At 38.5% G+C, this 532377-nt stretch overlaps 18 protein-coding genes, 1 long non-coding RNA gene and 1 other non-coding gene across 26 annotated transcripts; 7 read left to right on the forward strand and 13 right to left on the reverse strand.

Moving 5' to 3' along the window:
- Positions 1–1382: 1382 nt before the first annotated feature.
- On the reverse strand, positions 1383–34491 carry wipf1b (WAS/WASL interacting protein family, member 1b). Its single transcript, XM_062996869.1, has 8 exons — positions 34377–34491; positions 16239–16351; positions 15412–15541; positions 12687–12842; positions 10763–11500; positions 6221–6430; positions 6013–6126; positions 1383–3842 (listed from the first exon to the last, which is right to left on the reverse strand). The coding sequence occupies exons 2-8, from the start codon at positions 16287–16289 to the stop codon at positions 3790–3792; spliced, it is 1452 nt and encodes a 483-aa protein (XP_062852939.1). The 5' UTR covers positions 16290–16351; positions 34377–34491; the 3' UTR covers positions 1383–3789.
- Positions 34492–45539: 11048 nt separating this feature from the next.
- Positions 45540–55639, reverse strand: chrna1 (cholinergic receptor, nicotinic, alpha 1 (muscle)). Its single transcript, XM_062996871.1, has 9 exons — positions 55618–55639; positions 54115–54257; positions 52444–52488; positions 52092–52201; positions 49986–50181; positions 49088–49325; positions 47756–47979; positions 46275–46514; positions 45540–45845 (listed from the first exon to the last, which is right to left on the reverse strand). Exons 1-9 carry the CDS (start codon positions 55637–55639, stop codon positions 45717–45719), a joined length of 1347 nt encoding a protein of 448 aa, XP_062852941.1. The 3' UTR covers positions 45540–45716.
- A 4712-nt stretch (positions 55640–60351) lies between these two features.
- On the reverse strand, positions 60352–64687 carry atp5mc3b (ATP synthase membrane subunit c locus 3b). Its single transcript, XM_062996872.1, has 5 exons — positions 64591–64687; positions 64356–64441; positions 62897–62974; positions 61379–61569; positions 60352–60656 (listed from the first exon to the last, which is right to left on the reverse strand). The coding sequence occupies exons 2-5, from the start codon at positions 64392–64394 to the stop codon at positions 60542–60544; spliced, it is 423 nt and encodes a 140-aa protein (XP_062852942.1). The 5' UTR covers positions 64395–64441; positions 64591–64687; the 3' UTR covers positions 60352–60541.
- Positions 64688–75347: 10660 nt separating this feature from the next.
- Positions 75348–91586, reverse strand: lnpk (lunapark, ER junction formation factor). Of its 2 annotated transcripts, none has more exons than XM_062997718.1 (13): positions 91531–91586; positions 89258–89308; positions 85415–85456; positions 84611–84798; positions 84288–84346; positions 83661–83701; positions 83273–83356; positions 83104–83155; positions 82693–82920; positions 80621–80726; positions 80449–80519; positions 77368–77532; positions 75348–76790 (listed from the first exon to the last, which is right to left on the reverse strand). In XM_062997718.1, exons 2-13 carry the CDS (start codon positions 89282–89284, stop codon positions 76663–76665), a joined length of 1191 nt encoding a protein of 396 aa, XP_062853788.1. In that variant the 5' UTR covers positions 89285–89308; positions 91531–91586; the 3' UTR covers positions 75348–76662. The 2 variants fall into 2 exon arrangements, with proteins under 2 accessions (XP_062853788.1, XP_062853786.1); XM_062997716.1 differs by lacking the exon at positions 91531–91586 and adding an exon at positions 90792–90907.
- A 5174-nt stretch (positions 91587–96760) lies between these two features.
- Positions 96761–107847, forward strand: mtx2 (metaxin 2). Its single transcript, XM_062996873.1, has 10 exons — positions 96761–96894; positions 100913–100960; positions 102515–102561; positions 102635–102707; positions 103501–103577; positions 104986–105078; positions 105235–105273; positions 106388–106513; positions 106621–106697; positions 107371–107847. The coding sequence occupies exons 1-10, from the start codon at positions 96855–96857 to the stop codon at positions 107546–107548; spliced, it is 798 nt and encodes a 265-aa protein (XP_062852943.1). The 5' UTR covers positions 96761–96854; the 3' UTR covers positions 107549–107847.
- A 6534-nt stretch (positions 107848–114381) lies between these two features.
- LOC134316494 (cytochrome c) lies at positions 114382–116762 on the reverse strand. Its single transcript, XM_062996874.1, has 3 exons — positions 116681–116762; positions 115050–115224; positions 114382–114891 (listed from the first exon to the last, which is right to left on the reverse strand). The coding sequence occupies exons 2-3, from the start codon at positions 115216–115218 to the stop codon at positions 114746–114748; spliced, it is 315 nt and encodes a 104-aa protein (XP_062852944.1). The 5' UTR covers positions 115219–115224; positions 116681–116762; the 3' UTR covers positions 114382–114745.
- A 15627-nt stretch (positions 116763–132389) lies between these two features.
- Positions 132390–135593, reverse strand: ccr7 (chemokine (C-C motif) receptor 7). The gene is made up of 3 exons (XM_062996875.1): positions 135578–135593; positions 135336–135376; positions 132390–133507 (listed from the first exon to the last, which is right to left on the reverse strand). Exons 1-3 carry the CDS (start codon positions 135591–135593, stop codon positions 132467–132469), a joined length of 1098 nt encoding a protein of 365 aa, XP_062852945.1. The 3' UTR covers positions 132390–132466.
- A 9722-nt stretch (positions 135594–145315) lies between these two features.
- notum2 (notum pectinacetylesterase 2) lies at positions 145316–153500 on the reverse strand. Its single transcript, XM_062996876.1, has 11 exons — positions 153208–153500; positions 152431–152483; positions 150827–150922; positions 150670–150730; positions 150493–150569; positions 149171–149270; positions 148476–148664; positions 148301–148401; positions 147057–147204; positions 146889–146936; positions 145316–145610 (listed from the first exon to the last, which is right to left on the reverse strand). The coding sequence occupies exons 1-11, from the start codon at positions 153483–153485 to the stop codon at positions 145316–145318; spliced, it is 1446 nt and encodes a 481-aa protein (XP_062852946.1). The 5' UTR covers positions 153486–153500.
- A 23332-nt stretch (positions 153501–176832) lies between these two features.
- Positions 176833–181625, reverse strand: coq7 (coenzyme Q7 homolog, ubiquinone (yeast)). The gene is made up of 6 exons (XM_062996878.1): positions 181478–181625; positions 180250–180428; positions 179773–179887; positions 178215–178354; positions 177817–177885; positions 176833–177038 (listed from the first exon to the last, which is right to left on the reverse strand). The coding sequence occupies exons 1-6, from the start codon at positions 181560–181562 to the stop codon at positions 176961–176963; spliced, it is 666 nt and encodes a 221-aa protein (XP_062852948.1). The 5' UTR covers positions 181563–181625; the 3' UTR covers positions 176833–176960.
- Positions 181626–201652: 20027 nt separating this feature from the next.
- On the forward strand, positions 201653–243331 carry abcc6a (ATP-binding cassette, sub-family C (CFTR/MRP), member 6a). Its single transcript, XM_062997719.1, has 31 exons — positions 201653–201694; positions 202864–203040; positions 205687–205812; positions 212044–212181; positions 215871–215987; positions 217837–217898; positions 218153–218284; positions 219319–219525; positions 221693–221870; positions 222599–222760; positions 222870–222962; positions 223807–224010; positions 224129–224275; positions 225594–225681; positions 226210–226279; positions 227005–227131; positions 227242–227418; positions 229843–230010; positions 230252–230435; positions 230934–231015; positions 231541–231652; positions 231855–232062; positions 232656–232966; positions 233143–233342; positions 234156–234282; positions 234529–234630; positions 235686–235832; positions 235940–236098; positions 238080–238246; positions 238441–238635; positions 240754–243331. The coding sequence occupies exons 1-31, from the start codon at positions 201653–201655 to the stop codon at positions 240860–240862; spliced, it is 4518 nt and encodes a 1505-aa protein (XP_062853789.1). The 3' UTR covers positions 240863–243331.
- A 389-nt stretch (positions 243332–243720) lies between these two features.
- sumo3a (small ubiquitin like modifier 3a) lies at positions 243721–249789 on the reverse strand. Its single transcript, XM_062996879.1, has 4 exons — positions 249664–249789; positions 245853–245981; positions 245675–245746; positions 243721–244684 (listed from the first exon to the last, which is right to left on the reverse strand). The coding sequence occupies exons 1-4, from the start codon at positions 249682–249684 to the stop codon at positions 244622–244624; spliced, it is 285 nt and encodes a 94-aa protein (XP_062852949.1). The 5' UTR covers positions 249685–249789; the 3' UTR covers positions 243721–244621.
- Positions 249790–252265: 2476 nt separating this feature from the next.
- On the reverse strand, positions 252266–261422 carry pttg1ipa (PTTG1 interacting protein a). Its single transcript, XM_062996880.1, has 7 exons — positions 261334–261422; positions 259496–259548; positions 257771–257879; positions 256723–256825; positions 256450–256515; positions 253813–253859; positions 252266–252374 (listed from the first exon to the last, which is right to left on the reverse strand). Exons 1-7 carry the CDS (start codon positions 261404–261406, stop codon positions 252322–252324), a joined length of 504 nt encoding a protein of 167 aa, XP_062852950.1. The 5' UTR covers positions 261407–261422; the 3' UTR covers positions 252266–252321.
- A 7122-nt stretch (positions 261423–268544) lies between these two features.
- On the reverse strand, positions 268545–341826 carry myo10l1 (myosin X, like 1). The gene is made up of 40 exons (XM_062996881.1): positions 341647–341826; positions 321215–321313; positions 312024–312182; positions 308232–308419; positions 307344–307472; positions 306919–307043; positions 305866–305879; positions 305666–305750; positions 304404–304510; positions 302451–302580; positions 301502–301620; positions 299153–299299; positions 298936–299036; positions 297396–297462; positions 297189–297281; positions 296845–296913; positions 296683–296765; positions 294827–294935; positions 288625–288705; positions 288407–288531; positions 287704–287830; positions 287518–287624; positions 286562–286856; positions 285499–286320; positions 284243–284366; positions 282640–282883; positions 282391–282486; positions 281386–281479; positions 280174–280229; positions 279757–279899; positions 276677–276871; positions 275018–275175; positions 274605–274728; positions 274176–274473; positions 273720–273927; positions 272187–272323; positions 270418–270541; positions 269848–270324; positions 269125–269316; positions 268545–268878 (listed from the first exon to the last, which is right to left on the reverse strand). The coding sequence occupies exons 1-40, from the start codon at positions 341665–341667 to the stop codon at positions 268774–268776; spliced, it is 6177 nt and encodes a 2058-aa protein (XP_062852951.1). The 5' UTR covers positions 341668–341826; the 3' UTR covers positions 268545–268773.
- Positions 341827–358375: 16549 nt separating this feature from the next.
- Positions 358376–368904, forward strand: atg9a (ATG9 autophagy related 9 homolog A (S. cerevisiae)). Of its 2 annotated transcripts, none has more exons than XM_062997721.1 (16): positions 358376–358420; positions 359266–359330; positions 360261–360405; positions 360696–360739; positions 360868–360932; positions 361108–361257; positions 362108–362249; positions 362667–363415; positions 363502–363655; positions 363906–364085; positions 364211–364435; positions 364926–365164; positions 365552–365669; positions 365790–365994; positions 367021–367139; positions 367261–368904. In XM_062997721.1, exons 3-16 carry the CDS (start codon positions 360303–360305, stop codon positions 367267–367269), a joined length of 2502 nt encoding a protein of 833 aa, XP_062853791.1. In that variant the 5' UTR covers positions 358376–358420; positions 359266–359330; positions 360261–360302; the 3' UTR covers positions 367270–368904. The 2 variants fall into 2 exon arrangements, with proteins under 2 accessions (XP_062853791.1, XP_062853790.1); XM_062997720.1 differs by lacking the exon at positions 358376–358420 and adding an exon at positions 358898–359006.
- A 2193-nt stretch (positions 368905–371097) lies between these two features.
- On the reverse strand, positions 371098–371170 carry trnak-uuu (transfer RNA lysine (anticodon UUU)). The gene has a single exon. It is a non-coding gene; the product is annotated as a tRNA-Lys (tRNA).
- A 6572-nt stretch (positions 371171–377742) lies between these two features.
- Positions 377743–438801, reverse strand: pcnt (pericentrin). Its single transcript, XM_062997727.1, has 52 exons — positions 438754–438801; positions 436644–436814; positions 436289–436474; positions 434861–435010; positions 431112–431207; positions 428970–430991; positions 428392–428580; positions 428213–428308; positions 427990–428133; positions 426403–426658; positions 424792–425091; positions 424570–424670; positions 424075–424186; positions 423741–423987; positions 422558–422636; positions 421783–421999; positions 421324–421565; positions 419459–419904; positions 417342–417957; positions 415054–415263; positions 414771–414923; positions 413738–413884; positions 411927–412087; positions 411232–411407; positions 410927–411150; positions 410672–410834; positions 409896–410087; positions 407685–407917; positions 406189–406308; positions 403729–403965; positions 403106–403273; positions 402821–402973; positions 401730–401891; positions 399985–400857; positions 397651–397821; positions 395860–396384; positions 395648–395750; positions 395378–395547; positions 394405–394599; positions 393503–393670; positions 393231–393426; positions 391931–392153; positions 391686–391836; positions 389503–390180; positions 388614–388769; positions 387966–388118; positions 386784–386948; positions 384812–385038; positions 384629–384705; positions 381015–381156; positions 380693–380823; positions 377743–378116 (listed from the first exon to the last, which is right to left on the reverse strand). The coding sequence occupies exons 1-52, from the start codon at positions 438799–438801 to the stop codon at positions 378073–378075; spliced, it is 12765 nt and encodes a 4254-aa protein (XP_062853797.1). The 3' UTR covers positions 377743–378072.
- A 2318-nt stretch (positions 438802–441119) lies between these two features.
- On the forward strand, positions 441120–445835 carry zgc:112416 (uncharacterized protein LOC550509 homolog). The gene is made up of 8 exons (XM_062997726.1): positions 441120–441176; positions 441458–441515; positions 441757–441830; positions 443237–443440; positions 443524–443614; positions 444562–444683; positions 444795–444970; positions 445778–445835. The coding sequence occupies exons 1-8, from the start codon at positions 441120–441122 to the stop codon at positions 445821–445823; spliced, it is 828 nt and encodes a 275-aa protein (XP_062853796.1). The 3' UTR covers positions 445824–445835.
- Positions 445836–450458: 4623 nt separating this feature from the next.
- Positions 450459–460066, forward strand: ola1 (Obg-like ATPase 1). The gene is made up of 11 exons (XM_062997725.1): positions 450459–450549; positions 451163–451263; positions 452298–452441; positions 452936–453063; positions 454796–454971; positions 455084–455164; positions 456545–456642; positions 456800–456940; positions 457691–457787; positions 458666–458788; positions 459692–460066. The coding sequence occupies exons 2-11, from the start codon at positions 451163–451165 to the stop codon at positions 459791–459793; spliced, it is 1191 nt and encodes a 396-aa protein (XP_062853795.1). The 5' UTR covers positions 450459–450549; the 3' UTR covers positions 459794–460066.
- A 9950-nt stretch (positions 460067–470016) lies between these two features.
- sp3b (Sp3b transcription factor) lies at positions 470017–491607 on the forward strand. The gene is made up of 7 exons (XM_062998106.1): positions 470017–470037; positions 470943–471090; positions 471381–471490; positions 477197–478370; positions 482079–482268; positions 482384–482580; positions 490466–491607. The coding sequence occupies exons 1-7, from the start codon at positions 470017–470019 to the stop codon at positions 490741–490743; spliced, it is 2118 nt and encodes a 705-aa protein (XP_062854176.1). The 3' UTR covers positions 490744–491607.
- An 8140-nt stretch (positions 491608–499747) lies between these two features.
- On the forward strand, positions 499748–514648 carry LOC134317060 (uncharacterized). 5 transcript variants are annotated; one of them, XR_010013169.1, is made up of 5 exons: positions 499748–499873; positions 502110–502318; positions 503579–504238; positions 513956–514192; positions 514464–514648. It is a non-coding gene; the product is annotated as an uncharacterized LOC134317060 (long non-coding RNA). The 5 variants fall into 5 exon arrangements; XR_010013168.1 differs by lacking the exon at positions 499748–499873 and adding an exon at positions 499880–500081; XR_010013172.1 differs by lacking the exon at positions 499748–499873 and adding an exon at positions 499880–500081 and having other exon boundaries at positions 513956–514123.
- The last annotated feature ends 17729 nt before the right edge of the window (positions 514649–532377 follow it).

Consider the following 532377-nt stretch of genomic DNA (forward strand, 5'->3'; position numbering starts at 1 on the left):
ATTAACATGGCTGTTGTTTGAAGTATGATGTAGAAATTGTAATTTTTTTAATACAATAATCTTTAAAAAATTGTATACATAGATTTAAGAAAACAACAATAAAGCATACACATTGTAGCACTCGTAGGTGTAGAGACTACATCTGTTTTATTATTTATGCACAATGTGTGTTAATCATTGTGTAAAATGTGATAAAACACCTTTATTTAGCTGAAAAGTACAAAGGAAGGTTTCCAATGTTTTCACTGACCATCTTCATTGTATTTTGTAACTACAAGCAAATTTAAAACTTAATGCCTGCAAACTCTTAAAACTTGGAGCAAAATAGCTAGGATTTTCCTATTAATTCCACTTTTTAATTGTTTGGAAACTGAGGGTACTAATTGTTGCAGTTTTGCAAGTGAAATTTTTGCCCATTCTTACTTGATACAAGACTTCAGCTGCTGATAACAGACCAGATGGTTCTGTTCATCTTTGTGACAGAAAATTCAAAATCCATTTTTTTGAGAACAAGCTGAAATGTGAACTTATCTGACCACAGCACACATTCCCACTGTTTCTTTGGTCTTAGATGAGATTAGACCCAAAGAATCTTGTGATGGTTCTGCATAAAATTGATGTATGGCTTTCTCCTTGTATAACAGAGTTTTATGTTGCACTTTGTTAAATGTGTTAAGTAATAACATATTTCCCCAGCCAGTGTAGCTATATTTTTCACAGTAGCATAATGTTTTTTTTTACATTTTCTGCATTTTTATGCAATGCCATTAGATGGCTCAAATATGATGTGGCCCTGCCCCACACAGACAGATTTCTCTCATATTTCCTGAATCCTTTACTCACAGTATGCATGATAAATGCAGCAGGTTTGGGTAGATGTAAAGAACTGAGTCACTGTGATAAAGAAAAATTGTTAAGGCCAGACACCCATAAAGGCTGCTTACAGGCAGCAGCCATATGTACCCCCCAACAGGAATGCCATGGCATTGGGTACACACCAACAAAAGGAGATAATTAAAATACTGGTGATGTGTCTGCAAACACTGGCCTTAATATCAGAATAAATCATCACCTGGCCACTTCAACATCAATGCCTAATGTCTGCTTGGGGTACCAGCACAAGCGGTGAAGAAATACAAAACGGCTGGCATGTTTCTTCTGTGCATGTTGGTCTCCCTTTAAGGATCCACAGTTATGTGGTTAACAAATGTTGGAGGAGGCCTGTGCAAGCCAGCATATGTGTCACCATATAATAGTAAACTAAACATGACTAAACTGGGGGGCTACATTTAATCAAACATTAACGCTAACAAAGCATATAAACAAATGTCAAAATAAGGTGTCAATAAGGAGTCAATAACATCTATAACAATTTTGCACAATCAGACCAAGTTTTGGTTCATCATTTATTTAGAAAACTTCTGACATATTTGTTACATACAAAAAGTCACAAGAGGAAAGACCAATAAACAAAGGAAACAAGGATTACAAATCAAACAATGGAATAAAGTAAGAAGAAACTCCTCTGGTGCATGCGCACAGAGAAGGAAGTACCACTGTAAGTGCCTGTCCCAGTGACATCCTTAAGATACATAGATAACAAGCATGCATCAAAACAATTATCTATAAATGGCAAAATCCTTGACCTGCCCTAAATTTGCATAGACCTTCACTTCCTAAGTACTGTAAGCTGAACGTAAAGGCTCAGCTTGTTTTCTGGTCATACTTAGTCATCCGATACATTTTTGTGCATATCTGCTGATATTTAAAACACTATTTATAAAGATTCTTGCAGTCCAGACCACAGGATCTGTCAAAAATATGATTTATTTTAATGTACCTTGTCTTTCATCAGTCACTTCTGAAAGAATATGAGTTTGCATCCTTGGAAGTGATCCATATTTCTGCCTATTTTTATTATTACATTTCCTCTAAAATGTATTTTATTGACAGAAGAAATATTAGTCTAGACCAAGATACTACACATCATCTTATTTTAGACATTCATCTAAAATGGCAAGTATGCAAGTTATCTAAGTATGGCAAGAGTACCAATAATGGTGTGATATGAGTATACTGTATGTAATCTACGTATATCAGCAAACAAGGCAAAAAGTGCACCTTTTTAACACAACACACATCTTGTGAAATATATAACAGGCTTAATACTGAACTGAACAAATATTCTAGTAAACATAAACCAACATTTTAAAAATAAACAAGACAAACCTGCCTAGGCACTCTGTGATCAAATCTTCTATTTTTGAAGCATAAAGAAACTCATAAGGCACATCCTTCTTTAAGATTTCAATATATTCTACACCCAACTTCAGATACTCAGTACTACGTTTATTGTAATCTGCCAGAAAACATTCAACCCTGCCCTGGCCAACAGTTTATTTTCACTTTTAGAAATTAGCTGACATTGATTTTACTACTGTTAATATCTGTTACTGCTTTATATGCTTTTAATTCATGGCAGACCTATTTCTGGTGTTTTTTGGATAACGTCTCAGCATACATCTCAAGTTTCTTTTAAAACCTTGGGAGAGACCACCAATCTGTGCAATTTTCATTTGGTGGAGTCAAAGTAGGCTTTATTTGTTTGAACACACTAGTAAGCATCTACAGTCAATTATATTCAATAACAAAAAATTAGCTTATGTTAATCCTTCAATCATAGTAAAAGGGCAGTTGCAGAAATCCCTGAAAATAAATGTAAACTTTACCTGTATAACCCTCCCCCCACCTAATCTGTCCACAAAGGGGAGGAAGTTTAAGACTAAATTAAGCAATATTGAAATATCTAACTAACGTACTTCTTTGTGATCCATCTACTTTGTTTACATGGTTGTGCAGCAGGTAGCGAGGGTACCGCACAAAAAATAAACCCTAGAAACCTGGTTTTGAAAAACCTGTATGTGAAGTTTCCTTCTAGGCACGCCAGTCTTCTCAGACCTTCCATATAGAGAAGGTGGAGTGCACCTAGATGTGAGTGAATGACACTCAATCTGTCAAAGGTGTATTCCTTTTGCTCACAGTAATTTTCACTAAATAATAACTCTTTTGGACTCAGGTTTCACTGTAAGCTCTAAAAAAAAACAAGCTCTTATTTTTCCATTCACAATTACAACTGTTATTGGTTGTAGTTGGGTACTAATTGTTTTAGCATGGTGGTATTGCTGAATGACTACAAAAATACTACAAAATACACTTGCACACATGTTACCAGTCAGCAACATGATTATTATCCCAGCAGCTACATATCAAGTGTTTCCAACAATCAAAACTAAACTTGATGCATAAAACTTGCCATGCCAGCATGAGAAATGAGAAGGTAATGAGAAAGTGGAAGAACAGTGGCTTGGGCACATGTCAGAATGGTAATGCCTGGTCCTTTACAACATGATTTAAGCCAGAAGTGGATTCTCTGGCTCTGATATAACCCTTCAGTTAATTACCTGATTTACACAGTTGGTCAAAGCTACAGAGTAAAGAAACTCTGCTGGTCATACAGGATCAAGTTCCCATATGAAAAGTGTGCTCCTACCCACCCTTTAATCATGAAGGAAGAATGTAAAAGTAAACTCTGGCCCAGCGTTGTGAACATGGTAGGCACTGTGTGGTGTTGGCACCTGAAACAGTTTATATGGCCTTAACGTAAACATGTATAATATTTTCAAAAACCAGCACTTAAGTGCTCAACATGCAAAATAAATGTTTAAAGCAAAATGAATAGCACATATTGAGAAAGAAGCATGGTATCCCTGAGCAGCCAGTCTACTTCATTTATCTGGGAATAGGGGGCAAGGGGGGAGCACCTCTCTCCTTTTTTCCTGAACCTAAAACGCACAAAGTCACACATATAAAGTATTAAAATGCTAAAAGCATTTTTATCAATCAGTTCATCAATGCTCATCCAACCTTAACGTGCATAACAATGCAAATTTTGCATTATTTAATTAAATAAAATAATTTAATGAAAACAACACACTTTAATCAATTTCCTAAGATGGCAAGGATGTTGCTAAATGTTCCTACAGTTTTGCTAATGCCAAGTTCACACTACACGATTTTTGGCCAGATTTCGCTCGGCTCGGCGTTCGCTCGGCGATCAACAACTCCATCCGACCAGCTCGCCGAGAGCTCGGCGACCGGATTGAGATTTCTAGCATGTCAGATATCTGATCTCAGTTGCACGTCTGGCAATGAGTGCTCTGTCAAACAGCCAATGAGAACGCAGGATACGGTGTGAGGGGAAACGCAGGAGAGGAGTGTAAACAGGTGGGAGAGGGGGATAATATAGTTTATATCAGAATACACCGGCACACACATTTTACAGTATTTCTGACTTGATCGTTCTCTACAAAACACCAACGTTGCATTGCAAAAATATTAATTAACCTCCAACTTACTATAGAACAATCCATACTGTACATGTTGCCAAATCCACTCAGATGCATTTATTTTTCCTCCTTGATTTTACGCTGCACATCAGCGCACAAACACTTTGATCACTCGCTACTTGTTGACGTGCATTTTTGGACGTGGTATCATTAAACCCGTCGTCACTTCTCGCGTTTGTTTTCGTGACAAAACGTAGTTTGGGAGACCAGAGAAGCTCGCCTGCGATTCCAGTTGGTGATAGGTCATGTAGTGTGAAACCCCCTATCACCGATCAGTCGTGTAGTGTGAAATACACACCGACTGAAAGACTCCCGAGTGCAAAAGATTCAGTCGTGTAGTGTGAACTGTACAGCGACCCGACAAATCAGAAAGTCGAGTAGTGAACTTGGCATAAGAGGTTGCTATGATTTTTGAAGTGGTTTCTATAGTAACACTAGGAAGTTGTTTTAGTACTTCAGGTGGTTGCTAGGGTGCTGCTAAGTGGTTGAGTGTCGTTACAGGTAGTTGCTTTCGTATTCCACGTGGCTAGATGGTTGCATTGGTATTTGTTAGTTTGAGTCTAGTTAGGTGTTTGTAATGGTAACTCAGATTGTTGCTAGGATGCTCATTGCTGTGGTATCCTGGGGTGTTGCTATTGGTTAGTATACCAGGTAGTTGTAAGGGTGATCATGAGTGGTTGATATGGTGTTTAAGGCCGGTGCTAGTGTACTGCAAGCTTTTTGCTATGGTATCTTAAGCGGTTGATAAAATGTTGCTAGATGTTTCTTTTAGTATCCTAGGTAGTTGCCTGGGTGTTGCTGATCATATATGGTTATCAGGGAGTAGCTAGGTGGTTATGACTTTTCAGGTTGTTTATAAATGGGTTTTAACTATTGTTAAAGTATTTTAGGTGGTTGCTAGGGTGATGCTGGTTGGGCATGAATGACACTAGGGTGTTGAAAGCTGTTTGGTATAGTATTCCAGGTGATCACTACAATAATGCCAGATAATTTAAACTGTGTTTCTAGTATTTAACAGACCATTTCTAGGTTTTTACTATGGTATACTGGGTTACTAGGGTGTTGCTAGCTGGTCGCTGCTGTCCAAGGTCGTTGCTGTGGTATCTCAGGTAATTGCCAAGGTGTTCATAGTCATTTGTGAAGGTGTACCACATAGTTGGGTATTCTTATGTTGTTGCTGTGATAGCCCAGGCAGCTGTGTTAATTTCTGTGGAAAAACACTTTCAGACCCAAACATTCTGGAATTACAGTATTAAATAATGCTTTGGGAGGTTTCAGGACTAGAAATTGCACATAATTTTATCTTTCATTAAATTGTGCATAGTGTTCACTGCTTGAAGAGCAACCCTTTTGTAAATGAGCACATAAAACATAATTTATGGCATTAGATAAGAAGTATACATAAAGTGAAGAATCTAATTACTAGAATTATACAAATTCATTGAAAACAGCAGCATGTTCACAAGACTAATGATTTAATTAACTAATAATATCAGTTGATTATTGTATTTGCGCATACACACTAGACTAGTTAAACTCATTGTAAATAATTTTGAATCACAGTGATTACAAGTAGCAAAATGAATAAAGAGTCCTAATCAGTTACCTCTGCCATCACTTCTGGCTAGTTTGCTGGGATATGTCTTTTGAAAGGGAATATAAGGATCTGGGGGTGGGAAATCTGACACAGGCCGGAAGCTGAAGCGCATTTCCCACTCATCTAATCAAAACACAGATAAAGACAAAAAAATTTGAATGACAAAGTAATCACAAGGGTTAGCACCATAGATGGACCCTCACTAAACATACCACACCTGCATTTTGTGACTGACTGTGGTAACCGTTGCCCATTGGAGGAGGCGGAGGTGGAGGACCTCCAGAAGTGGGCCTGTCTGGTGGGGGTGGCGGTCTGTTGCTGCCACGAGGAGGGTCCGATCCTACTCTGTTTGGAGGAGGTGGGGCTCCTGATGACCGTACACTCCCACTGCCTGGTCGACCAGATGGTGGTGGAGGTGGGAGGGGACCTGACAATGCCCACACAAAATAAAAATACAAATGTTTAAACTGGAAATTAAGTTAAACAAGTATGTCTAACATTTAATAATTATTTATTGTTTGATTTACACTTAAGTAGTATAACCACAGCTTATAAGAGCAAATGTTTATACACTATTTAAGTTACAGTGTTTTCACAAAATACAGATGAATTAATAACAGGTGAGGATATCATGAGGTGCCAAGCAAAGATTAGTCATGGCACACCACTTTGTGTATAACTTCATGAAGGAATTATCAGTCAGTTCAAAATCCAGACAAATCTCAGGTCATATAGGGCAAAGCTAGAAACCACTACTGGTTGTATGTGACTTTCAAGCCCTCAGTCTGCCCTGCATGAGAAACCGTCACGTTACTGTGATAAATATAGTCACATGGGCTTAAGTGTATCTCGGAAAACCATTGTCACCTAACACAAGAACCAAAAGACAGTGGAAACATGCTGTGGTCAGATGAGTCCATGTTTCAGGTTGTTTTTTGGAAAAAAACAAATGTCAAGTTCTCTGTCTCAAAGACATGGAACTGCATTAGTGCCCAAGGCATGGGTGACTTCATAGACACAAAAGTGCAGATGCTTGAGTGGCCTGCCTGCAGTCCAGACCTGTCTTCTATTTAAAATGTATGACAAATTAAGAACAGAATCAGACAAACCGACTGTTGAGCAGCTGTCTAGTATCAGCAACTGGCAAAAAAAATCCATTGGGCCAAACCACAACAATTCATATCCTCAGTTTTCAAATGAAAATGAAAAAAGTGTGATTAATAGGAAGGGTGATGTAACACAGTGGTAGACACACCTCTGTCTCAAAAAATGTTGCAAGCATGAAATAAATTTTTTTTTTTTTTTTTATAAAATACACATTGATTTACACATTTGTGGCATTTAGCAGACGCTTTTACCCAAAGCAATTTACACTCATCACTGAATACAGTTCAAGCAATTGAGAGTTAAGGGCCTTGCTCAGGAGCCCAGTGGTAACTTGGCGATGATGGGGCTTGAACCGCCAACCTTATGCTTACTAGTCCAGTACCTTATCCGCTGAGCTACTACTGACCATACAATGCCTTTATTTGTCATATATACATATACAGGTGTACAGTACTACGTACAGGGGTTGGACAAAATAACTGAAACACCTGGTTTTAGACCACAATAATTTATTAGTATGGTGTAGGGCCTCCTTTTGCGGCCAATACAGCGTCAATTCGTCTTGGAAATGACATATACAAGTCCTGCACAGTGGTCAGAGGGATTTTAAGCCATTCTTCTTGCAGGATAGTGGCCAGGTCACTACGTGATGCTGGTGGAGGAAAACGTTTCCTGACTCGCTTCTCCAAAACACCCCAAAGTGGCTCAATAATATTTAGATCTGGTGACTGTGCAGGCCATGGGAGATGTTCAACTTCACTTTCATGTTCATCAAACCAATCTTTCACCAGTCTTGCTGTGTGTATTGGTGCATTGTCTTCCTGATACACGGCACCGCTATTGGATGCACATGGTCCTCCAGAATGGTTCGGTAGTCCTTGGCAGTGACGCGCCCATCTAGCATAAGTATTGGGCCAAGGGAATGCCATGATATGGCAGCCCAAACCATCACTGATCCACCCCATGCTTCACTCTGGGCATGCAACAGTCTGGGTGGTACGCTTCTTTGGGGCTTCTCCACACCGTAACTCTCCCGGATGTGGAGAAAACAGTAAAGGTGGACTCATCAGAGAACAATACATGTTTCACATTGTCCACAGCCCAAGATTTGCGCTCCTTGCACCATTGAAACCGACGTTTGGCATTGGCACGAGTGACCAAAGGTTTGGCTATAGCAGCCCGGCCGTGTATATTGACCCTGTGGAGCTCCCGACGGACAGTTCTGGTGGAAACAGGAGAGTTGAGGTGCACATTTAATTCTGCCGTGATTTGGGCAGCCGTGGTTTTATGTTTTTTGGATACAATCCGGGTTAGCACCCGAACATCCCTTTCAGACAGCTTCCTCTTGCGTCCACAGTTAATCCTGTTGGATGTGGTTTGTCCTTCTTGGTGGTATGCTGACATTACCCTGGATACCGTGGCTCTTGATACATCACAAAGACTTGCTGTCTTGGTCACAGATGCGCCAGCAAGACGTGCACCAACAATTTGTCCTCTTTTGAACTCTGGTATGTCACCCATAATGTTGTGTGCATTGCAATATTTTGAGCAAAACTGTGCTCTTACCCTGCTAATTGAACCTTCACACTCTGCTCTTACTGGTGCAATGTGCAATTAATGAAGATTGGCCACCAGACTGGTCCAATTTAGCCATGAAACCTCCCACACTAAAATGACAGGTGTTTCAGTTATTTTGTCCAACCCCTGTATCCACGATTTTCCTGAACTTTGACCTTTCCCGTGATTCGTAGCTGAAGCCGGTTTTTGACTTCCGGTTACAGTGTTTACGTTCTGAACGACAGAAGTAGTGGTCATTCGTAACTGGTTTTTTTTAACAAACATGGCCAAAAGCACTCGGTGGTTGAATAGTAAGTGTAGAGCGACTGTCTATTTATGCATTTTGTTAGACGAGTGCACTGTTGTACCCTTATTCCCTCCTCTCGGTGTGTTGTTGGAACGCACTCTGCTCACTCGCATGTTCTGCGTCTCTGCAAGCTGATACTCCGAACAATAAAGCAGTTTTGTTTTAGTTAAAACTGAGTCCTTTCTTAATTCCTAGCACTCGACAGTAAGGACATTTTAAGAAGCTGTGGTGACCGTGTTCTGACAGTGCCCCACGCTTACAGAGTGGGTAGATGACATGAGGTTAGCTATATTGATATAAGTGAACCATTTCGTCTTTTCCGAAGCTGTAGACGGTGAGGAGCTACAGAACTATAAAAGCACAGAGGCTTACATGCGTAGGAATTGCTGAAGGTAAACATCAGGCGTGGGTAATGCTGAGGGAAAGTGGAGTAGTGGAGACGGTGGGTTACTCGTGCATTGCAGGGTTAGGGAAGTTGTGGAAGGTATGGATGAACCGAGGAACATTCTAATAGCTGTGAAACACTGGAAATAATAAACGATGTATCACGACTGATTTGTTGATTGTTTTTACTTCTACAACAGTGTATACTTATATTGGTTCATGAGTGGATGTAAAGTAGGAAAGGGGAGCTGAATGGACAGAATAAAACGCGTTGCGTTGTTTAATTTACTAAAACAATAAACTGGGAACAACACTTGCACAAGCCGTGTCTGTCTGGGTGTCCGGATTTAAATGTTATTTGTGCAATTTCTGCAACGCTCTCTAAAATTTTGGACTATACAAAGTGAAACTGCATTATACGATATTAATTTTTTTTTATTATTATTTCATTAATAAATATTATTATATTATTAATATAATTAATATTATTATTATGGAATGTAACGCGTAAGGCGCAGCGCACCGACAATGTTTACAAATCCGCTGCTGTTAAAAGCTCGTACTTTCCAATAACAGCTTTAATTTCTTTGAGTTGTTGTGGCACCCGAGAGCGGCACACGTCGAGCCCGAGTTCATATTTGAACCATGCAGTCCTTACCAAAAGTAGTTTAATAATGTTGTAGTTAGTACTACAGCAAATCTAACGAGACCGGAAACGAAAAACCGGCAAACGGAAATAGGGAGGTGTCATGGCAGCCCCCATTGTGTTGCCAGGAAAATCGTGGATATCCCAGCTTGTTTGGAAGCTGGGGTCAGAGTGCAGGGTCAGCCATGGTACGTCGCCCCTGGAGCCAAGCAGGTTAAGGGCCTTGCTCAAGGGCCCAACAGTGGCTGCATGGCAGAGCCTGGATTCCAACTCTCAACCTTTCAATTAAAAAAAATGAAGGCTTCATGCTGGTGTTCAATTTTGCTTGTTATTTGTGATACTAAGGATCATAAAATTTTGCTGGTACTAGTGTTGACTACCAAAACTGACAAACTTGCCAAAGAAAAAGATGATATTATATTATTATGGTCAATCTCAAGCACTATATTTGACAAGACTTCCTTTAATCCTTAGAACCACCTACAGTTTAGATGGTGACTTTTTATATCATTTCTGAAATCTAATTACAATAGAAATTGACGTTTTCTTCTAAACATGTATTAAAAATCCACTTGTGTAACCTAACCTATTCAAAGTTAATGTGTTTTATCATACTAAACATTACGTTTTTAATGATTTTGTTGATTAATTATTTAATTAACATTCTTATTAATTATTACTAAAATATTTATCATAAGCATTATTACTGCTATTTATTCCAAAAGTAAATTATTTGAAGGTATCTGAAAGTCCCCTACCTGTTCGTCCAGATGAGTTCCGACCCAAAGGGGGAGGTCTTTCAGATGGAGGTGGAGGAAGGGGACCAGACCGACCTGGTGGAGGAGGGGAGGGGGCATGTGAGGTGAGTGATACATGCCTCTGAGGAAGCCGAGGTGTGTGCTCCTCGTTAGGCTTGGTTGGTCGTCCGGGTGGCAGTGGCGGGGCAGAGCTTACAGAACCACGAGACAAAAGGGGAGGTGGCTTACTGTTGGCAGAAGGAGGAGGGGGAGGAGGTGGGCTGTCCCTTGGAAGAGGCATAGATGGCCGGCTGCCAGGTGGAACAGGCGGTGGCCGGTCTTCACCTCGACTAGGAGCTGGTGGAAGAGGTGGTCGACCTGAATAAGGCACAGGGTGTGGAGCTGCAGGACTGGATTGGGGACGTCCACCTGGCACTGGTGGGGGCATGGCTTGCCGTACAGGAGGGTTGGGAGGAGGGGGCGCAGGTGAGGAGCTCAGAGAGCGGGCTCCACCAGGCAGAGGAGGTGGTCCTCTACACTGTAAGTTACTCTGATGAGGTCGTGGTGTGTTAGGAACAGGCGGAGGCGGTCCTCCTGGGGTTTCAGATCGAGGAGGGGTCAATCGGGGCCGGGGAGAGTCCGAGGAGCCATTACGAGGCCCAGGAAAACGTGGGGAAGGGCCTGTGCCACCCCCAAATGGCCGAGGACCAGAACTACGGGCACCTGGAGGAAGGCAGGGGGGTCTAGTATTACCAGAGTCTGAAAGTAGAGGAAAACAAAGATGAGTAAACCTGTTGATGCATGCTCAATAATCCAGGTACACAAATCCACAAAGTTGAATCAGTTCATCTGGACACAAGTTTGTTGTAGATACGTTTCGTCACTCAATCCGAATGACTTCTTCAGGAAAGATGAGTAAAAGCATAAAAAAAGCATAAAATTACATTAATTATAAGAACAACTACAATAATTACAATTTTAAATGATAATTTTCATGTCATACTTACAATAATAGAGGTCACATAAATAATGGTAAGATAGACTTACATTTATATTACAATAGTTTTGTGATTTATATAGTCACCAAAATATTTAGTCTTTAATGGTAACTACACTTTATGGCCAAAAGTATGTAGACACCCCTTCTAATCAGGTGTTCAGAAATCAATGTAATCCTGAACCACCCATTGCTAACAGGTGTATAAACTTTGTGTGACTGTCACCCTGTGCACAAAGCAAGATTCATAAAGGCATGGTTTGATTGTGTTTGGTGGAACTCTAAACAGCTTTTGGTTAAATTGGAACATCAGTTATAAGCAAGCCCTTCTCATCCAACATCAGTGCCTTACAAAAATCTTTTGATTAAATGGGCACAAACACACTCCAAATGCTTGTGGAAAGCCTTTTCATAAGGAAGGGAGGATCCTATTGTGTAAACAAGCTTGTGACCAGGTGACCATATACTTTTGTTATATAATGTAAGATCTCAAAAGCTAGAGGAACAACTTGTAAAACTCTCTATGGTTATTATTTTACACAGTGCATCAGTAAACCACATTAGATTATGTAATGATTTGGCTCTTAAACTGGTGGAAACACAGGCCGTCTTTAATGAAGAATTTGTGGTACCACGATCCAGCTTCAGCTCTGGCACCATGTGGATGAAAATGAGGTAAGTACTCATGAGGTACTTATGGGAACATTTCAGGTTAGTCCAAGTTCTAAGTGACCCAATGCCAAAACCTAATGTGAAAAATACATTTACATTTTTACAAAAATAGTGCTGTGAGTAACTCCAAACATATTGCTGCACTGCGTGAATTGTAGACGTTCTGAATTTAAAACAAATGTAGACCCTGAGCTTGCAGAGCCCTTAAATAAATGATTCATCTGAAAACTGGATGGTTGTTAACACTTCTAGCAATGCTATGTATTTGTTTCTCACCATCTCTGGTGGACCGCAGCTTTGGCATGCCATCCTGAAACAGGCCACCTAAACCTGCAGGAGCTCCACCTCCAAAGCTACCACCACCACCAGAACCACCACTTCCTCCTCCTGCTCCTCCTCCTCCACCACCACCACCACCACCACCTTTGGGCTCTGTTAAAGAAAAAAACAAACATTGTTATGACATGTTAAGGTTCAAAACAAGTGATATCATATTATGAAGTCACATCAAATTTAATAATTAAAAACAAAAAAGGTAATAAAAAAGCAGCCTGAACACTGACTAAGTCCCTGTTCAACAGCACATTACATAAACATCAATGAAATTAATACTCAAATTTTCCAAACAGTTGGTAGCAAATATTGTGAAATAAATGCATTTTTTCTTTCAAAAACGAATCCCTCCAATATTATCATTATTAAATTATTATCATTATTATATTATCATTATTATTATCATTATTAAATAGTGTCATGTCACACAGAATTAATAACTTATTACTCAGATATTCACTCTTTCAATTCAACGTATCATAAGGATTAAAACTGCATTCTGGGGGCACCCAGGTGGCGCAGTGGAATATTCCGCTTGCACACCAGCAGCGAGTTTCTGAACTCCCCGGTCTGGCCATCGCTGAAGATTTCACTTCTTTGGCAGCCTTTGCTGTGTGCTTTCAATTATTAATTTGCAGTGTAAAGCACGCACCAAGAAGTTGTGCAGTGTTTGGCTGGACACGAGTTGAATTAAGAATACAATTACAACTGTCCTATATACTTCAGAATTTATCTTGCCACTTTAGTCAGTCGTTACATCATTAACTGCAAGGAATTCAGTTCTATTTGCAGCCATATATGCCCATACCATAACACTCTTATCTAAGTTTTACTAATGATGTGGTGCTCTTCATATCAAGAACAGTTTTTTTGTTTCTCTATTAATCAATTTGGTACAAGTTTATTTAGGTATAAACTAGAGGTCTAGAGGTTAGTGTTACAGAACTGCATATACTTTGTCAGATTCATATACTTTGTCACAACTCTAATCTGGCTTTCCTGTTTTAAGACTCACCAGTGGTTTATATCTTGTGGTTAACTCTAATATTTATTTTGGTAAAGTATCCTTCTGGTCATTCACTGACACCATCCTCCTGTAAAGTGATCTTTATCTGGCCTGGTGTGAATAGGATTTTTTTCACATGACAGAGATTTCTTCAGTCATCTACAGCTGTTATTTTCCCTGGATCAGTGGTTTTCTGGCACAAGAAAGGCAAGACTAATGACCAAAAGAATGGAGGTGGGTCAGTTATAATGCAGGAATTCGCAATCTTTACCGTGTATGCCTTCTTTGATTAAATGAATCTTGATCTGGACTTTTCAACAAGACAATGATACTAAGCAAACTGTCCAAATCAATCAAAGCTGTACTTTGTAACTCAACGTCCCCTAAACTCGAAATCTTTGAAACTTCGATGCCCTTCGTTGACAAATTTATACCCTTAACTTCAACGTTTCCCTTAAACTCGACATGTGTGCGACTGCCAATTTGTTAAGCGCTTAAGCGATGCAGTAAAACGTCATTAAACCGTCAAATTCACTTTGAAAGATCCACATGTATCTGTGTTTAGCTGAATTGTCTTCCCGTTTTCTTTTTAAACTTGTTATAGCTCGGGGTGCTGAGAAATTGTAAGAATCAGCTTTTTTCAAGAGCGTCTAAAGCACTTATCTTAAAAAAAATAGCTTAATGTGACTCAATGTATTAAAAGAAAGACATATAAACATGAAACCTCTCTTAATTATTACTGCTCATAAATTCTCTCCACTAATAAACTTCCTTGCTTGTTTTAGTACAATAAGTCACGTCAAGCTTTGGGCACTGCAATACTTCACAGAAAATAACGGCACAGCCAGCGCAAAAGCTATTTTGCCACTTCTCATGTGAATGCACCCTTACTGAACTCGCTAAGGAATACGGTATTCCAAGATCAAGCATCTCCAAGATTAAGAAGGAAACAATAAAGAAGTAAAGGTAAAGTGCTCACAACTGTCATCGGGTTTAAAGGTACCACTGTATACTGAAGTGACCTTCTTGGTCTCTAGATTTAAATTCCATAGAAAATCAATAACAGTTGCAGCACAAAAGCCAAAACTCAAAATTATGTCAACTTATGCCAGTTTGCTTAAATGTATTAATAAATTATCTTTCCATGTTTATTGTCACTTCTTGTTGTGTATTTTCATTTAATTCTATACACATCACATTAATATATTTAAAGTTAAGGGGGTTTAAATATTTTCGATTGCAACTGTATATGGACCTAATTTATTATGATACAATATACTATACATGTATGTATTTTGTTTAATAGACAATACTGTAATATTGTACATTTATATTGCTGGTGTCGCAGGTGCTGCAACCAGATATAAAGTAACAGTTCTTTACAGCTTTTTACATTTAGGGCAGTAGTAGCTTCGTATAAGGTACCGGACTATTGATCAAAAGGTTACTGCTTCAAACCCCACCATGGTCAAATTGTCACTGTAGGAGCAAGGCTCTTAACCCTTTTGCTTGCATTGTATTTAGTAACAATTTTTAGTTGCTTTGAATATAAGTCTGCCAAATGCTGTAAATGTTATTGTAGTGCCATTAATATTTAATGTGGAACTGGCAATAACTTTTAAATGAACTGTGAGGCATGTGTGGTTCAATGTGGGTTCTTACGTTCAAGTACCGGTGCACTGCGGTCATTGGTAACAGTCTTCTTGAGTCGAGCTTCTTTGGAAATATCAGACAGTAATGCATTTCTTCCCAGCTGCTCAGACTTGTTCAGGGTGGGCTTCTCTATGTTGGCCTGTTCAGTAATGCACAGAGACACACATTAATATTTTAATATAAATAAATATGATATTAACACCTCTCTGTGGTGTTACAAAAAATCATAAGCTTTAAAAGTTGTGGCAACAATTTGGGAAAGGAAATTAACTGCTCTACCATTAGGACATAAAAGTTCCACCATAAAGATATAAAAGTTTGGTGTGGAGGACTACAGTTGCCTGTAAAGAGCTCTGACCCATTTAACATCACTGGGGAGAACAGCATTACTGCCTGGCAGAGTTTTGGATTGGCATAGTGAAAGTACTGACTTGAACCCAAACATGCAGTTCATGCCAGAAAAGCGAGCACTGATTCTAACTAAAAAAAAGTGTGAAAATTAATCTAGGCAAGAGAAAAAAATAATAATCTCACATTAAACAAATCATTAGGCTGCAGGTATTTATTTAACCAGTTATTAAAATTATGAACAGTTCCTTTTTTAAGCTGATGCTTTGGGTGTTGGATAATTATGTTCCTCAAAACAACTAGTATTAGTATTAGTTTGTGTAATATGATTTGTTTACTGATCTAATTTGTAGTGTGACAAATCTAAACAAATGGACAAATGAAATTAGAAAAAAGGACAAATACATGTTTTTATATCAAAGTATTTAAGAAGGGAATCCTGATGCCATAGATTTCAACGTATTTGTAAATGTGTGTGTATGTGTTACCAGAGCCAAGGTTGGGGGTGGTGGAGGAGCTGGCGGTGGGGGAACTGGCATCGTCTCTCCTCAGTATCTCCTCCTTCAGCAACCAGAGAGAAAAAGCATCCAACATCAGCAACCTGTCCATGATCAGAAACAAACATTAATCAACCTCACATGCACAGAGAAACAAAGTCAAAGAAAATCATTTAAACTAAAGCCACAGTAAACCCACACTTCTGTGTCACGACCTATAGTAACAGCTTTGAGCTCTGTCAGAATATACAGTGATGCAAATAAAATAGTAAACCACATTGTTTAAAGAGTAAAAGTAACAGGGAGAATGGTACTAAATCACTAAGGTAACTGTGTACATTAATAAAGGCCTCACTGAAGTTCTGGTTAGTGCTGTAAATAAAAAGATAGTTAGGACAGGTGAAAAGATCACATGCAACAAGTAACAATCATGATAGGAGCTTCGAAACAAACATCTTTAATACAGCTGGTTCAATAATCTGTAAGCAAAAAGTTTATAGACCCACAGCAGTCCCTGGACAAGTACGCCACACAACATTTTATGTGATACTCTCAGACCAAAGAAAACAGAAGCAAGTGCGCTCGGGTGGCACAGTGGTCTATTATTGTGGTCTAGCCCAGTGGTCCCCAACCACTGGGCTGCACAGAAAGAATAAATAATTAGAGATTGCTACAAAAGCAATAAAACACACTGCTTCCATTTCCAATATCCTATCTTTGTAAAGCGGGATTTTATGCAGTTATGACAACCAAAACAAAGTTACAGAGTAGAATTTAGTTAGTAGTTACACTTCGGGTGTTATTGTCTCCTATCACCCCTAGGTGAAAAAAGCGTTGCAGTGAAAAAAGCGCAGGGCTCCCGCTGATTTTCCGTCACTGGTGAGTAGTATTGTTATGCATAATGTGTTTTTTTTTTTTATTATGCTCATAGTATAATTTTATTTTAAATCCTCCTGCTCCCGCCAGTCCGTGAAATTATATCTTATGTGAAACCGGTTCATGGTGCAAAAAAGGTTGGGGACCGCTGGTCTAGCCCACCACCACGGAGATCTTGAATCAGAATCTAGCTGTGATATCAACCGGATGGGTACCCTCAAAGACTCAAATGGCTATGTTTGAAAGAGGGAACGGCTGTGTGCATGTTTGAGATGTAGAAACTGAGATAATTACTAGAGATGGACCGATCGGGGTTTTTGGCACCGATTCCGATCTCCGATCTCCTTTCAGGGACATCGGCCGATAGCCGATTCCGATCGGGGGGGGTGGATTAGCAGTAAATAAACTTAAAAAGAGCCTCACAGTAAAGATAAACCGGAGCAGCGCGCGTGTGTGTGCCTTTAGAAGATACGCTTTGTTCACAGTATCGCTATAAGTGATTCATTGATTCATGAGTTGATTAGTTTTTATGTGAAGAATAAGTTTCTTTTCTCAGTTATCTCTCCGTGTTCACTGTTATTAATTAAATGTCGTGGTTTTAAATAAACACCAACTACTACAGAACATTTTGTGTGACTCTTACATTAAAAAGCTTAATTAAAAAGCTTAATTAAACTGCTATTACCACAGATCTGTAACCGACCGTCAGACTCGTTCCGTCTAAGGAGCTAAAAGTTTTCTAAAAGTTCAGCAGATGATCCTGAACTAACGAATTTGGTAATGAATAAACTTTTGCCTCGGATTGGCTGTGTAACGTTTTCTGTTCTCATCTACATCACAAGTAAGAACCGCTTACGATTTACCAAAGTGAACCAGGAGTTTATATAACGTGCTGATAGAATCGACTCAGATGTGACCGGGTTGAATTATCTTTTTAAAGTAAATATTACAATCAGCAAAATTACATCGTAAGAGCTTTCACGATGGTTTCTGTACGATTGTTGATGAATGGTGATGTGATGGTTGGTGCTTCGTAGCTCAAAGTCTGGATCAATCCACTGAGCTGTTAACTTAACATGGTCTTTATATATCACACGATCGGATCGGCTACTTTTAGGAAATATCGCCGATCGCCGATAGCATATTTTGATTAAAAATCGGCCGATACCGATTCATAGCCGATCGATCGTCCCATCTCTAATAATTACAATGCAGTTCATTGTTTATTGTTCTCAGTTCCAGCTGCTCTGAGGTTGTTCTGCTACTTTTTATGGAAAATGTTTTTTCTTTTAACCGCCTTCTTTATTATTATTCTAATATGGCATGTTCCCCTTTTCCTCCTGATCTATTCATATCTAAGTTCCAGACTGTAACTTCCTCTGCCGCTGCAGACCCACACCTCCCTCCCCCAACATGCATACAGTAGCCAATTGTTGCTTGTGACCTGCCACAGATGAAGTCATTGAACAAAAGCAGAACTTCATAGTAAGAATGTGTAGGTGCTACACTGGCCTGTCTGCAGTGCTGACCTGTCTAACATTCAAATGTACATCTCGTTATAAAGTGTAATTATACAGCATAGGTGACCCTGGACTGTTAAGAAAATGAATTGTTAAATCAAGCAAAAATGGAAAAAAAATAAATCCACTTTGACAGTTTCTAAACGTTTACAGAATGTCAGTGACACAAAAGAAGAATGCCTTTGTTTGTCATATATAAATATACCGGTGTGCAGTACAACAAAATTATCTTTACGCATTTCTCAGCTTGTTTGGAAGCTGGGGTCAGAGCACAGGGTCAGCCCCTGATGCCCAAAGGGTTAAGGGCTCTGCTCAAGGGCCCAACAGTGACTGCATGGCAGAGCTAAGATTCAAACTCTTAACTTTTAAAGTGATGTAATTGATATTAGGGTGATTAAATTAAGGCAAGGCATAGATCGGAGGTAAGATAAAACAATATTTAATGCTTTTAGTGTTAATGGGACCAAGTGGCCTCAATAATTTTGAAACTGAAGAATCTTGGAACAACCTTGAACATTCCTACTGTTAGTTAATATGCCAGAGCAAATTGGGCATCTGGGTAAGAGGGCCTAGCTCAGGAAGATAAGAAAGAAACCAACAGTTATTCTAAAAGAGCTCCAAAGTCCTGTGCAGAGATGGGAGAACCTGTTAAACAGACACCATAAATCAGCCATTTATGGCAGAGTGTAAGGCAGAATATGACTGCATCCTTTGCTAAACAGCATGCAACTGAACCTATTAGGCAGATCGGCAAGCCCTATGCTACATCTGACAAAAACAGGCACTGCACATCACCTGGCTAATACCATCCCTAGAGTGAAACATGGTGGAGGCAGCATCATACAATGAGAGGTGCTTCCCAGTTGCAGGGACAGAAGGAATAAAGAATTAGGAGGTGAAAGACTGCAGCCAAATACAGGAACATTAAAAACACTTCCTCCACAGCGCACACAAACTCAGCCTGGAGCAACAGTTCACCTTTCAACATGACAATGACCCACAACATGTTGCACCTATTAAGTATAAAGTAGTTTAAGTGTAAAAATAGTCTTTGCAAAGCAAACCTTGCTAAATCATTAGTCAAAGTTTGTATGGGAGGTAATAGACAATAATGGTCAAAAGTATCTGGACACCTGACCATGAGCTTGTTGGACATACCATTTTAAAAACATATGATACTAAAATAGAGTGACCTCTATGTGATCTTTTCAGCTATACCACCTGACGACAACAGCCACTCTTCTGAGAAGGCTTCTCACAAGACTTTGAAGTATGTCTGAGGGAATTTCTGCCTATTCAATCAAAAGAGCATTATATAGCTGGGCATTGATGTTGGTAAAGAAAGCCTCAACTGATGTTCCAGTTCATTCCAAAGCTGTTCACTGGGGCTCTGTGAAGGTCACTGGATTGTCTTAAATCCAAGCTTTTCTTCATGCGTTTATAGTAGGGCTGTCAAAGGATTAAAAATTTTAATCGCGGTTAATCTCAGAATTTCATGTAGTTAATCGCGATTAATCGCATTAAAAAAAAAAAAATCAGTGTAAATGTTATAGAAAACAAGGATTTTTTAAGTGAAATGTTACAATTAAAATGGTGAACACATTTTATGCTAAATGTACTTATGTTAAAAACTGCTGGGACAAGAGAAAACTGTAAGGGAGTTTTATTCACTCACATACTAGGCAGTAATACTATCCAGCAGAGACCCTTGACTTTGTATATATGTCAGATTGTAGGTTAAAATTTCTCCATCAGCAAACATTGTAGATCAGCGGTGCTTTAGGTGGGATAAGGCGTAGTTATTGTAACAGACTTTTCTGTGGTTGTATAGTGACAATGGTTTGATGGACGTTTCTACATGAAGTGAGTGTGTTTTGACCCTTTGGGGCTTCCATAGTTCATGGAACAGCATGCTTGACTCTAGCTGTCCGCTATACGGTACTGTAACAGAAAAAGTAATAAAGTGTTATGCTCCTGACGATTTGTGAATATACCGTGTATTTATTTCTTTATTAAGAAAGTGCATCGGTACGACGCTCGGTTACATTATGTTAACAAACCGCAAATGAAACAAACGGTGGCAAGTCCGACGTTAAAACGCTGGTTCTACCAGTCAGACGCGCCCCCCCCGGGGGGGCACATTTTGAGAAACGCTGTCTTAATGAGAGATGCCGTGCACGGTCAAGTCTCAACATGAACTACGGATGACTCACAGGGCCAAATAGAATTTGCGTTAACGGCACTATTTTTTTTTATCGCGTTAATGCGTTATTATCGCGTTAACTTTGACAGCCCTAGTTTATAGACTTTCCTTTGTGTTCAGGGACACATTCACGCTGGAACAGGAAAGTGCTCTCCCTAAACTGTTGCTGCAAAGTTAAAAGAATATAACTCCTTGTATAAAATTGATATATAATATGTGTTAGCAACTCTGTAGCTGAAGCTGAAACTTGTAGCTGTGAATTCAAAAATTAGAAGTGGTGTCCCAATACTTTTGTCCATATTAGAGATGCATGAGTACCGATACTGGTATCGGGTATTTGCCCGATACCGCGCTCATTAACTTGTACTCGTACTCGCAAACGAGGCTCCGATACTAAACATCTGATACCGTATGCCTAGTGCACGTTGCTGCGTTATACCTGGTTCACACTACACGATATTTGCCCTGATTTTCGCTCGGCGACTGGTCGGCGCTAGATTTGCCGGCTCGGGAGCAACTCGGCGTTCGCTCGGCGATCAAAACTCGGCTCTCGATCGCTAAGTGTGAACTATCCAACAACTCGATCCGACCGGCTCGCCGAGTTTTCTAGCACGTCAGATCAGAGCGGTAGAGAGAATCTACAGCTCTGCGTCAGATATCTGATGTGAGATGTGCGACTGGGAATGAGTGACATGTCGAACAGCCAATGAGAACGCAGGATACGGTGTGAGGGGAAACGCAGGAGAGGAGTGTAAACAGGTGGGACAGGGGGATAATATAGTTTATATCAGAATACACCGGCACACACGTTTTACAGTATTTCTGACCTGATCGTTCTCTACAAAACAGAACAACAAAACACCAACACTGCAAAAATATTTATTAACCTCCAACTCACTACAGAACAATCCATGTTATTCGTGTTGCCAAATCCACTCAGATTCATTTATTTTCCTCCTTGATTTCATCACATCAGCGCACAAACACTTTGATCACTCGCTACTTGTTGACGTGCATTTTTGGACGTGGTATCATTAAACTTCTCGTCACTTCTCACGTGTGTTTTTGTTTAAAAAAAAAAACAGTATTCTAAATAGGTATTGGTATCGGCAAGTACAAAAATACATGTACTTGTACTCGGTTGGGGAAAAAATGGTATCGATGCATCCCTAGTCCATATAGTGTATTTCTGTACCACAGTTCTGGTCTATGCTGTTTATTGTTGAGACCATAAGATCAAAATAAATATATACTAAATTAACTTGCATTTAAGGTCATGAAAATAGGATATAAGCTAAAACTGCAGCCAAACAACAAACAGATACAAAAACAGAGAGAACTAAATCAAATGAGTCTTTTTAGAAAACATTAATTATTGAAGACTTTAAACAGGTGGTTTTTAGAAGCTACGTGGACATGGGCGCATTTGGTGCAGGAAGATTACAGATGATGTAAGACTTGTGTGTCCTCACAAGACTTGCAGTGCACTGCTGTTTCCTTTTCGGGTTTAATGATAGGCAAATCTGGAGTCACATTATGACTAAAATACATTTGTTCCCCCCTTTTCTCTTATACTGGTAATTTCAGATGCAGGCCATGAACAGGAAGCAATAGAAAAAAAGATGCTCTTGCTATTGTTACTCACACTGTGCAGCTAAAAGTGTAAAAAGATTTAGTCATTAGAGTCAATTAATACGAAGAAAATAGAGTTTACAAGCTCAGTAGAAATGTTCATTCTATCATCCCACCAGATGCCCAAAGTCTTTCCAGCTCGATCATTTTTTCCCTCCTATCTCCTTTCCTCGCTCTCTCATTCTGTACAGGCTTTTTTTTATTGCAGCTAGCGGACATCCGCTGAGTGTGCCAAAAGTACTGCTCACCACTGAAAAATATGATGGGAAGTGGGCACATTTTCTGCTGGTGGGCAGAAAGTTCATACACATATGCACATTCATGTTTCCTCCATTTTAGTAGCACTACATAAATATTAATAGAACACAAACACAGCATTTTTGTCTAAAATACAGAATGACAAGAAAATTGCTAACAGAATTTTGCTGATACACATGAAGAATCTTTTTTGAAATAACTAAATGTGCTTTCAACCAATAAGTAAAAAATGCATAATGCATGTATAAAATATTATAGGCTTGGTGGCTCTTATTAACCAAAATTGTTTTGTGTTAAAACAAGCACAGATCTGAGAGGGGTACAAACTTAGACAGACTCAGATTCTTCATCTTTTATACTTATTGCGTTTAGGAGACGCTTTGATCCAAAGTCATTTACAATTGTGAGCAATTGAGGGTTAAAGCGCCTTACTTAAGGGCCCGACAAGTGCAACTTGGCGGTGGTGGGGTTTGAACCAATGACCTTCTGATCACTAGTCCAGTACGTCAACCCCTGAGCTAGCACTGCCTTTTAAGATCATGTCCCAATTAATTATACTTAAAAAAATGTCCCTGTTTATGCAGGTATAATGACGTATTAAGAAAGTTAAGATCACCATAAATAAAAGAATAACAATAAATTAATAAAATCTTATGAAATTTAAGCAAATCAGAGTGCAGATATAAAGATGTGCTTTTTACTAGCCTTAAAAGCAGCATCAAAAGACACAAAACGCAGGCTAGCACACCAGAGCCGACATCTCTAACTCACAAGTTTAAATCTCAGTTCTGCTTCCGGCCTATATGGACAATATTTGGCTCGCCTGCAGATAGAGGGGATGTCTCATAACTGCTGCAATTACGACAGAGATGGAAGATAATGACAAGTGATGTGTGACTCTCTGTATGCTATACTAAGTGACATGTGAACCCGCCTCATGCAGGTAAAAAAAAAAGTCAGCTATGTCAAAAGAGTGTGTGTCACAGCTCTCTGCGGTCAGAAGAGGAGGTCAGCAGCAGTAAAGAGGAAGCAATATGCAATTAGGTAATTGGATATGACTAGACTGGGAAGAAAAATGGAGAAGAATTCATAAAAGACACAAAATGCAAATCTGGAACAATATAACATTAGCACTGTCACCTCACAGCAAAAAGGTCCTGGGTTTGATTCCTAGGTGGTTCCTTCTGTGTGTAGTTTGCTTGTTCTATGTCTGTGTGGGTTTCCTCCAGGTGCTCCGGTTTCCTCCCATAGTCCAAAGACATGCAAGTGAGGTGAATTGGAGATACAAAATTGCCCATGACTGTGTTTGGCATTAAGCTATTGAATCTTGTGTAAACTGTCTTGTCATGAATGTAACCAAAGACATGACGTCAAAATCCTAATAAATAAATAAATATAAAATTAGTTGTTAACAGATTTACTACAGAGAAGTAAATAAACAGATTCACAAGGGTAAATACGCTACCTCTTAAAAAAACTATTTGCTAAGTGACTCATGTACACTCCGATTTATCCATTATCAGATTAGTGAAATGCATGATACAGCAGTCTGAGTAGATCATTACCCTAATACACAGTCCAGAAGCTCAAGATTATACTGAATTTTACTGGTGCAAACATTAAATTTTTTTTTTTCTGCTTCATTCTTAATCATCAAAGAGCTTGGATACTTGGAACTGTATCACCATAAAAATTTTAAACTGAGTTCTAACGAGATTAGAGGACATAAGGAGAGACAGTGCGTCCTTTACAAGGTTTGGACTGAACCTTGTTTTCATTCCAGTGGTGTAAGCGCACGTGTCCTCGAGCACTTGAGACACATGTTTCTACTGCAAGGTATTCCACTCACTGCAACCATGATGTTTTACACAGATGTAAAAGTTCTAATGTACAAAGCAGGCAGCAGAACTGACTGATCAACCTAAACCTGACAGAAAAGTGAAGGTAACCAGGCAGCAATTTCCAACACATGCAAGCAGATCAGTTGATTTGTTATACAGTGGTTTTAAAATAATTTACAACACTCACCAGACATTCAATTGATATTGTTTAAAACATGGTCAGTCAATACAACTGCTGCTTTTTACTTTTACACTCCACAATTTCTTAAAATACTACATGTACTCCCCGTGTATGTGTGGGTTTCCTCTGGGAGCTCCGTTTTCCTCCCACAGTCCAAAGACGTAAGTTATGTCTAGTTCACACTACACGATTTTTGCCCTGATTCGGGCTTGCCGAAAGGTCATCGCCAGATGTGCCAGATTAGAGGCAAATCGGTGTTCACTTGGGACTCGGAAATTAGCTCTTGATCGCTATGTGTGAACTGTTCAATGACTCGATCCGAGCGGCTCACTGATCACTTGCAGACTCAAGAAAAATATCTAGCATGCTAAATATCTGGACCTGTCTTAAAATCATGTAGTGTGAAAGGTGTTGCAATCAGGTTATGATTGGCAGTGAGTGCAGTGTTGAGATACAGCCAATGAGAGCGCAAGATACAGAGTGATATGAACCCTGGGGGAGGAGTTGCAAATGTGTTGGGCAGAGGCATAATATAGTTTCTATCAAAATATATTGGCACACAGACAAGCCTTATCGTCCATACCAAACCATAATACCAACGTTGCATTAAAAAAATATTAATTTACCACCAACTCTCCCTGCAGAACACACAATCCCTGCTGACCACGTAGCCAAATCCACTCTTTTACCCAGATATTTTTTCCTCCTTGTTTAAACACTGCATGTCAATGCAAACATTTTTGATCACTCCCTTCTTGTTGACATGCATTTTTGGACATGGTATCCCCCTTGGTAAACCCCTTGTCACTTCTCGTATGTGGTTTTGTGACAAAACGTAGGTTGGGAGAACAGATAGACTCTGAGAGTCCTCCTAGTGATAGATCGTGTAGTGTGCGACCCCCTATTACCGATCAGTCGTGTAGTGTGAAAACCACAACAACTTAAAAGACTAACGATTACAAGAGAACAAGTTGTGTAGTGTGAACTGTACAGTGATCTGAACACCTTGAAAGTTGTGTAGTGTGAACTTAGCATTAGGTGAATTGGAGATACAAAATTGTCTGTGACAGAGTTTGACATTAAACTAGAACTAATGAATCATGTGTAGCCTGTAACTACCTGTCATTAATGGTGAGCAGCTAAAGTCTTGTACCAAGCAAGAATTGGCAACAGTTCCACTGGCAAAACTGCAACAAGAGCCCTCACTTTCTAAACTATTAAAAAGTATGATTAATTGAAAAAAGTATGTAACACAGTGGTAAACAGGCAACAATGTTACATTTGTATTTATTTAAAAAAATACAGTTAGAAAATAAATTATATTAATTTGTAAAATCTGAGTTACTTTTTAGCACATTAAACATCTAAAGCAATAAATAAATTTTATCAGCTCCACTTACCATATAGGAGCACTTTGTAGTTCTACAATTACTGACTGTAGTCCATCTGGACCCCCACAGTACCACTACAGAGCAGGTATTATTTGGGTGGTGGATGATTCTCAGCACTGCAGTGACACTGACTTGGTGGTGGTGTGTTAGTGTGTGTTGTGCTAGTACGAGTGAATCAGACACAGCAGCGCTGCTGGAGTTTTTAAACACCTCACTGTCTCTGCTTGACTGAGAATAGTCCACCAACCAAAAATATCCAGTCAACAGCGCCCCGTGGGCAGCGTCCTGTGACCAATGATGAAGGTCTAGAAGATGACCAACTCAAACAGCAGCAATAGATGAGTGATCGTCTCTGACTTTACATCTACAAGGTGGACCAACCAGGTAGGAGTGTCTAATAGAGTGGACAGTGAGTGGACACGGTATTTAAAAACTCCAGCAGCACTGCTGTGTCTGACCCACTCATACCAGCACAACACACACTAACACACCACCACCATGTCATTGTCACTGCAGTTCTGAGAATCATCCACCGCCTAAATAATACCTGCTCTGTGGTGGTCCTGACCATTGAAGAACAGGGTGAAAACAGGCTAAAAAGGTATGTAGAGAAACAGATGGACTACAGTCAGTAATTGTAGAACTACAAAGTGCTCCTATATGTTAAGTAGAGCTGATAAAATGGACAGTGTAAGTAGAAACAAGGAGGTGGTTTTAATGTTATGGCTGACCAAATAAAAGTAAGGCCCCAAAGGTTTAAGTGTCACCAGATGTGTAATCAAACTGGAACCAGACCCGCTCAAGCAGCACAATGTATTTTTAACTTCATAGTTTCATCCTTTAACCTGAAGGTTTGTAGAGGATCTGTGTAACCACAAAGAAGTGCAGCTAGTGCACAGTCAGCTCACATCAGCCAGCCCACATCAGCCAGCTCACATCAGCCAGCCCACATCAGCCAGGAAATGGGAAAGAATGACTATTTTTCTCTTTTTCACACATTTTGCTATTTTCCACTTCCTCTCTAAAACCGTCACACTTCCTTCAAGCGACCAGAAGGTGCACTTGAGTAATACGTGTTCTAATCCTGCTGGTTACAAATCACATACGAAGTATTTAGGGTTGGGTAATAAAAGAAAGCATGTATTCAAAATATATATGCAGAAAGCAAAAGAAAAGGAGTATTTTGAAATGGCAGTATTCAGAATATAGTTATATATACTTAATAGCTCACTCATTAAGCGCATATTAGGTACACCTATTTGACAAAGTACTGGACTAGTAAGCATAAGGTTGCTGGTTCAAACCCCACCATGGCCAGGTTGCCACTGTTGGGCCCTTGAGCGAGGCCTTTAACCCTCAATTGCTGAGATTATTGCTTACTGTAAGTCGCTTTGGATAAAAGTGTCTGCTAAATGACAAAAATGTAAATGTTTATTAGCTACACCCACCTTGCAGATGAACTTTGTTGGTAAACCATTACTGATTGTAGCCTATTAGTTGTGACATTGCGAGATTTTTTTACTTCTAAAGCTAAAGCAATTAATTTTTCACCCACGGGAGACAGATAGAATTATTCTCACTGACCACGCTCACACGCACGTTTAATGTTATTTAGTTCCGTTTGAAAAAAAAAAAAAAACTTCAAAATAGAGCTAACAGCGAAGATAACCGGTTACAAAAGCAGCGACCGCTGTTATAGGACGTGTGTGTGTCTTTAATACTCTGTTCACAGTGTCGATACAAGTGATTCAGGAGTCGACTCATTTTAAGCGCAGCGTAAGTCATCTCTCCGTGTTTACTGTTATAATGAATGATGCGGTTGTAAATAAACACCAAATACTACAGAACATTTTGTGTGACTCGCTTACATTATAACGCTCAGGCTTAATTATACTGGTTATTACCACAGAGCGGGAGCCGACTCAGAGTCGTTTACGATTTACCGAGGTGAACCACGAATGTATGTGCTGATAGAATCGGCTCAGATGGGATCGGACTGTATTATCCTTTTAAAGTAAATATTTAAATCAGCAGAATCGCATCGCATGTATGATGTGCACAACGTTAATTACGTGCGTTTATTAATGAACGTTAACGTTAGCTTGTCAGAAGCTTTCTCAATGATGTCTGCGGTGGTTTTTTTTTTTTTTACAATTAGTGATGGAAACCCAAGCAACTGTTCCACTGCACTATTTTACACTAAAAACTACACTATTCCATAATGCTCCAGATTGCATCATTCTAAATAGGTATCGGTATCGACGAGTACAAAAATACATGTACTTATACTCGTACTCGGTTGGGAAAAAATGGTATCGATGCATCCCTAGTATAAATAAATTCAATTCAATTATGAATGGTTAAATTGACAACTAAACTATTTGATAAATCATTATTCAAATTTACTAACATAACGATTGATATTTAAACTGAACACAGAGCTAAAAATGTATAGTAATATAGTATATGTATAGTAATATAGAGAAGCAGAGAAAAATAAGAGGTGTTGTTCTAGATATGACACAGCGAAATTCCTCACCGTTAGCACACTCATACATGATCACCTCAACACCTTCACTAATCAGTATGGAGCCACAGGTCTGATGATAAACAGACTGTCAACACTGAAAATAAGAATAAACAACTGCCAGACACCTTTATCAGTCGGCCATGTGGCAGCAGTGCAATTCATAAAATAGCTATAATGATAATAATAATAATCATAATAATAATACATTTTGTTGAGACAGAATGGTGTGATAAACAAACAAACAAACAAATATCCAGTAAGCAGCAGTTGTGTGGAGCCTTGTTGACTAGCGAGGACAGAGGAAAATGGGTCAAGCTGACAGTATGGCTACTGAAACTTAAATAGCCACTCGTTATAGCTATGATGAGTACAAAAGCATCAAAGATCAAAACTTGAGGCAGTTGAATTCTAACAAGTAAACACAACAGGAATCTTATGCGTAGTTCACACTACACGATTTTTGCCCTGATTTTCGCTCGGCGACTGGTCGGCGCTAGATGTGCCTGCTTGGGAGCAACTCGGAGTTCGCTTGGCAATCAAAACTCAGCTCTCAATCACTATGTGTGAACTACTCGAACAACTCAATCCGAGTGGCGACCAAAGAGAGATTTCTAGCTAGTCAAATATCTGGATCAGAGTTGCCGACTGGCAATGAGTGCGGTGTCGAACAGCCAATGAGAACGCAAGATACGGGGTGAGGTGAAACGCAGGGGAGAAGTTGTAAAAAGGTGGGACAGGGGGATAATATAGTTTATATCAGAATACATCGGTACACACACAAGTTTTACAGTATTTCTGACCTTATCGTTCTCTACAAAACATAACACCCACGCTGCATTGCAAAAAAATATTTATTAACCTCCAACTCACTATAAAACAATCCATGCTGTTCCTATTTTTCCTACTTGCTTTTACGCTGCACATCAGTGCACAAACTCTGATCGCTCACTACTTGTTGACGTGCATTTTTGGACGTGGTATCATTAAACCCCTCGTCACTTCTCGCGTTTGTTTTTGTGACAAAGCGTAGTTTGAGAGACCAGAGAAGCTTGCCTGTGATTCCAGTTGGTGATAGATGGTGTAGTGTGAAACCCCCTATCACCGATTAGTCATGTAGTGTGAAATGTACACCGACTTGAAAGACTCCTGATTACAAGAGATCAAGTTGTGTAGTGTGAACTGTACAGCGACCTGACGACTTGGAAAGTCGTGTAATGTGAACCTGGCATAAGGCTACAGAGGAGCTCTAAAAAAGAGATCACTTCACATTTTCTTAAATTAACATTTACATGTTTGACAACCATTTCCCTTCCATTGTCTGTGGAAAGTCAGCATGCCAAAATGCATGAAAAGGTTTATTCCGGCAAATGTAATCAGTACACAACATATACTACCTTTATGAACCTTACCCGATTATATTTTTACAATATATGTCACAGGGTCTGCTTTGGATAACAAGAAAAGAGGAAGTGTAATACTCGGTTGTTATGCAAGTGTTTATTGCTAAAAAAACCACAGGTTCCTCAGTCTGAAAATACGTTCATCATACACACAGCAGCTATCATTAAGCCAGCAAATAGCAAGAGTACTTAACAACACCCACTGCTCACCACCAAACACCCAACAACCTCATGTGGGCATGGCTGTTAACTACGGTTTCACGTTCTCAATTCCGCAAAGTTCATTCAGCAACCAGTTGTTGCCCTTTTACCTTAGCCTAACCCAAAAAAAGTGTGCCAGCATGACTACTTAACATAGGAGACAATTTTCAACTCAGCAGTCTGTATATGTTGTGCATGTTATGAAATGACAACTACAAACAGAGCTGTACAGGAATTCTGTACCGATTTACAATTTACAGTCTACATAAAAATGACAATTTACTCAATACAAGAATCAACTATTATTGTGTTTTCACAAATATGACCTTAATATGTGGCATTTTTAATCATGAGTCAACTAACAAAGTTCTAATGGGGTTAACAGAATGTGTTAAAACTTCAGGTGCATCAGTCACAATAAATAATGAATTAAATTAAATAATAAATGTTTTAAGGTGCTTGTTGCCTTTTAAGACCTATTATTCAATTAAGACCTTATTAAAGCCCCTTAAGTGGTTTACTCAAGCTCAGTTCAGTTTATGGTACTGAACTAGTAATCAGAAGAGTAAAGCCCTAATCCCTAAAATACTAAAATTGTATTAAGTCATAACTGTTAAGTTGCTTTGGATAAAAGCATCTTCTAAATGCTGCAAATGTAAACGTAGAAGAAAATTCCAGACAAATTTCAGCATCTGCGCTTGTGCGATTTCCCAGAAATAGTACCCACTATATGAGGTGAAGAAGTGAGTGAAGAACATCGACACATACAGTGGGTTCCAAAAGCATGTAGAGTTTTGGAAAATTTGTGTTTTGAATGTGATTGCCATTGTACACATCAATCAACACTTACTCAACCTTAATGATAAATTAGAGAAAAATTCTACAAAAGTAATCAGACTTTGCTATGGCACTTCAAATTGTGCTCAGCTTTATTGATCCTTGGGACATTGGAAGCTAAAGTAGCAGATATGGAAGACTGTAACCTCCTCAACAAAATTTGCATAAGATTACTCTTAGGTGCAAATCCTAATGACAAGGACTTTTATTTTTGGGAACACTGCAGTAACTACACTATCACATGCTTACTTGCAGTTATTACAACTATGGCGGTAGTGAGAAATCTAGGCTTTTCTCTACCCAGCTAAAATACAGCTGATTTATAGATTCAGGCAAAACGGTAACAGCACAGCAGTAAATGGAGTCAAATTGGTCGCATCTATTAGCCAAATTTGGTCTCAGTTTTGATTAGCCAGTACAATATGCCTGATTGGCACATAAACCTTTATGGCACATCAATATATGTAGCACTTTCTTGTTATTTACTTTTCATAACTTAACCGAACACTTTATTTAGAGGGGTGGGTGGGCCTATATATATATATATTTCATTAATTTGTATATTTTTTCAATATTATGTCCTTATGTCCTTAAGAGCCAAGTTAAATGAACACCATGTTTGGACTGTATATGCACACATCATGCTGACATAGCATTTATACAGGAATTTCCTCTGAAGAGCAATAATGTTCCTTCTCAAACAAAAGTTATTATGTAGCTGATTCTGCATCTTTTGATTTAAGGGCTACAGGATCCTCAATTATGTTGAAACATTCCCTGTCATTAACTATCATGCAAAAATATGGCAGCACAGACGGGAAAAAGTGTTTTTTGCATCAGTCTATGCTCGAAACGTATTCAACCCTTAATATCAGGGGCAGATTTAAATGCCACTTCAAACACACACTCTAGTTTATCTTCCCATGACCAGCATTCACACAATGCTTCAGCTAAATTTTGCAAGTTCATATTAGATTTGTCTAACTGATGTGTTTCGCAACAGCAACCCCTTTACTAAAACTGTATAGCTTCTATTCCCAAAGTTAAAGAATTTATTCTGGGATAGATTATATTACTAATGGGAGCATTAGTATCTAGACAACATGGTGCCAAGCAACAAAGTACATGGACATTGATGCCGATGAAGTGAAGGCTTCACTAATATTAGTTAAATTGATAGAATACGTAGGACAGACAACCATCACTGCAGCACTCTATAAATCAAGCCCAAATGGCAGAGTGGAAAGACTGAAGCTACAGCCTGTTTATGGTTTGCTTAAATTAAATTAGAAAATACTTTCTGCTCTGATAAGACCACAATTTTACTCTTCGAGCACAAGAGAAAACATGATGCCTGGAGAAGCACAATACAGAAATAAACCAAAGCATACAGCCAAAACAACACTAGAGTTCCTTAATTTCCTTGAGAGGTCCAGCCAAAGCCTTAAGACTTAAACCCCATAGAACATACAAATAATGTAAAATGCTCGACATGTGCTTTCATATATAATGTTTTTCAATGAGAAACTTGTGCTACGGGAGTGCCTTTTATCCTGCAGAATTTCACCAACTCCTTATTTTAAGGCTAATGTTACACATTTAAATCTTTATCCCCACCGCCCAAAATATGTAAACAAGATTTATTCAGCAAAGTACCCCCTAATTAGATCACTGCATCACAATCTGCTCTGTACAGCAAAATGACATAGGGTATTTGCTCTTGAGAGAGCTTTACTGTACTTGTGTAAACATATCATTTTAACTAGAAGGTTTTTTAAAGTGCTGGAGCAACTTACTTGTTTAAGTATAAGGAGACCTGACCATGACCTTGGTCATAACTACAAAATTGGCCTCCTTTTGCAGCTATAACAGCCTTTAAGTGTTTGGGGGGGTTTTTTGGTTACCAATGCTTTTATTTCTTTTTTGCTTTTTTATTTTTATTTTTTTTGTCATATAGTTCTCCAGACACATTGTTTAATTAAAAAAAAATATGTCCAATTTAGCCCTGTGATGGACTGGTGACCTGTCCAGGGCGTTTTCTACCTTTCGCCCAGTGAATCAGACCAAAGCATTTATTAGATTTAGTATAACACCAATAGGGCCTTTTTGGTGGAGTTGGTGGAGAAAGCTCTAACAGAAAAATCATGTCCTTGTTTACAAGAACCAGTAAAATGGTGGTGGTAGTTCTCCAGAGACATTGTTTAATAAAAAAAATATATATGTTCAAATCAATTTAGCCCTGTGATGGACTGGTGACCTGTGCAGGACATTTCCTACCTTTTGCCCAGTGAATCGGACCAACCGCGGCGCTGAATAGGATTGTTTGTTTATTAGGATTTTAACGTCATGTTTTACACATTCATGACAGGAACGGTAGTTACTCATTACACAAGATTTATCAGTTCACAAGGTTATATCGAACACAGTCATCGACAATTTAGTATCTCCAATTCACCTCACTTGCATGTCTTTGGACTGTGGGAGGAAACCGGAGCAGCTGGAGTAAACCCACGCGGACATGGGGAGAACATGCAAACTCCACACAGAAAGGACCCGGTCCGCCTCACCTGGGGATCGAACCCAGGACCTTCCTGCTGTGAGGCGACAGTGCTACCCACTGAGCCACCGTGCCACCCCCTGAATAGGATAAAGCGGTGGGAAAACAGACTAGGAATGAATGTTTAATTTAATATAATTAAACATATGTAAGAAGTTCTGGAGTGTATACTGCAAAGTAAACCTCCACCTCTTATTTTTGAAATTAAACAAAACATTCAAGCTGTTTAGGACAGCATTACAGTAAGAATTAAAGCTGATTTTGGAGTCAAAATGTGTCCATGTTGCATATTAGCTTAATGATGTTAATACTGTATATTGTTAAATGTTTATGTTGAGTACTGGGGGCTTGTTATGTGCGCATGCGCACAACAGCTGAGCGGTAAAGAAAACAATGTGTCTTTGCTATTAATATAATGGGATTATTGTAAACTCACGGCAACATAAACAGCTCTCTGAACAAGGCTTTCTTGGGCAGAAGGCTTCATTTTCTGCCAGGCATGTAGCTCAGGAAGTAAAAGAAACGCTTTCCTATTACACTTGGCACTTGGTTGAAGTTTTCCAGTGAATAAAATTACCAAAGATAGTAACGGAAATTCAATAAAATGATTATCGGTAGCACAGCAAAACCATACCAAACTACACAGCACATTAAATCTCGGTTTAAACGGAAAACTTACACGAATGTCTTCATTCTACTCACCAAATGCTCCAAATTTTCCTTCTCGTGGAAAATATCACGAAATAAAAATGGTTGTAGTCTCCATCCGAGCCTCGCTTGACATCAATCGTTACAAGCCGACTAAACGCTCCACAGCCACTCCTTACACTCATATACACACTCATATACACACACGAGTGATGGGCATTCTGACTCTTTTCAGTGAGTCATATAGAGTCGATTCTTTCAGCTCACAAATGGCTCTTCGTTCAGTGGTGCTGGGCAAAAGACTTGGTAAAAGTACTAATGTGTAAATACTTAATAAATACGTTAAAAATACATCAAAATATTAACATATTTAGAATACAGTGATGTGAAAGAAAAACAGGCCTGGGTCTCACACGGATTTTAATTACTAAATAAAACATATTACACAAGAGAACGAGTCAAAACACAATGCATTTTGTAAAAATGAAAGTTTATGTATTTAAGATATAAAGTTTTCAAATAGGGTGGCACGTGGCTCAGTGGGTAGCACTGTCGCCTCACAGCAAGAAGGTGTTGGGTTCGATCCCCAGGCGGGGAGGTACGGGTCCTTTCTGTGCAGAGTTTGCATGTTTTCCCCGTGTCTGCGTGGGTTTCCTCCAGCAACTCCGGTTTCCTCCCACAGTCCAAAAACATGCAGTTAGGTTAACTGGAGAAACTGAATGTTTTGTGTGTGTGTGTGTGTATGTGTGTATGCCCTGCAATGGAGTGGCACCTCATCCAGGGTGTTACTGTGTGCCTTGCACCCATTGACAAGCTGGGATAGGCTCCAGCACGCACACACGCACACACACGCACACACACACACACACTGCAACCCTAACTGGATAAGCGGTTAAGAAAGTGAGTTAATGCGTGAGTTTTCAAACACATATATTACTTTTATAATTGCCTACTTAGTTATGCAATCAATGGCGGCACGATGGCTCAGTGGGTAGCACTGTCACCTCACAGCAAGAAGGTCCTGGGTTCGATCCCCAGGTGGGGCGGTCCGGGTCCTTTCTGTGTGGAGTTTGCATGTTCTCCCCGTGTCTGCATGGGTTTCCCCCGGGAGCTCCGGTTTCCTCCCACAGCCCAAAAACTTGCAGTCAAGTTAATTGTAGATGTGTGTATGTGTGTATGCCCTGCAATGGACTGGCCCCCTTCCAGGGTGTTACTGTGTGCCTTGCACCCATTGAAAAGCTGGGATAGGTTCCAGCACACATAATTACCCCCCTCCCGCGACCCTAATTGGATAAGTGGTTAAGAAAGGAAGTGAGTGGAGTGAGTGAGTTTTCAAACACATATATTACTTTTATAATTACCTACTTAGTTATGCAATCAACCAACAGATTTAGTTGGTAAACCAATTTAGCTACACATCTAGGCTAGTAAAATATAATTAATTTAAACCCTACAATCTAAGTCAAGCAGTTACTAAAATTAAAATGTCGACTGTCTGGAAAAGATTACAAATCCATGTCTAAGAAGTACAATAAGTGTTTTTTCCAGTTAAAGGAAACCTGAAATAGTAATGACTCTACTTAGGAATGGCAGACCTTGCAAATATTTTCTCACTGGTGACAATACATCTAGGAAGTTACAAAAATAATTATAATAATAATAACTACATAGACTTCAGACTGCATCTCTAGCCTCAGTCAGTCTCTAGCCTGCTTTTCATATGAAAGGGACTAGGCAAAAGTGTCAATTACTTTTTCACATCATTGGATAAAACATTGTCAACATTGAATTCAATTAAATGCTGTAAGATTTACATCTGCTTACGTCAACTTATGTCCAAGTGTGTGCATTTGTTATTAAGCTACAATGATTTAATTTCTTACTTTTTTTCTACAAAATAATTCTACAAAAGACAGTATTTAAGAAGTGTTTTCAAACAGTTTATTGCTTATTATTTACTGTGTCATTTTGGCACCTTGTCATTTTTACTGTTTTTAGTGTCAAGTTGCTACTGAAAGCCCACTGTAAAATCTTGAAAAAATCTTTTTCCTCTGTCTATCAATCTGGTCATTTCCAACTGTAACTAGTATGCACCCCCTCCAAGATGTATTCACTTGTCAGCCCCTTTATTTTACCTGAAAGAGGTGGAATTGCACATTCAGAGATTCACACAATGCTTGCCGTGAATCATCCACCACTCATGAATGCACCTTGGCCAGCCAGCAGAGGTCGCATTCACAGCAAAAATAAGGAATCCCATCAACCTTCCTCTATTAGTTTGTTTATTGTTTATTAGGATTTTAACGTCATGTTTTACACTCTTGGTTACATTCATGACAGGAAACGGTAGTCACTCATTACACAAGGTTCATCAGTTCACAAGGTTATATCAAACACAGTCACGGACAAATTACTATCTCCAATTCACCTCACTTGCATGTCTTTAAACTGTGGGAGGAAACCGGAGCACCCAGAGTAAACCCATGCAGACACGGGGAGAACATGCAAACTCCACACAGAAAGGACCCGGACCGCCCCACCTGGGGATCGAACCCAGGACCTTCTTGCTGTGAGGCAACAGTGCTACCCACTTAGCCACCATGCGGAGGGCATCTATTAGACACAGCTAATTCTTCCTGTTGGTTGTCTGGTCAGGTTGATAGTGCAGCTGTGATTTAAACTCATTAAAACTCATTCAATTTAGTGTAACACCAATAGGGCTTTTTTTGGTTGAGTTGCAGTAAAGAAGCTTTTATAAAAAAAAAAAAAAAAAAACATGTCCTCACAAGAACCTGTAAAATTTCCCATCAAAACATCTTGTGGTCTGATGTTCTCCCCACTATAAAACATGGTGGTGGTAGCATTATGTTATGTCAATGTTTTCAGCAGCAGATATGGGCAATCTGGTCAAGATTGATGGAGAAATTAACAGTGCACAATACAGAACTTTTAATGTTGTTTTAGCTGTCAACTAAGTCAACTAAAAGTCCTAAACAAGGGAGATAAATCGTCTTAAAGTATTCACATTTTAGTTCATGATTTTAACTGAGAGACATTTGTAATGGATGAGACGGTTGGGACAGTTGTTCCTGTTGTTAAAAAATATTTATTTATTTTGTCACAGACTTATTTAGTCCTGAAAAACGTGTAAAAACGTACTGTCAGTGCATTTAATACAATGTATTTAATATGAAAACATGATGTACAAACCGAGAGTCGACTTGAGAAGATTAACTCAAAGAGCCGACTCGAAGAGTCAATTTAATAAGTCGACTCGTTCAAGAATGACACATCACACAAGCACAGCTCGTCCTCTGTTCTCCGTTTCCGCTCTTCTACGTTTTCACAGATCGCTCTCAAACACTCAAAATAGCCCAAATAGTTCCCATTCTTCTAAAGCAGCTTCAGCAGAAACTTTGCCGAATTGCAGCGGTTACTGATGTTTCTGACGTAGTTTTTTTATTTTATTTTCAGACTTCAGTCATTAATTTGGAGGTGGAAGCTGCTTACAGATGTGAAAGCAAGAGAGATGGAGACATGGAACATGTGCTCTTCGGACAACACATGGGTTGTCTTGGTGCTAAAATCAAAAATTCTGTATGTATTATGGCAAGCCAAACAGGAAATATATAGCAAACACTGATATATATGGAATGAAACTCGGTATATATATATAAAATAAAAACTGATATGAAACTGGAATGAAAACTGATATATATATATATATATATACACAGTGTATCACAAAAGTGAGTACACCCCTCACATTTCTGCAAATATTTTATTATATCTTTTCATGGGACAACACTATAGAAATAAAACTTGGATATAACTTAGAGTAGTCAGTGTACAACTTGTATAGCAGTGTAGATTTACTGTCTTCTGAAAATAACTCAACACACAGCCATTAATGTCTAAATGGCTGGCAACATAAGTGAGTACACCCCACAGTGAACATGTCCAAATTGTGCCAAAAGTGTCAATATTTTGTGTGACCACCATTATTATCCAGCACTGCCTTAACCCTCCTGGGCATGGAGTTCACCAGAGCTGCACAGGTTGCTACTGGAATCCTCTTCCACTCCTCCATGATGACATCACGGAGCTGGTGGATGTTAGACACCTTGAACTCCTCCACCTTCCACTTGAGGATGTGCCACACGTGCTCAATTGGGTTTAGTCCATCACCTTTACCTTCAGCTTCCTCAGCAAGGCAGTTGTCATCTTGGAGGTTGTGTTTGGGGTCCTTATCCTGTTGGAAAACTGCCATGAGGCCCAGTTTTCGAAGGGAGGGGATCATGCTCTGTTTCAGAATGTCACAGTACATGTTGGAATTCATGTTTCCCTCAATGAACTGCAGCTCCCCAGTGCCAGCAACACTCATGCAGCCCAAGACCATGATGCTACCACCACCATGCTTGACTGTAGGCAAGATACAGTTGTCTTGGTACTTCTCACCAAGGCGCCGCCACACATGCTGGACACCATCTGAGCCAAACAAGTTTATCTTGGTCTCGTCAGACCACAGGGCATTCCAGTAATCCATGTTCTTGGACTGCTTGTCTTCAGCAAACTGTTTGCGGGCTTTCTTGTGCATCAGCTTCCTTCTGGGATGACGACCATGCAGACCGAGTTGATGCAGTGTGCGGCGTATGGTCTGAGCATTATATGAAAAGATATAATGAAATATTTGCAGAAATGTGAGGGGTGTACTCACTTTTGTGATAGTATCACAAAAGTGAGTACACCCCTCACATTTCTGCAAATATTTCATTATATCTTTTCATGGGACAACACTATAGACATGAAACTTGGATATAATTTAGAGTAGTCAGTGTACAGCTTGTATAGCAGTGTAGATTTACTGTCTTCTGAAAATAACTCAACACACAGCCATTAATGTCTAAATAGCTGGCAACATAAGTGAGTACACCCCACAGTGAACATGTCCAAATTGTGCCCAAATGTGTCGTTGTCCCTCCCTGGTGTCATGTGTCAAGGTCCCAGGTGTGAATGGGGAGCAGGGCTGTTAAATTTGGTGTTTTGGGTACAATTCCCTCATACTGGCCACTGGATATTCAACATGGCACCTCATGGCAAAGAACTCTCTGAGGATGTGAGAAATAGAATTGTTGCTCTCCACAAAGATGGCCTGGGCTATAAGAAGATTGCTAACACCCTGAAACTGAGCTACAGCATGGTGGCCAAGGTCATACAGCGGTTTTCCAGGACAGGTTCCACTCGGAACAGGCTTCGCCAGGGTCGACCAAAGAAGTTGAGTCCACGTGTTCGGCGTCATATCCAGAGGTTGGCTTTAAAAGATAGACAGATGAGTGCTGCCAGCATTGCTGCAGAGGTTGAAGACGTGGGAGGTCAGCCTGTCAGTGCTCAGACCATATGCCGCACACTGCATCAACTCGGTCTGCATGGTCGTCATCCCAGAAGGAAGCTGACGCACAAGAAAGCCCGCAAACAGTTTGCTGAAGACAAGCAGTCCAAGAACATGGATTACTGGAATGCCCTGTGGTCTGACGAGACCAAGATAAACTTGTTTGGCTCAGATGGTGTCCAGCATGTGTGGCGGCGCCCTGGTGAGAAGTACCAAGACAACTGTATCTTGCCTACAGTCAAGCATGGTGGTGGTAGCATCATGGTCTTGGGCTGCATGAGTGTTGCTGGCACTGGGGAGCTGCAGTTCATTGAGGGAAACATGAATTCCAACATGTACTGTGACATTCTGAAACAGAGCATGATGCCCTCCCTTCGAAAACTGGGCCTCATGGCAGTTTTCCAACAGGATAACGACCCCAAACACAACCTCCAAGATGACAACTGCCTTGCTGAGGAAGCTGAAGGTAAAGGTGATGGACTAAACCCAATTGAGCACCTGTGGCGCATCCTCAAGTGGAAGGTGGAGGAGTTCAAGGTGTCTAACATCCACCAGCTCCGTGATGTCATCATGGAGGAGTGGAAGAGGATTCCAGTAGCAACCTGTGCAGCTCTGGTGAATTCCATGCCCAGGAGGGTTAAGGCAGTGCTGGATAATAATGGTGGTCACACAAAATATTGACACTTTGGGCACAATTTGGACATGTTCACTGTGGGGTGTACTCACTTATGTTGCCAGCCATTTAGACATTAATGGCTGTGTGTTGAGTTATTTTCAGAAGACAGTAAATCTACACTGCTATACAAGTTGTACACTGACTACTCTAAGTTATATCCAAGTTTTATTTCTATAGTGTTGTCCCATGAAAAGATATAATAAAATATTTGCAGAAATGTGAGGGGTGTACTCACTTTTGTGATACACTGTATAGACCGTTTCAATGAGGGTAAACAATAACAACGCTACTGCGCATGTCTGTTCCTTTCGCCTTTCCGGTAGCGCCACTTTTAAACATCCATCCAGCTGTCAACATGACGAGCTCGTACTTTTCGAGTCTCCCGAACGCGGAACAAACGCGATATTAGCAGAAATGAATGATAGGTCATCAAGTATCTTTACCAGACCCTTTTGAGGAGAATTTAAGAAGTGTTTTTCCGCTGACCTAAAACGTTTGCCTGAGGTAACATACCCAGACGTGTATCACTACCCTGTTGAAACGGAGTGTGTTTACACCAGAGAGGCAGTGAAAGCAAACCGCAGTTTGGACGCATACAATTAATTATTAAAATCATTATTGTGTCATCTCCCCTTTTGTGTCTGTTGAGTTAAGAGCCATTATAATATGATAAAAATATGACAAACCACAGTGAATTACTTCTCATCTGAATTAGAACATATTAGCTAATGCTAAAACGATTTTTTATAGCCTAACTGGAAATACATGAAATATTTTACAGTAAGCACAATGTACTCATAAATAGAATGTTTACTTTTTGTATTACAAAAGTAGAACCATGTTTCTTTACAGGTCTGTGTGTCATTTAATAATTAAGCTAAGCTAATTATTACAGCTAATTAAGCCGTTAATATAATTCCATATAGTGACATTTCCCCAAAATATAGTCCTATATAGTTATGGCTTTTACATCGTATTCTCAGGAAAATGTAAACTTTTTAAGGCTTATGTTAGGTTTATGTTTATTCTGTTCTATTAATACAAATATTAAGCGCCTGCATATTTTAATACACTTAAGCTAAACGTCAGGGACAAGACACCAAGAGAACAGCGTTTAAGTGAGTACATTTGTTCACAATATTTTATTATGAAATAATATATATTACATTTATTATAAGAGTTGATGGTGGGTATCCAGCCGGCTCTATTTACAGCAGCAATCCAAGCGTTTCGCTGTGCGTTGTCTTTTGGAAATCTGTTCACCTTAATTTCTGAAAGCAAGTTTGTACCTGGCCTGAGGGAACATCCGACAACCGAACAACACGGTCCTAACTTTAATTTAGACATACTGTCAGTAAATCACAACTGAACTAGCGCAAAAGAATTGAAGCAGTTGTGGTCAATCGCTGTTGTTCTGAGCGCTGTTTACCACCAAGCGGAAGCGTCTTAGGAACATCAACGTCACTTCCTGGACTCATGAATATTCATTTGAAACGGTCTATATTAGGGCTGTCAAACGATTAAAAATTTTAATCGCGATTAATCTCAGAATTTCATATAGTTAATCGCGATTAATCGCATTAAAAAAAATCTGTGTAAATGTTATAGAAAACAAGGATTTTTAAGTGAAATGTTACAATTAAAATGGTGAACACATTTTATGCTAAATGTACTTATGTTAAAAACTGCTGGGACAAGAGAAAACTGTAAGGGAGTTTATTCACTCACATACTAGGCAGTAAATGTCAGATTGTAGGTTAGAATTTCTCCATCAGCAAACATTGTAGATCAGCGGTGCTTTAGGTGGGATAAGGCGTAGTTATTGTATCAGACTTGTCTGTGGTTGTATCGTGACGATGGTTTGATGGACGTTTCTACATGAAGTGAGTGTTTTGACCCTTTGGGGCTTCCATAGTTCATGAACTAACGTGCTCGACTCAGCTTTCCGGTATTCGGTACAGAAGAAGAAGTTAATTAAGTGTAATAAAGTGTTCTGCTCCCGACAACTTGTGAATATAGCGTGTATTTATTTCTTTATTATGCAAGTGCATCACTACCACATAATACTTACATTATGTTAACAAACCGCAAATGAAAAACGGTGGCAAGTCCGACATTAAAACGTTTGTTCTACCAGTCAAGTGTCAACATGAACTAGAATTTGCGTTAATGGCACTAATTTTTTTAATCGCGTTAGATTGAGGTCGCGTTAATGCGTTATTATCGCGTTAACTTCGACAGCCCTAATATATATATAATGAAACTTGATATATATATAAAATGAAAACTGATAAAATGAAACTCGATATATATAAAATGAAACTTGATATATATAAAATGAAAAGTGATATATATAAAATGAAAAGTGATATATATATATATATATATATATATATATATATATATATATATATATATATATTGGTTTTCATTCCATATATATCTGTTTTCATTCTATATATATCAGTTTCATTTTATATATATCGAGTTTCATTCCATATATATCAGTGTTTGCTATATATTTCCTGTTTGACTTGCCATAATATATATATTGCCAAAAGTATTCGCTCATCTGGAGTGTGTTTATGGGAATTTTTGACCATTCTTCCAGAAGCGCATTTGTGAGGTCAGACACTGATGTTGGATGAGAAGGCCTGGCTCGCAGTCTCCACTCTTATTCATCCCAAAGGTGTTCTACCGGTTTGAGGTGCAGGCCAGTCAAGTTCTCCCCACACCATAATCTCCCCTCCACCAAACTTTACACTTGGCACAATGCAGTCAGACAAGTGCTGTTCTCCTGGCAACTGCCAAACCCAGACTCATCCATCGGATTGCCAGACGGAGAAGCGTGATCCGTCACTCCAGATAACACGTCTCCACTGCTCTAGAGTCCAGTGGTGGCGTGCTTTACACCACTGCATCCAACGCTTTGCATTGCGCTTGGTGATGTAAGGCTTGGATGCAGCTGCTCGGCCATGGAAACCCATTCCATGAAGCTCTCTACGCACTATTAAGCTAATGTAAGCTAATCTGAAGGCCACATGAAGTTTGGATCTCTGTAGCGATTTGCTGTCATTCCCAATTGCTTCCACTTTGTTATAATACCACTGACAGTCGACTGTGGAATATTTAGTAGCGAGGAAATTTCATGACTGGACTTGTTGCACAGGTGGCATCCTATCACGGTACCACGCTGGAATTCACTGAGCTCCTGAGAGTGACCCATTCTTTCACTAATGTTTGTAGAAGCAGTCTGCATGCCTAGGTGCTTGTTTTTATACACCTGTGGCCATGGAAGTGATTGGAACACCTGAAGTCAATTATTTGGATGGGTGAGTGAATACTTTTGGCAATATAGTGTATATACTGAACAACAATTTCTATCACTCTAGCAGGTTCCTATAACAGCCAGCAGAAGTTGCATTTACAGCAGCAATGAGGAATCCCATCAACCTTCTGTGCATGGTAATTAATTCACATCAAACTCAGCAAACTATTACTTTATCTGTCTAGATCACTATCCCTTCACCATCAAATTTAACTGATTGCAGTGCACAGTATAATACACTAGCCCACCACCGAGTTTGATTCTCAGTTTTGCTATCAAGGGCCTTAAGGGGAGGGAAAAGGTCAAATGAATTGCTACAGCACAATTGCAGCCTCTGCTATTAGGTCAAGGTGCTTGCACTTGCAATGGATGATCTGGAGAGCCTAGCAAGTCTCTCTAGACATGATGCAGCTCTCTGAAAAGTGTGTAGTCTTAGTCCACCTCAGCCAGTGTGTGGGGCAAGGCTAGAGACACGAATCCAAGAGGAGGGAAATCCCGTACTTGATTCACACACCTTGATGTCAGTGGATCAATTTTCTTCCAATTTTCTTTTTCCTCGGAAATGGTTTTAAGTGAAAAAGAACTTTATAACTTTAAATCTCTGTCATAATAAAACCTTTTCTGCTATTGAATTAAAAAACTAAATTCAAGTAACTTTAGCTATAAATAAATAATTAAACATTTTGTATATTATGTACATTTAAACTAACATTTAAACTAAGACAAAAAGCAACAGTTTTTTTTAAGTTTATTGCAGTTATAAAGTAATACAAATATTCCATAATGCAGAAACAAAATGTAATGACAGATTGGTGTGAAAGCAAAACAATGTCAGAGAAAAATTACAGACACTGCATTTATTTTATTTATTCATCAGATGAAGTGATGAGGCTAATTATTCCTGCTATTTATGTGTACCAAATGTTAGAGAAAAGTACTTGCAGCTAAACAAACAGTAAATATTCTTTGTTTGGAAAACTGAGGTAGCATTTAAATGCAGTGCAATATTACAATTACTCAAGTCGACATTTTCCTTCAAACTTCACAATAACAAAAATGATGTACAATTATGACAGATGTTGAATGTAACTCTCTTTTCTTTTACTCCTTAAATCATTATGTGACAAAAATAATGATTATATAAAAATCAAAACAATATTAAACATGAGTACACAGCGACTAAATGGCACTTTTCTTATCCTACATAGAATCACACAAGAGTAGAATCAAATGGAAAGTACACTTTTTCAAGTCTGCCTTTTTGACATGACACATTATTAACCATCTGAACAATGTTAACAAATTCTAGGTATTAAAATTAGTTAACAGCTACAAAACACATTAATGGCCAAGAAACACATTGGAAAGATTTATTTAGGAGTATAACATTACATGATTGTAGAAAGCAGTCCATGTCTGCCATAAGGATGTAGGCCCTCATAAACACACTCTAAATGTCTTCAATGCCCTCAGCTGGATTAGTATGATTGCTCCAACCAAAATAGAAATTAACTAATCTTGCAAAATACATTATATAGTAGCAGTGTAACCAATACAAATGTTTATTATTTGATCATTTTAATATAGTGATCTTATAATAGTATATATGTTATAATAAGCACTGTTAATTCAAATAAAGCTAGTCAGACCCTGTGCTTTGCACAATGAAAAAAACATGAACATCATTGCAAATAAAATATACAAATGATTACATGTTCTCTGTGCACTTTTTATACGTATGTGTTGAAAACTCTTAGTATTGTTATTCGGATATGATGATATGTATTGGATTGTAACATTTTTTAAAACCCCCAGCAAATAGGTGACTGGCATATACACAGTCAAACCTAATGCACTCAAGCGTACATGTACAGTATATGCTCCTTTTAACCATGTTAGCTTTAGTAAGCTACAATTAGTGCCACACCAGCAACAGATAGAAGCAGTCATATTTTTCCATCCATCTCTAGCCTGTAGCATTCTTTTGGCCTCCAGGACGTCTTAAAGCATGTTGAGTTCAATGAGGCGGCCAGCAAACACTCCCACCGTGCCAATAATACACACAATCATAAACAAGCAAAGTAAAATGTGATCCAGCACCATGGCTACAAACTTCCACTCCTCGGCAGCCTAAAAGAAAAAAAATTAAAAGAACAACAGATATTAATGAGTATTATAGTACTATAATTAGTACTATAATAATTATTATTATTATTATTCTGCAAGTTCTGCAAGTTGGGAGGCAGTTATATACAGTTATTTTTAGGCCACAAATGTAAAATAAAAGTTTTTGTTTTTATTGCATATTTAGAATATCTGATTTTTCTGGAAATTGGCATTGTACAATAACAAGGGGCCTAAATACTTTAAACATTTTATTTTCTCTTTAAATTTAAGTTAATTGTTAAAAGGTTTTGGGTTATTATTTTTATTTAACTTCACTGACATTGTTTTAAAGATCAATTGTAAAATATCTTACTTCACTATACTTAACCAGAATGTGCAATTTTAGACAATGGAAAAATAATAATACTAAGGATCAGGACAGAATATTCTTACATTGTTGGACTCTTCATCACCCCTCATGGTTTCTGCAATGTATTTGACGCCCTCTATGGCACTACGCACGTCTGGGTTTTTGATGATGGATGACTGAAAAGTGACAGAAGTGGGCACAGGTTTGCCTGAAATGTCTGAGATGTCAATGTTAGCTGGATAAGGGTGCTTATTCCTCGGCTCCTGGGACGGGCGCTTCATAGAGGAGAAGAACATGAGGTTTGGGATGGTATCAATAAAGATCTGTGGGACAGAGAGAGAAAGTTCAAACCTACATAAAAGTCCAACTTTGGGTTTACACTTTTTGCACCTCATAGCCATGCACTTGTAAGTAATTACCTCAACTCCTGCATCATGTCAGTCTGTATTTCTATGATTTCTGCAACTGTTTTCTTTTTTGGAAGAATGCAGAACACAATGCTTTGCCAAAAATAAAACTTTCATAAAGTTTGGAATTGGAGTTATATTTTATTTAACTTTGTTTAGTGGCTTTTAATTCTTTGTTATTGATAAAGATTGACTAAAACTGGCTGTATTTTTTAGATAACTGCCCTATTAAAAGGTGAACTGTCGCCCGTCTGAGTTTGCATGCATTCTGGAGGTTTTCTTCAGGGATGTTTCTGTAATTGACTGCAATCATCTGTCCCTCAATTCCTACCAGTCTCTCAATCCATGCTGCTCTTAATCCATGCATAGCATGGTGCTGCCACCACCATGTTTCACTGTAGAGATATTAGCCAGAAATTTTTTTTCATTATGTTGACAGAGTCCTTTAAATGCCATTTATAAAACTCAAAACAGGTTGTCATATATATTTTATAAGTGGCTTCCATCTTGCTAGCATAGCCATAAAGACCTGATATATGTACTGCTGATGAGATGGTTATCCGTCCAACAGGTTCTCCCATCACCACAAAGAAGAGAGTTTAGAGGGACTGTTGGGTTCTTTCTTACCTCTCTAACCAGGAAACACAGGACACCCGGGATGCCCAAATGCCCAACCAGTTCTATGAAGGCTTATAGTTGTGCCAAGCTTTTTCCATTTCAAAATTATTAAGGCCACTAATATATTTTTTATATTATTGCCATTACATGCCTTGCCACAAACTTGATAATAATGATTCTTGATAAACAGATTTTTTGACTTTTTGGTCATTGTTCTATCAATACAGTGTAAACTGTGGGTCCTTACAGTACTAAATCAAAACTGCAAAAAGATTAAGTGCTTTGAATACTTATTAAGTCCACTGTAAAATCCCAATTGCGTTTATTTCAGTGACGGGTTGTAACACTATAGAATGTGGAAAGGTTTATAATTAAGCAAGCAACTGTATTAATCTAAGTTGCTGTATGTATATTTTTGACACATCAAAGAACAGTTGCAGAAATCATTAAAATCCCACGACTTTCCTTCCGATTGTATTAAGTGTATAAAAATGTTTGATTTTCTCTGTTCTGCTGTTGAAGGTTAACTTTTTGCCTACCTTGCGGACCCAGGGAGACATAACATGGGTGCTGGGAGAGCGGTGGTGTGTGTTGATGACAATGACAGTGATGATGATCGAAGCGATGACAAGAATCATGGTGAAGAGCATGTATTTGCCGATGAGCGGAACAGCACTGGAGGTGGAGGGGATAAGCTCGACAATCACCAGCAGGAACACAGTCAGAGACAGCAGAACAGAGATACTGAGAGTCATCTTCTCACCTAAACACAGAGAAGGACAAAGTAAAGTAGTGTAAAGCAGTTATTTAAAGCAAAATCTACACATCCTGACAAAGCAGATAATACATTTGAGGTAAATAAAAGGATCAATAGTGACCACTTGGGGCCTAGTACAGATTAACTTGGGGCCTAGTCCAGGATAAATAGGAGACTGTGCAAAATCAAATACGCAGATGAATGATCTGCTGTGGAGACCCCTAAAGAGAGAAGCCGAAAAAAATGATTGATTCAAATATCCCAATAATACTGCTGCTCCGGATGCACATACCAGAACAACACACATTATCACGTGATTACCATGTTAGTGTCATTGCACTTCTTAATGGTCCACCTAAAGGTCATATGCTTACTACAATCGATGAATGTACATACCAGATAGTTAATAATGAATACACCTAGTGTTTAGTAAGTGTATATGTGTTATGTCATTTTGTGCCATTGTGTTTTATTCATTAATTAATTTATTTTAAGTAGCCACATTATCCTGGTCAGGGTCAGCATGGGTCTGGTGCCACCCAGAAACACTTGGCCCAAGGCAGTGCTGGACACTCACTCACGCATTCACTCACTTTCTAAGTCGCTTATCCTAATCAGGGTCGCGGGGGATCTCAATTGGTGCAAGGCACACCTGGGAATCAAACCCAGGACCTTTTTGCTGTTAGGCAACAGTGCTACCGACCAAGCCACCGTGCCACCCAGGTCTGGACAGGTTGCCATAAAAGATTGTACTATCTAGCTGTGCTACCTATCCACCTGCACTTGTGTTTGCATGAGTGTATGTGTACAGATCTATAAAAAATTATGTCTCAGGAGTTATGGGATTATGAAAACTTTTGAAACTACAAATCTAATATAGCACAAGGGCTAGTAAGCTGCTTGTTAAAAACGTTTAAGTTAAAATTCACAAAAACAACCATGAATTAGCAAATAAAATTTTATAAAGTAAAAATGTAAGGATGTATAGTACTTAAATACTTTACATCATTAATAAACTGCTAATAGTTAATGCTATCTTGCATTTACACACACAAATACACCCAACATGTCACCCAACACACACACACACACTCCTACACACATTCAAACTTACCAGAGTCAGTGGGCAAGTAGAAGACAAGACCAGTGAGGAAGGAGAAGAGCATGCAGGGTATAATAACATTGACAATAAAATACAGTGGCAGTCTGAGCATCAGGAAGTGGTAGGTGATGTCCAGGTATGGTGTATTAGGACAACAGGCATAATACACCCAGTGCTTCCAGCTCCTGTAGTCCTTCATTACCCATTCACCGCTTTCCATGAAGTTACTGAGGTCTGGTCGATCACTGTCCTACTCCCACATACACACATTTAAATACCAAATCACATACAGATAAACAAAAGATACAAGAACTAAATAGTGTAGCACATAAACATAGTCTGTCCTTGATTGCAACACTCACAACCAAAGTTCAACACAGACTGTTAAGCTGGTATTCTATGGCCTATTTAACACATTAGGGAGGAATTGTAGTACTTACTGTGAGCAAGGTCTTATCATAACATCAATGCCCAGTCTCACTAAGGCATGGGCTGGAAGAAAAAGTTCTCCCTTTGACTAAATAATTGGAAATAATACTTTTACTAGCATAGTTATTTTCTAGAAATATTTTGGGTCAACAATAAAGCTAGATAAGAAAAGATGAAAACTGTGTTATCACAACAAGCTACTCTATCCACCAGTGTACATTTCTGGATATAAATAACTTAATAAGAAAGTTATTTTTTTTACTGAAGAAGGAGGTATGTCTTCCAATCATTCAGTCAGAGAACATTCTAGGATTGTCATTACAACTAAATGTAAAATATTTATAAAAACTGCATGAATGTGTCCACTAATATCAGTCATAGATTCTCTTTGAGATGGTACACTTATTACTGAAGTAAAAAACCTATGTATGAATGTACAAATGCAATAAAAAAGAATTAAGATTTGTGACCAAGTGTTTACCGGGTTGATGACGACCAGGTTGCCGTCGTAGGTCCACGTGCCAAGCTTCATGCTGCAGTTTTGCAGATCAAAGGGGAAGTGAAGAACTACAATCTCACAGTAGCTCTTAAAGATAGCAGGAGGATTCCATGTGATCATACCGGTATAATCCAAAAGAACTTTTGTCTCATGCACAATGGCAAAGTCTCCATCAGCACTATAACACAAAAGCACACATACATAAGTACATGCATACACACATACAGACCTACAAATATTTTTATAAAATCACTTTATACATAACAGTTGTTTAGCTTCTACTCTAAGTCAATATCTGCACATGAAACATAAATACGAGGAATCTTCAGAAAGTTTCCACACTTATATTTCGGTTGGAAACGGTGAGGGTGGGAGGAGCAGTAATTGTTCATGTCTGAGAAACTGAGCGCTTATAGAAGGAGAAGCTTTAAGGGGAAGAAGATTCTCATGTGATGGTGTGAAAGCAGCGGTGCATCAGTGGCTACACGCTCAACAAAAAACATTTTTGACTAATGGCATGATAAAGTTGGTACGATGCTGGAAAAATGCATTGTAAGGTGACTATGTAATAAAGTAATGTAATATGTTTTTGAAGTTCTTAATAAAGAGTTTTATTTATTTATTTATTTTTTTACCCCTTTTTCTCCCACTTTAGCGCATTCAATTTCTATATCCGTCAATCATCCTCTCACTAATGCTGGTCCCTGCTCCTGATTGGGGAGGACGAGGCTGCTCCACGCCCCCTCCGAAACATGCAATCGAACATCTTATCACCCACACTTAACGAGCACAGTGCGGTGCAGCGCTGTGCATGGAGGGCCACACCCCCTACCGCACTCCTTCCCCATCTCCGTGCAGGCGCCACCAACCAGCCAGCAAAGGTCGTAATCGCACTAGTCTGAGAGGGAGTCCCCATCCGGCTTTAGTCCCACCCTTTATCTGAACAACAGGCCAATCGTTGTTCATGTAGCCACTCAGCTCTGGTGAACAACATGTATTTTACCGCTGTGCCACCTGAGCGGCTAATAAAGAGTTTTAAAAAAGTGCAGAAACTTTGTAAAGAACCAAGAGCCAAAATTAAGCAACCATTCCAAAACCATGGACATATAGAGTGGGACCACTTTGCAGTTTTAATAGCTTACACTCTTTTTGGGAAAGTTTTTCACAAGCTTTTAGAGTGTCTGAAAAAACATTGTGTCTGTTTAGTCCAAAGAATATTTGTGATGTCACTCACTGCTGCTGAATAAGAATGCCTTTGCTTACAGTTGACTTTTCAATTAACTCCAAAAGCGTTGGGTTACATTCAGATCAAGACTGTGGTTCAAATCACCAAACTCCTGAAACTTTTCCCATTTTACAGTCAGCCCCCTGGACTGGGTTGAAATGTCATTCAATCTTTTGGCCAGTGGGGGACCTTCATATACAGTATATTTATCCATAGCCCATTGCTACTGGCCCATACCGATCAAAACGACTTTCAGTAATTTGATGGAATTTCTGTGGCCCAGCATAATTTTTTTATTGGCTGGGTAAGGATTGGATCATACCTTTATGGACATTGCTTTGTGTAGCAATCGGGCCAGTGATAGCTCAGTGGTTAAGGTACTGGACTAGTAAACAGAAGGTTGCCGGTTCAAGCCCCGCCACCCAAAGTTGCCACTGTTGGGTCCCTGAGCAAGGCCCTTAACCCTCAATCGCTCATTGTGTTCTGCTCATTGTGTAAGTCGCTTTGGATAAAAGCGTCTGCTAAATGCTGAAGATGTAGATGTAGCTAAATGTGTGGCTAAAACCCCTCAAGTGAATAATGGGAGCTGTCCATAGAGTGTAAGCTATAGACCATATTTTGGAGTCAATGCATTGATCTGGCTAATTTCTTACTTATATACTTATATAAAATATAGTACATGTAAATTAACCACTTTGGTTACAAAACTGAAAACGTTAATGTGTCTTATAGTTTATTTCTACCAGTTTGTCAAGTTTTGGTAAAGAACTTCAACTTTAAACACTTCTATACTATTAACACATGCACATAAACACATTACATACACAAACACATTTACACAACAGACAGACCCAGTCACGTACTTGTTATAGAGCACTAAATCTGGTTTCCAGATGTCAGTGGAGGGAATTCGGATTTTCCTGATTCCACCATAGTCGTCTGGGTTCCAGTGCAGGTTCACATCCTTCCATTGCTTAACACAGAAAATGGAAAAGGTGAGAATAGAACACACTGAGAGTCTGTTTTGCTTTTGCTCTGTTGCTATGAAAAGGTATATGTGGCAAAATGTAACTGTGGTTCAATATGTGATTATTGAACTTTACACAATATCAATGGCCTGTAGACCTAAAATTTGAAATGTTTGATATTTATACTGCTTTAGAAAAAGATACAATAATACATTGACTTTTGGAAGCACACAAAAAAACTACAAACCTGCTTAAGACGGACATTGCTTGTTACAATCTGATTTACTTCATCCTGTAGGTAAAGAAAGAACTAGATAAGCAAGACTAACAGACTGTTGGGTATACAGACAGGAAGAGAGACACATAATATATATGTACATAAAGCAGCAATTAGAAATATTTCACTCCCTCAAAGAAAATAAGGATTTAAATCTTTTTTGGCAAAGTTACATTTTGCAACCATCCTTGTCCACACATCCCTGTCCAAATGAGAAGCACAAAGGTGATATTATGTTTGCTTTACTTTTTATGAAATGCATTTTTAATCTTGTCGTATCCAATTAACCAAATGCATCTCTTTCTTTACTGCTGCTGATCTTCACTCCTAACTGAGGAGGGTTGTAGCTAAAGTCACATGTGCAGTAGCCTATCGCTTCTTTTTCACCTGCACAAGGTGGGTTTACATAGAGATCCGTAATGCGCACAGAAAATCACGCACCAATATCCATTATTAAGTTCAAGCTCTCAGCTCTGGTATGCTAGTATGTTTTATTGCTGTGCCACCCGAGCGCTTTACTGTGTATAGTGTAACCAATCAAAATTTTGGTGGGGGGAGGGGGGTAGGTGGGGGGGGGGGCTTTTGTGCCTCTAAGCATAAAGTGACAGTTTGAGTTTTCTTTTGAATACTGGCAAAAGTAAAACGATGGAGTAGTTGTTCTACATTACCCCTAGGTGGGAGTAATGAAATTAACCAACAGTGGTGTCTGATGTCATGTGATATATTGGCACAGTCGGTATGTGCCCTCCCTGAACCCAGTGCTTCCAGGTGGTGCTTGATCCACCATGACTCTGACCACGATTAGGCAGTTGCCAAAGAAGCATGTTAAATAAATTAGTCTATAATAGTAATCTGGAAAAAAGACAGAGCCAACAACTTCTGTTTTTGTAATTTAACTTCTGTTTAATTTTTTTTTCCAGTGCATATCTATCCACTTATTTAAACATAGTACTGAGGTATTATGCAAAGTGTAAATTAAACATTCTATTAAATAAAGGGGCGGGGCAGCTTTATATATCAGCTAAATAACGACACCCCTTCCCCTCCCCCCGAACTGTTGTTTTTACCTTTTTTGGGGTTTTTTTTTTGATCGGGGGAGGGGGGGTTGGGGCATTATTAATAAAATAATTGTGGCTCCTAAGAGTGTATTTGACTCTTTATAGAGCCCCAGTTTGGTGTTAATTATGGCATATCTGCTTTTCCTGTCTATCAATCAGAACAACGTAATTTAAGAAGCACCACAGTTGTGGGCATCTGCTGCGATATATTTATTACATGACTGCTCTCCTCCAAACATGTTCAGCTGCCCTGTGATGTATGAGAAGCAGGTCAAAAAAAGGTCTCTTGTCACCTGTCTCTAAGGAGGCACATGTTAGCTTTACCATGCCAGATTTTCTAAACAGATAATTGGCAAAATCTAAAAAGAATGAATGGGTTGAAAATTGTTGCATACAATGAGAAGAAAATCCATGTGGACAAACTGTGTGCACCAAAATGAAGGAACTGACTTTCGTACAAAACTTACTTTAATCTATGGTAACAGTTTTTAAAACCTATTTTTGTATTAATACCTAATTGTGCATTGCTATGTAAAAATATATCACATTTAAGATGAAGTGAATCACAAGGATGTTTATATACCACACTGATGAGCTGGATGAGCTGCAGTCCTACGGTCACCTCAACAGCATCAGCAAAATGGCTTACAGGTCGGACCACCTTGTTATAACCCTTAAAAAGATCCTTTACCAGTTTCGTCTCATCAGAAGAGCACAGACCTGGACCTGGAAAACACATAAAAACTGGTGACATATGATCATATTCATTTATTAGGATTTTAATGTCATGCTTTACACACTTTGGTTACATTCATGACAGAAACGGTAGTTTAATGTCAAACACAGTCATGGACAATTTTGTATCTCCAAAAGCACCTTCCCAAATCGTTGCCACAAAGTTTAGGACATAACATTTTTGAATATAATTAGTTTGATGCATCTCCTAGCAGTCAGTATGGCTAAAACATCTAAACACTTAATTAGTTTAGGGTCCGTCGTCTCCATATACTTTTGGCCGTTTAGTGAATAATTTTAGATACTCTAGAACACCTAAGTTGTGATGCTAAATGTGTATTTTAAATACCTTCCTTCTTCCCCGTATCCCAAACATTGGACACATAGAGGGATTAGTTCTGATGGCAGTTGGCAACTGCACATGGCACATCAAAACACATGCTATCTGACCTGCTAGTGGTTAGACAGTGACACGTCATGCACATGCAATCTGTGCATGTAAAATATGTCTGTGATCTTTTCAGCCACTTGGATCTATTACCATTTCCGGCTTCAATTACATATGTAGCCTTTTATTCAGTGATATGTATGTTAGCTCAGCATATTCATGTATTCATTCATTCATTTACCTACTCATCTTAGCTTGAGTGGTGGTGTTTTTCAAGTTTGTATTTGTAGTGTTTTGGCCAAAGTGATTAATTCATTCATTAATTAATTCATTCATTTAGCATCTTTATCCTTGTGAGGGTTGCATTATTAATTAATTTTTAGGTTGTGCCTTCATACGCATTTTAAGCACACATTTAAGAGAAGTGTAAGTCTGTAAGAGCACATCCCTCACTTTAATTAATTCTTTAATTAATCCATTAATTCATTCATTTACTCACTTGTTCTTGATAACCACCCAATTGTTGGTGAGAGTTTTAGTCTTTTACTTATGTAAACAGTCCCTTTTGTCTACATTCTCTTTTAAACAAAGAATGATTGACTAAAAGGGCCAGACCTGCAAGGTCTGGAATTAGAAGTTTAGGCACGTGGCCCACATGCACCTGTCAATCAAAAGCACATAGCTCTGCATTCCCATGCTAGCTCAGTTTTTTTATTCTGTTAATTCAGTTTACATATGATTAGGTCAAAAAACACAGGCCTATAGGCTGTTGGTGTTTTTACAGGTTGGTCAGGTGCAACAGAATTTTGGCTTCCGTAACTGGCATGTGTCAATTTATTACACATCCGAGTTACATTTCTCACAAGTTGACACATGCAGGTTGTAGGAGTGACTGAAATCAATACATGATACAAGTAAACCTACAGTAAGAAATATATTCATCATAGGGAACCAAATAAAGACTTACAAAAAGCAATACATTCATTATACTGTAGCAATAGAATTCATAAAAATAAATAAACAATAACTTACCCAGTAAAACAAAAAGAATTCCAGTCAGAAGAAAAATTGCTGTGTGTTTGAGCTCCATGTTTTCGTCCTAAAGAAGAACTAGTCTTAAATCTAATATAACAAACCCTGATGACTGTAAAGTGAAGTTGTGTGACCAGGTCCTGAGTGGGAGTGGATTGGCAAGTGACTGGTGCATAAGGACTGTTGTTGAAAAATACAAGGGGAGCAGCTGTCAGCTCTCATGGGGGAAACATTAACCTCGCATGCACTGATCCAGGAATTCCACACATTTCAGCTGTGGAATAACAAGGCATTTGAAACTAAATTACTGCCATATATATACAGTGTATCACAAAAGTGAGTACACCCCTCACATTTCTGCAGATATTTAAGTATATCTTTTCATGGGACAACACTGACAAAATGACACTTTGACACAATGAAAAGTAGTCTGTGTGCAGCTTATATAACAGTGTAAATTTATTCTTCCCTCAAAATAACTCAATATACAGCCATTAATGTCTAAACCACCGGCAACAAAAGTGAGTACACCCCTAAGAGACTACACCCCTAAATGTCCAAATTGAGCACTGCTTGTCATTTTCCCTCCAAAATGTCATGTGATTTGTTAGTGTTACTAGGTCTCAGGTGTGCATAGGGAGCAGGTGTGTTCAATTTAGTAGTACAGCTCTCACACTCTCTCATACTGGTCACTGAAAGTTCCAACATGGCACCTCATGGCAAAGAACTCTCTGAGGATCTTAAAAGACGAATTGTTGCGCTACATGAAGATGGCCAAGGCTACAAGAAGATTGCCAACACCCTGAAACTGAGCTGCAGCACAGTGGCCAAGATCATCCAGCGTTTTAAAAGAGCAGGGTCCACTCAGAACAGACCTCGCGTCGGTCGTCCAAAGAAGCTGAGTGCACGTGCTCAGCGTCACATCCAACTGCTGTCTTTGAAAGATAGGCGCAGGAGTGCTGTCAGCATTGCTGCAGAGATTGAAAAGGTGGGGGGTCAGCCTGTCATTGCTCAGACCATACGCCGCACACTACATCAAATTGGTCTGCATGGCTGTCACCCCAGAAGGAAGCCTCTTCTGAAGTCTCTACACAAGAAAGCCCACAAACAGTTTGCTGAAGACATGTCAACAAAGGACATGGATTACTGGAACCATGTCCTATGGTCTGATGAGACCAAGATTAATTTATTTGGTTCAGATGGTCTCAAGCATGTGTGGCGGCAATCAGGTGAGGAGTACAAAGATAAGTGTGTCATGCCTACAGTCAAGCATGGTGGTGGGAATGCCATGGTCTGGGGCTGCATGAGTGCAGCAGGTGTTGGGGAGTTACATTTCATTGAGGGACACATGAACTCCAATATGTACTGTGAAATACTGAAGCAGAGCATGATCCCCTCCCTCCGGAAACTGGGTCGCAGGGCAGTGTTCCAGCATGATAATGACCCCAAACACACCTCTAAGACGACCACTGCTTTATTGAAGAGGCTGAGGGTAAAGGTGATGGACTGGCCAAGCATGTCTCCAGACCTAAACCCAATAGAACATCTTTGGGGCATCCTCAAGCGGAAGGTGGAGGAGCGCAAAGTCTCGAATATCCGCCAGCTCCGTGATGTCGCCATGGAGGAGTGGAAAAGCATTCCAGTGGCAACCTGTGAAGCTCTGGTAAACTCCATGCCCAGGAGAGTTAAGGCAGTTCTGGGAAATAATGGTGGCCACACAAAATATTGACACTTCAGGAACTTTCACTAAGGGGTGTACTCACTTTTGTTGCCGGTGGTTTAGACATTAATGGCTGTATATTGAGTTATTTTAAGGGGAAGAATAAATTTACACTGTAATATAAGCTGCACACAGACTACTTTTCATTGTGTCAAAGTGTCATTTTGTCAGTGTTGTCCCATGAAAAGATATACTTAAATATCTGCAGAAATGTAAGGGGTGTACTCACTTTTGTGATACACTGTATATATATATATATATATATATATACTGTATATATATATATATATATATATATTATGGCACGTGTCAGTTACTTTTATCTGAAGCTTTAAGGGGAAGAATATTTTTATGTGATGATGATGTGACAGCAGCCGTGCATCAATGGCTAAAAAATTAAAAGTAAAAGCATTTTAGTGGATGTGTGTATGTCTTTCTGGACCACACTTTATGTTGTGTATCACCACTGTCGCCACATAATTTGTATCAATTTATATTATTGCTTTTATCTTTTAGCAATGGGTGTGACTGAAACCTTTAAACTGATTTTAAGGGGTATTCAAAAGGGGTATTTAAAAAAAATGAAAATTAGATGTGGATGGCATTGTGTCTGTACAGCACATTATCATGGAATATGTTACTGGTTTAACTATGATTCTTTAAGGTAAATGCACCAAATGATCGGATTGAGATCTGGGAAATTTGGAGGCCAAGTCAACACTTTAAACTTATATGTCATATTCCTTAAACCATTGTTCTGCTGAAAGAGGCTGCAGTCATTAGAAAACACTACCACAAAGGGGTTTACTTGGTCTGCAAAAATGTTTAAATATTTGATACGTTAAAGTAAGAGCCACATAAATGCCAGGACCCAAGTTTTCACAGCACAACCATGCCCAGAGCATCACACTGCCTCCACCGCCTTCTTCCTATATTGCATCCTGGTGCAATTTCTGTCCCTGGTAAACAACATACATGCACCTGCTCTTCCACATGATGTAAAACAAAATGTGATTTATCAGACCAGGTCACCTTTTTCCATTGCTCCATGGTTCAGTTCTGATTCTCACATGGCCCATTGTAGGTGATTTTAGCTGCAGACAGGGGTCAGCAGGGGCATGCTGACTGGTCTGCAGCTATGAAGCCCCATACACAGCAGGCTGCCATGCACTATTTTGACACATTTCTATCATAGCCAGCATTATTCTGTCTACAGTAGCTCTTGTTAGCTTTCGCTCCCAACTACATCAGAGAGTCGTGGGTGGCCCTGTCATGACCCTGTTGCCAGTTCACAGACTGTGCTTTCATGGACCACTTTTGGAAGTTACTAACAATGCATACTGGGACATCACACAAGGCCTGCTGGTTTGGTGAGGTCATGACCTAGTCGTCCAGCCATCACAATTTTGTCCTTGTCAAAGTTGCTCAGATCCTTACACTTGTCCATTTTTCCTGCTTCCAACACATTAACATCAAGAACTAAAGGTTTACTTGCTGCCTAATATATCCCACCCCTCTGACAGGTGCCACTGTAACGCCTGTTCTCTTCACCTGTCGATGGTTATAATGTTGTGGCTGATCGGTGTATATTAAGCTGTAAAAGAGTCACTTGAAACAAGAGCTGATGTAGCATCCTCTAGTGGCATAGAGTGTGACTTGCATCCGAATTAACAGTAAAAATGTAATAAAACACCCGCATAAATTCATTATTGTGCACCAGATGTTTAGATTTTGTAAATCATTGATCGTGTTATGTTGCTCCAGCAGCGTCTAATTCATATGGTCTGTTATGAGGTTTGTGATTATTGACTATGTATTTCCCCACAATACCTAATTTGTATTTCCACCTATACCACTGCAGTATTTTTAATGCAATCTCCCCAGTAATTCTCCCAATCTAGGTAAATCCAATCACCTGATTTATATTTACACCTCTACTCCTGCAGACCTTCACTCCTGACCGAGGAGGGCTGTAACTATCACACGTCCCCTCCATAACATGTGCAGAAGCCGACCTCCTCTTTTCACCTGAACCAGGTGGATTCATACAGGGATCTGGGAGTCACACACTAATCCCCAGAAATTGTAATTGCAATAGTTATGAGGAAACCCTACAGCCCTCCCTCCCTCAGACCAGCCAATTATTGTACATATAGTCATCCAGATGGCCATTAGCAGAGCTAATATTTGAACTATCAAGCTCAAGATGTAAGCAGTAGTTGTTGATTTAGCTTTATCACACATATATTCTATAAATTACTTGATTTGTTGCGTTTGACTAAATATATACCCTCGTTGCAGACTTTTTTTTTTTAACATGTATATTAATGTCTGAACACTACCTTCAGCATCATGTGGGTGCCTCATCATATGCCCAAAGTAACAAAACTTGCAGGACTGAACGTGGTTCAGTACCTCCTTTACCATTATGGCCATCCTGTAAACTTGCTCAGTGGTCACCTTCCTCCATGCGTTTTCTGATGCACTTGTTCTCAAGAGCTTGAATGTGTCTTTCTTCAATGTCAATACATGGCTACTGGACAGACCAAGGCTTTCAATAATCATAGCTTGGTAACGAAGATGCAACCACAGTTTAATCAAATCTGTGTCCACAAACCACAGCTATAAGGAATTATTCTTGTAACAGCTAAACTGTACATAATGGTGCTTTCTAATAATTAACCTATAAACGTTAAATTAAAAATTAAATAAGACTGCCTTGGATCAGACTGAAACGTGGACATATTTATATTGTGGAGGAAAAAAATAAGCCAAGACCACTCTTTAAAAATCTGATGTAAAGGGAGTACACCTGATATTAGCCTTATGGCAAAACAAGGATCCACATTGTGAACCTCAACTCTTCTAAACTTGAACACTACAGTCTACCATTTAATGCACAAAAGTGGTACAATAAATGCAATGCATCAAAAATCAAGCAAAGGTTTAAATAGTGAAATACATGTATTTTAATTATGTATTTTAATACATTTTTACAATACATGTTCTTCTGTTTAGTGAACCTTCCACAAAAATCTTGGAAAATGTACAACTGTCATAACACCGAAATGGACCTCTCAGGAGCTAATGTAAAATGCACGCCTTCACAGCAGATGACTGAGGACAGCGCAGACTTTACATGGCAAACAGGATGAGGAAAGCAACCATCAAACAGAATAGACCCATGGCCTCAGACAAGGCAAAGCCCAGGATAGCATAGGAGAACAGCTGCTGCTTTAGAGATGGGTTCCTAGAGGGCAAAAGAGCACAAGAAATGTTGAGGCTTAAAACTGCATTTTCACCTAGGTTTCATTTAACACCATAAATTGGTAAACCATAAGCCAATAGCTTCCAGATTCCACAAGAAGTTGCACAACATTACTTAGGCACATTATCAGTTAAAATATAGCATAATCATAATGTCTGGAATAGATGCTGCAGATATGTAAATATTAGGGACGTTCAATTAAGGGTAAGTTGTTGGAAATAAATTGAGACTACTTGAACTTTGAATAGTGCTAGGGTTCTAGGCCCTAACAGCAAAACTTTAATGCTCATATTATGTAAACCAAACACTAACCATTACACAGTAAAACTGCCAAGTCCCTACTTATAACAGCATTAAGAGAATGTCAAAAAGACCTTCAATATAACCACATCTCTTTTTTGATTCGCAGGTTTAGTTTGCCACTGTATTAACCTGACTTTGAATAAAATTTACTGGTTTACATCACTGGCACTCTTTACACTTTCTTAAATTTTTAAGACTCGTTTATATAAAACGAATGTGTTTTACACTGATGGGATGCTATAAGCGTGCTGGTTACAGATAATCACGGCTAATGACGGCTGTTTATCAGTTTAAAAAAAAAAAAAGGGCACGCTTGCAGCCCTAGTAAACATTGTGCTTTTTATATTTACAGTCAGCTATAAATGTCAAATCAGCTGCTCCTGCTTTAGGCTTTGCCTTACCTTGCATATCCAATGATTAGGCTGCCGAACACTGTTCCGATTCCGGCTCCTGATCCTGCAACACCTACGGTGGCAGCACCAGCACCGATGAACTTGGCAGCTGTGTCGATGTCACGGCTCACTGCACTTGTCTGGAATCCCCTCAGTGCAACCTGAGATACAGCACTCTGTGGCAGTAGGACTGGGCTAGCCTGTTGTCAAAAAACGAGACATTTTAAAGCAGCAAAACCCAGGTTCACATTAAAATAGCAATACTGTATAACCAGAATTGGGGGAAACAAAGAAACCAACTGTGCATGTTAAGTCACTACATTTGCACCCATAGCAACACTAAGGAAACTGATAAAGCTTCGGTCTAAAACGGATGGAAGATTATATATTTTGGCTATAATCAGACAACTAATTAAGACAACAAAAATGCAAGCTTTTGATTACTTGTAGAATATTTAGAGTTAGCCTTGTTTAGCCTGGCTCTTTTTTGCTTTTCATTAATGGACTCTTTCTAGCTTTGCACAACTTTAGCCCTGCTCCTTGTAGCCCGTTTTAATGGTTCTTGCTGTGCAGTTTAACCAAAGTGTCGTCTGAGCTGCCATACTTTTCTCTTCACTTAAAACTTCCCACTTATTTTTTCATTTCTGTTGCTTTTAAAGTACTACTAGAACCACTATGTCACCCAGCTGATCCTACTGCTTGAGAAGACACAACCACAGCAGTTTATTTTACACTTTTCTCAAATATAACCAAATAGATTTGGTTCAGGTGATCATTTAATCAGCACGTCCAAGTAGAATGTGGGCCCGTGTTGAAATTCAGACAATGGATTAAAGTGGCTACCATATATGTACAGATGTTGAATTAAAAAAAAAAACAATTTGATTGGTCTCTTAAGGTTTTGTATTTTCACCTTGTACCTGCCCTCAGTCATTAACAGTTACTAACCATAGCCTACACAACTCTTGTTGCTCTGCATCAACCCCCCACAACAACACCCATCAATAAAACTAATTTTTTTTGGAATTTTAGGGGGGACCACTCAAATCACAGCAATGACAAAAACATGTTATGATGAGTAAAACGTTATAGCAAGTGACAGACAGACATGATTTTATAAACACTTCTGTATCACTGAGCAATTCAAAATAGGCAGATAACAAAAAAAGCTTCAGCATGAGCTTCAGAAAATAAAAGGTGAATATAGGTGTTAACAGTGGTCTTCACACAAGCACCATTTCACTACCATGTCTGGGAATGGTCCCAAATTATATCTTGACAATGGCAGAAGCTCTAGATGACAAATGTAATAGAAGAAACTTACATTAAGCAACAAATGAGATGCCATATTGTAGGTTAACTTAGTAAACTAGCTTCTGATTAGCTGGTTAACAGTCTAGCACTTTAATCATCTTCACAAATAATTTTTCCAGTTTTTGCTTTGCTTGTGTTACTTGTAAGCTTCAGAAGTCTGCTTATTGAATAATTGAAAATCTAACACTGTATTAATCTGGCTGAGACTCTCACCTCTGCAGATTTCACATCTGGCCTGGAGAGCACAGAAGCTGAGAGTGGTCTGTAGAGTGCCCTTGAGCCAGAGCGGACCTAAAAAGACAAACCTAGGTTAGAGAAAACATGTACAGCAAATGTTTTGCAATGGTATGCATATTGAATAGTGGGGCATACAATCACTTAAAAAAAGGATTTAACATTAGAGATTGTATGATAAAGCTGAAGGTGGCATACATTTTAACTGCTATAGTCTCAGAAGTAGCCATTATGCATTACACTCTTAAGGGGCTACATACAATGTGTGTGTGCATGTTAAATGATAAAAATCTGCTGTAGGACGTTATCAAACAGTACATGGGATTATAAGTAAAGTGCATCAGTGGGTGCCAAATTTAAAAAGCAATGAGATTTTTAACGGATGTCAGCATGACAAGTTATACTGTTCAATTAAACCATTATTAAGTTTTGGAACTAATGGTTATGTTGGCCAAAAGAGAGAGTCTAACCTTACTTAGCACACAGTAATCAACTGAGAAAAGCAAACATAATTATTTAAATGGTAAAAGATGCTGCAAGTAGATATAACCTCCCAGTTACAATATTTTGAAACCAGACAGCATTTTTGAGACTACGTGAGGTACAAATTGTCACCTTATTCAGTTTTAACGGATAACCAGATACTGATGACACAAACATCACCTCTCAACAGTTATAATACATTAGGTACAATGTAAACTGTGACAAACTATATGCATAGCAAGACATTTCTGATTCCTTACAAATAAACTCCCAGGAATGAATTGGAGGTAAAACACCAACTGCAGCAGTTGTCAAAATCTAGCTGGAGGCCATTGGTAAGGTGGGCGGCTTCTCACTCATAATAGTTCATACTACAAATTATACAGATGTGTCTCTTATACACATTTATAATTGTAATTGTGAGGGAGTTATAGAGAAAAACTAAAGAACCTAACCCTACAGTCTACAACTAACTAGCATTTAGCTGTCAAGCTAACTGCAAAGACACAGAGGACACGAACAAATCACCTTTCCAGCCAGAATTAAGCAAATACAACGTTAAGTGTGAATAAGACCATATGGACTGAAGTATATTTTAAGTGTTAAATATGATATAAACTGTGTCTCACTGTGCATGTGCTGCTGGTTTTGCTAAAATGACCTTGAATTAGAATGCACTTCGTACATTAGCATAGAAGCTAACAGGGACTACCCTGAAATGTCAGACAAACAAATACTTAAAATTAAAACGAATAAAACGTAACAATGCATCATTCAATATACGTATAAACAAAATACTCAGTCCAACATACACACTACATTAAGCTAACATTCAAGTTCAAAGGCCTATTAGACACAGCCATTGTAGCAATAGCTTATCAGTCCGTTCAGACTTCTACATTAAAAATTATGAATAAGCAAATATTACTACATTTAAATACAAAATAAAACATACCAGTGCAGGAGAGGACACGAATTTAGCGCAGGCGTACATTGTAGCACAAACCGCTGACCGTTTCAATCAACTTACAAGATTCGTATCTGTGAAGACAGAGCTAAGGTCAATCAGAATCTACACAAATATGCTGAATGCATCATTAATATATATCTTTAGAAATACAACATTAATAGCACAACATAAAAACAATACAATAATACATTCAAGAGATGTTAAACTATAAAGATGATACCAGATTCTACTTTGCAGGTCTGTAAGTCTGAAGCTCGCTCTCCTTTAGGTCGTACCGCTGAGGCCCGCTGCGCATGCTCGACTCTTTATTTAAGCAACGCCCCTGCTGATAAACTATTTTTCCCAACCGTTTTCCGACCGTTTCGTCGTTCTACAATCTGATTGGTCAACGATTTCTCCTCTCAACCAATCAGATTTACACTTCTCTCCAAAACGTCCCTATCCCTATTCTCCCAAACTTCAGTCTTATTTAAGGTGCTGAATAGTGGTGGTAAATTCGGTTCATTTTATGGACTCGAGTTAATCTGAGTCACTCAGTAATGTGATCCGGTTCACTTAAGTCACCTGTACTGACATCTTGATTGCGATTGATTCACTGCATAAAAATGCATCCAAATATCACTTGTCTTCCATGCACTCATCTTCTGTAAATAAATCTTTCTGTCTTAATTCTATTGGCACCTCACACTTCTCTTGTCAGTGTGAGGTGTCACTTGTTAAGTGGTGACGTGTCGACCTTATGAAACGTCACATCCGGGTCCAAGTTGGCCGAGTCCCTCGTATTTTCAATATGCCACAGTGCTGTGTGCCGTACTGCTTCAACAGGTCCGAGTCGAAAAAAAACTACCCAACTGTCTTTTTACCGCTTTCCTTGCGATTAGATATCATGAAGTAATATTTTTGTTCATAATTCAATGTAAAAAGGTAAACTGTCATTTAGAGATGGGACGATCGATCGGCTATGAATCGGTATCGGCCGATTTTTTATCAAAATATGCTATCGGCGATCGGCGATATTTCCTAAGAGTAGCCGATCCGATCGTGTGATATATAAAGACCATGTTAAGTTAACAGCTCAGTGGATTGATCCAGACTTTGAGCTACGACGCGCCAACCATCACATCACCATTCATCAACCATCGTACAGAAACCATCGTGAAAGCTCTTCATGACCTAAAATAACATCATTAACGTTGTGCATCATACTTACGATGTAATTTTGCTGATTGTAATATTTACTTTAAAAAGATAATTCAACCCGGTCACATCTGAGTCGATTCTATCAGCACGTTATATAAACTCGTGGTTCACTTTGGTAAATCGTAAGCGGTTCTTACTTGTGATGTAGATGAGAACAGAAAACGTTACAGAGCCAATCAGAGGCAAAAGTTTATTCATTACCAAATTCGTTAGTTCAGGATCATCTGCTGAACTTTTAGCTCCTTAGACGGAACGAGTCTGACGGTCGGTTACAGATCTGTGGTAATAGCAGTTTAATTAAGCTTTTTAATGAAGCTTTTTAATGTAAGAGAGTCACACAAAATGTTCTGTAGTAGCTGGTGTTTATTTAAAACCACGACATTTAATTAATAACAGTAAACACGGAGAGATAACTGAGAAGAGAAACTTACGCTTCGCGAAAAATGACTCGTGAATCAATGAATCACTTATAGCGATACAGTGAACAAAGCGTCTCTTCTAAAGGCACACACACACACGCGCGCTGCTCCGCTTTATCTTCACTGTGAGGCTCTTTTTAAGTTTATTTATTTTATTTACTGCTAAAACCCCAACCCCCCCCCCACCATCCGATCGCAATCGGCTATCGGCCATCGGCCGATGTCCCCAAGGACGGATTAAGGATAGTCTGGGCCCCTGGGCAAAGAGTTGCCCAGGGCCCCCCTCCAAAAACATAAATAAGTTAATACATTAAACCAGTGTTTCTCAACCTTTGTTCAGTCACGACACCATGTGAAAGTGTTCAAAATCTTGAGTTGCCCCAGTCTACAATGTATTGAAAGGCACTTCCTCTCTGCGTCCATCCCCACGCCCCCCTCCAGTTGGTGAACCAGCTCTTTGTTGCATACCATAGGCGCAACTTCCCCCTTGGTGGTACTGCAGCACTCGATCGACAACCCCCCCACCCCACCCCCTTCTGCGGCCAGCACACACGGTGACTTACCTGGCAATTTGTAGTTCCCTAGCAGATCAGGGACCTATTGTGACCGACTTCTGTAGAGCTCTAGGGGCCCCAATAGCATGGCTAGGGCCCCCGGGACCCCCCCTCAGGGCCCCCTAACCTCGAGGGCCCCTGGGCGCTGGCCCCACTTGCCCGGTCAGTCATCCAGCCATGGATGTCCCTGAAAGGAGATCGGAATCGGTGCCAAAAACCCCGATCGTCCCATCTCTACTGTCATTGTATATTCATTACACGTGTTTCAAGTTTTTTTTATTTTATTTCATATAATAATGTGAGATTCTGGATTTTTACTATATAAGCTATAAGCTATACTGATTAAAAGTAAAACCAAAGAGTTAGAAATGTCAGTTTTCATGTAATGAATTAAAAATATGACCGCTTACCTCTTGATGAGGTGACATGAAATGAAATAATGACCTGAACTTTTCATGATATTCAGATTACCTGAAGTGCACTAGTGTTCTGCACATCTTGTCTTATTTGTATCTTAATGTATGTTTCTAATATATATATATAATATATGTATATAATAAGACCTTTTCTCGTCCAGACAGCTATTGAGAAGGACTAGACATTTATGACTCGGGTAATGTTTGTAAATCCAATTTCCAACGACAGCAACACGAGTTCCTTAAGTTTTCTACAAACAGAATTTATTTTAACTTTCTTCTTACATTGATTTATCCGTTAATCCAAGTTTCTTATAAAAACTCACTATGTTCGCAATTGGCGTATAACAAACAAAACTACGATCATAAATCTGTTGCTCCACGTCCTCTTTCTTTCCGTATATTTGATAAATATTGTCAGTATATAGAGTCAGTACAATTCTGCCCCCCGCAGGCTCCACCGAAGAGGACTAATGAATAACAGCATACACTGATTACCAGCAAAAATCATCAATAGCTGAAATACCAAGTCACCTCAAATAAGTATTCTTTAACCAAACAGAAAATATTTATGACAATAAACATAGATCATTACAATTAGTGCAATATGGATCTTACAATATATATATAAAAAGGTTCACAGGTTTAGCCATAGTTGTTTGCGTTTGCGATTAGGTTCGTTTGGCCCCGGAAATGACGCGTGACGTCACACTTAACAAGCGAATTCTCCCAAACTTCAGTCTTATTTAAGGTGCTGAATAGTGGTGGTAAATTCGGTTCATTTTATGGACTCGAGTTAATCAGAGTCACTCAGTAATGTGATCCGGTTCACTTAAGTCACTTGAGTCACCTGTACTGACATCTTGATTGCGATTGATTCACTGCATGAAAATGCATCCAAATATCACTTGTCTTCCATGCACTCATCTTCTGTAAATAAATCTTTCTGTCTTAATTCTATTGGCACCTCACACTTCTCTTGTCAGTGTGAGGTGTCACTTTTTTCTAAGTGGAATCTTGATCATCGGTGGACTCACCTACCAATCAGATGGGTATATTAATGGGTCAAAGGTTCAAAGAGGATGGTCAACAACAAATTGCCACAGTAACTTGACCCAGTCAGGCAGCCACAGTGGCACCAAAACAAACAGTCAATAAATTACCATGGTGAAGGGCTATGATACTCCTTAAGTGGTACAGTCCTAAAGTAGCCTGTAAACATTTGCATTTTAATAATAATATAACTATATTTTGTTGTTGTTTTGCTTTCAAGAAAATATGCATTACTGTTGTGTCCTTGAGCAAGACCCTTAACCCTGTCTGCTCCAGGGGGCGCTGTACGATGGCTGACCCTCCGCTCTGACCACAGCTCCCAAAACAAGCTGGGATATGCGAAGAAAGAATTTTGTTGTACTGTACAACTGTATATGTGACAAATAAAGTATATTTTCTTCTATACCACTACTACTGATAATAATAATAAAATGCATAAAATCAGCCACATAACGAACACCAGTGTGTTTAACCACTTGTTTATTGGAATATTTAATGTATTACTTAGATTCATGGACTGGAGTAAAGCCGGTTCAGCCAAATCATCTGGTGTTTCCAGTGAGTCTGCTCACTCGCCCTATGTACTTAACAGCAGCCAGTCAGAAGACACATAGGATCCGGGTTAACTGAGATTTCGGACTCGTGATTCCTGATTCAGTACAAAGATTCGAATCATTAACCCGGGTGATTCAGGAACCGCCCAGCTCTAGTACTGAACCTTTAGTAACCTAGATGCTTACTTTGCTGCAAAAACCTTCCAAATGTAATAATTTAGAGCGTACTTTTATTAAACTAAACACACACATTCTCACCCATTCACACATAAGACAATTTAAAACCACAGATCAACCCTCTGCATGTTTAGGAAGGTTGGAAGACCCAGAACTCAGGAAGAACATCCATAGACTGATTATAGAGTATTAAAATAAAAGCAATGTAGATTAAAACTGTTAAAATAATGTCTTTGTGCACCTTATTTGGAACATTAACTATTAGGCCAAAACATTTGCACCACCTGCATTATGTGCAAAATCAGCTCTACCTGCCGAGACATGGACTCCACAAGACATCTAAAGGAGTCCTGTGGTATCTGGTACCACTACCAGGCATTACCAGCATGTCCTTCATGGCCATTGCAGGTGCTTTTGATGGGGAAATTATCATAGACTTTCCTTGATCATGGGACATTAACTGGCAATGTAACTATGCAGCCCCATACATGGAAGGGTTTGATGAACTCTATACATGATGGTATCCACCTGATAGCAATAGGTCTGGCTAACCTACCCTAATTTACTAGTTATAATGGGATTAACATATATTTGCCACTAGTATATCTTCACAGAAATCTCTTTATTATCAGAAATCTCTTTATTATCTTTGTGCAGTTGTCAAACATTCACCGCATCACCAGCATTAAAATGATCTGCAATTTTAGCTACAGTAGCCCTTCTGTTGGTCCAACCATACACCATTGCCTTTCATGTCCTATGGTAAGTCTTGGTCGCCCAACAACCTGTCAGCAGGTCGTGGCTTGTCTCTCCTCGAACCCCTGTTGGTGGGTACTCATTACAGCTGCCTGCAAGCACCCTTGGCTGCACTTCATAATTTCAGTATTTTTATTTTTTAATTTTTTTTTAATTTTTTTACCCCTTCTTCTCCCACTTTAGCACATCCAATTTCTGCCCGTCAATCATCCTCTCACAAATGCTGGTCCCTGCTCCTAATTGGGGAGGACGAGGCTGCTCCACGCCCCCTCCCACACGTGCACAGCAATCGAACATCTTATCACCTACACTTGACAAGTGCCGTGCAGTACAGCGCTGTGTACGGAGAGCCACACCCTCTACCGCACTCCTTTCCCATCTCCGTGCAGGCACCACCAACCAGCCAGCAGAGGTCGTAATCGCACTAGTCTGAGAGAGAGTCCCTATCTGGCTTAATCCCGCCCCCATCTGAACAACAGGCCAATCGTTGTTCATGTGGCCGCTCAGCCTCAGCCGGCAGGCAGAGCCAAGATTCGATACGATGTATTAGAGATCTCAGCTCTTGTGAACAGCGTGTGCTTCCGCTGTGCCACCTGAGCTGCAAACAATTTCAATATTTTACAAAGAAAAACTATTACAACTCCAATTATTAGTACAACACAACACAGAAAACATTGCCTTAAAAATAAACTACTAATACTATAATTACATTTCTAAATAAAGTAGACACAATGCCTAAATGGTGCTTTAGCTGTTGTGTAGAATGTCTTTGTAGTCGGAAAAGCAGTCTGGAGGCAGCTGTTTATTCAAATCCAATCATAGAGAAGTAGGCGGGACTTATAGGGGGCGTAATACGGGTGGGTTAAAAATAACACGGACGCACAAATGGCGTCACAAGGTCATTTCATTAAAACTTTATTAGGAGCTTCTTCAGCTTGGACAGAAGTCAAACATTCATTCTTTTAAAAGGTGAACTAAAAAAATAAGCATCTTGAAGTGTCATTATAATATATTTTTTATAATATTATAATAACTGTGTTCTCACACATGATTGTGATATTCCTTATTTGAGAATAACTTATTCTTCCTGCACACATTATCATAATGAATTGCTCACTGATAGCTTTAAAAATACATACCTTTTTATTTGTTTGTTTTTAAGTTATGGCACGCCTGGCTTGCAGTCTGCTTCCCAATTCATTCCAAAAGCTTTGGATAGGAAAATGAGTCTGTGCAGGCCAGTCACATTCATTTGCACCATTCATTTGGAATCACAGGCGAGCTTCTCTGCTCTCACAAATATCGTTTTGTTACGAAAACACACGTGAGAAGTGACGAGGGGTTTAATGATACCACGTCCAAAAATGCACGTCAACAAGTAGCGAGCGATTAAAGTTTGTGCGCTGATGTGCAGCGTAAAATCAAGTAGGAAAAATAAATGAATCTGAGTGGATTTGCCTGCGCAAACAGAATGGATTGTTCTATAGTGAGTTGGAGGTTAATTAATATTTTTGCAATGCAACGTTGGTGCTATGTTTTGTAGAGAACGATCAAGTCAGAAATACTGAAAAACTTGTGTGTGCCGGTGTATTCTGAAATAAACTATATTATCCCCCTGTTCCACCTGTTTACACTCCTCTCCTGCGTTTCCCCTCACACTGTATCTTGCGTTCTAATTGGCTGTTCGACACAGCACTCATGGCCAGTCGTGCAACTCAGATCAGATATCTGACATGCTAGAAATCTCGATCCGGTCGCCGAGTGCTCGGCAAGCCGGTCGGATCGAGTCAGGCCAGGCCTTATCAACCAATATTACTGTCGAGTAGTTCACACATAGTGATTGAGAGCCGAGTTTTGATCGCCGAGCAAACGGCGAGTTGCTCCCGAGCCGGCAAATCTAGCGCTGACCAGTCGCCGAGTGAAAATCAGGGCAAAAATAGTGAAGTGTGAACTAGGCATAACTTACTAGTTATAATGGGGTTAACTTATACACTGCCTGGCCAAAAAAAAAGGTCACATACTCTAATATTTTGTTGGACCGCCTTTAGCTTTGATTATGGCACACATTCGATGTGGCATCGTTTCCACAAGCTTCTGCTATGTCACAACATTTATTTCTGTCCAGAGTTGCATTAATTTTTCCTCAAGATCTTGTATTGATGATGGGAGATTTGGACCACTGCGCAAAGTCTTCTCCAGCACATCCCAAAGATTCTCAATGGGGTTCAGGTCTGGACTCTGTGGTGGCCAATCCATGTGTGAAAATGATGTCTCATGCTCCCTGAAGCACTCTTTCACAATTTGAGCCCGATGAATCCTTGGAATATGCCCGTGCCATGAGAGAAGAAAAAATCCATTGATGGAATAACCTGGTCATTCAGTATATTTAGATAGTCAGCTGGCCTCATTCTTTGGGCACATAACGTTGCTGAACCTAGACCTGACCAACTGCAGCAACCCCAGATCATAGCACTGCCCCCACAGGCTTGTACGGTAGGCCAGTGGGAGGCTATTACCTATTTGCTTAGTTAAATCCAGGTGGTGACCTTTTTTTTGGCCAGGCAGTGTATATGCCACTAGTATATCTTCACAGAAATCTCTTGAAATAAGACAGTAGACATGTTTTAGAAAAGAGTTTTTATTGGATGCACACAGACATCTGACAGGGGCTTGCGTGCACGTATACAAAGCAAAAGAGACTCAGGTACAATGCTTTGTATGTAGTAAGAGTACTGGCTAACAACACATTATTGTAGCATGACCACACACTTATCATATCCAATATGACATCCAATATTAATTTTAGAATCAGGTACCAGACTCATCCCACTAATGGGCTAACCTCTGATAATCTGATAGTTACAAACCTATTTATGACTAAAATAAAATATTAAACTAAAACTATTCTGCAGCTTTATGAATGTATCTGGAGCACAGCACTTACCAGTGTTTGGTGGGTTTATAAGTAACTAAAAGCTTTGGCATGTGCAGAAGCTTAATTAAAACTACCTAGTCTCAAACATTTATGCTATAGTGAATATTTGCTGCTAAATTGAAGTATACGATTGCATTCCTTAACCTGCAGATGGCACCAACCAACACACGTCCTACATTCACATTAACTGAACTTCAGGCTTCGTTAAAACAAAACATTAAGTAAACACATAGAAAAATCGTTGTTAAATTAAAAATGATTTATCTACCGACTAGAGCATAAAGCTGCTCGAAGCTAAATACTACAAATATTTGTTTTCTATTTTAGTAAGGATCATATTTGTCAAAAACGTTAAGAGGATGTATTTTTGTGATTATTGCAACTGTGCAACACAACCAAAATAGTACAGTTGGTTTGTTAAAAGGTTTTGAGTCGATGCCAAAACCAATTTGGAGGCATATACAGACTGGTTGCAAATTAAAAGATAATCCTTTAATAAATAAGTGAGGAACCTCCAAAAGTACAAAAGCTGTGGGGTACATTTTGCTATAAAAGTTTGGATTTAATTGTCCCATTACACCATTACAGAGGAGAGTTGCTTAAAACCAATACAATTTAAATCAAGATATTCTTTATATACAGTGTATCACAAAAGTGAGTACACCCCTCACATTTCTGCAGATATTTAAGTATATCTTTTCATGGGACAACACTGACAAAATGACACTTTGACACAATGAAAAGTAGTCTGTGTACAGCTTATATAACAGTGTAAATTTATTCTTCCCTCAAAATAACTCAATATACAGCCATTAATGTCTAAACCACTGGCAACAAAAGTGAGTACACCCCTTAGTGAAAGTTCCTGAAGTGTCAATATTTTGTGTGGCCACCATTATTTCCCAGAACTGCCTTAACTCTCCTGGGCATGGAGTTTACCAGAGCTTCACAGGTTGCCACTGGAATGCTTTTCCACTCCTCCATGACGACATCACGGAGCTGGCGGATATTCGAGACTTTGCGCTCCTCCACCTTCCGCTTGAGGATGCCCCAAAGATGTTCTATTGGGTTTAGGTCTGGAGACATGCTTGGCCAGTCCATCACCTTTACCCTCAGCCTCTTCAATAAAGCAGTGGTCGTCTTAGAGGTGTGTTTGGGGTCATTATCATGCTGGAACACTGCCCTGCGACCCAGTTTCCGGAGGGAGGGGATCATGCTCTGCTCAGTATTTCACAGTACATATTGGAGTTCATGTGTCCCTCAATGAAATGTAACTCCCCAACACCTGCTGCACTCATGCAGCCCCAGACCATGGCATTCCCACCACCATGCTTGACTGTAGGCATGACACACTTATCTTTGTACTCCTCACCTGATTGCCGCCACACATGCTTGAGACCATCTGAACCAAACAAATTAATCTTGGTCTCATCAGACCATAGGACATGGTTCCAGTTATCCATGTCCTTTGTTGACATGTCTTCAGCAAACTGTTTGCGGGCTTTCTTGTGTAGAGACTTCAGAAGAGGCTTCCTTCTGGGGTGACAGCCATGCAGACCAATTTGATGTAGTGTGCGGCGTATGGTCTGAGCACTGACAGGCTGACCCCGCACCTTTTCAATCTCTGCAGCAATGCTGACAGCACTTCTGCGCCTATCTTTCAAAAACAGCAGTTGGATGTGACGCTGAGCACGTGCACTCAGCTTCTTTGGATGACCAACGCGAGGTCTGTTCTGAGTGGACCCTGCTCTTTTAAAACGCTGGATGATCTTGGCCACTGTGCTGCAGCTCAGTTTCAGGGTGTTGGCAATCTTCTTGTAGCCTTGGCCATCTTCATGTAGCGCAACAATTCGTCTTTTAAGATCCTCAGAGAGTTCTTTGCCATGAGTTGCCATGTTGGAACTTTCAGTGACCAGTATGAGAGAGTGTGAGAGCTGTACTACTAAATTGAACACACCTGCTCCCTATGCACACCTGAGACCTAGTTACACTAACAAATCACATGACATTTTGGAGGGAAAATGACAAGCAGTGCTCAATTTGGACATTTAGGGGTGTAGTCTCTTAGGGGTGTACTCACTTTTGTTGCCGGTGGTTTAGACATTAATGGCTGTATATTGAGTTATTTTGAGGGAAGAATAAATTTACACTGTTATATAAGCTGCACACAGACTACTTTTCATTGTGTCAAAGTGTCATTTTGTCAGTGTTGTCCCATGAAAAGATATACTTAAATATCTGCAGAAATGTGAGGGGTGTACTCACTTTTGTGATACACTGTATGTCTGACTGAGGAGAGCGAAGCTAACCCACACCCCCTTTGACACGTGGGCAGCAGCCGTATGCATCTGATCACCTACACTTTGACGAGTGCAGTGCAGCTCAGCTCTGTGTACGGAGAGACACACCCTGACAGCACTCTTTTCTCATCTCTGTGCAGGCACCATCAATCAGCCAGCAGAGGTCGTAATTGCATTAGTTATGAGAGAGACCCATATCTGAACAACAAGCTAATCGTTGTTCATGTGGCCTCTCAGCCTAGCCGGCAGGCAGAGCTGTGATTCGATACGATGTATTCGAGATCCCAGCTCTGGTTCCAGCGGGTTTTTTTCCCTCTGCGCCACCTGAGCGAAATCAAGATATTCTGAAATCCAGTAAAAAGCACCACAGCTATCTTTTCTTTCCTAAGCCATGGTAAACATATATTGCACATTTTAACTCATGTACCTTTGTTACAAAAAAAAAAAAAAAAACTTTATTGCTGGGCCCAGTTAATTGGTGATTCTTACTTTGTAGTAAACTGTAGTCTGAGACCCAGCAATGCTTAATTTTTTTAATGAAGGCACAAGATATCCTAAGCGATTAAAAATACACAATCAACAAATTAACAAAAATAACACAATAACCCTGCAATTAAATGCTATTTGCTTTAACTGAAAACATATCATGCTTGACACTATATTTTATTGAGCTGAGTTTACACATTAAACATTAAACTGTTGCAAACGTAAAATGTAAACAAAATAACAATACCTCAAAACAACCACCAAATCAAAATAGAACTTCAATCTACCTTAAAAGTTTGTTAAAATCATACCATTACTAACCTAAGTCTTAATAATTCAGAACAAACACTATAATACCCTAAATCTGTTATTCTCAACCTGACATTTGTCAACAGGCAGTAAGTAAGTACTTCCATGTGACCCAGACTGCAGATCATGACCCTGCTTGTATCATATGTAACTGAAACACATGCTTGTTTAAGTAATCATTAATATTCTGACATTCAATGCTATACTAGCTCCCACTGGCTAGCTAGACTGCATTACATATGATGCAGACCGTCATACAATAGATGGCAGAACACAATGTGCTTTTCCACATGCTCAACTTAAAGTGGTTTTGCTGTTATGTAAAAAAATGCTGAAAATACTGAAAACTAAGAATGCACCATTTTAATAATAAAGACAAATACTGGCTTAAAAAGCTGAAGTAGCAATAAATAAGAGACAAGAAATAATTCTGACAATAAGGTAGGTTGTCTGTGATCTTTCACAGTCCTCAGCAACTAAGGTCTACACAGAGTTTGCTCCATTATTGTAAGATTCTCAGCTGTTTAAGTCTTCCAAAGCCCCATATAGTCTTCAACTGAACACCCAAGTGGAGATTCCTGTGGAGACAACTGGCTTAAAGCTAGGTAGGATGAGTAGTAGCTAATTTTCAAGTTTCTAAGTTAAACCAACACCTAAAGGCAAAATCCAAAATAAGAATGGTGACTGAAACATGGGCTGTGTCCCAAACCAAACACTACTGTACTAAATATATAGGATGCATGTTGAAGTGGTACATCATCAGTGGTATCCTTGCCTATTATTTGTTCCATAATATGCAATTTGGGACACAAACAGAAAATCACTTATATGCACTTAAATTTACATTTTAGCCAGATTAATATATTTAAAAAAGAAAAGCTAAAAGGTTGCTAGTTAAAATGTAGTTGAGCAGGTAACTACATCCAGAAGGACACATTGCACACTTCAGCACTGGAAAAAATGGTGCATCCCTACTGTAAACACATACTAGTGCAAATACAATTCAACAGAATAAAAACTAGGCAATATTATAAATTAGGACAAATTAAATAGCATCTGAACAAACTGCAAAAAGATGGAAGCACTGCATGAAACGTGTTCTGATGTCAACATCCACCTGCTTGATTTTCCACCTAAGAATCCTCTGATTGCGAAGGGCTGCTCTGATGAGATTGCAAATCTGTCTCTTCCTCATTTGTGGATGCAGCATCCTCAAACTCTGGCTCCTGTTTTTCATCAGAGACAGCTGGCTCCACATCCTCTGCAATGACATCATCACATATTTCAGTAATATCAGGAGAAATACAGAAACAATTTCAACAGAACACATCTTGAGTGGTTGTACAGTGTGCACAGCAAGTTTAAAATCAAAATACTTGCAGAGTGCAATAAAACAAAAATCTGTGATTTGTTAATTTTCTTTTAACTTTTATTTTACTGACAAAATGACTTATGTTAAACCCCTAAATCCCCTGATAATGATAATGTATAACTGGACAAGGTTTTCGTTGCCAGTTTACATCTTCAGCAAAAACTACAATGGTTTTGAAATGCCTGCAATAAATCTAGATGGTAATATAGTGGAAATAGTCTATTCCTGTTATTTTTAGCTAACTGGACATGCCATTTCAAAACAATTAACATAAATGTGGATTTTGATTGTATAATTTGTATATCCTGTTGGCAATGGGTGTGGCGGAAACACCAGAAGCTATTAGCTTCATTTCCCTTCTACCTTTAGATGAAATAAAGTAAGCAGCTGATCAACAACATTTGGCGTAAGTGGTAAACTGCACATTAGGTTTTTGCAGAACCAATCGTGAATGGGAATGTTGTACCTTCTTGGACATTACTGTCCTCTGCCGTTTCTGAAGCTGCTGAAGAGTGCAAGTCGGGCGACTCAGAGCGAAGTCTGCGCTCAAAGTTGAACTCTGGGAGTCTGGGTGCTTGGGGTCTTGTCTTTCTTGCTGGGTTCATAAAGTAGCAGTATGCACAGCGGAAGGCTGAATGGCAAAAACAAACATGCAAAAAGTTGTTCATGAGAATAAACACTGAACTTGAATAACAGACACTATCTAAGTAATTAAAGGTGAAAATAAACATATACAGTCCATTCACTGTGGTACTGGGAACACTCAAAGCCTCAGACTGCTTTGTATCTTGCCACAGTATGATTGCAGAGATATAACTATAACTGATAGTTGCTTGGAACTCATAGCTTCTGTCTGCATTTACTATGCCTAGAAACTATGTCTAATCAATTCAAATTGCAACACGTGGACACCAGTTGAATTTTTGGGGCAGCTCAAGAATAAGTAAAGCAAAGTGGGTGCACCAGACCAAAATCTGGAGTGCCACTGCAAAGAATTTGAAAACCTTTGTGAATGACAGATTTTTAACATTTAACATAATTAATAAAACTCAACTGCCATTATGGATGATTAAGTGCAGATGGATGGGTACTATGGGCAATTAAATCCATTCAAAATCAAATTCACAACACAAAGTGTGCAAGACGTCCAGGGTCTGAATACTTTCTGAATCCACTACATGTATGTATACTGTACATCTTGGCAGTCCTGGGTTGTCACCGATTTCTGCAACTGAATATTTAAAACACTGTTTAAAATAAGGGTTAGCACATAATTTCTTTAAGATACCTGAAGCACATTTAAAAGCTGTGCCGCCACTGGGCCAGTCAATTGATAGAGCCCTACCCAGAGAGCAAGGGGAAGTTCAAGGTCAGAGGTTCAGCCCTAAAAGGTTACAGTATATGTTCACTAATACACTAGTCATTTCATCTTATATACAGGTCCTTCTCAAAAAATTAGCATATTGTGATAAAGTTCATTATTTTCCATAATGTAATGATAAAAATTAAACTTTCATATATTTTAGATTCATTGCACACCAACTGAAATATTTCAGGTCTTTTATTGTTTTAATACTGATGATTTTGGCATACAGCTCATGAAAACCCAAAATTCCTATCTCAAAAAATTAGCATATCATGAAAAGGTTCTCTAAACGAGCTATTAACCTAATCATCTGAATCAACGAATTAACTCTAAACACCTGCAAAAGATTCCTGAGGCTTTTAAAAACTCCCAGCCTGGTTCATTACTCAAAACTGCAATCATGGGTAAGACTGCCGACCTGACTGCTGTCCAGAAGGCCATCATTGACACCCTCAAGCAAGAGGGTAAGACACAGAAAGAAATTTCTGAACGAATAGGCTGTTCCCAGAGTGCTGTATCAAGGCACCTCAGTGGGAAGTCTGTGGGAAGGAAAAAGTGTGGCAGAAAACGCTGCACAACGAGAAGAGGTGACCGGACCCTGAGGAAGATTGTGGAGAAGGGCCGATTCCAGACCTTAGGGGACCTGCGGAAGCAGTGGACTGAGTCTGGAGTAGAAACATCCAGAGCCACCGTGCACAGGCGTGTGCAGGAAATGGGCTACAGGTGCCACATTCCCCAGGTCAAGCCACTTTTGAACCAGAAACAGCGGCAGAAGCGCCTGACCTGGGCTACAGAGAAGCAGCACTGGACTGTTGCTCAGTGGTCCAAAGTACTGTTTTCGGATGAAAGCAAATTTTGCATGTCATTCGGAAATCAAGGTGCTAGAGTCTGGAGAAAGACTGGGGAGAAGGAAATGCCAAAATGCCTGAAGTCCAGTGTCAAGTACCCACAGTCAGTGATGGTCTGGGGTGCCATGTCAGCTGCTGGTGTTGGTCCACTGTGTTTTATCAAGGGCAGGGTCAATGCAGCTAGCTATCAGGAGATTTTGGAGCACTTCATGCTTCCATCTGCTGAAAAGCTTTATGGAGATGAAGATTTCATTTTTCAGCACGACCTGGCACCTGCTCACAGTGCCAAAACCACTGGTGAATGGTTTACTGACCATGGTATTACTGTGCTCACTGCCAACTCTCCTGACCTGAACCCCATAGAGAATCTGTGGGATATTGTGAAGAGAAAGTTGAGAGACACAAGACCCAACACTCTGGATGAGCTTAAGGCCGCTATCGAAGCATCCTGGGCCTCCATAACACCTCAGCAGTGCCACAGGCTGATTGCCTCCATGCCACGCCGCATTGAAGCAGTCATTTCTGCAAAAGGATTCCCGACCAAGTATTGAGTGCATAACTGAACATAATTATTTGAAGGTTGACTTTTTTTGTATTAAAAACACTTTTCTTTTATTGGTCGGATGAAATATGCTAATTTTTTGAGATAGGAATTTTGGGTTTTCATGAGCTGTATGCCAAAATCATCAGTATTAAAACAATAAAAGACCTGAAATATTTCAGTTGGTGTGCAATGAATCTAAAATATATGAAAGTTTAATTTTTATCATTACATTATGGAAAATAATGAACTTTATCACAATATGCTAATTTTTTGAGAAGGACCTGTATGTTTGCCAAAAATGGCTTTAAAGTTTAGATCTTATGTGTCTTTAATTAACTAGACTTTATTTCATTGCATTTGTGTCCAACACACTTATATGGTAAACATCAGGTATGTTGAGGACTTGAACTCACAATCTACTGAGTGATAGTCAAACGCTAGATGGCACCTGGCTACACTGTAGGATGATCCATCTTATACTGTAGGATGATCTATCTCACAATGTATCATAGTTGAATAACCTGCTGGTAATGCTCTGGTGCCAGATCACACAGGACTTCTTTGGGTCCATGGCTGTGAGTCAGTGCATTAACTAAAATGAACTTGAACTGTTTCTCATTAGCATTAGTCCTACAGGCTTACTGCTATTACAAAACTGTGAAAGGATTTAATTATTAGCCTAAAGCTTAATCAGATGTTTTTTGAGAATGTAAAAGGTGCAACAATGCCAACTAAACTAGACACACAAACAATAATAATAATAATAATAATAACATGTTTAGACCTTACCCAAATATTCAAACTCTTCCTTCAAAGCCATACCATTATGAGAGAAACACTGCTGACAGACCAAAGCATATCTGAAAGAGATATTCAGAGTAGGTAATTGTACAACAGATTGTGAGATTATATTTCTTCCATTGTATGGATGTTGACATGCATATTTGTATAAATGCTGCACCTGTTCTGAGGACCATCTCCAACCAGGTATTCAATTACCCTGTCCACTGCACTGCGTTCTCGGGGAAGGATGGGCCGTGCCATTGGTGGTCCCGGAGGGTACATTCCTGAAAATAAGTTCTTTTTAATATCACTACTTTAAACACATTCTCATTTAAAACAAGTAAATGCAAATTAAAACAGTAGCCTATTTTATTAGAGTTTTGTTTAACTAATAGTACTTTGCAATAGTACAGCAATGGTTGGTCATGCATACACTGGGTTGTTTTTAATGTTATATGTACACTGATAGACCGGTCATTTTTATGTCTGATGTAAGTTCGTCAAAAATGGCTTTAAAGATTAAATCTAATGTATCTTCAATTAACCAGACTTTATTTTATTTTATTTATGTCCAACACCTTCATGGTAAACATCAGGTTTGTTGAGACTGCATATATAAATGACATTAATGTTGTAAAACAGGTATTTTAATGGCCAGCCCAACCTATATATCTACCTCAATGTTATTTCTAAAATAATCTCCGGTGGAGCATTGTTTTTTTAAATAGTCACGTCATGGGTGTGGCCTGTTGATTTTTGTGATGAAAAACTGCAAAAATTGCTATAAAGTTTAAATCTAATACATTTTTAATTAACCAGACTTTATTGTATTTTATTTATGTTCAACATGCTTCATGGTAAACATCAGGTTTGCTGAGACTTCAGATGTAAATAACATTAATCTTGTAAAACATGTATTTTAATTGCCAGTCCAACCTATATATGTACCTCGATGTTCTTCCTTATTTCTAAAATAATCTCAGGTGGAGCATTGTTTTTTAAGAGGCACAACATGGGTGTGGCCTGTTAAGACTTTATTATTCAAGCCTAAGTAGCGTACAGGACTAAATAAGATGGAATTTGCTATACATCCCTACATGCATTAAGGCTAAATCTTATTTAAAGTTTTAAAAATGGGCAGCCTGATGGCACATCATTTGTTTGTTTGTTTATTTGGTTTTTCTAACGCCTTGTTTACTCTGTTGAGTTATTTCAAGGCAGGACCGGTTATTTGGGGCAGGAATTTATTGCGTTTATAAAAAAGTCCTCAAGTTTGTATTTGTAAGAAAGTTTATGATCATGTTTGCATTGTTTCTGGTAAATATATTGCTTATAGAGTCAGTTGATGGCACATCAAGTGAAAAACACACAACTAGGGTTGTGGATTAAGACCCAGCTTCCAGGCGAAGTGTGTGAGGAGTCTGACATGTTCTTGTGGCCACCAGGTTTTCTACAGGGTCTTCCAGCTCCTTTCCTTTACCCTCTCAAAAATCATACAGAATGTAGTTGTTGGGCTACTCTAACTTGCATTTGGTGTGAATGCAAAAAACATTATTATTGGTTATGATTTATGTGAATAATGTTTAAATCTAATGTATCTTTAATTAACCAGACTTTATTTTATTGTATTTATGTTCAACATGCTTCATGGTAAACATCAGGTTTGTTGACACTGCAGATGTAAATAACATTAATCTTGTAAAACAGGTATTTTAATGGCCAGCCCAAACTATATATCTACCTCAATGTTCTTCCTTATTTCTAAAATAATCTCAGGTGGAGCATTGTTTTTTAGGAGTCATGTCATGGGTGTGGCCTGTTAAGACTTCATTATACAAGTAGTGTACAGGACAAAATAAGATGGAATTTGCTATACATCCCTATGTGCGTTAAGAATCTTATTCAAAGACAGCAAGTTTTAATAATGGGCAGTCTGATGGCACAGCAAGTGAAAACCCACAACCAGGGTCATCAATTAAGATCCAGCTTCCAGGCACTGTGTGTGAGGAGTCTGGCATGTTCTTCTTGTGGCCAAGGGTCTTCCAGGTCCTTTCCCTTACCCGCCCAAAAAAAAAAATCATACAGACAGTATTTGATGGGCTGCCCTAAATTGCATCTAGGTGTGAGAGCAAAATGACTCACTGCAACACTGAATAAACAAATGATTAAATAAAGTCTGAATAATACAAAAAACATTATTATTGGTTATGATTTATGTGGAAAAAAAACTGATGTGTGCATGATTCTGACCTGTTCCTGGTACAGGTGAATAGGGGCTAAGGTTCCTTCTCATTTGCGGTGGGGTCTCAGTGCTGCTGCTTGCTGCTGGGCTGGAGGCTGTTGCACCACTGGTTGTCTCAGGTGGGCCACCGGGAGCTGCCCGAAGGGGTGTGACTCCTGGGGTGAGGGGGCGAATCATAGGCCCTGGAGTGGCCATGGGTCCTGGAGTGGCCATAGCAACATGGCGCTGTCGTATCTCTGAGGAAATAGCAAAAAAATTTATACTTTTATGCAAGAAGCAGCACAGAACATCAGGCATTGTAGAACAATTTAATTAAATTTTTTTTATGTTTTTGGTTTGATTATTAACAAACATTTGGTGCACTTAAAAATTTAACCATTGTGGTTTAAAATTACATAAGAAAAAATACAAAAACATACCCTGTCCTGGTTTGGGAGTCATTTGGGGTCGGACTGGAGTAGCTTCTCCTTCCTGATAAATGAGAATCAGTTAAATTATACATCAATCACTCATAATGACCAGGACAAAATTGCCAGTACCCTACTTATAAAATTAAAGGTTCTAATAAAAGTAGAATGAAAGACACACCATTTTGTTCTTGGATTCAGGGTCAAAGCGCTCTAGAATTAACTTAGCATTTTTGTAGGTCTCCGTTTCCATCACCTCCTCAAGCTGAAAGGACAAATGTTATTATTAATATTATTATTTTATATTTCTAATACATTTAAAATTGCACAATATCATAAAATTTAAATTTTAAATATAGGTATTTTATAGTATGAGTTTCCATAACATACACATTTTACTAATCTAAATCATATAAGTACCTGCTTTATTTATTCAACTTATAATAAATGTATTCCAGTAGTACAGTGTGTGTATAGTGTATGATTTTAAAACATTTAACCTTCTTTACCCCAGATAACTGTTCAAACAAACACAGGTTAAATCTTTGTGTGGATTTTAAAAAACTTACTTTTTTTCTTTTCTGTGATTTTAAATCTTCTAACTTTTCATCTGAAACAAAATTTAAATGTGCATCAGTTAACCATAATCTGCTATTACTTTTATTTTCAATTATAAGTTAACACATAACCTGAAGTAAACAAATATTCTATTAATTGCTAAATGTAACATATTCCAAAAGTCTTACACATTTCATAAGTACTACGTTGAATTCAGCATTAATAGCACTTCCTAAACATGTTTTTCCTCATTTTCATTAACAAAACATGGAATTTGTCTTTGGGTTTAAACTTTTAAATATTAGAATGCTTGTTTAAAAACTGGAATATTAAATCGATCACACTTCATGTTTTAACTTAAACATTACATAAAAACAACTGGTAAAGTCAGTGGTTCTTTTAAAATGGTAATTGCAAAAAGGATTTGAGAATATGAGACCTTACTGATTAGATAAGATGAATCAAAATAAATAATTGTAATGGCTTTGTTTAACTATAGGTCCATTTCTCTTAGATCTATAGACAGACACACTGTACTTAGCCTGGGAAAGAATTCTCTTTAATAAAACATTCTTGATCAAAAGGGTTCTCCTTAACCACAAACCACATAAACAAAACAAAGAATGTTAAAAACTCACTATTTCTTTCTGTTCGCTTGGAGAAAAGAAAAATAAGCAGCTTGCGGGCAAACCACACCCTATAAAGAGTCAGATGATAAAGGATTATGAAAGCAGTTTAATGCAGTAGCACAGAAACATACTAGTTATAATCATTAAAGTTTAAAAGAAATGTGGTAGGTTAATTATAGCTCTTGCTACTGGTATAGTAAAATACATTAAGCACACTGCAGCTCATGTGATTACATTAAACCATTTACTGCATTGAAGTTCAAGCACTATGGTGATTTAGTACTTCAGTCTGATTACATATCAGTATGAAGGTGTAGGTGTGAGAGGCTCACAGTGCTGGGAAGGCGATCAGAGGCAGCGCAGTAACTAGCCGGCCGCTCAACTCATCAGGCAGGTAAAGGTAATAAACAATCACACAGGTTATCAGATACAATGTGGCGGAGTAGAACAGCAGCCCGCCCACCCATATCTTCTGCAGACGCTGGTTTTTTGCACGAAACTCTTCAATATCCTTAATTTCCTACAAATACAAGAGCAAATGTAAATTACATGGCCTAATAAGATGCTAAATAACCCAAAGCTCTGTGTAATCATTTGCTTATTACAAGTGTCATTGTTCTTTTTCTATTGATAGTTTACATTTGTGTTTGTAAGTGTGATTTGAACTCTGCCTTGAGTATGTTGGGTATCATCAGGTCTTCAAAAACAAATTACAAATGGGACATTCAAATCTATCAAAATACAAAGCATTTCACCACATTTACCTTCTTAGAAAATTAATTTTGTAGTTATCATTTAAAAATCCAATCCATGCCTTAAGTCAAACAGGCAAGTTTTTTGAAACCTGTTGGTGTGGCCGCAAATGATCTCATAGCTGTTCATAGCCAACTTTTGTAATGACATTTTTGTAATGACATGTAACCACATTAGAGATCACACCTAGACCAACAGTACTTAGTAAAAGTAAATGCAGTATGATACTACAGTTAAGCTTGATAAATAACTAGCCAACTGTCATGATTTTAGCACAAAGAATAATAATAACATTCTTACAGTTAACACTAGCACAAATAAATTTAAGAACATTAAAAGAGAAAGACAAAATAAAACACTTAGGAGAGATGGCATATCTATACCTTATCCAAGTCCTCCAGAAGCTCCACTGTGGAAGGCTTTGCCTGGAAAACAGTTCAGATTAAGTCAGTTCTTAAAAAAGATTACTTGATTTTTACAGATTTTTACTGTGGTACGTCGTCCAATATTCCAGTCATAATAAGGTTTTTTATTAATCTAACACAATTAGATTTTAAGCCATTAGGGGTGATTTGTGTTTAGCCGTAATGCAATGGAAAGCTAATCAATGAAGCTTCTAAGAAGCAATTCCTGACTGACTTGCGCTGACTTTGTCCCAGAGGAAGTTTGGACATCATCATTGGATAACATTCTGGAGATCACTGAGCTCTTAAATATAACATATTCCACTGGCAATGTTTGTCTATGGAGTGGAGATGTCCAAACGCTCAATTTTCATGCTTATTGTAGGAATAATTTGACAAAAGTAACGAATCTGCTCAGGATGCATACAGTTAAGGTTAAAATCTTTATCCAAAAAACAACAAATCTGAATTTTATTTAGTAAATTGTGGGTTTTCTGAAAATACAATGAAGTCTGCTGAGTCAAAAATACACATACGACAACGCCAGATATTCAGGCTTTTGGCATAGATTGAACTTTTTAGTATGGTCCACAAATTCTTAATAGAACTGAGGTCCGAACTTTGAAAGGGCAATTTTACACGTTTACACGTTACAAGTTTTCTGTGTTTGGTGTCACTGTGCTGTTGGAACAGCTAACTGCATTCATGATTTAACAGTTCAGGTGAATTTGAAGCTATCTTGCTTTATCATACTTAACAGTACATATAGTGCTGTATAATCCTCCAAACATACTTTTTATATTGTGCCCACATAACTTTTTGTTTCTTTCATTCTTAACCAAAAACTTTAGTTAAGCTTAAAGGTCGCAGTTTTAGAGCCGGGGCTTCTTTATTGCACAGCAGCATCTTAACTAAAATCACTTATACACAAAAGTATTCAGATCCTTCATTTAATACTTGAATACATCTTCAAGTCTCTCCACAGATGTTCAATAGGGTTTAAGTTTGGGCTTTGGCTGCGCCACTCCAGGACATTCACACACTTGCCTTGAAGCCACTCCCTTTTTTATTTTTGGGTTGTATGCATTCAATAATTTGTATGATTTCACTTTGTCATTGTGGATATGTAGACTGATGGGTGAGAATGAGACTGATGGGTAAAAACAGGGCTCTAGAGTGCGACCAATTTGGTCACACATGCGACCTAATTTCTCAATGGTGCGACTGAAAAAAATCTGAGGTCGCACCGGTGCGACCAGCCGTTCGAGGGGAAAAAAAGTCTCTGTGACTCTGAACGTCTCCGGTGCAACAACAGACACACATTAGATCCATATCTAATCATGTCTATATGTCTAACCAATCAGAAATAGTGAAGGGCGGGACCAGTGTCTTCAACGGTGGGCGTTACACAGCGAAAGTTAAGAGTAGTAATATCATGGCGGAGTGTGTAGAATATGTGTTGAGCATATGTGCTGCTGTTACAGATGTTGGTTTTTATGTAAAAACATCAATCAAATATCGGTGATTAGAAGACGTGACGTGTTTGTCTCAGTTGTTGTTTTCTTTAGTTCACTGACGTGAGAAGAGTTTTGCGCTTCGCTTTCACTGCGACTCTCGGCGCAAATAACCGATTTGCTCAGCGCTCGACTCGAGAGATAAAACATCATTAAAGTTCCATGACACAAACAAACATCTGTGTGAAATAACCATCAAACCCAGTCTAACAGCTCCACATGTATCTGTGTTTAGCTGGATTTACTTCACGTGTGCTGTTTATATTTCACATTAAACGTTGTTCGTTCTGTCCGGGTCACTGTTACCACTTCATATCACACAGTTCATCTTTTTTAAGCCTCTTTAAAAGCAGCAAACTGACTCAAAATGTAATAATGTCATGTCATGTAGCCTATGTCAATAATATGCTTCTCGTTACTGCATTAACCATATGTAATATTCTTATCATTAAATTAGATTTGAAGCCCTTAAAACACTTGCACTGTTAATTTAGATTTTCTTTTTATTTCATTTATCTTGAGTTAAAATTTCAGCTCAGTGAAGCACTTTAATCACCAACACTTTTTCAGTAAGTTACCTTTCTTGTAGAATTGTGCTTCAAATAAAGAACTTTATGTTGACCAGATTGTTAGTTAATCATTTACAAGGCAATATTGCCTATATGGACAGCGGAAAAAAAAAAGTGAACCTGTAAATGTGAGGTGTTAAATGCGATGCGGTCGAAAATTTGGGTGCACCAAACTTTTGTGCTGGTGCACCTAAGAAAAAATGTTAGGCGCACCAGTGCAACCAGTGCAAAAAGTTAGTCTAGAGCAGGGGTCACCAACCTTTTCCAGATCGAGAGCTACTTCAAGGCTACTAAATGATACAAAGGGCTACTTAGTGATACAAACTTCCTGAATAACATAAAGTTGCACGGTTTGCCTTTAATTATATTATTATTATTATTATTATTATCAATATTCATATATATGAAGAGACTGTCTGATCATGTTAATGTTAATGATTTCTCAGAAAAATTATTAACGATTTACCACAGTAGGAAACACATATATTTCAACATGTAACATTATTTATCCCTATTAATCTAAATCTGTTTCAATATTTGAAAGTCAGAGCTATCACATTTTTGATATTTTTGTAAATATCTTTCTTGACAGTATGTATGAATAAGCACATATGTAGCATTTTGATTAAAAAAAAAAAAAAATTGTATAAATGATCATCACATATTATGGATTTACTGATCTTTATTATATTTTAATATAAAATAAATATAAAAGCATTTTTTTTTTAAAACAAGGTTTGTGGGAGGTAAGGGACATTCATTTTGTATATAAAAATTACAATACATTTACTTTTACTTTAATATTAACATTATTTTTTTTAAAATATGGTTTGTAGAATTTAATTTGTTTGTATAAAATAGTTTGACATTGATCCATCAAAGCATTACAAGACTTGAATGGATTAATTTCTCTGTAATGAGTTTGATGACGCTCCCTAACGCGTTAGCTGAAGTGGGAGCTTGTTCAGCGTTTTCCTTTTAAGCTTTCTTTAAATAAAAATAGTTTTTGTAGTATGTCGCCTGTTTTTATCTGTGTAAGAAATTATAAATAAAGTAGGTGTTAGGTGTGTTTTCAAACATTTATATAGCTCGGAATGGCAAATGTTAAACGAATGTTGAATATTAAACTAACTTTACTGCAGTAAATACTGTCCTGTTTGTACTTATCACTACAGTTGTAACATGATCATGTTTATTATCAGTAGTTCTCTTTTGCTTTTCTTGTAGGTTTTTTTCATTATTATTATTATTTCGAAGTAAAACCCGCATCTCGCTCCACATCGTAGTTGCGCATGCGTAGCTCGCACGATATAAAACTCAGCACTCAGACCCCAGCTCAGAGCTCATATAAACATCAAACATTATTGTTTTTAAATGTTATATTCAGTATTTTGTCATTTTTAAATTTACATTATTGCAAGTGTCACTGACTCAAAAAGAGCAGCAACAACAAAAAAATATTTTTAGACGGAGCTCTATAGTTACTAGTGCTATTTTAGAACATGCCCTGCGGGGGAGTCACGTGGTCCCGCGGGCACCGTGTTGGTGACCCCTGGTCTAGAGCCCTGTAAAAATGATAATTATTTCTATTCCAATCAAATACACAAGACAAATGGTGCAAAAGATCAAGGGGCCTCAATAATTTCTGAATCCACCGTATCTGTTATTCATAATTTCAGCATGTTAAAATTATCATTGGTAGAGAATTCTAAAAAAAAATAATGTTAATAAGTGCCTACCTTCCACCTGGAGATGATGGCTCCCATTATAACTGCTGTGAGCCTCCGCACCTATAAAGTAAAATCAACAACTGAACATAAATTATCAGTGTTATACATTTTTCTTAATTAGTACTGATTTGGCAATAGTCTCAGAGCCCACCACTGTGTAAATGACCTATATACTACAGTGCTGTGGCAAAGTATTTGACACTCACCTATTTTCTTGTTTTTTGTTAATTTGTCACATTTAAGTGTTTAAGATCGTCATCTAATGTTAAAATAAGCCAAAAACATGAGTAAATGCAATAGGCAGCTTTTAAATGATCCTTACATTTAGTGAATTATCTTATCCATTTGAATATGTAATTGCCCCCATAAACTTAATAACTGGTTTTACCACCCATGGCAGCAACAACTGCAATCAAATGTCTGCGATAACTTGCAGTGAGTAATTTACATAGGGGGAATTTTGCTCACTTTGCAAAATTGTTAATTTGGCTACACCTAAAGTTTTTGGAGCAAACTGTGGTTTAAGGTCTTGCCACAGCATCTCAATAGGGTTCAAGTCAGGACTTTTCACTCGCTCACTCCAAAACTTTAACTGTTTCTTTTGGGCCATTTAGAAAAAGACTGCAGAATTCATGGTTCCATCAATTATGACAAGTCATGTTTGACTGTATGATGCTCTTATGGTGGAGTGTGGCATTAGCTTTTATGCCATATGTAACAGGACCCATGACTTTTAAAAAATATATATTTCCCTTGACTTATCAGTGCACAAAATATTATTTTAAAAGTCCTGGGGGTCATCTGCAAGATGAACCTTAGTATTATTTTTGATCAGCAGTGGTTTGCACCATGCAACTCTCCCATGGATGCCAAGACATTTCCCAGTGTCTTTCTTACTGAGGAATGATAAGGCAAGTAAGACCTTCTCTAGATGTTTGTCTCTGTTCTTTTGTGATCTCCTGGATCATTCGCTGATATGTTCTTCGTAATATTTTGGTAGGCTGGCCACTTTTGGTAAGGTCTACCACTGTTCCAAGTTTTCTCCAATTGTGGATAACAGCTGTCACTGTGGTTATCAATATCAATACCAATTAATCAAATAAGTTTCGCAGGGTTGTCTGAATTTAGAAGTGCTGCTTAGTATTACTCAGCACCATGCTGGCATATGGCATGTCTTGCATAATAGTAAAACTCTTGATCAGGTTATCTAACGCAGCAAAGTGCGACCGGTAATCCACGTCCAGATAAAGGTAAATTGCACAATGAGCGAGTAAAAAAGGAACATAGAGGAGAAAACGCATGCATTTTAATGTACAATAATTCTTGAGCTGTGTGTGTATGTATTTTTCGCATAGAACTTGGCTAATCTTTTAATACGTAGCTGGGTCACACCTTACTAACTGTAACATTTCACGGTAGTACATAAACTAATCAGTAACCAGATACACAAGCTCAATAAACATCCCTAAATAATGTCCTAAATCCACAGTAAACAGAATAACTGTTTTACTTTAACGGTAAAACGTAAACAAAATGTCATTACCCAGAACGAGCACAGCCAAGGAGCCACTGAGTGTGAAGTAAGCAAATTAGTGCAGTCACTCAGAATACATGTCCCAATCCACACGGTGCTCACTATTTAGTACCCTAGTTAGGGTGTGTTCTTGTTTCTATTTAACTAATCATAACCTACTTTTAAAATTATCCAGTAATTTCGGAAGTTCTACAAATAAATCGACCTGTATAAGCAGCCAAACAACGTGACCTCGAGAAAACACATCACAGATAATTCACATTTATAATCCAAGAAAAAAGGCTGCATAGCGCCATTTAGGAAGCTAAACAAGCAACCGTTAGGCGTAACGCTATACTAGGCTTTAGAATAAAAGTCACCTGTTTCAGAATACATTTAAATTGCGTCAGCATGTTGCACAGTTAGAACCTTTTTACACTCCCGTTTAGGCTCTGGTTTCAAATAAAAACAATCCAGCAGATAAAGTCAAAATGTAGTACGGTGGTACAAGATTCCCTTATTGTTTATCCTTCATTCTTTTTTTTTTAATAAACACATGAATTATATCATTTGTTTAGGCGGTAAGCGTCCCTCCCAGTTTAACACATGATGCTGGACACCATTTATGGGGTCTCGACACATGGAGGTGCAGCCCCTATGTCCATTATTTTAGCCAAGGGTTTTCAAACTGATTTTAGATCATTTACAACTCTTGATTAAATAAATATCAACAATATAATCATTTTACAGAAACACACACAAAACACACCTACATACAGTGAGCCTATCAGGATCAACTCTTAAGTGCGGTGACTTCAGCTTATTGCAAATTTGAGCCGAATCAATATGTTGAATCGACTCCCAATCTTCAGAGATGACTCTTTTATTCGTAAAGCCTTATCTATTCGTAAGACACTGCAATTCGGTAGACGCGAACGCTACTACTTAGGGTAATGTTTAGGGTTTTTTTTACCGGGACGTAGTGTGTGTGTGTGTGTTCTTTACAATAGACTGGGGACTCGAATAATTGCCGTATTAACGTATAATATTTAAATTATATGCATATAAATTATTATTAATTAAAGAATTGACTTTTAAACATACAAACACAATCCTATGTAATTTAATTTTAAAAATCTGTAGGCCTATTTGCTGTTTTTTAATTGACTGCAAGTAAAATCGATAGTAGTAAGCAAAGCATTCCCATATGTGCTATATCCTGTTCTATATCGAGTTCGTATGCACCTATAGGATCATTGCATACCAGCCAACCCCGTTCTCCCCCATACAAAGCCCATATACACTTATTGGGCACTTTAATAGGTACATTTCCCTGTACATTTGTCAAATATTTTATAAGCTACACCTGCCATACAGATGACATTTGTTTGTATACAGTTACTGACTGTATAGCACAGCTGTTGCTATACACGTTGTCTATACCTGTACCCAATTCAACTATAAAAAAGAACACATGGTGATGTTTGGTGGATCATTCTCAGCCCTGCAATCACAGTGTTAATGTACAGTTTCCACGCCATTCCCTAGATGACCACTGTTCATGCATTTTTTTTTTTTTTCAAATATTACATGAAATGCTTTCTTTTCATAATTAAAAATGTATAAATGATAATAATTTCATATCTATTTAAAATATTCTATATTTATATTTGACGATTTGTCGTTGTTCTATAATTATAATTATTAATTTACTAACTGCCTTATTCTGATTATGATCGCAGTGGTTCCCTGCACCACCAGATAATACAATATTTTTTATTTAAAAAATATTAAATTAGGGTTTTCTTCTGAATTAATGGCACAGCTAAAAAGTGATGTATAGCTTAAGTACGCAATATGACATTTTATCCCAAAAACTATTGTATTTTATAGTATTTAAAATACATAGCATTTTACAATTATAAGTATATTGTCCGTACAATTCTTTGTCTGATTTAAATGTATTATTTTCAGACGCAAGGTATTTTAACTTTAACACAACACGTATTTTAATGCGGACAGTCCAATTTCTGCCTGTTTTGTATAGATGGAAGAAAACAGGGGAACCACTCAAGCACACACAACTGCACCACTCAGAACTCACAACTGCACTCACAAATCCACCATAAAACCAATAATAATAATAATAAGATTTTCGTCAGTGAGCATCTATCATTTACTGCTGCTATTTGAGATTAGACTGGAATAATACATTATTTTTAGGTTTAATACATTTCTACATTTTGGTCTCCTATGTGATTCTGCTTGGTGCTACATCTTATAGGTCTTATTTGACTGTTTGCAGAAATTCGCATAATGCACAGCTGCACATATGGCTCTATTTGTGCCTCCTTTTGGCTTTTTTTCCGTTAGGGTGTGAATTGTGGTGGTCGCTTCGCCCCTCCATTGTGTAGTACAAATCGGAGCTGTTTCTAAGGTATCCTTGATTTACAGCCTCGGTAGTAAAAACGGATTTTACGAGGCTGGCGCTGCCGTCATTGGCCGGTGCGGTGGATCAGCTGCGGGGAGAGATGCTGTAATCTCGGCCCCTCTCCGCTCTTTCCCACGCGTTCATCTGCACACACTGCTGCATCTGCAGCGCATCTGTCTGCTGCTCTGCCTGCACCACTACTCATCAACTGTAAAAAAAAAGAAAGAGATAAAAAAGATAAAATATTAAAGAAATAGTACAGTACAACATGAAGACTCTCTCTGCGTCATGTAAGTATAGCTCATCATTTATTATTTATTTCCTGCAAATAATATTGTTTGACTTTAATTAATGTGCTGTGGAAATGTGAGCTTTTTTTTTTTTAATCAAATCCTAAAAAACGATTATAAATACATTTCATAAAAGTAAAAATGAAACCTGTAGGCTAAAGTCTCACCACTGTAATATTTAACAAGTAAAGCTGATAAACTTGTGCATTCAAACTGTAAATCTTTTGTTGCAGAATTTCGTATTCTGTATTAAATATTTACAAATTGTTACTGAGCTCAAAAGAAGCCAACGCACGAAAACGAGAGGCTAGTCTCAAATTTTACTACCGTGCTGCAATGCGGCGAAAGACAGACAGACAGAGACAAAGACAGAGGGACAAAGGCAGACATACAAAAAGATCTGTATTCAAGTATTTAAAAAAAATACTTATAACATTTAACATTCAATAATTCTATTCATATGTATAAACAAAACGTTATCTAAACATAAAAATCGAATTAAAATGATAAGAATAACTGCAATTTTACATAGTCACACAGATTGTTAATAATTATTAACATTTTCATTTAATTTAAGAGATAACAAAGCTTTTAATTATTATTTAGGCTATATTAAAATAAATGGTCTATACAAGCAAAATGTATAAGTGCAATTAAAGTTATTCGTTCACACAAATTATAAGAATAAATATTAAATTAGGATAAATTTTCTTCTGAATCAATGGCACTTAATGGCTAAAAAGTGATGTAGCTTAATTACGCAATATGACATTTTATCCCAAAAACTATTGTATTTTATAGTATTTAAAATACATAGCATTTTACAATTGTGTGATGTAAGTATATTGTCTGAATTTAATGTACTATTTTCTTTCCACAGGCAGCTTTATTACAGAATTGGTGTTGGTGTGAAGGTGTTTTGTCTCGTTGTCTATATATACCCTGTAGAACCGAATGTGTGTTGGCGCGTCGCAGTCACAGATTCGGTTTTAGGGGAGTATATCGGCGACGCAAAAGCACCGAAGCCGAGCTTTGATCTTCAAAGACATGTCAATGAATCTGACGTCAACGTAAAGAACAAAGAGTAAAACAGACGAGTCTAACGTCTAACTAGAATGAAATATAATGTAAAACACATAAAACCCAAATAAAAATAATACTGGGAGACAGTGGGTAACAGTTCTGTGTATATATACATATGTTTATAGAATACAGTTATATATTGTCCGTAAATTTGCTAAAATATTTGTATTGTTTATTTTTTTTATTATTTTATCTTTATTCACTTTTATTGTTTAATCTTTTACTGTCATCTTTTGCTTCCTTTGTAATTTTATAATTTTATTATCGTTGTAACGCTTTGGCAACATTGTTTTTTTTACAGTCATGCCAATAAAGCTACTTTGAATCTTGAATCTTAATACATCACCCAACCATTTTTATTTACTGTCATTTTTAAAAGAAGTCTGTTTTCCAACTTAGAAATATGTGAAAATGTAAAATTAATTTATTAAATTATTAATAAATAAAGTGATTTTTGTTAAATATTTTAAAATTATACAAAGTGTATTACAATGCTTAAAATCTCAGTTTATAAATAAATGTGATCCACTCATCTTTGATTCATGTTAAATAAATGCACTTATTTTATTATGTTATGCATTTTTGTAAATGTTTTCGTTGTATATACCGTTAATAATTTAAATGCACTCAAATTATCCAAAATGTGATCATATATATCCTAATTAGAATGAATCGGTTACTGAAGTTGAATAAACGAAGTTAAAAAAATCATGAACAACCACTGGTTTGTGTGGTGTGACATTTTAAATAATTAGAGAATAATAAGTCATTTTGACCAATGGCGACAATGTCCACTCCCCCTCTCACACCTAGGGCAATTGAATAATAAATTATTCACCTGTACCAATAAAGATTCATCTAACATTTTGTGGAATGTGCAGTTCTTTACAGTAACAGACAATTCATTTTGACTATGGTTCATTTTAAGCTCTCTGCACGGTTAAAATATTGGGTCCCTATTCGCATGCTTTCCTCCTAAATAACCAATTAGTAGACTACATAACAACAAGCTTAGTGAATAACCTACAAGTTTTAAACACTGTTTAGCAAAGCTATAGCAAATGATTTTAGAAGTCTGATATAAAAACACATTTCCCCCAGCTATACAAAGTGACTAAACATTTTAAGAATATAATTAATGATCTGGCTGTACAATTATATGTCCCCGAAACGATGTTTTAACGTGTGTTAAGATAGTAGGCCACTAATATAACTAAAGATTTGGTGTTACAACGCCGCGTGTGCGCGAGTGCCTGCCCTTCAACCTGACCATGGTTCCTTCACGTGTCAATGTCGCCCTTTTTGTTAAAAGAACAGCTGTTCTTTATTAAACCCGTACATGTAACGTTTCTATTAATAATTTAACCACAACTACATAAAATATAACACTTGTTCATATAAAAATTGTTTAGGATAAAAAGAAATTCGGGTCCCAAAGGCTAATCTGAATCTGTGTGTATGTGCGCATGTATAGCGAAATATTGGGCGGAGAATCGATCTCAAAAGGAGTCGATTCTCCGATTCCTTACATCAAGAACGGAATCGAGTCTTAAGCCTGAGAGTCGATTAACAAAACTGATTCATCTTAGATGCGCAGTACATGGAACAGTACGTACAGAAATAATAATAATAAAAAAACTCTGCCCTTCAAAAATCTTTATCGTTATGAACTTTAATCATCTGCACAGCTCTACACGGCCCTAATATTTACCTATATTTTAAACATTATTTTTGAAAGTATGAAAATTTGGGCGTTTCTTAAACTTATATGTAACAATTTTTTGTCATTAAGAACATCCCTCCATTATTAAACACATTTCCACAATATTATAAAATGCGTTTGTACAATTAAGAGGGCAAATTTTGACATGTGAAATGTAACGCAGATTTAGACGCTGGGGACTTTTAAAATGACATCCGACGGAAATGGAGGGTCTTGATTGGTCAAACGGCTGTTCGTGTCCTAAACAACATCACTACGTAGTGTACTGTTTTACTCTATAACAATCCTTGACTATAAACGTATGTGATTATATTATATGCAAAAAAATCAACATTTCATTTTTAATAAAAATACTGCTTAGACCTAGGTATCATGGTAAAAAAGCTACACATAAAAATAGACTTTGTAGGGAATAGGGAATAGTGTATTTGTTCGAATAGAAGCGTTACCCATTTGTTCCACGCCTGCTTCAGTGCACAGCTTCCTTGATTTGTCCTTGCTCAGAAAATTGCTGTATTTATACATTAAATATCTGAATCTTGTTGGACCAGTTATATACCGACATTATGTCTCTTGCAGCAGAGGCTTTCGTCTCTCAGATAGCAGGTGTGTACTTTTATAACCCTGTAAACACTATAGGTTATTTACAGTAGTTTTGCTGTGTGTGATCACACGTGAATTGAGCTAGGATTCTCTAAGGCAGAGCAATCATATGATATAATATTAACATCACGATGTATTATCACTATGTTACTGAGAATGCATTTCCATACACTTGTAAAATACACGTGCTATTTGTGTGTTGCCGCGCAGCAACATTAGTCATGGGAACTTAGGTTTGATCATTAGTCAGTCACTGTCTCTAAACAGGCATTTCTTTCCTGATGTGTGCATATACAAAAAGTCTGAGACCACTAGTAAACATGTTTCTGTTTTGCATTTGTCTGGAATGTAAAATAATGATTTGCATTACAAATCATATGGCCAGCCTAACAATTTGAGTGAGCCCACATCAAGATGGTTTTGGGTTTGATTCCCAGGTGGAGTAGTGAAGATCCTTTATGTGTGGGCTTTGCATGTTCTCCCTGTTCTTCCTGTTAAGTAGCCTAGTGGTTAAGGTACTGGTTCAGTAATCAGAAGGTTGCCGGTTCAAGCCTCACCACTGCCAGGTTGCCACTGTTGGGCCCTAGAGCAAAGCCCTTAACCCTCAATTGCTTAGACTGTATACTGTCACACTACTGTAAGTTGCTTTAAATAAAAGTGTCTGCTAAATGCTGAAAATGTAAATATAAGTTAAATTAAGATAAATGTAAGGTAAATTGGAGTCTTTTGCATGATAGCGTCCAATATAGAACTCATCAGACCTTGCTCTGTACCCTGTAACCTCTGAGCCACATGTCTCGCTTGTTTTGATTCTTCACCAAGAACTTCTCTGTACTTGCACCCAAGTGGTGGGACGAACTTCCTCTGTCCGAACATCTGTTACAAAACAACCTATTCATTTCTTCTAAAAGGCTTACAGCAGATTTGTATTCTTGGACTGTTGACTACTTAAAGTACAGTAGGGAAATGTTAACTATGAAAGCACTTCTGTAAGTGCTGCCAAATGCAGAAAATGTAAATGTAAACATGGAAGAACTAGTATTTCCTTCCATTGAGCTCTAATGAAGCTCACTTAAAATAGGGTTTACATAGTTACCACTTTATCTTTACATAAACTAACACATCCATTAATTGAATTGAATGTTTTTATTTGTTATATATCAATATTCATGTGTACAGGACAATGAAATATTTTTTCCACATATCCCATCATATTTCATGAGAGGGTTGGCAAAGCCAGGATTTCAACTGTGTTGGATTTTTAGGTCACAGACTGATAGGGATTCCCAGGATTTTCCCCAAGAGCGGAATTCATGATTCCATCAGTTACAACAAGCTGTCTAGGTCCTGCTCAAACAAAGCACACCACCACCACCACCACCACCATGTTTGTCTGTTGGCATGATGTTGTTATGGTGGAATGTGGTGTTAGCTTTACACCAGATGTAACAGGACCCATGTCTTTCAAAAAGTTCCACTTTTGACACATCAGTCCATAAAATATTATCGTGAACGTTTCAGGAGTCATTTAGATGTTTTTTGGCAAATACAGACGACCAGTTAGGGATCTTAACTGAGGCAAGTAAGGCCTGCAGTTCTTTAGATTTTTTTTGGTTTCTCTTGTGACCTCCTGGATGAGCTGTTGATGTGTTCTTGATGAAATTTTGGTAGGCCAGCCAGTCCTAGGAAGGTTTATCACTGTTCCAGGTTTTCTCCATTTGTGGATAATGGCTCTCATTGTAGTTTGCTGAAAGCTTTGTAACCCTTTCCAGACTGATAGAGTTCAAGGACTTTTGGATCTGTGGCATCATGTGTTCCTTTCTGAGACCTTTTAGCCTGCTTTGCATTGGCAGACAGGTTCTATATTTCTTTGTTTACATATGTTATCTATTAAAAGTAGTAAAATTTAAATCTACTAAATAGTGTTGTACGTACACTGATCAGCTATAACATTAAAACCACCTCCTTGTTTCTACACTCACTGTCCATTTTATCAGCTCCACTTACCATATAGAAACACTTTGTAGTTCTACAATTACTGACTGTAGTCAATCTGTTTCTCTACATACCTTTTTAGCCTGCTTTCACCTTGTTCTTCAATGGTCAGGACCACTACAGAGTAGGTGTTATTTAGGTGGTGGATCATTATCAGCACTGCAGTGACACTGACATGGTGGTGGTGTGTTAGTGTGTGTTGTGCTGGTATGAGTGGATCAGACACAGCAGCGCTGCTGGAGTTTTTAAATACCATGTCCACTCACTGTCCACTCTATTAGACACTCCTACCTAGTTGGTCCACCTTGTAGATGTAAAGTCAGAGACGATCGCTCATCTATTGCTGCTGTTTGACTTGGTCATCTTCTAGACCTTCATCAGTGGTCACAGGACGCTGCTGACAGGGCGCTGTTGGCTGGATATATTTTTGGTTGGTGGACTATTCTCAGTCCAGCAGTGACAGTGAGGTGTTTAAAAACTCCATCAGCGCTGCTGTGTCTGATCCACTCATACCAGCACAACACACACTAACACACCACCACCATGTCAGTGTCACTGCAGTGCTGAGAATGATCCACCACCCAAATAATACCTGCTCTGTGGTGGTCCTGGGAGAGTCCTGACCTTTGAAGAACAGCATAAAAGGGGGCTAACAAAGCATGCAGAGAAACAGAGGGACTACAGTCAGTAATTGTAGAACTACTAAGTGCTTCTATATGGTAAGTGGAGCTGATCAAATGGACAGTGAGTGTAGAAACAAGGAGGTGGTTTTAATGATATGGCTGATCAGTGTATAATAATGTGAAAATATTTACATTTACATTTATGTAAATGTTTATTTAGCATTCCCATCTCACTTAACCCACCACTAATTATTTTAATATACATTTTATATGACTTAACTAACAATAGCTTTTGTTGCTCATTATCAGTTTATTTGCTTGGAGACCTAGTTATGTATGCCAAATGTAGCATAGCTAGCGTGACGGTCTAAATAAGCAAGTGGTTGGTTAAGGTTGGTATTCTACACAGCCGCAACATCCAGTACAGAACACGTCTGTGCATGCTAATGTTATGCTGTTTGGAAGCCCTTTTGTTCTTCTAAGAGTAACTGGCAAGGTCAGGCTCAGCAAATTTAATACAAATTTGACTGACAGATATATGTATATATATCTTCTTTGTACATTTCTTTATACATTTATATCTTCTTCCGGCTCACTATCGTTTGACAGCATTTGTGTTACAGATGCTTTCATTAAATCCCACTAAGATTTTCTATGGGAGTTAAATCTGGAGACTAAGGAGACACCCCAGGATATTCCTGGACTGATTCTTTAACCAAGCTTTGGTTGACTTTGAAGTGTGTTTGGGATCATTGTCTTTATTGGAAGTCCAATGGTCACCAAGGATTAATTTAATCACAAAAGGCACAAGATTCCTTCAAAAAGTGCCTTGGTATTTTTGTGAGTTCATTATGTCCTTCACATGTTCAAGATGGCCAGTTCCACATGCATGACTGTGAGGATAGAATTGCCTTTCTTTCACCGACAAACTGCTGATCCATGTTATATGCCAAGCAGTTTCAATTTTTTTTCACTCCATAGAACTGTGTTCCAGAACTTTGCAGGCCTATCTCTAATCCTTCTGGCATATTCCAGTCAACCGTTTTAGTGCTTTCTGTTCAAGAGTGGTTTACGTCCTGGAGTTTGGCCATGAAACCTATGATTGTTAAGTGATCTTCTTATGGTTTCCCTGACCAGCCTGTATCAACCAAAACCTTGTCTTTGGACCTTGCTTTATGCACAGGGCACAGTCATGATGGAACAGAAAGGAGCCTTTCCCAAACTGTTGCCACAAATGTATGATACACTTTATACTCCTGTTAGTAATGACTGTAGCTGAATCACCTGAATGAAATAATTAGGACGGGTGTCCAAATACTTTTGGCCATATACTTTATGTATTACTTTGTGTATGATATATGTGCAGTGTTTATGCTATGTATAATGTAAATTTTCTTTTGCAGCTGCTGAGCCATGGCCTGAAAATGCCAAACTTTACCAGCCCCTGAGGGGTAAGTCATACAGAAAGGGTATTTATTACATTAGACACCCAGAACATTATTGACATACTTTTACCAGTTTACATTACCATGACATTACAAGCCATTAATTTTTGATATATACACTGCCTGGCCAAAAAAAGGTCACCACCTGGATTTAACTAAGCAAATAGGTAAGAGCCTCCCATTTGATAATTACTACCAATACATAAAGATTGGACTCTGGAGCAATGGAAGGTGGTCAGGTGGTCTGAGTCCAGATTTACCCTGTTCCAGAGTGATGGGCGCATCAGGGTAAGAAGAAAGGCGGCTGAAGTGATGCACCCATCATGCCTAGTGCCTACCGTACAAGCCTGTGGGGGCAGTGCTATGATCTGGGGTTGCTGCAGTTGGTCAGGTCTAGGTTCAGCAATGTTATGTGCCCAAAGAATGAGGTCAGCTGACTACCTGAATATACTGAACCACCAGGTTAGTCCATCAATGGATTTTTTCTTCTCTGATGGCACGGGCATATTCCAAGATGACAATGCCAGGATTCATCGGGCTCAAATTGTGAAAGAGTGGTTCAGGGAGCATGAGACATCATTTCCACACATGGATTGGCCACCACAGAGTCCAGACCTGAACCCCATTGAGAATCTTTGGGATGTGCTGGAGAAGACTTTGCGCAGTGGTCCGAATCTTCCATCATCAATACAAGATCTTGGGGAAAAATTAATGCAACTCTGGACAGAACTAAATGTTGTGACATTGCAGAAGCTTGTGGAAACGATGCCACAGCGAATGCATGCCGTAATCAAAGCTAAAGGCGGTCCAACGAAATATTAGAGTGTGTGACCTTTTTTTTGGCCAGGCAGTGTATATATGTCATGCAAACAGCTGTTCAAAGCAAACATCAGGTGTCTTTGCTGGTTTACTTACCTTTTCATTTAGACCCAGGCTTTTATGATGTAATATATTTCAAGCAGCAGTAAATCAGATCTTTTCTACATCATAAATAAGAATTTCCACAAGTGTTTAAAGGATTGTCGTATTTCACAAATGCCGAAAAGTCTCTATGTGATCATTTAGAATTGGATATTGGTAGACCTAATTGCATAGAGTTAAAGTTTGGTTACCTTTATCAGTCTTTGACTGTCCAATGTACATGTTAAAGGTCTCATCACCACATGTACCGACTGTATTATAAGAATTGATCCAGTGGCCTGATTGCAAATCTCTGATGGTACTATTTGACTAAGGAAAATAATGCTTTTGAATGTCTCCCTCACAAAAACTAACAATCATATGAAAAAAGCGTAACTTTTATAAAACTAATTTACACAAAGTATTGTCATGTAAAGAAATCAATTAGGAAAAAAAAACTTTTTATAAGCCACACTAAATTTTACAATGAATAACATTATAAGAGTCTCAATTTTCATAGTGGCTTAAACGTAAATGTATGTAGATATTTATATTTACCAATTAAGTCCCATTACACAGACAAAACACTATTACTTTATTATATGTGATTATGATTTTGCTTTTATTCACACTTTTGTTTACTACCTTTTTCCCCCTCAGAGGATCAGATCCTTCTGTCTGATTGTGCTGCATCCCTGGCAGTTCAGGTAAATGATTATAAAACAGAGTTCATTTATCCACACTTTTAGCTGAAATACTGACCTGTGTTTCTGTTTTTAGGCATACCTACGGATGTGTGGCCTACCAGTGCAAGTGTGTTGCCGTTCGAATGCTGAGTACATGTCGCCCTCAGGTAACAGACTGCCCCTGATTTCTGCATTTGACTTTCAGGTTTCATTTCATTATGTTTGAGTCCATTTGGATTGGTGAACTAGATGGACAAATGGGCTTGTAAATAGGCTCTTTATCAAGAAACACACACTATACTCTCTTTAACCTACGACCGCTCATACTGGTGCCTCGGACAGACTGTATGCACCACTTTTGCAGCTGCAAGATGGTAAATCCTCACCCGGCCTTTCCTCTATTAGACATGACAAATTGTGTTTGTCTGGCCACTGGCATTGCTAAGATTTGAATACAAACAACGAATATTGAATTTTTTATGAATTACAAGTATAACAAACTGTGATTGTTACCTTTTAAGACATCTGCTTTGTTAGGCTGGTTAGGCTGCTAGGCACATATTTTACTGGAACATCTTACTGTTTAGGTGAATGCACCTCAGAATTACAGAAGAGTGGATAAATACAATACAACAATGTTTTATGTGCTGTTGCTAAATTCTGTCAATACAAGAATCTGAACTGGTAATCTGCAAATAAATATGCAGGAAGTTATACTTAAAGTAATACTGTAAATAATAGTTACATATAAATATTATAAATTCTTGATTTAGAGTTTTAACTGAAAACACAAATTAGTAAACAAGTTAGAAATATCAAATAAACAAAAATAACTTTATATAGCATAAGGATTACTTATGCAGACATAGCCGAATGCTGTTGTTTGGAATCTGTTCATTAACAGTAAGACTGATGGATGAACTGGTGTCAATTATTATTTTTCTCTTTCTTCCTATGTAGGGAAGGTTCCTTTTATCCAAGTTGGTAATCAGGTTGTTTCAGAGCTGGGACCGATAGTACAGTTTACAAAAGCCAAGGTAAGACCACATGCATGTTTAAATATCTCTATGGGACCTCAGTATATGTTACGCCAAAAAGCCAAGAACCCCAGATACTAATTTAATTTAAACAATAAGCATCAATTTTTTGTAAAATTCTACACTTAATTCTACATTCGACAGATTTTATCTAGTACATAATTTGCTGGTGTACTGTAGGATGTTTTAAGTAGGGGGTGTGGGGCAAGGGGGAGTTGACTGCCAACTAAATCTAAAGTTGTGACACAATGCAATTGAATGAACACACACAGGAAGAGCTTGGCCACAATGTTATAAAAACTAAAACCTTTTTATTAGCTGCTGTTACAGGTGCTAAATAATAGAACCCTCATTGCAGGGCAGCAGTGTTGTCAGTAATCTCATGTTGTATTTGTATTTTGACATTCTGATGGAATTAAGCTTCCAAAAAAGAGATGTTATATCCATTTTGTGCACCATGATTTTTGTGCACTTGCATCACAGTTAGTTGTGACATCTTTTGAATCATAGTGCTTCTGTAAACAGTGAAACAAAGTCTGGATTAAACATGCAACACAGTGTCATGTATCTGGCAACTGTTAGATTATTTTAAATGTCAGTGTTCTTGATTGACCAATCCACTGTTTAAACAAAATGCTTCCTAAACATTTAATCAATACATAATATAAACTTGCTATTAAAAAGTTTTTTAATATAATAATGGCAATTAAATAAATAAGAGAGCAGAATATACAGGCTGTTTAACCCAACACGTGCACGTTTTGCAAATAATAAAAACATAAAATAATTTCGTATTATATAGCACAAAGAACATGGCTTTGCTGGCTAGCTGGAGGGCTGTATATTAATCCACACACACATTTTTTTTTTTAGAGTTTGCTCGAAATAGTAACCTTGCATAGTTTGAGATCTAATTCAGCACACTATTTAGTATGTAGTATGCTATTTGGGAAACAGCAGCTGTCCCCTGCTCCATGTGCAGCCTAATACAGCCAGTTTCGTGCTGATATATAATGCTCAAGTGATGCTTCTTATCCATTTCATTAGTTTTACTACTACTTCCCTCACCTATGTATTTATGTATGGGATGGAGATAATTACCATTAACGTTATGAGTTTGGTTAAGGAAAAAGTACTTTGTGTGCATAGCTTTATCAGTGTTTTAGATAAAATATAGCAGTTTTTTATGCAATATTAACAGAGAGCCTATAGTATTACAAAACATGTTAACATCCAATTGAACTAAAGCTCAGACAGTCAGTATATAAAGTATATTAAAAAAAGTATAAGTATATAAAAAATAATAAAAACACACAAACATGGGATGCCTCCATCATCATGCATTTAAGATCATGTTTAATTACACTATTAGAATTTTTCCTCACCACTTTTCTCTCATGTGTTAAAGGGTCACTCTCTGAGTGATGGATTGGATGATGTTCAGAGAGCAGAGATGAAGGCATATATGGAGCTTGTTAACAACATGCTCCTTACAGCAGAGGTAGAAGCTGGCACACAGTCCCTTCACTGTGTTGCAGTTTTATCACTTTTATTAATGCTTGCTGATTACCACTTTTTTAAATATTAGTGCTGATTGGTTAGTTTGTCTAAAACTAATACTCAAGTCAATACTGAGTATATCTTTATTTCTTTCTAGTTGTACATACAGTGGTGTGATGACGCTACAGCTGCAGAGGTATGAGATATCCAAGCACAAGTGCACAAATACATGAGTTGCATATGTAAACATGTATGTAAAGCAGCTACTTTTTATATGATGTTAGACAGACATTTCAAAGGCAAAAACTACTCAGACTTTAATGTTAAGATCAGGGCAACAGTCAGTGAGGTTTGCCATTGTAAACAATGTAACAATGTCCTTCTTCAAGTGCATGAGAGAATACAAAATAAAGTCAAAAATGCTTTTTATGTTCGGTTCTCTTCACATTCTGGAATCACATTCCCTAGACTAAGTGGAGGCAGCAGGCAAAATCTGAAGCCAAAGATGTTTAATACCAAGGGTCCATTCTACTTGTCTGTCAATTATGTTTAAAGGCATTTGTGTTTGGGACGTGACTTTAGAGAGAACACCAAATAGACAGTTAAATTTCATTGGTTGTTAAGTTTCCTAATGTGCCTTTAACCAAAACAGGTAGCTTAATCAAATATCACTGATGTTCCCTTCAATGCCCAATCCACATAGTGACAATTTCTTGACCAGATGTGCTCACAACAAACCGCTCCTTTGAACATTATCAAAAGGGTGTAGATTGCATTTGTTAAGACAAGGACAATAATTGTATCTACTGAGATAGCAGTCCTATAAGAAGTGCTGCAATTCAGTGGGTTTGCATTTTATATTACTTTTTTATGAGTCATCTGGGACCTTATCCTCTTTCCTCCCTAAACATGCAGTAGGATGACTGGCATATCTAAACTGTCCATTGGTGTAAGTGCAATAATTTTTTAGCACAATGGCACATTAACATGGATCTTGGCTTTCCTGCCAAAGGTAACTGTCCCTAAGGACTTTTGCTAGTTCTTACCAAGCCTGCTAGGTTTTCACCAGGTTTTGTCCATCTTTCACAAATATGCAAAAGGATTGACTGCTCTAAATTTTCCCATGATCTGAGTGAATAAATAAGCAATGTGTTGTCCTGCGATGATTTGTCCAGTTACATCCTGTGTTCCCGGTTGGTACCAGATCCATCACAATACTGATCAGAATAAATCAGTTAGTGAAAGTGAATGAGGAAATAAAAAATAAAATGTAAATGATTAAAATCAAATTTGTACTTGTATTCTATTAGATCACAAGACCACGCTACAGTAGTCCATACTCTTGGCCGCTTAATCACATTCTGGCTTACCAAAAGCAGTGGGAGGTTCGTCGGAAGATGAATGCTATTGGTTGGGGAGGAAAGAACCTAGAACAGGTACGTTTTTGTGAAGAAAAGGTGTTTTATTGACATCTGGTTTGTGATTTATGCTACTTCTAATTTAATTTGAGTATAAAATGTGTGTGTGTATTCTTTATTGTCAGGTCTATGAAGATGTTAGTCAGTGCTGTCAGGCTCTCTCACAGAGACTTGGAACCCAGCCCTACTTTTTCAATAAACAGTAAGTGTACATACACAACAAAAACAGGCAAAAACGTAATCAGATTTAATAATTAAATTGTGGCTAAAAGGAGTCATTTAAAAAATGGTTTTATGATTAAATAATTTTAGTTGGATTCGACAAGATGCTTGGTGTCTGATGTTTGATTTCTTTAGTTTTGCAGTGCAGCTAATATATAATAAAAGTGTATTTTAAAATATGGTGTGATGTAAATTGCAAATTGGTACACGATGTATTTGAAGGCAGTGTGTGGGCATTAATTAAAAATGGCTTTAGGTTAGAATTCCATTACCTAAGCAGCGGACAGTGGTTTTGACCAGGGATATTTGTCCCAATTATTCAGTCAGTTTTTGCTACAACTTTGAACTGTAATTTTTTGAAAAGAAGTAGTAATGGCACTTTTGTAGTGCTAGCTATATCATGTTTCTGTGAGCGTCCACCACTGACAAGTGTAAAAGAAGTGGCTGGCAACTGCACATGTATCAGAGAGGGCACATGATAGTCTGCGGTCGCGTGGTACAAAAGGCAAAGAAATTAAAATTGGATTAGTAGAAAAAAGTTGTAATAAAACCACTTATATTGAGTATAGAATAATAATCATCACTGGAATAATGAGCCTTCTACCTTTACACACTTAAATTGAGTAAAATCATGTATGTTGTTATATTCACAGGCCAACAGAACTGGATGCGCTGGTGTTTGGTCACCTTTTCACAATCCTGACCACACGCCTCACTACTGATGAGCTCAGTGAAAAGATCAAGTCCTACAGCAACCTGCTCTCCTTTTGCCGACGAATTGAACAGACTTATTTTGAGGCGCAGGACAGAGACATTCAGTTGGGGCACTAGTCAAAAGGGATCTAACTTGTGTAAAATCTTAGTTCATGGCACTACCCCAACCTGGTCTGTAAAAAGTATAAGAAGGTAATACAGTGGTAAAAACAAGGTAATTCTAAAGCTTTTATCTCGTTCAAGATTCATTTTTCAGAATTGTATGTATTTGATAAAAGAATTAGCTTGAACAGCACCAACGTTCCTTAGTATTCCAACAATAGTTTTCCACTTATCCATTCACTAATGAGATGCAAAGTTTGTTTATTCCATTGTGGTGATCTCTGGTTTATTATTATGTACATGTAAGCACTTACAGGAAATAATAAACTTAAATTCCTCTATTTGTGTGCTCTTGTGTTTTGTCATATAAACACTCACTGACCACTTTACTTTTAGGTTCACATATACCCTGTACATACACTAAGTGGCCTAATACACCTAACTGGACTATTTATTGGACGGTTGGTGGTTCGAGCTCCACTCTCAGTCTGCTAAATGCTGTTGATGTAAAACACAGACTACCATGCAACTATTGTGTTAGTGTAATTACAGTGCTGAGAATGGTCTACTACGTAAATGTTATGAGCAGGGACCATTTTCTACAGAGGTCCAACCCAATAATTGATGGGGTAAAGGAGCATTACAAAGTGTACAGAGCAAAATATGGGTTACAGTCAGTAACTGTATACCCACAATAACTATCTATATGGTAAAAACAGCCATGGTTCAAGTAACTTTTGGTAGCAATGTAAATGTTTATCTCTGTGTTTAGATTGTTGATGAATGCCTTCAGAACTATGCATCGATGTCATCTGTGATTTATTTAATAAACACAGTACTTATTATAGTGAGTTTTAAATATATTCTAAATATTATCTATACAGAAGCCCTGTGTTCCTGCTTCACATACTGCTGCCACTAAGCTGCTTATGTAAATTGTTATGTACAGTAGCTTGTGAAATACCTAAATAATTTGCAATTCAGCAATGAGAAGTTTTTTTTTTATTGGCAATTCTCTCATAAAGTTTGGTACAAAATGGTGAGCACGACCCATCAGTGGTGGAGTCTTTGGTGGATACTTTATGCAATCGTGGTTCCCTTAACTGTTACCAATTCACCTGCTTATTGTGAAATGTTTTAAAACACTGTACTTCAATATTCTATCACCCTTTCACTCTGATTTTGCTTCTGTCCCAACTTTTTTGAGTTTTGGAGGCATCAAATTCTAAATATGTATATTGAAAAATAGAAGCTATTTTCGTCAGTTAAATAAAGATTTAAGGGAACTGACAAATGACATATTTTGCTTTTTACTGCGTTGTCCCTATTTACAGTTGTCATTTTACTCACAATTTCATTAGTCAGTCCACCTTTAAATGTTATTAAAAGGTGAAAAGGGGTGGCACGGTGGCTAAGTGGGTAGCACTGTCGCCTCACAGCAAAAAGGTCCTGGGTTCGATCCCCAGGTGGGGTGGTCCGGGTCCTTTCTGTGTGGAGTTTGCATGTTCTCCCCATGTCTGTGTGGGTTTACTCCTGGTGCTCCAGTTTCCTTCCACAGTCCAAAGACATGCAAGTGAGGTAAACTGGAGATACTAAATTGTCCAGGACCGTGTTTGATATAACCTTGTGTGAACTAATGAACCTTGTGTGATGAGTAACTACCGTTCCTGTCATGAATGTAACCAAAGTGTAAAACATGACGTTAAAATCCTAATAAACAAACAAACAAAAGGTGAAAAGAAACGACAGTACCAGGATTAAACCTAAACAAGCAAAGGGTATAAACAGAACCATTAAAAATTAATAAAATTAAATATTAAATAATATGGATTAATAGGCGTTATTCAAATAAGCATATTCAATACATATTGTATGCATATTTTATACGAGTAAATGGGAAAATTAGTTTATAGGACAGGCAGGGCTTTATACTGACTACTTTGTGTAGTTTAGGAGCGCGTTCACGCCAAGCGCGCTCCCGTTTAGCAGCTCCACGTCGACATTCCTTTAAGGGTCGTTGTTGCTTAAGACGAAATGGTTACGCGGTGTGTAAATTTAAATACATGCCGGATACAAAATGTTACCGTTTTGACAAATTGCATTGACTAAAAATACCATAGCTAGGATAAGCTTGTTTTTTTTCTTTGTTAAAGACGTGCAGCATACATGAAGATCCAAAGAGCTTTGAAAACTTTAGTCATCTGACAGGTTGGTATTTTGTGGTGTTTGTTTTGCTAATTCGTTAAAGACTTTTGTCTACTTAAAATGACCTTGAATAACAAATAAAGCTTTCTACAGAGATTCAGGATTTGATCCCAAGAATCCATGCATTAAAAGCATATGGGCTATGCATGGTTTATTTAGGGAAAGTAATTTCAAGTTCAGAATTTTAAGTGTATCTTTATAAAGTGTATTCAAATTTCCTGCCTTTTAGAATTTTAGAATTAAAAGGATTTTTATTATATTTTAGGGACTTACATGAATGGCTGAATGTGTACCCATCAGCAAACTTATAGCAAAACCATTTCTGAAGACTGATGCTAACTGTGTTATACCATGGATATATTTCATTAGTTCATATTCATAAAAAATTAATATTTTCCAAAAAAAAACCTATAGGAATTTGTGATTCCTATATGTGAGCTTGTATAAATTACCTTAATGTCTTAAGATTTCATTGCAATTTCATGCCCATAATTCAAAATAGTTTTTATGTTTAATTGATTTTGCATGATTGGTTGCAAACTGGGCGTTGTTGAAGATCAACATTTTACCAACGTTTTTTTTTGCAACTGCATATGTAAAGTCCATGTGTTTTAGTACAAAACAGTGCACTGTGACTTTAATAAACTGATCTACTTGCTTTATAAGATCTACTTCAGAAGCAGAATCAGCTTTATTCGCCAAGTATGTTTACACACACAAGGAATTTGTTTCCGGCTGTTGTTAGCTCTCTTAAATTAACAAACAATACAAATTTACATGCTCGGCATGTATAGAAAATACAAAAATAGCATGAGATAAATAGTAAAGTAAGATAAGATGCAATTACAGCATGTATAAAGTGCAGTGTGGCATGTAAACAACAGTAAACAGCAGATCAGTTTTAGTTATTAATAATAATACTTGCTTTAATTGTAATAATTGATATGCATAAGACGTGTAATTGCAGCCAACTAGTCTAAATGTAATCTGGGTTCTTTTTCAGGGGCTGGAGAAGGAACCATGTTTGAATGAGCATCGAAACTCCAATCCTTACTCCAGTATGATAAAACAGACATTACATATTAGAGTGTTTTTAAACCTAAAACATGTTGTTAAAGTGATAAGAATTGTGTGAATGGTTGACTGACACATAGAGGGTTAAATTAAATAATACAGTGCAGAAGTCATTTCTATTTAAAACAGGACCTAAACAAGTGGTTCAGACATAAAAGGAATCTAGAAGGATGTAGTTAATGTAACTATCTTAACAAAACAATTATGCACAATTTACATGCAACGTGCAGATTATTATCAGATAATGACAAGTTCCATGAGAACTATGGAGATTTTCACATAAAACAGGCTAGGCTAAATTATAGTTATGGAGTATCTAACACGTCTGGCCACTAATAAACAATCTCTGATACCGAAATCTGATAATAAAAACTAGCAGATACAGAGAATAAAGCCTATAAGTAGGATGGCTAGGCAGTCTGTTAAGAGTGTGCTAATGTTGTCTACATAATCATAAAGTTTTTCATTTATGTTTGGCTACTGGTAAACAAATCGTCAATAATTTGACAGTCAGCTAAGACCCTGATACTGAAAATTCCAATTCTTTTTTATTTTTATTTTATTTTTTTATGTTTTCTTCATGCATTTTCTCCCCTTTCTCACTTTTAGTACCAATGCCGATCCCTGCTCTGATTGAGCAGAATGAAGCTAACCCACGCCCCCTCCGACACGTGGGCAGCATGCCGTATGCATTTTATCACCTGCACTTTGACGAATGCAGTGCAGCTAAGCGTTGTGTACGGAGAGGACACACACTGAGAGCACTCTTTTCTCATCTCTGTGCAGGTGCCATCAATCAGCCAGCAGAGGTTGTAAAAAAAACACACACTTTGGTTCTAGCAGGTTTCAGCAGATTTGTGTTCTTCGACTGTTGTTTACTAAAACTTGAGAAATGAATTGTTTAGCCGGTAGACAGAGCTGAGATTCGATATAATATATTCGAGATCCCAGCTCTGGTCCCAGTGTGTGTTTTTACCACTGCGCCACCTGAGCGGCCCCAATTCTTTTTTTAGTTAAAAGATAAATCCAGCCTTGCTAGCTGCCAGACTGCTTTTTGATATTTTGTTTTATATTAAAACTCAATTAGTATAGTATATTCTACAAATGTTTAGTTATTATTAAATAAATGTATATAAATGAATGTAATTAGAGACTCCAGTACAAAAATTACACGTGTAAACTTAAGCTAGGTGGCACACTCAAAAATAAAGCTCGTTTTTAATGTTAATGTTAAATCACATACTGTGCACTGTTCAGTGGCAAGATTTGCAGTGCACCAATTTTACAGATGCCTGGTCTGGACATTTATTATGAGACAGCAAGTATAAACCTGGTTTTTATATTCTAAAGATATTGATTTTTTTAATATAAAAACTTTATAAATGATTCAAATGGTCTATTAAGATGCACTTTCATTACTGGATGCAATAACTTGTTTTCTTAACGTTTTGACAAACATGATGTATGATGTATAACAGACTCCAAGCAAGAGATTCCTCAGGCAAAGTTCTGTGGTCCACTCTGACCGTGCTATAGTGGTCAGTGCATTACAGAGCTTTGCTTTATGAGCTCCATCCTTCTGCTGCTGCTGAGAAACAAGCTGATATTAGTGGGTATTCTAATTATTGATCTAAAATGGATTACATTCACATGCCTTGCACCTAAAGTTAACTATGCTGATTACATCATAGTTGCAAATTGTATCACAAGTTTATAAATGTAAATGCTGACAGCACCATTCATTTATTCAATGTCTGTTTTAACACCGCTTTATCCTATGTGGGTACAATTTACTGGGCGAAAGATAGGAAACACCCCAGGAAGGGCGCCAGTCCATCACAGGGCAAACACACACATATTCACACCTAAAGCAATTTTAGTAGCTGTAATCAACCTGACTGCATGTCTTTAGGTAGGGGCTGGTATGGGATAGTCAAAAGCTTTGAGATGGATAGGCACTTTGTCTAGGGTATTCTTGCCTTGTGCCTAGAGTTTCTTGGTGGAACTGGTGCTGTGGCCCTACCAGGATAAAGTGGTTGATGAAAATCAAATGGAAATGTTTTGATTGAAGTCTATAAAGCATAAATTTGAGAAGGCCAGGTAACAACATCCCTTGATAGTAACTGGTAGGTGTCACTGTCCACTGTCAAATTAATTTACACAAAAAGCTTTTTGAAGGCAAATTGTGTTGTCAGAAAACAAAGGTTGAGTTCAGAGGTGACACTATAGGTGAAAAAAGCAAAGGGACAATTGTAAATTTAATAAATTATTGCATTTAAATTTACTAGTGTCTGGGATTTAACTTTTGAAAACAAATGTGCAGTTTAAAAAACTAAAACAAAAAACCTATTTTACATGACACTGCCAAATGTTGTACATATGTTTTTGCACTTTGCTGTATGAAAAGTGTGCATTGTCAGATCAAATAAAACACTCATTTTTGTCCTAATTTTTTAAAAGGCTGAATTTGACTTCCAAAGTGCAAAAAAATTCTTGTGGTTTGATGACACTAACTTTAAACCTTTTGCTTGAAAAACTGGTAGTAAGAATTTAACAAAGTTCATCCCATGGCAGCATCTGGTCACGGAAATGCTTTACAGAAGCAGGGCGTGATAGTCTTGTCAGGACAGGCTTAAAGACTAAACAGACTGTCCTCTTCATCAAAAAGCCCAAATTGGAAAATAACTTTAATCATAATAAACAGTTGCACAGGATAAAGCAATACTGGAGTGGCTCAAAATTAGAAGAATTGTAAAGAAGAATAAGTGGCCTAGCTGTACTCTTTAATCTCTCTCTGATCTGTGTCAAGAGCTCAAAATAGTTGACTACACTTCTTAGCAGTGCAGTGGTAGGACAGCAGTTAATGGACTATTGACCTGAAGGTTGCTAGTTTAACCTTCACTATCCAGCACCTGAGCAAAGTCCTTAACCCTTAGGTGCTTCCCTTGTATTTGGTCAAATAAAGATCACTTTGAACAGTGTCTACTACATGTGCCAACATGTACAAATACCACTGTCATAAAGCAACTTCATTTTCTGAAAATGAGCTGGAATGCTATATCATGTGATGCAAAACAAAGGCTTTATGGCCCATCAGTTTCATACAAAATATACAACCTGGAAAGTTCATTTAATGTGGAAATCTTAATGTCATTTATATTGGTGTAAAAGCCTCCTAATTTACTAATTCCTGACAACTGGTGGATTGTCTGTGCTACTGCTATTAGATTACCCACAAACGTTGCAGTTTTTAGACCATGGCATAAGATGTTGCTTAGAGCTTTTTATGCAACTGTGGGTATGTAGAGCATCTATAAGTTCAATGTACATAGAACAGTGGTTTGCATCAAGGTAACTAAAAGCTTTTTTGGCAGCAAGTTGTGTCATCAGGTTTAGTTCAGGGGTGTGACAATGAATCATTTTTAAAAAAGCAGGTAATGTGTTCCAACCACCCAAGTCAAAAAACTGCTGCACAAATAATTACATTTACATGTCCCTTACAAAAGTATGAAAATGCAAAGTTACTGACACATGAATCATTTAAGTATAGTAAAATAAACAAGACAAAATCTGGTTAAAATGGTTTAATTTAATTTGGTGCACAAGTACATATTGTGGCTAATAGGAAGCACACCAATATACTCAACCGCAATGTAACATTTACAAACAATCAGTTAAATAGAATGTCCAACACTGTGAAACACTGCTTTCACTTTCCCTTCCACAAAACATTCAACAGTGCTGATCGCTCAGTGGTAGAAAAAGATTAGTCACTGCTGAAATACACAGGCATCAGTCACATACCATGACTTGTACCCACAATTAAAAAGTCCCAGACGTGTTGACTGCTAAACTGTTTAGGTGAATTATGTTAAAAGACAAATACATGGGAAAAACTACAGATATTTTATTCTAATCTTTCTACTGACAGTGTTATGATGTCGAAGACTTCAAATATGCAATAAGGTCAGCACGCTCAGCCTTCTTCTTAATACCAGCAAAGATCATTTTTGTCCCAGGAATGTATTTCTTAGGATTCTCCAGGTACTCCATCAGAGTATTCTCACTCCAAACAATGCCTGTACAAAGAAATGCAATTAGAATCAAGAAAAAGTAATCAAAGGACATCAAAAGTAGCAAATAGTTATTTAAAAAAAAAAAAAAAAAAAAAAAAAAAAAAAAAAAATCCCAAACAAATTGCACTGCAAAATCAGAGAAATTACTTATCACAAATTACCTTTGCTTTTGTTGGCATCTGTGTAAGAAAAGCCCTGTGCCTGGCCAGTCTTGCGTCCAAACAGACCCCACAGATTGGGGCCAACCTTGTGCTTGCCACCATTCTCAACTGTGTGGCACTGGGCACATTTCTGGACGAAGACCTTCTTTCCCTTTTCGACGTCACCCATATTAGCCTAAAAATCCACAAGGTAAACAGATGACATCAAACACTGAGAAGGGGTTACAAAATAAATATTACTACAATATGTAACTGCAATAAATGAAAACCCTAACTTAGGGGCAAACTAGGTGGCAGCTTGCCAGTAGCCATGCTGTGTTATTATTATTTTTTAATGAAAATTATTCGATTGCTGATAAAAAAGAAAAAAAAAAGAATATTGAGATGCTAAAAAAAAAAGAAAAAGAAAAAAAATCACAGCTGGCTGTCAGAAGCCAACAGTGAGCCTAAATTAATGTGCTAACAACATTTTTTTTCTTTTAAGGACATAATAATTGGACAGCACTGACATAAATGTGTAATTAGATTTTTAAAAAAGTATTAAAAAAAACAAAACGAATTTATATTCGTATATTTAAACGTTTAGTAGTATGTATTCAAGACAGAATCGAGTTATTTCAAATTAAGGACAATTTTTAATTGGAAATTATGTAGTCGAACAGTGGTTTAATCTGGTCCTTAAACTAAGGTCAGTCAAGGGGAAAGCAGTTGCTTGTTTCTCCCAACATACAGAATCATTTGATCAATAAAATGACTAATCCTTTAGTGTCGCCAGTCTTATATGTATTACACCTTTACTGCTGCCGGGAATAATGAAACCGAAGATCACGCGTAGCTAGCAGAGGCTAACAGTTACCCTACACCAGAGCCATGATAAATTTAAGGTCATACGTCCATGACAACGACTTAAGATGCAGAAGCTAAATTTTAAACCTAGAAACAGGGGATACTGAAATTCAGAAACGGAGAATGAATAGATTTTAAGTCTAAAAACTAAGCTTAATTAGAATTTTGTACTAGAAACAACGTAAGGAAATATAGCTCCATGTATAGCAGGCAGATATTTTTAGAGTGCTAGGCAGAGTTTAGAAAAGGGAACAGAAGCTACAGAGAGCGTTAAAAAATCGAAAGTGAATGATAAGCGCATAAAAACAAATTAAAATCGTTAAGGTGCTGTGTTCTAAATCGCATACTATCAAACTAAGTAGTGCGCTACAGTGGTACATAACCAATGAGGCAGCCGTTCCCTTATGTACTCGGAAGAGTAGCTATTTGAGACGCAACCTAAGACTCCATTACGGACACTGACGGGTATGTAAAGCAAGATGATACACCAGGCAAAAACAAACATATGCCAGAAAGAGTACAACATAAATTACTTATAAGGTTATAATACCTCATTTCAAAATGAACCAAAATTAGCTACACTGCCCATAATTGAGCTTTAAGAGCTACGGTGAACCCAAATGCCGGTTAACTAGCTAACATGCTAACGCTAATCTATACTAAAAAAAAAAAAAAAAAAAGGTTATCATTCTTACTGAGTAACAGTAAATATACTGTTACACATTACATATCTTTATAATAAGATTAAACCCTTAATCCTTTTCTGTTTATAATGAATCAGTTACCTTATGTACGCTTCGCGCTGAAGCCGATGTGAGAAAGACGCTCTGCTCTATACCGCACTGAGGAAGGTCACTACATTTTACAGGCTCGCACAAATGACGTCACTGCCCGGCACTTACGTAGATAAGAACGAAGTCGCGTACTAGCATACTAAATAGTATTTAACGTTGTTAGGTCTCGCACTATTCTTGGTTACTACATAGTATGTTAGTATGAGACACCGCCATAGTGTTCAGCGTCCTCATGTGCGCGTGTCCTGTCAAGGGGAGGAGCGGACTAATAATAATAATAATAATAATACATTTTATTTATATAGCGCTTTTCAAGATACTCAAAGACGCTTTACATAAGACAAATAATCAAAACAAATACGTACATACACCATACAAATCAAATCATAGTACAAAATCAAAATAGTACATCAACATCAAGAATAATTAAGATAAAAACAAAGAGAGCAGCATAAGACAGTTCATTAAAAATTAGCTAAATTATGAGAGAGAACAACAAATATAGAACAATTTCTTAAAATTAGACAGAAACAGGACAGATTTACATGCAATCAGGAAACTGAAAACTTTACAAGTTTTAGGATCTAGGACTTCACATTTCTGTCGTGATCTAAGTATAAAAACTATTAAAAAGAATAGCAAAAATAAAAGCATTTATTTCGTGTTGTTACAAGTTAAATGCCATATTGAATAGATGAGTTTTGAGAAGTGACTTGAATTTGGACAGGTCAGGACAATCTCGTAGGTGTTTGGGGAGAGCATTCCATAAAGATGGAGCAGCTATGGAAAAGGCCCTGTCACCCCAGGTCCGGTGCTTGGTCCTAGAGGGTATGGACAGTAGGTTAGCCTCAGAAGAGCGAAGGCTACGGGAGGGAATGTGCTGATGGAGCAGGTCGGTGAGGTAGGATGGGGCCTGATTATGGAGAGCTTTGTGAGTGAATAGAAGAATTTTGAATTGAATGCGTTGAGCAACGGGAAGCCAATGAAGTTTTTGTAGAACAGGTGTAATATGATCACGGGAGCGAGTATGAGTAAGGAGGCGAGCAGCTGAATTCTGGATATACTGAAGTTTTTTTAGGATTTTGTTAGATGTACCATAAAGGATGCTATTGCAATAATCAATTCTGGATGTAATAAAAGCATGAATCAAGGTTTCGGCGGCAGAAAAGGAGAGTGATGGACGTAGACGTGCTATGTTTTTTAGATGAAAGAAAGCAGTTTTGGTGATGTGATTTACATGGCGGTCAAAAGAGAGGTTGCTATCAAAAATTACACCAAGATTTCGGATGTTAGAAGACGGAGACAAAGTGTCATTATCAATGGTAATTTGAAAATTTTTTGTGGTTTTTGCCAGGGTTGTAGGACCTACGATGATCATATCTGATTTTTCACAGTTTAATTTGAGGAAATTAGCTTTCATCCACAATTTCATTTCAGTGATGCAATTTGTCAGAGTGGAGTGAAGTTCAGTATTAATGGATTTGGAGGAGATGTAAAGCTGAATATCATCAGCATAGCAGTGGAAATGTAAACCATGCCGACGTATGATGTCACCAAGGGGGAGCATATAAAGAATAAACAAAAGGGGACCTAACACTGAGCCTTGGGGAACGCCTTGGGACAGTGGAGCAATGGCAGAACTACAATTGTTGATATTAACAAACTGTTGTCTGTTTACGAGATATGACCTTAACCACAAAAGGGCAGTACCAGTGATGTTGACAGAGGATTCAAGGCGGGACAGAAGAATGGAGTGATTAATGGTGTCAAAAGCTGCAGTAAGATCAAGGAGGACGAGAATATTAATTTGTCCAGAGTCTGAGGAAAGAAGAAGGTCATTTGTGACTTTGAGGAGGGCTGACTCAGTGCTGTGCTGGGGGCGGAAACCAGACTGAAATGATTCAAATAGATTATTGGAATTTAGGTGATCTTTGAGCTGTGAGGCAACAACACGTTCCAGTATTTTCGACAGAAATGGAAGATTGGAAATGGGCCGAAAGTTACTCATAATGTTAGAGTCAAGTCCAGGTTTTTTAAGTATGGGAGTAACAGCAGCCAATTTGAGTGATTGAGGGACTGAGCCAGAACTAAGAGAGGAATTGATTATCTCTGTGATAAGTGATGAGATAACTGGAAAACAACCCTTAACAAGTTTTGATGGAGCAGGATCCAAAACACAAGTGGAGCTTCGCATCCCTGTTAAGATCTCAGATAGGTCCAAATGAGACACAGGTGAGAACTGAGACAGAGGCTGGGTAATAAATTGAGATGAGATAGGCGGAGAAACAGAGATGACAGGGGAAACTGTCAGAAAATTGTGGATATTCTCAACTTTTGTTTGAAAAAATGAGAGGTAAGAGTTACACTTGTCAACTGTAAAGGAATTGGTAGTATTGTCAACTGGTTTGAGAAGTTTATTTATTGTGGAAAAGAGAGTCTTAGGATTTGTTGATCCAGCATGTATGAGTTCGGAATAGTAAGTGGATCGGGCTGCCGTAAGAGCGTCTTTGTAATGTTGAAGATAATCAGAATAAATCTGATAATGTACTGTTAGACCGGTTTTCTTATAAAGTCTTTCAAGCTGGCGTTTACGGGATTTCATTTGGTGAAGCTCAATTGTGTACCATGGTGCAGAATGACTAAATGAAACAAATTTGGTTCTCAAAGGAGCCAGCTCATCAAGACATGAGGCGAGTATGTCATTATAGTAATCGACAAGGTCAGATGAATTACTAGACAGTACAGGACAGACAGACATCTTTTTAACAAGAGAATCTGAGAAAGCAGAGGGAGAGATATATTGAAGATTCCTGAAGGATATTTTACGTTTAGCTCTAGTGATGGGCCTAGTGACCTCAATGTCCATGATGATTGTCAAATGATCAGAGACAGTAAGGTCATGGCTGGACGGCTGATGAACTAGGACACCAGTAGAGCAGACAAGGTCAAGAGTATGACCTTTTTTATGAGTTGGAAAATGTATATGTTGTGTGAAATTAAAACACTGTAACAATTCCAAAAATTCCCTGGCAAATTTACAGTTGTTGTCATCAATATGGATGTTAAAATCACCCATAAGCAGTACAGAGGATGAGAGGGCACTAAGCTGGGTTAAAAAATCTGAAAAGTCAGAGAGAAAGGAAGCGTTTGGCTTTGGCGGACGATAAACTACAGCAGTGACCAGAGGAGTAGGCCCTGACAACTTGAAAGCCAGGTGTTCAAAAGAAAGAGCAGCAGGAAAAGACAAAGTGGTTATTTTAATATCATCCCTATAGACTGCAGCAACACCACCACCTCGCCCTTCCATACGAGGTTCATCAATATACGAGTATCCCATTGGCGTGGTCTGATTTAACGTAAAATAATCCAAGGGTTTATGCCAAGTTTCAGTGAGACAGAAAAAGTCTAGTTCACTGTCAGATATAAATTCACTGAGTACAGTACTTTTTGTGTTGAGTGAACGAACATTAAGCAATGCCATTTTCAAGTGGTATTGTTGTGTAGTTGGCTGTGAGGAACGAGGAAGAGAACGGAGATTTGCTAAGTCCACTCCGCGTTTCCCATCCCACTCCGTGGACAGCGTTGTCATGGAGACTACACCGCTACTGCTGTGCAAGGCAGCAGCGCTCTGATGACGTGTTTGCGGAGCGACAGTGCGCACGGCTGACCAGAAGGATGGAATAGCGTTACCGTTTCGAAGATAAACAAGCTTTCTCCGGGAGCCCCTGTGAATATAACGAGGCCGGCGAAGGAGTCCAAGCTGTTTGATGACTGAAATACACGATGGAGTAGTGCAGTTGTTGAACTTCCTCAGCTGGTCAACGGAATAGTTCAACATCGTGCCGATCCCAGGAAAACTCATCCACCGTTCACCACCGGCCGCAGACGCGATGTACAGTAGAAAGAACAAAAAGTATCAAAAGCACAAATAAAAGTATCAAAAGTAACATAAAAGAAATAGATCCACAAGGTGTGTAAAAAGATGAAAACGAAAAACGATAAAAATACAATAAAATACGGTAAAATACGGTAAAATACTGTTAATACGGTAAAAGACTGATTGCTATTATAAAATATCCGTCCGGTTTAAACTAGAATTCACAGTTTTACAAGTGGAAATTGTTAAAAGTATTTAAAGCAATCTCTCATTTAATATTATATTTATAGTACAATAGGAGGCAAACTTAAAATGACCAGCATTTGAAATGATTACATAGTGGTATTAATTTTTACCATAGTGCTATATCTACATTTATTTAGTTACATAATATCAGGCAACTGTTTGAATTTTTACTTTTTTAAGATTATAGTAGTGTTACTGAATAAACCATGGATGAGATAAACTGTAACCCAAAACGTGGCAGAGCAATAGGGAGTCCTGACCTTCAAGTGTCCCTACTTATTTCCTCATTTTAGCTTTCGTTTATGACCTAAACTGACATTTATTAACTGTCATGAGGACCATAAACAGACTGTTTAAACGTTGATGAAAATCTAGCCAGTGGTGTATCTTCAATATTGATGACTTAAGCTACCAATGCAAACAAGTCAAATTGAGACCTAATTACTAAATTTTACATGCTAGTCTGCTGTTATGTTTCAGAGCATTTCTGTTGCCACTCTGTTTGTTTACAACCTAGTAAAGTGTTCACATGTTATTCCTTTTCCTAAAATTCCCACAGTTTTTTGTTGCAGCCAAGATCAGGTTTAAAATGGTAGTCCTTGCTTTCCAGGCCTCTAAGCGTTCTTTCAAGAGTGTTAAAATATTTGTATTTAGAACTCCTGCAAACCATCTCAAATTTTTACCCTTTAGGTGCCTGGCTTGTCCTATTAAGCATGTTTCTATAATGAGATGATGCGGTTTCAGTATTCTGGCTTTTTAACAGTGGTATGAGCTTCTGTTGCCAATAAAACAGCACAATATCCCTCTTAGTTTTACTAATTTAAACACTTTTTAAAGCAATACTTGGTGTAATTTCTTTTTATTGTGTTTGCTTTTTCTATACTATGTTGATATACATGTTTTGTCCTTATTGCTCATGTCCTTAAATAGTCAATTTAACATTTTGAAAACAGTCACAGAGCAAAGAAGCTTGGAATCATAAGCATCAATTATAGTATTCAGATTTTTTAATGTGCCCTGAAACTTGGGACTGGGTTACAACTGGAACGCAGATTACCACATGTTTTGCAAGTATAAATACAGTAGATGATCAGTTTGTTTGTTTATTAAGATTTTAACATCCTGTTTTACACTCTGGTTACATTCATGACAAAAACAGTAGTCATTACACAAGATTCATCAGTTCACAAGGTTATATCGAACACAGTCATGGACAATTTTGTATCTCCAATTCACCTCACTTGCATGTCTTTGGACTGTGGGAGGAAACCGGAGCACCCAGATAAAACCCATGCAGACACGGGGAGAACATGCAAACTTCACACAAAAAGGACCCAGACCGCCCCACCTGGGGATTGAACCCAGAACCTTCTTGCTGTGAGGCGACAGTGCTACCCACTTAGCCACCGTGCCACCCAGGTGGGCAGTTAAAGCACTTGGGTGTGGTATCCAGTATAAAGGAATATTAAGCAATAACCCTTCACTGCAACACGATACACAGAATATTAGACAAAGGGAGGAATATTAATTATATAGTTGTAATAATGTTGTATTAATCACCATCCTTTTAAATGATTATTAATTGTTGCCATTTAGAGTATTGGATATCCCATACCACTAGACATTACTAAACTCATTAATAAAGCATTGAGTTAAACAGTCCATTAAAATACTAACACATTACACCTTTCCCAGGTGTTATTATTCTGCATTCTCCAGCAAACTTGTAATGCCATCATGGGTCCACATCCTTTACTTTACTGACTTTACTGACATCAGTCAGAAAAGCAGATGTCAGTGTTACAATGGTGCGTTGATATGGCCATGTGGAAAAAAACGATGCTCCTACATTTTTGGCATTTAGCAGATGCTTTTATCCAAAGCGATTTATAGCATACAGTCTAAGCAATTGAGGGTTAAGGGCCTTGCTCAAGGGCCCAGCCGTGGCAACCTGGCAGTGGTGAGGCTCAAACCAGCAACCTTATGATTGCAAGTCTAGTACCTTAACCACTAGGCTACAACTGCCCTGAATAAAAAAAAATTAGAGGCGCACCCTAATCAGTGAAAACTACTAATGTAGCTGTAATTCAGTCAGGCACAAAAGAAAAAACTGAAGTAAATTGCTGTTATGGGGCGGCACGGTGGCTCAGTGGGTAGTACTGGGTAACACTCATGACAATTCATCATGGACTCTTGACCATTAGACGTCATGTAAGTATAGCACTCCTGCGGTTGGGGAATTTTTTTTTAATAATTATAGTTTGTACAAAAATGGTTCAATAGAAAATAAAAAGAAAGCCTTTTCACACACATCTGGCTCTGATTCATTGTATGGATTTATTGTGAAAGAGTTTTACATTGACAGGTGGAACATACTGTATGTTTGGCCCAACAGGGGGAGCTGACAGACCTACAACATGTAAACTAGGTCAACGTAACCTTGAACAGTCCTGTAAGTGTCAAACTATGTGGATTTAGTCTAGTATCTGTAATGGTACATTTGCAACCAAATATCAGGTAATTACAATACATCTCAAAGCTGTAGATGATAAACACCATAAATTATTTATTTTTGTTAAAATAGAAATGTAGCACAATGACTAATTAAGTGTTTACATAGGTCTGAAACTGATAGGCTAATGATGATGGCATATCATGTCATGTATGCACAGATAGGGGACGCTTTCTCCAATGCCCTTTGTCTCGTGTAGCTCCTGATAATGCTTGCCATGTTGTGATGTTGTCAATCCAGCTTATTCTTGGTCTTTCTTGTCTTGTCATAACATTGACTTCAGTGTTGTCATGTGGGTACCTCAATACATGCACAAAGTAAAATAACTTGGGGGACTTAATGTGGTACAGTAGCTCCTTTTCTGTTCTGGTCATTCTGTAAACTTGCTTAGTGTTCATCAGCAGTTTTCTGATGCACTTTATGTCAAAAGACTGGAATGGTTTGGTGAGCTTCACTATTTGGAACACGTGTACTATTTGGAACACGCCTCTTCCGACACGTGTACAGCCCTCCTCTTCTCGCCCTTGCATTCTGCGTCTCTTCCACCAGTTAGGGTCCTTACACAGAATATGAAGATCCCACCCACACATAGTCCGGTCCCCACTCTGCAGATACGGTGGCCAGTTAGTATCTGCTGCAGGCACTGCCAATTGTGCCCGCCAGATGGCACCCAGCCAACCGATGGCAACGGCGAGATAAGAAGTTCAGAATCTCTGCTTTGGTGTGCTAGCGGAATATCCCACTGCGCCACCTGAGTGCCTTGATTTCACATTTAATTTAATTTTCATGTTTTCCCACTGCTAGAGTTTGTTCAGGGTCACAGTGTGTAGGGTTTCCCCCAAATCATTGGGCCCAATGAAGTAACACACCCTGGACAGGACTCATGACAATTCATCATGGGCTCTTGACCATTAGACATAGCCAATCATGTCAGTATATAGCACTCCTGGTGTGGGACAAAACTTTTATTAATTATAGTTGTACAAAAGTGATTCAACAAAAAAGAAGAAAGCTTGTTCACACATGTCTGGCTCTGATTCATTGTGTGGATTTATTGTGAAAGAGTTTTACATTGACAGGTAGAACATACTGTATGTTTGGCCCAACAGGGGGAGCTGACCTACAACATGTAAACTAGGTCAAAGTAAAGTAACCTTGAACAGTCCTGTAAGTGTCAAACTATGTGGATTTAGTCTAGTATCTGTAATGGTAAATTTGCAACCAAATATCAGGTAATTACAATACATCTCAAAGCTGTAGATGATAAACACAATAAAAATCACTTTTATTTTTCAGTTCTCTTTTTCAAATGTTAGCTGTATGTGTTTTTTTCCCTTCTATCATATTTGTATGAATTTTCTTCCAATTTAACATAGTGAATTTGTCTTCCGATGCTGGGGGTTCCCGATTGCAGTTGAGGAGGGTATATTGCTGCTCACACCTCCTCCGACAAAATCCCTTGAACCCTTTTTCACCCATGCATTCTGCACAGGCGCCTCTCTATCTGCCAATCAGGGTCCTTACACAGTGTTTGAAGACCCCACCCACATAGTTCGGACATCCTGCCCTGCAGGCACTGCCAATTATGCCCGCTAGATGGCATCCAGCCGAGTTTTGAACCGAGGAGTTCAGAATCTCGGCGCTGGTGCGCTACTGGAATATCCCGCTGCGCCACCTGGGCGACGCTGTATGCGTTTTAAGATGTCTGGGACACTGCAACATTTTGACTGCCCTCTAGTTCTTAACTTTTCTTAAACTATCTCTATTTTTGTGCAGAGTGCAGAACCAATTTACAAATCATATTGTTAAGAATTAAGAAAAAGAAAATAAAGAGGTGAAGCCTTTTTGTTAGGCTCTGATTGAATTTTATGTCCTTATTGGGAAAGAAATTGGCCAACAAACCTTTTTTTGAAATTTCAATGTAGGTGACTTAAGAGAGGGGGAAAATTAACTAATTAAAACTAATTACTACATGTTATCAGTTACTTCTTATTCAATGAAATAAAAAAGTGGCAGTTTTATTGAGTATTAATGGAATGGGAAAAAAACCCCGGCACTTAAACCAGTTCCCTGTCAACTTTTCTGAAAACAGATTGCCTCATAATCATGAGATGTTTTAGGCAGGGCATGCTTGGGCAAGTCCACTCATACAGATTTTTTTAAATAAAAACTCTAAAAAGATAGCATTAATTTGCAAATCTCTATGATATGTATTGTTTAAAGACAATATGTTAATTGTTTATAATTAACTTTATTTTTATATATTGGCTTATTCCTACTTAGAAATTTGCGCCAGGTTAGTTGGGGAGTGGAGGTGCACAGCAGATCAGCCCCCATAGTCATTTTGTTTTATCAAGGTCTTTATCATTTTAGTCTTTCTGGCAAAGGAAAGTGTGTTTAATCCAAGATATCTCTCTGTCCTGTGCATTATAGATTATTTCATCAGTTTTGATCAGATTGCAGACATGACAATCAGAAAATTTATGAAGCCTTGGTGTTGCCATGGATTGCCAACACTCCATGGATAGCCAGGTAGATTCTCTTTTTTTGCAACGTTACAGCAACTTTTAGGAATAAAGAGATATAAAAAGTGTTTACACATATATAAAAAAAATACAAATTACAATTACAACAATTACAAAAAATAACAGTCTTTAATAGATGTTGCACTAACAGGTATTTCAGAAAGTTCAACAAATGTTGCACAGTTTTAAAAAGGTCTTGCACAGGCTTCAAGTTTGCTTTAAAATGAGTGGAGCTATAAAACACATAGAATTATTGTGATGGTGATTGTCTGTGCGTGGGGCGGTGCTGGTTGTAAAATCTTAGAAGCTGCGATATCTCCCCTTCGAGCAACGCAGGTGGAGAAGCCTGTTGCTGAAAGAGCTGCCCAGTGCTGCCACTGTCTCATACAGTGGGTGAGAGATGTTCTCCATTAAGTTTGGCCATCATCCTTCTTTCCCCTACTGCCTCCACTGAGTCCAGTGCGCAGCCCAGGACAGAACTCGCCTTCCTGATCAGTTTATCCTGTTTCTTCCTGTCCTGTTGTAGTAATGTTGCTACCCCAGCAGAGAACACCACAGAAAATGGCTGGTGCCACCACTGAGTTGTAAAATGAGTTGAACTGAGTTTGAGAAGGGCCCCCTATATTCCAAAAGTCCGGAGCCTCTTCAGCAAATGGAGTTTGCTCTGGCCTTTCTTGTACAGTGCTTGTGTATTGTCAGACCAGTCCAGTGTATTGTTAAGGTGAACACCCAGGGACCTATATGTGTTGACAATCTTAATATTCCGTTCCTGGATGTTTTTGGTTTTAGTGATTGTAGCTTACTCCTGCAAAAGTCCACCACCTGCTCTTTGACCTTGCTGGTGTTGATCTGGAGGTAATTCTGTTGACACCAGTCCACAGAGTTCTGGGTGAGTTCCCTATACTCTCTGTTGTCTCCATCCAGGATGTAGCCAACAACAGCAGAGTCATCATAGAACTTCTGTAGGTGGCTGGTTGCTGTATTGTAGGTGAAGTTCACTGTGTAGAGGGTGAAGAGAAATGGGGTCAGGACTGTCCCTTGTGGAACCCCTGTGCTGCAAAGGATTGTGTCTGAAACGCAGTCCTGAAGCTGCACATGTGGTCTGTTTGTGAGAAAGAACAGGAGATTGTTGTCACATGTAGTACACAGCCAGTACTTGCCAGAAATTCCTGCAGCTCCTTTAGTATTGCTGTAGGCATCTTGGCAGCATCCCAGACTTGTTTTCCTTTTTCAGACCTGTTTTACAGATTTATTTTAAATGCTGAGAATAGCAAGTGGGGAGTGTACAGGACCTACCAGAGTGTGTTTTAAGCCACAGTCACCGCCATCATGGTATACATCACCATAACTGATAACCACATCCCATTATAGTTTCTTCTCCTATACCATACAGCTGTATAGTACACTTGCAGCTTAAATTGTTTTAGGATAATTTAGCATATCCTCCCTATATTTCCCAGGGGCATTCATTATACAATATTATTAATGTTGTTGTTAATATTATTTTATTATTTTCCCTTTTTCACCCAAATTTGTAATTTCCAATTTCCTATTGCGATTTCTCTGCTGCTGCCAAAACTTGCACACGTCCACTCTAACATAACTCTAGTTTCCGACTACTTCTTCTCACCTGCCAGTGTTGTGTTCTCACACAGAGCCTTAACGTGTATGGAGAGCCACACTATGCCTCATGTGATTCCCCCACTGCTAAAGGTAGTCCTAAATCAGCCACAGAGATTTCACAGCTGCAATGTGGTTAAAACTGAAACAGGTCAGTTGCACTGCTGAGAATTAAACTTGAGAATATGAGCTTTCTGCACTGGTGAGATAACGTTATGCACTTTATTGCACTAATTGGTACAACTAGCTGTGAATATGCATTTACATGAGTAATAAAGAACATGTACACAATTAGAAATGATTTCTTCCAATCCCCCTTTAGACACTAATGTAATGTAAGTGTTGATCACAAGAAAGGAGTCAAGGTCTGAATGCATACCTAGGACTTTACTGAGCAGACTGGAGGCACACAGCAAAGACCTACAGTGTATCACAAAAGTGAGTACACCCCTCACATTTCTGCAGATATTTAAGTATATCTTTTCATGGGACAACACTGACAAAATGACACTTTGACACAATGAAAAGTAGTCTGTGTGCAGCTTATATAACAGTGTAAATTTATTCTTCCCTCAAAATAACTCAATATACAGCCATTAATGTCTAAACCACCGGCAACAAAAGTGAGTACACCCCTAAGAGACTACACCCCTAAATGTCCAAATTGAGCACTGCTTGTCATTTTCCCTCCAAAATGTCATGTGATTTGTTAGTGTTACTAGGTCTCAGGTGTGCATAGGGAGCAGGTGTGTTCAATTTAGTAGTACAGCTCTCACACTCTCTCATACTGGTCACTGAAAGTTCCAACATGGCACCTCATGGCAAAGAACTCTCTGAGGATCTTAAAAGATGAATTGTTGCACTACATGAAGATGGCCAAGGCTACAAGAAGATTGCCAACACCCTGAAACTGAGCTGCAGCACAGTGGCCAAGATCATCCAGCGTTTTAAAAGAGCAGGGTCCACTCAGAACAGACCTCGCGTTGGTCGTCCAAAGAAGCTGAGTGCACGTGCTCAGCGTCACATCCAACTGCTGTCTTTGAAAGATAGGCGCAGGAGTGCTGTCAGCATTGCTGCAGAGATTGAAAAGGTGGGGGGTCAGCCTGTCAGTGCTCAGACCATACGCCACACACTACATCAAATTGGTCTGCATGGCTGTCACCCCAGAAGGAAGCCTCTTCTGAAGTCTCTACACAAGAAAGCCCGCAAACAGTTTGCTGAAGACATGTCAACAAAGGACATGGATTACTGGAACCATGTCCTATGGTCTGATGAGACCAAAATTAATTTGTTTGGTTCAGATGGTCTCAAGCATGTGTGGCGGCAATCAGGTGAGGAGTACAAAGATAAGTGTGTCATGCCTACAGTCAAGCATGGTGGTGGGAATGCCATGGTCTGGGGCTGCATGAGTGCAGCAGGTGTTGGGGAGTTACATTTCATTGAGGGACACATGAACTCCAATATGTACTGTGAAATACTGAAGCAGAGCATGATCCCCTCCCTCCGGAAACTGGGTCGCAGGGCAGTGTTCCAGCATGATAATGACCCCAAACACACCTCTAAGACGACCACTGCTTTATTGAAGAGGCTGAGGGTAAAGGTGATGGACTGGCCAAGTGTGTCTCCAGACCTAAACCCAATAGAACATCTTTGGGGCATCCTCAAGCGGAAGGTGGAGGAGCGCAAAGTCTCGAATATCCGCCAGCTCCGTGATGTCGTGGAAAAGCATTCCAGTGCAACCTGTGAAGCTCTGGTAAACTCCATGCCCAGGAGAGTTAAGGCAGTTCTGGGAAATAATGGTGGCCACACAAAATATTGACACTTCAGGAACTTTCACTAAGGGGTGTACTCACTTTTGTTGCCGGTGGTTTAGACATTAATGGCTGTATATTTAGTTATTTTGAGGGAAGAATAAATTTACACTGTTATATAAGCTGCACACAGACTACTTTTCATTGTGTCAAAGTGTCATTTTGTCAGTGTTGTCCCATGAAAAGATATACTTAAATATCTGCAGAAATGTGAGGGGTGTACTCACTTTTGTGATACACTGTATGCTCTTTTCAAACAGGCAAATAAGGCATTTAAACCCAGCACCAAGGTAGCCTAACCCATTCACAAACTAGTGCTAGTCCAACAAAACCCAACACAAAGCACAGATACTGTCAATAACAAAACCCACCACATACATCAGAAAGTCTCTTGTCACATAAGTTGAAAATGTAATGTGTAAATCTAAGAAAAACAAGCACTATGTTTGGTGAAAAACAGGCACTGAACATTACCTAATGACTAATATCATCCATATGGTACAACATGGTGGTAGCATCTTCAAGCTTTGGGATGCTTCTTTATCCGGGGTCAAGGTGACTGGAAAGAATTGATGGTCAAATAAAAGCAGCCAAATACAGGAACGTTGTTGTAAAAAGCTTTTCCAAAGCACATCACATTGGAGTTATAGCTTATCTTTAAACATGATAATACCTAAAGAATAAAGCAACTCTGAGGTGACTTCGAGGCAAGTCTTTGAATGTCCCTGACTGGCCCAGTAAAGCCCAGACTAAAACCCCAATGAACATCTGTGGAGAGACCTAAAGATGGCAATTAAGATGCTCATTCAATCTAAAAAAACATCCAGTCTAAGAAAATGGGATAAACAGCCTAAATCAGCCTAAAGCAATCAAAGCTTGCAGGGACATATGCAAGAACACTTGCAGCTGTAGATGCTGCCAGAGGGGTTTGATTAAAGGGTCCAAATACATTTGTGAACAAGATATTTCAGTTTGTCATTATGTCATTAATGCCATAGTGTTGTTATTTATCATTATGGGTGAATACTTTTAGTGTAAATAAATTCCACTGCACAATAAAGAAAATGCCTTGCCTTGCCTTGCCTTGCCTTACCATAAGACACCTTAATTAAACTTACATTTTTTGTGATCATGTTCTGTGGGGTAATGAGTAAAAAGTGGAACATTTTGAAATACTTGGGTCCTGTTGCATCTGCCATAATGTAAAACAGCATTTACATTAGGAACATCAAACCAATAGTCAAACATTGAGGTGTTAGTTTAATTGTATGGTAATGCTTTGCTGCTTTAGGGTGGCAACTTGCTATAGTTTTTCCCCCCCAATTTTCTCCCCTAATCTAGTCGTATCCAATTACCCTGATTGCGTTACGCTTCACCTCTATTGATACAACCTTCCACCGCTGACTGAGGAGCTTTGCAACTGACACTCGCCCCCTCCGAGACGTGCACAGTACCAACTGCCTTTTTTTACCTGCACAAGGCGAGTTCATATGTGGATCAGCCTTGTGCATGGAGAGCCACACCCTGATCAGCATTATTCCTCAAGTCTGCACAGGCACCATCAATCAGCCAGCAGAGGTCGTAATTGCACCAGTTATGAGGAACCCTGGTCCGGCTCATCCCACCCTGAACAACAGCCAATCGTTGTTCATGTGGCCACCCAGCCCAGACTGATGGCAGAGCTGAGATTCGATACGATGTATTTGAAATCCCAGCTCTGGTGGGACAACTTGCTATAGTTGATAGAAGGTTTTGTAGTGGCTAGTTAAATACTGGCTTGAACCCCATTTAGATGCTGTGGTAGGACTGATCTCTTGTTATCAGAAGTGTTTGGTGCAGTTGTTGCTGCTAAAGGTGGTACAACCAGTTTCAACAGTTAAGTTTATATAGAAATGTATCAGTTTCATAACTTTTTTCATTTAATCAATTAAAATGTGTTTAGTTATTAGTGTACAATATCAAATTTTTCATGAGTGTCTGAAAACATTTGGTGTGACACCTGTGTAAAAAAGGATATCAAAAACGGGGCAAATACTGTATGCTTTGATGTTACTGTAGACCACTGACTTCTTTTAGTGACATTTCTGTTTATATTAAATATTAAAAACGGCTTTCGTTTTCACAACAGACCAACCAATGCCAGTTTAAGAAGCCACATATGTGAAATATATGCTGTCAAAGGGCAGAGGTTTCCACTGTTTTATCCCCAGCACTCTTTTTGTGCAAATTCAAACCACTGAGCAAAAAAGTGTTACATGGTGCAACAACTACCTGTTCCAGGAAAGCAGCCCTGTCAAACCTTCTAGACAGTGTTTGCTAGTAAATTGATGTAGACACTTGGGTTATTTCCTTTGTATATTAAACTTTATTTATCATCAAAATAGAAATCAGAAATCAAAATAAACAGCCCAAGCCTCCAAAGAAAATTAGAAATAAATCATGTATAAACTATACAGTTCATGCTCAAGTGTGAACATTTTTATAAATGATAATATAATACAGTCATGTCTGGCTATTTGTTAACACAGTGTCATACCAAAAACTTAAAAAAAAAAACTACTTATAAACTATTTTAAAAAATCAGTGGTATAAATGTTATTTTAACAAGCAAGGCAGAAACTTGATTAGATTCTGCTAGATATAGTGTCTGCATAATACAGATACTGTGACATTGACATTAACCATCAGCCATCATAAATGGGTTTAAGGGGAAAATAATACTCTGTTGTTACACACTTTTTTTTTTTTTTTTTTTTTTTTTTTTTTTTTTTTTACAATTAGCCAGCTATGCTTGTTCTCTTTTAATTGCCATCAATGTATTTAAATAATCAACACATACTTTATGCTGTATTGAAATTATGTCCAAGTTTGTATGGTCCATTCATAAAGAGATGTGCCGTGTCTGTTTAAAAAAAAAATTCATACACGACTCCAAACCAACAGCTTAGAAATTAATCAATTATTTTTTTATTTTAAAAGCAACTTAGCAGAACAAAAACTCTTGTAATTTTAAAACACTTTTTAAACATTTTAAAAATATATACAAATTTTATCTGATCTAATTCTGCTACATGTTAATATTAAACAATACATTTATATATGGCAGCTTTAAACAATGCATAAAGACACAACAAAGATGATAAAATATATAATGTAAGCCAGAGTAAAGGACAATTCATTTGAATCTTAGGGGGAGAATGAAGTGGTGTCTGTGTCTGTGAGTCCGGCTGAAGACTTTCTTTTTCCAGAGTATAAGATTGGGCTGTGGCTTCTACAACCCAAAGCAGTCATTAGTTTTAGCAGATCATTGCGAAATTTTACCCCAATAAAGGCATACAGGAAGGGGTTCACGCAACAGCGCAGAAAGGCAATGCCTTGGGTGACATCCATGGCAAAAAGTAGGCTATTGTCAAAATCACACCTGGTGGTGTTATTTGTGCTTAGTCCCATCACCACATTGTATGGCAGTTGGCTGATCACAAACACAGCCACCACTGCGAAGATAACCTTTAGAGCTTTGTTCCTCTCAAAGTTCCTCGCCTGCATGAGAGTCCTGATGATGCCGCTGTAACAGAACATCATGACAAGCGCTGGCATCACAAAACCAAGCACCATTTGGCTTATCAACAGGGAGACGCGCAGATAATCGTTCTCATTACTGTAAGCCACACAGGTGCTGTTGGAATTGACATTCGAGTAGATGATCTCAGGCAGGGAAAACAACACAGCCAAGCCCCAAGTAACCAGGGAAGACACACGTCCATAATAGGCAGCGTTATTGCGGCAGCGGTGGGCGGATACAGCTTTGGTGATAGAAAAGTACCTGTCCACGCTGATGCAGGTGAGCAGGAACATACCACTGAAGAAGGTTATCTTGTAGATGCCATACATGGCTTTACACAACAGCTCCCCTAGAGGCCATTTGGTCATTATGCTTGTGGCCCAGAAGGGCAGAGAGAGCGCAAAGAGCAGGTCGGCTACAGCCAGGTTCAGCAGAAAGATATCGGTCATTGTCTTAATCCGGTTGAAATGGATATAGGTGAGGATGACTAGGAAGTTTCCCATGAGAGCCAGGAGGCAGATGAGGCTGTAGATTGTAGGAATAAACCTTGCGCGAAAGCTTCGGTTGAGGTCTTTCCCACATACCGTCTCAAATTGAGTATAATCAGGTTCAGTGGAGTAATAGTCAGTTGCTTCAAAATCTTCTGTCACATTGGGCAAACTTGTCTGAAAAACAGAAAATAAAAGATTTACTTGAATGTTTTACCTTTTATTCTTAATTCTATATTGTTTGTATAATTAAAAAAATTTGTGCGTTTTCTGTGTACTGGTTAGTCATATCTATACACCAATCAGATGCAGAGACATTTTACTTTTGCAAGACTGCAAAGTAGTATACACTGATCAGCCATAACATTAAAACCACCTCCTTGTTTCTACAAACACTGTCCATTTTATCGGCTTCACTTACCATATAGAAACACTTTGTAGTTCTACAATTACTGACTGTACATCTGTTGATCTGCATGCTTTGTTAGCACCCTTTCATGCTGTTCTTCAATGGTCAGGACCCCCACAGGACCACTACAGAGCAGGTATTATTTAGGTGGTGGATGATTCTCAGCACTGCAGTGACACTGACATGGTGGTGGTGTGTTAGTGTGTGTTGTGCTGGTATGAGTGGATCAGACACAGCAATGCTGATGGAGTTTTTAATCACCTCACTGTCTCTGCTGGACTGAGAAAGTCCACCAACCAAAAATATCCAGCCAACAGCTCCCCGTGGGGCAGCGTCCTGTGACCACTGATGAAGATCTACAAGATGACCAACTCAATTAGCAGCAATAGATGAGCGATCGTCTCTGACTTTACATCTACAAGGTGGACCAACTAGGTAGGAGTGTCTAATAGAGTGGACAGTGAGTGGACACGGTATTTAAAAACTCCAGCAGCACTGTCCTGTGTGATCCACTCATACCAGCACAACACACACTAACACACCACCACCATGTCATTGTCACTGCAGTGCTGAGAATGATCCACCACCTAAATAATACCTACTCTGTGGTGGTCCTGTGGGGGTCCTGACCATTGAAGAACAGGGTAAAAGCAGACTAAAAAGGTATGTAGAGAAATAGATGGACTAGAGTCAGTAATTGTAAAACTACAAAGTGCTTCTATATGGTAAGTGGAGCTGATAAAATGGACAGTGTGTGTAGAAACCAGGAGGTGGTTTTAATGTTATGGCTGATCGGTGTATAATGTAAGTAATATAGTATATAACAAAAGTATATAAGTATACAAGTATATAAACAAACAAGCTGCTCAATCAGTTTACATGTACATAAATACAACATGCTTGCAAAGTGCAGATGAATATGTCTGTATTTTCACATTTTATTTGATTTTTGTTAATAATTTAATTTACAGGTTTAAGGGGGTGTTGATTGAGGTGAGGAGCTGGGGTAAGGTCATCATGAAAAAGTTAAAATGAGTTTGTTAAATTAACTAATAGTGAATTCGTGAAAATAAATTAACTTATTTATTTTTTTTATTTACTGATTAATTGAAAATATTGAGGAAAATAAAACATAAATGCGGCATAAGTGTTGCATATGCCACCTTTTATGTTTCATTGTTTAAGTTAAATGCAGCAAATGATAGTAATTGCACATTAAAATATGCACAAGTTTTGTTTCCAGTAGATTAATTCACTAAAAAAACAAACAAAACATTTTGACCAACCCTAACCCTAACCCAAGACGTAATTTGCAAACATTAGATTTTTTAAAGATCCCTATAATTTACTGCCTGCTGTTCTTAATGAAACGTCTGGAAAGGGCTTAGAATTTATTTCATATACTGTATGAATAAAAGGTTTTAAGGTTTGTTTAAGGAGTTTTAGTTAAAAGATCCTATATGTAAAAACTATGTATCACAGTAATGTGTTGAAAGAAGAAAGGATAATTAGGCTGTTATAGTAAGATGTGCCTTGTATCCGCATGACATTTGGCAAGATTAAAAGCTGCAGAGTTAATATTGTTAATAACATTACCTGACAGTGACAGGACCACAGCAGCAGAGCAGGACCAAACACTAGCAATAAAAGAAACTGTAAGTTAGAAAACTGAACTGAACTCTTGGAGAATGAATTAATAATCAGTCAAGCTCATAAAACAAAGTTCACACTGTATTACATGTTTACTTGTATTTTATTTGTATTTATGCATATATCAATGCTTTAAATAACCCAGCTTAGTGGATTATTTACTTTAGCTTAAAAGGGTTTGCACTCACCTGTGAATGAATTCATTGTTGTTGAATGAGCGTGAGTTTTACACTTGCTGCACAACTGGTGACAACATGATGGGTAACTTGTTTTGTCTCACACACACACACACACACACACACACACACACACACACACACACACACACACACACACATGAAACCACATCTTCTGTTTCTAAAGCCACGAGTTGAGGAGAGGGTTTTTACCTCACTGAATTCTGTTTCGAGAAAAACAAATGTACATAGAACAAAAATTATGTACAGAGTTTAAAGTGGTTTTTAACAGCACTTGCTTTTGCTCTTGATGGTACAACTTGTCATGCATTCATTTCTGACTTACCTCTGAATTATCAGTTATCTTATAAACCTCAGTTCTACAAAGTACGTCCAGTTGGTCAAATGCAAATGAAGACACAAAAGAATGACTTGTTAATCCACTTTAACTAGTACTAGAAAAAGTACAAAGTAGGATGGGTTAAGCTCAGCAACCAAGTAGTTTAAGATCTACAATTTCTATTAAGTGATTTCGAGGGATTTTTTCTACCACAATTTAACCACACATCAAATTTAGTGGTAATTGTGTTACTATTAAATGTTCTTGACTGGAATCGGAAATCATTATAAGAGATAATATAATGATAAAATAGCAGAATTAATAATAATAATATTGTTGTAATCAAAATGCTTCACAAAATGTATAAATTACAATATTAAATTAAAGCAAAGAAAGATTACCAGAAGCTTTAAGAGTAGTACACTGGTAGTTCTTTTTTTTTTTTTTTTTCTTCATTTTTCCCAATTTTCCTCCCAATCTAGCCGTATATAATTACCCAATTGCATCACCCTTCCTCTCTACTGATGCTGATCCCCACTTCTGGTTGAGGAGAGCGAGACTGTCACACGCCCACTCTGACACGTGTGCAGTAGCCGACTGCATCTTTTCATCTGCACGAGGCAAGTTTATATGAATGAATCAGCTTTGTGCACGGAGAGCCACACCCTGTCCACATTATCCCTCGACTCTGTGCAGGCACCATCAACCAGCCAGCAGAGGTCGTAATTGCATCAGTTATGAGGTCCCTATCCAGCTTCCTGCCCTGTATGAACAACAGCCAGTCGTTGTTCATATAGCCGTCCAGCCCAGCCGGATGGCAGAGCTGAGTTTTCGAACCGACGAGTTCGAAATGTCAGCTCTGGTGCGCTAGCGTGTTTTACCGCTGCACCACCTGAGTGGCCCACTGGTAGTTCTTTTGACATTTATAGCCTGTTCTTCCACCGTATGTAAAACCTTAGATTTTGGGCTAATTTCAGCTTTGAGCTGGATATTTCTGCTGAACCTGGCAACCCTGATCACTAAACCATTACACTTTTTCACACATGCTAAAGTAATCTTGTTTGTAGCTAGCTGCTCTTAGCAATAAAGTTTGTTTTTTTGTTTATTAGGATTCCAATGTCATGTTCCGCACCTTGGTTACATTCATGACAGAAACGGTAGTTACTCATTACACAAGATTCATCAGTTCACAAGGTTATATCAAACACAGTCATGGACAATTTAGTATCTCCAGTTCACCTTACTTGCATGTCTTTGGAGTGGGGGAGGAAACCGGAGCACCCGGAGTAAACCCACGCGGACACAGGTAGAACTGCAAACTACACACAAAAAGGACCCGGACTGCCCCACCTGGGGATCGAACCCAGGACCTTCTAGCTGTGAGGCGACAGTGCTACCCACTGAGCCACCGTGCTGCCCAGCAATCCAGTAAAACTTCTATAGTCTTCTATAGTTTCACAGTTCAGGTTGCATGTTTTGCAAGCTGCGTGTTTGTTTTTAGTTGCCAGCTCACTTGGTGACCACTGGTTTAGTGATTCACCAGCTAGCTATCCAGATAGATATAGCTGGAGTCACTGGAGTTTGCTTTTTGGGTGCATAGAATTATTTTACAGAATGCTCACATGATTTGTTTTATTTAGTTAGCTAGGTAAAACTTCCAGCATGGATAGGTGGCTCCAAAAATGGTGCTATAATTGTATTCCTTTTGCCCCTTCTCAAAATTGAACTCTCCCTTGTTTACATGCATGTATTTAAGAAAGGCAGCATTTTTGTTATTGCCCACCCCAATAATTCAAATGTCTCTGTCCTCTCATCTTAGACTGAAACACTGTGAAAATAAGTGCTGTAATCAGAAGTGTCCACATTTTGCCTGGTCAACTGTGGTCATAAGTAATCCATTTACAATACATTGATTTAAATGTCACTGTCACTGATCTGTAAAGCTTAAAAATCACTCCAAATGATCAAAGCTTTCTCGTTTTCTCAAAAAACAACACACATCAAAAACGACCAATGTCTGTAAATTAAATGTGCAACAACTCTAACAAAGTAGCACAAAGCAGGTAACACCCATTGGGTGCTCTGACAAACAACAGTTTAATCTTTAATCTTTCAAACACTCATACACCCACCCCAACTCCCCCTCCCCAGACCTATGTACACAGGTACACAGTTGATTGCGTGCATGCATCTGTGGTTCATGTGTGGGCAGCATTTTCAAAGTGCTTTACTACAGGTTTGAATAAGGTCAAGATTAAGCATGCCATGACTTATTCCTGGGTATAGTCTTATTTAAAAAAGTACTAAGGCACTGGTTTGACAATGGAAACAAATGTTAACTGAAGCTCTCTTATTATGATCACATTATGCAAAGAATCAATTTGGGAAAGACGGTCATGTTAGGAAGAGTGGATGGTAAAGGGACCGATACAACCAGATGGATCGATCCAATTAGAGGAATAAGAAACGAGCCATTAAAAAGTCTGACAACCAATCAGAAAACAGGATGTTGTTTTTTTGCTGGAAAAACACTATCCATATTATTACCATACGTCACTTAAAATGCTACTTTAAAATGCTATCCTGCACAGGTACCTCTGGGATCTGGGATCTAGGATGCTTATATTTGTACAAAAGTTCTTTGGACTTTCCCATTGTAATGTTTGGGGCTTATTCCAATGTGTGAAGACACACTAGCTGTGTTACACAAGACACAAAGAAGTCACGAGCTGTAGTCATTCATAATCATCAACAAGGAATTAAAAGGCCATTCCACAAAGGTTAATTACATTATAGAACTTTCTACAATATGCACTATTTTTACACCTATTAATAATCCTAGCTAATGTGTGTGTGTTTTTTTTTTTTGCATTTTCCCCCAATTTTCCTCCCAATCTAGTCATATCCAATTACCTAATTGCATTACACTTCCTCTCTAATGATTTGGATCTCCACCCTGGTTTAGGAGAGCTGAGACTAACACACGCCCCCTCCGACATGTGTGCAGTAGCCGACTGCATCTTTTCACCTGCACGAGTTGAGTTCATATGTGGATCAGCTTTGTGTACGGAGAGCCACACCCTGATCAACACATTATCCTATAACTCTGTGCAGGCACCATCAATCAGTGGTCACAATTGCATCAGTTATGAGGTCCCGTCCGGCACTCTGCCCTTGAACAACAGCCAATCGGATGGAGTTTGAAATGTCAGCTCTGGTGTGCTAGTGTGTTTCACCACTGCTCCACCTGAGTGCCCCATGTATGTGTATTTTGTCAAATTACTAGAAATCCCATAATAAATTCCTTTAAAAAAACATTGTGTTCCAATCATTCCGACACAAAATAAATCATCATATTCTCAAGACTGCCTTGACATAGATGTTTTTAAAAGTGTATGCGAACTTTTGTTGTTGACTGTAAATTGTAGTAAATCAAAAACAAAAAAAATAAAATAAAAATAGCTCTAAATATACTACACTTAAAATGACTGCTGCATAATCAAGGCCTTCCTCTTATGTTTTTTTTACTACAAACCCAAAATTCACAAAAAAATGCAGCATTTTCCCTTTTATCTTGTACAGCTTAAAGTTAAAATCATTTCTTAAAAGTGGGTATGAGTGATATGATGGCAACACTGAAAGATTAAACTATACCAGCAACAAAAACAATACTGTATATGTTTCTCATTTTCTAGCTCCAGCGTGCCCCCATTTCCCAACCTCAGATTTAGGTGTGCACAGAAAGTTACACACTTGGTTGCATTTGTGCAGTTGTGGTCGTTGTAAAAACTGTAGCACTGCTAGGAAATTAGCTGTGACAGGAAGAGGTGCTGCGACCACAATCCAGGTGAGTCACGTGACGACCAAACAGCTATTTCTTTTTAAGTGCAAATCTTCTCGTGTGGACGTGCATGCAAATATTTGTCCAAATTAATCTTACAAGCTAAAATTTCCAAAAGTTAACACACCATGTGAACTGCTTACACAAATCATTGAATTGTGCCTCTTTTTTGTGCAATGTACCCACCTTCTATACCCATGCTGGCCGGCAGGTTACTGTAAAACAGGTTACAGTAAAACACTTCAAAGCATTTCCGCAGGCTAAGCCTATAAGCTGAGCAGCTTTCCCAGCCAGAAGCTTAGTCTTTTTCCCCCTGCCTAAAGCATACCTCCGTCCAGTTAGAAATGCTTGTCCCTGTCCACCTCCCATCCCCGATTTGGTGCCCAGTGTAATGGCAACATGGATGGTCACGGTACCTGTGTAATAATAAATAATAATATTAACATAATAATAATAGTAATAATTATTACTGTTAGAAATTTGCCATACAGGAGTCAGGAGATCGGGTCTTCAGGAATAGAGTAGATTATTAACACATACAGATGTGTGGGCGCAGCTTGGAAGACCAACAGACTCTAACTAGACATATTTGTGGGGACACTTTATCTACACTAGAAACGAGGGGAGATATTAAGAAAAACATGAGGAGATTAAGGCAAAAATCAAGTGGGAATAGAATATGAATATGGGACTACAAAGGTCTAGTGAACAAAGATTGGGGAAGTGTGATAAAAGGGCGTTGGTTTTATAGCAGCTACGGTGAAGGCAGCAGGTGAGAAGGGAACAATTTCTCTCATTACTATTATTAATTAATAATAATAATAATAATTATTATTATTATTATTACTATACGAATAATATTTGACTTTCATTAGACCACACGTAATTTATTTAACATATGGCTTTCATTTTTAAAAACTATTTTACTTCTTTAAGGTTTGTGCAATATTCACAATTATGCCTCGTTCACACTACACGAGCCTTTTAAATCTACACGAGCTAGATTTGCTGGCTCGGGAGCAACTCGGCATTCGCTCGGAAATCTAGCATGTCAGATATCTGGATCTGAGTTGCCCAACTGGCAATGAGTGCTATGTTGAACAGCCAATGAGAACGCAAGATACAGGGTGAGGGGAAACGCAGGGGAGGAGTTGTAAAAAGGTGGGACAGGGGCATAATATATTTTGTATCAGAATACATCGACACACACACACGTTATTATTATTATTATTGTTATTATTACAGTATTTCTGACCTTATCGTTCTCTACAAAACACCCAGTCTGCATTGCAAAAAATATTAATTACCGCACAAACTTTGATTGCTCGCTACTTGTTGACGTGCATTTTTGGACGTGGTATCATTAAACCACTTGTCACTTCTCGTGTTTGTTTTCGTGACAAAACGTAGTTTGGGAGACCAGAGAAGCTCGCCTGCGATTCCAGTTGGTGATAGATCATGTAGTGTGAAACCCCCTATCGCTGATCAGTCGTGTAGTGTGAAAGCCACACCGACTTGAAAGACTCCCGATTGCAAGAGATCAAGTTGTGTAGTGTGAACTGTACAGCGACCTGCTAATTGAAAAGTCGTGTAGTGTGAACTTGGCATTACATTGCAAAGCCTGAATGAAATCCACAATTGTCCTTTAAAGTGCAACACTTTATAAAAAAAGACAAAAAAAAAGTGAAAAGACTGAAAAATGTAGGCTGATGCAAAAATAAAGTGGCCATGGTCTAACCTTTATGAACTTTTTCCCACAGTTACTTGCAGGTATCAGTTCTCAGGCATCTGAAATGTCTAACCACACAAATAAAATGAGAGACAAAGTAGTACACAACAGCAAACTTCATTACTGCAAGCAACTTTTACTTATTTAAAAATGAGGTTAGGAGACTTTTATTACTTTTAGATATATGCTTAGGGCTCAGTGTGTAAACTGTACTCTGTTCCGTCCCGTCCCGTCCCAAATCAAATTAAAAAAATTTTTTTCAGCTATGCCACCTGATACCCAATCCGCATGACAACTGTTTAAGCATTTTTGTTTATTTTACAGAACACAACAAGAAGAATTTCTTTCCTTTTTGTATATGTCATTATTGCCTTCTGCAGTCAGTAATGCTGAGTTCTCAAAATAAAAGTTGTCATACAGATGGCATAGAGTTTTCACTTGTTTTAATCAAACTGTCCTGTGGACAAATTTTAGGCTTCTTCTCAGGGCCAGGCAGGTTTGCTGCTGTGCCATAATTTTGGACCATCTGGACAGTACTCCCAATAGTGTCTCTAAGCATTTTTAAGGTCTTGAAAATCTTTTTATTCCCATTGTTATTTTGATGCAATGAGATGATCCCATCTCTCACTAAACTCACCATGTTTGAAACACACTTTGACCACATTTCTGGGTGGTGTTTATATAACACATCACAGCTAAAGCAAGTTCACAATGGTTTAATCATGTTTTAACTTTAGGTCATGTAGATTTTGATACTTGACAGTATTAACAAAATTTCCTGCTAAACGAAAACACATCATTTTTAAATTAATGTTCTTTGTTTATTTGCTGTATCATGCAACTGACAACAACTTAATATAAAGTGAAATCTTGTTCTGCCAAGAAATTTAGAGTGAAAAATCCTACATACAAATCTATATACTGTATACACACATGTATAGCATTTAGTGAACGCTGTTATCCAAACTGACTTACAACTGTGACCTAATACAATGCAAACAACTGATGGTTAAGACCTTGCTCAGGGGCTCAACAGTGACAGCCTGGTGGTGGAGGGGCTTGAACCAGTGACTTTCCAATTATTAGTCCAGTTCCTTTATCCCTGTTATGGGTAGCTTTAATTGCTAACACTAACTATTTAGCTTACCTTAACCTTGACATTGTAGTCTAATATAGTTTTATGTAGACTTTGTCTTAAAATATTTTTAATTAAGTGTAAACTTGTATTAAATGGTATTTAACAGTTGATATGTTTCCAATCTGTATTTTGACCACTAGGTGGCATTGTATTCCTACATAACAAACAAACTGGTTCTCCATAAATGTTCTATCTGGTACTTTTTTTGTAAACGCTACATTTCAGATTCGTACAGCATTGAACGTGATGTTGGTCTATTTTGGTCACTGCTCTTGTGAAGTTTTACATGTTCTCCCCATGTCTCCCACCTCCCAAAAACATGCAGTTCGTGAACTGGCTACACTAAATTGTTTCTAGGAGGAAGTACTGTAAGTATGTGTTGCCCTGTGATAAGCTAAATTGCTTCTGTTTTTTACACTATTCATGATTAATTTGGACCAACACAATGAATATATTGAATATTTAAATAATATACTGTCTAAATACTTTCTCTTATTTTTGGGAAATGTTAAAATGTTTTTAGTTGCTCCTGTATTTAGGGGTCATCACAGTGGACTTGGTCTGCATACCAGACCTGGCACAGTTTTTATGCCAGATACCCTTTGCGGTGCAACCCTTTTATTTTTATCTGGGCTTGGGACCAGCACTGAGAGCACACTGAATTCCTAATGCTCTTCCTAATAGCTAGGCTGTTCCTATCAAACATTAGCCAGTCAAGTTAATCTAGACACTTGACTGGCTGATAGCATTGCTGAGATTCAAACCCCAGATCCCTGAATCTTAGCAGTTACTTCTGTGCCATGCAAGTGCCCTTTAAACACTTTTTTATGCTCATAAATATATTAACATTTTACATTTTCAGCATTTAGCAGACGCTTTTATCCAAAGCGACTTACAACTGTGAGTGTATACAATCCAAGCAATTGAGGGTTAAAGGCTCATGGGCCCAACAGTGGTAACTGAGCAGATGAGCTACCACTACCCACACACATTTATGCCTTTTTGCTCATATTTATATAGTTTTAACTTCAAAACAGTTCAATACATCAGACTGTGTATTGTAAGTAATTTATATGGATATATGACCTAGAGGTATATAATAAGTATATAATAAAAAATTAAATTCTTGTTTTCTACTGGCTGTCAAATTTGGACAGCACCAGCATAGAACGGTGACAGTAAAATAAAGCTCAAATTAAAGCATAGATTTAAATGAGCACCACTTTATGTGTGTAAGCTTCCCAAAAAGCACATTTAAAGCACATTTAAAGCACATTTAAAGCAGGGCTTTTGTAACATTTTTGTAGCATAAAAAATCCCTCAGGATGAATAAAGTATCTATCTATCTATCTATCTATCTATCTATCTATCTATCTATCTATCTATCTATCTATCTATCTATCTATCTATCTATCTATCTATCTGTCTCTACAAGGGCAAATGGGTAATGACAGAACTTGGTTTAGGGAGCACAAAATGTGTCAGATATGGTTTGTTGCATTGTACTGTAAATGTATTTGCGTATAGTGTATAAGCATAAAAGGGAAACAAATACTGCCTTAAGCCAACAATGTCTGCTGCCAGTAGTTTAGTTAGTTTAGTAGTTAGCAACTAGTGGCAGTTATATTTTCTGATCATGTTCTAATGATAATGCTCCATATTGCAAAAATTTCTTATAGGTGGGCTGATGAACACCAGGATGTCAGGCATGTTCCATCCCCACACATAACCATCATTTAACTGTCAGTCATCAATCAACTCTTTATGGTTTGTACTGGATAAATCCATATTTTGCATTTTATTCCTCCCAGGCTTTGCACTTCTCCAAAAAAGTACAATGTTTGTTGAAACATTTTGCTTATGCTAACATCATTACATTGTGATGATGATCTGCCAACTATAGAAAATAACAGAATTTTCCATGACCATGGTATAATAGGTTTTTGTTACTATGTATACTCCCAGGATTTCAAATAGGTAATACATTTTACATATATTTGAAATAAACACTTCAAAAACGTATCCTTAATAATATTTTATTTCAGCATATATTTCATTTTAGATTTAGTTTTCATCTATAAGAGAATGCATATTTTTATTAACATGCAGACAAAGAAATTAATTGTTTATTATAAGTGCTTACTTAGACATGAAGAAGCTTCTTTAACTTATTTACTAGATATTTAAATAATCCATAATTATCTGAGACACTTACTAATAGTCAGGATACAATATTTTACATCATTAAATACAAGTAAAAAGAAAAGAATATATCTTAGTGTGTAGATATAACAATAAATACATAAATAGATAAAGGTTTGACATATAGTTTAATTGTTTTCTATCAACATTTATATAATCTACAAACCCCTCATAAATAGTGAACTTTTAGTACAGTGTAAATATTACTGCTTGACAGGGGGGTGTATTCCAACCACTGTGTGTACAGTCTAATACCTGTATGTAATTCTAACCTGTTTATTATTATGTTAATATAATTAATATATATTGATGTTGACACATTTCTGTCGATGTTCAAATAAACTAACAAATAGGAATTGCTAAAAATAGCATTATCCTCTTATTAAATTAAATTTCAAACACTTTTCTCTTTAGAACACAACAGTGCTGACTGGCTGATGAATCTTTAAAGTATGAAGTTATTTACTAAACTAGAACATCAACATTATACGTTAACCTTCTTAGCCACCATTGCTAATCATGCCAGAGGTGCTGCGTGAGTCCAGGCCAAGTTTCTGAAGATCAAGTCCCATGCTAGCCAGAGCCTGGAGCAAGGTCATCTCCTGCTGGGTGGACTGGTCGATCAATGCCGGACATGTCGGGTTGCACTGAGGCCACTGGCATGTGTCAATCAGGTGGAAGGGGCAACCCTTCAGTGCTGTTTTGCTGTTTTTGTTGGCCTCCTGAAGGCCCCTGTCCCAGCACTGAAGGGCGCGAGACAAGGATGTGCCCTTCACTTGAAAGTCCATCCAGTTACTAAAACACACATGATTGAACGATATTATAAAAAAATAAAATAAATTGTTGTTATACTTTTTATAATGTTTGCTGGCTGTCCTAGAAAATGTAGCAAATAGTCTTTAAAAACTTAATTAGACTTCACTTATTTCTTTCTTTAGGAAGTAACTTTTAAGGGGATTTCTCACATACTTATTTCTTATCATCTAAGCATTATGGTTCACACACTGACACTTGCACTCTGTAAACTACTGTTTTCAGGTCTATACAAAATTTTAATGGAGTTTAAGTCTGGGCTTTGTCTTAGGGCTAATGTAAGGACATTAGAGACTTGCACTAAAGCAACTCTTTTGTTTTGGCTGTTGAAAAATGAATGGTCAACCAAGTCTGAATTTGCATGCACACATGAGAAGTTTTCTTTTCAAAGATGATTTCAGGAATTCCTTGATTTGGCTTCATTCATCCATCTATCCCTTCATCCATCCATCCATCTATCCCTTCATCCATCCATTCATTAGGTCTTTCCCTGTACCTTGAAATTCCTTTAGAAAGAACACTGTTTTTTTGATTACCTCCTTGACCAAAGATCTTCTTGCCTGAATGCCCAATTTGGCCAGACAGTCAACTTCAGAAAGGTTCAAGGTTGTACCAAGCTTCTTGCATTTCAAAATTATATAGGTCACTGTGGTCTGGGAAATACTCAAAGCTTTATATATAATATGTCTGTTACTTAGACTTTGTGGCTTGGTTTTTGCCTTGTCAATGTAATGTAAATTACATCAATTATATATCAATTAAATATATCAATTGTCATTGTTTAGTATTATAATTCATTCAGTTTTAATACTGTCTTCTTCTTCATTAAAACCATAATAGTTATGAAAAACTGACATCTTTGACATCTTATGTTTTTGGCCTTCATATTCTTGTAATCAAATAAAACTTATTTATTAATAACTATTTTTTTTTTATTAACAATATTTTTGTAACATGAAAGCTACATTCACTTTTTTATACCTGCCATCAGGAATGATCTTACAATTAACTAACAGACTAAACAAACTAAACATGTAAACAGATAGTGTTTGTAAAATTAAAACAAAAAATCATGAGGTCGTTTTTTTATGATCGACATTAACCCACAAGGTCCGTGCAACCACTGTGCCCTGCAGGGGGGAACTGGCTAGGTATGTGAAAGTGTGAGGTGGCATTTGGTGACATTCAGAATGCAGGATGATAAATGCATGGACAAAAACAGCAGCATGAGCTCATTGTGCATGGCTAGGGTGTCCTTACCTTTTGGTGATCATTGTGTGGGACAGACAGGAAGGGGCAAACACAGCGCTGAATAAAATACATTACAGACAGATATTAGTGGAGTCAGGGCTTTATACAAACACTTAAAAAATTCATACAATTAAAATGATGATCTACAGAGCAGCTCTGTAATTGTACATAACTTACGTAATATCCTTAAGTGAATTTTTGAGCTCTTTTCCCAGGTTCTGCATGTAGGTCCACTGCTGCTCAGAAAGTGACTGGCCACCCATGTAAATGTTCTCCACACGTAACTGTTCCTCATCAAAGAGCCATTGCACCACAAACAGAGGAGCTGTAGGAAAACATTTTTGCCAACAAAGCTAGCATCAGAACCGACTCACCACTATAAAAAAACGTCACTGTACCAACTTTACTTTGATTTTATGCTGTGGATAAAAAATAGCACCAAAAGCTTTTTAAAAAGTGTGTGTGTTTTTAGAGGCAGATATATTTGTTTAAACATTATAAGCAGCCATGTTAAATTAATAGGTGTAAACAAGGTGTTTCTGAGCTGCTGAGTCCTTTAGGAAAGTCTGAAATAATACCTCTTAAATCTAAGTTTTTTAGCATGTACGTTGTAAAGCATCATCATGGTACTGAAAAACTATTAGTAACTAACAGAGGTGTCACTAACCAACCCGCAGCTTTTAGTGGTTTTCAAAGAGTTTAAAATAAATTGTGCTTGTGATTAAGGGACTTAAACAGTTAAGGTCAAGCCCCATTTCTGCCAAGCTGTTAATGTTGTGCCCTGAGCAAGGAAATTAACCTTAGTTTCCTAGACTGCATCTTCTAATTTGCTTTAATTGGTGTGTGGCCAATGAATAAATATCATTTTTTCATGATGTCAATATAATGTATTTTGCATACATTTTATGACCAAAAGAATTGGCCACCTGACCATGAGCTTGTTAGACATTCCATTTCAAAAACAAATGGTATTAAAATAGAGTGACCTCTGTGTGATCTTTAACTATAACAGACACTGTTCTGAGAAGGCTTCTCACAAAACTTTAAAGTATGTCTGTCTGAGTTTGTGCTCATTTAGTATAAAGAGGTGTTGTACAGCTGGGCACTGATGTTGGTCGAGAAAGCCTCAGTTAATGTTAAACCTGTTCTGTGTATTTTAGTTAAACCAAGCTTTTCTTCATATGTTTATAAACCTTGCTGTGCACAGGCACAGTTATGCTATAACTGTAAAGAGCCTTTTTTAAACTGTTGCTTAAAGCATATAATTTTCTTTATATAATTGGTTTCTTACACCTGTTTGCGATTGTTGTGGCTAAAACACATATAGTGTATATAATCTCAAGGTGAGCTTTTTATAATAATGGTATAACTGATACACTGGTTATAAATTACATTAATTGTGTGATTTTGAAAGAACTTACAGTTTAAAAATGAGTACAGCTTGTGTCCAAAAAAGCATTGCCATTCTTCTCCTCTCTTGTAGTGTTGCTTACACTTCTCAGGAATAACTCCATTCCACAATCTGGTATATATTACAGTTATTTATGTTTTAAGTCAAACCAGTTCATGCAATTATGATTACAATTGACACTTTACCTTATTCCTTTTTTAATAGCATCTACAGGAGTGCAAGACACTGAGTCCGGGCAGTCTGGGGATTTTTGCAGCTTGCTCTCCAGGAACCAACCAGAGTCAACTAGGCCTCGAACCTGTACATCTGCACTCAGCTGCTCTAGCTGACTGGCAACCTTATTGATGTTAAGCAGCACACCTATTCCACCAGCACTATGGGTAATATCAAACAATTCAGTTATAAACTTTTTATTTTAAATGCTTCCAAAATAATATTTTCTGAAATAGTATGTATTTGCACATGTATATTGAATTGTGCATAAGAATCTTGAGATTTCAACATCCCATCCTAAAGGTACTTACACAGATATCCTTGTGTATTGTATCACATAAGGCAGTATATGGCACTGTAGTGGAAAACAGGTTGGGCTGGAAATAGAGTGTGATGGTCAAGCTGTTCATGCAGGATCTAATCCTTACATGGAGATCATGTTTCAGACCTTTAATCCAATGCCTCTGCTTCTATTGTTTCCAGCAACTTGTTATTGAGATCTAAATGTATCTTGACAGCTATAACGATTTGCTAAGTATATTTTGGCCTAGCAAACTTAGAGTGATAGGGCCTAATTTAAATTGCACCATAGTTCACATACTGCATTGAAATATCTGAGCTATAAATTATTAAAATAATAACAAACTTTGATTTCCTAAGTGACTACCTTGTTCCTGCCAGCATCACAACCCTGGCCTGTTTGAGTCCTTTTGACGCAAGGTCTTTGATCAGCTCCCTAATGATCACAGATCCCATGAAGGAGTACTCTGACATGACACAGACACAGGGGTGTGTTAAAATCAAAACAAAGCTGTATACATCAGTATTTAGAACTGACTTATGTCAGTTATGACTCAGCATTGCTTGGACAGTTGTGTGTATGTGGGGGGTAATTTGTATTATATTATAGTTCTGTATTTTAGGGCATATACAGAACTTATATCTAATGCACACACAAGGTGTAATTTGACTTTGTGTTGCTCTTAAAACATAAAAAGTACGATATGAAGAGAAACGTGTAGACACCACAAATATCTAATATTACTTTGTTGTAATTGCTTTTGGCAGTAATAGCTTTAAGAAATATACTGTAAAAACATCTAGCTTTTGCAGCATTATGGTTAAATTCTGACCTGTTTCTGTTGGCCAATGGTCTTTTCGGCATTTAGCAGACACTTTTATCCAAAGCGACTTACAGTACTGTGAGAGTATACTGTCTAAGCAATTGAGGGTTAAGGGCCTTGCTCAAGGGCCCAACAGTGGCGACCTGGCAGGGGTGGGGTTTGAACCAGCGACTTTTCAAATACTAGTCCAGTACCTAAACCGGTAGGCTACAACTGCCCTACAAAATTTAAAAATCTCAAGACTGACTAGGCCAAGCAAGCACTTGATACAATTTATTCAGGCTTTTGTGAAACCACTCAATTGTAGTTTCTTTGCCAGCAAGATTAAATACTGCCATCCAAATGTGACAAGCTAAATTATTAACAGTCATCTGACCGTTCTGATTTGTTTGGATGTATGTGCAGATTTTAGACTTTACTGTAGCTATAGAGCCTTTCTTCTTTGCATGCATAAATTTGGCTTGATGACTTGATATTAATAACATGTGAACAATGTAATTATAAACATTAAGCATTATTACTAAAAATCCGGTTTCAGTCTGAATTTAATATCACTGCATGTTTAGGTTTAAAGACAAGCACATGTTTTAAAGGTTTAATTGAAACTCATTGCATGAGAGCTTTAAACAGATAAAAAATGACAATATTTGTGAAGTGAGCTGCATGCAAACAATTTCCAATGTCTGAATGCACCACCTAGAAAATTAAACAAGTCTGGATATGAATATATTTAATACAATGTTAAGTGACATTTTTATACAAAAGTCAGAAGTATATAAAGATTTTAACAAAATGTAGTTATACAAAATCCTATTAAATAACTGAAGTAAACTTTTAAAATAAACATTCTGTGTTGAAAGTTTACCTATTTCTTTTCCTTGTCTGGCCTTCGCTGCTGGCTTGTTACCACTCCACACATCACTGGAGCAGTAGGGGACAAACCTGATTTCCAATTCCACACAAAACAGAGGCTAATAATTAAAATACAAGTGCTCAGTCACTCTGTATTTTATATTTTAACATGTCTAACTCGGTAACTTACACAATGTTGGCATTATACCACTGTGGATTTTCATCAGCTTGTGAAGAGAGAATTCCTGTTCCTAGAAAACACCACAGCACAGCAAAAAATGAAGTCTTAAATTTAGGCCTGAGTGTGATCACAAAAGAAAGTGCAGTTTTGGCAGATAGTAACCTACCTTTTCGGGTCTGTGGCCAAGCAGATGAGCTCATCAAACGGGGGATATTTTTATACCTGGAATCACAGGTCTCCTTGTTGTAACAGCACCAACCACCTAAAAATAATTCACTAATATTAGTCGGACATCCGGTTTCACTAGGGTAGCCCTGTTAGGCTGTTGTTCAGGCTTTCAAAGTATGGACCACCTGCACTGAGTATGCAGTAAAATTATCAACACAGGGCCTGACTGGTGCCTGAAAGTGTCAGAGACTAAGAATACAGATAACTGAAGAATAAGCGTCTATACATTTTTGGTTGCTCAGAATATGCAGTATATTTGTATTCAATTATTACAAAACTATTTAATAGAATCGATATTTGCTTACATGCTCGATTTTTAAGATTATGTCTTTCTGCTTTGTAGAAACAATGATCCCTGTTTATGGAGTAAAGGCAATTTAAAAGTGATCATTTTTGCACAAAATTCTGTTCTTTATTTAATTTTTTATTTAATTTTATTTTTATTTATGGCTTTATTTTGGTCAGGATTGTAGTGGGTCCGGTTTTACACTGGACACTGGGCGAGAGGCAGAAACACCCTGGATAGAGTGCCAATCCATCATAGGGATTCTGCCAATATATACATAGACAATTATGTCTGTGCATGGCCGGCCAGGTTCGAATTTCTCTTCATGCTGCACCGTACATTTTCAATAAAAGACTGATCTGACCTGCAGACAGGCCAGTAAAGCACGCACATTCTTTGTCTGTGAAGCCACACTGTTGTCACCTGTACAGATTATGGCCTGGCATCGCCTTGCCTAAATAATCATGGACGTTGTGGCTAGAAATGTTGCCTTGATGGCATGTGTCTTTCTGAAATCCCAATTTATGGCTTTTGCATCAATGGTACCATTATGCACATGCAAGTCACCCATGCCATGGGCACTGATGTTCCCGAAAAGAAGCTGAACTGTGGACTCATCTGACCACAGCACACGTTTCCGCTGACTTTTGGAATCTGAGAAGAGCTCAAGCCCAGAGAATTATATTTTAGTTGATCAGCACTTTTATTAACAGTTTACAGTTTACAGTTAAATAAGGATTCAAGATAATTAACAAATCACAGATGCTTCTTTTTACTGAGGTTTAGAAAACGGCTCAACTTTTTTGAAAATTATAAAATGTCAATTGGAATGACCTGACAATGTATGCAGATAAATTATAAAAAAATAACTTTTTTATATATGAAACATTTTTGGCATAACTATGTTTAAAGGCTGTATTATCATAAGGTTACAAAATAAAACACCTTTAAAAAATTATATTTGTAAATTCTATTTGTAAAGTCAGAAAGCACACCTGACAAAACCATAATCTCCTCTTGTATTATTTTTGAAAAATCAGAGTCCAGATGCATGTAAGCATTTCTTTGCTCATTGCTTCTCTTGACAGGCGCTGAGATCATAAATCTTACTTGTGAATAAAGGAACATGACGTGACATGCTCAGAAAAAGCAAAAATGTATGCGTCCTAAATGGTCACCAGTCAAAATAACACTGAGCTGAACATTTAAGCCTGTTGACACCTCTTGACAAAATTAACTTTGTTTTAAATACTCACCCTCCAAAAATATCAGCCACCTCTTGCTTCCTTTGAACTCCTTTAGGTAAAACCTGTGGACGGCAAATAAATATAGAATGTAATAGAATAGAAAGAGGTTGTGAAAGGTTGACATACAGAGAACATAGTGTTATCAGGATATTTTAATAACTTATTGTCAAACATAATTAAAAGCATTGTGTACATAATACATCCAGGCTATATAAAGGTGCCAGATTACAAAATAATATCAGATTAGAGGCTACAACTACAAACCTAGCACCTAAATTTCTGTTTATTTAAGTCAGGTTCAAAGTTTTTAAAATGCTTCATACTTCTGTCTTATACAAATTCTAATTATCTTTAATTGGACAGCAAGGACACAGACTTTTAATAAACTTTTAATGACAAACAAGTACCAAGTCATGGACTTATTCCTAAATATTTTCAACTTTTTCAACAAGTACAAAGCAACATTCTGATGAAACAGTGTGTAGCAAAGATAACAAATCAGGTATGCACACCATTTAAGCTGTTAACTTGGAATTGGAATAACAAATAACAATTATTTTATTTTTCCCTTATTTATAGGATGGTAAAAAAAGAATTGTATCTTGTAAATTAGACTAAGAGGCCAGATCTGGTCTGTATGCTGCTAATTGAATAGCCCTGCACTATGCACAAGACAGCTATCATAATCTATACATTTAAATTAAATAAAACTAAAATCTTTTTGTACTTTATTCTTTGTTTATTAAAAATAAAGTTTAGTATTAAGCAGAATGTGGGGAGGCTCACCCAGCTGCAGTGCCATCGTTGCATGTAGCCAGTGTGCTCTTGAGCAGGTGTAGCTTCATTTCCTCGGCTGACTTGCTGGCGGATGCTCCCTGCTGGTTCCCACCACGTGTATCTTTGCTAGATCCTGGTCCATGTTGTGAGTCGTCATCTGGAGCAATCTCAACAACTGCGCTGCCAGCTTTCTTTGCTGGTCTGCCACTTGGCTTGGCATTTCGATTGTTTTGGCATGAAATGCCCCCCAGCATAACCAGGAATATTACATAACCTAGTATCTTCATATCAAACCCAGCAGGACTTCCTAAAAGCAAAACCAAAAATGAAATTAAATTATAGTTCAACATAAGTGGATGGACTTATGTTTATTTAAAAATATTAAAGGGCTTAGTTAAAATGTTTAACCTGAGTTTACTTGCATAGACAATCAACACTAATCAGCTAAACTAAAACTTAATTAAATCAACGTTTTATATGCTTATTTGTGGTACCTAATAATACTTTTTAACCTAATACAGAAGTAATAACTGCAAAAAATAAGCTACCTGGTTATCAATGCAAATATTTGGACCTACCAATGGAACCTACCCCTTGTAATTAACTGGTCCTGGTCACCCTAATCTTCTGTACGGTGGACCACCACGGTCACTGTAAGCAAAACACTTACTGAGTTTATGGTGCAGCGTTGATCTTGGATTATGGATGTGCTAGGTTTTATAGTGCTAGCATATGGATTACATTACCTAGCATCCCCCTTTGAGCCAGTGCCAGGTCCAAGCTGTAACTGATGACACACCAATGCTGGATGTCTAATACAGAAAAAGTGAGGAGAAACAATAACAGGCACGCTACCAACCATATTTCATAGACAAGCCCTACCCACTTAAACGGGTCCCAAAACAACTCCTCCCTCCATAAAATCTTTGGCAAAGCTTTGATTTAAACACCTACATGGCCAAAATACCTACATGGCACTTTAGATACATGGCATGCAACAGGTCAGTGGAGTAAAAATCTCCTGCTCACTTAGACCAGGATATAACAGTGGCTGTCCAGCAAGTTAATGTTAGGCCAGTTCCAAAGATCAACTAAGAACATTAGGTCTGGATTTGCACAAACAATAATGAAAAAGCAATAAATTTTACAAGGTTCTACCAGGTCCAAATTTATGTGGACACAAGGAGTAACTTTTTACTTTTCACTAACTTTTTACTTTTTTGCATGATCAATGCTTGAAAGTAGCTTTTAAATATTCAAGCAGTTTTGGATGTTCAAAATAGATTTTTTTTTTTTTTTACCAGCCAGAACCTTTTTAAAAAATAAACAAACATGCTTTATTAAAGGCAACACAAGCAACTGAGTAACTACTATCATATAAATCAATTATATAATTTTGCAAGTGATGTTGATTATCAATGTCATCATTTTGTAAAGAATTACATGAGGTACAGTAATGAAGTAATAAAAATAATTGCTTTAGATTTTGTAAATATTTGTATTTTTACTTAAACAAATATGTAATCTAACAGCAATCTATTGTAACTTTTAATTAGCCAATTTTAACTTAATTTAGTTTCCCATACACCATTGCACTTTCTTATTTAGTAATAGATATTTAATAATTGTTGTGTGTTATTATTATTTTGTTTTTATTATAAAATATATTCTCTTATTTACTTTAACTTTTTGCTTTTCTAATGTTTTTAACTATCCCACAACCTTACAAGTAGATAACATATAAAAGATCTACTTTATGATTACAAAACATTTTACAGCTTTTGTTTGTTAAAAAATTAATTTATAAAAAATTATTATTAATGTAATAATTGACCCTCCTGCTCTTTATTATTAAATACCACATTGTTTTACATTATTATAAAAAATAAATCATATTACATTATCAGAGAAAATATTTTAAGTATATTAATACAACTCCTCACTATAGTTTTTTGACTATTATATACCCCTAAAAACTTTTATCAGAACACAATATTCTACCATGCTTTTTATTTCATTTCACATCAAACTGTTTTTCACAGTTAAATGCTTTTATGCTATCATACATGATTAGAAAATTTACTCTCATGTTGTATTTACTCTCAAAATTCACTCTCATGTTGTATTTACTCTCAAAATTCACTCTCATAAAATATTGTACTGCTTTTTAATTAAGAAAACTACTGCTAACTGCTCTAACCATTGACATTTAGGGGTTTTAAAAATCCCAAAAGCATGGTTACACCTGCTACACTTTTACAAGTTAAACAAACACTACTAGATACTAGTTGAAACACTGCTAGTATCATTGCAGTGCTGAGAAATAACATGGTCACTAGAGGTTGCATAAGCCAGTGTTGAGTATTAGACTTTTTAGTTTTACATTATCGCGTGATTGTGTGATGATATCTGGGCGCTTTAAATCTCTGCCAGAAATATTACACATAAAACATTTTATTTTAGGAAAGATGTCTAAACAAGCTATTCAGTTACATCACATTTTGGATCTGATCTAGTAGGCTTTAAAGGTTTTTCATTCTTTTGCTACTTAAATGCATGCAAGCCTCATTCTGTCTTCTTAGAAATCATTGCAACAATCTGTTTAGCAGACATCAAAATATATAACTGAGAGAAAAGAAATGGTGTAAATCAAAAAAGAATGTTTAGATGAAAAGCATGATGGCATTGCACCTCTTTTATGTCTTTGATATCAATTTCAACAGATTTTTGGCAGTAGCTGGCAAGAGTCAACACCCCTTGGGATCAATAGTAATAGTTATAACACACACACTCATACCTGTAGAATGACACATGCAAGATCAAATGCCCACAATTACTTATTGGGTCAAAAGGGAAACAATGCCAAAGCTTTTATCTCCTGACAGCTAGTGCCTTACTGTCCTACACAATATTGCCACAGGTATGGTAGATTTAAGAATACATTGATTTTAGGCAGTCACTGTCTTTCATCTAGGAGTTACACCTTTCCATTTAAATGAATGCACTGCTCCATTAAACTGTTTTTGTATTTCAGCATTTTAATTCAACAATACATAATCGTAATACTGTTTCAGTAGATACAAATAATGAATTATAAATAAAATAATAATAAATAAAATAAATTAAATTATGAATAATAAATAAAAAATGTCTTACAATACAACATGTGCTTTTTAGAATTGTATTTACAAATATTAATTTCAGTAAGTGTAAGTAGATGAGTTCATGAGATCTGACACTTAAAAACTTGTGTTAGCAGGGCTGTATATTCACTGTGCTATCACACTCTCGATTCTAACTCTGATTAAGCTTTAGACACATTTTAAGGATAAGTAAAGCAACCAGGATACATCTGACCACATTTAAAATTTATGTATTAAATACACAAATGTATTTATTATACACATTTATTAAAAAAGAACATTTCCACAACAAGATAAAGTGTACAAAAAATCAAGGGATCTGAATATTTTCTGAATCCACTATATAGGTCAGGGATATATTAAATGTTGGGCTAATGGTAGCTGTGACAATAGCTAAGAGAAGAGATAATTTAAGTGCATTGAAAGGGCAATGGGTAAAATATTTCCAAGACCTTGAACATTCTTAGAGACACCTCTGGGAGAATTGTTCAAAGACAGTTCAAAATTACATTCAGAAGCCTAAGCAATCGCATCAGGACAATAAAGAAAAAAGACTACAGTGGCAACCATAAGAAAATATAACAACCACTTAACAACCGAGGGCATGCCACTCTTGAAGCACAGGTAGAATTGACTTTAAAACGCCAGAAGGAATTTGTACAGGCCTGTGGAGTGCTGGTACAATTAATTCAATCAGCAGTTTGTCTGGTGCAAGTAAGGCAAGTCTTTTGACCTAAAAAATATTTTTCCCACAGTCAAGCATAAAGGTGGGTTAAGGATGACGTGAGGATTGATACCAGGGCATGTGGAGGAGGAATGTTATGTCTTCTGTGGTTAAATTAAACCAAAATGATGATTAGATGTTCCAGCCAGACAATGATCCCAAGTCAACTTCCAAAACAGACAAAGCTTGGTAGTAGTTGCAACACAAAAGCCATCAAACCTCAATGAGCTGAAAGCATTTGTATATGAAGTACGGGCAAAGATTTCACAAAAGAGGAATCAAATGTCTCATCTAGCCCTGCAGAGCATGTCACCTGCAGAGCATGCCACATGACCATCCCCACCTGAAGCTCATCCCAGACCAGATTTCCTTCCCTTTATATACCCAGCACTCCACAGATCCTTTGCATAGCATTACCCGGCTTCCATGCTAATCCAAATGGTTTGGTCTGCTGGGTTAAATTAAACCAAAGTGATAATTAGATGTTCCAGCAAGACAATGATCCCAAGTCAACTTCCAAGTCAGTTAAAGCTTGGTTAAGTCCTAAAATATTATTTCTTTCTTTCTAGCGCCAGTCATTTCCAATTGTTTCTAGTTCCATTTACTACCTCGAGTTTGATTAATCTTGTTATTCCAATGTATGTATAATTTGTTTTTTTCCCCTATTCTTTTGTTTAGCATTTAGCTAAGCATTTATCATATGGTTGAGTTTAGCCTTTAGCATAGCAGGTTTAGCATCATTAGCTTAGCTAAGTTTGTTTTGTTGGTTATTTAGTGTTTGGTTAGTTTTGGTGTTGTATATTTAGCAATAGCATTCACAGTGTTTTCTATTCTTGTGGTCATATTGTTTTTGTATTTTGTGTGTGTACTTTATTTTTAAATTTCATGTTGGAAATAAATACCTTGCACTAGCATTCGTTTAATCTTCTTGCTTGTTAGCACTAAAATTACTTATTTGAGAGTATCAAGGTAAAAGGATGTTTCACCAAGTACTAAGGTTGTATCAGTAAATATCCTTTCCCTGAGAATTCTTAAAGTTGAAGAACCTGGTGGTAATGTTTTATATATAAATGTAGCAACATGACGAAGTTTTAATGTTAAAGTACATACAGTTCACAACTTTTTAGTATTTGTGAATTGGTAACAGTTAAGAAAATCATGATTGGGTAAAAGAAGGCTCCACCATAGGCTCAGTCGCAACAACTCGCAACAGTGAATTGTGGCTCACCACTGTGTTCCAAACTTCATAAGAGAATTGTCAATCAGTTAAAAACATTTCTCAATGCAAGACTGCAAATACTGCAAGATTACATCGCGTGAGAAAATGACATGCTACTGTGATAAATATAGCCACGTGGGCTATATTTAGGAATACTTCAGAAAACGTGTGACATAACACAGTTTGCCACTGCAACCTTAAACTCTACAACACAAAGAGAAAGCCAGACATAATACAATGCAAAAGCACCACCATGTTCTCTGGGCCCAAGCTTTCTTCAGATGGACTGAAAGACAGTGAAAACAGACACGTTTTGTGGCCAAATAAGTCCACATTTCAACTTGTTTTTTTTCTCTGTGACGGAGACAAAAGGGGAACCATCATTATTATCAGCAAAAACTCACTCAATGCCCACAGCATAAGTGACTTGCATATGTGTGATGATACCAGTTATGTGCAGGTGTTTATTTAGATTTTAGAGAGACGTGCTGGCGACATCTTTTCCCAGGAAGTTCATGGTTATTTTAACAAGACAATGCCAGGCCTCATTCTGTACATTCTAAAACAGCGTGGCTTCATAGACACAGAGCGCATGTACTTGACTGGCCTGTCTACAGCCCAGATCTGTCTTCTACTGAAAATGCGGGATACATCATGAAGTGGAAAATCAGACCGTGGCGACCACTTACTATTGAGCAGCTGAAGTCTTGTATCAAGCAAGAATTGTCAAAAATTTCATTTGCAAAAAAGCAGCAGTTAGTGTACTCAGTTGCCAAACTATTAAATAGTCATTAATAAGAAATATTATGGAACACGGGGCTAAACACACCTCTGTTCCTACTTTTTCAGTGTGTTGCAGGCATAAAATTCTGAATGTGATTATACTGTATTTACAAAATGCAATTAAATTAATCTTCTTTTTATTGCATTTTACAAAATGTCCCAACCTTTCTGAAAATAACGTTTGTATTTCTCTTCAGTTGTTTCTCGTGTTGTCTTTACGTTATAAGTTTTTTATGCTATGCTTTAGACTGTTAATTTAACCAATTGTACCAAAGGATATTCATGCATTACACAACCTTGTCATGTGTTGGGTGTGTTAACTGTGGTAGTTTAAGTTCCAGGTATTAAGTGTAAATGTTGATCACAACCTTTTTGTATTATGGAGTGCTGCAAATGCAATATATTACGATTCCCAGCAGCATGGCATGCTTTGATGGGTGTCAGCTGAGAAATGCACTAGAGTGATGATGACACATTGTCCAGAAGTACATGCTCGTCAAGTATGACCTTGATGCATTCCAAACTTAACAGAATGATTCTTTCTTTTGTCAAATGAATACACGTAATATATTTTCGTTGTGTCTGTAGTTGCATCTGATTTAAGTTACAGAGAGGTGACGATGTAAGGCAAACCAATAACAATATATCAATAACAAAATATTAATATGCAAGTGCAGTGCAGTCAATGTCAATGCTTTGACTTCAATGCAGCATTATATATATATATATATATATATATATATATATATATATATATATATATATATATATATATATATATATAATATGTTTTGAAATACTTTTATCATGTCCTAAATAGTTTGTGATCGGATTTGGTACTGAAAGTGAACTCATAAAGGTTTAGTAATGTTTAAATCTTGTAAATACAAAGGGGTGAAAATGATGGTGCAGTGGGTAGGACTGTCACCTCACAGCATAAAGGCCCTGGGATTAGGGTCCTTTCTGTGTGGGTTTTCTGCAGGTGCTTCAGTTTCTTCCCACAAGTTCAGACATGCAGTCAGGCCAATTGGAGCTGCTAGAAGCTGAAGTGTGAATGTGTATGACTGTCCTGTATACGGTCAACAGGCAATGATGGTTTGGCGATCTGTCTGGGAAGTTTCCGACCACCGCAACCCTGACCATGGTAAACTACACAATAAATGAATTAATTAATTAAAATAAAGAAAGTCTCAGAAAGTGCAGCAGTGTAATGCCCTAGCTTACCATCACAGAGGCCAGGGTCTGAGGTAGGAAAGACTAGATGGGGAATAACCTTGTTCCTTCAACTTGACTGTCCGGTCAAGGAACTGGCTAAAACAGCTAAGAAATGCCTGAGGGTTTCCACAGTGGGGAAGTCCAGTACACCCATTCCCCCAAAACATGACTGGTGTTGGGTCTGTTCCTGACCAAAATCTACAAACCCCATTCTTAGAAAGGTTAGAGTTTTTTGTAAAATGCAATTAAAACAAGAAATTGCAATTAGCTGTTTTTTTTTAATATTTTTGACCCTTTATTAAATTGACAACAAAAAATACAACAAAAAAGATTTCCAATGTTTTTACTGACAAACTTAATTGTAAATAAAAAAATAAAATTTGATGCCTGCAAATCACACACAAAAATAGGCATATTTAGCACAGTTACATGATCTTTCATATTAATAACTATTAGGAGACCTGCGGTAGCTGGTGAATGCACCCCGAGTTCCCAGCGAAACAGGTCTTACAGAGCCAAACAAACTAAGGCCTTAAATAGGAGGAGGACTAATTAGGGCTGATCACCTGCAGCTGCGGGGCTGGCTATTTAAGCCAGCCCTGTGCAGCGGCAGGTGTCGCACCTTTTGTTTGTTCCTGGTTCACAGGTGGCAGCTCGTCCACGCTTTCGTAGGCTAGAGGGTATCCCCTGGTGGCATGCGCCATTCGGGTGTGTAGACTGCAAGGTCGAGGTATTCTTCGTCATTGTGCCTATTAGGATTAGCGTGGTGCGACGCCGTGCAGCCCTCGCGCTGCTTATTGTTTATCGCTAGCATTAGCGGTGCTGCTACACAGCAAGCGTGTGCGCTTGTTGCGGTATCCGTGCAACCTCTTGTATCCAATTAGTAATTGGATTTAATAACCGCTGGGTGGCGACGCCGCTAAGCATACGGCACTTACGCCGTCATCCCCGGTTCGAATCCGCTCTTTTTCTATCAATGTCCTAACTCATTATTCACTTTTTTTCAGATCGGCGAATTCCCTCGGCTGCAAGCTTTCGCGAGGTGGACGTCGGTTGCGTACATCGCTAGCCTTCCGCTGTGCTGGGGCTAGCGTTTTCCGGGAGTTAACGCCTCCCGCGTTCCTGCGCTCTAGCGCCTTAAGCGCTTTTCCGCTCTCCGTCATCCGTGCTGTAATAGCGCGGAGTTAGCGCGCCCGGTTAGAACCTGGAAGACCGGGGTTCGCGCCCAACTTTATTATTTTCCTTTTGTATTTTGTTTGCCTGCTGGTTAAGCGGCGCCATCGGACTTCCCGATTGGTTTTTGTTTTTCTCTACCTTTTTCTCTTCTGTTGTTTGTTTCTATATAAAAATAAAATATTAATTTGCTATTAGTTCTGCATTTGAGTCCTCCTTTCTTCCACGTAACAATAACACTGTCTAATAATTTTTAAAATGAGGATACTAGTTGTTGCTGTTTTGCAAGTAGAGTTTTTGCCAATTATTGCTCCTCTTTATGATGCACCATACATTTTTAAAGGAGACAGACCTGTATTGCAGACAGACCAGTCAAGAAAAAGCACTCAAGCTATTGTAGCATGCCTTGATGGAAGCATATGTCTCTCTAAAATCTCGATATACACCTCTGTGTCAGGGGTACCTTCACATATATAGTCTTTAGCATTGAGAATTTGACGTGGACTCATCCGACCACAACACACTTTGCGCTGTATTTCGGTCCATCTGAGATGAGCTTGGGTCCATCATGTGTGGCTGAGGCTGTCATCACAGTAGTATGTCGGTTTCTCATGCAATGGTCTGTCAGGGCTTGAAGGTCACTTACATTCAACAGGTTTCTGGCCTTGCTCTACACAGACTAGGATTTCTTTAGATTTCCCTAATTTTTTCACAATATTATTATAACAGATGGTAAAATACCTGAATTATTTACAATCTTGCACTGAGAACCGATTGACAATTCAATATGTACGTTTAGCCCAAAGTAGTGAGCCAGACAGTTGAGCCTTTGGTGGATCTTCCTTTCATACCCTTTTATATCATTATTGTCTCACCTGTTACCAATTCTCCAATTCAATTGTGGAATATTTCAAAACGGTCTATCTTGAATATTCTATAAACTTTTCACTCTTGTTTTGCCCCTGTTCTAACTTTTTGTTGTGTTTGGGGGTATCAAATTTAAAAGTCATTTCTTTGTACATTTGTCAGTTAAACAGAGGTTTAAGAGAATGAACAAATTCTGCAGGAAATTTATATGAACACGGCTTATGCATTAACAATGTGATTTTGGAGCTTTTTAAAATGTTTCCAAAACTTTTTTGTGGATTCCAGAACACAAAGGTTTTTAGTGATCAGCTTACACATGCAAGGACAGTTTAAATCTAAATGATAGAAGATGGTCTTACCTGCATCTGCAGTGTACCCACAGTGTTTAGGCCAGGGTGAAAACAATTTGCAGGAGCCTATGATGGTCAGCAGTTGCTTAACTGTGTCATGAGAAGCCTGCTCAAATGTTTGGCCAAATAGCTCCAGGAGCAAGCCAAAGCTAATGACAGAGGCAAATTGTGATGTGGCCTTGGAGTCATGCTGTTGCGACCACTTGCATTGTCGTGGCCGCTGATTAATAGCCTTTAGGGTCATGTCACTCGTGAACACCTTAGATAAACTGCCCCAGCTGATTTAAACATAACTACTGGCCTGAACAGTGGGATGACTTACAAAGACAAACATCCATACACCTACTCATGTGCTTGCCAGTTCCAAATTACACTAATGCACGTTTTGCTGTCATGTTAAAGTGAGTGATAGAGGAGTAGCCTAGCACAAAACCACTCTCAAAAATGCTCACTCATTGGCTAATCACACAGATATTGCAGATAGATATACACAATTACAGCAAATATATAATGCAATATATCAATAACTCATAAAAGATATTGTCAAATATCCAGGTTCATTTTATATACAACAAATAACTAGCTTGTCTAGCTTTACTCTACTGTTGAGCTCATTTAAAGTCGGTTAGGTATTGGCCTTATACAGTAAAGCTATATGTGATACCACAGTGTTTCTATTTGTGTATGTGTAGGTCAGAGTGCCTGTGACAAAAAAATCTAAATAAGCTTATTTATTGTCTCTGAACTAGTAATTTTTGTATAATCTTCACAAATCCTCTTTATCTTAATCCTGACTGAAAATACCAGAATATATTGGAAATGCCACAACAGCCGGTTTGGCAATTTAGCAGGCTTTCTAGCTAAGAGTTAGTCCTAAAACACTTGCTTATTGTATTATATAAAGTCAAGAACTACAGATACCCTACCTACTACAAATAATAATTCAATAAATATATTTTTGTTTGAATATGTTTGTTTTTTTTGATTGATTGATTGATTTACTTTATTGATCCCCGAAGGGAAATTGCGTTTTTTGCATTTTTCCCAATTTTCCTCGCAATCTAGTCATATCCAATCACCCTATTGCATTATGCTTCCTCTCTACCGATGCTGATCTCTACTTCTGATTGAGGAGAGCGACACTGACACACGCCCCGACATGTGTGCAGTAGCCGACTGCATCTTTTCACCTGCTTGAGGCAAGTTCATATGCAGATCAGCTTTGTGTACGGAGAGCCACACCCTGATCAACGCATTATTCCTCGACTCAGTGCAGGCGCCATCAATCAGCCAGCAGAGGTCATAATTGCATCAGTTATGAGGAGTCCCTATCTGGCTTCCCACCCTGTATAAACAACAGCCAATCGTTGTTCATGTAGCTGCCCAGCCCAGCCCAGCCGGATGTCAGAGCTGAGTTTCAAACAGACAAGCATGTTTTACTGCTGTGTCACCTGAGCGGCTTTGGAAATGGTTTTTCATTTGAAATCCATTTAATTATATCCTTGATTTTAATGCAATCATGGGTGGACATAGTGTTTAGCTTGGTTTAGCCTGAAAATGTTTTAGGACATCTTTGCAACTGTTTTGTGTTGGTGAGCTGTACTACCTCACCAATACAAAAACTACATTTGTGGTCCTTTAATTTTTGACAAAATTATAAGTCACCCTAAAAAATATATATATATATATATAAACAACCCCTGGCAAAAATTATGGAATCACCACTCTTGGAAGATGTTCTTTCAATTGTTTAATTTTGTAGAAAAAAAAGAAATCACAGACATGCCACAAAACTATCATTTCTCAAACTGCCAACCCTCTGGCATTAAGAAACAATAAAAAAAGAAACAAATATAATAGTTGTGGTCAGTCACAATTGCTTTTTTTTAGATCAAGTAGAGGAAAAAAATATGGAATCACTCAAATCTGAGGAAAAAATTATGGAATCATTAGAAAACACTGCACCATTATTACTTTGTTGCACCACCTCTGGCTTTTATAATGGTTTAAACTCTATGAGGCATGGAGTTAACTAATGACAAACAGTATTCTTCATCAATCTGCCTTCAACTGTCTCTTGCTGTTGCCAGATCAGCTTTGCAGGTTGGAACCTTGTCATTGACCATTTTCTTCAATTTCCACCAGAGATTTTCAAATGGATTGAGATCCGGACTATTTGCAGGCCATGCCATTGACATTATATGTTTTCTTGAAGGAAAGTTTTCACGTCCTTTGCCCTATGGCAAGATGCATTATCATCTTGAAAAATGAAGTCATCATCACCAAACATCCTTTCAACTGATGGAATAAGAGAAGCGTCCAAAATTTCAATGTGGACTTTGGCATTTATTGAAGACCATCTCCCCTGTGCCTTTACCCGACATGCAGGCCCATATCATCAACAACTGTGGAAATTAACATGTTTTCTTTAGGCAGTTATCTTCATAAATTTCATTGGACAGACACCAAACAAAAGTTCCAGCATCATCACCTTGCCCAATGCAGATTCGCGATTCATCACTGAAGATCACTTTTATCCAGTCACCCACAGTCCACGATTGCTTTTCTTTAGACTACTTTAACCTTGTTCTTTTCTTTTTAGGTGTTAATGGTGGCTTTTGTTTGGCTTTTCTGTATGTAAATCCCATTTATTTTAGGTGATTTCTTACAGTTCAGTCACAGACATTGACTCCACTTTCCGGCCACTTGTTTCTCATTTGTTTTGTTGTGCATTTTCTGTTTTCAAGACATTTTGCTTTGTTTTCTATCTTGATGCTTTGATGTCTTACTTGGTCTACAAGTATGCTTCCCTTTTACAACCTTCCCATTTTGTTTGTACTTGGTCCAGATCTTAAACACAGCTTACTGGGAACAACCAACATCTTTTGCGACATTCCACAATGATTTATCTTCTTGAAGGAGTTTTATAATCCTCTCATTTGTTTCAACTGACATATCTTGTGTTGGAACCATGATTCATGACAATCTGCTTTGTGCAACAGCTCTCCGAGGTGTGAGCACTCTTTTTAAACTGAAGAATAATTAGCAAATCTAATCTGCTGCAGATGTTTTGTTTTTAAACTGCAAATTACAGAGTGATTCCATAATTTTTTCCTCAGATTTGAGTGATTCCATATTTTTTTCCTCTACTTGATCTAAAAAAAGCAATTGTGACTGACCACAACTATTATATTTGTTTCTTTTTTTTATTGTTTCTTAATGCCAGAAGGTTGACATTTTGAAAAATGATAGTTTTGTGGCATGTCTGTGATTTATTTTTTTTCTACAAAATTAAACAATTGACAGAACATCTTCCAAGAGTGGTGATTCCATAATTTTTGCCAGGGGTTGTATATATATATATATACAGTATATATATATATAAAGACTAGTGTCTAATATATAAATATAAGTCAATTAAATAAATAGGTCAAGGTAAATCACATTTATAGCTGTATTTTTGTTTTCATTTATTGTTAAGCCTTAGTTTTGACTTGTCATTCAAAGATTGTTTAAAAAATAATTAAAAAAATAAATCATGATGAAACAAAAATACTGATGATTTTATGGTCTAAGCTTTCCAATAAATTGAATTAATTCCATTAATGAATCCGGTATTAAGCAAATGCAAACAAATTAAACATTCAAAAGCAGAGATCATTTTTAGATCCTGCACAGTAATAAAGGCTTTCTATACAAAAATCAATAAAGCAAGATCACTTTCCCACTTAATATCATTTACATTTAAAAATAAAATAAAATAAAAATAAAACTTTTTTATTATAATTATAATTTTTCTTGATGTTCAAAAGCTTATTGTTATGCTTTAGCCTAATTTACCTATAAATAAATTATAATTTTTTAAAAAAGATTTGTTGCACTTAGCTGACGCGACTTACAATTATGACTAAATACAAATAGAGAGATTTAAGGTTGAGGGCCTAGCTCAGAGACCCAACAGTGGCATCTTGTTGGTGAGGCTTGAACGAGCAACCTTTTATTTACTAGTCCAGTACCTTAACTACTGAGCTACCTCTGCCCTAGAGATGCCATGATATGAAAAGTGCATATGCCCTTCATGATGTGTAATACAGAATGGTTTCTGCTGAATGTGCTTCTTAGAAACTGCCGGCCAGCACCTTACCCCAACCTCAAAGTGGACCATTAATTTATTACAATTTATCACTTACTGACAACCTGTGTTTATGTTGGGCACACAACAAATAAATGAATTCTTTTATTGTTTAGAGTGAGTCACTGTTCTATATGAAAGACCAATGTGACACCAAGCAGCCAATGCAAATATACAGTGATAGTGAATCGTTTAATTAACACATTTTAAACTGCAAAATGATTTATGTTATTGGTTTTCACAGTGTCAAGACAAGAGTCAAAACCTGTAAGATGTTTACCAGTTTAAAACAATTAAAATATTAAACCTTAGAAAAGTAATATAAACATACACAGATACTAAATGCTGTAATACATGAGTCAGATCTTAAGACGTGTGAATAATAGACACTCCACCTGAGGCCAAGAAATGCAATGATCTGCATCCGAAAGGTTTTATGGATGGTGTGGATTTTTATAACACTGTTCTTCAAATTTACAGCAACGATTTTTCACAGTCTGAGAGCTTTGCCAGTTTATAAACCTTTTCATACTTTGTTGACAATTTCCTGGTCAGTGTAGGAGAGTTCTTCTGAGAGGTGAATATGGGCAAACTCGTGCTACAGACCCAAAAAACAGACTTAAATCAGATAGTAAGATAAAGCAATAAGCCACGAGAGGCCGTACGTTACTGTGATTTTAGCACGGGGATGACGTTTTTGGCACGACGCGAAGCGGAGTGCCTAAAACTTCTTTCCCCGTGCTAAAATCGTAACAGTAACGTACGGTCTCGAGTGGCTTATTGCTTTTATAAAACGGCGGTCAACATAAAATATAATAAATACAACAATGTTTAATTCATAAATGTATTTATTGTGTATAAACTTACAATAAAGCGTTCTTCTGCGACGCAAAATAGTTCGATTAACAGTGTTGCTAGGCAACATGAGGGCGAAAATAACATTAACTTTTCTATTCAGTGGCGTATTAATATGGAATGATGTGAGGTGGTCCTAGGTGTGAGTTTATCGGGGATTTTACAACGGCTTCGAACGCGGCTCAGCCAATCAGATTTTAGGACCGGAACTATCCGTTTTATAATTAACATTTTTAACCTGAATTTTGATAATAAAAAATAAAAAAGTGGAGTGTCTGAAAGGTTAATATAATAAAGCAATAAGCCACGAGAGGCCGTACGTTACTGTGATTTTAGCACGGGGATGACGTTTTTGGCACGATGCGAAGCGGAGTGCCTAAAACTTCTTTCCCCGTGCTAAAATCTTAACAGTAATGCACGGTCTCGAGTGGCTTATTGCTTTTATAAAGCGGCGGTCAACATTAAATATAATAAATACAACAATGTTTAATCATAAATGTATTTATTGTGTATAAACTTACAATAAAGCATTCTTCCGCGACGCAAGGTAATCCGATTAACAGTGTTGCTAGGCAACGTGAGGGCGAAAATAACATTCTCTATTCAGTGGCGTATTAATATGGAATGATGTGAGGTGGTCATAGGTGTGCGTTTATCGGGGATTTTACAACGGCTTCGAACGCGGCTCAGCCAATCAGATTTTAGGACCGGAACTATCCGTTTTATAAATGTTCATTTTATGGTTTACTGTATTAATATGTGCAGTGTAACTGGACTCATCACTCATGGTTTTATTTAATGGTGGTTTTGTCACCCCTCACAGGTGCCAAATATGTTGCTTAGTAATGCTTGTGCTTTTTTAAAGCATTGCATCATGCTATGAAGATGTCAACACTTTTAATCTGAAACAAAAATAACCCCCCGCTGTGTGGATTTACAAATCTGTAAAGAGCCCACCTGCCGTATAGCACTGAGGCACAGATCACTGACTGTGTAAGTTCCTTGAACTCTGCGATGGATGTAGCTCTCTTTAATCATTTCTTGTTTCTTGTTCCTTCCGAGGCTGTGATGCTGTATTTTTGTTTGTTTTTGGTCTGTTTTTTCCAAGCAACTCTTGGAAGTCACAAGCAAACTACCCTGGACAGGTGAGCTGCATTTAGAGGCTGCATTCAGTGACAGCTCCCTTATGAGTGGACCCCAAAGGATCCACACTAAATACAGGCTGCGTCAGTTGGCATGGCAGCTTCACTTCTTTTCCAGTTTTTACTGAGTTCCTCTCTTTTTTTGTAGAACTTGATTATCTTTTAGCTGGTGGACTGAGTAGCTGGCCCATTTATGATAACCCAGTTTTTATTATAACTCATTCCGCTGTCTGCTTTCTCTGCTATGAACTGTGGGAGTTTTATTTTGAATTTCTTTTTTATTTTGAATTTTTTTAGTTTCTGTTCTTTTAGTCACTGATGTTTGTCATTGTCACTTCAAAACCTTCCAGGTGCGTGACTTTATCCGGCACTTAACAAACAACTGCTTTTTAGTGCTCTTTGATTTCAAACAACAACAGTGACAGTGTTTTAACAATTTAGTTTTAATGTTGTTATAATTATGCTTTGGGTTTGGAAGTCCAATTACCATCCATCCATCAATAGCTATTTAACAAGCAGAACTAGAGAAACCAGCACAGTTTTTAGTGTTCTATATGACATAGTGTTTTTACCAGAAAATGTAACTTTTGACATATTCACTTTTTTATATTAAAACACTATTACAATATTATTAATCATATTTTACTAATACTGAGTAGGACACCATCCCTTTTTGCTTTTGGAATTGATTTTTTGTAGCATGGATTCCACAAAGCATTGGAAACTTCTGTCAGCTGCACATTTATTTAATAATGCCTGATTGGTATTTAGGGGCCAATGTGAACTGTTGATACAAAACAAGGTGGGTTTTTGGTTTGATGCTTTTACACCAAATTCCAGTGAATGTTTATCTAATCCTTTTTAGTTTGATATGGCTGTGCCATGTAGCCTTTGTAGATACAATCTGCTGTAGCCCATGTGCCTTAACTTCAATCTTTTTGAACCCTTTCATGTAATGAAAGCATTATATAAAGCAATAAAAAAGACAGGGAGATACGCATTCCCAAAGGCTTGAAAACCACTGGAACAGTGGATCAGTTGATCTGTACTATATGTTATACAGACATAATTTTCTTTTATCTTCTGTCTAGCCATTGTTTTATAATATAGCAGAATTTCAATAAAACCACTGCATTTGTGTGTGTTTCCCTTTGTGTTTTTAGTGATACTGCATTTTTCTGCACATACAAGCTTGCCTGTCCTTGTCCTTCTCTCCACAGCCATTCTGAGCTGATTAGTTCTGATTAGTTAGCTGAATACTGTTTAATACATGTTTTAAATGTTTTTGTATGAGTGAGTCTTTGGTAGTCACTGTTCTGTTCATATAAAATCACTTTAAAATTCTAGGACACGCTAATTAGTCGAAAGAATGTTTTTGTTGCCCTTCAGTCTTTCAAAAGCCTTTCCAACAGTTTAATGTAATACAAACTGGAATAGGCTTTGGGCCACAGTCGATAATCAGAGTCTGTAAGAGTATGTGCCAAGCATTTAAAAAATGTCCGGCAGCTCTCACATGCATTGCAGCAGGTATGTACAACTAAAGAGAGATCTGCCAGGTTGGTCATAATAGAATATAGTGCATAACCTTTTAGAAAATAGTTTTTATTGCAACAAATATGTTCATGTATTTAGTAGGTATTAAAATAAGGCCAAGTTTTCTCTTTAACAGACAGGAAAAGCCAGATCATATTTCCCTTAGTTTTATTTACAACCCCAAATCAAAAAAAAGTCGGGACAGCATGGAAATGCAAATAATACAAAAAACACAGAGTTTCTTACATTTACTTTGACTTTTATTAGATTTGCAGACAGTATGAACCTGAGATATTTCATATTTCACTTCATTTCATTGATTAATAAAAATCCATTCCTGCATTTCAGGCCTGCAACAAATTCCAAAAAAAGTTGGGACAGTAAAGCATTTACCACTTTGTAATGTTGCCATTTCTTTTCACCACACTTAAAAGACGTTTTGGCACCGAGGATACCAAGTGATTTAGTGTTTCAGGTTTTATTTTCTCCTGTTCTTCCTGCAAACACGTCTTAAGATGTGCAACAGTACGGGGTCGTCATTGTTGCATTTTTTGTTTCAAAACTCTCCACACATTCTCTATTGGGGACAGGTCAGGACTGCAGTAAGGCCAGTCTTGTACCCGTTCCCTCAGCTGGTTTTAAGTGGCATTTGTTTTAAGTGGTTTAATGATATTATGCACTGTAGAGGAAGAAATATGCAAATCCTTTCCAATCTTTCTTTGAGGTACATTGTTTTTAATCATTTCAATAATTTTCACGCATTTGTTGACAAACTGGAGATCCTCTGATCATCTTTGCTCATCAAAGACTCAGCCTTTCCTGGATACTGCTGTTGTACTAAACCATGATTACAATCACCTGTTGACATCACCTGTTTGGAATCACATCATTATTTAGTTTTTTCACCTCATTAGTAACCCTACATTGCCCCCGTCCCAACTTTTTTTGGAATGTGTTGCAGGCCTGAAATGCAGGAATGGAGGTATATTAACAAATGAAATGAAGACAAAACATGAAATATCTTGGGTTCAAAGTGTCTGCAATGAAATAAAAGTCAAAGTAAATGTAAGGAACACTGCATTTTTATTTTATTTGCATTTTCCATACTGCCCAACTTTTTCTGGTTTGGGGTTGTAATTTATACTGGCCATTTTTCTCTTCGTTTTATTGAATTTAAACTGGCTATAAACATTTAAACATTGCCTATAAAGTCCTAGCAATAAAGACAGAGCTTAAACTCATTAATAGGAAAGGTGACAGAACACTGGGGTAAACACACCTCTGTCCCTACTTTATTGGATTGCATTGCGGGCATCAAATTGTGTTTATATTTACAAAATACAATAAAGTACAATAAATACAATGAGTGAAAAATTTAACATTTTTTCTTTCTACTTCTGTTAGTGAAAAAGATCACTTTGATGATCTTTGATGGCAGCAATTCCAATTTATGTCTCAGCGTCAATGGTACCATCACACATAATAATCATAATAATAATCCAGGGCAGATGTAATGTTTTTATTTGTCTAAAATAAATATACACTTGTACTGCACTATGAAATGTTTTTTTCTGCATATTCCAGCTTCTGATTATGGACTTTATAGTCCTTTTCATCAAAGAACTCGACTTCACACGTAGAATTTATGTACGGCTTTCTCTTTGTATAATACAGTTTCATGTTGCAGGTTCTTGATGCAGTAGTAGGCTGTGTTTAGTGACAATAGTTTACTTCCAAGCCCATGTGACTGTATTTATCACAGTAGTTTGATGGTTTCTCATGCTCAACTCCTAGCACTTCTATCCCCACTTCTATCACTGCCTACCCTGGCCCACACCTCAGAAAAATACTAACTAGCAGCAAATACTAATGTAACTGGAGTCCCTTCCTAGACAGACTCATAATTACTCTTTATTTACTTTAGTTAAAGGTGTGGTCTGCACTCAAAAAAAGATAATTAAAAGTCCAAATCCACCAGTGCACATAGTCATGATTTCTCTGGTTGTTTTCATAAAATTAATCTTAGACAGAACATTTTCAATTGGTCTTACTTTTTTGTTTCCTTAACCACTGTTTAATATAATTTTAAACTGAAAAACAAAAGTTCATATACATGCATTACTGTTAAGAAGTAATAGGCTTATAGCGTAGAGCCTTGGCAATAACTACGTGAGTCAGAGGCAGGCTGCAAACAGCATACAGGTTTAAAAGCCCTCTGGCAAAATTTTGCTAATTTTAAAAATAAATTAAATTTTGATAATTATTATTTAAAATTATTAACACTTACCCACCAACACAAAACACCTTGAAGCTGTGATGATGTAATGCTTAAAGATCACCGTTTTTATGAAGTCTAGTCATGTTCCATTATTACCACCTAACACCTAACACTTTTTATTTATTTTTATATTTTATTTATGCATTTTCTCCCCTTTTTCTCCCTTTCAGCGTGTCCAATTGCCCGATTGCGTCATGCTTCCTCTCCACCAATGCCGATCCCTGCTCTGATTGAGGAGAATGAAGCTAACCCACGCCCCCTCCGACACATGGGCAGCATGCCGTATGCATTTTATCACCTGCACTCTGACAAGTGCAGTCCAGCTCAGCGTTGTGTACGGCGAGGACACACCCTGAGAGCACCCTTTTCTCATCTCTGTGCAGGGGCCATCAATCAGCCAGCAGAGGTTGTAATTGCACCAGTTACACTTTTTATTTTACTAATCATTTGGGGACTGAGCACACTGATAATTGTAATCAATCTTCTACCCTTCCACCCCCAAATACTTAGGCTACTTAATAGTCTGCCATATCTGTCATATACTGTGCTTCATAATGTGCCACATTTTTCAATGAGCCGCTTGCCCTTTATGCAAACTTTGACCACCCTTACTTTTATACCACTAAGCCTTCTATTAATGCTCCTTTTTACCCAATCTTAATTACATCACGTTACCTATTTACCAGCTTTTCTGCAGAAATGTTACAAATTACACAATACCCAACTTTATTATCTTATGCTGCACCTGTACCGATTGTTTTTTTAATAAGTTCTTGTCGTCAAATTTGGAAGTTGTGTATATTTACAAACTTGGATTGGGTAAAACTGATCTATCTGATCTGTGCTTTTCAAAATACCTATAAAAGACAGTTTTGAAATTACTGTTTTTTATTTGCATCTTAGGTATTTACTGCTCCAGCTTGATTAAAACATGTGTATAATACATGATTTTGGTTTGTCACTTTGAACAAATTGTAACTATAAAATTGTTACTGCATGTACAGGTGCGACACTTCAAAATAAACAATATGCAATTTTATCTGTAATCATCTATGTATTGTATTTTACGTTGTCCTAAGTTTGGTATGTCGAATTTGTCTGTACTTTGGCTCCCCCTGGCTGTTGCACAACGCCTTTGCTGGCTGAAAAGGGCTGCAGGGAAGTACACTGATCAGCCATAACATTAAAACCACCTCCTTGTTTCTACACTCACTGTTCATTTTAACAGCTCCACTTACCATATAGGAGCACTTTGTAGTTCTACAATTACTGACTGTAGTCCATCTATTTCTCTACATACTTTTTAGCCTGCTTTCACCCTGTTCTTCAATGGTCAGGACCACTACAGAGCAGTTATTATTTAGGTGGTGGATCATTCTCAGCACTGCAGTGACAATGACATGATGGTGGTTTGTTAGTGTGTGTTGTGCTGATATGAGTGGATCAGACACAGCAGCGCTGCTGGAGTTTTTAAATATCGTGTCCACTCACTGTCCACTCTATTAGACACTCCTACCTAGCTGGTCCACCTTGTACTGTACATGCAAAAGTCAGAGACGATCGCTCATCTATTGCTGCTGTTTGTACAATACCTACTCTGTAGTGGTCCTGTGGGGGTCCTGACCATTGAAGAACAGCATGAAAGGGGGCTAACAAAGCATGCAGAGAAACAGATGGACTACAGTCTGTAATTGTAGAACTACAAAGTGCTTCTACAGTGGGGCCAAAAAGTATTTAGTCAGCCACTGATTGTGCAGGTTCTCCTACTTAGAAAGATAAGAGAGGTCTGTAATTTTCATCATAGGTACACTTCAACTATGAGAGACAAAATGAGAAAAAAAAATCCAGGAAATCACATTGAGGGATTTTTAAAGAATTTATTCGTAAATTATGGTGGAAAATAAGTATTTGGTCACCCACAAACAAGCAAGATTTCTGGCTCTCACAGACCTGTAACTTCTTCTTTAAGAAGCTCTTCTGTCCTCCACTCCTTGCCTGTATTAATGGCACCTGTTTGACCTCGTTATCTGTATAAAAGACACCTGTCCACAGCCTCAAACAGTCAGACTCCAAACTCAACCATGGTCAAGACCAAAGAGCTGTCGAAGGACACCAGGAAGAAAATTGTAGACCTGCACCAGGCTGGGAAGAGTGAATCTACAATAGGCAAGCAGGTTGGTGTGAATAAATAAACTGTGGGAGCAATTGTAAGAAAATGGAAGACATACAAGACCATTGATAATCTCCCTTGGGGTCAAGATCTCATCCCGTGGGGTCAAAATGATCATGAGAACGGTGAGCAAAAATCCCAGAACTACACGGAGGGACCTGATGAAAGACCTGCAGAGAGCAGGGACCAAAGTAACAAAGGCTACCATCAGTAACACACTACGCCGAGAGGGACTCAAATCCTGCAGTGCCAGGCGTGTCCCCCTGCTTAAGCCAGTACATGTCCAGGCCCATCTGAAGTTTGCCAGAGAGCATATGGATGATCCAGAAGAGGATTGGGAGAATATCATGTGGCCAGATGAAACCAAAATGGAACTTTTTGGTAAAAACTCAACTCGTCGTGTTTGGAGGAAGAAAAAGAACCCAAGAACACCATACCTACTGTGAAGCATGGGGGTGGAAACATCATGCTTTGGGGCTGTTTTTCTGCAAAGGGGACAGGACGACTGATCCGTGTTAAGGGAAGAATGAACGGGGCCATGTATCGTGAGATTTTAAGCCAAAACCTCCTTCCATCAGTGAGAGCATTGAAGATGGAACGTGGCTGGGTCTTCCAGCATGACAATGATCCCAAACTCACCGCTCGGGCAACGAAGGAGTGGCTCCATAAAAAGCATTTCAAGGTCCTGGAGTGGCCTAGCCAGTCTCCAGACCTCAACCCCATAGAAAATTTGTGGAGTCCGTGTTGCCCAGCGACAGCCCCAAAACATCACTGCTCTAGAGGAGATCTGCATGGAGGAATGGGCCAGAATACCAGCTACAGTGTGTGCAAACCTGGTGAAGTCTTACAGGAAACGTTTGACCTCTGTCATTGCCAACAAAGGTTATGTTACAAAGTATTGAGTTGAACTTTTGTTATTGACCAAATACTTATTTTCCACCATAATTTACAAATAAATTCTTTAAAAATCCTACAATGTGATTTCCTGGATTTTTTTTTTCTCATTTTGTCTCTCATAGTTGAAGTGTACCTATGATGAAAATTACAGCCCTCTCTCATCTTTCTAAGTAGGAGAACTTGCACAATCAGTGGCTGACTAAATACTTTTTGACCCCACTGTATATGGTTAGTGAAGTTGATAAAATGGACAGTGTTTAGAAACAAGGAGATGGTTTTAATGTTATGGCTGATCGGTGTACATACCTACTCCAACACGCGTGAATCCACCAACCGCATCTTTACACTGTACATTGGCAGATTCATAGTCTCCTGCTATTCACTCTCTATTATACCAACACGTGTGATTGCATCTTAACCAAATAGCAAGTCACTGTTGCATCCCCACCCATCCTTCCCTTTTTGACCAGGCATGTGGCACCACTGCAACTCAAACTTGGGTCTCCACTGTGGTAAGCTAGCACATTAGACTGCAGCACCTCTGAAAACCCTATTTGTTGAAGTCTGTATAAATACAAAAATTATGTAGTAAGACCACATATTAATAAAAAGTATTTTTCTTGATTGTTTACTATTGAGATCATATAATAAAGCATTGTAGAATCTATGCTGCAAACATTATTATTTATATGATTTAAATAGTTTATACACATGGTTTTAAGCAGATTTAAATGGAAGCTTGAAACTTAACAAGCCTAAAGATGACTCAGTAATAAAAATTTTCAGTGTTTGTGGAATGGCAACCTGTTACTTCAGCACAATGTCATATGGGATCTTTAATATAATACCTTGCCTACTGTTCTTCTAAAAATGAAAGTCAGAAAATGGCAACGTGGTTCCTGGGAAAGGACTTCTTTCAGGTACTCTGACATGCAGAAGGTAAAATTGGCCCTAGTTGTGAGTGAATGGTTGCATGCATGTGTGTGTGTGTGTGTGTGTGTGTGTGTGTGTGTGTGTTTCCTAGCGATAAACTGTCGCCTTGTCCAGGGTGTATTTCTGCTTTGTGGCTGATGCTTCTGGGTGGTGCCAGACACACTTTGACCTTGATGATGCAGTTGTTGAAAATGAATGATTATTTCTTGTGCCATGAAAATCTCACATAAACAGTTTTATTTGAACCACAATCAGTCAAATAAATGTCATTTCAGTGTTGTTCAGTTAAAAACTAACTAAAAAAAAAAAAAAAAACAGCTGTACAACAAGTGATATTACTTTTAGTCTTTAAACACGCTGAGCGACAAAAATTGCAGCTTTACATCCAGTCTGTATCAGAGTCTTCAATAGAAAATAGCCAGGTACCTGAGGTAAACACAAAACAGAAAAAGTTGAGATTTTGTTTAGATCACAACAAAAAACAACTGTCCTCCTATGCCACTGTACAGTCAACTCCATTCTTAATCAGCCTTAAATGCTTCTTAATACCGGTCTGGAAAGTGAACAGTTTACTGATTTTATTGCTTCAACACAGGAGTTGCCAACCAATATTTTAAAATTAACTTCACACCCTTTTTCTTCTAATGTACAAGGGATTTTCAAAAAGTTTTTGAAACACTTTTATATGTGGAAACGGTGAGGACTGGAGGAGTAGTAATTGGTCATGTCTGACAGAAAGAGCTTATAGTCCGGATTTAGCACCATCTCATTTCCACCTTTTTTAGACCTCTCAAAGAAGCTTTAAGGGGAAGAAGATTTTCATGTGATGATGATGTGAAAGCAGCGGTGCATCAGTGGCTATGTGCCACCAAAAAACGTTTTTGCTGATGGCATTAAAAAGTTGGTGTGACGCTGGAAAAAATGCATTGGAAGGTGACTATTAGAAAAGTGATTTTGAAATTCTTAATAAATAGAATTTTTAAAAGTGTGAAAACTTTTTGAAGAACCCAAATCCTGGTTACAGTTTCTCTTTCACTTGCCCCCTATGCAGGCCAAAAATGGACAGCAGACTAGCACATGCCTCAACTGACACATGTTAAGTTGCTGGCTGTTGCTTTACTCCACCCAGTGGTGGAGCTCCACCCAACCGTCCAACGTTGACATGACTGTGTCACAAAATTCCTGCAGGTACAGTAACACTTACAGATTCAGCGTTGTGTTCCAGACCAGTGTCGTGGTGCTCCATTTCATCATCACGGAACTCCTTTATAACCTGGTTTAATTAAAAGTAGTCAATGACATGCTTTTGAATTTGTAAAATTACATTAAATAATCAAGAATCATACAAGAATAAGTGTGGGGAAACGTGTAACACTTGCAAAAGGGTTTTATTGCAAAAAATACTACAAGTAACTGGTAAAAACAAAACCAGACTGTCATTCTTTCTTTAGCTTTAGTTTTTATTACATACTGTATGTTATACAAAATGACCTTATATTAACTAAATAGTGCAGTACTTATTGGCCTTTCTTGCAAGTCACTGTCTGATCTCTGTTGTAACATGCCTGAAAAAGTATACACATCCAGACTTGAATCTCATACCTGTAGTAACTCTGCATATCTCTCTGGATCTGTTTCCATTAGTGTTCGTATTTGGCTGTTGTAATGTTCTGAGATGCTTTCTTCCACTGCCACAGTGCAGGCCATTGCACCTTCTTTACCCAACATTGCTGTAGAGGCTCCTTAATACACAAAGACATTTAAATATTAATCATAATAATAATAATCTGAATTTAAAATGCAAGCTCTGTTTTTTCTACTTCTTATTATTAGAATCAGCAGAATCAGTCATATTGCAAACTTTAAAGCCAAGTCACATTACAAATAATTACACACTCAAAAATTTGGGACAAGCTTGCTTACCACTCTGTTACACCACTATTCCTATTAATTATATTTTTAATTATTTAAAAATTGGAAATACTAACTGAGGCTAAAGTTTTGTTAACAGAATTTTGATTTTAACATTTTTACTTGATATAAGACTTCAGCTGCTCAACAGTCAGTGGTCACAGATGTCTGATTTTCCTCTTCATGACGCATGATACATTTTCACTAGGAGACATATCTGGACTGCAGGCAAGCCAGTCAAGCAAATGCACTCTGTGACTACAAAGCCATGTGGCTGAAGCATATACAAAATGAAGCTTTGGCCTTGTCTTGCTAAAATAACCATGGACTTCCCAACAAAAGACGCTGACTTAATGGCAGAATGCATTCCCTTCAAAATCTGATGCACCCCAGAACATGACAGATGTTAGCTTTTTTTTTCACAGTCTGGATGGTCCTTGTTGTCTTTGGCACAAATAACTCACCAACCTTTAAAAAAATCAAGCTGAAACACTAACACTGTCTTTTGGACTATCTGAGCTCTGGACAAATTCCCTGAGAAATGTTCTTTTTAAACTAATACAAATCTCTCACAATGGTTGGTACAAAGTGGTCAGATATGATCCATCTGCTTGCTTACAAAGATTGAGCCCATGGTGGACTCTCCTTTTATACCCAAGCATGTTGGCTGTTTATCTTGTTTACCAGCAAGGTAAACATTAACCAAACCTGTTGCCAATTCACCTGCTTTACAGTGGAATGTTTCCCAAAAAGGTGGATCTTGAAAACTCTCTAAACTTTTTACTTTATAGTCCCGCTCCCAACTTTGTCTAAGAAACTTTCATTCTGATACTGTTGTGGTATTGGGTCTACCAGACCTCTTCCTTTTAGCGTTTTCCCAGTTTCCATGTGCCTTTTGATGGCATAGGAAACTGTACCTACAGACAGCTTCACATAAACACATACACTTTTATAAGTTATAATGGTCTGTTGTATAACAGTTCTTTTAGTTCTTGTTTTTATGTGTCCCTTTAACTAATCTGCCTTTTAAAATAATTGTGTTTCTGCACTTTAAAGCATTAAACAGAGTTATTGTATTATTTGAGAAAGAGTCTGACATTATAAGTAGAACTGTAATTATGTAATGTGAATCCACTTATTAGCAACTGATCTGGTAGTGTGCACTACCATATAATCTCAAAATTACAAGTAGTGTCTAGTGTGCATTAGCCTTAACAATAATAAAATGTTACTATATAGTTGCACCCACCAAGTAAAAATCCTGCAATGTTCCAAAAAGGCAGCAACAGCGTTGGTCGTACCCTGTTCTCCCCCAAGATCTCATTAAACTTCTGCAAATGCATCTTCTCTTGGTCCCACATGTGCTGGCAATAACAGAATTAGGCAGTGTCATTAAAATGGGTATATTTTATTTTATTGTTTCTGATTTGCTAGCTGGATGTTGGGGTCAAATTTGTTGCCACAGTGCTAAATTTATCATTTCAATAAAAACATTTTTACTAACTTTACCAGTATGATAAAGAAAAATAGATCTTGGGTCTTGTCATTTCATCTTAAGACTGACATCACACAAGTCTAACAAATTTCCTCAGATTTTTCGATTTAGAGGATGGCAATGCCAATTTTATTTATTTTTTATTTAGTTCTAGAACTTGCTACATTACACTCAACCTTTATTGTTTTAAAAAATATGGATTATGGGTACATTCAATAATGTGTTTAATACCTGGATGAGAGGACCAGACTGAGTTCTTCCTAAAACAGCCATTTGTCCAGCATAGATGCGATTAGCACCATATTCACCAGCATGGTCCACCCGCAGCATGCTGTCCAGCATAGCTTTTTCCTTCTTGTCCCGGGGTGGGGGTAGAACAGTGTAGTTTCTACATGACTGGTAGCTGTTTACTATTACAAACACAACAAGATCAAAAATTAGATACTTTAGTAGTTCAACTGAAATGAAATCTATGTAACACATTTTTTTACATAGTAATATAGGATGTATACACATATTTGACAGAAAAAGTACATATGCTTGTACAGTAGATGCTTTAAATGTACTATCAAATTGTACTTTATAACCATATGCATACGGACTTAAACAACCCTTGTAAAATTTAATTTTTAAAGATTTTTTTTACATAAATAAGTGAACAACCCTTTGTTGTAAACATAGATAAATATTTACATTTTAATTTAGTTCATAATGTATATTTAATTAATAATTCTAACATATTAATAAAAACAGTAATTAAAAAGTGTAATAAACGTAACACATTTTGTTTTATTTAGATTGAGGGATGTTTTTAGCTTCCTGTGCAGCTTTGGTTCAAAGTTAAATAAGATCAGAAACTAATTTCAGTTTAAACTTTTTTTTTTTTTTTACAATAAGTTAATAAAAAAAAAAGCTGATTATCTATTTTGAATTAATATAACAGGTGAATTAAATCTAAGTGTTTAAAATATATTATTAAGGCACATTTGGCAGAAGCTTTGGTCAGAAATTCTGCTCAACTGACTAGGATTTTGACAGGCTTAGTATATGTGTTGTCTTCACCAAGAGAACAGTACAAGTCCAAACATTTTAAAAGCTACAGTTCCAGTAACTCTGTCATGTTGGGGGTGAGGGTTTGTTCGGCTGATGCTGTTTGGGTAAACTTGTCTCTTAAACCTAAGGGTCACAGCAAATTAGTTTAAACGTATTTCGACTAATCAACCGATCTACATGATATAACTAGTAGACAGTTAGTATACGTTATTGCACTGTTCCCACGCAGATAGTTCAACAAGCCAGTAAACACAACTGCAAAATGGGTGCACAGTTTATCTCATAATAGAAAATTATTTACAAAATTGAACTGTATGTAACTGTCACATGTATATATTGTACAGAACTCAGTGACCTTACTATCTATCTACACAAGTTGAATGGTTAGCTTCAGCAGTACGCTTACCTCGATTAATAACTGTCGCGGCTTTTATTGTGTTTAACAACAGCACAAGGTCATGCTTCAGTACGCAGTTTGTAGCTAAATGCATAATTTATAACGATAAATACTTCACTTATAAAAGAGCAAAATTAAACATGCTACACTTATGACACAGTTTTTCTTCTTATACCAAGAACTGGAGAAACAACACCGCGCTTTACCGCCATCAGCTGTACTGGAGTGTAAAACTGTATTACATTACTTACTGTCGCCTCCGAACTTCTGCTGTCCACAAGATTCTGGTGTTCGTGTGAGTTTGTGCCAGTTGGTAAGAAGAGAATTTGTGGGGTCAAACACTGATGTTGGGTGGGTGTAGTTTTACATTTTTTGAAAGATGTTGAGTCCCCAAAGTTTTATGTTGGGCATTCACCTTATAGTAGAATTTCTTTCCTCTTGTTTCAATTTTAGGACAGTTGTGGCCTAATGGTTAAGGTACTGGACTAGTAATCCAAAGGTTGCTGGTTCAAGCCCCACTACAACCAGGTTGCCACTGTTGCACCCTTGAGCAAGGGTCAATTGCTTAGACAGTATACTGCCCCAGTACTGTTAGTCGCTTTGGATAAAAGCATCTGCTAAATGCCGAAAATGTAAATGTAATTGTCTAGAGCAGTGGTCCCCAACCACTGTGCCGCGGATTAGTACTGGTCTGTGAGTCATTTTATTACCGGGCTGCACAGAAAGAATACATAATTAGAGATGGCTAGAAAAGCAGTTTTCACTGCTTCCGTTTCCACACTCCAACATTTCGGGTGTTAATGTCTCCTATCACCCCTAGGTGGGAGCAGCTACTCATTGCATTGAAAAAAGCTAATTCTCAATCAGTGAGCAGTATTGTTACATCCTCCCGCCTTCGCCAGTCCGTGAAATTATATCTTATATGAAACCGGTCCGGGGTGCAAAAAAGGTTGGGGACCGCTGGTCTAGAGAATAATGGAATTAAATTATAATTAAAATAAGCAGTTATAACTGGAATAGGCTTGCATGCAATACACAGTGAGACAGTGAGAAGGTTTTCTGGTTAAGGTTGCGGAAGGAAACACTGGGCACAAGGCTGGAACGCACCAGACTGGGCGCCAATCTAATGCAGGGCTTGTTTTCCACAAAAAACGAGGATTCTTCAAGAAGTATACGCATGCACAGCTGCTTTCACATCATCATCATCATCAAATCTTCTTCCCCTTTAAGCTTCTTTGAGCGGTCCAAAAAGAATGGTGCTAAATCCGTCTCTCAGACACAACCAAAGGTGCCCCCAACGTTTCCAACAAATATATAAAATTGCGGAAACTGTAATAGGTACTATGAGGCTGTATCAGTTTTGATAGCCTACATACTTTAATTCTAGTTGGGCTTCATTAACATTAACCTCATTTAAAATGTAAATGATTATGCATTAACAAGTTGACTAAAACAAGATCACCATATTCATAGGAAGATACTTTGCCCAAATATCACATCTTTTGGGTGAAGGTGTTTCAATTTGTTTAAATGTTCTCAATACAATTAGGACTTAACACTTATATTATTTTTTTTTAGAATATCATGGGGGCTGCCCTGCACCCAGTGTTTCCAGGTGGCGACATAACCCCCACAACCCTGATGACCATTTAATGTTTTCAGGCTGTGCACAGTGAACTATGTATTACAGATAGTCCTTTCTGTATGGTTACTTTCCCTAGTACTAAACAGACGTGCTTAAATTAAAATTAATCTGATTGGTATCTTATCTGGCATAACGATAATTTGTAACCGACAGGTGGCGCCATTGTACCAGGTAAATAACTCTATAGCAGGAACAAAGGGGTCAGTCCACTCGCGTTAAAACAGCAGTTTCACAACATACTGTATACTCAAGGCCTTGAATTTGGTGTTAGAGAAGTACCACAAAGAGTGTGAAGGAGGTGCAGAAGGTAGTGTCTACCTAGGTTATATGTGGAGTTTGCACAGTTGCAATTGGAAATGTTATGCTGATGTCTATAGAATTAAATTAAAATAAACAGGACGTCTAAGTCTGTTTATTAGGATTTTAACGTGTTTTATGTAGTTACTCGTTACACAAGTTTAATCAGTTCACAAGGTTATATCGACACAGTCATGGACAATTTAGTGTCTCCAATTCACCTCACTTGCATGTCTTTGGACTGTGGGAGGAAACCGGAGCCCCCGGAGGAAACCCACGCAGACACGGGGAGAACATGCAAACTCCACACAGAAAGGACCCGGACCGCCCCACCTGGGGATCAAACCCAGGACCTTCTTGCTGTGAGGCAACAGTGCTACCCACTTAGCCACCGTGCCGCCCGGACATCTAAGTAAAAAGAGAATATTTATTGATTCATAAAAGCAATTTTGATAACATAAGCTAACATAATTTAGAGTTGATAAATGTCCTTCTGCAGTCCTATTCTGCTCCCAGCCTCAGTAATTGGTGGAACATCCTTTCGCCTTGATAACCTTTAATAATTTAGTAAGTGCTAACAAGCTTCTGCATCAGAAAAACATCCCCACAAAATCACTGATTTATGTCCATGCTTGATCATGAGGATAAGCCCTGCCATTCTTGCACCGGAAAAGCTGTTGAACATATGGCCAATCAGTCCCAGTTTTGATTTGTCACTCCATAGAACTCTCTGTTCCATTACTCTTCAGGCCTGTCCAAATTTCTTCTTTCTTGGTCATGAGTGGCATGCATTTGGAGTCCAGACAAGTTCTTGGCTGTTAAGTAATCTTCTTATTGTTACCACTGACACGTCAGGTTATACTGTATGACTTTTGCAGTGTTGTTCTGATGAGATTGCTAAGGCCCCTAGACAAAATTATTTTATGACCAGGAAGGCTGCTGCACCATAAGTCTGGACATCCTGGACAATACTCCCAATTGCGTTTCTAGAAATGTTTAAGGTTTTGAAAATCTTCTTATACCCATTGCCCTTTTCGTGCATCATAATGATCTCTTTTTGCATCTTTTTGACAGCATCTTAGTTTCTATTTGGGGAAATGTTGGGAATGGGTTTTGCTTGTGGGATGTTGTACAAACCAGCGTATTATATTATGGGTTAATGAAGTTTTAAAATAAATTGACAGCCCTTGACCTCCGCTATGTGGCTGCAGCCCAGAGGCTAAAAACCACTGCTGTATGTAGTTTTTTTGTTTGTTTTTGGTCCCTGACATCTCAAAAATCTTATCTTAAAAATTATTCTTTTTTTATAGTCTTCCACGTGTATATCAGTTCAAGGCTAGAGCTGTTTTCTGTTTGACTTAACATTGTGCTGTATGTTATATGAGGAACTCCATACTTATTAAGGCTAATACACAAAATGGATCACAAATTATATTTCTCTTATTAAATGGACAAAGCAGAAGACGCCAGAGCAGTTAGTCAAGCAACTAGTCCATATTTTTCTGGCATTACTAAATTTGCATCATTTTAACACATTCAGTCTGTAGTAATTCTCTGAATGTGGAATGTAGAAAGGACTGAATGTGTATTAGCATGTATTGGCAAATAAATGACTAGCCTGTATTCAAGTCCCTTAATACAACATTGACACTAGCATATAACATACTTCAGTTATGTATTCGGTTAATTAGTGAAGTGTGGAAAACATGGTTTATCAACTTAAGATTCAGTGTTTGATTTCCTTACATAGACATGATTGGCTAGATCTGAGGGTGGGCTGGCTGAAGGGATTCCTCATTGCTGCTGCCATTGTAGCCTCTGATGGCTTGACGATGGCACCCGCACAGTGACAGAAAATAATGAAGGTCAGTGCCTGACTCTTCAAACACAATACTGATCTCTGTGTGAAAAAAATTGGTTGGCTACTACACGTGTTATAGAGGGCACATGTTAGGAACAGACTAGGTAATAAAGGGTAAATAATATTTTTTTAATAAACTTTTGAAAAAAAAAAAAAAAAAAAAAAAGAAAGTATATGGCATAAATCTAGAAATATAATCATAAAATTATGCACTAAAACAGGAGGTGTAGATAGTGCAGAAGTTGTTTTATAAAAAAGAGCATGTGTTTGTTATAATATGACTATTGTATCTTATGATCCACTAAGTGGGTAGCACTGTCGCCTCACAGCAAGAAGGTCATGGGTTCGATCCCCAGGTGGGGCAAATATGGTCCTTTCTGTGTGGAGTAACTGCTGCCAAAGGGGCTTTTACAAAGTATTCAGTAAAGTGTTTGAATCAAATCCACAATATAATTAACTGTCAATGAGTTAATATTAATGAATATTTTTTGAATTTTATGAATGAAAGTATTTACGCAGTCTTTTATTCATAGCTGACTTACAAATGGACCAGAATCCAAATAGCTAAAACTGAAAATGGCATTCAAACCTAAAAGTGGTGTAAAATATAACAGAATTTTATCTGACTGAAAAATAAGACTATTATAGACCATTAGTTACATTTGCATGCTGTATCTGAAGCATAACTGTTTGGGTGGATGAAGACAATGCAGTGTTCACTGCTCTTTCATGGTTCTGTTAAGAAAGCAAATAGTTGTGGTGCAGCTTTGACCACGAGCCCCTGGCTAGTGTGAGTCAACATGTCTGCCCACTGCTAAGGGGTACAGAATATGTTTCCCTTGACGTACATAGAGGTTTTTTATTCAGTATTTGCACTGTATTAAGCAAGTTATACTGATGAGCCAAAACATAATGCCCCCTCACTAAATATACTGTTATATAACAGCTATGACCCTGCAAGACATGGGCTGCACAAGACATCTGAAGGTGTCCTTTGGTATTTGTTACCAGCTGGTCATTCAGCTTTTGTATGTTGCAAGGTGGATCACCCTGGTTCACATGGAAGAGCTGTCTCATCACATGATTTCTCAGACTCAGGAGATTACATAAAACATAGCCTCCACCACTCTCTTGTCAATAGAGACACTGCTTTGGCATACCAAGTTGCATAGTCAGTGACACTATGAGCTTTCTATTGTACCTATTAGATCCATTCTAGCTTGCGGTCAGTTGCGTAACCGTCTGTGGTCATTGTTGTCTATTTTTCCTGTTCATGATGTGCCATACATTTTCAATAGAAGACAGATTTGGACTGCAGGCAGGCCAGTCAAGCACATGCAGAATGAAGCCTCTCATTGTTTTCCTGAAATAATGATGGAACTCCTGGTCAAAGACGTTACCTTGATGACATTGATGCACTTTTCCCCAAAAAATAAGCTGTAACATGGACTCCTTTAAGCACAGCATATGTCGTTCGGTCCATCTGAGATGAGCTTGGGCCTAGAGAACTTGGAAGCATTTATCTACAACCCCAAATCAGCAAAATTTGGGACAGTATGGAAAATGCAAATAAAATAAAAATGCAATGTTCTTTACATTTACTTTGACTTTTATTTGATTGCAGACAGGATGAACCTGAGATATTTCATGTTTTGTCTGCTCAACTTAATTTCATTTGTTAATATACCTCCATTCCGGCATTTCAGGCCTGCAACACATTCCAAAAAAAGTTGGGACAGTAAAGCATTTACCATTGTGTAATGTTGCCATTCCTTTTCACCACACTTAAAAGATGTTTTGGAACCGAGGATACCAAGTGATTTAGTGTTTTTATTTGTAGTCAGGTTTTATTTTGTCCCATTCTTCCTGCAAACACGTCTTAAGGTGTGCAACAGTACAGGGTCATCATTGTCACAGTTTTCCTTTCAAAAGTCTCCATTCAAATTCTCTGTTGGGGACAGGTCAGAACTGCAGGCAGGCCAGTCCAGTACCTATATTAATGCATGGCTTTACTTTGCATAATTGAGTTTCAGATTGCATTTTCTGATGAAGCTGAAGAGTGGGACAATGTTTTTACAAAGTACTCCCGAGCCCACTATGTTTATCACAGCAGTATGACAGGTTCTCAGTGGTTTCTGGGCTTGCCCTACATGATCTAAAATTTCTGAATCTTTTCACAATATTTTGCATTCCAAAGTGCGACCTAAATTATTTTTATCTTATTATTATTAAGATGTTCTTTTTCAGGCTGTGACAATTCTCACATGACGTTACCCTTCATGACACGTTTGCTTGCTGAGACTGATCTTCAGTTTATAACCAATCATGACACCCTCACTTGTTAATAGTTCACCTGCTTATTGTGTAAAGTTTCAAAATGGCTTAAATATTCTACACACTCTTCTCTTTTTGCCCTGTCCCACCTTTTTTGGGTGTGTTGCTGGCATCATGTTGAATATTGTTTACATATACAAAATACAATCAACTTAGTCAGCTAAAATATAAAAGTCATTTCTTTGTACTTGTTTTAGTTAAATAAATGGAATAAAAATCTTGTTTTTGTTCATTTAAGAAAATATCTCAACATTTCTAGAAATAGGTTTTGTACAAATACACACTGTGTAGAATGTGGCTTGGCATTGTCTTGTTGAAACAAGCAAGGATGTCCCTATGAAAACATAGTCTAGATGCCAGCATATTTTCTCCAAAATGAGGGGCTGTGCTCCTGTGTCATACAACCCCAAATCAGAAAAAAGCAAAATAAAATAAAAATAAAAAAATCAAATACAATAAAAATGCAGTGTTCCTTACATTTACTTTGACTTTTATTTTATTGCAGACAGTTCAAACCTGAGATATTCATGTTTTGTCTGCTCAACTTTCATTTCATTTGTTAATATACCTCCATTCCTGTCCAAAAGCCAGGGTCTGTCATTTTATGGGGCTGTGTCAGTGCCCTTGGCAAAGGTAATTTACACTTCTGTGATGGCAGCATTAATGCAGAAAAGTACATTGAGATCTTAGAGCAACATATGCTGCCTTCAAGACATCATCTTTTCCAGGAATGTCCAAGCATTTTTTAAAAAGACAATGCAAAACCACATGCTGCACACATTACAAAGGCATGGCTGCGTAAGAAGAGGGTACGGGTACTCAACTGGCCTTCCTGCAGTCCTGACCTGCCCCCAATAGAGAATGTGTGGAGAATTTTGAAACAAAAAATGCGACAACGTCGACTCCGTACTGTTACACATCTTAAGACGTGTTTGCTGGAAGAATGGGACAAAATAAAAGCTGAAACACTAAATCACTTGGTATCCTCGGTGCCAAAACGTCTTTTAAGTGTGGTGAAAAGGAATTGCAACATTACAAAGTGGTAAATGTTTTACTGTCCCAACTTTTTTTGGGATGTGTTGCAGGCCTGAAATGCAGGAATGGAGGTATATTAACAAATGAAATGAAGTTGAGCAGATAAAACATGAAATATCTCAGGTTCATCCTGTCTGCAATCAAATAAAAGTGAAAGTAAACTGTGTTTTTTTATTATTTGCATTTTCCATGCTGTCTCAACTTTTTCTGATTTGGAGTTGTATATCTTGTCATGCTCAAGACATTTATCAGCCGATTACACCTCTTGATAGAGAAAACATAAACAGTGTTTCGATGCTTTATTTGTTACAATATTATTTCTACATCTAAGTTTGTATGAAAACATGCTTAGTCTGTTAGCAGGGATGTCCCCAGGGATGTTTTATCAGTTTTTAATACACTGTAGTTGGATCAGCCAAAACCAGTCATTCTCTGCTCTTAATTAATCCATTAAATTTTTTGCCCAGGGGTAATCATAATAAACAAAAAGCATCACTGGTCTTTCCTGACAATATGCTTTGTTGCTCTGACTAATTGGTGCTGATGTAGGCCAAGTAGCATATGCCGTGGGCCATAATGTACAGTGTATCACAAAAGTGAGTACACCCCTCACATTTCTGCAGATATTTAAGTATATCTTTTCATGGGACAACACTGACAAAATGACACTTTGACACAATGAAAAGTAGTCTGTGTGCAGCTTATATAACAGTGTAAATTTATTCTTCCCTCAAAATAACTCAATATACAGCCATTAATGTCTAAACCACCGGCAACAAAAGTGAGTACACCCCTAAGAGACTACACCCCTAAATGTCCAAATTGAGCACTGCTTGTCATTTTCCCTCCAAAATGTCATGTGATTTGTTAGTGTTACTAGGTCTCAGGTGTGCATAGGGAGCAGGTGTGTTCAATTTAGTAGTACAGCTCTCACACTCTCTCATACTGGTCACTGAAAGTTCCAACATGGCACCTCATGGCAAAGAACTCTCTGAGGATCTTAAAAGACAAATTGTTGCGCTACATGAAGATGGCCAAGGCTACAAGAAGATTGCCAACACCCTGAAACTGAGCTGCAGCACAGTGGCCAAGATCATCCAGTGTTTTAAAAGAGCAGGGTCCACTCAGAACAGACCTCGCGTTGGTCGTCCAAAGAAGCTGAGTGCACGTGCTCAGCATCACATCCAACTGCTGTCTTTGAAAGATAGGCGCAGGAGTGCTGTCAGCATTGCTGCAGAAATTGAAAAGGTGGGGGGTCAGCCTGTCAGTGCTCGGACCATACGCCGCACACTACATCAAATTGGTCTGCATGGCTGTCACCCCAGAAGGAAGCCTCTTCTGAAGTCTCTACACAAGAAAGCCCGCAAACAGTTTGCTGAAGACATGTCAACAAAGGACATGGATTACTGGAACCATGTCCTATGGTCTGATGAGACCAAGATTAATTTGTTTGGTTCAGATGGTCTCAAGCATGTGTGGCGGCAATCAGGTGAGGAGTACAAAGATAAGTGTGTCATGCCTACAGTCAAGCATGGTGGTGGGAATGCCATGGTCTGGGGCTGCATGGGTGCAGCAGGTGTTGGGGAGTTACATTTCATTGAGGAACACATGAACTCCAATATGTACTGTGAAATACTGAAGCAGAGCATGATCCCCTCCCTCCGGAAACTGGGTCGCAGGGCAGTGTTCCAGCATGATAATGACTCTAAGACGACCACTGCTTTATTGAAGAGGCTGAGGGTAAAGGTGATGGACTGGCCAAGCATGTCTCCAGACCTAAACCCAATAGAACATCTTTGGGGCATCCTCAAGTGGAAGGTGGAGGAGCGCAAAGTCTCGAATATCCGCCAGCTCCGTGATGTCGTCATGGAGGAGTGGAAAAGCATTCCAGTGGCAACCTGTGAAGCTCTGGTAAACTCCATGCCCAGGAGAGTTAAGGCAGTTCTGGGAAATAATGTTGGCCACACAAAATATTGACACTTCAGGAACTTTCACTAAGGGGTGTACTCACTTTTGTTGCTGGTGGTTTAGACATTAATGGCTGTATATTGAGTTATTTTGAGGGAAGAATAAATTTACACTGTTATATAAGTTGCACACAGACTACTTTTCATTGTGTCAAAGTGTCATTTTGTCAGTGTTGTCCCATGAAAAGATATACTTAAATATCTGCAGAAATGTGAGGGGTGTACTCACTTTTGTGATACACTGTACATAATGTATCATGGGTATGGTAATGTTTTCAGCCATGTCAGTGGAGCATGCCTTGCAGCATCTACTGCAGAAAACCTCTGGAATGTTCATGATTACCATGAGAGAGAATTGTGTGGAAGAGGTTTAACCCAATGTTTAGACTAAAAGACAGCAGACATTTAACAGCTTATTATATACAGTACATTTGTAGGCAGTATGAGTTTACTATGCCGTGTATAAAGAATGTTTGGGAAACTGTTATGGTCTGGACACGTGCTTATGAACACAATAAGAATCAATGCTACCAAGGATATGGAGGTGATTACCTGATTTTTAAATCCCATACAGAATAGAATAAAGGAGGAGACATAGTATTGTGAAGAAATGACTCTCGGTTATGTAACAGTGGTCTAGTATTTTAGTATTTAATTGTCTCCTCATGTTGCCCCCCAGGCTTGTAAAAGCAATGTCAACAACAGCAAGCATTAAATTCAGATTAAAATTTGTGAGGCCGCTAAGCCACTCTGCTCCTTTTATAGTCCGCTATATAAGTCCATGGTGAGAGACATGCCTAAGTGTTTACACTGAAATATGTGTCTCTTCATCTGTAGCCTTTATTAAACAGCTCAAAACAAGATGCCCTCACAGACAGTGGGAATTCAGCATGTGTCTGGTGGCTGTACACAACGCCTTGTCTGTCTCGGCTGCAATAACACAGCTAGGAACTCAGATCTTCTCACCTGTTTCTGGCTGCGCAACCCTGAAAAAAGCCTGCAACATTTTCATGTCCAGACAGATCTCACTTTTGCTGGTGGAGAACTCAATTTCTTATTGAGACAACAAACAAATTTAAGTATGTGTTTTGCAGACAGGTTAATTAGGAAAACTCTTCACACCTATTTTAATTTTCAGTTTTTTTATGATACCGCTGAAGCCTTAGAGTAGTCTGTGTGTTTTCAGCACAATCTTCCAGGTGTAACTCGTTTTCTTATCATAAACTAGTCTGGATAAATCAGTTACTAAGTAAATGAGTGAGTGTGATGCTCTTCAATGGACTAACACCCTGATGCCCACCATACCCAAATGATAACTTCCAGATGCTGAAGCATAATTTCAGTGTGTTTCCACTGCTCAAGAGTCAAATGGCTGTGTACTTTACACCACTCCAGCTGACACTTGACAGTAAGTGTTGCATCTGAGTTTGGTGAACTTATGCTCTGTGGTTAAGCTGTAGTTGGCTGTAGCTGCTTGCAACTACTGAGGACACCCTCATGTCCCTTAGTTTTTAGTAAACCCTGGCTACAATTGGATTTAACTCAATGACTCACAGACTTGAAGCATAAATAAGCAGTGACTGGAGAAAGTCAGTAGACCCACTGATCAATGTGACCAAATGATAATGTATAATTATTAGGGCCCTACTAAATTCACAGGAAAATTTGCTTAATATCACGGACATCGTTCTTTTAAAAAATTACAGATTTCACAGATTTTTAAAGAAAAGTGACACATTTCACGACAGTCATTAAATAACACTCATGAATTAAATTATAGAATAAATGAAAGCTACAATACACAGCACTTAAGATCTTAAACCTAGAACTTCCAGCGAGGTTGCAAGGCATCATGTTTTGTCTCAAAGATAAAAATAACACAGAATTGGTTGTGAGTTTTCCAAACTCAGTTACCCAAGTAGTGTTTTTAACTGCTTTGACATTTTGACTAACCGATTGCTAACTGAATTGCAGTAGGATTGCTAGTGTAACTTTTTTGTGGTGTAGTGTGCTGACAATGTTTGATGTATGTGTTTATGTATAAAGTGCATTTTGTCCCTCTGGGGATTCCATAATCAATGGGAAAGTGTGCTTCTCTACACACGTGATCATCTATCTGTAGTCTGTGCTGCACCTCAAAAGAAGCCAATAAAGCCAGTAAAGTATTATGCTTGTGATAGCATGTCTATGTACATTTTTTTCCTACTTTATAAATTAAACTCTAAAAACACTCAATTACACTAGGACTCAATTACTGCCTCATAGTGCAAATAAACCAGTAAACGTGAGACGCCTGAATGCTATGTGATTAAAAAAAAAAAAAACGTTAAATTGCTAAACAGAAACTTTACATTTTAAATTCCACAGCAAATTGCATATTACACAACCCATGACTCGATTTTCACAGCCCTAAATTAGGTACGACCTTAATGAGAATGCATGAACATATGAGCCCAGAATAAATACTGGACACTTTACTAGATTATAAGGACCAGGTGTGTAAATGCTATTAGCATCTAAGCAGTTATTAGTAGTTTGCTAATAGGTCAGGACTGTTTTGTCTGGCGTGCAGTCGACATTAGCATGAAAGTGGCAATGCTGTAGTTTTTTTTTTTTTTTTTTTAAATGTACCCAGTGCAAAGTTATTTCTATGCTACATTTAAGAATAAAACTGTCATGGTCCAAAGTTCTGATGTTCTTAAATGATGTTATTGATGTTCATATTTGGGCAAACACTGGGGACATCTGGATGACAGATGTTATGTCTGCAATAACTAAAATAAATACGCCTCCCAATTGCTCATGAACCTGGAGCAAGCGGAAAAGTATCAAACATATAAACATCTAATGCATTTTTTATTTAGCGTCATACAGTTGGAGCATTTTAATACAGAGATGGAAAGGAACAGTAATACACTGGACTAATTCAAATCCAATTTGCCAATTAGAGAACTACCAAAAAAATATCCTTTTTTTCTGTGGGTGTCTAATGATGTTTCTTTAATCACCATTGTTCTTAGTGGAAAAACTCTAGTAAACATCGCAACACTAACACATACACCTAAATTCTGTTATTTTTAAAATAAGGTATTTTTAGTTCAAAATATGGCAATAAAAATTAGGCCATGTTTGTGTGGTTTGAGTCTGTACCACGATTTATGTCATAGATGAATGGAAGTACGTCACAGTGGAGCTTTGTGTGGGTGCATTCTCCATTAGATTACCAGAATGGCTCCAGTGAGCTGTCTGTGGCCTTATAGATTTCCTTAGACTTCTATTTTGGACCGTGAGTGCCTGTTTTTAGTTTAAAACCCACAGCATCCTAGTAAACATTGTGAAAGTCATTGAGCAATGCTTGATATGTGCTCTGCTCTTACTTTTTACATCTTTTTACACACTAATTTATTATAAACATATCTGTACAAGCTAAAAATATTATTTGTGAGTGTACAGTACACTCACAAAACATAAGGGCATACAAACATACAAGCCCAGTTTTTAAATCGTAAATAATAATAATCCATCAGCGGCATTTATACATAAATTGCCCAATACAGTATTTTTTTCTTCAATTTTGTATTGTTGGTGACCCTCAATTGCCCTCTACATTTTGGCACCCTTTGTCTGCCACATGACACCCTTGCAGGCCGGCGGCTTAACATGTTAGCACATATGAGGTAACTGAGGTAATTCTTCTGCCACTTGTGCCTCAACCTTGACCAGACACTAGAATGAATCTCTCTACAGTGTCCCCTCCCTCAGACATGCCTAATTGCATTTGGTGAGCGCCTGGCCAGGCCGGTGGCACTGCCAAGACTTCAAGACTTTGAGAGTTGCGCCTCAGTGATGGCTTGCATAATGGACTGCAGTGACACCAAAGTGCCACCTCTTTTCCATTCACCTTTAGTAAGATTGGGCATTCATATAATCTCTTTTTCAGGGTTAGCATTAACCAAAGGTGCATGGGACGATGAAGGGCTTATTAAGGTCATCTAACCGGACTTGTCCCAGACCCAGATTTATCCGTCCAACTGCCACATGATAAAACATGATTTTTTAAAAATGCATTTCCACTACTCCAAAATTTAATTACAGTGTTCTCCTAAAGCATACGATGAGGCTGTACCACTGTAGCTAACACATTCAGCATTGTCTATCATGCATAATGGTTTTCAGTACCCCACATTTAGAAAATGTAGACCACTGGTCTCCACCATAGTAAATTTGAAAGAATATGGTTGGTTGTAATTGCTTGTTTGCTCAGACAAACTTCTCCAAACAAGATGCTACAACAGGAGACCACTATTTTATCTTGACATAATTACACAGATGTGAAATTAAGGACTCTTTTATTTTAACTTTCCTCTGGTTAAAAAAGTTGTTGATGCAGTGGGATGTCACAATTTCCAGTATTCCGCTCATCCAGGCGGGAATCCCCAAATGACCACAATCCCTCTTGTGGTTCTGGATATTGCCATGGAATACAATCCGTCTTTTACAGTAAAAGTAATATTGAACTGAATTCACTAAATGTTCATTCTTATGTAGCATGTGGTAGATTTAAATTGATGGACACCAGCATATAATATGTTTTGGAAAAAACTGAAAGGTTCTATAAATTATTTACATTAGCATGTCTTTATGATTGATGTTGCTAGTTGCAAAGTCTCAGACCAGACTGGTGGCAAATAGTTTGATGTTGATGGGATAGCAGTAGTCTGTGAGAGTAGCCTTCAGACAACAAACCCTGCTTAGAGAACATAGACTGACCAGCAGACTAAAGGGGTGAGACAAGAGGAAGAGGGGGCAGACGTCTGAGGCTGTGGGTAAGCGGATGTGAGTGTGGTTGTGTGGTACAGGGGGAGAAGTGCGGAGCAAAACAAGTCGAGTCATAATTGCATGCGTAGGCTGACACATCTGGAGTAACCACTCCTTGGCTTAGAGCCACAGTCTACGCTGCTCCTGAAAAAGTAAAGAAACATGTTTTTTTGCTTGGCCCTCAAAGCAGCGCGTTAATGGTTTTGGCACCTTTCTCTTCGGCCGATGCTAAATTTGTCCACCCATCCCCTCCCGTTTTTCAGAGCGTGGGCCAGAAATGACACCATTATTTTTACCAGACTGTTTTTGCCTAGGGAGATAGAGAGTGTGAAATAGAAAGGAAGTGGAGTTGAGTCGGTCTGAGGTGAGTGCTCTGTGTCTGCCCTCTAGACTGGAGTAGAGTCTAGAACCATTTTTAGTGCTAGTGCCCAGCAACAGTATACAGCTCCTTATCCCAGTAGTTAAAGTCTCCCCATAGGGCATTACACTATGTGGTAACGTGGTGTGGATTAATTTTTAGTGCTTTTGGATCAAGACTTACTTAAAATGGCCAGCAAGAATCTGGCCAACGTCTTTGGCATATAAACTATAAGCAAAGTGCCTTGACACAAAATGTGTTTTGCCAGATATTACAATTTATTTTGCAGAGTTTAGGAGTGACTCAGCCACACCTCAGCACATTTTAGAAGTTTAATCTAGACTGGTGTATATAATCTAGAGTCTTGTACACCCCAGACAGGTAATTTAGTGCTTTCTTATACTGGAGTGAATTGTTGAGGTTAATGTGCTGAGTGAACATACAGATGGGTTTTTAATTAAATGAATAACTGACAAAAAGTACGTTTGAACCCTGAATCTAAGCGATAGTGGGCTAGTGTAATTTACCACTGCACTACCTGAGGGCCCGACTACAGTTAATGATTATGTTAAAAATAAAATAAAAATACCAAATATCGATAGCACTTGTAACTATGCTGAAGCTCTATTTTAGATCATGCTAATTCAATGTCTTGAATGTTTGTTAAGTTACTCCCCCAGCAGTGAGTGTGTAATTTTCTCTGGTTCACTGTAAATTAATTAGAAAAGGAAAGTGTACATTTATTTGAACTGAACAGAACTTATGGCCATTGTTGTTTTAGTAAAGTGCCCGGCCACCACAGCCACCTTGGCATAGATTTAACTATTCTCTGGAACTATACTGTAGAGTACCTTTTTCTGAAAGACATTATCTCCGTTGGTGTAAAGATGGTGATAGAGATTGCTGCATAACAAGTCAGTCCAAAATTTTGACTAGCTGTTCAGCTAGGTTGGGATCTCGTGACTACACAGGTCACAGATTTTTAAAGAAAAATGCCACATTTCTTGGCAGTCATTAAATAACATTCATTAATTAAATGCTAGAATAAATGGAAGCTACAATACACAGCATATCCTACCTAAACGGTTAAATGTAAACCTAGAACATCCAGCTACTGTGCGAGGCTTGATGTTCTGTCCCAAATATGAAAATACTTGTCAGTGTTTTGACTCAGCCCTTTCTGCATTCCTAGGTTGGGATTTTAGTTTTGTTCAAACTCAGTTTCCTGAGTAGTGTTTTTATCTAGTTTAGACTTCGACGTCTTGGTCATTAACCGATTGCTAACTCAATTGCGGTAGGATTGCTAGGCGCACCTCATAGTGCAAATTAACAAATAAACATAAATCACTTGAATGCTATGCGAATGAAAAATTTTAAATCGATAAACACAAACCTTAAATTTTGAATTTTACAGCAAATTGCAAATTACATGGCAAACGGCTCGTTTCATGGTTCGTGATCCGATTTTCACGGCATGAATTAGGTAGGGCCTTAATTATACTGTTCAGTCAAAATGCCTTTCCACTGATGTGCAGCAACGTTGTATTGATTATACCAACAGCATAGCAGAGCCACTGGACCCATTTATTGTATGGGTTAGGAATTTAGGCCTGTTTCAAGCCCTTAGTGTAGGCTACTTACACCGACCAACCATAACATTAAAACCACCTCCTTGTTTCTACACTCACTGTCCATCTTATCAGCTCCACTTACCATATAGAAGCACTTTGTAGTTCTACAAATACTGACTGTAGTCCATTTGTTTCTCTACATACTTTTTAGTCTGCTTTCACCCTGTTCTTCAATGGTCAGGACCACCACAGAGCAGGTATTATTTGTTTGGTGGATCATTCTCAGCACTGCAGTGACACTGACATGGTGGTGGTGTGTTAGAGTGTGTTGTGCTGGTATGAGTGGATAAGACACAGCAAAGCCGATGGAGTTTCTAAACACCTCACTGTCACTGCTGGACTGAGAATAGTACACCAACCAAAAACATCCAGCCAACAGCACCCCATGGGTAGCGTCTTGTGACCACTGATGAAGGTCTAGAAGATGACCAACTCAAACAGCAGCAATAAATGAGCGATCATCTCTGACTTTACATCTACAAGGTGGACCAAGTAGGTAGGAGTGTCTAATAGAGTGGACCGTGAGTGGACATGGTATTTAAAAACTCCATCAGCGCTGCTGTGTCTGATCCACTCGTACCAGCACAACACACACTAACACACCACCACCATGTCATTGTCACTGCAGTGCTGAGAATGATCCACCACCCAAATAATACCTGCTCTGTGGTGGTCCTGTGGGGGTCCTGACCATTGAAGAACAGCTTCATGCAGAGAAACAGATGGACTACAGTCAGTAATTGTAGAACTACAAAGTGCTCTTATATGGTAAGTGGAGCTGATAAAATGGACAGTGAGTGTAGAAACAAGGAGGTTTTAAAGTTATGGCTGATCGGTCAGGGAACACAAGCCATTTGAACAGTCTGAAGCACCTGCCATTCATGCCCTAATAAAAAACCTCCTTCATTCACATGGACTATTTCCTTTTGCCATTTGAAGATCAGCTGGGCTTGCTGAGCATTTATATTACATAGCAATAATAACTTATTTGTCTTTCTTTTTCTATTCAAGTTTTTTGCCTTGTCATGCATGTATACTTTCTCTAAAATCTAGTCTTTTCATTTTTTTTAGTTTGACACATCTCATTATGTTATGCTTTATAACAATGATTTTTATGACTTATGACTTTTATTTTAATGTCTGGTCTCGATTAGCACAAGAACAGTATGACATCTGATATACCAGCTGGTAGAACTGTTTACGTTTCACAAGCCTAAACTACTGTTTGATGTAAACAAAACTTAGATAATTAACCCCTCTAGTTCCGTGGGCTGTGTTATTGCCATAGAACCATGTGTGGTACATTTTTTTCTCCAGCTTCTGCTTCTTAAGATGTAATAGCCTGGTCACACTGTTGTGTAGAGCCAGTTAGTCAATCCCCCGGTGGCTTCATGGTTAACCACCAAGAATGCTTCCATTCATCTCTCTGTTTAACACGTTTGGCACAGTACTGCTGCATTGTTTACACTCTGTAATGGGGGGGCACTTTAAATATGAGTAGGCAACACCATCGCTGACAGCTCTGTAAAAAAATAAATAGTGAAAACCACCGATCTTTGGGGCCAGTGGGTTCAAGTTTAACATAATCGCTCATGAAAGCCGGTTTAATTAAAGACCTGTGTCTGATAGGACATAACTGATATACAATTTGGAGCTGTAATTGAGGTTTTTTGCTCTTCCAGTTAAACAGTGCACACATGTGTAATGAATATGATGTAAATAAGTAAGTTTTAAATGTTTGATTATGTTGATACTGGCTCAGTATTATTGGTTTGACTGGTTGATTGAGCAACAAAGGAAAAAACTGTGAAAGTCAGTTGGTGTAATTTTTTTTTGTAACAAAAAAATTTAGTTTGACGTTTGTCATAGTTTGAAACAGTTAAGTGTGACAAATTGGCAGATATAGGAAAGAGGCTAATACTTTGTCATTGTACACTATTTTTTCTAAAGTAAGGAGAACTGTACAAGCATTTCTGAAAACCTTTTTCAGATTTATCCATTAATGTATCAAAATGCTTTTTAAAATAGATGGAAGGACAACATTTATAAGATCAGATGTGTTTCATGTTTATCCATGTTAGGCTTGACTATGGCTGACATATGATATTTGTCCTCTGACAGTATATCTTATTAGCAGCTGGTGAATTACTACAAAAATCATGAACTATTATGTAAAAGATCTTATCAGACATTCTGCAGTAAGTTACATACAGATCACTGGGTTCATGTAGATTGCATAATTTCTTGGTTTCTCTGTGTGTTTGCCCAGTAAATAGACATGGCTGACCCAGAAAACTATGATGCTTACCTTACTACTGTGCACATGTTGTTGTCTGTTGGTGACACATTTGAAAAGGCTAGGTTTCAACAAAAATGCACCCTATGTCCTTGATGTCGCTGATTAAACATCAGATCAGTTTTTTTGCTCTACAGGCTTTAAGTAAAAACATAGGCTAAGGAGACAAGTGAAAGCTATTGTACTCAGTCATTTAGTTTTAATTTGACTTGATCCATATTAAACTGATTAGCACATAGCAGTTTTGCATTATTATTTAGTCAGCAGTCTGAATTATACAGGCTGGCAAACAAGGCTGATTAATTAAATACCAACTTTGTGTTTAAATGAACAGTAACATTGTAAACACTAGTTAGCTACATTGTCATCAGGATCTGAACTTACATTATGCTGTTTAGTCAAAATGTCTTTACACTTAATAGCAGCAACTTTGTATTGATTACACCAATAGCATAGCATAACAATGCTATCAATGCTGGCAAAACAGTACTCATTTATATACTGCAAGTTAGCCATAGTTACTAAATATCAGCTAAATTGCTAACAATGGTGGACTATCAGCTACAATCCTTCAGTTCCCTACACTGGCTGCAATGGCGTCACTCTCCTTGACAGAACAGCAATTCATCTCGGGGCCTCGCCCCCACCACCCCTTCCAACCTTCTTAGGCATAGCCAACTATGCCTGTATGTAGACATCTGACCGGCTGACAGCACCACTGGGGATTTGAACCCTGAATCCAAGCGATAGTGGGCTAGTGTAATTTACCACTGCGCTACCTGAGGGCCTGACTACAGTTAATATACACCAAATGCTGAAGCTCTATTTTAGATCATGTTAATTCAATGTCTTGAATGTTTGTTAAGTTACTACCCCAGCAGTGAGTGTGTAATTTTATCTGGTTCACTGTCAATTAATTAGAAAAGGTGTAAATTGATTTGAACTGAACATAACTTTTGGTCACTGTTGTTTTTAACATTTTTGGTTTCACCTAAAGGACAGTTTTGCAGATATTTGCTACTGTAGCATGTCCTCACATGGATAGCATGGGTAGGCTTGTTCAGTCATTGGTTTTTCCAAGTCTTGGCTGTGGCTTCTTAGGCCTAAAACTTTCCACCACTCTGCCTGGCTTTTCCAGGACGTTGGACCGTGATGACTAGCATCTGTTCATCTTATGTGAGCTCATAACAGAATACTGAAAGCTTCAAAAGAGACAGACATAATACAAATCAATCTGTCTGTTTCAGTAGTGCCAGTCACCTAATGCAAAGCTCTGTGTTTGTGTGTTTGGGTATGTCTGCATAGCTGGCTGTGTATGTTTGAGGACAGGTCAGTTGGCTCAGGCCATTTTTGTCTGTGCACTGCAAAATACTGGCAGCGTTCCTCTTTCCAAGAAGTGTCATGTATCTTTGAACTGGCAGTGGAATGTTTTGTAGAATTATTTGTATAATGATGTAAAGATGCATTGAATTTGCCACCATTGTGTGGATCTTTATTATAGAGCTTATCAAAATTAACCAGAATGACCAAAAGTTATTAAAACACTACCTTGTGTTTTAATAAAGTTTTTGAATGTGTTTAATTTAGGTAATAAATGTAATGGGAAAGAAAGTGGGAAGAGTGTGAGAGACAGAGAGGGATGAAGAGAGGGAAAGGGAGAGATAGAAAGAGGGACTGGGTAAACGGGAGGAGGGAAAAGTGAGAGGGAGAATATAACCACCCACCTAAGTGGCTGGCATAAAACCGACCAACTTTCAAATAGTCTCAGTAACAAGGAGCGCTCAGTCACTAGGTGTATGGGAGAGGGAGAGACGGAAATTCCTAAAGACTGTTCATTCAAAGAGCAAGAACTGGACTCACACAGTCAGACACTTTCACATCCTGTATCAGGCGACAGAAAAGTACACCAAAAAGTGTGACAGCTTCAGAACCAGGAGAGTTAATGGATACTTTCTGCAGCCTTAATGGCCTTGACCCTCTCTGGGTGAGTGAACAGAACCTGGGGCAAATTTTAAATAAACCCACTAAATATTGTTTTGTATTTATATATAATGTACTTTTCTAACATTGGCGTAAATAATTCTGGGAAATTTGTTAAGCCTTTTGTGATCTGTGACATATGATGTTAATTTGGTTAAATTATTGCTTACTGTATTACATTGTATCTTCAGTAACCCTATGATGCTCAACACCTGTTACTAAAACTGCTGTGCTCATACAAATGGTTGCAGTGTACTAGATGAACTTGATGTATACTAGATAGTATACTAGATGTCTTCTCATTTCATTATTTGGTCACTTCTGCACCTACATATATAACTGTAATATATGTCAATAATCTCTATCTTGCACTTCTGGTTAGATGCTACTGCATTTCATTGGCTCTGTACTTGTACTCTGCACAATGACAATAAAGTTGAATCTAATCTAGTTTAATCTAATGTGTACACGTGCTAACATATATTTAGCTTTCTTACTTTTATTTTTTGTTTGTGCTATTCTACATGATGGACATCTTGTTGCTATGTCTTAAATAGAACAAGTGTAATTTGATCACAACATTTCATTAAGAACGCTTTGTAAATGTTTTAGATATTAATAATTACTCAGTTGCATTAAAAGAATGTGACCTGGCAGCCTGCATTTGGAGTGTTGCATGGAAAAGAGCTATTTTATACTTGAATATGTCAAGCATAAAGTAGACTGAATATCCTGTTACTGCCCTACACTGAGTACAGAACCACAGTATTCCCAGTAGCATGTTAGCTTAGCAGCAGATGGAATTAGACAAACACCCAGATCCATCTTTTGAGTTCAAACCCAGTGTTTCCTGGACTGCATTATACTAGCACACTAAACAAAGCTCACAGTTGGGTCAGACAGTCTGAACAGTTCAGTATGATTCTGGTTATTGTAGAAAATTCCAGCCCACATGTTGGTTTAAGATGAGCTTTTTGTTGGTCGCTGTGGTTTTGTTTAGCTTATAATTAACTTATATTGTTTTATATTTATTTTAGATTAACTGGGATTAACTGGGTTGTACTCAGTAGCACAAACTACCAAAAGTAATGTAACCAGGTTTTTCATCAAGATATGAGATGGAATGATACAGGACTATTCCACCAACTCTATTGCGCTTTCCTTCTCTTTCAGGACTGGAACCAGACATGGTACACACACAAACCTGAACTAAGCAACTGCTTTCAGAACACGATCCTGGTGTGGGCACCTTGCATCTACCTGTGGGTCATCTCACCTTTCTACTGTCTGCATCTGTACTGTCATGGTCAACGCCGCCTGCCCCTTTCACTTCTTTTCAGTGCCAAGCTGGTAAGTGAGCACTTAGGTAAACAAATCTATTAATGGTATGTTCTGAGTTTAAATGCAGTGGTATTACCATACATGGTAAAATGGTATTAACCCCAGACATTGAGCTACAGCAATGCTAATCAAATTCCAAAATAAAAAAGATGCATCAGTTCTCTTTTTGAGTATCAGTAGGTTGGCACAGAGGTGCAACTGGTTAGACTGGGTGGTGCACAGCAAGATAGGTCCTGAGGACCTGACTCCTGGTTTGTAAGAAGTCTCCTTCTAGATATGACCAGGATGAAGTGATTGAAGTGAAGTGATAGTGAATAAATGAAGTATCATTAGAACCAAGTCTAACTGGTATCACATTCCCATTTAATTGAGATAAGTTAAAGAACTTCCAGCGTGTCTGCAAGTCTCTGCATTTTTACAAATGCAGTGATGCACCCCCACACCATGACAGATGTTGGCTTTGCACCTTTCAGTAATAACAGTCTAGATGGTCCTTTTTATCTTTGGCATAGAAAACTCGACATCTGTTTGTTTGTTTTTTCAAAAACAAGCTGAACTGTGTACTCATCTGACCACAGCACACAGCTCAGGCCTAGAGAACTCAGACATTTCTTCAGAGAATTGATGTCTGGTATTCTTTTTGTGTAAACGCATTTCAAGTTGCATTTCTTGATGCAAGGGTATTCTGTGTTTAGTGACAATGGTTTTCTAAAGTACCTTTGAGCCCATGTGGCTATATTTATACTAGCAGCATGACGATTTCTTATGCTCTGCTGTCTGAGAGCTCAAAGGTCACAGACATTCAACAGTGCTTTCCGGGTTTGCCCTACACGGTCTAAGATCTTCCTAGATTCCCTGAATCTTTTCACAGTATTTTGAAAAGTAAATTGTGAAAGACGATTTTTTTATTTTGCAATCTTGCATTGAGAAATGTTCTGTTCGAACTGATTTGTAATTCTCTCACAAATGTTGGCACAAAGTGGTGATTTTTTTTTTTTGCTTGTAAACACTGATCCTTTAGTGGAGCCTCCTTTTATACCCAATCATGATTCCCTTAGCTGTCTTTTTTTGCCTTTGTCCCAACTTTTTGGAGTGTGTCACAGGCATCAAATTATAAATGTGCAACTATTTGTAAAGTATAATGAAGTTGACCTAGTTTTTGGAAAAAAAAGAAAAGATAGGAAACCCTACACACAAGCCAAGGACAGTGAAACTTAAGCAGTAAGCCTACTACCAACTACTGCCGCAGCCTGTGCCCAGTGTGGTTCCACTACATGGGGACCGCCCTGGAAAAGGGGTCATCACAAGGCCTTTGGGGCAGCTTGCTCATTCAGGTTCTAAACATGAATTGCTGCAATGCCAGCTGAGTTTTCTCAAAATAAATAATGTATAAAAGGCTTCCCATTCCAGTAGAAAACCAGACGAGACGGATGTCACAGTTTCACAGAGGAAAGCAGGTTTGCCAGACAGAAGAGCTGGCAAGTCAGAGAGGGACAAACTATGATTATGTATAGACACTCCCATGAATTAACACTCAAAGAGGTGCAGACGACCCAGTTTAGAGGAACTTACAAATCAACCATGTGTGCCTTCATGAATCCTCTGCCCACCAAAAATGGGAACACAGAAGGGGTTAATAGTTTATAAATATAAGATTATGCTTAATCTCATTTTTGCTTTTGCCATGGTGTTAAATTCAGACTTCAGATTTCTGGTATTTTTATTGAATAAGAAAATAGGGAGGCTTAAAGTAAAGAAAATGTAGCAGGATGATGTCCAGCTGTGGTTTGGCCAATAAATGGAGAGTCATAAAAGCCAAACTGAAGGATTCTGAATCAAAGAAAACGTGGCAGAATGGTGTCCAGCTCAGGGACAGTGAGGCAGCCATTTGGGCTGACGGCCCGATCCGCAAAAGCTTGTGGGCGAGAGTAGCATACTGGTGTTTTCTGAGTTGTAGACTAATTTTCACATTGCTACCAGAGTCATTTCAGTCTGTGTGTAAATAAAAAAGTCTTTTATTTAAAAAATGCAAACTGTATTTTTAATAAATCACATCATGTTCAAAAATTTTTTAAATGCTGATGAAGGCAATTTTCTATTATCAAAACTGGTGGTGCTTTCTAACACAGAAATTACAATGATTTCATAGGTGTTCACTTTGGGTTTGGTGACTGTAAAGACCACAGCAAATGAATAACATCATTTTCATTTGCACCAAACTATTTAGCGACCCCAATGTGAACTGTAAATAAAAGAAGCATGTTTCATCATATTAATCAGGTCATCAGTTAGAGTAACATTCTGTTAAAGTAAATTTGTAGTAAAACCAAACCACGGCAATAAAATGCCTATGACATATCAGAGTTGATTTTCTAATCAGATGTTTTTCCTTTGTACATATTTGTCCAGTCTGTACATTTGGTTTACATGATTTACAGTCATACGACTTTTTAATCACACAAGTAAAGCCTGTGTTAGTTTTCACAGTGTACCTCTATGAGGGTTTAAATCCACCACTGCCCCCAAAACAATTCCTCACATCCGAATACATATCTCTAGTTCAGCAGTGTAATGAGTGTCCGAAGGCATTTCCGGAAACATGACTCAGATGATTCTCACCCAGGTCTGAGATCCGTTTCTATCTGTCTCCCACAGTTGCTTGGCTTCTTCTTGGCTTCCTTTGGCTTTGTGGAATTCTTCTATATCCTGTTGGAGCGAAACCAGGAGATCCATCGTCACCTTGTCTTTCTACTAAGTCCGTTCATACGCAGCCTTACTGTGGTAACGTATATTCCATTACATCAGAGTGTAATAATATCACAATTTTGACATCACTACATCTAGCTTATTAAGCATATATTAGGTGTGTTATGTGACCCTGAAAGAAAAAAAAAAAGATTTTCCATTTTTAAACCAACACAAAAAACTGATTGGGTAGGTTGGGTGTCACATCGGACATGCAAATGATAGAGTATGATGGAATCTCTGGCTGATATTGAACCATTTATTTTGAATATCATTACAAAACTTAAGACATGATACTGTATCATGTGATCAAATGTGATTTCACATCAGATGGCTTTCAATTTCCAGCTGTTGAGTGTAGGCAAACAAAGTCCAAAAAGTCCACTTCTGTCCAATCCTGTTTGCTGTATATATCAGTTACTGTGTTACATTTTAAACTGGACTACTATTAAATAAATGGCTAAAAATGTCATGACCATCATAAGTACTTTTTACTATTGACTAATATCTGGTAAACTGACTAGCTGCTGGCTGCAAGCCTTTTTGTTATTTGTAACATTGCCTACATTAAATTTTGATTGTTGTGGTATCTGTTGCTACCATTAAATAAATCACAGTAATTTTCATTTCTAATTTTCATTTGCTTTTTTATCAGCTGCTTCTGGTAAATTCTGGTAAACTTACACATTGCCGAAACCGGCAGGTTTGGACAGTTCCCTGTCTTTCCTGTTTTCAGAGCTGGCTTTTTCTTTGATGGCCATAATATCCTATCATATCTCAACATCCAGTTCTCATTTCTGCACTATCCCTTTTATATCAACTTTTTCTGTTGCAGGTTGTTGATGTTCTCCTGTATTTCAACTGTTTCTTTGTTTCTTTGTTAATTGGCCACTTATTTATTTGCATTTGTCCCCACTATTTCGTTACTTGCGTGTGTGTATGTGTGTGTGGATTGCACCTGGCACTCTCTGTAATGAGATATCTGAAACATAATAATTATTAATAATTATTAAAAATGTTAAATTTTGATGTTTTTAAAGCATTATCAACCTTTATGTGTAATAGAGATATGTACAGTTTGTGAAATACAGTAAAAATAGGGGCAGGTAAAAGTAAAGCTTCAGTGTGTAATATTAAGCTATTACAAACCCTAACTTGTTCTTTTTTTATCACCTTTAAAACCTCATACAACTACGTCAGCTATGACTGACATAGTAGACATCATATTTTTTTTAGCTGGGGGTGACCTAAAACATTTGAGTTAAATAGTGTGGAGGTGAAGGAAGTGTGGGCATAACACAAGGCTGCAAGTCTTTGCTGACCAGGGACTTTTTATCCAGACAGCTTCCAGAACAGATGCTTACTTAATCTATGGTCTCCTCAGACACCTAAATAAACACTGACCACTGCTTTGGGAAAAATACTGAGAGGGATGGCTTTTCCCCTGAATACTCTTTTATTGAACGATTTTAATATTAATTGTGCATATAAAGAAATAAATAAACCCTCAGGGATATAGGTCAAAGAAGCTTTGATGTATTAACTTTATGCACAAATATTGCTGTTTAAACCTTAAAAACACTTATTTTGTGCTTTCTCCGCCTACTTCACCACATATGGTTGTGTCTTGCATAATATCTGGCCTTATGTAATCAAGAGCTTGGTTAAGCTGAAAGCGACAACAACCACAACATGGTCTGACCTTAAAACCCAGTGTTTATTTGTTTCTTTAGTCATACTCTTAAAGTGAAGGAATTTTTGCGTTTCTGGAGAACATTGTGAGAAGTAAATGCTTTTATCCAAAACAACTTAAGAAAGCAATGCAAAATTATGTTCTATAATGTTATTGGGCCCAGTTGTCAGGTTTCAAAAGGTAATTTGCAATGACTTCCACAAAACATTAACATTCATTGACTGGTGTCCTATGAAATATGATTATTTATTTTAAATGAGAATAAACCACTCGCCTGAAAAAATATATGTATACAGGAATAGTTTGGTCAAAAACTAAAGTGACTAAATCCTCCCTTGCCAATAATTAATGACTAATCTTTGAATTTGTTGATGTCTTACATATTCTGGAAATTTTACACAGTCAACAGTTGACACCAAACTTGTCTTAGCAGATCCACCACATTTGGGGTAGGAGGAAAAAACTTTTTGGCTGTAATGCTGCATGTATGCTTCAAAGGCGAACAGTGTTGATATATCAACATAATTCACCTTTGAAGCATTAAAATAAAGCATGTGATGATATTCTTTACCCATAAACAGAAGTGAATAAGAGAGCCCTTGAAGTTCTCCACTTAACCAAGGAACCACAGACATACACAGCCATCCATTCTAGGTGTTTCTGTTCTGCACCACTGAGGGTGTTATACTAGTAAAACGTACAGTATATTTTTATAAAACCTGTAGTAAAATACTTGAACCAAATTCCTTAGGTAACTTAACAGGCAGTGAACCCCATGTTTTAGGCTCAATGATGCTACTTCTTTTCCCAGTTTCAGTTTTCGAACGTTACATATTGCAGCTTCAACTTCAACAAACTTCAACAAAACTAAAAACAAAAAACCCAAAGTTTGTCTTATATCAGAGCACTTAGGTCCACCACTCAGTCTAAGTGGCTGAATGGGCCTCATCTAGTGTAATCTGGGCTGGTGGTGCATCACCAGCTATATTCTGGTGCCAAATATTGTTGATCCACACAACTTCACTCAGCACTTGCCATGTATGATTACAAGGTGGGCACCTAGTCTGAGGCACAACTGAAGCGTTAAATTCCTCCTACGCCACTCTAGTAAAGAAACCATTATTTCCCATTACAAGGCAGCTGTAACGAGAACAAACATCCATTAGCTTCTTTTTGATCATATGCATAATGTTTGTATATTGAATCCAGATAGTTAGGTGTCTTCAAAGAGTTTTGGCCATACCAAGTAATTAAGAGCTTCCCTGAAATGTTTTATTTGATCTCTGAGGTTAGGAGCCTTTGGTTTGTTTCTGGAAAATGTTAAAGTTTGGATCTGGTAAAGGTGTGGTTTGGAATAGCGTAAATCCTTATGTGAACCTGGCTAGATTGCCTTGCCTTATGTAATTCAACTGTGTTTTCTGTTGCCTAGGAAACACTTTAATAAATAAAGTCGTCATGACTAAAATTAGACAGAAAAGTATATACACCACAGTGAATTTAGACTGGGCTGCACGGTGGTGCAGTGGGTAGCACTGTCACTTACAACAAGAATGGCCTGGGTTTGATTTCCTTGATTCTGATTCCTTTCTGTGTGGAGTTTGCATGTTCTCCCAACATCCACATGGATTTTTTATGAATGCTCCGGTTTCCTCCCACAAGTCCAAAGATAAACATTAAGGCCAATTGGAGCTACTAGAGATTGCTAGAAAGTGTGTGTGTATGTGTGTCTGTCCTGTGGTAGACTGGTCACCTGTCCAGGTTTCTCTTGCCTTTCGCCCAATAATTTAGACCCACTATGACCCAAACCAGGATAAAGCAATGGTAAAACAATAAATTAATGAAAAAATGAATGAATAAATTAATTAATTTAAGATGAGATGAGGACAACCAAAGTCAGCCTGGTTTGCTGAGAGTTGGAGAGTTATTAATGTCATTGTACAGTAAAAAGAGAAGAAAATTACTCAAAATACATAATAAATGAGTATTGCCTGGTACATATTGTTTTATTAGACCAGCTGTCATGTTAATTTATGTTATAAACTGTGTACTCCTGTTTATTTATGTGACCTGAACTGTGGTCATAATAAAGGTACACCCATTCACAAATGTTATACACAGTTATAAACAAGAGGATAGAGCAATGTAAAAAGGTATTTTTTAAAATTTATTTCTTCTGGTACAGGAAACTATGAGCTGAACTGATGTAACCTTACTAATGTGATAATTACATTTAGCTTGGGAGCTTTCTGGCTTCTCTGTGGACTGTTATTGTATAGTCTATTATGTCATGGCTTATATATGCCAGTTTATTTTTATTGGCTGTCCATTTAGTTGTAAAGCTATTTATAACACGTTTATGTGGTTATTGTTACATTTACAGTAATTTCACACCATCTTTAGAGATCCAGATGGCAAAAGTCCTGTTTTTGTTGCCTAATGGCTGGACTTGTTTGAGATAAGGTAATCTGAGCAGTTATGCCAAGGTGTCACTTTTGCAGCGCCAGTCCAATGCTTTAGCCCTCTGTATTAGCTGTTAGCATGTTAATATGCAGCTTCCCAACCACTTATCCCAACACTGCACATATTTTGGTGACTCTATCCAGCTCAGGCTCTGATTGTCACATCTGTGTTTTAGTTTTTATCTATAGTGCTAGATTAGTCAAGACAAATCTCCAAATCTGGTGATGTTGCTAGTCCATGGCACTCATTGAAATGAGGTCTTGCCCTGCCTAGGGGTCCTGGTATGAGTGGATCAGACACAGCAGCACTGCTGGAGTTTTTTTAAAATACCATGTCCACTCACTGTCCACTCTATTAGACACTCCTACCTAGTTGGTTCACCTTGTAGATGTAAAGTCAGAGACGATCGCTCATTTATTGCTGCTGTTTGAGTTGGTCATCTTCTAGACCTTCATCAGTGGTCACAGGACGCTGCCCATGGGGCGCTGTTGGCTGGATATTTTTGGTTGGTGAACTTTTCCCAGTCCAGCAGTGACAGTGAGGTGTTTAAAAACTCCATCAGCATTGCTGTGTCTTATCCACTCATACCAGCACAACACACTCTAACACACCACCACCATGTCAGTGTCACTGCAGTGCTGAGAATCATCCACCACCCAAAAAATACCTTCTCTGTAGTGGTCCTGGGAGAGTCCTGACCAGCCCCGGTTCTGGACTGCTTTGCTTGGGGGGGCAGTAAAACCTAATGAGGGGGCATGTTGATAGTCATGTTTTTGAAGCCAGAAATATATTCAAGGCTTGATTTGTGCATGAATGATGACAGCCAAGCTATTGATACTGGCTTAAAGTGATGTATGTAATAAAAATGCATGTTTTCGAACTTAAACTTAAAACCCAATGATTAAAAAATACATGTTGATTATGTAAATGGAGAAAAAAGATTATCTAATTGTATTTCATTTTAATACGCCCCCTTAATTAAATTGCCATTACTAATAGAACAACTCTATTTCTTGAAAGGCTTTAATACAAATTTAAGTCAAAGCTGACAAATGTACCTACACACAGACTGAGAATATTCAAACGTGGAAATAGGAATGAGTGAGAATATTTATATTATTGGGAAATTAAAATATAAAGAAAACAAAAGAATACTAATTCTGAAAAAAAAAAGTGTTTACCAGTATACCTGCCTCTCGCTCACACTAACAGAACATATACTGCCGAACTGAACTGTTTGGGGCAGTCTGCCGATTTTTATATGACTCAAAGAGCCAATCAGGAATAAGCAAGGAAATATCTTCACACTGTAAAACAAAATGCATTTTTGTGATTGGTTCAGAGATAATTTTAAAAATAGCCGTTGCTTGCATTGTGCTTGGGGGGGCAAAGACACAATTTGGGGGGGCAATGCCCCCCTCAGCCCCCCCCTAGCGCCGGCCCTGGTCCTGACCATTGAAGAACAGCATGAAAGGGGGCTAACAAAGCATGCAAAGAAACAGATGGACTACAGTCAGTAATTGTAGAACTACAAAGTGCTCCTATATAGTAAGTGGAGCTGATAAAATGGACAGTGAGTGTAGAAACAAGGGGGTGGTTTTAATGTTATGGCTGATCGGTGTATAATATTGTTGGATAAATAGATGTACAGCCCCTGATCAAAGTAAAAAACTAAATTTACATTTAGCAGATGCTTTTATTCAAAGTGACTTACAATTATGAGTGAATGCAATTTAAGCAAATTAAGTTTAAAGGTTTTGCTCAGGGGCCCAACTTGGTGGCTTTTGGGCCTGAACCTGCAGCCTTTTGATTATTAGTTTAGTACCTTAACCACTGAGCTACCACTGTCCTGTGATTCATGTGATCCATTATAAAACTGTACAAGTCTTCTTGTTGGCATTCTCAAAACATATTCTCAGAAAAAAACATGACCTCAAGACAGACTAACAAACAACAGCTTGTTATTTGAAAAAAACTACTGTTAGTCTAAGACCACAGGAAAGATAAGCTATGATCATTGGATAAAAAGGCAGAAAATATAATAATGCATGATCCCTGGACCTCTGTAATCATTGGTTGTTTCGATTAATAATGGATCTTCTTTTTTATGCTAGGTGTTAGCGGTGTGCATAATCCAGTGGGAGCGAGTCCGGGGTTGCCGCTCCTCCGTGGTGCTCTTTCTGTACTGGCTGCTCAGTGTGGTGTGTTGTCTTGTGCCCCTCAGAGCCAAGATCCAGCAGGCCATCGAACAGGTGAGAAAAATAACACACACACCCAATCTGGGGCCTCCATTTCACAATTCTCTCCTAAAACTTTGAAACACACGTATTCACTTGCACTTATACACACTTACACACAAATGTACATAGACACACAAATGCGTGCCATCGCGTATATGCAAATGCACACCCGGTTTTAGATGTGCGCACATTTACTTTAGTGTTGACACATTCCAGAGCACACATCGACACTAGCCAAGGCATTTTTGTGGTAGCTATTTTCAGGGCTGGTGTTAGTTTGCCCCACTTTGGAATTGGTTATGGCTTGTCATATGAATATATGGGCTAAAGTAGAGTACATACGTAAATGTGCTGGTGTGAAATCTTTAATGACCGGTCAGAATGTATTTATTTAGGGGTGTAATGAAACACTCAGCTCAAAACTAAATTCTATTTTATTTGAAGTGCTTTATGATATGCTCATTATACTTTTTGAACAAGTAAAACAAAAAATGAAAAGACATGTGGTACATTAATACAGAGAAAATGGACAGAGGTCAAGACTCACTTGACCTTGAGATTTGCTTTAATTTTAGTACATGTTACTCCTGAAGCAAATCCAGCCAATACCAGGTTTACACCTCACAGTGTCAATAAGGTCAAACCACATTGCAAAAATGCACACTTCTATGAAATAGGGTGCAATTTGAGATTAAACCAGAGTAAGCATTTGCTAATATAATGGTGTGCCTTGCATTGCCAGCATATGAGAATCAGTAAAAATGTATTTGTTAACTAAATGGAATAACGAAAATGATATCAAAGTTATTAGCACCAGATTACTTTAATTAGTGCCACTCTTACATTACAAAAAGATGTTAAAGTGTTGCATTATTACATCCCTATTTAGAGTCAGCTTCAAAGTTTATAAGAAATTGGAAATGTAACAAATAAGAAACCAACAATATGGTTCACTAGCCCTAATAAATGAAAAAGAAAACATATTTTTGAACAAAAACACACCTCTGTGCTATCGTTGACTGGGCGTCTAGACAGACCTAAAGCTCTGTAAAGGATTGGCACCCCGTCCAGGGTTTTCCTGCCTTCTGCCCAGTGTTTCCAAACAGAACTGGACCCTTCACAATGCTGACCAGGATAAAGCGGTTGATGAAAATCAAATGAATGAATGACTCGTTGCAGTGGGTTTCTGATTACCAAAATTATGTCAAATTCCATTTTTAAGATAATGTGTATTCTTATTGGGATCTTTAAAAACATTCCACACTTTTATATTTTTGTTGGAAATGGTGAGTGCGAGAGGAGTAGTAATTGGCCGTTTCTGAGAGACTGTGAGAAAGCTTATAGTCTGGATTTAGCACCATCTGATTTCCGAAGAAGCTTTAAGGGGAAGAAGATTTTCATGTAATGATGATGTGAAAGCAGTGGTGCATCAGTGGCTACACGCTCAACCAAAAACATTTTTAGCTGATGGCATTAAAAAGTTGGTACGACACTGGGAAAAATGCATCAAAAGGTGACTATGTAGAAAAGTGATGTAATTTATTTTTAAATTTTTTAATAAATACAGTTTTAAAAAGTGTGGAAACTTTTTAAAGAACCTCATAAATATAAAAATATAAAAATAAATATCTGATTGCTTTATAAATCTGAGCCTGTGGTTTTTATCCTGCATCATACACTAAAAAGTCAGTCAAAGTTGCACCAGTAGCACAGAAACACATTTTCATCAGCTTGCTGAAAGCCAATTTTTTGCTTCCATTAGAAAGAAAGCAGACAGTTTAACTGAACTATATTTTGTGACCACTCAAACCAAAGCTGACCCTGTTTTGTTCTGTGGTGTGGGAAGAATATAACTGTATCTTGGCATAATCCCGCTCTGCCTAGGCAGATGTTTACTCTGCTTCGCTTGTTGCTTCACAACTCCAGAGCCGTACACAGGACCTCACACAATATGGCTCAGGCAAACAATAGGGAAGGTGAACACACTCCTGCAAGTGTTCAGAAACACATGTGGGTCGAATATGGAGTTGATAAGTAACACAAATTTGGCAGCTTGCCCATAAACAGAAGCCACAGGCTTCCAGAACTGCAATCTATGCATTTCCAGACCATAGCGTGACTCCCTGTGTTTACCAATCCTTTTATACATTATTCATTCATATAAAGCACCCTATTAAACACTTTGGTTTTTACCAAGATTTGCCCCAACTGTTCAAAATAAGATTTATGGTATCATTAATGCTATGGCACGGCCATTGGCCTGTGGCATCAAGGAAGCTTGCAGTTTTAAAAGCATGCACTATGGTACACAGGATAACTTTTAGGCATTATTTATCCCTATTAAAGACGTATCCAGTTCAGACACATATTATTGCTTAATGAACAACCTTTACCCTATCACCCTGTTTTTGGAATGAAGCTTTCCAACTTGGGTTGCTTGAAATACATATGAACCAATGGTATGTGCACCACACAATACAACATATTTAAAATGTTATAGAGAAGAGGGTTGTCTGTGTCATTTTTGTTTAGTTAAGTTTGTGGATACTAAAAATGCATTATAAGAAGTATGTGGTCACAGCAAAAAAACACTATTATGTCTATATCCACAGATATAGTTTCTTGGTCTCTCTGCGTGTCTTTCCTATCTCCATCTCTATTGTTGGAAAAAACCCTGGTGTATTTAACTTTGTTTAGTTTGAATTGGTTAGATAAGTGGAATTTAAACTGTAGGGCAGGCCTCGCTAAATAATCAAAATACATTTTCTATAAATAAACATAAATGTCATAAGGTTATATACAGTATACAGTATATACAAAATTTGTATTACTTAAGTATACATTTAAATATAAAATAGCCTTAGCTCTGTTGTTTTTTAGAACTTGGAAAATACAAAATAGATTTTCTTCAATCAGGTTCAACGTTTTATACTTAATACCAAATCTAGATGTCTTAACTACTTACACATTGTATTGAGAGGAGATTTATTTATTGGGGGGCTCTACCCATAACATTAAAAAAAAACTAGGTTAGATAATTAAGAAAAACAATTGTCATCATCTAAGGAGGGTGTATCTGACACTGTAAGGGCTGAAAGTAATATAAAATGTAATAAAAGGGAGACATCATGATGGTCAGATGTTTTATATAACATTGGGGCAACTACTAAGCCAGAGTGAGTGTGGCTGTTGAACATTTTATGAGATCCAGACCAATGCCTAAGCTGAGCTGGACATATTCACTAAGTTGGAGCAACGAAAGTGGATTTGTAATAAGAGAGCAATGAAACATCATTGAAGTAATCACCTGAGTGTTAGTATGCTACTGTTGGAAGTGTTAGTATGCTAGTGTTAGTACACAAGTTACTGTTGGTATGCTGTGGTTGCGTAGCCGATGGTGAAACAGTAAACTTACTACTTTGCTGCCCAAGAAGTAAAACCACTGGGCAGAGCAAATCATGCTGCTATAACAAGACTGAGGTAGATGGCTGATTAAATGCAAAATTTTAAATTTTATGCACATATCTAGTTTATTACTAACTCTAAGAAGTAACACTGTTGAGGGAGGGGTATTTGTGGCCAAATGGTTTTAGCCTTTAACCCCAGAGACACTTCAAGCGTTTTAAATAAACCCTGGTTAAATTTAATTACATGTCATTATTAAATTACTCCTTTATAAGTACTCCTGCATTTCCTTTCAGGGTCTCACTCCAGATGTTGTCCATTACTTGGCATTTTTCTCGTACTTCGCCCTTCAAGTGGCCCAGCTTTTCCTCAGCTGTTTTGCAGAACAGGCTCCTCCAGGCAAAGCCATCCAGGTAAAAGTAAGTAGTGAGTGTGCCATTACGTTCCTACAAACATGTTTGCACCAACCCCAACAACCACAGTGAATCATAGTCTTACGGAATATAAGACCCTGCCACACCACAGTGCGTGTACACCATACACCACGTGTACACCATGCCTTGTCATTAGTAAAAGTCCATGATTGGTTCAAGGACATGTTTTTAAGACTTATTTATCTCATTGCAGGTGGTGATTCATCTTTTGGAATGTGTTCCACTAGTGTTTATAATAATAACTGCCCATTTTACCAATGCCTCAGAAACCAAAGATCTAGAATTAAGCAAAATAGCACCAAAGCAAAAACAAAAACACATTTAAATATAAAGGGGTGATATAATCTCATTCTTAAAAGTCTAAGATAGGGGTCCCTTTTCCAGACAACAACAAGAAACTCATGTGTGTGAGATGACGTTGTAGCCACAGACATGAGTGCCACACCCGATGGTCCTCTCCTGTCTCAGTCACTTCCTGAGTTATTCACAACATGCCATTGAGCGAGACCTCCGGTGAAGAGAATTAGATTGTAGGTGTAGGGTTGTGTTTGGGTGAATGGGTACAGGGGCAGAGCTGAGGTCAGCAGTGGGTGGAAATGTGTAGTAAGTAAACCATGCTAGTCACACACACAAAGTTGACCACAGCACTAGCACTCACACTTAATCACACAGACACTCTCACTCATTTTCTGTTTACTCTCCATGCAGTGTGGCCAAATACTTTATTCTGCTTGCCCAGTCCCGCTATCCAAGAAGGCAACACTGTAAAACTACTGCTCTCTAAAAATTCTTTAGGCTAAGTGAGAGTTATTAGACAGCTTTTATGTTATTCATATATCCTATATATGCATAACATATTGCACACCTGACACCTAAACACTAAAACTATAAATATGGGAATCTTATTTTTTGGCTGATTCCAGTGTTGGTGCTGTAACAGCCTCTACTGTAATGAAGACTTTTTACTGAATTTTGGACCTGATGGCTGTGATTCTTTTTTGAGTTAATGAAGTTGTGTGATAGGTTCTGGCTCACAGACAGTGTTCCATTTCTTTTTAAATGTATAAGATAAGGTTTAACACAGCAAACTAATTTCAAGCCTTAACTTTATCGTAGGAGGAACTTTATGTAACAGTGCAGGTCACGTCTTGCTATTGAAGCACAAGGTGAAGTACAGCACCTGCAAGAATATAAAAAGAACCCAAGTGCAAGATATTTAACCAAGGTAGAACAATACTGCCACCAACAATTGCAAATATATAGGGTGGGCAAAATAATAGAAACAAAGTACCAAATGAAATGGCCAAATGGCAAGCTGTAGCCTAGTGGTTAAGGTACTGGACTAGTAATCAGAAGGTCGCGGGTTCAAGCCTCACAGCTGCCAGGTTGCTGCTGTTGGGCCCTAGAGCAAGGCCCTTAACCCTTAATTGCTCAGACTATATACTGTAACTGTAATGTAAGTTGCTTTGGATAAAGGTGTCTGCTAAATGCCGAAAATGTGAATGTAAATGAAAGACAAAACATTTGCAGCCTGCAACGGAGAAGGTGAAGATAGAACAAAGAACTGAGATATGATTGTCACAATATGACAGGCTGCTCTGGACAACTGTGACAACTCAATTTCTCAAAAAAGTAAAGATAGGGAACTCTCAGGACCAAACGGTGTCAGCAATACACAAGCAGCACCCCAATCACACCAGCTGGTGAACTAGCTAAAATGTACCTAAAATGTTTAGCTAAAATAGTCTAGTCTACTAGACATGGAACATACATATGTCAAAAAATGATTTAAATTTGGTTGTTTGTTGTTGTTGCTTTTTTTTTTTAGAATGCCTGCCCTGTTCAAGATGCATCATTTTTGTCAAAGCTCCTCTTTTGGTGGTTCAGAGGGTAAGTGAATAATTGTAGTAATTAAAAAAAAAAATTTATTAAATTTTTTTTTTATTTATTTAAAGGACAAACTTGTCAACACATATAATACCTCTATTAAAAAGAAATAGCCAGTGGATTCAAATTTTCTGCCTATTCATTTAAGTTTTTTAATTTGAAATAATTTAATGTGTTAAATATACAATAACATAGGTATTCAGATAGAAGACTAATATGTTTACTAAGCAAGTGTATATGTGTTTGTGTTTTTGCAGGTTGGTTGTTAAAGGGTACCGAACACCTCTGCAGGCAGAAGATCTGTGGTCCCTCCGAGAAGAGGACACTTCAGAGAAAATCCTCTCCGATCTGGAAGACGAATGGACTGCAGAACGCACCAAACTGCAACAGTATGACAATGTTATATCATTATTTTAAACTGGAGCTTACAAATTCCAATAAGTATAAAAAAACTAACTATATAGATAGTTTTCATATGAAGTCTTAAGAGAAAATCCAATTGAAAATTCCATCCCGACAGTGAATCACAAAAACGAGTCTGAAAATAAATAAACAAGATGGTGAAATAATAAAAGCCAGTTTTCCTGGTACCTGTAAGGCTGTTTGACACAGTTGAGTCCATGTTGTAGCATTGCTTAGATTGAGATTTGACTGCTTCCAGGATTCAGGTTTGTAAAGTCTTTGTAAAGTTTTGCTTTGTCCGTACTGTCCTTGTGTTTGTGTGTTTTTGTCAAGGATATTCTGGCTTTCTCCCACCTCAGGAAACATGCCTATAGGTCGATTTATTCATGAATTTTAAATGTCACATTAGACTATACCAGAAACATTGGGCACAAGTGAAATTTTACCCTTGTAAATCAAACAGCCGCCATAGGCCACAGTCACCACTGGAACATGTGATTGTTTTATTTATTGAATTACTGTCCTGTAGATATGGCCATTGTCATTCTGGAAGAGATCATGGATTATATAAGGATCAAAAAATTACAGAATATTTAAAATATTATCAGTTGGAATATGTATTATTTTGGTTTGTCTTGACTTTTCTCTTTAAAAGTGATAAGTAGACCCAAACAGTGCCATCATATTGTCTGCCAAAGCAGAAAAGAGCTACCAAGCTCCCTCACTGTAAGGGTCAAGCAATCAAGCCTATACTGTTCTCTTGGTGTACTACACATGTTCAATGAAACACATCAAACAATAAGCAGTAAAGCCACTTAAGTCTTCATAATTAAAGCTTTCGCTAGTAGTTGAATGAAGGCTTAATTGTTGATGCAAATACTTAAATGTATTATGCAGTACACCTCTTTTCCTGTTTCACCAGTCAGTGTTCAGTTTTTTTTCTTTCATGTGTCACCTGCCTGTATATGTCCAAGATAAAGCCCTTTTTAACACGCATGTCTGATTTTTGTCCTTTAACCAGACAGGAGATGTACCTGAGCAACAGTGTGATGCTGGGATCGCGCTTGCCAGATCAGGCTCAGCTTCTAAGAAAGCTTCAAAAAGAGCAGAGCTCAGGCTTCTGCCTTCTACGAACACTCGCTCGCAACGTTGGACCTTATTTCCTGTCAGGAACACTGTGCCTTGTGATCCATGATGCTTTTATGTTTGCTATACCACAAGTCCTCAGGTAAGACAAACATACTAAAAGACTTACATAATCTGGTCCTACTGCTTCTTCTAGGTTCATGACCCTCCCCAACAAAAAATTCCTGGAGAGAAGCCTTAGTTTATAGCTTATTAAAATTCCTCTCTTTAAATATCCACAGACTCAAATAAACTGTTTTCTGTGGGTTTAAAACACCTCACACAGCCTAACCAAATGTTTTTAAATGTTTTTGGGGGTCTATTGTATGGTTCATGATATCTTTGAAAAACAGGAAGTCATCATTAGTAGCAGGTGCTCGGCTGTGCTTGGCTGACGGACGTCGGCCCAGCCAGACAAAGATTGGGTTGTTTATGGCCACAAAGGGGCAATTATGGCTTAAAGTCTGAAAGCTGGTCAGAGCCAGTCACCGCAGTACTGTGCCGGGCATAGATGCGTCTGCTCCAGCAGAGCCGAAGCGGAACTGCCGAGGTTGTGGTAAAAAAGCGACCATTGCTTAAGAATCAGCCAGCCAAATTAAAGTTTTAGACAGCCACCAGCAAACTGTAGCAATAAACTGATTCTTTTTATGCTGCTTTAAAACCTAAAGGAATTGTGTCTGGAATTTAGGTAGAGTTGCTGAACCTAGCTGAAAATAAAGGTTACATTTATCAGGGTAGCCGTTTCAGTTTAATCCTAGTGACCTTAATGTACTAGAATGAGGTGTTAAACATAAACATTTGAAAGATCCTAGTGGGTAAAGTACTTGCCTATGGGCTTTATACTGATATGGAATTGTTGTCTCACTTGCCAAACATTAGTTTTTTCAACTTTCCTTTTTCCTAATGATTTGTTCAGTCATTTTGATGTAACAATGTTTTTGTTACAGTACACGGAGTATGAAATATAACCATCAGATAAAATAAAGAAATCTGGAGAAATATTATACAATGTAGATTATACATAAGCACATTTTTGTACAGGTTATTTTGTACAAGGGAAGGTGGCATAGACCTAAATACGTGTCAGCTGTGAAAACAGAAATTTCTAATGCGAACATCAATGGAGCCTATGTAATCTTATATACAGCTATGAGAAAAAGAAAACCATTAAAAAAAATCATCACTTTTTTTGCTTTTACTACTTATAAATCTGTGTTCGAGTACAATGAACATTTGTTTGACATTAAATTTGTACATTGTTTTATTCTATAAAACATCTAGACTCTTGATTCTAGAGCATTTATTTGCAGACAACTACTTAAAGTGATGAAGGTGTTTTCAGACCTTGAATTATGTTTAAATGATGAATGAAGTTCATGTTTTTTTGAAGAATGTTTTAATTTAGAAGAAATTTAGAAATCAGTATTTCATGCTAAAAAGCAGATTTAGAATCACAGATTGTATGTGTTTTGGCATGCTTCTGACCACTCCTGCCACTCCTTGTACAAAAATTCAAAAAAGTTTCATGGTTTGTGACTTTCTGTCTTCCTTTTGATCACATTAAAGAGATTTTTAAAGGGTTTCAAGTCATGCCTGGCCATGATAAGGTCTTAAGAAAGCAAGTTGTCTTCTAGGATAATCTAGTAAGTGGTAGGATTCACGTGTCCCTCGCAAAGACAAATCTGCCCAATTCCAGAATTACTGAACCATCCCCAGATCATCGTCGATATTTCCCCAATATCATGGTGGATGCAAGACACTGTATCTTGTTGGCCATTCCAGGTCTTTGTCTAACCCCTAGATGACCAGGTGTTGGTTAAAGCTGAAAACTGGACTCATCAGTAAATGTAATCTTACTCTAGTCATCTACTGTCCAATCCCTATGGTTGTTTGCAATACTCCTTCTATTTCATTTTCATTTTATTTTCATCAACCACTCTATACCTGGTCAAGGTCACAGTGGCTCTGGTTCCATGCCATATAGATGTTGTATACTAATTTAGATGAATGAATATTCACTGAAGATTAACATTCATATTTGCCTGTACTGTATTTTCTTTAAACGTGTGTCAGGAGTGTAAAGAAGTTATCTGACATTTATATTTTAACAGCAGACAAAGCTGTGTCATTAGGATTTGCCTTGACATTATTCAGAAAGCATGATTGAGGCACACACATGGCTTTGACGTCCAAAACTGTCTGATGTCAAATCAAAACCAGCTTGTAATTAACCATAATCTGTCTTCTTCTTCCTGTCTTTATCTTTTCAGTCTTCTTTTAGGTTTTATGAGGGAGGAAAACGCGCCGCTGTGGAAAGGATATTTCTACGCCTCACTCATGTTCCTTCTGTCCTGTCTGCAGTCCCTCTTTAACCACCAGTACATGTATGCCTGTTTTACTGTGGGAATGAGGGTCAAGACTGCTGTCATGGGCCTCGTCTACAGAAAGGTCTGTTCCTAAGTCATTTCTGTCTAGTGACATAAAGTGGTCAATTTTATTGTTTTTTGTATTTTTGGACCAGTCACTGTAAACACTTGCCTTAATTTACACTTTAGCTTAAGTGAAGAGAGACAAAGAATAGCCACAACAATTTTTGAGGGAGACATATTTTACCAGATCTCACCTCTAAATTAATTATACAATTATTGTATGGAAAGTACACTGCTGATCAACATGGTTCAAATTATGAGGGGCATTGGGGGGTCTGACCGTCCTAATCAATACCCCCCCACAGATGTAAAAAAAAAACTAAATGATGTTAGCACTGATCAAAATGCAGTGGCACAATCTAATTCAGAAACTCAGAAAGCAATAAAGTGTATTAAACAAGCTAGACGCTACTAACATTAACACACAGTGCCTTCTCTGGCTTGCACAACTGCAACCTTAATGAAGACACAATCAACAATGGGAGTGAAGGCAGGCAGACGAGATGAGAATGGTATGGTCTACTTGGTGGGGTGTCTGAAATCGTATTCTTCCAGGCATAAAAATGGGAAACATATTGTAATATTTACAATTACAGGCAATATAGCCAATGTATAACTGTCACTGTATACACTCTGCTGATAAATATCTTAAGTAATTATCATACAATTGTTTAGCTAACAACCAATGTCGTGCCGGCCTTTCTTATAATCAAATATCAATTCTTTTCCTGTTTTATAAATCTATAGTCTCTGGTGATAAACAGTGCAGCACGCAGGACGTGCACAGTAGGAGAGATTGTAAATCTGGTGTCAGCAGATACTCAGAAGCTAATGGATTTTGTGGTGTATTTTAACGCTGTGTGGCTTGCACCCATTGAGATTGGCCTCTGCCTCTTCTTCCTTTGGCAGGTGAGCTTCCTACCCACAGATTTTTGGTTTAATACCACATTTATTACCTTTTATTATTCGTTTTGGAGTGATTTGTAATTGTGATTTTTGAAATTTGTGTTCATTTTAGCATCTTGGACCGTCTGCGTTGGCTGGCATTGCCACCGTCTTTTTCATATTCCCTTTAAACGGATTCATTGCCAAAAAAAGGAGTAAACTACAGGTGGGGGAGCAAACTTGCATTCACAATGGTGTTAAAAGAATAAACAAAAGCAGCTCACAATAAACACCATAAAACTCATTTATTTTTAAGTGTTTGGTTTAAATTTCAGAATAAAAGAGTAATTGTGGCTCTTTATTGCAGTCATCAAAACACCAACTGAGCACATATCTTGTAAAGGGGAGCTGTTTCATCAAGTTTAGACTTGTAGAGTCTATGTGGTGGCCCAAAACCTTACTAAGACATTTTATGTGTGTTTTTGTCCTAAATGTGTGACCCCTTTTAACTGTGATGTTAAAATAACAGACATGATTAACTACTAATCTATTTTATGGCCTTGTTTAAAATAATAATGATCAAAGGTCATCCAGAGGTCCTTAGTGTCCTCCCAGACTGTTGGCCTGTTCACGTATAATATTGTAAGAATAAAATAGAATATTTTATTTTCCTTTTGGAATCAGATGCTTGACCTGTTAGAAGCAATGTGAAGTTGGTTGTAATTTCAGTTGGAGTCTGTGTCCCCTGCTTTGGAATAGACTGGCTGACCTGTTCTTCTACAAATAACATAACTTCTGCCCTACTTGGCAGTTACACATTTCAGAAACTCAGTTGTATAAAGAATGTGGAATGCGTCAAACCAGACTCAACACATTCTCTGATTAAATGGTGGACAAACCTGCCAGACCTTTTTCACATTTGCCACAGTCCATCGTGCCCGCTGGTTTTGATACCATATACTTTCTAACCTTGTTTATGAATCACACAACCTCAGTATTATCTTAGTTATGTACTGCTCAGTACAAAACTGACCATACTGGGTTCTCGTATTTTATTTTTAAAAATATAGGAGATCCAGATGAAATTCATGGACGGTCGAATTAAGCTGATGAATGAAATCCTAAACGGCATAAAGATCCTAAAGTTCTATGCTTGGGAAAAGGCTTTCCTTGAGCAGGTGTTAGGCTACAGAGAGAAAGAGCTCAAGGCTTTGAAGAAATCCCAGATTCTCTACTCCATTTCTATTGCATCCTTCAACTCTTCGACTTTCATGGTGTGTAAGAAAGAAAATAGCAATAGCTATATTTATCTGGACATTTAAATTTCATATTTACTTACTCTGAAATGTAGCTTACACAGACTTTTAATGCCTGTTTTGTTCTCCTTGCCAGATTGCCTTTGCCATGTTCGGCGTGTACGTACTCATTGATGACAAGAATGTGCTGGATGCACAAAAGATCTTTGTCTCAATGGCTCTCATCAATATACTGAAGACACCACTCAGCCAGCTTCCTTTTGCCATGAGCACCACCATGCAGGTACACATTAGTTTCCTGGTACAGTTTGTCAAAGATGTAATAGTACTTCTTAACATCTATCTGTGTACCTTAATGACCTTTTTTTGCAGTTATGTTCTGTATTAAAACAGCAATTGAAGACTACAGTTATCAATATGTTAATACCTATTTAACTTGAATAATTTCTGAATTTATATGGCCTGTTTAAAATCTAATGTAGCTTGGGGACCCATGTAGTAGTTGAATTCATGCTCTGAATCATATAGCTGCGTCATTGGGTTTCTGGCACCACATAAAGTAACTCCTTCTTGGTGAACTTTGATCTTTGGCCAGCTCACACATTGGTCTTGTTTAAATGTTTCTTTGTTTAAAGTCTAAAACACTTGTAAGCACAACATGAATGTGGGGAAAGAAGAACGAAGTCCCACAGTGAGCCAACAATTTATCTACTGTGCTATATCATGCTTGACTCCTTGGATCCACTGACATAATATCCAAGGCTGCTTTTATAGCATTAGTGAACCACTCTTGGATTCCCCAAAAGTGAACATCAGTACTTCATCTTTAATTAAACCACTGGTGACCTCTTTGGAATTTATTTGTTATCAGGTTAGGAATTCTAATACATTTCTAAAAATATATGCAATGGCTGCTCAGGTGGCACAGCAGTAAAGCACGCTAGCACACCAGAGCTGATATATCAAACTCGTCGGTTCGAAACTCAGCTCTGCCATCTGGGTGGGCTGGGCAGCTACATGAACAACAATTGGCTGTTGTTCATACCGGGTGGGGAGCCGGATAGGTACCTCATAACTGATGCAATTACGACCTCTGCTGGCTGGTTGATGGTGCCTGCACAGTGTCAAGGAATAATGGGTTGATCAGGGTGTGTCTCTCTTTACACAAAGCTGATCCACATATGAACTCGCCTTGTGCAGGTGAAAAGATGCAGTCGGGCATGTGTCAGTCTCACTCTCCTCAGATCAGAATCAGTAGAGAGGAAGCGTAATGCAATCGGGTAATTGGATATGACTAGATTGGGAGAAAAAATTGGGAAAAATGCAAAAAAAAAACATATACATTCTCTGGTTCTACTCAAATTAAACTGAATCTAATTAAACTGAATCTAACTATAATGGGTTATATTACTTTCTATCTAAAAATGGTTCAAAGGTTTAATAAACATTAACTTAAGAGCAGGATCTGACCTGTGGGCTGTTAACTAAATAACCCTGATAAACTTTCCCCTAATTATTTAAATGCATTAAATCATTAAGGTGGCAGTTTAAAAATACTTTTACCAAACTAAAAATCTACTTAAATGTTTCCTCTGTTTCAGGCTGTTGTCTCACTGAAGCGTTTGGGTAAATATTTATGCCAAGAGGAGCTGAAACCAGACAACGTTTCCCGTGAACCTTTTAAATTGGGTGAGTTAATAATCATTCAATATCATCATATGAACAAAAATGTAACTCTATCACCAAGGTTTCATGACAGACTGATTTCACTTTGTTGACAGCTGCTGAATTCCTTGGTCGTGTGGCAGCATTGCCTCACTTCCTGTTCTTCTTGGGAGACTTAGAGAGAAAACCATTACAGACCTAGTGCAGCAGCCCATGCTAGACTGTGGTTTCAACCTAGTCTTTTATTTTTGTAAAGCATAAACAGGCTTTCTCCCAGCAGCTCTTAGTGCAGTTGCAGACAGCTTGTGAAAACTGTTATTATGAAGATGAAGCTAATTAGACTGTGTGTAATTAGGGGAGTCTTTGATTTCACAAGCTGCAGCAAAGGAAGTTTACTTTCACAGAGGCCTTTGCTCTTTCTTTAATCGTTTCAATACGCTCAAGCAGCATGTCTGTTTTGTACAGGTGTGCAGACCAGTTATCATGTAAACACTAGCCAGTGTATTATAGAGGTCCACTAATTCATTTCCTCCACGTTTTCTTGATTTTTAGATAAAGATGGTGTGGTGATTGAGAACGGGATATTTAGTTGGTCTAAGGATGGACCTCCTTGTTTGAAAAGGTACAACACATGGATATAATGATAAAGGTTAAGGTTGCCAGATTTTTTCTTAAATGTGCTCACCGAGTGAATGAGTTTTATCCACTTGGTAACTTAACAGGTGATATAAACTAAGATTGTATATAGCAAATTACAGTTTATAGTGAAATGTGCTTTAATTTAATCAGGACTGTTCTAACATGCCTATAAAAAATCTAATAGTTACTTTGTCTTAAAGCCTAAAATTCAAAACTAGATAGAAAAATAGAGAAAAAATAGAACTATTAGCCTGGTGTGTGATCTGGAGGGTGATTGGTTGTACCTGGTCAAGTTTATGGTGCTTAATCTAATGGGCTGGTTACTTATCCAAACCATTTTACCAAGTAAATTAAAATAATTGATCAGAAGTGTAATTTTTACTTTCATGATGAGGCTTATAATGTGTAATACAGCAGGAAAAAAAGTTAATTTATTTTTATTTTCAATGAAATATCTTATTATTAGTATTAGTATTTATTTATATTGAGACATTTCTAATTTTATCAACAGTAGAAAAACACTATAAATAATGGGACACTGCAAATACACGTATAGCTACTATTTACTACTGTCTACTGTTTCGACTGATGATAAAAATATTTGGTAAAGGAGATATCACACATGATGTTAGCTAAATGACTAATCTGACATTTGACTAATATGTTATTTTATTATCTTTAAATTTAAATATTTATTGGTATTTGTAGGATTAATGTGAGAGTTCCCCGTGGTGCGCTGGTTGCAGTGGTTGGCCATGTTGGCAGTGGAAAATCTTCACTACTGTCTGCAATGCTTGGAGAGACAGAGAGGAGAAGTGGTGTTGTCTCTGTCAAGGTAATAAATGACTGCGTTAAAGTATATCAGTTTTTTTCAGATCAGGTATATTTAGATGTATTATATGGCTATTGAGGTGATACTGAAGATGTGTGTCTTTATTCTTGAAGGGTTCTGTGGCTTATGTACCCCAGCAAGCCTGGATCCAGAATGCCACAGTGCAGGACAACATTCTGTTTGGGAAAGAGAAGAAAAAGAGCTGGTATCAACGTGTGTTGGAAGCATGCGCCCTGCTGCCTGATCTTGATATACTACCAGCAGGAGATGCCACTGAGATTGGCGAGAAGGTGATTAAAATGACTCTGATATAGCTCATTAAAGGAAAATAGTTACAAATAAAATTATTAAAAATTGCTTACAATTGAATTGAAACAAGAAGGTAGATACTACCACCATCTTAATTTACCCCTTCATCCTGATTAGGGTTGAAGTTGGTACTGTGGGTCCAAAGCCTACCCGGAAACCCTGGGCATAAGACAGAAATACACCCTGGACACCCTGGCATCAAGCAATTTTATGTTCATTCATACTTACTGGCAGTTTTTTGTTATACGGGCACCTGAAGAAAACCCACACTGAACACTACCTGATAGTCCATCATGCTGGAATGACAACATATATGAAAATATTATTGAATACATTTTTTAAGCATATATAACAATATATCAAGAATTTTGGTCAGTGTTCCTCTAGGGACCCAGATTTAATCTTTACTTCTAAGCATTGACTATGTGGAATTTAGCTTGGGTTTCCCTCAGATACTTTGTGTTTGTAACATCTTCTTAAAATATTGCAGTAGGCTTACTCAACTCAACTCAACTCAAAAGAAGCTTTATTGGCATGACAAATAAGGACATTCGTATTGCCAAAGCTCAGTTACAGAGAAATAATAAAAATAACAATAAGAACAAATATATACAAAATAGTTACAAAATAGTTACAAGTACAAAAAATAAAATAGAATAAAATAATAATAAAAACAGTGCAAATAACAATAAAAATGGTGACATTTACATTAATTAGGTAGTAATAAACATTTGTTGTGTGCGTGTGTGTGTGTGTGTGTATGGGACATGGTCACCCACTGTCCCTCACCTGGTGGCAGGTGTGTGTATAGAGTGCTGCTAGTGTGCAGCTCTCTCTGTGCTCCCCCAGTAGGTGGGGCAGATTGTCGGAGTCCGGGAGGGAGGTAAAGTTGGGGATGACGTTGTTAAATTTAGGAAAGAATTGGGAGCGGATGTGGTGGTACTTGGTACACTGGGTGAGGAAGTGCAGCTCCGTCTCTACTGTACTGAGAGTGCAGTGCTGGCACAACCTCTCCTCCCGGGGCAGCCAGGACCGGGTGTGTCGCCCCGTCTCCACGGCCAGGTCGTGTGCGCTCAGTCTGTACCTCGTCAAGTTGTTTCTTAATTTAGGGTCAGATACTGTGCTCAGATAATCTGCTGCACTGTAGTGTCTGTTTAGGGCCAAATAACACTGCATTTACTCTGGACTTTAGTTTCAGTTTCCCAGTAATTCAGATATTTAGTTCTGAGTTTTTGTCTAATTTGGTTTATTCTAATTGGGTTTGCAGATTTCTCCTGTTCCTGAGTCTTGGCTTACTTGCTCTTTTAAATTACTCCTAGGTGTGAACAAGAGTAAATGAATTAGAGTATGATGGCTAGAGTATGATTGATTGTTTTTCAGTTCAGTGTTTCCAACATAAAAAACTGGTTCTCTAAAAACTTTCTGAAGCTTAATATAGCTAAAACCGAAATTCTCCTTATAGAAACTAAGACCACTCTCGCCAAAATCCAATAGTTTACTTTGAACTTTGAAAACTCTGTCGTCTCACCTTCTTCCCAGGTTAAAAGCCTGGGTGTTGTTCTTGACAGTCATCTTTCTTTCAAGCACACATTAGTAACATTACACGATCTGCCTACTTCCACTTAAGAAATATCAACCGCCTACGCCCGTTCCTCAGTCAAACAACTGCCATTCTTGTCCATGCCCTGCTAACATCCCGAATAGACTACTGTAATTAAATCCTATTCGGCTTACATCAAAAATCATTACAAAATCTCCAACTAGTCCACTGCATGGATTATCTCTAGGTCACCCTCAACTAACCACATCACTCCAGTTCTCAGAGAGCTTCATTGGCTCCCTGTAATTTATCACATACACTTCAAGATTTTATTATTCACATTCAAAGCTCTACATGGTCTAGCACTCTTTTACATCTCCGATTTACTCCAAGTCTACAATCCCATTCGCACTCTTAGGTCTTCCTCAGCCTTCCAGCTTTCTATTCCTTCTGTTCGCCTGTCGACTATGGGAGTGAGGGCTTTTAGTCACTCTGCCCCTTCTCTCTGGAACACCCTCCCAATCCATATCCGTACTATCGATTGTTTGTCTACTTTTAGATCCTAACTTAAAACTCACCTCTTCAAGCTAGCCTACTACTAATCTCCTACCCTTCTGACAATAAATAAATAAATAAATACAACACAATCTGGATTTAACAATAGAAATTGCTAGTGCAATTCAAACATACTAAATAAAGGTTATTTGACAGTACTGAAACAATTTCAATACTATAATCTTTTGTATTTCTCAAAATTTTATACTTAATGTTATTTTCCTTTTTTACAGCTCTGATGACTTGTAAATTAATCCTTACAATGAAATGTATATTTTTAATGTTTTAAACATTGTAAAATCCTCCCTAGGGTTTGAACTTGTCTGGAGGCCAGAAGCAGAGGGTGAGTCTGGCTCGTGCTGTGTACAGGAAAGCTGATATCTATTTGCTGGATGATCCATTATCTGCTGTGGATGCCCATGTTGGTCAACACATCTTTGATAAGGTCATCGGACCCAAGGGTGTGTTAAGAGACAAGGTGACTAAGCCAGCTAACACATTCCTTTTTTCTTTGTAGTGCCATATTAAAACAAATCTACTTCGTCCAACATTAAACCATCAGTCAGAGTCACAAACACATGAGAAAAGAAGCGTCAGTGTTGAAGTTTTTCACATACACTGGATTTGGCATGATTTCAAATATAACAAACTCCAGGTGAAAAATAGCTTGGTTGGCATTGCAAGTTAGATGAAGGTTTATATTGTTCTGTTCTTGGCAGACTCGCATCCTGGCGACCCACGGGATGAGCTTTCTGCCTCAAGCCGATCTGATCCTGGTGCTGGTGGAGGGTGAGATCACAGAGAGTGGCTCCTACCAGGAACTGCTTAACCGAAATGGAGCTTTTGCTGAGTTTATTCACACATTTGCCAGCTCAGAAAGAAAAGAAAGTGCCACACAGAGAGGTAAACCTAACACCTTTATTATCAGTTTAAACCACTTACCATGACTGCATATTGTATTTCATTGCAGATGAACTAAAAACATTCACATATGCACATATAGACAAGTGAACAAAGAAAAATCTGAATAAATGCTGGAACATTAAGAAAACATTTCTATTTTTAGAAATACAGACCTAGTTTAACAGGGATAGTTTTATGGGTATAAAAGTGTTATAATGGCAGTGCTATGGTAATTACAGCCACTTGTTCAGAACTGAAATGCTGGCCAATACTTTTCATTATCATCAAAACACCAACTGAGGAAATATCTTTTAAAAGAATGGTGTTTGATCCCTTTAGAATAGTTCAATAAAATATATGCCAAGATTCATTGAAGTTGTGGATTGTGGTAGCTGAACACTTTACAAAAACACTTCTTTAATTGTCACACATCTGTATATTGCTTTGAAGTTTTTTTTTGTAATTGCAATAAAAAGTGGAAATGTGCTATTGTTGCAGGCTCCAGAAAGTCTTGTTCAAGGCTCAGTGTTACAGATTTCATGCCGTTCTCCAGAGACCTCTCTCAAGAGCAGCTTATTGGGTATGTTTTTTTCAAAATACAATTTTGTGCAAGGGGATCGATTAAGCAGATGATGCCCTAATTGATGAAATGGTCAGGTGAGATTCAAAGGGCTTTATTTAAACAGAGTTCCTCAAAGACTGTACCATAAATAATTGTTGTCTGTTATTCTTAGGTTTATTAAAATATAGATTACTGAATACCAAACTCAATCTAAAAAGTTGGAAAAATATGAAACATGCTAATAAACAGAAAGCAAAGATTTGAAATTCCACTTTTACCTGTATTTCAATGAAAAAAAGAGTAGACAGCTATTGAAGCATTATTTAATCATATGATTGCTAAGAAAAAGTGGTAAAAATAAATATTTATGGAGTATATTTCTGTATGTACCCCTGCTTTTCATTTCTATTAAACGTCCATTAAGCAGTTAGTTCTGCTCCATTGTAGTAATCCCACAAAACAATGGCTTTGAATTGAGCTAGGTTGTCTAGTACAGGACCACTTGTCTTTACTTTCTTTTGTAACTTTCTTTCTCTTTCTCAGTGGTGACACAAACAGTGTTGCTATTCAGAGTGTAGACCCTGACATCGAGCAGGAACAGATTCCTGAAGATCTGGGAAAACTCACAGAGGTGGACAAGGCTCGGATAGGAAGGGTGAGTTGGTCAGAAAAAAATTTGTTTCATTTTTGTTCTTTGATGTAATTCGATGCTTGCTGATATTAAGGTTTGGCAGCTTCAGTAAACAAACATAATAATGAAAACTGTTTGCATGATAGTAGCAATTTAATGTCCTGTTGATATAGTACTTTTATATCATGAACGTTGCTTAATTTTTGGTTTTTATAAACCTTTTTAGGTGAAACTTGAGATGTATATCGAGTACTTCCGGACTATCGGCTTGGGTCTTATCGTGCCAATCCTATTCCTGTACGCCTTCCAGCAGGGAGCTTCTCTGGCATACAACTACTGGCTCAGCATGTGGGCTGATGAACCAATTGTCAATGGTACTCAGCTTAACGCAGACATGAAGCTCGGTGTCTATGGAGCTCTCGGCTTTGCACAAGGTCAGTAAAGTTTAAGGCTACAAATACAGCTTAGTTAACCACACAATTCTCAGTTAATCAGGCACGTCTACCATAGAGGTGTTCTTTGTACATCTAACATATATATATATATATATATATATATATATATATATATATATATATATATATATATATATATATATATATATATATATAATAGCCAAACTTAAAATTACAAAATATAAAGTTTTTAATAGTCACAGCAGCAAATACTTGCTCAGGAAATTAGCAAGAATTAAACAGATAAAGTAACTTAGTAAGGGTTAGCAGTTCCTTTTGTTTCCTTGATGTAAACAATGAACTATAGTCTTTATTGCCATCACAGTTAGTCCAACTGTTGGTGATATCTGGTCAGTGGTGGTACTGTAATGGGCCCTTCCCTTTATTGGATGAGTAAAGGTGGGCTGACAAATTGTATAATAAATTGCATTACAACCAGTGAATTCCAGTGACACTTATCCATTTTGTATCTACAAGCTACATTTAATGAACATGATAAGTGGGTCTGAAAATGGCAATTAATGAAGTTTTGTCACTTCAAAACATCTAAACATTACCTTTCTGGTATACAGGCATTGCAATTTTTGGCACTACGGTGGCCATCTCTATTGGGGGCATCATTGCATCTCGCCATCTGCACCTGGATCTGCTGAAAAACGTTCTCCACTCACCCATGTCCTTCTTCGAGTCCACTCCCAGTGGCAACCTGCTAAACCGTTTTGCCAAAGAGATTGATGCCATCGACTGTATGATACCAGATGGCCTTAGGATGATGTTGGGTTATGTCTTTAAGTTGATGGAGGTGTGCATCATAGTGCTACTTGCCACACCTTTTGCTGGTGTCATTATCCTCCCCCTGGCACTACTCTACGCCTTTATTCAGGTAAATATACAGACACACTCAAGATGGCAAACCACATACAGTATGCTGTTCTTACCACTGAGTTTAACAGGATTTTTATTTGGCTGCTTACTGCTTATGGTGCTTATTGGTTCTGTGAAGACTGGTTGGTTCTGTGTTGTAAATAAATGTGTGTATATTTTTCTTACTTCCTAAAGAGCTTCTATGTAGCCACATCTTGCCAACTGAGGCGTTTGGAGTCTGTGAGCCGCTCACCTATCTACACACACTTTAATGAAACAGTGCAAGGTGCCAGTGTCATTCGGGCCTTTGGAGAGCAGCCACGCTTCATTCTGCAAGCGAATCAGAAAGTGGATCTGAACCAGACCACCTATTTTCCTCGATTTGTGGCCACCAGGTGAGACAACTGTGCTACAACTATAAATACTCATAATACAAATGCAGTCATTGCATTAAATTCAAGTAATTACTTTTTAAAATGTGTTTATGTGTTGTGTTTAGTTATATGGTTTGTAATAAGGGTGACATGCTAGCACAGCAGGCATAGCTGCAGGGATGTATCCCTACTTTGTGTCCTGTCTGTGTAGAGTTGTATATGAATATGCTGATTTCTTTTCATTTGTGGGAGTGTAAATATATGGATTAGCTACTAGTAATAATATATGTATATGATGTGTTGCAAAGGACTGGTAATGCACCCTCTGTTTTTAAGATAGGCTTTGAACCCACCACCACCCTAACCAGGATAAAGCAGTCAGATAATTAAATTAAGTAACTGTAAAGAGATAAACTGCACTAATATTAACACGGAATGTTGTATACTCAGTATTACATTGAATTGATCACATTTACATTATATAACTGGCTACAATCTACACTCACCCAGTGGCATTCTGAACGTACAGTGAGAAGTGACATTCTGAAAGCAGAGTGACATTAGAAAATACCAAAGTAACACAGTGCTGTTCTAAAACCATAGAGAGGACTTCGTCACAACCTTTTTTTCCTTTGTCATTTTACACTAGTCTCACAAAAAGAGCGTTGTTACATGTGTAATCCTACACTGTGTTTCCCAGGCTTGTCTTTCTTCTAACCTTTCTTTGCAAACATCATAGTTGTACACTGACACTCCAGACCAGGCTTGAAATAGAAACGTTCTGGGATTTGGGGAGCCATGGAATAATAACCTGATACATCTTCATCTGTGCAGATGGCTGGCAGTGAATCTGGAGTTCCTGGGTAACGGTGTCGTTCTCGCTGCTGCTATACTTTCCGTTATGGGCAAAGACACTCTAAGTCCAGGGATTGTCGGCCTAGCTGTGTCTCATTCCCTGCAGGTGAGAGTTATTTCCAAAGCTGGCAATGTGCTGTCTACTAAACTGTCTAGTCTCAAAGATAGAATCCTACTGTCTTGTGTAACTAGCACATAATTACATCTCCATTTGTGGTTATTGGCATAATGTGAAATTAGACACTTACGTAGGTAGGAAATACAAGCATAATCCACTTACAAGCTTGCATCTTATTCAGCTTACTCAGATCCCAAATCTTTGGTGTGGCTTATGCATTTGCTTGCTTTTTAGGTGACGGGGATCCTCAGCTGGATTGTCCGATCATGGACAGATGTTGAAAATAACATAGTGTCAGTTGAGAGAGTGAAAGAGTATGCTGAAACAGCCAAAGAGGTGAGAAAAAAAACAACAACTGGTATTACTTAGTACTGCTGATCTAGGGTAACTTTCTTTGTGCAAGCATATACAGAGATGGTAAATTTGGCTAATTTCTGTGCCAATTTAAACAGGGCCAGTCTGACTGTGCTTGGTATAGCGGTTTTAAAACCCAAGTGTCAACTTAAGCTACTTGAATTTGTCCAGATAGTCATATATAAACCAAACACTGCCCAAAACACAGGTTTGCCATAAATCACACAATCTGTCTACTGTCCACAATCAAGCAACTTTTAGGTTGGACTGGCTTTTTTGTCCATGTAAACAGCAACAAACTTTTGCCCAGCAGATTTTGGAGCACAAGCTTTTTTTAATTCTTAAGCACATTGCTTGCAGAAAACTTAAATTTGATAAAAAAAAAAAAAAAAAACACTGAAATCCCAGGCCTGTAATGATAAACAACTACTGAACCTACAGGTAAGGATGCCCAGTTTGGCTGGAAGGTCAACTTTAGAAAGGTTTAAGGGTGTGCCACTGTGGCTCCTATTTTGGTAACACTCAAAACATTAGACATTTAAATCCTTGCCCCGATTTATGGCTTGGCATTAATTGATCACAGAGATCTATAGAGAGGTCCTTAAACTACATGACTTGTTTTTTGTTCAAACAACAGCTTTCATAGACCTGGGGTGTGTCTTTCCAAATTACATCCAATCTATTCAAATTGAGTTCTAGACACAACTTAAGAATAATTAAAGCAAACAGGATGAACCTGACCACAATTTGGAGTGCCACAGCAAAGGGTCTGAATACTTTTGTTAATAAGACATTTTACTTTTTGATTTTTAATCCAAAAAACTGTAAGTGTAGACTGATGAGCAAAAATGACAAATTTAAAAGAAATTTTTATTTAAAATCAAATCCATAACAGTGAAGTGAACAAACATCCTAATACAGTAGCATATTACCACATGCATCTGATTTTAATTAACTAATACAAAAAACAGAAGCTGATCCAATTATATATTCATAACTCTAGTTTTGGAAGCATATTTGATTATACTTTTTTGCAGGCTTCATGGAGCTCAGAAGGCATCTCACTACCACATGCTTGGCCTGAAACAGGCGCCATAGAGTTTCAGGACTATGGTCTGCAGTACCGCAAAGGTCTTGAGCTTGCATTAAAAGGCATCTCACTACGCATTCAAGAGAAAGATAAGGTAGAAAAAGAGAAGAGAAATAGTTTATTCATTCATTAAAAATTCATTTTACCTGCCAAACCACAGCTAAGCTTTATTTAACAATTATATGTCTCTTATCTCTTCAGATTGGTATTGTGGGAAGAACTGGTGCAGGAAAATCATCGCTAGCTCTTGGAATTTTCCGCATATTAGAAGCAGCAAAAGGAGAGATTTATATTGATGGGATCAACATTGCTAAGCTCGGTCTTCATGATCTTAGATCTCGCATCACTATCATCCCTCAGGTGGGTATACTGGACTAAAAATAAGCTTAAATTCCAGCTGTTTTCATCTCTGCCTGCTTGAGTTCTGTTTTATTAATTTAATAATGTGGTCTTATTGTAGCCAAAACCCTTACAGAGGTAAAAGTACTGTTAGTTAATTATTTTTTTACTTATTGTTGTCATCTGAATGAAAAAAAATGGTAAAACGTAAGTCCACACAAAATCATTTGCATTCCAGAGCAAGCACTGATGGGAATTAAATCATACAATGAAACTCAGAGGAAATTCATTCTCAGTTATTAACAAATGTAATACATTATATAGACATCAGACTATATTAAAAGCATTAACAATATGAATAGCTTTTTTCTGCTTGTCAGCTATGCAACATGGCTAATGTTATGAATTTTTATTAACAGCATTAGCCATTTTTATACAGTTTAAATTTCTAAACCTATTTTGGGTGACCACACAAAATTGTAATGTATTGTGTGCATGTTGGCAGTCTATCTCACTTAAATTTAGCCAACTTTGCATGCCGAAACAATAACATTCACAACCATAAACAACGTTTACACCATTTAATCCAGACTTCTAACTGACTGAACATCATATCATAATTTCATGCAGTAATTCATAGCTAAGATGGGTAATTTTGTGTAAAATCTTGGCTGGCACACTGCTAAAAGTAGTGCTTCTGCCAGTTTGGGTATAGTCTACTGCAATACAGAGGGCAGGGCAAGGCTCAACATTATTTAACTTAGCTAAGTTTGCTATGCAACATCACTGATTACTGCCTGTTATCATTGCAGCTTAAGACAAAAAAATCAAAAGTAGACAAATTTACAACTTTATCAAAAACTATTCACCATAGAGAGTGGTGTTTATTTATCCTTTTTTTTCTTTTTACTTATTTATTTGCAATATTTTTTTGCCTCCTAAACACATAAAACAGTTCCAACAGCTTCATATTTACAATAAGGGTCATTATAATTTTTATAATTATATGTTTTATTATAAAAAGAACATGTTATACTTTCCCAAACTAATATTGGTCAAGCTCAAGCACACATGAACCTCATATACACTGTGACGTCCAGCCTGTTACGTATTAGGTAGTAACAGGGTGGACCATAACAGGGTGGACATTCTGACATAAAATTTGCCATTAGCTAGCAAGTGAGCAAAACCATGCTAGCATAAAAGTGAATTCAGACAAAGAATTCTCTGCTTTTTAGTGTGATAATTTTTAAAATGATCAAATCGTGTTGCTTTTTCTCATATATCCCATACAATGGATCCCAGGATACAATGTGGAAAAAACAACAATAAATGAGGAGTTAGCCACTCATCTTCCACAGTTGTTTTCCCTCCAAAAAGATCATGTGAACGAGGAAATGATGTCAGTATGTAAAACAGCTCTTCATTTTAAGAGACAGTAGTAAGAAATAACAGGGTGGGCAGCAACTTAAGGGATGTGTGAAAAACCCTTATAATCAGCAATAAAATGAAACTCATAAAGAAAAAAAATCCAAGGTTTAAAGGGACTTAAGCAAACCTTTTAAACAGTATTGAAAGACTGAGATATTTTCATGATTAAAGCTCATATATCCATCACTAAATCAGAATGTACAGCACTGGGGACATGGGAAAACCTCTGGTATCTAAGAGATAAAAACAGTATGTAGGGGGGGGGGGGGGGGGGGGGGAGGTAGAAAACATTGTGTTTAGTATTTGAAAGTGTTAATTATTTCAGTAAGATGTTTAGAAATTTGTATTGTTTAAAATTTACTTAATAAATACAATGATCAGTACTGGGGACACAAAAGGCACCGAATTGTAGGAATGACTCATAAATACATTCTATATAGTGTAATATGCCACTGTATTAAGTATTTACTTAATAGTATCACTTTTGTAAATCATATAAAGTATTTTTGTATTTATTTAAATTCCATCTGAAGAGCTTTTGAATAAGACTCTTGTCTTTATTATGTTACAGGATCCAGTGTTATTCTCTGGCTCATTGCGTATGAATTTGGATCCTTTTGATGTCTACTCTGATGAGGAGGTTTGGAGTGCATTAGAACTGGCCCATCTCAAGCACTTTGTCTCCGGACTGCCTGATAAACTTAATTATGAGTGCTCAGAAGGAGGGGAAAACCTTAGGTATGAACATGACACTTCTTTACAAAGCCATATGTTATTATTAAAGTCACATGGTTACTATATGTGTTACCAAATAGGATCAAACATACATGGTTTATTATTAAAAAACTATGGAATCCATAAGTTATACATCCTCTATGATATTTGGAGAAGCAATTGGTCTAACTCATATTATTTCACGTTTTGTCCTGCAGTCTGGGGCAGAGGCAGTTAGTATGCTTGGCAAGAGCACTGCTTCGAAAGACAAAGATTTTAGTTCTGGATGAAGCCACAGCAGCAGTTGATCTGGAAACAGATACACTGATCCAGTCCACTATCCGCAGCCAGTTTGAAGATTGCACAGTGCTCACCATTGCTCACAGACTTAACACCATCATGGATTATACAAAGTAAGTACTTACAGCTATTATCAGCTTAACAACAAATGTATTGCCATTTTTACTGTACATTAGGCCTTTTCAAGCATAATTATTATTATTATACTTTTTTACAAACTCAAAGATATCTACAAGGGTTAAAAACAGAAAACACATTTGAAGAAATGTTTAAAAATAAAATTCTGAAACTGGTGTTAACATTTAAGGAATTTAAAAAAAAAGTATTTTAAAAAATCACATTTATATTTGTTATTATATATTGTTATATATAAACAATGAATTATTGTTATGTTATTGTTATAAATGAAAATGTACAGTAAATTGCATTTACTGTATGTAAATTAATAGAGATGAGCTTCACTTCATTTTTACAGCACAGCTTTGAATGTTTTAACACCAGTAACAAAAACACATACAGGTCCTTCTCAAAAAATTAGCATATTGTGATAAAGTTCATTATTTTCCATAATGTAATGATAAAAATTAAACTTTCATATATTTTAGATTCATTGCACACCAACTGAAATATTTCAGGTCTTTTATTGTTTTAATACTGATGATTTTGGCATACAGCTCATGAAAAATTAGCATATTTCATCCGACCAATAAAAGAAAAGTGTTTTTAATACAAAAAAAGTCAACCTTCAAATAATTATGTTCAGTTATGCACTCAATACTTGGTCGGGAATCCTTTTGCAGAAATGACTGCTTCAATGCGGCGTGGCATGGAGGCAATCAGCCTGTGGCACTGCTGAGGTGTTATGGAGGCCCAGGATGCTTCGATAGCGGCCTTAAGCTCATCCAGAGTGTTGGGTCTTGTGTCTCTCAACTTTCTCTTCACAATATCCCACAGATTCTCTATGGGGTTCAGGTCAGGAGAGTTGGCAGGCCAATTGAGCACAGTAATGCCATGGTCAGTAAACCATTCACCAGTGGTTTTGGCACTGTGAGCAGGTGCCAGGTCGTGCTGAAAAATGAAATCTTCATCTCCATAAAGCTTTTCAGCAGATGGAAGCATGAAGTGCTCCAAAATCTCCTGATAGCTAGCTGCATTGACCCTGCCCTTGATAAAACACAGTGGACCAACACCAGCAGCTGACATGGCACCCCAGACCATCACTGACTGTGGGTACTTGACACTGGACTTCAGGCATTTTGACATTTCCTTCTCCCCAGTCTTCCTCCAGACTCTGGCACCTTGATTTCCGAATGACATGCAAAATTTGCTTTCATCCGAAAACAGTACTTTGGACCACTGAGCAACAGTCCAGTGCTGCTGTTTCTGGTTCAAAAGTGGCTTGACCTGGGGAATGCAGCAACATAGTACATAGTTACACTTACACAAACAACATACGACAAACATGAATACATAATATAGACAATACAATGCTCATTTAAAACAATTACAAACCGTTTTACCTATGTCTATATTCAAAAACATGTTTTTAAAATAACTTAAATTCACCAAATCCTGCAATTTTAAAACATTCTGCAGTGTATTCCAGTCTGATGGTGCAGCATGATTAAAAGCCTGTTTCCCTAATTTCGTACGTGCCAAGGGGACCTTAAGAAGATACAAGGTGCAAGAGCGCAGACAATAATTTCCAGGTTCTTTACGATTTATAAAATTGCATAAATATGAAGGTAATAAACCTAAAATAGACTTATAAATTAAAATGTACCAATGAGTTAATCTTCGTGTGGTTAATGAGGACAGAGCTGCTTTTTCATAATTGATTAGGTTAATAGCTCGTTTAGAGAACCTTTTCATGATATGCTAATTTTTTTAGATAGGAATTTTGGGTTTTCATGAGCTGTATGCCAAAATCATCAGTATTAAAACAATAAAAGACCTGAAATATTTCAGTTGGTGTGCAATGAATCTAAAATATATGAAAGTTTAATTTTTATCATTACATTATGGAAAATAATGAACTTTATCACAATATGCTAATTTTTTTAGAAGGACCTGTACATCTTGATTGTTTTCAATAAATTGTGCAAATATATGTCATTTGGCTTTTTCTTTGATCCACTCCAAACACCACTCTTTTTTAATTATAATCCCATTAGTACTTTATAATATAAACACATGTTTAAATGTTATTTCATGTTTCACTGTTTTTTCAGGGTTATTGTTATGGACAAAGGACACATAAAGGAGATGGACTCCCCTGCTAACCTCATTGCACAGAGAGGTCAGTTTTACCATATGTGCAGAGAGGCTGGATTAGTGTAAATTGCACTTTTGAACTGGTTCCTGGACAACATAGTCTGCTGGCGCCCCCCTGAGGTGGAATTCAACTATCAATCATCAGCCACATTAACAGGCATGTCTTGCTGGCCAGTGTAACAGTACAGAGAAAAAAAAACTATACACGCTCATGTTGGTGCTTTAGTATGAAGGAAGGTACTTGAAGGGCACATGAATTCCCAGTTTGATTGATTCCAAAGAGTCAGACATGTTTTACCAGTGTACACTTATGTATTACCAAAGCTCAGCTGAAACCTTTATTTACTCAGGTCGACTTAACATTTTCAACGGCACCTTATTTACTGTGTACAGCTGGAACATTAGCTCTCTCAGACCCTGCATGTTAGCCCCTGCAGACTGGGTAACAGGGTGGGGAGAAGTCTGTACAATAATGTCTTATTTTGTGGAATAAATGTCTTATTTTTATACAGTTATATACACACAGTGGTACTAAGTCCGGTCCTACACCAATTAATCAGCTAAATGTTTTATATATAAAGAATGTGTATGACACAAGCACTCCAATGGCATTTCACTGATACTTGAGAAAAGGGAAACCATGTTTTATTTATGTTTGTGCATAAAACCTAAATTAAAATGGTTTTATTTATAGACAAAAGTCTCAACTAACCAACAATGTAAGGGGAGTTTTTTTTTATTTTTTATTTTTTTATTCATTTATTCACATTTATTCACTTCATTTTTGTTAACTCTGTCAGACAGTAAAAACCATGCTATTATAATGTGATTAGTTCTTAAGTGTATTTTTCTTTGAAAAGGATTTTATTCCCATTAATTTTCAGAATGGGAAGACAGAGTTGACACATTAAAGCTACGACTACAGTGATATCTACATTGTTCGTTTAAAATATCATAAACTTACAAAATTTAGCAGACCAAGAACCAAAAGTTTTTGCTGACCATGACATTGTCTGGTTTATGATCATGAAAAGAATCTGACGTTGAGGTAAAGTGAAGATGCAAATTTGATAGGCATATGGAACATATAGTTTAAAGTGCACTTTATGAATATTTATATCTATGCATTTTAAACTCTTTTTGGCATGCAGTATGACATTGAGACCTCTAGCTGAGGATAGGTTACCAAGTACTGCATTTTAACACATTCTAATACAATTCATTGAAAATATCTGAAATAGATTTTTTGATCATACGCCGCTCCACCTGACTTTTAATGCATTAAAGACTTTTTGATATAGGTTATAGGTTAATATATGTGTTTTGTCCCTTATCTCAAGAATCAGTGATTTATGGGCTCCACTTAATGAAGTAAGCAGAAGTAAAATCACAAGCAAAATTGAAATGTCAAACGAAAACTAGCTTGCATTCATTCATTTTCTTATAAAATTGTTAGTGCTTTATGATTAGCTTAAAGTTGCAGTATGAAGACTAGAGAAAAACACACAGGAAACATGTTCCTTTAATACTGTCAGAGCAGTCATGTACATTTTGCCTTAAATTTTATAAGATGTTAATAGGGCTTTTCTGGGTTCTCGTCAGTGATATACTATAAGTCTACTATTCTTACATAGTAATAGATGTGTGCAGCCTGCTTTTGATGATACTTACCTTTAATTACTACATAAACAAGTACTGTTTTGCACCTTAATTCATTCAGGATAAACATGCAATGCTTTTTAAATTATGTAACATTTCTATCCAAGTTGTGTTTAATAACATTTGTACAAGAGAGATCTTCAAATCTGGAAATGCTAATGCTGCACAGCTTCAGGCTGACACCCACAAAAAATCTGTCAGTGGCTCCTCTGATGTCTCAGGTCTCAGACCCATTAAAATAAGCACAGTCATGATTACTCTGAAATGGATTAGAAAGTGCATGGATGCGAGCTGACTGCATTTGATTTTGCTTGTGATTTATGTATTAGACAAAGCTCTTGTGTATTTGGTTTAGAAACCAGAGGGACGAGTTTTTATGGGTTAGAGAAACACATTTACTGACAGTACAACACTCCACAGGAAGTGGCTCTACGCTAAGACTCTCCCACTCACGAACCATTTTAGTGTTTTATGAGGGCGTCTACGAGGAAACAGACTGGAAGTCACAACTATGTTGCGGTGGTTGTTTATTTCTGGCAAAGTAAACACATAAAAAGGTCAATAAATACTCGACTAAAGACCTTTATTACAAGTACCACATTTCCAGATTTCGTAACAGTAGTAGTTGTGACAGGTAAAATATTTGCAACATGATCAATCCGGGAAATGTTTTTTCATTAAATAATTTGCACTTCCAAGTATAGAAAATCCAGTGTAAGTGTTTTATATTTTATTTTGAAATATTTAGTTTTGTTACTGTAACTAGATAGAGCATCTACTTAAGATCTTAATGTACAGGTCTTGAAAATATCAAAAAATGCTGGAAATAATTGTGCCTTTACATTTTATTTATATATTTGCTATTTTACATTGCTAATGTACTGAAAGATATATGTTTGTTTTGTATGTATAATGAATTTATATGTAAAATAAATCATATTTGAAAACACTGCTGTGGAGTAGAGACATTTCTTTTTCCTACATATAATGTACGTCTTTTATTTATCTATAAGAAAACTCATCTTAATAAGTAAAGTATCTTGGCCCACCCATTGCTAACAGATGTTTGTGGCTTGCGTTATGGGGGAATGCGAATGGCTTCTCCCATCTGAACACCTGCACACAATGCTTTTATATTTAATTTTTAAACAAACACATAAATCATAGTATTCTAGATTCTAGTATTTATTTACTCCTACTAAAACTGAGGTCTGTAGATTACATGAATAAATATCCATCACAATTCGAGAACTCTGCAAAAAAGCTGAGTACCAAACTATATTTATTGTATACAGTAGTAAAGGACAACATAATGTACAAATCAGTACAGAAAGATGAGACCACATGGATGCCGATTTAACCCAACCCTTATGGACACCAGACTTATGAACTGTACAGCAGGAAGTCAGGTAAAATACATGAAAGAGGGGACAAATACAACAATTTAGTTTTCAGTGAGTTACATTTGATCCCACCGCAAATAACACTTTTCTGCTTTACCAAATTAAGTGAATTTATTTTAAAAGTAAGAGGTTTTGCACAACTGTTGATGTCAGTTTCTGTCCCCTTGGTAAATATGAAATAAAGGAAAAACTGCAGACATTTATGATAAAAAACCCAGTCTTTTAGTAAGTGTTGTTGGCTAATCGAGTCATATTTTTGGGTTTGGTCCAAAGATGAGGGGGCAAAGGTTCCTCTTAATCGGTCATTAGACTTAATAAGAGAAGGTTGGGCATGTTTACAGCTGACAAACAAACAGAACCTGGATTAAAATAGAATTACAGTCGCACACAAAAGAAACAAAAACTAATCAGGTCTCTTCATTTGGCAGAATATACACTGAGAATATAGGAATGGAGTATTACTTTATCTAAGCGAAAACTGAAGCCTGGAATTCTGGCTATTATACAGAGACAATGTGGTTTGTACAGCAGAGGCCATTTTAAACCTTGTAGTGGCCATCTCGGGTTAGCCCACTGGCCACATACGCCACCTCACTTCTTTAAAAATTGGGGGCGGAGGGGAGGAGGGGTGCTGCGGCACAAGGCCGACCCAGTGAAAACTAGGGGATTGGGGAATTTGGATATGACAAGAGTAAATAAATCAGCACAATTTAACATTTGAAAAACAAGTCAAATAAAACAGATCAGAGGAATCTGAAGAGGTTTAGCGATGACCACCCGTTTGTTGTTGAAATACGTCGATAGTGTCCTCGTCCTCCATCTCCAACTGCCAACAAGGAAAAGACATTAACAATCTTAGAATGGCATTTGTACCTAATCTGTAAAGCTAGCAACAGGTTAAACCCTAGAGTATGAGAAGTATTTGCATCAAAAACAAACTAAAAATGTAAAAGGATTATTACCTATATTAGGCCCACAGGCAGAGTTGCCTCTCCTGCATTAAATCAGCAGATTACTTGTGCGAACTCACTGTATCTGCATTTACAGTGGTTCCAGTGCAGCAAAACGAAATACTAGGTTTAGCAGCATTTATTTATTTAAAAAGACTGTTCCAGTCCTTTTTAGGGTAAGGGCAGGTCTATCACCTTCCAGATACACTGCTCAGTTTAATGCAGACACACACAATGGATAAGGCACTTATCCATCTCCAAGTATAACAATCTGATTGAATTTGTTTTCGATTGCACACAATTGTTGGTATAATCAAAGAGTGCAAAAAATGGCAGCGGGCAACTCTAAATTTCTCCCATATGTAAGTGGGTGAATTAATTGCCACCCTGTCCTGACATACTCCTGCCTTCCATGCCGTGTTTCCAGGAGGTATCAGACCCAGGTTCCAGGAAGGAGCAGTAAATAAAAATGTATGAAGTATAAGAGTGTTTGCGTTCACCTGCCATCTAGTGGACACTTAAAGTACAAAAGGCACCGAATAAAGTGCCACTGACTGTAAATCTGATGTACACAGTCTGTACTGTCCAGAGTCAAGTAAGCTTTACATTGGCCTTAAGACTGCTTTAATGTTTATCTTAAAGACAAAGGCAATGTTAAAATGTCTCACTGTAAAACAAGCAGTAAAAATCTGATGAGTAAAAAAATAGAATTTGAACTTCTGAAACATCCAAGTCCCACCACACCCCCAAGTTAATACATTTTGATTACTTTATTGCAGCCCCATACATAACAAATACTCAATAATTTCAATGTGCTCTAGTTACCTTTACTACACTTAATAAATAATTCTCAGGAACATACTCACCTGTGCCGGTGTGTCCGTCTCATTTATGGGCTGCCCATCAAACCTAAACCTAATCTGTCTTATCGACAAGCCCTGCAACACAATGTAGAATCATTAATACAGCACCAGTCTAAACATTAATTAAAGAAGAAAATACAGTCCTGAAGTGCAAAGCTATGCAATACAGCTGGATGCTTACCTGTCTTTCACAGTAAGCTTTCATTAACTTGCTGAGGGGTGTGTGCCTTTTAATTTTAAACTGGACCACTGAGCCATCCTGTCCAGCCACCTTCAGGTTAATGTGGTCATTCTCTGTCTTTACTCCCTCCTAAAATACAAAAAGGAAAAAATTATTTAAGGTCTAAAGAAATTGACTTGGCCCTTTAGGCTAGGTTAACATACATTTTAATAAAATACAATTAGACAAGAATTTGCATTAGACAAAACAATGATACATATGATGTGCTATTATTTCTAATTAAAGAAATACCTTAATTGTTTAATTCACCAACCACTTTTTTGTTAGCTATAGTCATCTTGTATGTACATTTACTGCTCATTTTAGTAGTTACACCTACTATACTCTTTTTGAACACCTCAGCTTCAGGAAGAGAAAAGTGGTTGAACCACACATAGTCACACAAAAAACTGGATTGTCAAACTGTAAACCTACAAGGTCCCAAAACATTTACACAACAATATTACACCCTAATTAAAGCTAAAACTGCACTTTATTTCCATGTTATATACACATGATCATCCAAGCTGACAGGGAACAATGGCTTTTTTGTGACTGTTCACAATGTAAGGTAATCATTATATGTAAAGCTATTCTTTGTGGAAAAGCTGGACATACTGTGGAAGTAAGAAGGTTTGTAACTCAACGTCCCCTAAACTCGAAATCTTTAACACTCGACGCTCTTCGTTGAGAATTCTGTACCCTTAAACTCGACATTTACCCTAAACTCAATGTGTGCAACCGTTTTGTTCAGCACTTGGCTTGAGCGGTGTGGTAAAACGTCATCAAGATGCGAATGAGAGACAGATCTGCATTCGTGTTGAAAAACTTTACTCAAATTTACTCTGGAAGCATTGGCATGTATCTGTGTTTAGCTGGAGCTTCAATTTTACCAACTGACATCGAATTTCAAGGCACCACTGTATTAACATGACAATTGCACAGCAGCTTTGCCAGGCCGCAAACTGACAGTGTTTACTAGCCTTTAATATGATTTAGCAAATGTTGCAAAAAGGTCATTAAAAAACATTACACAAACTGTTAATTGTGCCAAAGAATGAGTGAAGAAATTCTGCAATACATTGACTATTCAGACTCAATACCTTTACTTTAATGCATATTTTTAGGCTACATTTACTGGGTTGGCTGGAATGTACAAGGGGAGTGTACAATTTTTAAACAAACAATCAAACCAGTTATAATATATTACTGTTAAAATAAAGGTATTTAAGAGTTCTTATATAACGTTTTTTATTTTGTTCATTTTGTACACGTAGCTCTGTATGAGCAACGATTGGCCAGTTGCTCAGTTGGGGGGATGGGACAAAGAACCGAATGTGGGTTTCTCTCGGTCAGAATGCGATTACAACCTCTGCCGGCTGATTAGAGGCGCCTGCACAGAGATGAGGAAGGAGTGCCCTTAGGGTGTGTCTCTCCGCATGAAACGCTAGGTGGCGCCACACTCATCAATGCGTGGGTGGCAAAAATGCATCCGGCTGCTGCCCATGTTTTGGATGGGATATGGGTCCCCTCGGTCAGGGCAGGGTTTGGCATAGACAGAGAGGAAGCAAGATGCAAATTGAACAATTGGATGCACTAAAAGGGGAGAAAAGGGGGGGGAGCTGTGGTCAGAGCACAGGGTTAGCCATTGTACAGCACCCCTGGAGCAGAGAGGGTTAAGGGCCTTGCTCAAGGGTCCATTAGTGGCAGAGCTGGGATTCAAACTCTCAACCTTTTACCGTGTTTCCCTGAAAATAAGACATCCCCTGAAAATAAGACCTAGTAGAGGTTTTGCTGAATTGCTAAATATAAGGCCTCCCCTGAAAGTAAGACCTAGCAAAGTATTTGTTTGGACCTTACGATGTCCCTGCTGTGCTGTACGAGTGTGCTGTGGTGAGCTCCCCCTGGTGGCCGGAAGCTGCAATACCATCCCTGCTGTACAAGTGGCTCAGTGTATATATATACAGTATATAATAAATGTTCATTTTTTTTGTTTAACAATAAATGTGAATTCTTCTTCATGGAAAAATAAGACATCCCCTGAAAATAAGACCTAGCGCATCTTTGGGAGCAGAAATTAATATAAGACACTGTCTTAGTTTCGGGGAAACAGGGTAATAGCTGAAAGCCCTACCCACTAGGCTACCACTGTCCCTTATAAATGATCAATTACTGCCCCTATATGTACACTATGTTAACCATAATGAGTAAATGCATACTTAAAACACTCCTTCGGTTTCCATTTAAACCACAACATAAGTTACTTGGCCCAAGATAAATGTTTTAAGACTGCTGCACGTTATACATCAAGAAGGAAATGTTGGTTGGTTGGTTGAGTTTTATCACCATTATAAGCATTTGTATTTTTAAAAACATTCTTATTAAAAAGGATGTTAAAACCATAAAAGGGGTTTTAGGATACAGAGATATATGTTGTTTACATGTGCATCAAAACTGTAGAGGTTAAAATTACAACAAATGTTTCAATTTAATGCTTATTAGAAATTTTAAAATCTTAAAACGAGTGGTTTTCCTAAAAATGTCATTTATGTCCGATTCCATCAGGTACAGATTTCTGTCCTGGGTAAAAACTTTGCATTCACATAGAATATGTTTCATTGTTAGGGTAGTTGAGCAGTGAAGGCACTTTGGGGCCTGGTCTGAAGGAAATGTTAACTGTTAAAATACAAAACACTTGTGTGCCGTTCTGGTTACTTTTTAAATACTGTAAGAATAATAAGAACTTCTTGGGATATATTTGCGCTTATATCATAGTACAAAAACTAGTAGAGGCTTTTATACAAAGCGACTTACAATTATGACCCTGAGTGTTAAGGGCCTTGCTCAGGGGCCCAACAGCGCCAACCTGGAGTTTGTAAGGCCTAAACCGGCAACCTTGTATTACCTTAACCGCTGAGTTACCTCTGTCCAGCTTTCTTTGTGTACGTAATGTTTGTTGTGTATAGCATTTTGCGTAACTTAAGATACATGCTAAATGCTAACACAGGAAAAAGAAAGCTTGCCGGCTGTGCTTTATGCACTCTTGTAATTTCAAAAATCATGTCAAACAGGACACGACGCAATGTAATATCTTTACAGCTAGTTTACAATTCGATAACTCGACAAACGTTGTAAATTAGGATTACTGTGCGCCACAATCACGTTTTGGCGCAGCAAAGCGGTAACGCCAAGCAATCGCATTTAAAAAGAGAGTCAGTACAGACTGCAAATATGGGTTTAAATGAAGTGTTAGCTTTTACATTAGCACACAGTGCTATAACAGATTAGTCCGGGTTGATAAAACAGATTCATGTGGAAGTGCAGATCGCATCGCGACTGCGGTTTCTTTGTGAAAACAAAGTGGCGCTAATCGGCCACGTTACGAAGGTAGCGTATAAAAATCCGCAAGCCCAGAAGCGCCATGTACATGTTCTACGCTGTTGGCGTAAAGAGGCCGATGAGCGCCACTTCGCTTTCACAAAGGAAAAAATGCCGCAAACAGACGCCGAGTTCACTTCGGAAGATAAACAAAAAAGCGACATGTGCTAACACGATCGCGCACTTCTAATCATAATCAACTCAAATAAGATATTATTAGAGGACATATACAGTTAAAAACACAAAAGTATTGTAGAAAATTAGAACGGTTGCACGCTAGCTTCCATTTCTCCCGCACAAATGCGCAATCTGCCATCTACAGCCCGGCTGCGCAAAAACGAGTAAATGCGTCTACAATACATATACATATTAACATGACTACACTGCTGCTCACCTTGGGTTTATCTTCAGACATTGTAGCAGAGAGTGTTACAATAATTTACTCAAGATGCGCTCTAAGCACTCACTGTCCTCCCAGCCACTACGAGAACGCGCTACTCTTTACCTCCTCTGCCACTCATTGGACCTTGTCGGGTCACGTGAACATATCACCGCGGGAGCGCGCGTACTTGAGCGCGCTTTTTCAGATTCAAATGCGCGGCGACGCGCACAACAAGACCCGCCCAGTAAAGCGCTATAAAAACAATGCACGTTCTTCCTGCATGACCGGACACAGGCTCACGAACTTTACACAATCAAACACTCATTTTACATTATTTGAATATTGAGCACATTCTGTACACATGTATACTATTACAGTTCAATGAATATGAATCATAAATTCCTAAAAGAAAGGAAAATCTGAAACCCTTTGACTAAAACCTTGAAAATTTGTTTCAGTTTGTTGTTGATTGGGGCAATTGTAACAGGGTAATTGGGCAAAGGATTGAAGGAGGGTGTACTCCCTTTTCTCCCATACTTTCCTTTTTCAATTATACATCTGTAACATATTTTGGAATGTTGCTGTTAACTAACTACCATAGAAAACTTGCAGGCCATATATTACTAATGATAAATAATTTGGTTATAAATTATATACGGTATTAAAACATCAGTTGTTTCTAACCACCAACATTTTGGTATCATGGTAACTCTTTGTTTTATGATTTACAGTATTACTCTAAAGATGGATCATGCAACTTTTTGTGACATGTTATAAAAGTTTTTATATATACATACATGAAATAAATAGCATGTGTATAGCATTTGTATAACACAGTCTAATATGCAAGTCCACCACATCCAAGACTCAAGTCCTGAGATTTAGTCCTGGCAGTGCTATCATCCTGGCAGTGTGCTGAACAGGCACAGTTGGTCATCTCTCTGTGACTTCTACTGTCTTGCTTAAGTGGCAACACCAGTTGCATGGTTCTCTATACACAGTAAAGCTTTCTGTAGGAATCCAACACTGGCTAGTGGCAAACTGTGGCTGGCAGCTTCACATTTGTTAGAGGGATATATGTGTTAGTCTGTGGCACTCCTTGGCCAGCACAGTGTGCTGCATATCCAAAGAAGGACAATGCAAAACTCCAACACAGCAGATTAAAGTACTAATTATTCCTGGGCAAAATGGCCCAAACCCCCAATCTTTTAAAAACAAAAATAAGCCAGAAATATTTTTTGGAAATGTTTAACACCAGACATGTGTTAGTTTGAGCTTTATAATAAACATTTAAATGTTTTTATGAATTTATTTGTGCATACACATTTGTGCATGTGTTTAAGTGAATGTCTGTTTCCAGCTTTCCTCCCCAACAGTTTACTGCAGCAAAAAACAGTGACAAGCAAATGATGCCACAGCTCTCAAAAGTGATCTTAGCTCTTGCAAATTTTCTGAGCAATGATTAGTTGTTAGGACTATTTAAATGAGTTTTGTTTTTGAACCATTTATTTGTCCAGTTGTAAAGATAGTAATATTAATTAAAAGCGATATTGTGAGAATCAGTAATATAATATTTATGCTACTGTAGTATGTGATGTATTGCTGAAAGTAAAAAAAAAGTTAATAAAGTTAATAAAAAAAATTAAATTGGAAAAAAAAAAAATATGATGACAAAACCTAACAAAAACTATTAGGATTTGATTTTTAAAAATCATGTTTTTAGATTTAGATTTTTAGAAATATGTTTACCAACATTATACTAAGTGGAACAGTAGTATAAAAACAAGGCTGTTGATATAGAACACATTTTATTAGAAAACATTTTTGCATTTAAACATTTTTTACAGTCAATAAAAGTAATATATTCATATCACAAACACACATATTATTCCACATTAACACTAAAGTTACAGACAGCTTCAGCAGACTAAACACTTTCAGGAGAAATTGCAGCTGATCTTCTCTAGTAAATTATGTAAGTCAGTGGTTGTTACCACTCCTTTAAACACCAAAACTTTCAAATGCAACCTTTAGGTCATCTTACAGAAGTATATTCTTATCATACAGAAATATACAAGATAGGTCTATGTCAACAAGATGTGTGAATCTTTTTAACAATGTGATCCAAGATCTTCTTTTATTCTACAATGTAAATCCTTGTAAAGTAAAATGTGATGAAGTGCAGTGCTGTATGTGTCAAAATTAACATCAGAGTCTGGCCACCCTCCTTGTATTTTATTACATAGTGTGAATTTTTGGATATATCTATTTTGTCATACACAGACTCTCAAACCCAGGTCTCCACAGTGGTAGTCTAGTGCATTATACTGCTGTTCCATGCAAAGGCATTTCAAGTTATCACATTTATATCTTTGTATGCTGCAAATTGTTTGGATCTACCACCTGGGGAAGCTTTAAGTACCAGCAGCAGTGCTCCTACCACAGGCTGAGATGTAAACTGATCAATGCATGATACTGAGAGAACAACAATCACTTTTTAGATATTTTTTTTCTCTTATGGTCTTATGGTATCATACAAGTAATAATATCAGGTATAATGATATAATAATATAATAATATAAGGTGCAGCTTCAAAACAAAGATGTAGAAGCAAGATGAGGTTGTTCAAGTGGACAATGGCAAATGTGGAAGCTCCAATAGTAGGTCTCTTTAAATGTTTTCAAACTTAGAGTAAGTGCTCGCCTTACGAAGACCTGAAAGACCTGAAAAAGGAGATGCACAAATAAGATGTTGCACACATACAGCGAAAGAGGCAGACCTGCACAGACCAGCTGTTTTCAGGATTGTTGTTTAAATTACATCACCATTCTGTACAATAGTACAGAATTGTGACAGTTCTAAAAGATGCTTGTAAAATTTCATTATTATTTTTAAAAACTGACATAACCCAGATAACAACAGACATACCTACAAACAGATACATTCAGACCAAGAAAATACTGGTACTACATTTTTGTCCATTTTGTTGATATTTTCGGCTTTGTGTGGTAGCTCAAAAATGAATGGAATAGTAGAATAATGTGTCCAGTTAAAATAAAAGTCGGTGAAATGAATAAATATACCACAATTCAGCGCAAGACTCTTAACCTCTTAGTAGTAGGTAGTGAAATTAATGTTATGACTCACTTTTATTGATTCAATTCCTTCAGTTACCAAATGAATCATTCTTTGCTAGTTTTATTTTATTTGATTGTTTAAAACATACATATCTTTATAGGTTCAGTTTACATAATTGTGTTTTTTCAAAGGACATTTTATGCAAATTTATAATTATATTACAGAATTTACTTGAACGTACAAAAAAGTATTAAATCATTTGTAAATCACCTATTAAAACATTAATTTGACAGTTATTTAAACAAACTATTTTTTTTTACCAAGGAGATCGAAGCTAACCCACGCCCCCTCCAACACGTGAGCAGCAAGCCGTATGCATCTTATCACCCACACATTGACGAGTGTTGTGCCACTTAGCGTTTTGTACGGAGAGACACACCCTAAGAGCACTCTTTCCTCATCTCTGTGTAGGTGCCTCTAATCAGCCAGCAGAGGTTGTAATTGCACCAGTCTGACAGAGAGACACCCATATCCCAAAACGAATATCCCAATATGTAGGGCAGTTGTAGCCTAGCAGTTAGAGTACTGGGCGGTTAAAGTACTTGGCGGTTAGAGTACTGGGCGGTTAAAGTACTTGGCGGTTAGAGTACTGGGCTAGTAAGCAGAAGGTTGCTGGTTCAAACCCACCACTGCCAAGTTGCCACTGTTGGGCCCTTGAGCAAGGCCCTTAATCCTCAATTGCTTAGACTGTATAATGTAAGTCGCTTTGGGTAAAAGCGTCTGCTAAATGCTGAAAATGTAAATGTAAATATCCGGCTTAGTCCTGCCCATCTGAACAACAGGCCAATCGCTGTTCATGTGGCTGCTCAGCCTTCAGCCGGCAAGGCAGAGCTGAGATTCGATACGATGTATTCGAGATCCAGCCCTGGTTGCAATGGCCTTTAACAAACTATTTTAACAAAAAAAAAATTCTGTTAATTACACCTCTAGGAGTGCCATCTAGAAAACAGGTGGATCACATTATTGGAGTTGTGTTCTATATTAAAGCATTGTATGAAGCATCTCTGAAATCACTGCACTCACCATATTTTTGCTGAATTTCACCATGTCTGGCCATCGTCTCAGCTTTCCTATAAAACAGAAAAATAAAAAGTTGAAGTTTTGAAAATTCAAACACACATGACAAACCCCATTTCTGTGTGGACACTGTGTAAAATGCAGTAAAAAGAAGAATCTGTAATTTGTTAATTTTCTTGTATTTTTATTTAAATGACAAAAATAGAAAAGACATTTCAAATGTTTTCACTGATAAAATTAGAATTTAGAATTCTAAAAAAAAGTTAAGACAGGGGCAAAGTAACAGTGACAAGATCTCAGTCTGTGATGGGCAAAACAACTGTTAAATGTGCGTGACCCTTGAGCTCTCATATGACATTGCATAAGAGGGAGGGTACAATTACAGTGGAGGCGTATATTGAGACGTACAGTGTATCACAAAAGTGAGTACACCCCTCACATTTCTGCAGATATTTAAGTATATCTTTTCATGGGACAACACTGACAAAATGACACTTTGACACAGAGACTACACCACTAAATGTCCAAATTGAGCACTGCTTGTCATTTTCCCTCCAAAATGTCATGTGACTCGTTAGTGTTACTAGGTCTCAGGTGTGCATAGGGAGCAGGTGTGTTCAATTTAGTAGTACAGCTCTCACACTCTCTCATACTGGTCACTAAAAGTTCCAACATGGCACCTCATGGCAAAGAACTCTCTGAGGATCTTAAAAGACGAATTGTTGCGCTACATGAAGATGGCCAAGGCTACAAGAAGATTGCCAACACCCTGAAACTGAGCTGCAGCACAGTGGCCAAGATCATCCAGCGTTTTAAAAGAGCAGGGTCCACTCAGAACAGACCTCGCGTTGGTCGTCTAAAGAAGCTGAGTGCACGTGCTCAGTGTCACATCCAACTGCTGTCTTTGAAAGATAGGCGCAGGAGTGCTGTCAGCATTGCTGCAGAGATTGAAAAGGTGGGGGGTCAGCCTGTCAGTGCTCAGACCATACGCCGCACACTACATCAAATTGGTCTGCATGGCTGTCACCCCAGAGGGAAGCCTCTTCTGAAGTCTCTACACAAGAAAGCGCGCAAACAGTTTGCTGAAGACATGTCAACAAAGGACATGGATTACTGGAACCATGTCCTATGGTCTGATGAGACCAAGATTAATTTGTTTGGTTCAGATGGTCTCAAGCATGTGTGGCGGCAATCAGGTGAGGAGTACAAAGATAAGTGTGTCATGCCTACAGTCAAGCATGGTGGTGGGAATGCCATGGTCTGGGGCTGCATGAGTGCAGCAGGTGTTGGGGAGTTACATTTCATTGAGGGACACATGAACTCCAATATGTACTGTGAAATACTGAAGCAGAGCATGATCCCCTCCCTCCGGAAACTGGGTCGCAGGGCAGTGTTCCAGCATGATAATGACCCCAAACACACCTCTAAGACGACCATTGCTTTATTGAAGAGGCTGAGGGTAAAGGTGATGGACTGGCCAAGCATGTCTCCAGACCTAAACCCAATAGAACATCTTTGGGGCATCCTCAAGCGGAAGGTGGAGGAGCGCAAAGTCTCGAATATCCGCCAGCTCCGTGATGTCATCATGGAGGAGTGGAAAAGCATTCCAGTGGCAACCTGTGAAGCTCTGGTAAACTCCATGCCCAGGAGAGTTAAGGCAGTTCTGGGAAATAATGGTGGCCACACAAAATATTGACACTTCAGGAACTTTCACTAAGGGGTGTACTCACTTTTGTTGCCGGTGGTTTAGACATTAATGGCTGTATATTGAGTTATTTTGAGGGAAGAACAAATTTACACTGTTATATAAGCTGCACACAGACTACTTTTCATTGTGTCAAAGTGTCATTTTGTCAGTGTTGTCCCATGAAAAGATATACTTAAATATCTGCAGAAATGTGAGGGGTGTACTCACTTTTGTGATACACTGTATATTGGGATTTTAGAGAGAGTCTGTGATTATTTTAACGAGATGATGCAAGGCTTTATTCTGCACTTGCTACAACAGGAGTTCACAGAATTGCTTTGTAGACACTGAGTGCTTGTGCTTGACTAGCCTGCCTACAGTCCAGATCTGTCACCTACTGAAAATGTATGGAGCAGCATAAAAAGAAGAAACAGACGACAGTGACTACGGACTGTTGAGCAGCTGTCTGGTATTAAACAAAAATAATCAAAAATTCCACTTGCAAGTTTCAACTGAAACATTTAGTGTCAGTTCTCAAACCATTAAAAGTCTAAATAACAGGAAAGATGATGAAACACAGTCCTGTTCCAACATTGTTGGAGAGTGTCGCAGGCATCAAATTCTAAATGTGTTTTTATGTACACAGTACAATGAAGTTCATCAGTGAAAACACTGTAGATTTTCTTTCTACTTTCATCAGTTAAATAAAGATTTAAGAGAATGAACAAATCATAGATTTACTGATAATATACTGACAATCAGCAGACAGTTTACTGATAATAATGTTACTAAAGAAAAGTATGCTCTATTTAGTGCACTTTAGAATCACTGGTGGAATGGGTTGATCAGTAAACAGAAGCTTTAAAGTAAACAGATTTGGTTAGTAAAAACAGATTTGAAATTAGGGTCCTAAGTCTAAATGATTAAGAGTAATATGGCTGGATTAATAAATGTACCTCTGTTCCCGTAGAGTACTTCTCTTGGATTCCTGTCGCTGCTTTCTCTTCTCACGCATTGAAGCTCTGAAAGAGCCAGAGGAGTAAGGGGTATAAAAACAATGACAAAAAAAATTCTGCCAGACTTTTAAAAAATATATAATAATAATAATGATTGGAATCACCAATTTCTGAATCACATTTCATAAGCACACTAGCTGCGTTGCATACATTCCTGAGGTGTTTCTGAATGGCAGTTGATAAACTGTTAGAATAAAGGTTAGCTGAACTCACCTGCAGTTCTCACACCTACAGTACCAGAAGAGGCAGATGAAGAAGGCAATTATGAGAGCTGCAGCCAGCATTGCCAGTGTAATGATCAGGCCCTGGAAGTTAACTGAGTGATCAGGAAAAGAGGGGTAAAATCAAATATTTCATTACTGATATCAAAGCACCATCTATAATAAAGCATCAGTAACATACAAAGCAATATGACTGTCAATTAAATTGTATTTAAAACTGTATATTGATGAACATGGTTTTGGACGTATAGTTCAACAGGCAATGTTGGCAATGTTGACTATTACCAATTTATTAACAGCCTGATGTACAAAGTTCATAAAGAAATGGTTTGTTGTGTTTGATGTTGAAGAACTAGTCTGCCATGCACAGAGCACCAGTGAGATAAACTGGACAGCGAATGAGCCAGGTCTTATTGACTAACATAAGTGCCTAGCTTCCCTAATATTTGTGTGGCTGAATGAAAAAAAAAATCTCCACACATATTTCAAAATCTAGTAAAAAACTATTCTAGAAAAGTGGACTGTTACGGCAGCAAGGGGAAGACCATGCCCAGCTCAAAAGTGACCAAGAAAGTTACAACACCACTAGCTACTTGGTCCACCAGTATATGATAACTCAATTTTCAAGAACAAAAAATAAAGGACAAAGAAGCTCATTATACACTGGGTGGCAATTAAAAAAACGTATCCACCCCACGTCCAGTGTTGATTCATCTGCGAGGCTCTGCTCAAGAGGGTGTTGTCATTTTGTCAGCAGCTTGGCCCTCCAGGATGTTCACAAGTTTTTCCATGGTAGGGATTGGCTTTTGCATGGAACTACCCAGAAGTGAATAATCTTATATCACACACAATGTATTTCAAAGAAGAAAATGTACTATAAATAAATACCCGAATGTCACATTCAAAATGTTGATATTGCTACAGAAATTTTCACTAGTCTGTAATTCTTGCTTGGGTTCCAGTGTCAAATACAACCTGATATTAGCATTGACTATTGGAAATTGCGTGTGCTAAATGGACTGTGTAATAAATGGACTTACTTGCACACAGCCCCCAGCGCGCATCATTTAGTGGGCAAAGACTGTGGGAGGGCAGAATCATTCCTGGAGGGTATGTGATACATTTCTTTCCCGTTATACACCACAGACACTGCAAAAGAAAAATGATATGACTGACAACAGGAATACTAAAATAAAATACAGTCCAGTACTTTGTAAGCAATAAGGCAGTGATATAAAGATGTGTAACATCATAATCCTGACTTGTTTTTTGTTATGGTTTTGCCGTCACTATGACTCTGATATGAGAAACTGATGTACAGCAGATAAAACATTTTAAATAGGTCTGTGTAAGTTGCCAAGTCGTGTTCTGATGTCACTCAGCCACACCTTGTCTTGCAATGACATCAGTCCAGCTTCAAACATGCCTTTTCAACACATCAGCTAAGTACTAAAGCTGTTTATAAAGAAAAACTATAAAAACCTGTTAAACGTAGCACATGGCTAAGGGCTAAGATAAAATTACAAGCAGTAACCAAGCTTTGCACTAAAAATGACTTCCTAAGGTTCCTGAGGTTTAAGGTATATTCTGTATTGTTGTTCTGTTGTAAAAGCAAGCGTTTTTAGCTTCCACTTCCTGACTAACTTTTTAAATTAGATTTTTTTTTATTTAGCTGTGTTTCTTCTGCCACTTGCTGCCACACAACCCCAAAGCAAAACAGATTCATTCCATTGTTACTTTTTTCATCCACAGAACATATTTCAGAATTGATCAGAATCAAGTTTTTTTTATCCATTTTAGCACTATTAGGTTTATCTCTGATGACTTATGCAGATCATTTTTGTGCATGCAATGCTGCACAGTAGAACAATGCACCACCACTTGTGTTTCAGCTTAACCTTTCTGCAAGTCCTTTGCTGTCACAAGGGTGTTTTGCATGTGAATTACGAATTAAGCATGCTGTCTCAGTCATAAAATATCTGCATTGCAGATATTACAGTGGATAGTCTTTCATTTTTATGCTTTACTGTCATACTAAAAGTTAATAATAATCAATAATAATGATAATCACAATGCAAATACATGTTAAAAAGTTCAATGAAAAAAGTATTGTGCAAAGCACAAAGATCTATTTTTGGCATAAACTACTAACAGCTTTCAGAAGAACAGCATAGCATAAATGACTGATCGTATAAGCTTGTATCTATAATCTGTTCTGATAAGAGCATGCCACAGATAATTACAAAAGGCAAGTGAAATCTGGCCATGAAAAATGTGGCTAAATAACTTTGTTGAGTGTCCAGAATGACATATATACTAGTCCACCTCTGATTCATTAAACTGTTGTGTAGCAGATAAGAGTGCAATAAATAAATTGCTTTAGGTGTGAGGTGAACTGCACACAGCCCCTAGCTGCCTTATTGGCATATAATTTGCCCCAATTTACTCCCATTTGCATGCGTTGCATCATAAAGCAAGTGCAATAATGTATAATGCAGTATTCCTTCTCCCAGAAGGTAAAAAGAAGAACCAAGCAAGCACTACCCAAACCTGTTTTTGTAGGTGAGGTCAGTGACGATGAAATTACCTGATTTACAAACACAAAACACCCAATGACAGCAGCTACCCCTCCTTGAACTCTTACACCTTCATGCTTTTCTTTTTTATATCTTTATATCAATGTCACATTTAGAAGAACTACCTTTGGCCCTACTCTTTTGTTCTGTAGAATAAATCTTTTGTGTAGGCAAAATGGTTCTGCTTACCGAAGAATTTTTCAAACAAGCATCACAGCTTGTTTCACTATAGAGCTCACAAGCTACAGAAAGAAAGACAAAAATGGAGCAAAATTAGAAGTTAAAGCATTAACCATTAACATAATTTTGGCTGTAGGTTGATTTCTGGTTAAAATATGGTTATTACACAGATGTTTTCTAACTTGACTTATACATCACAGGAGCACATACAGCTCCTTAGTAAACAGGAGAAAGTTTATGTATACAGAATTAGAGAGAAAACATTAAATAATGTTTCAAAACAGTTCAAATTATATAAAATCAGGCCTACTGAGATGTGTAGATGTTTGTAGGTGTGGAGAATGTATGACATTAATTTAAATAACTTGAAATGAGCATGGGGAATTATTTATGTTTTTTTTATGAATTTATTCATTGTATAACTATACAATATGTTGTGGAACGATGTGAAAAAACATCAAGCATCCATTTATACCAGTATACACAGGAACCTGGCCCTTCTTAAATGGCATAGCAGTTACCACAGATTGTAATATTTGGAAAATATCCTTCTTTCCTCAAGTTTTTCTTAAAATAACGAGCATTTCATGTTGTCCTCTTTTACCACCCTTCTTCCCATTTATGATCTTGTTTTATTAAGTAATGATGCCAAAGCCAATGTGTGATTGATGACGAAACAGTGTGTTTGCAGGTGTGTAGTTAAAGAATCTGATCGAATAATTTCTCAGAATAAAAATCTATATTTATATAAAATAGAAATATATCTGTGATATATATTAAATATATTCAAATGATTTCATATTGTGTGACAGATAAGTATAAGACCATTAAAATCGCAGTGTAAAGTTAGCTTAAGAAACATAGTGACATCACTATATGGGTCATTCTATAATTTGGGGTACATTTCACATCACCAAAAAAGTACAAAAACAATGTTCTCTCTCAATAAAACAATCAGTGGTTCAAGTTAATATATTCCTTTAGTGTAACATATCCACTAGTTGCAAAGCTTAAACATTATTATTTATTTTTTTTATATTAAAGGGACAGTAGATGTAGACTACTAGGTAACTTAGTTGACAGGTAACATAGTTGACAATTTCCCTATTTTGACCCATAACTTCAGTGGTAGACCTTGCCTGGCTGACCACATGTCATTTCTTGAACAGAATAATGTTTAATTTGAACATACATTTGAATAAAAATTATTTAAAAAAAATTGTAACCATAACAATGTATGTAACATAGTTGACAGTCAATTAATATACTCATTGACAATGTTCTATTATAGATAAAATATTGTAAAAAAATAAGAGGACATTCAACACAGTGTGTTCAATACCCTTCACAGAGAAAAATGATATCATGTAATGCTGGTCACATAGTTTTAGAACAAACCATTTTTGAGTTGCTGAGTGGAGTTCTGTTAGTAACATAGTTGACAGAACTTTTGTGGACATTAATAAATAAAGATATTTAAATTATTTAAAAGAGAAACTCAATTTTAAAAATATTATTTTTCTTTAGTATTTAAACTTTTGAAATAATAAAAAAAAAAAAATGTTGTTGCCCTTAATGATTTTATTCGTTATTTTGAAACCAAGGCACCCTCAACTTAAAAAACGGACACAGCAAAAATTGTTCATTTAGGAAGATCATGAGAAATTTCAAGCTAAATGAAGCATAATGTTTTTGTGATATTACAACATGTTTTCCATTAATAGGTAAAATATGACATTTTTAAAGAAAATAGTTAGAATAAATATAATTATTATCATTGGACATGGAAGGTACCCCAAATTATAGAATGACCCATTATGTTAAAACAGAGAAAGGTATAGTCTTACATCTGTTCACCGCCACGACCGACGTCACACCACAAACCAGCAAAAACAAAGAGATGTAACTCCTTAAACTCATGTTTCCTCTTCCAAAGAGTATCCGCACCAAATAAGCTTAAAAGCGCAACACTTCTACTTCTACTTCACTACAAGACTTCAGCTACAGCTCAACTGTCAGATTTATTTGTAATGGGCGAGGCTGGAGCACCAAGCCACGTGACCGCAACCAGATTACAGGTGTTCTAGTAATCTTTATTTATTTTTTTTAAATAGTCGTATTAAATGGAACTAGCTCACTAATAGGAAAATCCTTTTTTTTTTCATTTACATGCCATTCGGTTAGAAGTATTACATTAAACATATAGTCACCAGTTACAGTACAGAACAGAGTAATATACCTTAATACTGTGTGATATAAACAATGAGACTGTTAATGCTGTTAAGCTACTGACTGACTGAACTGTATTCATCTTTCCCTTTATTTATTTACTTTCTTGCTTACTTATTTATTTTTTAATCTAATTGATGAAAGTGGCATCTGAATTTATCAGTCTGAATGATGTTTGACAAAAGATTCTAAGCAAACTGAGCAATGTTGTCACCCCCTGTACACCATTTAGTAATGGAAAAGGACTCTGATAGGCAGGGGCAATTCTGAGATTTTAAAAATTAATATCAATTCTAAATTATTACACTATCATAATTAATAGAACATTCTGTTTAAAACTAACTTTTTGGCAAAAGGAGAACAACCAAAAAGGACAGAATTGAAACTAACACAGGAGAGTAGGAAAGTAATGATTTTTCATTCAATATGTTTACTATTTAAACTGTTAAAGATGGCCTTTAGCAATTTTCTAGAAGTTAATAGTTTTAAATCCCATGGTGAATTTCACTTTATCCAGAATGCTGTGCGCATGACTGCACAGTGTTATATTTTCAGACTTGCTTTTTGGCCTGGGGTGGTGGGGTTTCATAGGGCCCAAAATCCCTGACAGTCCCCCTGCTTATAAGACTTCCTCTGACCAGATGGTGTTTGGGTGGTGGAGCATTCTCAGCACTGCAATGAGAATAACATGCTCATGACATGGAAGTGTGTGTTGTTTAGATGTATCAGGTGCAACAGTGCAACATTAAATGTGTCATTTTGGTGTGAGGTGGCTCTTCAATTTGTAGCTTTGTCTGAAAAACTTGCATGAATATAAATGCAATTTATTAGGTACATTTTGACAATTTTATTTCTAACAGATTAAGGATGCCAAGAAAATAAATGAATTTGAAGTTTGATAGTTAAAATTCTGTAGAAACGGGTCAGAAATAACTGAAATACATCTTAAAGAAATGGCAAATAAATGGTTAATCATTTAGGAATTTAGTCTTAAAACATTGCTGTGTAACTAATGTTCAAAATGACATAACAACCACACCCCATTTACGCAGTACTTGCCTAAAGAACAAGAACATGCAGCACTGTCACTAATGTCAACGTGAATGCCCTACCCAGCTCTGAAATCTAGTGACGCCTGATCTACTTTTAGTTTAAAGATGGTGTTAGAGATTAAGCTCAGGTTTCTGAAAATGACTTAATCCATACACAAGCCCAGTTGGATTCATGAGTAATATTTTCAGTTGTTTAAACTGGCCAGTGGGAAAAAAACCCCAGATAACTTGTTTTTACTTATTTTAGTGTTTATTTTTTTCAATGCTAAGCCTTAAAGCAAAGTGGCTGTAATTGTTTATCCTATAGATGAAACTGGAGCATCATTATCATGTTTATTTTAACATCATTTTAACGTTCCCTTAAGCAGTGGCTTTTAAAGTCATAGGTGAATGTATTCCTTTTAATTGCATTTTGTAATAACTAATAACTCAAACATATCCTAATAAACCTCATTCCAATTAGTTCATTAATACTAAAATGCATATCCAGAAATTTCATCATAAAAAAAACTAACAAAAAACGATCTCTATGCATTACATCTTAATCAAAACCCATGGTGCCAAACCATTGCAGCACTTCGACCACCCCCCAGACATCAATCAGCCAATCATGTCTGTTTATACGCAGACTCATTTGGTGACTTGTCTTTAATTACCAAAGGTTGAAGAGTCTCTACATTATGCATCATTGTCATGTTTAAATGGCCACCTTCTTTCCAGATTCAGTTTATTAACAAATGAGATTAAATTCTGATTAAATTATATATAATTTACACACTGATCAGCCATAACAATAAAACCACCTCCTGGTTTCTACACTTGCTGTCCATTTTATCAGCTCCACTTACCATATAGGAGCACTTTGTAGTTCTACAAATACTGACTGTAGTCCATCTGTTTCTCTACATACCTTTTTAGCCTGCTTTCACCCTGGACCCCCACAGGACCACCACAGAGCAGGTATTTTTTGGGTGGTGGATCATTCTCAGCCCTGCAGTGACACTGACATGGTGGTGGTGTGTTAGTGTGTGTTGTGCTGGTATGAATGGATCAGACACAGCAGCGCTGCTGGAGTTTTTAAATACCGTGTCAACTCACTGTCCACTCTATTAGACACTTCTACCTGGTTGGTCCACCTTGTCGATGTAAAGTCAGAGACGATCGCTCATCTATTGCTGCTGTTGGTCATCCTCTAGACCTTCATCAGTGGTCACAGGATGCTGCCCACAGGTCGCTGTTGGCTGGATATATTTTTGGTTGGTGAACTGTTCTCAGTCCAGCAGTGACAGTGAGGTGTTTAAAAACTTCATCAGCGTTGCTGTGTCTTATCCACTCATACCAGCACAACACACACTAACACACCACCACCATGTCAGTGTCACTGCAGTGCTGAGAATGATCCACCACCCAAATAATATCTACTCTGTAGTGGTCCTGTGAGAGTCCTGACCATTGAAGAACAGCATGAAAGGGGGCTAAAAAAGCATGCAGAGAAACAGATGGACTACAGTCAGTAATTGTAGAACTACAAAGTGCTTCTATATGGTAAGTGGAGCTGATAAAATGGACAGTGAGTGTAGAAACAAGGAGGTGGTTTTAATGTTATGGCTGATCAGTGTATATATTATATATGATACAATTATTTCTATTAATGACACAATCTACTACAGTGATATTTCCAATAATTTATTAAAGCATTTTGTAAAGCCAGTTACAAAAAAGGAAAGTACTTTTTTAAACAAGCACACATTTTTTCTTCTTTTATAGAGCCATTTAATGATAATAATAAATATTCACATTAGGCCCTTTTTGGCTGCCTGCAGCTGAGCAAGGGTCCCAGTGTAATGAGTGAGCAAGACTCAACCAACCACTTATGTGTTTGTGTGTGTGAATCTTTACTATTTGGGCAAAAGTATGTAGACACTGCACATTGAGTTCAGGTGGTTTAACGGGTATATACAATAAATTAAGTAAAATATATTTTTTATGCTTCCAACTTTGTGGCATCAGTTTAGGGAAGACCACTTTCCTGTTTCAGCATGACTGTGCCCCTGTGCCCAAAGCAGATTCAAAAAGACATTGTTTCAGTTTGGTGTGGAAGGAACCCCAGTGGCCTGCACAGAGCCTTGACCTTAACCACACCAAACATTGGAATTGGAACAGCAATTGTTAGCCAGTTTTTCTTATCCAGAGTCAGAACTTGTGGTTTTGAAATTGAATGTCCAACAAGCTCATGGACTGATGTCCACATTATGAATACACTACATGTGTGTGTGTGCAGTTCCCAGACTGAGTGCTGCATGTATTCTGTACATGTGTGTTCTGTTCCAAGAGGAAAATAACATGTAGGAAACTTCCTAGGTGCTTATAATTAAATAATGTTAGGCAGCAGACAAATGTATACACATACACAAACACATGGTGTTTCAGTACATGCTGTTCTTGTGCATCCATATCTCATCACAGATCCCACTGCTTACACCAGGTTGGCAGTAATAGCCCTTTACTACTTATCTGGGACCAGTTGCCGTGTAACTAACACATGAGGTTTAAAGATTCTGGATGAGCACCAATGCCAAACTTAATTCCAGTTGACTGTTTATTCCAGTGTCCCCCATTTCCTATCTGATTTTGTTAATATTATATGAAGAATAAGTACACCAACCCTTTACCCACCCACCCCATACCCCACACACACTTTCTATAAAATAAATAACAATCACAACATTTCTCCACAGTTTCATAACCATAATCCTTTTTGCTCATGTAGTTTTAGTTCCTCTTCAATACTCTCAAACACACACAAATAAACTTGCATAACATAGACAAACAGTTGCATATCAAACAGCAAAATTACACAGTACTGTTGAAGGATACAGTAGTTTTATATTTATATATTTTTAAAAAAACGTCTATACAAGCACACTGGATTCACTGAGTGCTGATGAATGTGTTAAATATGAATGTTATGCAGAATATGTTGAATGTTGTTGTGCATTTATTCTGATTCTGTTTTTTAACTCATAATAAATTACCTAAAATGATTGCTAAAATGTTTGGGGTCACATTTGCATTGTTTTGGTCATTACACTTTGCTTAAAAGTTTTTATTAAAAATTATAAAAGGTTAATGCACAGTAAATCTATTATGTTTCTTAACACAGCTACTTGATCTAAAGCATGATTTATTTTTTGCAAACTTATATCCTTTACTAACTGAAAACCTGCTTTTTTACTTTTATTTAGGCAAAATAATAATATATTCATAATTATTATTTGTTTTCCAATTTCATTTGATAAATTGCAACATTTAATTTTTGTACAATTCTTACCTTTCAAACAATAAGCTAACTTTTGTTTTGGCTCACAACATCAGAGCCCTGGTAAAATCTGGGTTCTGCAGGAACAGTAATAAACAACTAACCCTTTTATGCCAGAGATAAACAATTATGAATTAGCAATAAGTGCTTTAACACACTAAGGTTTATACAGTTATTATTTAAAATACTATATTAATAAATACTATATTAATATATTAGATAGATGTGAAAAGTCTTGTCTCTGCATTTAAAAAACCCTAAAAATGTTGGGACAGTGCTGTATGTGAAATGCTAATGAAAACAGAAATCAATACTGTTAATTATTTTTTCTCCTTTGAACTGTATAAAACCTTTATAATTTATAAAGAGACGTCATTCAAAATGCAGCACAGATTGCTCCAAAATGTCTATTTCTATTTATGGGCACTAATGCACTAACACTAACACAATTTTCCATAAACAATCTGAAAAGTGTGCTCATCAAAGCACAGTACATGTTTCCAATAGGCAGCAGTCCATTTCAAGTGAGCTTGAGTCCTAAAATGTTTTTCTGGACTTTGTTACCATAAGACTTCTACTGTGCAGAGTACAGTTTTGACATTTGTGGATGCAGAAAAGATGTGTTTATTAACAACAATTAATCATAAACAAGAATTCTCGAAGCCATGTGATACTCTTTCACTGAAGCACATGTTTTAATGCCGTGTCATCTGAAGGAGCGAAGGGTCAGGAGTATTAAGTGGTGGTTTTTTTTGTTTTTTTTTCATTAGCATCTGTCCCAACTTTTTTCTGGATTTAAGGATTATAAAAGAAAAAAAACCTAAAAAATGACAATGAAATTAATACAAAAGATGTTAACCAACTGCATATAGACATGTCTTGCATGACAATTAACAGTTAAATTTGTGACAGCACAGCTATCAATTCAAAGAAAACAAACAAAAAATCCTAGATGATGACAAAAAAATTAATAAAAGACAAAAAAAAATTGAGAACACGTATTTACAAAATAATATAAAAAGATTGAAGCTATTAAGAAAGAAAACTTACACAAACATTGGTGTCGCTTTTTACTGGCTGAGAGAACTAAAGTGCTGAATTAATTACTGTGGGATAATATTAATTACATTTCATTCATGATTTTGTTATCATCCTTAACAGTAAGCCCATGTTACTGCAAACGTTTTTGGAGATCTACTTAGATCTATAACAGGTGGGTTGGGGGTTAACTCGTAAGTGGGTGGAGTTGTTTAACAATCCACCCTTTTATCTTTTGATTTACCTTGTTCGACTTATGGTGCTCACACACGATATTAAGTTTTCCTGCAGTTATTTTGAGGCCCATTTTATTTACTTCCACAATGTAAAAATCACCAAGACGATCATTGTCTGACTATTGGTTTCCAGCTCTGATAGGTGCACCTGCTTGCTGCATTATGTAATCCAGGACTACGCAGAAGAAAAGGGGGTAGCTAGCTAACTTCAGACAAAATCACATAGCCCTGCTTTAAGGAGTTTTGTCTCAAACTATAACAGGTTCAAAAACATCTGAGCTTACAGCATCAAAAGGGTTAAAACTTCCTGTAATTCTAACTAGCTTTTGTGGGATTTTATACATCAATACTGTGACTGCAGTAACTGCTAGTTTAACAGACAGAAGACAAAAGAGTTTATATTCAGTATGTAATTTCATCCTAACATCGGACAAATGTTATGTTTTATGATACACACATTAAAATAATTACTTATTTAAAATAATACATTAACCCTTAAAGCATATGTATATGCTGGTCATGTAAACATCCCCAGTTTAGCTTTGGCCTTGCTTGGTATAATACTGATAGAGTTTCTCAGTAATTAATTGGTTTGGCTTGCTGTACTGGGGACAGGGAGGTATGTGATGTACAGTTTACCCATACACTGCTGTTGTCCATTATTGTGCATTGATATATATTTTATAGTATAGAATCAAACTGTCTTTAACTTAGTTATGCACCATGGCTCAATAAATTAAATCTGTTTATGCTCACTGTAGTACAAAAACAATTTCATAGTTATATTCAACGTAATGAGCACACACTGATATCTGAACAGTCACACATTCACTGCGACAGTAGCTCTCGTGGATGATTTCACAATATTTCAGGTCTTTCGGATTAGTCCCTGGGTGCAAATGGTGAAATATCGGTACAGCTTTTCAATGCCTAAATTACACTGATAATAATAGATACGCTCAAATTATTGGTTGCCAATGGTCATGGCATTAAAATGGCTCTGGGTGGAATTCTTCTTCATCTTATATCCCCAACAAATAAACAAGCAAGTGGGGAAACACTAAAACAGTGACAAGGAGCACAACTCCAGTTTGGGACTAGAGGTCATATTCATCATAAGATGAACATTTGGAGAAGTTTGAGGCCAAAGAGAGTAATTTCAGAGACAAAATCATCAGCCATAGTGCTGGTAGTAAGGAGTTGAAGACAGGGGCTGGTAGGATTGCTGTGCTTTGTAGAAGTGTAAGTGATCCTACTAAAATATACTAACTAAAAGGACTGTGATGCCGCATTCAGAGTAAACAAAATCTTTTATCTGAGAAACGTCAAGTGTTCTGGGATTCCTTTGCTCAAGTTTCGTGCTTCACTAGTGGAATTTCCTCTTTCTGGCTGGTAAATCCGTCTGGCACCTGATCACCTGATCCAGTCACTGCTGTTGCTGGTGACGGACATGACGCTGCAGCGCTTTTTAACAATCATGTTGATGTAGGCCTTCATGATCTTGGTAATCTCGCCAACCTTTAATCACAAACACAAAGAAATACATTAGATTCTGAAGCCTTGGTTTACCTTTTAAATTGAAATTAAATGTCAGAATTTGCTAAAGCAGACTTATAAATAGAATAGCGTGTGGTTACAGCCTCTGAGTCATTATCAAAGTACACACTTATCTTTCTCGTAATCTTATCATAAAACTAGCAACCACAGGGACAATGGTGCATCAGCTTAGTACCCTTCAGACTACTTAATGCTTTCTGTGCATACCTGAGGAGTTTCAAAGAACATCTCTCTTTCATCAACAGTGATCTTGTAAGTGCTTGGCTGTGGCGCTCCAAAGAAGACAATATGTTCATACTGGAAGGTCTCAAGTGGTCTGGATTCTCCTCTCTTATACACAGATACATTCTCTGCACTCACACCCAGCCACAGGTCATGAGGGAATCCACCTTCCTTACACTGCAATAAGACACATTTGGCATGAAAGCATAAATAAACAGTTAAGCACAACAGCACCATTATCAGTTATTTTGGTCACTCTGGGCTGTTACTACTAAAGAATTTAATATCAAAACACATGTTAACAGACATGCCTCTATAAATGTGGGTTAAGTTCTCCCATAATTTTTAACCATACTAATGAAATTCCTTTTAATATTAGCACTTTATTCAGGTTGGCATGAACAAAGGTTGGCATAAAGTGGTAAACCACGACCCTTCATTGCTTGGTAAGTGTTACAAAATATATAAATCATCAACAGTGACACAGGATTTTGTAAAAAAATGCATTTTGATAAGAGTTTCATTTTCTTTTTGTTTGAGTTGAGTTATTTTCATTGTAAGATAAAGCTAATTAACTACAAAGTCATATTTTTTAACACAATATTTGGCCATATTTTAGGGTGCCAACAATTTCGGTGCTGAGCGATTATATACTGGATTGTGGTGTAAGTAGAAAACAACATACTATATGCCCTAATTGAGCCTCACCTCAACATCAAAAAGTGTAGAGCCATATCCTGGCCACTCTTTGACAATGGTCATGTATTTAAGCATGGCCTGATGCTGGGGCAGACCCTGTAGACGGTTCCACTTGTCCAGCACACTGGTGAGTGTGGCTGACATCTCTTCCTTGACAAACATCTCCAGCATCTGCTCCTCCTCTCGCTGCTTCTTCAGTGAACCGGTCTTAAAGCTGCGTCTCAGCGTGCCGTCCAGTAGACTGGTCCTTTTCCTTTCCAGCGTGTGACCTCCAGCACCTATTCCTGGAGCACCTGCTGCTCCTAAACCGCCGACCTTGGTGGAGTGAAGAATGCGGGTGCGGAGACGGCCCACCGGGTACACGCTGCTTAGGCTCCACGGTGTGCGTGCCACGTCTCCATGGATGTACTGCAGTCGAAGTGCAGCCAGGTGCTGGAGGGTCTCCTCAGGGGCTGGAAAATGGCCACTGATTAAACTCTCATGGGCCTGAAAGAAAATGAAAGATAAAACAAACAGAAAAGGTGAAAACAATTAAGTTTTTATTTAACCACTTACCTGTTTGAACATTCGAACACTTACCTGTTCAAACATAAAGGCAAATTCCACCCCTTCTTTGGGCATACTGTCCACATCAAGGAAGCAATACAGTTTAAAATAAAGCCTCCACGGTCCATCTTCTTCCTCTTCTTCACTCCCTGCCAGCCTACAAATAAGAGGCCATTTTTAATTCTGTGACAATGATCAGCCAACCTCCCAAATGTTTAATGAATTTTCCACAGTCTAAGTACATTAACTTATAGATGTACAGAAATACAATTAGCGCACTTGGTTCTACACAATCGCAAATTTTATTATGTGAAATCAGAATCATGCCGAACTGCAATATTAAACATGTAATTCCCCTGCTTTACCAGAAAATTGTACTACTTTTATCTAGTTTATAGTCATTTAAATTATATACAAATGCACAGTGACACAAAATAACATTTCTCCACGACCATGGTATATGACAAAATAACAACATAAAAGGCAAATGTGCAAACACAAGTACAAACAATATGATAAATACACCCGTAGGACAATCATAGGGCATCTGTTCTTATCTGTCTTAACACCTGAGCAAATGTATCAGGTTAATCTCTTGCCTGGTTGGCATGAATACAGTGGACCCTTGAATTACGAACGGTTTACCATACAAACATTTTGGGTTACAAACGATCTTTTTCAACTTAACGTACGAACAAATTTCGGATTACAAACAGAAATTCACGAACAAGTTCACTCCAACCGTCTCTCTCTCTCTCTCTATATATATATATATATATGTATATATATATATACACAGTGAGTGAACATTCGAACAGCGGACGGTGTTTTCTTTATATTTTGTAAAATTCAATATTAAAATGTCCCCAATGAATGTGCAGAGGAAGCACAATCTATTACATTTGTTGTGTTGTATAAATTACTCTTGCCAGTAGCTGTCACTGTGTATCAGACAGAGGGGACAGTGAGTGAGAGAGAAGAAGGAAATCGCTGAGTAAAGTATTCTTTCTTTCGTGCAATTACACCTACAAAATACAACACTGTTGAAATAAAGTTATAGAGTTATTGTTGTTTCTGGTACATTTTATAAAAAAAGACGGAAATTTATTATGGTGTATGGTACAGCACACGTACTGTACTGTGTATTGTTGTTTGTTATTGTTTATTACAGTAATGTCTATTATATAATTTAAGATTTAAGGGAAAATATACTTGTATTTATAACAAAAAAGACAATTTAAGTCATTAGAAAGGTTAGGTAAGGGGGTGGTTTGGGAGGTCTGGCACGGATTAATTCTGTTTACATTATTTCTTATGGGAAAAATAGGTTTAACTAACAAACATTTTGAATTAACAACAGCCCTTTAGAACTAATTAAATTCGTAAGTCAAGGGTCCACTGTACCTGACTTTTGTGGATACAAATTGGACACCCCCAATTTACATGGTACTTTATTGGTCAGGTGACGTCTGCTGGTAAAGCAGTGGAATCGCATGTTAGTCATGCAATTAGGCACCTATTCTCAAACATTTTATAACTACAAACTGAGAGCAGTGGTAAATTAATCAGTTAATCACTTTAATAATCACTTATTTTATATAATTGAAGATGAACCACTGAGAAACTTATTTCTATTTTTAAAGTTCCCTTTTGCCACACTATGTATCCACATAATACAGCATTTACTGGGACCAAGTTTGTCTTATGACAAAAAACTACACATGACACAATCAGTAAGTGTTTGTTGCTTAAACTAAAGAATTCACTGTGTATTTAGTTGTGAATCACTGTGATCTGTGTACCTTTCAAATTTCGCAAGTACATCTGCTACAATGACACGGCTCTCAATAGCCCGACTCTCCACTTTGTTGTGTTCAAACAGAGAGAATAAGTTCCTGCTGTTATCCATCGCCAGACCTCGAATCAGCTTCTCCACTACCTACAGGTAAACAAGTGCACAATTAAAAAATGTTAAAATGACTACAAAGCTGATGCACAATATCATCAAAGCACAATATCATCAGTTATCCAACATCCATATCACCCAGTCAACCAGTTTAACAGTAAAAAATACCTAGATCTTTTGAAATAATGTTTTATAAAGATTATATCCTTCTAACTTTTTGAACAATGTTTTATTATATTTGGTGAAAAACAAAAAAAAATATTTTACCAGAAGTCATTATGATGGTAATGTGACAGTGTGGGGTGCTTTTCTGCATCAGCACCTTGACTATTGAATTTAATTCAAGATATGATTAACTATATTCTTTAGAATATTTTTCTAAAGAATGTGAGGTCATCTGTCTACAAGCTGATACAGCACCCCACTGTTCCAAAATATACAATCTGGTTGGCCATGTGAAGTATTAAACTGAACCAGAGACATAAGGTGGTAAAAACTATATCTAAAATTTTATTTTTACAAAGACAAGTCTTCCATGCCTGGACTGGCAGTTTATCCCTTTCTTCATAGCAGATCCTCCTAAGTTCAATCATAAGAATGGCAAGCATCTGTAAAATGCCATCAACAGTTCTCTCCACAAATATTTGTGGGGCTTAAGACTAGACAAGTAGTCCCAAAGCCCTTCTACTGTTGTTTTGGCTGTATGTCTATGGTTATTGTCTTGTTGAAAGGTCAATTGTCACCTCAGTTTGAGTTTGTGTGCCCTGAATGAGGTTCTCTTCAAGCATCTTCCTATTTTTAGTATAGTAACATTAGCTCCATCAATTCTTACCAGTCTCCCACTCCCTGCCACTAAGAATTAATCTATAGCATAGCATGATGCCCATGTTACAGGCGGCATGGTGGCTAAGTGGGTAGCACTGTCGCCTCACAGCAAGAAGGTCCTGGGTTCGATCCCCAGGTGGGGCGGTCCGGGTCCTTTCTGTGTGGAGTTTGCATGTTCTCCCCGTGTCTGCGTGGGTTTCCTCCGGGAGCTCCGGTTTCCTCCCACAGTCCAAAGACATGCAAGTAAGGTGAACTGGAGATACTAAATTGTCCAAGACTGTGTTTGATATAACCTTGTGAACTGATGAATCTTGTGTAATGAGTAACTACCGGTCCTGTCATGAATGTAACCAAAGTGTAAAACATGACGTTAAAATCCTAATAAACAAACAAACAAACCTTAAAAAATGTTACACCTTAGGGATAGCATAAGCTATGTTAATGAGTTAAGGGTGCAATACCTTTTAACAGGTGTTTTATAAGGTTGGATGACTTAGCCCAAATAAACATCTGTAGAACCCAAATGTGCCAAAGTCCTCACAGACAGTAACCTGAAATGAGATTGAAAGGCAGGTCCCTAATAAATCAAACACTTCTCTCTTACCTCCCCTGCGGTTGTGTGGGAGTTGATGGAGATTTTGCAGGATCCTCCTCCATGGCAATACACAGTGGTACTCATTTCCTGTCTGGTCAGCAGGGCTACTATCTCCTCCTGAGAGGGCACAAACTCCCTTGTCTTTGTCTTCTTTAGAGACTCACCAATGAAGCTGGCGTATTTTTCAATCTCAGTGCCAGGATAACGCTCTCTCACCCTGAGATTCAGATTACAATTTTCCTTATTAGTTACAAATAATAAACACCATTTCACAGAGTTGGCACAAGGTAATAAAAATCAGGAATCAGTTATTTGTTAATTTTCTTAAGCCTTAACACTACAGAAGACACCAGTTCTTCACTATCTATTCTAATACCAAAATGTTAGAATGTGGCCTATTAAATGAGCAATCTATAGCAATCATTGAAACAGAAATGACAAATGTGACCATATGAACAGTCTTACCTCTTGAGATGGAAGCGCAGGTAGCGTAGGATGGCACGACTGGGTAGGAAAGTGCAGCTCACGCAAGTGAGCAGATGCCAGTGTGCGCGATTGGCCGGGCTATTAGGCTGAGGCACATGATTGGTCTGTTTGATCAGCTGACAGTACACCTCATCGCGAAGTGGCTTTAGGTCGTGGCAGGTCTGCAGGATGCCCTGGATGATGGCCACTGGGTCTGGGACGATCTCCATCTCCTGCAGTGAGTTAAAGATCTTCACTGCCTCATCCTGCAGGCTGCCATAGCCCTTCGCTTTTTGTACTGAGAGAAAATAACGCAAGTTAAGAAAGGATTTGTGGGTGAGAAAGACACTTATTTAATTTATGGAGTGCAGAAAGATTACACTAAAAATGATGACAGAGAACATTGTATTACTTGTAACATGGACTTACAGTTATAATTGACCTCTCCATAGGGCAGGGGCAGAAGGGGCGAGTGCAGAGGATGTTGGGTATATCTAAGAATGGGGTTCCTGCGATACATCTGCTCTACGGCCTCTGAATTAACACTGCTCTCCTAAAGAGGTACAATAATGAGGTTTTAGGTTAGCATTACCACAAAAAGGTGTTAAAAAAGTAGAATAGAAAAACAATGTCTTTTACATATCTTTGGTAAAATTATAACAGACCAGCCACAGACCTGTAGTTTTAGGTTTAATTAAATCAGATCACTGACTTAATTTAACCTAAACTACTCCAAAAGCTCTCTAAGCAAGTCTAGTTAAAAGGTAAAGCACTATATTTGGTGTCTTAAAACATGTTGATAAAAATAAAAATAGAAATGTATTATCCATCATCTTTTGTACCTTGATGTCTCTGATAAGTTGCTGTGTTGGCGTCTCAATAGGTGCTTTGTTTTCAATGACACCCTGAATGGCAGATACCCATCTCATAGCCTCGTTCAGCATTTTAGTGTAGAGTCTGTAGGAATGCTTCCGCCCATGAACTATTATGTTCCAGTAACCTTCAGTGAAAAACAGTAACATTAGTCTAATGTAACCAAAAGTATGTGGACACCTGACAATGAGCTTGTTGGACAGTTTGTTTCAACCCCCTCCATGCCAGATTCCTTGCAGCTATTTTAGATTCAGAAAGTACTCAGAGCCCTTGACTTTTTGCACACTTAATTGTTTTGTGAATTTAATTTGGAATGGATATAATGGTCTTTTTACTCTTCAATCTACACAATCATTCATAATGGAGTAAAGACTTTTTTGAAAAATAAATTAAAAATAAAAAAACTAAAATTTCTTACTCACAAAACTTTTATTTAGTAAAAGCCCAAAGCAGAATTTACAGATTTAAGTCTTTTTTGATACGTCCCTACAAGCTTTGCACAACCAAAATTTGGGTAATTTATCTCTTCATGGCAGATCCTTTTAGGCTCCGTCACATTGTGTGGCAAATGTTTCTGTATTTGGCTGCATTCATCCACCCCTCAGTTTTTTTCTAGTCTCCCAAAGCATGATGATGTTTTGTTTTAGCAAACTCCAAGCAGGCTGTCATATGCCTTTTACTCAACAGTGGCTTCAGTCTTGCCACTCTAACAATAAGGCCTAATTGTTGAAATGATAGTCTATCCAAGTTCTCCCAGCTCTGCAAATGATTTTTGGGTTCTTCCATATTTTACTGACCAAAACCCTTCTTGAACCTGAAACCTAAGTTGATGGCCAACTTTAGTAAGGTTCAAGGTTGTTCCAAGCTTCTTCCATTTAAAAATGATTGAAGCCACTGTGGCCCTAAAATTCATAAATATTGTTTTATTCAGTATCTTATAACTGATCTAAGCCTTGTCAGAATTGGATTACAAAGATCTACTGACAGATCCTTGGACTTTATGGCTTGTTTTTATCTGACAGTGCACTGTAAACTGTGGGTGCCTAAAGATCCAAACTTTGTCCAATTTATTTAAATGGAAAAAGGTGGGGTGCAATTGAGTTCTAGACAAATCTCAAAGATAATTTAAGTAAACACCAGACCATAATTTGCAAGCAAACACAAGTGATTCAGTCAAATTATATCCATTCAAAAGAAAATCCCCAACACAATAAAAAGTTCAAATAGCCAAATAGACCAAATTCTTTCTGAATACACAATAATAGCTCCAGCTGTTTTTGGAAGACTTTAAACAATATTGCATGTGAAAAGTTTTGCCCAGGTCAGCCACTGATGTTATACAAGAAGACCTAGAATATGTGTTTGAATTTTCTTAAACCTAAAAGTGTTTAAAGATTTAAAGATTCATAAAAAAATTCTAGACAAAGAAGTATGTGTAATATTCCATGACAATTATGACATAGAAATCCATTTCAAGTATATGTAAACTTTTGACCCCATCTGTATTTGCCATTCTTTATGCAGTAAATAAGTACTTATGCTCATAAGTACATCTAACCTAATAGCTCTTCTTACTGCTAATGCTACAATATTGCATCCTAAATGATTAGACAGCTTTATCCGCTCACCTGTGTCTTTGAAGACTTTTTCATCAGGCTGGACCACGGAGCAAAGGCTGTTTAGCACCAGTGTGCCCATCTTAGATGCGTTGCGCTCGGAAGACTTGAAATAATCGAGAGAGTTATTGGTCAATACGAACCAGCGCTTCTTCAGTTTTAATGCGCTGCTCTTGGCTCCGGTCTTCACCTCCTTGTGCAGCCAACCTGGAGTTCAGGGGAGTCATCATTAACATTTACAGTTGCAGCATTTAGCAGACAATTTCATTTAAAGTGATCTACAATCATGACAAAACAGTTCAAGCAATTGAGGGTTAAGGGCCTTGCTCAGGGGCCCAACAGTGGTAACTTAGCAGTTTTGGGGGGGCTTGATTCAGCAACCTTCTGATTACTAGTCCAGTACCTTAACTGCTTAGCTACTACATCTCATCCCATTAACTAATAACAGAAATAATAAATAAAAAAAATAAAAATAAAAATAATTATATATATATATATACAACCCCTGGCAAAAATTATGGAATCACCACTCTTGAAAGATGTTCTTTCAATTGTTTAATTTTGTAGAAAAAAAATAAATCACAGACATGCCACAAAACTATCATTTCTCAAACTGTCAACCCTCTGGCATTAAGAAACAATAAAAAAAGAAACAAATATAATAGTTGTGGTCAGTCACAATTGCTTTTTTTTAGATCAAGTAGAGGAAAAAAATATGGAATCACTCAAATCTGAGGAAAAAATTATGGAATCATTAGAAAACACTGCACCATTATTACTTTGTTGCACCACCTCTGGCTTTTATAATGGTTTAAACTCTCTGAGGCATGGAGTTAACTAATGACAAACAGTATTCTTCATCAATCTGCCTTCAACTGTCACTTGCTGTTGCCAGATCAGCTTTGCAGGTTGGAACCTTGTCATTGACCATTTTCTTCAATTTCCACCAGAGATTTTCAAATGGATTGAGATCCGGACTATTTGCAGGCCATGCCATTGACATTATATGTTTTCTTGAAGGAAAGTTTTCACGTCCTTTGCCCTATGGCAAGATGCATTATCATCTTGAAAAATGAAGTCATCATCACCAAACATCCTTTCAACTGATGGAATAAGAAAAGCGTCCAAAATTTCAATGTGGACTTTGGCATTTATTGAAGACCATCTCCCCTGTGCCTTTACCCGACATGCAGGCCCATATCATCAACAACTGTGGAAATTAACATGTTTTCTTTAGGCAGTTATCTTCATAAATTTCATTGGACAGACACCAAACAAAAGTTCCAGCATCATCACCTTGCCCAATGCAGATTCGCGATTCATCACTGAAGATCACTTTTATCCAGTCACCCACAGTCCATGATTGCTTTTCTTTAGCCTACTTTAACCTTGTTCTTTTCTTTTTAGGTGTTAATGGTGGCTTTTGTTTGGCTTTTCTGTATGTAAATCCCATTTCTTTTAGGTGATTTCTTACAGTTCAGTCACAGACATTGACTCCACTTTCCGGCCACTTGTTTCTCATTTGTTTTGTTGTGCATTTTCTGTTTTCAAGACATATTGCTTTAAGTTTTCTATCTTGATGCTTTGATGTCTTACTTGGTCTACCAGTGCTTCCCTTTTACAACCTTCCCATTTTGTTTGTACTTGGTCCAGATTTTAAACACAGCTTACTGGGAACAACCAACATCTTTTGCGACATTCCACAATGATTTATCTTCTTGAAGGAGTTTTATAATCCTCTCATTTGTTTCAACTGACATATCTTGTGTTGGAACCATGATTCATGACAATCTGCTTTGTGCAACAGCTCTCCGAGGTGTAAGCACTCTTTTTAAACTGAAGAATAATTAGCAAATCTAATCTGCTGCAGATGTTTTGTTTTTAAACTGCAAATTACAGAGTGATTCCATAATTTTTTCCTCAGATTTGAGTGATTCCATATTTTTTTCCTCTACTTGATCTAAAAAAAGCAATTGTGACTGACCACAACTATTATATTTGTTTCTTTTTTTTATTGTTTCTTAATGCCAGAAGGTTGACATTTTGAAAAATGATAGTTTTGTGGCATGTCTGTGATTTATTTTTTTTCTACAAAATTAAACAATTGACAGAACATCTTCCAAGAGTGGTGATTCCATAATTTTTGCCAGGGGTTGTATATATATATATATATATTAGGGCTGTCAAACGATTAAAATTTTTAATCGCGATTAATCTCAGAATTTCATATAGTTAATCGCGATTAATCGCATTAAAAAAAATCTGTGTAAATGTTATAGAAAACAAGGATTTTTAAGTGAAATGTTACAATTAAAATGGTGAACACATTTTATGCTAAATGTACTTATGTTAAAAACTGCTGGGACAAGAGAAAACTGTAAGGGAGTTTATTCACTCACATACTAGGCAGTAAATGTCAGATTGTAGGTTAGAATTTCTCCATCAGCAAACATTGTAGATCAGCGGTGCTTTAGGTGGGATAAGGCGTAGTTATTGTATCAGACTTGTCTGTGGTTGTATCGTGACGATGGTTTGATGGACGTTTCTACACGAAGTGAGTGTGTTTTGACCCTTTGGGGCTTCCATAGTTCATGAACTAACGTGCTCGACTCAGCTTTCCGGTATTCGGTACAGAAGAAGAAGTTAATTAAGTGTAATAAAGTGTTCTGCTCCCGACAACGTGTATTTATTTCTTTATTATGCAAGTGCATCACTACCACGATCGGTTACATTATGTTAACAAACCGCAAATGAAAAACGGTGGCAAGTCCGACATTAAAACGTTTGTTCTACCAGTCAAGTGTCAACATGAACTAGAATTTGCGTTAATGGCACTAATTTTTTTAATCGCGTTAAATTGAGGTCGCGTTAATGCGTTATTATCGCGTTAACTTCGACAGCCCTAATATATATATATATATATATATATAAGAACACAAAATGACTCACAGGTTGATAAGCACAAAGTAAAAGTAGTTATTGTTACTGTTTTTTTAAATATTACTGGTTAGTGGATAATGACAGTGGTAGTAATCAGGTTAATGGGTAGTAATCAATGTTTATAGAACTGATAAAAGCTTTGCAAGACAGACCTCTAACCAGGAACTCCTGGCCCTCGATTTTAGAGTCTCCTTTGGGTTTTTGCAAGAGGCTGATCCAGTGGTGCATCTCCTCCGGTAGGTCTGTGTTACAGTGGATTACTCGATTGGCAGTGATGATCACAAACGAGTTGGGCCTGTCAGGTGAAGACAGATTATTACTGCAACAGCAGATTAAAATGTTAACAGTTAAAAAAGCAACCTTGTTCTGTGGTTTAACTAATATTTGAATCCTATCAGGAATTACGTAGAAAAAAAATAGAAGTTTTGCATACAACTATAAGGGTAGTGACTAATGTACTTGATGCTTAAGACTTGCTTTAACATGACCCACCATTTAAAACTTAAATAACAACCAAAATGTTACAAAACACACATCCACCACCAGTTTTTGATTAAAATCAAACTCACCGGTCAGGATTGTCTGATGCACACACAGAGTCAATCAGCCCAACATCGAGAGTGCCCTAAGATAGTACAGATAAAACAGAAATAGAGAGATTTTCCTTGAAATGTTAAATTGTAAACCTTGAATCAAAACCTTTTGAAAATGTTAAGCAAAGCCAGAAAAAAGAATGTGAATCATCATGTGTTTTTGTAAAGTGTAATTATGATAAATATTCTGAAATGTGAATAACAAAGTAATGTAATCAAAAGACTATGAGTTAAATAAAATAAAAATAAAAAATCTAAAACAGTTCGATATAAAACAGTCTGATATAATAATTTTTATTTACTGAATAAAACTTTTTATGCACTATATGTGATTTATCTTTATTTACTCTGTTGACTATAAACCTCACACAAAGAGCTAGCCTGTATGAGAGGCAGTGGTTTTCATAACTGAATCTAGGTATTCATGAAATTGCTGATCAACAATGCATTTATATGAATATATTTTTACTTTTATTACAAATAATATAATCAGCATAAAATCTGAGTTTCTTAGTATTTCTTAGGATTTAAGATGTTCCACCTTTTGCTGTAATGATACTTAAGTCTGGGCAAAATCTGACGATCCATGTTATCCCAGCATGATTTCAAAATATGTTACTGTTCTCTGTCTTCAAGCTTCCCCATAAATAAAATTATTAGAAAAACATGGCTGAAACTCCTAACACAACCACACTGACTGCCTATACAGTTACCAGTTATTTCCTTCTCTCCGGTGTGATTAATTCCCCCACATGCCACATCTGCCCTATCATCCACAGATCATTAAAAAATCAGGTTGTTTATTCAAAGTAAACTTCAAAATAAACTTTTTTTAAACATTTTTTATTATTAATTCATTTTTAGTCTCATTAACACTCTCCAAACACTACAGTTGAAGGTGTGGCCTGCACATGCTCTGGTAAACCTAAAGCATGGCAATAATTATAACCGGTAAACAACTGCTGCACATCTATATATTAATAGATTACCAGTGCTCTAATGTTTTACAGTACATTAACTTTAATGAGTGATTGGTACTTCACAAGTATGTACACTGTGTCTTTCTGCAAAATCTGTTGCTAATTAGTGGTAATATAATGGCACAGATGCAACTAGCAATGTATTATACTAAACCATACACTTTCACTGGGAATAGGATATAAAAGAAATTAAAAAAGGGTCACACACCACAGCATTTTTTGGGTTAGCCTGCTCATGGGACATCTCTAACAACTGCTCCGGTGTGGCATTGCGCACTCGACTCAACACATTAAACCACCCACTGAGAGGAAGACACAGAGAGAAAGAGATTGAGATAAATAAGGTTAATTAAACACATTAACAGATTTTCTTAGGGTACTGTAAGTTTTAACCCAGAATCTTTGCACATAACACAATAAGCTAAATGCATTAGCTTAAACACATACACAATGCTAAATTGTGAAGGATTGGCTACCCATCGTTTTAATATCATTTGAATATGCTCATAGGAATTTCAATATTTCAATAAACTTTTCTTAATCAAATTAACAACTTTTATACACAATATACTAAATACATAAAACACAAGTGGATATTTCAATACATTTGTGTTAGCTTTTCATTTCAGTCTGCTACTCTTTCTGCACCTCTGACTACTGTAGGCATTTATGCCAAATGACCTTAAAAGTCTGCATACGCTCCACATTCTGTCTATTTATTTCATTATGCACTTTGGTTACATTCATGACAGGACAGGTAGTTACAGGTTACTCATGATTCCTTAGTTTCATTAGTCACAAGTTTAATGTTAAACATAGTCATGGACAATTTTGTATCTCCCAGAGCTCCCAGAGGAAACCCACACAGACATTGAGTTTGCATGAGCAGAACATGCAAACTAATACAGAAAGGACAAGAACTGCTCCACCTAGGAATAAAACCCATGACCTTCTTGCTGTGTAAATGTGACCATACATGAATATACAGTTGGCTTTTCATTTGTGACTATGGCAGCTTTCAGTTTTCTGGAAAAGCTTTCCACAAGATTCAAGGTTGTCCATGTAAATTTGTGTTCTGTCAAAACAGCATTTGTAAGGTCATATTCTGAGGTTAAAAAAGGCTCATAAAGAATGTCCCAATTCATCTCAAAGATTATTAATGGAGTTAAGATCTTTGGCCCCACTGTCAACGTATTGGCTACTTCTGTCTTACCTGGCATCTTCTGGTGACTCTGCAAACACCTGATATGTCCTTTCATCTGTCACAATGTTCAGAGCATTCTCCTTTTCATGATTATCGACTATCTCCCTGCAGACAGAAAAACAAACAATGCTTTAAATCACACAAATCATGATTAGCATTACTAAATATTTATACCAGACATAACGGCACCTTCTCATTTTTGTTACTAAATATAGCAGCTATGTAGTGCTGACATATAGTATAACAATCGTTCCTTACTTGGCTGTGCGTATATCAATGGTTCCCTTGAGTTTCTCCTCACTGTCGTTATCAAAATACATCAGCTTGGTGTCACGCTGCACAAACCAGCGCATTTTCCAGTTCCGGCGCGAGAGCGTGGACAGCCCTCCACCTTTCTTATACAGCCAGCCTGACTTTAGAGACTCCTGCTTCGAACGAAACCACATGAAGGTATCGTCCTTCAGCACACACCAGCGCCTTCGCCAAGGGATCATCAAACCAGCTATACAGAGAGACAGAGGGCAGGAAATATACATGAAATGCGCTCATTTACAAGGTTTAAAGGGTGTTTTTTCAAGACAAATATTAATGATTTATTATCATTACAGTATAGCCCTTTTGTTGAGCACATGGTCTCTTTGTGTTTGTTTTGGTGTACACATCACTTATTGACTGAGCTGAAAGTTATCAACATCAACAAAATCAATAAACTCAAAATAAAAGTCCTAAAAGATTAAGATTATTTGTCAAATAAATGATTACATATTGAGCGATTAGTCCAACTCCTTTGCCAATATGGAACCAGTTTGTTTGCCCTTTTTCTGTCATGACTGTGGCTTGTTGATCAGTGTAGAGATTTCTCAGAATGATAAGATACTCCGAGAACTGAACTGTTCCATTCTGTCGGCCATTGAGTAAGTTTCCAGGTTAACTACATCTCTAGAATTTTGTAATATCTTCGTTGAAATGTTATCGATTCCAGAATCTCTAGGCCTGTCTTTCTTCATCCTTAAGCACTGAGGGTTCTTCTGTGTAGCTGAGATCAGCAAAAGTGTCTTGGCAACTTGAGTATTGTTTGTAGAGATATTCTATCTATTCCTTCCATCGTTGTTTGACCATTGTTTGGTCAGTTATGACCTGTCTAGAAACATGATGAAGTTTTTTTTCACATTTGTTTCCATCTTTAATGTCTTCACAGAGGTTGTAATATTGCTCATTGTCCTTCCTTGTGGTTCTGTAGATTGGTTTAGTTCTCTTGAAAGATCATTATCCTTCTGATTTTGGCTTCTCCTCTCTTTTTTGCATCCGCCACTGAAGGATTAAGCTAAGTGCTAAGTTAAATGGCCTTTCCAATCACCAGATTGGATGACTGAGCTTACTTCTTAATAGGTAATTTACATACCCTAGTACTGTAAAAATACCCTATATCAGTGGTTCTTAAACTATGGTGATGGATGGACAGACAGACAGACAGACAGACAGACAGACAGACAGACAGATAGATAACCGTAGATACAATTATGGCTCTAAACAGGAACGATTAGAAAAGAGAGTTTAAGGAGAACAATATTTCCAGCTCAGTAGAAACAGATGTGAACAGCAATGGTGAACCCAGCATATTAGTTTACATGAAAAGTCAAATGTTTTCAGAGGTGTTAATTGGTGTAAAAGTTTAAGAAACACTGCCCAACAGTGTTTTTGCTTGATTGTCAGTTTCATTCACCAAAATATTATGAATTAATTTAGTAGAAATTCAGTTATATACTTGTACAGTCACTGTATGTTGGACTGTTTAAAATGGCAAGTGTTAATTAAGTATGGGTGTGTTTTTTGCTGTTTGTGCATTTGCATGATTACTCACCCTTCATATAGAGGTAGCTGTGGAAGTATGGAGGGCCGTTTCCATTTAACACGTTTCCTTTTCCATTTGACAACTCTTCATCTGTATCAGCAAGCCCATCATGCTCTTCATCACTCTCCACATACTAACAGAATATGAGAACATGAGGGGGAAATTGAAATGATCAATTGAACACTTAGCTCAAGCTTTAAAAGCTGAATTATTTTGTCAGGACTTGTTGGAAAATGTTGTATAAGGTAAAGAATTTAGTCAATTATTAAACTTATTAAAGTGAGATTCTAGTATTCCCAAAAAATCCTGTTATGCTTCTGTGATTGTTTTGTCTTGTCTGAAATATAATTTACACCAAGTGCACCCAAACCTTTGTTTACTATGTTTACTAAGCAAATAGAACTGTTGCTTAATAAGGGCGACTAATCCTTGGCACACACATGCACATTACAGCAACATTCAGTGGGATTTAGTAGTGGTTTCAGTTTTGCACTTCACACTTTGCTGTAATCGCTCCTTTTTCTTTATTTGTTGAATTATTTACAGACACATTTTTGGCAAAGAGGCAAGACATGACTCATCCTTGCTCATACAGAACTAGGCTTTTCCTGGAAGCAGCCTCCCTATTATACCCAAACTTGATTGCATCACCAACTTTTTCAAAACGGTTGCAGCAGCATCAATTTTTAAATAAGAATATTTACAAAAAACTATTAAGTTAAAAAAACAATTAAGTTAAAAAGTAAAACATTCATTATCCCTTTTTGTATAAATCAAAATTGAATTTTTCAATGTTTTACCACTGCCCTATCCTGGTCAGGGTTGTGGTGGGTCTGCTTCCCTAGAATAATTGGGTGCAATGCATTAACACACCCTGGACAGAATGCCAGTACATATTAAGGCCTCGACCATTATGTACATTTGTTGTCACCTGACCGGCCAATAGCACCACAGGGGAATCAAACCCCACATCCCAGTGGTAGTGGGCTAGCACAATTTACCACTGCACCATCTGAGTGTCATAGATATAATTTATATATTTTAGTATTATTATAATTTTTATAAATGATATAATTTAGTATTTTTATTTAAGTATGGTTACAAGTCTTTATATAGTGTGATTTTTTTATGAGATTAAATACTAAATCCAAATCACATAAAAAAATCTAAAACATTAAAAAAAACTGTAAAAAAAACAAAAAACAAATATGATTAATGTTTGATTTATCATCTTAAGACCCTAGGACACTGTTATTGTTTTATACCGAGTCAGAGCTGCGATTGCAGGACTCCTGGCTTGCGTTGGTGCAGGTTGACTTCCGAGCATGCTCTGGATCATTTGCTGCTGTGCTGCCCTGGCCGTCGTCCAACTCGTCCTGGTCGTAGTCGGACTCCGTGTCCAGCGGCATACTGTAGATTGGCTCTTCTGCATCAGTCAGCCTGCTGCCTCGATCTGCTGCCTCGCACTCACCCTCCTCTGCCTTTTTCTCCTCTGTGTCCTCTTTCTTAGGCTCCGCAGACTTGCAAACCTCCTTCTTCTCGTCCTCTGGCTTTCCCTCCATTTTCTCTGGCTTGGAGACATCCTGCTTCACCTGAACAGTCTGTCCTGAGAGTGGAGGAGGTGGAAGCGGTGGGGACGGTGGATTTGGAGGTGCCAAGGCGTTCTGGGGTGCAGAGGGTGAGGATGATGCCACTGTGCCCTCGGCAAAGGCAGGTGGTGGGGGTGGAAGAGTTTTTAATATTTCCTGGTCTGGAGGCCCCTCAACTGGTGGCGGGAAATCAGGTAATGAGACTCGGCCCTCTCCCAAACCTTTGCCTGCCTCTACCTTGGCTTGTGCTGCAGATGCAGTGGGTTCAGGATTAATCCCAGCAAAGTTCTGCAAGTCGAGGGACTGAGTGGCTACACGTGATGCTGCCTTTTTCAGGCGCAGAACCTCAGCATGGCGGCGCAGACGCAGCTCCTGGCGTGAGCTTTCACACAGCTGGGACACGCCGTCCTGCCTCTGCTTCTGCAGCCGCTCGATCTCCCGTTCCAACCGCAGGATCTCTTCCATCTGACGACTCTCCTCCTCTATAGAGAGCAAAGTCTGGAGATAGAGAGGAAGGGATGAGCATGGCAGGGGTGGAAAAATACATCATAGTCTTCACACTTAGGAATTATGAGACATGATAAAAGTTAAATGGCATAATAGAAATTTCTTTTCCATATAATTAATCATCTAAAATAAGTTATCTAGTTGATGTAAAGATTTTTTTGACCCAGAATGTTTGTAGTAAAACCCATAATAAATAATTGTTATGCAATTTATAAAATTCTATTGTGCCTACCTGAGCACCTTCTCCATCTACACCCTCCATTGTTCCAGCTTCACCTTCTTTCTTTTGCACACGTTCTCCCTCACTTTTCTTCTCCTCTTCCTCTTTCTTCCTTCTCTCCTCATCTTCTTTCTTCTTCTTCTCTGCTCGTAGCTTGCGACATAAGTTCCGTGCCACCTGCCCACGTCTGTGCCTCTGGAGCACCAGCGCTGCTGAGCGTTTATTTATGAAGCGTCGGTGGTAAAAATGAGCACGGTAGTTCTTCTGGATAGTTACTACACTTTTCAAAGCTTTCTTAAAGTACTTCCTGCAACAACAAACTGTGTGTTAAAACAAATAAAAACAATTTTGTGGGTAAACTTACTGTAGATTTACTCAAATCAAGTGTGCTTTGTCTTATAGTCTACAACAAAGTGAACCAGTTTACAGTTAAGGCAACCTCTAAGAAGTTTAAAACTATTCAAGCTGTATGAGATGAGTGCAATCTAGATGACAATTTAAGTGTGTTTAAAATTGAAACAGGTGGGTAGCAGTGTCGCCTCACAGCAAGAAGGTCCTGGGATAAATCCCTAGGTGGAGTGGTCCAGGTCCTTTCTGTGTGGAGTTTGCATGTTCTCCCCGTGTCTGTGTGGGGTCCTCCGGATGCTCCGGTTTCCTCCCACAGTCCAAAGATATGCAAGTGAGGTGAAATGGAGATACTAAATTGTCCATGACTGTGTTTGACATTAAAGACTTGAACTGATGAATCTTGTGTAACCAGTGATTATCTGTACTGTCATGAATGTAACCAAAGTGTAAACATGATGTAAAAATCCTAATAAAACAAACACACTTAAATTATAATTGTGTCCGATAAATACCAAGAGCATAGTGTGTTCACACATAACAGCAAACAACATAGTCAAAACATTTTCAACCACTTAAGGAACCACTGGAAACAGCAAGGAAATGTGTATATACACTGTTACCTTGCAGTATAGCTAAGCAGATGTGCACGTATGATGAGACCGGCTTTACGCCGCACCTCGTCTCTTTCTTTTTCCAACTTCTGCTCTAGAGACTCCTTCATAAACACCTACAAGCCAGAGGGCAGAGCATGTAAGCAAGGGCATTACCATGTCCATACACAAGATAAGAAAATGAAGTGGGCCCACCTTGGTCTTTCCAAGCTGCCACTCTTTTTTGGTATAGTCGTACTTAGTGAGCAGATCAGTGCATTTATTTTTCTCATCTGCATTAGCTGATGTTGCTTTTCTTCCATCCTTCAAAATGATCGTGTACCTTTAAACAAAGAGGCAGCAAAACTATTTTATACTACACATATACAAAACTCTTATTGTTATACAAATGTCAAGGTCCTGTGAGTATGAACCAAATACTAAAATTCTTACTATAAATAAATATATACTCTTTGTACAGTCTGTAAACAATTAGATTAAGGAACAGTTTTGGCCCTGTTTTAATGCTGCCATGTATACTAACAAGGTAGATCATCCACTTCAGATTCACTAAAAAGTAAAAGGCTCAGTTTTTGTGTTATCAGACCAGAATCTATCTTTCAGTTCCAGTACTGTTCGTGTTTGAATAAAAAACAAAAGGTTGTTGTAGTACTACTAAAAATACTTGAATAAATGCAGGTGAAACTAGAAATAACTAAAAATATCTTCGAATAAATATACCTGAATCACAGTTCAGATGCCTTTTATATGTTCAGTGTAAGATAATTATCAACAATGACCTTTTTCATACTTTTAATGCAACTTTATCAATAATTCTGGTGCTGAATGTTGATAATACAGACGCAGCATTTTAGTACTTTAGAATTATCCATATCGATCTGCTGAGCTAGAACCTTACCTGCTTAAGAAGTCTTTAAAAACTCGTCGAACAGGAAAGCCAGCGCGGCGGATTTTTACTGTCTCCAGCATGCCAGAGTAGCGCAGCTGATTCAGCACCACCTCTGGGTCAAACCTGTTTGGTGTCTAAAGTGGAAAAAATTAAACATTTGGATGAAATCTGTAATGATACATGTCATGTTCATTTTTACATTTGCTTTTGTTAATAGCAAATCTTACCTTATCCATATTGGGTTTGATGCAGCGCACAAAGAATGGGTTGGATACACTCAAAGTGGCCATTAGGGAATGAAGAGAGTCCTAAAAGACATTATCAATATAGACAACTATATTTATGCAATAAAATATAAGAGTATGGCCAGTAAGAACTGTGTTTATTTAAAATATATAATCTTCTTAATCATTTTTTTTTTTTAATTTTGTAAAGCATTAAAGTGTTAATTGTTATAATTTTATAATAGCCAAAAACACGTTATTGTGTGTATCTACTTTAATAAATATAAACAAAGAGTATGTATTTATAAACATAAACAAAAGAGAGAGAGAGAGAGAGAGAGAGAGAGACACTTAATATACTTAATTAACTTATTACTGTTGCTTTCTGTTGTATATGGCTAATAATCAATATTTAATAGTTTACTTAGAATGAAATCTCTTACAATCTCTTCCTGGAACATTCAAGGACTATATTCCTCAACATTTGGTTTTAAAACCACAAATTTAGATTTTTTAACATGCATTTCTGGCCAAGACATTATCATACTAATTGAAACATGGTGTAAAGATAACACCAACACTCACTGTCCCCCAAATTACAGGGAAATTCTGCTGCCCTCTATAAAACACAGCAATATAAAACATGGTAGAGACTCCGGGGGGGTTATAATATGGTATAAGGACAATTTATCACCATGTTTGTCAGAAACCAAAAGACATTCAACACATATTTGGCTAAAATTAAATAAAAACATAATTGAATGTGAAAATGACTTGTACATATGTGCAGTTTACACCCCCCCTCTAGAGTCTCCGTACTATCAGGATTGTTTCTTTGAGAACCTTCAGCAGGAAATCAGACATTTTCAGGCCCAGGGGAATGTCATGCTTGTTGGAGATTTAAATGCCAGAACAGGCAATGAGAACGATATCATCGATTCTACTGGCAACAAATATATATTTAATCAAACCTCCATCAACTTCAGCACTATCTGCTCCCAAAGAAACAGTCCTGACCACGCCCTGAACAGGAATGGTAAAGAGCTAGTGCACCTCTGTCGATCCTCAGGTCTGTATATTCTTAACGGTAGGATCCGAGGGGACTCTTTAGGGAGGTTTACATACTGTTCAGCTCTTGGAGCTAGTGTAGTCGACTATGCGATCACTGACATGGACCCCTCCACTATTAGTGCATTCACTGTCAGACCACAACTCCCACTTTCTGATCACTGTCAAATCAATGTTTATCTTAAACGACTCAGTCAGCATCAAACCATGATATATGAGCCCTGCAAAACATCCCAGTTAAACCGAACATTCAGATGGAATCATGACAGCGAAGCTAAATTTAAATCTGCTGTTGGTTCCTCAAAAATCATTAATCATATTAACAATTATTTATTAGAATCATTTGAATTAAACCAATCAGGTGTTGAAAGAGCTGTTTCACAAATTAATGGAATATATTATAAATCCGCTAAAATTGCAGGTCTCAATTTTATAAACACCAAACCAAACCAAAAAGCACAAAAGGAAGAATGGTTTGATGAAGACTGTAAAATAATCAGGAAGAAATTAAGACATCTATCAAACCAAAAACACAGAGAACCAAACAATCATCAAATTCGAACAAATTATGCTACAAATCTTAGGGAATATAAAAAGAAAATTGAAAACTCTATTGACCAAAATCAACTACCGAGGCATCTGTGTGAGCAGTAACCTGGGGAAGGTGTTCTGCTGTATCGTTAACGCCCGGATACAGGCCTTCCTTACCGAGCACAGTGTCCTGAGTAATGGACAGATCGGCTTTTTACCAAATCATCGCACTACTGACCATATTTACACCCTACACACCCTAATCCACCAACATCTACACAAACAAAATCATGCTAAAGTTTTTGCATGTTTTATAGATTTTAGAAAAGCATTTGATTCAATATGGCAAGAAGGATTATATTATAAAATTATCCAAAATGGTGTAGGGGGTAAAGTCTATGACATCATTAAATCAATGTATGTCAATAATAAATGTGGAGTAAAAATTGGCAATAAAATGACTGAGGTCTTCACTCAGGGGCGTGGTGTCAGGCAGGGTTGCAGCTTGTCTCCTACTCTATTTAATATCTATATCAATGATTTAGCGGTGTTATTGGAGCAATCTGCAAATCCCGGCCTGACACTAAATAAAACGGAAGTTAAATTTCTTCTCTATGCGGATGACCTGGTGCTGCTGTCGCCCACAGAAAAGGGGCTTCAGCAGCATCTGGATCTGCTGGAGAAGTTCTGTCAGACCTGGGCCCTGGCAGTAAATCCTGATAAATCTAAAATCATGATCTTCCAAAAGAAAGCCAGATCTCAGGAAAGCAGATATACTTTCAATCTAGGAGACACCGCCCTAGACCACACCCTTTCTTATGATTACCTGGGGCTCAAAATCAGCGCCTCAGGAGGCTTCGGTCTGGCAGTGGATGCACTGAAACAGAAGGCCTGCAGAGCCCTCTATTCAATTAAAAACAAATTCATTAAGATTGACATCCCAATTAGAATCTGGTTAAAGATTTTTGATAGTATAATCCTGCCCATTGCGCTATACGGTAGTGAAGTATGGGGTCCACTCAGTCATCATGACTACACTAGATGGGACAAGCATCCCGCTGAAGTCCTGCATGCAGAATTCTGCAGAATGATTTTACATGTACAAAGAAAAACCCCAACCAACGCATGCAGGGCTGAATTAGGCCGATACCCATTAATTATTAATATTAAAAAAAGAGCCCTTAAATTCTGGATGCACCTAAAATCCAGTCCCACAACAAGCCTGCAGTTTCAGGCACTCCTATCCCAAGAGCTCTACCCTGAAAAGAGTCCCCTGTGTCAGCTGGTCCAGAGACTGCCCAACACTCTGACCCCTAACAACCCTAACTCTCTGACCAGCACTGCTTCCCAAACACCAATCAGGATCACCCAAATTATCAAACACCTCAAAAACACTTATCTGGAACATTGGACAACCCAAACTCAATCCCAAAACAGACTGAACTGCTATCTGACCCTAAAACATGAATACAACCTGGCCACGTATCTCTTCACTGTCCGAGATACGAAGCAGAGACACATTCTCACCAAATACAGACTGAGTGACCACAGCCTGGCCATCGAGAGAGGCAGGTTAAAAAAGTCCTGGATCCCCAGAGAGGAGAGACTGTGTGGTCACTGCAGGACAGGTGAGGTTGAGACAGAGGTGCACTTCCTTCTAAACTGCCCAAAATACACAACAATTAGACACAAATATTTTGATCAGTTTGGAAGAGAGGTGAGTGGCTTCAGAACGCTGACAGACAGCGAGAAACTGGCCATTATATTAGGAGAGGGACCATCAGCCTCCACTGCAGCCAGATATGTACAGGAGTGTCACACACTCCGGGACAGTGAGTGAAACACCAGATCATCCCCCCACCCACCCCCCGCACACACACCACACACACACACCACACACACACACCACACACAACACACACACACACACACACACACACACATCACACACCCACCACACACACACAGTAATATTTTCTCTTTTTTTTGTGTGAACAATTGTTTTACTATAAATTGAATATTTTCTTACCATTTTTTTTTCTATGTACAGTGTATCACAAAAGTGAGTACACCCCTCACATTTCTGCAGATATTTAAGTATATCTTTTCATGGGACAACACTGACAAAATGACACTTTGACACAATGAAAAGTAGTCTGTGTGCAGCTTATATAACAGTGTAAATTTATTCTTCCCTCAAAATAACTCAATATACAGCCATTAATGTCTAAACCACCGGCAACAAAAGTGAGTACACCCCTTAGTGAAAGTTCCTGAAGTGTCAATATTTTGTGTGGCCACCATTATTTCCCAGAACTGCCTTAACTCTCCTGGGCATGGAGTTTACCAGAGCTTCACAGGTTGCCACTGGAATGCTTTTCCACTCCTCCATGACGACATCACGGAGCTGGCGGATATTCGAGACTTTGCGCTCCTCCACCTTCCGCTTGAGGATGCCCCAAAGATGTTCTATTGGGTTTAGGTCTGGAAACATGCTTGGCCAGTCCATCACCTTTACCCTCAGCCTCTTCAATAAAGCAGTGGTCGTCTTAGAGGTGTGTTTGGGGTCATTATCATGCTGGAACACTGCCCTGCGACCCAGTTTCCGGAGGGAGGGGATCATGCTCTGCTTCAGTATTTCACAGTACATATTGGAGTTCATGTGTCCCTCAATGAAATGTAACTTCCCAACACCTGCTGCACTCATGCAGCCCCAGACCATGGCATTCCCACCACCATGCTTGACTGTAGGCATGACACACTTATCTTTGTACTCCTCACCTGATTGCCGCCACACATGCTTGAGACCATCTGAACCAAACAAATTAATCTTGGTCTCATCAGACCATAGGACATGGTTCCAGTAATCCATGTCCTTTGTTGACATGTCTTCAGCAAACTGTTTGCGGGCTTTCTTGTGTAGAGACTTCAGAAGAGGCTTCCTTCTGGGGTGACAGCCATGCAGACCAATTTGATGTAGTGTGCGGCGTATGGTCTGAGCACTGACAGGCTGATCCCCCACCTTTTCAATCTCTGCAGCAATGCTGACAGCACTCCTGCGCCTATCTTTCAAAGACAGCAGTTGGATGTGACGCTGAGCACGTGCACTCAGCTTCTTTGGACGACCAACGCGAAGTCTGTTCTGAGTGGACCCTGCTCTTTTAAAACGCTGGATGATCTTGGCCACTGTGCTGCAGCTCAGTTTCAGGGTGTTGGCAAATCTTCTTGTAGCCTTGGCCATCTTCATGTAGCGCAACAATTCGTCTTTTAAGATCCTCAGAGAGTTCTTTGCCATGAGGTGCCATGTTGGAACTTTCAGTGACCAGTATGAGAGAGTGTGAGAGCTGTACTACTAAATTGAACACACCTGCTCCCTATGCACACCTGAGACCTAGTAACACTAACAAGTCACATGACATTTTGGAGGGAAAATGACAAGCAGTGCTCAATTTGGACATTTAGGGGTGTAGTCTCTTAGGGGTGTACTCACTTTTGTTGCCGGTGGTTTAGACATTAATGGCTGTATATTGAGTTATTTTAAGGGAAGAATAAATTTACACTGTTATATAAGCTGCACACAGACTACTTTTCATTGTGTCAAAGTGTCATTTTGTCAGTGTTGTCCCATGAAAAGATATACTTAAATATCTGCAGAAATGTGAGGGGTGTACTCACTTTTGTGATACACTGTATATACTTGTTCTTTTTTCAAATATTTATATATACTAATGTAAGCTTTGACAATACAAATATGTAAATTTGTCATGTCAATAAAGCAAATTGAATTGAATTGAGAGAGAGAGAGAGAGAGAGAGAGAGAGAGAGAGAGAGAGAGAGAGAGAGAGAGAGAGAGAGAAAATACATAATAATAAAACAAGATCAAGGTCTAACCCTAACCCCAACCCCTAAGCCAGGACAACAACCCTAAAAATAAAGTCAAAAATTACAAATAACGAATAGAGAAAAAGGAAGATCAAATTGATTGCATGGCCTAGTCAATTTCCTGTCTAAAATCCAATTAGGCAGCCCGCAATTTACATTAACATTTTTTTTTTTTTTTAATCATTCAATTTCAAATTGTTGTATGCATAAATTGGAAGTAGATACACTATATCCACTGAAACTATATTAAATAACAAAACCAAAAGTGTTTAAATACTTGGTGTAACAGGGCTGCACCTTGCTACTGAGCTACAAGCTGTTGATTTACAAGTGATTCCGCTCTGGAGTGATTCTGCACACCTCCTCTGGGGCAATTTGCTCTCCTAGGGCAACCATAACTGACATGGCAGCTGAAGTAAGATTTTGCAACAGGGCCCAGCTGGACCTGTTACACTTGGTTTCCCTCAATGTATAACATTAGTCTTTAGACAAATGATGTAGTGATTGTTCTTGGTAGTAGAAACGGTTTTTGCCCAGATTTATAGACCATACAGTAAAAGTAAGTTTTAAATATAAGATTAACTCATTTTTATTAAAAATTGTTCAATATGCAATATTTTAAATAAGTTTTATTATGTTGATAAATTGTGTAACATGACTTTAATCCATACAGTTACTTGATTCAGTGATTGTATTTGAGGTGTGATAAAGAATTAGAACTTACTCTAAACTGTGAGCTGACGGTTGGCTTTCTCCTAGCAGTGCCCATCTTTAGAGTCTCTTCATTATTCCTGCTTCCCACTTGCTCAAACAAATCATAAATGAAGTCCAGCCTGTGTGCACAAAAACACACATACAGTGTATCACAAAAGTGAGTACACCCCTCACATTTCTGCAAATATTTTATTATATCTTTTCATGGGACAACACTATAGACATGAAACTTGGATATAACTTAGAGTAGTCAGTGTACAACTTGTATAGCAGTGTAGATTTACTGTCTTCTGAAAATAACTCAACACACAGCCATTAATGTCTAAATAGCTGGCAACATAAGTGAGTACACCCCACAGTGAACATGTCCAAATTGTGCCCAAAGTGTCAATATTTTGTGTGACCACCATGATTATCCAGCACTGCCTTAACCCTCCTGGGCATGGAATTCACCAGAGCTGCACAGGTTGCTACTGGAATCCTCTTCCACTCCTCCATGATGACATCACGGAGCTGGTGGATGTTAGACACCTTGAACTCCTCCACCTTCCACTTGAGGATGCGCCACAGGTGCTCAATTGGGTTTAGTCCATCACCTTTACCTTCAGCTTCCTCAGCAAGGCAGTTGTCATCTTGGAGGTTGTGTTTGGGGTCGTTATCTTGTTGGAAAACTGCCATGAGGCCCAGTTTTCGAAGGGAGGGGATCATGCTCTGTTTCAGAATGTCACAGTACATGTTGAAATTCATGTTTCCCTCAATGAACTGCAGCTCCCCAGTGCCAGCAACACTCATGCAGCCCAAGACCATGATGCTACCACCAACATGCTTGACTGTAGGCAAGATACAGTTGTCTTGGTACTTCTCACCAGGGCGCCGCCACACATGCTGGACACCATCTGAGCCAAACAAGGTTATCTTGGTCTCGTCAGACCACAGGGCATTCCAGTAATCCATGTTCTTGGACTGCTTGTTTTCAGCAAACTGTTTGCTGGCTTTCTTGTGCGTCAGCTTCCTTCTGGGATGACGACCATGCAGACCGAGTTGATGCAGTGTGCGGCGTATGGTCTGAGCACTGACAGGCTGACCTCCCACGTCTTTAACCTCTGCAGCAATGCTGGCAGCACTCATGTGTCTATTTTTTAAAGCCAACCTCTGGATATGACGCCGAACACGTGGACTCAACTTCTTTGGTCGACCCTGGCGAAGCCTGTTCCGAGTGGAACCTGTCCTGGAAAATTGCTGTATGACCTTGGCCACCATGCTGTAGCTCAGTTTCAGGGTGTTAGCAATCTTCTTATAGCCCAGGCCATCTTTGTGGAGAGCAACAATTCTATTTCTCACATCCTCAGAGAGTTCTTTGCCATGAGGTGCCATGTTGAATATCCAGTGGCCAGTATGAGAGAATTGTACCCAAAACACCAAATTTAACAGCCCTGCTCCCCATTTACACCTGGGACCTTGACACATGACACCAGGGAGGGATAACGACACATTTGGGCACAATTTGGACATGTTCACTGTGGGGTGTACTCACTTATGTTGCCAGCTATTTAGACATTAATGGCTGTGTGTTGAGTTATTTTCAGAAGACAGTAAATCTACACTGCTATACAAGTTGTACACTGACTACTCTAAGTTATATCCAAGTTTCATGTCTATAGTGTTGTCCCATGAAAAGATATAATGAAATATTTGCAGAAATGTGAGGGGTGTACTCACTTTTGTGATACACTGTACATTTGTACATATACAGGCAGATGTTGACTTGTATTTTGTTCCTGTGTTGTATGGACATTGTTTATGTGTAATTTGTGGCTGGCTGGACCAAGCAAGTGTGCCGTTTGTAAAAAATAAACATGTTCTAACCTGCTGTCCTTCAGCATGTTCAGTATATCATCTCTAAATGTGTCTCTGTTTTTCTCCAAGATCCCTCTTACATTATACAGGACCTGAAAAAGGGATACATGCTGCTAAACAAAAAGAACATTTTGGAAATGTATTTAAAGAATTGTAAGAATGAAACCCTACCTCTCCAGCATAGTGCTTAATGCCAAACTGATGATCTGCCAGTCTGGGCTTTACATAGTATGGATTTGTCTGTAAAGGCGTGAAACACATAAGTTTGTAGGTGCACATATATAAACGGTACATATAAAAGTACTCAAAGAAAGTACACAGACATAAATCAGAGCATCCAGAATGACTGTCACACTTAATTCAGTGCAGTTGAATATAGTGCTTTAGATCAAAAGTAATTAAACCATCTATAAAATTACCAGCACTAAGTTTGCGACCAGGATTAATGCAATGTTAATAAATAAGGATGTGTGTGCATGTATGTGCAAGTGTGCTTGTGTGCATGTGTAACGCACAGAGTGGCGACTGTGTAGCTTCTCCAGCAGAGTGAAGTCGGTGCCTTTAGGAAATCGGCTCTCCTCATTTACTAGTGCCAGCATGCCCAGTTTCTAAACATAAGACATCATTACACTTATTACCCATGATGTTTATTTATAGTTTATTCTTTTTTCATGTTTTAATAAATACTACTACATGTCTGATCCTAATTAGTGGGTGATTACTTTTTCAATCAGGTCCAGGCACTCTGCATTGTCCATCCAGTCTATGGCCTCCCACCGGATGCCCTCCCTGCAAACCACAAGTACAGGTAAATACATAGTGATCAATAATTACCATATTTAAATCATCCAAAGGTTTAAAAATCCATGGGCAGTTCCCCCCACTTAAATAGTTTATATTTTTAGAAACACTTTCATTGTTCTTTGATATTCATTGATTTCAAACAGAATGTAGTTTTACATTTACAATTTATATGTTTTCTAAGGAATTTGATTTCTAATTGGAGCCAAGTGAATCAAAAAATCATACAAGGTAAAAATTTTCTTTGCAGTACCTGGAACTGGAGGAATAAAACAGAAATCTGGCTTTAAAAAATGTAAGACACTTGTCTACAAAAGTGAGTGCAAATAGATACATTCAGTTCTGAATTTATACACAACACATGAAAAGAGTTCATATGTATGAAAGTGTACCTAGAATTACCACTAAATATTATGTACATATATTTCAATCCAGGCCCGTTTCCAATCAAAGGAACTTATATTGTCTTAGAGTAAAAACTCAATTGTCCGACATTTGTGTGGCGAAGTGGTTTAAAAAGCTTGCCCAGCACTTTCAAGTTTTAATTGCGAATTCTCATTTTCTCCCCATTTCTCCCGACTTTTTAGCACGTCCAATTGCCTGATGGTGCCACGCTTCCTCTCCACTAATGCCGACCCCCGCTCTGATCTGAGGAGAACAAAGCTAACCCACGCCCCTTCCGACACATGGGCAGCAGCCGTATGCATTTTGTCACCCACACTAGGCGAGTGCATATATGTGAATCAGCCTTGTGTATGGAGAGACACACCCTGATCCGCACTCTTTCCCCGCCTTTGTGCAGGCGTCATCAATCAGCCAGCAGAGGTCGTAGTTCATCAGTTACGAGGAGTCCCTAGCTGGCTTAATACCCCACCCCTATACGAACAACTGATGGCAGAGCTGAGATTCAATACGATGCATGCTGCGCCACCTGAGCGGCCACATTTGACTATTTTTAATAGTGAAAATGCTGTATAATGCCAGAGCATATTTTTGACCTACAGCCATTTTTGAAGAGCAAGCCCAGTGTCCATGGAGCTAGAACAACTTAAACAGCCTGAAAAGGAGCATTAAAGTTTTTCTGCTTTGCTACACACATTAATTATGAAGAACTTCAGCAATCACAGATTATAATATAAATATACTACAAAAATATTTTATTATAAAAATTTAGTGAAAATTATAGCATCTGTGGACTCAAATAAGGGAGTCTGGGAAATGTAGTCAGTAATACATTGTAATAATAATAATAATAATAATACATTTTATTTATATAGCGCTTTTCAAGATACTCAAAGACGCTTAAAACACTTAAATAATAAAACAGTCAGGTACAATCTCTACCACACACAGTAATGCTGGATTTTTACAGTATATTTCTTTAGTTAGTGGACAATTGATCACATAAATGTGCGTGACCAATCATCTTATCTAAACATTTGTTTACAATAAAGTCATTACCTGTTGTACTCAAGCTGCTCCAGAGAGAAGATGTGCTTGTTAAAATACTCCTGCAGCTTCTCATTAGCGTAATTGATGTTGAACTGTTCGAACCGGTTCACCTGTAGAACAAGATGTGTGTGTGAAAGACACAAGTGTTAAAAACAACTTATATGCATCACTAGTAAGATGGACACTCATAAAATAGAAATGCACCCAGAAACTGTGTATCTCTTACCTCAAAGTTCTCGAAGCCGAAAATGTCAAGGATGCCAATAGATTTGAAGTTGTTTTTGCCACTAATCTTCTGATTTATGCGTGTGATGATCCAGGAGAAGCACTGAGAGTACAGCGCCATGGCAACTGAATCCCGTGAATCTATTGCCTGATCATCAGGAGAACAGGAGAATACAGTGACAATGCAGGAATAAACATATTATGTACAACATTTTTCAGCGGTGTTCTCACGATCTTAGTTAACAATGCTATGGAGACTAATACACCACCATATCATGCCATAACATAACAGACCTGAAGTTTTAAATGCCTGTAAATTTGCCTGTAAATGTTTTTTAAAATATTTGCCATATTTACAGATTTGGCTCAGGTTCATGCTTCCTACAGTTGCCGATTCCTTACTTTAAGTTAAAAAGTAGTCATATTCATGCTCAATATTGTGTTCTTCACCTAATAGAATCTGAAAATCTTTTTGTAGCTACATGATTAACAATCACAAAAAGAACACGTTCAGCAGCAACCATGTTACAACCTGCCATCACCTTTGTTTAAGTTGAAGTAGCATTTGTGTTATATGTTCATGTGCATTATCTGTGTATAAAATAACTGTGTGGATCAGTATTGCAACATTTTGCCACTTGCAGATTAACATCACATATATACAGTGTATCACAAAAGTGAGTACACCCCTCACATTTCTGCAAATATTTCATTATATCTTTTCATGGGACAACACTATAGACATGAAACTTGGATATAACTTAGAGTAGTCAGTGTACAGCTTGTATAGCAGTGTAGATTTACTGTCTTCTGAAAATAACTCAACACACAGCCATTAATGTCTAAATGGCTGGCAACATAAGTGAGTACACCCCACAGTGAACATGTCCAAATTGTGCCCAAATGTGTCGTTGTCCCTCCCTGGTGTCATGTGTCAAGGTCCCAGGTGTAAATGGGGAGCAGAACTGTTAAATTTGGTGTTTTGGGTACAATTCTCTCATACTGGCCACTGGATATTCAACATGGCACCTCATGGCAAAGAACTCTCTGAGGATGTGAGAAATAGAATTGTTGCTCTCCACAAAGATGGCCTGGGCTATAAGAAGATTGCTAACACCCTGAAACTGAGCTACAGCATGGTGGCCAAGGTCATACAGCGGTTTTCCAGGACAGGTTCCACTCGGAACAGGCTTCGCCAGGGTCGACCAAAGAAGTTGAGTCCACGTGTTCGGCGTCATATCCAGAGGTTGGCTTTAAAAAATAGACACATGAGTGCTGCCAGCATTGCTGCAGAGGTTGAAGACGTGGGAGGTCAGCCTGTCAGTGCTCAGACCATACGCCGCACACTGCATCAACTCGGTCTGCATGGTCGTCATCCCAGAAGGAAGCTGACGCACAAGAAAGCCCGCAAACAGTTTGCTGAAGACAAGCAGTCCAAGAACATGGATTACTGGAATGCCCTGTGGTCTGACGAGACCAAGATAAACTTGTTTGGCTCAGATGGTGTCCAGCATGTGTGGCGGCGCCCTGGTGAGAAGTACCAAGACAACTGTATCTTGCCTACAGTCAAGCATGGTGGTGGTAGCATCATGGTCTTGGGCTGCATGAGTGTTGCTGGCACTGGGGAGCTGCAGTTCATTGAGGGAAACATGAATTCCAACATGTACTGTGACATTCTGAAACAGAGCATGATCCCCTCCCTTCGAAAACTGGGCCTCATGGCAGTTTTCCAACAGGATAACGACCCCAAACACAACCTCCAAGATGACAACTGCCTTGCTGAGGAAGCTGAAGGTAAAGGTGATGGACTAAACCCAATTGAGCACCTGTGGCACATCCTCAAGTGGAAGGTGGAGGAGTTCAAGGTGTCTAACATCCACCAGCTGCGTGATGTCATCATGGAGGAGTGGAAGAGGATTCCAGTAGCAACCTGTGCAGCTCTGGTGAACTCCATGCCCAGGAGGGTTAAGGCAGTGCTGGATAATAATGGTGGTCACACAAAATATTGACATTTTGGGCACAATTTGGACATGTTCACTGTGGGGTGTACTCACTTATGTTGCCAGCCATTTAGACATTAATGGCTGTGTGTTGAGTTATTTTCAGAAGACAGTAAATCTACACTGCTATACAAGTTGTACACTGACTACTCTAAGTTATATCCCAGTTTTATTTCTATAGTGTTGTCCCATGAAAAGATATAATAAAATATTTGCAGAAATGTGAGGGGTGTACTCACTTTTGTGATACACTGTATATATCAGTAATAATACCAGTACTAAGAAAATATTAGATTAGTGCATCTCTATATAAAACAAGAAGCAGTCTTAAATGTGTGAGTGTGCATTACTTGTTCTATAGTCAGTGGGGAGCAGATCTCCTCTCCTCTGAGGATCATGGAGCGCTGTGTTAAAACTTCAGATAACTGAAAGCAGTCCAGACCCAGCAACTCACTTACATTGGTCACAACTACAGAGAAAGAGCAAGATGATAAGATTTCTTATTTACTTTAATTCTTTCTCTTTTGTAATGATGAACATTTAGTATATGTAAAATAACAGGAAATGAGCGACTGAATATCCCTTGGCTTATAAAATCAACTGATATGAGGGCATAGTAAAAAATTTTGCTTAGTGTTTTGTATGTATTTTAATTCTTCTCATAATTTTCAATTCAATTTCTTCATTGAAGAGCCTCAACCAATAAAACTCACTGTCAGTGTCTTGTCAATCTAGCCTTTTCTTCCTCAGGAAAGATGACAAGATCTGTTAAGTGCCCAAACAGGCCAGTGGCACAGCTTAAACACAATCCTGCAGTCACATTTACTTCCCTTTTCTCCTATTTTAAGTCATAGCCATTCCCATTGCCCTTGATTTACTCAGCAGGGTTTTTTGGACCTGGAATCTGTTGCTTTGAGACAATGTTAACTGTAATAAGTGCTATACTAATAAATTTGATTTGACTTGGCTAGTCCACCACCGCTAAGATCCGTGTTCGAAACTCAGCAGTGCTTTCGGCCGACCAGGTGTCTATGAGGACATTATTGTCTGACATTAGTGGCTGAAGTTTTGGCAGTTTGCCCTGTCCAGGGTGTCCTTACCTGCTGCCACCTAGACCAGAATAAAGCGGTTGATAAAAATGAAATAATTTAAATTTCTGGAGCTTAATTGCATCTGAAAAATTTATATTTTTAAACACTAGTAAACTAATAATGTCTACCAAATAACTGACCATTTTAATATGAATCAAAATTCTTTAGCTGTGCCAAATAGTTCTAGAGGAGGGTTTATTATACACACCTTGCTTGGTGGTAATTTGAGCTCCACCTGCTGTCATAAACTCGATGTTGCCAAACTGCAGGACTCCTGACAGTAGCTTGAACATGTCTCTAATTTCCTCGTCTGTGAATTGCATCACCTTTAGTGCCTCCTACAATGAAACAGAGAGATCAGCGCCAGTCATGCATGTGACAAAATTCTAGTTTGTGAGGTATACTAACATTCAGATATTTTTAAGTTGGCACAGCTGGTAGAGTGGGTGCTGCACAGCAACATTTGTGTTCTCCTCATCTACTCCTGTTTCCTCTTACCTCTTAAAGACAAACAAAAACTAGATTTGCTGCTATAAATCACACCAAGGTGTAAATTGGTGAGTCTGCACAGAATGTACAGACTGCAGGGACTGCAATTAAACAGGCACATCTATAAAAGACAGCAAGTCAGCTTGCTACCAACATAGATATTCCACAATAGATTGTGTCTAGGCATAGCCTTACAACAGTGGTGATTTCTCTAAGACTGCACGAACTTCTCATACATTCCCTTAGCGTCAATGCATTTGCCCGCAGAAGCTGAGCGTCTATTCACTTCAATGGGACTGCATGGAAGGGTTTTTTCCATTGCTTCGAAACTCGCCGGTCATTGGATAAATGCCACGATTTTGTCCCGCCCCCGGACGCTGAGCGTCTCTAGGGGTGAATGGAGCTGTGGGCGGGTCTGGACGCTGAGCCTCTGCAAGATGATTGGAGGATCAGTCGAAAGGCTGAATCGCGTTTTGATTGACAGCTAGTTTGATCTCTACACCATCACTTAATCACTGGGAGCTTCATTGACAGCTAGTTTGATCTCTACACCATCACTTCATCACTGGGAGCTATAGTTGTAACAAGCCCACCGGTCATGGAGATCCAAGGCGTGGCTCAGTTATAGAATCATCTCTTTCTGTCTTCCCAAAGTTGGCAGTAGAGGAGGCATTGAGGCACAGATGACTAACATATCAGAACATCATAACTGACAAGGCAGCTGTGCCATATTGAGCATTAATTAGCTCCAGGAGAAAGGGTTTCTATATATTGGGCCAGTGGGCCAGTGATAGCTCAGTGGTTAAGGTACTGGACTAGTAAACAGAAGGTTGCCGGTTCAAGCCCCGCCACCACCAAGTTGCCACTGTTGGGTCCCTGAGCAAGGCCCTTAACCCTCAATTGCTCATTGTGTAAGTCGCTTTGGATAAAAGCGTCTGCTAAATGCTGAAAATGTAAATGTAAAATATTGCCATATAGGAATGATTTCTATATATTGCCAGCTACTTTGTTTGACAATATGTTTTTCTGAAACAATGCCAGGCTCAACCAAGTCCATTTTTGCTGCAAGTGTTTTGTGTCTTTTAATTGTTTTTTTATTTCCTATATTTTGGCCACCACATTTATTTGTATTTATCCCCTTTATTTGTATTGTTCTACCTTGGTCGAGCATCCTGCAATTGGGTTCATTTTTAATTCTTGCAGCAATGCATGGCCTATCCTGTTACAGTAGTAACCAGAGGTAACATAGAGAGAAAAAGTACTCGGACACTAACAGAAGAATGGAATTAAACCCATATCCTAATGTCCCATGTTGCTGTGTGACATCTACAGTACCAGCAGTTAATAACAATTATTTACAATGTAAAGCTGCTTGGGACAATATTACAGAACTGCAGCTCTTAAAGTTCCAGTATAGTTAAATAATTATAAGTATTACTAAATTATAGTATAGTAAATTTACTCCAATAAGTTCAAGTACTAAATGAATACATTTCTAGCCAAGCCCCATCAAAAATGTTTTTCAGATTTTCTGGCCTGCATATAATTTGGAAGCACAAAACAAATGCATACAGTAACAATAAAAAAAACAAGGTACTCTGGTTCAGATTAGGTAAACAGAAATGTAAAAACACACTCAATCATCCCACAAACCATTGCATTAGCTCTTTACCATGACACTTTCGTAGAGCTTCTTATCATCCAGATTCTTATCCTTCACACACCCAGACTGGCTCAGATAGTGAAATGACTCTGGGGGGTCGGCAAGGTAATATGTTTCTGCACAAAAAATGGAAAATACATGATCTGGTATGTATGATTCAGTACACTAGATTTAACACAAAACTATGGGGTTCAAGTACATGATGTCAGCAGTTAATTACTTAATGTTTATTTACATATATATTGGAGAAACCACATAAAAAACACAAGCTTTTTATATAGTCACCACATTTCAGACATCTATTAATTATGGTACACATAACAAACAGCCCTGTGTACACGTTTGCAGGCTTTTTGTTCTTTGTGAGGACCTTTTTTTTAACAGTCTTTAGATGAAAAAGAAAACCCCATTATTATTACTATTTAATTCATGAAGTTATTTACATTTATTGCTAACAGATAAATGAAATCAATTATAAATATAAATTAGATGCTTAATATATCAACATGCAGCCCAGTTGCTTGATGACATTATCAATTGCCGTTCTTGATGCAGATAATTTTTCACTATCCATACCGCTAAGCATTATTCCTTGATAGCGCTGGCCTGCTCCAGAGGTCGCCGCTGCTCTCTCTGATGGCACAGAGGTTGCTGCCCTGCTGCCTAATAGCACTCCCCTGTGCTGAGGTCACCACCCTGCTTCCTGACGGCACTGCTCCGTTTTCTGAGGGTTTAAAGTTCACAGCCCTGTTCCCTAATGGCGTCACTCTGTTCCCTGATCTTCTGGCATATAGAGAAGGCAATTCATCTACCTGTGTCCACTTCCTCTCTTTGCTGAAAACACTTTCTGTGCCCACAAGGACATAATTTTTCTTCCTCCATCTTCTGTCCAGTTTGCTGACCTGCCAGAATGCAGGTTCCATGGTTCCTGATGCAGGTCCCCTGACAAGGCATTTTAGTCTTGTCACCAGTCCTATAGTCCTGTTGTCATTTCAAACTGGACCTTTAGTCACCGATCCTGGCGTGTGTATTTATATCCTTTGTGTCCTTTTGTCAGATGCAAAGGATTGTATTGTAAAGTTGTACGATAGGGTTATTTGAAGAGTTATTGCTGCAATCTCTATTGCTGAGATGAAAGCTCATGTTTAACCAGTTTTTAGCCTGAACAGAAATCCAAGGTTCCGAATTCTGAACATTCAGCTTCAAGCTAAGCTTCGATTATCATGTAATTATTTATTGCTTGGCTGATGTGATTGTGCTTGCTTATTTACCTTTTTGTGCTTTGTCTGCTCCAGCTAGTAGAGCATAAAATATGTGGTAGTTTCTTTCTCCGGGGTTTTGTCTTACCACACGGTTCTGGAAAGCAAATTTGCAAAGATGCTCAACACTTTGTTTCTTTGACGCTTATGGCAGAAATAATAATTGGTCATCTACAGTTAAATAAAGGATACAAAAATGTCATTTGTCTTACCTTTTCAAGCAAATCTAAGAAAGCAACGTTAAGGAAAACAACAAATCAAGACAGACTGACCCTTCACGTAGGCAGCTTAATAGATTCTAATTGACTAAGAAGTCTAAGTGGGCATAAATGTAAAAAAATATAAATATAAATAATGATTTTTATAATTGTACTAAGTTTAGATTAAAGTAAAGGCTAACAGTATTTAACAAAAAACCTAGAGTACAGTAATGTCTGTATGCCTTGCTCATCAACTCAAAATAGTGCAACACACCACATCACAGAAACACTGTAGTGTTTATACTCAGGCTCACAGAAAATGTTTGTTCATGAACAATAGTAACAGAGAGCAAAGCAAAATCTGTCATCTCACACCAATAATTCCATGTTTTAAAGAACACTTTTTAATTTTACTTAACCTTTTTTTTTTTTGTTGTAGTAGTTTCTATAGTTGTAACGGGGTGGGTCATGGCTCACTACGGAGTGCCAGGTCATGCTCTGTACCTGCGAGAATTAATATATGGACTCAATATGCAGCCTGCTTAACCAAGGTGAAAAAATAATGTGAGAAAAGAGAAGTGGTGCAATGAAAAGAAGATATACTGTAAATATTAAACTGTTAAAGAAACATGACCGTTATATTCCTAGAGATGTAGGGGTGTCCCCACAGCAAAATTAGACTGGATAACACTCTCCAATTGCGTTCTTATGCAAGAAACCTTTAGGATTTTTAATTATTCCGAATGAGCAGAACCGATTCAAAATGTAGCCGCATGCTGAAGCTGTGCCACATCACACTACTGCCACCAATGTTTTTCTGTAGCTGCTTGCATCTTAAAATCCTGAAGGATTAAGCCAAGTTGGTTGTCTTACTTTTGGTTTGCTTGTGATTTTGCACAGGACTGGTTAAGAAACCACCTGCTGTGCACCAATTTGTCCAAAAAATTTCTATATACCAATGTGCAACAAACTAAGCTGTGATGTAGCATAATATTCCGTTACTGGGTAACTGATTACATATACAGGGTGGTGTGTTGATCATGTATTTGTAGGTCAGAAGGATACAGTCCACAATGCAGCCTCCTTGGATGTAGCCACACTGAGAGAAATGAAGCTGGATGAATTTCCCAAAGCGACTGGAGTTGTTGTTGTAAACTGTTTTGGCATTTCCAAATGCCTCCATGATGGGACTGAAAAACAAAAAGCCAGAAAGACATTGCTCTTTTATACATATTGGTTTCTTTAGAGAGAGAAAATCATGTCAACAGGATTGATATGCTATGTGTATACATGATACTCTTAGGCCCCTGTTCCTAGCCTGTCCTGAATAAATAATATTATTATTTAATGGCTTGCTCTGTATTCGGTCCCAATTGATTGTTGCTTTGGGTAAAAGCGTCCGCTAAATGTCATAAATATTACATAAATATCATAAGCTGTAGATGTAAGTATGTGTATATGTATATTTGTAAACATATGTGTAATATCACCTGCTCTGTACAATGGCTTGCTCCACATGGGCTGTTTGTTCTGAAGCCCCAGCTGAATTTTGGCTCATGACAGACAGGAACTGCAGGAGAAGTTTTGTGCTCTCTGTTTTACCAGCCCCACTTTCTCCACTGAAACACACACACAAACACACAAACAAATAGATACAAATGACATTTAGCTGACAGTTGTCTTTCCAAATCGAATGCAGTAGCCTGGATCTCCTATAGAACAAAATTAATAAAGCTCAGCCTTAAGGCTATAGGTGGAAACAAGATTAGCACACTAGATTAAATGCCAGCAAGAGGGAATCACATTTACCAACAATCATGGAAGACTGCAGCTAGTACAGACATGGATGGCATTTGATTATATTAAATAATGGTTAAAAGTTTGCCTAAATGTAGTTACTTAGCCACAACATGTTTGGTGTCCAAACGTTCCTCCTATATTTTGCACTGAAGCTACCAGGATGAATTGGCTAACAAATATGCAAAGCTTAATGCTACCAGTTGAGCAAGTTCCTACCAAAATCATTGTATACATGCCTCTAAGTAGCATTATGCAGTGTTGGCTAAATGGTTATTGTACTGGATTATTAAGCAAAAGATTAAAAATTCAAGCCTCTTAAACTTTGACTGTGAATGTGTGTGAGTGTGCCATAGTCGGCCCTGTTCAGAGTATTCTCTCACTTAGTGCCATATCAACAGCAACCCTGACTGATAGTAGGTGTACTATAGCCTAACCTGGAAACTATAAGCTATATTTAGATCCAGTGCAAAATAAGAAAACCTTTAAACACCAAACATGTCTTATCTGAGTGGGGTTAGGGGAAGTATGCATACAAGTCATTATTAAAAGATTTTTTCATTATGGAAATGAAGTTGTACCTGATAAGCACGCATTGGCTGTCATGTCGTTTCCAGAGGCATCGGTAGCTTTCGTTGGCCACAGCAAAGATGTGGGGTGGAAGTTCACCAATGTGATGTTGACTGTAGAGCTCTACTGAGGAGGGGTCATACATGCCTGTAATCGGCTTATAGGGGTTCAGTGCTGCCAAGATGGAGCCTATGTTAGTCTGAAAAAGAAAAAAATAGAAAATATAGAAAGAGAAAAAACAGTTTGTTGCTCTCCTCCTTTTTTCCTCCCGATCAGGGCCTAATCAGGGCCATTCAATGACCACCACATACATGGCAACCACACTACCTCTGATATATGTAAAGCCACAGGTACCTCCAACATGTGTAAAGCCCATAGAGAGCTTCACCACACCCAGAGGACTACGCTATTTTTGCCATATTCCTATACCGTTTGAGCAACGAGAAGATTGTGTCTTGAAAGAAGCCTTAGTTAGTTGCTTTTTTAAAGCACAGTAAGTTCCTGTAACCTTGTGTAGAATTATGAGTGTTATATTTCTGAGACTATAAGCTAAATGCGTGTAAAGATTGTTTGATTATAGATCATGATTAGGCATTCATTCATTTACTCATTCTCTGTTTTACCACCGCTTCATCCTATCTCTTCAGGGTAATGGTGGGTCTGACTCAAAATTAGCATTAGACTGCATGTATTTGGACTGTGGGAGGAAACTGGAGCTCCCAGAGGAGCGCAGACAAAGGGAGAACATGAAAACTTCAATCAAACCCAGGACCTTCTTGATGTAAGGTGGCAGTGCTACCCAGCAAGCCACCATTCTGCCACATGATTAGGCAGAAAAAGTAATATGATTTCTTGTTGTAACACAAACTGACATTAATAAAGGGCTTTCCCCACAAACCTGCCAGACTGTCAAGCACAATTACATACCAGAGAGAATAAAACCTACTGAATTGGAAAACAGAAAAAATATCTTACAACAAGAGCACAAGTTTCATTGATGTAAAACACCAGTACAGCCAGGAGTGTAGCAGCTGTATTAAAAGTAGGTAACACAAAAAAGCCATAATGCATATTAAAAATACAAGGAACTGTCAGCAACTTCACTATACCAATGTATCAGGTGTGAGGACAATTGCTCTTACTATTTAGCTAAACCTTATTAAAAGATTGTAACATTTTAAAGAAGCTAGGGTTTCCTCAGTCTGTCGAAATTCATTCCAAAGCAAACTAAAGCATACAGTGTTTATTTTTACACAAATCTCTAATTTGAATAGGAACTGCAAAAATAAAAAGGTAAAGAAGGGTAATGTATCCATTAATATGAATATTCACTAACATTGTTTAACAAAACCATGCTGCATTACATAAAGTATCTGTTTCATAAAGGTACACATTGTGTATTATATTCAGATATGAGACGTTTTTCCTTCAACAGGAAACTTAATCAAAAGCCCTTTCCTTTTAACCTCTGACTGAGATGCTGTGAGTGAGTTGATCAGGAAGCTCTGGTCATTTACCCAGTTAATGTAAATCATAGAACCCAAACATTCTGAATACAAAGGCATAGAAAAAGAGACAATTATATAGAAAATTATAACCTATACAAACCTTGTATACCTTACTCACCAGTCACCTGAACTCCTGCACATTCATATAATTATCCAATCAGCCAAACATGTGGAATCAATGCAATTAATACAATCATACAAAAGCTTCAGTTAATGTTTACATTAAACATAAAAATGGGAAAAATGTGACTTTGCATCACTGCTGGTGCCAGACAGGATGGTTTGTAGGAAACTACTGATCTCCTGGGATATTTATGCACAAGGGCCTCTAACGTTTGCACTGAAAAAATATATAAGCAACAGTTTTGTGGGTGGAAGTGCTTTGTTGATGTGAAAGGTCAAGACAGAAAGGATACTATAACTTAAGTAACCATATCTTACAACTACAGTGTGCATAAACACACACATTCAACCTCAAGGCAGATTGGCTACAACAACAATAAATCATATCAGTTTCATTTCTGTTAGCCAAGAACAAAAAATTAAGCTACAGTGGGCACATGCTCACTAAATCTTGACAGTTAAAAATTAATGATTAACTTACATACAGTGGGGTCAAAAAGTATTTAGTCAGCCACTGATTGTGCAAGTTCTCCTACTTAGAAAGATGACAGAGGTCTGATCATGAGAACGATGAGCAAAAACCCCAGAACTACACGGAGGGACCTGATGAATGACCTGCAGAAAGCTGGGACCAAAGTAACAAAGGCTACCATCAGTAACACACTACGTCGAGAGGGACTCAAATCCTGCAGTGCCAGGCGTGTCCCCCTGCTTAAGCCAGTACATGTCCAGGCCCGTCTGAAGTTTGCCAGAGAGCTTATGGATGATCCAGAAGAGGATTGGGAGAATATCATGTGGTCAGATGAAACCAAAATGGAACTTTTTGGTAAAAACTCAACTCGTCGTGTTTGGAGGAAGAAGAAGAACCCAAGAACACCATACCTAATGTGAAGCATGGGGGTGGAAACATCATGCTTTGGGGCTGTTTTTCTGCAAAGGGGACAGGACGACTGATCCGTGTTAAGGGAAGAATGAACGGGGCCATGTATCGTGAGATTTTAAGCCAAAACCTCCTTCCATCAGTGAGAGCATTGAAGATGGAACGTGGCTGGGTCTTCCAGCATGACAATGATCCCAAACACACCGCTCGGGCAACGAAGGAGTGGCTCCGTAAAAAGCATTTCAAGGTCCTGGAGTGGCCTAGCCAGTCTCCAGACCTCAACCCCATAGAAAATTTGTGGAGGGAGTTGAAAGTCCGTGTTGCCCAGCGACAGCCCCAAAATATCACTGCTCTAGAGGAGATCTGCATGGAGGAATGGGCCAGAATACCAGCTACAGTGTGTGCAAACCTGGTGAAGACTTACAGGAAACGTTTGACCTCTGTCATTGCCAACAAAGTTTATGTTACAAAGTATTGAGTTGAACTTTTGTTATTGACCAAATACATATTTTCCACCATAATTTACAAATAAATTCTTTAAAAATCCTACAATGTGATTTCCTGGATTTTTTTTTCTCATTTTGTCTCTCATAGTTGAAGTGTACCTATGATGAAAATTACAGACCTCTCTCATCTTTCTAAGTAGGAGAACTTGCACAATCAGTGGCTGACTAAATACTTTTTGGCCCCACTGTATTTTGGCATAAACTACCTAAAACCATGAACCTAAATCCACAGACCCAGATGTTGGTGTGGGAAATGTTTTCCTAACACACACTGGGCCCTTAAATATCAATCAAGCAATTTTTAATGCCAAAGTCAATCTGTGTATTGTTGGTGTCTATGCACATCCCTTTATGATCGCAATTTATCCAGCTTATCATAGCCAAGTACTTTCAAGCTATTTTTGTTAACATGAAACAGTTTGGTGCACATTATCACCAGATCTAAATCCAACAGAGCACAACTGGAGTTTCAGCAGCATCAATGTGCAGCTGACAAATCTGCAGGAGTTAAGTGATGCAATCATGTCAAACTAACAGTCTAAAATCTAAAAACAGAATCCGTGCCTCAAAGAATTCAGGCTTTTCTGACACCAAAGTGGGCTCTACCCACTCCTAGTATAGTGTTTCTAATAAACAGATGATGATGATAAGGATGATAAGTAGTTTAAGTTCTGGTATGTCAGCCCAATGTATTGTAAACATTATACACATATTATAAAAACATTTATAATAAATCTGATTTGGTTGAAGAAACGTTTTAATAAAACATTGTTTTTAAATACTTACATATATGTGGTCTTTCTGATAGCGCTGGTGGAGGTTATGCATGATAGCAGCCTCATGGAGCTCAGCCAGTGTGGACATGTCCTCCACACCATCAATACTGCTCTGGTGCATGGGATACACCTTCTCCCTGCTAACCTCAGCCTGCTGCAGGTACAACACCTATACACAGAAGTAGAAAACAATGATCCTTACAACTGAACTGTATCTAATTGAATGATACACATTTGCTTTAGCAGGGAAAATTATTCTGCCATCCAAAGGGTGATGCTTCCTGATTTGCATCATGGATGACATTTCATAACAAAAGCATTATAATACCTATTATAAACAGCAGTCTAGTTTGGTTTAAGACTTGTGGTTGACCTGATGCTGGTACTTATATTTAGAAAGAAAACCTTGCAGGCACTGGCTGTAAGACTCACTCAGGATCTCATTGTTTGCGCTCCACTGGTTGAGAGACTAGAATGTAGATCATGCAATATTTTTTTTAAAGGCATATTTAAAGCATTGCAACATGACTGTGATAATAATAAACACATGATTTTAAATTCTGATGCATTCTGCTATATTACTTTAACAATCTTGATAGTTAAGCATTGCCATTTATTGTCTGTTAGCTCTCTGGCAAAATGCCATGGTCGCACTAGGTATATTAAACAGACATGACTTAACCATGTTTATAAGAGTTAAATGTACTAGATACTATGGACAATGGCTACACAGTTTTAACCGTATATTCCCGCTCGTTGCGATCTTCCTCAGCAGGTTTTTTGGCAGAACCAGCCATTAACCTTAGTACAATGGGTACCAGGGCTTTCTCCTATGTTGCACCTAAACTCTGGAACACACTTCCCACCCATATTCGAACATTGCAATCCATCGCAGAATTCAAAACGGCTCTTAAAACTCATCTTTTTAAACTGGCTTATTCACTTTAACATATCTTGTACTTTTTGTTTTATGCTTGTGTGTTGTGATAATTAGTTTGTTGTAGTTGTAATAACTTATTGTATGTTTTAATTCTTGTTTTAGTTGATGTAAGGTGACCTTGAGTGTCATGAAAGGCGCCAACAAATAAAATGTATTATTATTATTATTATTAGTTTTAAATTTCACAAACAGTTACTTGTGCTTCAAGTATAACACTGTTCCCCTTATAAATAGGCCACTTTGCAAAATAAATTACAATGGTACCTTAAAACTCGACATCAATTATCTCTGGAAGTGGCGTCGAGTTTAAAAGGTTTAAGAGTTTTAAGGTATTTTTCTCATGCTTTAACGGTTATTCCACACAAACGCAGATTCATCTCAAATTAATACTTATATTACCACACCGCTCAAGCCAAGCACTGAACAAACTGTCAGTCACACACACGTTGAGTTTAAGGTAAACCTCGAGTTTAAGTGTACAAATTTCTCGACGAAGGCTGTTGCGTTTTAAAGATTTCAAGTTTAGGGGACGTTGAGTTACAAGGTACCACTGTATTACATTAATTAGTATTGCTTCACTCTTTTGTTTTAAATAGTCTCATTACTGGTAGTTTCTTTGCCTTGTCTAGCCAGTGTCAACATTTAAAACAATACAAATATCAGCCCAATAAACTGGCCACTATATAAGATCTAAGATTGCTATAGCACTCAAGCAGAACTATACACAATAAAGAAAACCTATCAAATCATATAATTTTCACAGTGGGCTTGTAATGCCTGTAAAAAACAAGCTTCTGTTCCCTCTCAGCCTGTATCTGAATATTATATAAATCAAATGATCATGCTGCTCGTATCCATGGTAACCCTGAAGAGAAATTAATGTGTAATTCCTGAACAGAGAGCTGTGAGTATGAGAGACTGAAAATCAATACAGTCAGTAATGTGGTTGTGTGAGTAAAGTGAATTTATGTACTCTGATTCAGAGCCATTAAATCAGTCACACTGTTTGATTCACAAGAGCCAGTTCAGTCACAAACACTTTTACAGGCTTTGTTTACATACACGTTCAAGGAACATGTACGATATACAATATGGCCAAGTGTATTTGGATCCATCTCATAATTATTCAGTTGAGTTCTGTTTCAGCGAACAGCTGTTAAAGTACATTATACAAAATACATTTTATGCATTCAAATGGCAGCAATAGGTTGGAAAATGCATTTTTTGTTTACCAGCTCAGTCATTCAGATTCAGTCTAGACAACCAACTGAAGTGTAGGATGCTATGCTATGCTAATGCTATGTTATGGTGGGATTCAGAATAAAAAGGTAAGTAAAGCAAGAGATATCTTTTCTCTGGTTGGGTTTGAACAGATTCACAAAGTCAAACTGCCAGAAGAACTAACAAGGTCAGGAAAGCTCACAAGCAACCAGCAATTTAGTCAGTCTTAAAAATACTTTTACTCCAAATGGAGCATTTTAATGACATACAATTTAAAGCTTAATTTATTTAATTTACATTCATTTTACTAAACACTTCATTCATAGTGGGTTCAGCACCTGGAAACACTAGAGGCACAACAAAAATATACCCTAGAGAGATACCAGTCTATCTGTAAGTTTGTTACAGCATATGGCAGCATAATGATTAAAACACGTGCTGCCATGCAATAGATTGCCATCTTTTGATGATGTTTTGCTCTTTTAGCCACACATTGCTACAGTTTCCATTAACAAACATTGGCAGGTAAACGGGTTTTACTGCAGATCTTACTGACAGTCCTGCATTTATTATAAGAGATGCTACATTAATTTCCTTCGGGATTAATCCTTAATTTTGTTCGGGATTAATAAAGTATCTATCTATCAATTTATCTATCTATCTATTTCCAACAAGCTTTTGAAATTCTTGCCCCGTTAGAAATTATTTTTCTGTCAACCGTAAATGTTTGGGAGCAACAACAGCTCAGCCTTAAAGCCACGCACACTCACAACAAGGGTTTGATTACCAAAATGCCTTCATGGCATCAGAAGCTTCACAGATATCATTTTTGTGTGTCAAAAGCTTTATGAATTTAATTTTCATGCAGGTCTAAGATCAATATTTTACTGACTGCTTTATTCTGGTTGGAGCACTAATTTGTCAGGGCGACACACACATTCACTCACTCCCAATTTATCTTCAGCATGTTTTATAGACGTAGGAGACAACCCAAACTGGCACTGTTTGACATAATTGGTTGTGTCAGAGGAAGGCTGGTCCTGAGGGGCATCACCTTTTGCCCCCAACTTTCTGGTCAAAATGCTGAAATATGCAGTGTTATGCTTTCATAGTTTGATCCTCTGTGCTTGTTAAGTGTCTATGTAGGAGTCCACTGCTGGCTGATGACAATTAGAGCTACATGTCAGAGAGAGCGTGTGTTAGTTAGTAGCTTTACTCAAGATAGAATGGATGAAATAAACGCAATGGGGCAGACTTGGATGTGTGTAAATTATTTCAGAGAAATAGAATAAAGTACTAAAAATAAAGTTAAGAGAAACCCAAAGTGATTTTAGCAAATGTGATTACTAAATTTTAATGATGTATAGTGAAAGGAGATTTTTTTTAACATGCACTCAGACACCTTAACATGCACACATACACTCTGCTCTCAGACATCTGAAAAGGCTTTGCATGATTCACAAGGAAGGGGAGAGAGAGGGCAATAGAGTGAGTTTAGAGAGATGCCTGTAGACATTACTGCCCTATATTCCTATGTACACTGCTACAATAAACTGCACATCAGAAACAAACATTACCTTTAACCACATGAAGTTTAAAGTTTACAAAGAATATCATATTTTAAAAAGATAAAATGCCTGAAATTCATTTGGAGTGCTAATTGTTTAAGCAATAGAACACGAGAGGGAGTGTGTTATGGCGAATAACATCACGGCTGTGATTCGGTCTCAGCCGTGAAGTTATTCGCGATAACACACGACCTCAAGTGTTCTATTGCTTTAATACAACAGTTTTTACAAAATAAAGAAAGAAAATAAATCAAAGAAGCCCTGAATTTCATAATAAATATGCTTTAATATTGACAATACCTTCCGCCAAAAAGTAGTTCCACAACAAATATAAAGTTTAACACTACAAAGCAGACATCCCAAGTTGCAAAAACTCATTCAGGGAGGTAAGAATAACAAGAAGAAAAAGTCAAGAACCTCTGAAGAAAAAAAAAGAAATAAAAAACATCTTGCGCACACCAAAGGATTATGGGTGAGAAGAGAACTTTTAGGAGCTGCTAACTGGGCTATTAAGCTAACTGTTCGCGTTACAAACACGTTATGTTTGTAATGTTCCCTACATAGTGCACTAGATTGTGTATCGGATAACGCATTCATGTTCACTACATAGTGCATTAGACAGTATATTAGACAATTGATATATGTTCCCTACACAGTGCGCTAGATTGTATATCAGATAACGGATTTAAAACGCGATCGGGAAAAAAAAGGCTGTCGCCTACATGCGCGTTTGCGTGCATGAGGCTTGTCGTTACTGGCAACGCGTCAGCGGAGTAATACAGTTGTGGTGTGAAAAGGCCGTGCTGTTATCACGAATATCAGCACAGTTAGAACGCTCCTCAACCAATCAGATTGTAAGGTCGGAACTAACTGTTGTTGTATAATTTAAAATAATTAACAAGGAATGGCAGGTATAATAAATTATAATGCACAAATTATAATTTTAACAAACACATTCACAAATCATCTCATAATTCTACACACATCTTTTGTTTTGTTTTATTAGGATTTTAACATCATGTTTTACACTTTGGTTACATGCATGACAAGACAGGTAGTTACTCATTTTTCTTCAGTTCAGTCATGGACAATTTAGTATCTCCAATTCACCTCACTTGCATGTCTTTGGGCTGTGGGAGGAAACCGGAGCTCCCGGAGAAAAACCCACGCAGACACAGGGAGAACATGCTAACTCCACACAGAAAGGACCCGGACCACCCCACCAGGGGATCAAACCCAGGACCTTCTTGCTGTGAAGCGACAGTGCTACCCACCGAGCCACCGTGCCGCCCTCTACACACATCTCGTCACTGCAAGGCAAACTGCTTTGACTTTAACTGTTGTGGGGATTGTTTCCACTTAACAATTAATAACTAACTTATTAAAGTATGCTACAATTGCCTAAAAAGAATGCTATGCTTGTTTTTTAGAACTTCAAAAAAAGTTGGGACAATAGATCAAATGCAAATAAAAAAACTTTTACAGGTATTTACAGTGGTACCTTGTAACTCAACGTCCCCTAAACTCGAAATCTTTGAAACTCAGCGACCTTCGTCGAGAAATTTGTACCCTTAAACTCGACATTTACCTTAAACTCAACATGTGTTTGACTGCCGCTTTGCGAATCTGCATTTGTGTGGAATAACCGTCAAATTTACTCTTAAAGCGTCCACATGTATCTGTATTTAGTATTTAGCATCTGTAGTTATCATTACAAAAAGCTTAACGTGACTAAATGTGTTAGAGGTAAAAGAACAACACAGGAACACGAAACCTCTCTTGATCATTACTGCTCATAAGTTCTCTCCACTAATGAAATTTCGGCACACTCCATAAGAAATAACGGCACAGTCAGTGCAAAAGCAGTTTTGCCACTTCTCATGTAAATGCACCTTTACTGAACGAAATACAGTATTCCAAGATCAGGCATTTCAACGATTAAGAAGTATAAGGAAACAGTAAAGAAGTAAAAGTAAGGTGCAGGGTATTTTTTTATTTTTTTATTGATTTATAACTGTATTCAATTGTATTTCAGTGTTTTTATATTATATTTGTGTTATTTTTAGTGTATAAGTGTCAAAAACAACCCCATTATTTTACATTAGCCTAAAATATATGCAGTTCCATGGGAACGCATTAACAGGTCTCCCATCCATCCTTATGGGAAAAATACCTTGAAACTTAACGCCTTTTAAACTTAACGCCATTCCCAGAACCAATTGACGTTGAGTTTCAAGGTACCACTGTATTTAAAAAAACAGCACAAATAATTAATGTTTTACCTTATTACATTTCTAATTTCTAATTTGATGCATGAAACACATTTCAAAAACACTGGAATGGATCAATATATATAAATTCAGACGATATTCAGATCCCTTTATCTTCTACACACCATATCGGGGCGGCACGGTGGCTCAGTGGGCACAAGAAGACCCTGGGTTTGATCCCCAGGTGGGGTGGTCCAGGTCTTTTCTGTTTAGAGTTTGCATGTTCTCCTCGTGTCTGCGTGGGTTTCCTCCAGGAGCGCCGGTTTCCTCCCACAGTCCAAAAACATGCAAGTGACCTCATTGGAGATTTGGAGATACAAAATTGTCCATGACTGTGTTTGACATTAACTTGTAAACTGATGAATCTTGTGTATTGAATAATTACCGTTTCTGTCATGAATGTAACCAAAGTGTAAAACATGACGTTAAAATCCTAATAAAACAAAACAAACAAACACACAATATCATTATGTGGATTTGATTTTGAATGGATATAAGTTTGGGGAGGCACGGTGGCTCAAGAGGTAATGCAGGTGAGTGTGTGGTAGCAAAAAGGAGCTGAGTTTGATTCCCCGGCTGGGTGGCCGGGGTCCTTTCTGTGTAGAGTTTGCATGTTATCCCTGTGTCCATGTGTGTTTCCTCTGGGGGCTCCGGTTTCCTCTCACAAACCCTTAGACATGCCGTCAGGGTTATCTGAGGTACAAAAAAGTACCCAAAGTATGAGTGTGTGTGTGTGTGTGTGTGTTCCTGTTTTTATGTAGGACCTGCACGTCCGTTCTGTTTCTTCAGTGCATTAGTAAAAAAATGCAGGTCACCAATGGACTTGACTGTCTCCATAGAAACCATTCCTCCCAGGCTCTGGTGAGTACTCAGGTTTGGACCTGATAGTGGCTGGGTTAAAAAGAGGGGGATGGGTATATCTGTAGGTAAACCAGGGGAACCAAAGGTTTGTATCCAGTCATGATCTAACATGAATATGAAGCTGGTGCTGTTTTGTGTGGAATTAGGAGCCTCTACTCTCTGCTGGCCGAGGAGGACCACTGACCATTATGTTAAGTTCTAGGGCACCTCATTTCACCAGCTAGCGATGGATTCTTACAGATAATCATACTGCTTATAGAGAGAGATGCACTATCATGCCTGTGCCAGCATGAGGTGCTGTTGCAATGGCAATGAGAGAGACCTTATTCAACCTTTACTCCCTCAGACATGAAACTAAATGTGTCACTTTTAAAAGTCAATGGCTGCAATAAGCTCTTCAAAACAAGATGATTCCAGGGGAGCCAGACCCGCCAGTGACCCTGACCAAAAAAAAACAGCAGTAAAAACATGAAAATTTTTGTTTATGCATTTTCTCCCCCTTTTTCTCCCGAGTTTTAGCGTATCCAATTACCCAATTGCATTATGCTTCCTCTCTATTGATGCCGATCCCCGCCTTGACTGAGACGAGTGAGACTGACACACGCCCCCTCCAACACGTGTGCAGTAGCCATCTTTTTATCTGCACGAGGCAAGTTCATATGCGGATCAGCTTTGTGTACGGAGAGCCACACCCTGAATCAAAGCATTATCCCTCGTCTTTGTGCAGGCGCCATCAAACAGCCAGCAGAGGTCGTAATTGCCTCAGTTATGAGGAGTTCCCTATCCGGCTTCCCACCCTGTATGAACAACAGCCAATCATTGTTCATGTAGGCGCCCAGCCCAGCCGAACGGCAGAGCTGAGTTTCGAAACGACAAGTTAGAAATGTCAGCTTTGGTGCACTAGCGTGTTTTACCGCTGCACCACCTGAGCATATGATACATTATGATACATTTTTAACACAATACATAAGTTTTAAATTACATACTGTAGATGACATGTTTAAAAAACACATTCTGTAAAAAATGCCCTCTATGTGCGCTGGAGTGGTGCAGCAGTAAAACATGCTAGCCCACCAGTGCTGAGATCTCAAGCTCAGCTCTGCTATTAGCCAGCCATGGTGCTACACAGACACATGACTGGCTGTGAGTCTGTAAAAAGAGAGACAATGACTGAAACAGCTTTCCTTGTCCATGGGCAGTTACGAGCTCTGCTGACCGGTCAAGGCACCTGCTCAGGGGCGACTGATCATGGATGCCAGGGCATGGCTCTCTGCATGCAATCATGCAATCTGTGAGACCCTGCCCTAGCAAGTGAAAAAAAAAACAGTCTGTAGTGACAGAGGAGGTGTGTTACAGCCTAGATTGGGTGAAAAAGTGAGAAAACCGCTCACTTAAAAAGCCCTGCTCGAGTCGAATCTAGGCCAGTTTCAATGTGACTATTATTAGCCTGGAACTAAAGCTGTGCCAGTGGAGCTGAATTAAAAAGCTCTAATACACACTTAAGTGTCTTAAGGTTGTCAAATGACATATTATTATAATAATTATATATATATTGTGTGACTGTTATTCTATATGTTTATGAAAATAATTCAGGAAGAATTTAGTTTAGATCATTATGTATTATGGAAGGGATTCTCCACCCCTAGTAGCCACTGTGGGGTCCATTTCAGCAGTCTGAAAGCCACTGGTCTGAAAGCCACTGGTCTGAAAGCCACTGGTCTGAAAGCCACTGGTCTGAAAGCCACTGGTCTGAAGCCACTGGCTTGGCTATTTAGCAGAAAGCCACTTTGAATCCCAGACCTAATTCCTGTGCTCCCTTGAGACATTTTACAAAGCTCTTATACTATAGCACTCAAATTGCCTCTGTGTTAGAGGTAAATGAATGTGTGTTATTCTCTGACAGACTGGTAACTTGTTCATGGCGTGTCCCTGCCTTGCGGCTAGCGTTTTTGAGGTTTTAGCCTGGATGAAGTAGTATGTGAAAATAAACGAATGATTATGAATCATGTACATTACCATAACAGCATTACTTTACAGTAACTCAATCGATTTCAGAGAAATATGATGCCCAGATGGTGCAGGCACACACAGACACACACACACACACACACAAACACGGCTGTCATGATGGTATTTATTCACAATGCATTACTAATCCGACCTTTCAGTCATGTCACCCATTTAAACATAAAGGGTAATGTATGTGTGTGTGTGTGTGTGTGTGTGTGTGTGTGTGTGTGTGTGTGTGTGTGTGTGTGTGGTGAATGAGGAAAGTAACACACAGATAAACGAAGTGAAGAGATATGCAAAAGAGAGAATGATAAGAGAATGTGGATCTTACCTCTCCATAGTCAGTAGTGAGAACAATGGTACCATCTCCACAGGAGTTCACAGTGGAAGGAAGCAGTTGGTCTTTCTCTTTTACCCAAACCCGCGTCCCCTGCAATATACCCAACACAAAAACAAAGACTGTTAAAATATTTGCCCAGTTTGTGGATGTTTCTTAACTGCCTTCCAATTCTTGGACCTGAACTCTGCAAAACATTCAAATAAAGCTGCTTTTCCAACAACTATTGATATGGGAAATATCTGTTGATGCCGTAACAGTGTTATGGAAAAAAGCATTATACAAAGTGCACAAGCTGGACACTTATACTAAGAATACTAATAATAGTGTGGTTAATAAATGTTAGGCAAATTAACAGCAGCTTACTCTTTTCATAAGAGTCTTAAGAGTAAAATCTGTAACGCAATAAAATACCCTCGATAATGGATTTACTACAGGGTATAACGCAGCAGCTTGCATCAGTATCAAACAGTCTATGCAAAAATGAGACAGAATCTTGAGAAACCAACTTAATAAGTCAAAAAAAAGCATTTTTTTCTTTTATTAATAAAGTGTTTTAATACTAGATGATTATGGCTTTCTTCAGGTCATCTTACACTTGCAACAGTTTTCTTACACATGTGCTATGATACACAGATTATATTATACGCTGATAACGTAAACATCAGGAACACCCCTAAAATATGTATTACAGTGCCTATTTCATAACGACTGTGCATGCTACATCAGGGATATATTAATTGTTAACGGTAGTTACTCATAATACACGTGTTGACTTTGATAAGGGGTACATCATTATGGCCAGAAGACATGGAGCAAGTAGCCCCAAAACAGCAAGGGATGCTCACAGACGGCTATGGTAAGTACCCACCAGCAGTGGTCTGAGAAGGGACAAGCCACAAACCATCCACAGTTTGTTGGGTGACCAAGAGTTTGTTTATTAGGATTTTAACGTCATGTTTTACACTTTGGTTACATATATGACAGGAACAGTACTCATTACACAAGATTTATCAGTTCACAAGGTTATATCGAACACAGTCATGGACATTTTAGTGTCTCCAATTTACCTCACTTGCATGTCTTTGGACTGTGGGAGGAAACCGGAGCACCCAGAGGAAACCCACGGGGAGAACATGCAAACTCCACACAGAAAAGACCTGCACCGCCCCACCTGGGGATCGAACCTAGGACCCTCTCACTGTGAGGTGACAGTGCTACCCACATAGCCACTGTGCTGCCCCATTAATGCCAGAGGACATGAAGTTAAAAGACCTGCTGGTAATGTCCTGGTACCATATACCACAAAACAAGTCTTGTAAAGACCATGCTTTGGTGGAGTCAATGCTGTTTTGACGAAATATCACATGGGTGTTCCTTATGTTTTGGCTCATCTGTGTATCATATTATAATAAAATACTAAGTGCATTTAATGTGCTTTAACAGATGTGGCCAGGTACTGGACAAACAAGTAAGTCCCACTCTTTACTGCACACAATACTTCCACCATGTGAGCAGAAATTAGGGCATTTCATAAGATTCCTTCATTAAAAAAAAATATTCCATCATTGTATTTTAGCATTTCCTTTTTATTTATTTTTTTCAAGCTTTTCCACCTTATTAAAAACTTTCCTGCAATATTTATTGAGATAGCTTGTTATAGTTTGTTAAAGATTTTAATAAATGAGTTGGAAAAAGAACTTAATGTCAGCTTGACAGGAAAATAAGTTGCACGAGTATAACAAACAGCATTCGCAAAAAATTAAATTAAATTAAAAAAAAAAAAAAAAAAAACAGTGGCCACAAGGCGAAGTTTAATAACAGGAATATATGCCATTTCTAATTTTAAAAAAGCCATGAATATCTATACAACAAAACGTATTGCACATCACAGGAAATGCATTGGAAGGCAGAAATTTAGTGACCTTTTATAGTCCCAAAGGCAATGCTGTAACTTGCAGGGAGCACAAACCTTGAACCCCTAAGCAATAGGGCAATTTATTTTCTACATCTGAATGGGTTCATGTTTAACAGGAACCAAAGGTGGCCTTCAATCCACTATGTCTGCTGCCAGCTGTTATGTGTAGTGGTGGGTCCAAAATCATATATGCAGCCTATAGTAAAATAATTAGGTACATTTTTTAATGATCATGTATCAGCCAACAAATATAATCTTGTATGATTATATCCTCATATTTCAGCATAATAATGCCTTTATATATAGTAAGTACTGGAGTGATTAATGAACTTTCTTCCTGATGAATGCTCTAACATTCCATCACAAACCATTCAGGACTTGTATGACATTTTGCAGGGCGAAGTCAAGATTACACATTTGGAGCACAGACTGCAAAGAAAAAATCCACCTCCTTAAACCATAAAAGAATTCCAAATCTGGCCAAATTATTTTATTTAGATTGCAATTGCTACTAAAATGTGCTTTGCCTGTGAAGAAATCCACTCCTGTAATTAATGCAATGAAAGGCACTGGGAGTTAAAGCAAGTCAAAGTCAGCAAAATGAAAACTTCGTTTGACCAGAGATAAAAAATAGAGTATAGATGTTTACATATATAACTGTAACTGTTGTTAAAGTGTGGAAAGTATGTGTGATTGTACAATGATTACATGAACTACAGATAAAGTATCCAGTGCAGATGATTATACATTGATGATTAGATGAATTATATTCCAGAGTTGTACAGTCTGATGGCTGCAAGGAGAAATGACCTGCGGAAGCATTCTTTCCTGCAGAGGGGCAGGAGCAATCTGCTGCTTAGTGTTCTCCTCTGTCACAGTAGTATGTTATGGAGTGGGTGGAAGGAATTCTTCATGATTGCTGACACCTTTGCCAGCATCCGGCTATTCGCTCCCATCTTCACTGTGTCCAGTTTCACCCCCAGTATTGAGATGGCCTTCCTAACAGTTTGTTGAGTCTACTGGTGTCCTTGACTGTGATACTGCTGCCCCAGCACACAATGGCGTGAAAGATGGCCCTTGATAAACCTTTAATGCAGCAGAGACATTTGATCCATAGACCACTAGAGACTGCAGCCTGACCCTCAACTGCCACAACTACAACTACAACTCCAGCCAGCCTAATGGATAATCATTTTCAAAGAGTAATCCATAATTACTTCAGCACATAGCAAAGTGCTAAAGTAGTGTTGGAATTAGCTTTGTGGCATTTCATTATAATTCCTACATAATATTATGACTGTGCACAGCTGGTGAGTTCATTGTGACCATTAAAAGTGGTTTACACTGAGCGACATACATTACAGTGGGAAAGTCTAAAAAGATTTGTACAGATCCCAGAAAGTAAATCTTATTTTTTCAAATAAGGAATGTCACTTAAGGAGATATGTTTTCATGCAACTTAGGATCCCAAGATCATTGTTACCAATGTTTGTTTGTTAGTACAAGTGGTCTGTTTGCCACTGATGGGAAAGTTGGGAAAAACGGTCTGCCATCAGTTCACCACTGGAACACAGTCCACAGTCAAGCAAAGTGTTACTGTCCACAGTCAAGCAAACTTTACAATACCATGAGCTAAAAGGCTGCTGTGCCACAAACACTCTGGAAAAGGGCTTTGTGGTCAGATGAAACAAAGTTATTTGGCATTTAAACCTAGTAACACTGTCTCATTGTCAAGCATGGTGCATTGTATGTATAATTCTGATTCTGCATAGTTTTATTTTCAGAAACACTACAGTAATATGATGAAAATACTCAAGTTCATAAGTTCAGTTCAAAATGGTATGGAAATGCTATGAATACTAAAAATGCAGCAAGAAAAAGTTTGATGAAGTAAAAAAGATTGAATAAAATAATGAAATGCAAAATGCAGTAATGGAAATGCGTCGGTGCATAAAGTATGGCATGGTGGAAAGACTCCCATGTGTGCAGCAGAGGACTGTGTGGGACTGATTTCTGCATCCAGTACCTGACTGCTTCCATTAAAGCACATTATCATTTTATACTATTATATATTACAATGTACATGCAGTTGCAAACAAGTAAGAAGACTGTTGCAAGTGTAACCTAAAGATGTGAGTGAATAAAGTCAGGCCAGTTGAAACAAAAGAAAACACAGCAGATGTGTCTCCCTAAAGAGCCCAAAGGAGAGAATAAGGAAAATGGGAAGAAGAAGAACAGATGAAAAGTTTTTGGGTAACAGATGGTCAAGGCTCTGCTCACTGAGGGCCACGAGCCTTAATAATAACACCATAACAGTAGCAACAAATCAGTCAGTAAAGTCATTTACCACAGCCAGCTGGGCAAAAACAAAACAAAGGAAACACATTCACGAACACACAGACACAAACAATACAGTAGAAAGTTGATGTGGATCCAAATGTGTATATTTCCTCTCAATTTATGCCACTTGTTCAAGAACACAGGAAGGGGGATCAAACTCTACCTTAAAGGATGTTAATATGTATGTTCCTTGGGCAAAAAGTAGAAAACAGCCCGGACAGATCTTCAATCCATATGGGGCATACACACACACTTTCTCTCTCTTTCTCTCTCTCTCTCTCTCTCACACACACACACACACACACTCAAACTCAAACGAAGCTTTATTGGCATGAATAATAAATAAATAAGGACATTCGTATTGCCAAAGCAAGTTACAGGGAAATATAAACAATAAAAATAAGAAAGAACAAAAATATACAGAACAGTTACATGTGCAAAAAATATAGAATAGAATAAAATATTAATAAAAACAGTGCAAAATAATAACAATAAAAAGTATAATATTTACAATAATGAGGTAGTAAAACAATCAGTTTGTGCGTGTGTGTGTGTGTGTGTGCTTGTGTGTGCGTGTGTGTGTGTGTGTGTGTGTGTATGGGACATGGTCACCCACTGTCCCTCACCTGGTGGCAGGTGTGAGTATAGAGTGCTGCTAGTGTGCAGCTCTCTCTGTGCTCCCCCAGTAGATGGGGCAGTTTGTCGGGGTCTGGGAGGGAGGTAAAGTTGGGGATGATGTTATTAAATTTAGGGAAGAATTGGGAGCGGATGTGGTGGTACTTGGTACACCGGGTGAGGAAGTGCAGCTCCGTCTCTACTGTACTGAGAGTGCAGTGCTGACACGACCTCTCCTCCCGGGGCAGCCAGGACCGGGTGTGTCGCCCCGTCTCCACGGCCAGGTCGTGTGCGCTCAGTCTGTACCTCGTCAGGGTGTTTCTTAATTTAGGGTCGGATACTGTGCTCAGATAATCTGCTGCACTGTAGTGTCTGTTTAGGGTCAAATAGCACTGCATTTTACTTTGAGTTTTAGTTTCAGTTTCCCAATAATTCAGATATTTAGTTCTGAGTTTTTGTGTAATTTGGTTTATTTTAATTGGGTTTGCAGATTTCTTCTGTTCCTGAGTCTTTATTGTGTTAGTGTGTGTTAGTGGTGTGGCGGCGTGTGTTAGTAATGTGTTTGTGTGTGTTATTAGGGTGTCTGTGTGTGTTAGTGGTGTATGGGTGCAGTGACTCAGGACCAGTTGGATGAGGGGACTGGTATGTTTGCTCAGCTCTTGGTGTTTCAGGGCTTTATAATGATAAGTTTGGGGGTCGCTCTCATTTAGATGTTTCCAGAAGTTGATTGCTCTTCTCTGTATGTTTATAATTAGTGGAAATCGGCCTAATTCTGCCCTGCACGCATTGTTCGTGGTGTGTCTGTGCACCTTTAGGATGCTTTTACAGAACTCTGTGTGCAGGGTCTCTAATGGATGTTTGTCCCATTAGAGGGATGGAATTGATGGAATGGAATTGAATGGAATTGATGGTGTGTAAGCGAGCCCCAAACTTCACTGCCATATAGAGCAATCGGTTCAATTATTGATTCAAAAATTTTAAGCCAGATTCGAACTGGAATTTCCACGAATGTTTGACGTTTTATGGCGTAGAAGGCCCTGCGAGCTTTTTGTCTCAGTTCATTTACTGCCGGGTTAAAGTTTCCTGTGGAACTGATGTTCAGTCCGAGGTAAGTATAATCTTTAGTGTGCTCAATTTCATGGTGTCCTAATTTATATGTGTGTTTGGTTCCCTGAGATCTGGCTCTTTTCTGGAAGGTCATAATTTTGGTCTTTTTGAGGTTGACTGTCAGGGCCCAGGTCTGACAGTACTGCTGCAGCAGGTCCAGTTTGTGCTGGAGACCCTGGGCGCTGGGGGACAGCAGGACCAGATCATCTGCATATAGCAGGAGTTTAATCTCTGAGTCGTGTAGAGTGAGACCGGGCGTGGCTGAGTGCTCTAACATGGAGGCCAATTCATTAATATAGATGTTAAATAGAGTTGGACTTAAACAGCAGCCCTGTCTTACTCCACGCTCCTGAGAGATGAGATGTGTTCTCTTACTGCCGATTCTTATTCCACACTGGTTTTCTGTGTACATGGATTTAATAAGATCGTATGTTTTACCCCCTACACCACTCTCTAACATTTTATAAAACAATCCTTCGTGCCAAATGGAATCAAAAGCTTTTTTAAAATCAATAAAACATGCAAATATTTTAGAGTTATTTTGAACTACATATTTTTCGATCAGGGTGTGTAGGGTGTAAATATGATCGGTAGTGCGGTAATTTGGTAGGAAACCAATCTGACTTTTACTCAGGACGTTGTGTTCGGTAAGGAAGTGTAATAATCGTGAGTTAATTATACTACAGAATAACTTCCCCAGGTTACTGCTCACACAGATGCCCCGGTAATTATTAGGGTCGAATTTATCTCCACTTTTGTAGATGGGTGTTATGAGACCTTGATTCCAGATATCAGGGGAGGAACCGACACTCAGAACCAGGTTAAAGACTTTTAACATCGCCAGGTGAAATTTGGAGCTGCTGTGTTTGATCATTTCATTCAGGATCCTGTCAGGTCCTGATGATTTCTTTGTTTTTAGTTTTTTAATGTTGTCTTTAAGTTCCTGCTCAGTAATGAGAGAGTCTAGAGGATTCTGGTGGTTTTTAACAGCCCGTTCCAGTTCCTCTAACTTACTAATAATTTGAATTTGTTCAGGATTTGAATCTAATTCTATATTTTTAAAGAGTGATTGGAAATGGGTTGTCCAGATATCCCCATCCTGAATGGCCAATTCTTCCTGTTCTCTATGTTTTAATTTGTTCCAATTGTCCCAGAATTGATGTGTGTTGATTGATTGTTCAATAATTGTTAGTTGTTTTTGGGTGTACTGAGCTTTTTTGGTTCTGAGTGTACGTTTATATTGTTTGAGGGTTTCACAGTAAAGAAGTCGTGTGTTACTGTTGTTTGGGTCTCTGTGTTTTTGGTTTGATATTTTACGGAGTTCTGTTCTTAACATTTGACAGTCTTTGTCGAACCAGCTGTCATCTTTTGTAGATTTAGGTTTTGATTTAGATTTAATTTTTAATTGAGCTTTATTTGCTGTATTTTTAAAGATCTGATTAATATTTTTAACTGCCTGATTTACTCCTTCTTTACTGTGAATGTACGCAGTGTCCAGAAAGTTGTCTAAGCTAATTTGGATTTCTGTGCTGCTAATTGCTTTCTGGAACTCCTCTGCGCTGTTCTCGGCCCATCTGTAGGATCTGGAGATGTTGTACAGCTTACTGGGCCGTGTGTGTGTGGTGGGGTTAGTTTCTGTCTTTTTGATGAACACAGTAATTTGGCTGTGATCAGACAGAGGGGTTAGAGGTTTAACAGTAAATGCACTGAGAGAGAAAGGGTCTAAATCTGTTATTGCATAATCTACTGTACTATTACCAAGAGGTGAGCAGAACGTGAACCTTCCTAATGAGTCCCCTCGAGTTCTACCGTTGACGATGTACAGACTTAAAGTTCGACAGAGCTGCAGGAGGTCTTTACCATTTTTGTTAGTAACATGATCATAATTGTTTCTGTGGTTTAGGGTGGAATTGGTATTATGAATTTGGTTGTTATTGATGAATCTGTTTCCCTGTTCATTTATAATATCAGGTTCACACACACACACACACTTAGGGCAATTTTAAGTAGCTCAACTGCATGTCTTTGGACTTGTGGGAGAAAATCACACACACAGGGAGAACATGCAAACTCCAAAGGACCCTGGACATCTGGCCAGGAAATCAAATCCAGGCAACAGCACTATTCACTGCTTAATCGCAAAGTGTGTTTTCCTTATTGTCACTGACAAAACACAACAATGACCACCCACTAAAAAAATTACTACAGTAAAACTCAAAATATCTGCATTATTATTAATAACTTTATTTATGCAAAAGCCATGGAAAGCAAAATCATTATTTCACTTAGCACATACCCATAACCAACATTTTTGATTACCTACCAACTAAATTTCACTGGTCCTTTGGCCTCTATATCATTGTTAGCTTATTGAGACAGACTCATTAAGCACTTTGGTATGCAAGATTTTAAAGCAACATGAAGCAACTAACAGCATTCCAAAAATGCCAAATACTGGGTGCCTAAAACAATGACAAAAGGTATTAAAATCAGTGATTGAAAGTATAAATTTACAATCCTGAATTGATGCTACAATTGAGAATGGTTAAAACTGATAACCCTATGGTGATCAAAATTATTTAAGAAGTTTAGTTTGATATACATCAGGATGGAGTAATGCTCAATTAATCACCAAATTTAATCACAAAAAGAAATCATTAAGCAATTGAAGGTTAGGGAGCATTGACTGTGAAACAGTTCTCAATAATTTTCTCCACTATCTTTATTTGTCAAAGACCTGAAAGATTTTTTTCTTTAAAAATCATATTGCCCACTCATAGTTAAGCCTAAAATGCTAAATAAATAAACAATCTGTTTGAGAGTTAAAGAAACAACATTTTGTTGTGGAATTGTTGCCTCATTAGAGATAATATGTATTTAATTTGATGCTCAATATAACCTTTACTATAGCAGCTTGTAGAAAGTAGGGAAAAAACATTCATTAAAACAATAAACAATAGTAGCATATGTAAACATAAAAGTATAATATATAAGAATTTATGTATATGCATATATACACACATATTATATACATATATGTTTTAAACATAATTGATTGCTATTGCTAATTGCTGTTAATCATTGATTTAGTATATTTATATATACTGTAAAGCTATTGATTATTGTTCTAATGAATATTTTTTACACCCTCATCCTTTCACTGCTACTAAAAGAATATGCTAATGCACCTCCACAATAAGTAGCACTTAGCGGGTTGCAATTGTGTCTGTGTCCCTAAGGAACTGATGGTAACCAGATCTACCTGCCCCCATCCTTTATATGCTGAGTGTTTACAATAGATCATCTTTGGGATACTAAAACAGGAGACTTGCATCATAAATGTTGCTGACAAATCATCTTGGTTTATAACAGCAAAAAGTTCAACATGAACCAAAATCTTAAAGGAGTGTTTCAAAAACTTCAAAAATCAAGACATAGAGAATTGAGGCAAATATGAATCCATCTCAGTATTAATATGGTTTTTCTTATGAAGCGGCCAGTCACTCATTTATCACAGTGTCATGTTTACCATCCATGTGAAATTTAAAACAAAAAGCAATGTAACATATCCTACCAATTTTTTCCTTCACTGTCCAATCATGGTGGTACATTTACACAAAGCAAAGTACTCAACCCAGATTTTTGTAACCAAGCTCTCTTTTCATGAGGCCAACAACTCCTCATGCAGTAGCACACTTGGGTTTGAAAAGTGCTTTCAATCATGCCCAAATTTACCAAACTCTGGGTCCAAATGGTCTTTGGTCATGTGTGCAAGTGAGAAAAATACCTTGGAAAACCCACAAACGGAAAACAATTTTTCTTCATCTCCATTTATTTATTCCCTTTTCTCTTTTATTTTATCTGTTAATGTGGCAGTTTACAAATGGCAGAGCTCTGCACTTCCTAGCAGCTATAAAATATACATGAGAGAGAGAGAGAGGAAAGAAAGGGACATGTTGAGAAAGGAAAGAAAGAGAGAGAGAGAGAGAGAGAGGGGGGGTGTATTTACAGAAAGAGCAAAGGCAGTTGATCAGAAGTAGGGCTAAGAGCTGTGCACCCACAGGAAGTGAAAATCCCACCATGATGAAGAAAACTTAGGAAGAAGAGAAGCTGCACAGCCTTCATCCGCATTATAAATTAGGGTTTATATAAGTATTTAAAGCTGTTTTGTCTAAGGCTTACAAAATATCTGCTACATACCTTCACACTACTAATATTAATTAATTAATTCATCGGTCGGGATCATGCTTGGTTTGATACCAAAAAAAATACCACCCTGGTTTCAAGGCAGCCATACACCCTGGACAGAACATTACTCCATCCCAGGACCCATGTTGTGCAGCACCCAATCTGCCAGCTAAACCACAGTTCTGTCTATACAAATAATACTAATAATAAATAATAAATCTCTGCTCCAGTGGGGCTGTACAGTGGCTGACCCTGTGCTCTGACCCCAGCTTCCAAACAAGATGGGATATGCAGAAAAATAATTTCGTTGTACTGTACACATGTATATGTATATATGACAAATAAAGACATCCTATTCTATTGTATACAAGGTACAAACATGCATGATCAATTTTACATTCCTATTATGTATTAGGGAAAATGTATATGCAAATATATTTAGCTTTTTTACTAAGTAGCAACACCCATCCTACCCTAGATGCAGCTGTCACTACACACACAAACACTCATGTACAGTATATAGTGAAGGTTTTGAGTACTATAAGATTTGCTTGGCCCGACAAAATGACACAATATATGACGGAATCAGTTCACATGAAACAGGTGCAATATATACAATGTTTATTATTAATATAATATTTAAATATTATACAATCACTGTTAGCTCTCCTTTTAACAAATAAAACGATGTTTGCAGTCTCCCAGTCACCACTGATGAAGTGCACAGTTATACCGTTATACTGAGGTATGACTCCACAGATTGATCACAGGTCTGTAGTAGAAAAGACTTTATATATCCAAACTTCCAGCTTGCTTCGGTGTTGTTGGTATAACATTGGTATAGCAATTATCTGTTAACACTGTTTTGCTAACGCTACCTGGTTAAAAAGTGAGCTGTATCTAATCTGCACAGCGCTCCATATCGCTTTTGTCGGCGAACAATATCATATGATTTGCTGCCTATTGAAGCCTACAGCTGTTGTATTAACTGTGCTACAGTATGGCAGTATATGAAAAAACCATACCGTACGAGGAATTAAAGCCAGTATACCAAATGTACCGAATCATACCGCCCAGCTCTATATGAGACACTTCAAAAGTAGTCCATTACAAGTCCATTTTGTTCTCTTTCCTTATTATTAAACATTATTTCCAACATTATTGTACACAAAGACACTGTTTGGGTCCATTTGCCTTCTGAAAAGGAGGGGTAAGTTTAAACCAATATATAGTTATTCTTACATATCTACTTTAAACCTAATGAAACAGGTCTTTGTCAAGTTGGCAATGAACAGTTGAAAGAAGTAGAAGAAGAAGACATTGATGTGATACTGTCTTATCAGGCCTCTGAGAAATGGTCCAAACTAGTAGCCCATAAACACTATAATCAACGTCTCAGTGGCTGGGATAACATGGAAACCCACACAGCCATTTTGGCTCTAATTAGTAGAGTAACCATAGAGAAAAGTGCCCAAAATAAATCAGGAAACTACAAGCTGCTGTTTTAATGAGGAAAGGTGTTAATTACAATGACAAACTATCATTTGCTAAAAGGAGAAACCCTTGTACACTATATGAGAGAGAAATGAAACACAACACCCAGAGTTCTTAATGTGGCAGCACTTTTCATGTGTCCTTGATGATTTCCCTCACAATTTGGGGGTCAATGGCATCAAACAAGTATTCAAAGCCCGGATTTCAGAAGTACTGGGCTATCGTGTCTCACCACTGTGGCACCCAGGCACCCTTTCCCACAATGTATATGATTTCAAAATAGTAACAGCTCAAGTATTAAATTTAGCTCTTCAGTAAAACAGTACGTAAAACATTCGTCTTCCAGCCAGTTAGTCAGCAAATATAAATAACTGCTTGTGTTCTGAGAAGTGTTATTAGAATAATAAGTAGTTTTGTTAGCCTGTCAAGCCAAGCCACAGCTGGTTTAAGAACTTGACAACCAAGTTCTCGGAAAGAAAGGGAAACCTTAAAACAAGCCCACACTAACTGGCACAGCACACACCCAGTGGTTTTATAATGTGGGGCCTGCTCTGGAAAGGCAGAGAGCTCACTCCTCTCTCAAACTGGCTGCCTCAGCTGTGCCTGTCTATATGAGACAATTGTGGAGCTTGAAGGCAGGATAGCTTTATTGCAGCAGATTAAAGAAGATGAGGGCTTTCTTAACTCTTCATTAGCTACGGTGAACGATTCTGCCAAAGCAGCTCCTCTGGACACCACTGCTCCACAACCAGAAACTCTTTCCTTCCAGGCCACAAATCCATGGCCACAAATGGGCACTCAACCACACTGGTTCCATCTTCCTCCCATCTTCACAGTAACAGTATGGAGTCTGACTGCATATTAAATTCTGCTCATTTAGATCTGTGGGAAATGTATTTTTTCCAAAATAATGTAGATGAATTACACCATGTCCAAATATAAAGGCAGACGTATGTTTATCATCTCACAACAACTACACAAACATTGTTAGGAAAAGCCACAAGATATGGACTGCATCTTGGTTACTTAATCAGCATGTTCAGTTAGCACCTGTTTGTTAATCTACATTCTGAATGTTGAACTAGTTCTATTCATATTGTTTTAGTTTACCCCAATATAAAGCAGGAAGGCTGTGATTTGTTTTATATTTAAAGGGACTATATATGCTTGTTGGTTAATGGTTAATCATTGACTTATTACAGTAGAATATAACTTTAAAAATGCATCACTAATTCCAGTTGTTAAGTCACAAAAAAGAACAGGTGCAGACATCCCTAAAATCCCAAGACTACAAGTTCATGTAAACTGTATACAGTGGACCCTTGAGTTAAGAACGGTTTACCATATGAACATTTTGGGCTACGAGCGATCTTTTTCAACTTAAAGTACAAACAAATTTCGGATTACAAACCGAAATTCGCGAACAAGTTGGCTCCGACCGTCTCTCTCTATATATATACAGTGAGCAAACACTCGGACAGCGGATGGTGTTTTTCCAGTGTTTTCTTTATTTTTTGTAAAATTCTATATTAAAATGTTGTTTATTACAGGAAAATATACTTGTATTTATAACAAAAAAAAGACAATTTAAGACATTAGCAAGGTTAGGTAAGGGGGTGGTTTGGGAGGTCTGGCACGGATTAATTCTATTTACATTATTTCTTATGGGAAAAATAGGTTTAACTAACGAACATTTTGACTTAAGAACAGCCTCTACTGTATAATATTCCAAAATATAAACGTCTTCCAAATAAAGGTTTTGTAAATAAAATATTCTTGCCTGGTACAGGGGTAACTGGCCTAAAAGGTCATTGAATGGAATAGATTGGACCGTGGGCACTTGGGTGGCACACACTCTAATACTCCAGCATTCCACTACAGAGACCTAAATCACAAGTTCAAGTCCTGAGTTTGTGTCTCACCCATCAATGAGAGAGGGAAGGCTGGATAGGAAATTACCTTAATGCCATTGCAACAGCAACCCCTGTCTCATTCGGGAACTGGCACAAGCAGTGGAGGAATACAGAGAAAGTAGCATGTTCTTCTGTAAGAACTCCCCCTCAGGTTTAAATACGAGGCCAGCGGCTTTACACATGTCAGAGAAGGCGGCTCAGTGGGTAGCACTGTCGATGTCGATTCCCAGGTGTACCGGTCCGGGGGCCTTTCTGTGTGGAGTTTGCATGTTCTCCCTGTGTCTGCAAGTAAGGTGAATTGGAGATACAAAATTGTCCATGACTGTGTTTGACATAAAAGACTTGAACTAACGAGTCTTGTGTAACGAGTGACTACCTGTCCAGTCATGAATGTAATCAAAGTGTGTAAAACATGACGTTAAAATCCTAATAAATAAATACACGTCAGAGGAGGCATTTGCTAGCCCTTAGCCTTCCTTGACCAGCAGGGTGTCATGCGAATGGTACCGTTCACCAGACAACAAAGGGTAATACACTATACTAACCACACACGCATGCACTTCCTGTAATCATAAACACAAAACAATCAAGGCCCAGATAAAAACAAGCTTCTACAGACTGGTGGACAGAGCAAACACACCCACACTGAGCAAAGCTGTAAACAAATCACACACACACACATGTTATACCCTACAACACCTACAACAACAAAACAGAAGGAATACCCTGCATACCAAACACACAGGAGGTAAAACTCAAAATTCTTAATTGCATCAGTTTTTGCAGTTTCATGCTAAATTAAGATCAATAAACAAGACATAAACAAAAACGTGAATGCTTATTAGCATATGGGAAGTTGTAGCCTAGCCGTTAAGGTGCTGGACTAGTAAGCAGAAGGTTGCTGGTTTAAACCCCACCACTGCCAGGTTGTCACTGTTGGGCCCTTGAGCAAGGCCCTTAACCTTCAATTGCTTAGACTGTTTACTGTAAGTCGCTTTGGATAAAAGCGTCTGCTAAATGCTGTAAATGTAAAAAGCAGACTTATTAAAGGTACTGCCTTCACTGGCAAAAACTGGAACTAAACTTTTTATGTGATGTTAGTCTCTCACTGTGGATAAATTTTACTCAAATTTCAAAGGTTTAAACCGAATTGGAAACTGAACTGCTTCAATTATGAACAGTTTAAGCTCACAGACAGATGACCTTATGTTCCAAATTCATGCCCATTATTATATAGCCCACCTGCAACTGAAACAGCCTCCACTTTCATAGGACAGCTGGTCACATTATTTCGGAGTGTGTCAACACTACTAGTGTAACCCACGTATAGGGTCTGTTCGGTATAGCCCTTCCAGGTGCTTGTCTCCATATCATACAATGGTAGATGAGCTAAGGCATTTAGGTTGCTTTATACCACTGGAGAGTCGTCCGTCAACAAATAAATACCACACAGGATGTGAATGAGAGGGAGATGACATCCAGCGCATCAAAATGCTAGTATTTACAGAAGAGACTGTCCAACATATCGTGTGAGAAATAAACGGTTTAGGAAGTATCACATAATACGGCTCTCATTGCACGATACGGCTCTCAGTGAGACTCTTGGCTCTGGCAGGTGAAAAGAAATGCCCGCAAATGTGCACTTGTCAGGGGGGTGTATGACAGGCTGATTCTCTTCTCGGTCAACGTGGGGGGGTTGTAGCAATAAAGAAAGTTACAAATAAGGAATTGGACATGACTATATTGGAGGGAAAATGCAACAAAAAAAGCTCCCTCTCTTTTTCAAGATTGTTTAAGGTCAAGACCAACACAACACCAAGACAATTACCACTTGAAACCAAGTCAAGACCAACACAAGACAAAGACCTATACGAGATTATAAAGAAAAACATATAACACAAGCAGAACTAAGTAAATATATATATTTACTAAGTATATATATATATATAATATTCATTCCAATATAATATATGCAGTTCCAAGGGACCATGGAACGCATTAACAGGTTTCCCATACATCCTTATGGGAAAATAATACCTTGAAACTCAATGCCTTTTAAACTAACGTCACTCCCAGAACCAATTGATGCTGAGTTTCAAGGTAAAACTGTATTTGTTATAAATTAAAACAAGCCAGGCCCTATAACTGTTTTTTTTTCACTGAATCAGTACAGATAACTGGGAGTGTGTAGCCCTCTATCACCAACTAATCGTGTGATGTGAGACCCCTCACTGGTTTGTGCATTCCTCTATGATCCCAAATTAACAACTGCAGGCAACAACTGCTAGTTTGTTTAGTGTGCAATGTTTACAGAGTTTTTTATTTGTTTTGTGTGTACTCGACTTGAGATGACAGGTGTATCTTTTTTGGTTTAAGCAGGGATGATACTTGGTTTAAAAACACTGAAAACAGTGCTTAAAGCAAAGAGGGGGTATTCAGATCATACAGATATCCATACAACAGACAGTATTTCCACTCTTGCTGTAAGTATCATAGGTCTGAAGTGTTGAATCAACCTTTCTGAGCAGCAACAATGTGACCATGGATAAAGAGAAATAAATAAATCAAGGTACACATCATGTGACTGCAAAATCAAGTTATAAAATTAAGAAAAATTGCAGTGATAACAAATCAGGAAATGGGAAGCAGATAAAAATTACAGCAGCATTTTAAAGCTTACATGCTTCAGTACATCTGAAAGGTCCTAAATTTAGGCCATAAATGCTTAGAGGCATTGGCTTGTCAGATCGCCCCAACGGTGAAGTGTCACACCACATCATGGTCTGTTTTTATCTATTGGGCAGTTGTAGCCTAGTAGTTAAGGTATTGAAGTAGCAAGCAGAAGGTTGCTGGTTCAAACCCCCCCACTGAAAGGTTGTCACTGTAGGGCCCTTGAACAAGGCCCTTAACCCTCAATTTCCCCTTTAGATAAAAGCATCTACTAAATGCCAAAAATGTTAATGCATTTCTAATAGCTAACTATGGTCAGCATTAGGTATTGCACATTCAGGAGCATCTCATTAATCTGAGCCACTTACTCATTCATGTTAAGCAGGTAAAATTCCTTCACAACAGGGAGATGTTAGCACAGTTTCAAAGTTAAAAGTAAGACATATTTTTCTCTATATTTAAAGCAATAGCAACAAACTATTATGGTTAATCACACTGGTAAAAGTGTGGGTTATAATGTTTTTTTTTTGTTTTTTTTTTTAATATTTTTTCCCCAATTTTTATCCCTCAGTCTAGTCGTGTCCAATTACCCTGAATTTGTCCTCTATACTGATTCGACCCTTCACCGCTGACTGAGGACACCTCTCAACTGACATGCTCCCCCTCCGGTACTCACAGTCAGTACAGATAGTGCATTTTTCACCTGCACGAGTCAAGTTCATACACTTGACGGGCACTGTGTATGGAGAGCCACACACCCATCAGCATTATTCCTCAGCCCGATCAGTCAGCCAGCAGGGGCCGCAAGTCGCACCAGTTATGAGGACCTATGATCCGACTTTCTTACCCTCTAACCCTGAACAACAGCCAAACGTTGTTCACGCAGCCACCCAGCCTAGTTGGAAAGGCAGAGCTGAGATTCAATGCGATGTATTCGAAACCCCAACTCTGGTGAGCTAGCGTACTTTACCGCTGCGCCACCTGAGCGGCGGGTTATAATGTTTAAAATAAAAAATAGTTATGATGAGTTATGATGGCATTTCAGAGCACTGTTATGACAACTAGAAGCCACTTTGGCATTTTAGATGCTTATATGTTTGCTAATCTGGCTTTTTAGAAATGGCAGATGACTGCACACTTAAGCATTAAAAAGTCGTGTGAATTATGGATGGAGAGCAGTAAACACAACTGTCTATAATTACAAAGTACAAAGGATGCATTTACATATGTACAGTGTATCACAAAAGTGAGTACACCCCTCACATTTCTGCAAATATTTCATTATATCTTTTCATGGGACAACACTATAGACATGAAACTTGGATATAACTTAGAGTAGTCAGTGTACAGCTTGTATAGCAGTGTAGATTTACTGTCTTCTGAAAATAACTCAACACACAGCCATTAATGTCTAAATGGCTGGCAACATAAGTGAGTACACCCCACAGTGAACATGTCCAAATTGTGCCCAAATGTGTCGTTGTCCCTCCCTGGTGTCATGTGTCAAGGTCCCAGGTGTAAATGGGGAGCAGGGCTGTTAAATTTGGTGTTTTGGGTACAATTCTCTCATACTGGCCACTGGATATTCAACATGGCACCTCATGGCAAAGAACTCTCTGAGGATGTGAGAAATAGAATTGTTGCTCTCCACAAAGATGGCCTGGGCTATAAGAAGATTGCTAACACCCTGAAACTGAGCTACAGCATGGTGGCCAAGGTCATACAGTGGTTTTCCAGGACAGGTTCCACTCGGAACAGGCTTCGCCAGGGTCGACCAAAGAAGTTGAGTCCACGTGTTCGGCGTCATATCCAGAGGTTGGCTTTAAAAAATAGACACATGAGTGCTGCCAGCATTGCTGCAGAGGTTGAAGACGTGGGAGGTCAGCCTGTCAGTGCTCAGACCATACGCCGCACACTGCATCAACTCGGTCTGCATGGTCGTCATCCCAGAAGGAAGCTGACGCACAAGAAAGCCCGCAAACAGTTTGCTGAAGACAAGTAGTCCAAGAACATGGATTACTGGAATGCCCTGTGGTCTGACGAGACCAAGATAAACATGTTTGGCTCAGATGGTGTCCAGCATGTGTGGCGGCGCCCTGGTGAGAAGTACCAAGACAACTGTATCTTGCCTACAGTCAAGCATGGTGGTGGTAGCATCATGGTCTTGGGCTGCATGAGTGTTGCTGGCACTGGGGAGCTGCAGTTCATTGAGGGAAACATGAATTCCAACATGTACTGTGACATTCTGAAACAGAGCATGATCCCCTCCCTTCGAAAACTGGGCCTCATGGCAGTTTTCCAACAGGATAACGACCCCAAACACAACCTCCAAGATGACAACTGCCTTGCTGAGGAAGCTGAAGGTAAAGGTGATGGACTAAACCCAATTGAGCACCTGTGGCGCATCAAGTGGAAGGTGGAGGAGTTCAAGGTGTCTAACATCCACCAGCTCTGTGATGTCATCATGGAGGAGTGGAAGAGGATTCCAGTAGCAACCTGTGCAGCTCTGGTGAATTCCATGCCCAGGAGGGTTAAGGCAGTGCTGGATAATAATGGTGGTCACACAAAATATTGACACTTTGGGCACAATTTGGACATGTTCACTGTGGGGTGTACTCACTTATGTTGCCAGCTATTTAGACATTAATGGCTGTGTGTTGAGTTATTTTCAGAAGACAGTAAATATACACTGCTATACAAGTTGTACACTGACTACTCTAAGTTATATCCAAGTTTTATTTCTATAGTGTTGTCCCATGAAAAGATATAATAAAATATTTGCAGAAATGTGAGGGGTGTACTCACTTTTGTGATACACAGTATATGTATAAAATAATCATTATCTAGATATATCCAGATATAATCCTGGCACTTGAAACATGAAATAACTAAGTGGTCCAACAATTACTGTCTACTGGTCAAAGAACAGGCATGCAGCAGCACAGACAGCAAACTGCACTTAATGTTAATTGATTTGTAGGTTCTGCAAGAATTTATGTCTGTCAAGTGCTGGCTAAATGCAGGTTCACCTGTCACATACTGAGCGTAAAAATGAGTAGTAGTTCTCCTGCTCCTGTTTTGCTTGCCAGCTCTTACCATGTTTTATAAAGCTTGCTTTATATGCATGGTTAGTGGTTTTTTGTATTTTTGAACAACAGAATATTACTGAATTCTGCTGCCAAGATCATCCAAGATAAGCATCTGAATGTGCTCTTTTAGATCCATTAATGTGTCTCTCATTTGCCAAATTACCCCCCCTTTGGCTGTAGGACCTTGAGTATGATACCTTTCAACTAAACTGTTAATTAGATTGCATTTCCACATCAGGCTTTTAAATACATCTGCAAGGCCATCTACTCTCCATGCTTCAATTCTCAACCCCCTCTCCTCAATACGGACCACTGCTTAGGTCAGAAACCACTCTAATCTCGAGAAATATATCATTGTGTGGGTTGAATGTATGGTTTGAACAAGCTATCGCATGTGACTGTGATGATGTGACTGTGATGTTAAATCTGGGAGAGAATGGTGGACTAAGCCTGTGTGAGAGGAAGAAAAATGATCCATCCATGCTGTTAAACATCCATGTTGATCTGTGATGTGGGTGTGAACAGCAGAATGAGACTGATTTTCAGAGCACCTTTTTCACACTCATTATCTGTGTGCATACCCATATATAAGTGTATTGATAATAATGCATGCAGATGCACTTGCTCTGTGATATATGTACCATAATAATAAATTGCATCATCAAAATGTATTCACAGCAATCCAACTTTGTCGTGTGCATATTGCATAGAGCATAACTTAATGACTTTTATAATACATGTTTATAATGTAAATGTATAGTTATTTACAGTGCATTCATATTAATCCAGCTATGCAATGCATATATGCACTATGCATTAAGAAAATAAAAATGCAAAACACAAGCATGCATTCATGAAAATACACATACTCTGAGATGTTTCTCATTATTTTTAAAGTATATCATTTGAAGCTTGTCATATTGCCTCTGCATCATATTGTTGAATGCATGCCAGCCTTAGGACCAGCACTGTACGCTATTGCATGTGTGCATTCGCTTCTAAAAATCATTTGCAAACTACCACAGGCGTATTATTTAGTACAGAAACAGGTCATCAGAACTGAAGGTGTATACATTAAAAAAATGAGATTACCCCTGCAAAGAACGCATCCATCCTTCTGCCACCCTAGAGGCCGCCGAGTCGATCCTGGTTTCACCCAATAAATCACACTGATGCTCGGGTACAGGATAGTGAGAAACAGACAGCCAGACAGGCGGAGATCACCGGTTAATGTCCGGCACGCAGAACTGAGAAGCAAAAATCATCCACGCTGTATTTTGACCTGCAGCCCAACAATCTCCAGGCCAGAATCAGGACGGTTGCCTTGCCTTTCCTTCCTTTTCCCCGTCAGACCGCCGCCTTCCTCCGGTGTCCTCGGCAGAATGAAAGAGGGGCGGTACGTCAGAGCCAGCCTCCCCCTTCAAACCTGCTCAGCACTCCACCCAACACCACCAGCAATATGCCCCTGCAGGATATTATAATGTTGCCTTCAGTGTAAATCTAGCCCTAATCATGTCTTAGTATCATAAAATGTTTATGGTCCCCTACTATGCAAAAAACGTCCTCTACACTGTGCAGACACATGCATTTATGATGTACAGTATATACAATTAATGTTGTATATGTTTCATATGCAGTTGTCAGTGTAGCATCCTCTGCGCATGCTCAGCAGTCGCGTTGCTATGGTAGCGATGCAGCGCTGGTAAAAATCAGGGTTCAAAAGTATAACATGAAAAAAATAAGCCTATAAATACACGTTAAAACATTAAAACCTCTCCTGTATAATACATAGTGAGTGGCTTAGTGGGTAGCACTGTCACCTCACAGCGAGAAGCCACTGGGTTCGATTCCCAGGTAGAGTGGTTCTGGTCCTTTCTGTGTGGAGTTTGCATGTCTGTGCTGGTTTCCTCCCACAGTCCAAAAACATGCAAGTGAGGTTCATTGGAGATACAAAACTGTCCATGACTCTGTTTGACATTAATCTTGTGTAACCAGCAGTGGCGGCTCCTGCCAAATCTCCCAGGGGGGGGTAATTGTTGCGATGATGGCCAAGGTGACCCGTTCAATGGGTAAATTAAAGCTTAAATAATTAACATCTTAAGTCATCTGTCAGTTTTCCCTCACAAATAACTTTGAACATGGAGAGAGACCAGCTTTACCATTCATCATAAAATTAAGTAAAGCCTTCACACTAACAATTTAATTCAGTCTTCAGCAGATAGCATTTTATTTTAGGTGCAGCAGATCCAGAATAAAGATTGGCATCGGGGGTGATGTGCAATGAATAAAGAAGTACAATTAAACAATTGGGGAGATACAATAAGTGCAATCACAATTCACAATTAAAAAATTACATTACTTACTTGTAATTTGCTTGTAACTTATATGATCCCCCGCCCCCCCCCCCTTTGTAGATGCTTGATGTTTAAATTTGGTCTGGGTGGCCCTAATTCTTTAGTTGCTAATTTATCCTGATTACTACGACGACTGAATGGCATTTCCCTGATGGAGTTGCTCCAAACTGAGGTAATGGTAGTCATGGTGACGAGATCGCGACACCAGGTTACATGTGACGCAAGCACGTAAGTGCGAGCCCTCCCGGAAACCATTCAGAATGTATTGCAGTGCCTGCAGTTCGAAAAAAAGAGCCTTAACATGAGAGTCTATGAGAGCAATCCGGGGCGATTTTCAGTCAGACTGAAATCTCCCCAAAAGGGGCGGTACTGTACTGAACACAACTCGACGCTGATTGGACTACGATATTCAGAGGCAAGAGACTGTCCAGAACAGTCACAGCTGTGATAGAAAAATGTCTTCCCTTTCACCCTTTGGTGGTGCGTCGTCCGATCGCCCTAAGGAACGAGCCGCCCCTGGTAACCAGTAACTACCTGTCCCTACATGAATGTAACCAAAGTGTGTAAAACATGACATTAAAATACTTATAAATAAATAAACCTACAAATTCAGCTACAAACTACAGACACTAAATCAAACGTCATCTATAGACATCTAAACCTTTCACTGTCTTTGGAACACATGTGACACTGTCCAAAGTCAATCAAGCTTTAAATCACCATGAGCTTAAAGTCTTCAATGCAAGAAAGCAGCCCCTGATGCTAAAGCTCATCTGATGTTTGTTGCTGATCACAGAGATAAGAATTATTGGCCACTTGTTAAACTTGCCTGAACGTAAAAAGCAACAGTGACATGAAATCACTCACTGGGACAGACAACATTTTACAGAAATGGTACTAAACACCTTGAAATTGCATAATGTGGTGTAAGAAGCACAAAACCTGGACCTCTGAACAATACAAATGATTATATGAGACACATTGTCACATTGACTGCTGGGGCGGCACGGTGGCTAAGTGGGTAGCACTGTCGCCTCACAGCAAGAAGGTCCTGGTCCTTTCTGTGTGGAGTTTGCATGTTCTCCCCGTGGGTCTACTCCGGGTGCTCCGGTTTCCTCCCACAGTCCAAAAACATGCAAGTGAGGTGAGTTGGAGATACTTAAAATTGTCCATGACTGTGTTTGATATAAACTTGTGAACTGATGAACCTTGTGTAATGAGTAACTACCGTTCCAGTCATGAATGTAACCGTAAGTGTAAAACATGACGTTAAAATCCTAATAAACAAACAAACATTGACTGCTGTTGAAGTTGCTAACAGTACAATTTTTTGCTGTAGAATTTAGATGTATGAGAGGGAAGAGCTGGTTGACAGATCTATATAAAGGTACATGGTTAAACATTCTTCCTTTAAGGTTTCTCAAAAGAAGAGCAGGTTCTACTTCTCAAATTAGCTCAGATAAACATTCAACAACTGCAGACATTTGAGCTCTCAGCCTCAATGACTATGGAATGTTATTGTTTGTTTTGCTTTTTTAGGAAGAGCACATGGACACTCACTCACACACTAAGCCCCAACAGGTTAGCATTTAATAAGTAAGGTTTTCTCATCATTTTCTAATTTAAACATCAGCAGCCTGAGGCCCAGGTTACATAAGAAAAGCATCACAGAAAGCTTTAAATCATCTTTCCCATTTTTTTCCCCAGAACTTAATGGTTTTCGGTTACACTACAATAAAATGACTGACCAGAAAAAAATGAGTTTGCAAAATGATCAGTATCAACAGTGTACAGAGCACATTAGGAATTTACATTTCATGATTATCTAAATAAAGGGTGTATGTTAAACTGATGTTTAGCAGCTGGTTGGCAAAAGTAATCATTAGGACTCTCTCATATAGTGCACTTCACTATCAGTAAAATCATTATTATAAAACGGATAGTTCCGGTCCTAAAATCTGATTGGCTGAGCCGCGTTCGAAGCCGTTGTAAAATCCCCGATATACGCACACCTATGACCACCTCACATCATTCCATATTCATACGCCACTGAAAAGAAAAAGTACAAACTTGGTTGAGCACTATTTTAAGTCATGTACTATACATGGAAATGTCCAGATTAATATAAACAGTAATCCTAATCATTAAGCGGGTGTAATAGTGTAATAGTGTTTGTGGAGGAATGTTTATTGCAAATGTTACGTTCGCCCTCATGTTGCCTAGCAACACTGTTAACGGACTACCTGATTTCGCGGAAGAATGCTTTTTGTGTTTTTGTAAAATAAAATCGCAGTAACGTCTCTCGTGGCTTTTGCTTTAATAAACCAAGCTGTGCATGCACACATTTACAGTATTTATGGATACCCTGATTTTCTTTATCAAAACACTGTGTGTGTGTGTGTGTGTGTGTGTGTGTGTGTGTGTACAGTACACTGAAATTCTTTTTTTGCATACTCCAGCTTTTTTGAAAGTGGAGGTCAGAGTGCAGGGGCAATTATTGTATAGCACCCCTGGAGCCAAGGGGGTAAAGGGCCTTGCTCAGGGCCCAACAGTGGCTGGATAGCAGATCCAGGATTTAAATACACATAAATCCAGTTGGTAACCCACCGCTCTACCCATTAAGCTATTACTGTCCCAATAATAAGACTCAAGAAAATCTGACCTTTTGCACAAAAAATGACAAAAATGTATGTATTATCTTTTTTACTTAAGTTGTTATGCTGATTACATGATTTTTAATAAAAAAAAAACGTTATTGAATTTGAGAAAACTTTATCTGCCACTGTTTAATCATGTACGAAATAAAATAAGGCGTTCATTTAAAACCCAATAAAAAAACTTTATTTTCCTTTAAACTTCAAATACAGACAGTATGTCTTAGTGTCATAAATAGTGTCAAATATTTTTCCAAACCATCTATTGATTTGAAATGGCAAAAGTCTATGTACATATCTGGATATTCATGCATACATGAATTTCAGAATGGAGTGTAAGAGGGAAATTAGTCACAGGGATCCCCTGACTACAAGATTTAGGAACCACTTGTTTAAACTAGCACATTAATATTTCTAAGCCTTCTCTTTATCTACTGCCTTCAAAGAAAAATAAATGATTACCACAGACATTTTTACAGACACTCACTACTCTTTTATAACAGAAGTCTAATGGCAGTCAGTTTAAACCTTTTAGAAATGATTCTACTTTTGCAGATGGGAAACTTATTAACTATTAATAAGTCAGACATTATTACCTGGCTACTCCAAACTGCCCCTAGATCTTAGTGAGTAAATGTGTAGTCCTGTTTTACAAAGTGATGCCCTGTTAAGGGTGTATTCTCAACTTTAAAAAAAATTTCTGGGGACACCAGACTTACCACAATCATGGACAGTATAATTTGATTATTACAGACAAATTAATATTGCAAATAAATTAATTAGCTGTAATTTAGATGAACACAAGTCCAGCTGTGTCTCAGAGACAGTGTCTATGTGCATTGTGCAGAGGACGTAAAGGTTTCAAGCTCAAAACACATAGGCACGGTTCATAAACCTCAGTCTCTTTGTTTTTTGGAAGGCCTCTTATGTCCTGCCTCCCACTGTGCATGCACACCAGTGTCAGGCCTGACTTTATGAAGGAGACAGGCCCCTTCTGTTGCTTTTAGCTGAATGAAGCGCTTTTGTCTCAGACATGTGCCTGGAGAGTCACATGTGCCGGCTTTCTTTTGCTTTTATTCTCTCAGTGACGACTCTATGCAAAATGAGGAGCTCTACTTCTTGATTACCAGTCACCAGATGCTCTGCTTTTAATCAGCCTAAAGAAAAAGATTTAATTCCAAAGTTATCACTTGCCAACTGTTAGAAATAGCAGGCCCAACTGGCTGGTCAGGGTAGTGTATAAATGCTGTATAGAGAATTGGCAAAAATTGGACATTGTGTTGCCACTACTTGAAATATTTGATGTTTTTTTGGGTTTTTTTTTTTTTGGAATTTAATCATCTCTGTGACTGTTTTTTACCTTGTAAACAATCTTGTGGTCTAGAGAAGGTTTTCTTCCAGAATAATCCTTATTTTGTGTTTAGGAGTTTGAGATTTTTTCAAGTTTATTGTGTTTTCATTTAAATATTAAACATAAAAATTACACAGTAAATTTGTGTAATGTAAAAAGTTTGTCTAAATTTCAGGTAACTTTTTGACATGACTGCTTAATTTCTCATTATTAATTATAACTGTATTTAATTATACTGTATTAAGGGCTAGCTTAACTGCATCCATTAAAAGTAGATGGAAATGGGGACCCAGGTGGTGCAGTTGGATATTCCGCTAGCACACCAGCACAGAGTTTCTGAACTCCTCGGTTCGAAACTCGACGTTGCCACCAGTCGGCTGGGTGCCATCTGGCGGGCATAATTGGCAGTGCCTGCAGCAGATACTAATTGGCCACTGTATCTGCAGGGTGGGGGCCAGACTATGTATGTGTGGGTGTATGTGTGGGTGGGTGTGTGGGTGTGTGGGTGTGTGGGTGGGTGTGTGGGTGTGTGGGTGGGTGTGTGGGTGGGTGTGTGGGTGTGTGGGTGTGTGGGTGTGTGTGTGGGTGTGTGGGTGTGTGGGTGTGTGTGTGGGTGTGTGGGTGTGTGGGTGTGTGTGTGGGTGTGTGGGTGTGTGGGTGTGTGGGTGTGTGGGTGGGTGTGTGGGTGTTTGCAGAATTTGAGAAGAAAGCCCAAAATGTCACCTTATGTTATTAAGAGATGTTTTCCTTTCTTGCATAACACCCATAAGCCCATGGTGATAACTGTAGACCATAAATGTGGACAGAATCATTGATGATTCAGCATGCTCTAATTTATGGCAAGTCTGTTTTTTGGTGGTTCTTGGATTAGGTACAAATCATCTGAACAAATTTTACTCAGTATACAGTCACAGTTTGAGATTCCATTCAGACCTTGAAAAATAGGTGCAGTCAAACTATCCCTATTTCATCAAGCACATAAAAGTCACCAGCTATCTCTAACCATAATCACTAACATGGAATTAGCAGACCATACCTCACACTTAAGTGACATTATATAATTCTATACACCTTCAAATCTGCTAATCTGCTACATCAAAAACTTGCTTGGTGTGTATTAAATTAAATGAGTAAATATAATTGTACTTAATTTGTTTTTGTTTGTTTTTCTGTGAAAAAATGTGCCAATTATTCAGTCACAGAAAAAAAGAACGAAATGATTGAAATCCCAAGACTGTCAAAATATATATATTTTCTTTATATTACAGTATAATTTAACAAATTAATTATTCTGGTCATCCCAAATTCGTTTTCTGTAAAAAAAATTTTTTACTTTTGATTTGCAATAATAATAAAGCACAATTAAGACCACCTTGAAAAACCTATTTTACTACTTTTTATATGTACGAAGAAAAATAGAAAGGAAATGGAGTAGAATACTTTTTTTAAAGGTAGTAACTTCCTTTATAAACTAAGAGACAAAACACCTCCTGAAAGTCTCAGAAGAGATGCACCAAATGAGTTCAGAGAAGTAAAGAAATGGTTGTTGATGTGCATTTGAAAATACAATGGGCATCTGTGTGGCTGCGTTAATGGTAAAGTAGAGTAGTCTAGATCTAATGTGGTACTGGTATTTAAAAGCCATGCACAGTAGATTATTGACAGGCAAACAGTGGGAGGCTGATGTCAGGCCTAAGGGCTTGTCTGGTTCTCTTACAATGTTCTCTCTTACATAGTAACCACGCCAATCTTCCTTTTTTTTCCCTTCTGTTTACTATAAATTGATCAATTATATAATTGTTGTTTGCATCTCTGTATTTTTTAGCTGTACTTATTCCAACCTAAAATACTAGTGTTATAGTGTTGTTTAGCTTTAAGACTATGCTTTTAACTACACTCCTATCTGACATCTCCTTAGATTTAAATCATGCTGTTGTGTCTGTTCCCAGTATTTGATCAATACTGCTGTTCGTAGGGTGGAACGTAAACACATTACTGTCAATCAGGAAGCACCAACCAGTAGCAATAACTGTACATCTTAAAGGGGAATTGTTGTAAATCAGTCAAGGCAAAAAACCCTGTAAATAACAGCATCCAACTGCCAGCAAAGTTACCGGGCATTTGTTTTATTTACATGGTCCCTTTTTTATTCTGATAGGGGCAGCATAAAAAGTTTAGCGATTTAAATCTTTCTCTTCTTCAGGAGTAGAAAATTTCCAATAGCAGCTGTAAATTAGAAAGTAAAAAAAAACTGTGTTTTGTGCCCTTTTCTGACCCCATTCAACTCGTAATAGGCTATATACACCTAATTAAGAGACTATTGTGTCTGCATTGCATTGCTGCATTACCACACCAAGACAAATTTAAACAATGTAAAGCCAGCATTCAGGATGTGGTACTTAACTGTCGTCCAGTTTTATTATTCATTAGTTTTTTCATCATTACCTTTGTGCCACTCTTGGGTCCACCATGAAATTTGGGTCTGAACCGGCCCAGTGACATTGTAGCGAGTGACATGTTAGCACAGCAGATAGGGTCTTTATAGTCTCAGGTTCCAGCCTCGCCTTCAGTCACTGAATATAAAGTATTTCCATGTTCTTCTCATGTCTTTATGGCATCCTCTGAGATCTCACACCCAGGGGCAATTTCAGAGTAACCAATTCACCTTCTGCATGTTTTTGGGAGCTTTAAAGAAGTTTAACTTCCCACCCACATGGCCAATTAAGCCTGATGAATGCCTGGCCCCGCTGAAGGCACACCTAAGCTTCGAACTTGGATTTCAGCTGTGGTGCCACTAAAGTGATATAACATGTTGTTTTTAGTCTGGTTTTAGATATAATCAATAAATTGACGTGATGAGTTCCTGTGTATTGATTCTTGTTAAATTAATGGGTTTTTAATGACGGAGCAGTCAGTAATTTATCCTTCTGTTAAGTGCTACTTTGTTTCTGGTTCAGAAAGTGCAGATATAATGGCATTGTAAGTGACAGACAGGTTGATTTTAAAAGTTAATTATTTTCTAAATCAATTAAAGTTCTGCTAAGGGTATAAAAAGTGTATTGGAAGTAAGAAGTCAACTTGTGTAGTTGCTACATAGAATAAATATTGCAGGGAACAAAATGGTTTACCAAAAATAATTGATTCATTCATTCACCCTTATTCATTGTAACCACTTTATCTGGTTATGGTTGCAAGGTATACTAGAATCTATCCAAGGAGAACTGGGTACAAAGGGTGATGTACACCATGGACAAGGCCACTGTCCTTTACTTATTTTTTCAGAAATACTTACAAGGCAATTTAGAGCCACTTATTTACCAATTTGGGTAGAAGAGAGCCCATTCAACACAAGAACTTAACAAACTCCGCATTGATGATAACAGAGGCTTAAGATTAAACCTGGGTCCACAGAGCTGGTGGCCCCAACACTGACCTGCTGCATCACTGAGCCACTCAAAGAAGAATCTAATTCACATATTTTATTAATTCATTTTATTTTATTAATTTGCCAAGACATACATCTTATGATCTTCTGGTTTACTTCTTATGAGGATAATGTAGCCTAAAAAAATAGATGTCTAGCGCCCAGGTGGCGAAGCGGGATTTTCCACTAGCACACCAGTGCTGAGATTTTGAACTCCTCAGTTCGAAACTCGGCATTGCCACCAGTCGACTGGGCGCAATCTAGCGGGCATAATTGGCAGTGCCTGCAGCAGACACGGTTCTGGCAGGGCGGGATGCCCGGACTATGTGTGTGGGGTCTTTAAACACTGTGTGAGGACCCTGACTGGCAGATAGAGAGGCGCCTGTGCAGAATGCATAGGTAAAAAAGGGTTCCGCTAAAGGCTACGTGTGGGTCGGAGGGGGCGTGAGCAGCAATGTACCCACCTCAACTGCAATCAGGGATCCCCCAGCAACGGAAGACAAACTGACTACGCTACAATTAGAAGAAAATGGACAAATAAAATAGAAAAAAAATTTAATAATGAATGTCTATCTTACTCAAAATGTTTTATAAATGCATGTCCACATTGTTATATGTATTTTCCAAATTATTACATTGTAATACATAATGATTTTTTTGGTTTATTCATCCTCAGGAACCGCTTTCTCTTCGGTTCAAAGCATACCTTAAAACAAGGTACAAGGCATCTTTATCTTAAAAATAGAGACCAGACGCATTGTGCATCCCTGATTGCGTTCGAGGAGGTTTTATTTTCTGCTCACATGCCCTCTGACACGTGCGCAGTCCTAGCAGAACCCTTCTTTACGCTCGTGCTTCTGCACAGCACCAGGGTCCTTGCACAGGGTTTGAAGACCCCTCCCACTTAGTCCAGTCATTTCCCCAACCAGCAGACACAGTGGCCAATTTGTGTCTGCTGCAGGCACTGCAAATTGTGCCCACTAGATAGCGCTCAGCCAACCGGTAGCAGAGCCGAGACTCAAACCAGGGTATTCAGAATCTTGATGCTGGTGTGCTAGCAGAATATTCCACTGCGCCACCTGGCCGGTGTGTATTTAAAAATTCTTGTTAAAATGGAAGTGTAACTAGGGCCTTTAGGGGTAATGTCAGTCTTAACAGCAAGATTGGCTTTCTCATGCAACAGGATGGGCTATCAATCAAAAGGTTGGGGATTTGAATCCTGACTTGCAGCCACTGTTAGGCCCTTGAGCAAGGCCCTTAACCTTCTTGGCTCCAGGGGTGCTGTGCAATGGCTGACTCTGGTCTCTGACTTCGGCCTTGAAAAAAAAAAAATTTCATTGTACTGTACATGTGTATCTGTGTAAATGACAAAGGCATTCCATTTAACCAATTACCACAAACAAACTCCAAAATCTTATTGAAAGCCTTGTAAGAGTAGTAGAGGCTGTTAAAAATAGGAGGCAACTCTACATTATTGGCTCCAAATGGAAAAGAATATCCAACAAACTCATGGTCGGGTGTCCTTATACTTCAGGACTCATAGTGTATGTGTAATATGATAATGAATCATATCCCTATAGACATTTAGTGACCTTAAACCTTTCAATCCACAATATGATAAATGTCTAACACTATAGTATTGCTGACCTTTAGTGCAGCCTGAATCTCACAGCCTTTTCAATCTAGTAAAGCAAAGACATTTCATTTGATTTATTTACCACTCCAAGACGAACAGGAAATTAATTTAGAACAACCATTCTGCATCCTTCAGATCTTTGGAAGACTGCTATTCTGCTTCCTGCCGTTCCCATGACAACACCAATTGTATAGGTGTCAGTAGGGTGCATCAAGCATTCCTGTATAAGATAGTGGGCAATGGGTAATTGAGAAGGAGAGTAATGCCCCTAGAGTAATAGCAGATACCGGAAATGTATATGCACGTGTCTATGGTTTCCTGCAACTAGCAAAGGCTCAATTTAATTAAATCCCCTCAGAGGAATGACCTCATCTGTAGTTCCTGGAGCCTAAAACAAGGATCTCCATTTTCCCGGACAGGACAGCCTGGCTTACCTCAGTAACAATAAGACCTGTTAGATCTGATAGGGGTTATAAATTGATGTACAATAATGGTGTTTGCACAGTACAGCCAATCAGATAGCAGCCATACAACTGGTCTGGCTGTAACCAACCACAGGGCAGTAAAATCACATGTACAGTGCCTTGCAAAAGTATTCAGCCCCCTTGAACTTTTCAACCTTTTGCCACATTTCAGACTTTAAACATAAAGATATGAAATTGTAATTTTTTGTGAAGAATCAATAACAAGTGGGACACAATTGTGAAGTGGAACGAAATTTATTGGATATTTTAAACTTTTTTTAGAAATAAAAACCTGAAAAGTGGGGCGTGCAATATTATTCAGCCCCTTTACTTTCAGTGCAGCAAACTCACTCCAGAAGTTCAGTGAGGATCTCTGAATGATCCAATGTTGACCTAAATGACTGATGGTGATAAATAGAATCCACCTGTGTTTAATCAAGTCTCCGTATAAATGCACCTGCTCTGTGACAGTCTCAGAGTTCTGTTTAAAGCGCAGAGAGCATCATGAAGACCAAGGAACACATCAAGCAGGTCCAAGATACTGTTGTGGAGAAGTTTAAAGCCGAATTTGGATACAAAAAGATTTCCCAAGCTTTAAACATCTCAAGGAGCACTGTGCAAGCGATCATATTGAAATGAAGGGAGTATCAGACCACTGCAAATCTACCAAGACCCGGCCGTCCCTCTAAACTTTCAGCTCAAACAAGGAGAAGACTGATCAGAGATGCAGCCAAGAGGCCCATGATCACTCTGAATGAACTGCAGAGATCTACAGCTGAGGTGGGAGAATCTGTCCATAGGACAACAATCAGTCGTACACTGCACAAATCTGGCCTTTATGGAAGAGTGGCAAGAAGAAAGCCATTTCTCAAAGATATCTATAAAAAGTCACCTGGGAGACACACCAAGCATGTGGAAGAAGGTGCTCTGGTCAGATGAAACCAAAATCGAACTTTTTGGCCACAACGCAAAACGTTATGTTTGGCATAAAAGCAACACAGCTCATCACCCTGAACACACCATCCCCACTGTCAAACATGGTGGTGGCAGCATCATGGTTTGGGCCTGCTTTTCTTCAGCAGGGACAGGGAAGATGGTTAAAATTGATGGGAAGATGGATGGAGCCAAATACAGGACCATTCTGGAAGAAAACCTGTTGCAGTCTGCAAAAGACCTGAGACTGGGACGGTGATTTATCTTCCAACAAGACAATGATCCAAAACATAAAGCAAAATCTACAATGGAATGGTTCACAAATAAACTTATCCAGGTGTTAAAATGGCCAAGTCAAAGTCCAGACCTGAATCCCATCGAGAATCTGTGGAAAGAGCTGAAAACTGCTGTTCACAAACGCTCTCCATCCAACCTCACTGAGCTCGAACTGTTTTGCAAGGAAGAATGGGCAAAAATTTCAGTATCTCGATGTGCAAAACTGATAGAGACATACCCCAAGCGACTTGCAGCTGTAATCGCAGCAAAAGGTGGCGCTACAAAGTATTAACGCAAGGGGGCTGAATAATATTGCACGCCCCACTTTTCAGTTTTTTATTTCTAAAAAAAGTTTAAAATATCCAATAAATTTCGTTCCACTTCACGATTGTGTCCCGCTTGTTGTTGATTCTTCACAAAAAATTACAATTTCATATCTTTATGTTTAAAGCCTGAAATGTGGCAAAAGGTTGAAAAGTTCAAGGGGGCTGAATACTTTTGCAAGGCACTGTATTTATCTATTCTAATTTAGATTTCCAAAAATTTTATTACAGCCTACTTTGGGTGACTGCAAATCACTAAAACACTGAAAATCTTCTTATTTATTTCCTCAAATTGTTATGAAACAGCAAAAATACACAAAAAACTGATGTGCGTGTTTATTAGTTTACTCATTTTCACCGAAGGCCACATCTGTATTATAGTGGCCCTCAAAGGGCCGATTGTAACGTATCCTGCTGTGATTGCTGTCTGCCTTTTAATTCTTGGACAATTTGTTGTTTTTCTTGGAGGCTAAATTCTGTGTTTGGTGTCAAAATGCCAAATTTATATTGTATATTTATAATATACATATACTGTATCTACATTTACATTGTACTTCTTTACCACAGACACGGCCTCATAAAACATACCGTTTTTTTACACTTTCAAATTTTTCTTCTTGTACATTTTGGGATTATTTGTAAATATTTCTCAACATCACTTGTTGAAAAACCACCTCACTTAAACACTGATGTAGAAACACTGCTATCTAGTGCAGTTTATGTACGAATTTACAGTGTATTTTAAGACAATCATACATATTTTAAGCTCTCGCAGGCCACATAAAATGACGTGACGGGCCGGATTTGGCCCGCGGGCCTTGAGATTGACACGTGATTAATTGTTTTTAGTGTACACCATTTATACCCCCGACCCGATGCACATACTTTAACCCTAACCCATTCTTAGTAATTGTATCTTATATTACCAACGTAATGCTATGTTTTTGTGTTTACATGTTAATTATTTATTTATTTCTGTATAATTTTGGGAGAATAAGGCCATAAACCATAAACCATCAATGCAAGTATAAAGCGGCAATAGGTTAGAATGTTTTAGTAGAAACTAATTTGGACAAGCAACCAGCTTATTCTGGTCTGTGCTAACGTGGTATGCTTGTGTTGGTTTATGGGACCACAGATTCTAGCATTCTAGTTTTTGGGACATTTCTTAAAAGAGCTTTACATGTTGGACATGTTGGACAAGATGAATTCAAGTTAGAGCCTATGCGTTTAATGATCTAGTTAAGTAATTAGTGTACTTTGCTCTAATAGCATCTGATTTACAGAAATAAATGCAAATCCAAAGCCAAACAGCTTAATGCTTTAAATGACTGGATTATAGGGAGGGGGACTTACAGACAAACAGGGGACATGACACACAACTCAAATCACCACTGCATAGGAGAGGGGATTGTGTACATACACCTACTGTATATAGTACTCTTCCTTCTTTTGAACCCTTTATTTTTACATTAGCTTAATGTGTTAATATTATATGAGTTGGGAAATTACTAAATTGGGATAAAAACAAGGCAAAATAAATATGTTAGAGGCATGTATTTAAAGGTAACAACACAAGAAAGGGCTAAATTAGCAAGCCAAATCTGGCTTGGTTGATGTTTCAAAATTATTAGCTGCAGCTAAAGCATTCAAATCAAATCAAATTATGAATAAAATGTGGGCAAATTAAGAATCCTAGAACAATAAATTACGAACTAGAGGAAGATAAACTGCTTTTTTAGATGGTCCTAGTCGAAAACGCTGGGCTAGATTTAACCCCTGTCCTGAGCATGAGCGCCCTCTTTACGCACAATGTTTAGAAAGCCCCAAGAGACAAATGAAAACATTCTACTAATAAAAGGCCATCTGTCACTAAAGCTATAGTACATCATGAATATTCCACTGCAATCCTGATAATCCAGTGTGTTTATTATGTTCCAAACTGAGCAGCAATGATCAGAGAAACTCAAAGACATCTAACTCAGATCCAGGTGCACAGGCAGATACAATGCAAAATGTAGAACATCTAGGTTTTATATACACTGTTTCTACACTTACTGTCCATTTAATCACTTCTGTAAGTCGCTCTGGATAAGAGCGTCTGCTAAATGCTGAAAATGTAAATGTAATCAGTTCCACTTACCATATAGAAGCACTTTGTAGTTCTACAATTACTCACTGTAGTCCATCTGTTTCTTTACATACCTTTTTAACCTGCTTTCACCCTGTTCTTCAATGGCCAGGACCCCCACAGGACCACCACAGAGCAGGTATTATTTAGGTGGTGGATCATTCTCAGCACTGCAGTGACACTGACATGGTGGTGTGTTAGTGTGTGTTGTGCTGGTATGAGTGGGTCAGACACAGCAGTGCTGTTGGAGTTTTTAAATACCATGTCCACTCACTGTCCACTCTATTAGACACTCCTACCTAGTTGGTCCACCTTGTAGATGTAAAGTCAGAGACGATCGCTCATCTATTGCTGCTGTTTGAGTTGGTCATCTTCTACACCTTCATCAGTGGTCACAGGATGCTGCCCACAGGGCACTGTTAGCTAAATATTTGTGTCTGATTCACTCATACCAGCACAACACACACCAACATACCACCACCATGTCAGTGTCACTGCAGTGCTAAGAATGATCCACCACCCAAATAATATCTACAGTACTCTGTAGTGGTCCTGGGAGAGTCCTGATCATTGAAGAACAGCATGAAAGGGGGCTAACAAAGCATGCAGAGAAACAGATGGACTACAGTCAGTCATTGTCGAACTACAAAGTGCTTCCATATGGTAAGTGGAGCTGATAAAATGGACAGTGAGTGTAGAAACAAGGCGGTTGTTTGCAGGAAAAAAGGAAGATAATAAAATTAAAGGAAATAATTAGATTATAAAGCTTCCTTTTGAGTGTATTAGATATCCTCAGATGGAAGAATAATACTGCAAAAAAACAGGGAGTGAACAAATAACACATGCACTACACTGATATGGAACAAAAAAATGAGTTAAAAAATAACATACACTATATGGCCACAACTATGTTTACATGTGAGCGTGTTGGACATCCCATTCCAAAACCAAGAGCAATATGGAGATCTACTGTCTCCATCTTCCTGAGAAGATTTTGAAGTGTGTTAAAGTTTGTGTTCAGTTTAAAGAGCATTCATGAGGTCAGACATGATGTTTGACAAGAAAATTTTGTTTGCAATTGATGTTCCAATTCATCCCAAAGATGTTCAGTAAGGTTGTAGTTATGGCTCTGCACAAGCCACTAGATAAAACTCGTTAAACCATTTTGAACTTTGCTTTTGCACAAGGGCACAATCATGCTGCAATTTTTTGCACTGTACACATAAGAGGACTGTTACACAACTGCCACAGCATCTGTGACTTTTGGATGATTACCACAGTTAACAAAATATGTACAGTACTGAGAAAATATTGAAATGTTATTTACATTTTGAGCTGGATGTCACCAATTGCTCAACATCTGCGTTTAGACTTTTAAAGTGGTTTTGACTATTTATTATTAGGATTTTAACGTCATGTTTTACACACTTTAGTTACATACATGACAGGACAGGTAATTACTGGTTACACAAGATTTATCAGTTCAAGTCTTTTAATGTCAAACACAGTCATGGACAATTTTGTATCTCCAATTCACCTCACTTGCATGTCTTTGGACTGTGGGAGGAAACCGGAGCTCCCAGAGGAAACCCACGCAGACTCCACACAGAAAGGACCCGGAGCGCTCCACCTGGGAATCGAACCCAGGTTCTTTTTGCTGTGAGGTGACGGTGCTACCCACCGAGCCACTGTGCCACCGAGCCACTGTGCCACCGAGGTTTTGACTAAATTGGACTTGTTTTTATGGAAGAACATTTTATTTTATTCATTTTATTTATAATTATATTTTATTTATAATTATTGTTATATGCTTAATGTGGATTAGATATTTACTGGATTAGATATTTACTGGCTTGATGTACTTAGTTGATCTTTAAAGACCTAAAACCATTAAATAAGGTAAAGCAGCTTCTAGGACTCGTTTTAGCAGGGAAATGTGTGTAACTGATTCAGTCTGCTAAACATTAAAACGCCTAAATAGTAAACATTGTTTTACAGTCAATATTGCAAAATATTCATGTGTGAATGAGCACAAGGGTAAAGCACACCTCTGCCCTTTTATTGCTCATGTTCTTCTTGTATTCACGTGTCTCACGTGATTGGTCAGAGCTCAACGAAGGGGCGAGGTAGGTTGCTTCTGTAAGTGACTCGACTCCAGAAATATAGGAGTCGACTCAGATTTGGAATTGATGTGCTAGAACTGAGTTAATTTTAACTGTTAATTTCCCTAAACTACAGTATTGTAGCGTCAGTGGGAGGAGCCGTGGTATCCAGGCTTACCGTCAGCGTGTATCCCAGTGTGGCAGACTGGGTGGCTGCGGTGAGAGCTGGATAGGTAGCTTATATGTTTGTCTGTTGTATGGATGTATGTGTGCATGAATGAGTGTACGTCCTAAACCACTGAGAGATCTGCCAAGGGCAGCTCACTCGAGGTCACGACGCTCGCCTTCCTGCTCGCCGGCGCCACAGTATTTATCGGTTCAAACTAAACCACCGGATAAGAAACGAGATATTGTAAAATAATGTAAAAATAATCATTAGTCATTAGTTTATCCATACATAAATTCTGTATAAATTTTATATTTTTCCATCATATTTAAATAGTTCACTGTTTATTATATCTGCTTCTGTTTTCTCATCCCTAATTCCCTCGTTCAGAATTACGCGGTAATAATAATAATAACTAGTATTATATGAAGTCGACTCCAAAGCTTCAGAGTTGACTTTTGAGAATGCCTGGAATTGAAGAATCGGCTCGTTAAGGTCTAGACTCCGAGCTCTAGCTGTCAGAAATGAAACCAAAATAACACAACCTGACCATAATGGAGACACGAAAAGGAAAGTAAATATTCAGCAGACCTGAAAAGTGGGCAGCTGCCAAGTGACATTATTTGAAGGATGTGAACGTAAGCGAAGTGACACCGGCTGTTTTTTTCTTTTAAATAAATAAATAACGTCCGTTTTTAACATTCGCTGTTCGTGCTGTGTTTGTTAGCTTAGCTTCTTTTAGCATTGCTGAGTGAGTGTGAGGTAGTCAACAACAGTGGCGTCGTCACTATTTTCAAATAACGTGCAGGTTTATTTCTATAATGGTGTTTTGGAGTACAATACCCATCAAAACCAATTGCTAAAAGCTAAATGTGAATTTTCGTTTCTCGTTTAAAGAAGAACTGCTCTACATATTGGACATGAATATTAAATGTGGGAGTTTATGTAGCACTTTTATAAAGGTAAGATTTTCAGTTTTACCTCACTGTCCGCATGTGTGCTTGGGTATAGTAATGGTTTTACACTGTGTACTGTCAGTAAAATAGAATAATTGGTATTTTCCAGCAGGATTACAGATTACATAATATAGATTTAGGCCACTGTTTCGCAATGAGCACCTCTGTGATTCCCACATTTGACAAACTCCTGAAGTATTGCATGAGTACACATTTGCTCATTGATTTTTCTCTCCTCTCACAAGGATTTTGATAACATACATATACAGTACTTTTCTGTATGATATATACCAAGATGTATAATGAAAGAAGTAATACTATGCCTTAAATGTTATAGTGTCTGGAAAATGTAGTGTCACACCCTGGCATTAAACATTGAAGAGTTGTGACTTTTTGTAAAATTGTAGAAAGAATCGATTTTTAGTGTTATGAACGACTAACTTCATTGTACTTAAAAATATAAACAAAGAGTCTGTATTATACATTAGGGTTGGTTTCAATTTGTAGTGTTCATTGTTAAATTTATTGAATAACACCTCAGATGTGATCTGTCAGAGTTTGGCTGTGGTTTTATATTTGACTTGGACTGAATTGAGCTATACATACTACTGTATACATACTATACCATACTATATTTAAAGAACAGCATGAAAGGGGGCTAACAAAGCATGCAGAGAAACAGATAGACTACAGTCAGTAATTGTAGAACTACAAAGTGCTCCTATATGGTAAGTGGAGCTGATAAAATGGACAGTGAGTGTAGAAACAAGGAGGTGGTTTTAATATTATGGCTGATCGGTGGAGTCTTTAGGAGAGTCTTGTATTGGAACAAACATCGGAGACAAGAAATTCTGAATTAGTTTGACACTCGGTGGCACACAGTTTGACTTACGATAATAAATCCATGTCCTACTAAGATTTTTTTCAATTTTTTAGTTTAGTCTATAGAATGCTGTATGTGTAGCAGCAGAAAACGGCATGGCCCACTTCGATACAGAGTACCAGCGCCTGGAGGCGTCCTACAGTGACTCGCCTCCAGGAGAGGAGAATCTGTTGGTGCATGTACCAGAGGGTTCGAAATGTAAGTAAAACAGCCACTTACCTGCCACTTTCAACAATTTAAATGAGACATCTTTGTCTATCCACATTTGTGGATATGAAGCAACTTTATAACTACTGTCAGTATGAGAGTACTGAATGCATATTATGTCTGTAGATGTCTGGCCAGCTGATAACAACGCTAAGATTCGAACCCAGTGGGCTAGCATAATAGGCCACTGTGCCACCCAAGCTGAAGATTTATCTTCTCTTACATAATTATTATTCTTAGAATTGTTATTACTTTTACTGTTACTGTTCTTTTTCTAACAGCTCACTGGCATCACATAGAAAACCTGGATCTCTTTTTCCAGAGAATATCCTTTTTGCACATGGGATTACAACCAGAGTAAAGGTTATAGTGTGACTGTTTAAAAATGCTTTAGAATGTGTTGACAGTTTAAGCTATTTCAGCATCAATAAGACTTTCCTTAACTGTTGTCACGTTTATAATCTCCACCAGAAGAATGGATTTACTTGCATGCTTTTGGGAGAAATCTTTGAGCTTGTGTAAGTAAAACCAGGGCAACCTGCTCACCCAGTGAACATAGATGTGAATATAGCTTTTGAAAGGTGTCACCACATCCTTTTCCTTTTCGGTGAAAGCGCATGTGTTGTTATTTGTGATAATGAATAAGTGTTGTAAAAGTAACTGTAATTGTAAACACTGTCAATTTTATTGCAGGCAATTGGTTTTTGTGGTCACGTTTACAGTATTTCTGGCCAACTGCGTTGACTATGACATCCTTTTTGCAAACAAATTTTTCAATCACACTGACTCTTCTAAGGTGACCCTTCCTGATGCTTTTCTTCCAGTGGATGTCTGTCGTTCTCGGTGAGTCCTGTGACTAATCTGCATTAAGTTCATTTATAGGGCTGTCACTGTGATCATAAGACCTTAGAGTCATTGCGTCAGTGTATCCTGTGATATTACATTCAGTAACACCATATAAACATTTCTCATTTTATTCAGTATCACATTTATTGACTATTGAACAATAATAGAATTCACTAAAATCCATCACTTACACCTGAATGAGGAAAATGAGAAAATCACTGTTGCTAGAATATATGGTTAGTCCCAGACTGATTGTGTAGTCTATTTGTCTTCTGAAGAAATGCAGACATGCATGCTTTTGAAGAACATGTTTCCTAGTGCAAAGCCCCATGAACAGACACAAACACTTACATGGCTTTTCAGACATTCGCAGCCACATCGACAAGTAGACACAAGCACACTTTTAAGTGAAAGTAAAAGTAACTGAAAAGACAAAGACATTTCCAACAGACAAGTGGAATGTTTTTGAATTATACAATTTCTATTTAAAAATACCAAATTAGCTTTGAGTAAGAACTATTTCCACTACACATGTGCATGTACCAGAGTTAAAATGCAAAGTAAACTGACACTGAAATGTATCAGGTTGAGACTAAGACTATGGCAAGTAATGTAAAACATTAACACAGTAAAGAGACACTTGAAAGGAACAGTCAATGGTAATTGTTACTTTGCCTGTGTAATTTGTATTTACAATATTTACAGTTTTGGGTGTAAAAATGGGCTTTTGCTATTTATGCACAAAAAGAAAACTGGGTGTTCTGTGATTAGCCCAATGTATACAGTATCAAGCTTTGTAATGGACATTTCTATCTGACAAACATGTTCTTTTTGGTTGGCACCCTAGGATCCGTGATAATATCTTGGTTATGTTCATTCTTGTGATATCTGGAGTGTTCTGGCTCCATCGCTTGGTAAAATTTATCTACAATGTCTGCTGCTACTGGGAGATCAGATCATTCTACATCAATGCTTTAAAAATGTCAATGGTGAGTTTACCAAGCCTGCCATTTAGGATGAGCATTTTCCTTATGTAGTGATTTGATTTTTAAAATTGGAAACTTGGTTAGTTTTAAGATTTTCACTTTGTTAATAAGACCAAAGCTCTTAGGATTAAACATTTTTGTTAAATCAATATTGAATCCTGCACTCTGCACTAGTTGTGGTAAGAGTAAGACATTTTTCTCTCTACTATTGATCAAAACCATACTAGTCAATCTAGAATGTCTGTAGGCTTCCGTGTATGGAAAAGAGGTATTTAAAGGTAAAAAAAAAAGTGGTGACTGACTTTATATTACTTTAAGAAAGAACAAGTTAGCCATCATTAAACCCGTTTTGTATCTGTTGGGTAATAGGGGTGGCTTTAACAATACAAAAAAAGTGACAGTTTTGTTTCTGATTTGCAGGCGGACATTCCTTATTTCACCTGGCAGGAGGTGCAGGCACGAATTATTGAGATCCAAAAAGAGCATCAGATCTGCATTCACAAAAAAGAACTGACAGAACTAGACATCTACCACCGCATTCTGCGCTTTAAGAACTATATGGTTGCCATGGTGAACAAATCCTTGTTGCCCATCCGTTTCCGTTTGCCTTTGCTGGCCGACTGCGTTTTTTACACCCGCGGCCTCAAGTACAACTTTGAGCTGATCTTTTTCTGGGGTCCTGGCTCTCTCTTTGGGAATGAATGGAGTCTCAAATCAGAATACAAGCGTGGAGGAAATCGTCTAGAGCTGGCAGATCGCCTAAGCTCGAGGATATTGTGGATCGGCATTGCAAACCTGCTCTTGTGCCCTGTCATTCTAATCTGGCAGATTCTTTATGCATTCTTCAGCTATACAGAGGTGATCAAGCGCGAGCCAGGCAGTCTGGGGGCGCGCTGCTGGTCTCTTTACGGCCGCTGTTACTTGCGTCACTTTAATGAGCTTGACCATGAGCTTATGTCACGGCTTAGCAAGGGCTACAAGGCGTCATCCAAGTATATGAACTGCTTCATGTCACCTCTGCTCACGGTGGTGGCCAAGAATGTAGCCTTTTTTGCTGGCTCCTTATTAGCTGTGCTTATTGCATTGACCATCTATGATGAGGATGTGTTAGCTGTGGAGCATGTGCTCAGCAGTATCACACTCCTGGGGGTTTGCATTACAATCTGCAGGTATGTACAGTAGAAACATACATTGTTGTCACTGATAAGGATTTTTTCTTGACGTTTTGTTACCGTTTCTAATTGTGTTTCTGCAGGTCATTTATTCCTGACAAGCATATGGTGTTTTGCCCAGAACAGCTGCTCAAAGTGATTCTAGCACACATTCACTACATGCCGGACCACTGGCAAGGCAATGCCCATCGCTATGAGACCAGAGACGAGTTTTCCCAGCTATTCCAATATAAAGCAGTAAGCACCAGTGCTTGTGGTATCTGATACTTGTCATGTACATGTATCTGTTTATTTTGATGCTGATTGAGATGTATGTATATAAATTCTCTTCATTATTGTTGTCATTTAGTTTAACTTACCACTATAGTGTACATAATGCATAAATCCCAGTTTCCACAGCTTTCACAAATCCAAAATCGAAAGATTATCACCTTAATACTTAGTGTTAGGAGGTCAATGCTCCTGTCTTCCTTTTTTACTTGTGCAGGTATTTATTCTAGAGGAGCTACTCAGCCCTGTCATCACTCCATTCATCCTAATTTTCTGTCTACGCCGCAAATCTCTCGAGATCATCGACTTTTTCCGGAATTTCACTGTTGAGGTGGTGGGAGTGGGTGATACCTGCTCTTTTGCACAGATGGACGTCCGTCAACATGGACATCCGGCTGTGAGTAAAACCCTATGTTTATCTTCAGCCATTCAACATGAAACCACATAATGTTTTTATTGAAACTTTAAGAGGACGTAGAGTTTATGTTTCTTATTGATTAGTCTAATTCTTGTCCATTTCAGTGGATGTCTGCTGGGAAAACTGAAGCCTCAATCTACCAGCAGGCAGAGGATGGAAAGACAGAGCTGTCCCTTATGCACTTTGCCATCACTAATCCACAATGGCAGCCACCGCGAGAGAGCACCCATTTTATCAGCCAGCTAAAAGAGAAAGTGCACCGTGAGACCACTGCAGGACAACAAGGGAATGTACCAGAGAATCTCACTTCTTTACAGTCTGAGTCTGAGGTATGTTTCACATTTGAAACTGCTAGATATACAAATTATTTTATATATTGGAATAGAAGTGGAACAGTATAGAAATGACTCATTAAACTAATATGGTTACCACCTAGGAAGAAAATTGCTCATTTTATTGTGAAAACTGCTTTTGGTAGATGACTTTAATGGCATACATAGAAGCCACAGTGCAGAAAATCTAATTAGAATAAAAGAAAATGAAAGTTTTACAGAGGTTTTGCAATACTCGCAATATGTATTGACCATCCTGTTAGCCGACACACAAGGTAGTGTTGCGGTAAGATAGGGAATACCACCTCGCTCCACAAGAGACGATGGCAGATTTTGTCAAGCATTTTGTGAATCCTGCCCTAGCCATACCAGTATTTCAACTTGCCACATGACTAAAATGACTTGTACCTCTTTATGTTTTTATTTTGTAAGGTTACAAATCATTTTCATGACATAAAGTGAGCCTTACCTGTATTCTTAATTCTAGCCCCGAAGTCTCGTCGCAAACCTCCTGGCTGGCCCGCCGTCCTTGGCCTCAATCCACCTGGGTCGAGATGGTTCCATAATCAATCACTTTTCAATGGGAATGAGCGAGGGTGCATCAGCTCTGCGGTCTCTCTCCCCTCTCAGCACAAGCGTGCATCTGCGAGCCAGTTACCCATCCACCAGGCTGCCCCGACCGGATCACCCTGCAGTGGCGGCAGGCAGAGCTATGGCAGGCTCAAAGTATGTAAACTAGCACAGTTCTTCAATATATGATTTATTCACTTTCACACAATACAATGGAGATGTAAGCAGCATTATTATTTTTATGCATTGTGTTTTGGAAATCCCACAGCTGACTGAATAATGGTTAAAAATGCAGTTTAGCTCAAGTACCAGCATAAGATCTGTTTTAAATAGATTATGTATCAGTTAAGTGGAAACAAAACGTTGTTATTTGTTGTGTGCCAGTAATTATGCATTACTTATTATATTAGTAATTATATTAGTAATACTGTACTTCATTTCATGTAACAGCTATCTTATGACATGTAGCCTATATTTGAAAAGTGCTGTTAAAAAGGCAAAAGTGAGGAAGTGTCATTAAAAATGATGTTTGTTTTATATCAGCACCGATGCCCGCACTGTCAGTTCTGGCAGCAGTGCTTGGGAAGGTCAGCTAACCAGCATGGTCCTATCAGAGTATGCCTCCACTGAGATGAGCATTCATGCCCTCTACATGCATGAGGTAAGGTAATCAAGCTGGTATAAACACCTACACCGTTAATCTGATCAGCCACCAAATGCATAATGATTCTTTAACAATTTGGAACAGTTAAACAGCACATCTCCTCTGATTCTGACTCAGATGCACAAGCAGCAGTCTCGCGGTGAGATCTCGCGCCACACATGGCACAGGGAGGAAAGCGATGAGAGCAGTGAAGATGTTCATGATGACACAGAGACAACGCGCAACCTGCCACGCTCTAACACCTTCCCCATCAACACAACTGCCAACCAACAAGGGACAGCACTCCACAGCAGTATGCAGCGCCAGTACGGGGGAACTACTGGTAACATTGTCATTTATATGAACATTTAACCTTGACCTTGTTATCCCCTATAAGGCACTTTCACGTCTGCACAATTAAGTCTTTTTTAATTGAACTCTGTTGTGGTTATCTTCCTGGTGTGGCTTTTTTCGAACATGATGAGAATGTGCTAAACCTCTCACAGACAATATCTAGGGACAAGAATCAAACCTAGGTTTCCATGACCCATTGTTGCAGTGCGGCACCCACTTTATCAGCTCACCTATTACTAAGATGCATTCGTTTTGGCACTAGCGGCAGAAATGAGGGTTGCACAGGGTTGCTGGGCTTATTCTCTGTGACGGGGTGAAGAGTTCAGCAGTCCGGGAGAACTTTAGAATAAAATTGCTGCTCCTTCAGTTTCAGAGGAGCCAGCTGAGTTGGTTTGGGCATCTTTACAAGGATGCCACCTGGTCTGCTCCCACTAGAGCTGTTCTAGACACGTCTGTCTGGGCAGAGACCTCAGGGCAGACCCAGGATCCACTGGAGGGATTATATCTCACAATTAGCTTGGGAACTTCTTAGGCTACCTCAGGAGGAACTGATATCTGTAGCGGGGGATAAAGAAATCTGGGCTGACCTTCTCAGCCTGTTATCACTGCCAGCCTCACCAAATCAAAATCAAATCAAATCACTTTATTGTCACGTCACATTATCACAGGTGTGAAAGGTGAGTGAAAATCTTAGGTGCATAGTCGCTCACAGTTGCAATACACATTAACCTACATAAAAACTAGCACCATTTGTTCAGTATATACAGGTATTGATTAAAGACTCTTTATGTAGAGATGTACAGACATTATGAATTATACATGGTATGTGTGCAGGTGTGGTGAATATAGTTTGAGTGAGTAAAGTGCAGAGTGCAGAATGGGTTGTATGGGGTGTGTATGGTGGGGATTCCTGTGGAGATCAGGAAAAGTGGATGTAAACTGAACTGAACCAAACCATTGCCACTGATTGACCAGATATTGGGGTTGATTTGAATATGATTATTATTTTGCATAGATTCCCTAAGCGGGGGCCATCGGGTTCAGAGGATGGCACGGATGCCAATGGGTGGTTGGGCAGAGGCACCTGTACCAGAGGAGGGTTCTGAAGATGATCTACCACCACATGTTCATAAGGTAAAACGTTTTGTGCAGTTTAGGCTTTTCAGGTGTTTGAAGATTCCACTTTCACTTTGGTTATTCGGTTTACTTGCTAAAATTTTTAAAGATCTGTGCATGTTTGTACTTTTATTTATAGGTGACATAATCTTCCAGCTGGGACGACCTTCAAAGGACTTGGAAGAAGAAAAAAAATAATATAATAATATTTATTCACTCTGACAGCGCTGAAGTTTAAACTGCATGTTACCATGCAACATCTACATTTACCATTTAAACAGATTTTTTTATATATATATATGCAGTGTGTTTTTAATTATGGTAATGCATTAGGTAAGAAAAATCATAATCATTATTTATACATCTACAGTACCACAGTGAGTTCAAATTTAGTCTGGTCACAGTTGGATAAGTTGCTTGCCTAATACAGCTTAAAAAAAGTTTTTGATTTGTTTTATCTAGGTGACTCGGACCTCTGAGGTATGAACATGTCAAACAAACTCTGACTCTTCTAAATGGCCCCAAAAACATACCGAACTTAAACCACCTACTGAGAAGGTTTAGTTCGTTTGAGGTTCGTTTTGTGGTCCATTTGATTTGCGCATTGTAAAAACAAAGCAATCTGCTCTGGTCTGCTTCACATGAAAAATAAGCAACATGAAAAGAATTTTACAGCAACATTAAAGGTGGCCATTTGAAACATGCTATCACATAGCTGGACTTCTACATTAGGCGTGGTGTAAACAAAAAGTGGTTTGAGATCTCATTAGTGCTAAAGAGGACAGATAACTTAGTCCTCTTTTAAGTTTACTAACAACATGAACACAAAAATCACGAAGGTCATTTGCAGCTGTGTTTGTTTCATTTACACAGAACATGAAAAAACACCCTTAAATTGCACTGATGTGAGTTTATTTCAGATAAATGGAAATGACAAAACCTAGAAACTGAGATACTTCAGAACTAAAGATTCCAACAATGAAAATGGAATGCTTAAGATTCGGTTTAATTAGAAAGTAATCTCCAGTTTAAAATAAAATAAACAGTAAAGTTCTCTTTTAGTGCAGATTCTAAAAGTATTGCTGCATGGTGCTGGGTGATCCTGCATCCTGACGTGCATGTTAATCACCTTCCTGTTTGCACATTTAAAATAAGAATGCACTTTAGGATTTTTTTAATCCAAAGGCTATTTCTCTCAGTTTGTCTTCACAAGTGTTTCATACATGTTTTATTTTCTTCCTGTGAGTAATAAAAACAGTGGGATATTTGTATCCACCGTTAAGAAAAACAGGAACCACAAGAGCTTAAGCATAGATGTACAATATTATAGAATGTACTTGTTTTTATGGTTGGTTTTTTTATTGAATCTACTCCCATTTTTTAGTGCTTGGTAACAGTTTTTACATTTTCATGTCCTATTAAAAACATCACCATGATGATTTCTGTAACCATTACCATGTTTTCTGTACAATAATGTATAAAGGACCGGCTGACATTAAGTGTGATTTCATAGAATTCAGCTCAGCTGCTGCATGATCTGACCTCTCTACCACTGTACACATTAAATTATTTTACCAGGTAGGCTGAAGAAAGACGTTTATGATGTAATCTATGCTCTATTTTGTTGGTTGTGTCAGTGTATAATGTAAATTTTGTACAGCTGTAAAGTCATTAGAATGTGTTTAATAATTTGCACACTTAAAGCAGTCCTTGTGTACTTAATTATATATTTATTTTGCTTATAAATATAAGGATTTCAATAAAACCAGAGGAAAAAAGATGATTTCTTCGTTTGAGACCATGTGTGAGAAGGCTCTACTCCCTGCTATTTTAATCCAGAAACTACTAGAAGCCCTACAAGAAGCCCTTATTATTGAAATTAATATACTGGTTTGAAGTGTTGGTCTCAGATTCTGTAAGATAAGATCATGCAACACTTTATTAGTAATGTTTGTGGCGAACTAGACAAAATTTAATTAGCAGCCAGTGTCGAGTTTATAGAATTGAACGAACATCAAAGTGGAGTTTTTAAATACCAAGTCCACTCACTGTCCACTCTATTAGACACTCCTACCTGGTTGGTCTATTGGTGCTGTTTGAATTGGTCATCTTCTAGACCTTCATCAGTGGTCACAGGATGCTGCCCACGGGGCTCTGTTGGCTGGATATTTGTGGTTTGTGGACTATTCTCAGTCCAGCAGTGACAGTGAGGTGTTTAAAAACTCCAGCAGCGCTGCTGTGTCTTATCCACTCATACCAGCACAACACACACTAACACACCACCACCATGTCAGTCTCACTGAGAATAATCCACCAGCCAAATAATACCTACTCTGTAGTGGTCATGGGAGAGTCCTGACCATTGAAGAACAGCATAAAAGGGAATTAATAAAGCATGCAGAGAAACAGATGGATTACAGTCAGTAATTGTAAAACTACAAAGTGTTTCTTTATGGTGAGTGGAGCTGATAAAGGTCAATATAGTGTTTGACCACTGAGTGGCACTCAAGACCAAAATTGGAAAAACTGGGTCCTTATGAGTAAAGAATGGTGTGGCTGGTGAGTGCTGCATAACAGTGGGAGACAGTTTACATACAGTTATGTTTCTAAAACCAGTTCATACAACCTGTGCTTTGTGATTTTGTGATGAAATTTGGTTTTAAAAATATACGGCAACAGAAATATGTATGCATGGTCATCAAAAACGCTCAAAATAGACAGACGGATATTCAAATAATGATTGATAAGTGGACAGATACCTTATATAGAGCAAAAAAAATCCCTACGCTATTATGCCACTAAAAAAAATTAACGGTTAATAGCATAAATAGTAACTCTGAAATTTCCTTCAGATTCTGACCCTACCATCAGTGGCGGAGTCAGACAATTTTCATAGGGGTGGCCAGACTGAGACCATTGCTCACACAGGGGTGGCACAGAAACTGATACCTTTTTTTATGTGGTCAATCACTCATTTACCTATACAGGCAGTAAGTGCCATGTAGAATTACATCACGAAGAATAATAAGCTTTTTTTCCTCTCTTCATTTTCTCTGACAAGTGAAAAACCAAAATATAGCCTATAACCTTAACATTATGAGGAAGAATATCCAAGCTATTCCTTTGCAATACTTTATCATTTGGCTGCCAACTTGTGTGTAATGATGAGACTCAATTGAACCCGAGAACATGCCAGTGTGAATGCATGGAAAACACATTTAAATTTTCTTTCAACAATATGATACAGACTGACCAACACTATTAAGCCAAATCAGCATTAAAAATAGACTTTACTTTTAATAGCCTTCTACAATGCTGGAGCTTCTTAAAACGGAATATATTCTTTTAAATAGAAGTGTTATTTAACTGCTATTACATTGTTTTCCAACAAAATCCGCCCAATTAGGCGGATAACCGCCCAATCTGGCAACACTGGAACGCGCAGAGCCAGCTGGCGCCTTTACTCGTAGCTCGCCACAAATACTACTAAATAGTAAAGTACTAGTAGCACTAAGTAGTAATGGTTCTGTAATTGTGTTGGTGGTTGACATTTATGTCGAGTGTATTACTGCACTGTTTTGGTGGAGAACTACTTCTTTGAGGTGCGCTGTTGAATTGCGTCCCTGTGAGAACACCTGCGTGCAGAAATGCTTCCGCAAAAAAAGTTGCCGGTGATGGGGGGGCCGGAGGGGTGGCCGAAGATTCATTTATGGTGGCCATGGCCACCACTGGCCACCCCCTGGCTCCGCCCCTGCCTACCATGAGCCTGACGCAGCTGAAATCAAACCATGCAACATAGCTCCTTAGCTCCAGCCAGTGTGTATTCCTCTCTAACCTCTCTCTTTAGCAAAGTTCTTTTCCCTGCATAACTGTTTCCTGGATGATTTTGTATTTTCGCATTAGTCTGTGATAAATCTAAACACTATTGTGTATCAGAAAGACATTAAGTAAAATACTGAAACGAGTGAAAAACGTTCGCCCGAACAGGGACTTGAACCCTGGACCCTCAGATTAAAAGTCTGATGCTCTACCGACTGAGCTATCCGGGCTCTGAGGCGAGTACAACTATAGTCGCTGTTATGAGAGAGAAAAAGCACAGTATGCCCCAACAATTACACAACATTTATTAAATTGTTTTATAAATCACGTATTTACAACCGCGTTTTAAATTTAGTATTACCTCACTTTCTAAGACGCTTAACATGGCTTAAAGTCCTCAAACAACGACCTAGGAACACCAAACGTCTGTGACGTATTACTAACCAGAAGTAGTTTAGTTTGTTTATAGGTTGTTTGGTGTTTATAGTATGTGGAAGCTGTTCAAAATGATACGGTTCTATTTTCAGGTATCCCCTTACAAAAGAAGAGAGTGTTTATAACCAGTAATAATTGAGAAGTTTGGTAGTCCTATGTCGTGTTATTACGTTAAGCCACCGTTTCCTTATAATAATAGGTTTAAACGGGTAGGGAAAAATATTACTTCCCTTTTGGATGGAACACAGGTTCGTCCATTCAGCAGTAGAAAGAACTTAGTAATACTTGATAGAAGTTTCGTGTTCTTAGGTTGTGGTTTTAGTACATTAAGCCACTTTAAGCTTTTTAGACTCTCCCGTCAGAGGATAACGTCGTGTCTACTAGCTGGAGGGGGGAGAGAGGGGTGGACTCACCTACCAATCAGATGGGCGATAACACACGACCTCAAGTGTTCTATTGCTTTTATTCAACAGTTTTTACAAAATAAAGAAAATAAATCAAAGAAGCCCTGAATTTCATATTAAATATGCTTTAATATTGACAATACCTTCCGCCAAAAAAGTAGTTCCACAACGAATATAAAGTTTAACACTACAAAGCAGACATCCCAAGTTGCAAAAACTCATTTTAGGGAGGTAAGAACAACAAGAAGAAGAAGGCAAGAACCTCCGAAGGGAAAAAAAGAAATAAAAAACCTCTCGCACACCAAAGGGGGTGATAACAGAACTCTTAGGAGCTGCTAACTGGGCTATTAAGCTAACTGTTCGCGTTACAAACACATTAAAGTTCGCTACATAGTGTACTAGATTGTGTATCAGATCGCGGATTTATGTTCCCTACACAGTGCGCTAGATTGTATTTCAGATAACGGATTTAAATCGCGATCGGAAAAAAAAGTCTGTGTCGCTGCCTGCGCGTTTGTGTGCATGAAGCTGGTCATTACTGGCAATGTCAGCGGAGTAATACAGTTGTGGTGTGAAAAGGCTGTGCTGTTATCACGAATATCAGCACGGTTAGAACGCTTCTCAACCAATCAGATTGTAAGGTCGGAACTAACTGTTGTATAATAATGGGGGGTTCAAGGGGGATGGTCAACAACAAATTGCCATGGTAACTTGACCCAGTCAGGCAGCCACAGTGGCACCGAAACAAACAGTCAATAAATTACTGTGGGGGAAGGGCTACGATACTCCTTAAGTGGTACAGTCTTAAAGTAGCCTGTAAGCATTTGCATTTTAATAATAATATAACTATATTTTGTTGTTGTTTTGCTTACAAGAAAATATGCTGCATTACTAATTATACCACTACTACTGATAATAATAATAATAATAGCATGTGCATAAAATCAGCCACATAACGAACATCAGTGTGTTTAACCGCTTGTTTATTGGAATATTTAACTTATTACTTAGATTCAAGGACTGGAGTGAAGTCGGTTCAGCCAAATCACAGTCCGCGGTGTTTCTGGTGAGTCTGCTCACTCGCCTTGTGTACTTAGAACTGTATTCAGAACTTGATTTAAAAAGGGATGCGAAGGAAAGCCATTTCTCCAAGTAAAAAGAACAGTGGGGACAACTATCTCTCTTGTAAAACTTAACAACCTTTCCCCTCCCTTTGGATTAATGTGTTTGTCATTTAGGGTGTCTGTTTTAAGTATTTTCAGTATAATCGTGTGTGATTTATACACCAAGTTGCCTTGGACATATCAAATTCTTTATGTAAAATCTGAGCAGCACAAATAAGGTTAATCTGAAGAATTCTCTTTTCATTGGTAATACAGTGGAGAGTTTTGTGCAGCATGAATCTGCCTTGGGTAACGCTAGAAATACAGCAAAATCTGTGGACTTTCTTAAAAAAAGAAAAACAGATGTTTGGAGTTAATAAAACTGTACATGCTGTTCTTCAATGGTCTGGACTCTCCCAGGACCACCACAGAGTAGGTATTATTTGGGTGGTGGATCATTCTCAGCACTGGAGTGACACTGACATGATAATGGTCTGTTAGTGTGTGTTATGCTGGTATGAGTGGATCAGACACAGCAGCGCTGCTGGAGTTTTTAAACACCTCAATGTCCCTGCTGGACTGAGAATAGTCCACCAACCAAAAATATATCCAGCCAACAGCGCTCTGTGGACAGCGTCCTGTGGCCACTCATGAAGATCTCAAAGATGACCAACATAAACAGCAGCAATAGATGAGCGATCGTTTCTGACTTTACATCTACAAGGTGGACCAGCTAGGTAGGAGTGTCTAATAGAGTGGACAGTGAGTGGACACAGCGCTGCTGTGTCTGATCCACTCATAGCAGCACAACACACACTAACACACCACCACCATGTCATTGTCCCTGCAGTGCTGAGAATGATCCACCACCCAAATAATACCTGCTCTGTAGTGGTCCTGGGAGAGTTCTAACCATTAAAGAACAGCATGAAAGGGGGCTAACAAAGCATGCAGAGAAACAGATGGACTACAGTCAATAATTGTAGAACTACAAAGTGCTCCTATATGGTAAGTGGAGCTGATAAAATAGACAGTGAGTGTAGAAACTGTCTATAGACAGAGGTGGTTTTTAGTGTTATGGCTGATTGGTGTTTGTGACTTGTATCTCCAAAGACTTGGTGTCTCTGCTTCAAGAGTTATCAAGAAATCTGCTATTCGTGGAACAATGAAGAACCTTCCAGGAAATTGTGGAGAGAAAAAATTGATTAGACACATACTGTACATGGTTTTTGCTATATCTCAAACCACCTTTTGTAGGATTTAATTAGACAACAAAATAAAGCCTATAAAGAAATGCACTACCTACAGTGAAACGTGGTGAGATGATTAAGGTGATTGAAGAAGCGTTCAGATAGTCAGTCATTTTTAACTTTTTTTTTTTTTATAATATACATAAAATATATTCCTCATTGATCAGACTGACTTTATTAAGAACTAAATTATTGGCCTTTAAGTTCTAAGTATATACATATGCACATTTTTTTGTTTGTTTTTCTTTACCTCCTATTTAAAGTTCAGCCAGTATCATATGGTCTGCTGTAAGCCCTTTCTCTCAGACAGTATGTGGTTTAAATGCACAGATGTAATGTAGAGGTCAGCTAAATGCTGAAAATGTAAATGTATCCACACTGCTAACAGTAATATCTCTTAAAATTAGCTTAGCAGTTCTTGTGTTGACGATGCAGCTGACTATAGTCTATTTTTACATTTTATTTAAACATTAAACAATTCCCTAAGATTACAGGAACAAATTAAAGGGGGCCAACAACGCATGCAGAGAAACAGATGGACTACAGTCAGTAATTGTAGAACTACAAAGTGCTCCTATATGGTAAGTGGAGCTGATTAAAAAAAAAAAAAAAAAAAAAAAAAAAAAAAAAAAAAGAGACTGAGTGTAGAAACAAGGAGGTGGTTTTAATGTTATGGTTGATCAGTGTATATGCATGGTGTACTTAATATTTAGGGGTGCCAATAATGTTGACCACAACTGTATGTAGTGGTGTTCAAAAAAATAGCAGTCCAACATCATTAACCTGATAAATCACTGTTTTTAAATTTACTTGAAAGTGTAGTAGAGTAATGAAAACAAAACAAACCCAACAATTAGGACATGCATGTCGCTCATTCTGAGTAATCGAAGCATTGATTGAAAGGGGGTTGTTCAAAATAATAGCACCGAGGAGTTTAATTGGTGAATTCATTCATTCTGCAGAAGAACGGGTGTCAATTTTGTCCCTTATTTAAGGTAGGAGGGTGGCAAATGTTGCACAGGTTGGTCATAGCGCATTTCCTTCTGAAATACTGGGCGAAATGGGTTGTTCCAGACATTGTTCTGATGAACAGCGTACTTTGATTAAAAAGTTGATTTTAGAGGGAAAAAACATACAGAGAAGTGCAGCAAAGTATAGGCTGCTCAGCTAAAACGATCTCAAATGCCTTGAAGTGACGACCAAAACCTGAAAGACGCGAAAGGAAGCGTGGAACTACTGTTCAAAAGGATCGAAGATTAGCCAAAATAGCAAATACTCAGCCAATGATCACCTCCAGAAAGATCAAGGAACATCTGAAGTTACCAGTGAGAACAGAATATGATTATGTGGAGCCAATTTACCAGCAAGAACTCCTTGCAAAGTCCTGTTGTTAAGAAAAAGACGTGTCCTGAATGGGTTAACATTTGCCAAGGAACACATTGACTGGTCCAAAGAGAAATGGCTCAACATTTTGTGGACTGGTGAAAGCAAAATTGTTCTTTTTGGGTCTAGTGGCCGTAGACAGTATGTCAGACGTCCCCTGAGCACTGAATTCAAGCCAAAGTTCACTGTGAAGACAGTAAAGCATGGTGGTACAAAATGATGATATGGGATGTTTTTCATACCATGGTGTTACGCCTAGTTATCACATACGAGGGATCATGGATCAGTTTAAATATATCAGAATACTTGAGGAGATCATGTTGCCCTGTGTCGAAGAAAAAATTTCCTTAAAATGGATGTTTCAACATGACAATGACCCAAAACATCTTGGTTACAAACAAACAAGATTGAGGTAATAGAGTGGCCAGCCCAATCCCCTGACTTCAATCCCAGAGAGAACTTGTGGGCTGACGTCTGAAACGTTTTTTTTTTTTAGGCAAAACCCAAAATTGCAGAAGAACTGTGGAATGTAGTTTAATCATCCTGGACTGGAATACCTGTTCAGAGGTGCCAGAAGTTGGTCGACTCCTGCAACACAGATCTTGGAAACGATTGTAATGCCACTAAATATTAGTTCAGTAATTTGTACTTAAAATTAACTTAAAAAATTTATCTATAAACTGAAAATGTTTAAGTAAATTACTTGAGTTTTTAAAGAAAAATGCTGGCACTGCTATTTTTTTGAACAGCCTAATATTAATTTTTCTTAATTTTCTGTAAAGGATTGACACAAACTGGCTAAATGTTGTTAATGTTTTGATTTAGAATTGAAAGTGTAGTATTTTCAGTGCATTTGCATTTATGGAAATAAAAGTTATTATAATGATTGTGCTTTATTCGCTTTTTTAAAATCACTGCTATTTTTTTGAACACCACTGTATATACAGTGTATCACAAAAGTGAGTACACCCCTCACATTTCTGCAAATATTTCATTATATCTTTTCATGGGACAACACTACAGACATTAAACTTGGATATAACTTAAGAGTAGTCAGTGTACAACTTGTATAGCAGTGTAGATTTACTGTCTTCTGAAAATAACACACAGCCATTAATGTCTAAATAGCTGGCAACATAAGTGAGTACACCCCACAGTGAACATGTCCAAATTGTGCCCAAATGTGTCGTTGTCCCTCCCTGGTGTCATGTGTCAACATGGCACCTCATGGCAAAGAACTCTCTGAGGATGTGAGAAATAGAATTGTTGCTCTCCACAAAGATGGCCTGGGCTATAAGAAGACTGCTAACACCCTGAAACTGAGCTACAGCATGGTGGCCAAGGTCATACAGCGGTTTTCCAGGACAGGTTCCACTCGGAACAGGCTTCGCCAGGGTCGACCAAACAAGTTGAGTCCACGTGTTCGGCGTCATATCCAGAGGTTGGCTTTAAAAAATAGACACATGAGTGCTGCCAGCATTGCTGCAGAGGTTGAAGACGTGGGAGGTCAGCCTGTCAGTGCTCAGACCATACGCCGCACACTGCATCAACTCGGTCTGCATGGTCGTCATCCCAGAAGGAAGCTGACGCACAAGAAAGCCCCCAAACAGTTTGCTGAAGACAAGCAGTCCAAGAACATGGATTACTGGAATGCCCTGTGGTCTGACGAGACCAAGATAAACTTGTTTGGCTCAGATGGTGTCCAGCATGTGTGGCGGCACCCTGGTGAGAAGTACCAAGACAACTGTATCTTGCCTACAGTCAAGCATGGTGGTGGTAGCATCATGGTCTTGGGCTGCATGAGTGTTGCCGGCACTGGGGAGCTGCAGTTCATTGAGGGAAACATGAATTCCAACATGTACTGTGACATTCTGAAACAGAGCATGATCCCCTCCCTTTGAAAACGTATTTGCCACTAAAATGCAGAGGTTAAACTAAATCCCGCTCTGTACCACACACCATCCGAGCCCCCAAGTGGTGGAACAAACTTCCCTTGTCTGTCCGAACATCAGAGTCTCTCGCTGTCTTCAAAAGACGATTAAATATTACTAAGTACTATATTACTAAGCACTTATTTATTTCTTGCCTAAAACAAAAAACAAAACAAAAAAACCCACTCTGGTTCTAACAGGGTTTCAGCAGATTTGTATTTTGGACTGTTGTCTACTTAAACTAGAGTAAGGTAATGTTCACAATGGAAGCACTTTTGTAAGAAATGCAAGAAACGTTTGAAATATTAAAATATTTATTAGATTACATAGAAATGGTGCAGTTAATAAAAAACATTAAAAAGTTTACAAAACAAAGCCAGTCTGTGCAAACATAAAACAGGGATGCTACACATATCTCCCAACCGTGAGTGTATTTACAGAGCATCTGGAGTACGAAACACTTCAAATGTAGAAAAATAGTAGCTGGGACTTCATGTGGGTATTGGTGTTTACAATAATTAGGTGAACAAAAATGAATAAAAAAAAAGGTACATTAAAATAATGTCATAAAATATTCAGTATATCGAACATACAAACTGGTGATAAATAAATGGCTCAGCACTCAGTCATCGGTCTGATTTTCTGGGATATGAGAATACTGAAGGGGATCCTTAAAAAAAAAAAGAGAAAGACAGAGAGAAGGGAGAAGTCATTACAATACAGTAGTGAACATATTTAATTACTTTTTGATTTCCCCGCACACTTCCACCCAAGTGTTTTAAAACCAGTACGAGTTCTAAAGTGTTCAATGTGACCGAAAGCACAAAATGATTCACTTTCTCCAAAGGGATGAAGCATACAGCAGGCTGGCCAAGCCTTCACTCACCTGAAGGCCACATGTAACCTGGTGATAAACAATTCAAATAGAGCCAGGTTCTATTCTCATGCAACCATTTCTGCCGAAAGCCCATCATATCAGGGAGACTCTGCCTCCGCTCCTCTCGGGGGACTGCAGGATGGGAGGATACGAAGATGATCAACAAAACACCCAGTATCCCTAGGCCAGTGTTATGCTTGATTTTAACGGCACGTATGCATCATGTGTTTATTCTGTAAGCTGATGCACAGCCTTAATCACAACAAACTAGAGACGTTGATTATTAACCAACAAAAAGTCAAGAAGTCATTAATTGTTGTTAAAAATGTCATTTACATTTATTTCCAACACATGATGCTTGACACTCCTCTCTCAATTGAAAAGTGTTGATTTAAAACGCATCCTAACTCACCCTTAGTGCACATACACGAGTATGTTTTACAGTCAAATTCAGAGATTATATGCATTTCTTATGCATAATAAATGAAACAACTATAACACCTTAAAATCACAAATGGTGAAGCTGCTTGGCGTCAGTCTTGAGCCAGACTGCATTTTAAACTCAGCACATGAAGATCTGTGTGTAATGTTTTGTACTAGAATGTGGATTTAGCTTTAACATACCGACTGCATTTCAATTTTTTGAGTAGCATGTTTAGTTTTTTTTTTCCAGCATTTAGCAGACGCTTTTATCCAAAGCGACTTACACAATGAGCAATTGAGGGTTAAGGGTCTTGCTCAGGGACCCAACAGTGGCAACTTGGTGGTGGCGGGGCTTGAACCGGCAACCTTCTGTTTACTAGTCCAGTACCTTAACCACTGAGCTATCACTGGCCATCACTGGCTATCACTAGCTAAACTGGTACTGCTCAGTGTTTATGTTCATCTTACTGTTCTACATTACAGTCATGCTCTCAGTTAAGCTGATGTAATCAAACTGGTAAAATTTAAACCCTTGCCACAAATGCTACTCAGTATCATACTATGTATGGCTATGAGCTTTATCATTCCCCTGTACCCTAATCATCTACAATATTTTTTTGATTATTTCCTAAGGGCATATTTAGCTGTGGTATTGTGATCATATTCTAAATGGCAGTGTGTGAACGAGCGATATAACTGCCAAGGTTTTGCTTTTAATGCAATATTATAAAAAATATGAAAATATAAAGAGTAGGGTTGCAATGACACCAATCTACATACTGGCCTTGGGAACGAATGTACTGTGTCATATGAAAGGAAAAAGTCATTTCTGACAAAATTCATACATTCATCAATTTACTTCATGCACATACTCAGTCTAGCAGAAAACTCAGCCTTAAACTCTCCACAGCCAACAGATCATCTTATGTAATCATCGTAGTTACTCTAGAACACCTGTCCATGGAATCATACATCGATAAGCTAAGATTACAATTCAAGTGCTCGAAATCACATTACCTTTAGAACCTATTTCTGTCAATTCTAGTTGATCTTTTATTTGATCTCTGTTAGTGATTTCCACTGAAGTGTGCAGTAGAGACCAGTGCAAGTACTGTGATACTGGTAATAATTCACAAAAACAAGGAGAGACTTATTTTATAAAACCTCAATGCATGATTAGTGTACGACTGTGCTTTTACAAAGCAGTTCAATTCATTAAGAATTCTGAATCTCACACCAGACAAACTAAACAGTAATGAACATATGTTCTCACTCCTGTTCTACAAAAATAAACACATTCCACTTTGTCCTTTGTCCACATACCTTTGGTCACAGACAGAACCTTAATTCTGTGGTTATAATGTCTAATATTGTGAGGACATTGTGCTTGTTGGACAACCCATTACAAAGCCATGGACATTATTATGTAGTTGCTCTGTTTTGCAGCTACAGCCTCCACTCCAGAAAGTTATCCACATGTTGTGAAGTGCATCTGTGGAAATTTGTGACCATTCAGTCAAAAGAGTATTTGGGAGGGCTGCCTCACAAACGACATTTAAAATGTATCCAAACAGTGTTCGGGTCAGTGCTCCGCTCAGGCCACTGAAATTCCTCTACACCAAATTTATTAATGCCAAAGTTTGAGCTGTGATTTTGATAACTCACTTTTAAATTGAAAAGTATGTTTATTAACTGAGACCTTAAGCTATATAAATATATACATATATGTAATACTACTGCTAAATGAACAAATTGTTGTTAGTGTTGCACTGGAGCTACAATAGTAATGTAGACCACAAGAGGAAGTAACCTTCAAACAGCTGATTGCCTACATCTGGCATAGGGTGTGAAACCTAATGTTACTTTTGACTAAACAAACTAGCACGCAGAGGCTCATTAATGTTGAACAAGAAGGTAGCTACTGCATGGTGCACCTCTTCTCTCACCTGGCCGAATAGCTCCAAGGCGCTGCTGAACAGCTTCTAAGTGATGAATGTAGTCAGCAAGGGAGCGTTCCTGGTCCTGGGAGGGGGTCGGAGTGTGTTCAGACAGAGTCGGGACACTGCTGGGGTAGCTTCTGAAAGAACAAAATGTAAAATAAAACCATATTATTACATTTTAAATAATACAGTGAAAGACTCCTTGTCCTATTCTCTATTAGAAAAGCCAAAAATTGTTTATTTATTCATAATGATCCACAACCCAAAAGCAGTTGCTGGTATTACGTGCAGATTAAGCAAAGAGTACCAGATTTTTTTATAAAATTACCGGTTATGCAGTCTAAATGGTGATTTGGCAGCTGGAATCAGAGACGAGACCACACTACGCTGTGAGAGAATGAGGTCACGGGTGGGCGGAGAGTTGAATGAAGCTCCAGACTGCTGTGGTTTTAGAACCTCTGTCCTCAAAGCTAAGATGTAGAAAAATACAAAAAAACGTTTGAGCAAAATACAGTTATTATAACTGTCTGTGCAGGTTGCCTGAATGTGATATTAGGATATGCTAAATCCCATCACTGCCCTTAATTTAACACATTTTCAGAGTCTAACCAAACTACACGCTGAACAAATATGTTATATATTTCTTTTGTTTGCACTGGAATACATACAAATTTAAATTTGACATCACTGAACACACACATCCAGAAATGGACTAAACAAAAATCATCGGCACTCTCAACCAGAGATGGGGACGAGTTGCACTTGACTCGGACTCGTTTCATATGACTCGGACTCGACTCATGACTCACAAAAAATGACTCGTAAACAACAAGAGTCCCTAGCATCAGCATGTGTTAACATTAGTTATGTGTGACAATTCTACGTATATACATATCTAAGTATTATTACTGTAAATATTCTGCTCCCTAATAATGCTCCGGCCGTCTTAACCCGCAACGCACACAATGGGTAAATGTTACAGCCAGCTTCCTACACGGTTTGAAGTTCACTTCATTTGAACATTTTCGTTACCTTTGGATTGGAATCTCACTTAAAATGATGGAATACCCTACGTAGTGCACTTCACAGGAACAACTAGGGTGAATGGAACGCTCCGACAGAATTGGCACTAATGGTTGAAAGACCGCTTTCTGAACCAATCAGACCTTCTGATTTTAATTTTTAGTTGTGTTGTATCGCCATTATAAGCTCTGTATTTAGAGCCACCTCTATGGCGTGCCATTTGTATGTTTTTTCAGAACACTTTAACTACACGAAAGATGTTTAAAGAGGTTGAGATTACAAGAGATGTTTGAGTTTTATGCTTTTCAGAAATTTTAAAATCTTAGAAGAAGCTGTTTTTCTAAAAATTTCTTTTATATCTGATCCAATTAGGTATAGATTTCTGTCCTGGGTAAAAAACTCACATTCACATAGAATATGTTTAATTGTTAAAGTAATTGAGCAATGAGAGCACTTTGGGGTCCGTTCTCCTTTTAGTAGGTGTCCATGTGTAAGGTTTGAGTGTCCTCTTCTGCACCGTGTGAGGGCTACTTGGTCCTCCCTCTTCTGAGTATAGTTAATTTTGTTTGGTTGTATGCTTCGTTGAATTTCCCCGAGTTTGTTATTTTCTTGTAAATTCCAGTCCTCTTGCCATTTTTCTTGTATATAGCTCCTTATGAGGGGTCTTAAGTCTGTTGGTGGTATGTACAGTCCCTGACAGAAGTTCTGTCGCTTATCCCTGTTGTGGAAACAAAAGCTTATAACCTGACTTTAAATTCATCCATTGGTTTTAGAAATGACTCATATGAAAGCTGAAACCCTCCCAAATGAGGTTTAATTTACGAAAATAAATTTGCTTCACTGCAGAAATATTGATCATTTAATGAACACAGAAAGGTCAGATTTTGGCAAGACAAAAGTTTTGTCGCCCACAGAAAGTAATGTGAAAATCAAACAAATAATTTACTTCAAATACAAAGATATGTTTCATAACATTGGTGAATGAAGTTGTGGTGCTATTAGAGCCATATTTAATATTTTGTGTGACTTCCATGAGCTTTAAGGACTGCATCCATGCGGTTCGACAATGATTCATACAATTTATTGATGAAGTCATCAGGAATAGCAAAGAAGTTCATCAAGATTCTTTGGTTTTGTCTTCCAAGCTTCCTCTTTCATCCTACCCCAAACATGCTCAATGATGTTCATGTCTGGTGACTGGGCTGGCCAGTCCTGGAGCACCTTGATCTTCTTCGCCTTGAGGAACTTTGATGTAGAGATGGATGTATGAGATGGAGCACCATCCTGCTGCAAAATTTGACCCCTTTTATGATTGGGAATGTAAGAGGTAGCTAATACTTCTTGATATTTTAGGCTATTGATATTGCCTTCCACCTTGCAAATGTTTCGCACACCCCCATACTGAATGTAACCCCAGACCATGATCTTTCCACCACCAAACTTAACAGTTTTCTGGGTGAATCTTGGATCCATACGGGCTCCAGTAGGTCTCCTGCAGTATTTGCGGCAGCTGTGGTGTAATTCAACTGAAGATTCATCTGAGAAATCCACCTTCTGCCACTTTTCCAGCGTCCATCCGTTTAGCAGGCTGTGGGCCTTTTGTTTAGTGCTGGCTTCTGGGCACTGATTCGACCATGGAGGCCATTTCGAGACAGAATCCTACAAACTGTTTTAGTTGACACAGGGACTTGAGGTGACCAGGCCTGGTGGAGCTCTGCTGCAGTGGAAGAGGGGCTGGCTTTGGATTTTCTAACCAACAAACGTTCCTCCTTAGCAGTTGTCTTGCGGGGTTTGCCGGACCTGGGCTTGTCAAAAACATCTCCAGTCTCTTCAAATCTTTTTTTAATTCTTTGTACTTGACGCTGAGACACATTAAAGGTGCCAGCCACCTCTGCAGTGGATCTGGTCTTCAGCCTCTTGATAATCAAGGCTTTGGTCGCAGGGTGGATGTTTGGCATGTTGTCAGAGGTGAAGTTGCAGTTCAAGTGAAGGTCTGGGGTGCTGGGGTTCTTTTTATACACACCCACTAATTAACCGATCAATTAGTGAGCACAGGTGAGACTGTAAACTAGGATTGGGTGCATTATATGACAAGGCGACAAAACTTTTGTCTTGCCAAAATCTGACCTTTCTGTGTTCATTAAATGATCAATATTTCTGCAGTGAAGCAAATTTATTTTCGTAAATTAAACCTCATTTGGGAGGGTTTCAGCTTTCATATGAGTCATTTCTAAAACCAATGGATGAATTTAAAGTCAGGTTATAAGCTTTTGTTTCCACAACAGGGATAAGCGACAGAACTTCTGTCAGGGACTGTATATTGGTGTGACTGGTTGTTCTGCTGCTCTTTTGGCTATGATATCTGCTTAATCATTTCCCCTTATACCCTTGTGGCCTGGTATCCAACAAAACCTCAGAATTTTATTTGATTCTTCCAGTGCTTTCAGTTTATGCAGTATTTCTTCGAAGATGGGGTGTTATTTGTTATTTGTTTGAGTCCTACATTGCAAATAATGCACAGTCAAGCCATCCAGTGCCAGATGCAGCCCTAAAACATCTGTAAACCTCCCATCATATCAGCAGTAGGGTCCTCCTGGGTCTCCTACCACAGTGTCCTATTTCATTCAAATGACGACAGAAAGGTACGAAGGTACTTGATCCACCATTAAAAATCTTTTCTGGATTTGGATGGGAGAGAAAATTTCAGCAAGTCAGCTATAGTAACCTGGGCCATAAACGTCTCAATCCAGTTCAAATGGAGGAAAGCTGACTCAATCTTTGTGTATGTCAGTACACAACCGGTTACCTGCCACAGGTGAGTTTAAATACAACTTAAAGGAGCATCACATGACTAAGTCCAATTTGATTAGGTGCAAAGAGTTAAAAACTTAAGTTTGAACGTTCTAAAAGGTTATTTACCTGCACTGTTAATCATGCCACTTCCTAGAGAGTTTTTCCTAGTAGCTCTCTGCCATTTCCTTGTGAGGAACTTCAGTCTGAGGGGAAGCAAGCATGTAGTTATTAAGGACATTTAACTATGCAAATGGGCATTACCAGATGTGTTGTACATTTTTTACATTTTAAAGTCTAGTCCCTGCCTACCTGGAGATGGCTATGACCACTCTAACAGCACTTCTGAAGCGGTTAATTGGTCTGGAGGCTTGTGTCTGGCCAAGTGATGGGTGTGCTCCCATTCGGGCTATTAGAGCTAACGTGGCCTGCTCACAGTCCTGGAAGCCTCCAAGCAGTAGCAACAAGTAGCGTTTCTGATACACCAATGACTTTCTGTAGCTCTCCGCCCTCAGGTACCTCTCATAGAGCCTCTGCAGCTGCAACATAGGGTAATAACAACAGTTAAAATCATATCAAGTACTCATTTAAAACCAATACCCATGTGTTGGTAAACATCCCTAATTTAAATGTTACTGAGATGCAAGTAATTGTTCCACTGATGATTATGGACTAATGCTATCTGTAAAAAACTTCATTTAAACATACCTCAAACAGCTAAGTAAGGGGTGATAGGGTAAATATTATGTACCAGTGGGTTAGGGCAAGTCACAAGTGCCCAGTCTCAGTCTCTCTGATCATAATTTAAATTCTACACATTTTAGAAGGTTTCCCGTTTAAATTAGAATGATAACATGATCTAATAGATCACTTAATAGTAAACGTATTTTAATTTTAATACAAATTATTTAAATAATAAAACTCGTGTTTTTTACATTACATTTTGCAGTCAGACTCATGATCAGTATGATCATACACTAGTCTAAACAAAGGTCCTTAATTGATGGGCACACACTACAGAACATTTCACCCAAAATTCAGACTAGGGACCAGAGCCGTAGATAGAGAGAGTTGCGACACTCCTTGATCTCGCCGCCACGCGGTCACGTGGCTCATATAACCCTCCGATAGTTCCAAACAAACCCGGTGCTGTCATGTTCTCATATGGGACAGGCAGCAGTAAATGAAATATTAAACAGTAAATAATAAACATTTGTACAATTTCTGGGTATTTTCACCTGCCTTTACATTTACTGCATCTGCTTTAATGTCAATTTGGTAAATAAAGTGTAAGATTGATGTTTATAATGACTTAATAGGTCGTTCTTGTTAACACACAGTACATTATATTAGCATACATTACATAATGCGATATCATTAAGTAGTTTAAACAGTTTTTTATGTTTTGTTTTTTACATAAACTAATCTCCCTTCACTTTTCTGAGGATTCATAATAATAATCATTTTGGTTAAACACTAAGTCATGTGCTGGATTCATAAGGTTTACCTGCACTAAATGAACAGGTTCATAAACACACTACCGCACCTTTAACATTATAGTGCATGTACATGAAATAGCATTCATTCATCTATTTCATGAGTAAGTAATAATTTATTTCTACATGTAATACATGAATTAATTCATAATTAATATGCACTAGTTCATTTTGTCTAATGTAAGTGGTGGACAAGGTACACAAACCATGTAGCTGAGTTGAAGTAGAGATATCCAAGGTAAAATATTACTCCAGTAAAAGTACCTCCACTAAAGTACTAAACTAAATTTACCTTCAAATGTACTTAAGAATGAAAGTAAAAGTAGCATGATTTATTATGGCTCTGATGTTTTATTATCATTTCTGTAACAAGACTCTTGATTAATCAACTTTTAATTAATCAATTTTAGGTCTAGTGTCAATAATTTAGCTTAGCTGACTAAGCTAAATTCAGTTATACCTATTAATTAAGATAAACATGTAACATTTAGTGCTGAGCAAATGCTAAACAATAACAGTATTAAGTATATTAATGACATCAAATTCATTATTTTTTTAAAACAAAGCAACAAACAGCTAAAAATGTTTGATAAGTAGTGGAAATGAATGGGGCTCTATGGGACATTTGGAACTATACAGAGCTCCACAACCCGGAAGCTGCACAGAAAATATGTCCCGCCCCCTTTCCAACGGTTCCCTATGGGAGTGTCGCCACTCTGTTCTCTCTACCACTCTGCTAGGGACTATAATGATTTAAGGAGCAAAATTCTGACAGCAGTAAGATTCACCTTATTGTTGGACAGATCAGTGAGGGGTCGGTTTTCATTTCTGGATGTGGCTTTTGTTAGCTCATCCTGAGCCTTGTGTAGAGCAGATTGCAGAGTAGCTTTTTCCCTTTGCCAGGCTAGCTTCTCTGCTAATGTAGATTGGTCCAGCTGCACAGAAGATCTCTCCTGTACACATAGTTACATTATTTTACTAAAAAGGTACATACATCACTACAGCTCCACAAACAGATCAGTCACATGTGAGTCTAAGTGAGGAAAATCCCAAATCTATGCCATGATACGATAAAGGAGAGAAAAGAGGAAATGAAAATTTAAAATAGAAATGCAAGAGAATTAGAGACCAACAATATCTCAGTATCAAAGCAGAATTTTTTAAAACAAATGATAGCCGCTCAGGTGGCGCAGCGGTAAAAAGACACGCTGCAACCAGAGCTGGATTCTGAGTACATCGTTTCGAATCCAGCTCTGCCTCCCCGGTTCGAGGCTGGGCGGCTGTATGAGCAACGATTGGTCGGTTGCTCAGTTGGGGGGTGGGACAAAGAACCGGATGTGGGTCTCTCTCTGTCAGAATGTGATTACGACCTCTGCCGGCTGATTAGAGGCGCCTGCACAAGAGATGAAGAGTGCCCTTAGGGTGTGTCTCTCCGCATGCAACGCTAGGTGGCGCCAAACTCATCAATGTGTGGGTGGCAAAAATGCATCCTGCTGCTGCTCATGTTTCAGAGGGGATATGGGTTAGCTTCGATCTCCTGTGTCAGGGCAGGGTTCGGCATAGACAGAGAGGAAGCACGATGCAAATTGAACAATTGGATGCACTAAAGGGGGAGAAAAAGGGGAGAAAACAAAAAACAAATAATAATTAAAGGTTATTATGAATAAGCAAACATGCCAACATTAGATAATCAGATAACTGATTGGGTGAAATAACAGTTGTGAGGTACAAGGACATTTTGCAGCAAATTTTGAGTGTTTTTAAACCACAATCCCCCCCTCCCCCAATCCCAAACCAGTCTTCTAGGGTTTGTTGTCTGTACTGCCGATTTCAAACGTTTTTTTGTATTTAACTACTGACTGCGGTTAATCATGATATTAACCCCATTTGGGGTACCTTTAAACCAGTCACCTAAAATAAGCTGGGCTGGTAAATGGCATGTTTGCTTAACATCTGATGAGTATGTGTACCTGTTTAGTGTGTTTTAGGTTGTGCAGGTCTCTCTCCAGACAGGACAGTGTGTGTTTGAGAGAGATCTTCTCTTCACTCAGAGCTGCAAGACGCTCTGCCAGCTCAGAGTTCTCCTTTAGCACACGATCCAGCAACGAGGAGGAAGGCGAGCCCTAAACAGTTAAAAACAGATTTTTTCCATAAGCTAAATATGATGTGAAATATGATCAAACAATTCAAGTGAAAACAAGCCTTTAGAGCAAAGAAAATTCTTTGTCCCAGTTTAATCTCCCAATTTAGTCATTTCCAATCCCAGAGCGTGAATTCTCTGCTGCTTGCACAACCACAGATCAGGACAGGCTGGATCATCACACACCACTCCTGCATCTTATCACCTGTTTTGGGTTCCCATGAAGACCAATGCTAAGCTCCATACGCAGATACACGGACCAGTCCCCAGAGATCATATATCACATAACCAGTCCTGCAGAACCCTTTTGACCTTTTAGCCCTCAAACAGGGCCAGTTGTGTTCATTTGAATGCCCAGCCAGGTTGCTGAGGGTTTGAACACCCTGCAGTGGCATGCCAGCACGTTAGACAGATGCACCACCCAAGCACCCAATCAATTTACAAACAATTTAGTTTAAAAAGAAGGTGTGTAGATAACCTGTGTGTGACTGATAATTGTGCTGTCCGTCGTATGCAATTCTCTGTGCAGGCGTTCTGAGGTCAGCTGCTTCTCCTGATGCTCCAGATCGGCCAGAGTCTGCTGTAGCTGTTTAAGACGCTGCTGATCTCGCTCACGCAGTGCCTCCAGCTCCAACTACAGACAGAGATTTTAATTATATTCCAATCAAGATTATTACAACATTACTCTGTAAAGTATACTGTAGAATTTCATACTTTGCCCAAGTTAAAGCCATGAATTGAAACCCAACATTCAGGTGGTATATTACACTACCGCCCTACCACTGAGGACAGCCTAGGTGCAGCCCTCCTTATAATATCTTGGCTTGGGACCAGTGCTGAGAACGCACCGATTAGTGCACCTACCAATGGCTAGGCTAGACATAACCAATCATGTCCATGTAGGCCCCTGACAAGTTAATAGCACCACTGAGATTGGAACCCTGGATCTCCGCATTAGTGGGCTAGTGTATTTTACAGCTACGCTAAACAAGCATCTAATTAAAAACATTGTCTTAAATAAAAAAAAAAAGACTTTTTGGCCCCACTGTATGTATTTATTGGCAGACACTTACAGATTCGGCTGTAGCAGATTTCTCCTAATTGCATCAATCTATGTTAGGGGTAAACACCTCTAAATACCCCATGTAACAAAGTAAAAAAAAAGTATTTTGTTATGAATCAAATCCCCATTCCTCGTTTTGTATTTGGTTTACTTTCTCAGTTGATGATTTTGCAAATGCTCTACTCTGAAAACTAAGTACAACAATCCTGATTTCATTTTTGATAAAAATGCTCATATGAAAATTCTATTCAGACTAAACCTTCCAATTGTTTATTAATTTATTTTGCTAAAATAAAACCCATACCAATTTCTCTTTGGTGCGCTCCTGCCGCCGCTCCTTGTCCTCCTGCTCCTGTTTCTCTCGCCATCTCTGCTTCTCCCTCTGCTCCTCTCTCATTCTCTCCCTTTCCTTTACTTCAGTCATCTTCCCCTTCATAGCATCCAACTCTGTCTGAAGCAGAGATGCTCTCTGTCTTTCCGCCTCCAGATTGCGGCTTACTTCCACCCGCTGCGCCTGCAGGGCTTCCAGGGCAGCGTGAAGCCTCTTAATCTCATCCTGCACCTCCTTTTCCTGTCTGCGTTTGCCCTCAAGCACTTGGGTCTGCAGTCGCTCCACTGTGGCTGCAAGTTCTTCAGCCTGTCGCCGCTCCTGATCCAGCTGAGCCTGCAGTTCCTGGATGAATTTTCTGTCGTGGGCATTCGTAGTCTCCTGAGAACGAGCCTCTTTTTCTAGACGACGAGCGTGCTCCTGAGCCTGTTGCGAGAGGGTGCGTGAGAGGCCAGCTGTGCGAGAGCGCTCTTCGTCCAGGCGTGCCAGGGCCAACTCGGTGCGCTCATGCTCTTGTGCCAAAAGGGCTTCACAGCGAGACTGCTCGATCTGCAGTTCAGCACGCAGGTTACTGACGAGCACACGCTCCTGCTCCAAGGCAGAATTCATTTCATTCAGACGGGAAGCCTGCTCGTTCAGGGTGACGCGCAGAGACTATAAAAGAGACGTACATCAAGTCAAGAAAGTGAAATCAAATTATAAAGTGGCATTAAAACATGATTAAGTTTATCCTGTTCAGGGATGCCTGGGGTCCAGTTTCCCCAGAACACTGGGCGTAATGTAATAACACACACTGAACAGGACACCAATCCATTGGTACAGGCTTCCAGTATCCGTAGTTTCAGGTGCTGCACATCTCGTATCTTCACAGCATAGACAATGGCCCCCAAGGTCAATTGAATGGCCCCCAAGGTCTCCCGATCTGACCCCCTTAGACTTTTATCTTTGGGGTCATCTGAAGGCAATTGTCTATGTTGTGAAGATACGAGATGTGCAGCACCTGAAACTACGGATACTGGAAGCCTGTGCTAGCATTTCTTCTGCGGTGTTGCTATCAGTGTGTGAAGAGTGGGAGAAGAGGGTTGCATTGACAATCCAACACAATGGGCAGCACTTTGAACACATTTTATAAGTGGTCAGAAACTTGTAAATAACTCATGAAAGAATAAAGTTACGTTAAAACCAAGCACACCATTGTTTTTCTTGTGAAATTCTCAATAAGTTTGATGTGTCACATGACCCTCTTCCCATTGAAAAAACTAAAGTTGGATCCAAAATGGCCGACTTCAAAATGGCCGCCATGGTCACCACCCATCTTGAAAAGTTTTCCCCCTCCCATATACTAATGTGCCACAAACAGGAAGTTAATATCACCAACCATTCCCATTTTATTTAGGTGTATCCATATAAATGGCCCACCCTGTACATACAGATGTGATTGGCTGACAGGCCAATAACACCATTGGGGATTGGAAGCCTGTCTAGCAGTAGCAGGCTAGCAAAATTTACCGCTGTGCCATCCGAGTGCCTCACATTTAATATTATCACAAAATACTCTAATAATGATAACAAATAAAGTGCAGATATTTAGGGAACACAAATGCTGGCTTGCTAACAATCACCCAGCCAATAACACTAAAGCATCTTCCTCAAGGGCCCTAAAGTCCACCCTATCCTACCTCCTAACAAACATGGCTAATATTCTAACAGTTAGTATGTTAAGACACTAACATAATATTTATATTTTGACACACTGTCTTTCCCTTCAATAACAGCAACTAGACACCAGGCAGATTTAAATATTAAAAGCTTTTCCATTAGTAACACACCTTTACTTATATGGTTTCCATTTATTAATATTATTTCTGTGCTCTTTGCATAGAAGAGCAATGTGCGAGACTATTTACAATCCAGATTTAACAGGACCATCTTATTCTTACTATAATAGGACAGGTGCATTTATTTGTAGCATCCACCACAAAGATTGATTGAATTGTGTGCTTCCAAACCTGACCTGCTTTAACTATATTTCATGATTAAAATACACAGTGTGTGTTAAAATGTCATTAAATGCTACTGTGTCAAAAACAGTTACAACCTGTTAAAGTACAAGTTGTGCTACTTTGATTACTGCACAACACTGAAAATCAGCAACATACCTCATGAGCTTGTGCGCTCTCCTCTTTTTTATGGAGGCTACTGAGTCTCTCATGATGAAGTTCCTCCTGCAGCTGCTTCACTCTGACCCGCTCTCTCTCCACAGCCTCCACACAAGTCTGCCGTTCCTGTTCCTCACTCTCAAGCCTCAATCTATTGTTGACAAGACATTATTAAGCAACTTTAGACAGCTTCTCACATCATGATTGTTCTAGATCTTTCACAGCATCAAAAATTTCTTGGCTACCGTAAATTATGGATCTGGCTCTGGAGCTCCTCTTGGCTTTTGCTGGCCGAATGCATTTGGAGTGTGCGGCTCTCTAGCTCTGCCTTCAGCACAGACACCACCTTCTGCTCCGCTGTTAATTGAAGATGCTGCTCACCGAGTCTGGTTTGCTCCTGCTCTAGGCTTCGTCGAAGGTTTTGTGAGGTAGTTTTTTCCTCTTGCAACTGCCTCTCCACATCATCGGCTACAAATCCCACACAAAACAGCAGCAATTAAAAACCATTCTGACTGAACTTACATTCCACACATTACTTGGAGTGTAAATGTGTGTACAGAGATATATAAAAATCATGCCAGTATTATTATTGATGTATTAAACATCAGCATGTTAAGGACACTGCCTGTTTCAACTTGCCTTAGTTTAAATGTAAAAGTGAAAAGTTTTTATATTCTTTAAAAATATTTCTTGTAGTAAAACATATCCTAAACCAATTTGAGATCAGATGCAAATGTGACACATTTACATTTTTAGCATTTAGCAGACGCCTTTATCCAAAGCGACTTACAGTACTGTGAAAGTATACAATCTGAGCAATTGAGGGTTAAGGGCCTTGCTCAAGGGCCCAACAGCAGCAGCCTTGCAGTGGTGGGGCTTGAACCATCAACCTCTAGGTTACTAGTCCAGTACCTTAACCACTAGGCTACACGTTCCCTATTTTCTCCATGTCTGCATTTTCTTCCAATGAGGAAGGTAATACAGCAAAATATATCCGTGGTGCAAGTTCAAGCATGTCATGTATTTTAATGTAATCAAAATTGATCTATGGGGTGCTCAGGTGGCACAGGTTTGAATCTCTGCCAACCTGGCCTGTAGTCCACACAAACACAACTGTCCGTTTTGAGGGAGGGAAGGTTGGACAAGGTCTCCCTCCGTAGTGTGCAATCTTCAGGACTGGGACAGGTTATTATGACCTTCCATAAGTTGCTCTTTAAGCCAGTTTCTAAAAGTCCTGGTAGAGACTTAGAACCATCGGTCACTCGGGTGCTCTAAAACAACTGGCTAGATGACAAGCCACCTCCACAATGCATACTGTCTGGTCGAGGTACCAGCATGATCAGTGGAGAAATTCAAGGAGCATATTGTGTTCTCGTCTACATGTTAAAGAATTACCACAGCAGAGGCATGTGCTAGCCTGCAGCTCTCCTAGACCATTGGGGGTTTCATACATGTAACAGATCGGAGGTGAAAAATCTCTGGAACTTCGGTCATCATTAAATTCCTAATTACAAGTTCAAGTAGTGAACACAAATGGACAGTCACCTTGTTTGCGCAGCTGCTGTTGCACCAGAACACCGTGCTCTCGCACTGTATGCAAGGTCGTCTGCAGCTCGCGTAGCTGTTCCTGGCTCTGCAGAGTGCATGAATGCAGCTGCGCATGCAGACTGCGAATTTCAGCCAGTAGACTGTTCCGGTCTGCACTTAGCAACTGCTCCAGAAACCGTCTCTGCTGTTCCTCCTGAGAGAGGTATTGGTAGAGTTAGCAAATAGAATGACTGAGAAGAGATTAGAGACAGTGCACACTTGCTAAGAACCTGTTTTTGAAGCAGCTTCTCGATTTGCTCCAGCAGGGAAGCATAGTCTAGGGGAGCAGCAGTTTCCATAACGTTCTGAAGCTGTGCATGAAGCCATTCCCTCTCACTGTCAAATACACTCCGAACTGCCTGCAACAGCTCCCCTCTCCAGTCTACATCACCATCCGTCTACAAACACGCAAAAGAGCAAGAGTTCAAATGTGATATAATGAGGGTTCTTCAAAAAGTTTCCACACTTCAACTATTTATTAAGAATTTCACTTTTCTACAGTCACCTTCCGATGCATTTTTTCCAGTGTGATACCAACTTTTTAGTGCCATCAGCAAAAATGTTTTTGGTTGAGCGCATAGCCACTGATGCACCGCTGCTTTCACATCACATGAAAATCTTCTTCCTCTAAAAGCTTATTTGAGCGGCCCAAAAAGGTGGAAATCAGATAGTGCTAAATCATGACTGTAAGCTCTCTCAGTCCCTCAGACATGACCAATTACTACTCCTCCCACCCTCACCATTTACAACAAAAATATGAAATTGTTTTTGAAGATCAAACTTTCTGAAGATCCCTCGTGTTATATAATTGTTACTTGTAATATTACTGTTACCATTGTAATATTATAGACTTCGTTGTTGAATTTGAAGAAAAATGTTTTCTGCAAGTTGAAGCACTTACATATGATATTAACTAACAAGTTTTTGATTCCGCTGCACTGTGTCATGAACTGAAACATTTAATGTAAGCGATACTGAAACTTTGAAAAGCTCTAAATTGTTGGGCTGTACCTGTTAGATCGCTGTGAGAAGCTACACAAATTCTCTGCATCAAATTATTTACAACCAAGTGCCAATTTGAAGGAAACACTAACAGATGAATAAAGCAAGCAAGATAGAAGTTAGCCTTTACCTTGGGCTCCCGCTCAGCCATTCTGCATAGAAGCTCCCTAAGTGACAACACAGTCTCCTGCAAGGCCCGTCTCTCCCTCTGCCAGGAAGGAGGTGGTGCCAGCTCCAAATCTGAGTGGGACTGCCCAGCCGGCATTGGACGACGGGACAGGGACAGCACCCTGCAGCTCTCCTGGTACACCCGGTTCAGCATGGTCTAGACATACAAACAATTATGTATTCATGGTGACGGTTGTGTGCATAGGGACGTTACCGATTAACCAATAACAGTCAACACATTTTTCAGTTAATGATGTTGGTTAAAATCGTTATTTAACAGCATTTCCATAAGTTGTTAATTTGAACTGAGAATGGAGATACTGTTGTAAGAAAAACAAGCTAGCGCTCCAAGATACCGATACAATGAAGTGCTAGTAATGTACTATTCACTACTGACTTTAAATTTACATTCTGAATGTTTAGCTGGGTCTGCTTATGGTGTTCATGTACATTTTACTGTTCAACATTACTGCATACATATTATGTTCAATATTCCATTTTGCATCTTCCCCACAGACTCCCAAGTTTAATCGTATCCTGTTCCCCTTTTCCGCCAATACAGGTCCCCACCTTGACCGAGGAGAGATGCAGACTATGACCTGCCACTAGACAGACATGTGCAGTCACTGAAATCTTCTTTTTACCTACCAGAGTCTCACAAAGAGCAGTATTACATAACATCAGTATTTATATTGTTAATCATTTCACTTGCAGGAGAGGCCACAACTGTAGTAGAACTGAGGAACCTGTATGACCGCCTGCCCCCTTCCCACAGTCTGAGTTTCATGAAACAAAACTCTGCGCTGCCTTGGTGATTTGAAAATTTAGTAGGATGCTATCACTGCTTAACATTTAACTGAGTAATGACGCTCAGTTCTCAGTTAAAAATTGGCTACATGTGCATCTCTAGTTTACATGCTTGAGTGGTAACAAACCTGTAACTCTGGTGACAGCAGTTCGTTGTATTGCAGGCTGCCCGCCGCACTGTCAGAGGGTGGAGCAGGTGCCATTCCTCTGCCTCGCAGATACTCCACAAAGTGAGCATCAAGTCGTTCTGTATGCTCCAGCTCTTGCCTCAGTTTAGCCTCCAGTTCTGAACTTCCATCTGCAAAAGCAGGATGTGTTTAAAACTTAAATGTAAGCACTGACAACTGGGGCAGATTAAATAGGCACTAGGCAGACAAGCGTTTGCATGAGCGACTCACTGCTGCCATATCCATCACTGGCCCATTCTGGTACAGAGACAGGGGAGGTAGAGCCAAGAGGAGAGTGAGACGTCACATCTTCCATATTCTCCAGCTCTTGCACCTAACAAAAAAGAACATTAAAATTAATTTGACAGCCCTAAACATGTTAAGAGGGCTAAGAATGGCATTTTACTTGACCGATTAAACTGCCTCTTATTTATGCCCTTTACCTTATCAGTATCCAATGAGTCAAGCACTGACAAGTTCTCAGAGATGGAGAGTGAGCGTGGAGAAGCGGAGGGCGAGCGTGGAGAAGCGGAGGGCGAGCGTGTGCTGGGTGCATCTGTCTCTGAAGGTAGCATGAGAGGCCGCTTATGCTGGTTTCTCTCAATCCTCTCCACTGGTGAATGCCTGCTAGTCAGTTCCAGGCTGGTGTTGCGAAGGCCGCTCAGCTCCGACAAGTGAGATGCATGGAGGTGAGAATGTGGCCCCTCGCTGCAGTCGAGACGTCTCAGAACCTCAGGGGAAGACAGGGAGGTGTCAGGAGACAGGCCGTCTAGGAAGCGCTGCTCGCGCTTAGAGCCGCGGGTCTCCACAAGTTCCTGATGGCTGTAGCGCTGGCGCAGCTCCTCTAGTTCTTTTTGCTGGTATGCCAGCTCTTCTTCTTGCACTTCAAGATCGTCCTGCAAGCTCCGCAACTCCGCACGAAGACGCTGGTTATGTTCCTCTAGGTCAGCCAGGGCACGATCCTTAGACTAGAGATCAACAAATGAAAATGTTAATGTTTATGTTTGTTTTGTTTGTTAGGATTTTAACATGTTTTACACTTTGGTTACATTCATGACAGGAACGGTAGTTACTCATTATACAAGGTTCATCAGTTCACACAAGGTTATCTAGCAGTCATGGGCAATTTAGTATCTCCAGTTCACCTCACTTGCATGTCTTTGGACTGTGGGAAGAAACCGGAGCACCCGGAGTAAACCCACGCAGACACTGGGAGAACATGCAAACCACACAGAAAGGACCCGGACCGCCCCACCTGGGGATCAAACCCAGGATCTTCTTGCTATGAGGTGACACTTAGCCACCATGCCACCCTGTTATTAAAGCAAATATAAATGTTTATATTTAAGATTTGCCTATATGTGTCAGATCATTTAGCTAATCAATAGCTAATAACTCATTACAACAGGAGGCTAACTAAACATGATAATGAAAAACAGATGTCAATCTTGCTGATTGACATTAGTGTAGTTATTACAAGCTTTGAGGAATTCTACATTTATACTGGAGCATTATTTACCTACAACAAATCCACAGATGTTTTGCATAAATGTGTAAAGATTTTACCCTTTGAACTTAAATTAATGAATCATGTGTAACCTGTAACTACCTGTCAATGTCAAACATTGTCACGCCTAATTTTGTATCTCCAAATCACCTAACCCAGGGGTTTTCAACCTTTTTAGGCATGCGTCCCCCTTCGTGTGCCAAGCGCGACTTGCGCCCCCCTCGCGCCACACACCCCTCCCCTTGGTGGAACAGCACTCGGTCGCGTGTACCAAGCGCTGCTTCTGCCACACACCTCTGCCCTGGATGAGGCACGGCTCGAGCTCGGATACCAATCACGGCTCATTCGCGGATGCCTGGTGCATCCTCCGCCAGTCTCGTGTGCCACCGGTTCATAATAATAATCTCGTAGTGCCCCGTAATGCAGTGTGTCACATGCGCAATGAAGATGAGAGAGAGATGTGTACCTCTGCTTAATTTGAATCAAGTGCCAGCTGTTGAAAATGAATTTAAACAACTCTTTAAACCTACCGAAGTATTCAACTATCAACAGTTATCGATTCATTTTAACAGCTCCAAGTCACATGATAAAAGTCAATGTTAAACATGACTTTTAAATTCACTTTACTATTAGGTCGTGTGTAGTTTTTAATCAGTGTCACAGTATACCAGCTGCCTTCACGTAAAAAACTTTGCACATTCATATGCAGTACTGTAATGCCACTCACCTGGCCCTCCTCCCGTAGCTTATCGGCTCTCTCTGTACTGCTGCTCAGCCCCTCTTTTACTGAAGCTAGCTCGGCTCTGAGCAAATCATGCTCTGCCCTTAGATTAGCCAACTGTTCCTCTCTCTCTCGCAAAGCTGCCTCTGCCTTGGCCAAGGTCTCCTCTGCACATGTCTATAGAAATGCACACAAACACACATCAGATGTAACTTCTACAACTTGTAGGGAAAAGCTGAGTCATGTAGAAGAGAAAAGAAAAGACAATGCCTGCTGCCAGCTGGTAGTGCAAACCACAGTTATCCAAAGTAATTCAGACTCCGTTTTATGTACAATGCAGAAAAAAAATATCTGCTTTCAGTCAAAACCGTGTTTGTTTTTGCTTTGAAAAAAACCCTAGTTCAGATCAACACGGGACGCTGAAATACAACATAAAACTTCCTCTTTCGCTTGTTTTACTTCCTGAGTGAGTAAACTTCTTGTGAGCCAGATAAGCAGAAGAGGCTGGGTTAACTTCCAGTGTTTTTCCCCCCTGTGCAGTTCTGCAGCATTTAATAGCATGCATATGTGAATATGTAACCAATTAACACTGACAATTTGCAGCCAAGTCATTCCAGACAAGCTGCCAAACAATAACACACACATGCATGACTGTTTCCTAAGTTTAGTTTGCATTTTTTGTATGACATTAATTCAACAGCACTTTAAACTGTATTTGTTTACTAGAAAGAAATACAGAATTTAGGCATTTTGCAGATGCTTTTATCCACAGCGACTTACAAATGTGACCAATTGCAATGGAAGGGCCTTGCTCAATGGCCAAACATAGGCAACCATAGACAGTAATGGGGCTTAACCTAGCAGCCTTTAAATTACTTTTCAAGTACCTTAACGTACAAAATTCCTTCTTTCGATTGTACACGCCAGTCACCAAACATTAATAAGGAGTTCTAGCAGTTATTAAACAGTTCATCTGGACTGTAAATCATTCATCAAGGTTTATTTAAAAAAAGAAATCAACGGTGTTAGAAGCTTGTTAAATGTAAAGGTTTTTCTTGTTTAGCTTGACGCAAGATACTCCTCAATTTTGTCAATGGTCAATAAAACTAGCTTGGCACAATCTTTCTGGAGTTGGCCAAGAAAGAACCGAATAAGCTTCAAACGTCCTGTGCAGAGGTGAGAGAATGTGTTGTATGCGCCCAAATTGTGGAACGAACTTCCTCTGTCTGTCCGAACAGCTGAGTCTCTTGCTGTCTTTAAAAAACGATTAAAAACACACCTTTTTACTAAACACTTAGGCTGATTTGTACTTATTTACTAACACTTTATTCCAATCTTTTCCATTTAAAAAAAAAAAAAAAAAAAAAAAAAAAAAAAAAAAAAGGCACTTTGGTTCTAACAGGTTTTAGCAGAGTTGTGTTCTTCGACTGTTGTCTATCTAAACTTAAGGAATGAAATGTTCACTGTGGAAGCACTTCTGTAAGTCGCTCTGGATAAGAGCGTCTGCTAAATGCTGAAAATGTAAATGTAAATGTTGTATGGACAACCATCTCTGCCATAAAGGCCTGATTAAAGAATGCTGGAAAACAGAAGCACCAGTTGAACATATGAATGAAAAAACCCAAATCTTTAGGCAGAACCCCAAGCATAACATCTGGGGAAAAAAGGTACTGGCATCACGTAGCTCATCCCATTACTACAGTGAAATATGGTGGTGGTATCATCATTCTATGAAGGTGCTTTTTAGTGGCAGGGGCAGGGAGACTGATTAAGCTTGAGGCGCTTTGACACTCCCGTATTTGGGGACACTAAGGTCAGATCTGATCCAGATACCAAACTAAGAATAGTTATTAAGTCGGATGCTCTTCCCGATGCAACCTGCCTATTTTTATACGGCTTGGGACCAGCACTAAGAGTGCACCGACAAGTACCCCACACAATTGCTATGCTGTTTTGAATGTCTGTGTAGACATAGACCAGCCAATTGTACAGCTGAAATTCAATCACCAGATCACAGCAGTAGTGGGCTGGCATACTTTACCACTCCAACACCTGAGCACCCCATTGAGGGCCAGATTAATGCAGCCAAATAGAGGAAGATCCAAGCCAGTTTTAAGCCCTACACCTAGACTGGTTCACTCATTCAACAGAACACATGAGGAAATTAAAATGTTTTACCGTGCTTGGTTTATAAGATTTGGCTTCCAGTTATATATGACTTATGAAATGAATAAATACATAAAAAAATCCAGATATTAAGAGGTTCACAAAATAGTGTCCATTAATCTAGATATTCTGTATATGTTTATGTATTACATGATTACTGTACAATTCTCTCACCAAAACTTCTTTTTGCGCCTCCTCTTGGTCAGTCTGCCTCTCCTCTAGCTGCATGTTAAGTTCCCGGATCTGAATGCTCCTTGATGTCAGTTCCTGTTTTAGCCTCTCTATTTCTTCCTGGAGTGTTACCTCATGCCTTTGCAGGGCCTGTTTCTCTGTATACAGCTCTTCTTTTCCAGTCTCCAAGACCTGGACCTGTGCCTCCAGCCTCTCTCGTTCTTCTTTCTGTCTCCGCACCTCCTCGCTCAACTGTGCAAGCTCCCCTTTCGCCTCTTTCCTCTTCTCATTGACTCTCTTAAACTGGAGCTCCAGGTCTTTAAGGTTCCTCTCACCATCCTCCAGCTTGTGGATGCGGTCGTGTAGTTTTTCCACTTGGGCTTCCTTTTCAGCAAGCTGGATCTTTAGCTCACCTGCTTCCTGCTCTAACAGCACCAACTTGCCTCTGTCCTCGCCCAGGCTGCGACCCAGCGCCTCCACCTGCTGTCCGTACTGCTCCTCCTGGGAATGGAGTAGCCTCTGCAGTGCCTCCTTCTCCTCTGTCGAGTGCTCTAGCTCCACCCGCAGCTCAGAGATTTTGGTGCGACAGCTCTGGAGTGTCTGGCTGCTGAGCTCATGGCACAGGCTTTCCTCTGTGCCTAGCTGTGGCCGAGGGGACCAGGGAAAGTCTGAAGACTCTGGGCTGTCCGTGTTAGGGTCGCTGATTTCGTGTCGGTTGGGGTCGAGCTGGCTCAGCTCTTCTTGCAGCTTGTTAATTACCTCATGCAGCTGTTCGGTCTCTTCCTCCTTGTCTTGCCTCAGACGCTCCTGGTCACCACGGAGGTGCTCAACCTGAGCACGTAGCTCTTCAATCTCAGACTGCTTCTCCTCCGTGGTCTGTCAAAGGAAACCAAAATCAAGTATTTGTAATCAGCCCATGATTTCCAAATGAGGGACAGTATATATAGATACAGTTAATATCATGTTTTACCACCTCTTTATCCTGGTCAGGGTTGTGGTGGGCATGGCTTTACAGAATCGCTGGGTACAATACAGTTACACCCCAGACAGGTGGCCAAATCTATCGCAGGGACTCGGCCACCTCCCCTTAAACTTATCCAACCATTCCTGCACATAGATGCCTGACTGGCTGATAAAACTGCTGGTATTCGAACTCTGGCTCCCAGTGGTAGCAAGCCAGTGTAATTTTACCAGTGTGCCCACTAACCGCTTACATACATACACACAGTGAGTTAATAAAGAGTAGATGAAACATACATTAGATAAGCTAAAGATCATTAAGACTTAACAGGTTATCACCAGTCATACCAGCTAGACCTGTTTTTGCAACAGTTGCGTTTTTGGGAGTGGTTTTTTGGTTTGACCCAGCTAACACGCATATGCCGAGAGCCAGTTTTACACTGTTGGTCATCAGCTGAAAGAATGTAGCCACATTTGCAATTTCAGCACAATCATTGGTCGACATTTAAGCATTAAATAATCTTACAGCAGCGCAATGAGTTTCACATCAACAAGGCTCTGGGATTTATTGACTTAGGGAGGGTTGGGAGACGCAACGTATTGAACGTAGCAAAAATGTTGTAACATTAAATGAACCTAACCATTACCAGAGCAAATACATACCAAACAACTCAGTCATCACCCACAGGCAAAGTATAAATTCACTCAACAGTATACACTTAGTGTGTCTGCATCTTTTTTTTAAATGTCTGTGGTATGTAGTGTGTGTTCTAGGGGAAGAGGCTTGCCTTGTTCTCATTGGTAGTATCAAGCTCCTGCTGCAGGTGGAGAATCTGCTGGTTGAGATGGTCTATCTCCAGGTTCTTCTCCTCTAGCAGAGCTGCAGGAAGTTGCAGTTCAGAGTCGGTTCCTTCCACCTGCTGCTGTCTGCGAAGTGTGCTCACTGTCTCCTGTGCAGCACAAAATTTAGATCGGTTAAAACTAGGGATGCATCAATACCATTTTTTCCCAACCGAGTACAAGTACAAGTACATGTATTTTTGTACTTGCTGATACCGATACCGATACCAATACCTATTGGATCAGATATCTGACATGCTAGAAAACTCGATCCGGTCGCCGAGCGCTCGGCGAGCCGGTCGGATAGTTCACACTTAGCGATCGAGAGCCAAGTTTTGATCGCCGAGTTGCCCCCGAGCCGGCAAAACTAGGGCCGACCAGTCGCCGAGCGAAAATCAGGGCAAAAATCGTGTAGTGTGAACTAGGCATAACGCAGCAACGAGCACTAGGCACACGGTATCGGATGTTTAGTATCGGAGCCTCGTTTGCGAGTACGAGTACAAGTTAATGAGCGCGGTATTGGGCAAATACCCGATACCAGTATCGGTACTCATGCATCTCTAGTTAAAACAAGGGTCTCACTGCTTTCTCAACACCCACATAATTATGCGAATAGAAACCAATGAACACACCTGCATTAAAAAACTAATATGCTTGTTACAATGTTCTGGTAACTAAATAAAACAAGTTTTTGAGCCAATTCAGTTTGACAGACAAATCCTTATTTGATTTTGATAATGCGAACAGGCTAGCAGTCTGTTAACCATGATTTAATAACTGAACTGTGCAGATGGTGATACGGTATATTCTGAAGCATCTACGAACGGTTAAATAAAAGCTGAAAACTTGAGCAACGTAGCATTCTGGTCAGCTTAGGTGCAACTTATCTGTTAGCTGAAAGTCCAGGATGAGGTGTTTGTAGACAAAGCTGTTTAGCTAAGATTCAGTTTGTGTCCTGGCAGTTTACAGTCAGACTACATGCAACTCCATTAATAAAGAGCCATTGTGAGAAAATCTGCGTGTATCTATCTGGTGGTACCTGTAGTTCTGAAATGTGCAGCTCAAGCTGCTCCTCTTTGGCTCTGCTTTCTTGGGTTTTTAACTCCAGCTGCAGAGTGAGGTGCCGGATATCCTCGCCCTTTACCTCCAAAGCTTTTTCTAGCACCTCCACTCGCTCCAGCAACACCTCCACCTACACAAACACACTTGTCAGAAGCTCTGCTCTTTTCATTACATTAAGTCTTCAAGCTGACAAAGTCAACTCAATCAAGCCAAGCCTTTTTTAATTACACCCAAGACAAAAAGATAAAATTAGCAGACCCACCTGCTCCTCTTTACTCTGTAAGTCCTGTTTGAGAACCTCCAGTTGTTCCCTAGGATCCGGATTAGCAGTGGGGTCAGGAACACGATGCCTTGTCTCATCCAGCTTGGACTGCAGAGCTGAGATCTGGAGCTTATTAGAGTAGAGTTGCTGCTGTAAGGCTTCCTTATCCTATAGCATACATGCATTAATTAAAAAAAGGTGTTAAATACCAATGAGGTCATAAACTATAAGATAAAGAACTGGCTACTTCAGACAAAATTTGACTGCAAAGACCAGGCTTCTTAATAGTGTGATGGGTATATCATGCCAAGGCCTTTGCAGTCACTGGATTGACCCACTGTGCCATGCAAATGGTGTAACAGTTATCCTGGTAAAGACCATTTCCATCAAGATGTTTCATCATATTGCTCAGGCAAGCGGCCACATCAAACTATTTATCTGCCAGTGCCTCATACTTCGATTTAGGGATTTTCAGCCTGTGGCTCTTGGGCCATTCGCAAACAATAAAATCCAAAAGGTGCAACCCATTGAACTGTGCAGTGGTTCTTATCAACTGTTGTCATTTGAGACCATTCCCAAATACTTTAGGCCCTTAAAAGAAGGCTAATAAAAATCCAGCCCACCTGAGACATGTCCAGCAGGCTCTTGCGGCCTTTCTGCAGCTCCTGTTCCAGCTGTGTAACTGCCCTTCCGGCCTCGACACTGCTCAGGAGAGCTTGTTCTAAATCACGGATACGACACGCCATCTTCTCAATCTCCTCATTGCGATCCTCCAGGTCCTGTTGCAACTCCGCTTTGGCAGAAAGCAAGGCACTGTAGTCCTCGGTCTTGTCTTTAATCAGAGCCTGGAGACTTTCCACCTAAAACGAAACAGCATCTTTAGCAGTCTGAGACTTTAAAATATTTCAGCAGAATAAACTGCAATCATGAAATCAAATGTCCAAGAAAGGATAAGACTATTAGTGATACAAGGTTTTACACTAGGTTTAGTTGCAGAAAAATGACCACAAGTCTAGTAACTAATATTAAGCAGCTTTCACAAAATAGGCTACTTTTACATAACAAAAAAAGCAAAAGAATTGTTGATGCTTTAATTAGTATTCTGATGACTTGAACTGAGGATTTGTAACTACAAGAAAAGTCTTAAGCCAAGGGATGCCAATTTTTTTTTTTTATCTGATGACAGGATGTTAACATTTAACGGGTTGCCATTATATAACCTGTGATGGAATGGGCCTCTATCCGAGATGTAATTCTGCCTTGCGTAAACTGTTTCTGGGGAAACTGGACCCAGAGAAACCCTGACCAAGATACAGCAGGGGTAAAAAAACAAATGCAAAATATCCAATTAATCTTTGTATTAAGTAGAACATTACACACAGATCTGCAAGTGCAGTTCAACATGCACTCAGAATCCAAGCCAAAGCAAAAACATGTGATGTGTATAACAGTTCCATCATTTCTGATTTAAATATTATATTTAAAAAATCTGTTCTCTTTAAAGGAGTATGCTGTAGGTGCAATGATGGTAAGGGAGGCAGTCTAAACTCTTAATACTGCTAGCGTGAAATGATCTGTAGCTCATTTGATTAAGTCCCAGTCATTAAAAAATATATTTAAATGATCTTATTAAATGACCGCAATAATAAGCAATGACTTGTCAATTCTCTAAATCAGTGGACAAATCCCAAATATGGTTTACAGTCGGAATGTTTACAAGCATCCTTTTTACTACCCATGTAAAACTTAATGAAGAAAGAAACTTGACACCTTACTTCAAACATTACTCTAGGAAGTGAAGGACTTTACACATAGCATAATAAGCACTTAAGCTTGGTCAACGCAGAAGTAAACCCAGCCCATAACACCATTTGCACCCACATGTTTGACCTAGTGTAAAAACAAACTACACAAAATGGAACTGATAAATAACATACTTCCACTGTCATTTTCAAATCAACCGCTTTGACCTGGTCAGGGTCAAGGCAGGCCTGGTTACACCAGGAAACACTTGCACGCTGTCTTGGGTGTTTGTCTTGCACCCAATCCACCACATTGCTTAACAGAAGCAACGCTGCAGCAGCTGTGCTAGATGCGGAATTTGATAACTCTTTTTTCCAATTAGTTTTAACACTGATGAGCATCTCGGATGAAAACTGATTTCTACATGCAGAATTGACAAACTCAAATGTAAGAGCACAGATGTTTTCCATGCAAGCCATTCCACAGAACTGCACACTCAGAACTGGCACAGACATACTAAACACTGCATGGTGCATCACACTAAAGAACACTAAAGGCAGCTAGAGAAGCTTGCATTACTGATGAAAGGTAAATAAGGACAGAAGGAAAGCTGCATGCAGAATTTTTTGATCAGAATTGAGCTAGGCCATGCATAAGCAGCTACATGTCAAATCCCATATAGATAACATACCTGGATAACCAAGTTCTCAATCTACAATGTTTGGTGGAGGGTTGAAGCACAAGACATAGCAAGTCATTAACACAAACACTTTTAGACCGATAAACATTTTTGTTTAGGTGTCAAGGTGGCAGCATGTGAGTTCAGAAAAAAATTTCACTAACACAATCAGAGAATACGTATGAAGTAATAAAAGGTTGTATTATAAAACGGATAGTTCCGGTCCTAAAATCTGATTGGCTGAGCCGCGTTCGAAGCCGTTGTAAAATCCCCGATAAACTCACACCTAGGACCACCTCACATCATTCCATATTAATACGCCACTGAATAGAAAAAATTAATGTTATTTTCGCCCTCATGTTGCCTAGCAACACTGTTAATCGAACTATTTTGCGTCGCGGAAGAATGCTTTATTGTAAGTTTATACACAATAAATACATTTATGAATTAAACATTGTTGTATTTATTATATTTTATGTTGACCGCCGTTTTATAAAAGCAATAAGCCACTCGAGACCGTGCGTTACTGTTAAGATTTTAGCACGGGGAAAGAAGTTTTAGGCACTCCGCTTCGCGTCATGCCAAAAACATCATCCCCGTGCTAAAATCACAGTAATGCACGGCCTCTCGTGGCTTATTGCTTTAATAAGTTGTAATTTACCCTTTGTCCCTTGCAGCCACCTCCTGCATGTCCTTTAGAAGGCATTCTGAGCTGAGATTCCAGGTTCTTAATCTCTTGCTGAAACTCATCTCTCTCATGCTCCCGCTCCACAGCTTGCTCCTACACATCAAAAATACACTGGAAAGTTCACACACTGCAACCCTGACCAGGATAAAGCAATGGTAAAATATGAAAATGACATAAAAAAAAAAATGACACGAGCACTTAAAATGATATTACATAGGCAGAACCACGCTGAAAGACAATTTTCCAGTACCACTGTGCAACTCCATTAATGCTCAATAGGTAGGGCCCTACTAAATTCACAGGAAAACGTGCTTAATTTCACGGCCCTCGTTTTTTACAAATCTCAGATTTCACGTTTTTTCAAAGAAAAGTGCCACATTTCATGGCAGTCATTAAATTACATTAATAAATGAAATAACAAAAATGGAGCTACAATACACAGCACAGTCTACCTTTACTCAGTTACCCGAGTAGTGTTTTTAGCTGCTTTAGACTTCGACATATTGGACATTTTGACTAAGTGATTGCTCACTGAATTACTGTAGGATTGCTAGGACCACCTCATAGTGCAAATTAACCAGTAAACATGAGGCACTTAAATACTACGTGAATAAAAAATGTTAAATCACTAAACACAAACCTTAAATTTTACAGCAAATTGCATATTACACGGAAAAAGGCTCATTTCACGGTCTGTGACAATTTTCATGGCTGTGAATTAGGTAAGGCTGTATCTACATGCATACTGTTACTATAATACAACTGAATACATTTGTGACAAACATGACCGTGCTCAAAGCAAAATTAAGTTCAACATTCATGTGACCTTAATGGTCTGCTCTTACATGCACAGATCTGGATGCACTTGGTCCAAAGTGGTTTGTTTGTTTGGGTTTATTGCCATATCAGCAACGTATTGGCTATTTTATGGCAAGGATAGGTATTTGAACTGTAAAATATTACATGTTCATATCATTTGTTTTAAATTTAGACTTCCTAAAAAATTAACAATTTTAACTGGAGGAATCCTCTCAAAAAGTTCTTTTATATTCATTAAAAATGTCTCTGATAGTAGAAACCGTAGCGCATTGTAATAAAATATGTTTAATTGATAGGGGGTTAGCACAGAATTGACAAACTGGTGCCTGCTCGCCAACCAGGTGGTGTCGGTGGGTGAGGGCAGTATGGCCTATTCGGCAACGGGTTAAAATCGTCTGGTCTTGTCTATTTAAAAAGTCTCGACTGTGTGAAATACCAATGTTGGGAGTTATTTCATGTAGTTTATTTTGCGGATTGCTGGACCACTCTTCTTGCCATTTCTCTCTGCAGTAAACTTTGATTTGTGGGTAAGTGGTCCAAAGTGGCACTATTGTAAAATATTATCTCAGTCATGCATAATCACCCAGTTTTAAAACACAAGTTAATCAAAAACAATAATACAAGTGATGGTTAACTGCACATGTACGCACATCTATGAACTGCCGGTGATGTTTGAGCTGTTTCTCTAAAGCATCAATGTGCTGCTGCAGGTCTTCAGTTTGAGTGCGATGCTGCTCCTCCTGCTGCTGCACACGCGCCTCCTGCTCCTCCAGCGTCACCTCCAGCGAACGCAACCGAGCCACCAGCCCAACGCGGTCCTTCTCCGACTGCCGCTGTATATCCACACGCTCCTGCCCCAACCGTTCCGTCTCGGCCAGTAGGGCTGTACCGGTGAAGATATATAATTTAAAAAAAAAATGAAGGCAACAAAAAGCAAAGATGACTGATAAGGAGAGACTTAGCCATGCACAAGCTCTTCAGCTTAACTTGTGCACTGTTTTCAAATACGTATTGAAAGCACAAAAACCAAAGCTTATTTAATGCATTAATCATTTCTTGTTGAGCCGACAACACAAGCAAAAAAATCTCTTAGGATCAGCAAATATTTTTTAAAATGATACTTAGTCACCAAAAACTTTCTATAGAAGGCTTTTATAATTACAATCTTTGAGTAAAGCATGCTGCAGTAGTCCTTAGCATTTCATTTCACTTCCATTACCTGCTTTGATCCGGGTTCAGAAATGTTATAGACCACTTCATCACCAGAGTCCAATTTTATTTTATAATATTATATAACAGACCGGGCACAACATGTGCACATATGAAACTCTATTGTTAGGCCAATTGTTTAATTAGCAAATTTGTAAGATCTGGATTTCCTGATTGGTTGCTTTTTATGTTTAACAGTATAAATGACCAAAGCAGGTTGAAATCATTCAATGCAACTTGTTTTAATTACTACAGACAAATTGCTAGGTGTTACCGTTTTGGTGACCAATGAAATTTACATGGCAAAAATAATAGATAATGGAAAGAAGCTGTTAGTTTTCAAAATGAAAGATTCAGCATTCAAACATCACTTCAATCTCAAACAGCACTGACAGACCTTTTTCTTCAGTAACATCAGGACAGCCTATAGAGCAGGAAGAATACGAATCAAATAAGTTGTTTTCCTACTACATAGCTTCATAAAACATTTTAACTCTTAACACTGCTGCAATATTTAGCAATGCATCACTAAAGGCAGTTAAGCATTTGGTCAGCCAAAATGCATTGCATTTCTAACGAGCAAGGATCTGTGAAGGTCATTTCATTGTACCATACACCTGTGTACACATATACGTAACAACGACAAACTTAATGTTGAATGGCTAGTTGGCACTAGTTTATCAGTGTTGAGAATTTAAAATGGCAAAGAATTTACAGATGAAAATAAAAATAGACATGGTGCATTCAACAACTTTTGCTCCATGTTTCTAAAGCAATTTTATATCGATCCTGAAACAAAAAAAAGGCAGTTAATCACATTTCCTTATTAGATTCTACAGTACATTCCTGAGTAGCTAAAATATATTTCCTTACATACATATTCATTACAAGGTTTGATTCAGTAATTTATAGTAGCAAACAACATTTATTTTGTATGTAGAGGCACATCATCAACTATTCAGTCAAGAGCTACAAGTGGCACTGAGACAGAGCAACACTACAAACAAATGTGCAAATAATTAAGCAAACCTTCTAATTCTAATGTTAGGTCAATTATTAATTAAAGGTGACCATGGTGTGTAATATTATACGGTACACAACGGCCGATGAAAACACAGAATAAGACTTAAGTCTACAGTAGTGGGTAGGGCTTTGGGCCATCAACGAAAAACGTTGAAAGTTCGAATCCCAGCTCTGCCATGCAGCCACTGTTGGGCCCTGAGCAAGGCCCTTAACCCTCTGCTCCAGGGGCACCATACAATGGCTGACGCTGCACTTTGACCCCAGCTTCCAAACAAGCTGGGATATGTAAAGAAACAATTGTGTTATACTGCACACCTGTATATATATACATGACAAATAAAGGCATTCTATTCTATTCAGTACAGTACTTAGCTTCTTTTTTAGGGATCCAAAATACCTGCGGTTTCACACTTGGTGAAAGCTATGATACAGAAGCCCCACAACATGAATTTGCATTTAAAAAAAGTTCAAAATAAGTATACATTTTAATGATTTTTAAAGGTAGGTACTTAATGTGTGCTACCAGACAACTAATAACCTGTACCAATTTGCCTCAATCATGCTGACATTTTCAAATGTGGCGTAAACTTTAAGCAAAATGTGACTTTCGTTCATCATCCAAAACTTACCCTTTTCAGGTTCACCAAGGCTGGCAGAAAGGGCATCTTTCTGTCGCAACAGGAGTGTGTGCTCCTCCCCAAGCTCATGCAGCTGAGTCCGAGTGCGCTCCAGCTCTTCAACCAGCTTCTGCTCACGCACTTCCTTCTGCTGCAGTGCTTCCTCCAGAGCTGCCTTCTCTGCTACATAACCCTCAACCAGACCTTTTTAGGGAAAAAAGCATGAAGATCAGAAAAGGACAAGGGTCTGTAATTACCTGTCTGCCACCTGAGGGCACAGTTGGCTTGCTGGCTTTAAACTAGGTCCATGAGCTTTTTTGGATACATTGGCATAATTAGTTTTTGCACTCCTACTACTAGAAAATATTTCTGTAATAAGTTTAAAAAAAAAAACATGTTTGAACTCAAACTTTTTATACTTTCTTGCAGGGATGCACATGCATAATTGCAATTAAAAAGATAATGCATAGTTCGAAGAGTCTTCTAACAAAACAACTATGCTTACATATATTGGATGACTATATATAGGCAATGTCATTGTGTTTGGATTTAGAAGGGAAGAACTTCAACAAATGGCAACAACAAGGTACATGGCCTATCAGCACTAAAGCAGACTAAATCTCTCCAACATCTGGCAAAACTGATTAAATACAGTAGAATTACTAATCCTGTTGGCTCCCTAATAAGTTTGGAACTTCGCCTCCAAAGTGATGCCAGCCAAACAAAGTCGAGGATTTTACAACACTGCACAAAGAGCAACAACGTCAAAGTGCATTCCATTTTCTCACCTTCAGCCTTGTGCAGCTCAAGCTGTAACTGACCCTTGAGACTAGACTCCTGGTCCAGTTGCTCTAGAAGCCGAGTGTGCTGCAACAGCAGATTGTTTCTGCCCTCACCGCTTTCACTAAACTGTTCATCTAGTGCAGCCTGTAAAGCTTGGAGCTGCTTCAGCTATCAAGAAAGAGAGAAAACACAGGACATGAATATTTGTCACAACATCTTTAAAAATGTAAAACAATTCTGTGTTCATAGCAACTCTGGACCTGTACTGTCGACTCTGAGACCAGTTCCAGCAGTTTGTCCACAGCGGTGCGGAGGCGAGTGCAGGCCCCCAGCACAAGCTCCTCTCTCTCAGAGCCCAACTCTCCTTCTGGCCCAGAAAACAAGCTCTCGCACAGCCGCTGAGACAGCTCCAAACCCTCATCAGTCACAGAAGAGAAAATACTACAGTTTCCTCCATCTCCTACAGCGTCACTATCTGCCTCTGCTGAAGAATAAAAGCATGGATGAGGTAAAACTCTTAGACTGCACCAACAAAATCTTTAAACCTAGAAGCAGAGGGACATACCTGATTCTTGGAGATGGCCGTCCCTGGGTGTCCTGTTGGATGTGCCGACTTCAGCACAATTTCCATAGACACAAACTTCCAGCCTGTGACTGATCTGCTCCTCTGTTGCAAGTGTAATCCGCAGCATCTCAAGCAGGACTTGCTGAAGATTCTCATGGGCCAACTGTAGGTTGTGTCTAATATTGAAAAGGTGGACAAAGAACAAAAATAACTGATAGTTTAGGACATTATAGAGTGTGAAGATAATTGTAAATGGTTTAGTGCTTTAATGAGCAGTATTCCTTACATGTGCCTAACCGTCATTGGACTTGTTATGCGTTTACACATGGCAACAGGTTTACTTTTTTTTTTATGTAGATTATGCATGTTTTACAAGTTCTTCAATGTGCCAATAAAACAAGCCAATGTATCTCCTGCATGTGAACTAGCTTCATAGTCTTAACTAGTGATCAGAAGATTGTCACTTCAATTCCCACTACTGCCAAGTTGCCACTGTTGGACCCCTGATCAAGGCCCTTAACCTTTAACTGCTTGCAGTGTTTTTTGTCCACAAACAACTCCACACAGAAAGGATCCGGTCCGCCCAACACAGTTTGCCACATCATACTGTAGCAAAGTCCTATGGCCAGTTCAACTAAAATGTAGTCGTGCCCACCAAATTGTTCCATTCCCCATAATGATGCCCGAATTCTCACCTCTGTTGTGTAGCTGTATTAAGGTCATCACGCAGCATAGCGAGAAGGTTGGCTCCCTCCTGGCTCTCCCGCTCCCGTCGCTGCAGCAAAGTCTCCAGCGTCTCCATTTCCGAGCGTTTTCCCTCCAGCTCCCCCTGCAAGCCGGTCAGCTCTGCACGCAGCTAAAAGGCCAGAACAGACACCAAAGCTAAGAAGCCATTCACACACATGCACAAAAAAGGATCCATACAGCACAGAACACACATTAAGAAGCAAATGCTATTTTATTCATCTAAGACTGTACTGGTGGTATGTTTTAAAACCCAATAATCTAACAAGCATATTTAATCGTTTTAATAAAAGAACGAGAATATAAAAGAATACCAAAAACGCAAATGAAAAACATCACCGACTGCATGCTGCCCTATTAGCAGGAGGCAAACTTAAGTGGGAGTGGCTATGCACAAGAGAGAAAAAAAAACAAAAGTACACACACACGGCCCCTCACACTGCCTAGCAGCAACAACACAAAGCTAACGGAAACCAACAGTTACCACAGCAACTGCTTCCCTCAAAGCTTAAAAAGCTCTAATATTACAAACTGAGCCATGTTGTGCATATTCCTGAAGCTTGTTTAATATAGTATAATGAACCTACATACCTTTTCAGTCTGGTAATCAAAAAAATAATCAAAAAATAAAAAAATAAAAATTAAAAAAATAAAAATAAAAATTCCTTAACTGGCCTGCCTTACTAAAACAAATAAAAAAGATGCAAAAAGTGCAAATTGTCAATTTTAAGAAACGAAGTATGACGTCTACAAACCCCATTTCCAGAAAAGTTGCAATACAATCAACATCTGTGATGTCAGTTAAATAAAGGTTCAAAATAATCAACAAAAGTAAAAAAGAAAGGACTGTTTTGGCCAACCAACTTGACTTTTTTTTGTAGGTTTGCCAACACACTCAAGTTAAGACAGAAGCAAAATAGTAAAGTTTACACCAATTTTAAACACTTCAACCAGAATCAAGGCTCAGTCTTTGCAAAAAGACATGGGTCAGACAACTTTTGTATTTGTTTTTCTGGGTTTTCCACCCTTTATCTCCCAAGCCAATTATTTCCAGTTCAGGATTGTAAATCTGCTGCCAACTGCACAATTCCTGATCTGATCAAGGACAGCCAGCTCACCACATGTCCCCTCTGACATGTCCAATCTGCAGCCGCTCATTACCTGCCACTGTTGCGGAATAAGAGTCGCATAGAGTGCAAATGCATTCCCACACTCAGCTTAGCGTGGCTCTCTATATCTCTGTCTACAAAGCCACACTTGAAGCGTGTGCTTGAGTGGCCTGCCAGCAGTCCAGAACTGTCCCCTATCGAAAATGTATGGTGCATCACTCACAACAGATTCATTCTCATTTTTATTGCATTTTACATGTTCCAACATATCCAGAAATGTGGTTTGTACACATTTCCTAAAACCCAGTTTTGTCAAACTCTTAATCTCAGAAATTTGAGTTCAAATTAGCAAGTATGTAAAAAAACAATACATAAAGTTAGCTTCTTATTAGGAATACAAATGGCACTCTTTAAAGCAATTACTAACTACCAGTAATAAAAAAGCTTATAGCCATTAGTCTTAAGCAGTTTTTTCATTTAAAAGAGTCTTAAAACTTTTTAACAAAGTGCACATGACATTACATCTACCTGTACCTACTTGAAGTTACTGCCACAAACACATAACTAACTTGGAATGTATGTCTAACACACAGGAAAGTCAGTAGCTAGCAAACAGTTAAAAGCAGGTGAATTGGTGCATCTTTTTTTAATACCTGTGAGACTACCGTGTCGAGCTGTTGAAGCTGTGATGTAAGCTGGTTCATCTTGTCTTTGTAGCAAAGCTCATTCTGCTGGTGTTCCTCTCTAAGCCTGTTCTTTAGCTCTTCTAGAGCAGCGGCCTTCTCTCGCTCACAGTCCTCCTAAAGCGAAGCAAGGACACATTAATTTTACTGAGTACTGACTACAGTGCATGCTTGGATAATGAGCATACGCTGATCTTTTTGGTAAAATTCTTTTATCTTTACAAAAATGACATTTTAATCAAAGGCAGGATCAAAGCTTAACTGTAACATGTACCAGCTACTTCTATATCAATACATGGCCATGAGACTACAACCCTAAACATCTCTTGTATTGCTGGTTTTTAAGTTCATGCTTAAGTGTGTATGAGTCAGACAACTAACAAACCAAAAATATATTAATAAAAGTGTAAAAACAGTGATTGGTTTCATTAAGTTTTTGCATCGAGTAAAAAATGATTGTGTAGATAAGCCACTGCTGTTTTAATGAAAGGCACTATACATGTGAGTCATTTCATACAACAGAGGCTTTTGTCTGTGATAGCTGGCAAGTTGCAGTAGTATAAAATAAAAAGCCCTTGAGCATTAAATAAGGAGATTTTGCCCTGGAACCAAATCACAATACTGATTATTAGAGCACATCTTGTTTTTGTAGCTTAACAATACTGGCAACTACGATGTTATAGAGAAAAAATGTAGTAAAAAGTGTTACTTGAGTAACAAATGATGGTCAGAATTATACATTTCCTTTTCAACCACTTTATCCTAGTCAGGGTTTCAGCAGAAACAATAGGCACCAATAGGGCTTCGTCTCACCTCAGACATAGCCAATAATGTCTGTGTGGACACTGGACTGGGCAAAAGCTGGGATGGGCTAGAGCAGTAGACCACTGTGCCATGTGAATTACTCAGAAATATAAATAAAATATTAATATTAATTTGTTGCACTAACTGATGCTTAATGTGTTTAATAGAATAAAGACAAGTAATTCAAGAAGATTCACACCTTTATCTGAGCAATCTTTTGCTGCAGCTGTTCCTCTGATTTACTCTTAAAAAGCTCCGCCTCCTTCAGGAAGTGGAGACATTGTTGTGACGACTTTTCCTCCAGTTCCCTCTGCAAAGCCTCCATCTCCCTGGCAGAGGCTGCTTTCAGTTCCTAATAGTTCCACAACATATACATAAGCTTTAGGAGTCACACATTTTTTAACTATTGCATACCTATTCTGATATAAAAATGTTAAAATTGGTTCAAGAGCAGAAAGATTCTTGGTTCGTTTCATACACACCTGGAGTTGTTGCTGGTGCTGGCTCATCAGCATGTCTAGTTCTTGCTGGGACTGCTGTTTCTCCAGGGTGGTCATGTCTGTAACCTCCTGCAGGGCAGCACTGTGCTGCTTTTCTAGTTCCAACACGTGCTGTCGTAAGGTTTCCAACACAGAGCGGTGTCCTGTCTCCAAAGCCGCCTTCTGAGAGGTAAGGGCCGCAGACAATTCCTCCTACACATTAAAAAGCCAGAAATAAATCCTAATTTCATTTAGAGCCAAACTCACTCTAAAGACGAAGCAGAGAAACACAGCAATGTACATCTGTGGTAATGAATGAGGCAATGTAGTCCAGAAACATAAACAGAGAACTAAGCAACCATTGTTCAGTTATAAGAGAGCCAATGGAAAACTGGCTGCACTATAAATGCTTGTTAGACTGGTTTTGTCTTAGCAATGTAAATGGTTAACTCTCTACAAGCAAAAACAAAGCTGCAATTATCAGGGGATTGAGGGTGTGATTTACTCTCAGAAGCTCTATTGCATATGTCCCCTGCCTGCTTTTAAAACCACCTGCTTGTAAAGCTACAGTCAATATATATTTTTTTATTTATTTATTTTTGACACTACTTGTTACAAGTCCAGAAAATCAGGTTCAACTCTAAATAAGAGGGTAAGTATGATCAGATATTGGGCAACAAATATGTCTAATGGACAACAGAATTTTTTTGTGAATTTCTAAATTAATTAGAAAGCTCTTCTGCATAAATAACTTTGATTGTATTTTGTAGGTAGTTGGTCAATTTTTAAATTTTTTTATTATCTATTTTTTCCCCCCAATTTTTAACCCTATTCTAGTCATGTCCAATTACCCTGATTGTGTCCTCTATACCGATTCGACCCTTTTGCCACTGACTGAGGACGCCACTCAACTGACTTGCGCCCCCTCCGGCACGCAGTCAGTACAGCCTGCATTTTTCACCTGCACGAGCCCAGTTCATACACCGAGAGACACTGCGCACAGAGGGTCACACCCCCCTCAATGTTATTCCTCAGCCCTGTGCAGGCGCCGTCAGTCAACCAGCAGGGGTCGCAGTCGCACCAGTTATGAGGACCTATGCTCCGACTCTACCCCTAACCCTGAACAACAGACAAACGTTGTTCATACTGCCACCCAACCCAGTCGATACGATGTATCTAGAAACCCAACTCTGGTGCGCTAGCGTACTTTTTACCGCTGCGCCACCTGAGCGGCTTGTAGGTCAATTTTGAGTCTGGTCAGTATTTTGTAGCAGGGTGTTTTGAAGTGTGCATAAAACCAAAGCTCTGAGATATAAAGCCTCGAGATAAAATAAGATAAACATTACACTGTGTCAGTAGCTTACCTCACCACTTAAAACTAAAGTCACTGTAGGACAATGAAATGTTTAGCTTGTTACCTAACTAGTGGCCAAAAAAAATTCCAGGGGCAATCACTGAGCCTGGGAGGCAGGGCTTTATGTACATTGTTGGGAGGTGTAACTTATTAGTGAGCAAAACTGTAGTTCATCATTTGAACTGCTAAAATTCTATCCAGTGCTGCTATACAGAAATGTACCTATTACCCAGGTACAACAGCAAATCCAGCGTGTGCTGCATTCAAGGTTGCAACCTTTCAAAGAAGCTTTCTGTGATGGTTGTTTTTAGAATTGTTTTTAGAAATACTAAACCTAGGGCAATCAGGTGATGCAGCAATCTAACACGCTAGCACACCACTGCAGAATCTCAGCAGATCTCTGATCAGGCATCCACACAAACACAATAGGCCATGTTTGAGGGAGAGAAGGTCGGATGAGGTCCCCTCCCGCTGCGAAATGTGATCTCCAAAGAGTCACACTGAGTTGTGTTGCATACAGAGAGTCACTCTAGGTTTAATGTGAGAACCCAACACTGGCAGGTAAGAAGAAGCAGCAGCAGATTGGACACATGTTGAAGGGAAAGAATGGTGATCTAACTCTCCTTGATGAAATCACAACTAGGAATTGGAAATGACTAAATTGTAGGATAAGGGGAAAATCTAGAAAAAACCTAAACCTAACATTAATGAACATGCAAATTGAAGTCTCTCTTTGTTTTTTAAAAGCGGCTTTTCACATACAAAAAGAACTTGCCTACTTAAATATATTTTATAAAGTAATTCAAAAAAAGTAATTCAATTGATTGCAAATATTACAGACTCTCAAAAAACATCAACCCAAATTGTGTGCCATTAAAAAACAACATGTAATCCCAAAGAAATAAGACTATTCAAACCACTATTCCCCTCTGCTCACCTGATGGGCTTGTCTGAGCTCCGTCGCCATAGCAGTGAACTTATCCATGTGAACCTGAGCCAGTTCCCTCCTCAGCTGGTCCCTGACTGACAGCTCCTCCTCCCTCACTCTCTCAATCCGTTTGGCATGCTGTCTCTCCAGCGAGGACTTGAGCTGCTGTAGCATTTCCTCCTTCTCCTCTCGCACAGCCTGGATTTCCTTCAGGTAGGTGGTCTCCAGAGTGTCCATGTTGCTCAACATCCTGGTCTCCAGCTCATCCAGTTCCTGTTTGTGCCGAGTCACAAGTTCAGCCTCCTGAGCTTCAAGCTGTGCCAAATTGGTCTCCTCGAGGATCATCTGCAGTTTGTCAAGCTCTGTTCTATGTTTCTCAGACAGCTTAGTTTCCAGGGAGTGCAGGGCTTTTTTGTGATCAGCAGAGAGCGAGGTGAGCTCTTCCTGATGTCTGGTTTTAAGTTCCTGGTGCTCTTTTTCAAGATCTTGTAGTTTGAAAATGTGCTGTTCCATGAGAACTCTCTGGGACTGCAGTTCCTGAGCATGTTGATGCCTTTGTTCTGTAAGATCAGCATCCCTCTGCAGGGCAAGTCTCTCCGTCAACTGTCTTTGTTCCTCTTGATGCCTGTAGAAACAGCCAGTTAGACGTTTTTTTACTGCTCACCTCTATACATTCTACACTGTTCATCAAAACTAGCATAATAACCTTTCCCTAAAAATGTAGACTAGAGACACAGGACTAAATGAGTTCCAGGCAAATTGTGCATCACGTTTTTCTAAGATACAGTACCAAGTACCCTTGGTACTTGGCAGGGGGTGACTTGTAAAACATTCTTTAAAAAAAACTGCCAATATTTTCCTAAAATAAGACCTTTTTTGGTACTTGGGTAAACAGTGTTTCAATACAATGGTAAATTAAGCAAAACCTAATTTAAAATCCCCATGAAACAAGTATTTGGAATAGAGATGAGCGTACAATTCATTGACATTGAAGCATTTTTCAGAACAATTTAAAACTGATTATGTTGAAAGAAGTGCAGATATACAGCTACCTATGATAAATCATTGCTAAATGACTTCCAAATTGCAAATAGCAAGATTTACCTACAATTTACTGTTAATATTCTGCAAGTGCATTCACAAAACACCTCACTCCAAATGAAGTTGTTCTTGGCAAAGTTATTATTTTACTAAAATTTACTTGTGTGTACTAACACCAACTGCTTACAAGTCATGTAACCCAACAGAAAAGCATAAATGATATGCCTGATGTCAATAATATCTTTATGTTGTACACAATAAGATCAAAAGCAAGCATTAATGGACCGCTGTGTCACCCAAGTGCCCACCAGTAGCACACCACTGATGAGCTCGGTTCTCAGTAGAGCCACCAACCTAGACAGACATCCACACAAACACAACGGGTCACGTTTGAAGGAGGAAAGGTCGGACAGGGTGTCTTCCCACTGCCTCTGTGATACGTGGACCCCCAGGACTGGTCCAGGCACCTGCACATGAAGTGTAGCATGGCTCCAAACGTGATAAGGCCTGAGTGGGAACCCAACACTGACCACGTGTCCAGTCTGCTGTCGCTTATTATCATCACCTGCCATGTGGTGATCAAGCTTGGGGTTGAGAAAAAGGCAGGAGATTCACAACTGGGTATTGGAAATAACCAGGGGGTCCAGGACAATAACAAAGCATTTGTTTTATTTATTTATTTACACACTGCCAAAGTGCCTCAGAATTGTGGATTTGGTTTGTGGCTGAAATGCTTTACCCAAGCCCAAGGTTACCATTAGAAACGTAAGTTGTCAGTTGTGGAGGTAGCACCATTGAATTCTTGCATGAAAGACTTTTCCCACTGCTTCAATGAATCATGATTTGCATATAACTACTGAATCTAGAATCAACCAATGCTAAGGGAACATTAGTCAGATTAAGTTGTGCATATATACATTTTCCAGTGCTCCAGCATACAATGACCTTAAACGTTTTGCTCACTAGAACCAAGTCATAAACCATCAAAAAAATGCCACTAACTGTGTGGGAACTGCCTTAAGTTTTTCATGACTCCACTCATGGCTTCCACTGTACAGCATGTATGGCTTAGTTGAGAAACTGACCTGGACAGAGCCTCCTGTAGCCTGGTCTCAGTCTGCTGCTGCAGCAAAGCATTCAGTTCCTTCACCTCAGCTGCCATAGTGCTCTTAGCTGTGCGCAGCTCGCTCTCATACTGGGCTTCCAGTTTAAGCTTCATCGCTACCACCTGAGGGCTCTCCTCACTGTTCAGACTAGTCTGTAGGGCTTCCAGTCTCCGTCTTTCCTCAACAAGAAGCTCCTGAGCTTGTGCAAGCTGTTGGTCCAGTTCCTTTCTCTCCTCCATGGCAGCTTGTTGGAGCTCTTTTCTTAGGGAAACCATGCACTGGTCAGATTCAGCCTGAAGCTGCTCCCTGAGCTTGCTCTGCTCCTCAAGGTTGTGCTGGGAGAGTTCCTCACTCATGCGTTTCCTCTCCTCCTTTTGCACCTTATCAAGACTCACACACAGTTCCTCTGTAAAGTTCTTCTGTAGCTAAAAAGCAAAGTCAGAAAAAAAGATTTTAGCAAAATTTACCCCATTTTTAGTGTGCAGCTAATTACCCCAGTACATCTACATTTCCAGTACTGAGAAAAGAACAGGAAACCAATTTACTCAAAACTTGCTCTAGACAAGCATCTAAAATTTTACTAAGGCTTCCAACAGTTTGGACAATCGTCAAATTAGTTATTTTTTGTAGTCAGCACTTCTACAGGAGGCAAACGTCTGCACATATTTCTACACAATTACAATTTCCTACTAGAAACATACTACGTGTATAGTAGGCTGCTGATGGGACTCCAAAATGTTTCTAAGTATGTGAAAGACACCTGGATGTTTTGTTTGTTTGGATTTTAATGCCATGTTTAACACGTGTCATTTTATGGCATGATAGGCATCATGTTTAAGTCTGCTATCGTATCTTGTCTTTAAATTGAGAGTCCATTTTCTATTTTCATTTTTATGGCTGCGAGGATGGTTAAAACTGTTCTTTTGTCTAGTCTTGTGTAAGACTTTCTTTTGTGGTTTTTAGCACGTGTACTTGTTGTCTTTTTGTATTTGAGGCATTCTATCAGGATGTGTAGTATTGTTGACATTCTTGGCAGAGTTGACATGTTGGTGGGTTTTGATACATGGATGGCATACAACTTCGGCCAAAATTTTCAGTACGCGACTAAAGCAATCTTTAGGTACTGCACCCCATAATGCAATGTGGCCAGTTTTGTGCCCTGTAGTATGATTGTCTCACATACTCTATACTACACTGTATGTTACTACAGTGAACAGTATGCAGTAAATATTGAGTGCAGTATGTAGTAGGTGATTTAGATCACAGCCGCTGTGTTTTTAGTGGGCAGTCCTGACAAGTTATCAAGCTATATTTCAGCTTGCAGTTCTGATGGAGTACTAGCTCTCAGCTATGTAATACAAACCGGATTACTAGACTGTTAGAGTTCTGTGAAAGGCAAAAACACAAGAATCTGTGACTTGTTAATTTCTCTTGAACAGTCACCTTCAAATTAAATGACAATGTTTTGACTGACCAACTTGGTTGTGTTTTGTAATCAGAAACATTATAAATGTGATGCCTGCAACACACAGTTGAAGCAGGACAAAATAAAAGGCTTACAGAATATTCAAGATACCACCTTTTTGAAACATTCCACAATTATCAAACAGATTAGTAGTAGGTGAGTGTAATGACTGCAAAAACTGTGTAAAAAGGAGGAAACACTCAAAGCTCAAACAACTTTTGTATTAATAAAAGCCATTAAGAAATCCTCCCAAAATCATATGATGCTTCTAAGACAGAAGCTTTCTAGGCAGTCACAGAAGGTCTCCTATGACTGCGTTCGTGACCAGCCAGTGAAAGTCACAAGGTCCATCAAGTTCCCTTGTATAAAACACACTTACCCTGTCCTCCAGCTCTCTGAGCTCTTTTGCATGCTGCTCAGTGGCTCTTCCCAGTTCCTGTGCATGCTGGAGGGTGAGCTCTGCTAGCTGTTTCTCCATGGTCAGTATGTTTTCTGCCTCAGAGGAGAGTTGAGCTAGTTGGATTTGGTGCTCCCGATTCTGGATCCGTACCCTCTCTTCTAGCTCAGCCTCTACCTGACGTGCCACCTCTGCTGCCGACTGCAGCCGCAACTTAGTTATGTCTGAAACAGATAGGGACACAACTGTAAGTGCACAACAAGTAAGCTTATTTGTGCAGAATATTGAATGTACTTTTGTTGGCTTCGTTTGGTTTACGTCATGTTAGCACATAGGCTGTTCCTACAAGACACCTGGTCCACTTTTTCATAGGCATATGCATCTCTGCACCCATTATGTACACGATTATTGTTGTTCCCCTTTATGGCATATATGACTCACCTTTGAGATGGCTGTCTGAGAGTTTGGCTCGCAGCTTTTCAATCTCCAAAGCATGCTTGTTCTTGAGCTGCTCGATGTCACTGTAGTAACGGTCAGTAAGCTCAGTGCGGGCCTGTAGTAACTCTTCTTTGTAGGATAGAGCCATGTTACAGCGTAGCTGCTCCAGTTCCATCTTATGCTTCTCCTCCAACTGCAGCCGTAGGGAATCCAGCTCCACCTAACACACAATAAAGTGATGCACTCATCTAAAGACTTGTGCTTTCGTTCCATTTCAGCAGTTGTTTTAAAACTGCATGTTCTAATGTAGAAATCATCCTAATCACAGTCACAGCTGTTTTTGTTGGTAGATCTAGCCAACTTAATTTACAGCATTTCAAAAGTATATGTAGACTTAAAATGACTACTTGGCTAAACAGCAGAAGGCTAAAATGTATTGCTAATTGCAGAGATGAGCACTAAAGTGATACACAATTAGAAATTATTCTGCAAAAGTCTTATGGTTGCACTTTGAATTCTTTTTACTCAGCTGCTGATTTAAAGACAAGACAGACATTGGCAAGGTTTGGATTTTATAACATTTGTTAAAATCTTCTTGCTAAACCGCTAAAACACTAAGCTAACTGTGAAAAGCAGATGGCACAACAGACTATTCCTAGGTTTAAATGTAACCAGGCCTATTTTTGAGAGCATCAAAAGCATTTGAAGTAATTTCATTCTATACAGTCTTTCAGACAGACCTGGCTGCTCAGACCTGGAAACTGATCGTATTGCCTACCTTATGTTTCTCCAGCTGCTCTGTGATTTCAGCTAATGCATCACTTCTCTCCTCTTGAACGTTCTCTTCCAAGAGAAAACTGTTATTGATAAGAATAAAATAAAGTAACAAATACATTAATAATTACTACAACGACCTAAAAATGACAAACATGACATCTTGTATGATTTCTTGTGTTGTTGACTCATTTTGGTCACAAGGCACAGACAATACTTTATTAGATAATATCTCAAACATATCTATGAAGACGTTTTGGATTTGATTTTGCCAATGTAGACTTATGTAGCAGAAAAAAAACAAACACAATCAATAAGTTAGTTTTACAGACATTCCAAAGTGCAAAAACTCATTTCAGGAGCTGCTAAGCTAACTGTTCGCGTCACAAACACATTAATGTGTACTACATAGTGCACTAGATAGTGTGAAAGATAATAGATTTATGTTCCCTACATAGTGCACTAGATTATATATTAGAAAAAAATTTATGTTCCTTACTTAGTGCACTAGATAGTGTACTAGATAACAGACTTATGTTTCTTACATAATGCTGTAGGTAGCGTATTAGTTAACTGATTTAGGTTCCTTACATAGTGCACTAAATTGTGTATCAGATAATGGATTCATGTTCCCTACATAGTACACTATATAGTATTTTAGATATGAATTTATGTTCCCTACGTAGTGCACTAGACAGTGAATTAGACAATTGGTTTATGTTCCCTACACAGTGCACTAGATTGTAGATCAGATCACGGATTTATGTTCCCTACATAGTGCACTAGATAGTGTATTAGATAACGCATTCATGTTCACTACATAGTGCACTAGAAAGTATAACTAGATGATGATTTGTGTTCCTTACATAGCGCACTAGATCGTGTATTACATAATTATGTTCTCTACATAATGCACTAAAATTGTATATTAGACAATTGATTTATGTTCCCTACACAGTGCGCTAGATTGTATATCAGATAACGGATTTAATACGCGATCTGGGAAAAAAGTCTGTGTCGCCTGCGTGTGTGTCGCTCTTGGCCACTAGTTCTGGTTTTAACCTATAGGCAAACTTCAACACATCTACAAACCAACCTTCTGGAAAAGTTGGGACACTGAATGCAATAAAAACAAATTTCTGGTTTGCACTTTTCAGTTAAATAAAGGCTCAGGTTAGCTGTCCTACCTGGACTCCCCAGTCCTTAGGACAGACTCCTCCAGGGCTCCTTCCACAAGACGCAGCTGCAGCAGGGCGATCTCTTCCCGGTAGTTTTCCTCTGTAACACGCAGACGCTGTTCGAAGTATGTGCGCAGGTTCTCCAGCTCTACCTCATTCTGTTTTTGAAGCTCTCGTCTTTGTTGTGAGAACTCTTGCTTTAGCTGCTCAATGTCATCAACACATGACGAGCGTGCCAGCAATTGCTCCTTCAGCTCTGCAGTGGGGGAGCACGAGTAAGTATTAACAATTAAAAGGCCAAAGCTGTTAAATCCATACTGACTAGTACACAGATTATTCATACCTCCCAGTTCTTTTCTACTGGTCCTCACGCTCTCCAACTGAGACCAGAGGTTAGCAATCTCCTGCTCAGCACTGGCCTTCTGTGCCTCTTGTTCTGTGAGGAGTCGATCCACCTGAAAACAAAAAAATTAAACCGCAAACATTAGCAATGAGTGGGATTGGAAATAGCCAACACATTCAAAAGCAGGCTTGACTAAACATTGATATCTTAGTGCATCAAGTGTCCATAAGAAGCTTTTATGAATGTTCAAGAACTTGGACATAAGTCTGAACCTCTGGACTACTACTGATCAACATTTAAAACATTATTAAACTACATGCCTAAAAATTATGAAGCATTAGATTCTACTTTCTTTACTGAAAATGGTTCATTTAATCTTTAGTTTTATCCTTGGAATAACTTAGTTCTTTCTTTATGGCTCCATCAAACAGCAAAGCATCCCACCACCACCACCAGTATAAAATTATATCTGGTAGTCGTTAAAAAAAGCTACACCTCTTGCTGGAGCTGCTTCTCTTTCATTTCCAGATTTTGGACATGAGCTTGTTGATCCTGTAGCACCACCTTGTGTTTGGCAGCCAGCTCTTCAACAGCACCTACATGAAAGAAAAGCACATTTTCATGCTTGAGATATTACAGTACTTTACAGAAACTGTACAAACTATGTTGTCTGCATCCTGCATTATGAAACAGTATATGGCTCTAACAAACACTCACGTGCAGCAGAGTCTCGGTCAGCCCAAGCTTGGCTTAGTTCCTCCTCCAGATGCTTGATGTCAGTCTCTTTAGAACACTGTAGTTCATCAAGTCTGTGCTGGGTTTCAGCCAAATGTTTCTCAGCTTTGTTAAGAGCTGCTTTAAGCTCCTGGAAAAGTATATTTAATAGAGTATTACAAGTCAGAACATAAAAGAGCAGAGAATAAATGTGTAGAAATTGATACACAGAAAATTTTACCTCCACTTTACTAGACTGCTGTTGCTCCAAGATTCGCTTCTCCCACTCACACTTCAGATCATCTTTTGAAATGAAATGAAAATTTCATGAAATGAAATGATGAAATGTAAATCATTCTTAAAAGACAACTGCACGTTTTTAATAGAGCAACTAAGCCTGTACAATTTTGGGAAAGGGGGGTTAAAGAACTAAAGTACTTAATTTTAATTTATGAACACCTGACTATCAGGATTTTTTGCTTTACATAAACCATTGACAACTGTCAATTTAATTCAAAGTTTGTTTTAATTTACAATGGACTCTTTTGACAACTATATCAACAAAAAATGAATAAATAATAAATAGCATCTTTTTAAAGTCTCAATGGTTCAAGCACAACTGAAGCATGCAATTTAATAACTTGAAATGAATATGGATTGACAAAAATCCTTTTGCTTTTCCTTTTGCTTAAACAGATCCAAAAGTAAAGTATTAAATGTCTAAAGTTTTTAAAACTACACAGTAAGGCGCCCAGGTGGCGCAGCGGGATGTTCCGCTAGCACACCAGCGCCGAGATTCTGAACTCCTCGGTTCGAAACTCTGCGTTGCCACCGGTCAGCTGGGCGCCACCTAGCGGGCATAATTGGCAGTGCCTGCAGCAGACACGGTTCTGCTAGGCGGGATGACCGGACAATGTGGGTGGGGTCTTCAAACACTGTAAGAACCCAGATTGGCAGATAGAGAGGCGCCTGTGAATGGGTGAAAAAGGTTTCCGCTAAGGGCTGCGAGCAGCAATATACCCACCTCGACTGCAATCAGGGATCCCCCAGCAGTGGAAGACAAATTGACTATGCTAAATTGGGAGAAAATGTGTAAAATAAAAAAATATATATATTATAGTACTAGTACTACTGTACTAGTCTTACTGTAAAAATTATGCATGTAAAAAGTATGGCACTATTCCTGTTAACACAGTAACACTGCATATAAGCATAGCTTAGTTCAACTGTTTCAAAATAATTAACTGAACAAACACATTACCTTAAGTTGCTGCCATGTTTACATCTGATTAATGTAATCATTTTTAGATTTATTTCTCCTAGACAAGTTTTGATATTGTACTACTGCTGTACTAGTGCCAGTGTTTACACGTGCCAAGCACAGCTGTGTGCCAGTGGTCTTGCAAACAGAATTTAAGCTGTTATAGGTCTCAAATGACACATTTATTACTTACCCCAACCACATACTTAGGCCTCAGACTAGTCTCCCGCCATATGTGTAATTTCAGATTAAATGGATGAACACCCAGGTGTCCAATTTCAAATCCTTTGTTTAGGAGTCATACGGGTAAGCTGCTAAAGACAGTAATTAAAAAGCATTTATATTGGACTCACTGATCTCCTGTTGGTGCTGGAGCTGGGCTCGTCTCTCCTGCTCTCGGCTCTGCTCCCGGATCTTCTCCAGCTCAAACTGCTGGCGGGTCTGGAGCATGGCACTCTCCTGGGCCCATTTCTCCCTCAGATTGGCCTGGAGCTCACTCAGTGCTGCCTCTTTCTCCTTCTGCAGGTTGGTCTCGGTCAGCTCCAACTGTGCCGTGTGCAGGTTGGTCAGGCTCAAACGGAGAGCCTCCAGCTCCAAAGCTTTGTGTGTCTAAGTGAGAAGACAAAGACATAACAGATATTCACTGGCCTTTGCTTTGTAATAATGTGCTTTATAAATCTTTATATTTCCTTGGAGTTCATCCACCACTTTCTCTCTCAATCTGGTTATTTCTAATTCTCTTTCACATGGACCCTCCAACATGTGTCCAATCAGTGGCCACTTTTTTATCACCTACCAGTTTTGGGTTTTCACAGGAGCTGTATTGAGCATGTAAAGCACCACCAGCCTTCTCCTTTCACAGTGGTGCTAAGACCAGTTCCAGAGATTGCATAGCACAGCGACAGCAGGTAGAAACCCCTACATGGCCAGTTATGTTTGTGTGGACACTCGGCCATTTCGGTAGCTCTGCTGAGATTTGAACTCAAGTTTAAACACCTTTGGAGTGCCCTGCTATATACACCTTTTGTTAATCTATTTAAAAGTTGAACTCAAAAAGCAGCGAAGGCTTCCAGAAGCAAGTCCCAATTCAACCTAATCAGGAGAAACAGTTCAGGCTACTGTGAGAACAGCAGCATTCAAAAATCAGCTTTGAATACAGAAACCATTTCCATGTTCTAGTTCTTAATACCTTGCAAGTCCCTGAGCCTGCTTTACACTATACAGATTTGCTAACATACTAATAATTAAAATATAACAGATTTTCCTTACTACCGAATGAGCAAATTTATTTACATTTCTTCATCCATAGATCAGTTCCTACTGCCAAGACAAACTAATGGTGAATAAAAGCATTTACACACCAACTGATCCAACTAACCACATCCAACTGTATCAACACTACCACTTGGTTGAAAAGCTGCTGGTGGCAATAACAGCTTCAAGACACAAGTTTTTTGGCTTTTTGTAGCTTTGGGGTTTAATTTTGGGCCATTCCTACTTGCAAACCATCTTTAATTTTGCACGGTCACTAGGCTCTCTCTAATTTTTAAATCCTTCAACAATCAAGTCAAAAAATGTACTAGGACTTGCAAGCTGCAGTTCTTCAGTATTTGTAGTATTTATGATTTTTTATAGTCTTTTCTGATATTTAATTTTTGAGCAAGGAGACCTCCTAACATGCAGGTAAAGCACTTTATTCATGTGTGATTTCCACCAAACAGTACTGGAACATTACAATTTTCAAATTGCATTTAAGACGTGAAAATAGAGAAGTTGCTTGTTAGTGTTTCAGCTATGAAGTGCACTGCAGTTTTCAAGCCTTCCTACAGCTCTGTTTGGGTGACTACTGACACAAAAGAAAATTCAAACAGTGCATCAGCCCTTGTTTCCCACTCATTAAGAGTTCAGAGGAATTAAAATGAGAGAAGTTGCATTAATACCTGTGCCTGTGACAGCTCAGCCTGGTGTGCTGCCTCCATGCTGTCTCTCAGCTCCTCAGATAGCTCAGCCTTTAACTGCTCAAGAGCTTCTGTATGTTGTGCTGCCACCTGGCCCAGCTCCCTGTGATGCTCTCGCTCATGCACCTGAAGGAGGAAACACGAGCTTAAAGTTAAACAAACAGCAAGAAATGGAAAAAAATGAAGAATTAAAACCGAGACATACCTGTTTAATCACGCTGATCTGTTTCTTCTGCTCTTCTTCCAGGCTGGACCGTAAAACAGAGAGTTCCGTTTCCAAGCGTGTACTCCAGTCTTGAATCTTTAAATGAAAAAAAGAATTTTACAAACACACCCTCAAGAAACCTTTTGTGGACAGTTGAAAATGTGTATCATTATGTGTACCTCTTTTAGATGCTTTTCCTCAAGTAGTCTTTTCTCCTTCTCCTGATTTTTAACATGTTCCTCGAGAGACAGTCTGAGCTCAGTCAACTCCTTCTGCAAAGCACCCTCCTTCTCCATGTGCTCTTCCTCTGCCTTCTCTTTGGCTTCCTTCATCTGTTCGAGGTCTACATCCTTTGCTTCAAACTGAAGCTAAGGGAAAGACAGATGTACAAAGAAGAGGTTTTTAGAAGATTGTATACAAATTGACACAGTTCTTCAAATTTAATCTTAAAAGTACTGCTTTAAGAGTAAGACCAATGTAAAAAGAAAGCCAAAGCATTGTGACAACAAATGTTAGTTTTTTGCTAAAGTTACAAGTCTCACAAGTAGTCTGAAATCATCTTTTGATCTTTTGAGACAACATCTAGAGAAAAAGCTAGGTCCATGGGGTGTTTTGCATCTCAGAACTGCAGCAGTTGAGCAAATAATTTATTATTATAATTTATTAATTTATTTATAAAATTATATAAAAAAAAGTATTCACTGTTCCACAGATTTTCAGTACAAGACTCCTATTATCAGCTACAAGTGATCCAAACCTCAAAATCCTCAAGTTCAGCTTCCAGAATCTTCTCCATGCTCTTGGTCTGCTTATCTAGTGCCTGAATACGCTCCTCCAGGCCAGCTTTCTCCACAGTTCTCTGACTCAAGGCCTCCTCCAGGTTACTCAGGTTCTGTTTTAGACATGTCAACTCAGACTCCAGGTTCGCTTTGATGTTCTCCAACTTCTGCAGATTCTCTGTACAGTCCTTCATCTCTGCACAGAGCTTCTGGATTTCCTCATTGGCTGAGTCGACCTCAAGAGTCCTTTGTCCCAGCATCACATTTGCAGTTTGGTTCTTTTCTCGCTGGATCTCAAGCTGAGCCATGAGTTGGTCCCTCTGGGCCTGCAGTGAGGAAAGCTGCTTGCCAAATAACGCCTGGACTTCGCTGCTGACCGAGTCGCCTGCAACTTTCTGCTCTTGGATGTCCCTGACCAGCTGCTCTTGCTGTTTAAGTTGCAGCACAAGTTTTAGCTTCTCCTCATTCAGGTCCTTAAGAAGTTCTTCTGTGGACGAGGGACTAGAGCTCGTTTTGACAGGTACTTCATTGTTAGGCGTTATCTGCGCATGCTCGAGCTGACTCTCTAGGTAGCCAAGTTTGTTTTTAAGGTTATCCTGCTCATGCATTTTCTCAGAGATGAGCTCTTCAAAGTGAAGCCTTTTTTCTCGTTCCATCTCTAGCTCCCACTTTGCTTTCTCAACCTCCTCTGAAGCCTTACGCCAACGCTCGCGTACCTCCTTTAACTCCTCAGCAGAGCTTCGGACCTCTTCTTGGTAAACAGTCAGCTGTTTTTCCTTCTCTTCTAGTTGCTCAGTTAGATCGGCACACTGCTGGACCAGAAGACTTTTCTCATCCCCTTCCAGCTGCTCTGCCAGGACTTTGCACTGCTGCACTAAATCATTGCCCAAATCGATGGCGTCCACACTTTCGTGGAGCTCATTTGAGGTAGAATTAAAGCTCTGCCACTTAGCTTGGGCAAAGTACATTACGTCTAGCTCAGATGGTTGATCCTCAGATAACCCCAGGTCTGTGTTGTTCGAGTCAGTGTGAATGGAAAATCTAGATTCGGCAAACTTAACCTCACTGTCCAAATCAAATACAGAGCTAGCAGATTTTTCCAAGAGGCTTCGCTCCTCTAGACTTTTTTCTAGCCCTGAGCTTTCATGTTGCACTGCTGATGCCAAATATTTCTCCATTAGGTCATTCTGGTCTTCTAAAACAGATGCATCCATGCTAAGCTCAGCTTGAGCAGCACTGTCATTTGCCATCTCCTGGTTGTGATTTTCTCCAGAAGTTTTCACCCAGTTCAGACCTAAACCAAGCTCCTGGGATACACTGTGCTCACTGAAGGAGTGGTTTTGCTGTTGTGCTTTTTCTAGCAGCTCCTGAATACGGCCGACCTCCTCAGAATGCTCTTCCTGCAGACGTTTAAGCGCAGCCTCATGAGCTTCAGTCAACTGGGCAATGTTCATCCCTCTCTCTTCCTCCAGGGTCTGAAGACGCAGTTCATAGTTGCCGATTTCAGCCTCGTACTTGAGGCGAAGGTGCTCTACGGTTTCCTCTTCTTCTTGAAGCTTGTTTTGAAGCTCCTTGACCAGCCCATCAAGTCGAGCCACATCCTGGTCGAGTTGCTCTTTTTCTGCCTTGTACTGCTGTGCCTCACGAGCCTGACTCTCAGCTCTCTCAAGAGCAGCCTGAGCCACCATGAGTTGAGCTTCTATGTCAACCTTCTGACTTTCAAGGCTTTCCACCAGTTTCAGCAGGCTCTCAGAATGGTCCAGCGCTTGCTTGCTTTTCTGTCGTTCTTCATCCAGCTCAGATTTTAATCTTTGTATCAGATTAGCACTGTCTGAATTAAAGCTGCTCTCTGGAGAAGTATCATTCCCTGGAAGGTTTTTATGGTGCTGCAGGTTGGTCCCATCCTGCTCAGTGCTGTTAGCTTTAAAGGTGCTGTGGAACTTCTGTTGGAGAGCAGTGATCTCTTTCTGATTCTGACTGAATTGTTGATCATTAAATATCTACAAACACACAGAGTGGAAAAAAATTACAAAAGCGACACATTTTGTAAAAACACAAGGATAAGCAAAAAATCTATATAGACCAATGATCAGGGTAAAACGTATGGGATGGAGAGATACCTGCTGAGAGAACTCGACATGTAGTTGCTGCTGGGTATGCTGGACATAAGATAAATCCAGCCAGCCCAGAGTCTTACTTCGCAAATACTCTTTGGCCTGCAAGGAAAGGAATTTTTAACTGATAAAACGTGGCAAAAATGAAAATGAAATATGCATCAAAATATAAAATAATTAATGAATAAATGTACCAGATGTGTACAGTTTGATCATAAGCTTTACCTTCCGGACAGATGAATTTGTGGGTATGCATTTACTAACTAGCTTATCTGTTGCTCTGTATACCAAGTCACACCTCTGTAACCTATTTATCAATCCAGGGGGACACCCATATTTACCCCCACTAACCAGATGACATGCAATGACATGGTAGTGTGTGTTGTTCTGGTATGTGTATCAGGTGCAGAAGTATTGTTGGGATTCTTAAAGGTTTTAAATTCACTGGTAGTTTTATTAGGAACACATGTTAGAGCTCAGGTGTCTAACTGTACTCCTACAACATGTTCATTTTCCTTTAGTCTTTCATCAGTGGATACTTCTGATCACAGAACACTGCTGGTTTTATATCTTTGGTTGAAGCACAATTCTCATAACAGCTTTGGCATTTGAAAGAATTACAAATCACTGCTGCACCTAAAACATTCATACCAGTACAACTCACACCACTATAGTACTACCACGTACTACCAACTACTGTTGGTGTGGTGCATCTGGAACTTCTGTGGGGGTTCTTTTTAATTAACAAATGGCGTGCAAAATGGAAATAATTATATGACCAGGACAACAGATATGCTACAGTCTGAATTAGGGCTGCAACGATTAGTCGACGTAGTCGATAACGTCGACTATAAAAATATGTTGATGTGGAATTTCATTGTCGACTAGTCGTTATTGATGCAATGCACTAAAGGGACTGCAGGGGGCGCAGCATCGCTTCCATGGCGCAGCGGGGAGTTTATGAAGACAGAGAGGCAAAGATAAAGAGACTGAAACTTTCTAAAGCAGTGGTTCTCAAACTTTTTAGACCGAGTACCACCCATTATCAAACCGAAACTTCCAGGTACCACCTATGTTTCTCATCACAGAACCACATAAGGCTCACATTAATTAGGTGCGTGTGTGTGTGTGTGTGTGTGTGTGTATATATATACTGTATATAAGTGATGGGAATTATGGCTTCTTGACGGGAGCTGGATCTTTTGGCTCGGTTCCTTTCAAAGAGCCGTTCAAAAAGTGACTTCACGCTACTAGGTAAACTAGGTAAGACACCCTCGATATTAACATCAAATTTGCATTAAATGTAGGGCTAATTCAAACATCACTTAAATAAGAAAGATTAATTTCAAAAGGCAAAAACACTATAGGGAATAGGCAGACTGTGGTTGCATTTCATTAAGTTTCAGAAAAATCCTCTCTTGTACAGAGATGTGACTGTTTGTTTCTGCTTTAAAACATACGCACATTGAAATAATCAGATTTAACAGAATTAAACAAGTTTATAGTTTATTTCTCAATTATTTGTAATTATACTACCAGCTCTCTCTCTCTCTCTCTCTCTGTGTGTGTGTGTGTGTGTGTGTGTGTGTCTCGCTCTCCGCAATACTGAAAGTGTTTCGGATTTGAATATCGACAATACACAGCCTTTATTACGATTTACGATTAATTCCCCTTTACTGATGGAAGCTGAATGGGTGGATTACAGCCGATAAGAATTGTGCAGAAATAAAAGACTCGGCTCCTTTCGTTCATTTCAAAGATCCGTTCAATAGAATCGGCATGTGAGTGAGTGGGATGCGTCTGTTTAGCGGAGCAGCCAGGAACGAGATCAGTGAGCTTCAAACGCAGATCTGATCTGATAAAAGCGAGAGATCTACTGATAACTTTACTGATAACTTTACTGATAACTTTACTGATAACTTTACTGATAACTTTACTGATAACTTTACTGATAACTTTACTGATAACTTTACTGATAACTTTACTGATACCGTTTCGGAAATTTCCAGATGGAAACGGCGAACGTGAAGTATAGACGTAATGAAGTACGGTGTCTGCGTAGCCCCGAATGTTTTAAATAACACATTAGTTTGAATACGATTTGTTTTAATTAAACTGATTTTATTCAAACAGAATTATAAGAATTTTATTAGTAATTTACACATTTTGTTATTTTTTTATTTATTATTATTAATTTATTTTTTCGGTGCATGTAATTACTTTTCCGAGATTATCTGGCGTACCACCTCGTGCTGCTTCACGTACCACAGTTTGAGAACCACTGTACTAAAGTATTTCAGCCAAAATAAGCCAAAGAAACGAGCTGGACGCAGACACTACAGAGCAGAGTTATGGTTTCACACCAGCACTCCGGTGAAACGCCTTGCAGCCGTGATGACCAGCATTATTCCGGTAAGTTTTTACACCGCTTTGTGCTTTAACCAACGTAGTTAATGTTTGTTAATGCTAGAGTACCTGTCGGAAAACTTCCTAAGAGTTCGCTATTTTTCAGGTTTGTTTGCTAGCTAACTCATTAAGTGCAATAGTTAATCAGTCATTTATATGAGTAACGTTATATAACTTAACATTATAGCCTAACGTTACCCTGTCTCGTCTTCCATATTTTTTGCTCTCGTTAATGAGAGCATTCATTCTAAATAATAAGCCTCCTCCACTTAATGATAGCTAGTTAGCTCAGCAGATAATTCAGTTAAGATATTTAACCTGTTATGGTTTAGTTGTCATAGCCAGTACACTATTTGTAATAAACTATGATACATAGCCTTCAGTTTGTGATAATTAATACAGCTTTCTCTTTTGCTCTTTCTATTAATAGCACTAAGCAATGGAGTGTGGATGAGAAGAGAAGAGGTTCATGCACTCATCAGATGGCTGAGGTCTTCACAGACAGCATTCACATGTTTCTCAACCACATGTTATATATGTTTTTGACTTCCAGAGTGATAACTTCTGAAACATAACAGTTTCTAATGCTGTCCAAAGCTTTATTATTTCATTGAATTTTTTTTTATCGTGATAGTTTAATTAAATATATTTAACACATTAATACACAATCAAGCTTAAGTTTCATATTCATGTTTCATGGGTCATTATTTTAATTTGATATTGGAACTTAAATAACATAACAGGGTGTTATGTTAAGGCAGAGATGGAGGGTATGACAAATAATCGCTGACTAATCGAAAAAATAATCGTCAGATTAGTCGACTACTAAAATAATCGTTAGTTGCAGCCCTAGTCTGAATACACTGACATGCCAACATGTGCAGTAACCAACTGCTTCTTTTCACCTGCACAAGGCAGGCTCATATAAAGATCCTTAATGCAAACAGAGTCGTTTTCACCTGTTATCAACAGGTGATGGATATGATGATGGATGTACATACAAATACATGTGTACAGTACAATGAAACCTCCTTTTCTGTCTATCCAAGTTGGTTTGGAAGCTGGGGTCAAAGCCATTTGTATGGCACCCCTGGAGCAGAGAGGGTTTAACGCTTTGCTCAAGGACCCACGGTGGCTGCAAAGCAGAGACTAGATTTGAACCCGATTGATAGCCCAAACCTCTACCCACTAGGCTACCACCAGCCAGCCCAGCCAGCAAAGGTCATAATTGCAACAGTTTTAAAGAATCCTTTCAGCTGTTCCCAGACACACCAATTATAAGTGCCCAGCCAGCCAAGAGCAGAGCTGAGATTGTCAACGTGGGCTAGCCTGTTTTATTCCTCATATACCTGCTGTAGTTGCTGCTGCATCTCCTGCATCTGGCCAGTTAGCTGCTGGGCTTCCAACTGCACCTCGTCTCTACTCATCAGTGCCACCTGCAGGTTGTTACTGAGCTGCGAGATGATTTCATTCCGCTTTTCCACTGCAGCCTGTAACTGCTGCATGGAGAAAAAAGGACAAACATTTTGCTAAGCACTAAAGTTTGAGTTTAATAAACTGGCTCCAAGCTGTTTTACCTCTGTTTCTTTACAAAAAAAACTGAAGACTCAGTCTTAAGCACAGTGGGTTTACATAGCACAATGGATTGCTGCCTTGACCAGGATATTCCTGATTTGTGCCTGGTGGAAACAGGCATGCCAACACTGACTTAAATAAAGCAGTGACAACATGAATGGAAACCAGGAGCGTTCTTAGTCAGAAGAGGTTTTCCTTAGGTGCTTCTATAGTTCCCTTATTAGTACTTTAAGGGTTTCTCCCTGACAAAAAGGATTTTGACAAACTTTTAAGGATATTTAAAGTAGGGCTGGGCGATTTTGCAAAAAAAAAAAAAAAAAAAATCTCGATTATTTTAAAATTATAACCGATTCTCGATTACAATTTTTTTTGTTCTTGTATAATGCAATTGAAATAAGACTCAAATTTCTTTTGTTTGCATTGTAATTTAAAAGACTGCAGAAGTGCAAAAATAGCAACACCACCAACTATAATTATCCTTTTAAGGGACTCAAACTTTATAACAGTAACGATATTACAATAATTAACAATAATTAAAACAAAATAGAAATCTGAATTATCTATATCCTTTATAAGAATAAATAAGTAATCACTCTACTCAGCGTCCTCTTGTGACTCTGGGGGGTGGATGGAGGGGGCAAGTTCTGCTTCTAACAATATGGACTACAATTTCCATGCTCCCACGGACTCTCACGTGACTATCATATGTCCCGGTCAGTCAATCCTGATCGCGCTCATCGGCTCCGGAGTTTTGATTCAGTTCGGCGGTGTTTGATTCAGTGACTTATTTGAACTCTGTCTCGTTTTGCTGATCATGTTTCGCTCCTTAGTTCTGAATCTAACCGTTAGCGTGTATAATCCTTGTTGTTTTCCGTTTACTGTTTTAGTTTATCCTCTGGTTTTGGACTCTACCTGATTTTGTACACTGTTTTTGCTCTTTTAATATTAAACTTTCCTTAATTTATATTCCGTGAGCGTCTGGTCAGTTTCTGCTTCGTGACATGTTGGTATTTTAATTAAAATATAAAGTATGTAAACAATCGCGATTGTCACATTTCTAACATCGGGTGAAAATGTTCATGCGAATTAACCGAATTAATCGTGAAAATCACCCAGCCCTAATTTAATGTAGGTTCAGAAAATGTAGGTGGCAAACAAGTACTTTAACACACAAGACAAGATCTCTATCACACACAATTTACCTTTAGTTGTTCTGTGCCAGTGTGTGTAACAACCATTTCCCCAAGAAGGTCAATTGTGTCAGCAGGCTGTTCTGATAAAGCTGTGTCCTCAAGAACAGTGCTACAACCCTGTGCATCTGTTATGTCCATCACCTCTGAAACATCACAAGCTGCCAAATCAGCAGCATCAGCAAGCTGCAATGACTCCTACAGGGTTGGTCATAAAAATGCTTGTATTACAATGATTAAAAAGGAAAATTACAGTGATATTTGGAAAGACAACATGAAAACTTTAGGTCTTTTAAGTTTGTATTGTATGCAAGATAAACTTTTCTGAAGCTACAAATGTATATATATATATAAGATCAAACCAAACCTCAACATTTTCCATGTTGTTCTGTAGATGGATGTCATTTTGGGACTCCCCTATGATAGGATTTTGCGCTGACCAATCCTTCGTCTGAACAGTCTGGCCCTTTTTTTTTACAGTCTTTTTCAACGCCGTTGCACCGTCACTTTTTGCCCGCCGCTGTCTAAAGTGTGCAAGCTGAGGAAAAAAGTAGAAGGAAAGGTACATCAGTTCCTGAAGTAGCAGGAGTAGAAAAATCAACATGCTGCTTCAAAGTCCATCCTTAACCATGCAAAAACAAAATGGACAAAGATTCTACTACTTAAATCTATACTGATTACTTTTTAAATGTAACACTAGGTCACCAAAGCCACATTACAATGATAATGACATTAAAATAAGAAAGCAAAATCCTGAAAGCCAAGTCCACAGCATTACTGCTTACACTTAAGAGCAGCAGGGAGAGTAAGCTTTTTTATATTAAGTGCAAATAAAAACTAAGGAAACCACACAATTCGGATTCCATCACTACTGACTCCTTAAGCAACTTAAGTCAGATGGAATCAAATCTTAAATTGCACACAGTAGTCCCGTAGCTATTCAAATACACATGAATCACATAGCATCAGCCCCTCAGCCTCAATGAAAAGCTAGAATCTAGAATTTACCAAAAGAAGAGGATGTAAAGCAAGTCACTTGCACTTGACCATATTACAACATGGGCACTCATCCTGTTACCAACCAGGGTCACCCCTCAGGTTAACATGTACTGACCCAGATTTAAACAAATGCCTGAATTCTACTAGGCTGAAACAATGCACACAACTTTTTAATGCCGACTGTGTGCTTCACACAAAACTCGTAATGCATCATGTGGTTCTAGACCAGAAAAAAGTGATCAGCTATTTACACCAACCTTTACATAGTCATACGCTTACCCCAGCACTGACATTGTGATATAAAGAAAAAACTAACAAAGGCATGTGAGAAACAGATGATATTTTATTCAAACTAGATTTTGCAATGCACCAGTTTATTTAACAATAGAAATATAGAACATATATTCAGTAGGTACAGGTGTTCGATTTGAATTTCTCACATGACTGTTTCATCTGAGCACAAAGCATTTTTCTGTGTCTATGGGATCAGCAAAGTGACAACAATGTTTGAAAAACTGCTTTTAATTCTTGAATGACATCTAACCATTTTGATAAACTTCCTCTAAGCATACGGCAAATTTCTTCTTGACCTTGGCAGAGAGGGCACAGTTTTGTACTTTGTAGACATTGACATGTGTTAGTGCAAATATTATGGGGACCCAAACCTGACTAGAAACGACTGCAAGACTTGTAAATAGCCATGTCTAATTTCAAATCTGTACAGGGCTATCTAAATTTAGTCTAATGGGTGCACACAAATTAAGTCTCACCAATTTGTGCACAATTGACAGTTGTAGTAAATAATCACTAACAAGGAATTATAGAGACCATACCACAAAGTGAAATGACAACTTTCTTACCACCAAATGAACGTATGTATACCTGCATAATCTTCATTTCCACAAACTAACAATTGAACTATAATTTGATTAGTGGTCTTGTTGTCTTGGAAAAAGACCAAATGCCATCAATATATTGGAAAATTTCCATTACATACATGTAACTTATCTACACACTTGCAGCATAGTTAGAATGTGTGTCCTATTTATTAGTAGCTTATAGCCAGGATTATACTGGTGTGATGCTGGTAATGCCAACAGTTAAACATACACAACCGGGTTCATCTTTAGTTACATGAATTTTCCATCTTACGTTTTTATTGATTATTGATGCTGCCAGTGGTTACTTTATTAATCCGCATGCATTCAATAATAATTCTATGATAAAGACCAACTGTATGGAACATTGAAGTTGTTTCACATAAAACACTACAACTGCTCAAACAAACTAATCACTTCAAATATTACCATTAACCAGGTTTTAAAAATATGCACATATAATGAAAGCAAGATTTACTTACTGCGCCCAACACACAAGAGTGAGCTAACTTTGCTAACTGGGCTAGTTAGCCATAACAAAACTAGTTAGCCAACAGAGCTAACGTGAAGCTAACCACACAGACTTTAAGTTTTACTAACCTTGGCTCTTCCGGCCTCCAGTTTTCTCTGCCGTTCGTCTTGCTCCATATTTTTATCCTTCTAGAATTACAGCGTTCATGTAGACTTTTAACTGCAGCTGAAACCACTGCAGACGCGTCAGTAAGAAAACTGCAGGTTCGTTTCAGAGTTCACACTAATAAACAGCAGCGGAATAACTGTCAGAGCAAATTTCAACATGGCCGCGAAGCACTGTTAGCCCCGCCCTTATAATAGTCTATGTGAAAATTCACCAATGAAAACAGCCCATAGCAAAATCCTAGCCAATTAAATCGTTGCATTTAGGCAGGCGCACCTGTTCCAAAAACTATCTTTATCAAAAATGCCTAACATACGATAGTAAATATAAATACATTTTAATTGTAATTTAATATTATAATTTTATGAACCGTTTTAAAACGCAGTTTATTCCATTGATGATAAAACTTATATTCGATCACAGTTTTCAAACAGTAATCTGTGTTTCTACTGGTTGAACAGATAAATGAATAGTACAGGACACGCCCACAGCACCACAGCAAAGCCCGCGCATTAATCCGCTAAATCTACTACAACACAACACAGCAACGGAAAAATGGCTTCTATTACACATTTATAATAAACACAAAAGCTCGTGGTTTTGTGTCGTTGTTCTCATCATTCATTCATTTTTACAAACCGTTTCACCATGTCAGGGTGAAACACTAGACGACAAACTAAAAAAAACACCCTGGACATGGCTTCTATGCAAGGAAACTCACAGTAATTCTTTCACACACAGGCAAAAAGTAGTGCATCTTATTTACGTTTTGAACCAAGGATTCAACCAAGGACCTCAGAATCTTTGTTGCTGTGCGACACCCACTAAGTTAGTTGCACCACCATGGTTATTTTTTCTCTAATTAAAGTGGGACACTTTAAACAAACTAATAAAGAAGCTAAAAACTTTTTTGGCTAGTAATCCCATTTGCAGATTTCTTGACTCCACTACCCTGTGGGTTCTGCCCAATTTTTTATGTAAAAAAACACTTATTTTACAAAACATTGTACATTAATATAATTTGATAGTTTGAAGATGAAAAATGATCAATTTCAAACCCACAATCAAATTATAAAATAACTTAAAATAAGTGTTTTTTTCCCATGCTTTTTCGATGAACGCAATGCATTTTAATCATTTGGTCACAAAAAACAAACAGGTGTGGACATTTTAAATAGTATGCATGTTTAGTACAAGTGTATGTCAAAATGTTTTACCTGAACTGTGTAATATTTCTGTAAATGCAGGGAAACAAAGCAGCATTTATCAGTCATTTCAAATAGGAAAATATTGCATTTTGTTATAAATTTAAATGTGATTGATCCTAGGAACCTGGGTTCAATCTTTGCCTTCATGTCAGTATATTCAGCTTTCTCTTACCACAAAAACGAGCATAATAAGTTCAAATTAGGTGAATTTGCTAGTGTGTGTTTTACTGCAAGGGATTGGAGCGTTGTCTAAGGTGTCTCTACCGTGTGGCAAGTGTTTTTGGGTGGTGGACTATTCTCAGTGACAGTGAGGTGTTTAAAAACTCCACTCATACCAGCACAACACACACTAACACACCACCACCATGTCAGTGTCACTGCAGTGCTGAGAATGATCCACCACCCAAATAATACCTACTCTGTAGTGGTCCTGGGAGAGTGTGGAAAGTGTTTTTGGGTGGCACCCCACCCACCACAACCCTGTTCAGGATAAACCAGAAACAATTTAATTACATTTTAAAAGGAAAAATTGTTAGACTGAGATAAGATCCATACATTTTGTAACTGTAAGACTAGCTATGACCACATGCCAATTATTTCCTTGCCAATTCATTTCTTAAGACCTGCTTAAGAAATCTAATAAGCTGTTTACAGTTAAGTTTTCTTTTAATAAGTTAAGTAAAGTTGTCATAAGATACTGGCTTCTTTGTTTTAATGTAACATATTGCACATTGTGCTATACATCAAATGTAATAAATGTAAGGCAATAAAATTAAAAAATAATTTGGGAGGCTTAATAGTTTTTCTAGGCACAATAAAACATGTGATCGCCCAATGAAATGTTCACAGTTCCTGCTTTGAATGTTTATAAGCAATATCCCTTTAAAATCTTTCACTGAAACAATTGAAGCCAAGCTAGCTTGTACCATGGTGACAGTTGGCTAGGACAAAGGAACTCACCACTGTTTCTGGCAACCAAGAAAAAAGTCCACAATAAACATTGTTGAAAAGCTTGAACTGAAAGCTTGAACTGAAATGTCAAACTGGTTGACTGCAAAAAGTCTAAACTTGCATGTAGTTCACTTTAATGTAAGTAATTGGAGTTGGAATAAGTTGCTGTAATGGCGGATCCAATGGTTGATCAAATGACTCGTCTGAAATTAAGGCTGCTGGAAAAGGTATATTCATTTGTTTATAATTTGCAGTAAATTCCAAAATTATTGAGACTGTGGATATATGTACACTGGGTCACAAAATTCTGAGACCACTAATGAAAAAGCTTCTATTTTGCATTTCCTAAATTTAAGTGCATAACCTTTCTATTGGATTTATTTACTCTATTTCCATTACACTTGCTCTGACAACTTGCAATAAATATATATTTTTAAGTTTTAATTAAATGAAATGTGTTTAATGTGTTTAAAGTCAAATTGCTAAGCATTTGATGTTTTCATAATAGAAACTGGAGAATGAGCGAGAAGGCCATCATGAAAGAGCTGATTCAGCATTTTCCATAAGTAAAGAAATATTTAAATTATAATTTTTTCCCCACACAAAACACTTATAGTGACATTATTTGTTGAGTTTTCATAAGTTTTATTTTTATTTATTTATTGTTAATATTAGGCATTCCCCCCAAAATATCTGAAATCACAAAGCCTTTACTGCTGTTAGCAAATAGTGAAACACATCTTTTCTCCTTTAACATCTAATCATTTTCCTTTTCTTTGTTACAATTTCTTTTCTATTATACCTCAGAAAGCTGTGATGGACAGACTTATGCACTGCACAGTGCACTGAGACGTAAGAGAGACTTGCTCCAGAGACTAAGGGTAACCATGACACATCATGATTAGATAAATACTAAACCTACAAACCCTACAAAATTTCTGGTATCGTTGGGGTACTTTGTAACATACAATAAACAATGATCTGTGCTTTTGTAATTCTCTTTAAGCTTTTTTTTAATTGACAAAAGTACACAAATATTTTCAATGTTACACTGATCAAATTCATTGTGTTTTGATAATCTAAACAAATTTAGAATTCAATGTCTGCAACACACTCAAAAAAGTTGTGACAGTGGCATCACCTTTTCTATTAATCACACTTTATTAATCATTTAGGAACTAAAAATACTAATGATTGTGGTTTTGCAAGTGGAATTTTTTGTCCACTATTGTGTGATACAAGGCTTACACTTACAAGTGTTGAGTCAAACCCATCTTTGCTTGACTTAACCTTTGGTGCAGCCTCCTTTTCTACCCAATCATAATACTCTCACCAGGAACTATTTCATCTGCTTATTGAGGAATGTTTCAAAAATATGTTACCTAAATATTCTTTAATCTTTTTTTCTGGTTTGTCCTCTGTCCCAACTTTTTTGGGTGTGTTGTAGGCATCACGTGATTATGAATTGTTTCATAATCAAATTGGTATAATCAGTGGAATCTGCTTGGATAAAGATACATCCAGAAACTTTATTACAAGATTATTAATTTGGTGGTGCCTATAAAATGGGCTATACAGAGAAAATGTATACAAATGTGAAAACAACCTGACCCTTCAAGTGACACTTAATTAAAGAGGCATGCGTCTGTAATTAATACAAAAATGAGTGCATATCTGATAAACTTTGATACGCTAAGGATCACGTCAACAAATTATTTTGGGTTTCCTCCCACAGTCCAAAGACATGCAAGTAAAGTGAATTAGGAGATACTAAATTGACTGTGTTCGTTATAACTTGTGAACTAAAGAACCTTGCGTAATGAGTAACTACCGTTCCTGTCATGAATGTAACCAAAGTGTAAAACATGACGTTAAAATCCTAATAAAACAAACAAACATAAACCAATGCAAAGTGAAATTGTATTGAAGACTGACCAGTACATTTCTTAAATTGGTTTTCAGAAATAATTGACATGTTGTTTTCTGGGTCAAACACAAAAGACCCATTTAGATTGTTACCCGTGAAAAGTTGACAATCTGAATGTTTAATAACAGCATGGCTGCTTAACCAGAAAGTGTGGGTGCTTTATCGGCTTTCCTTCAGTTCAGACCTGCATCTCTTTAGAAAAATTGGCAACAAACGTGCTGTATGGTAGTGGAGATGAAGCCTTGTATAACAAAAGAATAGCAAACAATTCTGCTTTTATTTGGATTGAGCTTAAATAATGAAGTTTTCTTTAAATTGTATTCCTAGCATAATATATGTTTCTCTGTGTGTCTGAGACAGGAGCAGCACATGTTAGAAGACTTAGCACGGCCACAGACATGGGCTGGATCTCACAGACAGCATCAGTATGAATCACTGTCCTTACCTGCTCGACCTGCACCCCCTGTGTATATCTATCAGTCTCCTCATCCCGCTCCAGTGGCTCCACAACCTTCAGTCCCACAACCTCCCCAAATCATTCAACACCCTGTAAGAGGATGCCATGTCACACTTTGTCACAAACTTATCTGCACCTGTATGAAAATGTCACTGAATTATTTTTTTTTCCTTTAATGTTGGTTCCACAGCCACCAGCCACCATAATTCTGCCACAGCAGCAGCAGCCGCTTATTGCACCCTTCCAACCTGCAACCTACAGATCAGGCAGCATTAAAGAAGGTACCAATTGGTAACATGCTTAATGTTTAAAGAAAAGGTCTGTTTTTGTAGGAAAATAACCATACTTTTAAAATGTATATAATGTCTGGATATTGTGTAAAAGTCATACTAAATTACTTCAGACCATTAAACAACAATATTACAAACATCAAAATAATGTAAAAAAAACCCATAAAATGCTTGGAAAGTTTTTCCTTTTTTTAAATGTCAGATGAGCACTGATGTTTCTCTTTTCTTCCTTTGCATGCACCCCTTTACGCTTGCATCCCTATTATGCAAATTATTTCTTAGAGTAAAAATATACCACTGAATCTTCACAGAGCATTAAACATCTTCCAATTAAAAGTTTTCCTATAAAAGTACTGTATTTACAAGTTTATGGTCTGGTGTTCAAATACAGTATATAGTATAGTATAGTACATATCTTTTCCTCCAACTATTTTGCAGTTGTCTCTGGACAATTCATAATGAATACAGTTTTCCATCTGTAAAAAGGTAAATAGGGTAAAATACTTTCATTCATTCCTTCATTCATTTTCTTTTTTTCTATTTCCAATTAGTCGCGGGGGGTGGGGGGTGCTGGAGCCTATGCCAGCTTTTCAATGGGCGCAAGGCACACAGTAACACCCTGGACAGGACGCCAGTCCATTGCATGGCAGACACACATACACAGACACACATACACACCCATTCACTTATAGGGCAATTCAGTGTCTCCAATTAACCTGACTGCATGTTTTTGGACTGTGGAAGGAAACCGGAGCTCCCGGAGGAAACCCACGCAGACACGGGAAGAACATGCAAACTCCGCACAAAAAGGACCCGGACCGCCCCGCATGGGGATCGAACCCAGGACCTTCTTGCTGTGAGGTGACAGTGCTACCCACTAAGCCACCATGCCGCCCCAGGTAAAATATTAACAGCCAAATTTGTTTTTTTATTTATAGACATGGTAGAGCTAATGCTCATGCAAAATGCTCAAATGCACCAGATCATTATGCACAACATGATGCTGAAGGCACTTCCTCCAATGGCCACTGGCACTGCCTTGAGTCCTCCAACAGGCCAGGTGACTTAACGATGCTTAATATTGTTTTAATTTCATAATGTTTTATTGATTCATTTAAGTTAAATTCATTTAAGTAAAATTAACATAGTATATAATGATTGTGGTGTTCAGCAGAACTACATGAAAGCCAAGGGAAGCGCCATCCATCATCACCACTATGTGTCTCCACCACTTCCACCCATTGGCTATACTGCCTGGCCATCTATGATGACAGCAGGAAAGGTCGGAGCTTACGAGCCATGTATACAGCCTGTGACTGGCCCAGTAACTTTTCCTCCCCTTAACACGCAAGTATTATGCACTTGATTATGAGGCCAAGTTTCAATACTGTATATTTAACACAACTTACAAATCACTCTTCACTATATGTACACAAGCAGCCCCTAAATTACTAAACATTGGTCGCTACTGGGCATTTCATTTATTTCATTTTACAGTTTTCCTAAATGCATTTTGGTGGGGATAACTGCTTCATAGTCTTATTTAACAATTTATTAATTTAACTTATCAAAAATGCCAATTCCATTACAGGACTGACACAGGACTCTGAAGCACAAAGGATGCAGGTGTTAAATGTTTAATGGTCTTTGCACTTTAAAGCCACTGTTAAAGCCTCCACAAAGTTTGCTTAGTTCTTTCAGTCTTTTGTATTTAAATTGTTAGTTAAAGTCATGTTTTGTTGGCTTTCTTAAGCATTGGTTTTTGGTGCTCAGCGTAACAAAGCTGGCACTGAAATTTTATAGGGCTATCAACATGATTAATTCTAAGAGTATTCAAACTCAGAAACTCAAAATTCAGGGGTAATATGTGTGTTGCTGGTTTACCACCACACCTAGGAGTAATGATTAAAAGACAGGAGTGCGTAGCTGTTTACATTTAACAAAACATTTGAATCAGTGAGTGAGTCTGTGATGTCCCATGGTACTTTGAGACCTTGTCCAAGCTGTTTCCATTTTGCACCCAGTATTTTCCAGTTTTCCACAGTGAGCTTGATCAGAATAAAGCTGTAACTAAAAATGAATGAATTAAATAAATTATAAAAGATAAATAGTACATGTTCACTGTTTTATTGTTGTTTTTCTGTCTTTTTACAGAATGACTGCTGATGGACTAAGGACAGGAGTTCCCTTCAGATTATAAAGTAAAGACACAATAAAGAATTTTTAATCAATTGAAAGGCATTACTTTTTTGACTATTCTTCCCTTAGCCCCAGTGAGGAACACGATTATCATATTGATATTGTCTGAATTATTATATTTTTATTAGTTCTAAGAAATATAAAACCATATACTGAAGCAAAGAAAACATGCTTGCCAGCTATTTTATGTATGTATTTGGTTATCACCTGATTATATACTATATATATTTGATTATATACTATACAAGTATAGTATGCCTTCCTTAATTAATATAAAGTCAGCAGCTGTGTGTCCACAGCTGTACACCTGTTGCTATTTAGTTTGTAATGGCACACACTTGGGTCTATAAGAACCCACAACTTATACTGCATTGTCAGGACAAAAACCAAGTCCAAGCAAGTGTCTGTGTGCATTTTGTATTTTAGTTTTGCAATTTGAATCTGTTGAGTATTAAACATATGCATAAATGAATACACAGTAAAAGATGTGCTACTGTAGCTTATGTATTTTTATTGTAAATAATTATGAGAGGGGCCATTTTTTCACTTCACACCTTCCACCAGAATGTCTTTACATGTTCATGGACTTAATCCATGATAAATAAATGCATTACAAAACCCTTTTCTATTTTATAACTTTAGTGAGCAGATATAGTAACTAACAACAGTATAAGACCATTATGTATGAAGTACAATTTGTCTTACCTTGAAGGTGGAAGCAGAAGTAAATCAGTGAGAAGACCATAAATGTGTGTAAGAAACAGCACCCTCTTTAGGCCACATAGTAGTAATGACACGATAAGTGCAGAATGCACAGCAAATAGTAGGAACATTTAGAGGGACCCTACATAAAACATACATAAAAGTGATAAAGCTATGTACAGAACTATTACTTAACTTGCATCAATGTTTTCTCTGGGCCTTGTTTTTCCCATCAGTCACAATAAATGTACTGACCAACTGACCGGTGGGTGGGACCAACCTGCTAAATGCATTAACACCTTAGACTGATCTTTCCAAAATATAGTACTGGTAGATCTTACCAGCATGTAGTATTGATATGTACTCAGTGGCTTGAAGTGCACCCTGCAATCCAACCCGTCAAAAGAAAGAAACTACTGACAGGTAGCTCATAACATATACGGTCCGCAAGAAAGCGTGTCAGAATGAATAACACATCAAAACACTGGATTAGTGGGCTACAACAGCAGAAGACCACATCAGGGTTTGCTCATATCAGACCAGAACATGCTCTTTAGGGCACATTCTGACACTACCATCTGCATGTGACAGCAGAAATGTTTTGTCAAACCAGGCAACACTTTTAAATTATTAACAAAAATTTAAGCAAGCATGTGCCAACCGTAGGCTTACATTTCAAGTTTTCAGTGGACAGAAGGACCTGATGTGGTATTCTGCTGTTGTAGCTCATTTGCCTCAAGATGCATGTTTTGAGATACTTTTTTGTGTCCTACACAAGACCGGTTATCTAAGTTACTCTAATCTTTCTGTTTGTATGAACCAGTTTAGACATTCTTCTCAGACCTCTCTTATCAACAAGACATTTCCTCATACAGAACTGCTGCTCACTGGATGTGTTTTGCATTTTGCACTATTTTCTGTAACTCCTAAGACTGTTGTGCATTAATATCCCAAGCAAACAGCAATTTCTAACATACTTAAACCAGTCTGGCACCAACATGGTCACCGTCACCACAGGCACATTTTCGACATTCTGATGTGGAAACATAATACATAATAGCTCTTGATCCTTGTGTATGATTTATGCATTGCACTTCTGCTGCAGGAGCACCAGCTGATTGGATCATAAGTGGGTCTGTTTTAAGTTCAAGGTAATGTGTATGTGATATACATTAGTGTTTTTGTCTTTGGGTGTGCAAATTTAATACATCTTTTAATCATTTAAATGTTCATAATGATGCTGTTTGGAACTTAACTGGTAAAAGTTTAACAGTCACAGAAAAGAGACAATTTATGCAAACTGGACAAAATATGACATTACCAGGTTCTGGATATTTCTCGAAGAATACACCAAATTCAAAGAAAGCATAGAGGTTGCAATCATGTTTTTCCTTATTATATTAAACAACCACGGAGCAGGTGACTATAGCTCTTCTTTTTCCCAGACATGTCCTCTTTTTGGACCTAAAAAATAAGTCCAGCTGGGATTTTTAAATCACCAAAAATGTCTGGGATTTGGTTTTTGTAGTCTGTGCACACTATTCTTTTCTGTGTTTTTGCACTGATTTCACCTTTCTCTTTAGGTCCCGTCTTCTCGCACTTCTCTTTTAAAAATGCCCAAGTGAAAATTAAAATTCACAGAGGATCTGTATTTTGTCTTGTTCGGGATCCATGGAAAGCAGAATGCATGATCTGTAAAGTGTAAAGGTGCTAGTTCAGCAAAACAAGTGCAGCTAAATAAGAGAGTTTGTCAGGTAAATAAACTATTTTGTGAGAAGATGCTGTTACTGCTGCAAAGGGAGTTTTTGCATTTCAGACCATTAAGCTGCTTGTCTGCCTTGTTAAAAAGTCTTTCCCTGATTCTGAAACAGTGTGAACATTTCCAAATGCACAGAGATATACTAAGATAAAGGTTATTGTTAACGCCGTGATAGCACCACATTTTGGAGAAATTGATTAACAATTTTATTTGTTTTTTATTGTTTAGGGCCAAACACTGAATGAAAGGAAATAAGGATATCTGCACATAAAGGCATTTGTTAGTTGTCTTGTTAGGGCGGCACGGTGGCTAAGTGGGTAGCACTGTCGTCTCACAGGTTCGATCCCCAGGTGGGCGGTCCGGGTCTGTGTGGAGTTTGCATGTTCTCCCCGTGTCCGTATGGGTTTCCTCCGGATGCTCCGGTTTACTCCCACAGTCCAAAGACATGCAAGTGAGGTGAATTGGAGACACTAAATTGTCCAAGACTGTGTATTCAATATATAAGCTTGTGAACTGATGAATCTTGTGTAATGCGTAACTACCGTTCCTGTCATGAATGTAACCAAAGTGTAAAACATGACGTTAAAATCCTAATAAACAAACAAACAAGTTGTCTTGTTAAAGAATACCTGTTTATTCTTTACATTTACATTTTCAGCATTTAGCAGACACCTTTATCCAAAGTGACTTACAAGTATACAATCTAAGCAATTGAGGGTTAAGGGCCTTGCTCAAGGGCCCACCAGTGACAATCTGGCAGTGGTGAGGTTTGAACCAGCAACTTTCTGCTTACTAGTCCAATATCTTAACCGCTAGGCTACAAGTGCCCTATTAAATTCACTTCAAAAAAAAACATCAGGATAAAATAATTATAAAATCTGCAGATATAAATAACTAAATTACTAAAATAACTTTATATAAAGATATAAATAAATCTGACTTTCTCAACATTGGTCTTACTTTAGGCACCTGATCCAATTAATCATAAAAGAACTAATAATTAGCTCACAAGTGTAAATCTTTGGTGTGTAAAAAACACTTTATAAAACACCACAATTATGAGCATAAAGCTTTTTCAAGCAGTTTGAATAAATGAGCCTAATAATATTAAATAACATTAAAATAAAAAAAGAACAACAAATACAACAATAATGTAAAATATTTTTTAAAAAATCTTTAAAGTTCAATAACATAGTTGCATTATTACTACCAGTGTCTTTTTTTTGAAAACCAAAATATGGTCACCCTAGTTTTATTCTCCTTTTATATTAGGTAGGAACAATAGAATTACAACAATAATGCCCAGTCGTTCATCCTTAGACTTCACTCTTGCAGTAAACCACTAGTAGATTTAAATGTGCATTTACAGTATTTACACATAATTTATACTTTCATTGGCAGAAAGGTGATATTTGTGGTCTAGTGGTTAAGGTACTGGACTAGTAATCCAAAGGTTGCTGGTTCAAGCCCCCACTACTACCAAGTTGCCACTGTTGGGCCCTTGAGCAAGGCCCTTAACCCTCAAATGCTTAGACAATATACTAAGATAAAAATCCTTGGATAAAATCGTCTGCTAAATGCTGAAAATGTAAATGAAAGGTTCAACTTTGTTAGTGGTTTGAGTGCAGCTTTCCAGTCTTATTTCATTGTATGTACTGTATTGCTCAAGGGCCCAACAGTGGCAACTTGGTAGTAGTGGGGGCTTGAACCAGCAACCTTTGGATTACTAGTCCAGGGCAAGCCGTAGCCTAGTGGTTAAGGCACAGGACTAGTAGTCCAAAGGTCGCTGGTTCAAGCCCCACCACTGCCAGGTTGCTGCTGTTGGGCCCTTGAGCAAGGCCCTTAACCCTCAGTTGCTCAGACTGTATACTGTAACTGTAATGTAAGTCGCTTTGGATAAAGGCGTCTGTTAAATGCCGAAGATGTATTGTTTTCTAGGAGCTAAAAGTTTAACGCGTTTGGGGTTTGTCTCAAATTGCGTACTGCTGTACTAAAGAGTATGTAGGTTAGTGCATTACCAGGCACAGTTTAAACACACTACATGGTATATACTATGCTGATTGAGACGCAGCCAAATAATATACGTCATGACGTTTTTTCCTTTGCGTCTCTTCGTCGAAAACCGTATTGACCAATGGGAATGGAGAAACATTTCATTTTTCCGGTACGGACTTCTTTTGGTGCGGTGGGCCGGAGTGTGCAGAGCGTGTTGGCTTCTCTGTACTGTGAAATTCATCCCGTGTTATCAATATAACCTGTTTACAAGGTGAATTAAATTTATACGCTTTAAAAGAGTGTTTTGTTTTTGTTTTTACTACTCTACGTAAATACAGTGGCGTATTGGGTGTTGTATTAAAGAGTTTGCTATCAAGCTAATATGCTAACATTAGAAATGAATGGGTGTTAAGCTAAGCTGGCAGCTGATGGTATGTGTAATGTTAAATACAGTGAGCACCAGAGCTGTGTATGGCACTGTGTCAGGAGCAGGACATTCAACCCTTCTGAGAGAGCATGGCACTTACTAAGCGATACACGTTATTAGAAAAAAAATGGGGGTTAAATTTAACCAGCTTTCTGATTTAATGCCAGGCTGGTCATCCTACACCCCCGTCTTACGTTTGGTGCTGCTATTTTGGGCTTTATGCCCCAACAGTAGTGACAGCCAGTCAGTTTCATTCTACTTAACACACACGATCCTGTTTTACTAACAGCCTGACCATGTAACATTTTTGCACGTCTATGTTAAGGTCTCTGTGTTGACATATTTCAGTCATGGCTCCCAAAAAGGTGTGCCCCAAATCTGAGAGGTGACTGTGTGATCTGGTCATGTAGCTGTGTCATGCCAACAAGAACGTGAGTGGTGTGTGTTTCTGTTGCAGATGCCACCGAAGAAGGGAGGAGATGGACCAAAGCAGCCGCCTATTATCGGACGATTCGGAACCTCGCTAAAAATCGGAATAGTTGGATTACCAAATGTGGGGTAGGGTTTATTCTCAGTGTTGTAGAAGTGCTGTTCGGTGTAGGAATTCTCAGTCTCATTTTAAATCTATGTAATCAATGTCAAAACACTGAACATCAACCAATAATCAATGCTGATTAGATATTATCAGTAAGCAAACTGATGTTTTGTAGGTGTAAAGGCACTGGGTTTTATATCCTGTTTATGTGCATGAGTTGTATCGTGCCAGTCATCACATACGGTGGGGACGGTGGTGACGGTGGTAGCCTAGTGGGTAGAGCTTTGGGCTATCAATTGGAAGATTGGTGGTTTAAATCCAGGCTCAGCTATGCAGCCACTGTTGGGTCCTTGAGCAAGACCCTTAACCCTGTCTGCTCCAGGGGCGCCGTAAGGTGGCTGACCCTGCGCTCTGACCCCAGCTCCCAAAACAAGCTGGGATATGCAAAGAAAGAATTTCATTGTACTGTACACCTGTATATGTATATATGACAAATAAAGTATATCTTCTTCTTCTATACAGTAAGTATTAAATGCTTTAATTAAACATAGTCAAAATATGCTCTAGTCTGGTGAAGTGCTATTACTTTAACCACAACCCATTTTCTAAAATTATTTCTTCTAGTCAAAAAGCATTTTTCCCGTTCTGCACCCAAGGCTAAATGCAAATAGTAGGTAGAATTAGGCTAAATTAGCATTAGTTACAAACCTAGTGAACTGAATATTTATTTAAAATGCACTGTAAGCACAAGTTGCAGTTGTAAAACCTTTGCAGTCTGTTTATAGCTTTTATATTTATACTATACTTAGACTATTCTACATGGTGTAGCATTGACACAGGAGTAGCAATGTTCTGACGTACTCTTTAAACATCAGCGCTCTGTTGCATCCTTGCAGTATGTGAGCTGTCTCTTGGCAAGCAAGCTTTTTAAAATATTACATGCCTTTACATTGTATAATATATCACTGAGTACACAGACACAGCATAACTTGTATAGAGGCAAGTAAACACCACATGCGTTTGGGCTAATCAGTGTTTTATGTCATTGGAATTTTAGTAAGTCGACCTTCTTCAACGTACTGACGAAGAGTCAGGCGGCGGCAGAGAATTTTCCCTTCTGCACCATCGACCCAAATGAGAGTCGTGTACCTATTCCAGATGAGCGCTTCGACTTTCTCTGCCAATACCACAAGCCTGCCAGGTATACTGGGCTGATTTTTAATTTTTTGGGGCTCTTTATATTATATATAGTGTATACAATGAGTGTGTATAGAATTATGGTATACTGTATAAGACATTAATATGTCATTTTAATACAATAAAGTCATATTATTGTGTAATTGCAATACAGTTTAGTTTAAACATTTTAGTAAGAATGGTTTAATCACTATTTTGATAATATGTTATTAATTTAAGAGCATTATGGGACTTTGGTAGAGAAACTGTTTAGTTTAGTTCATGCTGATGTTCTTATAGTTATGATGTCAAGCTTGAATTTGAGATGTTTAGAATTTGTAAGGGGTGTATTTTTTATTTTGGTTATTGGGCTGTTTTTAAGATGCTTTTTACATTGACCTGGCAATTTTACCAAAAGCTTATTTTTTTGTTGTAGCAATAATACCACCATACTGCTCCTACATGTGATCTCACCACACATTACCCTCCTGCATTTACTTTGCATCTATTTCTGTGCAGTAAGGTTCCAGCTTTTCTGAATGTGGTGGACATCGCCGGCCTGGTGAAGGGTGCTCATGCTGGACAGGGCTTGGGCAATGCCTTTCTCTCTCACATCAGTGCCTGTGATGCCATCTTCCATATGACTCGTAAGTTAATGATTTAGATTTCTTTACCACAGATGTGGCAATTCAAATTTAAGCAATTTCTTTATCATTAGTCAACACTGTTTACATTTGAGCTTATAGCATTCCATCAAAATATGAAAAACATCATTGAGCTACACATCAACACGTTTTTATGGTTTATTACATAAAAACAAATAACATTACCAATATGAGCATGACTAGTTCATCATTCAGAGTGTTGAGTTCACACAAAGTGAATAGTGAACATGTCATTTAAATTGCTAACTAAGCATGCCAATCAAATAATAAAGATGACAAAACATGAACACATTGAACAGAGGTACACAACAAAAAGACATTGCAGCTGTAACATTCAAGTACAGACAAAACAATGAAATGCAGACATGACGGATAAACTTGGGAAGAGCATTCCATAATTTTGGAGCTACCACGCTATAGTGGTCAATTTAAGTAATGTTGCGAAGATTTAAAGATCCACTTGTGCAAAGTTTAACCTGCAACCTGACATTATACTGATGGATTGGCACCCTGTCCAGAGTAATCCTGTCGTGCGCCCAGTGGTTTCCATTCAGCCCGGACCCACAGCAAACATGGATACACCATGTTTAGACCAGGATAAAGCGGTTGATAAAAACAAAAATGATAAAATGTACTGTCACACATACCAGTCAGACAGCACTGATTGAACCTGGTGATGATTCGTTGATTTATGTAAAAATGACTGCAAATAAGAATAGAAATTGTTAGATATTTTTGAATCGTCCCTGTCCATATATGTATGGTTCTTTGATTTTTGGGTCTACTTCTCAGTATTTTTCCACTGTGTACAGCCTTGAACTAAATGTGCCATTCTACAAATGCACACTATTGTTTTTCCTTAGTAATGAGATAATTCTAATCTCTTTGTACTCTGAACAGTATTCTAAATGTTGAACAGCTTCAACACAATATTTCCTCTAAACAGATCAGCAACCCAGCAGATAAATAACCTTAGAGAAGATCACTTACCTAGACTGAGTTGGCCGCATTCTCCACCAGATTGTAAGGTGCAATCTAAATTCACGCTGCACACTTGTCCCTTTTCAGATGTGATACTCTTATATCAGGAGAAGGATCATTTGTTAAATCTCGGACCTGAGGAAGGTATTCTTACTTACTGACTTGGTGTCTTGTTTGATTGCTTTTCTTGGGCTTGAGATTTAACGAATGATCCTTCTCCTGATCTAAGAGTATCACATCTGAAAAGGGACAAGCATGAATTTAGATTGCACCTCACAGAAATAGAACTGATTCACAATGTAAGGTATTTTTGCACAAATAAGTACTTGATTATGCATGTCTTTAAACATCCTCTAAACTGAGAGTGCTGCTTTTTGTGCACAAAAAGCTGATAAACAGCAGAAAATGAGCATGTATGTGTGTGTGTCTCTTCGTAAACCAAGTCTAACCGTGTTTCTTCCTGTCGTGCCTGCTGCTCAACATTTTTAGAAAGGGCTGCAGGCTAACACACACACCTGACATAAGTAAACAGTCAGATACTTCTTTACACCAGCCAGTAGTGGATTCTTACTAAGAGTCTTTCACACACAAACAAATACATTACATCTACATTCATGTAAAACTAGGTTCAGACACAACTGATATAAACATAATACATTATAGGGTCCTAGCTATTCTAAATTCTAGTTATTATAAATACCAGTATAAATATTGAATTTGTATAAACACGCAGGAGTATTCGAGGATGAGGATATCATCCACGTGGAGGGGTGTGTGGACCCGGTCCGGGACATTGAGATCATTCACGAGGAGCTCAGGATGAAAGATGAGGAGATGATCGGTCCAATCATAGACAAACTTGAGAAAACAGCTGTAAGAGGTGGAGACAAGAAACTCAAACCTGAATATGTGAGTGAACTACAAATCCCTGCTTGCCTTTTACCTAGGAACTCCTTCTGACTACGCAATATGTAAGTCATGTTGTCATTGGTTTCTTATATTTGCCTTCTTTTATGAACAGGACATCATGTGTAAAGTTAAGTCGTGGGTGGTCGACGACAAGAAACATGTCCGCTACTACCATGAGTGGAACGATAAAGAGGTAACGTTTTGAACCTCAAACAACACTGAGTTGCACAGTAATCATCATTTTAAAGTCATCATTTTGTCTAATATTGAAATACGAAATATTGTACTTATGGTTTTATTGCAGACATTGCACACATTTGTAAAGTAGTCTGGGTGTTGCACAATTTTAGGAATCTGGGGACCTTTATTCCCTATGTCAGCATGGATTTTAGTTTATTTTTAACCACCCACAAAACACAAAAAGTTGGATCAGCTCTTTAAATTACCACTAGCTGAAAGTAAATGAACGTGTGAGTGTGTGTTGCTCTGTAATGGATTGGTGCTCAGCCCAGGGGCGCCTATAGACTGTTTGGGCTAATCAGTTTCCAAACAGGCTCTGGTCTTACTGCAAATCTTAACAAGATTAAGCAGTTACTAAAAACTTTTTAAAAAAGAGCTTATTAAACTTTTTCTTTTTACATCTTTTTTTATTTTTCCCATATTTAGTGGTTTCCACAGTGGATCTGGTCCATAATAAATAAAACCAGACTTTTATTTTTGTCCGGGATTAGGATCAGCACTGAGAGCCCACTGACAAGTGCACCTCCCAATAGCTTGGCTATTTCAGCATACACCCACCAGATATTGGACAATCATGTCTGTGCAGACACCCAACTTGGCGGTAGCACCGCTGAGATTTGAACTGTCAATCCCTGGCTCTCAGCGGTAGTATTTACATAAACAAAATATGGTTGTTTAATTTACATTGTATATTATAAATCTGTTTTTTTAATATTATATATTATATAAAATATTATAATCTCTTACTTCACTTTGAATAAAATATCTTTCTTTAAAATATATTTTGCAACTAGAGATTTTCCAGTCTGACTATATAGTTAGCATCAGAGTGGTTACTGGCTTAACATGCTGTTAAAATACCAGGATGGATAGGTGGTGGCATATTTTCAGATCTAATCCCCTGCCACATTCTGTACTGAGAACATACATAATGTCAATGGACAAACTTGACACAAACAATCTTAAACCATGTCACTGTTGAATCTTTCTACACATTTTCACAACTTTGTGTAGAGAGGCATACAAGTTTCATTCAATTTTGGAAAATTTAAACTAAATATAAAACATGTCTACTTCATATTTATCACATTCATGCAATTATTTAGATAAACATGTGTATTGAAAGTTTGTTTAAATGCACTCCTAGGGTAGAAGTAAAGCTACTTTACTTAATGAGTAAAGGCATTACAGGTGAAAATATGTTACACAAATAGATATTCCTCATTCTAATTGAATATACATATTATAATTATTTGGCATATGGAAAATGTAATTGATTGTACATGAATAAGCTCTTAATCACATGTTTACTGTTTTGATCCTTTCTCCTCAGATTGAGGTGTTAAACAAATATCTGTTCCTGACATCCAAGCCTATGATCTATCTGGTGAATCTCTCAGAGAAAGATTACATCAGGAAAAAGAACAAATGGTAAGTGGTGCCATTCTCCAATAGCATCACATTGCATTGGCACTGTAGTGATCTGACACTGAGCACATTATGATTATGCTGTTTTCAGTTTAGAATTTGTAATCGCTACTCTACCAACATTATTTTAACTTCTCTAACTTTAATTTGGAAACTGCAGGCTGGTGAAGATTAAGGAGTGGGTAGATGCTCACGATCCTGGTGCTCTGGTCATCCCGTTCAGCGGTAGCTTTGAGAGCAATTACCAGGATATGGATGATGATGAGAAACAGAAATACTGCGATGAAAGTAAATCCCAGAGGTCAGCCTTTACCTTTAATTACCATGTCTCATCTTTTTCATATCCCAAAAATACAAACTGGTACAACATAGAGCTCACAGATTTTGGGGTTTCAGTCTGTTTTGGAACTGTGGCAGTAACATTATTTTGTGTGCTCTAGCTTAATTGTTAATCTGTTTCAATGGAAAAGGTGCTTAAGGTACCACTATCCCTACGTCTGAATCATCGTCTGTTAGCTTCCTTATATTGGAAATAGTGGCATTAATTTTTTTAAATGTCACTAACAAAAACACAATGACACAAATTTTATATTTTATTTGATTGGGGAGGGTTGAGGCTGTAAAGCATCATGCATAGCCACTGATCGCTTCTTTTCACCTGGTAGGGCAGGGTCTCATAGAGCCCAGTTTTGCATACAGAGACCCACACTGCCAAATGACACCAAGTGGCTTTCGTAAAGGCAAAAGTATGACAGACAACCTAACGACTAAATTTCCTTCAATGACACATACTATATGAAAGAAAATGCCATGATGGTCTTGTTCAACCTGGAAAAGGCATATGATGCCACCTGGAGATTCGGCATACTAAGAGACTTACACCAGGTGCCTAAAAAACTAATAGAGCTCATGATCTCAGCACTGGTGTGCTAGAATGTTTTGCTGATGCACCACCCAAAAATAAAATTTCAAGGACTTTATCAGAGAACAGCAAAACGTACAACTGTTTGGGTGTTTGATATATAGCACATTGTGCGTGTTTACATTTCAGTGTCTTGACCAAGATCATTAAGAGTGGATATGCAGCTCTGCAGCTGGAGTATTTCTTTACTGCAGGACCTGATGAAGTACGCGCATGGACCATCAGGGTAAGTGCACATGCGTGCACACAGGCAAATTCCAGACAGGTCTAATAGCCATTACAAAATCACATATGTCAGGTCTGGATAAAAAGGTAATTCAGGTGTACAGCCTTTACTAACTGAATCTTCTTTATTACCAAGACATATAAAGCCTGCCAGCTGTGTTTTTGCATGCAGCAGTTTATGGGATGTAATTAAGCAAACAATCAGCTGACATTTTATGGTAGAAAGGGGACACCTCTAAGCTCCTAGTCATAAGAGGGTTCTTCAAAATCTTTCTGCGCTTTCTCAAACTCTGTTCATTAAGAATTTCATTAACAAATTATATCACTTTTTTACATAGTCACTTTAGATGCATTTTTCCCAGCGTTGTACCAACTTTTTAATGCCATCAGCAAAAAATGTTTTTGGTGTAGCGCATAGCCACTGATGCACCGCTGCTTTCACATCACCACCACATGAAAATCTTCTTCCCCTTAAAGCTTCTTTGAGGGGTCCAAAAAGGTGGAAATCAGATGACGCTAAATCCGGACTATAAGCTCTATCTCTCTTTCTCAGACACGACCAGTTACTACTCCTCCCACCCTCACTGTTTCCAACAAAAATATAACAGTGCGGAAACTTTTTGAAGATCCCTTGTATAATGGCTTGTAGCATCAAAGCGGTTTAAATTAGATAGCTTTGGATAATGGGGTGAATTCTTTCTATTGTGGGATCTTAAATGCAGTAACAAAACAATAGTTAGCAAGAATATGCATATGTCTAAGACACGCTGACTGCCTCTCAGTTATAGTTATAGTTCAAAATCTCCTCTGTCTGATAAAAATTTCAATGTTCAGACATTCAGCTAGCATGACCTGTGTGGGTTTTTTATTGTTTTACAGAAAGGCACAAAGGCACCACAGGCAGCTGGTAAGATCCACACGGACTTTGAGAAAGGCTTCATTATGGCAGAAGTCATGAAGTTTTCTGACTTCAAAGAAGAGGGGAGTGAAACTGCAGCCAAGGTAAGAATACAGCTGTGTCTGACCCACGTGTAAAGGTAACAGAAAACACTAGAAAACTTTGGAAAGTGTTTGGATTTATAGAAAAATGTTACATATGAAACATACATTAAAGAGCACCCCTCACCTTGTTCTGATCACTTCTTACACCTAGACAGAACAAGCATTTGCATTTAAATTTCTGCATTGTAAGATTGAATGTCATGGTTGCATTTTGAACACTAAACTAATTTAATCAAAATGAAACTATAAATGCAAAGTTAATTTATATTAACCTTTGCATCACATAATTTATTAGTGCCTTTAATAGCCTGATGAAAAAATACAATTTTATATTTAGGTATTACTGTCTAAAATAAGGGCCAGTGATAGCTCAGTGGTTACGGTACTGGACTAGTAAACAGAAGGTTGCTGGTTCAAGCCCTGCCACCACCAAGTTGCCACTGTTGGGTCCTTGAGCAAGGCCCTTAACCCTCAATTGCTCATCGTGTTCCGCTCATTGTGTAAGTTGCTTTGGATAAAAGCGTCTGCTAAATGCTGAAAATGTAAATGTAAATTACCTCTTAAAGGCTGATTAGAGGCGCCTACACGGAGATGAGGAAGGAGATCGGAGCCAACCCACATCCCCTCAGACACGTGAGCAGCAACCGTATGCATCACATTGACGAGTGTTGTGCCACCTAGCGTTGCGTGCGGAGACACACACCCTAAGAGCACTCCTAAGAGGAGACGTGATGCAAATTGGGAAATTGGACACACTAAAGGGGGAGAAATATATATATATAAACCTCTTAAAATAGTAAATTTTTACACTGTTATTCAGTGAATATTCATGTACTAGATACACAAATCTAACAACGATTCTATAATTATTTACACTTTTGCATTTACACTTATTTTCCACAGGCTGCAGGAAAGTACAGACAGCAGGGAAGGAACTGTATAGTGGAGGACGGAGACATTATCTTCTTCAAATTCAACACACCCAATCAGCCGAAGAAGAAATGATTTCACTTTCAAGCCTTAATCAGCTTGGCTGGACTGTGGAGTTGGGGAGAATTGTGCTACAGATGTAAAGATTAACAGATGAGCTTCATTTACTCCTGGCTTCTGAACATTCAGGTCATACACATGAACTTTGTGTTTGTTCATTTTAGCTTTTGTTATTTGGGTCTCGTACCTGATGTTTCTTTTATAGCTTGTTCACTTACATTCAAATGCTCTTTGGAACACAGCAGAACCAGACGGCCAACTCTAATAAAACACTTCTACACACCACAACTGTGTGACTGAACTGAAGCTTATTTCTTAGCTGAAATGCAAAATGTGCTTGTGAGGTAGGTGGAGAATTCATTACTGTAATGTAATATTGCTTATTAATTTACATTTTCTACATTTTCAGCATTTAGCAGATGCTTTTATCCAAAGTGACTTACACAATGAGCTGCACACGATGAGCAATTGAGGGTTAAGGGCCTTGCTCAGGGACCCAACAGTGGCAACTTGGTGGTGGTGGGGCTTGAACCGGCAACCTTTTGTTTACTAGTCCAGTACCTTAACCACTGAGCTATCACTGGCCCTGTATTAACTGTATTAATGAATTGGTTACTCAAAATTTCCCCTGCAAATATACCCTCATACCCTGCAATGTATTGCGGACCTACAGGGGTTGGACAAAATAACTGAAACACCTGTCATTTTAGTGTGGGAGGTTTCATGGCTAAATTGGACCAGTCTGGTGGCCAATCTTCATTAATTGCACATTGCACCAGTAAGAGCAGAGTGTGAAGGTTCAATTAGCAGGGTAAGAGCACAGTTTTGCTCAAAATATTGCAATGCACACAACATTATGGGTGACATACCAGAGTTCAAAAGAGGACAAATTGTTGGTGCACGTCTTGCTGGCGCATCTGTGACCAAGACAGCAAGTCTTTGTGATGTATCAAGAGCCACGGTATCCAGGGTAATGTCAGCATACCACCAAGAAGGACAAACCACATCCAACAGGATTAACTGTGGACGCAAGAGGAAGCTGTCTGAAAGGGATGTTCGGGTGCTAACCCGGATTGTATCCAAAAAACATAAAACCACGGCTGCCCAAATCACGGCAGAATTAAATGTGCACCTCGACTCTCCTGTTTCCACCAGAACTGTCCGTCGGGAGCTCCACAGGGTCAATATACACGGCCGGGCTGCTATAGCCAAACCTTTGGTCACTCGTGCCAATGTCAAACGTCGGTTTCAATGGTGCAAGGAGCGCAAATCTTGGGCTGTGGACAATGTGAAACATGTATTGTTCTCTGATGAGTCCACCTTTACTGTTTTCCCCACATCCGGGAGAGTTACGGTGTGGAGAAGCCCCAAAGAAGCGTACCACCCACACTGTTGCATGCCCAGAGTGAAGCATGGGGGTGGATCAGTGATGGTTTGGGCTGCCATATCATGGCATTCCCTTGGCCCAATACTTGTGCTAGATGGGCGCGTCACTGCCAAGGACTACCGAACCATTCTGGAGGACCATGTGCATCCAATGGCGGTGCCGTGTATCAGGATGACAATGCACCAATACACACAGCAAGACTGGTGAAAGATTGGTTTGATGAACATGAAAGTGAAGTTGAACATCTCCCATGGCCTGCACAGTCACCAGATCTAAATATTATTGAGCCACTTTGGGGTGTTTTGGAGAAGCGAGTCAGGAAACGTTTTCCTCCGCCAGCATCACGTAGTGACCTGGCCACTATCCTGCAAGAAGAATAACTTAAAATCCCTCTGACCACTGTGCAGGACTTGTATATGTCATTTCCAAGACGAATTGACGCTGTATTGGCCGCAAAAGGAGGCCCTACACCATACTAAAAAATTATTGTGGTCTAAAACCAAGTGTTTCAGTTATTTTGTCCAACCCCTGTATTTAGAGTGTATTCCCAGCTTGCACCAGGATTGTGACCTTGATAAGAAAAAATTCAAAAGAGAAATTAATTAACAATTGACTTAATGAATGTCTGTCTACTACATCTGTAGTTCATTGACAAATACCACATACCATGTTTTGGGTATGTTTTTTAAAATAGAACATTGTCTGAAAACCTTCAGTCACTTTTCGTAAAGAGTTTGGTATGTTGTTCTTGTAATTCCATTAGTTTTTCTTTAGTATTTAGGTTTCTAAAACATGCAGAAGGTAGACTGCCTGCTCTGTAATTGCCTATAGGTGTAAGTAAATGAGTGAGGTGTATTCATGCCCACAATACTGGGTGGTGCCAGCATTCAAACTTTGATTAAGTGGTTGGTAAGAATTGTCTCACAGTGGGGTAAGAGTCTAACTATGCAGTTTAACTATGGTTCGAATTACGAGGGGAATGGGGATGGGGGTTCTGATTCTCCTAATTAATACCTGGAACCCCCCAAAAGGGAAAAACAACAGTTTGTAAGCTCTTTGTGGTCTTCAAAGAGCTTACAAAGTGATCTCATTGTTTAAACAAATCAGTCAGGTGAAGGGTGTAAGCATTACATATACCATGGAACACAGTGAAGACAGTCATCAACAAGTAGATAAAAAATAAAGCACAACGGTGACATTATCAAGCACTGGACATCTCTTTAAAATTGATCAAAAAGAAGAAAACTGGTCTGGGATGCTGCCAAGAGGCCTAGAGCAATATTAATGGAGCTACAGGAATTTCTTGCACATACTGGTTGTGTACTACATGTGACAACAATCTCCCGTATCCCATACATCAAGTCTGCCAAAAGCATATGGTAAAATCTTATGGTTCAACCTTTTGGCCATAATTCAAAAAGGTGTGCTTGGTGTAAAAGTGCCTTGAACTGGGGCTTTAACCAAGGTGGAGAGATCTATGAACAGTTCCAAATATCAGTCACTTTTGGCACAAACCATTCAGGCCTCTGCCAAAAAGTTGAAGAGGAATTTTAACTTCCAGCACAATAACGACACAAAGCATACCTCCACATCAACTTCACCAGAAGATGATGAAATTTTTGGAATGGTCCAGCCAGAGCCGAGACCTGGATCAAACTGAAAATCTGTGGGGTGACCTAAAGAGGGCTGTGCACAGGAAATGCACTGTTTGTTTTTAAATTGAATTGTACAGATTATAGGTAACATTAAAGGTGACCTTACACCACATTAAAGTTCTGAAATGATTCATCTTGGTCATGTTTTTAACATCAAAGAAACCTGGCATTGTAACATGTTTTAGTTTATGTTCTCCCTTTGTTTACATGGGTTTCCTCCAGTACTCTGTTTTAGATTTTGTACCAAAAAACACCACACTGCCCAGTAGAAATTGAATAAATGATTAAGCCTGTAATGCCCTGCAGTTTATGGTTCCCAGTCTTTCATGGCAGTATTTAGATCCACTCTGACACCGATCAGCATGAAGAAGTTAGTTGATAAAGAATTTGATTATTCACACAAATTTGACTTTGTATGTGTTCACAACCAAAATTGTATTTGTATTTGTTCACAACCAAAATACCCCCCCCCCCCCCCCCCCCCCCCCACCGACCGAGATTTAAAAGACTTTGTTTAAATACATTCACTTGTTAGTGAAGTTGAATGATATTAACCTTTTTAAAGGTTAAGATCTTAGAATGATCTAGCAGAATACTTCTAATTAAACACTAATAGTTTTCAAATCATTTAAATGATCAGAATTGTATATTAAATAAATAGAACACATTGACCTGTGTTTAGGACCTGAAAACGTTTATTGTGGACAGATCCTAGTCCTGCAGCTGTTTCCGGCCCTGCAGTAGTTTGTTTACTCAAGTGAGTAAACAAATACCTTTTGATGCCTGTAGTGTGTGGGTGTTACGAATAACTGCCTTTTGTGCATTACACAGAGCAGTGCTTTTGTTTCAGGTTTTATGTATTGCAGTTAGTCATTTCATTTCAAGTTTGGACACTCCTAGTCAAGATTCTGTGATTTTTGAAATAACAATAAGTTTACACATTCTCTAGAGGAAACAAACTTTACATTTAACATATTAAAAACAAATATGCTTTTTTAAAACCAATAAGTAAAAGTTTACCATTTGCAACAATTTAACTTATTCTGCAGTATTTTAGCATCAGTATAAATGTAACATTAATTTTCATAACATTCCAGCATTGGCAATAATAAAACAGTAATTCCATTAATTCTGTAACATTTTAGCAAATGCAACAAGGTAACGTTCATTCTGTAACATTTATTATATCATTCGACACATTGTAACATTTATTTTACTATTAACAAAAATAACATTTATTTTAGTATTAACAATGTAACATTTATTTTAGTTATAACATCAATTTAACATTGTAACATTGTAAATATTCCTTTGACAACAATGTAACATTTATTTTAGTTATAACATCAATTTAACATTGTAAATATTCCTTTGACAACAATGTAACATTTAGGTATGTAAATGCAACAAGGTAACATTTATCTTGAAACATTTATTCTATCATTCAACACAATGTAAGATTTATTTTAGTATTAACAACAATGTAACATTTATTCTAACAATAACATTTATTTTAGTATTAACAACAATGTAACATTTATTTTAGTATGAACAACAGTGTAACATTTATTTTAGTATTAACAACAATGTAACATTTATTTTAGTAATGAACATCAATTTAACATTGTAAATATTCCATTGACAACAATGTAACATTTATTAGGTATGTCAATGTAAAATGTAAATGCAACAAGGTAACATTTATCCTGTAACATTTATTTGGTAAGATTTATTTAAGCACTAGCAACAATGTAACATTTATTCTGTAACAATTTTATATAATAATTTAGTATTGGCAACACTAATATTTACTCTGAAAAAAACACTGCTTATAGTAATGTTACAGAAATACCTAATGGTACTGATATTTTAGTCTAATGTCTATAGTTTATTTTTCTAAAGTATTTGAAAAATTATGTAGCAAAAGTAAACACTAAATGTTATCTCTAAAGCATGTTTTGAAAAACAAAACAACAACAAAACAGAACCATTCAAATTATTATGTGCAAGCTAGTACACATGTTGAAAGAATAATGGTCCAGCAGGTAGAATGAGTGCAGCCCTGCTGTGGAATCATGTATATGGGTTTAAACCTTGCCTCCTGTCACTGTCCATGAAGAGTTTGTTATGCTTTTCCTTGTTTACATGAATTGCCTATGAGTGTAGATAAGTGAATTTATATGTATTCACCCCTTGCACCCAGTGATCCATGTAGGCTTTGGACCAAAGGTGGCCCCTTAATGATGAATAAATTAATAATTTATTGAAGTGCCACTTCATGGCTAGGTGTTTGTATCTCATTAATAACTTAAGTTTGTGTACTTTAACCTTATAGCCAGTGCTCAATAATGTAACATTCATTAATCTGGGATCAGGAACAGTGTATTCTGATGTCAGGAGTAAAAAATCGGAAAAATTCCAAATAAAGTCGAGTTGGACAAACTAAATTTTAAGAACCAAGTTTAAAACAACAAACTGTTACCGCGGGTTTCTTTATTAAGTATTTCACACTGTAATGAGTATGGTTTAATAGGAACTCTTAAATCTTTATTAATGGCGGCTTAGTTTTAGTCCTGAGCGCAGTTAAACTAGAACAATTCCTGCTCCGCTGGGTTTAATGGAAACGACTGTAGGAACAACAGGAAGCGCCGAGACACTGAAACTGACTGACAGAGAATCTGACCAATCACAAACTGAGGAGTCAAATCACACCGCGTCTCAAATTATTTTCACCCGTGTTCGAAATGACATACTACATACTGCTAAACCACATACTATTATACTGCACACTGCTAAACTACATACTGCTAAACCACATACTATTATACTGCACACTGCTAAACTACATACTGCTACACTACATACTAATATACAGCTACACTACATACTATTATACTGCACACTGCTAAACTACATACTATTATACTGCACACTGCTAAACTACATACTGCTACACTACATACTATTATACTGCACACTGCTAAACTACATACTGCTAAACCACATACTATTATACTGCACACTGCTAAACTACATACTGCTACACTACATACTAATATACAGCTACACTACATACTATTATACTGCACACTGCTAAACTACATACTGCTACACTACATACTATTATACAGCTACACTACATACTATTATACTGCACACTGCTAAACTACATACTATTATACTGCACACTGCTAAACTACATACTGCTAAACCACATACTATTATACTGCACACTGCTAAACTACATACTGCTACACTACATACTAATATACAGCTACACTACATACTATTATACTGCACACTGCTAAACCACATACTATTATACTGCACACTGCTAAACTACATACTGCTACACTACATACTAATATACAGCTACACTACATACTATTATACTGCACACTGCTAAACTACATACTATTATACTGCACACTGCTAAACTACATACTGCTACACTACATACTATTATACTGCACACTGCTAAACTACATACTGCTAAACCACATACTATTATACTGCACACTGCTAAACTACATACTGCTACACTACATACTAATATACAGCTACACTACATACTATTATACTGCACACTGCTAAACTACATACTATTATACTGCACACTGCTAAACTACATACTGCTACACTACATACTATTATACTGCACACTGCTAAACTACATACTGCTAAACCACATACTATTATACTGCACACTGCTAAACTACATACTGCTAAACCACATACTATTATACTGCACACTGCTAAACTACATACTGCTACACTACATACTATTATACTGCACACTGCTAAACTACATACTGCTAAACCACATACTATTATACTGCACACTGCTAAACTACATACTGCTAAACCACATACTATTATACTGCACACTGCTAAACTACATACTGCTACACTACATACTATTATACTGCACACTGCTAAACTACATACTGCTAAACCACATACTATTATACTGCACACTGCTAAACTACATACTGCTACACTACATACTAATATACAGCTAAACTACATACTATTATACTGCACACTGCTAAACTACATACTGCTAAACTACATACTATTATACTGCACACTGCTAAACTACATACTGCTACACTACATACTAATATACTGCACACTGCTAAACTACATACTATTATACTGCACACTGCTAAACTACATACTACTATACTGCTAAACTACATACTATAATACTGCACACTGCTAAACTACATACTATTATACTGCACACTGCTAAACTACATACTATTATACAGCTACACTACATACTATTATACTGCTAAACTACATACTATTATACTGCACACTGCTAAACTACATACTGCTACACTACATACTAATATACTGCACACTGCTAAACTACATACTATTATACTGCACACTGCTAAACTACATACTACTATACTGCTAAACTACATACTATAATACTGCACACTGCTAAACTACATACTATTATACTGCTAAACTACATACTATTATACTGCACACTGCTAAACTACATACTATTATACTGCTAAACTACATACTACTATACTGCTAAACTACATACTATTATACTGCACACTGCTAAACTACATACTGCTACACTACATACTAATATACAGCTACACTACATACTAATATACTGCACACTGCTACACTACATACTATTATACTGCTAAACTACATACTACTATACTGCTAAACTACATACTATTATACTGCACACTGCTAAACTACATACTGCTACACTACATACTAATATACTGCACACTGCTAAACTACATACTATTATACTGCTAAACTACATACTACTATACTGCTAAACTACATACTATTATACTGCACACTGCTAAACTACATACTAATATACAGCTACACTACATACTAATATACTGCACACTGCTAAACTACATACTATTATACTGCTAAACTACATACTACTATACTGCTAAACTACATACTATTATACTGCACACTGCTAAACTACATACTGCTACACTACATACTAATATACAGCTACACTACATACTAATATACTGCACACTGCTAAACTACATACTATTATACTGCTAAACTACATACTACTATACTGCACATTGCTAAACTACATACTGCTACACTACATACAATTATACTGCTAAACTACATACTATTATACTGCACACTGCTAAACTACATACTGCTACACTACATACTAATATACTGCTAAACTACATACTATTATACTGCACACTGCTAAACTACATACTATTATACTGCTAAACTACATACTATTATACTGCACACTGCTAAACTACATACTAATATACTGCTAAACTACATACTATTATACTGCACACTGCTAAACTACATACTACTATACAGCTACACTACATACTACTATACTGCTAAACTACATACTGCTACACTACATACTAATATACAGCTACACTACATACTATTATACTGCTAAACTACATACTATTATACTGCACACTGCTAAACTACATACTACTATACAGCTACACTACATACTACTATACTGCTAAACTACATACTGCTACACTACATACTAATATACAGCTACACTACATACTATTATACTGCTAAACTACATACTATTATACTGCACACTGCTAAACTACATACTAATATACAGCTACACTACATACTACTACACTGCTAAACTACATACTGCTACACTACATACTAATATACAGCTAAACTACATACTTCTATACTGCTAAACTACATACTATACATAGTGCTACACTACATACTACTATACTGCTACACTACATACTAATATACAGCTAAACTACATACTTCTATACTGCTAAACTACATACTATACATAGTGCTACACTACATACTACTATACTGCTACACTACATACTAATATACAGCTAAACTACATACTGCACACTGCTAAATTACATACTGCTACACTACATACTACTATACTGCTACACTACATACTACTATACTGCTACACTACATACTATTATACTGCTACTCTACATACTAATATACAGCTAAACTACATACTACAAACTACAAAATACTATACTGCTAAACTACATATTACTATACTGCTTCTTCAAGTAAGAGTCAACCCAGTGTCCTGTTAAAAGAAAATAACAGATAAAACGGAAACAAAGAATGCCACATTTCTTATAACGAGACAGTTTAGTGGTTTTTCTCACTTCAGTGCTACCATAAACATGACAATGTTTAAATCACAGGTTTACAGATGTTTTATCTTACTAAATCAGAAATTTGTCTCATACATAGAACTTTCTAGACACTTACCTTTACTGTCTTTTACAATGTCAAAAAACGTCTGCCCCATCCTGATTTCTTCTATGTATGCATATTCGTCACAATTACTAGTTTTAACTAGTTAAAACTGAATACAGACATAGATGAAGACAGTAACATGTTGACAGTTGTAAACTATCATTTTACCTATGAAAGAAAAGAGTTTTAACATCCAAAAGGTGGGTGGGTCGCTCTCACTTACCCTATGTGTAAGTGAATGAATGTGGGTGTGTGGATTGCAATTGAATGGCTGGCTCGAGCTGGACCTGCTGCAACCCTGACCAGGATGAAGTGGGCAAATGGTGTCTATCAAACTTTATAATATTGGTACATTAAGATTAGGATGACTGGATAAAAAAAAAAAAAAAAAAACCAAGTATATTTTTCATATATTTTTATTTTTTCAATAAATATTTTAAAATACCACTTAAAAAAAAATTCTGTACATAAATATACTACTGTGCAATAACTTTAATAACAATAATAATTACTACCTGTGCTGTACCGAGTTTTGACATTTTATATTTTTTGTACTGTTCTTCTAATATATTTTAATATTGTTATCTTATGTTTATTCTATTAATGCTGCTGATCTCACTGAGAGCTACCAAACCAAATCTCGTTGTATAACTACAATGACAAGTCTATCTTATCTATGGAGTAAAAACACAATTCTCTGTGTTTTTATCATCTCTGCTTTATTCCACCTGCTCTCTGGTTTTTACTTAGCACCATCCCCTCAATCCTCTACAATACTGCTTATCTTTAATATTCCCTCCTTTTACTCTTCACTGTTTCTTTAGCTAACAGTCATTTTCATATTATAATTGTGCTAGCTGTGCAATAACTAATATTTCTCTTTCTTTAAAATGAAGAAGTACCAATTTGGACAAAAGATGATCAAAAATCAAGAGAATGTAAGGAAAAGATAAATGAGATATCTATAATCAGGCTTAGTCAATTGAAAACAATCAAAAACTGAGATGAGGATAAGATTATATAATTAGGCTTAATCCATTGTATATAAACCGATGCATTAAAAAGCTAAAGGGATACATCTGTTCTAACCTTAATCAGTAGAAATAGTAACTTATAACTGTATATGAACATTAGGTGATATCTCCAGTTAATTATTTTGCCTTGTGTGTGTTCCAAATATTGATAACTATTTTTTCTTTCTTTCAGACCAGTTAATGATTTGTGGTTTGAGAGATTTTAGAGTTTTGCAACAAAGGTCCTGGTAAATAAAATTGTAATAACATAATTTTACTATTATTTTTACAGTAAATAGTTCCAACCATGTAATCTGATTGATTCTGATGATGGTCTTGATAGATAGATACTTTATTAATATCGAAGGAAATTAAGGGTACTTGTACTTTTATACATCAAGATTATTAGCAGGGGGACAAGATAAAAATCCAGCTATATCTCCAGCTAATTATTTTGACTTGTGTGTTCCAGTTTAAATGTGATTAAATACTAAGTAAAACCAATTTTAGATGACAAAACAGCTTTAACGAGCTTTATCTATAGGACACAACCTCTACTGCTGCTCTTTTATTTTCTTATTTATAAGAGTTTGTGCAGCTTTTACTGGGGCCCTGTTGGAAGGGCTACATAGCTCGGAATTTGAGAAAGAGCTCCTATTTATAAAATGGCGAGAATACCTAGCTAGCGCGCTATGTAGGGAGGCTGGTGTGATTCGGGACACAGCGCTGCAAGTGTTTGAATGTGGAGCGGGGCGGGACTTCCGCTCGGTGTAACGATTTGCAGCACGAAGCTCCACCTTTAGTGTTTCCCGCACCGTCAATCAAAATAGAAAAAAATCGAGCGAACCTCCGAGCTCAGCCCGCCTTTGATTAAACTATCATGTTCCGAGTTCAATGATCCGATAACCTTCTTATTTTACCCGCTTTCGCGCTATGACTGGTACGTAAAACTTAACAGATCGAAGCTCAGCACGACCGGTGAGTTTGAAGCTGTAATTAGCACAGTTAGCTTAGCTAAAGTCTTTAATATGTTTTCAGCACTTAGCACGGCTAGCACAGTTAGCATATGTTAGCCTGACTTTAACAAAGTAAAACATTGGCAGCATACTGAGCGGGAAAACTCGCACAAGTCGTTTAGAAGAGCAGAGAAAGTGGCGCAATTACTTTAGAACTGCTTGTTGAGCCACTTAAAGTCCTTGTAGAAGAGTTAGAAGTAGTTGCGCTGTAATTTCTCAGTGTTTTGTTGTTGTTGTGGTTATGCCCTGCAGCTCCGGATCAGGCAGCGCAGCGGCAGCAGCAGGACGACATGGCTGCTCTGGACGCGGACGGTCAGAGGGCGTTAATGCAGCGCGGCACCGGAGCACTAAATCAGGAGCAGGTAAATCCCCAACTATCAACTTCACACCGTGCACAAAACTACTACAGAGGGGAGGAAAGCTGAAATGCTTCCCGTGAGCCTTCAGTCTATACGGCCACCCACTTTCTTAGTTTAATAAACCCGCCCATTGTGGGTCGGACAGCCTCGGCACACCGGAGCTTTCTCCCGCAGTTACCTGCCGCCTGGCACCGCTCACCCCCGCCTGGGTGCCTATTCAACAGAGGGCATTAAACTCCTCATTTAGTTTTACATCTCATACAAACACCAGCGCCTGTGTTCACTCCTAAATCACCGTGTTTCCTAAACTTTCAAAAGCTCGGACACATTTTAAATAATAACTCTATTTATGGAACCCCAACGATTTACACCTATTTACACGTTCACCTATTTAAGGAACGTTCATGATTTACACTTAAACGTCCCCTAATGTTATTTACACGGTCCTCTATCGAACGCTCATGATTTACACAACTTTATAATAGTCTTATAATTTTATACATCACAATTATTAGCAGGGGGACAAAATACATATTTCTTTACTTTCAGACCAGTTCTTGATTTGTGGTTTGAGAGACTTTAGAGTGTTGCAACAAAGGTTCTGGTAAATAAAAATGTATAATAATATAGTACTATTATTTATACAGTAAATAGTTCCAACTATGTAATCTGATTGATTCGGATGATGGTCTTGTACTTTTATCTGTCAAGATTATTAGCAGGAGAACAAGATATATATATATATATATATATATATATATTTTTTAACCTTTTAAGCAGTTTTTGTCATGGTTTAAGAGACTTTCGAATTTTGCAACAAAGGCCCTGATGAATTAAATTGCAATAACATAAATACATAAATCTACTATTATTTATACAGTAAATAGTTTCAACCATGTTATCTGATTGATTCTGATGATGCTCTTCTACTTTTATACATCAAGATTATTAGTAGGGGGACAAGATGAATTTCTTTATTTGTTGTTGACTTATGACTTGTGGTTTGAGAGACTTTAGTGTTGCAACAAAGGTCATGGTAAATAAATTTTTTTTATTAATGTCTTAACTATTATTTATACAGTAAATAGTTCTAACCATGTAATCTGATTTATTCTAATGATGCTCTTGCACTTTAATACGTCAATATTATTAGCAGGGGGACAAGATTAATATATATTTTTTTACCTTTTAATCAGTTTTTGTCATGGTTTAAGAGACTTTAGAGTTCTGCAACAAAGGTCCTGGCAAATTAAATTACAATAATATAAATTTACTATTATTTATAGAGTAAATAGTTCCAACTATGGAATTTGATGATGGTCTTGTACTTTTATACATCAAGATTATTAGCAGGGGGACAAGATGAATATTTTTTTTATTTTTTACTTTTAGACCAGTTGTTGACTTGTGGTTTGTGATAGGGGAGTGTTGCATCAAAGGTCCTGATAAATATAATGTAATAATATAGTTTTACTATTATTTATACAGGAAATACTGTAGTTCCAACTATGTAATCTGATTGATTATGACGATAGTCTTGTACTTTTATACATCAAGATTATTAGCAGGGAGACAAGATATATATATATATATATATATATATATATATATATATATATATATATATATATATATATATATATATTAGGGCTGTCGAAGTTAACGCGATAATAACGCATTAACGCGATTTCAATTTAACGCGATTAAAAATAATAGTGCCGTTAACGCAAATTCTAGTTAATGTTGAGACTTGACTGGTAGAACTACAACGCTCGGTTACATTATGTTAACATTATGTTAAAACAAACGTTTTAATGTCGGACTTGCCATTGTTTTTCATTTGCGGTTTGTTAACATAATGTAACCGAGCGTTGTAGTGATGCACTTATAAAGAAATAAATACACGCTATATTCACAAGTTGTCGGGAGCAGAACACTTTTATTAACTTATTCTGTTAAGGTACCAAATACCGGAAAGCTGAGTCAAGCACGTTAGTCCATGCACTATGGAAGCCCCAAAGGGTCAAAACACACTCACTTCGTGTAGAAACGTCCATCAAACCATTGTCACAATACAACCACAGAAAAGTCTGTTACAATAACTACGCCTTATCCCACCTAAAGCACCGCTGATCTACAATGTTTGCTGATGGAGAAATTCTAACCTACAATCTGACATTTACTGCCTAGTATGTGAGTGAATAAAACTCCCTTACAGTTTTCTCTTGTCCCAGCAGTTTTTAACATCAGTACATTTAGCATAAAATGTGTTCACCATTTTAATTGTAACATTTCACATAAAAATCCTTGTTTTCTATAACATTTACACAGATTTTTTTTTAATGCGATTAATCGCGATTAACTATATGAAATTCTGAGATTAATCGCGATTAAAAATTTTAATCGTTTGACAGCCCTAATATATATATATATATATATATATATATATATATATATATATATATATATATATATATATATATATTACTTTCAGACCAGTTCTTGATTTGTGGTTTGAGATACTTTAGTGTTGCAACAAAGGTTCTGGTAAATAGAATTGTATTAATATAATTTTACTAATATTTATACAGTAAGTAGTTCCAACCATGTAATCTGATTGAATCTGAGTGTGTGTAACAGAAATCCAGGTAATACAAGTAAGCCATGTATTTGATACATGGGCAAAAGGCTTGGGAATGGGCAACAGGGTGTGAAATTGACAAATTTGCAGCATCAGTCAGTTTGTTTACAGTCAGCTGCATGTTTTGAGTTTACATGAGTTCGTTGGCTTTAAGAGTTAAGGTTGTGGAAAACACAAGTGTTCTATGGAAAACAGTTTCTATTTGTGACAAACTAACTAAGATTCAGAAAATACTATTACATATACCCTGGTAATAGTAAAAAGATGGAATATTTAAATAAATGTTAAAAAGCCAACCCTGGTTTGCTGTCCTCTTTCATGTTCCAGCATTAATATAAAGCTTTTATCTGGGGTTTCAGATTCAGGGACATGTGTATAATTTTACAGGCTTAATTTGTGAGTGACTGTGCCCAGGAGTTACATATTGGCAGGCCAGACAAGTAAAATTATTTAAACATTCAAACAAGTACATTGTTGTGATTGTAGTTTAAAATAAAATGATGTGGATGAAAAATGTTTTACAACCTATCGTAGTTCTGTACACTGTGTTACTGATGCCTCGGACAGTCTGTAAAGATATACGGAGTTCTGTCTCTTGGCTGTGGAATTTGATAATATCGCAATAATTTTCAAACATGGATTTTATAAGGGAGAAACTGACTTTAACTTTGTTTAACTAGCCTAAATCAGTTAAAGTATTTGTCATTAGCCAAGGTTTGGCTACCAAGGTACACCAAGAAACCGTCTTTAGGGGGATAAACCCTGTAGTAATAAATGTTTGTATCCATACAAAGTTCCTAACAAAGAGTGTAAATGATCTGGATTTAAAAACGAAAGTTTCCATTCGCTTTGTTCTATTTTGCCCTGTTCTTTGGCGCCCCCTGCCGTCTTCATGACATTCTGTGGTTGAAGAGGGCCGCAGGCGATCCTTCTGGTGTCAGTGTCAGTGGTAGTGGGATACAGCATTAGTCTTCTGTACCACCTGAGTGCTTTAAGCCTTTTTAAATGCTAGGTAAATGTCAATATTCAAACCTCTTTTTTGGTAAAATTAGGATATTTAGTAAAATGCATTAAAAACAAGAATCTGCAATTTGTAAATTTTCTCAAAGCTTGATTTAATTATAATTACCAGAGGTACAGGTAAAATAGTGTGTTTTACAGTGGGGCCAAAAAGTATTTAGTCAGCCACTGATTGTGCAGGTTCTCCTACTTAGAAAGATGAGAGAGGTCTGTAATTTTCATCATAGGTACACTTCAACTATGAGAGACAAAACGAGAAAAAAAAATCCAGGAAATCACATTGTAGGATTTTTAAAGAATTTATTTGTAAATTATGGTGGAAAATAAGTATTTAGTCAATAACAAAAGTTCAACTCAATACTTTGTAACATAACCTTTGTTGGCAATGACAGAGGTCAAACGTTTCCTGTAAGTCTTCACCAGGTTTGCACACACTGTAGCTGGTATTTTGGCCCATTCCTCCATGCAGATCTCCTCTTATTCACACCAACCTGCTTGCCTATTGTAGATTCACTCTTCCCAGCCTGGTGCAGGTCTACAATTTTCTTCCTGGTGTCCTTCGACAGCTCTTTGGTCTTGACCATGGTTGAGTTTGGAGTCTGACTGTTTGAAGCTGTGGACAGGTGTCTTTTATACAGATAACGAGGTCAAACAGGTGCCATTAATACAGGTAACGAGTGGAGGACAGAAGAGCTTCTTAAAGAAGAAGTTACAGGTCTGTGAGAGCCAGAAATCTTGCTTGTTTGTTATTGACCAAATACTTATTTTCCACCATAATTTACAAATAAATTCTTTAAAAATCCTACAATGTGATTTCCTGGATTTTTTTTTTCTCATTTTGTCTCTCATAGTTGAAGTGTACCTATGATGAAAATTACAGACCTCTCTCATCTTTCTAAGTAGGAGAACTTGCACAATCAGTGGCTGACTAAATACTTTTTGACCCCACTGTATCAATTTATAATCTGATGCCTGCAACACACACAAAGTTTGGACAAAGGCATGTTTACCACTGTCTCATCATCTTTTCTATAAATTACGCTTATTTATTTGACATTTTAATAGGAAACTGATCTGGGCTGCAGGCAGGCAAGTCGAGCACAAACACTCTGTGTTTATGAAGCCACATTTTTGTAGCTTGAGCAGAATATGGCCCAGCATTGACTTCCTGGAACAAAGACACTGCCTTTATATCTTATTAAATTCTAATTTATGTCTCCGCATTAATAATGGTGCTTTTGCACTTTTAATAATAACAATCTGAATGGTCTTTGTTGTCTTTGGCACGAGAATCTAGTGTTGGTTTTTCCCTAAAGAATTTCTGGATAATTAGACAGGGTGTTTGCACAGAATTGATGTATGGCTTTCTCTTTGTGTAACAGAGTTTAAGGTAGCATTTCTTGATGCAATAGTGGACTGTGTCAAAGTGACACAGGTTTTCCAAAGTACTCCCAGATTCTTATGCAATGTTGACTGGGGTCTCAAAGGTCTCGTATGTTCAAAAGTGCTTTCTGGCCTTGCTTTACACAGACTTATTCTATGAATCTGTTTGCAATTTTATGTACAGCAGATGGTGAAATAAATAATAGCAATAGCAACTTGCATTGAGTTATGACTAAGCCTTGGGTGAATCCTCCTTTTAAATCCAGTCATGCCACCCTTACCCGTTACCAATTCACCTGCTAATTGTGGAATGTTTAGACATTGAGTAACCGGAACATTCTATTAACTTTTCATTTTTATTTTGCCCCTGTTAATATTTTTTGAATGGTGCGGTCATTAAATTAAGAATGTGTGTGTATTAACCACAAAATATATGTCTTATTGTTTCCAACTTCACATATACATCTACTGCATTGAGCAATTAAAGGCTAAGGGACTTGCTCAGGGCCCCAACAGTGGTAACTTGGTGGTGGTTGGCTTGAGCCAGAGACTTTCTGATACTTCGGTACCTTAACCACTGAGCTACCACTGCCCTACTTATACTAAAATATTTTTTGTAGTTTTTGTACTGAATGTTTTGTCATTCAATGTTTTTTCTTTTTTAGCCGGCAACAAACCTGACGTCCATCCAGCTCACAGGCTCGTCCGACCGCTGGGAAGTGCTTACCCCGGTTTCAACGGGTAAACAAAACTCGGGTGTAGTGCAGTTATCCAGTGGGGGACTTGTTGGCACCAATGGGCAGTATGTGCTGCCACTGCAGACTGTGTCAGGCCAGACCCAGTCTGTTTTTGTCACTGCCGGGACAGATGGTACCAGTGCCAACGGAGTCCAGTATCAGGTCATCCCACAGCTCCAGGGCACAGATGCGGCATCACTAGGTTATGCCACACACGCTGCAGACGGAGCCTCACTGGATTCGAACATTGCCATACTGCCTGATGGCATGCAGGGCCTTTCCTCAGCCACCAACACCAGTGATCTTCAGAGTTTGCTGGCCCAGACTGGACAGTTGCAGCAGATCTCCAGCGTCTCATTGACTGGAGGTGGGTTCGGAGGCCAGGGCCAGGTGGTGGCAAACATGCCAGTAGGTTTACCTGGAAACATCACATTTGTGCCTCTTAACAGCCTGACAAATGCTGACCTGGAATCTCTAGGGCTGGCTGGCGCTCAGACCATTGCCACAGGTATCACAGCTGATGGGCAGCTCATCATGGCTGGCGACAACAATGCCCACACTGCTAGCAATGCCAACACCTTTGTGCCAACAACCTTAGCTTCCTTTGCCACGTCGCTCCCCGAGACGATAGACGGCACGGGGGTTCTGACTCAAGCCACAGCTGTTTCGGCCGGCCAACAGGACCCGTCTTTTTTGCAGCAGAACCATGTTCCTACGTCTGTGCCAGCCTCTGTGCCCACAACCACCGAGCCTATGGTTCAACTGGTGCCTGCACCAACAGCTGATGGTGCTGCACAGACTCTGCAGAATGTGCAGTTACTAAACGCTGGCACCTTCCTCATCCAGGCACAAACTGTCTCACCTACAGGTCAAATCCAGTGGCAGACCTTTCAGGTCCAGGGTGTACAGAACCTGCAAAACTTGCAACTGTCCAGTGTCGGTGGGGTCGCGCAGCCACAGATCACTATTGCCCCCATGCAGACACTGTCGCTCGGGCAGTCAGGTTCCAACGTGCACGCTGGACACATCCCCAACCTCCAGACGGTCACAGTCAACTCAGTCGCACAGTATCAGCAAGAAGAGAACACAGAAAATTCCTCAGGTACACACTACACTCTGTACACTCACTCTCACTGTTATCAGGGTTACTTAGACCACCATATGTAAGGCCCCACCTAATGCATAGCCGTGAAAATCATGTCGTGGACCGCAAAACAATTAAAAATGTAAGGTTTGTGTTTAGCGATTTTACATTTTTCATTTGTGTAGTGTTTAAGTGCCTTACGTTTACTGGTTAATTTGCACTATGAGGTGGTCCTAGCAATCCTACGGCAGTTCAGTTAGTAATCGGTTAATCAAAATGTTCAAGATGTTAGTGTTCTTTTCTATAATGTCATTTAATTTAGTGGCATGGCCTCCCAATGTCTCGTAGTTGATTATTATTAGATGCAGTCAGTGCCATATACGGTGGGGCCAAAAAGTATTTAGTCAGCCACTGATTGTGCAGGTTCTCCTACTTAGAAAGATGACAGAGGTCTGTAATTTTCATCATAGGTACACTTCAACTATGAGAGACAAAATGAGAAAAAAAAATCCAGGAAATCACATTGTAGGATTTTTAAAGAATTTATTTGTAAATTATGGTGAAAAATAAGTATTTGGTCAATAACAAAAGTTCAACTCAATACTTTGTAACATAACCTTTGTTGGCAATGACAGAGGTCAAACGTTTCCTGTAAGTCTTCACCAGGTTTGCACACACTGTAGCTGGTATTTTGGCCCATTCCTCCATGCAGATCTCCTCTAGAGCAGTGATGTTTTGGGGCTGTCGCTGGGCAACACGGACTCCACAAATTTTCTATGGGGTTGAGGTCTGGAGACTGGCTAGGCCACTCCAGGACCTTGAAATGCTTTTTACGGAGCCACTCCTTCGTTGCCCGAGCGGTGTGTTTGGGATCATTGTCATGCTGGAAGACCCAGCCACGTTCCATCTTCAATGCTCTCACTGATGGAAGGAGGTTTTGGCTTAAAATCTCACGATACATGGCCCCGTTCATTCTTCCCTTAACACGGATCAGTCGTCCTGTCCCCTTTGCAAAAAAAAACAGCCCCAAAGCATGATGTTTCCACCCCCATGCTTCACAGTAGGTATGGTGTTCTTGGGTTCTTCTTCTTCCTCCAAACACGAGGAGTTGAGTTTTTACCAAAAAGTTCCATTTTGGTTTCATCTGACCACATGATATTCTCCCAATCCTCTTCTGGATCATCCATAAGCTCTCTGGCAAACTTCAGACGGGCCTGGACATGTACTGGCTTAAGCAGGGGGACACGCCTGGCACTGCAGGATTTGAGTCCCTCTCGGCGTAGTGTGTTACTGATGGTAGCCTTTTTACTTTGGTCCCAGCTCTCTGCAGGTCATTCATCAGGTCCCTCCGTGTAGTTCTGGGATTTTTGCTCACCGTTCTCATGATCATTTTGACCCCACGGGATGAGATCTTGACCCCAAGGGAGATTATCAATGGTCTTGTATGTCTTCCATTTTCTTACAATTGCTCCCACAGTTGATTTATTCACACCAACCTGCTTGCCTATTGTAGATTCACTCTTCCCAGCCTGGTGCAGGTCTACAATTTTCTTCCTGGTGTCCTTCGACAGCTCTTTGGTCTTGACCATGGTTGAGTTTGGAGTCTGACTGTTTGAGGCTGTGGACAGGTGTCTTTTATACAGATAACGAGGTCAAACAGGTGCCATTAATACAGGTAACGAGTGGCGGACAGAAGAGCTTCTTAAAGAAGAAGTTACAGGTCTGTGAGAGCCAGAAATCTTGCTTGTTTGTGGGTGACCAAATACTTATTTTCCACCATAATTTACAAATAAATTCTTTAAAAATCCTACAATGTGATTTCCTGTATTTTTTTTCCTCATTTTGTCTCTCATAGTTGAAGTGTACCTATGATGAAAATTACAGACCTCTCTCATCTTTCTAAGTAGGAGAACCTGCACAATCAGTGGCTGACTAAATACTTTTTGACCCCACTGTAAATAGGACTTCTGCCTTGTCCCGAACATCCTCCTTTGTCACACCAATCACCTGCTTGTCCTCCCTCACCTCATCCGTAAACCTCTTCTTTGGCCTTCCTCTCCTTCTCCGGCCTGGCGGCTCCATACTCAGCACTCTTTTCCTGATGTAACTCTCATACCTTCACTGCACAATCACAAACCATCTCAATCTAACCACTCTGTCTCCAAAACATCCTACCTGTGCTTTTCCTTAAATAAACTCGTTTATCTTGTCCATTTACGTCATCATCTTCATCTCTGCCACCTCCAACTCCCACTCCTGCTTTTTTGTCTTCGTCTCTGCCTCCAAGCTCTAAATAACTTGTTCATTCACTCTGGCAGATACCATTCTAATGTTTTAGAATGGTAATAAATTACTCTTGTTACTTGGGCGGTACGGTGGGTAGCACTGTTGCCTCACAGCAGAAAGGTCCTGGGTTAGATTACCAGTTGGAGCAGTCTGGGTCCTTTCTGTGTGAAGTTTGCATGTTTTCCCCATGTCTGCGGGGGTTTCCTTCCACAGTCCAACGACATGCAAGTGAGGTGAATTGGAGATACAAAATTGTCCATGACTGTTTGACAATAAAAAACTTCAACTGATGAATCTTGTGTAACCAGTAAGTATCTGCCCTGTCATGAATGTAACCAAAGTTAACCAAATCCTTCTGCTACTCTACACCACCCACTCCACCCTTTCTGCACTCTCTTTTTCTACCATACTTTTCATTACTTTGTACACTTCACTCCAGGTATTTACTCACTTTCATCACCTAAACCTTATCACAGTTGCACCTTTTCACTTTTTGTCTCATTGATGTGTGTGTACTCCATTTACGCGTAATCAATCAATGTATGTTAGATAAGAAGACATGCCTCATAATCAGGGTTTTAGTTTATCCTAAGTGTTTAGGCCAGAGCGTATTACAGGCCAGTCATGGTTCTTCGCTCCAAATTATTTAGACCATGCTTATATGAACCTCATGTTGGGCACAGCGGCACAGTCATGCTGGAACACGAAAGGGCCACCCAGAAAACTGTTGCAGCAAAATTGGATGCATATTGTGGTTTTTCTAAACCTGTTTGCAATTATTGTAACATTTGTTTTCTAGTCACAGTCATTTTTGAATTCCCAATTGTAACTGTGCTGCTACGTGCAGTATCGCCGTTCTGGCCAAGGAGTTCTGTAGACCATCACGTCCCCTCTGATGCGTGCCAAGTTGTCAATCGCTTATCATCACCTGTTAGTGTTGGGCTCTATAAACTCACATATTGCAGTGGGGAAAAAAAACCCTGTCCAACAATTTACACTTGTATTTGTGTGGGCTCCCGGAGATTTGAACTCATGAGTCATCTTATGATAACTACACCTACATTTTGCATTTTCGGCATTTAGCAGACGCTTTTACACAAAGCAACTTCCAACTATGACTGAATACAATTTGAGCAATTGAGGGTTAGGGGCTTTGCTCTGGAGCCAAACAGTGACAACTTTCACTAAAGGAAAAGCTTTAAGAGACCGGCTGCATCTCTATTTTCTGATTAGCGTGTGTGTAAAATTAAACAGTGCACTAATAAACACAGTTCTGCTTATGATTGTTACATTAAATGTACAGCATAAAGTCATTTCGCTATGCAACTGGTGACAGTTTGATGAGACACTGTACTGTTACACTAATGACAATCATTTAACAGTTAAGAGAACCTTAATAGAAACTTAGCCATCTTAGCTATAACTTTCTTTGTTTCTCAGGCATTCGTATCAAGGAGGAACCAGACTCTGATGACTGGCCGCTGAGCAGAGACTCCACCTTGAACACCAGCGACCTGTCACACCTTCGGGCGCAAATGCTAGAGGAAGACCCTGAGGGTATGGGACAGGCTGGCAAGAGGCTACGTCGTGTGGCTTGCACATGTCCCAACTGCAAAGAGGCTGGCGGAAGGTGAGGGACGCTCTCACTTACATGCACTTAAATTCTAACCATTCACACATGAAGTAATGATAGTTCATTGGGGTTGAGTTGACATGACTCTGATTACCTTTGTGTTTGTATATAGAGGCTCAGGTATGGGCAAGAAGAAGCAGCATATTTGTCACATCCCCGGCTGTGGAAAGGTGTACGGGAAAACATCTCACCTACGCGCTCACCTGCGCTGGCACTCGGGTGAGAGGCCTTTCGTCTGCTCGTGGAGCTTCTGCGGCAAGAGATTCACACGCAGCGATGAGCTGCAGCGCCATCGCAGAACACACACAGGTACTGCACCATGTTCACCTTGCACACTTATTAAACTGCATGAACTTTAGTATTTTACACAGACCTATAATATACATGGTACAGGACCAGGTGATGGGGAAATTGCAAGTTTTGTTGATGCTGAGCGGTGGGATCGGGAGTAACATCTAGTTTTATACCCAGCTATTTTGCATATGATTAACACAACTCTATGATGGGGGTGTCAACACTGCTTATGATTTTTATTTTAAATCAGAATTGCACGTGCAGCATTCACCATTCACATGTTAAAAGAAACTAAGTGGTGTATTTTATACATGAAATGCCAAAAAACTGTGGTCTCAAGTTTATAGGATGTCACAGACTGGCAATTTACAGGGCAGTTGCAAGATGACTCAAAAATGCAGTCATATAATTACCAAAGCATTGATTAAGCACCTATATAACCTGTTTTTACATCAAGAAAAAAATAGTTAACAACACTGCTGGCAAGGCACACATTTTACATTTACATTTTTGGCATTTTAGCAGACGCTTTTATCCAAAGTGACTTACAGTACTGTGACCGTATACTGTCCAAGCAATTGAGGGTTAAGGGTCTTGCTCAAGGGCCAACAGTGCCGACCTTTCGATTACTAGTCCAGTATCTTACCCGCTAGGCTACAACTTTGCCTATATCTTGGTGTAAGGTGCACACAACCTCGACCTCTGAGCAATAAAAGGTCTAATAGGTCACCTTTACCCATATATTCTACATCAAAGTGAATTCTAGGAAACCAAAGGCTTTTCTTAACCCTCAGTGTCAGCTGTCAGCTCCTAAGTACAATGAGAAGTCTGCAATATGGGCAGCCAAATCAAATATTTAGTTTTAATGATTTTTTTTTCAACAAAACAGTCAACAAATATTAATTAAAGATCTAATCTTCGTTCATAGTAATGCTTCCATACATACAAATAAGATTTTTATTTAAGTGGTTAATTGATGAACAAGATCAAGGTGATGTCAAGTTTAGGGATGTCCCGGTCCGATCTCAAAGATCATCGAGGGTCGATCATGGCATTTTTTAACTGATCGGAATCGGCTTTACTAAACCCGATTGTAATCACGATCTTTTGTTTTACATCAGCATGTCCGCTGTGTGGAAATACTTTAAATTGGAAAGTGAAACAAGTCCAACAGCGGTGTAATGTCTGCAATGCGAGCGTTTCACGAGCCAGTAGTAGCAGAGCTGCGTTCATTACTGTAGAATTTTACTGTTTATATGGTGTGTGAGTCAAGGATCACTCCGGTTTACAAAACAACGTAGTGATGCACTCGTTTAATAAAGAAATAAATACACAGTATATTCACATATTGTCGGGAGCAGAACACTTTATTAACTTCTTCTGTTAGGTACCGAATAGCGGACAGCTAGAGTCAAGCACGCTATTCCATGCACTGTGGAAGCCCCAAAGGGTCAAAACACACTCACTTCGCATAGAAACGTCCATCAAACCACTGTCACAATACAAGCACTTTAAAAACTGGCTTTCCTTCATAACAAAAGAGCCTTTCCATTTCATTTTGGTATTCAGGTTTTACTGTAATGCTTTTAAGTAACTTATTTTCTTATATTCAAGTTAAGCTGCTACACAGATTTCTGTTCATTTTTAGTGTATCACTGCATTAAACAGATTTTTTTTCTTCTAATGTAAAGTTTAAGTAAAACTGTAATTATCTCACTCATTTTGATTGATTTTGTACAAATACAAAACATTAAGCCAATAGCTTGGATGCAGCATTTTTCCCTACAGCACTGCAGAGCTATTTAGTTGTTAAACATATACACTGGATTAATTTGAATAACTGTTATGTACTTGAAGTGTGCACTGTGTGAACAGTATTATCTAGTTCTTATCTAGACAATATCTAGAAAATACAAGTATCGGTTTGAGACTCGGTATTGGATCGGGATCAAAATTAATAATCGGGATCGGTATCGGGAACAAAAAAACGTCAAGTCAAGTTACAATTTGTAGGTATCTCCTGGTGATGACTGTAAAAACTACAAAATGTAAGTGCAGTCAGGTTACATACCAGTCTAATATGGGAATAGAAATGTCTACATCATGAATAAGAAATTATAAACAATGACAATTGAGCCCAGAAAATGTGTTTACTTTTACTTGATAGCTTCTTTGTCATTTAAAATGTAGAGTTGACAAAGTGTCAGATATGTTTGTACATATAACAAGCTCTGGCTTATAGGGGTGTAACGATACACTCTGCTCACGATTCGATTTTCTCACGATTTTATTTAAGTGTAAACAGTGCAAAACAATTCACATTTTCTTGTACAATTTTTAAACAAAAAAAAACTTCAGTCCCCTACAATTAAAGGTAATTACGAAGAACAGAGTACTTTACTGTAACCTAACAGGTTTACCAAATTTAAGTTACTTATCGCCATCTTAAATTGAAAATCAAAGTAATCAAACAAGCTCATTGAGCTGAGCTGAGTCCTTAAACAGATTTTTTTGTTGCTTGAACTAATTTATTAACAAATTACATGTAAAATGAATTACTAATGTAAAAAAAACCATTGTATTAAATGTTTATTTAAATGGCTTTATTTATATACTCAACGTGGAACAGAGTGCCACAACAATAAATTATAAAATACAAAAACAAAGACCCATCTTAATTAGACAAAAAGGTCTGATTCTGTATATTATTTGTAAATTTGCATCTACAATGGAACCACACAACATCAACAAAGTATCACTCAACAAAATATAAATGAAAATGTGCAAAACAAAAAGCAGCATCCAGGTGACGGTATTTGTAAGTATTTAGTGAAGATTGGCATTCAGAAAAACCAATGAGCTCATCTCTGAGGGGTTGATTCTGTTTCTCCTTTCTGTTATGATCTGCCCTGTTTTAGAAAAGATTCTCTCTGAGAGGACAGATGTTGCTACAATACACAGTGACATGTATAAGATGTGGGTAGACTGAACACTGAGCGCTGTGTAAAACTCCATCAAGTTTTCTCTCTCGCGCTCTCTCTCTCACTCCCTCCTGTTCGTGTGCGCACTGTGTGTGTGTGTGTGTGTGTGTGTGTGTGTGTGTGTGTCTGAGGCCCTCAGAGGACCAGCGCAACAAAACGACATGGGTGAGATCAGACAATTATTACAGTACATCTGCAATAGACTAATCTAAAGTAAAACAATGGACAATAATAATAACCACATGTAACAAAATGTATATGCATATATACAGTTATATAAATATTTATATTTAAAGATAAACATAAGTATATACATATGTATAAACACAAAAAAAAAAAAAAAAAAAAAAAAACATTCTTACAAAGTTTATCTCATCTTAAACACTACACACTTAAATCTTCACAATGTCACTTACCGTTAGCAATTGGAATATCCAAGGCCTGAGCTCCTCTGCCTTCGGATTAAAAAGCTTACACACTGACTTCCACACACACATTAAAAACCTTGACATCATCATCCTACAGGAAACATGGTGCAAGGCCGACATGGTCACTCACTGTCCCCGTGACTACAGAGAAATTATACTACCCTCCCAAAAACTTAGCACAGTGCGCCAAGGCAGAGATTCAGGAGGTCTGATAATCTGGTACAAATCACACCTACACACGCTAATAAACACCATGAAAATTGGAAAATTCCACATTTGGCTGAAAATAAACAAAACTATACTATCATCACAGAAGGATCTGTTTCTCTGTGCCATCTATATCCCTCCGTCAGAATCTCCATACTACTCTGAAGACATGTTCTCAGAGCTGGAGAGAGAGACCTGCCATTTCCAAGCCCAGGGAAACGTGCTCGTCTGTGGAGACCTGAACGCCAGAACAGGAACCCAACCTGATATTATAAATGAACAGGGAAACAGATTCATCAATAACAACCAAATTCATAATACCAATTCCACCCTAAACCACAGAAACAATTATGATCATGTTACTAACAAAAATGGTAAAGACCTCCTGCAGCTCTGTCGAACTTTAAGTCTGTACATCGTCAACGGTAGAACTCGAGGGGACTCATTAGGAAGGTACACGTTCTGCTCACCTCTTGGTAATAGTACAGTAGATTATGCAATAACAGATTTAGACCCTTTCTCTCTCAGTGCATTTACTGTTAAACCTCTAACCCCTCTGTCTGATCACAGCCAAATTACTGTGTTCATCAAAAAGACAGAAACTAACCCCACCACACACACACGGCCCAGTAAGCTGTACAACATCTCCAGATCCTACAGATGGGTCGAGAACAGCGCAGAGGAGTTCCAGAAAGCAATTAGCAGCACAGAAATCCAAATTAGCTTAGACAACTTTCTGGACACTGCGTACATTCACAGTAAAGAAGGAGTAAATCAGGCAGTTAAAAATATTAATCAGATCTTTAAAAATACAGCAAATAAAGCTCAATTAAAAATTAAATCTAAATCAAAACCTAAATCTACAAAAGATGACAGCTGGTTCGACAAAGACTGTCAAATGTTAAGAACAGAACTCCGTAAAATATCAAACCAAAAACACAGAGACCCAAACAACAGTAACACACGACTTCTTTACTGTGAAACCCTCAAACAATATAAACGTACACTCAGAACCAAAAAAGCTCAGTACACCCAAAAACAACTAACAATTATTGAACAATCAATCAACACACATCAATTCTGGGACAATTGGAACAAATTAAAACATAGAGAACAGGAAGAATTGGCCATTCAGGATGGGGATATCTGGACAACCCATTTCCAATCACTCTTTAAAAATATAGAATTAGATTCAAATCCTGAACAAATTCAAATTATTAGTAAGTTAGAGGAACTGGAACGGGCTGTTAAAAACCACCAGAATCCTCTAGACTCTCTCATTACTGAGCAGGAACTTAAAGACAACATTAAAAAACTAAAAACAAAGAAATCATCAGGACCTGACAGGATCCTGAATGAAATGATCAAACACGGCAGCTCCAAATTTCACCTGGCGATGTTAAAAGTCTTTAACCTGGTTCTGAGTGTCGGTTCCTTCCCTGAAATCTGGAATCAAGGTCTCATAACACCCATCTACAAAAGTGGAGATAAATTCGACCCTAATAATTACCGGGGCATCTGTGTGAGCAGTAACCTGGGGAAGTTATTCTGTAGTATAATTAACTCACGATTATTACACTTCCTTACCCAACACAACGTCCTGAGTAAAAGTCAGATTGGTTTCCTACCAAATTACCGCACTACCGATCATATTTACACCCTACACACCCTGATCGAAAAATATGTAGTTCAAAATAACTCTAAAATATTTGCATGTTTTATTGATTTTAAAAAAGCTTTTGATTCCATTTGGCACGAAGGATTGTTTTATAAAATGTTAGAGAGCGGTGTAGGGGGTAAAACATACGATCTTATTAAATCCATGTACACAGAAAACCAGTGTGGAATAAGAATCGGCAGTAAGAGAACACATCTCATCTCTCAGGAGCGTGGAGTAAGACAGGGCTGCTGTTTAAGTCCAACTCTATTTAACATCTATATTAATGAATTGGCCTCCATGTTAGAGCACTCAGCCACGCCCGGTCTCACTCTACACGACTCAGAGATTAAACTCCTGCTATATGCAGATGATCTGGTCCTGCTGTCCCCCAGCGCCCAGGGTCTCCAGCACAAACTGGACCTGCTGCAGCAGTACTGTCAGACCTGGGCCCTGACCGTCAACCTCAAAAAGACCAAAATTATGACCTTCCAGAAAAGATCCAGATCTCAGGGAACCAAACACACATATAAATTAGGACACCATGAAATTGAGCACACTAAAGATTATACTTACCTAAAGATTATACTGAACATCAGTTCCACAGGAAACTTTAACCCGGCAGTAAATGAACTGAGAGAAAAAGCTCGCAGGGCCTTCTACGCCATAAAACGTCAAACATTCGTGGAAATTCCAGTTCGAATCTGGCTTAAAATTTTTGAATCAATAATTGAACCGATTGCTCTATATGGCAGTGAAGTTTGGGGTTCGCTTACACACCATCAATTCCATAATTGGGACAAACATCCATTAGAGACCCTGCACACAGAGTTCTGTAAAAGCATCCTAAAGGTGCACAGACACACCACGAACAATGCGTGCAGGGCAGAATTAGGCCGATTTCCACTAATTATAAACATACAGAGAAGAGCAATCAACTTCTGGAAACATCTAAATGAGAGCGACCCCCAAACTTATCATTATAAAGCCCTGAAACACCAAGAGCTGAGCAAACATACCAGTCCCCTAATCCAACTGGTCCTGAGTCACTGCACCCATACACCACTAACACACACAGACACCCTAATAACACACACAAACACATTGCTAACACACGCCGCCACACCACTAACACACACTAACACAATAAAGACTCAGGAACAGAAGAAATCTGCAAACCCAATTAAAATAAACCAAATTACACAAAAACTCAGAACTAAATATCTGAATTATTGGGAAACTGAAACTAAAACTCAAAGTAAAATGCAGTGTTATTTGACCCTAAACAGACACTACAGTGCAGCAGACTATCTGAGCACAGTATCCGACCATAAATTAAGAAACACCCTGACGAGGTACAGACTGAGCGCACACGACCTGGCCGTGGAGACGGGGCGACACACCCGGTCCTGGCTGCCCCGGGAGGAGAGGTTGTGTCAGCACTGCACTCTCAGTACAGTAGAGACGGAGCTGCACTTCCTCACCCGGTGTACCAAGTACCACCACGTCCGCTCCCAATTCTTCCCTAAATTTAATAACATCATCCCCAACTTCACCTCCCTCCCAGACCTCGACAAACTGCCCCACCTACTGGGGGAGCACAGAGAGAGCTGCACACTAGCAGCACTCTATACTCACACCTGCCACCAGGTGAGGGACAGTGGGTGACCATGTCCCATACACACACACACACACACACACACACACGCACACACAAGCACACATACACACACACGCACAAACTGATTGTTTTACTACCTCATTATTGTAAATATTATACTTTTTATTGTTATTATTTTGCACTGTTTTTATTAATATTTTATTCTATTCTATATTTTTTGCACATGTAACTGTTCTGTATATTTTTGTTCTTTCTTATTTTTATTGTTTATATTTCCCTGTAACTTGCTTTGGCAATACGAATGTCCTTATTTGTCATGCCAATAAAGCTTCGTTTGAGTTTGAGTTTGAGTGTGTGTGTGTGTGTGTGTGTGTGTGTGTGTGTGTGTGTGTGTGTGTGTGCGTCTGTAACCCCTCCCCTCCTGCTAACGGCACCACGGAAACGGAAAAAAACGAATCGGCTCAGGATTCTGTCATTCATTTTAAAGAGCCGACTCTTATAGCCGGATTGTTCGCGACCGACCCATCACTAATAAATTACAGAACGCACGTGCAATCGCACGAAAAAACAGGCAGTAACTAACTAATTTGCCATGACACCTTATCAAGCCTAGTGACAACAGATCGGCTAAGTGGGTAGCACTGTCGCCTCACAGCAATAAGGTCCTGGGTTCGATACCCAGGTGGGCCGGTCCGGGCCCTTTCTGTGTGGAGTTTGCATGTTTTCCCCATGTGGGTTTCCTCCGGGTGCTCCGGTTTCCTCCCACAGTCCAAAGACATGCAAATGAGGTGAATTGGAGATACAAAATTGTCCATGACTGTGTTTGATATTATCTTGTTAACTGATGAATCTAACTACCGTTCCTGTCATGAATGTAACCAGAGTGTAAAACATGATGTTAAAGTTCTAATAAACAAACAAACAAAGGGACAACAGATGAAAGAAAACATTTCAGGTGTAGCTATTGTACTGGTTATTGATCTGCTGTTTTGTTTTGTTTTTTTAGGGGAGAAGAAGTTTGTGTGTTCTCTGTGCTCGAAGCGCTTTATGCGCAGTGACCATTTGGCCAAACACATTAAAACTCATATGAATAAAAAAGGGCTAAACACTGCCCCTGTGGCAGAGCAGATGGAGGCCAACGCCCCCTCGGACAGCATCATCACAGGGGGCGGGACCACGCTCATCTTGACCAATGTGCAGCAGTCTGGCACCCAGGAGCTCCTGTCAAACTCTGACCTCCCACTTCAGCTGGTCACTGTGTCTACCAATGAGGTCATGGAGTGACCTAAAGAGCTGCCCAAGTTCACAGCTTTTCACTATCAATTTTTATATATATGATATAAATATATATATAAATATATATTTTAAAAATGAACGATCATTTATGTTCTGTAGCAGTCTTTTGTACAAACAGGACAAAAACAGGGGCAAGGACATTGTGTGATTTTAGACACACACACACTTATATATGCATATACAGTATACTCAAACACACACTAACACGAAAATGCCTTATTTTGTATCATACTCTAGTATATGATGCTGGACTTGCATGTATTTGTACTTTCTCTTATTGAAACGTTCAGGCAGTGATAATGTGAGTGTGTATGAAAGTTATGGTACAGGGATATTGCAGTGTGTCTGTGTGTGCATGCGTGTTGTTGAGTTTGTGTGAATTTTGGCAGCAGGAGAGGGAAGTGATATCCTCAGAGGGAGCCATACTCATGATCTGTCCATTTTTATCCCTCCCTGTCATCCACCCCTCTCTCCGCGGGCCACGGTCCAAATGTGTTCTTTATTTTGTATTGTTTCGTTTCATGTATTCCTATACAGCTTTTGTGCTTATTTTTGCCCTCTGTATCATGGTTGAGGGATTTTTTTTGTTTTTCCATCGTCCAAATGCAACTTGAAACAATCGTATAATGTAATGTTTATTTTTTGTATTTTTTTTTCTTCCTATGTGCTTGATTTTTATTTTTTTTCCCTTCCTGGCTCCAAGCTGCTTTATGTAGTTAATCTTATATATGATTCAGTTGTATCACATTCTTTATTTTAATTACTTTTTTATTGTGTAAAATTGTGTTACTTTTGTACAACTTTTCTTTTTCAAATGGAACACAATTAAAATCAAAATCCTTCCTTTAATAATTATTTAATGCTTAATATTTTATGCTTGTTGCATGCTTGTCTGTCTAAAGCAGGGGTCATCAAACTACGGCCCGATGCTTTAATTTGACCGGCCCCTTTAACCACAGCAGCAATACATGTTGTCTGGCCGCTGTTCATCTTCGAACTCACAGTATTATAACGGGGGAAAAAATAACAGGGGAAACAAAAATTGGCCACCCGGAGTCTCAGTAGATTATACGGCAGCGATCCAACGGGTGGCGCTCCAAGCATGAGGGGAGTGATTGGCGCATCAATAGAGAGATGAGTGACCGCAGCCACTGAACTGTGTTGCAAGGCAGTTAAGTGGGATTTCGTTATGAAAATCCTCGTGTCCTGTGTTAATTTCATTAAAGCTAATGCTCTTAACTACAGGCAGTTTCAGGAATTCTTGTCTGAGCTGAAGATGTGCTTTACTGAGATCCGCTGGCTGAGTCGGGGCGAGTTTTGAAATGTTTTAACGTCCTGCTCCCGGAGATCAAGGCATTTATGCATCCAAAATCAAAACTCAAGCACATTGTTTAATTTTTATGCTTCTCTTTCCATTGCTCCCCGATCTCAATAAAACATGCACTCAAAGTAACTACCGTTTTCGGGAGCATCTACTTCTGTGTGCAGACTTTTTCGAAGTTGAAACACCTTAAATCTCCAACCAGATTCAGACTCACTGATCAACATTTATTAGCTATTATGACTGGCAGTAACAAATATGGAACCTGACGCTTACTGTCGTCAGGCAAAAGCAGGCTCACAGTTCACACTGATTTTTTTTAAGGAAACACTGTATGAGGTAGGATAATGGAAATTATTAAAATAAATAACATTTCTGCATTATCATTATGAACTACAATTATACAAAGCACAGACAATACATCCAGTATACAAAGTAAATAGCTTTTTTGGGTGTGTTTACTATTTCACCCGTGGTCCGGCCCCCCGAAACACTGAAGAACAGTAATCTGGCCCTTTGGTTAAAACGTGTGTGGACAGTATGCTAAATTAACTAAATTCCATATATTCAGTACAATTCAGTACATTTACTGGTTTTCTCATATAGTGATGAACAAAAATAGGTTCTACACACATTTATTGGCTATTTTATTAGAAGTAAACCTGTAAATTCTTGTTATTATGCAATCGACCAGTGATGTGGGATCATTGCAGTGCAGAGAATTATACAGACATGGCTCAAGAGCTACAACACTCGAGGAAGGTAAAAAAAAAAAGATTAACAGACCATGTCAGGTTCCACTCCTGTAAACTGCACTGGAATCTGAGGATACAGTGGGCACAGGCTCACTGAAACCACAAAGTTTAAAATAGGGGAAAAGGGTGCCTGGTCTGATGAATGTCAGTCTATGCATAGGGGTTTTGGGATATGTGGAACTTGGTCATAAGTGCTCCTCTGCCCAGGAAGGCTGTAAAAAGTGGTTGAATTTTAATGCGGTTTTAGTTACCCCACTAACCCCAGTTGTTTAGTGCCTGACCAACCCATTTGGCACCAGTGGTCATTACCACCAACAACCAATACTGATGTTTTACACTGTGTAAACAGGATGTTGAACTTGAACCTGAAGGTGTAACAGGTTGTGCCATTTGAGATGATTTTCTATTAAGTAAGTTTGTAAAAAGCAGTTGAATTAGCCTTCCTGTCTCGTTATTCTCTTGTGACATCTACAACCATTTAATAAATGAATTTATGTTTAAATATCATACATACTATAGATGTTTTACAACACCAGACAGGTAAAACCCAATGAGTTTAACACTAAAAAAGGCTACCGGTCCTATTTTCACCTTTCCAAGTGTCTGTATGTGATAATATGATACTTGGAGTGACTGTCTCTGGATGCTCATGTTTCACTGGCACCAGATGTCCACTTCACCTAAGTCTAGCTCACGCAGGTAGAAGGACACAAAGCCTTGGTCCCTATGGTGACTCAAACCTCCAGTAAGGGTTCAATTTTCATCGAAGTTAGCAGAAGAGGACACCAAACCATCTATGTGCTGTCCAAATACACCCAAACTCAACTATCAGAGCTTAAGATTCAGGATGTAAAAAAGCCAACAATAACAGGAGCAGTGTCTCAGTGAAGGTAGGAGGTTTGTTTTTATATAACTATATGCTTTGTATAACCAAACGAATTGTATTTTGGTAATATAAACAAAAGTTGAAGTGGATGCCTGGAGCACACACAAAAAGTGAAAAGTGTATAGACTATTACATGTTAAGTACATTATTACATAATACGGTGTATTACTCTAACCCACCATTGCCGAGATTCAGGTTCTCAGCAGGCTGGCCGAGTGTCTACACAGACATTATTGGCTATTTCTGAGAGGGGGATGGCCCAAAGCACTGTAATAGATTGGTGCCCTGTCTAGGGTGTTCCTACTTTGCAGGCAAACTGGACCTGCTGTGACCCTGATTGGGATAAAGCAGTTGATAAAAATCAAACAATTACATAATATTAAGTTACAATTTAAAGTTTAAGTACAAGTGTAAAACAATCCACAATCAACATGTGAATTAATAACAAGTGAGAATATCATTTGGCACAATCTACCTGTTTATTTGGGATAGGGACCAGCACTAAAGTATTTTTGAGCCCACCCTGGGATTTGAACCCCTGGAACTCAGGGTATAAAATGTGGATCCATTTTAAGGTGTGTTTGGGTCACTATCCTGCTAAAGTATTTCAACACACAAATCCAAACCATAGGGTAAAGCATGTCTTGAATATTTTGCCATCATGTTTCACTGTTGTTTTGATGAAATCATTTCTCTTGTTCTTCTTCTTACATAAAGCCTTTTGTTACTGTCATTAACTACTGTGTTATCCAATGCTAAAAATAGATTTTTAATTAGACTTGTCATGTAAGACAACTACTACAGTGGTGTTCAAAAAAATTGCAGTCCAACACCATTAACTTGATAAATCAAAGTTTTTAGTAGAAATGCTATTTCTACATAGCAAAAAATTTACTTGAAAGTGTAGTAGAGTATTGAAAACAAAACAAACCCAACAATTTGGACATGCATGCCGCTCATTCTGAGTAATCGAAGCATTGATTGAAAGGGGGTTGTTCAAAATAATAGCAGTGAGGAGTTTAATTGGTGAATTCATTAATTCTGCAGAAGAACGGGTGTCAATTTTGGCCCTTATTTAAGGTAGGAGGGTTGCAAATGTTGCACAGGTTGGTCATAGCACATTTCCTTCTGAAATACTGGGTAAAATGGGTTGTTCCAGACATTGTTCTGATGAACAGCGTACTTTGATTAAAAAGTTGATTTTAGAGGGAAAAAACATACAGAGAAGTGCAGCAAAGTATAGGCTGCTCAGCTAAAATGATCTCAAATGCCTTAAAGTGACAACCAAAACCTGAAAGATGCAGAAGAAAGCGTGGAACTACTGTTTGAATGGATCAAAGAATAGCCAGAATGGCAAAGGTTCAGCCAGTGATCACCTCCAGAAAGATCAAGGAACATCTGAAGTTACCAGTGAGTACAGAAGATGATTAAGTGAAGCCAATTTACCAGCAAGAACTCCTTGCAAAGTCCCGTTGTTAAGAAAAAGACGTTTCCTGAATGGGTTCAAATTTCCCAAAGAACCCATTGACTGGTCCAAAGAGAAATGGCTCAACATTTTGTGGACTGGTGAAAGCAAAATTGTTCTTTTTGGGTCAAGTGGCCGTAGACAGTATGTCAGACGACCCTCGAGCACTGAATTCAAGCCAAAGTACACTGTGAAGACAGTAAAGCATGGTGGTACAAAACTATGATATGAGGATGTTTTTCATACCATGGTGTTACATCTATTTATCACATACGAGGGATCATGGATCAGTTTAAATATATCGGAATACTTGAGGAGATCATGTTGCCCTATGTCAAAGAAGAAATGTCCTTAAAATGGGTGTTTCAACATGACAATGACCCAAAACATCTTGGTTACAGACAAACAAGATTGAGGTAATAGAGTGGCCAGCCCAATCCCCTGACTTCAGTCCCATAGAGAACTTGTGTTCTGATATCTGAAATGCGTTCTTTTGAGGCAAAACCCAAAATTGCAGAAGAACTGTGGAATGTAGTCTAATCATCCTGGACTGGAATACCTGTTCAGAGGTGCCAGAAGTTGGTCGACTCCATGCAACACAGATCTTGGAAACAATTGTTATGCCACTAAATATGAGTTCAGTAATTTAAAGTAAAGTGAAACCTCAAACATTTTCAGTTTATAGATAAATTTTTTGAGTTTTTAAAGAAAAATGCTGGCACTGCTATTTTTTTGAACAGCCTAATATTAATTTGTCTTAACTTTCTGTAAAGGATTAACACAAACTGGCTAAATGTTGTTAATGTTTTGATTTAGAATTGAAAGTGTAGTATTTTCAGTGCATTTGCATTTATGGAAATAAAAGTTATTATAATGATTTTGTGCTTTATTCACTTTTTTAAAATCACTGCTATTTTTTTGAACACTACTGTATGTAACCTTAATTTGACCATAATTTTGCTCACTGTATTCAATTGCTCTACATTTCAGCACATTCTGTATATGTGCAGAATTGTTTGTTTTGTCTCTATGTGAACAATTTTTATGCATTGGTATTAATGGTATGATCACTTTTGTCTGCCTGATCAGATAAATGCAGACTGTTACATTAATGATTGATACATGAAAAGGCATGCTACTACAATCCAGGTTTCTGTAAAAAGCCACCACTAATATTGCAACAGAAAGTAATATAATTTGCCCCAGAAACTAGCTGAATATGAAAAACACAAATATATTTATTTACGAACACCTTTGCACAGTGTTAAGATGCATAAAGATTTACCCAGATAACTACAATACAATTTACAAATTTCTGGTGTCTTGGAAAGGTACATGGGACCCAACTTTTTTTTGTTAAGCACTTTTTGTTATTTAATCTATTAGAGCAGTCATTTTATTACCTGGGCCTAGAATGAATTATTTTTAAAGGAATAATAGGCCATTGGGATAGAATTACAGGCCACACCTCCACTTGTCAAAGCCACAAATGGCTCACAGACATCAGGTTTAGAATCTGCATTTGAGTAAGCACCAGTCAGGGTACCAGTCAAGACTCAATTTAAGATTTGCTTATTCCACACAGGTATCTATTTTGTTATGGTGTAATGTTTTATTCTTTGTTATTTACAGCCCTTTTCCACCATCTACTGCTCAGTTTTGCATTTGTCATTTAATAATTTTCTTCAATAATGTCTTTATAAAGATGTTTTTATTTGATTTCAAATGCATTTAGCTGTTTATTCATATAATTTTCTGGCTTTAGAAATTAACCTTTTAAATTAGAAATAAGCATGTACACAAATCATATAGGTTTCCATTGCAATGGCTTGGCTGGAAACTTGCAGCAGGTCTGTCTGAGATGTTTAGGACTGATTTAGGATCATTTTATTAATATGTATGTTACAAATAAAACTCGGTTTAATGGCAAGTAGCAGGATAGAAAACAGTAAAAATATTCAACAGTGAGTATGAAATACACTGTCAAATATACTGTATTTAGTATTGTACAAACCTATTTTGTAAAATGCAGTAAAACATGGATCTTATTTGTGCATTTTACTAAATTCAAATTGAACTTATTAAAGTACAAAGTAAAATGATTTAATGCTTTGTTTAACCAACATAATTTTATTTTGGTACTATAAACAAAAGTTAAAGTGGATGCCTGGCTGAAGATCCTAAATGATGCTAAATGATTCATGGCTTTATTAAGATGTTTTTATTTCATTTTAAATGCATTTAGCTGTTTATTAATTTACTGGCTTTAAAAAATTAACCTTTTGAATCAGAAAAAAGCATGTACACAAATTGTGTAAGTTTCCAGTGCAATTGCTTGGCCGGCGACTTGCAGAAGGTCTGAGGTGTTTAGGACTTGATTTAATTCATTTTATATACTAAAGCAAGGGGACTCTGTAGTGTGTATGGATATAAAGGTTTGGTTATGTTTTGCCGCTGTAGTGTCAAAGTGTGTAAAGTGTGTATAGTTGCAGGGGGCCAGAGACATGCACAGACATTTTGTGTTGGCTCAAGTATGTAAAAACACGCCGCTCAGACGCAGCGATAAAGTACGCTAGCTCACCAGAGTTGGGGTTTCGAATACATCGTATTGAACCTCAGCGCTGCCTTTCCGACTTGGCTGGGCGGCAGTATGAACAACGATTGGCTGTTGTTCAGGGTTAACGGTAAATAGTCGGATCATAGGTCCTCATAACTGGTGCGACCGCGGCCCCTGCTGGCTGACTGATGGCGCCTGCACAGGGCTGAGGAATAATGCTGATGGGGGTGTGGCCCTCCGTGCACAGTGCCCGTCAAGTGTATGAACTCGACTCGTGCGGGTGAAAAATGCAGTCTGTACTGACTGTGCGTACCGGAGGGGCGCATATCAGTTGAGAGGCGTCCTCAGTCAGCGGTGAAGGGTCGAATCAGTATAGAGGATGCATTAAGGGTAATTGGACACGACTAGATAGATAGATTCTTTATTGATCCTTTGCAGGAAATTTCTTTGTTACAGCAGCTCAGACAACAGTCAACAACAACTTCTTGTATACATACAACATTAACTTACAGTGCAAAAACAAGCAATAAGATAAAAATGTACAGTATGGTACTATATACATGTAAACTTTTTATGGTGCATGCATAGCATACAGAAGTAAGTATTTCTTATAAATGATTTATTTGAATTATTGTGAACTGTTAAACAGTCTGATAGCAGTTATAAGAAAGGATTTTCTGTAACGTTCAGTCCTGCATTTAGGAGGAATCAGTCTGTGACTGAAGGTGCTCTGTCGAAACACCTCCAGGGAGTGAAGTGGGTGTGAATGGTTTTTGATAATTGAGTTAAGCTTTGTGAGCATTCTTAACTCTGCTACCTGCTGAACTGAGTCCTGTTCAGACCCCACTATGGAGCTGGCCTTTTTGATCTGTTTGTTTATTCGGTTTGTGTCCATTGTTCTAGCACTCTCACCCCAGCAAACCACTCCAAAGAAAAGAGCACTGGCCACCACCGACTGATAAAAGGTGCACAAAAGGGGCCTGCTGATGTTAAAAGATTTCAGCCTTCTTAAGAAGTACAGTCTGCTCTGCCCCTTTTTGTACACCGTCTCCATGTGTGTAGACCAGACCAGCTTGTTGTCCAGCTGAACTCCAAGGTACCTGTAGCTGGGTACAAGTTCCACCTCAGTTCCTAGGATAGTAACTGGCTCAGGATCCCTCCTCCTCCTTCTAAAGTCCACCACCATTTCTTTGGTTTTTGTGATGTTTAGTTGTAGGTGGTTGTTGCTACACCAGTCCAAAAAGTCTTTAACCGTGCCCCTGTATTCCTGCTCACATCCTGCCTTAATACAACCCACGACTGCTGAATCGTCTGAAAACTTCTGGAGAAAACAGTTGTCTGAGTTATATTGAAAGTCCGATGTATACAGCGTAAACAGGAAAGGCGACAGGACTGTTCCTTGTGGGGCCCCCATACTGCTCAAGGTTTTAACAGAGACACAGTTTTTAAGTCGCACAAACTGTGGTCTAGAAGATAGATAGTCCAAAACCCAGGAGACTAGAGCTGGTTCCACATTCATCTTCAACATCTTTTCACCTAGCAGTGCAGGTTGAATAGTATTGAAGGCACATGAAAAGTCGAAAAACATAATCCTCACAGTAGCGTCCACACTGTCCAGATGAGCATGAGCCCTCTGTAACATGTAGACCGGGGGATAAAAATTGGGGAAAAAAAGAGGGGAAATATATATATATATATATACAGTATATATATATAAAAAGAAGAAAAAAGTATGTAAAAACACCACTTATATAAAAAATAAAGTTACAATAGCACATATTAACTTAATTATTCATTAATACAGATGTTTAATATTCAACCGATTCAGATTTAATGTGAAATTAGAAAATAAAAACTTGCAAATGAGTCACATGTGGAGTCAAGAATACAAAACACCCAGCTGGGGTCTATATATACACTAGGCTGCAGGGGCTGCGGAGGACATGATTGGTTGAAAAAGCCACTAAAGCGACGTCCTAATTCTATTATGACGGAGTCAGCTCGACAGTTCGAATGTTCCACGTCGGCTCCTGAAGAGCAGCAGGCTCGAGTGCAGTCGCGGTTCAGCTCTCGTACAGATAAGCTGCTCTCCATGTTTCTCCGCGCTTTCTTCAAACTGCTTCTCTTTTCTGAGGTTTGTTGTCGTTGAGAGACGATTCTCGCACTGCGCCCACTGACGGTGGTGCCCGAATCCGCCACTACAACCGCGAGTCTCTACTGGTTTGATCCGGATTTGCCTGGGTGCCGCGGATGAACTTAACTCGACGTCCAGTCTGCACCTGACGCCAGCTAGCGCTTCAGCCGCAGCCTAGATTTGTATATGGGTCATTCTATAATTTGGGGTACATTTCACATCACCAAAAAAGTACAAAAACAATGTTCTCTCTCAATAGAACAATCAGTGGTTCAAGTTAATATATTCCTTTAGTGTAACATATCCACTATTTGCAAAGCTTAAACATTATTTATTTTTATTTTTAATTTAAAGGGACAGTAGATGTAGACTACTAGGTAACTTAGTTGGCGGGTAACAATTTCCCTATTTTGACCCATAACTTCAGTGGTAGGACTTGCCTGGCTGACCACATGTCATTTCTTGAACAGAATAATGTCTAATTTGAACATACATTTGAATTAAAATTATAAAACTAATTGTAACTATAACAATGTATGTAACATAGTTGACGGTCAATTAATATACTCATTGACAATGTTCTATTATAGATAAAATATTTTAAAAAATAAGAGGACATTCACCACAGTGTGTTCAATACCCTTCACAGAGAAAAATGATATCATGTAATGCTGGTCACATAGTTTTAGAACAAACCATTTTTGAGTTGCTGAGTGGAGTTCTGTTAGTAACATAGTTGACAGAATTTTTGCGGACATTAATAAATAAAGATATTTAAATTATTTAAAAGAGGAACTCAGTTTAAAAAATATTATTTTTCTTTAGTATTTAAACTTTTGAAATAAATAAAAAAATAGATGATGTTGCCTTTAATGATTTTATTCATTATTTTGAAACTAAGGCACCCTCAACTTAAAAAATGGACACAGCAAAAACTGTTCATTTAGGAACATCATGACAAATTTCAAGCTAAATGAAGCATAGGATGCACATAATGTTTTTGTGATATTACAACATGTTTTCCATTAATAGGTAAAATAGGACATTTTTAAAGAAAATAGTTTAAAAATAAAAATAAATATAATTATTATCATTGGACATGGAATGTACCCCAAATTATAGAATGACTCATATTTCATTATAAACGATTAATATTGCATTAAATATGATCAATTATTTTATATTATTCCAAGTTTGTACAACCCTAGTCAAATTCCATATTTTATTTGTAATTAAAAATGAACAAGATTAATCTCAACTACCTAAAAAATAGGGCAGCACGATGGCTCAGTGAGTAGCACTGTCTCCTCACAGCAAGAAGGTCCTGGGTTTGATCCCCAGGCAGTGGTGGTTCTAGACCATGTGAGGTTGGAAGGCCAGGCAGGGGCCAGAGGCTATGTTAGAGGGGCCAATTACTTTCTGCCCAAATGTGCATTGTGGGCATTAAGAGGAAACAGTCGATATTCAATAGAATTCAACATTTTATTTATGCAGTTTTCAGTCTAAAAACCCCTTAAGACGGACCGACTGGAAAATGTGGGTTATTTTGGTGTGCAGCTTTGTCACCGTGTGTTCGCAAGACTGAGGTGACTCACTCATTAGGTCCTCACCTGTCCCCAGGTGGGGGCGGTCTGGGTCCTTTCCTTGTGGAGTTTGCATGTTCTCCCTGTGTCTGCCTGGGTTTCCTTCGGGAGCTCCGGTTTCCTCCCACAGTCAAAAGAGGTGCAAGTGAGGTGAACTGGTGATACAAAATTGTCCATGACTGTGTTTGACATTAAACTTGTGTAATGAGTAACTACCGTTCCTGTCATGAATGTAACCAAAGTGTAAAACATGACGTTAAAATCCTAATAAATAAATAAATACTTTAAAAATAAACAAAACATGGAATTGAATCAGGAAATTTCCCAAACTTTTGCATAAGACTGTAAAAGTAACTTTAGTATTACTAATTAATATGGGACATTTATGGGACAGTGAGTAGGGCTGAAAAGTTGAGAGTTTGAATTCCAGCTCTGCCATGCAGCCACTGTTGGGCCCTTGAGCAAGGCCCTTAACCCTCTCTGCTTCAGGGGCGCTGTACAATGGCTGACCCTGCGCGCTGACCCCAGCTTCCAAACAAGCTGGGATACGTGGAAAAAGAATTTAATTGTACTGTACACCTGTATATATGACAAATAAAGGCATAATTCTTTTTAATATTTTATATATTTTTTCCCCTTTTTCTCCCCTTTAGCGCGTCCAATTGGCCAATTTGCATCACGCATTCTCTCTGCCATTGCCGATCTCTGCCCTGACCGAGGAGATCGAAGCTAACCCACATCCCCTCCGACACGTGAGCAGCAAGCCGTATGCACCTTGCCACCCACACATTGACGAGTGTGGCGCCACCTAGCGTTGCGTGCGGAGAGACACACCCTAAGAGCACTCCTTCCTCATCTCCATGTAAGCGCCTTTAATCAGCCAGCAGAGGTTGTAACTGCACCATTCTGACAGAAAGAGATCCACTTCCGACCTTAGTCCCGCCCATCTGAACAACAGGCCAATCGTTGTTCGTATAGCCGCTCAGCCTTGGTCGGTAAGGCAGAGCTGGATTCGATACGAAGTACTCGAGATCCAGCTCCAGTTGCAGCGCGTGTTTTTACCGCTGCGCCACCCGAGCGGCTATAAAATGAATAAATACTTAAAAAATAAACAAAACATGGAATTGAATCAGGAAATTTCCCAAACTTTTGCATAAGACTGTAACACTCAAAAGTAAAATTTATGGGACAGTGTTAGCTTAGTAGCAGTGGCGATTTCTCTAAGACTGCAAGGGAAGCTCAGCTTCCCCTAAAATGTCAAAAATTAAATGGTCAAATATGTACAGTTGTGTTAACATTTCATTGACTACAAATGCGTTAGAACACGTTCATCTTGAAGACGAGTTCGTTCAGAATCAGCTACTTATCACAAATCGACTCGATTTTGTTAACTTAACTTATACATTCCCGGAGCGTCAATGCATTTACCCGCAGACGCTGAGCGTCTCTTTGCTTCTATGGGGCTGCATGGGCGGGACTTCGAAACTCGCCGGTCATTGGATAAATGCCACGATTTTGACGCTGAGCGTCTCTGGGGGTGAATGGGGCTGTGGGCGGGTCTGGACGCTGAGCCTCTGCAAGATGATTGGAGGATCAGTCGAAAGGCTGAATTCCGTTTTGATTGACAGCTGTTGCTGGGAGCTTCAGTACCATCGCAGATTTTGCGAGTGAAGTCGGAAGACAAACTGCAACCCATTTCATGCCATTTTCTTGAAAACTAACAAAGGGGAGAATTTATACATTTATATATAAATAAATTGACAAATTTTATGGTGTAAGCCGACAATGAGCTTCCCCTCTTTGAAAGACCAGCATCCGCCACTGCTTAGTACTTAGAGCTTTGGGCTATCAACTGAAAGGTTGAGAGTTTGAATCCCATCTCTGCCATGCAGCCACTGTTGGGCCCTTGAGCAAGACCCTGCGCTCTGACCCCAGCTTCCAAACAAGCTGGGACACTTGGAAAAAGAATTAAATTGTACTGTACACATGTATATATGACAAATAAGGCATTCTTCTTTTTAATATTTGATATTTTAAGTAAGATTATTATCTATTATCTAAGTGTTATTTCAAATAAAAAATTTTTTCTTCATGCATTTTCTCCCCTTTTTCTCCCTTTTAGCGCGTCCAACTGCCCAATTGCATCATGCTTCCTCTCCACCAATGCCGATCACTGCTCTGATTGAGGAGAACGAAGCTAACCCACGCCCCTTCTGACACGTGGGCAGCATGCCATATGCATCTTACCACCTACACTTTGACGAGTGCAGTGCAGCTCAGCGTTGTGTACGGAGAGACACACCCTGAGAGCACTCTTTTCTCATCTCTGTGCAGGCGCCATCAATCAGCCAGCAGAGGTCGTAATTGCACCAGTCATGGGAGAGAGACCCCATCCGGCTTAGTCCCGCCCATATTAAACCACAGGCCAATTGTTGTTCATGTGGCCGCTCAGCCTTAGCCGGCAGGCAGAGCTGAGATTCGATACGATGTATTTGAGATCCCTGCTCTGGTTTCAGCGTGTGTTTTTACCGCTGCGCCACCTGAGCGGCCTCAAATTAAATTTTTTTAATTTATGTTCCCCCCTTAGTGTTACTGAGACGAGAATGATGGACTGGGTGAACTAATGGATTGGATACTTGGTGTAGGTGGTGCTGATGGTGTTGGGCAGTGCGTATAGTAAAAAAGTGGTGTTTTAGGACTAGGCATTTGCACCCTGAATTATGATGTGGGACAGGCTAGGCGAGACAGTATCAATTAGGATGATGCTATGCAATGGAACACTGTAAGTACTGCAAAAATGAAAGTCTGTTGCCTTGTTGGCACTTACTAAAATCTATTATTTATTGAGTTAGTAGTATTAATGTTTTAATGAATGTACGTACAATATATATATTTCAAACATAAAATATGAAGTGATACACCAACATGTAAAAATATGCTTGTTAGTACTAGACTGACTTGTTAGTTGTTAGTGTTAGAGCAGCACATAGCTCATTGGCGTTAGACCGGCATGTTGCTTGTTAGCGTTAGACCGGCACGTTGTCTGTTAGCGTTAGACCGGCATGTTGCTTGTTAGCGTTAGACCGGCATGTTGTCTGTTAGCGTTAGACCGGCATGTTGTCTGTTAGCGTTAGACTGGCATGTTGTCTGTTAGCGTTAGACCGGTATGTTGTCTGTTAGCGTTAGACCGGCATGTTGCCTGTTAGTGTTAGACCGGCATGTTGCCTGTTAGCGTTAGACCGGCATGTTGTCTGTTAGCGTTAGACCGGCATGTTGTCTGTTAGCGTTAGACCGGCATGTTGCCTGTTTGCGTTAGACCGGCATGTTGCCTGTTAGTCAAACGCAAACGGGCGACAGGCCGGTCAAACGCAAACGGGCGACAGGCCGGTCAAACGCAAACGGGCGACAGGCCGGTCAAACGCAAACGGGCGGCAGGCCGGTCAAACGCAAGCGGGCGACTGGCCGGTCAAACGCAAGCGGACGGCAGGCCGGTCAAACGCAAGCGGACGGCAGGCCGGTCAAACGCAAACGGGCGGCAGGCCGGTCAAACGCAAGCGGGCGACTGGCCGGTCAAACGCAAGCGGACGGCAGGCCGGTCAAACGCAAGCGGACGGCAGGCCGGTCAAACGCAAGCGGGCGGCAGGCCGGTCAAACGCAAACGGGCGGCAGGCCGGTCAAACGCAAACGGGCGGCAGGCCGGTCAAACGCAAACGGGCGGCAGGCCGGTCAAACGCAAACGGGCGACAGGCCGGTCAAACCGGCATGTTGTCTGTTAGCGTTAGACCGGCATGTTGTCTGTTAGCGTTAGACCGGCATGTTGCCTGTTTGCGTCAGACCGGCATGTTGCCTGTTAGCGTCAGACCGGCATGTTGTCTGTTAGCGTTAGACCGGCATGTTGCCTGTTGGCGTTAGACCGGCATGTTGCCTGTTGGCGTTAGATCGGCATGTTGTCTGTTAGCGTTAGACCGGCATGTTGCCTGTTAGCGTTAGACCGGCATGTTGCCTGTTAGCGTTAGACCGGCATGTTGTCTGTTAGCGTTAGACCGGCATGTTGTCTGTTAGCGTTAGACCGGCATGTTGCCTGTTTGCGTTAGACCGGCATGTTGCCTGTTAGCGTTAGACCGGCATGTTGCCTGTTAGCGTTAGACCGGCATGTTGTCTGTTAGCGTTAGACCGGCATGTTGCCTGTTAGCGTTAGACCGGCATGTTGCCTGTTAGCGTTAGACCGGCATGTTGTCTGTTAGCGTTAGACCGGCATGTTGCCTGTTTGCGTTAGACCGGCATGTTGTCTGTTAGCGTTAGACCGGCATGTTGCCTGTTAGCGTTAGACCGGCATGTTGCTTGTTAGCGTTAGACCGGCATGTTGTCTGTTAGCGTTAGACCGGCATGTTGCATGTTAGCGTTAGACCGGCATGTTGTCTGTTAGCGTTAGACCGGCATGTTGCTTGTTAGCGTTAGACTGGGCGACAGTCCTGTCAAACGCAAACGGGCGACAGTCCGGTCAAACGCAAACGGGCGACAGGCCGGTCAAACGCAAACGGGCGGCAGGCCGGTCAAACGCAAACGGGCGACTGGCCGGTCAAACGCAAGCGGACGACAGGCCGGTCAAACGCAAGCGGGCGGCAGGCCGGTCAAACGCAAGCGGGCGGCAGGCCGGTCAAACGCAAGCGGGCGGCAGGCCGGTCAAACGCAAGCGGGCGGCAGGCCGGTCAAACGCAAACGGGCGGCAGGCCGGTCAAACGCAAACGGGCGGCAGGCCGGTCAAACGCAGGCTGGCAATATGCAGGTCAAGCGCAAGCAGGTGAGAGGCCGGTCAAACGCAAGCGGTCTAGACCGGCATGTTGCCTGTTAGCGTTAGATCGGCATGTTGTCTGTTAGCGTTAGACCGGCATGTTGCCTGTTAGCGTTAGACCGGCATGTTGCCTGTTAGCGTTAGACCGGCATGTTGTCTGTTAGCGTTAGACCGGCATGATGTCTGTTGGCGTTAGACCGGCATGTTGCCTGTTAGCGTTAGATCGGCATGTTGCCTGTTAGCGTTAGACCGGCATGTTGCCTGTTAGCGTTAGACCGTCATGTTGCCTGTTAGCGTTAGACCGGCATGTTGTCTGTTAGCGTTAGACCGGCATGTTGTCTGTTAGCGTTAGACCGGCATGTTGCCTGTTTGCGTTAGACCGGCATGTTGCCTGTTAGCGTTAGACCGGCATGTTGCCTGTTTGCGTTAGACCGGCATGTTGCCTGTTGGCGTTAGACCGGCATGTTGCCTGTTAGCGTTAGATCGGCATGTTGTCTGTTAGCGTTAGACCGGCATGTTGCCTGTTAGCGTTAGACCGGCATGTTGCCTGTTAGCGTTAGACCGGCATGTTGTCTGTTAGCGTTAGACCGGCATGTTGTCTGTTAGCGTTAGACCGGCATGTTGCCTGTTTGCGTTAGACCGGCATGTTGCCTGTTTGCGTTAGACCGGCATGTTGCCTGTTAGCGTTAGACCGGCATGTTGCCTGTTAGCGTTAGACCGGCATGTTGTCTGTTAGCGTTAGACCGGCATGTTGCCTGTTAGCGTTAGACCGGCATGTTGCCTGTTAGCGTTAGACCGGCATGTTGTCTGTTAGCGTTAGACCGGCATGTTGCCTGTTTGCGTTAGACCGGCATGTTGCTTGTTAGCGTTAGACCGGCATGTTGTCTGTTAGCGTTAGACCGGCATGTTGCTTGTTAGCGTTAGACCGGCATGTTGTCTGTTAGCGTTAGACCGGAATGTTGCTTGTTAGCGTTAGACTGGGCGACAGTCCGGTCAAACGCAAACGGGCGACAGGCCGGTCAAACGCAAACGGGCGACAGGCCGGTCAAACGCAAACGGGCGGCAGGCCGGTCAAACGCAAGCGGACGGCAGGCCGGTCAAACGCAAGCGGGCGGCAGGCCGGTCAAACGCAAACGGGCGGCAGGCCGGTCAAACGCAAACGGGCGGCAGGCCGGTCAAACGCAAACGGGCGACAGGCCGGTCAAACGCAAGCGGGCGACAGGCCGGTCAAACGCAAGCGGACGACAGGCCGGTCAAACGCAAACGGGCGGCAGGCCGGTCAAACGCAAACGGGCGGCAGGCCGGTCAAACGCAAACTGGCGACAGGCCGGTCAAACGCAAACGGGCGGCAGGCCGGTCAAACGCAGGCTGGCAATTTGCAGGTCAAGCGCAAGCAGGTGAGAGGCCGGTCAAACGCAAGCGGTCTAGACCGGCATGTTGCTTGTTAGCGTTAGACCGGCATGTTGTGTGTTAGCGTTAGACCGGCATGTTGTCTGTTAGCGTTAGACCGGCATGTTGCCTGTTAGCGTTAGACCGGCATGTTGTCTGTTAGCGTTAGACTGGCATGTTGTCTGTTAGCGTTAGACCGGTATGTTGTCTGTTAGCGTTAGACCGGCATGTTGCCTGTTTGCGTTAGACCGGCATGTTGCCTGTTGGCGTTAGACCGGCATGTTGCTTGTTAGATTTAGATTAGGTTGTTACTTGATAGATTTAGATTAGATTGTTGCTTGTTAGATTTAGATGAGGTTGTTGCTTGTAAGATTTAGATTAGATTGTTGCTTTTTAGATTTAGATTAGATTGTTAATTGTTAGATTTATATTAGATTGCTGCCTGTTAGATTTAGATTAGATTGTTGCTTGTTAGATTTAGATTAGGTTGTTGCTTGTTAGATTTAGATTAGATTGTTGCTTGTTAGATTTAGATTAGGTTGTTGCTTGTTCGATTTAGATTAGATTGTTAATTGTTAGATTTACATTAGATTGCTGCCTGTTAGATTTAGATTAGATTGTTGCTTGTTAGATTAGATTGTTGCTTGTTAGATTTAGATTAGATTGTTGTTTGTTAGATTTAGGTTAGGTTCTTGCTTGTTAGATTAGATTGTTCCTTGTTAGATTTAGATTAGGTTCTTGCTTGTTAGATTAGATTGTTGCTTGTTAGCTTTAGATTAGATTGTTGCTTGTTAGCTTTAGATTAGATTTTTGCTTGTTAGCTTTAGATTAGATTGTTGCCTGTTAGATTTAGATTAGGTTGTTGCTTGTTAGATTTAGATTAGGTTGTTGCTTGTTAGCTTTAGATTAGATTGTTGCTTGTTAGATTTAGATTAGATTGTTGCTTGTTAGTTTTAGATTTGATTGTTGCTTGTTAGATTTAGATTAGGTTGTTGCTTGTTAGCTTTAGATTAGATTTTTGCTTGTTAGATTTAGATTAGGTTGTTGCTTGTTAGCTTTAGATTAGATTGTTGCTTGTTAGCCTTAGATTAGGTTCTTGCATTTTAGATTTAGACCCGCATGTAGCTTGTCAGCGTTAGCCTGGATTAGTGCTTGTCTGTGTTAAATCAGATTGTTGCTTGTTAGATTTAGATTAGATTATTGCTTGTTAGCTTTAGATTAGATTGTTGCTTGTTAGCTTTAGATTAGATTGTTGCTTGTTAGATTTAGATTAGGTTGTTGCTTGTTAGATTTAGATTAGGTTGTTGCTTGTTAGCTTTAGATTAGATTTTTGCTTGTTAGATTTAGATTAGGTTGTTGCTTGTTAGCTTTAGATTAGATTGTGGCTTGTTAGCTTTAGATTAGATTGTTCCTTGTTAGATTTAGATTAGGTTGTTGCTTGTTAGATTTAGATTAGGTTGTTGCTTGTTAGATTTAGATTAGGTTGTTGCTTGTTAGCTTTAGATTAGATTTTTGCTTGTTAGATTTAGATTAGGTTGTTGCTTGTTAGCTTTAGATTAGATTGTTGCTTGTTAGCTTTAGATTAGATTGTTGCTTGTTAGCTTTAGATTAGGTTGTTGCTTTTAAGTGTTAGACCCGCATGTAGCTTGTCAGCGTTAGCCTGGATTAGTGCTTGTCTGTGTTAAATCAGATTGTTGCTTGATTGTGTTGCATTCTTGTAATTGGTTAAATGTCTTTATTCAACCATTCTTCAATTCAGCTCAGCTCTCTAGAACTGGGTGATTGTATAGATGTTTAGTGGACCTGGATAGATGTTTAGTGGACCTGGATAGGTTTTAGTAGACCTGGATAGATGTTTAGTGGATCTGGATAGATGTTTAGTGGACCTGGATAGATGTTTAGTGGACCTGGATAGATGTTTAGTGGACCTGGATAGGTTTTAGTGGACCTGGATAGATGTTTAGTGGACCTGGATAGGTTTTAGTAGACCTGGATAGATGTTTAGTGGATCTGGATAGATGTTTAGTGGACCTGGATAGATGTTTAGTGGACCTGGATAGATTTTAGTGGACCTGGATAGATGTTTAGTGGACCTGGATAGGTTTTAGTAGACCTGGATAGATGTTTAGTGGACCTGGATAGATGTTTAGTGGACCTGGATAGATGTTTAGTGGACCTGGATAGGTTTTAGTGGACCTGGATAGATGTTTAGTGGACCTGTATAGATGTTTAGTGGACCTGGATACATGTTTAGTGGACCTGGATAGATGTTTAGTGGACCTGGATAGGTTTTAGTGGACCTGGATAGATGTTTAGTGGACCTGGATAGATGTTTAGTGGATCTGGATAGATGTTTAGTGGACCTGGATAGATGTTTAGTGGACCTGGATAGATGTTTAGTGGACCTGGATAGGTTTTAGTGGACCTGGATAGGGTTTTACTGGACCTGGATAGAATTTTAGTGGACCTGGATAGGTTTTTAGTGGACCTGGATAGATGTTTAGTGGACCTGGATAGATGTTTAGTGGACCTGGATAGATGTTTAGTGGACCTGGATAGGTTTTTAGTGGACCTGGATAGGTTTTTACTGGACCTGGATAGAATTTTAGTGGACCTGGATAGGTTTTTTAGTGGACCTGGATAGGTTTTAGTGGACCTGGATAGGTTTTTAGTGGACCTGGATAGATGTTTAGTCGACCTGGATAGATGTTTAGTGGACCTGGATAGGTTTTAGTGGACCTGGATAGGTTTTAGTGGACCTGGATAGGTTTTAGTGGACCTGGATAGGTGTTTTTACTGGACCTGGATAGAATTTTAGTGGACCTGGATAGGTTTTTAGTGGACCTGGATAGGTTTTTAGTGGACCTGGATAGATGTTTAGTCGACCTGGATAGATGTTTAGTGGACCTGGATAGGTTTTACTGGACCTGGATAGAATTTTAGTGGACCTGGATAGGTTTTTAGTGGACCTGGATAGGTTTTAGTGGACCTGGATAGGTTTTAGTGGACCTGGATAGATGTTTAGTGGACCTGGATAGATGTTTAGTGGACCTGGATAGGTTTTTAGTGGACCTGGATAGGTTTTTACTGGACCTGGATAGAATTTTAGTGGACCTGGATAGGTTTTTAGTGGACCTGGATAGGTTTTAGTGGACCTGGATAGGTTTTTAGTGGACCTGGATAGATGTTTAGTCGACCTGGATAGATGTTTAGTGGACCTGGATAGGTTTTAGTGGACCTGGATAGGTTTTAGTGGATAGGTTTTAGTGGACCTGGATAGGTTTTAGTGGACCTGGATAGATGTTTAGTGGATCTGGATAGATGTTTACTGGACCTGGATAGGTTTTTAGTGGACCTGGATAGATGTTTAGTCGACCTGGATAGATGTTTAGTGGACCTGGATAGGTTTTAGTGGACCTGGATAGGTTTTAGTGGACCTGGATAGATGTTTAGTGGACCTGGATAGATGTTTAGTGGACCTGGATAGATGTTTAGTGGACCTGGATAGATGTTTAGTGGACCTGGATAGGTTTTAGTGGACCTGGATAGGTTTTAGTGGACCTGGATAGATGTTTAGTGGATCTGGATAGATGTTTACTGGACCTGGATGGGGTTTTAGTGGACCTGGATAGGTTTTAGTGGACCTGGATAGGTTTTTAGTGGACCTGGATAGGTGTTTAGTGGACCTGGATAGGTTTTAGTGGACCTGGATAAATGCTTAGTGGATCTGGATAGGTTTTTAGTGGACCTGGATAGATGTTTAGTGGACCTGGATAGATGTTTAGTGGACCTGGATAGATGTTTAGTGGACCTGGATAGATGTTTAGTGGATCTGGATAGATGTTTAGTGGACCTGGATAGGTTTTAGTGGACCTGGATAGATGTTTAGTGGACCTGGATAGATGTTTAGTGGACCTGGATAGATGTTTAGTGGACCTGGATAGATGTTTAGTGGACCTGGATAGATGTTTAGTGGACCTGGATAGGTTTTAGTGGACCTGGATAGGTTTTTAGTGGACCTGGATAGGTGTTTAGTGGACCTGGATAGGTTTTAGTGGACCTGGATAAATGCTTAGTGGATCTGGATAGGTTTTTAGTGGACCTGGATAGATGTTTAGTGGACCTGGATAGATGTTTAGTGGACCTGGATAGATGTTTAGTGGACCTGGATAGATGTTTAGTGGACCTGGATAGATGTTTAGTGGATCTGGATAGATGTTTAGTGGACCTGGATAGATCATTTACATTTACATTTACATTTTCAGCATTTAGCAGACGCTTTTATCCAAAGCGACTTACACAATGAGCTGAACACGATGAGCAATTGAGGGTTAAGGGCCTTGCTCAGGGACCCAACAGTGGCAACTTGGTGGTGGCGGGGCTTGAACCGGCAACCTTCTGTTTACTAGTCCAGTACCTTAACCACTGAGCTATCACTGGCCCTGGTGTTTAGTGGACCTGGATAGGTTTTTAGTGGACCTGGATAGATGTTTAGTGGATCTGGATAGATGTTTGGTGGATCTGGATAGATGTTTAGTGGACCTGGATAGATGTTTAGTGGACCTGGATAGATGTTTAGTGGACCTGGATAGATGTTTAGTGGACCTGGATAGGTTTTTAGTGGACCTGGATAGATGTTTAGTGGATCTGGATAGATGTTTAGTGGACCTGGATAGGTTTTTAGTGGACCTGGATAGATGTTTAGTGGACCTGGATAGGTTTTTAGTGGACCTGGATAGATGTTTAGTGGATCTGGATAGATGTTTAGTGGACCTGGATAGGTTTTTAGTGGACCTGGATAGATGTTTAGTGGATCTGGATAGATGTTTAGTGGACCTGGATAGATGTTTAGTGGACCTGGATAGGTTTTTAGTGGACCTGGATAGATGTTTAGTGGACCTGGATAGGTTTTTAGTGGACCTGGATAGATGTTTAGTGGATCTGGATAGATATTTAGTGGACCTGGATAGATGTTTAGTGGATCTGGATAGATGTTTTAGTGGACCTGGATAGATGTTTAGTGGATCTGGATAGATGTTTAGTGGACCTGGATAGATGTTTAGTGGACCTGGATAGATGTTTAATGGACCTGGATAGATGTTTAGTGGACCTGGATAGATGTTTAGTGGACCTGGATAGGTTTTAGTGGACCTGGATAGATGTTTAGTGGACCTGGATAGATGTTTAGTGGACCTGGATAGATGTTTAGTGGACCTGGATAGGTTTTAGTGGACCTGGATAGGGTCTTACTGGACCTGGATAGAATTTTAGTGGACCTGGATAGGTTTTTAGTGGACCTGGATAGATGTTTAGTGGACCTGGATAGATGTTTAGTGGACCTGGATAGGTTTTTACTGGACCTGGATAGAATTTTAGTGGACCTGGATAGGTTTTAGTTGACCTGTATAGGTTTTTAGTGGACCTGGATAGATGTTTAGTGGACCTGGATAGGTTTTAGTGGACCTGGATAGATGTTTGGTGGACCTGGATAGATGTTTAGTGGACCTGGATAGATGTTTAGTGGACCTGGATAGATGTTTGGTGGACCTGGATAGATGTTTAGTGGACCTGGATAGGTTTTTAGTGGACCTGGATAGATGTTTAGTGGACCTGGATAGGTTTTTAGTGGACCTGGATAGATGTTTGGTGGACCTGGATAGATGTTTAGTGGACCTGGATAGATGTTTAGTGGACCTGGATAGGTTTTTAGTGGACCTGGATAGATGTTTAGTGGACCTGGATAGATGTTTAGTGGACCTGGATAGGTTTTTAGTGGACCTGGATAGATGTTTAGTGGACCTGGATAGATGTTTGGTGGACCTGGATAGATGTTTAGTGGACCTGGATAGATGTTTAGTGGACCTGGATAGATGTTTGGTGGACCTGGATAGATGTTTAGTGGACCTGGATAGATGTTTAGTGGACCTGGATAGATGTTTGGTGGACCTGGATAGATGTTTAGTGGACCTGGATAGATGTTTAGTGGACCTGGATAGGTTTTTAGTGGACCTGGATAGATGTTTAGTGGACCTGGATAGATGTTTAGTGGACCTGGATAGATGTTTGGTGGACCTGGATAGGTTTTTAGTGGACCTGGATAGATGTTTAGTGGATCTGGATAGATGTTTAGTGGATCTGGATAGATGTTTAGTGGATCTGGATAGATGTTTAGTGGACCTGGATAGGTTTTTAGTGGACACACCAGCTGCCCAGGTAAGAAAATGATATAAAAACACTAAATGTTAAACACAGTATTAACTGGTTCAGTATGACGTGAATGTTGAGGTACTGATGTGATTAACCTCTCTGATCCTAAAGCATCTGTGTCACAAGTTACAGCCAGTAACTGATGCTTGCTAAAGAACAACAATCACTGCATTAGAGAACAATCTGAGTTCCACTGCAGCAGAACGTGACCACAGTTTGACTGGATTGTCTCCTTCCATAGGGTTTTCAGTGGATCCAGTGGATTGTTCTCATGCAGATGTAAGGTGCATTCCAATCACCCCAGTAGTTCCCTGTGACGTGGACTAGAGACAGTTTAAGACATTTTAAGTGAGATTCCAAACCATAGAGAGTGAATGTGTTGAGTTAGAGGGGAACTTCAAACACAGAAGTATAGTAAAGTTTATTAATCAATCATTATTTGTCTTGTGGGTTAAGACAATCATTATTTCTTTTAATATTTTCTGAAAAATGTTGGTTAATGTTAGCTAGCAGACTGGTCTGGAACCTGGATGTTTTATTGTGAAGTATTCCATGACAAGATCAGAAACCCATAAATTAATCTACCCATTACATTTTCTTTGTTTCATCTGTGTTTCAGAAAAGCTAATGCTAATCTTAGATGACATGCTTTCTCTTAAAACGTGTTCAGCCTTCTGGCTTCAGCATCACAGACAAGAAGAGACTGGAGGCCATCTATCAGCCCAACCAGCATTAAAATAATTTACATCACATCTGCTTTTGATCAAGTGTGTATATACATTTAATAAAGCTAATTGAAATACACCACATTTGTTTTAGTGTTTGTTTAAAATATGCTTTTAGTGCATAAATTCAGCTCTTACTTTTGACTTTGTACTTTGTAGAAGACTTACTGGCAATTGAAGCTTTAAAATGTTTACTTAAACAACGATCAGCCATAACATTAAAACCACCTCCTTTTTTCTACACTCACTGTCCATTTTATCGGCTTCACTTACCATATAGAAGCACTTTATAGTTCTACAATTACTGCTGTTCTTTAATGGTCAGGACCCCCACAGGGCCACTACAGAGTAGGTATTATTTGGGTGGTGGATGATTCTCAGCACTGCAGTGACACTGACATGGTGGTGGTGTGTTAGTGTGTGTTGTGCTGGTACGAGTGGACAAGACACAGCAGCACTAATGGAATTTTTAAACACCTCACTGTCCCTGCTGGACTGAGAATAGTCCACCAACCAAAAAAATATCCGGCCAACAGCGCCCTGTGGGCAGTGTCCTGTATCCACTGATGAAGGTCTAGAAGATGACCAACTCAAACAGCAGCAATAGATGAACGATCGTCTCTGACTTTACATCTACAAGGTGGACAAACCAGGTAGGAGTGTCTAATAGAGTGGACAGTGAGTGGACATGGTATTTAAAAACTCCAGCAGCGCTGCTGTGTCTGATCCACTCATACCAGCACAACACACACTAACACACCACCACCATGTCAGTGTCACTGCAGGGCTGAGATGATTGTAGAACTACAAAGTGCTTCTATATGGTAAGTGGAGCTGATAAAATGGACAGCGAGTGTAGAAACAAGGAGGTGCTTTTAATGTTATGGCTGATCGGTGTAGCATTCTGGTTATAATGTTGCACTTTAACATTGACTAGTGTGATTATAATGTAATAAATGTTTAAGTTCATTGCTCTCTTTGTTTTCTTTGGGTCACAACACAGCTGTTCGCTCTTCTGGTACATGTTCACAATTAAAATATGGTTATAATGAAAATCTCGGAAAATACCACCACACGTATTACCACAATATGCAGAACAGACAACAGATTCACTTTACAACAAATAGGCCTGTGAGTTACACCACCATTACTCCTGTAGACTAAATGAATCGGGTAAATGTATATAGCTCAAACAATTATACCATACTATTAATTATCTTAAATAGTGAATATATTATTAATATACAAAAATTGAGTAAATATATTACATATACTGTACACAGTTAACATATAAAGAAAAAAAATCAGACCAGATTAAGATGAATCATACCAGATTTATTTCCACCTTTAATGTGACCTATAATCTGTACAATTCATTTGAAAAACAGACTAAAATTGTTTAGAGGGAAAAAATTAAAAAAGATAACTGCATAAGTGTGCAGTGTGGCTGTGTTAAGAATGAACCAGTCAAATTCAAACTTATCCTAAATAGTTGTCAGTGACACCTGCCGTCAGTTTTAGTAATATCTAACAGCAAAAAAACATGGTCTGCAAAGAGCTTACAAAGTGTCAAAGTGGTGTACAAAAAAAATTCCAAGGCATAATATATACACTACCCTTTTCAGGTCACACCCCAGATACAAACACTCACACCCTCACACTTAAGGAAAATTTCAGTAGCTGCAGTTGGTCTGACTGCATGTATTTGGACTTGTGTGAGGAAACCTGAGCACCCGTAGAAAACTCATGCGGACACAAGAAGAACATGCAAATTTCAGACGGAAAGGACCCTGGCTGTCCGGCTGGGAAATCGACCCCAAGTTTGTGTTGCTGTAAGGCGACAGTGTTACACAGTGCCACCGTGCCGCCCATACAAAGGAATTCATGTTTTACAAATTGTGTTGTTTTTAATTGTGTTTACCTTTACTATAATATGTTTTATTTAATGATCTACAATCATGCAGTGAGACAAATATGCAAAATAGGCAACCAAAAAAGCGGGCAAATCATTTTTAAAGCACTGTAGATGGGTAGAGACCAAAACTCTGCTCTTTGTAGCTCCCAAGGCTCAATCAAATTCTGTGGACCACAAACATCCAACCAATCATGTTGCACTGAACACTGAGCTGTGTAGAGGGATTATATTTGTTTAAACTATAAACTAATCAGCTATAAACTAATTTAGGTTAAAGCAAAACCACTTACAAGACAATTAGAAGAATTTGGACTGATTTCCTGGTCATTTCTTTTTTTTTCTATGTATCTCAGCATGGCAGAAGAAGGCGTTCGGCTCCCATCTGGGCAGCTAAAGGTGAACGCAGTCTCTGATGAGCGAGTAGACTTTGTGAGGGAGCAGGTATTTACGGCTTTGCGAGTCAAAACAGACAAGTGGAACCGATTCATTGGAGCAGAGGAGAACCAGAAGGCCTTGCTTGACTTCCTGGACAATGGTTTATGTGAGAGACTTGTCCTGTTTACAGGGCCAGGAGGTACGCTACACATTGGGGATGAACAGGTGAGTCCAGCACTTACTCATAAACAGCTGTCACTGAATAAAAAGTGTATGTATTTAAAATGTCCAAATAAACCAAAAGCACATATACAGTACATTAGTAATAGGTTAATAGGTTGTGTTCTCAGATAAATGTATTACAAAATCAGATTTGGCCATTTTGGGGACACTTTGACTGTCCAGTAAAATTACTGGACCTTAATATAATTAAAACAAATTAAACGCACAACTTGGCCATCTGAAAATTGTATAGCATTGTGTACTTAGTTTGTAAAAAAATAGGCTAAAATTAAAAGGAAATATTTTGGGTTAAATCCTTACTGGAGGGGATTGATGCTGGTATTAGAGAGGCAAGGCCTAACCAGGTATTAAGAAAAAACATGTTAACATGTAACATGTTAAAATATGAAGGCAATACATACATGTGATACTGCTATGTGAATGTAATTATTACCATATGTATATTACCATGTATACATAATTTTATGTGAAAAATATTGAAAATTAATGATGTCAGATTTCTGTAACCCAAGTTTCCTGTTGTAGAATGTAATAGATCTTTTTTCTATACCCTGTGTACTGACATGCTTTTGGTTTTGAAATAAGTCACCACTTATTTCCAGTGCTTTCACTTCTGAAAGCACTATGACCTTATTGTCGCCCCTCAAAAAGAGTTCGTCTCCATGGAAAACCAAGCTGCTGTGTGTACTGAGGAAATCTGCAAGTGCTGTTTCCAAAGACTGCTTTCGCTCCCAGCTATGGCTCGGCGAGGTGCCTGCACAGCCCCTGGATCATGCACCTGTTCTCATCGGCCAGGTACACTTAACCAACAACCACAACTATTGACAGGACAGGAAAGAAAATTACAAATTGTATCCATATAGGACAAGAAAGTACAAGATTTACACAATGCAGCTAAGAACCAAACAAGACAGGATAGAACAGTGCATTAAAATACAAGACAGGGTATTATAGGAAGTGGGAAAACAGAACAGTACATATTGTACATAACAAAACTGGACAAAACATGACAGCACATGTTATTACAAAACAGAACTGAACAGGACAGGGGTGCCAAGGTGGTGTAACAGTCCAAATGCACTAGCTCACTACAAGTTTATATCTAATCAGTGCCAACCTAGTTGGGTGCTTAGTAGACACACACACTTGCCACTGGAACAGTGAATCCAACTGTCTAATGTGCTAGCAAGGTGGTATACAGAGGGCATAAAATAATCCTTATCCAGCAGTCACATTAGCAAGTGACAGTGCAACAGATGATCATTCATTTCTGATTGTAAAAGTGTAATATGGAGCCACAAATCAATGCAAAAACTAAACAAACAGAGTAAAAAACTTCTTTCATATGTTTAAGTTTAAGTTAAGATAATGAAAATACATGTTAAAATATTAATTCATGTACTGGCTGTTTTAAAGGTAGGAAACACCCTGGACAGGTCGCCAGTCCATCACAGGGCACACACACTCGTATTTAGGGCAATTTTATATTTCCAATTAGCCTGACTGCATGTCTTTAGACTGTGGGAGAACACCCAAAGAAAACCCACGAAACTCCACACAGAAAAGACCCTGGCCACCCAGCCAGGGTTTTTTTTTGCTGTAAGGCGACAGTGCTACCAACTGCACACTGCGTGGCCTAATATTGAGACTTATAAATACTTATTTTCTTTAAAGGGTTAAGTATTTGATCCCATTCCCATCTTTACATATAGTAGATTCAGACCCCTTGACTACATGACAACATGAGCAAAATATTTTAGTCTTAAATTTAAGTCTTAATGTCTGGTAAGAAAACAGGCACTGCACATCAACTGGATCAACTGCACATCAACAATCTTTGTAATGGGTGGGTCCTTTACATGCACTGACAGGAAGAACATGTAAAACTTCTCACAGACAGTAACTGGAGACTATAATAAAACCCAAAAGTCTCCCATGCAGTACCCATGCTGCAATGTGGCATCCAATCTACCGGCTGTGTCACCATACCTACTATAATGCAACAAGCCTTAACGTAAGCATTTCTGTGTACATTGTCTGTAAGAACTTGCACATGCTCAGTAAAACACTTTGACATAGTCAGCAATAATAAGAAAAATTAAGCAGCAGTAATAAACATGGTGCTAGTGAAACATATTGTAATAGAATTTCAGTGGCTGTTTCAGCTCAGTGACTAAATGAATAGTAAGGCCAAAACTAAAATGTACTTAGTATTATGTGAACTTGGGAATTCTTAAAAATCAACCCTGCACCTGATCCTATTAAGACAAAGAATTAGGAGAAAGAGAAATGTTAGACCATTATCAGAGATTGGACGTGAGGAGATGCTTGTCCATGATGATTGTTTGTATTTAATTGTGCTCTTGTTACAGACTTTGCCTCATGATTCATCAGGAGGATGTGTGTGTATTTGTGTTTGTGCTTGTGTAGGTGTTGAATGCGGTGTTGGCTAACCCCCTGAATCAGACAGGGTGGCCGAAGGTTTTGGGCCAGGATATACGGAAGCACCTAGAACAGCTTTGCAGTCGTGCAATGACACTTCGAGGTCGTGCTAAGGGAAGAACACTGCTACCCCTGCCTCTGAGCGTTGAAAGGAAAAATGAGCAGCAGCTCAGGTGTGTGTGTGTGTGTGTTTCTCTTTTCTTTGTTTGTATATGTTTGTGTGTAAGTATGTGTTTCTATTCACTGTCCATTTTATTAGCTCCACTTACCATATAGAAGCACTTTGAAGTTCTACAATTACTGACTGTAGTCCATTTATTTCTCTACATAACTTTTTAAGCCTGCTTTCACCCTGTTCTTCATTGGTCAGAACCCCCACAGGACCACCACAGAGCAGGTATAATTTAGGTGGTGGATCATTCTCAGCACTGCAGTGACACTGACATGGTGGTGGTGTGTTAGTGTGTGTTGTGCTGGTATGAGTGGATCAGACACAGCAGCGCTGCTGGAGTTTTTAAATACCGTGCCCACTCACTGTCCACTCTATTAGACACTCCTACCTAGTTGGTCCACCTTGTAGATGTAAAATCAGAGACGATCACTCATCTATTACTGCTGTTTGAGTTGGTCATCTTCTAGACCTTCATCAGTGGTCACAGGATGCTGCCTACGGGGCGCTGTTGGCTGGATATTTTTGGTTGGTGGACTATTGTCAGTCCAGCAGGGACAGTGAGGTGTTTACAAACTCCAGCAGCGCTGCTGTGTCTGATTCACTCATACCAGCACAACACACACTAACACACCACCACCATATCAGTGTCACTGCAGTAATGAAAAAGATCCATGACCCAAATAATACCTACTCTGTAGTGGTCCTGTGGGCGTCCTGACCATTAAAGAACAGCATGAAAGGGGGCTAACAAAGCATGCAGAGAAAAAGATGGACTACAGTCAGTAATTGTAGGACTACAAAGTGCTTTTATATGGTAAGTGGAGCTGATAAAATGGACAATGTGGGTACAAACAAGTAGGTGGTTTTAATGTTATGGCAGATCGGTGTATGTATCCTACACAAATATTAGCACCCCTAAAAAAGTATTAATAAAAGTATCATTTAGAATATTAAATAAAAAGCTCCTTTGTATTGATTTAAAAAAATTAAATTGTATTTAACACATTGCTTTTATCCATAGTAAGAAAACCACTAGAATGCTATGAGCTACGAGCTCTCATGTGGCAGCTCATTTAGGAAGCTATTTCAGAATACCTCAACACAAGCAAATGCAAGCAAAGATAATAATCCCCCAAATAACAAACATACTCGAAATCAGATACCCAGATAATAGATGCAGTGCAACTGGGGGCTCTTGGAACTTATCTGGGTTTGCTGGTGCGTCTATCACAGTTTCTCGACTGCTCATGTAGACCAGGCATTAAACTTTACGTGTTTATATTGTATGTGTATGTTTCTGTGTGTCTGTGTGTTATTTGTAATACACTGTAGTTTCGTGTGTTTACCTGTTTAATATGTCTAGTTTGGTTTTAATATAAGGCCTTTCTGTTGTGTGTGTAGCTCTGATATGTGCCTGATAGATCGTGCTTTGCTGTATGCTATTGAGACCATGGTGATACAGTGGAGTCAGCAGATAGGCAGAGTGCTGCAGCGAGACTCCTCTCAGCTCCTGCGTCAGGGAGACCATGTGGGGCCCACGGCAGAGCTTCACTTCTGGTCCCATCAAAAGGAAAATCTTCTGGGAATTCAGAAACAGGTAATAAGAAATTTTGTTTCTTAAGTACCTCAAAGTAATAAAAATTGTGATTACTAGGCGCCCCGGTGGCACAGCGGGATATTCCGCTAGCACACCAGCGGCGAGTTTCAGAACACCTCGGTTTGAAACTCGGCATTGCCACTGGCCGTCTGGGCGCCATCTGGCAGGCATAATTGGCAGTGCCTGCAGCAGATACCAATTGGCCATCGTATCTGCAGGGTGGGGACCGGACTATGTGCGGGTGGGATCTTCATATGCTGTGTAAGGACCCTGATTGGCATAAGAGACACCTGTGCAGAATGCATGAGCGAGAAGAGGAGGGCTGTACACGTGACAGAAGAGGCGTGTACAGCAAAGTGTTCTCCTCGGATGCAATCGGGTATCCCTCAGCAGCGGAAGACAAATTGACTGCACTAAATCGGGAGGAAAATGGGGAGAAAATGCATAAAAAAAAAAAATGTGATTACTAAATAATTAGTTGGTGCACGGCCTGAACACGTGTGGTGACCTGAGATTGATTCTTATTTTCTTTTGCATTTTAATTACAAAGATACATTTTATATAGTAATAATTTTAATTTCATATTTCGAAATTACATAATTTCAGTTTTAAATAACAAAATGGACACTATATTGTTTTTGTGTGCAGTTGCAAAACCCAAAAGTTGACCAGGTGCTTGAAATTTTGCAAAGAATTAACAGCAGTTACTTCAACTCTTTCTACGACATCATACAAAAAGTGAATCAAGGTAACAGTAGAAAACACAAACAGAGAAAACAGAAAGAAAAGAGTGAAACATATTTGATGTTAAACAGCACTTTGTGTTGTTACTGTGTGTTAGCGGTGGTGGAAGCGGAGGACATCGACCTGTATCTGAAACCACTGAGAAAGATCATTGTGGTATTTGAGGAGCGGAGCTTCACCAATCTGGAGCCACTTTTTCCTGCTCTTTTTCATACACTGGCCCTGATCTGGACACACTCTCGATTTTACTGCTCCCCACCACGTATTGTTACACTCCTCATCGAGTTCTGCAACCTGCTTTTTGACAAGGTGTGTAAATTCAACAAACCTGTGTTAAAATGGAATGTAATATGTAATGGGATTGTGTCTGTGAAAAGCCTTTACCAAATTTGGATGGTCTATAAACAGTGCTGAAATGCATTGTGGCTGTGGCCTGATTTTTCTAAAACCCACCCCTTTTCAATGCCAAAGAGGTTTTATTCATAAGAGTGAAAAACATTATTTAAAAACATAAGACTTTCCTTTTGCCTCCTGTTCAGATGTTACAGCAACTAAACAATTTATTCCTTAAACATATTTTTCTGCAATTGATGTGTTAAAGTGTGAATCCAAGCAATACCACACGTCAAGTTGGTTGTTAGCCAATAAACTGAACAGGCTCATTAAATGAAGGTAAATAGAAAGAATAAAGTTACTTTTCCCATCACGGTCTGTTTTATTTTCTTTGTGTGTTTATATATTTTTTGTGTTTAAAGGCAATGGTGTATCTTCTCCCAGAGGAGCTGTTTAAGATGGAGCTGGAGGAGGGGGTAGAGCGTGTACAGAGGGCACTGCAAGTGTTTCAGGCATTTAAACTTACATTCCAGCAGTGCAGAGACAAGCTAAGCCCAACAGGGCCTTATAGTCATCCAGGACACTCTGTCAAACCCTGGGATTTCCCTTCGCATCTTATCTTCCAGCGCATTGATTGCATCACTGAGAGGCTGCTTATGACTGAGGTATGTGTATGTTTGTGTCCATAGTAATTGTGAGCTCATTTATTGAATGGTGGTGTGTATCCATTCATGTGTTTCATTGTGTGTGTTTGTATGTTAGGAGCTGTTTGCATCAGCACTGGATTTCCTGAAGCTGGAACGTGTGGAGTTAGGAGGTTCCAGAGGGAAGATCCTGAGCGAGATGATCTACAGCATGAATGATGAGTTCATTGACAGCTGGAGAATACTCAGAGAAAGCAAGTATGATCCACTGGACTACACCAAAGAGGTACTGTACATTCTTAAAACATTATTAATTTAACTAACTAACTATTCTGGTTAGGGTCATGCAAGGCAGGAACACACCCTGAACAGAGCTGTAGTTCACTGCAAGGCCCCACACATTCACCCATTCACTTGGTCACTTTTTTGGACCTGTGGGCAATTTAGATTGACCAACTGACCTGCACTGGGAGAAAACCAGATGTTTGGAGAAGACCCAAACAGACACAGAGAAAAATTGTAAATTACTTTGTGGACAGTAACTGGACATAATGATTAAACTTTTGCCACAACCACTCTACCAGTTGTTTTAGTGTGCTACCATACCCCCAAAACATATGTTAAAACCACTACACCTAATACATCTGTGTGTGTTTTTTTCAATAATTTCAGCGTCATACCAACTTTTTAATGCCATCAGCAAAAAATGTTTTTGGTTGAGCGTGTAGCCACTGATGCACCCCTGCTTTCACATCATCATCACATGAAAATCTTCTTCCTCTTAAAGCTTCTTTGAGCGTTAAAAAAGTGGAAATTAGATGGGGCTAAATCCGGAATATAAGCTCTCTCTCAGTCTCTCAGACACAACCCATTACTTCTTCTCCCGTCCTCACAGTTTCCAACAAAAATATAAAAGTGCGGAAACTTTTTGAAGACCCTTCGTACAAAAATATACAATCCATTACTAATAGGGTAATACATAATAGCCTAATAGCCCTGTGTTTGTGTGTATTTGTTTGTTGCAGGAGTTTGTGCATGATTACAATCGTATTGTGGAGCAGAATCATGATTTTGACCAGCGGTTGGGGACAGTGCTGAGTCTGGCCTTCCAACAATCTTCCAGTTTAGAGTCAGCTTTTAAGGTAACACACTAATACCTAGCAGCCTATATTGAGAGACCTGGTTGTTATTCAAAAACACTTACTATTAGCTTGTTGGTTATTCCATCTGAAAAACATGAGGAATGTTCCTCCACACCAAACTGATCAAACCATGTTTTTATAACCCTTGCTTTGGGGAACAATCATACTGGAACAGGAAAGGATCACAAAGTTGGAAGCATATAATAGAACATTTATGTTATAATATTCCAATACACATTTATAATAGACACCATAATGTTTATTACTATGTGTGTAGCTTTTGCAGATCTTTGGTAGTCTGTTGGAGAGGCCCAGGGTTCACCAGCTGTTTGCTCCAAACTACTCCCTCTTGCTGACCATGTTCCAGGAGGAAGTCACTATCTGTCAGCACATACTGGAAACCCACAGAGAGAGGGTCAGTGTAAGCACTTATCCATCTCAAGGCAACACGAACTCACATATTTATTTTTTAAGAAATTATAAGTTTGTGAATTAAAATCTACTTGATCATACAACACAGTTAACATTTGACAACACATCCCAAGCATAATGATACCACCACCATTCTTGGTTGTCCTGTAGAAGTTGAATATCTCACCTTTTGTCAATCAAACATACTTCTATTTGTGGCAATCAAGGCCAAATAGCTTAATGTGACAACAAAACTCTCTTCCAAAATGTTATGTCTTTGTCCATGTGATCAGCAATTTTATATGACCATTTTAAGCAAAAACCTTTTTACATGGTAGCGTGTAAGTCCATGTCACTGTAGTTCTTGCTAACTAAATAGGTCACACCTCATTTTGGTGGATCATTGATAACATCTGACCATATGGAAAGGTTTATTTTGGGTTTTAGTTCTGACTTTGGTAAAATATGATTGTTGTATGTACTTTGTTTTTGTGAACTATGAACTTTGTAAAAGTGACCTCAGAACCTATTGCTTAGAAAGTCTTGATTTGTCAAAATCTATGATCTGCTTTCAAAGATCTGTTCAGAGTTTTTTCATTACAATGCTTGTGTCTCAGTCTAATGGCTAAAACCTTTTAAATAGACACAAAGAAGTACAAGCCACAATAAAGTATGTGATAAGTCTGTAATTTGTAAGTGTAAGTACAAGCGTATGTAAACTATTTATGTATTCCTACATTTTTACATTAACTTGAATAATTATTCACATGAAATTATCTTACACATGACACTTTTATATTTATACTTTTTCTTCTCACATTTCCACTTTCACATTCAATTAGTTTTACTTTTATGTAAAGCACCTTAAAAGTTTGTGGGTTTTACCATTCACATTACCACAAAATCACTTATGTTTACTCAAATCTCTTCCACATTCACGCAAATGACTTTCTTTATTACAAAAATCTCTACAATATTTACATAAAGCACTCTCACATTTACCAGTTTTACCTCTCATATTTAATACTTCCACATATTACTTTTACATTTACATTTCCAAGCACATTTACATTTTAAGTCTTATATTACTATTTAGTATTTTTTGTTCTATCATTATGGCTGCCTCCAGAGTATACACAAATTCTGAATAAATATAGATAATAAATGAAAGATATAGTTGATAAAAGCTAAATATTATGTTTAATGTACTTAATTGGGGATGGGTGGGGATTATGTTATGCTGATTTTAGGGAGTAACCAGTGATTAAATGATGTCTGTATTTAATTTTCTTTAGTTAAATAATGGCTGTCCAGCCCTGAGTAAAAACATGCCACCAGTAGCTGGCAACCTGAAATGGTCTCAAGAGCTAAGAGAGAGAATGCTGAGCAACCGCAACAACCTAAACCACCTCACACACATGTACGTCATTATCATGCATATTTATAGCCTTAAATATATATTTTACATTGGACATGTGATGTTTTTATTCATGCTTTCCACTGTGTGTGTGTTAGGCCGTTAGACAGTCCTGAGGGAGAACAGGTGTTGCGAGCATGTGAGAGTGTTTTAGAGGTGCTAGATCAGCTGGATGAAGAAGTTTATGCTAACTGGTGTGAGGGTTTAGATGAGCTGTGCCACACCCATATGAATGAACCTCTCCTCACACTGCATGCAGAGAATGGACTCTACTATGTCAATTTCAGCCCTACAGTAAGAATCTTCTGTAAAACTTTGCATTTGTACCGTAAATTAGGCATCACATAACTGTATTTACATTTCACATTCACATTTTCTTGCTGTTCAAAATTATTTAATGGTTTAAAAGAAAGTATGAAAATGCTGTGTACTTTGTATTTACACTGATCAGGCATAACAATAAAACCACCTCCTTGTTTCTACACTCACTGTCCATTTTATCAGCTCCACTTACCATATAGAAGCACTTTGTAGTTCTACAATTACTGACTGTAGTCCATCTATTTCTCTGCATGCTTTGTTAGCCGCCTTTCATGCTGTTTTTCAATGGTCAGGACTCTCCCAGGACCACTACAAAGCAGGTATTATTTAGGTGGTGGATCATTCTCAGCACTGCAGTGACACTGACATGATGGTGTGTTAGTGTCCACTCACTGTCCACTCTATTAGACACTCCTACCCAGTTGGTCCACCTTGTAGATTTAAAGTCAGAGACGATTGCTCATCTGTTGCTGCTGTTTGAGTTGGTCATCTTCACCATCAGTGGTCACAGGACGCTGCCCACGGGGCGCTGATGGCTGGATATATTTTTGGTTGGTGGACTATTCTCAGTCCAGCAGTGACAGTGAGGTGTTTAAAAACTCCATCAGCATTGCTGTGTCTTATCCACTCATACCAGCACAACACACACTGACACACCACCACCATGTCATGGTCACTGCAGTGCTGAGAATGATCCACCACCTAAATAATACCTACTCTGTAGTGGTCCTGTGGGCGTCCTGACCATTAAAGAACAGCATGAAAGGGGGCTAACAAAGCATGCAGAGAAACGGATGGACTACAGTCAGTAATTGTAGAACTACAAAGGGCTTCTATATGGTAAGTTGAGCTGATAAAATGGACAGTGAGTGTAGAAACAAGTAGGTGGTTTTAATGTTATGGCTGATTGGTGTACATTTCAGGTGAATTAAAATTAAGTAATTAATTCTTATACAACCATTAAAAAAGTATATATGTACACTAGAATCATAAAGTATTCAGACCCCTTGTATTTGCACACTGCGTATTGGAATTGAGTGGAAATAATAACCATATTTACCAATGAATCTCCAATTAATTACTTAATAGTAATTAAATAAAGTTTTATCCCTAAGGTCATTCTTGCCCAAATGCCCAATATGACCATATGGTCAGTTCTAGAAAGGTTTAAAGTTGTAAATTGCAGTGTAAAATGCTTAAACACCCACGTGCATGTCTTTCCAAACTAATCTATTCAAATTGCATCAACAGTGGCATTCAATTGAGTTCTAAACACATAGCAAGGAAAGTAAAATCAAACCGGATACACATGATTTGCAGTGGGTGTAAATAATTTTTTTTAATGTATATATAATTTATTTTACTTTATTATTTTGGCACATGCAAGTTAGGTATGTAAATGAATTGATATTTAATATAAAAAACTGATTCATTCATGTAAACATATTGTGTCTGTGTATATGTGTTAGCTGACTGCAGTGCTGAGGGAGGTGAAGTATCTTGGGATGCTGAAGAATCATAACATACCCAAAGCTGCGCTGCAACTTTACTCCAAACAGGAAAACCTCTACATGGTAAACTTGTAAAAGTGTTCTGTTGTGTGTGAGTATAGCTAGCTTGTAAGGCCAACTGTGATCTCAAACATAATTACACTTCTGGGGAAGGGCTTTGCCAAAGTTGGCTATGAGAAGTGCAGAAAGCAAGCTTGTTTATGCATTTTTTTTCCCAAGACCCGTCCCTGTTTAACACTGACGAAGATTAAGCCAGAACACACCATGCCTTCACCTTTAGTAAACAACCTAAATCTTTAAAACTATTAGAATTACCATTTGATTTAGTTCTTCTAAAGGTGTTCAAAACACTGGTATACTTGCAGCTTTTTTCACAAGTAACAATACAGTACTAATGGACATCCTAATGTTGATCATTTTTAACTGCATGGTCTTAACTTTGTCAGACACACAGCGTTGAACATCATGTTTACATCCAGGACAGATATTTTTTTGTACAACGGCTAAGCTGTTCAAAATGATCTTTGCAAAATGAATACTTCTTGGTAAAAATGGGCCAAATAAAAAAATGCATTAATTTATTATATATAATGTATTAAGAAAAAAAATTGAACACCCAGACACGTGTTAGAATTTAAATATTTGAATATTTTTATGAATTTATCTTGGTGTACAAAAAGGCTAAGTGGATATTCCTACCCTCCAGGTCTCAAGAGTGCATTCTTTTACTTTTTGCTAATTTTATAACCAATCATTTGTTTTTAGGACCATTAAAATACATTTTGGGTTTGGCCCAGTTTTTTTTGGCCCAGGATTGTATGTTTATTTACTACATTTAATATATTTTTTTACTATACTTAATGTTTTCCACATTCATGAAACTCTACTTCACGCTTAGTAAACATAAGCTTAAATTTTAGTCATTTAAGCTACATGCATGGTTATGACATGCAGACATTGTATACACAGCACACAAGAGTGTTACGTACAAAACTGTGTTCTATGTGCTACATAATGTGTAACTATACTAATTAGACAGCAACCCAATTCCATCAATGCTATATCTTTAACCTCAGCTTCTAGAAGGTGGATAAGCTCATAAAACATAATCAAAGGTTTTTCAGAACGGTTTTTATTATTGTTAAAGATAATCTGTCACCACAAAACAACATGCTTAATCATAATTCTACTCTCTTTCTCTTTCTCTCTCTGTGTGTGTGTGTAGTACACTACCACACTTTCTCAGGTTACCCAGTGGTACAATAAGCTGCACAGCACGATTCTGGATGTTGAGCTGCAGATAGTGAAGGGGGAGGTAGAGGAAGTGAGGCGCACACTAAGCCCAGCCCTAACTGATCAGAGGTGGAATCAGGAAGATCTGTGGGATTATATCAAGAGGTTAAAATCCCTTAATAATGATTTCCCCTTCAATACCTCAAACCTGCACACTGTTAAACAGATCACCTAAACTTACATTAGTTATTTAAAATGTACAACCTGAGACTGTAAAAATAGTTTAGAGGGTTCATTAATTTTTGAAGGCACAGTATGTACACTGTGTGTTTAAGGTACAGTGTATCACAAAAGTGAGTACACCCCTCACATTTCTGCAAATATTTTATTATATCTTTTCATGGGACAACACTATAGAAATAAAACTTGGATATAACTTAGAGTAGTCAGTGTACAACTTGTATAGCAGTGTAGATTTACTGTCTTCTGAAAATAACTCAACACACAGCCATTAATGTCTAAATGGCTGGCAACATAAGTGAGTACACCCCACAGTGAACATGTCCAAATTGTGCCCAAAGTGTCAATATTTTGTGTGACCACCATTATTATCCAGCACTGCCTTAACCCTCCTGGGCATGGAATTCACCAGAGCTGCACAGGTTGCTACTGGAATCCTCTTCCACTCCTCCATGATGACATCACGGAGCTGGTGGATGTTAGACACCTTGAACTCCTCCACCTTCCACTTGAGGATGCGCCACAGGTGCTCAATTGGGTTTAGTCCATCGCCTTTACCTTCAGCTTCCTCAGCAAGGCAGTTGTCATCTTGGAGGTTGTGTTTGGGGTCGTTATCCTGTTGGAAAACTGCCATGAGGCCCAGTTTTCGAAGGGAGGGGATCATGCTCTGTTTCAGAATGTCACAGTACATGTTGGAATTCATGTTTCCCTCAATGAACTGCAGCTCCCCAGTGCCAGCAACACTCATGCAGCCCAATACCATGATGCTACCACCACCATGCTTGACTGTAGGCAAGATACAGTTGTCTTGGTACTTCTCACCAGGGCGCCGCCACACATGCTGGACACCATCTGAGCCAAACAAGTTTATCTTGGTCTCGTCAGACCACAGGGCATTCCAGTAATCCATGTTCTTGGACGGCTTGTCTTCAGCATACTGTTTGCGGGCTTTCTTGTGCGTCAGCTTCCTTCTGGGATGACGACCATGCAGACCGAGTTGATGCAGTGTGCGGCGTATGGTCTGAGCACTGACAGGCTGACCTCCCACGTCTTCAACCTCTGCAGCAATGCTGGCAGCACTCATGTGTCTATTTTTTAAAGCCAACCTCTGGATATGACGCCGAACACGTGGACTCAACTTCTTTGGTCGACCCTGGCGAAGCCTGTTCCGAGTGGAACCTGTCCTGGAAAACCGCTGTATGACCTTGGCCACCATGCTGTAGCTCAGTTTCAGGGTGTTAGCAATCTTCTTATAGCCCAGGCCATCTTTGTGCAGAGCAACAATTCTATTTCTCACATCCTCAGAGAGTTCTTTGCCATGAGGTGCCATGTTGAATATCCAGTGGCCAGTATGAGAGAAGTGTACCCAAAACACCAAATTTAACAGCCCTGCTCCCCATTTACACCTGGGACCTTGACACATGACACCAGGGAGGGACAACGACACATTTGGGCACAATTTGGACATGTTCACTGTGGGGTGTACTCACTTATGTTGCCAGCTATTTAGACATTAATGGCTGTGTGTTGAGTTATTTTCAGAAGACAGTAAATCTACACTGCTATACAAGCTGTACACTGACTACTCTAAGTTATATCCAAGTTTCATGTCTATAGTGTTGTCCCATGAAAAGATATAATGAAATATTTGCAGAAATGTGAGGGGTGTACTCACTTTTGTGATACACTGTATGTGGACACCTGACTATGCTTGTTTGATATCCCATTCCAAAACCATGGGCGTTAAGATGAAGTTGGTCGTTTAGTCTTCTGAAAAGGCTTTCCAAAAGATTTTTAAAAAGTGTTTTAAAAACTTTGTACCCTTTATATTAAACAAGCATTTGTGAGCACAAGTACTGTTAGAGGAGAAGGCTTTGCCTGCAAATGAACTTTCCCACAGCAGTCAGTAGCATTGCTGTCAGGTCTTTGTTCACAAGTTTGTCAAAATGACATGTTTGCAGGAATAATGGGACAAACTAACACCTGAAACACTTCATTGCTTGGTATCCTCAATGCCAAAATGTTGTTTAGGTGTTGTGAGAAGGAATGGCAACATTACAAAGTGGTAAATGCTTTACCGTCCCAATTTATTTTTAATATGTTGCAGGCCTGAAATGCAGGCATGGATTTATATTAACAAATGAAATTAAATTGACCGGACAAAACATGAAATATCTTGGGTTAACACTGCGTTAAATATAGTCAAACTAAATATATAAAACACTGTGTTTTTTTCTTATTGCATTTTCCTTACTGTCCCAACTTTTCTGATTTGAGGTTGTAGTTCTGCAACCATCTAGATGCACTTAATGAATTTTTTATAATTGATTTTCAGCACACATGACCTGGTGTGTGGCCTGTCTGAACATGTGCAGAAGAGCCAGGCTAACATGAACACTGTGCAGAGGCTGATGGGAGTTTTAAGCCACTCAGCTTGTGTCACGCGCAGAAACAGTCTCCGTGGAAACCTGCTTCACATGGCCGATGTGGAGGAAAGCTTAAAACAGCAGTACAAGCTTATCACTCACACAGGAGAGAGAATACACTCTCTTGTACAGGTATACTAGAGTTAATGTAAGCTCTCTCAGTGGTGCTGCTTTTTTGCAACATAATAACAATAGCTAACAAGATAAGATGTCTGGGGAAATTTTTGCCGAGGTTATGTATGAACAGTGCTGAAACTGAGCATGGATATTTACAATGAAGGAGTTGAATCCATAACAAAAATCACTGCCTAAACTTTGCTAAACTAGTCTTTAGAATTAGTTCTTACATTTTGTTTTAGTTCTCTCTGAGGTGTTCCAATTTACTGATATACTTTTTATATCCTTTCCATGAGTACGAGCCCACTGCTTGTCTCCAATTCAAATCCTAGTTTAGGGCACAGTGGCTCAGTGGGTAGCACTGTTGCCTCACAGCTCGAAGGTCCTGGGTTTGATCCCCAGGTGGTCTGGGTCTTTTCTTTCTTTTTTGTTTCTATTTTACTTACGCATTTTCTTCCCAATTTAGCGTAGTCAATTTGTCTTCCGCTGCTGGGGGATCCCTGATTGCAGTCGAGGTGGGTGTAT

Source organism: Trichomycterus rosablanca, chromosome 6 (genome assembly GCF_030014385.1).
Source record: "Trichomycterus rosablanca isolate fTriRos1 chromosome 6, fTriRos1.hap1, whole genome shotgun sequence".
Taxonomy (NCBI): Eukaryota; Metazoa; Chordata; class Actinopteri; order Siluriformes; family Trichomycteridae; genus Trichomycterus; species Trichomycterus rosablanca.

Coding starts and splice junctions, on each gene's coding strand:
- wipf1b (XM_062996869.1), bottom strand. CDS start 16,289: ATGCCAGTTCCCCCACCGCCAGCTCCTCCACCACCCCCAACCTTGGCT. Junction 15,542..16,238: donor CACCCCCAACCTTGGCTCTG/GTAACACATACA, acceptor ATTACTGAACAG/GCCAACATAGAGAAGCCCAC. Junction 3,843..6,012: donor AGCCAGAAGTGATGGCAGAG/GTAACTGATTAG, acceptor TGTGCGTTTTAG/GTTCAGGAAAAAAGGAGAGA.
- chrna1 (XM_062996871.1), bottom strand. CDS start 55,639: ATGAATGTATTGCTTTTTGTAA. Junction 49,326..49,985: donor ACCTGGTCGTCATCAACCCG/GTAAACACTTGG, acceptor ATGTGGGAGTAG/GACAGTGATCGACCAGACCT. Junction 47,980..49,087: donor CTACTTGCCCACTGACTCTG/GTAAGTTTGAAT, acceptor CTCTGTGTTTAG/GTGAGAAGATGACTCTCAGT.
- atp5mc3b (XM_062996872.1), bottom strand. CDS start 64,394: ATGTACGCCTGCGCTAAATTCGTGTCCTCTCCTGCACTG. Junction 62,975..64,355: donor TCGTGTCCTCTCCTGCACTG/GTATGTTTTATT, acceptor TTGTCTTTTTAG/GTCCGCTCTGGCTCAAGGGC. Junction 61,570..62,896: donor CAGATGTGAAATCTGCAGAG/GTGAGAGTCTCA, acceptor TTTTGACAACAG/GCTAGCCCAGTCCTACTGCC.
- lnpk (XM_062997718.1), bottom strand. CDS start 89,284: ATGGGAGCCATCATCTCCAGGTGGAAG. Junction 83,156..83,272: donor CTGAATCCAAGAACAAAATG/GTGTGTCTTTCA, acceptor CTCATTTATCAG/GAAGGAGAAGCTACTCCAGT. Junction 80,520..80,620: donor GGAGATGGTCCTCAGAACAG/GTGCAGCATTTA, acceptor TATCTCTTTCAG/ATATGCTTTGGTCTGTCAGC.
- mtx2 (XM_062996873.1), top strand. CDS start 96,855: ATGTCTCTTGCAGCAGAGGCTTTCGTCTCTCAGATAGCAG. Junction 96,895..100,912: donor TTTCGTCTCTCAGATAGCAG/GTGTGTACTTTT, acceptor TTTCTTTTGCAG/CTGCTGAGCCATGGCCTGAA. Junction 106,514..106,620: donor GAGGAAAGAACCTAGAACAG/GTACGTTTTTGT, acceptor CTTTATTGTCAG/GTCTATGAAGATGTTAGTCA.
- LOC134316494 (XM_062996874.1), bottom strand. CDS start 115,218: ATGGGTGACGTCGAAAAGGGAAAGAAGGTCTTCGTCCAGAAATGTGCC. Junction 114,892..115,049: donor AGATGCCAACAAAAGCAAAG/GTAATTTGTGAT, acceptor TTCTTTGTACAG/GCATTGTTTGGAGTGAGAAT.
- ccr7 (XM_062996875.1), bottom strand. Junction 133,508..135,335: donor TGTGGTCCTGTCACTGTCAG/GTAATGTTATTA, acceptor TCTGTTTTTCAG/ACAAGTTTGCCCAATGTGAC.
- notum2 (XM_062996876.1), bottom strand. CDS start 153,485: ATGAAGATACTAGGTTATGTAATATTCCTGGTTATGCTGGGGGGCATT. Junction 149,271..150,492: donor CAGACAAGGAAAAGAAATAG/GTAAACTTTCAA, acceptor GTGTCATGTCAG/AGTACTCCTTCATGGGATCT. Junction 148,665..149,170: donor GTGATGCTGGCAGGAACAAG/GTAGTCACTTAG, acceptor TATTACCCATAG/TGCTGGTGGAATAGGTGTGC.
- coq7 (XM_062996878.1), bottom strand. CDS start 181,562: ATGCATTTAGCTACAAACTGCGTACTGAAGCATGACCTTGTGCTGTTG. Junction 179,888..180,249: donor AGTCTGGTCCTCTCATCCAG/GTATTAAACACA, acceptor TGTTATTGCCAG/CACATGTGGGACCAAGAGAA. Junction 178,355..179,772: donor CATTGCAGGATTTTTACTTG/GTGGGTGCAACT, acceptor TTGTGTATTAAG/GAGCCTCTACAGCAATGTTG.
- abcc6a (XM_062997719.1), top strand. CDS start 201,653: ATGGATACTTTCTGCAGCCTTAATGGCCTTGACCCTCTCTGG. Junction 215,988..217,836: donor CTCCAGGCAAAGCCATCCAG/GTAAAAGTAAGT, acceptor TTTTTTTTTTAG/AATGCCTGCCCTGTTCAAGA. Junction 236,099..238,079: donor GCATCACTATCATCCCTCAG/GTGGGTATACTG, acceptor ATTATGTTACAG/GATCCAGTGTTATTCTCTGG.
- sumo3a (XM_062996879.1), bottom strand. CDS start 249,684: ATGTCTGAAGATAAACCCAAG. Junction 245,982..249,663: donor TGTCTGAAGATAAACCCAAG/GTGAGCAGCAGT, acceptor TTTGTATTTTAG/GAGGGAGTAAAGACAGAGAA. Junction 244,685..245,674: donor AGACGGACACACCGGCACAG/GTGAGTATGTTC, acceptor CCTTGTTGGCAG/TTGGAGATGGAGGACGAGGA.
- pttg1ipa (XM_062996880.1), bottom strand. CDS start 261,406: ATGAGTTTAAGGAGTTACATCTCTTTGTTTTTGCTGGTTTGTGGTGTG. Junction 256,826..257,770: donor GCGCTGGGGGCTGTGTGCAA/GTAAGTCCATTT, acceptor CTGATCACTCAG/TTAACTTCCAGGGCCTGATC. Junction 253,860..256,449: donor AGTACTCTACGGGAACAGAG/GTACATTTATTA, acceptor TCTGTTTTATAG/GAAAGCTGAGACGATGGCCA.
- myo10l1 (XM_062996881.1), bottom strand. CDS start 341,667: ATGGATGCGTTCTTTGCAGGG. Junction 299,037..299,152: donor TCGGCTTCGAGAACTTTGAG/GTAAGAGATACA, acceptor CTTGTTCTACAG/GTGAACCGGTTCGAACAGTT. Junction 280,230..281,385: donor CTAACCCAAAAAATGCTGTG/GTGTGTGACCCT, acceptor GTACTATCTTAG/GGCACTCTCGATGTTGGGCT.
- atg9a (XM_062997721.1), top strand. CDS start 360,303: ATGGCCCACTTCGATACAGAGTACCAGCGCCTGGAGGCGTCCTACAGT. Junction 362,250..362,666: donor ATGCTTTAAAAATGTCAATG/GTGAGTTTACCA, acceptor TCTGATTTGCAG/GCGGACATTCCTTATTTCAC. Junction 363,416..363,501: donor GTTTGCATTACAATCTGCAG/GTATGTACAGTA, acceptor GTGTTTCTGCAG/GTCATTTATTCCTGACAAGC.
- pcnt (XM_062997727.1), bottom strand. CDS start 438,801: ATGGAGCAAGACGAACGGCAGAGAAAACTGGAGGCCGGAAGAGCCAAG. Junction 428,309..428,391: donor AGGAAAAGCATCTAAAAGAG/GTACACATAATG, acceptor TTTCATTTAAAG/ATTCAAGACTGGAGTACACG. Junction 380,824..381,014: donor CCATTTAGACTGCATAACCG/GTAATTTTATAA, acceptor TTGTTCTTTCAG/AAGCTACCCCAGCAGTGTCC.
- zgc:112416 (XM_062997726.1), top strand. CDS start 441,120: ATGGCGGATCCAATGGTTGATCAAATGACTCGTCTGAAATTAAGGCTG. Junction 441,516..441,756: donor TGATTCAGCATTTTCCATAA/GTAAAGAAATAT, acceptor ATTATACCTCAG/AAAGCTGTGATGGACAGACT. Junction 443,441..443,523: donor ACCCTGTAAGAGGATGCCAT/GTCACACTTTGT, acceptor TTGGTTCCACAG/CCACCAGCCACCATAATTCT.
- ola1 (XM_062997725.1), top strand. CDS start 451,163: ATGCCACCGAAGAAGGGAGGAGATGGACCAAAGCAGCCGCCTATTATC. Junction 455,165..456,544: donor ATGAGTGGAACGATAAAGAG/GTAACGTTTTGA, acceptor CTTTCTCCTCAG/ATTGAGGTGTTAAACAAATA. Junction 456,643..456,799: donor ATCAGGAAAAAGAACAAATG/GTAAGTGGTGCC, acceptor TGGAAACTGCAG/GCTGGTGAAGATTAAGGAGT.
- sp3b (XM_062998106.1), top strand. CDS start 470,017: ATGATCAAAAATCAAGAGAAT. Junction 470,038..470,942: donor TGATCAAAAATCAAGAGAAT/GTAAGGAAAAGA, acceptor CAATCAAAATAG/AAAAAAATCGAGCGAACCTC. Junction 471,091..471,380: donor ATCGAAGCTCAGCACGACCG/GTGAGTTTGAAG, acceptor TATGCCCTGCAG/CTCCGGATCAGGCAGCGCAG.